The sequence below is a fragment of the Neovison vison genome, chromosome 5 (genome assembly GCF_020171115.1).
Source record: "Neovison vison isolate M4711 chromosome 5, ASM_NN_V1, whole genome shotgun sequence".
Classification (NCBI taxonomy): domain Eukaryota; kingdom Metazoa; phylum Chordata; class Mammalia; order Carnivora; family Mustelidae; genus Neogale; species Neogale vison.
The window spans coordinates 136,401,580-136,978,295 of record NC_058095.1 but is presented as its reverse complement, the minus strand read 5'-3'; the positions used below and the strand labels follow the sequence as shown (position 1 = coordinate 136,978,295).

At 37.7% G+C, this 576,716-nt stretch overlaps 5 protein-coding genes, 3 long non-coding RNA genes and 1 pseudogene across 25 annotated transcripts; 4 read left to right on the top strand and 5 right to left on the bottom strand.

The window, feature by feature from the left end:
• Positions 1-27,026: 27,026 nt before the first annotated feature.
• LOC122907165 lies at positions 27,027-43,722 on the bottom strand. The gene is made up of 3 exons (XR_006384695.1): positions 43,650-43,722; positions 34,445-34,490; positions 27,027-27,095 (listed from the first exon to the last, which is right to left on the bottom strand). It is a non-coding gene; the product is annotated as an uncharacterized LOC122907165 (long non-coding RNA).
• A 50,043-nt stretch (positions 43,723-93,765) lies between these two features.
• LOC122907471 lies at positions 93,766-95,635 on the bottom strand (annotated as a pseudogene).
• Positions 95,636-103,984: 8,349 nt separating this feature from the next.
• LOC122907164 lies at positions 103,985-161,285 on the bottom strand. Of its 2 annotated transcripts, none has more exons than XR_006384693.1 (4): positions 161,187-161,285; positions 115,575-115,681; positions 114,706-114,732; positions 103,985-104,460 (listed from the first exon to the last, which is right to left on the bottom strand). It is a non-coding gene; the product is annotated as an uncharacterized LOC122907164 (long non-coding RNA). The 2 variants fall into 2 exon arrangements; XR_006384694.1 differs by lacking the exon at positions 161,187-161,285 and adding an exon at positions 116,244-116,264.
• Positions 161,286-161,507: 222 nt separating this feature from the next.
• MYCBP2 (MYC binding protein 2) lies at positions 161,508-444,599 on the top strand. Of its 13 annotated transcripts, none has more exons than XM_044249909.1 (85): positions 161,508-162,027; positions 190,695-190,770; positions 198,623-198,838; positions 206,368-206,521; positions 217,438-217,634; positions 223,914-224,156; positions 224,383-224,454; positions 225,872-225,968; positions 229,935-230,008; positions 230,141-230,279; positions 232,024-232,100; positions 232,977-233,181; positions 234,625-234,789; positions 237,392-237,550; positions 240,139-240,343; positions 242,386-242,531; positions 242,841-242,942; positions 251,489-251,596; positions 257,981-258,100; positions 259,402-259,483; positions 267,044-267,161; positions 272,643-272,847; positions 273,450-273,603; positions 281,440-281,612; positions 282,879-283,004; positions 283,093-283,220; positions 289,019-289,110; positions 291,345-291,479; positions 293,301-293,384; positions 294,402-294,498; positions 297,283-297,475; positions 297,988-298,262; positions 301,788-301,907; positions 306,305-306,496; positions 308,755-308,961; positions 309,774-309,905; positions 313,599-313,777; positions 316,334-316,476; positions 317,826-317,926; positions 318,613-318,831; positions 325,899-326,124; positions 327,182-327,300; positions 327,949-328,036; positions 330,407-330,456; positions 332,449-332,621; positions 333,845-333,989; positions 336,473-336,688; positions 339,969-340,024; positions 342,995-343,110; positions 346,852-346,949; positions 347,652-347,768; positions 348,705-348,845; positions 357,964-358,038; positions 360,793-361,017; positions 361,882-362,014; positions 365,825-365,947; positions 368,624-368,803; positions 382,565-384,208; positions 385,300-385,469; positions 386,204-386,448; positions 388,540-388,707; positions 400,134-400,291; positions 401,611-401,810; positions 402,636-402,785; positions 406,249-406,409; positions 407,960-408,116; positions 408,299-408,523; positions 411,374-411,439; positions 412,878-413,117; positions 413,427-413,525; positions 420,678-420,758; positions 421,792-422,058; positions 422,520-422,803; positions 424,211-424,307; positions 426,262-426,381; positions 427,928-428,029; positions 428,738-428,866; positions 429,237-429,369; positions 430,559-430,662; positions 432,782-432,970; positions 433,749-433,856; positions 435,082-435,291; positions 437,930-438,037; positions 438,688-438,853; positions 443,770-444,599. In XM_044249909.1, the coding sequence occupies exons 1-85, from the start codon at positions 161,726-161,728 to the stop codon at positions 443,883-443,885; spliced, it is 14,190 nt and encodes a 4,729-aa protein (XP_044105844.1). In that variant the 5' UTR covers positions 161,508-161,725; the 3' UTR covers positions 443,886-444,599. The 13 variants fall into 13 exon arrangements, with proteins under 13 accessions (XP_044105844.1, XP_044105842.1, XP_044105852.1 ...); XM_044249907.1 differs by having other exon boundaries at positions 301,788-302,009; positions 360,850-361,017; XM_044249917.1 differs by having other exon boundaries at positions 301,788-302,009; positions 368,648-368,803; positions 413,427-413,516.
• Positions 444,600-459,582: 14,983 nt separating this feature from the next.
• Positions 459,583-480,927, top strand: FBXL3 (F-box and leucine rich repeat protein 3). 5 transcript variants are annotated; one of them, XM_044249901.1, is made up of 6 exons: positions 459,870-459,908; positions 461,074-461,243; positions 464,079-464,427; positions 467,017-467,139; positions 470,632-470,803; positions 478,428-480,927. In XM_044249901.1, coding segments are annotated over exons 2-6 (1,290 nt in total). In that variant the 5' UTR covers positions 459,870-459,908; positions 461,074-461,241; the 3' UTR covers positions 479,072-480,927. The 5 variants fall into 5 exon arrangements, with proteins under 5 accessions (XP_044105837.1, XP_044105838.1, XP_044105836.1 ...); XM_044249902.1 differs by lacking the exons at positions 459,870-459,908; positions 461,074-461,243 and adding an exon at positions 459,583-459,726; XM_044249903.1 differs by lacking the exon at positions 461,074-461,243 and having other exon boundaries at positions 459,758-459,908.
• Positions 480,928-483,716: 2,789 nt separating this feature from the next.
• On the bottom strand, positions 483,717-492,822 carry CLN5 (CLN5 intracellular trafficking protein). Its single transcript, XM_044249897.1, has 4 exons — positions 492,655-492,822; positions 489,755-489,920; positions 488,288-488,513; positions 483,717-485,689 (listed from the first exon to the last, which is right to left on the bottom strand). Exons 1-4 carry the CDS (start codon positions 492,807-492,809, stop codon positions 485,178-485,180), a joined length of 1,059 nt encoding a protein of 352 aa, XP_044105832.1. The 5' UTR covers positions 492,810-492,822; the 3' UTR covers positions 483,717-485,177.
• A 17,875-nt stretch (positions 492,823-510,697) lies between these two features.
• ACOD1 (aconitate decarboxylase 1) lies at positions 510,698-519,479 on the bottom strand. Its single transcript, XM_044249896.1, has 5 exons — positions 519,408-519,479; positions 515,749-515,910; positions 514,802-514,891; positions 512,788-512,993; positions 510,698-511,890 (listed from the first exon to the last, which is right to left on the bottom strand). The coding sequence occupies exons 1-5, from the start codon at positions 519,417-519,419 to the stop codon at positions 510,945-510,947; spliced, it is 1,416 nt and encodes a 471-aa protein (XP_044105831.1). The 5' UTR covers positions 519,420-519,479; the 3' UTR covers positions 510,698-510,944.
• Positions 519,480-527,350: 7,871 nt separating this feature from the next.
• LOC122907157 lies at positions 527,351-554,929 on the top strand. The gene is made up of 4 exons (XR_006384692.1): positions 527,351-527,434; positions 541,264-541,344; positions 549,295-549,338; positions 551,489-554,929. It is a non-coding gene; the product is annotated as an uncharacterized LOC122907157 (long non-coding RNA).
• Positions 554,930-559,598: 4,669 nt separating this feature from the next.
• On the top strand, positions 559,599-560,924 carry KCTD12 (potassium channel tetramerization domain containing 12). Its single transcript, XM_044249895.1, has one exon. The coding sequence runs from the start codon at positions 559,682-559,684 to the stop codon at positions 560,663-560,665; it is 984 nt and encodes a 327-aa protein (XP_044105830.1). The 5' UTR covers positions 559,599-559,681; the 3' UTR covers positions 560,666-560,924.
• The last annotated feature ends 15,792 nt before the right edge of the window (positions 560,925-576,716 follow it).

The window sequence follows — 576,716 nt, the reverse complement described above, 5'->3', positions numbered from 1 at the left end:
AAATTTATTTTTTTAATTGGGGTAAAACAGACATAACATAAAATTTGCCATTTTAACCATTGTTAAGTTTACAGTGCTATAGATTTCAGTATATTCACACTGTTATCCAACCTTCACCACTATCCATCTCCAGAATGTTTTCATCTTCCCAAACTGATGCTCTGTACCCATTAAACACTAACTCCCCCGTCCCTCTCCTTCAGCCCTTGACAGGCATCATTCTACATTCTGTTCCTATAATGGGACTATTCCAGTTACTTTGTATAAGTGAAATCGTACAATATTTGTCCTTTTGTGATTGGCTTCTTTCACTTAGCATACTGTCCTCAAGTTTCACTCACGTTGTAGCACTGGTCAGAACTTCCTTCCTTTCTAAGGCTGAATAATAGTCCACTCATGTGTATCTCACATTTGCTCCTTCATTCATCTGTTGATGGATATTTCAGCTACTTCTACACTTTGGTTATTGTGAATTATATTGCTTAAACTCTTTTTTTTTTAAGCACATAAAATATTGGCTCGAAAAATTTCCCAACAGGATAAAACTGACACCCTTTTCTTCAAAAGGAAGTCTATTTTGTCAGCAAAGAAACTCCACTTTTTCCGGTAATATTATGATTACCTTTCGCAAGCTAAATGTTTCATTAGATAAAAAGTAAACTGTCCTCCTAACTATCTTCCCTTCAAATCACCAAACTTAGTTTTAGAATTCATGTAATATAAGCATTGTAATAAGACATTCTTCTGCTGTTACTAAATTTGCAGCACTGAAAGGTAAGCATTTGCCAAATTCAAGTTAGTAACAAGAACAGAGAATAAATCCTTGTCTCCCAGCTTTCTAGGGAATTAAGTTTACAACAACACTGTACATGTAAGCTTCAGAATCACAACATTCCAAATATTGGGTAGATTCTAGAATGAAGTTAGGTCTATCTTAAACACCACATGAGAAGGCTTATTTACCTTATGGTCCCTTGTAATGAAGTTCTGAAGGCCAGACTCTCCAGATTTTCTCATAAAGGGTGTAGTATGCAAGATACCTTGGGCAATTCCTCGTTTTATATCAGGCCAAGAAGCATTATTTTCGTATCATAGCCAGTTGCTTAAAATCATTTTAGGGATAAAGAGAGAGATAAAATCATTAGTAACATGCTATGTCCTATGTATGTCTTCCTTTAATGTCTAAAAGTAGGATTCTACTATAATTTGACGGTGTTCAAGGCAGCACACTAGAGTTTTCATTTCATATTTTCAGGCTGCAGCGATTGAGTGCCATGAATTTGTGATTCCTTGAAAGCATCCAAACCTTTTCATCTCAGGGACTGCTATTAAAGTGGGTGTGTTTATCAAAGGCCAGATCTAGTTGATAGCTTGCCTGATAGAATGCTTCTTGGAGTGAACTTTTCATAGAGGAGGATCATCACACTGCTCAGTAATACCTACAATTACCTTCCCACAAGTCTAGCACTCTTTCCTTAGATGAAAATTATACTGCCTTCCTCACACTTGCCTTTCTCCCAATCACTGTCTTAAATGTTGCCACTCTATGTAATTTCGTCATGAAGGCATAGAGGAATAACTTTGGGGTTTCATACTTTAAAGAAATCATAATAAAAACTCTACTATTGCTACTAAATTTGTACCACTCAAAGGTGACAGCCTTGTCATCTGTTTAAAAATTTTGTGCTCAGTCTCTCAAACAATGTCACATTAAAAATCAGCCAAAAGGAAAAAAATGCATTCCCTCTTTTTTTTTTTCAAATAAAGGATTCAATCATTGCAGTGAAAGCTGAATATCTACTTCTTGCTTTAAAGGGAAAAGGTCTCAAATCAGAATTCCAAACTTACAAAACCAATAAATTAGGAAAGTTATTATTTGTAATTGCAAAGGAATTCTTATTTTTTTCATATATGGTTTCATTGAGCCTATATTTTACCTTCAGGATCTTACATGAGATGATTTCATTGACAGAGTGTAAATTATAACCAGAACCAAAAGCAAAGGTGTCTGGAAAAAGGGTTCTCAAGCTTCTAGCCTGCAATGCAGGGGAGAGTGTAAAGAGCATGAAAATAAATGTTGATGATGGATAGATAGATAGATAGATAGACAAAAATCAACATTTATTTTCACATTTTTCTTTATTTTCTTTACCTTTTCATCTTGTTTTTTAATTTGAGTCTGGTTGACACACAATTGTTCAGGTGTACAACACAGTAATTAACTTCTCTGTATGTTACACTGTGCTCGCAAGTGTAGCCACCATGTCTGCCCGTAACAGTGCTACCACAATATCATTGACTATATTCTCTATGCTGTGCCTTTTATTCCCATGACTTATTTATTCCATAACTGGAGGCCCACTTCTCTTCACCCATGTTTGCCCATCCTTCCATCCTCCCCCCCACCAGAAAGACAAATACCCTGTGACTTCACTCATGTGGAATCTAAAAAACAAAACACACGAATAAGCAAACAAACAAAGAGCAGAAGCAGATCCTATAAACACAAAGAACAAACTGATGGTTGTCTACTTCCACATTGTTTCATGCTCTCCTCTGTATATATGGAAAGAGCCTTAATACAGAATATATTCATGTGAGACAGACACACACACATACACATACACACCAGCCAAGTTGGTACATACATACATACTCGCCGATTATCAACTGCTTGCCAGAGCCCACACCACCCAGAGTGCTTCCTGCATGGAATCATCTCTAGACTCTTCCATATAGAGAGATAGATGGTTATAACACTACTTCATGAAAAGTCACCCTTCGCTTTCCTAGTGCACCCTCTTCTTAATGTGGTTGTAGTTATTCACGAATACATTGTTTAAAGAAACCAAAAATAAATAAACAAGCCAGTTAGGCCTGGCAATCCCATTTCCCCATTTATGAATGAGATGAAGAAGGCTTTCTTCCTAAGCATTTGTCTAGAGCAGCCAGCTGGCTTGCATTTTCAAAGGCAGTTTCAGCATGTGCTCTTGTGTTTGTATCTGAGCGGCCTCTTATTTGGCAACGGTTCTTGAATATCCACACTAAAGGGAAACAAAGAAAAACCACAGACATTTCCCTGGATGAACATATATTCTAGTTAGTCTCCTGAGCACTTTACATATATTTATGATCATTATTAACATAGATTCGCACGGTAAATATTATCCTTATTTCTCCGATGCAATAAAATTAAAAGGAGAAACTGTATATCTTACAAAACCCAAACTCCAATCTAATTGCTGTTTATATGGAAACCCAGATCAAGGACCACACCCACAGGTTCACTCTAGTACAGAAGTGCTGAAAGGATGCAGAGCCAAGCAACCAGGAGAGTTGGGTAAAAGGGGGGACACTTATCCCATGATCTCACGCATATGTGGAACGTAAGAAACAAACCAGAGGAACATAGGGGAAAGGAGGGAAAAATAAGATGAAATCAGAGAGGGAGACAAACCTGAGAGACTCTTAAATCATGGGAAACAAACTGAGAGTTGCTGGAGGGGAAGGGAATGGGGGGGATGGGGTCATTGGGTGATGGACATTAAGGAGGGCAAATGATGTAATGAGCACTGGGTATTATATAAGACTGATGAATTACTGAACTCTACCTCTGAAACTAATAATACACTACACATTAATTGATTTTTAAATAGAAAAGTTATAAAAAATAAAATAAAATTCCAAAATAAAGGAAGGATATGTAAAATCAAAGGTTGCTGAAGCATGTCAATTGCCCCAAGTGTTTTAAGCAAAAACATTTCTACAAAATGCTTGAATCAATGTTTTACAACACTTAAAGCAATATGTCTAAATTAACATCAATTTGTGCCTCTAATATGTCTTCCCTTGTCTTCCCTTAACAATGGATACTATTGTGCACTAAATTTCTGACACCACACACACACACACATAAAAGCTCCACACAATTTTGACTCTATCATCACTTCCAAGGAAAGTTCGGTGTCTAAGGGTAGCTCTGTATTATGAAGGATCATGTGATAAGGCCAGAGTTCACAGAACTCAGTTACGGCAAAACATAGAGCTCACCAGACATGGGAAAGGCCCCAGCATTCCCACGCTCCTGTCGCTCATCAGGTTTATGGACTGGCCACAATAAATCACTGGTCAGATTTACAGTTATTCTAGGTCTGCCATACAGATAGAGGACCCAGTCAGAAGGAGGAGCAAACTGAATAATACTCTAGTAAATAGACAACTAATCTTGACAGTTGAGGCCCAAATCACTGTCTCACAAGTGGGAATTTCGAATGGTCTCAGGTCCCTCTTTGTGTCAGCCATATGCTCTTGGCCCTAGGGTCCTTCAAGCCTTTAATTCTCTGAGGAACAAAAAATATCCAATAGAGGACCTTGCCTTGGAGATCAGTTTCTGAAATGAAAAAGATCAACTTAATAAACAATTGAGGCTATTATTTAAGCCTTTTTTAAAAAAAAGATTTTATTTATTTATTTAGTGAGAGAGAGAGAACGCGTGCATACCCACAAGCCGGGGGAGGGGTAAAGGGAAAGGGAGAGAGAGAATCCTGAGCAGAACCAGAGCCCCATACAGGGCTCCATCTCAGGACCCTGAGATCATGCCCTCAGCCAAAATCAAGAGTTGGATGCTTTAATGACTGAGCCACCCAGGCGCCCTAAGCCTATTTTTAAAAGCAAAAATTGTTTCTTAACTTGGAAATGACAGCGTGTTTTTAAGGATACAAAATCTTTTTGGTTTTTTTTTTTTTTAATTTGAAAAAAATCTTTAAAATATTTAAAAATCTTTTGGAATCTCTGACTCAGTTTATCTGTTACCCAAACTGCAAAGACTTAGCCCACCTCTCTCCCTAGGGAATGGTATCTGATATTACTGGGTTCATGTCATTCAAATGTTCATGTCTTAAAATAGTCAAAGACCTAGTTATGCTGGTCCATTATTCTCCCTGCTTCTATATGTCACTACAGGGCTCCAGCAGACCTCAGAGCCACAGGATAGTAGTATCCCATGGTCCCTTCAGTTCATCTCAACAGTCTTTATTTCCAAATGAAAGGTCACCTAAAATTTCCTTACAGTTCTATTCGGCATGTATTGTCGGCTAATTTTCAAACATGACTTTCACTCTGAAGATTTTATGTAGCCAAAATAACAAATTCAAGCAATTAAAGCAGCAACAGTGTTAGTTATTTTGAAGGCTGATTAGCCATCTACCAACAAGATTAGAATTACTGTTATTGAATTTTATTGTTCCGCAAGCCACCAAGCACAGTTCCAAGGGGGATAAAGCATCATTTGACAAAGGGTGGCAGGTGGTTGCAGATATCATGACACAAGATAATGGTTCTTAGTCATCTTCATTTGTGCCAGCCAACTGGCCCCTAGCCATTATAACCATATTTAATGTGACCTCAACCCAATTCCTGCCACATACATGCAGAGTAAATTTCTAACCCTTGAGATAGGAAATACAACTCTACATTGATCAAATAAGATTATTCCAAAGCTATAATCTAAGTCAACTCAAGATAGATACAGAAAAGCAAGAGAAGATAATCACATGGTCCTGTCACAAATATAGTTGTATCCTTTACTGAATGAATATACTAAATCTACATCAAAGGAGTTCATAAGTACCACATATGTTTAAAGAAGATTTTTTTCTTAAAATGGGCATTTTGGCAATCACTCAAGAATAACTCTTTGTCTCTTAATCTTTCATCTTTCCTAACAACTAGGTTTTTTTTTTAAAGCTTTTATTTATTTATTTGGATTAGAGAGAGAGAGAGACAGTGAGAGAGGGAACACAAGCAAGGGGAGTAGGAGAGGGAGAAGCAGGCTTCTCCCTGAGCAAGGAACCGGATGCAGGGCTTGATCCCAGGGCCCCGGGATCATGGCCTGAGCTAAAGGCAGATGCTTAATGACTAAGCCATTGAGGTGTCCCTCTAACAACTAATTCTTAATGTAATTATCTCCACACTACCATAGGTAATTGTGTATGTGTCTCTAAGATTTAATCATTTATATTATTTTTGTATTAAATTAATGTTATAGCTCTGCCTGTCATCCCCATTCATCAGGAGCAAGAACTATCATTTTCTTACTCTTCCTCCACAAACCTATGTTCTCCATATTCCTTTGGGGGATAGACATTCAATGGAATTTTAGGAAAAAAATCCAAACAATCAATATACATATTTTAATTGCTTTTCTTTTCTAATCCCTGAAATACCCATTTTAATGTTCTGTACATTGTTTCCTATTCATTAATATAGTCAAATCTTTTAATATGATATCAAAAAGAAATGTGTAAAACAAATATAAAAATATTTCAAATTAGAAATTTTATTTCAACATGTATTATAATTGCTAACCTCCTTTGTTTCAAATACAAATTTCAGAAAGTGACATTTACCTTCAGTTTCCAAGGAAATACCTTTGCTTGCATGTTTAAGGTCTGAGTGTCCTCCACTAACAAAATTTGTATCACCTTATTTAATTTTCTAGTATGAGTCTTGCTACTACAGTTTGTTAATTCTCTATTCTGTGCATGATCTCTTTCTCCTAGTAAACTATGAATTCCTCAAGGACAGGAGTGACATTTTATTCCCCTGAGCACACAGGGACTGGCAGACTAATTGATGTTTATTGATGTTTTACTATATCTTATAAATCATCCTGGTCTAAAATTCACTTCAACAGAATAATGGTAATTACATCATTGCAGTCACTACAGGCTATACCTTTGTATTTCCAAGAAAATATTACAGAGTTTTCATCTAATTTTCTTGGAAAAAGAAGAAAATGGAGTACAAAAAAATGAGGACAAAAGTTGGGAAATATTATGGCACACAGAATAGTACCAATGCCATTACTAAAATGATCGAGTGTTTGAAACTAGTTGTAAAAGTACCAAAATATAACATGACATTTTGCAGAGTCAAGCTCATTTTCAGCTCACTGAAATGTGTATTACCTGCACACATAAAGAATTCGCTCTGGTCTATAATGGAATATTACTCATGAAAGTATTACATCTGCTACTGTTCTACTGGACTTAAGGCAGAGAAGATGAGCAAGCATTTGGGCCAAGATTTGGAGATTTGGAATCTAGGTTAGATGCAGCTAACATTTCAACCAGAAAACAATAAATAGCCTTTTTTTTTCCACTTTATTCTTTTCAGTGTTCCAAAATTCATTGTTTATGCACCATACCCTGTGCTCCATGCAATACATGCCCTCCATAATACCCACCACCAGGCTCACCCAACCCCCTACCTCCTCCCCTCCAAACCCCTCAGTTTGTTTCTCAAGAGTCCACAGTCTTTCATGGTTTGTCTCCCCCTCCAGTCTTCCCCAACTCACTTCTCCACTCCATCTCCCAATGTCCTCCATGCTATTCCTTATGTTCCACAAGTAAGTGAAACCATATGATAATTGACTCTCTTTGCTTGACTTATTTCACTCAGCATAATCTCCTCCAGTCCCATCCATGTTGATACAAAAGTTGGGTATTCATCCTTTCTGATGGAGATATAATACTCCATTGTATATATGGACTGTATCTTCTTTATCTATTCATCTGTTAAAGGTCATCTGGGTTCTTTCCACTGTTTGGTGACTGAGGCCATTGCTGCTATAAACATTGAGGTACAGATGGCCCTTCTTTTCCCTACATCTGTATCTTTGGGGTAAATACCTAGTAGTGCAACTGCAGGGTCATAGGGTAGCTCCATTTTTAATTTCTTAAGGAGCCTCCACACTGTTTTCCAAAGTGGCTGCACCAACTTGCATTCCCACCGACAGTGTAAGAGGGTTCCCCTTTCTCCACATCCTCTCCAACATACATACATGTTTACTGTCTTGTTAATTTTGGCCAATCTAACTGGTGTAAAGTGGTATCTCAATGTGGTTTTGATTTGAATCTCCCTGATGGCTAATGATGAACATTTTTTCATGTGTCTGTTAGCCATTTGTATGTCTTCATAGGAGAAGTGTCTGTTCATGTCTTCTGCCCATTTTTTGATGTGATTATCTGTTTTGTGTGTGTTGAGTTTGAGGAGTTCTTTATAGATCTTGAATATCAACCCTTTGTCTGTAGTGTCATTTGCGAATATCTTTCCCCATTCCATGGGTTGCCTCTTCGTTTTGTTGACTACTTCCTTTGCTATGCAGAAGGTTTTGATCTTGATGAAGTCCCAAAAGTTCTTTTTCACTTTTGTTTCCTTTGTCTTTGGAGACATATCTTGAAAGAAGTTGCTGTGGCTGATGTCAAAGAGGTTACTGCCTATGCTCTCTAGGATTTTGATAGATTCCTGCCTCACGTTGAGGTCTTTTATCCATTTCGAGTTTATCTTTGTGTATGGTGAAAAGGGAATGGTCAAGTTTTCATTCTTCTACACAAAGATGTCCAACTTTCCCAGCACCATTTATTGAAGAGATTATCTTTTTTCCACTGTATATTTTTTCCTGCTTTGTTGAAGATTATTTGACCATAGAGTTGACGATCCTTATTTGGGCACTCTATTCTGTTCCACTCTTCTATGTGTCCATTTTTGTGCCAGTACCATGCTGTCTTGGTGATCACAGCTTTGTAGTAAAGCTTGAAATCAGCCAGTGTGATGCCTCCAATTTTGTTTTTCTTTTTCAACATTTCCTTAGTAATTCAGAGTCTCTTCTGGTTCCATACAAATTTTAGGATTATTTTAGCTCTTTGAAAAATACCGGTGGAATTTTGATTGGGATAGCATTGAAAATATAGATTGCTTTAGGAAGTATAGACATTTTAACAATGTTTATTATTCTGATCCATGAGCATGGAATGGTCTTCCATCTTTTTTGTCTTCTTCAATTTCTTTCATAAGTGTTTTATAGTTCCTTGAATACAGATCCTTTACCTCTTTGGTCAGGTTTATTCCCAGGTGTCTTATGGTTCTTGGTGCTATAGTAAATGGAATGGATTCTCTAGTTTCCCTTTCTATATTTTCATTGTTAGTGTATAAGAAAACAAGATTTCTGTATATTGATTTTGTATGCTGCCACATTACAGAATTGCTGTATGAGTTCTAGTAGTTTGGGGGTGTTTAAGCCAAGCCCACACATAAAAAGGGAAATAATCAAGATTAGAGCAGAGATCAATGAGATAGACTCTAGAGACATAGTAGAACACATCAACGAAACTAGAAGCTTGTTTTTTGAAAGAATCAATAAGATCAATAAACCATTGGCCAAACTAACCCAAAAGAAAAGAGAGAGGACCCAAATTAGTAAAATTATGAATGAGAAGGGAGAAATCACAAGTGACACCAAGAAGATAGAAACAATCATCAGAAATTATTATCAATAGTTATATGCCAATAAGTTAAGCAATGTAGATGAAATGGATGCATTCCTGGAAACCTATAAACTTCCAAAACTGAATCAGGAAGAAATTGACAACCTGAACAGTCCAATATCTAGTAACGAGATTGAAGCAGTGATCAAAAAACTCCCCAAAAATAAGAGCCTAGGTACCTGACGAATTCCCTGGAGAATTCTACCAAACATTCACAGAAGAAATAATACCTATTCTCCTGAAGCTGTTTCAAAAAATAGAAACAGAAGGAAAACTTCCAGACTTTTTTTTTAACAAAGCCAGCATTACCTTGATCCCCAAACCAGGCAAAGACCCCACCAAAAAGGAGAATTTCAGACCAATATCCCTGATGAATATGGATGCTAAGATTCTCAAAAAGATCCTAGCTAATAGGATCCAAGAGTACATTAAAAAGATTATTCACCGTGACCAGGTGGGATTTATCCATGGGATGCAAGTGTTGTTCAGCATTTGCAAATCAATCAATGTGATAGAACAAATCAATAAAAGAAGAGAGAAAAAGCACATGGTCCTCTCAATTGATGCAGAAAAAGCATTTGACAAGATACAGCATCCATTCCTGATTAAAATGCTTCAAAGTACAGAAATGGTGGGATATCCTCAACTTCATAAAATCTATCTATGATAAACTCACAGCGAATATCATCCTCAATGGTGAAAAGCCAACAGCCTTCCCTTTGAGATCAGGAACACGACAAGGATGCCTACTCTCACCGCTCTTGTTTAACGCAGTACTAGAAGTCCTAGCAACAGCAATCAGACAACAAAAAGAAATAAAAGGTATTGAAATTGGCAATGAAGAAGGCAAACTCTCTCTTTGCAGATGACATGATGCTTTATATAAATAACCTTATTTTTCAGAGCCCATTAGGTCTATAATAAGCAGAATAATAACCTTCTTCCCATCCTCCTCCCAATATATTCACATCTTAATCTCTGGAATCTAGGAATACATTGTTTTACATGGCAAAAGGGATTCTGAAGATGTTATTAAATCAAGGATCTTGAGATGGGGAGATTATCCTGGATTATCAGGGTGAGCCCAATGTAAAGGACCTTTGTTTAAATTATTATTTTTTTTTGTAATAAGGGTTTTTATAAGTGAAAAGAGGGAGTCAAGAATGTAAGAGTCAGAGAAGGAGCTATGAGGAGGGAAGTGAAGCCAGAGTCATGAGCGTGCAAGACTTGATTGGCCACTGCTCTCTTTGACCAGGGAAGAGGCCCCCACAGAAGGAATGCAGGCATACTGTAGAAGGCAGAAATGGCAAGGAATAGCCCTCTCCTGGACCATTCCAGCCTTCTGACCTCCAGAAATGTAGATAATAAAATTATATTGTTTTAAGTCACTAAATTTGTGGTTATAGCACCAACAAGAACTCTGATCCAAATATTGCAATTTTCACATTGAAAGAGTTACTGCACAATTTATACCTACAGGAAGATAATGTGGGAAGGAGGGAGGGAGAAGGAACAAAGGGAAGGAGGGAGGAAGGAAAAGGGATTCTAATACAGCAAGTTCACAAAAACACTAGGGTTTCTCAAAAATTCAAAATTGGGGGGATTTTGTAGAAATGAACTACTGAGAGGAGAAATGTCAGAAGCGGACAAGTTGAGAAAATTCAGCAAAACAGTGAGTGTGGGGTCTCCCAAGCACAAAAAGAAAATAGAAAGAGCTTCAAATTAATGAATACAAATGGGACTGAATGGGATTGAACATCACAGATGGGAATAACCAAGCCAGAGAGCATATTCTCATGTGCCTTCCAGGGAGTAGGACTTGGGTGTGTGCACAGGACACCACCAGTGCCACAGGGAGTGCTCCAGAAGTGCACATACTTAGTGAGAGGAGGAAGCCCTGATGATCAGGACTGAAGCCAAATTATTCTTCCCAGAGACAAAGCTGTTTTCTAATTCAATAAATGGTTTCCCCCTGGTGAGCCCTAGAAACAAGGAGGGCTCCAATCCATTCCAGTTTGAGTGCGCATGGAGAAGGGAGGCAGAGTTAAAATTGATGGCTTACTCATCACGTCTTTATTACTCCAGCATTCGCCCTGGCAACACTCACTCAGAGCCAGCTCCAGCTCAGAGCCAGGAAGGTAAGATCTTCATTGCATGCAGCAAATTTGGGCAAGAAGATAAGCAGTGTTGCATCACTGTACAGATTTAGAGAAAGGCAAATGAGGAACTGTCACTTGTATCTTGTGACTTTGGCTAGATCAAACTTTCTTTAAGAGTACTTTTTTTTTTTTTATTAGAAATGATCTTGAGTGCCAGGGTTAGGAAATTTTTTGAAGTAGACCAAATGTTTCCGATCCTCTCACACCACTTCTTGGCTTCCTCCCTTGCCCTCTTGACTTGCTCAGCTCAGAGAGGCTCTCCCTACATTGTACTTTCTGTGACGTGTCTTCCTGCCAAGGGTCACCCCTCATCAGAAGTGAGGACTTCATTAATTCCCAGCTGATTAGAAAATGCTCTGCTCCCCAACTTTATCCCCTACTGTGCTGTAACTGTTAGCAGGCTAAAGTGTTCCTCCTCAGGGGTCCTGCCTATTACCATGCAGGGGATGGGGGACCTTTCCGTGGTCTCAAGAAATACAACTTAGTATACAAGGTTTTCAACAAAAAGGCTTCTCATCCAGCAGAAGTCTTATTGTAAGTTTGATAATGGCCACTCCTCTGGCGTGACACTCCAAGAATCACAGATAGGATCATAGCAAGCAGAGATCAAATCACATGCTTGAACAAGATGATTGGAGGAAGAGTGAAATATGTTATGTCATGAACGGCTCCAGTGTTTTCTTCCTGTATGTGAGGTTCAATTTTGGAAGATCCAACAAACATCCCAAAGGTGTGTCATGCTTTTATAAAATTAATATTATTTTCCTGCTTACAAAGATCTTTTGTCCTTGGAAAGGAGTACAATAGAATTTCACTGGATTATGAACAGATCTCCCAAGGGTATATTTTCGGTTGCCTTTGGAGACTTCAGTATATTTTATATCAGGATCACCAAATTCTAAATAGATAACATGCAATTGTTTTGTTTTGTTTTTAAGAAGTGATACTATTTTCAAAATGATACAAATTGTGTAAATGCTGCAGCAGCACATAATGTTATGCTGATCCAAAACATACCAGTTAATGGAAATGTACTTTGGAAAATAATTTCTGTAATGTAAATAGTATCATCTTCCTTACAGCCATTACTGTAGCAATGACACATGTGGCCTGAGTCTGACTCTCTAAGCCCTGGCAAGAGGTTCATAAGTGAAATAGGGTTGTTTGGGTAGGTGGTTTGTCAATATATCTAAGGTGGCATATATAGTAATCATTTTTATGACTATAAGCACTAGAAAATATACTTTAAAATCACAACTGGGTAACGATAAAAATACAGACTGTAATCATTGTGGCTGTTACCTATCATTTTAGATCTATTCTTTTGTGGGTTGCCACTAGCAACAAGAAAATGAAGCTGAAGAAATTTTAATCAAATAAATATTGCTCTTTACCTCCCTGATCATATACTCTGTTGCACTGAAAAGTAGGCAAGTTCAACAAAAATCAATAATCTGAGATATGAATTCTTCAGATGGGACTTTTTTTTAAATCTTAAAACAACAGTCATCAATCATAACGATTAGGTTCTTAGAGCTATGAAAAATGACCTCCAATAAGCTCAGGAGCATCTTTTTGCTCTGCAGCTATGGAACAATGAGAATGGCTTTTCTAGCCCTCATAAACAGAGGCAGAGATAAAATTAAATATCCAGTATTTGAATGAGAAATTGATCTGAGTTCTAATATTGCTGATTGTAACCCTGAGAGCTTTTTTCTTTTTTCTTTTTTTTTAAGTAGGCTCTACACTCAACATGGGGCTTGAACTCATGTCCCCATGATCAGGCATCACCTACTCTATGGACTGAGCCAGCCAGGCACCCCCTAAGGGTTTTGATCATTAGGACACAGTGAAAATCGAAGATGCCTTGAAAGAAAACCTTAATTAAAAAAAATCATAATAGTACAAAAATGATAGAACTGAAGCTCCTCTTTTTTTTTTTTTGAAGCTACTCTTAATTGATTATTACTTATGCCAGGCACTGTGCTAAATGTTTATATAACTCATTTAATCATCACATGTCTACAGATACAATCTTCTTTTTCTTTTCTCATACAAGGGAAATCTTCTCATACAAGGGGAAACAGAAACTCAAGTTAAGTAATCAGTCTCAAGTCAGATGGCCAATGAATGGCAAAGGAAAGTAAGGCTTGTTCTGTGCTTGTATAGCCTTCTTCCTCCAGTCTGTCACACTGGCTCTCTGAAAATGCAAGCACTACCCGTCACTCAAGTTTATTGTATTACAGGTCAAGGAGGGAAGAACACAGAGGACCTCTATGTGCCAGCACTTTACATGCATTATTTCTTCTAAAGCACACTGTAACCTTGTGAAGTAGGCACTAAAAATATTGACATTCAAAACCTTCAAGGGACACAATCAAGATTAAAGAAATACCAGGTGGCACAGCTAGTTTTTGAAACCACGTCTGTCTGACTCAAAAATGTACTCTTTCGACCCTCTCCATGCACCTCTACAAAGCGGAGCCCTTAGATAATGCTGGTATTTGTGGACTGAACAAAAAATCATCTTAGATGAGGCTTTTTTATTGACTGTAGTTAGCTTCAGAGGATAATATCAGTCCTATGGCATAGCTAAATCCATATATATCACAAATTTTTAGCTAACAAAGTTCTGTATTTTCTACTTTTCAGCAGAGGTCACAAATCTCCTTTAAATACTTTGGGGGAGGAGTGTTTGTTTCTTATTTGACTTGGAAAGAAAAAGAAAGAAAGAAAGAGAGAGAGAGAGGGGAGGGAGGGAGGAAGAAAAGACACAATGAAACAAAAGTATTTTACGGTCAAATTACATAATTAAATGCAATTGCTTATGCATAAGCTATTCAAAGCTTTTTTTGAGAGAGGGGCGTAAGCTACCACGAGTAAGGGGTGGCGGGAGGGGTTCCAAGGGAGAGGGACAGAGAATCTTAAGCAGGCTCCACACCCAGCACAGAGGCCAACGCAGGACTTGATCTCAGGATCCTGAGGTTATAACCTGAGCAGAAATCAAGAGTCAGATGCTTAACCTGAGCCAACCAAGTGCCCCAACCTATACAAACTTTTACTGAGTCTTATGACTGTCACTTAAGAAACTAAAGTATCCAAATTCTAACAGAAACTAACACTAAATATTCATTAATCAAATCATCATTTTCCATAGTCTAAATTGTAACTTATTTTCTTACAAAAGTACACAGCATTTGCAAATTTCAACAGCATGTTAAATGGAAGCAAGAACATGTAGCCCCTCTCTTCCAGACAATACTTTCCTGCAGACGCTATACTAAGACAAAATCCAGCTCTGCTGGCACTACATCATTTTTTTTTTTAAGATTTTATTTATTTGCAAGAGAGCAAGTGTGTGTGTAGGAGCAGTGGGATGGGGCAGGGAAAGAGAGGGTAAGGGAGAAGAAGAATCCTGGCTGAATGTGGAGCTTGATGCCAGGACCCTAAGATCATGACCTAAGCTGAAGTCAGACCCAGACACTTAATGGACTGAGCCACCCAGGTACCCCGGGCACTACATCATGAATGGAATCTACATGCATCTGTATACTGATGTGAACCAGCAAAGATAATGGCAGTGAGAAATCAGGAAGACGTTCTTGCCAACAGTGCTAAATGGTAAAAAGAGAAAATTGGAGGCATAGAAAAGTGGCAGGCATTTACTTTATTTTGAGCCAGATAAGATTATACACAAATTTTAAATTCAAAAATGCTGTTAAAAAAATAATACATGTCTCAAAACACTACAGTAAAATAACAGTGGCGATAAAACCCTTCACATGACCACATGACCTACCCCTCAGCTCAGTCATCCTCATATTGGCATCTCCAGGCCACTTAACTTCTTCCCCTCTGAGCCTTGGCTTTGTTAAATTTCTCTGTTGTTTTTCTTTATTTCACTGATTTCTATTATAATTTCTTTCCCTCTATTTATTTTCACCTTACTTTACATTTCATTTTCAACCTTCTTAAGATGGAACCATAGAACATTGATTTTTGGACCTTCTTTCCTAAAATAAATATCTTAAGATTAAATTTCTAAAAGCTGCTTTTGCTGCATCCCACAAATTGTGATCTGTTGTCATTTTGTTATCAGTTTAAAATGTTTTCTAATTTATCTTATTACTTCTCTGATCTGCAACTTATTTAAAAGTTGTTTAACTTCCAAAATTTGAGGTTTTCAATTTCATGTTTAATTGTTGTGGTTATGAAAAGATACTTCATACAGTTTTAATCCTTTTAGATTTATCAAGGCTTATTTTATAGCCTACCATTATTATCAAATACATTTTTAAAGAATACATAGTTGGTAGCTGCTGGGTGTAGCATTCTATAAATATCAGTTATGTTCTGATGGTTGGTGGTGGTGTTCACATCATCTATGTCTTTATGACATATGATTGTGGAATTGTCTGTTTCTGCCTTTAATTCTATTGATTTTGCTTCACGTGTTTGGAGGTCTTATGATGAGTCATGGTGGTGTAGTAGAATAGGAATATTTGATCTTTAACTCTGGTTCCTGCACAGAACTCCTAAAACATCTGGAATTCACCATCTTTTGTATGCTTATGAGAGACATGTGGGAGGGACCTAGATAGCTTCAGAATTGGGGCTGACCACCAGAAAAGCCAAACAAGTGAATAGACAGAGAGAGGAGCTAGAGACCAGATCAATCACCAATGGCTAATAATCTAATCAACTGTGCTTACATAATGAATTTTTTAAAGATTTTATTTATTCATTTGAAAGAGAGAGAGAGAGTGAGAGGGAGAGCATGAGGGAGAGGGAGAGGGAGAAGCACGTTCCCCACTGAGAAGGGAGCCCCATGTGGGGCTCGATCCCAGGACCCTGAAATCATGACCTGAACCAGAGGCAGAAGTTTAACTGCCTGAGCTATCCAGGCACCCCCATAATAAAATTTTCATTAAAAAATCTCTTAAAAAAATGGGTTTGGGAAACATCCAGGTTGGTGAACATATCGAGGTGCTGGGAGGGTGGCATGCCCAGAGAGGGCATGGAAGCTTTGGACAACTTCCACCTATATCTTGTCCTAGACATTGCTTCCACTTGTCTTTCCTGAATGGTAGCCTGTGTCATAAACCATAATTGTGAAGTGCTTTCTGGAGTACCATGATTCATTTTATTGAATCTGAGTGAAGTTTGTACAAACCCCATATGTGTAGTCAGTATGGCAGGCGTGTTGATCTCCTGGGGACCCCATTTGTGACAGGTATCTGAAGTGACTACAGGATTGTGGGATTCAGCCCTTAACTCTGTCCAGGTAGTATCAGAATTCAGTTGAACTAAACTGTAGGACACTGACCTGGTGTCAGAACATCAGAAAATTAGTCAGGGTCAGGGAAAAAACTACACAGGGGTATAAATATCTATAATTGCTAGGGTTTCCTATTGGACTGATTCTTTTCTAATTATGAAATATTCCTATTTATCTCTAATAATACTCTTTGTCTTGAAGTCTGTTTTACATGACATTTGTATGGTATATCTTTCTATATCCTTATATTTAAAATGTATCCCTTGCAGACAACATATAATTGCATCTGGCTTCTTTTTTTAAAATCCATTTGCCCTTTCCTGTGTCCACAATTGTCTAGTAGAACTTTCTGCAATGAAAGAGATATCCCGCATCTGCACCATCCAGTATGAAAGCCACTATTCACATGTAGCTATTAAGCACTTGAAATGTGGACAGTGTAACTGAGAAACTGAATTTGTAATTATATTTTATTTTAATTAATTTAAATTTAAATAGCCACATATGGTAGTGGCGGTCATATTAGGCAAAGCAGGTTTAGTTCATTAACTTTTGAGGTAATTGCTGATATGTTTGGATATAGGTCTACCTATATCAATTTTGCTTATTTTCTGTTCTATGTTCCTCTTGGATCATTTCTATTGATCTATCGCCAAGTTGCATGACACTTTACTTTGCCATATGAGCTTTAACTTCCCTTCACAGTCCATTCCTCTCCTTTATCATTTGAAAGCACATAGCCAATCAGTACTCAGTTAAATGATTTTCAGTTCTTTGAAGAAGTTCCTGGATTCCCATATAAGAACCAGATCATTCCTCCCCTTGATTCCTCTACTATATTGCACACATTTTTCTCTCCTGGTACCTTTAACTTTATTATTAGGTTATAGCCCTGTCTCTTCCTCCTAGCTATCTATGTCATTCTTTGTTCTTTGTAACACTGATTTGTTCTCCTAATACTGTACTGATTCTTTTTTTTAAAAAATCATTTTTGGGGTGCCTGGGTGGCTCAGTGAGTTAAAGCCTCAGCCTTCAGCTCAGGTCATGATCTCAGGGTCCTGGGATCAAGCCCCACATCAGGCTCTCTGCTCAGCAGGGAGCCTGCTTCCTCTTCTCTCTCTCTCTCTCTCTCTCTCTCTGCCTGCCCCTCTGCCTACTTGTGATCTCTGTCTGTCAAATAAATAAATAAAATCTTTTAAAAAAATTTTTTAAAAATAAAAAAATCATTTTGTAAATCTCATGAAAAGCTCTACAAGAAGGAAAACCATTAGAACTTCTCTTTGCCCTAGACTGGACAGATGTTAATAATGCTATTCTCAGCTTCATCTGACTGAAAAGTTATGAAAGAATTGCCTCTCAGAAAAAAACCCTAACAACAGCACATCCTTTGTCAAGACAGCGCCTTGTTGCTATTAGATTGAATTGAAATCCACATCAATGGAAATAATTTAATCAGCTAAAGAGATTCTGGTTCTAGCAAAGAAGAGAATGTAGGATTCTCTACAGGCTGTGAAATTGGCAGCAAAATATTTGATATTCACTAAGGAGACAAAACCACCTACTGACTTTCACTGCATACATGGAAGGATAAATTTAGTAGACCACTCGGCATAGTCTCTGAACATCAGCAGGTGTATCAGAAAGAGCAAAGGCTCTGAAATAAAACAAACCTAGTTTTGAATCCCAGAGCTTCTGTTTACTAGCTGTGCTATCTTTGAGAACTTTCTTTATCTCTCTAAGACTCTTTATCTATAAAGAGATACTGAGACTTGCTTTATCTGTAAAATACAAAAATTGATTCCTAATTTGTGCCACTGTTATCAGTACTTAAAATTATATACTTTTTATTTTTATTGAGGTATAATTAATATTCAATATTATGTTAGTTTCAGGTATACAATACAATGATTCATCAATTCTATATGTTACTCCATGCTCATCGTAAGTATACTCTTAATCTCTTTATCTATTCACCCATCTCCCCAAGGACCTCCCCTTTGTCAACCACCATTTGTTCTTTGTATGTAGGAGTCTGTTTTTTCACTTACCTCTTTTGTCTTTGTTTATTTGTTTCTTAAATTCCACATATAAGTGAAATCATATGGTATTTGTCCTTCTCTGACTTATTTCACTTAGTATTATATCCTCTAGGGCCATCCATACTGTTGCAAATGGCAAGATTTTATTCTTTTTATGGCTGAGTCATATTTCATTGTGTATATACACCATATCTTCCTTACCCATTGATCTACTGATGGACATTTGGATTGCTTCCATATCTTGGCTATTGTAAATAATGCTGCAATGAATATAGGGGTGCACGTATCTTTTTAATTAGTACTTTTGTTTTCTTTGGGCAAATACCCAGTAGTGGAATTGCCAGATCATATGGTAATTCCATTTTTAATTTTTGAGGAAACTCCATACTGTTTTCTACAGTGGGTGCAACAATCTGCATTCCCAGTAACAGTACAGAAGGGTTCCTTTTTCCTTGAGATCCTCAACGTTTTTTTTTCTTGTCTTTTTGATTCTAGCCATTTTGACAGGTGTAAGGTGATACCTCATTGTGGGTTTGATTTGCAATTTGTGCCATTGTTAAAAGTACTTAAAATGATACATAAAGTGCCTAGTTAATAAAGTTTGCATTGAACAAACAGAAAACATTAATATTATTTTATAAGCATTCTCATTATTATTCTTATTTATAATATACATCTAGTCCAGTTCACTGGAAATAATTTAGAGCATATTAAGGGTGATTTGATAATTTCTCTTGGCAATATGTTCTGCTTTCCACAAATTCAAAAATCTCCAGAGTTTTATTTTATTGTAGCTATTGCTAGGATTTATAAATCAACCTATATGAAGGGAATTTCAGACCTAGAATGATTCTTCATGATCACATGCCACCAATAGAGAATGCTGTCACTTACCAAGAACTGAACTTGTACCAGGCAATATGCTAAATACTTTACATGAATTATCTAATCTAATCCTTACAATAACCATTGGAGGCAGGGGCTATTGCAAAAGAAGAAAACAAAGACTTTGAAAATTTAACAACTTGCCCAACCTCATACAGTTAGATGCAAAGCTGTGATTCAAAGTCATGTTTCTAAAGTCCTTAATCCTTTCATTACCACTCAATACTGTTTCCAGATGACACAAATTCTCTATTATCTATTCCTGCTACACCTGGAAGCCAATCCAGGGTTTCATATTCTTAACAGTAAAGGTGATAGTAAAACCAATGTGAACCAGAAAAGCCTTGGGAAACTACATCCTTTTAAAAGTGCTACAAGGGGTGCCTGGGTGGCTCAGTGGGTTAAGCCTCTTTTTTTGGCTCAGATCATGATCCCAGCATCCTGGGATGGAGCCCTGCATCGGACACTCTGCTCGGTGGGGAGCCTGCTTCCCTTCCTTTCTGTCTGCCTCTCTGCCTACTTGTGATCTCTCTCTGTCAAATAAATAAAATCTCTTAAAAAGAAAAGTGCTACAAATTAATGTTTCTGATAAGGCAGGGTTCAACTAGTACTGGTAGGCATTAGCAGTCCTAATGCTAGGATTAGTGTTCTTCCAAACACATTGCTATGTATTTCACTAATGCTTACAAAGGTTCTTCTGACAGACCTGTCCTTGCACCTTTTTTACCAATGGAAAGAACAGAACCTGCCCATATTCATATACACTGCTCACACAAAGAGTGAATCACCCTCAGAGCTAGCGAAAGTGCAAGTTCTCTTTTCCATCATAGGAATTCTTTCCGCTTAGTTGCTTTAGCTTAATGAATGACAAACTTCAGAACAAAAGAAAAGATGAAGGGGGCGCCTACCTGGCTCAGTCAGTAGAGCATGCGATATTTGATCTCAGGGTCTTGAGTTTAGCCCCAACTAAGTCATGGAGCCTACTTATTTAAAAAAAAAAAAAAAGATGAAGATTAAAAGGGACTACAACAGATATTGAGATCTGTCCATATTTGTAAGTGCATTAGAGTTGTACATTTTGTTCACTGTTTAAACATGTCTGACTAAGGAAACCCGTGTTCTAACCTGAGGACTTTCAAGCTGAATTGAAACATTCTCTTTCCCCTTTATGTCTGAAACTGAAAATAGTTCCATGATCCTTATTAAAATTAATACAAATAGCAGTCTTAAAAGGCCCACTATAGAGGAGCTATAATCAAGGCAAAAAGGGCTTTTAATTGGCCTTTTCATTGGTCAAGAAAGGAATATTGGTTTTAATACCATAATTTTTGGAGTGCATGTGTCTAAGTGATATGAATTGAAGTTTTACGATTTAAGTTTTTATAAACTCTTCTTAAGAAACTTTCACTACAATAATAATTTGCAGTTAATCAGAGAAGTTCAGAGAGCTGTTAATTCCAAAAGAAATCCTGGGTCTCTTGCTATGAATCAGGCTGCCCCTAAGTTCCCACTTAACACAGAAAGTATGTGTGTGTACATGCATATCCGAAAGGGAAAAAACAATCTCATGTTCTTTAGAGTCTGGATTTAGCTATTTCTTTTTCTAGTGGCTCACCTAATCCAAACTAAGAAAAATGGCAACAGAAAATTGAAAGAGCGTTCCAATATTAAAATATACAGTTTCAGGGCCCAATATTTTTGGTTTCCAAAATCTAAAAAGATCCTATAAAAATTATTTATAGATTACAGTATAAGAAGAGAAGATACTAATCTACCTAATGTACTTTCTTTGAATAATAAAGACTGACATGGTTGTTTAATAAGGTATAAATCAACAGAATGCAATCATTTTACATTTTTTCAAATGAGGCAGACTAGGATTTTCTTCATTAAGAAAGACAAAAGGACACTTGCCTTACCTGCTATTCTGCACGCACCCCCCAAAAACTTTCAAGGGAAAGTTGGGATAAACCAGAACACCTAATGGAGCTGTACATTTTGTTCACTGGCTAAACATGCCTGACTAAGGGGGCAAGTAGGTTTAGAAATCTATGTTCTATTACATAGCTGGACTCCATGGTTTTCTCGAAGAATCTCTTTGCAGAGCTAGGCCAAGTCAGGGAGAGCACATCTACCAATGGGTTGTTTGTCCTAATTTATCCACCCTGAGAGAGCACTTTTTCTAATTTATGAAAGGCCCTGGAGATGCCGGCTGTGATCCAGTGAAAAGACCACATTCTTCATGCTATGCCTTTCCTTGTTTAAATCTAAAATTGTTTGTGCTCAATTTCTCCCATGTTGCATTCATTCAACAAGTATTTATTGAACCCCTTGACTGTACCTGCCACCAATACAACCAAGAAGAAACCATAAACACCTGACCACAAGTTGCTGTCAGTCTAGGTACATGGAGACAAGTAATCAAGATTACAGTACAATTATATGTAGCCTCTTGTGTGGACGTGTTCCTAAAACTGCCATAACCATCAAACCTAAAACAGACAAAATTAAAATCTGGTAGAAAACAGATGTAAAATGATCATTTCTACAACAAACCAGACACTCCCATGTTAAAAACTTGCCATAACACCAGGATGCCTGGGTGGCTCAGTCAGTTAAGCCACTGCCTTCAGCTCAGGTCATGATCCCAGGGTCCTGGGATCAAGTCCTGCATTGGGCTCCTTGCTCAGTGGGGAGCCTGCTTTTCTCTCTGCCTCTGCCTGCCACTCTGCCTGCTTGTACTCTGTCTCTCTGACAAATAGATAAATAAAATCTTAAAAAAAAACAAACTTGTTCTAAAACCAAATATTTCTCTTCACTAATCTTATTCAATTATTCAGAAAGCATTGCTGCATCCCTGTGATGCAGGAAATTATAGAATTTCCTACCAATTTTACTATTTCTGAGCTAAGTCTAATACAAACTCTGCTCTTTGTTAGTATATAAACTGGAGAAGGTTCTATGCCAAAGTTTTCCAACTCATTAAATATGGATCATAGTTAATGTTTATTCTACAATTGTTATGAGCATTAAATAAGATAAAATTATGAAGTGATTAGTACCTATAAATGTTCTCTATTTTCTGCATTTATTTTAAAGTTTGTAAATCTAATATTGTTGGCAAGTTTGAATTTAATCAGTGTTTTTGTTTTGTTTGGTTTTGTATTTCCTGTTGGCCTATTTTCACAATTTCCAATAAAATTTTTATTTGCCTCATGGGACTTGCATAAGCATCGTGTTAGTTGAGAGCTGATTTCTGAACCTGAAGATATAATGAGAAAATATTGGTTCTAAAACCATACAGTCCTCAGTTCAAACCAACTTTTATAGTCCTCAATCCAAATGTATCTGACAAGGTGATCATCTCAGAAACAACATGTGTATATAAGGCTTATTTCCTTCTCTCCCTGAAAAGCTACTGTTAAATCAATAGTGTTTTGACTGTAGTGTTTTAAGCATTTGGTGTTCTTTGTTTTTGTTTTTCCCTTTTTTATTTTTACAACATATGGAATCTTGATATGTAGGAAACACAGTATTCTGTGTAAAGGTAAGAAATTTATTTAAACTCCTTAATTTGCCCATTTCTTCATTTGTAAACCTATTTTACTCATAAATGTATTTCTTAAAGTTGATAAAAGTAAATGAAATAATACATATGTGGTACCTGACATAGTGATTGGCATGTAATGAATGATTTCTACATGTTAGCCATTAATAATTTTATCCACACTCTGCATTGAGAGGATGAAATATAAATAGATCCCCATTCTCTGCAGTAAACCATACACCTATGCCCAGAAGGGTCTATAGAAGAAGAAGTCATTGACATGGCCTTTTTAAAGGGAAACACATTAGAAGATTAGAGATCTCTAATTTTGTCATTTACATGTAAGTGTGTGGTGGCTCTTTGGAAAGGATGAGTAGAATCCAAAAAGAATTGGCAGATCAGCCCTCTGGAAATCATCCATGGAATTTATTCTTGAGAAAAATGACTTCTAGAATAAGACCTGGAAGACAAGCAGGAATTACTCAGTTAAGCACAGGAGAAAGAGATCGTGAAGCAAGAGGAACAGGATGCACCAAGAACTGAAGGTGAGAAAGAACCGGGGTGTGTTTGAGATTCATCAATGTTATTCATAAAGTTGTACTATGTTTACATAATCCTGCATATTTGAGCATAAGTAATGAATGCACTTCTTTCAAGATCAGGGGATCTTTCCTAAATCAAAGAACTTTAGATTCTTAAAGATTTCAGAGATCATGGGCACCTGGGTGGCTCAGTGGGTTAAGCCGCTGCCTTCGGCTCAGGTCATGATCTCAGGGTCCTGGGATTGGGTCCCGCGTCCGGGCTCTCTGCTCAGCGGGGAGCCTGCTTCCTCCTCTCTCTCTTTCTGCCTACCTCTCTGCCTACTTGTGATCTCTCTCTGTCAAATAAATAAATAAAGTCTTTAAAAAAAAAAGGATTTCAGAGATCGAATTAAAGTCCTTTCTGAGATAAGGAAACCAAAGTTTGAATGAATGAAAGAGAAGAGGGAGGCAATAGAGAGATGGAAGCTAACATGATGGCACTTATTATGTGTCAGACAAGCAACATTCAGTATATATAATAGATGAAGAGCCTGAGATATAGAGATGTTAAATAACTCACTCAATAACTTTAATAAGAGAAGAGCCAGAATTCAAGTCCAGATTTACAATCCTCCAGATTCTAGAATTGTTTTCACTATACTCCCTGGAATTTGTGTGCGTTCATCCGCCTGTGAATTTATTCCCACAGTGGCATTATAGTTGTTTATTTGTGTGTTTATTTTTGCACTAGTCTATAAGCTTCTTGGGAGTCTTTCTATTTGCAAGCACATTTTCAGGCAGAAGAATGAATCCAAAAAGATGTCAGAAGATTGGCTGGCTGACCAGATGGATGAGAGTTTGAGAGATTACTTGGATGGATATTTCAGAGGGTCTACCCAATTGCCTTTCAAGCTTAGAGTAATACTTTCAAATAAACTTTTAAATCTAACTAATCACCTACATTTCAAAAAGTCAATGAGAAATCTAACATAATTTTAAGGTGAACAAATTTAAAACTGAATGATTCTGAATAGAGTAATAAGGGGCAGATCTAGAATAGAAGCCCTACACAGTGAGTTCCTTGCAGACGGAATACCTGGCCAATTTATCTTTTTGTACCTAATACCTGGCCTCAGAGCATATTTGGCATGCATGTACTGAAAGTCTAATCCATCAACAGTTCTGACTAGCGTCATGGAGGGCTAGCCTTTTAAATAATAGAAGGAGGCCAATTCTGAAAATAATATTTCCTGGTGGACAAATAATTCTAACCTGATTATTATTATTAAAGGAAGAAGAGAAGTAATGTTATACCACCCAAAAGACCTACATTTATTGTCTTCATACTGAGATTCCAATGATGCTATCAGGCATCAAATTAAATGTTAATTATGGGCAGGAATGATATGGAACATATCTAACCACTGATACATACAGGTACCAAGTCAGAACAGATGTCATGGCCCAACAAAAGGATACTTCAATACATCAGAACAGATACCAGTACAAATAAGCAGTTCAGTGCACAGTGTAGGCCCTGCTCAGAGGCCTTTGGAGATGAGAAACAAAGACATGGTTGATGAGGAACAGAGACATCGATGACAGGAAAGAGGACTTAGAGGCTAAAATGTGAGGACCTGTTTTTAGTAACAAGATGGAAAACGGTTTCCAGAGTTCAACCATATAATGCTTACCAGTCTTGTAACAAGGCACAAGGGTTGCTAGAAAGAGAGCACAGATCAGAAGTGGCATATTTGGTGCCAGATAACCTGAGTATTGACCTAGAGCTCCTGACAAAGGATGGAATTGGTTCAGTGATCTCGGGTTAAACTCAATCTCCAGGTGGAGTTGTGGGGAAGGAAGAAAACTACTCTGACTTTGAAAAGAATATCATTTTGTTAGCAGGGCCAGCTTCCTTTCTTCTTTCCTCTTCTGTTTCTTTTCTGTCTGAATCAGCTAGAATCAGTTTCTGTTGCCTGCAAAGAATAACTATTACATAAGGTATTCTTGCCTTATTATTGACTCAATATCCTTATTAATTCTATCTAAGCTCACTAGCTCTTGAAACAACCAGCTCCTTACTCATTAGGTATTTCTGCGGGTGTTCATGTAATTTAGTTGGTTTAGCTGTAAAATACTTCAATTCAAGATAATGGACAAAAACTAGAGTAACATTTAACCACGTAAATAATGGTCTCCCCCCTCCATGATTTTATATTGAAGAAGCCATTGTCAGTTATTGACTACTGCCAAGTTCCAACATTCTCTCTCCACAGCCTCATCCTTTAGTTCATGCTATTTTTTCTCTCAGAAATGCCCTTCCTACCACCTCCACCTCTAGATAGCACATTTATCCTCATAAGACTGATTTAAATATCAACGCTGCAAAGTCTTCCCTCTTTCTCAGGTTAGAACTAATCACTCCACATCTGTGATTCCTGGCAACCAAATCTCTGCTGGAACAGTGCCCAGGTGTGCCTTGAAACAACAGATAACTGGGCTCCTCAGAGAATTCATCTTAGATTACAAGAGCTAGGACAAATACAAAAGTCCTATCTATGATTCATTGTCATAAACATGAATTTATTAATATTATACACTAAAACATTTACTTTGACCTAAAAGTTCATTTCTTTTTTCTAATTTCAAAAGAAAGTAAACCATTTCTGTTTGGTAGAGTGGAAACTTGGCACTGTGCCCTGAGGAAGGTTTCCCTGTGTGCATGTGCTCTCACTTATACATTTTTCTCACTTATACAACCCACAGCTTAAAGAGGCTTCTCTGAAAAAAGGGTTTGGTTTCAGAATTGGGGAATAGAATCAAAAATAAATGATTCAGCATTAATAGGGTCCGCTTAAAGGAGGCGTATATTTTTTCCTAATCGAATGACTCAAATGTATAATGATTTTTTTTAAAAGAGTCCAAACTCATTGACAGTTTGCTAATTAAAAGTCTAGTTTTGTAAAGAACATTTTTCTAGATAGAACCAGGGCTACTATGGGTATTAACAATCATTTGTTTTATTTGCAGTTTACCAGTTTAAAGCAATATTTGAGTTAATCTGAAATAAAATAACTATCATTTGCATGATGCTTTACAATTTACAAAGCACTCTCATATATACTACTCATTTAATATACATAATTACCTTGAAAGGTTGGTGTCTTTTATTTTTTACATGCAAGAAAAACATGCCTCAGAAAGATGAAGTGACTTCCGCAAGGTCACACAGCTGGTAGTGCAGTCTGGGACTCATGCCCTAGAGGTTCCTCTAATCCCAGAATTTCATATTCTTTCCAGTACATCATGCTGCCCATGGGATGGTGGCGGGGGGGTGCATCTATGTAAACACATGCATTAAATGAGTTGAGCTCATACTTCTAAGTAGATTGATGTTCTTTTAGAAAACCCAATGGCATTTTTGTAGATATAATTGTTACAGGTTCAGTTTTAAAACATTTAACAAAAGATGGCTCACAAAATTTATTTTCAGTGGAAGTAAAAATTAACTGAATAATATTTTGAATTTCTATGAAATTCTATGGATCATTAACTTTGATAGAAATTATGATAAATACATCAGGAATGGATCGATAAGATACATATTTTAATTCAAATTTCAAGTCTTTTTTCCATAGCTTGTTAGATCTCACTTTCCTCTCTTTCTCTTCTGTCTCTTAAGCCTCACCTTAGCTGTAGACCCCTTTCATATCCTCTTTTGGTAAACAACCTAAAACAAACCTTTCTGTGAGTCATCTTTTATCAAACTCTTTGTTCCCAAAAGGGGTAATTTCCTCACAAATAAAACAAATGGGGGCACCTGGGTGGATCAGTCGGTAAAGCATCTGCCTTCAGTTTAGGTTCCTGGGATTGAACCAGGCTCTGTGCTCAGCGGGGAACCTGCCTCTCCCTCTCCCTCTACCTGCCATTCCGCCTGCTTGTGCTCTCTCTCTCTCTGTCAAATAAATAAGTAAAATCTTAAAAATAAAAATAAATAAAACAAGTCAAAGGACGGAAGAGCATTGAGCAAGTATGATCTTGAGTTCTGCAAACCATGAAGACTAAATCATACATTATCTAGAAAAACAAATGAGAGTTATTAAAGTCAGCATGAACGCTCACTTTTCACAAGAAAGTTGGGCAAAACAAAGAATGAGATTTTAGAGATTTCAGGACTGTAACCCAATGCCATGCCATACACAAATCGACCCTTTCAAGTAAAAACCTGATAGTAGTTTCATAGTTCTGAGAACTAATGTGACTGAAAAGAAATTATAATTAAGCCAAGTTTCCAAGGTCAGGAAATGAATAACTGAATGTGAACATGTAATCTCAGTTCAATTTCATTTTGATTACTCACAGAAGAAGGGTCAGGAAATACAAGATTTTTCTGGAATACATTTCTGCAGTTTAAAAATCAAATTTTAATTTAATTTCACAAATTTCTTGATATTACATACCTTGCCACATGGTATTCTCCTCCATTGTGATATGAATATAAATAATTATATCATATTATTTTTAAATATACAACTTAATTTCCTTTTACATTCTGTTTTTCTCAACCTTTGGTCTCTGGGTCACAAAACAAAAGGTGTGTTTCTGGTATAGCCTTGCAAAGCTAGTGCTGCACAAATCGCTTTACTCACAACAGACATCCTATCCAGAAAGTCAGCAATTCAACCAAATTCTGCATTAAAACCCAGCTTAATATAGCAATGAAGTACTTGAAGCAATGTTTGCACAATGTGTGTTCCCTGTCCTCAGGCAATTTGCTGCCACAGTAGTGAATTTCTTTTGAAAATCTAAGAACAATATTTACTCCCCCATATTTTACTGACTGGTACATGGAATAGTCCCCAAATTTTGAACAAATGTTATTGGAACTAAGAGGAAACAGTCAATACAAATGGTATGTTTCTTGGGCAGATGGGCTTTTGTAGATTCCTTTAAAAAACGGTTTTATGAAAGGTCAGCTATGAATCAGGTATGTGTCAAGCACAAGGTATACCAGGATGAATAAGACATAACCCCTAGTGGGTAGGAGAAGAATCCATGAAACAAGATGGGATAGGGAGGGAGAGAAACCATAAGTGACTCTTAATCTCACGAAACAAACTGTGGGTTGCTGGGGGGAGGGGGGTTGGGAGAAGGGGGGTAGGGTTATGGACATTGGGGAGGGTATGTGCTTTTGGGTAAATTGGAAGGGGAGATGAACCATGAGAGACTATGGACTCTGAAAAACAATCTGAGGGGTTTGAAGTGGCGGGGGGGGGTGGGAGGTTGGGGTACCAGGTGGTGGGTATTATAGAGGGCACAGCTTGCATGGAGCACTGGGTGTGGTGAAAAAATAATGAATACTGTTTTTCTGAAAATAAATAAATTGGAAAAAAAAAAAAAAAAAGACATAACCCCTAATCTCAAAGAGCTCAAAGAGACTATCATTATCTTATCTCCAAAATCCAGCACACTAATTGGCACAGAGCAAGTGCTCACTAAGTCTTTGATGAATCAGTGGAAGGCCTGCTTAATATTATGGAAAGACTGCTATGAACACAAATACACACATGAGCTCCAAGTCAGAAGGTCAGAGTTAGTAAAAGAAGGAGGCATGAATGGAATGGAAAGGATAATATTAGGTGTGGCTGGTATTACACAACATGACTGAGAAATGTGGTCTGGAAAAACATTCCTAAAGTGAAAGATACAAGTGAATTTTACCAGAGAGTAAAAAGGAAACTAATGAAGACACCAGAAAGCACCCCCATCCTGAAAAAATGTACAATAAAAATTCATACTAGAAAAACAAAATTTAGATTGAAACTGAAAACTTCATTGATAAATGTATATTTTGTGTTAACTCAAAGTATAAATTTTAAAACAAATTTTAGGGACTTTAATCCAATAAGAAAATCATCATTGGTCTCAAATTTCCTTTTTTTTTTTAACCATTGGAATCCCTATGCTGAATCATGATAGATTGTTAAACACAGTTTTCCCATTGTATTCCTTAAATAGTTTTTTTTTATTTGTTTTGAAACTTGGGGAAAGGATGTGATGCTATAGGTATGATAATGAAAATTGTCCAAACTAAAATTTAAGAGCACATTTTCAAAAAACTAGTACCCACATAATTTATAACTACCCCAGAAAATACTTAGTTCAAATTTCTGTGGAATTTTACTTTTCATAAAATCACACAAAGCAAACAGGTAATGATTTTCATAAGTCTACTAAAAATAATTTTTTCAACTTCACAATGAACTTTTCATCCACTTAAATTAACAGGACTGGAATCAAAAATATAAGCAATTCATCAACTTGACTTAATTGTTGAAATCTGCCAAGGTTCAGAGAGTAATTGGCAAATCAGACAAAGAAGAGAGTGCAAGAATTCTGTATTTCAGTTCTCAGTGACATTTTGGATATGGGAGTTCTTAACTGAAAAGCATGATAAACCTTAAAAGGACAATTTCCACCTACTCTTTATGAAATATAGGTGTTATTGACAAACAAACTAATACGTGATTCTGACAAAGATTTATTCATTCTAGTGGTTAAAATGTAGCCAACTCTCAAAAAGTTACCTACTGTTAAGACAGCTTTTAGTACTTTGCTACTGCCAGAGACTTTTCTATTCTAAAAACCTAACCAAATTTCAAAGCCCTTTCAAAGAGGTCCTGCTTCCAAATAATATATATTTATGCTTTCTTTACACAGTAAAATAATAGTCGTGACATACTTTTTCCCCAAAGACCTAACAATAATAAATGCATTATTTAATTTAATTTTCTTAGTGAGAAAAATTCTGAATTACAAAAGACAAATTTGATGTGCTCAGTAATATTATTTAGAGGTGAATGTTTATATTTCATTTCATATTTTATAATATGGTCTTACAACTGCTTAGCCACTTAGACATTAGGTGAGACTTGAAGTCTCACAGAATAATATAGTAATTTTTTAAAAATTATTGGAATAAAATAAAGATTTGCCTTAAATCTATACCTACTCTATTTTTGTAAAAACTGGTGAAAAATTAAAACACATATGCTAGTAGTTTAATATTTCAGCCAAACTGAGAAAATCTGGACGAACTTGATTCTATTCAAGAACAAACTTACATTTTCAAAAAATATAATGACAACTATCAAAATTAGTAAAACTTTCTATACACATAGCCCTTTATAACCTGTGGAGTCCACTGTACCACATGGCTGCAGGTTTTATGCTGTTTCAAAAAATAATAATTAAAAATAGATTTGGAACTATCAATTCATCTTTGAAATAAAGGATTAATCCTATTAGAAAAAATAAGGGCAATACCTGGGACAAAGGCTATCCCACTGGGAGCAGGACAAGTATTTTCCACAATACTAGGAAGAGGGTGCTGAGAAGATGCCAATGTTCTGAAGATACAAAGAAATCTCATCAAGAGAAAATGACCTTCAGAGGGTCAAGAAAGGCAAGATGTAGTTCAGAGAGCAATGAGGTTCAGGAAATTTAAAAAGATAGGAATAGAACATAGGTGTGTTTGCCCTATAGGAAAAGAGAAAGATAGAGAAATAGAGTTATTAAAACTAAGACAAGTAATTAGAAAATGTCTAAGTAAAATGTTCTCTGTTTAGATTGATATTGAGCCCAATGCTTATGCTTTGCCTGAACCTACTGGTAGAAAGTAACTGAAGGTAGCAGCTGGTAGAGTAAAAATCTGGGGCAGAAGCCAAACAAGCAGTGTACTATTGGCAAATTGTCCTGGAAAAAGAAAAATGCTTTTATATAAATATGCACTATGGTAGATTGCTTTTAAAGATGGCCACTAACAATTCCTCTTATCTCTGTACATGCATACCCCCCTCCCCTTTAAGAACAGCAATCTGTTTCCCCTCATCTTGGTTCTGGCCTGTGACTTATTTTGAACTAGAGAATGAGGCAGAAGAATAGATGCTGTGACAGTTCTGGGCAAAGGATTTGAGAAAAATGGCGGCATCCATTTGTCTTCCTGGAAAGCCAGTTGTCATGCTTTAGGAAAGACAATCTAAACTGCTGGAGAAAGGGATGCACATGGAGGAGAATCAAGGTACTCTAGCCACTAATCCATCCCTGATGAGGCAAGAGATATGTAAGACGATTTCTAATGTTCCAGATCCAGTTCAGCCACCAACTAAGCAGCCATATGACCCCAGCTGACAGAAACCACACAGAACAGAAGTAATTGCCAACCAATCATAAAAGAAATAATAAATCATTGTTTTAATCTACTATTTTTAAAGTGGTTACTTATACAGCAATTGATGTTAAGATTTGCAGCAAATCAAAAGGAAAAATAAACAGTAGCTGGAGAGTAGCAGACAAATTTAAACCAAACTTTTTTATTAATGCAATAAGAAGTAATCGATGCTAGGATAGACGCAAATGATGCAATAGAAAGTAATAGAAGCAAAATGATGGCAATAGAAAATGGCAAAGGAAACCAAGTAATGAAACTGGGAGACCTGATGGTTGAATGGCTAAATTTGCTTTTTTAAAAAGGCAACCTAAAAAGTTTCATGAACACAAGGAGAAAAATTAAGTGTTCTGATAAAAGAAAATTAGGTCAGTGTCAACAAGAGTAAGTGAACTTATTACTGCATTCCAATTTGAATATGACTTTAATTCTAAATTTGGACAAAATTTATATAGACAATCTCTTTGGAGAAATCAAGAAGCTACCAAGGCAGACAATATTTAAAGTGCCAGATCTCAGAAAGAGAGGAAATTCACTGATAACAAGTCAACATTCTGCAAGACTTTCCCCTGGAGGAATTTGATGATTCCTGAGCTACACAGGAAAGGGAGACTAAGAAACCAAGCAGAAAACTGTGTCTAAAGGGCTGCCTACCTAAACTGGGATTTCAGTAGTCTTACTACTGAAAAATTAGGGCCCTTCAAGTAGAGGAATCTCTAGACAGTCTCTTATATTTCCAGTTAAGAATCCAGAGCTATATTATAATAAAAAAATATGAAAAAATAGACAAAACCTTACCAAGACTGAAACTCATCTTTGAATCAGATGAAGCCCCAGACAGGAGTCAATGATCTTCCCTTAATCTAACTGCCAATCAGAAAAGGAAAAGAAAAATCTTCCTTGGAAGAAAATAGCTTCTGTGAAAGTCTCAAATTATCTCTACAATTTTTCAACCACAGTGCCTTGTGCTCAATAAAAAACACTCAGGCATACCTGAAAAGGACCAGATATCAGGCAAATAAAAGAAACAGACAACGGAAGCAGAGCTACAAGTGATCCAGATTTTAGAGTTATATAGCCTTTGGAATTATCATAAACATATGCAAGGAAACACATGACAAGATGGATAATTTCACTAGAGAACTGGAATCTTTAATAAATAATTAAATATAAGTAAACATTCTATAAATGGGTAGTACAATAGTAAGAATTTAAAATTTAGTGATGGGATTAACATCAATTAGATGCAACAGAAGAAAGGATTGAAAATTGGAAGAAAGTTCAATAAAATGGATCCACTGAAGCATGGAGAAAAAAATTATTTTTAGGGGGCGCCTGGGTGGCTCAGTGGGTTAAGCCGCTGCCTTCGGCTCAGGTCATGATCTCAGGGTCCTGGGATCGAGTCCCGCATCGGGCTCTCTGCTCAGCAGGGAGCCTGCTTCCCTCTCTCTCTCTCTGCCTGCCTCTCCATCTACTTGTGATTTCTCTCTGTCAAATAAATAAATAAAATCTTTAAAAAAAATTTTTTTAAAAAGTATAGAATATAAATATATAAGACATGATGAAAAAATCTAACATATTTATAAGTATCCCAGAAAAAAAAAAGACAAGATACAGAGAGAGAGAGACAGAGAAGAGAGAGGGAAAAGGAGGGATAATGATACAGAGATAAAAATGAAGAGAAACTGGCTCATAAATGTTCAAAATTGATAAAAGACAATGTCACATATTTAAGAAATTCTATGCATCTCAAGCAGAATAAGAACAACAAAGTACTCAAGTACATTATAGTAAAACTATTTAAAACCAATATCCACCAAAAAAAAAACCACCTTTAAAGTAAATACTGCACAATATTTAAAAATGTGAATGGAGTGGCTTTCCTTGAAGTTCCTCTGCAATGATATGAACACACATGGTCAGTGTTGTCTTATATACTCTTCTATTGGCCTGGGACAGAGCAGGGCAGATCCACAAACATTTGTTGGGTGTCTTTATGTGATTTATTGAGACATATAGGTAAGATAATAAGAAACTTTGCCCCTCAGGCTTCTCTTTACTTCTTTTCATATCTCTTGACTTCCTTAAAGATCCCTTTTAGAAAGCCTCTCCATCACAGACACACACACACACACACACACACAGAGACTTGAGCCTTGAAACTCAAGGTGGCATCTCCATCTCTAAAATCTCTCTCTAACCATGTTTAGACATCAGTGAAGTCAAAAAACTCATTTAAGTTGTGATAAAAATTGCTTTGAATTTACTTCCTTCCTGCAAGTGTCTTCTCAGTACCTCAAGGATAGCTTTCAATTATCCACTTCCATCTCTTCCTCTAACAGTGTGACAATGTTTCCTTGACTACAGGAAGTGTGTTGCTAAGCAGCACATCGTTGTGCTGGATCTAAGACAAAAAACAACACCAGCAATGAAAATAGTCAGGTGATATAATTATTTCTTACCTGTAATTAGCTATGGGTTTTTTTGTTAGAACCCAATAGACTCCATCTGAAAAACAATGTGATTTGAAAGGAATCAACATTCTTAGAAAACTTCTGGGAAGCCCTATTAAAAATTGTACACTATCATTAAATAAATTCATATGTTGTTAACAAGTAAACACTCCTAGATAATTGAATTCAATGGCTTTACAATTGAAACAGTATTATGTTAGAAGAAAACAGCATTTTAACTGTCATCACTGAGCATCCTCCCACTCTCCCATTTTACTGCTTTTCATGAAAACATTCATTTTGCCTCACTAGTGCTATTATTTGGGATTTGAGAACTAAATTATTTTCAAAATTCTCTAGTAGCACATTTGCCTGAAATGGTAAAGGATGGAGAAAAACGTATAAGGTATAAAATTAGCAAATACTTATGCCAACAAATGAATAAGCTAAAAGTGGAATTTCTTATATTTCTATGCCTGGAAAATCAAAGGATCTTCTATCTATTTTTCCTTCAGACTCTATGCGATGTTTCATTACATTGCCTTCTAGGGAGTGTCATCTTGTCTGCACATCCTATCTTCCTTCCCAGGGATTTTTCCCTGTCCCAGGTCCATATATTTCCACATGTAGCATTAGGATAATGATGAGCCAAATTATGTTGGTTAAACTACCAGCCCAAGTAAGTTCCTACCAACTTAAGCAGTTTCATCTTTGTTGATAAGGCAATGAAAGGATTGCTGTGAACACTGCTTTCATAAAAGGATTATATTTTGGCGCCAGTTGATTAGAATTCTAATTTAGGGTAAGCCTTTCTTCTAGAATATACCAACTAGGACCCTATGGAATATAGCATGTTTTGTTTACTTCACATGAAAAACATGTCAAATCTATGGGAACAGATTCTTTTATGAGAAAAATAAGCCTTTCAATATATTGTATTGTGTTTGTTTTGTTTTGTTTTGTTTTCTTGTTTTTGTCTCAAAGAAGATGCACTAATAATACCTGCATGCTACATATGACAGTTGCTAAGAGCACAGCAAAAAGTGTGGTTCTTTTACATGGGCAGATCCATCAGAAGACTCATTAGCTGCTGGCTTTGTCTCCCAGGAATGGAACTGAAGAATAACATCAAAGGACCTCTTTACTCTTCTAAGTATTTCTCATGAAAGGACACACATGTCTCCCATCATTTTATTGACTTTTTCCTTATCACTTCAGTGGGATTGCTTCATTTTATCTCTGTGCTCTGGGAAGGATGTCTCTGTCTTAAAGTAATCATTTATGTCAGAGAGTTCCTTGTTAATCAACTGAATTTTTTATGTGAATTCTACCTTCTGCAATATCTGGAGTATCTCACTCTTCTCTATATCTTCCCAAAGAAATTTATTTGCATTTTCATATGACCCTTAGTATGTATGATGGGCTAAATTATGTTTACTACAAATTCATATGTTGAAGTCCAAACACCTAGTACTTCAGAAATTGGCCATATTTAAAGATAGGGTATTTAAAGAGTTAATTAGGGTAAAATGAAGTCATCAGGGTAGGCCCTAATCCAGTATGACTGGTGTTCTTATTAGAAAAGGAGATTAAAGAGACTTCAGGGGAAGATGGCAGAGAAGGAGTATCCTGGACTCACCTTGTTCCACAGACAACTGGATAACAGCCACATCAGTGTATATAACCCAGAAAATGACTCAAAGACTGGCAAAACAGATCCTCTACAGCTAAATATAGAGAAGAAACCATACTGAAAAGGGTAGGAAGGGCAGACACAGTCAGGAAACAACTGACCCTCAAGACTGTCCAAGGGAAAGAAGGACACCACAAGCACTAAGAAGGGATTAGAGCAGCCCCCTACCAGGCACTACAGGCATGGGGGCCTACACTGGAAGATGAATCTCTGTGACACTTGGCTTTGAAAACCAGAGATACTTAACATCATGAGTTCTTACAGTCAGTGGGACTTAACTCTTAGAACTTTAAAAATCAGTGGCCAAAGGAAACAAAATCCCCATCCTTAAAGAGATAGCGTAACAAACAGCCCCTCTGAGATAGTGTTGAAGCAGTAGTTTGAAAAAACATGGGGTATACAGGAAGATTTATTTTCCAATCTCAGAATATGTGCTAGAGGGGCAGAGATCTTTAGGAAGACTTCCAGAAGAACATAAAAACTAGCAGGTGCCACTTCCCTTCCCTGACTCCCAGCTTAGTTACACAGAGAGCAGCAGAAACCAGCTCACCATGGACACTCTCCAACTTGCTTGGTAATAGTGTCCCCATCCCTGCATTCTTCTGCAAGTGTATTCTCTCCAACTTGGCCTCTTGGTTTCCCAAAGCAGCACCACAAACATGGCAGTATGCAAGCAGCCTCAACAGGAGACAGCACCAACCCAAAGTGATTCCTGTCCCAGGAAGAGATAACCCACACACAGGTTTAACTGCAGCCCAGCAGTCAGCTGGTGGCAGATAGCCAGTCTGACTGCAGGCTCCATTTACCAATGAAAACTTCTCAGGGACCAACCCAGGAAGAGCACCTTGCAGTTCAGTGAGACTGCAGCCCTGGCAAGAGTGTGGTCTAAACCAACTCAAACCCAAGATGGCCTCAGACTGGCCTATGAACAGCACAGGTTGTGTGGAGATTCAAACCCTACACACAACAGGCCAACAAGGCATTGCACATAACTGGACTGAACATAAATATGGTTCAACCACAACAGTAGGATGCATGCAACACACAGAGGAGATACTCTTGAAGTGCAAGATACTGGCAAACAGAAAATTTCATGGTAGACTACTATAGGACCTCTTCTTCATAAAACCACTACTTTTAAGATCAGGAGATGTAGCTGACTTTCCGAACACATAGAAATAGATACAGAGGTTTAGGCAAAATGTATGACATGGAAGAATAGGACAAAATCACAGCAAGACAGCTAAACAAAACAGAGATAAGTAATAAGCCTGATACAGAATTTAAAATAATGGTCATAAGAATACTCACTTGAGAAAAGAGAAAGGACTTGAGAAAAGAGTAGAAGTCCTCAGCAAGATACCCAACAAAGAGATAGAAAGCACATTGTTAAAAATCAGAGATGAAGAACTCAATAACTGAAATTAAAAATACAATAGGGGAAATAAGTAGTAAACCAGATGAAGGAGAAGAACAGATCAGTGACCTGGAGGACAGAGAAGAAGAAAGCAATCAAGCTGAACAGGAGAGAGAAAAAATAATAATAATAAATAAAAACAGATTAAGGGAACTCAAGAATACCACCAAGTGTACTAATACTCACATTGTGGGGAACCTGGAAGGAGAAGAGTGAAAAAAAAAATGTACTTGAAGAAATAATAGCGGAAAACTTCCCAACTCTGAGGAAGAAAATAGAAATCTAGGTCCAAGAGGCACAGAGAGTCACCAACAAAATCAACCCAAGGAGGTCTACACCAAAACACATAGTAATTAAAATAGCAAAAAGAAAAAAAAATACTGATGAAGAGGGAATTTTAAATGCAGCAAGGGAAAAGAAAATAGTTACATACAAGGTAAACACCATTTGGCTATCAGCTGATTTTTCAGCAGAATCTTAGCAGGCTAAAATAAAGTGGCATGATATATTCAAAGTGCTAAAAAAAAAAGTGCAAACAAGATTATTCTATCCATCAAGGCTATCATTCAGACGAGATCAGGCGCGTTCAGGGTGGTATGGCCGTAGACAAGGCTATCATTCAGAATAGAAGGAAAGATAAAGAGTCTCCAAGACAAACAAAAGTGAGAGGAATTCATTACCAATAAACCAGCTTTACAAGAAATGTTAAAGGGGACTCTGTGAGGGAAAGAAAGACCATAAGCAGCAGTAAGAAGAGTAGGAAGCACAAAAGCAGTAAATAAGTATACCTATAAAAATCAGTCAATGGATTTCCAAAATAAAAGGATGTAAACTATGATGCCATATACCCAGAAAATGAGAAAGAGAAAAAAGTAAAAGTTTAGTGCTTTGGGAATGGGTTCTAATTTAAGTGACTATCAACTTCATATCAACTGCTATATTAGTGTTATATTAAAACCAATACAAGCACAAATCAAAAACTGATAATAAATATACAAAAATAAAGTGAAAGAAATCCAAGTAGAAGCATTAAAGAAAGTCAGCAAACAATGAAAGAAGAAAGCAATAGAAAGGTACAGAAAATAACTACAAAAACAAATAGAAAACCTGTAACAAGATGGCAATAAGTATACACCTAACAATATTTACTTTGAATGTAAATGGACTAAAGGCTCCAATCAAAAACATAGGGTGATAGAATAGACAAAAAAAGCAAGATCCATCTATCTGCTGCCTACAAGAGACTAATTTCAGACCTAAAGACACATGCAACTTAAAAGTGAAGGAATGGAAAACTATTTATCATGCAAAAGGTAGTGAAAAGAAAGCAAGGGTAGCAATATTAATTTTGGACAAAATAGACTGTAAAACAGAGGCTATAACAAAAGACAAAGAAGGATAATACACAATCATAAGGGAAAAAAATTAACAAGAAGATATAATAACTATGTTTGCATCCAATATAGGAGCACCACAAAGCAGGTGGTGTTTTATGTTTAACAAACATAAAAGAAGTAACTAACACTAGTTAAAAAAATAGCAGGGGATTTTAGCACTTGTATCAATGAATAGATCATCCAAACAGAAAATCCATAAGGAAATAGTGGCTTTGGATGATGCATTTGACTAGATGGAGCTAGCAGATATAGTCAGAACATCCTGTCCTAAAACAGCAAAATACACTTTATTTTCAAGAGCACATGGATCATTCTCCAGAAGAGCTCACACATAGGTCACAAAACAAGTCTCATCAAATTTAAGAAGATCAAAATCATACTGTGCATTTTTCTTACTATAACACTATGAAACTAAATATCAACCACAAGAAAAAATCTGGAAAGAACACAAATACATGGAGTTTGAATAACATGCTACTAAACAAATGAATGAGTCAACCAAGAAATCAAAGAGGAAATTAAAAACTGCATGGAGACAAATGAAAATGAAAACACAATAGTCCAAAATCTTTGGGATGCAGCAAATCTATTCCAGGTAGAAGTTTATAGTAATACAGGCCTATCTCAAGAAGCAAGAAAAATATCAAGTAAACAACTAACTTTACACCTAAAGGAACTAGAAAAAAAAAAAACAAAAAAACAAAGAAATCTGAAAATGAGCAAATGGATGAAAATAATAAAGATTAGAACAGAAATAAATATAATAAAAACTAAAAATACAATAGAACAGATCAATGAAACCAGGAACTGGTTCTTTGAAAAGATCAATAAAATGACAAACTTTTAGCCAGACTAACTAAAACCAACCAACCAACCAACAACAACAAAACAAAACAAAACCCACAAAAACAACTCAAATAAACAAAATCAGAAATGAAAGAAGAGAAATAATAAATGACACCACAGAAGTACAAAGAATTATAAGAGAACATTATGAAAAATTATATGCCAACAAACTGGACAACCTAGAAGAAACTGATAATTTTCTAGAAACATATAATCTCCCCAAACTGAATATTAAGAAATAGAAAATTTGAACAGACCAATTACCAGCAATGAAATTGAATCAGTAATCAAAAAACTTCCAACAAATGAAAGTTCAGGTTCAGGCGGCTTCACAAGTGAATTCTATCAAATATTTAAAGAAAAGTTGATACTTATTCTTCTCAAACTATTCAAAAAAATGGAAAAGGAAGGAAAGCTTCCAACTAATATTATTAAAATGTCCATACTTCCCAAAGCAACCTACAGACTTATGCAATCCCAATCAAATTACCAACAGCATTTTTCACAGAACTAGAACAAGTAATCCTAAAATTTATATGGAACCACAAAAGACCCTGGATAGCCAAAGCAATCTTGAAAAAGAAGAATGAAACTGGAGGTATCAAAATCCCAGGTATCAAGCTATACTATAAAGTGATAGTAATCAACATTATGGTACTGGCACAAAAATAGATACACAGAAAAAGGGAACACAATATAAAGCCCAGAAATAAGCCCACAATTATATGATCAATTAATCTTTGGCAAAGCAAGCAAGAATATGTAATGTAAAAAAAGACAATCTCTTCAACAAATGGTGTTGGGAAAACTGGACAGCTATATTCAGAAGAATGAAAGTGGACCACTTTCTTACACCAGACACAATAAACTCAAAAGGATTAAAGACCCTTTCTCTGACATTGGCCATAACAACATTTTCTAGGTATGTGTCCTGAGGCAGGGGGAATGAAAGCAAAAATAAACTATTGGGACTACATCAAAATTAAAAAAAAAAAAAAAAACTTCTGCACAGCAAAGGAAACAATCAACAAAACTAAATGACAACCTACTGAATGGGAGAAGATATTTGCAAATGGCATATCTGATAAAGGGTTAGTATCCAAAGTATATGAAGAACTGAGACAGCTCAACACACACACACACACACACACACACACACACACACAATTAAAAATGAGCAGAAAACATTCAGATAGCTGACCTATACAGCAAAAGATGTTCAGCATTATTAATCATCAGGGAAATGAAAATCAAAACCACAGTGGGCTATCACTTCACAGCTGTCAGAATGGCTAAAATAAAAAAAATACAAGAAACAACAAGTGTCGGCAAAAATATGGAGAAAGCGAACATTTGTACATTATTGGTGGGAAGGTAAACTGGAGCAGCTACTGTAAAAACAGTATGGAGGTCCTCAAATAATGAAAAAATTATCATATGATCCAATAATCCCATTACTAAGTATTTACTCAAACAAAAACACTAATTTGAAAGGATATATGCACCCCTATGTTTATCACAGTATTATTTACAATAGCCAAGATATGGAAGCAGCCCAAGTGCCTACAGACAGATGAATGGATGAAGAAGGTGTGTGATGTGTGATATCTATAGATAGATATAGATAGATAGATGTGTAACACACACACACACACACACACATACACACACACGGAATATTACTCACCCATAAAAAAAGAATGAAATCTTTGCCATTTGCAACAATATAGATGGATCTAGAGGGTATAATACTAAGCAAAATAAGTCAATTAAGAAATATAAATACCATATGATTTCACTTATATGTGGTAAGAAACAAAACAAATGAACAAAGAAAAAAGAGGCAAACCAAAAAAAAACAAAAACCAAACGAAACAAAAAAACAAAACAAAAAGAAAAACAAAGAACCCAGCCTCTTAACTCCATAGAACAAACTGATGGTTATCAGGCGTGGTGGGTGGGGGGATGGGTGAAATGAGTGAAGAGGATTAAGAACAGACTTCTCATGATGAGCACTGAGTAATGCATAGAATTGTTCAATCATTACTGTACATTAACTATACTAGAATTTTTTTAATTAAAAAAATAACAAAGAAGTGGAGGAGATTAGATCATAGACATGCACACAGGGAAAGTCATGGGAAGACACAAGGACATGGTAGCCATCTGCAAGCCAAGATGATAGGCCTCAGAAGAAACAAACTTTGTCAACACCTTGACCTCAGACGTGCAGCCTCCAGAATTGTGAGAAAAATAAATTTCTGTTGTTTAAGCTCCCCAGTCTATGGTACTTTGTTATGGCGGCCCCAGCAAACAAATGAGCATGCAACCTTGAAGCAAGCTTCTAGAAGCTAATCTTATATATTTATGACTCAGAGAATGTTAAACCTATTAAAAATTATGCTGTGTTTCACACACACACACACATGCTCACAGATATTTTTGTCATGCCTTAAAAATATTCACAACTTACAAAGTCATTTGAATAATTCTGAAACCCTTAAACTATAACATTTACAACTGAAAGTCACCAGAACTTCTTTTTTAAAAATAGTCACTATCATTTATATGAGTAAAGAGACAAATTCAATATTCTATATCATTGGATAGAATAGCTAATAGTAGTGCTTTTCCCAATTTCAACTCTTTACCGTAATCTGTATAACCACAGGCAAATCATATACAGTTAAAGGAGAAAGTGAGGAACATGGGGAAATTTCCTTTTTTGATACCTGTGCCTGGTTGTAAGTAGCCCACTGATCAGCTAGGGCTTATGGATATTTTGAGGTGGGTCACCTAATGGGCCTGTTTGCAGTCAGCCCAGTGGTCAATGAGGGTCTTTTTACCTTACTAAGATTTCCATTGCTCAGCCTGCTTCCTAAAAGACTCTACATCACCCACACTGTAAAACTCCATCACAGTGAATTTCACATAAGCTTTACAATTTTTAGTAAAAATAAAATGCTAGAAATGACGTGGATGGAACTAGAGGGTATTATGCTGAGCAAAACAGACAATCAGAGAAAGAAAATTATCATATGATCTCTCTGATATGAGGAATTTGAGAGGCTGGGCAGGGGTTGTGGGGAGTAGGGAAGGAAACAATGAAACAAGTTGGGATCAGGATGGAGATAAACCATAAGACTCTTAATCTCACAAAACAATCTGAGGGTTGCTGGGGTGTGGGGAGGGTAGGGATAGGGTGGCTGGGTTATTGAAGAGGGTATGTGCTATGGTAAGTGCTGTGAAATGTGTAAGCCTGATGATTCATAGACGTGTACCCCTAGGGCAAATAATACATTATATGTTAATAAAAATAATTTTTAAAAAAGAAAATGCTAGAAAAGAATTCAATATTTACGTTCATATATTGCTCCCATAGAACCTAGAGATGAAGCATCCAAAAGAGATATGTTAAGAGAGAAGAAAATGGAAATTCAATTAAAAAGGAAAGCATTTCCCTTCCATCCCAGCCCAATCTGCTACCAATTATGTGTAGGTGCTCTGTGAATTCAGGTGTCTTTCCTACTATGAGTTGTTGAAATGTAAGTGAGGCAAGAAAGAAAAAATGGAGGAATGTTGTTAGTTGATTTGTTAGTTGACGAAAGTGTTCCAGAACTACATAGGGGTGTGATCTTACATCTATGGTACAAATCGCACACAACAAGTAACTCTGACAATGTGTAACAAAGACCAAGAAAAGGCATTTATAAAGGAGCATTCAGAGTATAGAGCCCACAGAAGACAGCGGTCCATTAGCAAGGGCAGATAAATAACTTTGTTATGATAAACAAACATTATAAAACATTTTTTGTAATGGTTTTCTTATAATTATACATTTAATAATAAATACTTCCTTACCTGACTAACGCTGCCTGGCCTGTCCGCTAGCACCCACTGGTTGTGCGCGGAAAAGACCAAGCACATATGTAGAGAAGAACAGATGAGTGCAAACAGCTGTAGGCAGATCTTTATTCCCAGAAGAACCAGCTTGTTCTCACAGAAGGGTTTAGAAAAGGAGCTGATGGAACCACTCTGTTTCAGACAAAGCAAAAAAATCATCATTTCCCTTTGGCAGGCATAACTGGAAACAACATGTTTTAGTTTTCTTGATTGTAAAAAGTCAGTAAATGTAGAATATCTATAGTTTTCTGCTATCAACTGTGAATGATTTTCATTAGATTTCATAGTTAATTAACCAAGCTACTGGGGATTAGGGAAGGGAAGACATCTTTGTTTCACTTAAAAAAAAAAAAAAGTATCTAAAATAAAACTAATTTGGTCATGATGCTACTAAAAAGCTTTTAAAAACAAAAAGCTCCCTGACCAGGGAACAGAGCAGAAGACAATAACTTAATAGATAAAACATAAGGAACATTTAAGCAATTACCAGATTATTTTTATCAAAGATACAATTCGAGCTGCTTAGACCACCAATATTTGCTTGTTTTTGTTTTTTGGTTTTGTTTTGTTTTGTTTTTTTTTGCTCCATCTCCAAATCAGATACGTAATTTCCCTTAAGGCATATTAGGAAGTATGCAGTTTTTCAGGAAAAACCACATTCTCTACTAAGCTCAAAATGTCCTTCCTGATTCCTTTATTTATTTATTTTTTCTGACTTGTTATGCATCACCTCATCACTGACCTCAGGGACAAATCTTGCATAGTTACTAATGGGCAGGGGTCATTCATTAGACCTGACATGCCAGTTACAAGAGACAGTAGAGAACATAACAGCAAAAGAACACAGGCAGTAGGTCCCAAACACAGTTTCTTAGAATCTGCTTCAGACAAACTACTGGATATAGGCAGAATTCTAAGCTGCCAAACCACCAAGCTTTGTAGTATCACAGAACATGAGGTCTCAAAGGGTAGCTGAAGCAGCCAAAACTGCATGGTATAGCTCTCTTATGGCCTGGCTTGCCCCAGTGGTGAGGTTTACAGTATCAAAGAAGAGAGATAAATGGTATCTCCTACAGGTAGTCACATACCCATGAATATTAAATACTCACATATATGGGAATATTATTTCTTTCCACTGGGTTTTAAATATTAGATATTCACATTTACTAATTTTGTTCATCTAAACAAAGTTTTTGAAAATTATTGAGTAGCAGAAGGTCCAAGATTAAAATTTTGGTAGGCAACTTGAATATGGCTAGTCTATGTTTCTAACCAAGGGCAGATAAATAGGCTTCTATTAACTGAAACTACTAAATTAACTGAAACTACTGATTATCCTCGATGAGTGCTGAAGAGCTGACCTAGGACCCATGGTCACCAGACACCTACATAGAGGAGCACTAAAACATTGTCATTGTGGAGGTCACCTCAAAAGGTAAGAGTTAAGCATCACTCTCAACATAACACATTACTTAAATTAAAAAGAGGAAGTCTAATAATACTCTATGATTCCTTTTTATTTTTCTCTAAAATGGGTTAAAATGCCTCTATTATATTATTTTAGTGTGTGCGAGTGTGTGTAGTAACTGGAGAAAATTGAGCCTAGCAAGGTAAATGAAAGATTTAATTAGAAGTAATTTCTTCTATTTTTAATTTCTTTTTTTTTTTTTTTAAAGATTTTATTTATTTATTTGAGAGAGAGAGACAGTGAGAGAGAGCACGAGCGAGGAGAAGGTCAGAGAGCGAAGCAGACTCCCCATGGAGCTGGGAGCCTGATGTGGGACTCGATCCCGGGACTCCAGGATCACGCCCTGAGCCGAAGGCAGTCGTCCAACCAACTGCGCCACTCAGGCGTCCCCTATTTTTAATTTCTTGAGCAATCTCCACACTGTTCTCCAAAGAGGCTGCACCAACTTGCATTCCCACCAACAGTGTAAGAGGGTTCCCCTTTCTCCACATCCTCTCCAACACATGTTGTTTCCTGTCTTGCTAATTTTGGCCATTCTAACTGGTGTAAGGTGGTATCTCAATGTGGTTTTAATTTGAATCTCCCTGATGGCTAGTGATGATGAACATTTTTTCATGTGTCTGATAGCCATTTGTATGTCTTCATGGGAGAAGTGTCTGTTCATATCTTCTGCCCATTTTTTGATATGATTGTCTGTTTTGTGTGTGTTGAGTTTGAGGAGTTCTTTATAGATCCTGGATATCAACCTTTTGTCTGTACTGTCATTTGCAAATATCTTCTCCCTTCCCTGGGTTGCCTCTTTGTTTTGTTAACTGTTTCCTTTGCTGTGCAGAAGCTTTTGATCTTGATGAAGTCCCAAAAGTTCATTTTCGCTTTTGTTTCCTTTGCCTTTGGAGACATATCTTGAAAGAAGTTGCTGTGGCTGATATCGAAGAGGTTACTGCCTATGTAGTGAAAAGAAGGGCCATCTGTACCCCAATGTTTATAGCAGCAATGGCTACGGTCGCCAAACTGTGGAAAGAACCAAGATGCCCTTCAATGGACGAATGGATAAGGAAGATGTGGTCCATATACACTATGGAGTATTATGCTTCCATCAGAAAGGATAAATACCCAATTTTTGTAGCAACATGGACGGGACTGGAAGAGATTATGCTGAGTGAAATAAGTCAAACAGAGAGAGTCAGTTATCATATGGTTTCACTTATTTGTGGAGCATAACAAATAGCATGGAGGATAAGGGGAGATGGAGAGGAGAAGGGAGTTGAGGGAAATTGGAAGGGGAGGTGAACCATGAGAGACTATGGACTCTGAAAAATAATCTGAGGGTTTTGAAGGGGTGGGGGGTGGGAGGTTGGGGGAACAAGGTGGTGGGTATTAGAGAGGTCACAGATTGCATGGTGCACTGGGTGTGGTACAAAAACAATGATTACTGCTAGGCTGAAAAGAAATAAAAAATTAAAAAAAAAATAGAAGTAATTTCTTCATTTCCAACCTACCCTACATGAGGTCGAAGCAACTAGACACTGCTGTTAAATCCAGTGATTGAGATCAGGGAGGACAAATAACAATCTGATTGAATTTTCCACTTCCAACCAGTCACATGCTTTTGCTTGAAAAAGCTACCAGTAAATTGTATCAATTATCTCATATGCAAAATGGTGGGGGTCTCAAAGTGCAATTTCGAAATTCCTTCTGAAGACAAGCCATTGAGTAACAAAATCTACAAATTATCTGCTGCTAAAAGACAAGCAAATTTGTATTTTCTTCTATGTGACATCAGACAGAAATCACTCAAATTCAAAATAAAACATTAGGTCTGTGAGGTAACCAGATTATCTTAATTGTATAAGCCTCATGTTCTTCTATTGCACTACAGAAGGAAAACAGCAGGACTATTTTTAGGCCAACATGTAGCTCCTTAGAGATGTTATACGAACAGGCAATAATTTTAAAATCAAAAAAGTTTATAATCTTTTAGAAGAGAAAGGTACGGTTTCCATGTATCTACTCTACCATACCAGTTCACCTCTCAGATACATTCTAAATTTTATTCAAAATTGTTTTCCATAAAATTTCTATGTGTAGCAATTTTATATAATCTATCCATAAAATGAAAAGAGATGCAAGGTAATAATATGCTAGTGAGACTTAAAGCTCGAAACAACCAAAGATATTTCCAATTAAACACACGAAAGTGTTTTTGAACACTACACTTGTTCTCATTGAAATGCTATATGAGTTATTCCATCAAATTCCCCTTCCCATCATACAATTTGCCTCTAGTTTGGTAAACGTGATCTTTCCCAGTTATACTGCAGGAACTAAATGTCCAGTTTGTGAAAAGATTTCACAATATTCAAACAGATGTTTAAACATCTGTTTCTGAGTAAACAAGCAAAAAGTGAGCAGGCCCTTCAGAGAGAGGTGCCCCGTGTGAATTCGTTTCCATCATGTGAAATTGCTTACTCTCTGTTGGGCACTAAGTTGTGCATGTCGGAGGGTGTGCTGTTTAGGCATGAAGGAGCTCAAAGGTGAGATGTGCGATGATCCAATCACAGCTCAGGGCACTGACAATGCTGCATTCAGAGCAGACTGCGGGTGACTCAGGTCTCATGTTTCTGAGCATGACTTGGTAAACAGGAAGCAAAAGGTTTTAGTAGAGTCAAGCAGACTACATGCAACGGTCTGGTTCAAGCACAGTAGGGGAAGGAGAGCAATCTTCCATGGAGACAGCCTGAGAGCTGCTTGTCCATCCCTAAGGAGGCTGATGTCATGGTGCTATAACCTTTAGGCTGCAGAGCTGCAGAGAATAGCCCAAGGGACTGTTGGCAAAGGTGACTGTTGCTTTCATCTAGTCTCATGTGGAAGCACGTTAAGTGCAGAATCAAAACTGAAATAGTTGCCCGCATAGGAACTAGACAACCTGGGTTTTGTTATCTGCTGGGGCCTGTGTGATGGCATCATGGTGCCTTTGGGAAGATTCTGGGAAAGTGCTGTGGACTGGGATTTGGGAGTAGAACCTCATATTAGTTGCCACCACTTCCCAGGGACTCCGTCGGCCTCTCCTCAATCACTTTGTCCCTACCCTAAGCCAAGTCCTCACTGTCCTTCCCACGGTCAGTTAAAGCCTCCTAAATTAGCTTCCTGCTTCCAGTCTCTCATCTTTCAACCCATGCTTCAGAAATTAGCTTTTCAAGGTTACATCTATTATTTTAAAACAAAAGCAATATATGTCTATAATAGAAAAGATGTTCAATATAAAAAAGCAAAAATTAAAACACTCATAATTTCACTTTTTTTTTTTTTTTAATGGATATGAAATGACAAGCGGAACTCCTCCTTTCCTTCTCTCCTGAGTCTGCAGCCCGGACCTTGGTAGCCACCATTAAGAGATCATTTTATATTCTTCCAGGCTTTATTTTAGGATTGTAAGAACATGTATTCTTGTTGGGTTTTCTCCCCAGATGAAAATAGAATCAAGCTATGAATATGGTTTTGCAATGTGCTTTTTGCTTTACTTGTAATAAACACTTTCCAAACTCGGTACATGTGAATCTTCTACTCTTTTTAACAGGTATATGAATTTTTTTCAATAAATATTCTCTAATTGGTTCAACCATTCCTATTGATTGACAGTTTCCCCCCCAGTGTTTGGCTAGTAAAAAACACTGCAGTGAGCATTCTTGGATATATATCTATATATATAATTAAGCTAGTATTTTTGTAGACTAGACCCTTACAAGTGGAATTTCTTGTGAAATTGCTGAGTCAAAGGTCATGCATATTTTTATTTTGATAGATAATTCCAGTTTGCTTTACAAAAAGCTATACCCATATTCACCACCATCAATCCAAGAGTACCTGTTTTTCCTCACCAAGGATGGACGTTATGAATCTTTTGAAAAGTTGTCCATTAAGTGGACTAATAATATATCTAGTTATTGCTTACTTTTCATGTTTAATAATTGCTGAAATGGATAATGAAAGAGGGACACATATATTCCCTCTTTCATTAATTTCCTGTTTGTGTTCTTTGTCAATTTTCTTTTTGTCTGATTGTCTTTTTATATTCGTTGGCATAATATTGGGAAAAATTTCTGGAAATTATCTTTTGCCTTTATGTATGTTGCATGTATTTTTCTACCAATTGCTCCCTGTCTTTTAACTTTTTGTCTTTTCAAATAAAAGTTGTTTTACTTTTTTTTAAGATTTTATTTATTTATTTGAGAGCGAGAGTGAATGAGAGAGCACAGGCAGGGGGGAGCAGAAGTGGGAAAGAAGAGGGAGAAGCAGGCTTCCCACTCAGCAGGGAACCCAATGTAGAACTCCATCCCAGGACCCAGGATTACAGCCTGAGCTGAAGACAGACACTTAACCAACTGAGCCACCCAGGCACCCCAAGTTGTTTTACTTTTAATGTGTTGATTTTTCTTTCTGTGGTTTCTAGGTTTTATATTGTGCTAAGAAAGTTCTTTCTCATGCTACAATTATAAATCTGTTTCAATCCCTTTTCTTCTAGCATTTAGTCTTGAGTTTCTTTTCCAATGTCTAGGTCTTTAATCTATTTAGAATTTACTTGTGTAAAAAGTGTGATGTAGAGATCTAACAAGATTGCCAAATAGTTTAAGATCATTTGAAATAATCCTTTTGCCTATCATTTCTGAAATTTCATAATTATTATACTAAATTCTCAGATATTTTATTATTATAATTTGTTATAATTTAGTTATACTAAATTCATGGATTTTTTTAAAAGATTTTATTTATTTATTTATTTGACAGAGAAAGAGAGATCACAAGTAGGCAGAGAGGCAGGCAGAGAGAGGGAGAAGCAGGCTCCCCGCTGAGCAGAGAACCCGATGTGGGGCTCGATCCCAGAACCCTGGGATCATGACCTGAGCCAAAGGCAGAGGCTTTAACCCACTGAGCCACCCAGGCGCCCCCATGGATGTTTTTAATATTGACATAGTGTGTGTTTGTGTGTAGTTATCACCTGTATACACATGCCTCAAAGTTTGTAGTCAAGTTTCCTGTATTATAGATCTCATCTGAAAGGTAGCAAAATGTCTGTCTGTAGGGAAGGAAATGGTAAAGGAAATTATGCTCAAAAAACTCTGAGTTACTTATAAAAAATGGGATACTATTCAAAATCACACATATACATAATGCTTTTTAATTAGTTCTTTTTTTTTTTTTAAAGATTTTATTTATTTATTTGAGAGAGAGAGTGTGAGAGAGAGAATGAGCGAGGAGAAGGTCAGAGAGCGAAGCAGACTCCCCATGGAGCTGGGAGCCCGATGTGGGACTCGATCCCGGGACTCCAGGATCACGCCCTGAGCCGAAGGCAGTCGTCCAACCAACTGCGCCACCCAGGCGTCCCGCTTTTTAATTAGTTCTTTCAGAATATTGCAAAATATGTAGTTTAAACTAATGTGTAAAATAACTTTCCAGAAAGTATTCCTTTTTTCAATATTATCTTACAGTCTGGTTTAAAAAAAATGCTTCTTTAAAGAGCAGACAATTTTCTGTCATTTCTTTAAGCTGAAAGAAAATTATTGCAACCACATTTTACAGTTATGTCATGACATAGATTCAATTAGGAAACCATTTATTCTGTCCAGTGAGACAGAATAAATGGCTTACAGTGGCAGTCCATTTTGCTATTGCCAGGTCTTGAGTCCAACAGAAATAGAATTTTTTCACAGATGGGTAGTTCTCAAGAGACCAAATCTCTGGAATCTTCCTTCAGAGTTTGCATTTTTAAAAATCTTTGTTTCAACACAGGAGAAAGGATTTTTATGCTAAGCCTTATTCTTGCTAGTATCAAATTATAGAAAAGAAATTTTTTTTAAATTATAGTATTTAATAACCTAGACAAAGTTAGCATGAAGGATATCACCAATGAGGAGTGGGTGAAGGCATAAAGTACTAACAAACACTAGCACTTCTTCAGCTCTACTGAATGATCCTTCCACTGTTGCTGAAGCCAGATATTCTAGAAGGAAAGAAAGCATGGGACGGGGTGGCAAAGAGATGTGCCCAACTCCTTCATCCCTGTACCGTTGTTATACAGCATAAACATCTTCACAAGGAGAATGAGTGGGAATGTATACAAACCACTGAATTATTAATGTTCTTCACACTGTGAAGCTAAGTGATAAAATGTTCCTTAAATTAGCTTGACACGAAGATATGGATTTTGTCATTGACTAGGCTGTCTTTTTAGCTCCTGAAGAATGTACAGGCAAAGGTCACCCATAGTAGAATACAGTTTGAGAAAAGGTCTGCCATATTGCTCTTAAAGAATGTAACATCAGGGGTTCCTGGGTGACTCTTGTTGGTTAAGCGGCTGCCTGCAGCTCAGGTCATGATCTCAGGGTCCTGAGATCAAGCCCCACATCAGGCTCCCTGCTCAGTGGGAAGTTTGCTTCTCCCTCTCCCTCTGCTTCTCCCCTGTTTGTGCTCTCTTGTTCATGCTCTCTCTCTCTCAAGTAAAGAAATAAAATCTTAAAAAAATAAAAAGTAACATCAGTTGAAATCAGTGAACATCTCTCCCACACCCAAAAAAAGATACAGATTAAATGTTCCTAATTGAGTTATTAGTATCTGTCTGCACATCTGAGCATCTGCTTCTTCAAACTGATAGAGATAATTAAGCCAAGCATAATTTGCATCTTGAGTATATAATTATTCTTTATCTTAGCCAAGGACTAAGATCATACCATTATTATTAAAATTGTTTTCTTGTCCTTTAAGGACTGTATTGGCTATCCTGCTCGGGGCCCATGTCTACATGTAATTGTCTTAATCCCTCCACACAAAGGCCAGGACCATGTATTACTCATTTGTATATCCCTTACATATCCTGTACTCCTTTTGATATCCCTTATAGTGTATGGTCTTATAAATAGTAGACATTCAGTAAACATAGTAGGTGAATTATATGAAGCATCAAATATTTTCTAAAATAGTATGATCTAGGTGTTTGTCCAATATGAGTCATATAAAAAGTTAGTATTCATTTGAAAATGAATATTCATGGTAATGTTTAAAGATACAGTCATCAGAGGCATCTGGATGGCTCAGTCAGTTAAGCATCTGTCAGAGTTCTAGGATAGAGTCCTACATTGGGCTCCCTACTCAGTGGAGAGCCTGCTTCTCCCTTTCCGTCTGTCTGCCACTTCTACTGCTTGTGCTCAAGTGTTATTTCTCTCTCTCTTTTTTATTCCTCCCAATTGAAATGATTTCTCATTCCTCTGAACTCTCCCATCAGTCATTGGACCCTTCACATAGATTGTCTTGCAATATTAATTTTATTTTCCTGTTCCTGTAATTAACTGGATTGCTAGATCCTTGAGGAGGCAATGACTACTACATCTTATCACCTCTGGATCTCTACTATATATTAAAATACTCAAGTAATAAAAAATATTTAAAAAAAATATAGTCATCTGATACTTAAACGCCACTGTATAGAAAAACAGAGTTTGTAGACATACATTGTGAATCAGTTAAGTCTCAGATTCTTTTCGATAGATAACAACTACTGCATGACACACCAAAAGAAGGAAATTATATCTAACTCCTTAAATATTTACTTTGCTAATTCTGCTACCCATTAAGGATTTAATGGTTATGATACTCAATGTGTTCTTATGCATATTCTTTAAATGCTCCCTCAGAACAACACGTCACACAGCTCAAAGACAATTGAAAAATTAATCAGGTCAATTAATCTGATTTAGATCCTCAGGTGGCCCATCTCAGAACAAGTTTTGTGATTCTAAGTCATCCTTTTTTCTTTAGCAGAGTTTTGGAAAGAATTCCCAGGAAAGAGGTTGACAAGTTAAAAATTATATATATGGGGTACTAGACAAAAGGGCTGATTAGAAGCATAACATCCATTTGTAGATGAAACTAGAGTACAGAAAAGAAAATCATGGCAAGAATTTTCATAAGCCATGGGCAAGGGGGGGAGATCAAGATGGTGGAGGAATAGCAGACTGAGATGACTTCAGATGACTGAAGAGACAGAAAGATAGACAGCAGGGGGAGGGCACAGCTCCCGGCAAGCGGTGGAGCAACAGAACACAAAATCCAAACTTTTAGAAGTCTGCTCCACTGGGGGACATTGCACCAGAGGCTAAGCGGGGGTGGAGCTCTCGCAGGGACAATGTGGTCTTGGGTCCGTGGGGTCACAGAAGGATTGGGGGTGTCTGAGTGTAGCAGAGCTCATAGGTATCAGAGTGGGAAAGCCAGGTACAGAGATGGAGTCAAGGAGTGAGTGCTCAGCTTGGGGTCACCTTAAACTGTGATCTGTGGCACTGCTGGGACACTACTCTTTGAGCAGGGACCCCACAAGTGGCAGATCCAGGGAGACACACCTTCCTCCACTGGAAGAGCAGCACAGCAGGAGTCTGCTGGGTTTGGAGACTCTAAACAGGGCTGTGTGCCAGAGAAATAAATGGTCAGTCACAGGCCAGGTGAGCTAGGAGCACAGCCAGAGACCAGAGAGAAGAAAGGATTGACTGCTTTTCTCTGAAGGTGCATGGAGGAGTGGGGCCCCAAGCTCTTGGCTACTCTGGGCTAGAGATTGGGAAGTCACCATTTTCATTCCCATCTTCCAGAGCTCTATGGAAAGTGCTCAGGAAGCAAAAGCTCCTGAGAGCGAACTGGAGCAAATTACTTAGCCCAGCCCCTAACAATGTCTCAAAGACATTTGAGAATCACAGCAACAGGCCCCTCCCCCAGAAGATCAGCAAGAACATCCAGCCAAGACCAAGCTCACTGATCAAGACCAGCAGAATTCCAGAGGAGGGGAAAGCAAAGAATGGAATTCATGGCTTTCTCCCCATGATTCTTTAGTTTTGCAAAGTTCATTAAATTGCTTTAATTTTATTTTTTTCTTATTCTAATTTTTTTAACTTTTCCTCATTCCTCTTTTAACGTTTTTAAACTAGTTTATCTTAACAATACCTTTCTTTAAAAAAAAGTCTAAACCTTCATTATTATAGTCATATTATATCCTTCATTGTATTTAACTTTATTTTTTGTATACATACAGAGTTTCTTCTTCTAAAAAAATTTGGGATACAATTTTTTCTAATAGGTCAAAATATACCCTAAATCTAGCACAGGGCTTTGTTCTAGTCTTCAGCCTGAGTAAATTCTCTCCACTTTTTTTTTTCTTTCTTTTTCCTACCAACTTACCTTACCAATTCCTTTTTTAGAAATTTTTTAAAATTTTCATCTTTACAGTCATATTCTATCCCTTCATCGTGTTTACCCATATATATATATGTATTTTTTCTTTCTTTAAAATTTTAGGAGGCAGTTTCTTCTAAGTGACCAAAATACACCCAAAATCAAGTGGGTGGCTCTGTTCTATTCACCAGTCTAATATATATATATATACTTTTTAAATTTCTTTTTACCCCCTTTCTTCTCCCCTCATTTTAGGGTCTCTTCTGATTTAGTTAGAGTACATTTTTCTGGGGTTTTTGCCATCCTTTTAGAATTTTATTCTCTCATTCATATATTTTTATCTCGATAAAATGACAAGGCAGAAAAAACTCAGTACAAAAAAAAAAAAAAAAAGAACAAGAGGCAGTGCCAAAGGCTAGGGACCTAATCAATATGGACATTCATAATATGTCAGATCTAGAGTTCAGAATGATGATTCTCAAGGTGCTAGCTAGGCTCAAAAAAGGCATGGAAGATATTAGAGAAACCCTGTCTGGAGAAATAAAAGCCCTTTCTGGAGAAATAAAAGGACTAAAATCTAACCAAGCTGAAATCAAAAAAGCTATTAATTAGGTGCAATCAAAAATGGAGGCTCTTACTGCTAGGATAAATGAGGCAGAAGAGAGAATTAGTGATATAGAAGACCAAACGATGGAATAAAGAAGCTGAGAAAAAGAGAGACATACAACTACGGGACTATGAGGAGAGAATTCGAGAATAAGTGACACCATAAAATAAAACAATATTAGAATAATTGGGATTCCAGAAGAAGAAGAAAGAAAGAGGTGAGCAGAAGGTATATTGGAGTGAATTATTGTAGAGAATTTCCCTAGTATGGCAAAGGGAACAAGCATCAAAATCCAGGAGGCACAGAAAACTGCCCTCAAAATCAATAAAAATAGGTCCACACCCCATCATCTAATAGTAAAATTTGCAAGTCTTAGTGAAAGAGAAAATCCTGAAAGCAGCTCAGGACAAAAAGTCTGTAACATACAATGGTAAAAATATATGATTAGCAGCAGATTTATCCACAGAAACCTGGCAGGCCAGAAAAAACTGGCATGATATAGTCAGAGCACTAAATGAGAAAAACATGCAGCCAAGAATACTATATCCAGCTAGGATGTCATTGAAAATAGGAGAGACAAAATCTTCCAGGATAAACAAAAAATAAAAGAATTTGCAAACACCAAACCAGCCCTACAGGAAATATTGAAAGGGGTCCTCTAAGCAAACAGAGAGCCTAAAAGTAACAGTCCAGAAAGGAACAGAGACAATATACAGTAACAGCCACCTTATAGGCAATACAATGGCACCAAATTCATATCTCTCAATAGTTACCCTGAATGTAAATGGGCTAAATGTCCCAGTCAAAAAACACAATGTATCAGAATGGATACAAAAACAAAACCCATCAATATGCTGTCTACAAGAAACTCATTTTAGACCCAAAGACACCTCCAGATTTAAAGTGAGGGGGTGGAGGGAGTGCCTGAGTGGCTCAGTGGGTTAAAGCCTCTGTCTTCGGCTCAGGTCATGATCCCAGGGTCCTGGGATCAAGTCCTGCATCAGGCTCTCTGCTTGTCAGGGAGCCTGCTTCCCCCTCTCTCTCTGCCTGCCTCTTTGCCTACTTGTGATCTCTATCAGATAAATAAATTAAATCTTTAAAAAAATAAAGTGAGGGGATGGGAAACAATTTACCATGCTAATGGATATCAAAAGAAAGCTGGGGTGGCAATCCTTATATCAGATAAATTAGATTTTAAGACAAAGATTATAATAAGAGATGAGGACAGACACTATGTCATACTCAAAGGGTCTGTCCAACAAGAAGATATAAAAATTTTAAATATCTTTGCCCGGGACGCCTGGGTGGCGCAGTTGGTTAAACGACTGCCTCCGGCTCAGGGCGTGATCCTGGAGTCCCGGGATCGAGTCCCACATCAGGCTCCCAGCTCCATGGGGAGTCTGCTTCGCTCTCTGACCTTCTCCTCGCTCATTCTCTCTCTCACTGTCTCTCTCAAATAAATAAAATAAAACCTTAAAAAAAAAAAAATTTAAATATCTTTGCCCTAACATGGGAACAGCCAACTATATAAACCAATTAATAATAATATCAAAGAAACACATTGACAATAATACAATAATAGTAGGGGACTTCAACACCCCCCCCCCACTGAAATGGACAGATCATCTAAATAAAATATCAACTAGGAAATAAAGGCTCTAAATGACACACTGGACCAGATGGACATCACAGATATATTCAGAACATTCCATCCCAAAGCAACAGAACACACATTCTTCTCTAGTGCACATGGAATTCTTCAGAATAGATCACATCCTGGGTCACAAATCTCAACTGGTACCAAAAGATTGGGATCATTCCCTGCATATTTTCAGACCACAATGCTCTGAAACTAGAACTCAATCACAAGAGGAGAGTTGGAAAGAACTCAAGTACATGGAGGCTAAAGAGTATCCTACTAAAGAACAAATGGGTCAACCAGGAAATTAAAGAAGAACTAAAAAGATTCATGGAAACAAATGAAAGTGAAAATACAAACTTTCCAAAATTTGTGGGACACAGCAAAGGCAGTCCTGAGAGGAAAGTATATAGTGATACAAGCCTTTCTCAAGAAACAAGAAAGGTCTCAAGTACACAACCTAACCCTGCACCTAAAAGAGCTGGAGAAAGAACAACAAAGAAAGCCTAACCCCCTAGAAGAGAAATAATAAAGATCAGAGCAGAAATCAATGAAATAGAAACCAAAAAAAAACAGTAGAACAAATCAACGAAACTAGAAGCTGGTTCTTTGGAAGAATTAATAAGATTGATAAACCCCTGGCCAGACTTAACAAAAAGAGAAAGTACCCAAATAAATAAAATCATGAATGAAAGAGAAGAGATGACAACCAACACCAAAGAAATACAAACAATTTTAAGAACATATTATGAGCAACTATACACCAGCAAATTTGACATTCTGAAAGAAATGGATGCATTCCTAGAGATGTATAAACTACCAAAACTGTACCAGGAAGAAAGGGAAGCAAGGGCAAAAATGAACTATTGGGACTTCATCAAGATCAAAAGCATTTGTACAGCAAAGGAAACAGTCAACAAAACCAAAAGACAACTGACAGAATGGGAGAAGATATTTGGAAACAACATATCAGATAAAGGGCCAGTATCCAAAATCTATAAAGAACTTATCAAACTCAATATCCAAAGAACAAATGATCCAATCAAGAATGGGCAGAGGACATGAACAGACATTTCTGCAAAGAAGACATCCAGATGGCCAACAGACACATGAAAAAATGCTCCACATCACTCAGCATCAGGGAAATACAAATCAAAACCACAATGAGATACCATCTCACACCAGTCAGAATGGCTAAAATTAGCAAGTCAGGAAATGACAGATGCTGGTGAGGATGTGGAAAAGGGGAACCCTCTTACACCATTGGTGGGAATGCAAGCTGGTGCAGCCATTCTGGAAAACAGTATGAAGTTTCCTCAAAAAGTTGAAAATAGAGCTACCCTATGATCCAGCAATCACAATACTGGGTACTTACCCTAAAGAAACAAATGTAGTGATCCGAAGGGATACATGCACCTGAATGTTTATAGCAGCAATGTTCACCTTAGCCAAACTATAGAAAGAACCTAGATGCCCATCAATAGATGAATGGATAAAGAAGATGTGGCATATATATACACAATGGAATACGATGCAGCCATCAAAAGAAATGAAATCTTGCCATTTGTAATGACGTGGATAGAACTAGAGGGTATTATGCTGAGCAAAATAAGTCAATAAGAGAAAGACAATTATCATATGATCTCCTTGATAAGAGGAATGTGAGAGGCAAATTGGGGTTTTGTGGGGTAGGGAAGGAAAAATGAAACAAGATGGGGCCAGGGAGGGAGACAAACCATAAGAAGATCTTAATTTCACAAAACAGACTGAGGGTTGCCCAGAGGAGGGCCGTACATAGAGGGTGGTTGGGTTATGGACATTGGGGAGGGTATGTACTATGGTGAGTATTGTGAAGTGTATAAGCCTGATGACTCATAAACCTGTACTCCTGGGGCTAATAATACCTTATATGTTAATTTTAAAAATTAAAAATTAAAAAAACTTTTTTTAAGCCATGGACAAACACAATAAGGGGGCAGGAGGTCAGGATGATGGTTGAGGGGGTGCTTCAGAGGGATGTGCTGCTCAATTTAGATTCATTCCAGACCCTACTATTGGCTATTCTTGAGCCCAGTGATATACTGTTGCCTTGGACAGGATGCATTCAGAGACTGCGAGGGAGACAAGCCTGCTACAGAAAAGGTCCTCTGTGCCTGCAGCTGAATGGAGCTGGGATAGTTGGAAATGGACCAAGACATTAAATTAATTAATGGACTCGTGTTGTCTCCCTACTATCACACTCATACCCACTGACCATCTCAGAATAATTACATGTTGTGTAAACACAATTCTAATAAGTTGTTTTAAAAATACTTATTTTGAATAATGATAATCATTATTATCAACATCATCTTTTGAAGATGGTAGGAGTTGATAAGGAAAAACATGGAGAATGTGTAGAAGTAGAAAAATGTTTAAAAACACTTGTAAAACTGATTTTTATTGTTTTTAATGTTTATCAAATTTATTAAACAAGTATATGGAGTGGATATCAATATAACACTACCCTTGAGGCCTATTTTATGAAATAACTTTCCTGTGAGCTACTTTATTGGAACACATATACACCACTTTTTACACTTCATTCAAGAAATTATCTGAGATAGGATAGAGAGGATTCCATTTTACACCAAATTTCTCTCCATCAGGTGTCATAACTGAGCACCACAAACTAGGATTTGGGAAAAAACCTTGGAATTGGGAATCAAAAATTAGTATCATGGTAAAATTTCCTAAGTCAAGGCCAGAAACCTGAATCAGGATGCCCAGCAGAATGAAGAGTGTAAATAGAGAGGAAAATAGTCAGGAAAGGCAATAGTAGATTCAGAGCCTAAAGTAGAGTAAAAGTTCAAGCAAGCTTTCATAATCACATGACTTCTAGATCAGAATACCAGAACAACATGTAAATGCCAGTGTTTTATTAAAAAGGTCTTTGGACTCTCATTTGTTACAGAGGATTTTAAGACTAAGGATTCTAGGTGAGAGATGGTCATGAGGCAGATATAGGACAATAGACTACATCCCCTTTTCAGACACAGGCTAGCTAGTCAGCTCTGAAATAGTCTAGTTAATGAAATCAAAATTAAAAAAAAAAACACTTCTAAGCATTTTATGAAAGCATACTTAAAAAGTATTTAGTAAAATCTTGTTTCTGCTTGACCCAATCTTATCTGCTACCACTTGGCAACATGAGTCCACTACACTTACATTGCCCAAACATGCCTTGTACCATTCCTACCTGTATCCTTTTTGCTAGCTCTTCCCACAATCTGATAATGTCTTTTACCATACCCCCATTTACACAAGCATTCCCCATCCAATTAGACCAACTCAAATCCCACATCTCTCATGAGGTCTTTTTTATTCACCCCAATTTAAAATGATTTTCATGCCTCTGAACTCTCATATCAGTTGTTGGACCCTTCACATAGATTGTCTTGCAATATTAATTTTATTTTCCTGTTCCACACCCCCCACAGGTTTCTTTTTTTTTTTAATTTATTTTTTATTTATTTTCAGCATAACAGTATTCATTATTTTTTCACCACACCCAGTGCTCACACAATCCGTGCCCTCTATAATACCCACCACCTGGTACCCCAACCTCCCACCCCCGCCCCGCCACTTCAAACCCCTCAGATTGCTTTTCAGAGTCCATAGTCTCTCATGGTTCACATCCCCTTCCAATTTTCCCCAACTCCCTTCTCCTCTCTAACTCCCCATGTCCTCCATGCTATTTGTTATACTCCACAAATAAGTGAAACCATATGATAATTGACGCTCTCTGCTTGACTTATTTCACTCAGCATAATCTCTTCCAGTACCATCCATGTTGCTACAAAAGTTGGGTATTCATCCTTTCTGGTGGAGGCATAATACTCCATAGTGTATATGGACCACATCTTCCTTATCCATTCGTCCGTTGAAGGGCATCTTGGTTCTTTCCACAGTTTGGTGACTGTGGCCATTGCTGCTATAAACATTGGGGTATAGGGGTGCCTGGGTGGCTCAGTGGGTCAAAGCCTCTGCCTTTGGCTCAGGTCATGATCCCAGGGTCCTGGAATCAAGCCCCAGTCGGGCTCTCTGCTCAGCAGGGAGCCTGCTTCTTCCTCTCTCTCCCTGCCTGCCTCTCTGGCTAGTTACAATCTCTATCAAATAAATAAATAAAATCTTAAAAAAAAAATTGGGGTACAGATGGCCCTTCTTTTCACTACATCTGTATCTTTGGGGTAAATACCCAGGAGTACAATTGCAGGGTCATAGGGAAGTTCTATTTTTAATTTCTTTTTTTTTTTTTTAAAGATTTTATTTATTTATTTGACAGAGAGAGATTACAAGTAGGCAGAGAGGCAGGCAGAGAGAGAGAGGAGGAAGCAGGCTCCCTGCTGAGCAGAGAGCCCGATGCGGGACTCGATCCCAGGACCCTGAGATCATGACCTGAGCCGAAGGCAGCGGCTTAACCCACTGAGCCACCCAGGCGCCCCTATTTTTAATTTCTTGAGGAATCTCCACACTGTTCTCCAAAGAGGCTGCACCAACTTGCATTCCCACCAACAGTGTTAGAGGGTTCCCCTTTCTCCACATACCCTTCCTGTTCCTATCTAGCTCTTTGAGGAGGCAGTGACTATATCTTATCACCTCTGGATCCCTATTGTACATTAAAATACTAAATTAATATTTACTGAATGGAACTTGAAGACAGAGGCCTTGTTTTATGTATCTCTGTATTTCTCCAGCCCCAGAACAAGCCTTGCTATAAAGCCAAAGAATCAAAATGGTATTGAGTACTGGCTCTAATTGCTTAAAACACAAAACACATATTTAATTTTCTTTCTTTTTTTTTCTTTTTTATTTCTCTTTTTTCTTCCTTTCTTTTTCTCTCACTCTCTTTCTCTCTCTTTTTTTAATTTTTTTTTTGCCAGACATTTCGTCTTTTCCAAAGCAACATTTTATTGCTAGAATCTGGAAATTCTCTAACAAATGGAATTAGACCAAAACTACAGTACTACAGAGGAAAAAGTACAAATCACATTCTAGTGATATTATTTCCTTATCTTCTAAGTCAGACATAATCATTATTTTAAAATTAGAAATTGGAGAATACAAAGAGAAAAATACATACATATATATACACATATTTCAAATCACTTATAATCCTACTAGCCAGAGATAGCCACTATTAATTTTTTGATGCCTAAGCCCTCCTCACTAGAATTACTTTACACTGCTTATATCCCTACGTCATTCTGAATAAAATTACCCTACCTACACCCTTCTACCATATGAAACTTACAACCCCAGGCCATCACCCCAGCTGTAGTTAGATGTCTCTCTAATGGAAATAACCAACAGTTTGTCCAGAAACAAATCTAGTCCAATTAGCCAAGCAATAGGCTCTATCCTGAGAATTTAAACTAAAAACAGTTAACAATAGGGTCTGAAACCAAAAGGTTGTGAATTAAAGACACCATACTGTACCATGGGCAAATTAAATTTACAAGGAGCAGATTTAATGAATATACCAGTTAAAGTGGAACGGAAAGAAGCTGGGAGGCACAGTGTGGCTGAGTCATGTTCAAGGAGAATTGGAAGCAAGGCTCTGAACTCTGATCACCTAGAGCCTTCTTAAACTGGGAACTACCTCTCACTCTAGACTCCATCATGACATCAGCTATGTAAGAAGGTGTTGCACTCCTGGATACCCAGTAGATTTCCTTTAAAATTTCTTATGTAGCCCATCAGTGAGATCTCTTTTCTTAGGCTAGCTTGAATTTTTAAAGAATCAAATGAAGGGCTTTCCTAGATTTTTTTCATTAATATGTGTATTTTTTCAAAACAGTATATATGCTGCTTAAAGCTAGTTCTTGACACAGTGATATGCTATATTGATGTATATATTCATTACAAATGGCTTCATGACGTTTTGTTGTCTCATAATCCGTTTAACCTATACTCTATCATTGGATATTGGATACTGTTTCCAATTTTGCCCTGCTATAAATTATCCCTCATTTGGTACTCTTGGTATAAATTGTGTTTTCCACTTACAATACTATGCTATTCATGTGATGTAACTAACAAACAGGGTCATTAAAATTCTATTCCTGAAGTTCTATGCTATCAGATACACATAAAAATAAGCAAGTTACATTTGGAAACAGTATTATTGTTATTGAATTCTCTAAGTGGTATTCTAAAACAGGAATTCTTAAGGTGAGAATTCAGGAATAGGCTTCATGGGATTTATGATCCCTAAAATTACATGCAAACATTTGTGTTCATGTATATATTTGCATCTTACCTTAAGCCAATCCATAGCTTTAACAAATTATCAATATATGTATACAGTGAACAATGATTATATAAAACCAAATTAAATTAACATAATATATCTAACATACTCAACACTATACCTAGCACATATTAACCTTGAAGTCAATATTAATTAGTATAATTAATAACAGTTGTGCATGCCAGATATTCAGTTACCTTCTATGGTTTTCTAACTGCTATCCCCAGATGACAATCATCAACTATATATCCACTAAAATGGTGGATATGAAATGGACATGAAATAAGTCCACTGAAATGGTGATTTTTATATACCCAAAAATTAAGCAAAACTTGCTGATCTATGCCTAGACTCATATTATGCGACTGTTAACATTCTTATTACTTGTGAAAAGAAAGCAATTTATTTTCTGCTTGATAAGGTAGGTGATAGGACAGCAAACCAAATGATGTGAACAGCATTGATTTTCCCATCTATTTGAGGTTTATCAAATAAAGCTGTTTTGTATTATTTTCTTTAGAACTCACTGCAGCTCTACTTAACCTAAAGTCTTTATTAGTTTGCTTATGGTCTTTCCCATTATCTTAAAAAAGAGAATATATGTCACCAAGATAAAATAATCGCCTGTAAAAATTTTGATTTTTTTAATAGTGTATGAGCTTAAATCACCTGAATAAATTCACCTATTTGTGTATATAGCTTCACATGACATTTTTAATGATATTGATAATGACTTTTCCCAAAGCTGAATTACAGTTTCTGTTTGATGAACATAATATTTGATCACTTCATTTTTAAATGTTCCCATATATCTTATAGTGTATGGCCTACAATTTCATTCTAGATTACTGTTACAATCAAAACTGTACAACCAATTCACAGAGAAAGTGAAATTTCCCCCTGTGAGCTCCAAAGGACAGTCTTATTTACCTGTCAAGCTTCCCTACTAAGAAATGCTATGGAAATGTTTACTTAATGACTATATACTGATCATCATGAGGGCAGACGCACATAATCACATTTCCTTTTCAAAACATGAACAAAGAACTCAAAACTAATCTCAGTTCCCCATCCATAAAATGATATGAATACCTACTTCACAGATATGTTTAATTATTAAAAGAAAGAGAATGACAGAGAACTATTAAAACAGGGGGAAAATAATGGCTTAGAAGGAAAAAGCAATATCTTTCTTTTTCAACAGTGAAAATTAAGTTTAAGATGCCAGTGAAAATGGCATCTTAAAATTAAAAATCCAAAGACTGTTAGAAAAATAAGGGAATTATTTTTAAAACCTCTCTTACAGAAAAGCAGCTAACAGAATAATAAATAAAGTCACCTAGGGAAATTAGTGCCTGATGATTCTAAGAAAGTCTGACAAGAATACATTTATTACTGTTATTATTATTATTATCTTGATATGATACTATACCCTTTTTAGAAATATTCATATTTTTAAACAATCTTGTTTTGTAGAGAATCATAATTTGGAAGGAATGCCCTCTTAGTCAAGCTGAGGATGTATGAAGTCATCTTCCTCTTTATTTAACACTGACAGGCTCTGGGCACTAGAGGCCACTGTGAAAGTCACCAGAATGAAGATTTGTGAAAGTCAGCCTCTGTATCCCTGAAGCAATGCCTGATCCAGGTGGTGCATGCTTGGAGCATTGCCAGCACTGTTTATAACAAATTGTACCTATTCATAATTTTACATGATTTACAGGCTATCACCTCAATAGTATATTCTAATATAAAATCATTTTTGAGTGAGTGGCCATGTCTTATTTCTCAAAAACAAATGACAAATTCATAGCAATAGAAACATAATCCATTATACTCCAACATAAACATAAAGTAGACATTATTTTTCTAAATCACACCTTTTGCACTTTTTACCATTACCCAATCTGTGAACTTTAGAATTAATTAGCACTTAGAAATCACAGCAAATTTTTCTTCATCTAAAAATAGTCAAGACTAGCAGGAAAATAATTGTTGTGTCAAACAAGAGGACTTTTTTTTATTTAAAGATATGTTGATTGGTAGTTGATTTTATCATTTTTTTCTTTCTTATGTCTCATTAAATTGGACTCAAAGTACAGTATTTCAAATTAACCTAACCAGAATGGGTTGCCCATATTTCACCATATAACATCCACCTATAGGATAAAATTAAGGCACATTAAGAGTAACAACCTATATTTCTACTGACTGTCCCCCAAGCCACAACTTTGGGATCCCCAGATTCTCTCAAAATCCCTCCAGTTTTACCTGGGAGTCTTCAGGAGCAAATCTATTGTCTCCACTATCTGCAAAGGAGAAGCCACAGACACTACTCTATCTGTAGGATCCAGTCTCAGTGATGCTAAATGCGTAGAGCTTTCTAGAAACTTCTAAGTGCCAACTTCTGTGTTCCCTCCAGAAAAGGGGAAATGCATCTCTTCCTTTTTGACCTTTTTCCCAGAGACCAGAGTAAATTTTTTTGGTGTCCTCATGTCTCAGAGACTGTGGACACTACAATTCTCAACTCCTATTTCTGCAAGACTTATGTGACCCTGGACCAGAGCTGAGAGGCTGACAAGGTGAGACCCATAATATTGGGTCCCTTTTGATTCCTGAGGTTAGGCCAAATCTTCCCTTCTTGACCTTTCCTTCTTAGGCATGAATTCTTTCCCACGAGGCTTCATTTAGTCATATAAATAGATGACTGGAAGGCCCATGCCCCACTCCACCCACTGCACACCCCAACCCAGCAAGCCACATGTTTGAACCCTAGAAGAAAATACAGCTTAGACTATAACGAGTTTCCCCCAGTATTCTCAGAAAAAAAAAAAAAAAAAAAAACTAATGTAAATTTGGCAGCCATCCTTATTGTTATATACCCTGTGTAAGATAAAAGACTAAAACTGGTCTCGCAAATGAGATCCCAGAAGACAAAATGAGCTTTTCACAATGATTTGGAGAAATTCCTTTGCTTATATTATTTAGCGCATCAGGGCAAGGTATATTTACCTATTTATAGATGTTCTCTTAAAAGATGGACCTCAAGAAAGGGAGGATTGTTACATATAATACAAAAATCTAAGTCACCTAAGGTAGTATTAGAGGACAAAATAACACATAATGTCCCAGTACTCAAACAGAAATAGAGTGAACTGCTTTGAATGGCACAAATATTTACTGTTCCTTTTCCCTCTTTCTTTGTAACATCAAAAATCTAGAGTTGTCTTTTCTCTAAAACTGGATGGCTTTATACTGACATTATCTTTTTTTTCTATAGAATACTCTATATGTCTCTTTTTTGCAGAAATTTATTATTTTCTGCTAGAAAAATTCATATTGAAATCTGTGTAATTTAGGATTTTTGACACATGCTTTGCCCCACTGACATTGGGAAAACCTACAAAGATTATACTCTATATTAACAAACTAAAAAAAATTTATAATCTTATAAATAGATGCATGTGAGAAAATCCATTCTTGATACAAGTTTCAGCAACATAAGGAGAGAACTTTCTCAAACTGCTAAGAAACATCTATGAGAAACCTACTGCTAATATCATACCTAATGAAAGAATAGTTTCTCCTTAAGGTCATGACCGAAGGAAGGGTACACATTTTCTGCTCTTCAATCCAACATTATATTGAGGATACTAACCCATGAAAAGGGCAAGAAAAGATATTTTAAATCCTTTATACTAGGAAAAAAAACTATCTTTATTCAGAGATGTCAATCATTTATGTAGAAAATCCTGTGGAACAAAAAAAGGCTATTAAAACTAATAAGTGAGTTTGTCAAGGTTGTGGATATAAGATTGACATAGAAAAAAATCACTTTTAGGGGCACCTGGGTGGCACAGTCCATTAAGTGTTTGCCTTTGGCTCAGGTGATGATCCTGGGATCCTGGAATCAAGCCCCTGCATCAGGCTCCCTTCTCAGTGGGGAGTCTGCTTCTCCCTCTCCCTCTGTGTGTGCACACACCCTTTCTCTCTCAAATAAACAAAATATTTCTAAACATCACTTTTATTTCTATATTCCAGCAACAATCAGAAATCAAAATTGAAAAAGCAATTCCATTTATAATAACATAAACATAAAAAATATTTTGGAGATAAATCTGGCAAAAGATGTGCAAGACTTGGACATTGAAAACTACAGAACACGGGACGCCTGGGTGGCTCAGTTGGTTGGACGACTGCCTTCGGCTCAGGGCGTGATCCTGGAGTCCCGGGATCGAGTCCCACATCGGGCTCCCAGCTCCATGGGGAGTCTGCTTCGCTCTCTGACCTTCTCCTCGCTCATGCTCTTTCTCACTGTCTCTCTCTCTCAAATAAATAAATAAAATCTTTAAAAAAAAAAAGAAAAGAAAAAAAAGAAAACTACAGAACACAGTCAGAGAAATTAAGAAAGAACTAAATAAGTTGAGAAATATACATGTTCATAAGTTGAAAAACTCAATATTGTTAAAATTTCTGGTTTTCCCCCAGATTGATCTATAGACTCAACACAATTCCAGTCAAAAAAAGGAGATTTTGTGTAGAAATTAACGAGGTTCTAAAACTCATAGGGAAAAGCCAAAATACTTAGAATAGCTAAAATAACTTTGAAAAAGTTGGAGAACTAGTGTTATATTTTAATATTTATGATAAAGCTACAGATATCAAGACAGTGATACTGATGTGAAGATACAAATAGATCAATAGTACAGAATAGGGATTCCAAAAGTAGACCTAGACATATAGGGACATGTGACTTTTTAAAAAAATATTTTACTTATTTATTTGAGAGGAAGAGAAAGCGAGAGACAGAACAAAGCAGAGGGGGAGGGGCAGAGGGAGAAGGTGACGCATACTCCCCACTAGGCAGCAAGCCTGATGAGGGTCTCAGTCCTAGGACCCTGGGATCATGACCTGAGCTGAAAGCAGATGCTTCACTGACTGAGCCACCCAGGCACACCAGCATGTGACTTTTTTAACAGATGTACTCAGGCAATCCAATAAGAAAAGACAGTCATTTCAATAAACGGTGCTAGAATAATTAGGTCAATACATTAACAAATTAAACTTCGATCCATATCTCACACCATATATACAAATTACTTAACTTTTTTTTAAAATTCTGGCTTACTATACAAACAGTGTTATGTTAGTTTCAGGTATACAATACAGTGATTCAACAGTTCCTTATATTTACTCAGTGTGAATCAGGATAAGTATACTCTTAATCCCCTTCAGTTCTTTCACCCATCTCCCCATCCATTTCCCCTCTGCTAACCATCTGTTCTCTATAATTAAGAATCTGTGTTTTGGGGATGCCTGGGTGGCTCAGTTGGTTAAGCGGCTGCCTTCAGCTCAGGTCATGATCCCAGCATCCTGGGATCGAGTCCCACATCGGGCTCCTTGCTTGGCAGGGAGCCTGCTTCTCCCTCTGCCTCTGCCTGCCACTCTATCTGCCTATGCTTGCTCTCGCTTCTCTCTCTATGACAAATAAATAAAATAAAATCTTTAAAAAAAAAAAGAATCTGTGTTTTGAATGAACTATTGGGACTTCATCAAAATCAGAAACTTTTTCACAGCAAAGGAAATGGTTAACAAAACCAAAAGACAACTGACAGAATGGGAGAAGATATTTGCAAACGACTTATCAGATAAAAAGCTAGTATCCAAAATCTATGAAGAACTTATCAAACTCAACACCCAAAGAACAAATAATCCAATCAAGAATGGGCAGAGGACATGAACAACATTTCTGCAAAGAAGACATCCAGATGGCCAACAGACACATGAAAAAGTGCTCCACATCACTCGGCATCCGGGAAATACAAATCAAAACCACAATGAGATACCACCTCACACCAGTCAGAATGGCTAAAATTAACAAGTCAGGAAATAACAGATGCTAGTGAGGATACAGAGAAAGGGGAGCCCTCCTACACCACTGGTGGGAATGCAAGCTGGTGCAGTCACTCTGGAAAACTGTTCCTCAAAAAGTTGAAAATAGAGCTATCCTATGACCCAGCAATCATACTACTGGGTATTTACCCTAAAGATACAAATGTAGTGATCCGAAGGGGCACGTGCACCGAAATGTTTATAGCAGCAATGTCCACAATAGCCAAACTATGAAAAGAACATAGATGTCCATCAACAGATGAATAGATAAAGAAGAGGTGGTATATCTATACAATGGAATACTGCGCAGCCATCAAAAGAAATGAAATCTTGCCATTTGCGACGACATGGATGGAACTAGATGGTGTTATGCTGAGCGAAGGAAGTCAATCAGAGAAAAACAATTATCTTATGATCTCCCTGATATGAGGAAGTTGAGATGCAATGTGGGGGAGTTGGGGGTTAGGAAAAGAATAAATGAAACAAGATGGGATCAGGAGGGAGACAAACCATAAGAGACTCTTAATGTCACAAAACAAAGTGAGGGTGGCCAGGGGGAGGGGAGTAGAGAGAGGGTGGTGGGGTTATGGACATTGGGGAGGGTATGTGCTATGGTGAGTGCTGTGAATAAGTCTGATGATTCACAGACCTGTACCCCTGGGGCTAATAATACTTTATATGCTAATTTAAAAATAAAAAAGAATCTGTTTTTTGGGTTTTCTCCTTTTTTCCCCCTTTGTTTGCTGTTTTATTTATTAAATTCCACATATGAGTGAAATCATATGGTATTTGACTTTCTCTGACTGGCTTATTTCACTTAACATTATACTCCCTAGATCCATCCATGTTGTTGCAAATGGCAACATTTTTATGGCTGAATAATATTCCATTGTATATATCTTCATTACTCATCTTTTTCATTCATTTCTTGATATACACTCTGGCTGCTTCCATAGTTTGGCTATTTTTTTGTAAATAGTGCTGCAATAAACATGGTAAGATGTCTCTTCACTCTTGTCAGAAGGGCTAAAATAAAAAAACTCAAGAAACAACAAGTGTTGGTGAAGAAATGGAGAAAAAGGAACCCTCATGCACTATTGGTGGGAATGCAGACTGGTGCAGTCACTGTGGAAGACAGTATGGAGGCTCTTCAAAAAGTTAAAAATAGAATTACCATATGATTCAGTAATGCCACTACTGGATTTTTACTCAAAGAAGACAAAAAACACTAATTTGGAGGCATATATGCACCCCTGTTTTTTTGGAAACAAATTATTTTTAAATGCACCAAAGACCTAACTGTAAAATCTACAGCTATAAAACATCTAGACAAAAGCATAGGAGAAAATACTTGGTTCCTTGGCTTAGGCAAAGATTTCTTAGCTACACCACCAAAAATACAATTAATAAAAGAAAAGTAATAAATTGGCTTTGTCAATTTTTTTAACTTCTGATATTAGGCACAGCTAAGAGAAAAAAGCCTCATACTTGGAGAAAACATGAGGAGTGCATTTTTTATCATCTTGGGTTGATCAGAATATTTGCGCTGATACTTCACTAAAGAAGATACATGAAAAAATGCTCAACATTTAGTCATTAGAGAAGTGCAAATTAAAACCACAATGAGATGCCACTACACAGCTATTAGGATGGCTAAAATTAAGAAGGCTGACTATACCATTAATGTAACATTGTGTGTCAAATATGCTCAAATATTGCAAGGATGTGGATGGAGTTAGAACAAAATAAGTCAGTCAGAGAAAAACAAATACCATATGATTTCACTCACATTTAATTTATTTAAGAAATGAAACAGATGGACATAGGGTGGGGGAAGAGAGAGGCAAACCATAAAACAGACTCTTAACTATAGAGAATAAACTGAGGGTCGATGGAGGAGGCAGACAGGGGATGGACTAAATGGGTGAGGGGTATTAAGGAGGGTGCTTATTGTGATGAGCATTGGGTGTTGTATGTAAGTGATGTATCATTAAATTCTCCTGAAATTAATATTACACTGTATGTTAACTAACTGGAATTTAAATTAAAAACCTGAAACAACTTTTTAAAATTTTTAAGTGATGAAAAACTTAAAAAAAAAAAAAGACTAACTATACCAAATATTGGCAAGAACATGGAGCACCTACAACTCTTTCTCAATGCTAATGGGAATGTAAAATAATAGAATTACCTTGGAAAAGAGTTGGCAGTTTTTGAAAAGTTAAGTATAGACCTAACATATGGTCTCATCATTTATACCTATATATTTGCCTACAGAAATGAAAGTACATATCCATACAAAGATTATATAGGAATGCTCACAGTGGCTTTATTATAATGACCTAAACTTGAAATAACCCAAGTTATTATAAATAACCCAATATATATAAATAGGTAAATAACCCAAGTCCATTAATAGGTAAATGGATAAACAAATTGTAGCATATACATATAATGGAATATTACTCAGTATAAAAATGAATGAGCTATTGATTGATACATAGAGTAACATAGATGAATCCAAGATAATTATGCTAAGTGAAAGAAGATAGACAAAAAAGAGTACGCACTACACAATTCCTTTTATATTACATTTTGAAACATAAAAACTAATCTATAGTGACAGAAAATAGATCAAAGATTTCTTGGAGACATGGGGTAGGGAAGACAGAGAGAAATGAGGGATTACAAAAAAACTTTCGGGTGTAATGAATGTGCTCACTATCATGTTTATGGTGATAGTTTCACATGTAAATAAATAAGTTAAAATGTCATTTTATCCTTTAAATATATGCAGTTTATTGTATGTCAATTATACTTCCATAATGCTATGAAAAACAAAACAAAATATAAAACATACTTTTCACAGCCTGTAGAATAGAAAATATCACTTGAGGTTTCCAACCTGGCATCAATATTAAGAATTACTAACATTCAGGGTGCCTGAGTGGCTCAGTTGGTTAAGCAACTGCCTTCGGCTCAGATTATGATCCTGGAGTCCGGCGGTCGAGTCCCACATCAGGCTCTCTGCTCAGCCAGGAGTCTGTTTCTCCTTCTGACCCGCTCTTCCTCTCTCTCACTTTCTCTCAAATAAATAAATAAATCTTTAAAAAAAAAATTACTAACATTCATAACAACTTCCTAACTTCTAAAAAGTCTGCAAAGCCTGAAATAAATGGAGATCTGGAATTAAAATACTTTATCACTAATAGTCTTACTTTGCACCTTAGTGAAACAGAAAAATGTTAAATTAGTACTGTTTTTGAAGCAGTGAAATCCTAAATTACCACCCCTTACCTTTAAAGCCTTCACTCCATTCGAGAAGGACTATATATAGGAATCCTGGAGTAAGAGTCCAACCTCCCTGAAGTTTTAACTTAAACACATAGAACACAGTGCATTTCAGTGAGCTGTGTTAGTAACCTCAACTTCTGAAGATATTAACCAGTCATTAGGTATTTAGCATTCTAGCCAGTCAGTGGGGATAGATCCATTGCCTTAAAAATAGGATACGAACACTTTTAACTCATCTATATTATAGGTCGTTCACTGTACTTTTTGCCATGTTTACCATGTATACTAGACGTATAAGAGTGATTAATAAGGTTTCTGCCTTAAGAAGATTTATAGTTTAGTATTATCTTGATATCAACAATCATGTCATGAATATAGTAGACATATTGCTAAAGAATGAGATGCAACCATATAATTACAGAAATAATTGCTGTGACTTTATAGGGAATATGGCTTTATGCCCATGGAATAATAAAGATTACTGGATTATGGTTTCGATTTGTGAACATCCTGTGAATCCAATACTCTGACACAAGAGAGATCATCAAGCACCATGTATAGCTCGTACAAAGAAAGAGGGAAAATATAACACCGTGTAGCAAATTATCTATTCACTAGGCTCAATTACCTTTCATTTGAATTTATTTTTGCCAAATATTAAGACTGCTGTTTCCATATACACTTTCCTTTGACATCTGTAGAATGGTTTCAGGTTGATTCTTTACCTTAGTGATAGACTTCAAATTCTATTTCCAGGCTTTTTTTTATTTTCTTTTCTTCAAGTTCCAGGATCAAGATTAACTGCATGTCTGATCATTTCTCATCATTAACATAGGCATGTCCTAATTTATGGTCAGCAAGTTTAAATAAACAAATACATCTAATGGGTGTAGTGCAATTATAATGAGTGTAATTAGATAGGAACTTCCTTATAACTAGTTTGAAAACTTTCACAATAACCCTTATACCTATCAACAAACCATTATATTCTTTTGCACTTACACCTGCTCCTGAAATTTGCTTTAAATTATAAATGCTCTGGCCATATCTAAATGTTCTTAGCCACAACACAGAGAAAATAATAGATAAGCTAGATACAGTAAATTTCAGTGACTTATATTCCAGTATATTGCTAAATGAGAGCTAAAATCACTATTCAATCCTACATTGGTCTCTTTCACTAGAAGTAAAAAAAATTTGATTCAACAAATACATGGTAACTTGTTTAATATGCCCACACTTAATTCAAAGGGCTTTGGTGAAATTCTTGAGATGTTTCAGGTCATTCTATAATTTCAAATTTTCCGCCAAATAATTTTAAAAGAACATACAATAGAAAAATTATATTCTGAGTTTTGTAATACAAAATAACCTATTGTTTTGAAGATGAATTAGTTGGGCTAGCAATTTGATTATCACACTTGTAATGCAAAGCTTCCAAAGTGTGTGTCTCACTTCTTTCCTTCTCGGTCAGCATCCATCACGGCAAGCACAGTAATGCTGTATGTAGTATCATTAAATATTGTCATTAAGCAAATTTTATGATATTGAAGTGAGTGAGTGAGACTGAAATGTGAGCCTCCTTTGGGAATTTCTAGAATGCACACTCGAAAATCAGCAAGAGGAATGAAAACAAAACATAGTTATATGCATTCTGTTCTCTTTCTAGATACGTTTTCACTAAGAATACAACAATGCTAGCCTTTATCTTTTTCCAAAATAAAGACAAAATGTTCTAAACAGGAATTGATCTATGCAGGGTTGCTTGGAGAATTACAAACAGCACACTTATTTCTCCTCCAGTGTTCTCTGTCCTCTTAATTACATATTTCAATTGCCTTAATGTTGTTTCTCTTGGGATTTTTCCATTAACTGATCAATCTGTCCATTAGGATATTTTCCCTGATATAATATTGCACTTCTGCTCTCATTTGCTGTTTTCCCCCCCATTAGTGCTAATTAGGTCTCATTGGATCAGGGAGAATAACTCTGTGCCATCTTGGCATTCTCTCTCAAATGCTGTACACAATGATGCAAAGCTTTATTTATCGTGCACTGAATACTTTTAAACTGTCCTGAATATTCCATCTGAGATTGTAATTATGTAGACTTGCCCTTCTTTGAAAGTTATTTAAGTTTCTGAGTTTTTTAGGTAGGTATTTAAAATTTACTATAATTTTTAGGGAAAAAAATTTGATTTCCAGGTTTCCACACCAATAACTCCTGACTATAGCAAGAGAAGAAAGAAAGAAAGAAAGAAAGAAAGAAAGAAAGAAAGAAAAAAAGAAAGAAAAGGTTGGAAGGAAGAAAGGAAGGAAGGAAGGAAAGAGGAAGAAAGAAAGTGAGGGAGGAAGGAAGGGAGGGAGGGAGAAAGGAAGGATGGAAAGAAGGGAGGGAGAAAGGAAGAAAGGAGAGAAGAAAGGTGTGAGAAGGGAGGGAGAAAAGGAGAAATGTCTTTTGCTCAAACCACTTTGACCTTCAATAAATACTGATTATTGATGGATGATGGAGGGAAGAAATACATATGTGTCTTACTTCCATAAAATTTAACGTGTGACATGGGTTGCCATATAGGTAGCTATGAGAATACATGTTTGAATTCTTCTAATAATTGCTAAATTACAAGTCAGTGCATAAAAAAAATGAGGGAACTATTTTAGGTTAAAATAGGGGAAAAAATGGGGCACCTGGGTGGCTCAGTGGGTTAAGCCTCTGCCTTCAGCTCGGGTCATGATCCCAGGGTCTTGGGATCGAGCCCCACATTGGGCTCTCTGCCCAGCAGGGAGCCTGCTTCTCCCTCTCTATCTGTCTGCCTCTCTGCCTACTTCACCTACTTGTGATTTCTCTCTCTGTCAAATGAATAAATAAATAATCTTTAAAAAATAGGGGAAAAAAATCTAACAATTAAATACAATATAAGAACCTAGTTTGAATCCTGTCCTAAACAAATCAACTATAAAGAGACATTTTTGAGACAATTGTGGCATTTTCATTACAGACTGGGTGTTACATGATACCAAGGAGTTATTGTCAATTTGTGAGGTATGATAATGGCACTGTGATTATGTAATAAAATTTCTATGATTCTATTGACACATACTGAGTTAGTTAGGAATGAAAGGATGTGATGTTTGAGATTTGCTGGAAGGCATTTTAGCAAAGAAAAAAAAATGGATGTGGGAAAATGAAGTCAACAAAGTAAAACTCTAATAATTGTTGACTGTTCTAGATGTACATAAGTGGAGTTTCATTATTGCATTATTGCATTTTCTGCTTTTGTGTATGTTTAAAATCTTCTTAACAGAAAAATGTTATAGATAATACAAAATTAATATTCAGTATATAAAATACAAGTAATACAGACATGTATAAGTCAAAAATGCAAAACTGCTCCCTCACCACTACCCACAGGAGGAAATCACTATTAATTTGGTGTGTATATCAACATGAATAATTCTATTCACACATACACCTATATAGAGATATTTAATTTTATCACAGAAACGCCTTTTTACATTTCCTTTATTAAAACAATATCTTGGACATTTTTCCATGTTGGCAAATTGACAACTATCTTTTTCTTAGTAACTGATGCAGAATATTCCATTTTTTGGATATTTTGCATGGAGACTATTTTTACAATTCCATATGGATGAATAATTAGTCTGCTCCCAGTTTTTAACTATTAGAAAATATACAGCTTCTTTGTGCATGCTTCTTTGTACCTTTGTGTGGCAATGTCTATAGGAAGAAGTTTTAGAAGAAGAATTGAGAGGCAGTCTAAATTAGTGCAGAAGGGTATGGAATACTCCAGACAGATTCTCTGGGTCTTAATGTCAGAGCTGTCACTGATGATCTGAGTGAATGTGGACATCTGTTTAATTCTTTTTGTGTCAGGTTTTCCTTCTACTAATAGGATTCACGATAATTTTATTCATTTCATACATTGTAAGAATAAATAATACATATAATGTATTTAGAAGAGCTGTGAACTTTTCCTGATTCCTGCTAATATTTGGTCCTTAACCCTTTTTCCTGACACAGAGCTCCTAAAATCCTTGTAATTTTTTGAGGTAGGAGTGTCTGAGACAGAACTCTTAAATCCTTCAGGATGTCCTAGGTAACAGAAGCATCTTTTGTCCTAATGAGGTGATTCTTGGTGGGCTTCTGAATGGAGGCTGGCCACTGCAAAGATCAAGATATGAAGAAAAGCTTGTTAATTTTCAGTCCCTCTCCCCTCTCACCACCCATTCTCTGAGAGGGGAAAGGCACTGGAATATGAGTTAAGAATCAATTGTCCCTCCATGGTGAAGCCTCCATAAAAATCCCTGAAGTACACAGTTTGGAGAGCTTCTGGATTGGTGAACATATCCCATGCCATGAGACTGGCATACCCCAACTCCAAGGGAGAAGAGGACCCTGTACCTAGGACCTTTCCAGACCCACCCTTGTACCTCTCCATCTGGTTATTAATCTGTATCCTTTATTACCACTTTGCAATAAACTGGTAAATGTAAGTAAGTGAAGTAAGTGTTTCCCCAAGTTCTGTTGGTCAGACTAGCAAATTACTGAACCCAAGGAGGAGGTCATGAGAAATTTCAATTTTTATCTGGTCAGTCAGAAGTAGAGGTTATGCCTACACTGTTGGTGGGAATGCAAATTGGTGCAGCCACTTTGGAAAACACTGTGGAAGTTCCTCAAAAAGTAAAAATAGAACTACCTATGACCCAGCAATTGCACTACTGGGTATTTAACCCAAAGATACAGATATAGTGAAAGAAGGGCCATATGCACCCCAGTGTTCATAGCAGCAGTGTCCACAATAGCCAAAATGTGGAAAGAGCCAAGATGCCCTTCAACAGATCAATGGATAAAAAAGATATGGTCTATAAACACAGTGGAATATTACTTAGCTATCAGAAAGGATGAATGCCCAACTTTTGCATCAACATGGATGGGGCTGGAGGAGATTATCCTAAGCGAAGTAAGTCAAACAGAGAAAGTCAATTAACTTAGGTTTTACTTATTTGTGGAACATAAGGAATAGCATGGAGGACATTAAGAGAAGGAAGGGAAAAATGAAGGAGAGAAATCGAAGTGGGAGACAAACCATGAGAAACTACAGACTCCAAGAAACAAACTAAAGGTTTTAGAAGATGGGGGTGGGGGGATGGGTAAGGCTGGTGATGGGTTCTAAGGAGGGCATGGATTGCATGGAGCACTGGGTATTATATGCAAACAATGAATCATGGAAGACTACTTCAAAAACAAATGATGTATTGTATGGTGACTAACATAACACAATAAAAAATATAAATAAATAAATAATATTTTTTAAATAAAAAGGAGTAGAAAATTCAACAGGATAGTAAATGACAAGTGTTAGAGAGGATGTGGAGAAGGGGGAACCCTCTTACACTGTTGGTAGGAATGCAAGTTGGTGCAGCCACTTTGGAAAACACTGTGGAAATTCCTTAAGAAAGTAAAGATAGAGCTACCCTATAACCCTGCAATTGCACTACTGGGTATTTACCCCGAAGATATAGATGTAGTGAAAAGAAGGGCCATTTGTACCCCAATATTCATAACAGCCAATGGCCACAGTCATCAAACTGTGGAAAAAGCCAAGATGCCCCTCAACAGATGAATAGATAAAGAAGATATGGTCCATATATACAATGGAGTATTATGCCTCCATCAGAAAGGATGAATACCCAACTTTTGTATCAACATCGATGGGACTGGAGGAGATTATGCTGAATGAAATACGTCAAGCAGAGAGAGTCAATTATCATATGGTTTCACTTACTTGTGGAGCATAAAGAAAAACACGGAGGACATTGCGAGATGGAGAGAAGTGAGTTGGGGGAAATCAGAGGGGGAAACAAACCATAAAAGACTGTGGACTCTGAAAAATAAATTGAGGGTTTTAGAGTGGAGGGGGGTGGGGGGTTGGGTGAGCCTGGTGGTGGGTATTAAGGAGGGCACGTACTGCATGGAGCACTGGCTGTGGTGCATAAACAATGAATCTTGGAACACTGAAAAAATAAATAAATAAAATAAAATTACAAAAAAAAAAAAAAAAAGGAGTAGAAGTTAACATCCTGGGATTTGCTGTTGATATCTGAAGTAGGGGAGGTTTTGTGGGACTGGGTCATTAATATGTGGGATCTGACACTAACTCCAAGCAGTTTAAACTGTACCTACCCTAGGTAGAACTGAATTATACAACACCCAATTGGTATCAGAGAATTTATTGGTATGCAAAAAAACCCAAATGCCTGGTCACAGAAGTGTTCTGTGTGAATGTAATGAGTAGGAAAAACAGAGTGTTCCTTTAGTTAGTAGAGTATTTTTTCCTTCTTATTAAACAGCTCATGACACATACAGGAAGTGCTCAATAAACGTCAGTTATTATTATTGCTAATGTAGATTTGGTTGATCTACATTCCCACAAATAGTAAGAAAATTAATTTTTTAAAAGATTTTATTTATTTTATTTGACAGAGAAAGAGATCACAAGTAGGCAGAGAGTCAGGCAGAGAGAGAAGGGGAAGCAGACTCCTTGCTGAGCAGAGAGCCCAATGCGGGGCTCGATCCCAGGACACTGAGATCATGACCCCAGCCGAAGGCAGTGGCTCAATCCACTAAGCCACCCAGGTGCCCAGAAAATTAATTTTCTAATCTGATGGAGGAAAATCATCTCCTTGTTTCAATTTCCATTTTCTTAATACTAATTGAGATTGAACATTTGTTTATAGATTTCCTTGCCACATTTATATTATTCCTGTGAAATAGTAATTAATATTCTTAGCCCATTTCCCCACTGAGATAAAATTTGGTAATGGCATATTCCAGAGAGATGAACAGCCACATACAAGTTCTAGTCAGACCTGAATATCTAGCTAAGAGAATCTGCATATTTTAGCTTCACCCTGATCTGAAGAAATTCCAGAGGATATCCATTTCCAACTATATATCAGACAGATAATTCCACCAAGAAGCTGGACAAAATCTTATTTTTAAAAAAATCAGCTATTTGAAGGCACTACAAAGCAATGTATATAGCCAACACTTAAGAGAACCAACATCACAGAGGGGACGAGAAGCACATAAAGGAAAGTTTATAGATGAGAAGCTCAACTTTCTCCTAAATTTGCTCCTTGAGAAACTTGCCAATACTTAAGCACCATAGGGCTTAGGGGCCAACAAGAGCATTAGCTTTCAAGATTAGAGCATTCAGCATGTTCACAGGGATGAAAAGATAAAAACTGTTGCTCAATAACCATCAAGGTAAACACCTCAGCTTTGTATTAAACCCCAGAAAGGCTATATCCCAGGACTGGACAAACAAAAATAAAATGAACATTACATGGACTGAAATTTCACCACAAATCATCTTAATGGTTGATTAAATTGAGGAAATCTATCCTTAGATAAACAGCCTACTAACAGAAAAGTAAATCCTCTCTAGAAGGAGTATAAAATCATCCAAATGTCTATAATTTTTATGCCTCTTATCCAGCATTCAACAGTTACTAGGCATCTCAGAAGATAAGATCAAATTACCAACTAAAAGCCAAAACAACAACAACAAAGTGGACAACAGAAGTGGATTCACAGATAACCAAAAAATAGAATTATCATTCATGTCAAAGAAACAAAAAACATTTCCTTCAAATAAATAACAGTAATACTGACACTAAATTTTGAAAGAAAATAATTGTCAAGCTATATTCCTATACCCTCATAAAAGTGAAGAAGTTTTGTAAGGTGAAAAAGTTCTAGAGATTTGTTGTATGATAATGTGAATATACTTAACACTACTCAACTATACACTTAAAAATTGTTTATGTGGTAAATTTTATATTGTGATTTACTCCAGTTTTTTTTAAGTGAAAGATACAGGAAAAAAAGAAGAAGGTGACTTTTCTAGTATATAAATTGTACCTTAATAAAACAGTCTTTTAAGAGCGTGAAGAAGAAATGCACTTTAAAGCAAACAAAAACTGTGAGAAGACATCATTAGCAGACCAGTATTAAAAGGAATATTAAACACATTCTGTTGAACATGAGAAAAACAATCCCAGGCAATAACACAGAAATGCAAGACAAAATGAAAAGCAACAGAAAGAAACTATAAATAATTGTAATGGCAGAAAACAATAATAATATTCCAAGAGGGAGCTAAAATATACATATATATGGAAAGAGTGGAAAAAAGGCAGAAGTGTATTATACGGAGTGAAAGTCCTGACATTATTAGGCAGTGATAAAAGTACTAAGTCAAGAATGCATGCTGTCATATTGACAGAAACATAATATTATGCATAATCGACAATTCAAAGAGGAGAAAATAGATTGATAAAATAATTCATCAGTTCAAAAGAGACAAGAAAAAGAAAGGAAAAACAGAGGAACAAATAGGAAACAAATAATAAAATGATAGAGTTAAAACCAAAATTATCAGCAATTTGGATGAAATTCTCCAATTGAAAAGATCATCAGATTGGATTAAAAAATAAACCTCAGCTGTATATTTCTTACAAGAGACACCACCTAAACATAATGACACGGGTTAAAAACAAAAGTTGGGAAAATGTATATAACACAAAAACAAAACAAAACAAAATTTGCTAGAGCTAACTAATATCAGGAAAAAAAAGAACCAGTACTAGAGGGAGCAAATGTTTTATAAAGGTAAAAGGGTCAATCCACCAGACTGACTTAACTGTTATAAATGTGTGTGTGCTTCTAATAACACAGCCTCAAAAGAAGCAAAAATTGGCAGAAAAAATGGATGCATTACAATTAGATTTGAAGATTTGAATGCATCTCTCTCAGTAAAAGAAAGAACAAGCAAGAAAAAAATAATCAGATTTGGAAGATTTTATGAACATGATTAATGAGCCTCATTTAACTGCTATATACAATACAATAATAGCATACAGATTTTTTCCAAGTGCACATAAACCATTTGCCAAAATTAACCAAGCATTGGGCCATACATCAAGTCTCAACGAATTTCAAGGCACTTAAATCATTAATCTTATGAAATAAGGCTGAAAATCAATAACTAAAAAAACACCTAGAAAAGGCCCAAATGTTTGATAAAAAACAGTTTGCCTCTAAATAACTCATAAAATTTTGAACTGAATTGTAACAGAAAATACAACATATCAAAATCTGTGAGATGCAATTAAAACTGCTCAGAGTGAAATTTTGAGCCTTAAATGCTATACTAGGGAAACAAGGGGCTACAATATAATGATCATTAAATGAACATACACTTAATTTGTGCATTTTTCAATATGTATGTTCTACTTCATTTTTTTTAAGTTTACTTAACTGTTTTTTAAGAAAAAGAAAATCCGGGACGCCTGGGTGGCTCAGTTGGTTAAGCAGCTGCCTTCAGCTCAGGTCATGATCCCAGGGTCCTGGGATCGAGTCCCACATCAGGCTCCTTGCTCAGCAGGGAGCCTGCTTCTCCCTCTGACTCTGCCTGCCTCTCTGTCTGCCTGTGCTCACTCGCTCTCTCCCTCTGTCTATGACAAATAAATAAATAAAATCTTTAAAAAAAAAAAGAAAAAGAAAATCCATAAGGTCCAGTTTCTGGTTTTACAGGTATTGAAAAGATCTCCAACTGTCCATGTGCTTGATAAACCAGTCAGTCCTAGCCCGACCTTAGCATGTATTTGAAATCCTATGTGTGTCCTAATCACCCAGGATTTGGGGGGGTGGGGCGGTCCATTTTACATATAAGCTAAGATCAGATTAGCCTCTACAGAACCATAGAAAAGAATACCCAACAATTCAGGCTCAACACTTCAGACACAGGCAGACATAGGTCTCTGAGCCAACAGCAAAAATCAGTTACTCTGCAGATATTCACCTCACCACACCCATCTGCAAGAAATATCTGTTCAGCATAATATGCATTACCACACTAGCCTCAAAACAAGATTTGCCCAGTATGAAATTACATAGGCACTATCTTCAAAAGGTTTCTGACCTCTTTTCATAATATAATAAAATACAAAGTTAAAACTCATTACTTGCATGTTCAAAATTATTAAAATTATTATTATTACAGCCTTTCATTAACTATAATCTCCCACTATTGACAGGACTACTATATTTTATTCATGAAACTAAATACTGTTTTTAAAAAACAATGAGTTTAGTATTTTGGTTCTAGAATTTAATAACTAATGCACTGAAAGAGAATTTTCATAATGTACTTACAAATTTTCATTTAAAAAAATCTTTTGAGTGTGGGTGTATATTATAAAGGTATTCAAATTTATTCCCCCATGAATAGAATTAAGTTATCTGTGAGCACTAATTAGAAAGACTTCATTGAAAACATTGGATTAACATATTATCAATATAATTCCCAGCCAGAATACTAAATATTCAAGAGCTTTTTTTTTTTTTGCTTTCTTTTTAAACACTAGTGTGATACTGATCCATTTATGCAGTTTTGTTACATAAAATGCAGGAAACTACTTCTTCATTGAAATTAATAAGTTCATTTTAAATAGTCTTCCACTTGTAGAAATATTAGAAATAACACTTTTGATAACTCTGAAGTCAATGCGCCCTATTGAGTGTAAGCCATGTATTTCCTTGAACAACGAGGGAGAAAAGAACCTTAGTCTGTCCTGCACCTATGTTCCTATAGAAGCAGGTTGCCTCTGCAGTTATTAACATGACTCCTTCTCTAGTTGAGAAAATCAGAAAAAAAGGGGACTCTGCTCTAGACATTTGTTTTTAGGAGGTTTGCAAGGTGCAAGTCTTGTCTGCTGCCTTATGGGGGGCTGTCAGGGAAAAATACTCCTCCTGTCCACAAAACTCACAAAAATTCCCTCTGGAAGTTTTCATAATCTGGCAAGCAGGGCAGACAACTGATAGGAGGAGCTTGGGGCAGATACTTAATCCCTGATAGTGATGATTGTGAAGATTTGTGCTCTTTTTGCAATACTTTTACATCAAGCATCACCCTTGGTTGAGAACAAATCTTTCCCCACCTCCATATATTTCCTGACTTCTCATATCCCTTGTACATCTAATTTTTAGAACAGGAGTGTGTTCACTCCTACTGCCTCCTCTCTGAATTCTTTACCCATTTTTTAAAAAAGATTTTATTTATTCATTTGACAAACAGAGATCACAAGCAGGCAGAGAGGCAGACAGAGAGAGAGGAGGAAGCAGGCTCCCTGCTGAGCAGAGAGCCAGATGCGGGGCTGGATCCCTGGATCCTGGGATCATGACCTGAGCTGAAGGCAGAGGCTTTAACCCACTGAGCCACTCAGGTGCCCCTCTTTACCCATTTTTTTTTCAATTTATTTATTTTCAGAAAAACATTATTCATTATTTTTTCACCACACCCAGTGCTCCATGCAAGCCATGCCCTCTATAATACCCACCACCTGGTACCCCAACCTCCCACCTCCCCGCCACTTCAAACCCCTCAGATTGTTTTTCAGAGTCCATAGTCTCTCATGGTTCACCTCCCCTTCCAATTTTTTAATGCATCTTTGGAAATTACCAATACCTTTCTCTCTGTCAAAGCTAAAGCTCTTTTTTAAAGCAATTATCTTTCAAAAAAGTGCTGCATATTTCAGTGCTCCTTCATCAAAATACATTGAATTATGGAATCAAATATCTGTCAGTTTGCAGGGAGAGCCCAAAATACAGATAAAAAGCCCTATATATTATTCAATGCTTTAAGAAACTATTTTAAAAAACAGTTGTAGAGTAGATAAAAAAGCAAGACCCACCTATATGCTACCTACAAGAGACTCATTGCAGACCTAAAGACACCTGCAGATTCAAAGTAAGGGGATGGAGAAACAGTATCATGTAAATTGGTGTCAAGCCTGAGTAGCAGTACTTACACTGGATAGCATAGACTTTAAAACAAAGACTGGAAAAAGAGACAAAGGACACTATATTATAATAATACAAGGGACAATCCAACAAGAAGATAAAAACAATTGTAAATATTTATGCGCCTAACAATGGAATACCCAAACACATAAAATAGTTAATAACAAACATAATCAGTAGTCATACAATAATAGTAGGGGACTTTAACACTCCACTTACATCTTTAGACAGATCATCTAAACAGAAAACCAACTAAGGAAACAATAGCTTTGAAGGACACACTGGACTAGATGGATCTAACATATATTCATCAGAACATTCCATCCTAAAACAGCAGAATACACATTCTTTTCAAGTGCACATGGAACATTATCTAGAATAGATCACATATTAAGCCACAAAACAAATTTCAACAAATTCAAAAAGATTGCAGTCATACCATGAATATTTTCTGACCAAAATAATATGAAACTAGAAATCTCCCACCAAAAAAAAAAGTCTGGAAAGACCATAAATACACGAAGGTTAAATAACATGCTACTAAATAATGACTGGCTTAACCAAGAAATCAAAGAAAAAATCAAAAAGTATAGGAATTTGAATGAATATTAAAATACAATGGTCCAAAACGTTTGGGATGCAGCAAATGCAGTTCTAGGAGAAAAATTTATAATAAATACAGGCCTACCTCAAGGAACAAGAAAAATCTCAAATAAAGTAATCTTACACTTAAAGGAGATAGAAAAAGAACAACGAACAAAACCCAAAACCAGTAAAAGGAAGGAAATAATAAAGAGCAGAAGTAAATGACATAGAAACTAAGAAAACAATATAACAGATCAATGAAACCAAAAGCTGGTTCTTTGAAAAGATCCACAAAATTAATTACCCTTTAGCCAGACTCTTCAAAAACAAGAGTTGACTCAAACAAAATCAGAAATGAAGGAGGAGAAATAACAAACAATATCACAGAAATATAAACAATTGTAAAAGAATATTACGGAATGGGAGAAGATATTTGCAAATGACAGTACAGACAAAAGGTTGATATCCAGGATCTATAAAGAATATTACGGAATGGGAGAAGATATTTGCAAATGACAGTTCAGACAAAAGGTTGATATCCAGGATCTATAATGAACTCCTCAAACTCAACCCACACGAAACAGACAAACACATCAAAAAATGGGCAGAAGATATGAACAGACACTTCTCCAATCAAGAAATACAAATGGCTATCAGACACATGAAAAAATGCTCATCATCATTAGCCCTCAGGGAGATTCAAATTAAAACCACATTGAGATATCACCTTACACCAGTTAGAATGGCCAAAATTAACAAAACAGGAAACAACATGTGTTGGAGAGGATGTGGAGAAAGGGGAACCCTCTTACACTGTTGGTGGGAATGCAAGTTGGTGCAGCCTCTTTGGAGAACAGTGTGGAGATTCCTCAAGAAATTAAAAATAGAGCTTCCCTACGACCCTGCAATTGCACTCCTGGGTATTTACCCCAAAGATACAGATGTCGTGAAAAGAAGGGCCATCTGTACCCCAATGTTTATAGCAGCAATGGCCACAGTCGCCAAACTATGGAAAGAACCAAGATGCCCTTCAACGGATGAATGGATAAGGAAGATGTGGTCCATATACACTATGGAGTATTATGCCTCCATCAGAAAGGACGAATATCCAACTTTTGTAGCAACATGGACGGGACTGGAAGAGATTATGCTGAGTGAAATCAGTCAAGCAGAGAGAGTCAATTATCATATGGTTTCACTCATTTGTGGAGCATAACCAATAACATGGAGGACAAGGGGCGTTAGAGAGTAGTAGGGAATTTGGGTAAATTGGAAGGGGAGGTGAACCATGAGAGACTATGGACTCTGAAAAACAATCTGAGGGGTTTGAAGTGGCGGGGGGGTGGGAGGTTGGGGTACCAGGTGGTGAGTATTATAGAGGGCACAGCTTGCATGGAGCACTGGGTGTGGTGAAAAAATAATGAATACTGTTTTTCTGAAAATAAATAAATTGGGAGAAAAAAAAAAGAATATTATGAAATATTATATGCCAACAAATTAGATGAGCTAGAAGAAATGGATAAATTCCTAGAAATGTATAATCCACCGAAACTGAAGCAGAAAGAAATAGAAAATTTGAACAGACTACTTACCAGCAATGAAACTGACTCAGTTATCAAATATCTCCCAATAAACAAAAGTCCCAAACCAAATAGTTTCATGAGCAAATTCTACCAAACATTTAAAGAACGATTAATACTAGTCTTCCCAAACTATTCCAAAAAATAGAAGAGGGGAAACTTCCAAATTCATTCTATGAGGCCAATCTTGCCCTAATACTAAAACCAGATAGACACCGCAAAAAAAGAGAACTATAGGCCAATAACTCTAATGAACATAGATGCAAAAATCCTCAACAAAATACTAGCAAACTGAATCCAACAGTACATCAAAAAAGATCATTCACCATGATCGAGTGGGATTTATTTCTGTGAAGCAAGAGTAATCCAATATTCATAAATCAATCAACATGATACATCACATCAACAAGAGTGGATAAAACCCATATGACCCTTTCAATAGAGACATAAAAATGAAGTACAACATTCATTCGTGATTTTTTTAAAAATCCCCCAACAAAATAGGTTTAGTGGGATCATACCTCCACATAATAAAGGCCATATATGAAAAGCCCACAGTGAACATCATACACAATGATGAAAAAATGAGAGCCTTTCCCCTAAGGTCAGGAACAAGACAAGGATGTCCAATTTCACTACTTTTATTCAACATAGTGCTGGAAGTCCTAGCTGTAGCAATCAGACAACAAAGGAAATAAAAGAGATCCAAATTAGTGAGAAAGAAGTAAAACTCTCGCTATCTGCAGATGACATGATACTATATATAAAAAAACCCTAAAGACTCCACCAAAAAACTACTAGAACTGATAAATGAATTCAGGATACAAATTTTGTCAGAGGATACAAAATTAATGTGCAGAAATCTTTTACATTTTTTACCTTATTAATAAAGCAGCAGAAAGACAAATTAAGAAAACAAATCCATTTATAATTGCACCAAAAATAATCAAATATCTAGGAATATAACTAATGAAAGAGGTGAAAGGCCTGTACCCTGAAAACTATAAAACATCAAGGAAAGAAACTGAAGATGATACAAAGAAATGAAAAGACATCCCATGCTCATTGGTTTGGAAAAACAAATATTGTTAAAATGCCTATACTACTCAAAGCAATCTACAGATTTAATGCAATCCTTATAAAAAATACACAAAGCAGGGGCACCTGGCTGGCTCAGTGGGTTAAGCCTCTGCTCTTCGGCTCAGGTCATGATCTCGGGGTCCTGGGATCAAGCCCCACATCGGACTCTCTGCTCAGCAGGGAGGCTGCTTCCCTCCCCCACCCCTGCCTGCCTCTCCAACTACTTGTGCTCTCTCTCTCTCTGTCAAATAAATAAATAAAATCTTAGGAAAAAAAAAAAAGCATTTCCACAGAACTAAAATAAACAATTCTAAAATTTGCAAGGAACCACAAAGACCCCAAATAACCAAAGCAATTTTGAAAAAGAAAAGCAAAGTTGGAGGTATCACAATCCCAGACATCAAGTTATACTATGAAGCTGTAGTAATCAGAACAGCATGGTACTGGCACAAAAATAGACACATAGATCAATTAAACAGAATAGAAAACCCATAAATAAACCCACAATTATATGGCCAATTAATTTTCAATACAGGAAGCAAAATATGCAATAGGAAAAAAGTCTCTTCAACAAATGGTGTTGGGAAAACTAGACAGCTACACAAAAGAATAAAACTGCACCACTATCCCATACGATACACAAAAATAAACTAAAAATGGATTAAAGACCTAAATGTGAGACATGAAACATAAAATCCTTGAAGAGAACACAGGCAGTAATATCTCTGACATCAGCCATAGTAGCATTTTTCTAGATATGTCTCTTGAGTTAAAGGAAATAAAAGCAAAACTAAACTATCGGGACTACATCAGAATAAAAAGCTTCTGCATAGGTAAGGAAACAATCAGCAAAACTAAAAGGCAACCTACAGCATGGGAGAAGATACTTGCAAATGACATATCCAATAAAGGGTTAGAACCCAAAATCTAAAAAGAACTGATACAACTCAACACCCAAAAAACAATCCAATTCAAAAATGGGCAGAATACATGAACAGACATTTCTCCAAAGAAGACATCCAGATGGCCAACAGATACAGAAAAGATACTCAATATCATTCATCATCAGGGAAATGCAAATCAATGCTATCACTTCACACCAGTCAGAATGGCTAAAATTAATAACACAGGAAACAACAGATGTTGGCAAGGATGTGGAGGAAAAGGAATCCACATGCACTGTTGGTGGGACTGAAAATTGATGCAGCCACTATGGAAATGGTATGGAGATTCCTCAAAAAGTAAAAATAGAATTACCCCATGACCCAGCAATTGCACTACTAGGTATTTACCCGAAGTATACAAAAATACTGATTCAATGGGGCACATGCACCCTGATGTTTATAGCAACATTATCAGTAATAGCCAAATTATGGAAAGAGCCATCTCTATCAACTGATAAAGAAGATGTGAGATATATATATATATGTGTGTGTGTGTGTATGTGTACACATATGTGATGTGAGATATACATACATATATATGTGTATATGTGTATACACATACATACACACACACAATGGTAATACTACTCAGCCATAAAAAGAATGAAATCCTGCCATTTATAATGATGTGGTTGGAGCTAGAGTATTAAATGGTAGGTGAAATAAGTCAGTCAGAGAAACACAAAGGCCATATGATTTCACTCGGACGTGGAATTTAAGGAACGAAACAAACAAACAAAGGAAAAGACAGAGAAACCAAGAAACAGGCTCTTAATCATAGAAACAAATGGATGGTTATGAGAGGGGAGGTGTGTGAGTGAATTGGTGGAATAGGTGATGGGGATTAAGGAATGTACTTGCTGTGATGAGCACTGCATACTATACGGAAGTGTTGAATCACTATATTGTACACCTGAAACTCATTTACACTGTATGTTAACTATATTGGAGGTTTTTAAAAACTCACGAACAACCACATTTTATTGTTTTTTTTTTCATTTATTTGTCAATGTTTCATTAAAGTATCTCTAATACCATGGTAACTCATTCTTAGCGAAAAGATACACTTCAAAAGAAAAAATGCTCTTTTTTTTAGCAAGCTAGTTAAGGAACAAGTCAAAATAATAACGTCTTATGTTTATTGAGTATCCTGGGGACACCTCCTTTTCAAATACCTTTTGTGATTTAATCTTACAAATAGCCCCATGAGGTGGGCAATGCAAGCTGCATAACTTGCCTTTTAGCACCAGAAACATCAGAATCTTGTGGTTAATACAGTGTTCTTGTACTTTCACTTTAGCCCACACTCTGCCTTTTTGAGCATTCATAACAAATATTCATAGCAACAATCCCCTACCATAGATAATATCTAAGCAGTACTAAACAAACATGACATTTTCATTTTCTGCAACATCTTTAAACCAGAAAGGAAGGTGGTAAATATGAATTCAGCCCAAGGACTATAAGACCTAAAGGATATAATAGATCTATTCTCCTCAGGGGGAAAAGCCCCAAAATTGTCTGTCATTAGCACATGCCCCAGAGTTTGCTATTTATTGACATGTGTCGGTCCATATCCCTCTGCTAAGGGGAGAATTCACAGAAAAAGGCACCATGGGTTTACCTGGGTATGCTGGTCTGTGACCTCATTCCCAAGTCAAAGAGGGAGAGAGCTGGCATCTCAGCATGTGAGGATATATGAAATAAAGAGGCCATTACTACTCCCTCTACATCCTTTAGCCCTTGAAGAGAGAGCTTGGACTCTGAGGAATTGTGAGGAAACCCTCACAAGATAGTTTGCCTAGAGAGGGCACAAAGGTAATTTAGACAGTCACTATTGTCCATGAGTGGAGCTGCTCTGAGAAACCGAAAACTGAGTGGTTGAGTTTCTCTACTACTGTGGAGAATATGTGATGCTCTTTATGGCTCTTCAGCCTCATTTACCCTAAAACCTTGAAGGTTACAGAATGAATCGTGCCTTCTCTCAATTCACAGGATTTACGCAAACCTCAATTTAGAATATCTTCATCTTTACTTGCCTCCTCTCCACTCATCTTTCTTGACATAACTTGGTGATCACCTCCTCCAGGATGCCATCTTTTATAACCTCTGCCTTCACCCCCACCATGTGTACTCCTGGAGAGTCCTATAGTAATCTTTATACCAAGTGTATATACCCATCTATATACACTTGATTGCAATCAGTTTGTCTAGTTTAGCAATGGCACTCTAAATTATCAGAGGTGTTGTCTTCTCAGCTTTGTAATCCCAAAGCCTAGCATAGAACCTGGCACATAATATACACTGAATAAAAAGGAATGCTTACCCCAACTCCTTCCCAGAACTTCTGATACCTTCTTGTCCCTCAGTTTGATAGTGTATATAAATCTCCTCTCTGAATTATTATAGCTTTAGCTCTACTCTTGCTTATACTAATTCCAGACTTGGCTGAGAGGCTCTTAAACAACCCAGCCTGGAGAGAACCCTCCCCATCAGAGAAATGTTGTTCTCTAGCAAAGGAGGGAGACATAAACTGCCCCAGTCTTGCTCCAGGTGCTCCTAACAATACAGCTATCACCAGGCACAGAACAGACTGGGTTATAGTTTGCAGGTTCTTTATCGCTCCCTAATTTGCCCTGTTAAAGCAGTCTGGTCATGGGGCACCTGGGTGGCTCAGTGGGTTAAAGCCTCTGCCTTCGGCTCAGGTCATGATCTCAGGGTCGGATCATGCCCCGTATCGGGCTCTCTGCTCAGCAGGGAGACTGCTTCTTCCTCTCTCTCTGCCTGCCTCTCTGACTACTTGTGATCTCTCTGTCTCTAACAAGTAAATAAATAAAATCTTTAAAAAAAAAAAAAAAAGCGGTCTGGTCAGGCACTTGTCTGGTGCTTTGTTTTGCTTATAGTGGTTCTACTTACCCTGAGCCACAGATAAGCCTGAATAGTCTTTCTACCTGTATTTGCTTTTCCCATTCTCTGCCACCAAGCGAAAGATTTCTTTTGCTTTCCTATATATCTAACCTTCCCTCTTAACTAGCTGTCCTAAAATCCAATGGGGTCTAGAATTCCTTATGCCTTCTCATCCAACCTGCTTCTCCTGGGTTTCTCTTAAACTTGGTTTATGATAGGGTGCCTGGGTCGCTCAGTTGGTTAAGCGACTGCTTTCAGCTCAGGTTATGATCCTGGAGTCCGGAGATCAAGTCCTGCATCGGGCTCCCAGCCCCACAGGGAGTCTGCTTCTCTCTCTGACCTTCTCCTCGCTCATACTCTCTCTCACTGTCTCTCTCTCAAATAAATAAATAAAATATTAAAAAAAAAAAAAAACTTGGTTTATGATAGCCAGTCCTGCTTCAAGACTAAGGCCTATACTTTGGGATTTTTTTTCACTCATGTTGCCTTTTCTATTCCAAATTCAATTTCCAGAAGCATGTTCCCCACTGCTTATATATAAGATTATATAAGCATATAAGAATAATCAAACTGAAAGGCAACCTATGACTATACATTTCTAAGATAAACTGCTCCTAAATGTTCTCCTTAAAGTAATGAAAATTTGTGGGGTGCTTGGATGACTCAAGTCAGCTAAGTGTCTTGACTCCTGATTTCATTTTCAGGTTATGATCTCAGGGTCTTGAGATGGAGCCTCATGCCAGGCTCTGCACTGGGCATTGAGCCTACTTAAGATTCTCTCTCTCCCTCTGCCCCTCTCCTCTCTCTCTCTCTCAAAATAATAATAATAATAATAAGAAGAAGTCGTATTTTTGTTGATCCTGCCAATAACACTGATAGAATAACTGAGAAGCTATTCAGAGGGGCACAATAATTAGGGCCAAAATTAAGTGTCTGAACTATCTGGAGAATTTTCTTTACACACTTTCACATGATCATGCAGTGACCATTGCATTTCATGGCATATCCATTTTTATAAGACTATTTATGAGTACAAAGAGGCTTAGCCACCACTGCTTTGGCCTGCCAGCTTGGATTGACTGCTGTTATTTTAACCACATTCCACTTTAGAAAGAGCACAACCAACAGTTCCAAATTCCTGGGGGAACCGTAACTGTTTATACTGAGAAAACTGAATGACACATCTTTTGGAAATTTGTTACTTTTGAAGCCACTATTAACTTGTTTTGTTTGTTTGTTTGGTTGGTTGGTTGTTTTTGTTTGTCCCAAGTGATCTCTTAAGGCTCAAAGATTCATACTTTCACCCCAGTAGTTAAGGGTTACTTGTCCCAAGAGCAAAAGCCTATCCTGGAGAAGAGCCTAGGCAACCTGACACCAGGAACCAGCACACCCTAAAAAAGGAAAATATCACAGTTCAGCCAATGTTCCTGATCAGGCAAAGAACATCATTTTCTTTAAACACTAAGAGTGACAATGACTAGGGTCTGCCAGATCTGGGACTAGAATAGCCCAAGAACCTAGCAATTTAAGAACTCGAAGTCTTACACAAGGATCACTTTTGGAGGAGGAAAAAGAGCACATTTGGTATGAAAAGTCATGCTCTAGAATAGAAAGGAATCAAGCGGTTACTTTTTACCATCCAGCTTCTGACCACTTTTGTCTGGGATATGTACTTACATGAGCCATCCTACCTCTTGAGGGCTGCCTACTTCCTAGTCTGTTCACTCATTCAGGTCAGGTCTACTTCACATACAGTTTAGATGGCTTTTCTTAGATAAGACTAATCAAACCTATTCACTTGATATTTGCCTCAGGCCAGCAATGCTTTTCCCTCCAGATTCAAATCTGCCCACCCTGATCATCCAGTAATGATCCCTACCAAGGATCCTGATTCAGGTCAAGCCTTGACGACATCCAGGGAAAAAACCTTTCCACCCATATCCCTGAAGATGATGCTTCCTACAAGTATCAAAAATTTTTACTACAACAACAAAAATATTGGTACAGCTGAGATTTTGCCAACTTCTGCAAGCTGACAAGTTAGTCTGCCACAGGTTTTTCTGGATAGTGGCAAAAGACACATGACTCTTGGGTTGCAGACAAAACACTGTGTTACTCATGGCATAGTCAACACCTTGAAATTTATGTTTGTGTTGGTTCCTCCTATCCCTCAAGTTCCATAGGTTACACCGAGCAGCCTAGGCAAGTGCTGCTCACCCAAAGGGTTTGCATCATAGCTGAGATACCCTGAGCTTGAGAAAGTGCAACTTTATCTTATAAGAGATTGGACTGCAAGAAAACCTGTCCAAAGCTGCTCAAGAGGACAATTATGAAAATAATCATACTGGACAGAAAACAGACTGGCCCACTGCTCCAGAGGGAGATATTATCTCTATCTTCTGTTCAGTCCCAGACAACTTTGAAAAGATCATTCAGAACAAAAGGCTATCACTAACTCTGTTCACAAGATGTGCAGAAACATGGAAAAACCCATGAAAATTACCTCTTAGCACTAAGTTGAAAAAATTAGTGAATAAATGACACAATTTATGAGCATCTCAGAAAAACTGACAAAGTAATGAGTTTCAAATCAAATAGTTCATCCATTCTCTATTTGTCTAAATAATTGCACACAAGCGTATGTCAATAAATGTCTGTTCACCAGGAAAGATTCTCATTTTATTTTATTTATTTAAATGTATGCCATTCTTTTTTTTTTTTTCTTTTTCACACTGGTGGTTTTATTGAGTTAGGGGGATTTCTTCCCATGATTAGTGAAGGCAGATATTGCAGTGAAGAGTCCAGAGGGAGAAAAGGCTGGTGAGGGGACAGGACGGCCTCAAGGCAAGGCCTGGTCAATTGGTGACATGCAGAGCTCTCTCTAGGGGCCTATGGCTCATCTTGGGGACAACTGAATTCAGACACCCCCATATTTGAAGAGGTAATATTTACATCTCATTCTCCCAGTTCTTTGGCATTCCTGAAAAGCTTTCTCTGCCACAGTCTCCATAAACTTACAATTATACCTGGAGACTTCTGGGACCATTGCAGTGATGAAGTCAGAGTCAAAGAGCTCTGAAATCACCTTAGTGAGTGAGGCCAGAGGGAACATTAGAGTCAGAAGTCTGGGAACTCATCATAGTGACCTGGAGATAGAATGGCTCTTAACTTTGAGTGAGAGTAGCCAGCTGGGTCACCCAGATAAATTGCTCATTCAGCTGCTTCAGCAGAGAGGATGTGTTGACCTTTTCCTGGGAGGACTGCAGAAGCTCAGGGTACAGTTTGGGGAACTTCTCCACAAGCTGGGGGGAACTGTTAAGCTCCTGTCATAGCTGGACTTGAGAAGGGTTGTCAGCCAAACAGTCCACTGACAAGATCTCCTGGCATTTGTCACACTGGTATTTCATCCTCAGTCAAGCTGTGGAGTTGTGATGGATCTTCTTGAACATGGCATGGTCTTGGTTGTCTTCTGTGAATTCCACTGGGAAGTGGTAGGGAATTTTATGAAGGTGACATCCAGGGCCTGTTGAGCCTGGTATGTCATGTCAAAGAGGGGCCGAAACATGTAGTGGAAGTTCAAGGATTAATATGCAGGGAAATATATTCTACTCCAAACAATGCAGGACTTGGGACTGAAGAAGAGAGGCCCCTCCTAGAATGAGCTGAAGGGTGAGTAGCAGAAGTATCCTGTGGCGCACAGGTGAAAAGTCTGTCCTGGAAAATCTTGTCTATGATGCTAGATGTCTGGTTGAAGCTCTCCTGCATGAGTCCAGGGCATGGGTCTGCTGCAAGTTTTCTCCAGCAGGGAGTCCATGAGGCCACCATTAATCCAAAAGTAGATGGGAGAACCAGTTCAGGAACAACATGAGCTAACAGCCAACCAGGTGGGAGCTGGTTCTACAGACATGTGTGTAGAACTTCATGAAGGTCTGTGTCAGGCAGAGCTTATACTTCTCCCAGAGGGCCACCATGGTGTCATCACACAACCGCTGGGATGCCTACACCTTCATTCCAGAATCCTTGGTATCATGTGGGGCATCTTCTTTCTTCTTCTTGGCCTCTTCTGAGTTGCTGAGTAGTGACTGGCACACTTTCATTTATTTGTTCTATTAGCGCTTTATCTGTTTTACCCCCTTGAGGCCGTTTTTAATTTCCTTATTAATGTACTTACTCCCCTGGGTGGACATTTCCTGGAGTTCTGTGTCTGAGACCGCCTTGTCTCCCAAAACCCATCCACTCTCCCAGGGCAGGAGCAGCCCCACCAGCAGCAGGAGAGTCTTCGTCCAGCCTCCCTCTCCAATAAGGGAATCCCAGCTGGCCTCAGTTGATGGCACCAATTGACCGTCCACTGCTCCTGGAGATGCCAGATGGTAAACATGGTGAGGTATATATTAATAGTGCTCTACTTCATATGCAAACCCTTTGGGGCTCTGCAAGCCTTCATGACTCATCCCCCCAAATTTATGTCATTCTTTCAATAACTGACACTCATTTGAATAAATCCTGTGAAACTCAACAGGTGACACTTTTGAACTTACCAAATGCTATTAACTTCATTCCATCATTCCATACATAGGATGACTGTACAAATTCCCTGATTCTAAAAATCTTTATCCCAAAGACTAAAATATAAATGACACCAAATTCTGAGGTTGCAATTAATCAAAATAGGGAGAGAATGCAGAACTGTACTTAAAGACTATACTTCCAACTTTATAATAGACAGCTGATTACAGACCTTGGAGAACATTTAAACATGGGTCTAAATCACAGAATTAGTTCCACAACTACTCCCTGTCTTTTATGGCTTCCTTTCTGTAAGTCCCTTGGAATATCTTTTTAAGGATGGGGGCTTTTTTAACATAAATTATTCCAATCAGAATGACATGAGCAAAATTCAAGGAATCCCAAGTATTATGGTGGTTAAGCAGCATTCTGCAAACTGCATTCTGGAGAAAATAAGTATCTTTCATGATGTTAATAAATATTCTGCCAGCCAAAAAAAATTCTTGGTCAAGTAAGTTTGGTAAACCATACATTAAACTGGTTTCTCATTACAGAATTTTTCAGATTTTCTAACTGGGCTAATGTAGTTCTGATTGAGCTAATGAGGTTCATTTATCATTGAACCTACAGTAGGTGGGCCTGGGATCTAATATGAAACATTTCCCAAACTTTTTCACCATGCAAAAATTTTTAACACCAGATGTTCTTATTAGAGATACTAGATGCTTTCTATTAAGGGCACTAGAGCCCCACAGAACATGGTTAGGAAAACTCTGGACCACCACTTTTGGACCAACCCAAGCTAGGCATAAAACAGGTAAAATGAAGGTCTCAAGACAGATGGGAGTTATTTTTGCAGAAGATCTTGAATTATATATTAAGATATTTGAACTTTATTATGTAGGCAAAGAGGAAATATTCTGTTGACATTCTTTTTATCTATTTCATACGTTCATATGTGGTCATTTTAGTAAGAAACACATAAAAGACTAGAAATTCTACTTTGTAGTAGATTCCTCCACAAAAGGGAAGATCTACAGAAGAGAATAACCTCTATAAATGCCCCAATCTCAAAGCTTAGTCTTCACTCTCAAGAACATATTCTATATGTCTAAGAATTCCTGTGTAGTGGTTTTCATTAATTTTGCTTTTTTTTTTCTCCTGTTCTCTGTTCATTGCTTGTACTCTTCCCTGAATTCCAGCTTTAGGACTTAAACTTGCAACACAGACCAACTAAGACACCAGATCCATTCATGAATTGTCCCAGTCTGAATAAACCCATTCACTAAATTTTTTAAAATTTTTTTTAATTTTTTTAAAATTTTTAAATTTTAAAAATTTTTAAATTTTTAAATTTTTTAAAAAAAATTTTAAATCTTTTAAAATTTTCATCTTTATAGTCCTATTCTATCCCTTCATCATGCTTACCATTATTTATATATATATATATAAGTTTTTCTTTCTTTAAAATTTTGAGAGGTAGTTTCTTCTAACAGACCAGAATACAACCAAAATCTAATATGTGACTTTGTTCTATTCATGAGTCTAGTATGTGTGTGTATATATATATGTATATATCTATCTATGTCTATAGATATCTATCTATATATCTATAGATATCTATCTATGTCTATAGATATCTATCTATATCTATAGATATAGATATAAAGATATAGCTCTTTATATATATATATAGATAGATATCTATAAAGATATAGATAGATATCTATAGATAGATAGATATCTATAGACATAGATAGATATCTATAGATATAGATAGATATATATATAGATGCAATCAAAAATGGAGGATTTTACTGCTATAATAAGGCAGAAGAGAGAATTAGTGATATAGAAGACCAAATAATGGAGAACAAAGAAGCTGGGGGAAAAAAAGAGATAGACAACTACTGGACCATGGGGGAGAATTCGAGAGATAAGTGATACTATAAGACAAAACAATATTAGAATAATTGGGAACCCAGAAGAAGAAGAAAGAGAGAGAGGGGAAAAAAAGGTATACTGGAGCAAATTTAGCAGAGAATCTCCCTAATTTGGTGAAGGGAACAAGGATCAAAATCCAGGAGGTACAGAGAACTCCCTCAAAAATCAATAAAAATAGGTCAACACCCCATTATCTAATAGTAGAACTTACAAGTCTCAATGACAAAGAGAAAATCCTGAAAGCAACTTGGGATAAGAGGTCTATAACATACAACAGTAGAACCAGTAGATTAGCAGCAGACCCATCCACAGACACCCAAAAGGCCAGAAAGGACTGGTGTGATCTATTCAGAGCACTAAATGAAAAAAAAAAAAAATGCAACCAAGAATAATATATCCAACTAGGCCATCATTGAAAATAGAAGGAGAGACAAAATCTTTGAGGACAAACAAAACCTAAAAGAATTTGCAAACACCAAACCAGCCCTACAGGAAATACTGAAAGGGGTCCTCTAAGCAAAGAGGGAGCCTAAAAGTAACAGTCCAGAAAGGAACAGAGGCAATATACAGTAACAGTCACCTTACAGGTCACACAATGGCACTAAATTCATATCTTTTAATAGTTAACCTGAATGTAAATGAGCTAAATTCCCTAATCAAAAAACACAGGGTATCAGAATGGATTAAAAAAAAAAAAAAAAAACAAGACCCATTGATATGCTGTCTACAAGAAACTCATTTTAGACCCAAAGACACCTCCAGATTTAAAGTGAGGGGATGGGAAAAAATTTACCATGCTAATGTACATCAAAAGAAAGCTGGGGCAGCAATCCTTGTATCAGATAAATTAGATTTTAAGACAAAGACTATAAAAAGAGATGAGGACAGACACTATATCATACTCAAAGGGTCTGTCCAACAAGAGTATATAAAAATTTTAAATATCTATGCCCCTAACACAGGAACAGCCAACTATATAAACCAATTAATGACAAAATCAAAGAAATACATTGACAATAATACAATAATAGTAGGGAACTTCAATTCCCCCCCCCCTCACTGAAATGGACAGATAATCTAAAGAAAAGGTCAACAAGGAAATAAAGGCTCTAAATGACACACTGGACCAGATGGACATCACAGATATATTCAGAACATTCCATCCCAAAGCAACAGAACACACATTCTTCTCTAGTGCACATGGAATTCTCCAGAATAGATCACATCCTGGGTCACAAATCTCAACTGGTACCAAAAGATTGGGATCATTCCCTGCATATTTTCAGACCACAATGCTCTGAAACTAGAACTCAATCACAAGAGGAGAGTTAGAAAGAACTCAAATACATGGAGGCTAAAGAGCATCCTACTAAAGAACAAATGGGTCAACCAGGAAATTAAAGAAGAACTAAAAAGATTCATGGAAACAAATGAAAGTGAAAATACAAACTTTCCAAAATTTGTGGGACACAGCAAAGGCAGTCCTGAAAGGAAAGTATGTAGCAATACAAACCCTTCTCAATAAACAAGAAAAGTCTCAAATACACAACCTAACCCTGCACCTAAAGGAGCTGGAGAAAGAACAGAAGAAAAAAAATCCTAAATCTAGCAGGAAAAGAGAAATAACAAAGATCAGAGCAGAAATCAATGAATTAGAAACCAAAAGAACAGTAGAACAAATCAATGATACCAGGAGCTGGTTCTTTGAAAGAATTAATAAGATCAGTAAAGCCCTGGCCAGACTTATCAAAAAGAAAGAGAAAGGACCGAAATTGGGAAAATCATGAATGTAAGAGGAGAAATCACAACCAACATCAAAGAAGTATAAACAATTATCAGAACATATTATGAGTAATTACATATCAGCAAATTTACAATCTGGAAGAAATGGATGCATTCCTAGAGACATATCAACTACCAAAACTGTACCAGGAAGAAATAGAAAACCTAAACAGACCCATAACCAGTAAAGAGATTGAGGCAGTCATCAAAAATCTTCCAAATACAAGAGCCCAGGGGCAGATGGCTTCCCAGGGGAATTTTACCAAACTTTTAAAGAATTAATAACTATTCTCCTGAAACTGTTTTGCCTAGCATTTTTGTTAAATGTTTTATAAAATGGATCAGCATACCTGATCTATGTCTAAGGAGATGAGGAGAATTACAATGTCCAGACATGTTATTTGCTGTCCTTCCTTTGGTATTTCTTAAGCCATTTTTTAAAACAAGTATATATGCATATAATAACCTACGGCAACTAACTCCATGTAGAATTTTGGTTAGTGCTAAATACTACAAAGAATCAAAATACAGTAATACACTAGTGGCTGGTCAGGGTATCACAACTTTAGATAAAGGGACTAGGGAGATTCACTGAGCCCTGAATGATGTCAGTGAGACTGCCGTAGGCATACCCAGGAAAAGTGTTCCAAGAAGAGGGAAACAGGAAGTACAAAGATCACCAAACTAAAATGAGTTTGACATCGGAGAAAAAAGAAAGACAGACAATTTTGCTGGAACAGAATAAGCAAGGGAAGAATAATACTTGGTATGTTTAGAGAGGTAGACAAAGATCAGATTATGTAGGGATCTGTAGTCTCCAGTAAGGAGTTTGAATTTCATTCAAAGTACATGAACACTTCCTTCTATCCTAACACTGATCCCATGGATCTATTTATAAATATAGTTTTAGAACAATCACCTTACTGTACTAACAATCAGCCTAGTTAAAATCAAGAATCAAGACATCATAGAAATTATTCATGGGGATACAACAAAATATTCTCTGCCACACAAGAATTCAATCTGCCTAAGAAACCTGTTCAATACTTTACATGTTGGCGTTCTGCAATAGCAATCAGAAGAGAATTTACACAAGCTCCCTACCCTATCTACACATCTACCACATCTGGGACCACAGCCTCCTATCAATGTGGATGAATTATCTTCCTCCTGAGACCAATCTCCCATGTGTGCATTCACCTACCAACTCTCTCTTAATCAACATCATTTCCTCTCTTCTTTATCTCAACTTTTGCCTTTCTATAGATTCATACCCATTAACATTAAACATGCAGTAATTTCTCCAATCTTAGATACAAATCTCTCTTGGTCCCTACATCACTGTCCATCTACCACTTCATTTCTCTTCTAGCTTTTATAGCAAAAATTCTCAAAAGAGTTGTCTATACTTAGTGCTATAATTATTTTCTTTTCACTCTCACTCAAAGCCTCTCCAATCAAACTTCCCTTCATACAACTCCTATAGAACAGCTCCTGCCCAGGTCATTTGACTTGTCTGCCTCACACATTGTTGGTTGTTCAAGTAATAGTCGTTTCTTTTTGTTGACTGTCTTGCTTATATAATACCCATGTGCTTTAGGGGATGTGAACTTTTCTCTAGCCTGAGGGTCAGAAATCAAGATTATTCTCTAAGCCATTCACTACAACTGCCCCTACTGGTACCTAGCTTAGAAAGTATAGATGTGTCACAGTTCTGGCCAGTAAAACCTCGGGGAGATTTTGATCTTATAATAAAGTGAATGTACTAGTTTAACTATTATCCTAATGGTGAACATTAAACAGATTCTAATGTAGTCTTAATTATTAATCAGACAGTGACAAACATCTTTTTGCATGTAGGAGTTCTGTTTCCATCCATTTTGTTGATTGGACAGAATTCTGGAAGTCAACTTTTCAAGAATGACTTTTCACTCCCATCTCCATTTCAATGTCCTCTCATATAAGTATAATTTGTTTATCTTTTAGCCCTCAAATCAAGTGGACTCCCTACTCTCCATCCATTCTTAATCAGGTTCTCTGGTTCTTTACCTTCTTTGAAATATATTCCTTTCCTTTTGGATACTCATCTCTCTAATAACACAATGGTGAGTATCATTAGTTGATAATACCTATTTCCCCCATAAAGCTGTAAGCTTCATGAGGGCAAGAACTTTCTCTGTTTTTCTCATCATAATCAGCACTTGTCACAGTGTAGGCACATAATAGGTACTCAGTAATTAGTGTTGAAGGTAGGAAAGTAAGCAGGCAGAAAGGAAATCCTCTGCACAATAACATACAAAAAATGTTTCATATGCAGAAATGTGCTGAAATCAGACATTCTGTTCCTTATGATGTGAATGAGTTCATTTCATTTAGATGACACATCAAATAAGTTTTCTTTATTATTCTAGGTAACAGAAAATTCTGGATGATTTCAACAAAAAACAGTAGGGAGAGGGATTTACTGGGCAAATACTGAGGCATTGGAAGCAATGGAAGAAGTGGACATGAAAACCACAGAAAGATAGGGAAAAAGGCAACTAGAAAACCTCACAGTGAGAGTTCATAGGCCTTATCTCTGGTAATTGCCATTAACACACAGGCTTCCAATCTGACCAGTTTGTGTGGTTCTCGCTTTAAAGTTTGTCAGAAGAAAGAGTATGAAGAAAGAGTGTGACTGGCTCAAGCGTGTATCCATCTACATCTGGATCAATGAACTTGGGTGGAGCATACCAGTGCCATGTAGCATAGGTATGGCCACTAGAGGCCTGTTCTGTGTTTTGATCCATTACCAGAAAAGAGGAAACTACTGTGAGAACAAGTGGCCACCCTAGATGACATCTCCTTTAGATAAGAATAAGGAAGATGTTTATGGTATCCAGCAATCATTCCAGACCAGCAGAAGGGGCAATTTCAGGAGTCAATTCTGTGAACAAACATTTTAATATAGTCTTTTATTTATATTTATCATTACTTTTATTTATATTTATAGTTATGTGTAACTTATATTTATATATAATTTAGCCTTTATTATGGAAATTTTCAAACATGTAAGTAGAGAAAAAGTACAATGACCCCCCCCAATGTACCCATAATTCAATTTTATCTCCTTATTTTATCTTCTCTGTATCCCCAGACTTGTTTCCTAGGATATTTTTAAATAAATGCCAGAATCATATTTCACCTGACAAGTATTTCGGTATATATTTCTTTTAGGTAAGGAATTTTAAAACCATAACCATAATAGCACTGAACAAGGTAAAAATAATTGCTTAATATCTGATGCTATTAATGTATATCCAGTTCTATTAGACTTGCTCTCATGGCACCTGGGTGACACAGTCAGTTAAGCATATGACTCTTGATTTTGGTTCAGGTGATGGCTCATGTCATGAGATCAAGCCCCATATCAGGCTCTGTACTGAGAGCAAATTGCTTCAGATTCTCTCTCCCCCTCCCTTTGCTCTTCCCACTAATGCTCTTGCTCTCTCTCTAAAACAAATAAACAAACAAAATAAAAATCTTAAAAAATACATATAAGAATTGTTATCTGCTGTCAAAAGTTCATAATCTAGAAGGATTAATAAAACCTTTACTTAAGTAACCAAGAGAAACAAACGCCATAAGAAAAGTAGAGATGAAGTATCATGTGATGGTCAGAGAAGGGATGGTAACCAACGGAGACTAAAGAAGTGAAATATATATTGCAATATGACCAGGAGCCCAGAAACAAGTAGGTGACTAAAAAGTCAAGAGGATAACCAGAGGCTGAGGAAGTAGAAGATCCAAAATTCAAATCAGCACCTGGGACTGAAGGACCTAAGTACTTAAAGGAAAAATGGAAAGTCAAAGCGCATGGCACAGTCTAGAATCAGAAACACAGGACACAAAGACAAAGAAGGGAGACCCAGCTAGCCTGATCTCAAATAAGGGACAAGTACAAATCTTCAGTCAATGGCCTGGAGGCTGCAGGTGATTAAACCAAGAATTAAGTCTCGGGGACACGCGGGCAGGATATAGGGGTCCAGCTAAGTCTGTTGTTTACTGCTGGCTTCCCTTCTGATTGTATAGGACTGTGATATATGAATTTTTAAATAGTTGAACATCACCCCTGACACATGTAATATTTCCATGACATTGGCTTTTAATGAAAGATATCCTTAGTGCTCAGTCCAGGACTAGAAACAGAAAAGGAACTCAAATATAGTCTGAAAGAACAAATGAGTACAAAATCATTATATTGCTGTTCAGATACTTTATTAGGCTATTTCTAAAGCTCTATTTAAAAAACTCATTCGTTCATATATTTTATGTCTTTAGAGCTCTCACTATGATAGTTTTCAGTTACATTGAGAGATTTCTTCATTAATTCAAGTACAAATTGGCTCCAAAAGAATCATGAAGAAAGAACACTCTAGAGAAATATTTTTTCTCAATATGCTTCAAAAAGTACACATTTCCTAGTACTAAGTAGAGGACAACATTTAAAAAGAATCTTAAGATCATAGCATTGCTGTCAACTAGATATTTCTCATGTTTACAGAAATATAAATGTAAAAATCATACATCATAACATAAAATATCTGATGAATATATGCCCTTAACTAAAAGGGAATGTTCCTTTTTTTACCAAAAACAAAAAAACAAAAAAAAAAAACAGACAAACAAAAACCCACAACAGCAATAATATTTAAGGATTACCTTATTCTTTCATATATCAAGAATTACTTAAAGGTCCTATATCTCAGTCATTTCTAATAATATTTTGATCTTTCTTATTGCTCTGTCAACAATTTTTAAAAAATGGAAACACTGTGACTATCATTGTTATTCACCCAAACATTTAATTCACATTCTTATCTGCGTAATTACTCTACTAGTCAAAGGGGTTCCTAAGCGAGTTTTATCTTGTATGGAAGGGTTGAGTCAATTAAGCACCTAAAACAATGTGTTAGAATGAACAAGCCCGGTTAATAATGGATCACTGAATCACTGGGCAGGAAACATCTCTGTTACATAAACAAGCTTTTAAAAAATGGAGTGCAGAGTAAGAAATTTGGTTTTCTCCACAAATTGTTGACGGTCATAATTTAAAATTATAGTAGTCTCCTCCAACGTCCATCTCAGGTTGTCTGTCTTTCCTCCCATCCCTGGAAAAGTAAATACTCACATTAACTAAGGAAAAAAAAAATCTTGCTCTACAATAACAACAATAAAATGCAAATTGTAATTTCCAGAGTTACTCAGAAAGTTATGGCCACCACCTGTAATGGTTAGAATCCCAGCAAGATATGAGTAGATGAATAATGAGAGAGCTGAATGGAAAGATCTTCAGAAGGGTGTGGGCAGGGTTAAGGATATCAACAAATGATATTGAGCACCCTAAGACTAAAATAATTGGGAGTCATTATCATCACTAGACCTGAAGGGGCAAGAGGAGCAAGCAATTATTAGAAACTGAAGAAGGTTATAGTGATACGTGTGGGAGGAGGATACTGACAAGCAGCTGTGGACTCAGGTAGAGAAAAGCAGCCATGAATTCCTGCAGAGTGGGAACGGTGTGAATAAATAACCTAATCTCGCTCCTTCTGTCCTTCAGATTTCCTTCCAGTTCCTCCTATTTGCTAAACCCAAATGGAAGCCAAAGGTCAAGGGAACAAATTGATACCGTCCATAAAGATCAGTCAGAGTAGGATGGAAAGTAGATGTAGAAAGGCAATGGCAAATATCCAAAACACATTCCCCTCTACCATCATATCTGCAGTTTGAATAGCCTTAGATATTTTTTCAGCAGTTTCTCTCTTTCCCATCATGGTCAAATCAAGAAGCAATCTAAGAGGTATTTGAGAAGCTCTATCTAGATTCTAGCAATATATTAAACTCATAGAAAAATATTAAAAAGTACAGATATGGATTCTGTCCCCAAGATAAAGCCTGTAAAATAAATGGAAGCAGTATAATATATATAACAAGTCACAGATTATGAAAAGACTTGGCTTTGGTAAAGAACAGGAATCTCCTCTAAGGCAGTTTTCACAAGGTAGTATAAATTTCAGGATTGTAATTTTTATAGATAATGCAGGAAAAGGACTTTGTAGAACAAAGTCCTGTTTTGGGTGAGTGATACTAACCTAGCATCCTTTAAACACTCTAGTAGCAACCTGGAACATTGCTCAGCCTATTTTCCTGGGTACTTGTTCCAGAAGAGAAGGAGAAATTGCCTATTCTTTTCACCTTCCTAATACGTACATTTACCTAAAGAATAAAGACTGACACAATACCTATTTTCAACGTTTGTAGGGGTAGCACATAAAAGCTAAACCCAACATCAACTAGTAAAGGTTATTCCCTTCATTTGAAATGCTTTCTTCACTATCTCATTGAGAAATTCCCATTATTCAAGATTTTACTCAAACATGAACTCTACATAGCTTTTCCTGATTATTCCTGGCAAAGCCAAAGCCTCCTCTAAACTTTCACTCCTAAAATGATTAAAAATAGTTCATTTTCAATAGTATCCTGGTTTGTATAATTTTTGAAAAAGCTACCTGGTATTTTTTTAACTATTTTATTCCAATATAAAAATTTCATAAAAGATACATATGAATTACTTTCAGGATCAAAAGCATTGCCCAGAGAGAACTTTCTATGGTAATAAAATTTTCTAAAAGAGAAAAGTAAGAACTTGCAGTAACGATTGTACCTTCTAAGGCAATAACTAAATTTGAACATATGAAAGCTTTTAATATGGTATTGAAAGAAAAACTGTCTCTGATTAAATATCTCATCCTTTGTTAAATAAAAAGTCATTACTCAACCACCATTCATTTATCTTTTATAGATTTTTCATAGAAACAATTATGGTTGTCATTTTTTGTTCTCTAAGCATATATATGGGATCTAATGAATTCATAACTTAACAAGACAAGCCTGGTTAATTTTGAGAAAGAAAATAGAAGTACTTATAGATGCTCAAAAAAACCTTATTATTTGAAAACCAACCATGAGGTTGAAGAATGTATTCTAGAACTACATAGAGCATAATAATCCAAACAGAATGAAAAGCTAACTAAAAATAGGTACAAATAGGAAGAAACAATATTTTTCATCTCAAATTTCCATTTAGGATTCTAGAAAGTATGACCATTTGGAATCTAAAACAACTTGAACATGAGGGAGAAGATGAAAAACCTGCAATCTCATCCAATTTCCCAACTGAATTGAGTGTATGTCTGGTGTGAACACAGAACTATTCCCTTAAAGCCGGTAAAAAAACCACAACTTCCAAAGAAATTTGGAAAGAAAACTCAGAGCTATTCATTCATTTGTCAAGGTGTCTAGGCCAGATACTGCTCCATCTCCCTCCCTGCTGGTATAATCCAGTGGGAGAGATTCTAACCACGTTGTCAAAATTATGCATGTTATAAAATGAGAAGAAGAAGCAAGGAGTTAGCATTTTTGCATAGACTAGGCCCATTGTATTACAGAATCCTACTCAACTTCACAATGACCCTATAACCTAGGTATTACTCACCCAATTTTACTAATGGGAAACTAACGGTTAGAAAATCAATGAGTCACCAAGTTTAACCCAGTCTTGAGTGGTGGGGTTAAAATGTCAATTAAGATTTGACTCTAGAGTACATTCTCTTCTCTCTACCCAGGAGAGGTGAATCTTGAGATACATGAGAACTTTGAGGCACCTCTGCATAAATACCTTAGAGTGTATGTAGTGTAAAAAAAAAAAAAAATCACCATGAGTGCTATGAATTGTGTAAGATGGATGATTTACAGACCTGTATCCCTGAAACAAATAATACATTATATGTTAATTAAAAACAAACAAACCAACCAAAATCACCATGCCTGGAGACGTAAAGTGTGGTGGGAATACAGAGCTAGGAGTAATTGATTCTGTGTGGTGCCACTGAAGACCATGGATTATTTGGGGAATATGGAAAAGACCAATCTGTTGGCTAGAGCACAGGAGGAAGTGGTACAAATGTAAAGTGAGATTGGGTCAAGCTATAAAAGTTTAAGAGGTGTTTTTAGGTATGCCAACAAGGAGCATGAAGATATATTATGTACTGAAATTTGGATTTCAGGAAATAATGAAAAGATTACAAAATATTAAGATAAAAATATTGTGGTGGCCTGCAGAGAACAAACCCTTCATTTAGAGAAAACCAAATGCCAAGCTTCTCTAATGCCAAGAAGTTATTGTTATGCAAATCACTGTTGCATTTCTGTTAATTGGGGCTTGTTCTCAATGAAAGAGGAGGAGAAAAGTTTTATCCTTAAAAATGGAAATTAAACCAATTTTAAAGTATACAATGAAACTCAACAAAATTGCAAAGAATGTTTTTCTATAATTAATACTTTTCAATGACCCCATTTTCTTTGTTGTCAGTATACAGTGTTCCCAACAATTTGTATTGTATTTTTTTTTTTGTCATTTAGTAATATTCAGTAACTCAGTAATTTTGTCTTGCAGTAATAGTAAATTCTCATCATTGGTTAAAACTTGTTCAAAAAAAGCAAACAAAAGTCCACATGCAAGATGAGTAAGCATTTAATACCATCAGACATTTCTCCCAAGCCAAAATGTAAGCCTAGGATTAAAAAAGAAAAAAGAAAAGAAAAAAAAAATCCTAGTTGATTTGATCTACAGTTAGTTCTGTAACCTCAACTTGGCACTTAGACAAAATCTGGAAGTCTCTGACCACAAAATCTGAAGCATTTTCCTCACACTCCTCAATACCATCTAATCTCTGTGGCTGGTCTTTCACAATTCCTGCCTTCTGCCATTGGGACATGAGCTCTTAATCCCTTTCTTCTAGGACTGGGGTTCTGACATTGTTGCTGGTCTGGCCACCAGGGGAATGGACCTGTTAATAGAGTTCTGCCCCATAATGGGTAAGCTTCTGCAGTGATGCCACTTCTAGCCAGGTAGTTTGTGTATTACCACTGCCAGGACAGTCCTGCTGCTATACCTACAAAAACTACCACTTTCCCACTCCACTCCTACTCCAACTGCCAATATCCTTCCAAACGGCTTCCTTTTCTTCCTGATGGCAGCTACCCTGAGATGTCAGCAAGTCTCATGAAATCCGATGGCTTCAGTCACTGTCACTGAATTCACTCACCATTGCTAAAAGTGAAAAATGTAGGGATTTTGCGTTATGGTGGTGATCATTAGCATCTAAATGAAGCAAAACACTAAGGCTAGCCAGCCTCAAGCAAATTATAGAAAGGTTGATTATTTCTAAAATCACCAACATTTGTATCTTTGTATGATTTATACCAACCCCTCAAACCCCGCTACTCAAAACATTTTTGCAACAGGAATAATTTCAGTATTAGCTGTTAACCTCTAACATAGTTTGTTTGTTTTTTTCCAGCGTATAATTTTTTTTTTAATTGAGATTCAATTCACATACCATAAAATGGACCATTTAAAAGTGTATAATTTGGGGCACTTGTGTGGCTTAGTTACGTTAAGTATCTGACTCTTGAATCTGGCTCAGGTCATCATCTCAGGGTCATGAGATTGAGCTCCATATTCAGAGGGGAGTCTGCTTCTCTCTATCTCCCTCTCCCCCTCCCCCCTCTTTCTCTCTCAAATAATAAATAAATCTTTTTTAAAAAGTACATAATTTAGTGATTTTTAGTATATTTACAAGGTTTTACAATCATCATTGCTATCAAGTCAAGAGCATTTTCTTTACCCTCCTCTCCCCCCCAAAAATTCTATCTATATCCATTAGCAGTCTCTCTCCATTCCCTCCTTTTCTGAGCTCTGACATAGAGGAATAGCCTCTCAGGAATAGAAGACATTACACTGCAGGGCACTAAAGGATCTCTTCTTCATAAAGCCATTGCCCTTGAGAGCTAGAGACATAGCCAACTTTCTTAACACATGGAAATAGCCATAGAGACTTAGACAAAAATGAGAAGATGGAAGGATTTGTCCCAAATGAAAGAAGAGGATAAGCACTCCTGCTCTCTTTCAAATAAATAAGTAAAATCTTAACATCAATAATGTATTTTCCAAAACAGAGAAATTAGAAGAGTGGCATTTATATTTTGGAAATCTCTAAAATATGGCTTAAATAGGTAAGAGTTGGATTCCTATATTTGCTTCTATATTTAATCTGTTGTAATATGTTGTTATTGTTGAAATATAAATCCAGTCTCACATAGATATACAGTTAGAGAAGGGAAGAGAACTATAGATATTCTTCAGTGGTAACAACATTAAAACTGGGCAATGATTAGTTTTTAGAAGTAAGTTGCAATACAGAATCTAAAACCATACCAGTGGGTTTTTCATTCTTTGTTATAAAATCTATTGGCTTGTTTTGGTCTTTGAATGGATTTTTTCCCCATGACTTTGTAATATCCTGCACTGGTCATTTTTCAAATATTTGTTCACTGAGTTATATAGATCTTTCAAATGTTGACACAGTTCACTGCATAATTTTTAAATCGCATCCATTAATTTCATCAATAATCTCATTAGAAAAATCTTTAAATGTTAGGATGTTGGTTAGCTGACAGATACAGGTTTTTTGAAATTTTAATTTTATCATTGGCAACAAAAACTATTTTTTCCAAAGGACAGATCCATTTCATTCACTTTCAAGATAGTGTCTATCAACCAGCTAAAGATCAAAAATCATTATTTGTCAGTTGTTGTTTCAAGTAAAAATGATGTGTAGGGAGGGGAGGCAGGGATAGCTAGTTTAGCTTCCAATTCAAACAATTATGCTTGTGTTTGGCACATTTTGATGTGCAGTAGATTTTATTTGTACTTCCTATTTCCTCACACTGATTCTTAAAAGCCATGTATTTAGGGATCAAGATTTAATAAACTTAGTATTTTTACTGCATCATTAAAGATATTCTTAGGTGAAACAGCTTTCTTTCATTTTTTTTACAAGTATGTGGGTATGTGGGTAAAGAATACAATGATTACTGTGTATTACTGATATAGTTCAGTGCCACTGCCTTGGTTTGTGATGAGGAGCAGTGCTAGCCACTGTGGCCTTTGTATCATCAGTGTAAATGTCACCATGGTGAAAAAGGCACCTAACATCTCAGTATTACTGTAAAAATAGTTTTAATCTTGCAGATTTGGCTGCAAGGATCTCAAGAGCCCAGCTGTCCACACTCTAAGGAGTGCTGCCCTCAGCAGCCACTGGGTTCTCTTTGCAATAGAAGAATACTTCTTAATGAGTTATTCATATTTATGCTATCAAGAATGTTGAATTTGAGATGCTTGGAGTGAAGTGGATTCTTTAAGTAAGCTTGGAGGGAAGTGGATTCTTTAAGTAAGCTCTATTCTTTCTACCTCCTTTGCTCTAGACACTATCCAAGTTCAGACACCCATCACTTTATGTATAGATGACTCCCTGGACTTCTCACTGGTTTCTCTGCCTCCAAAATCTCCTTTCTCCAAATGTTCTTCTATACAAACTGCTGCAGATCATTATTGCTAAAGCCCATTTTGACCTCTTTGTGCAGAAATTTCTAGTGACTTTTTCTGCCTACCAAATCAAGTCTAAATGCCTTCATTTGGTTGTCAGGGTTCCCCTTGTTTTAGGTCCAACTTCCAGAGTGTTTTCCCCACTTTTTCTCCATGCTTTCCAACCTCAGAACAAACATTAAACTTTCCAACTTGTAGTGCATTTGTCTGAGTCTCCACACCTTCCGTGTCTTGGGTACTTCCCCACCTTTTAAATCTTCACAGATGGAAGTCTACCTCCCCCTAAAGAAGCTGAAAAGGATGGATACTTGTTTTCCCAAGAAGCGTGCTAGTTAGGAAATGGGTGCATGAACAAGGCTCAGCCAATCATCAGGATCAAACTCTAGGATTTTGAATGTGGAGCTAGTGACATAAAGAATAAGAAAAGAGCGTGAGGTAGATTCATTTAGCAGTGTCAGGACAGGACAATGAAGCACATTAGAAGCTATAATAGCATCCAGGTGCCACAGTGGTAGCAGTGCCAGCACCGGGAGTATCTGGGAATGTCTGGTGGTATCAGGGGCATCTGAGCTGCAAGCTATAGAGCCCAGCTCTTCATAACCCTGGGTGAACCTGGCTAGAGTGAATGTCCTAAGAGGAAATAGGGTTTCCTGCTGCAAAGTAAAGTCAAGTGGCAAAATCAACAGTCTCAAAATAAATTTCTATTCACTTTTTCCATGTAAGAAAGAAAGCACCGGAAGGTCAAGTAATAGATTTCTCTTTAGTCGGTTATTTTTGTGTAGTCATACCATATGACTGTGGCACTCATGAGGCCACAGTTACTATTTCCAAGGCCAAACAGTTAAATCAGCTATATTATTTGTTCACACACCACTGGCTAGGGCAGAGAGATGGCAAGTGATCATACCATAGTCCCAGTAAAAGAGAATATTTGGGTCAATGTGATTACACTCTAAGTACATAGTTCAGTGAATCAGATCCAGTATCCTCATATACATTAACGAGTCCATTGGCCAAGTCTGTCCCTCAACCATAATCTGGCAGAAAATCCCATTTATTTCGTGAAATTTTATTCATTTCCTTGCTACTTATATCAGTATATTATGGGAACAGAAACACTTCCTTCTATTAGGCTAACAGGATAGCTAACAAAAAAACAAACAAACAAACAGAAAAAAAAAAACCCACCATATTAAATAAACCCTCTGCCATTTGGTTATTAGGCCTTTACTAATTTTTTGCATGTCCTAAATTTGCACTTGTTTTTGTGGTTCCATTGACATGGGCTATAGTATGCCCATGTAGAGGTGACCTTGATCATTGAAAACATGACCATACCAAAAATGCCATAAGGAAACTTCTACAGAGGAGTCAAGTAGCAGTAGAAGCAGAGTTTCTAAACTTGCTCCATGTTCAGTGCTATGCTTTTGACATTTAGCAAATGTATCTAGGTTCACTGCTGAAATATTTACAAAAATCAAATATCCACATAGAAATGGCATCAATTTTTAAATCACTTAGCCTGACTGACTTTTATATGTGTGTATGCTAGAAATAAGCTTTCTGGGAACAAGATACAGAGAAACACTTTTTTCCACATTTCTTAGTGTCCCTCTAATGCTGGTAGGATCATGGCATCTTTAATACAATAGCTTTCTTCAAAAGTCAAACTGTAAAAGATGATTTGCAGTAAAATATAACCTGCTACATGGTCATTCAATTTTCATTATTTAGAAAATGCTGAAACTACAATGGAAAAGTTGGCAATAGCGTAAGAAAAATAATTTATAGAAAAAACACAAATGTCTAATTAAAATGAAAATGTAATCAAAATTAATTGTAATTTTTAATTGTACTGATCAATGTTAGCAAATGTCACATTTACGGGAATACTAACAAACATGGTTTGTATCAGTAGAATTTGGTACAATCTTTATGGAAAGCCAACCACCAATCCAGATCATAAGCCTAGAGAAGGCTTATAACTTTGACCAAATTTTTCAACTTTCAAGAATTTGTGGGGCACCTGGGTAGCTCAATTGTTAATTGTCTGCCTTCAGCTCAGGTCATGATCCCAGGGTCCCAAGATCGAGTCCTGCATTGGGCTGCCTGCTTGGCAGAAGGTCTGCTTCTCCCTCTCCCACTCCCCTGCTTGTGTTCCCTCTCTCGCTGTCTCTCTCTCTCTGTCAAATAAATTTAAAAAAAAATTAAAAAAAAGAATTTGCCCTAATAGTTCAGCCATTACAGAAAATGGTATGGAAGTTCCTCAGAAAATTAAAAAATAAAATTACCATATGACCTGGCAATCTCACTTCTGAGTTTATATGCAAAGGAAATTCAAATAAGACCTTAAAAAGGTATCTGCACTCCCATGTTCATTGCAGCATTATTGATAATGGCCAAGATATGGAAACAACCTAAGTATCTATCAACAAATTAATGTCTAAAGAAGATGTGTTATATATGTGTGTGTGTGTGTGTGTGTGTGTGTTTGAGTTTTATACATGTGTGTCTGAATTCAATATGTCAAATTTAATACGTTAAAATATGCATCTATAAAGGGAATTTGGAGACAATTGGGAGACCTAAAATATGCAGTGGATATTAAATAATGCAAAATTATTATTAAGTTTCTTGGGTGTAATAATGGCCCTGGGATTAAGTAGAACATTCTTATTCTTAAAGGTTGTATGATGAAATATTAGGGGGTGAAGTTTCATATGTCTGCAAATGACTTTTAAACATTTCAGCAAGAAAACTAATGTATACATATATATTGACAGAAATATTTTAAAATTTGGCAACATGTTAACAGTTGTTGAATTAAGGGGCACCTGGGTGGCTCAGTGGGTTAAAAACTCTACCTTAGGCTCAGGTCATGATCCCAGGGTCCTAGGATCAAGCCCCGCCTCCGGCTCTCTGCTCCGCAGGGAGCCTACTTCCCTCTCTCTCTCTGCCTGTCTCTCTGCCTACTTGTGATCTCTGTCTGTCAAATAAATAAATAAAATCTTTAAAAAAAAATAGTTGTTGAATTAAGAGGAGTACATGAATTTTTTGTATTATCCATTTTGGATTATCTATTGTATTTTATTTACTTTATATTTGAAATTTTAAAATAAAAAGTGTCAGGAAGTTAAATTAATTTTTTTCATTTAAAAATAAATAATGTTGGGGTGCCTGGGTGGCTCAGTGGGTTAAAACCTCTGCCTTCTGCTCAGGTCATGATCCCAGGTTCCTGGGATCAAGCCCCACATCAGGCTCTCTGCTCAGCAGGGAGCCTGCTTCCCTTCCTCTCTCTCTGCCTGCCTCTCTGCCTTATTGTGATCTTTGGCTGTCAAGTAAATAAATAAAATCTTTAATAAATAAATAAGCAAATAATGTTATGTAAACATTATATGTAATAAAGATGTAATAAACAAATCATAATATAATCAATACTCATAAATATACCTCCCAACCCAAGATCTAGAACACTAATAGGACCATTAAATCAATATAGGTAGACTTCTAGGAAGATGGCAAAGTAGGAGGATCCTGGGCTCACCTGTCCCACAGATACTAGATAACAACCGGAGAAGTATAAATACACCAGAAAATGACTTGAACAGCAACAGAACAGCTAAATGTAGAGAAGAGGCCACAATGACAATTGTAGGGAGGGTGGAAACATGGTCAGGAGCCAAAGGGACCCACAGGACTGTTCACAGGAGGGAGGGACTTTAGAGGTATGGAGAGGGGAGAAAAGAGGACCCCATACTAGGTAACTCAGGCATAAGAGGCCCACACTGGGGAGACGAATATCCATAACATTTGGCTTTGAAGTCCAGAGGGGCTTGGCTTTGTAAGTTTTTACAATCAGTAGTGCTTGACATCGGGAGCTTTAAAATTCTGTGGGTTGAGTACTTACCTTAAAGAATCAGCACAACAAACAGCCCTGCAGAGACACAGCATAGAAGCAGCAGTTTGAAAAATGCCTGGGGTATAATAGGAGGTAGATTTGTTTCCTAATCTCAGAGCATGTGCTGAGGTGGAGGGATTGTTTGTAGGTTTCAAGAACAAAAGAGCTGGTGGGTGCCATTTCCCTCCCCTTTTCCCAGCCTAGATACACAGACACCTGCAGGGAACCAGCTCAGTGCCAAAACTTTCCACCTAGCCAGCTAATAGTAAGCCCCATCCCTGCATGCTTCTGTGGATCTGCCCCCTTGATCCCAGCAGCAGAAATTTCCTAAAGTGGCTACAGGTCCTCTCCCATAACAGACCTGCCCAAACCTTGCCAGCACTATGTCCCCAACCCCTGCATTCTCCTGCAGACCTGCCCCCTCTAATATGCACTTGGCCAGAGCTCATCCAAAGTGGTGCCACAAAACTGGCAGTGTGCAAGCAGCCATACAACAGGGGCTGGCACCACTCCAAAGTGGCTCCTGCATAGGGAGAGGGGAAGAAAACCATACATATCTGTTCAACTGAGGTCCTCGCAGTGGGCTTAAGGCAGACATCTGGTCTGACTGCAGGCCTACCCATTAACAAAATCTTCGTAGGGGACAACATAGGGAAAGTGCCCTGTAGTTTGTCGGCATTGCAGCTCAGGAAAATCCCTCCTTTGACTCAACTCAAGCCAAAGCGGTCCCAGACTGGCTACCAACACAGGGACCAAACCCTGCCCCCAACAGGCAAAGAGAGTCATTGCAAACGATTGGACTGGAGGCAAACAAACAAACAAACAAAAAAATGGCTTAGCCACAGCAGCAGGTTGTACAAAACACACATAGGAGATACCTCGGAATTACAGGTTCTGGTAAACAGGGGACACTGTACAGTGGGCACTACAGGACCTCTTCTTCATATGGCCACGACTTTCAAATCAGGAAACGTAGCTGACTTTCCTAAAACATGAAGAAATGCAGAGAATTAGACAAAATGAGGAGACAGAGGAATATGTCCCCAAATGAAAGAAGAGTAGAAAATCAAGCAAGAGGAGGGAGGAGTCAAGATGGCGGAGAAGTAGCAGGCTGAGACTACTTCAGCTAGCAGGAGATCAGCTAGCTAGCTTATCTAAAGAGTGAAAACACCTGCAAATCCATCGGCAGATAGAAGAGAAGAACAGCAATTCTAGAAACAGAAAAACAACCACTTTCTGAAAGGTAGGACTGGCAGAGAAGTGAATCCAAAGCGACGGGAAGATAGACCCCGGGGGGAGGGGCCGGCTCCCGGCAAGCGGCGGAGCAACGGAGCACAAAATCAGGACTTTTAAAAGTCTGTTCCGCTGAGGGACATCGCTCCAGAGGCTAAACCAGGGCGTAGCCCACGCGGGTTCAGGGTGGCGTCAGGTCCCGCAAGGTCACAGAAGGATCGAGGGTGTCTGAGTGTCGCAGAGCTTGCGGGTATTGGAACGGGAAAGCCGGCTACAGAGACAGAGCCGACAGTAAGCTCGCAGTTCGGGGCTACCTTGAACCGGTCGCAGGCTCGGTGAGCTCGGAGTGCGGCCAGAGGTCAGGCAGACGGGAGTTACTGGGTGCTGTTCTCTGAGGGCGCACTGAGGAGTGGGGCCCCGGGCTCTCGGCTCCTCTAGGCCGGAGACCAGGAGGCCGCCATTTGTATTCCCCTCCTCTGGAACTCTACGGAAAGCGCTCAGGGAACAAAAGCTCCTGAAAGCAAACCTGAGTGGATTACTCAGCCCGGCCACTGGTAAGGGCGGTGCAATTCCGCCTGGGGCAAAGACACTTGAGAATCACTACACCAGGCCCCTCCTCCAGAAGATCAACAAGAAATCCAGCCATGATCAAGTTCACCTACCAAGGAGTGCGGTTTCAATACCAAGGAGAGCAGCAGAATTCCAGAGGAGGAGAAAGCAAAGCACGGAACTCATGGCTTTCTCCCTGTGATTTTTTAGTCTTGCAGTTAAAGTAATTTTTCTCTTTTTCATTTTTTTTCTCTTCTTTTGCTAAATTTTTAATTTTTTTTTAATTTTTTAAAATTTTTTTAACTTTTACCCTTTACATTTTTAACGTTTTTTAACTAGTTTTTCTAATATATATATTTTTTCTTTTTCATACTTTTCTTTATTCGTTTTCTTTTTTTTAATTCCTTTTTTTTCCTTTCTTTTTTTTGAACATCTTTTTATCCCCTTTCTCCCCCCTCACGATTTGGGATCTCTTCTGATTTGGTTAAAGCATATTTTCATGGGGTTGTTGCCACACTTTTAGTATTTTACTTGCTCCTTCATATACTCTTATCTGGACAAAATGACAAGGCAGAAAAATTCACCACAAAAATAAGAACAAGAGGCAGTACCGAAGGCTAGTGACCTAATCAATACAGACATTGGTAATATGTCAGATCTAGAATTCAGAATGACAATTCTCAAGGTTCTAGCCAGGTGCGAAAAAGGCATGGAAGATATTAGAGAAACCCTCTCGGGAGATATAAAAGCCTTTTCTGGAGAAATAAAAGAACTGAAATCTACCCAAGTTGAAATTAAAAAAGCTATTAATGAGGTGCAATCAAAAATGGAGGCTCTCACTGCTAGGATAAATGAGGCAGAAGAAAGAATTAGCGATATAGAAGACCAAATAACAGAGAATAAAGAAGCTGAGCAAAAGAGGGACAAATAGCTACTGGACCACGAGGGGAGAATTCGAGAAATAAGTGACACCATAAGACGAAACAACATTAGAATAATTGGGATTCCAGAAGAAGAAGAAAGAGAGAGGGGAGCAGAAGGTATACTGGAGAGAATTATAGGGGAGAATTTCCCCAATATGGCAAAGGGAACGAGCATCAAAATACAGGAGGTTCAAGGGCGCCTGGGTGGCTCAGTGGGTTAAGCCACTACCTTCGGCTCAGGTCATGATCTCAGGGTCCTGGGATCGAGTCCCGCATCGGGCTCTCTGCTCAGCAGGGGGCCTGCTTCCCTTCCTCTCTCTCTGCCTGCCTCTCTGCCTTATTGTGATCTCTCTCTGTCAAATAAATAAATAAAATCTTTAAAAAAAAAATTCAGGAGGTTCAGAGAACGCCCCTCAAAATCAATAAGAATAGGCCCACACCCCGTCACCTAATAGTAAAATTTACAAGCCTTGGTGACAAAGAGAAAATCCTGAAAGCAGCCCGGGAAAAGAAGTCTGTAACATACAATGGTAAAAATATTAGATTGGCAGCTGACTTATCCACAGAGACCTGGCAGGCCAGAAAGAGCTGGCATGATATTTTCAGAGCACTAAACGAGAAAAACATGCAGCCAAGAATACTATATCCAGCGAGGATAACATTGAAAATACAAGGAGAGATTAAAAGCTTCCAGGACAAACAAAAACTGAAAGAATTTGCAAACACCAAACCAGCTCTACAGGAAATATTGAAAGGGGTCCTCTAAGCAAAGAGAGAGCCTACAAGTGGTAGATCAGAAAGGAACAGAAACAATATACAGTAACAGTCACCCTACAGGCAATACAATGGCACGAAATTCATATCTCTCAATAGTTATCCTGAATGTTAATGGGCTAAATGCCCCATCAAAAGACACAGAGTATCAGAATGGATAAAAAAACAAAACCCGTCTATATGTTGCCTCCAAGAAACTCATTTTAAGCCCAAAGACACCTCCAGATTTAAAGTGACGGGGTGGAAAAGAATTTACTATGCTAATGGACATCAGAAGAAAGCAGGAGTGGCAATCCTTATATCAGATCAATTAGATTTTAAGCCAAAGACTATAATAAGAGATGAGGAAGGACACTATATCATACTCAAAGGGTCTGTCCAACAAGAAGATCTAACAATTTTAAATATCTATGCCCCCAATGTGGGAGCAGCCAACTACATAAACCAATTAATAACAAAATCAAAGAAACACATCAACAATAATACAATAATAGTAGGGGACTTTAACACTCCCCTCACTGAAATGGACAGATCATCCAAGCAAAAGATCAACCAGGAAATAAAGGCCTTAAACGACACACTGGACCAGATGGACATCACAGATATATTCAGAACATTTCATCCCAAAGCAACAGAATATACATTCTTCTCTAGTGCCCATGGAACATTCTCCAGAATAGATCACATCCTCGGTCCTAAATCAGGACTCAACTGGTATCAAAAGATTGGGATCATTCCCTGCATATTTTCAGACCACAATGCTCTGAAGCTAGAAATTAAAGAAGAATTGAAAAAAATCATGGAAACAAATGATAATGAAAACACAACGGTTCAAAATCTGAACCGGTTCAAAATCTGTGGGACACAACAAAGGCAGTCCTGAGAGGAAAATATATAGTGGTACAAGCCTTTCTCAAGAAACAAGAAAGGCCTCAGGTACACAACCTAACTTTACACCTAAAGGAGCTGGAGAAAGAACAGGAAAGAAACCTTAAGCCCAGCAGGAGAAGAGAAATCATAAAGATCAGAGCAGAAATCAATGAAATAGAAACCAAAAAAACAATAGAACAAATCAACAAAAGTAGGAGCTGGTTCTTTGAAAGAATTAATAAAATTGATAAACCCTTGGCCAGACTTATCAAAAAGAAAAGAGAAAGGACCCAAATAAATAAAATCATGAACGAAAGAGGAGAGATCACAACTAACACCAAAGAAATACAAACTATTATAAGAACATACTATGAGCAACTCTACGCCAACAAATTTGACAATTTGGAAGAAATGGATGCATTCCTAGAAACATATAAACTACCACAACTGAACCAGGAAGAAATAGAAAGCCTGAACAGACCCATAACCAGTAAGGAGATTGAAACAGTCATTAAAAATCTCCAAACAAACAAAAGCCCAGGGCCGGACGGCTTCCCGGGGGAATTCTATCAAACATTTAAAGAAGAACTAATTCCTATTCTCCTGAAACTGTTCCAAAAAATAGAAATGGAAGGAAAACTTCCAAACTCATTTTATGAGGCCAGCATCACCTTGATCCCAAAACCAGACAAGGATCCCATCAAAAAAGAGAGCTATAGACCAATATTCTTGATGAACACAGATGCAAAAATTCTCACCAAAATACTAGCCAATAGGATTCAACAGTACATTAAAAGGATTCTTCACCACGACCAAGTGGGATTTATCCCAGGGCTGCAAGGTTGGTTCAACATCCGCAAATCAGTCAATGTGATACAACACATCAATAAAAGAAAGAACAAGAACCATATGATACTCTCAATAGATGCTGAAAAAGCATTTGACAAAGTACAGCATCCCTTCCTGATCAAAACCCTTCAAAGTGTAGGGATAGAGGGCACATACCTCAATATCATCAAAGCCATCTATGAAAAACCCACTGCAAATATCATTCTCAATGGAGAAAAACTGAAAGCTTTTCCACTAAGGTCAGGAACACGGCAGGGATGTCCATTATCACCACTGCTATTCAACATAGTACTAGAAGTCCTAGCCTCAGTAATCAGACAACAAAAGGAAATTAAAGGCATCCAAATCGGCAAAGAAGAAGTCAAACTATCACTCTTCACAGATAATATGATACTATATGTGGAAAACCCAAAAGACTCCACTCCAAAACTGCTAGAACTTGTACAGGAATTCAGTAAAGTGTCAGGATATAAGATCAATGCACAGAAATCAGTTGCATTTCTCTACACCAACAACAAGACAGAAGAAAGAAAAATTAAGGAGTCAATCCCATTTACAATTGCACCCCAAACCATAAGATACCTAGGAATAAACCTAACCAAAGAGGCTAAGAATCTATACTCAGAAAACTATAAAGTACTCATGAAAGAAATTGAGGAAGACACAAAGAAATGGAAAAATGTTCCATGCTCCTGGATTGGAAGAATAAATATTGTGAAAATGTCTATGCTACCTAAAGCAATCTACACATTTAATGCAATTCCTATCAAAGTACCATTCATCTTTTTCAAAGAAATGGAACAAATAATTTTAAAATTTATATGGAACCAGAAAAGACCTCGAATAGCCAAAGGGATATTGAAAAACAAAGCCAAAGTTGGTGGCATCACAATTCCGGACTTCAAGCTTTATTACAAAGCTGTCATCATCAAGACAGCATGGTACTGGCACAAAAACAGACACATAGACCAATGGAACAGAATAGAGAGCCCAGAAATAGACCCTCAACTCTATGGTCAACTAATCTTCGACAAAGCAGGAAAGAATGTCCAATGGAAAAAAGACAGCCTCTTCAATAAATGGTGTTGGGAAAATTGGACAGCCACGTGCAGAAAAATGAAATTGGACCATTTCCTTACACCACACACAAAAATAGATTCAAAATGGATTAAGGACCTCAATGTGAGAAAGGAATCCATCAAAATCCTTGAGGAGAATACAGGCAGCAACCTCTTCAACCTCAGCCGCAGCAACATCTTCCTAGGAACATCGCCAAAGGCAAGGGAAGCAAGGGCAAAAATGAACTATTGGGATTTTATCAAGATCAAAAAGCTTTTGCACAGCAAAGGAAACAGTTAACAAAACCAAAAGACAACTGACAGAATGGGAGAAGATATTTGCAAATGACGTATCAGATAAAGGGCTAGTGCCCAAAATCTATAAAGAACTTAGCAAACTCAACACCCAAAGAACAAATAATCCAATCAAGAAATGGGCAGAGGACATGAACAGACATTTCTGCAAAGGAGACATCCAGATGGCCAACAGACACATGAAAAAGTGCTCCATATCACTCAGCATCAGGGAAATACAAATCAAAACCACAATGAGATATCACCTCACACCAGTCAGAATGGCTAAAATCAACAAGTCAGGAAATGACAGATGCTGGCGAGGATGCGGAGAAAGGGGAACCCTCCTACACTGTTGGTGGGAATGCAAGCTGGTGCAACCACTCTGGAAAAGAGCATGGAGGTTCCTCAAAATGTTGAAAATAGAACTGCCCTATGACCCAGCAATTGCACTACTGGGTATTTACCCTAAAGATACAAACGTAGTGATCCAAAGGGGCACGTGCACCCGAATGTTTATAGCAGCAATGTCCACAATAGCCCAACTATGGAAAGAACCTAGATGTCCATCAACAGATGAATGGATCAAGAAGATGTGGTATATATACACAATGGAATACTATGCAGCCATCAAAAGAAATGAAATCTTGCCATTTGCGACAACATGGATGGAACTAGAGCGTATCATGCTCAGCGAAATAAGTCAAGCGGAGAACGACAACTATTATATGATCTCCTTGATATGAGGAAGTGGTGATGCAACATGGGGGCTTAAGTGGGTAGGAGAAGAATAAATGAAACAAGATGGGTTTGGGAGGGAGACAAATCATAAGTGACTCTTAATCTCACAAAACAAACTGAGGGTTGCTGGGGGGGAGGGGGGTTGGGAGAAGGGGAGTGGAATTATGGACATTGGGGTGGGTATGTGCTTTGGTGAGTGCTATGAAGTGTGTAAACCTGGCAATTCACAGACCTGTACCCCTGGGGATAAAAATATATGTTTATAAAAAATAAAAATAAATAAAAAAGAAAAGAAAAAAGAAAAAAGAAATTACATGTGGATTATAAAGTTAAAAAAAATACTTCACTAAAGCACAAAACAAAACAGATGAAACCTAGGTGGGGATTGAATAGAAGAGAGACAAGGGGCTTTGGAGACAGAAAATTCTTGGGAATTTGTGATTTTTTATGAAGAAAATGTGAATAAAAATTCTTTTACCTTAAAAAAAAAATCATAGCAAGAGAGCTAAAAGAAATGGAAATAAGTAACTTACATATTATCAGAAAGATCCTGACTGGACTTGAGAAAAGACTGGAAAACCTCAGTGAGACCCTCAACAAAGAGATAAAAAACATAAAAAAGACCCAATCAGAGATGAAGAACTCAATAACTGAAATTAAAAATACACTAGAGGGAATAAATAGTAGGCAAGAGGGGGAGGAAATAGTAAACCAGAGGAAACGGAAGAACGGATCAGTGACATGAAGGACAGAGTGAAGGAAAGCAATTAAGCTGAATATGAGAGAGAAAAACAAATAATAAAAATGAAAATAGATTAAGAGAACTCATATCATATCATATGTAATAATATTCACATTGTATCCCAGAAAGAGAAGAGAGAAAAAATGGGAGAGAAAATGTATTTGAAGAAATAATAGCTGAAATCTTCCCAAATCTGGGGAAGAAAATAGAAATCCAGATCCAGGATGCACAGAGAGCTGCCAGCAAAATCAACACAGTAGAGTCCACACCAAGACACACAGAAATTAAAATGGCAGGCAGTAGTGGTAAAGACAGAATTTTAAAAGCCACAAAAGGAAAAAAAAATAGTTAACTACAAAAGGAACCCCATAAGGTTATCAGCTATTTTTCAGTGAAAACTTAGCAGGCCAGAGGGAGCAGAATGATATATTTGAAGTGCTGGAAGAAAAAAACCTACCAGCAAGACTACCCTACCCAGCAGGGCCATCATTCAAAATAGAAGGAGAGATAGTTTCCCAGAAAAGAAAGTTTTGAAGGAATTCATCACCACTAAATCAGCCTTCTAAGAAATGTTAAAGGCAACTCTGTGAGTAGAAAGGAAAGACCATAATCAGGAATAAGAAAAGTAAGAAGCATAAAAGTAGTAAAATAAAGTATATATATAAAAATCAGTCAAGAGAGTCACAAAATAAAATATGTAAAGTATGACACCATACACCTGAAACATGGGAGGGAGAATGTAACAATTTAGTGTTTTTTGAATGAGTTGAAACTTAGGTGACCATCAACCTAATATAGACTACTACATGCATAAGATGTTATATATTAACCTAATGGTCAACAAAAATCAAAAACTGGTAATAGCTATGCAAAAAATAAAGAGAAAGGAAACCAAGTAGAGCACTAAAGAAAGCCAGCAAACAATGAGAGAAGAAAATAAAAGAAAGGGACAGAGAAGAACTCCAAAACAAACATAAAACAAGTAACAAAATGGGAATAAGTACATACCTAGCAATAAGTACTTTGAATGTAAATGAACTAAACATTCCAATCAAAAGCACAGCATGACAGAATGGATAAAAAAGCGAGACCTATTTTTATGTTGCCTACACAAGACTCATTTCAGACCCAAAGGCACATGCAGACTGAAAGTGAAGGAATGGAAAAGCATTTATCATGCAAAAGGAAGTGAAAAGAAAGCTGGGTAGCAATAGTTATTTCAGATAAAATAGACTTTAAACTGTAACAAGAGACAAAGATGGACTATATAATAATGAAAGATACTATCCAACAAGGAGATGTAACAATTGTAAATATATATTTTTTAAAGATTTTATTTATTTATCCAACAGACAGAGATCACATGTAGACAGAGAAGCAGGCAAAGAGAGAGAGAGAGAAGGAAGCAGGCTCCCCGCAGAGCAGAGAGCCCGATGCGGGGCTTGATCCCAGGACCCCGGGACCATGACCCGAGCCGAAGGCAGAGACTCCAACCGACTGAGCCACCCAGGTGCCCCAATTGTAAATATTTTTGCACCCAACATAAGAGTACCCCAATAGTAGAGGACTTAAACACCCTACATACATCAATTAATAGGCTATCCAAGAAGGAAATCAACAAGGAAAGAGTGGTTTTGAATGACACATTGGATCAGATAGATCTAATAGATATATTCAGAACACTCTATCCTAAAACAGTGGAATACACATTCTTTTCAAGTACACATGGATCATTCTCCAGGATCACATGTGAGGCTACAAAACAAGTCTCAACAGATTAAAAAGACTGAAGTCTTACCGTGCATGTTTTTTGACCATAACACTATGAAACTAGAAATCAACCACAAGAAAAAGTCTGGAAAGACCATAAATCCATGGAAGCAAAATAATGTGCTACCAAAAGATGAAAGGGTCAACTAACAAATCAAAGAGAAAATCAAAAAACACATGAAGAAAAATAAAAATCAAAACACAATGGTCCAAAAGCTATGGGATGCAGCAAAAGCAGTTCTAGGATGAAAGTTTATAGCAATACAGGCCTACCTCAAGAAGCAAGAAAAATCTCAAATTAACAACCTAACCTTGACTTAAAGAAGCTATAAAAAGAACAACAAATAAAACCCCAAGCCAGTAGAAGGAAGGAAATAATAAAAATTAGAGCAGAAATAAATGAAATAGAAACTAAAAAAGAAAACAAAACAAACAAACAAAAAAACAACAGAACAGATCAATGAAACCAAGAGCTGTTTTTTTAAAAAGATCAACAAAGTTGATAAATCTTTAGCCAGACTCATCAAAAACAAGAGAGAGATGACTCAAATAAACAAAATCAGAAATGAAAGAGAATTAACAACCAACACCACAGAAATACAAAGGATTATAGGAGAATATTATGAAAAAATTATATGCCCCAAAACTGGACCACCTAAAAGAAATAGATAATTACTAGACACATATAGCCTCCCAAAACTGAATAAGAAAGAAATAGAAAAATTGAACAGACTAATTGCCAACATTGAAATTATATCAGTATCAAAACACTCCCAACAACCAAAAGTCCAAGACCATGGCTTCACAGGTGAGTTCTACCAAATATTTAGAGAAGAGTTGATACCTATTCTTCTCAAACTGTTCCAAAAAGTAGAAGATGGAGGAAAGGTTCCAGATTCATTCTATGATGCCAGCATTATCCTGATACCAAAACCAGATAAAGTTGCTACAAAAAAAAAAAAAAAAGAACTACAGGCCTGATGAATATAGATGCAAAAGTCCTCAACAAATATTAGCATACCGAATTCAACAAGTATTAAAAAAATCATTAACCACAGTCAAGTGTATTAATTCCTGGGGTACAGTGTGGTTCAATATTTGCAAATCAATCAATGTGATACACCATATCAATAAGAGAAAGGATAGAATCATATGATCATTTCAATAGACACAGAAAAAGCATTTAATGAAGTACAAGATACACTCATGATGAAAATCCTCAACAAAGTAGGCTTAAAGAGAACAAACCTCAACTTAATATAGGCCATATATCAAAAACCCACAGCAAACATCATACTCAATGGTGAAAAACTGAGAGCTTGGCCCCTAAGGTCAGGAACAAGACAAGAGTGTCCATTCTCACCACTTTTATTCAACATAGTTCCAGAATTTCTAGTCACAGCAATCAGACAACAAAATGAAAAAAGCCAACCAAATTGGTAAGGGGGAGGTAAAACTTTAACTATTTGAAGATAACATGATACTACATGTATGAAGCCATAAAGACTCCACCAAAAAACTACTATAACTGATCAATTAATTCAGTAAAGTCACAGGATACAAAATCAATATACAGAAATCTGTTACATTTCTGTACACTAATTATAAAGCAGCAGAAACAGAAATTAAAACATTCCCACTTAAAATTGTACCAAAAATAATCAAATACCTAGATATAAAGAGGTTAAAGACTTGCATTCTGAAAACTATAAAATATTGATGAAAGAAACTAAAGATGACACAAACAAATAGAAAGATATTCCATACTCATGGACTGGGAGACTCAATAGTGTTAGAATTCCCATTCTACCCAAAGCAATCTACAGATTTAATGTAATCCCAATCAAAATACAACAGCATTTTTCACAATTAGAACAAATAATACTACAATTTTTATGGAACCACAAGAGACCTTGAATAGCTAAGTCAACCTTAAAAAAGAACAAAATTGGAGGTATCACAATCCCAGGTATCAAACCATATTACAAAACTACAGAGCTATAGTAATCAAAGAAATATGGTACTGGCACAAAAATAGACACATAGATCAACATAATATAATAGAGATCCCAGAAATAAACTCACAATTATATGATCAATTAATCTTTGACAAAGGAAGCAAGTATATGCAATGGAAAAAAGACAGTCTCTTCAATAAATGGTGTTGGGAAATCTGGACAGCTACATTCAGAAGAATGAAAGAGGACCACTTTCTTACACCAGATACAAAAATAAATTCAAAATGGATTAAAGACCTAAATTTGAGACCTGAAACCATAAGAATCCTAGAAGAAAACACAGACAGTAATTTCTCGGACATCTGCCATTGCAACATTTTCCTAAATATATCTCCTGAGACAAAAGAAATAAAAGCAAAAATAAACTTGGACTACATCAAAACAAAAAACTTTTGCACAGCAAAGAAAACAATAAAACTAGAAGGCAACCTCCTGAATGGGAAAAGATATTTGCAAATGACATATCTGACAAAGCGTTAGTATCTATATAAAGGACTTACACAACTCAACACACACACACACACAGAGAGACCAAATAATTCCATTAAAAATGGGCAGAAGAGGGGCGCCTGGGTGGCTCAGTGGGTTAAAGCCTCTGCCTTTGGCTCTGGTCGTGGTCCCGGAGTCCTGAGATCGAGCCCCACATCGGGCTCTCTGCTCAACGGGGAGCCTGCTTCCCCCTCTCTCTCTCTGCCTGACTCTCTGCCTACTTGTGATCTCTGTCTGTCAAATAAATAAATAAAATCTTCAAAAAAAGATTTTTTGAAGGGGGGGGCAGAAGACCTGAACAAACATTTCTCCAAAGACGACATCCAGATGGACAACAGACATATGAAAATGTGCTCAACATCACTCATCATCAGGGAAATGCAAATCAAAACTCCAATGAAATATCATCTCACATCTGTCAGAATGGCTCAAATCAACAACACAAGAAACAAGTGTTAGAGAGGATATGTGGAAAAAGGAACATTCATGCACTTTTAGTGGGAATGCAAACTGGTGCAGCCATTGCAGAAAACAGTATGGCGGTTCCTCAAAAATTTAAAATGGAATTACCATATCACCCAGTAATTCCACTACTGGGTATCTACCCTAAGAATATGAAACCAATAATTTGAAAAGATATATGGACCCTCATATTTTTTTAAAAGATTTTATTTATTTATTTGACAGAAATCACAAGTAGACGGAGAGGCAGACAGAGAGAGAGAGAGAGAGGGAAGCAGGCTCCCTGCTAAGCAGAGAGCTCGATGCGGGACTCGATCCCAAGACCCTGAGATCATGACCTGAGCCGAAGGCAGCAGCTTAACCCACTGAGCCACCCAGGTGCCCCTGGACCCTCATATTTATTGTAATATTATTTATAATAGCCAAATTATGGAAGAAGCCCATGTGCCCATGGATAGATGAATGAATAAAGAAGAGGCTGTATAAATCAGACAATCATATCAAAAAATGGGCAGAAGATATGAACAGACACTTCTCCAATGAAGACATACAAATGGCTATCAGACACATGAAAAAATGTTCATCATCACTAGCCATCAGGGAGATTCAAATTAAAACCACATTGAGATATCACCTTACACCAGTTAGAATGGCCAAAATTAACAAGACAGGAAACAATATGTGTTGGAGGGGATGTGGAGAAAGGGGAACCCTCTTACACTGTTGGTGGGAATGCAAGTTGGTGCAGCCTCTTTGGAAAACAGTGTGGAGATTCCTCAAGAAATTAAAAATAGAGCTTCCCTATGACCCTGCAATTGCACTCCTGGGTATTTACCCCAAAGATACAGATGTCGTGAAAAGAAGGGCCATCTGTACCCCAATGTTTATAGCAGAAATGGCCACAGTCGCCAAACTGTGGAAAGAACCAAGATGCCCTTCAACAGACGAATGGATAAGGAAGATGTGGTCCATATACACTATGGAGTATTATGCCTCCATCAGAAAGGATGAATACCCAACTTTTGTAGCAACATGGACGGGACTGGAAGAGATTGTGGTGAGTGAAATAAGTCAAGCAGAGAGAGTCAATCATCATATGGTTTCACTTATTTGTGGAGCATAACAAATAGCATGGAGGACAAGGGGAGATGGAGAGGAGAAGGGAGTTGAGGGAAATTGGAAGGAGAGGTGAACCATGAGAGACTGGACTCTGAAAAACAATCTGAGGGTTTTGAAGGGGTGGGGGGCCGGAGGTTGTGGGAGCCAGGTGGTGGGTATTAAAGAGGGCACGGATTGCATGGAGCACTGGGTGTGGTGCAAAAACAATGAATATTGTTACGCTGAAAAGAAATAAAAAAAATTAAAAAAAAATAAAAGGATGATTAAAAAAAAAAAAAGAAGAGGCTGTGTATATATATAAAATGGAATATTATTCGTCCACTGAAAAGAATGAAATATTTCCATTTGCAACAACATGGATGGATCTAAAGGTATTATAATGCTAAATGAAACAAGTCTGCCAGAGAAAGACAACATATGATTTTACTCATATGTGGAATTTAAAAAAACAAAGAACATAATTATAAAAAATTTTTAAAAAGAAGTAAGAGGCAACTCAATAAACAGACTCTTAAAGTAAAGAACAAATTGGTGCTTATTAGAGGGGAGGAGAGTGGGAAGATGGGTGGAATAAATGAAGGAAATCATGGGCACACTTATCTTGATGAACACTGAGTAATGTATAGACTTATTGAATCACTGTGTTATATGACCAAAACTAATATAACACTGTATGTTAATTATGGTGGGATTAATATAAAAATTGTCTACATGGGTGCCTGGGTGGCTCCGTCATTAAGCATCTGCTTCAGCTCAGGTCATGAACCCAGGGTCCTGGGATCAAGCCGCTTCATGCTCAGTGGGGAACCTGCTTCTCCCTCTCCATCTGCATGCCACTCCCCCTGCTTGTGCTCTTCCTCTCTGTGTCAAATAAATAAATAAAATCCTTAAAAAAAATAAAATAAACTCCAAAAAAATCCACATATATGCTCTTTCCCTCATATCCCCCAACTATCTTAATGTTTGTAAATTTTAGTACAGAAATTTTCAAGTGCATATAAAACATCCAACCCCAGCATTACAATTTTGGTTTTGCATTTTAGGTATTATCCTTAGAGAACCATCCTATCATGTGCAAAACCAGTAATACCTCCAAGGTGTATACTCTCCAGAAGTTAAATATTCTGTAAAAGATGATACTCTCAGAGATATTTAGACCAATAATAACAAAAGCAGAAATTCTTAATGCAGTTCTCAACCTTTTTTGTGAATGAAACTAGGATCAGTTGGGATCAGTTCCAAAAAGCACCATTATTTTGGGTACAATATTTCCTACTACACAAAATGAAATCAATGCTTAATATGAAATACAGAGTATATCTTATAACTATAAGAAATTGTTCTTGTACCTTAGTCAGTTTAATTCATTGTTATTGTGAAATGAGTTTGCAGAACAGATTTGAAACTTAGTTCTCTGTCCTGAAAACCAGTTTAGTGGAAAGAAAGAATACCAATCAGAAGACTGATATTCTTCTCATTTGATAATTAAGTTGCTAGCACTTAACAAGGATGAAGAAAGAATTCTAGTTATAAGTAAAATGAACCTCACAGAACATTGAATAATTAAGAAGAAGAAGCATTTAAAAAAATAATAAAAGGAAAGAAAGACTTGAGTAAACTTGAGAGTACTGTTAGAGAGGAAATAAGAAAAGGAAGTGGGTTATAGACTATGGGTTTTTATATATTAAATTGATGTTTTTATCTTTATTGAAGGGAATGTAAGAGTTACCAATTTTTTTTAAAGACTACATTATGGGAAGAAACTATTTAAGCATAAAGTAATTATACTTTCCCATTAATCAGTTTTCTACTGTGTCTCCAGATGCTCTCTGATTGTTTGACTTTGAAGGATGACAGAATGTTATACACTAATTATGTGCTGGATTCTTTTATATATCTTCTAATTTTCACAACAACCCCAGAAGACAAGGACCATCCTCTCCTTTTTATAACTGAATTAGTTGAAGCTCAGAGAAGTATGGATACAGATCACAGTACTAGTAGGTGGTAAAAAAATATTTTGTGCTCAGGTGTCTCCTGTTCCAACTTGATGATTTTTATTTTTGCTGGGCTAAACTACCACAATAGCCTAGGTATGTGTTCATAAGTTCTTAATAAGATATGGGATATCTGATATGTTAACAAATGCAAAATTATACAATCTGATTATTATCTAATTTATCAAATCTGAAAAGTAGAACTTATTAGAATGAGATTTTTTAAATTGCCAGTCATGGTTAGAAAAGGAAAGAACAAAAAGTTCCCAGAAGACAGAATATAAAACACATGCACACACATAAATATTTTAAATCTGTATGTATATACCAAAACATGCATAAAACGCCACTCTAGTAAACAATACATGACAAAAACAATCATTGTAGTACTTTCATACACATATATGTACTATATATATAATATATAGTACTATATTTAATATAGTACTTTCATATGTTCTTTATCACATAGCCATTAAAATTAATTTCTCAATCTTTAATTTTATAAAAATGGTGATAACATGATTTTGAGTAAAAAAGCAAAACAGAAAGTTAGATATACAGTATAATCATAAATATCTTTTATTTTATTTTCTTAATATTTTATTTATCCATTTGAGAGAGATAGACAGAGAGAGTATAAGCAGGGGAAGAGGCAGAAGGAGAGGGAGAAGCAGACTCCTGGAGGAGCTGGGAGCTGGACATGGGGCTCAATTCCAGGACCTGGAGATCATGATCTGAGCTAAAGGCAGACACGACAATCTGAGCCACCTGTACGCCCCCATAAATATCTTTTTTTTTTTTAAGATTTTATTTATTTATTTGTCAGAGAGAGAGAGTGAGCCTAGGCAGACAGAGTGGCAGGCAGAGTGGTAGGCAGAGGCAGAGGGAGAAGCAGGCTCCTTGCTAAGCAAAGGAGCCTGATGTGGGACTCGATCCGAGGATACTGGGATCATGACCTGGGCCGAAGGCAGCTGCTTAACCAACTGAACCACCCAGGCATCCCAATATCTTTTAAAATATATGCACACACAGATAAAAAATATTAAATAAAAATGCACCAAAATATTAACATGTTATTTCTGAGCTGTGTGATTATGGCTGAATATCTATACTGCATTTCCAAAGCTTTCTATAAATGAGCACATATCCATTAATAGTAAAAATATAAACCTGATTTTTTTATTAATTATTTTTATTAACATATAATGTATTATTTGCCTCAGGGTACAGGTCTATGAATCGTCAGGCTTACACATTTCATAGCACTCACCATATCACATACCTCCCCAATGTCCATAACCCAACCACACTATCCCTACCCCCACCACCCTCCAGCAACCCTCAGTTTGTCTTGTGAGATTAAGAGTCTCTTATGTAAACCCGATGTTTTAAATGCAAGTTTTACTCATTTTTTAGTGATGCAATGGCAATGATGTTTCATGTGAAAGAATACATTTTCAATCCTTGGATTTATTTACTTTTAAAATGTATTTGCCCCTGAGAGGCTTTGGACTCTGAGGAACTGATTGAAGGTTTTGCAGGGGAGGGGGTGGGTGGGACGTTGGGTGAGCTTGGTGGTGGGTATTGTGGAGGGCACGTACTGCATGGAGCACTACAATGAATTCTGTAACACTGAAGAGAAATTTTTAAAATAAATAAAAATTAAAAAAATTATTTGCCCTAATGGCATCTTGTATTTCTTTTGGGTCTAAATTTGGGAGATAGGCATATTTTTTAAATGCTAGTTGTTCAACTAAAATGAACAGGGTATTTTTTTTATATACCTGGTTTATTGAGGAGTAATATTTCAGGAGAGGTATAAATATAACATGGATTTATCTTCTTTAATCAATAGTGTTCTGTTAACATCATTTTAAGCAAATTCCACAAGATTCAGGCACTTTTTTCTCCGTCTTTCACCCTTCGCCCTTTCCCTCCTCCCCAACACCCAGCACAAGTGGTTCCCTACAGCTATTTGTTTTATCTACAGGTTTGCTAAAGGGCCTAAAATGTGTAAAGAGATATTGTCTGCTCAATTATATCTCTTTTCTATTCTTCTTCAAGGTATAGGTTTGATAGGAATGGGGCAGGAGAAGGGGGTGGATCAGGTAAGAAGGCAGTCCTTCCTATATTGGTTGTCATTAATTGACAGATCACAGATAGCCTCAGTCCCAGGCACCCAAAACACTGGTTCTCTCATAGAATGCTTATGTGAGTTCTTTGGCAACCTGTGAAGGACTTCACCACTACACAGGTCCCCAAACTGTGGGTGGAAGACCGATTCCAGTACAATCTCTTTGGCGTATCCCCAACGCACAGCTCCCAGCACCTGTGGGACGTCCATAGTCTCCAGCTATTGGAGGCCCTTTCCCACAGCAAATGATCCTAAATGGCATTCTGAGTAGATGGCTGAAGTCCAGCTCTATTCCATCCTGCTTACTTAGCCCATGGAAACTCATATATACTCTCTCATGTGAAAGACAGATTGCATTAAGAGCCCCAATTATTTTGAGGGTATTTTTTCCAGTTTAATTGAGAAATAATTGACATATAGCACTCTATAAGTTTAAAACATACAGTATGATGGTTTAATTTACATATATTGTTAAACAAATTTTACAGTAACTTTCGTTAACATTCATCATCTCAAACATACAATAAAAGAGAAGAAAGTTTCTGCTTGTGATGAGAACTCTTCCAATCTAATCTCTTAACAACTTTCCTGTATATCATACATCAGTGGTAACTACAGTCATAATGTTGTACATGAAATCCTTAGCAGTATAACTGGAAGTTTGTATATTTAACCACCTTCTTCCAATCCCTCCTATCCCTATCCCCAACACCCACCTCTAGTAACCACAAATCTGATCTCTTTTTCTATGAATCTGGTGTGTGTTTTTGTTTGGATTTTTTAATTATTATTTTGTTTTGTTTTTAAAGATTCCATGTACAGGGCACCTGGATGGCTCAGTGGGTTAAGCCTCTGCCTTTGGCTGAGGTCATGATCTCAGGGTCCTGGGATCGAGTTCCACATTGGGCTTTCTGCTCAGCAGGGAGCCTGCTTCCCCTCTCTGTCTGACTCTCTCCCTACTTGTGATCTCTCTCTCTCTCTGTCAAATAAATAAATAAAAGTCTTTGAAGATTCCATGGATAAGTGATATCATACAGTATTTGTCTTTCTCTAACTTATTTCACTTAGCATAACGCCTTCAAGGTCCATTCATGCTGTCACAAATGATAGGATCCCCTTGTTTTTTATGGCTGAATAATATATTCCATAATATTCCGTTTTTTATATATACATAATATTCCATATTATATTCCATATTATATGTCAAACATCTTTTCATGCCTATTGGCCATTTATACACTTTTTTTGGAAAAATGTTTATTTAGGTCTTTTGTCAAATTTTTAATTAGATTACTTGTTTTCTTTGCCATGAATTCTTTATATATTTTGAATATTAACACTTTATCACATATATAGTTTGCAAATTTTATTTCTCATTCTTTGTCTTCTCACTTTGTTGATAGTTTCTTTTGCTCTACAGAGCTATTTTTTGTTTAATGTAGCCCCACTTTTATTCTTTTGCTTGTGCTTTAGGTGTGATTTCCGAAAAATAATTACTGAGACCATTGTCAAGGGATTTGTTTCCTATGTTTTGTTCTAGGAATTTCATAGTCTCAGGGCTTACATTTAAGTATTTAATCCATTTCAAGTTAATTTTTTTGAGTGGTATAAGGTAGAGATCATGTGAATATATAATTTTCCAAGCACCAATTATTTAAGAGACTGTCTATTTTCCATTGAGTATTCTTGGCTCCCTTGCCAAATACTAGTTGACCATATACGCTTGGGTTCATTTGGGGGCTCTTAATTCTGTTCCATTGGTCTATTTGATTTTATGCTAGTAGCACACTATTTTAACTACTACAGCTTTATAGTATAGCTTAAAATTAGGAAGTGTGATGCCTCCTGTTTTGTTCTTTTTCAGGATTTCTTTAGCTATTTGGGGGTTTTCTAGTCCCATATAAATTGTAGAAGTATTCTTTCTATTTCTGTAAAAAATGTCATTGGAATCTTTTTTTAAATTTTTTTTTAAAGATTTTTTAATTTATTTGACAGAGAGAGATCACAAGTAGGCAGAGAGGCAAGTAGAGAGAGAGAGAGGAGGAATCAGGCTGGGTGGAATCAGGCTCCCCACGGAGCAGAGAGTCCGATGTGGGACTCGATCCCAGGACCCTGAGACCATGACCTGAGCTGAAGGCAGAGGCTTAACCCACTGAGCCACCCAGGTGCCCCTGTCATTGGAATCTTGATAGGGATTACCATGAATCTACAAATGGCTTTTGGTAGTATTGACATTTTATTATTATTGATTAATCCTTTATTAATTAACTCATTATCATTAACACTTTCAACCCATGAACAAGACACACATACCTTTCCACTTATGTGTGTCTTCTTCAGTTTTTTTCAGAGTAGAGATTTTTCACCTTGCTATTTAAATTAAATTAAATTAAATTTCTTTTTCAGGGACGCCTGGGTGGCGCAGTTGGTTGGACGACTGCCTTCAGCTCAGGGCATGATCCTGGAGTCCCGGGATCGAGTCCCACATCGGGCTCCCAGCTCCATGGGGAGTCTGCTTCGCTCTCTGACCTTCTCCTCGCTCGTGCTCTCTCTCACTGTCTCTCTCTCTCAAATAAATAAAAAATAAAATCTTAAAAAAAAAAATTTCTTTTTCAGAAACTGTTGTTGGTATATAAAAATGCTACTGATTTTTATGTTACTTTTGTGTCCTGTAACTTTACTAAATTCATTGATTAGTTCTAAAAGTTTTTTAGTTTACTCTTAAGGATTTTCTATTTTTGAGATCATGTCATTTGTAAATAAAACAATTTTACTTCTAGCTCTCCAATTCTGTTGATTTTTATTTCTTTTTTTTGCCAGTTGCTCTAGCTAGGACTTCCAGTATTACATTGAACAGGAGCAGTGAGAGTGGGAAGCCTAGTCTTTTTCCTGATTTCAGAGAAAAAGCTTTCAACTTTTTACTATTGAGTATAATGTTAACTTGTCATATATGGCCTTTACTGTGTTGAGATAAATTCCTTTTATGCTTAATTTATGAAATTTTTTTATCATTAATGACTTGAATTTTGTCAAATGCCTTTTCTTTGTCGATTAATATGATCATATAATTCTTCACTCTCATTGTATTAATATGATGTATCATATTGATGTGCATATATTGAACCCTCCTTGCATCCCAGGGATACTAGCTAATCATGGTGAACAATCTTAATGTGCTGTGGAATTTGGTTTGCTAGTATTTTGTTGAGAATTTTTGCATCTATATTCATCAAGGATATCAGCATGCAGTTTTCTTTTCTATCTAGTAGTTCCCTTGTTTGGTTTTGGTATCAGGATAATGCTGGCCTTGTAAAATGAGTTTGGGAGTATTCCTTCTCTTTGTTTATTTTTAAAGATTTATTTATTTATCTTTAGAGAGATTGGCAGTACAGGGAGGGGCAGAGAGAGAGGAGAGAAGAGAGAGAGAGAAATCCCAAGCTGACTCCCTTCTGAGCATGGAGCTGGATCTGGAGCTTGATCTCATGAACCTGAGAGCATGACCTGAGCCAAAACCAAGATTCAGACACTCAACTAACTGAGCCACCCAGGTCACCCTCCTTTTTGATTTTTTTGGAAGAGTTTGAGAAAGATTGATATTTATTCTTCTTTAAATGTTTAGTAAAATTCATCAGTGAAACCATTTGGTCCTGGGCTTTTCTTCATTGAGAGATTTTATTATTATTATTATTATTATTACTGATTCAATCTCCTTAGTAGTAATTGGCTGTTCAGATATACTTTCTTCTTGATTGAGTCTTGGTGGGTTTTATGTGTCCAATAATTTAACCATTGCTTTCAGGCATTCCAGTTTGTTGGCATATAGTTGTTCATAGTAGCTTCATATGAACTTTTGTATTTCTGTGGTTTCAGTTGTAATATCTATTTTTCATTTATAATTTTATTTTCTTGGCTCCTTTTTTTTTAAAAGAATTTATTTATTTATTTGACAGAAAGAGATCACAAGTAGGCAGAGAGGCAGGTAGAGAGAGAGAGAGGGAAGCAGGCTCCCCGCTGAGCAGAGAGCCCGATGCGGGACTCGATCCCAGGACCCTGAGATCATGACCTGAGCCGAAGGCAGCGGCTTAATCCACTGAGCCACCCAGGCGCCCCTTGGCTCCTCTTTTTTTCTTGGTTAGTCTACATAAGGGTTTGTCAATTTTGTTTTATCTTTTCAAAGAACTAAATCTTAACTTGGTTAATCTTTTTTTTTATTGTTTTTCTGTTTCTTGTTTTATTTATTTCTGTTCTAATCTTTATTATTTCCTTCCTTCTGCAAACTTCGGGCTCAGTTTGCTCTTCTTTTTCTTATTCTGTAAGGTGTAGAGTTAAGTTTTTTATTTGGAATCTTCCTTACTTCTTAACATAGGCATTTGCTGTTATGAACTTTCTCCTCTTAGAACTATTTTGCAGCATTCCATAAATTCTGATGTTATGTTTCCATTTTTTAATGTTTCAAGAAACTCTTTCATTTCTCTTTTAATTTCATCTTTAATCCATTGGTTGTTTAGAGCCCCAGTTCTTTACCTTCCTTGTATCCATGCCTTTTATTATGACTCTGTAGATTCTTTCACTAAGACATAGAGGCTATTCCCTTTTTACTTGAACCTGGACTTGTGTTGGGATATTTTTGTCCCCAAATAGTTTAATTTTCTTTAGTCAATGTTATCTCTGAATTGTTCTTTGGCAATGGGTTATTAGCAAACATGATATGGGAACTTGGAAAATGTTGGCCTAACTGGGTTTGCCATGCTCTTTCTCACTCCCATCACTAGGAGAAGGCCATGTTTGTGTTGACCAAGTAACAGATTCCAGGATCAGAAATGCCTAAGCCATCATAGCTGAAGTCATCCTAGCTCATTAAGGAGCCCTCCACCCCTGCCAATAAATAAATAAATAAATAAATAAATAAATAAATAAAAGTGATCTCAATTAATATCAGCTAAATCTCTCAGACTTTTGAATGAAATAAATGTTTGTTGTTGTAGTTAATAAAATTTCATTGTTGTTTGTTGTGTGGCATTACTGTGGCGATAGATAACTTGTGTACTCCATTCAATGATGATTATGTAAAAACTGGTCTACTCAATTTCTTCTTTCTGTCTTGCCATCTTTTTCCAATTCCCTTTCCTATGTTCAGATAAACACAGAAGAAAAGCAACACAAACCCACTGTCTAAGCAGAATATTAAGAATTGTGAAAAGTCTGAGAATATGTTATTTGCAAGCTAACAAGTTAATCTGTTATAGTTTCAGGAATGCTGGTAGAAAACACAAGACTCCTGCATCAGACTAGAAGAGTAGTTTGTTACAGCAAGAGTATAGCCACAACATCACCAGTTTTGTGTTGTTTTCCCAAGCCCCAGTTCCCACAGGGAGTCATAAAGAGGGACAGCAGGTAACAGGAGAACTTCAAATTTAGGGAATCCAGGTGTTTTAAGACAGGCACTTGGTAAGCCTGACCTTTGTTCCAAAAGATGTCTTTATTACACTAGACAGCAAGGGTTCTTGCCCTTTGCTGTAGAGGGAGACACTAACCGTAAGTTCCAAGACTGTTTGTTGTACAAATGTTCTTGAAAAATAAACCAGAACAAAATGTAGTCCATACTTAATTCATAAGACATACAGATAAGTGAAAGACTCATGAAGAATGCGAAGAAATTTCTCCCAAAGAAGACGTCTATCAGGAAACAGAATGGCATCTCTTCCTCTAGCTGGTTATTCCCAATTGTTGGAAGAAATTCTCTTAGCACCCTCTCCTCCCTACCACTTCTACTGACCCCCAACTGTCTTTCATTGTCCTACTCTCAGATTTCTTACATAGACTGAGAAAGAATGGCAGACACCAGTTATTTCAGAGCCAGATCTGTAGCCCCTAAACAATCCCAAGCCCAAATCTCAGGCAACAGAGAATTTGTTCTATTACAAATGGACTGTATTGTTTAATCAATGGGTGGATGGCAGACTTGCCAAGGAAATAATGCACCCTGGTAGCAGACATTTGATTTAAAAAACAAACAAACTCACAACCTTGTAAATTTCTATGTGTAGTATATATGTATATCAAGGGAATTTGGCAACAGATATCATATGAACAAGGCTTTCAATAATCTTTGATGAAGAAGTTCTTTTAGGAATATTTCAGATGCTACATAATATTATGCAACTTCAGAAGCAAAGAAGATGTAGAACTGGATTCCACAAATGGTAAATACCTATTTTGTGACTAACATCTCGAAGTTAACAGACCGGTTATTGCAACCAGTTAGACTTTTATTGCAACCAACAAAGGATTAATATTTAAAATATGCAAGGGATTCCGTAGTATCTGTGAGAAAACACTGAGCAATTGTGGGGGCCTTGAAGATGAGTTACTCAGTTCTCCCTTCAAGAGAAACTGTGGCAAGAAGGGTAGTTGGTGAAATAAGTGATGGGAATTAAGGAATATTCTTATCATGAAGAATGGGAAAAATGCATAGAACTGCTGAATGACCATATTATATACCTGAAACTAATATAACACTGTATATTAACTATGCTAGAATTAAAATTGAAAACTTATAAATGGATAAATGGATGGATGGATGGATGAATGAATAAATAAATAAACAAATAAATAAGAAGGGTAGTTGCTAGATGGCTGCAACATTTTTGGATCCACCACAGTATTCACACCAAGGCCAGGTTCTCCAGGTCAGCTCTCAGCCAATAACTGAGCAAGGCAGGGTACTAGGGCTTACTCATTCCCATCCACCATAGGACTTCTCTGACAGGCATTTGTTGCTCTGGGACTCCCCACTGGCCTGGCTGATGCTTTCTCAGAGCTGCACTGCAATGAGAGACTCCTCACAGTCAACTTTCCTTCCTTCTCTCCTTTCACACATGTCAAATCAGCACTAAGGTCAGAGATTTTCACTATTTATTCCAAGACACTTTTATCCTTCTTTTTCTTTAAAAAAAAATTGTCCATTTTTTAATTTCAAAATTCAAAGGTAACCAATTATTGTTTCCCTCACATAAAATTAGAAACAGGAAAATCTAAAGGTGGCAGCTTTACTTCTCAACATTAACATTTAAATTATTGAAACAGATGCTACTCTTTTTTTTTTATTATTAACATATAATGTATTATTAGCCTCAGGGGTACAGGTGTGTGAATCGCCAGGTTTACACATTTCACAGCACTCACCATAGCACACACATACCTTCCCCAATGTCCATAACCCACCCACACTCTCCCTACAACCCTTTGTTTGTTTTGTGAGATTAAGAGTCTCTTATGGTTTGTCTCCTTCCCGATCCCATCTTGTTTCATTTATTCCTTTCCTACCCCCCAAGCCCCCTATGTTGCCTCTCAACTTCCTCATATCAGGGAGCTCATACGATAATTGTCTTTCTCTGATTAACTTATTTCACTAAGCATAATACCCTCTAATTCCATCCACATCATCGCAAATGGCAAGATTTCATTTCTTTTGATGGCTGCATTCCATTGTGTGTGTGTGTGTGTGTGTGCGCGCGCGCGCCACATCTTCTTTATCCATCCATCTGTTGATGTACATCTAGGTTCTTTCCATAGTTTGGCTTTTGTGGACATTGCTATAAACACTCGGGTGCATGTGCCCCTTCGGATCACTACATTTGTATCTTTAGGGTAAATACAGTAGTGGAATTGCTGGGTCATAGGGTAGCTCTATTTTCAACTTTTGAGGAACCTCCATGCTGTTTTCCAGAAAATGGATGCTACTCTTAAAAGATAATGTAACAAGTGATCTCATAAAGTAATGGCAGATCTATCAGTATATTTCCCACCCCAGACTGACAACTACACTACAGCAGGGCCAGTAAAACCAATAGCAACACAAAGTTTCTCTGCAAAAAGAAAGGAAAAAAAAAAAACAGAAAAGAATCCTCTCTTCCCCATTACATTCTACTAGCAGGTCACCCTTGTTTCTATAAAGTTTGAAATGCAATTACTATCTCTGTATATGGTCAGCTTGGCATCTGCTTCCTAGGGGATCCAAACTGACTACCCAATAAAAAACAGCAAAAGATTTGAATAGGCAACTCATTAAAAAAGAAATTCAAAGTAGGTAGGCAAACAGACGCATACAGCACACACACATAAATAAAAGTATGGAAGGCAGAATGAAAGAAATCTACCTAAAATATATGAAACTGAAGATCTACTGAAGGAAAGAAAATGGAATTAGAATTCAGAAAATTAAGGGCATCCCCTCCAAAAAGCAGGATTATTAATGGATGAAAGAAAAGAATATAAAGATCAGTGGTCTCAATAATCACTATGGTTAACATTTTTACTAAGCACTTACTATGTACTGAGCACTGTTGTATAAGTTTCCATGAATTAGCTCACAACAATCCTGTAGACAGGTACTACTATTATCTCCATATTAGAGATAAGGATGTTGAGGGTCAGAGAGATAAGTAATGTGTCCAAGTTGTTAAAAAAATTCTTTCAAGCTCAGTTTAAAAGGTCATACACAACATGGTTTAGAGATTATACTAAATGCCATTTTATAATAGGATAAAATATAGCACTAAGCCACATCTTATTTTTATGACCTTGGACACATTTTTTAACCATTCTGGACATAGTTGCCTCATCCAGAATAAAGCAGTGTTACTTCATTATTTGCAATTATATCTTGAAGATAATATTTAAAGCTATTGCATGCTATACAAATATGATATTGAATGTAGCTAATCTGCTACAGAAATGGAATTTTTACAAAAAGAATAGCTATAAAGTACAATTTAGAAAATCCTAAATGTAAAAACATGTAATAGATAGAGCCAAAAATCAACTGAAAATTTATGTAAGCCAATTATTTTCATTATTCCTTAGCTATATATCCACCCATGCATGTATGCATGCGTATACACCTGAAGATTTATAAGTAAATATGCATTTTATGAGAGCTGGTAATAAATAACAAACTTTAAATGTCACTACTTTCCATATTCACCCTCTTGGGAAGAAATAGTAACAATTAATCAGCTTATTGAGGTTCTTTTTAACAAATAATTTATCACAGTCATAAAGCAGAAGATGCCATAGTGATGATTTCTGTGTGTGGAATAAAAGGGAAAGGACAAGAATGGAATGTTCTCGTCGATTCTGCAAAATTCTGCTAAACCTCTAGTTATCTTTATGACTTACCATCTCACATTTTAGCTCTTCAATTCAATTATTTCACTTTCTGAACTAGGGCCGTCTCCTTGCTGAATGTTAGCCATATTAAAGTAGTACAATGGCCCAGAAGGATTTTGGTTTTTTAAGTTTATTAATAGGGCTACACCACAAACCCACATGATAACAAATTCACTCATATTAGACAAACTGTTATTGTAGTACTCTAAAACTATACTGTTCTGTCACCAGTTACATAAAGTATGGGATCATAGCAGTGGGATTTATATAGTTTAGAATAGTTTATTCAATAGTTATCAGATCTGTGAAATTATGAAAAGTATAATTCTAATAAGTGAAAATCCATTAAATCACTCAAATATTTTGACTAGTGAAGTTGTAATACTACTACTAACTAATGTGTTTACAATTGTTAAGTGAGTTTCATACTATATTTTGAACCAGGGGATGCATTTTTCTTGGATAGGACAATAAGCTGATTCTCTCCTTTGTACTATTTTGTGTTTTTATGTCACCATAAAAAAAGAAATTTTTATGTGCTCAGTTCCATGCTTGTAAAATGGATTCATTGGATAAGATGTTGTACACACACACACTTTAAGGCACTATTTTTGTTTGTCAACAGAATTAATTTTCTCTCACATTCAGTAAACACTTTTAGGATAGGCCAGTATTCATTTTTAGATTGAATTTATATCGCTTTGAAATAAGGATAAATTTTTAAATGTCAGAGATGTGATATTAACTCAAATAGACTAGCACCTATATTATAAGCAATATTGGTAGGCTGATTCTAAAATTTACTATTTTTTTTCTTATAATTTCTTTGGTACAAAGATTAAGTAAACCTTTCTAATACACTGAAAAAATACTTTATGGTTTGTGTGGGGGAAATGGGGGAGCAACAAAAGATTATGTCAAAAATATTTGTCATAGCTTTCAATGTTATATGTTGGCAGTATTTTTTAAAAATTAACAATTAAATTAGTCACTATTTGTACTTACAAGGAACCAGTCCAATTTCTCTCTTGCCACAGTATAATTGACGCTGACCTAGTTCCGCAAACTAAAACTGATACAGACACAGAGGTTGGCTTAGGGTGGGGATTTTCTCTCTGTGGTCAAATATTCATGGGGTTTCCACACCAGTATTCAGTTTTATAAAGCATGAAGATAAAGCTTGATGTGAAACTGGATTTCTCTTGCCCCTCCTTAAAATAGTTTAAGAAGGAAAATGACAGTGTTTACCAGAGCCTATTGTAGCAACAGTAGTTAAGTTATTATATCTCTTATATCCTGTCCACAGTACAATTTTCAGGGGCCATTTGTGCCTTACACCAGTGGTAACTAACAGAATCATTTGCTCTGTTTCCTGAGCAGAAGCTAAGTGATTATTTATAGGACTATTTTAGTTTGAGAGCTTGGTTCTCTATTGCCTTACCAGACCAGAAGGGCAACATCTGTATACTAAATCAGGAAACTAGCATCTATCAAACAAAGAAGTCGCATGTGTCTACCAGCCAGGAGAGTAGAATCAGCCAAGCAGACCAAGAGAGTTGCACCAGATCAGGAGGGTATTACCTGTCTACCAGATCAACAAGGATGCATATGTCTACCAGAACCAATGGTTAACATCTATCCAAAAACTGGGAGGGTATCCTCTGCTTACCAGACCAGGAGGGCAGCATTTTTCAGATCCCAGAGCAAAGGACATTAAATGAGTTTATTTTATTTTTGTATTTGTATACTTGTTTAAAAAATCATATTATGGGAAATGCTAGTGATTTAATAATCAAAGACCCACTTATGTATTTTGGCATGAAAATACAAGCATTAGAAAACAAACCCTTGATTATATTGTAATGCATTATATAAGCAGTAGAAGATCACAGGAAGACTTATTAGTAGTTATAGCTCTACAGAATTTAGTTTCAGATAATAAGTATATTCTAAGTACAGCAGTTATTCAACTTAATCATTTAAGGAAAAGTATGGGATAAATACATTTATACACAGGCTGGCTTCACTAAAAAGTCTGATACTTTTTTTCTTAAGAGATTTTAATATGAGGTGAAGCAATTTGCAATGTCAGGAATCTAAAATCATTGTGTATAATTTCCACCTTATTCCAAAAATAAGATTATGTAGTAGTTAATCAAGAAGTTGTTCTTATTAAGGTACACCAATAAAATATAACAGTGCTGTTATGACACATTATCTAGACATTCGTATTAATCTGGTTCAAACTAGAAAATAACAAAAAATTATTTCTGTGCGAGAAAAAGTCAGTTTTGAAGATGAATGCCATATATTCCATGAGAATTATGCATTTTAATAATTGGAAAAAACACAGAATAAGATATTAAGTTATTCATTTATTCATATTCCCCATATATTTAGAGATTTGAGTTGATTTGTGTCCAGAGAAGATAAATACAGAAACCAAAAGGGAATGCCAGGTTATCCATTCAGTTCACACAAATCAGTAATCTTTCAAATTTATTACCCTATCTCCTCCTTAGAGCAAATATTGTGTAACAACTTCTTTACTATCCTGATATTAAATTAATAAATAATATAACATATCTATACATAATAAAAAATACCACAATGCTCTAGTTTAAGGGAAAACTAAAATGAAAGTTTGTTTCTCATCTACCCTTCTATCTATCTACAAATATTTTGGTGTTATGTATAATTATACTTACTTCACATGTTTAATAATTAAATATATAAATATCTATTATTTTATAAATATTTTATAAATGTAAACCCGGCGAAGCCTAAGCCACGAGGAAAGACTACATGAAAGAGATCTGAGGTGCTCCAAATGACACCCCTAGATCAACTCCCAGTGATGAGAGAGAGCCATCTTGGATGTTCAAGCCCCACTGAGCCCATCTGAGTGCAGCAATGCTCGGCATCACATGGAACAGAAGAACTTGCCAAGTGAGCCAGTTATCCTACAGAAACATAGGAGATAATAAACCTCTACTGTTTTAAGTCTCCATATTCTGGGTTGTTCGATTATATAACAATAGACAACCAAAACAGCATTTCTATGTAAAGCTGAGTTGGGTTCCAGATTTAAGTCAAAATAAACAGGTTTCTCATCTATTTGAAGATCCAGTGGTACAACTGAAATTCTCTCAGGACAGAGAAGTGTTCTTCATTGTGACAGATTGTCCCATATAATGCAGGATGTTTATTACCTCTAGTCCATAACCTAAATGTCAGTAGGGTTTCCTGGTTATTATGACATGAAAAATATGTCCACAAATTTCCAAAATGCTCTCTTGAGGGAATAGTACTACCTTTGCTAAGAACTACTAATGAAAATTATTATCTGTATAGTGACTACAGTGATAGGTACTGGCAAAGGTAGAAAGGAAATATAATCCATGCCTTCAAGAAATCCATAGCTCAATTGCCAAGATGATGAAGGAATAAATGAAATTATAACAGAACCATTAATGTTATAATGGAGATGTTTTCCTGGCACTATGGTTGTACCACGGAGGACCAATAGTTAAATCAGCCCTGGGAAGAGTCAGAATAAGTTTTCTGGACAAGTTAATTATTGGGCTGATTTCTGAAGTGATCCAAGTGGAGACGAGAGAGGATGAAAACTCTGGCAGAGGGAATAGCTTGTGCAAAGACACAGCATGGGGCACGAGCAGCTGTAAAGTTAACAAGGTAGGTTGGGGCCAGACGGTGACATATCTTTATGCTCTACTAGAGAGTACATTTAAATATGAAGGCAATTTTGTAGTACTAGTCAGAGATAGTGCCTTATGTTCACCATGCCACGATGGTAGCAGTAGCTTGGGACCCTGTGACTTGTTTTGGGCATTGGATGTGGGTGGGAGGCCTTTGAGAGCATCCCCTACGATCTTCTAGTTCACCATTTTCCTGCCATGTGTTGGAGGCCAGGAGTCCAGATGGCAGAAGAGGGTTATCTGACTTGTATCAAATGAGTGAAAAGTCAACTTTTATTGTGTTAAGCCACTGAGGTTTGCGGGGTATCGATCAGAATTCTACCAGAAAAAAATCATCCCAAGTGGTTTAAATGAAGAAATTTTTTTAAAAAATATTTTATTCATTTATTTATTTTAGAGAGACAAAGAGAGTGAAGTGGGGGGAGGAGAGAGGCAGAGGGAAAGAAAGAGAGAGAATCTTAAACAAGCCCAACACCCAGCACAGAGCCAGATATGGGTCTTGATCCCACGACCCTGAGATCATGACCCGAGCTGAAACCAAGAACTGGACACTCAACTGACTAGCCACCCAGGAGCCCCCAAATGAATAGACTTTAAGGAAGGAAATCCTTTCATAGGTATGGACATGGTAAGGGAAGAAACTGGGAATTAGGAAGATGTTCCCACTCCTGCAACTGAAAAGGTAGAGAGGAAATAGAGTTATCAGAGCCCTGAGAACTGGTGCCACAGAGGAGGATGCCCCAGCAGGAACTCCAGTCACAAAGGGATCTTGCTGTTGCCAGAAGAAGGGGAGAGAGCCAGGAAAAATACCTTGACCTGCCTTTTCTCCTGTCTTTCTGTCTCCTGAGAGGATATCCCTGTTGGGCAAACCCAATCAGAATGCAGCCTTGGGAGAGTCCGGGTTTGCAGTGCACTGGAGATCTAGCCTCCTAGGGCAAAAAGCTGCTCAGTGAAGGGAGAAGAAAGACTCTGAAGGGTAAAGAGAATAAGCAGTTCATGGGGACTGTTGTGGAAGCTAGCTTTAATTATTCTAATACAAAATCACTGAAGGATCTGAAGCAGATCTTTAAAATAAGTTCTATTGCACAATTCATATGCCATAAAATTCATCCTCTTAAAGTGTACAATTTAGTGGTTTTTAATATATTTGCACAGTTGTGCAATCATCCACACTATCTATTTTTAGAACAATTTCATCACATTCCTCTGCCCCCCCCCAAAATACCATACCTCTTAAGGAGTCCCTTCCCATCGCCCTTCCTCCCCAAGTCACTGGCAACCAAATCTACATTGTTTCAATGGTTTTGTCTATATTGGATGTTTCTTCTAAATGGAATCATACAATATGTGGCTTCTGTGTCTGGCTTCTTCGTTTAGTATAACATCTACAAGGTTGTGGCATGTGTTCATTTTTACTGCTGGACAATATTTCATTGCATATAGTTTTCAAAAATGACCATTGTGTAGAGAATAGGACAGACAAAATCAAAAATCAGTGCCAGAGGAATGTGTGTAAGTTGGGGGAGTGGTCACATCCTCTAAAAGCATTCTCTTAACAGACCAAGAAATATGTTAGAGAAGATAAACATCACTCTTAATCTCCTATCCCAAAACAGCCTCTTTTCCTGGCTTCCCATCTCAGTGAATGACACCATTATCCACCCAGAATCTAGGAGTCAGATTAGGATCCTCCATTTCTCTCATCCTTCACATTAGATCACTTGTTCCTGTGTATCTTATCTCTTGAAGTCTCCTCTGTGCTGACTTCCTCAGCTGAGACTGGAAGTTCATGCTGAAGCTACAAGGACCTAACTGATGTCTTTTGTTCAAGGTGCCTGATACGTTCTAACCATCAGGAGAGTAAGGATGATAGAAGATGCATAGGGGAGGAGAAGTACCTTTTCTCATTGTTGAGTTAGGAAGCAGAAATTGGGCATGTATAGCCCAACCCCTTCCTCCTTTCATCCTTCAGAGAGTACACAATCTCTTCCCTGTCATGTAAGGAGGACTACCCTGACAGTATGAAAGTGAGTGCATGGCTGAAAGTGTTAATATCTGGGGTTCAGAAAAGAGAGGTTTTTTGACTTTATATTAAGCTATGTCCCCTTACTTAGCCATTTGTTTAATAAAGATAAGCTTTTGTTTTCATTTGCTACAAACAATGATTTTTTAAAATCAGAACTTGAAAAAGGACTGTAGCACATACCCAATTTACTGTTTCTCAGTAGCAAAGTGCACAAGGAATCATGATCAATTATGAAATTTTTATTAGTGAAAAGAAAAAGAATAGGTTTTCAGGAAAAGCAATTTTTTGAGTACTTAGTTATAAGATGAAATTTAGAACATGGCATGACATGAGTAATGCCATCAATATTTCAAGCAAATGCAATGACAAATTTTGTATATCTTAATCACAGTAACTGTCCTAGTTTAAACTCCCCCCAGGAAATCAGATCTGAAACAAGAACTTGCATGCGGGAAGTTTACTGACATTACACTTAGGAATAAAATTTGTAAAGAAGTGAAGAAACAAGTCTAGGTAGAGAGAAGTTGAACTGAGGATCAGTGGAGAAGCATCAGCCAACCTACAGAGAACTAAGGAATTGGTATGACTTGTAGAGTTCATCAAATTAAGGGTAAGGCTAGGCTCCTGTACCACCGCAGTGTTAAGACAGTGAAACAAAACGCACTCAGGGTGTGTGGTGACACAACCATGGTCCAGGCAGCAACGTTTTGCTGAGGACAACGCTCAGAGGAGGAAGCGCTCAGCTATGAACTGTCAGCAGCCAACACCTATGACCTTGGGGAAGTGACTCAATTGCAAACGGCCGTCAATCAGGGCAATAGCCTATAATGCCCATTTCAGTTCACACCTAACATTGCTTAATTTTATTTGCTTCTCTAGAGAGTTCACCCTATATACAGGATTCTGGTTTTTTTTTGTTTGTTTGTTTGTTTGTTTTTTGTTTGTTTGTTTGTTTTTCTGCAGAAACCTAAAAGAGGAAAATAAGTGGGATAAACCACAGTCCTTGTTGCTACAGAGTTTCACTGATACAAGGGGAATTCATAATGACCCTCTTTCCCAGCTGCCCTAGGTTTCCTTACCTTCAGCTAGAACCTCTGCTAGTCTAGGTGGCCTATCTTGTAGGGTCGCCCACACTCATTCTTGAGAGTCCTTGGGCCCCTAGTCACCATGCCCTTCTCAGGCTATGTGGACTGTACTTATTCATTTAACATAAAAATTGTGTAAGGAGTATCAAGAGACACATCCGTGGCTTGCCTAAGTGTTATACATATTCTCCCTGCTCGCATATGGAACAGCAGCCTTATCTACTTCTGATGCCTTGGGTCAATTACTCCTGCCAGTATAGAGACTCTTTTCTTAGTGGTCTCTTGGACTGAGGAGCCTGAAGTTACTGAGAGCAGCCATGATTCTAAGTCCAATGGGGCATTTGACGTTTGGGAACTAGGAGCTTTAGAACTAGAGTCTAAGCAGGAGAAAAGCACATATTGTCTAAGGGTTCATTGGGAGTAGGCCACTACTACTTTCACTCTGGGTTCTCGAATTCCTATATTCTACCCAGTGGGCACATAGTTCCATGTAATAGTTATTAATTTAAGGTGTATTATGTGTAACTTGTGCCCCAGTTGCACCTTCAATTCTATCAACAGCAAGTCCCGGGGGGCAATTTATACGATAGGGTAAGTGGATCCAATTGGCAGTGTATTTGTTTCTTCTTATTCCTGCAACAAATTTACTAATTTATGTCGCCCTCGACCCGCAAGGACGACAAGAAGCCCCGGTTCAGATGTATCTTCTCTCTCTCTATTTCCACTAAAACAAATCAAATGTACTATCTTACATTTCTGACAGTCAGAAGTCCTAAAATCAAGATGTTAGCAGGGCTCTATTTCTTGTAGAGGGTCGAGGGAAGCCTTCATTTTCTTGTCTTTTCCAGCATCTAGAGACCACCTGTATTCCTTGGCTTATGGCCCTTACTCCACAGTCAAAGCCAGCAGCATAACATCTTTAAATCTGTCTCTTTTTCTCTTTCTCCTCTCCTAATCATCACATCTTCTCTGTTTCCATTGTCACATTGCCTTCTCTCACTCTGACCAACCTGCCTCCTTCTTATAAAAATCTTGTTGGGGCACCTGGGTGGCTCAGTCAGTTTAGTAGCCGACTCTTGATTTTGACTCAGATCATGACCTCAGGGTTGTGAGATCAAGTCCCACATAGGCCTGTATGCTCAGCAGGGAGTCTGCTGGAAAATCCCTCTCTCTTTGCAACCTCCCCTCCTTCTCTAAAATAAACAAATAAATCTTAAAAACAAAAAACAAAAAATCTCTTGTGATTCCATTAGACCCACCTGGATAATCCAAGATAATCTTCATCTAAAGATCTTAAACTTGATCACATCTGCAAAGTCCCTTTTTCCATGTAAGGTATTCACAGTTTCTAAGGATTACAATGTGGACAGTTTTGGGGGGGTCATAATTTGATCTACCACAAATATACATCAACTGTCATATATCATTTACTGTAAAGTGAATCCCCTGGTCTGAGACAATGGTTTTCAGAATCCCTTACTTGTGAAACAGAGTTCTGTAAGCCTTCAGATAACAGTTCTGGCCAATGTGGGTAGGGAAAGCAAATTCACAGCAGAGTATGCATCACTCCCACCCAAGTTGAATCACTGGCTTTCCAGGGTGGAATATAATTTTCTTGCAAGTGGCTGGTTGGTCTTCAGGGTTTACACCATATTAAGGACTTAGTGTTGGTATATTTTGCTGGCAGGTTGTATATTTGGCTGTTGCAGTAGCTAGATCAGCATTGTTAAGGCAGAGAACTAACTGTAAGTTCCATAGCTACTCTGTACATGTGCACCATAGCTACTCTGCACCATAGCTACCCTGTGCATGTGCTCTGCATGTCCCCTGTGGGTGGACAAAAGTAGAGCCTTGCAAATATCAACTATGTGGTCATTTATCGTCTCTACCTTGATGGGATATTCTCTGATGCACATCACCATGTGATTTGATTCAAAGACTGCCACACTTCATGTCCACTCTCATACATCCATTCACATGTCTCTTCCACAGCCCTTCTTCTCTCCAATCTTTCAGTCTTTCTATTTCCAAGCCCCTATCCGTTGCCAAAGCCATCTGCCACTACCTATGAGTCTTACTTCAGGTCATTTGCTCTTTTTTTTTTTCCCCCAATTTATTTATTTCCAGAAAAACAGTATTCATTATTTTTTCACCACACCCAGTGCTCCATGCAAGCTGTGCCCTCTATAATACCCACCACCTGGTACCCCAACCTCCCACCCCCCCGCCACTTCAAACCCCTCAGACTGTTTTTCAGAGTCCATAGTCTCTCATGGTTCACCTCCCCTTCCAATTTACCCAAATTCCCTACTACTCTCTAACGCCCCTTGTCCTCCATGCTATTGGTTATGCTCCACAAATGAGTGAAACCATATGATAATTGACTCTCTCTGCTTGACTGATTTCACTCAGCATAATCTCATTTGCTCTTTATATGCAAAATGCTTGAACAAAGCTTAGCCTTTTTTCTCCTCCACCAGCCAGTTTTAAGGGACTTCATAATCCCACGCAACACATTAATTGAGCTTAGAGGCAGGTACCAGTGCAATAATGGTTGATGGACTCAGGAGTCTGGCCACACATCCATACAGCTTACTTGTGTTCTGGGCCTGCTCATGCCCAATCATGGATATATTACTTACTCTGACCATAGGTTTTTTTGTTTGTTTGTTTTGTTTTGTTGTTGTTTTTTTTTTTAAAGATCTATTTATTTATTTGACAGACAGAAATCACAAGGAGGCAGAGAGGCAGACAGAGAGAGAGGTGGAAGCAGGCTCCCTGCTGAGCAGAGAGCCCGACGTGGGGCTCCATCCCAGGACCCTGGGATCATGACCCAAGCCGAAGGCAGAGGCTTTAACTGAGCCACCCAGGTGCCCCCTGACCATAGGTTTTGCTGGGCCCACTGGACCTTATGAATTAGTGGGTCTGACAAAACTCAGCTCCTTACAGGCAGTTCAACAACTTGACATCTCATGGTGAGGTGCTCTGTCTCTGTCAGGGCCCAAATAGCCTGGCAGACTTTTTTTTTTTGCTAAAAGGTTTTTTGGTGGTTTTTTTTGTTTGTTTGTTTTGGTTTTGGGGTTTTTTTGCCTTGCTTCAGAACCCGTGCACTTTTCTTTATGATTTATTTCCCATTCATTCTCCAGCATCTTTCCCCACCACTGATACATCTAATATCATAGGCGCTGTCATGTTGTATGGTCCAAGAAGCAAAACTGCTCTTTACAGTTAAGAGATGATACAGAGCCCTTTACTGTTCTGGGCAGTACTTAAAGTTGGCAGCCATCTGTGTCATTCAGGAAATGTGTCAGAGCAATATTCTCAAGTAAATATTATGCCTGTAGACTCAGAGAAGCCTAGCAAGTGTTGTTCCTCCTTCTTTGTGGTAGGAAGTGTGAAATGTGATAACTTACCCTTTACTTTGTAGGAGATTTTTGACATGTTTTGGACCACTGGAACCCTAACTTTCAGCAATTCATTTCTCTTCCCAGTACATCTATGGTGCTCAGAAGAGTAATCTAGTTCCAATATCTTTATAATGAACACTTTCCTTAGCCTCTCAAAAGCTTAGGCTATTGCACCTACAAGTGCTTTCCATCTGCAATTATCCCATCTTAGTTCACCTCCAGTGAAAGTTTCAGCAATTGCACAGTTCTACCCATCTCAGGGCTATCATACCCAACCTACCACCATCGATGGTCTGTTAGGTTTTTTGTTGATGCATAATAGTATTGCCACAAACTCAGTGGTTGACTTTATCACACACTTACTATTTGACAGTTTCCATACTTTAGAAGACTAAGCATAGGGGCGCCTGGGTGGCTCAGTGGGTTAAGCCTCTGCCTTCGGCTCAGGTCATGTTTTAGGGTCCTGGGATCGAGCCCCACATTGGGCTCTCTGCTCAGCGGGGAGCCTGCTTCTCTCTCTCTCTCTCTGTCTGTCAAATAAATAAAATCTTTTTTTTTTAAGATTTTATTTATTTATTTGACAGAGAGAGATCACAAGTAGGCAGAGAGGCAGGCAGAAAGAGAGGGGGAAGCAGGCCTCCTGCTGAACAGAGAGCCCGATGTGGGGCTCGATCCCAGGACCCTGGGATCATGACCTGAGCCGAAAGCAGAGGCTTTAACCCACTGAGCCACCCAGGCGCCCCCAAATAAATAAAATCTTAAAGAAGAAGAAGAAGAAGAAGAAGAAGACGACAACGACTAGGCATAGCTTAGCTCTGTCCTTTGCAAGGCTGCAACCAAGGTATCACTTGGGGCTACAGTCTCATCCAAGACTCAATTGAGAAAGGAACAACTTCCAAAGCCAGATATTTTTTTTGGCAGAATTTAGTTCCTCACAGGCTGCCAGACTGTGGGACTCAGTCGTTATTGGCTGTTGGCCAGAGGCTACCATTGGCTCCTTGCTATGTGGACCTCCCCATGCCATAGCTCATACATGGCAGCTTGTTTCTTCCACATCAACAAGGAAGTGGAGGCCCCAGCAAGACGAGAGTGATAATATAATACTAATCAGTCACATATGTGTAAATTTGTACATCCTGTCATTTTTGCATTATTCTATTGGTTAGAAGAAAATTTCAGGTCCTACCCTACAAAGGATAAAGGCTTATACAAGAGCAGGTATATTAGGAGATGGAGATCATGGGGTCACCCTAGAAACTATCCACCACAGATGAGATCCCCATTGTCAACCAACCAGTGGATGATCAAGATCTAACATCCATCCCATTTTAGAGTTCACTTTTTCAGACCACTCCTTATACCAACTGACTTAAGTCAGGTTCCTTGAGAAACAGACTTAGAAAGTGGAGACTTGCATGCAGGAGGTTTATTGTTGAGTGCTTTCAAAAACAGCCTGCAGCCTAACAGGAGGATGGCTCAAGAGAGAGAAAGAAATGGAACTGCAATGCAATTGCAGCAAAGGCCTTAGCTAATTCCATGCAGAATTAAGGAGCAGGGATGGCCCTTCAGAATCATCCTGAATTAAAGTCAGAGGTCCAGATCTTTGTACACCACATCTACCTGTTATTTGATGAGGATTCCCTCTGGGGATGGAGTGGAACCTTCAGTGAGACAGCTCCCTAAAGCCAAGAGTAACTTTTGAAAGGTGAGCAGTCAACACTCCCAGAAGCTAGGGGAATAAGTGCCTCAGATCTGGAAGGTTATGTGGGAGGCATATCACTGCAGAAATCTTTAATAAATCCAATAGCATGATATAAAACATAGTTTAGTGAACTATCTGATGTTGTGACTTGAATAAAGCAAAGAAATTTAGGACCCATGGGAATGAGTGGATTTTTATGCTTTTGACTATTTTTTCAAAAATATTTCTTCTTTCAGGCAGACTACTCAAAGAAACTAGATAGAAAGCACATTTTTTTGGACAAGATGTTGGAGCTGGTGTATCAAGTAGGAACATTTTTATTTACAAGTAACAGAATACATCATTTACAGTAACTGAGACAATTTATGCAAGAAAAAAGAACAAGAGTTCTTTTTCTTGCATAAAAACAAGTTTGAAAACAAGTTCAATGACTCTATAATGTCAAGGACAATGTCAGTGATGCTCTCAGCCTTTATCTCATACCACTTGTTTCATGGTTACCAAATGTCAGCCATCCTGTTCATTTTTAAAGTGAAAATAGAGACAGAAGCAATAAGAAGAGATTTTCCATTATCCTGTTGGCCTAAATTGTGTCCTAAAGCCAATCCTAAATACAGGAGAGGCTCACAGAGAGAATATTTCACTTTTTCCAGTCTTTAAAGTAGAGGAAAGCAAGAAGGTGGGGGGACAGTGAATTTGGACTGGGTGTGGTGGATCAATCAATTTTGTTTTCAAACCAGGTTTCTGTTTTGCTGACTGAGCTCAGATGCACAAGCTTTAAAGACCAGATATGAGATGATAAAATGCCATCATTTTGCTGAGAAGCCAAATCAAGTCTATTATTTGGATGGAAGACTATTCGTATCGCTCAGGTCCAAACAGGAAAACAGAAAGGCATGTGAGAGGTCATTAATAGAGAGAATTGAATATGAGGAACTAATTGCAACAGTAGTGAAGGAACTGAAAAGCCCAATGAAGGACAGAGGCATCTAAGAATTGATATCTGCAGTTAGTCACTATGATGCATAAGACTGGAGAGACCGAAGGAGGAGATGCTATTACCAGATTCTGGGACCCAGGGCTGCCCAGTGAGAACTGGGTCCACAACAGAGGTTACCTGGCTAGAATTGGATCATGGAAGGAGAAGTTGCCCAGCCGGAGTGGAACCACAGAGAAGATGAGGGGAGATATTGCCCAAAGCAGAAGGGGGTGAGATGGGGTAAAAGGTTTGGAGGCATGGTTTCTCCCCTCATCCCACTTCCCAACCATCTATCTCACTCCATTGGCTGAATCTTACTTGAGCTAGCTGTCAAGGGAGCCTGGGAAATGTAGTTTGCGGGGTTCACTCCCTTGCTGTACAGAGCAGAGCAGGGAAATGGAGAGAAATGGATTCAGGAACAAATGAGCAAATGATCGCCCCTCCATCTCACCTTCATGTAGAGGTGGACTTGAGGAATACTTGTGTGGAAGCCATAGTTTTTCTCCAGAAGCAATGTTGTCTTTGCTCTTCCACATAAATAATTTAGTTCCCAACATGTGACATCATACAGATAAGATTATTCTCTCTATACTAAGAAAATACTGTCACCAAAAATTAATTTAGGGAAGTATGAACTATTTTTCATGTATTATATTTCTTAGAAACTTTTAAACAGCTCTGGCCCAGTATGAAAGCAAACCTGATATTAAAGAAAGGGGGCAAAATCTTTTTAAGATAATTAATTATGAAGAACTAATATATCAACTTATTTTTACTTTCAAAATAAAAAGTAAAAATATTGATCAAAATAGGAACTTGAACTAGGTAGGGCTAAGACTTTCATGTTAAAAACAGGTAAATTAACAGAGAATGTGAGCCATGGATGGTATATAATTTCTGACCCTAGGAGTCTACCATAGTCACCAGACATTTGAGAAGAAATTATGATCTGTTTTGACTATTGTATCAAAATGCAACTATCAGTTAGAATTCCCAAAATCCACTGAACTTAATGAAAGTAAGCAATATGTTTTGTGACTTAACAAATCATATAAGAGCAGAGTATTTTAGGGAAACAAATAATTTTTGGATTCTATTTTTCTTGTCAGGTCAAGATACAGTTAATCTGTGTTTGTGAAAAGGACTATATTAAAAATCATACTTCTAAATCCAAGTGTATAACTCAAAGTTTATAACTGTTTGTTTCTTCCTCTGGTACAAGACTGGGATACACTTCAAATAAGGGAGACCACACATACTATTAATAATAACAGTTATGCTTGACAGGTAGTATGCTAAGCAAATCCCTCATATATATTATTTAACTTAATCCTCAAGGAGTCTAATAAAGTAAGTGCTCTTATAACCCTAATTTTATTGATGAGAAAACATAGCCTGGCAGAGGGCACATGTCTTTAAAATAAGATCACACTTAGTATAATCATTTTAGAACCATGTAGATAGATCCTGATATCTGGATTAGGAAGAAATATCTTAACAACAATGTATTTCAAGGAAATTTTGATATGATAAAATTACTATTATGTAAAAAAAAATTACTATTATGTAAAAATTTCAATAGTGCTTCAGGTTTAGGAAGATACGATTTTATTATTAAACTATTTAACCTTAACAATAATAACCAACCTAATATTTATAAACTACGTGAAGTTTTCAATGTTAAAATGCAAGGTTCTTACATTTCTCTTTCACAGAATTATACTTTATACGCCTTTATCATTTGTGAAAGCTTTTTTTGGTTTAAAATGCAACACAACAATAAGATTTTCAAAACATGATTTACATTCAAATATATATTAATGAATTTCACACACTTTAAAGAATATCTTCACATTTAGAATAATTTTTCAGGGCTGAAAACATCCATATTTACCTTAAGCCCCCTAGAATCTAAATTTTTCATTTATAGGAAGACATAAAATTTGTATCTTTAAAAACTAAGATGAATAAAAAGAAAAAAGCATTAATTCTTCATACCTACAAATTACGGAATCTTCCAAAGCTCTAAAAACAACATTTATTTAAAACAAGAGGTCATGATATCTAGGGAAGCCAATATGTAATTTTTGTGTAAAAGAGTTTAAATTGCCATGTTGATTTTTTTTCTGTTTATTTTGGAGTATTAAATATAGAACAAAAAGGAATTTTCATTTTAAGTGCCTATGGTCATTTTGTCAAGAATGTAGAATCATGGTCCTTAAAGGAAGCTTACCGAAGAGTGAAATACTTCCTCACTATTCAAGCTTGAGCATTTTTTTTTCCTTCTAAATTGTTCACAGTTACTAAGTTTGGTCTTAAAAATGGTCTCAGCTACCAATTTTGTTTTTAAATGTCCCAACACTGTTGTACAAATTTGGGAAACAACCCTGACTCTTGACTTGACCACAGCATTTTCAGCAGTCTTGATGTTCCTCATAACATACGTGCTTCCTGTGTTTGTAATCTTATAGCTTTAGTACAGTGTTAACCTTTTAAATGAAACTAACAACATTAATCATTGTCCTCTTACATACACTTTATGGTTTCTGTCTGTTATTTACTACATCAGTGTTGAAGGCTTCCTTTAAAAAAAAAAAAAAAAAAACCAAAAAACATATCCTTAAAGATACAGAGTACATAAAACACAAATCTGAAGAGTTTAGAAAATTGTACGCCCAGGTTTGCAATTTCAAGTGGAAAAGAGAGACCAAATCTGTGATTATACCTATGAAAGATGAAGCCATAGTCTTACACAATCATTGAGGAGAGATGCTTTTGAGAAATGAACATGATTATCATCCACAGACTTAAAAAATACTACGCATGTGTTTTATTTTAAAATTTCGCTATAAAATGGGCAAAGTCAGGATTTGCCTGAGTTCCATGTTATTCTTTACGGGCGATTGTGTCCTTAAGTCTTGTCTAGCCAATTCTGACACCTAACCCGCCCAGGGCTCCCTGCACCCTCCCTCCGAACCAAAGACACACACACGCCCAGCTCGGCCAGAAGATAAAGCTAAGATGGCAGCGCCGAAAGTGCTGGGGCCGCGCTCAGTGGGGCTGGAAAAACAGAAGCAAATCTCTTTATATTCTTTCATTCTGCATATTCTTGACTAACAAGGGCCCCCATTCCCACGCCCACCACAGAGGCAGTGTGAGGTATTCAGTAGTAGTACGCGCAGGATTGACAGGAGGGGACTCCTGCTTTGCACGGGACGAGAAACCCACATCCCCCGTCTGCAGCGACGGCTCAGGTGGCTCTCGCGCATTACCTTGGGGACCACCTTCCCCTCAAATCCCCTTGGCAATGGAATTAAGGGTGACTTTCGTTCCCGGCATGCGCCCGATTCCCCGCCAACCCAAGGGAACCTTCCCAATGCCCAGCTGCCAGGGCAGTAGCTGTAGCAGTGCCCAGGGAGCGCGCAGTGCCCGGGCAGGAAAGAGAGGCGGCGGAGGAGAAAAAAACTGCATTGGCTATCAATTTAGGGTAGAGCAGCCCTTGTTGCTGCCGTGGAAGGAAATGCGGCCAACCGCTACAGAAACGCCACTCTCCGCCACCTAAGTGAGCATGTGTGCGACTCCGCGCACGCCTAGTTGCACCGCTCAATGACAACGGGTTTCGCAGGAAATTATCCAGTTACCGGGTTTTGCGCGTACCCAGAAGGCCCAGGAAGGGGCCTGCCTGGGACTGAAGCGCGAGGTAAAAGCCGAAGCGAAATTAAGGGGTGGGAAGAACTCTGAGAACCATGCCGCCGCTGGATTCTATCCCCACTAGAAACTCCAAGAGCGCTGTGACTGAGCAAGCCACTACCTAAACCCGGACTGGAAATGCTTCTTTTTGCAGGCGACCTTCATTAATTCATTAATTCATTCACCCAATACTTGGTTCCCTCCTGCTTCAGGCTAGAGCCTGTGCTAGGAGCTGAGAATGTAGTGGGGGAACTGACACAGCCACCGTTCCGTCCTCACGGAAAAGTCTAGTGTTCTGTTCTGTGTATTACAATTCGAGAAAAGCCATGTGCCAAGGTGGACATCCTAGATGTTTGAAGTTTTTCTGCAATCCCATGCAATACCCTTTGACCATTATTCAGAGGATGAAGTTTACCCAAAGACATACAAATAGCAGTCAGAATCTAAATTCTGGATTGTCAGAGCCTGTTGGCTACCTGGCTGGTTGATCAACAGTAACGAGCCCTTGCAGCTCCTACTCGTTGGGGTCTTTAACTGTCCTAGCATTTCACTGTCTCAATATCTTGTCTTTTTTTGGCGGGGGGCGGGGGGGTATGCTTCCTGTCCAACGCTGAGGTTTTTAACTGCGCTGAAGCATCAGGACGGGAATTTAGTTTAACAAACAATTACTGGTGACCTACTATGTGCCAGTTTCTAAACTAGGGATTGAGGAAGACACAAAGATAAATAAGAAGCTCTTGTTTATGAGCTCATAGTTGAGAAAACAAGTACAAAACCTGTTTAACAGGGCTACTCACAGCGCTAAAATATCATGACTTCCCATGCCGGTCCTTTGGCCCTATGGTCTTTTTTTTTTTTTTTTTATGAGTTTATTTATTCATTTGACACACACAGACACACACACACAGAGAGAGAGAGAGATCACAAGTAGGCAGGCAGAGAGAGAGGGGGAAGCAGGCTCAGAGAGCCTGATGTGGGGCTCAATCCCAGGATCCTGAGATCATGACCGGAACCAAAGACAGAGGTTCAACCCAGAGCCACCCAGGCACCCTTGTCCCTATGTTTCTATTATCCCACTTGTAGCTATCATTTTTTTTTTTTAAAGATTTTATTTATTTAGAGCATGAGCGAGGAGAAGGTCAGAGAGCGAAGCAGACTCCCCATGGAGCTGGGAGCCTGATGTGGGACTCGATCCCCGGACTCCGGGATCATGACCTGAGCCAAAGGCAGTCGTCCAACCAACTGAGCCACCCAGGCGTCCCTATCATTTTTTTTTTAAATGAAAATGACATTCATACGTTAAAGCCCCAGGAAAAATGCACTGCTTTAGCACTCTCTTTCAGGAAAAGCTAGAATTAATTTATTTCTCCACTCCTTGTTTATACTTTCCAAAACACTAACCAAGGTTTTGGTTTTGTTTTGTTTTGTTTTGTTTTTTGAAAAGTACACTTGTGGAAAGGGCTAGTAAATAGAGAGGCGCTCGGGTGAACCACTTGGGTGGTTCAGTGGATGGAGCAGTGGACTCATGGTTTCCACTCAGACCAAGGTCTCAGGGGTTCTGGGTTTCTAGGAGGATCTGGCCTTCCCCGTGCATACAATCAAGCAACCCCCCCCCAAGTAAATAAATAACCCCCCCTTTTTAAAGAGCCAGTAAGTGGATAAAGAAAATAGTCCTGGGAATGATAGGATTAGGAAGTTATTTTGTCAAGAGTATAAACTGGGCAGACTCTTCAAATTGAGAGTCAAATAGGAAAAACTTAGGAATCAAGGTTCATTGGCACATGCATTTCTAGAGCAGTTATTTATTTATTTTTTTAAAATTTAATTTTATTTTTTTTAAAGATTTTATTTATTTATTTGACAGAGAGAAATCACAAGTAGATGGAGAGGCAGGCAGAGAGAGAGAGAGGGAAGCAGGCTCCCTGCTGAGCAGAGAGCCGGATGTGGGACTCGATCCCAGGACCCTGAGATCATGACCGGAGCCGAAGGCAGCGGCTTAACCCACTGAGCAACCCAGGCGCCCCTAGAGCAGTTATTTATACAGGGTTAGTAGAATAGCTTGGCACAAGAGACTCAGCAAATGTTACATTTTAAGAGATAAAATGTTAAGATCTTTGGTAGATATGACGTTTTCAGATGTCACACATAGTCACAATTAACAGCTTCAGGTCAGATTCAAGAATTATCTCTAGTAATGTAAGTCTGGGCAGAAAAAGATAAGCCATTGAGTGACCGCTGTCAGGAGATAAGAGTGCATTCTAAAGAAGAGTGTGGGGTCAACGTAGTATGTAAGAAAAGTTCTACTGCACTAAGGTTTGGCTCTGTGGTAAATGTTGAGAAAAAGAATTTAGGAAATGTGAATTGTCTGCAAATTCTACCTTTTTAATCTGTGAATTCTCCTTTCATAGAAAAAAAAATGCACTAGCTTACTACCTGTTTTTCGAAATTAAAAGGATTTTAATCCTAATGATAAAAAATCTAAAATAAGATCACCACTGATACTTCTAATTTGGCTGGTCTTTGCCTGTGATTCTGAATTAACCAGCACTCTTCTCAGAAAATCTTCATGTTGGGAGTGCACACTTTGAGAAAAAGTATCAGGAGGGTGCGTAACACTCATTCTCCAGCAGGGAGGACATTCCTTCTTTCAAGTCCAAGTTCTCCCACCTGAGGGGAACCCCATTACCTGAAGCCAAGAGTCTGTAGCAGACAGCCAGCCTTCCCAGCACTTTCCTTACGCTTCCTCAAGCTGCTAGTAAAACCCGGAGAGGTGGATTTCTTTCAGATTCCGCACCACTCAAACGCCCCACACCCAAAGCCCTGAGGCTGAGGGAGTGGTGGCGAGAGGGGGGTGGGGAGGGAAAAGGGCTGGAGTTACTGAGCATGTGCACGGAGTGGCGCATGCCCAGTGCGGACGGCAGCTTCCCATTGCGGGTAACCCCGGCGGTGGCAGCGGTGGCGGCGGCGGCAGCGGCGGCACCGCCTCCTCCTCACACTCCCGAGGTGGCGGGGTTAGATGAGCGGTCCCAGTAGCGGCGAGGGCGGCGCAGGGGGTAGAAAGAGAAGACGGAGGAGGAGGAGGACGCCGTCTTTGTAGTGCCCTGCTGCGGGAACGAGAGGCCGCTGCCAGAGCCGTCGTCGTTGGAAAAGGGCTGTGTGTGCGCGCGCGTGTCTGCTTGCCCGGCCCGCAGGGACGAGGCGGTGGTGGCGGCGGCGGCGGCGAGGATGATGATGTGCTCAGCGACTGCCTCCCCCGCCGCCGCCTCCTCGGGGCCCGGCGGGGACGGATTCTTCCCAGCCGCCACCATCTCTTCCTCCTCGGCGCCGGGGGCGCTGTTCATGCCAGTTCCCGAGGGCTCCGTGGCTGCGGCGGGGCTGGGGCTGGGGCTGCCGGCCGCGGACTCCCGGGGTCACTACCAGCTGCTGCTGTCAGGCCGGGCCCTGGCCGACCGCTATCGGAGGATTTACACAGCTGCGCTCAGTGACAGGGACCAGGGGGGCAGCAACGCTGGACACCCAGCCTCCAGGTGCGTCTCCAGTGTCCTTGCTTGGGCCACATGCCGCATGTGTGTGCGTTCGTGTGTGTGTGTGTGTGTGTGTGCGTGCATGCATGTATGTGTGTCTGCGTACCTGTTTACTGAGTTGTCTTTCTACAAGCGCTTGATGCTGGGTGGTGGAAGCACTTACTGAGATAGGGTGCGGTGGCCACAATTTCTGCCGTGTGTGTGACTGTCTTTGTGGGGGGTTAGTGAGAGTGAGAGGTAGCATGTGATCTTAGAAAAGGTGATGGTGCCGGTCGGTTACGACACGTGTGTGTGTGTATTGTTGAGGAGGGAGGAGGGATTGGTAGAGGCTAAGAGGGCATTGCACGGAGAGAATTTGCAAGAGTGGTGAAGGAAGTGGCGTTCCAGTATCTCTGCCGCAATGGTATTTGCTTCTACCAACTACTCCCCCACCCCCCCAGTGATATTCCATCCTCCACTTTCCACCTCAAAAAATCTACCTTTCACTTAAGGGGAGCAATGGTATAGGTTAAGGATGGTGTCATATATAGGATGAGTTTTAGATAATCGTGACATTGGATAAGGCACGGAGTTTAAGAGATTTATGCAAAGGAGATGCAGAAGGAGATTTATGTGGATGTGGAAAGGTGTCTAGTAGAGATTTTTAGAGCTGTACTTTGGTAACAACTGGACCTTTTGGTATTCTAGAGATGTGATTGCAGCTGCGCTTGTGTTCTGATGTCCCATCAGCCATTTCCTTTCATGTTATGTTCTATTTCTCCTATTATTTATAGGCTTTCGAGTAGAAGAGGGTGAAGGGGTTTTGTGGGGAAAGGGGGAAAGCTGTAGAATTTCTAAATATGACTGCTTACAGTGTTTAGCTTCCACCAACTAGAAAATTTGAGTCGCTCCTACAATCTCTTCCTAGGCTCACTGTATCTTAAGCTTCCTTGATAAAAAGAGATGTTAAATCACTTTCATTTTCTTTTTCTTAAAATGTGGGTGTCTTTTTGCTGAGGGTTCTCCTATTGTTTTCTTTTCCTTGTCCTTTTACATGCCACATACCCTGAAGGATGATGACTGACTTGTTTCACCAGCTTGGCTTTTACAGTGGTAATTGGGAGTTTCCTTCATCTTTTTTTTCTCACAGCTTCTTGCAACACATGGGGAAAGCATAGGAGTATTTTGTCAATAAGTTCCAGAGTTTACTGTATTTATTGAATGTGCAGTGTATTAGGCAGTAATAAGATGTCCTTTAATTATGAAAGGGCTTATGCTGTTAAGTCAGGTATTTGTTGTTTACCATTGTGTACTGGGGCTCTTACCCATTGCAGAGGTGTTAAGAAGGAGCTTTGTTCACACTTTTTATGGGTAATTGTTTACAGGATTGGGCAGTTTATCATTTGGGTATAAATACATATAATGACCTTTTGCTATCTAAACTGAAGGCCATAGTGGCACAAACCGATTTCTTGCTCATGTTTTTGAAAATAGCACAAAACCTCATTAGACAGTTTGCTCTGATAGTTATAATTTTGAGCTGTGAGTTTCTGAATTATGGCACTTTAGGTACATCTTTACAAACCCCTCTTGAACTTTAATTTATTATGTATATTGTTCCAGGCTTATAATTTGTAACTGGCATTCCTATTTTAACTTTCTACTAGTATACTTGTGTAGTAATACTGTTTTGTGTATCTAGAGCTATATTAACAGTTTTAGACAAAATTCATATAGATTAATCACGTATATAACATTTATTAGTGATTTTTGGTCATTGATCCATTTTTGTACAGCCTATCAATTACAATTAATGAAGAATTAGTTCACATATTTTAAGTAGTAGTCATGGAAACCAGCTTAAGGTGTGTATTACTGCCTTCTAGTGCTCATTCAGAACATTATTGCTTATTCTAGTTTGCATTATTTTATCTAAGTGAGCCTGCAACTATCTTTTATTGGGAATTTGCATAATAATTCAATCACATTTTTGTTAAATATGACGCGGCAAGTGGAGCTCGGATTTAGGTTGTGAATGAATGGTACAATTATTTGAATGGGGGCACTAGTTGGGTTAGAAGAGAAGATGAGATCTTTAAAAACAGAGAATAGAGCCAGAATAGAAGATGAAGCTCTAGTGAGCTTTCAGTTTAAAGGTGTGAGAGAGAGGAGATAGTGAAGGAAGCTGAAAAAAAGAGAAAAAAGAAGACAGCTGTGAGACAGTGGCACCTCTGGTCTTAAGAAAGTGGATTAAAAGTCCTCAGCAGTGTTAAATACTTAAAAAGTTAGAACACTTTCCCCATCGCTGGGTATCTTTTGAGGAAGTGGTCATAGAGAGATGTGAGGAGTCATTGAGAGATGTTGGGGTAACGGGGAGTTGCAGGATTGAGGGAAGGATATTCAAATATGGGAGAGTGGGTGGGAAATGTTCAGTAAGTGGAGAAGGAGAAATTAAAGAGGTGGGAGAGGGGATAATTAATGGAGAGAGGCCAAAAAGATCTCAGAGACAGGTTTAAGATATTGGGTGGAGAAGTTAGCCATTGAAAAAAATTGAGGGCTAGTCTTCCTCTTACTTAGAAAGGTAGGAGTTAACTATAAAGACTGGAGTTTATTGAGGCTAAGAACTCTATCCTATTCATTTTAGTAATCCCAATGTGTAGCACAGGTTTTGGCATCCATTCTGTAAATACCAACAGTCTGGTGTGTGCCAGGCTCTGTTTTATGTGCTGAAGATGTGCCAGTGAGAAAAATAGACAAGATCTCTACTCTCTTGGAACTTCTGCTCTAGTGGGGAGAAATAGACAACTGATTGTGTCAGGTAGTGATAAGTAACTATGAAAGAAAGAAAACCAATTATATGTGATAGATGATTTATAGTGGGGGAGCTATTTTAGGTATGGTGTTCAGGGCAGGTCTCGAGATTTAAGTTGAATCATAATGATGGAAAGGCAGATCTGGAGGAAGAGTGTTTTAAGAAATTATAAAGGCTCTGAGGTGGGAACGAGCTTGTGTTCAAGGGACAAAAAATAAGGCAAATGGGTTATGTCGGTGTTGAATAAATTAATTACTGTGGATTATATTTTGTATGTCCTGTAGAGTAGTTGAGGGATGCAAGCCTAATGGAGTCAGTGATTTTGATGGCATTTTGGTGAGGTGGTTAAGAGCGTAGACTCTGAAACTAGACTGGTTTTCAGTCCTGGCTCTACCACTTTTTAGCTGTGTGACTTTGGATATATTATATAATTTACTTGCTTCAAGATTTTGAAAAAAACTTTTATTGTGATATAATTGGCATATAACATTATATTAGTTTCATGTTTATCACATAATAATTACATTTTTGTATATATTGTGAAATCACTGTAATAAGTGTAAACATCCATCACCACAGTTACAACTATTGTTTTCTTGTGATGAGAACTCTTAGATTTACTCTCAGCAACTTTCAGATAAACAATACAGTATTACTGATAGTCACCATGTTGTACATTACATCCCATGATTTTTTAATTTTATAACCTTATCTTTTGACCACCGATACCCATTTTATCCACCCCCCACCTCCCACCTCTAGCAGCTACGAGTCTGTTCTCTGTGTCATGAGTTTAGGTTTTTTGTTTTGCTTCAGATTTCATATATAGGTAAGATTTTATGGTATTTGGTTTTGTCTGACTTATTTCAATGAGGGTGGTAATGTCTTCAAGATTCATCTGTGGTTTTATAAATGGCAAGATTTCCTTTTTTATGGCTGGATAATATTCTGTCTCTGTGTGTATATGTATGTATGTATACATATGTGTATATATATATGTACATAACGCATACCACATTTTCCTTATCCATTAATCTATTGATGGACACTTAGTTTGCTTCCGTGTCTTGGCTGTTGTAAATAATGCTGCAGTGAACATGGAATGCAGATACCTTTTTGAGTGAGTGTTTTCATATTCTTTGGATAAATACCCTGAAGTGGAATTGCTGGATCATATGGTAGTTCTATTTTTCAATTTTTGAGGAACCTCTATACTGTTTTCCATAGCAGCTCTACCCATTTGCATTTCCATCAACAGTGCACAGCGTTCCCTTTTCTCTACATTTTTGCCAATACTTGTTATTTCTTGTCTTTTTGATCACAGTCATTCTAGCAGGTGTGAGTTAGTCATCTCATTGTGGTCTTGATTTGCATTTCCCTAATGATTAGTGATACCGAATATCTTTTAATGTGCCTGTTGACCATCTGTATGCCTTCTTTGGAAAAATGTCATTTCAGGTCCTCTGTTCATTTTTAATTGAATGTTTATTAGTATTTGTTTTCGCTTTTGTAATGTATGAGTTCCATATATATTTTGGGTATTAACCTCTTATCAGATATATGGTAATATTTTATTACATTTTTTCCTCCTATTTTGTAGTTTGCCTTTTCATTTCATTTTATTGATAGTTTTCCTTTGCTGTCCAGAAGCTTTTTATTTTGGTGTAGCTCCACTTTTTATTTCACTTTTGTTTATGCCTCACTTATATGTAGAAAGGGGATAATGATAATGAGGATTGCTTTGTAGATCAAATGAATTCATATATCTAAAACGCTTGGCAAATTAATACTAAATACAAATAAAACTAAATACAAATACTAAATACTAAATACAAATACTAAATATTATTGATTTCTGCTGAGAGTGAGGGGGCAGATGGCATTTGAGCACCTAAAAGGCAAATATCATGTCTTACTCTTATTTTTGGTCTCCGTGACTGTGATGAATGTGAGAATAATGATTTCGTTTATTCAGTGACTCAGTAAATGTATTTTTGTATGAATGAACCGATCAAAATTAGAACATTAACTTGGGGAAGGGGGTTGGAGTAGAAATCAGTAAAGGAATGTCTGATCAATTCTGAGTGTGGATGGTAATAATAGCATTGCATTTGGGAAGGATTATAGGTCAGTCCCTAAATCTGCCTTAAAGGCAGACTGCCTTAGTTCAAATCCCAGTTCTACCTTTTTCTAAGTTGGGCAAATTAATTAGCATTTCTCTGTCCGTTTCTTTACCTGTAACCTTATAGGGTTATTAAAAGGATATTGTGCCTGTACAGGGTAAGTACTCACTACATGTCAGCTGCTGCTGCTATTGTTACTATTAAAGTTAATATATTTAAAATTCTAGTCAGCATGATATTATAAGTTTTTTCACTCAATGAAGAAATGGGAAAAACTGTTGGGTGAGTTAGCTCAAGGTTAGTGTGACTGGAGGTCAAAGGAAAAAAGAAAGTGAAAGTTTTGGTGACATTGACCATTTGGTAAAAAGGAAAATAACGGCAAGGAAGGAGCTGTTAGACTGGGAGATAAAGAGGAGTCAGGGGATGTGGGTTGAAGTGGTAGAAGAACAAAGTGGAAACAATAGAGGAGATTATGGTTAAAATAGGGAATTGCTTTTCTTCTCTAAGCTAAACCCACTTAGTTCCTTCAGCTACTTTATCTCAGATACTTGGGATTTTGGTTTTAAGAGATTAAGTAGTCAATTAATCCAAAAAAGGTTCACGGATTACTACTTGGTGCTAACCATTGGCCCTATAAAGATTTATAAGACATAGTTTCTATACCTGAGTTTATTATCTGGGTAATGGTGAAAAATACAAAGGCAGGTACTTATAAAAGTGTTACAGGAAATAGCATTCTGGTCTGGCATGAAATCATGAGCAAAAAGTGAGAAAGCACAGTTTATGTGCAGGTAATGTTAAGAACTCTGTTAATGGGATCATGTAGGTGTTAGGAGGGAGAGTAGTGGTAATTCATAATGGGAATGGAGACTTTGGTCAGGGTAAGGCAGCTTGAACAGCAAGCTAAAAATTAGATTTTATTCAGTAGACCCTGATGGTTTTGAACTATAAAGAAACATTATTGTAGGAGTACTTTAGTAAGTGATGTGAGATTGAATTAGAGTTTGTATATCTATATTTGTGATTAGGTAATAATGTGTTTGATATAGCTCTAATTATGGAATCCTATATAAATACATTTTAAGGCAAAAACTGCTCTGTTGGCATATTGGTAGGTAGACATGAGATAAATTAGTCCTAGCTTAAGATAAGAGAAAATCTTGTGATCAGCCTTAGAAATAAAATGAAAATTTTAATTTAAAAATACTTTTGTATTTTAAGATCTTTGTTTTAAAAATCAACAGAATAGTCAGAATACTCTTCTTAATTAAAAAAATTTCAGGTTTTCTGAAGAGGATTCAGGTTATTCAGGGTTTAATTTACATATAATAAAATTCACCCTTTTAAAATGTTCATTTGAAGGGTCTTAGAACCATCACCACAGTCAAGTATAGAACATTTCCATCACTCCAAAAAGTTTCTTCGGTTAATTCCCTCCTATTCCTAGCCCCTGGCCACCACAGATCAGTTTTCTGTCACTCTTATTTTACGTTTTCTATAATGTCTTATAAATCTACCTCTTTAAGGGCAGGACCCCAGATACTGTTAGTCTCCATGTCTTTTATCCCTACATTTCCTGTAAATGAGAGTTAGGATTTAAGGCTTCATTAGGTTTGGGTTAAACATTTTTTAGCTAGAATATTTTGCATATAGTGCTGAATACTCCATATTGCAGTCCATCCATATGTTTTTAGGTTGTGCCACTGTTTACTAATGCTCAGTCTAATTACTTGGGTAAACTAATGCTCAGTCTAATTACTTGGGTAAGGTGGTACCCACCAGATCTCTCCTCTGTAAATGTATCCTTTTTTCTTGTGCAATAAGCAGGTAATGATGGTTCATAACTCCAGTTCACTGAATATCTTTCACCTAATGGTTTTAGCATTCTTTGATAATGTTTGTCTGAGTCAGTTATTTCATTAGGGGTTTCAAAATGATGATTTTAATAGTTCTGTTATTTTTTCTATATTTATTAGCTGGTACTCTTCTGCAAAGAAGAGTTTTCTCTCATCAACTGGGGATGGACTGTGTTTCCTCCTAAGAAGGCAGGGCAAATGGCTTAATTCTCCCCCATCATTAGCCAAATTAGTGTAATATTTCATTAGTGGCTGCTTGGTTCACCACCCAGATCCCTCTGTTCAGGTACAAGTTCCCCTAGCTGTTGGGAATACTGGCATCTAAAACCAATTGCAGCCGAGTCCCATTCCAGGCATTCCCTGGACCAACAGAACTGCTTCTCTCAAAGTCATGCCTCCTCTTCAGCGTCAACCTGCATCCAATGCCTGTTGTCTTTAGGGATATAAATGTCTGGCTTTTTTACCCTAGGGTAGGGCAACCTCCAAGATCCACTCTCAGTGCCAGAGCTCCACATGGGTTTGGCTCAGTCCTTTGTGTGACTGCATTACAATTCAGTCTTACTTCCTTCATTCTTCTACAGTTGTTGGTTCAGAGTTTACGCTGGTAAACTTCTGGTACACAGATCACAATTTCAGAGTCTGTTTCCTATGGAGCTTTACCCAAAACAATTGTGGTGCTAGGAATGGTCTGAGGAAGTAGACTTTAAAATGGGATTTTGGAGCTGGATTATCTGCTGTCTGGTTGGCAGTGAGAACCCCACTGTGGGTTGTAGATGGAGCAGTGATGCTAATAATCCTTGGCATACACCGTGGCTGTGCAGTTGTTAATACTTTGAGTAGTGGTGACTTGGAATGAAATTCCTGTAGAAGGGAATGCACCAGAGAGTACAAATATTTTATGCTTTTGAAAGGTTCAGGAAGTTATTAATTGTAAGGCCAGTGTAATCAGATGGTTGTTGATAAGTGATGTTGATAGATTGGAGAAAGACAATGAAAGGGTGAAAGTAACTGGGGGCAAAATGAAAATGTTGGGTGATTTCTTTAGCATTGTGTAAAGAAACTCATCCTTAGTAGGAGGAAAGAAAAGGCTAAAGGTTAGGCTCAAGACTTAATTTTAAGAGTAGCAGAACTCTAAGGTATGTTGAATTCTCACAAGTTTTCTCTGCCAGTTGTCTGCTTTGATTAGAAGTAAATGGGACCCCAACTCTTTGGATGGGACATCTGAGTTGATGCACTTGAAAATCTTGAAATCCCAAGTTCCCCCAAGCTCTTTGGGGCTGTAAGAGTGGCCTTTTTCTCCTAGCTAGAGAGTAGTTACATGAAAACTATGCTCCCCTTTACTATACAATCTCTTCTTCCCCCTACTGGCTATCATCAAACCAATAACTAGAGTTAGATCACAGCAAAACCTACTGGGAGGTGCTAGACCCACTAAGAGAAGAAAGGGAATGCATGTGTATGGGTATACACACGTGTGTGCTGATTCCCAGATGCACTGAGGCACCCTGAAACACCATAGCAGACACACAGGAATACTATGGGATATTTCAGAATTTCAAAGGAAACACATCAGCTTCTGTCACAAAGAACTAGCTAGAGGTAGTTCACAGTTTTGACATTAGATCATGCTATGTTCCTTTTGATGCTGTCATATCTTTTTGAAGTTGTATTTTTGGTAGTTGCTGTGATATAAATCAAGCACTGCACAAAAATTAGTGTGAAACAGGAAGGGAGGGTGGCATGTTCAGTCAGATTCCAATTTTGAGAAGTTGTGCAGTGTCTAGCATTATACATGTCCAAGTATTAAGCAGTTGTGGTTATAAATATTTTTCAGTTTATGTGTATCATTTTTTCAAATGGTTGAGTTGTTAGGATGTAGATTCTTATTGATTATTTGGATCAAATTAGTTAATAAACTACTGTTAGGTATTTCTTTTGGCCTATAAGTGTTGTGGAAAATTACTAGTGGTGGCTATGCAAGGGCCCAATAACAGATTCCTCTTTACCAGTACTCATCTGGCAACTGAATTGCTGAATGTCCTGCCTGAGTAGTGGAAACTAACCATCCTTCACAGAGACTATAATTCATTTTGACTGGATTTGACACATATTTTTATTTTTTTAGCATTTTATTTATTTGAGAGAGAGAGAGTGCACAAGTGGGGAGAGAGGCAGAGGGAGAAGTAGACTCCCTGCTGAGCAAGGACCCTGTTGTGAGGCTAGATCCCAGGACCCTGAGATCGTGACCTGAGCCGAACACAGACGCTTCGCCAACTTAGCTACCTAGGCGCTTCTTGACACATATTTATGAGTTCGCTTTTATAGCTTGCAGAGGCTCAGCCATTGCCACTGTTTGAAGGCTTACAGACCTTACAGATCCATCATCACAAGGTCCCACATAACATTGTTTCAGAGTAAGGGACCCACTTTTTTCTTTTCTTTCTTTCTTTTTTTTTTTTTTTTAATGGTATGTTAGAGATCACAAGTAGGCAGAGAGGCAGGCTGTGCGGATGGGGAAGCAGGCTCCCCGCTGAGCAGAGAGCCCAATGCGGGACTCTGATCCCAGGACCCTGGGATCTTGACCTGAGCCGAAGGCAGAGGCTTTAACCCACTGAGCCATCCAGGTGCCCCAAGGGACCCACTTTTTAGCACAGGAGGATTCATGGGATCCATTTGTCGTATCACGCATCACATTACCCAGAAGTTTCTGACCTGATGGAGCAACAAAACAGTCTTTTGATGACACAACTGATTATGATACCCAGCAATTTGGACATTATACCCTGCAGGATGAGGGCCCATCCTCCAGGGTTCCCAGTAGGAAGGACACATGGAAATAGGAATGGTTCCACTTAGTACCACTGGCAAATTTATGCTCCCATCTCTGTAGCCGAGCACTGGGGATTAAAAGGTCCTAGTTTTCAGAAGGGAAACATTTCCAATAGAACACACTGTAGGAGTCCTGTTACACTTTGAGGCACAGCTATCTCTGGGACTTGACACCCCTTTCAAGGGAAAGGAGTTGCCATTTTGACAGGACTAAAGCACCAGATCATTGGGAGGAGGTAAGGCTGCTGTTACACGATGGAGCATGGTGATTTGGGACACACGTGATCTACTAGGTGTCTCTTGGTATTTATTTCCAGTTACAATGTTAAATGGACATGAGAAGGTCTGATGACTGCCTCATAAGATCAGCCACCTGGACCAGCAGAAATGCTAGCCAAAGATGAAGGGAATCTAGAATGACTAGCAGGAAACAGGTTATAACAAAGTTTTCTGACTTCCAGAAATCAGAAATGCACCCCCTGACTCTGCCCCCCCCAACTTTTATTCCAGTGACAAGAACCACCATAACTATGCTGAATAGAAGTGGTGAAAGTTGCATTTTCCTTGTTCCTTAATCTGAGGAGGAAACAATTACAAATTAGTCTTTCAGTCTTTTGATATTACGATATTAGCTGTGGGTGTCTTAATGGCCTTTCCAATTTAAGGAAGTTCTTTAATATTTCTACATTGCTCTTAGTTTTTATCATAAGTGGGTATTGAATTTTGGCAAGTATCTTTTCTGTTTGTTGAAATGATTATATATTAAGAGAAAAAAAGGAAAAATTAAATTAATTTTTGAATGTTAAGTCAGCCTTGCATCCCTGGGATAAAACCTTCTTATATGTGATATATTATTGAATTTGATTTACTAATATTTGTTAAGAATTTCGGATGTACATTTTTAAAGGATATTTGTCTGTAAGTCTGTCAGGCTATAGTATTACAGGTATCCTTGTGTCATAAAATGATTTGGACAGTAATCTCTTTCTGTATTTTTAAAAAGTTCCCATGAAACTTTGGAGCTATAAGGCATATATACATATATAATTATTAAAACTTCTTAAGAAATTATTCTTAAATATTTGATAGAATTCATCAGAGACACCATCTGATCCTGGAGTTATCTTTTGGGAATGCTTTTGACAAATTTAGTTTCTTTAATAGTTATAGGGATATTCAGATTTTTTTTATTTCTCATGTCAGCTTTTGGAGAAGTTTGTCCATTTCATCTAAGTTGTTGAACATTTTGGCAGAAAATTACTTAGCATTCATTTATTCTTTAATATCTGGGATCTGTGGTGATAATTCATCTTTTCATTCTTCATGTTGGAGTCATCTCTTTTTTCTTTGATCAGTTTAGCCAGAAGTTTTTCAGTTTTGTTCATAAGTTCAAAGAAACAACTTTGGCTTTGTTGATTTTCTCTGTTGATCTGTTTTCTCCTTTGTTGACTTTCCTGTCATCAGAATGATTTACTTCTCCTTTGAGTTTACTCTGCTCTTCTTTTCTAGTTTCTTAACGTGTAATCTTAGATAATTGATTTTAGACTTTTCTTCAAAACTATAAATTTTCATGTAAACACTACTTTGGTTGTGTCCCACAGCTTTGATATTCCAAATGTTCTTTGTCATTTAGTTTTAAATATTTTCTTTTTTTTTTTTTAATCATTTATTTATTTGAGAAAGAGAGAGAGAGAGAAAGCATGGGGCGGGGTGGGTCAGAGGGAGAAGCAGACTTCCCATTGAGGAGCCCAATTTGGGGACTCTGATCCTGGGACTCTGGGATCATGACCTGAGCCAAAGGTAGATGCTCAATTGACTAGAGCCACCCAGGCACCCAAGCTTAAAATATTTTCAAATTTTTTTTGTAATTTTATCTTTGAGCCATACGTTATAATAGAAGGGGTGCCTGGGTGGCTCAGTGGATTAAAATATCGCCTCTGCCTTTGGCTCAGGTCATGATCTCAGGGTCATGGGATCAAGCCCCACACAGGGCTCTCTGCTCAGCAGAGGCCTGCTTCCTCCTCTCTCTCTGCCTTTGTGAGTTCTCTCTTTGTCAAATAAATAAATAAAATCTTAAAAAAATTATTTTATTAACCTTCAGATATTTGGTATTTTCTTACTATATTGTTACTACAAACTATTGCATATTTTTGTATGATTTCAGTCTTTTAAAATTGATTGAGATAAGCCATATCTCCCAGGATATGGTATACCTTGAAGATTGTACCATATACACTTGAAAAGGATTTGTGTTCTGCCATTTTTGCATGTAGAAACTATGGACTCCAAGAAACAAACTGAGGGTTTTAGAGGGGAGGGGGATGGGGGATGGGTGAACCTGGTGATGGGTATTAAGGAGGGCTTGTATTGCATGGAGCACTGGATGTTACACATAAACAATGAATCTTGGAATACTACATTAAAAACTAAGGTGACTCCTCACACCAGTCAGAATGGCTAAAATCAACAAGTCAGGAAATGACAGATGCTGGCGAGGATGCGGAGAAAGGGGAACCCTCCTACACTGTTGGTGGGAATGCAAGCTGGTGCAACCACTCTGGAAAACAGCAGGGAGGTTCCTCAAAATGTTGAAAATAGAACTGCCCTATGACCCAGCAATTGCACTACTGGGTATTTACCCTAAAGATACAAACGTAGTGATCCAAAGGGGCACGTGCACCGGAATGTTTATAGCAGCAATGTCCACAATAGCCAAACTATGGAAAGAACCTAGATGTCCATCTACAGATGAATGGATCAAGAAGATGTGGTATATATACACAATGGAATACTATGCAGCCATCAAAAGAAACGAAATCTTGCCATTTGCGACAACATGGATGGAACTAGAAGGTATCATGCTTAGCGAAATAAGTCAAGCGGAGAAAGACAACTATCATATGATCTCCCTGATATGAGGGAGTGGTGATGCAACATGGGGGCTTAAGTGGGTAGGAGAAGAATCCATGAAACAAGATGGGATAGGGAGGGAGACAAACCATAAGTGACTCTTAATCTCACGAAACAAACTGTGGGTTGCTGGGGGGAGGGGGGTGGGAGAAGGGGGGTAGGGTTATGGACATTGGGGAGGGTATGTGCTTTTGGGTAAATTGGAAGGGGAGATGAACCATGAGAGACTATGGACTCTGAAAAACAATCTGAGGGGTTTGAAGTGGCGGGGGGGTGGGAGGTTGGGGTACCAGGTGGTGGGTATTATAGAGCACAGCTTGCATGGAGCACTGGGTGTGGTGAAAAAATAATGAATACTGTTTTTCTGAAAATAAATAAATTGGAAAAACAAAAACAAAAAAAAACAAACAAACTAAGGTGACTAACATAACACAATCAAAAAAACTATCGTTGGATAATTGGAACATCTGGGTCACCTCAGAGTTGGTACCCATTAATTATTTCTTCCTTTGCAATTGGTCACATTTTTCTTGCTTTTTTGCATTGCAAGAATTTTGGATTGCATCTTGGACATTGTTAATGTTATGTTTTGTAAACTCTGAGGCTTATAATGGGAGGGAGATTTTGATTTTTGTTGTTCCTTTTAGCAGACTGTCAACTCATTTAGGTTCAGATGGCAAATTTGGTGTTGCCTTTCATGGGTGGTACTTTAAATCTCAGTTCAATTGAGTCTATACTGGTAGGGTCTGATCTGTACCTTTGTAGGTCTGGCGTAAGCCCAAGACCTGTGTGGGTTTGTAGATAGAATTAGGGACTCCCTTTCTCTCCTCATTATCCTTTTCAGGATTTTTTTCCCCACATTCAGCACTCAGGAGCCCTTTTCCTTAATTCCACTGGCCAGAAAGATAGGATTTCTCTTAGAGGTTTAACTTCTGGATTGTTGCTCTGATCAGTGATTGGTTCCTGGCCTTTGGGCAAAGCTGTTAGAGAGAAAGGAAAAATAATTGAACTGAGAAGTTCACTCTCCTGTGGGTCATTTTTCCAAATTGTACTCCGCTCTACAAATGATTTTGTTTGCTTTTCAGAGTCCTCAGTTCTTTTTTCTTTCTTTTCTTTTTTCTTCTTGTATTTTGTCCACAGTTCTTAGTTGTAAACAGTAGGAAAGATAGGCTGTATTTTAGTTTGTGCCACCATACTGTAACCATAATTCTTTCTCGAAGGCTCTTACAGTTTTTCTCTTTTCCTTTGATTTTTAGTAATCTGACTATGCTGTGCCTAAATAAAGTTTGTGTGTGTGTATGTGTGCTTAGCTTGTGCTTGGTATTCATTGAATTTCTGAGATCTGTGAGATAATTTTTGTTTAATTTGGTACATTTTGGCCTTTATCTCCTCAAATATTCAAACTAAATCTATCTTGTTTCCTTCCGGGAACGCAGTTATGCACATATGAGGTTGCTTGGTATTTATTGTCTCATGGGTGAAGGGTCAGCAAACATAATTCTGTATAGGACCTAATACCCTCAAGTATTTAGGCTTTAGAATACTACAATCTAGCAACTCTTTAACTCCTGTTAGAGTTTGAAAGTGCCCATAAGCAATAAATATGTAAACAGATGAGCATGGTTGTGTTCCAGTATAAGTATATTTACAACAGAATGGATTCAAGAATGTTTTGGTGTTAGAAGAATGAAGAAAGAATGATAGATATAATAGGTGACTAGATTACAAGTATAGAAGTAACAATGCCTTTTCTTTAGATAATAAGGAAGAAAGAGCTAGTTTCTCAAGAGTCCATTCTTGGTACCCTTCTCTCTAAATTTTCTTCCTTGGTTATTTCAGTCAGTCCTCTGATTGTAGTTACTACCTAATTGGTTTTTTACTTCCTGGTGTGTGATTTATAGTTAAAACTTTTCCCTTGATCTCTAGACCTGTAATTTGAAAAGTCTGCTGCTGGGACTCTCTCAATCTTGTCTCAAATACACTATGCTCAGTATACTCAAAGGTTCCTCATGAACAATGAACATACCATCACTTACAAACTGTGTCTTTTCCTGTAGGTTAGCTAAATAGAAGTCTAAAGACCTCATCTTCAAGTTTGCATTAAGAGATAATGACCTACACCCACTCACCCCCATCTCATTTTTCCAGAAGGCAAGAAGTCACATTTCAGGGGGAAAGTAAATTGAGGTTAGGGGAAGAAAGGAGAGTATTTAGAAGTCTGTTTAGGGGCACCTGAGTGGCTCAGTCGGTTAAGCATCTGCCTTTAGCTCAAGTTATGATACCAGGTCCTGGGATCAAGCCCCACTTTGGGCTCCCCATTCTGCAGGTAGTCTGCTTCTCCCTCTCCTTCTTCCCCCTGTCCCACCCTCACTTGTTCTTTCTTTCTCAATTAAATAAAATCTTAAAAAAAAATCAAAGAGGCTAAGAATCTGTACTCAGGAAACTATAAAGTACTCATGAAAGAAATTGAGGAAGACAAAAAGAAATGGAAAAATGTTCCATGCTCCTGGATTGGAAGAACAAATATTGTGAAAATGTCTATGCAAACCTAAAGCAGTCTACACATTTAATGCAATTCCTATCAAAATACCATCCATTTTTTTCAAAGAAATGGAACAAATAATCCTAAAATTTATATGGAACCAGAAAAGACCTCGAATAGCCAAAGGAATATTGAAAAAGAAGGCCAAAGTTGGTGGCATCACAATTCCGGACTTCAAGCTCTATTACAAAGCTGTCAACAACAAGACAGCATGGTACTGGCACAAAAACAGACACATAGATCAATGGAACAGAATAGAGAGCCCAGAAATAGACCCTCAACGCTATGGTCAACTAATCTTCGACAAAGCAGGAAAGAATATCCAATGGAAAAAAGACAGCCTCTTCAATAAATGATTTTGGGAAAATTGGACAGCCACATGCAGAAAAATGAAATTGGACCATTTCCTTACACCACACACGAAAATAGATTCAAAATGGATGAAGGACCTCAATGTGAGAAAGGAATCCATCAAAATCCTTGAGGAGAACACAGACAGCAACCTCTTCGACCTCAGCCACAGCAACGTCTTCCTAGGAACATTGCCAAAGGCAAGGGAAGCAAGGGCAAAAATGAACTATTGGGATTTCATCAAGATCAAAAGCTTTTGCACAGCAAAGGAAACAGTTAACAAAACCAAAAGACAACTGACAGAATGTGAGAAGATATTTGCAAATGACATATCAGATAAAGGGCTAGTATCCAAAATCTATAAAGAACTTATCAAACTCAACACCCAAAGAACAAATAATCCAATCAAGAAATGGGCAGAAGACATGAACAGACATTTCTGCAAAGAAGACATCCCGATGGCCAGCAGACACATGAAAAAGTGCTCCACATCACTCAGCATCAGGGAAATAGAAATCAAAACTACAATGAGATATCACCTCACACCAGTCAGAATGGCTAAAATTAACAAGTCAGGAAATGACAGATGCTGGCAAGGATGCGGAGAAAGGGGAACTCTCCTACACAGTTGGTGGGAATGCAGGCTGGTGCAACCACTCTGGAAAACAGCATGGAGGTTCCTCAAAATGTTGAAAACAGAGCTATGACCTATGACCCAGCAATTGCACTACTGGGTATTTACCCTAAAGATACAAATGTAGCGATCCGCAGAGGCACGTGCACCCCAATGTTTATAGCAGCAATGTCTACAATAGCCAAACTATGGAAAGAACTTAGATGTCCATCAACAGATGAATGGATCAAGAAGATGTGGTATATATACACAATGGAATACTATGCTGCCATCAAAAGAAATGAAATCTTGCCATTTGCGACAACATGGATGGAACTAGAGGGTATCATGCTTAGTGAAATAAGTCAATCGGAGAAAGACAACTATTATATCATCTCCCTGATATGAGGAAGTGGAGATGCAACATGGGGGGCGGTTATGGGTGTAGGAGAAGAATAAAGGAAACAAGATGGGATTGGGAGGAAGACAAACTATAAGTGACTCTTAATCTCACAAAACAAACAGAGGGCTGCTGGGGGGAGGCAGTTGGGAGAGGGGGGTAGGGTTATGGACATTGGGGAGGGTATGTGCAATGGTGAGTGCTATGGAGTGTGTAAACCTGGCGATTCACAGACCTGGGGATAAAAATATATTACATGTTTATAAAAAATTTTTAAAAAGAAAAAAGATCAGTGTTTAAAAGGAAATAAGGAAGATAGTAGCTTGAAGAAGGAGACAAAGAATTATCTTTCGGATAAGAGATGCTATAGTAGATGTTATTAGTGTCCTAGCCCTATCTCTTTGGAATTTATCTCCATGTTTTCTACTTGTGTCTATGACTTTCTGCCTGAGAGCTTTCTTATTGGCCATAGAGACATTCTTGGCTTATGGGCAGGACAAGCCAGAAATGCCAAAGCTAATGCCTTTCGAAAGACTTTCAACCAGTGATGGATGAAAAGTTTGGTGGGTAAATACCTCATTTTTTGTTGGGGTAACTGAGCCATGTTCTACACTATCTACCAGAGTTTTCCAGTAGAATCATACTCTAGTTGCCCATCAGGGTAATTGGCTAATCCACTCTTTACTGACTGCCTTCGCTATCTTACTTTTGATCCCCTCCTCCAGTGTTTTTCCTGGCTCACTTCTCAAAACAGCTCCTTTTACATGAATCCTTGAGTCAAGTCTGCTTCTGAGGAAACCCAAATCAAGGTAGACACTTTAGCATGATAATAATAAGAAACAAAATTTGTTTAGTGTTTATTAAATACCAGGTGTAACTCTAAGCGCTTTATAATCCAATAGGAGAGGTACTGTTTTCACCCGATTTTACTGATAAAACAGCTAACATAGGTTAAGTAACTTTCCCAGAGCATGGCTAATAAATGACACAGTCTGCATTTGAACCTTGGCCATTTGTCTCTAAATTTTTTACTCTCAACCTACTAGACTGAAGGAGAAGAATGGGAATAATAAATAAAAAAGAGAGAATGAGGGTAATTCATGAAGTAAGGCCCATTTAAGGAGCAAAGAAGAGGGTTAGCAGATCTAATCTGAACTAAATGAGTTGGGGTAGAATTTTGAAGAAGCTAGAAAGGTTGTCAGTTTTTTGGTAGATGTACCTTTATTGTCAGAGAACACAACTTGCTCCTGATCAGTATTCCTATGATGTTCCTGAACTCTCAATTATTATTATTTAGGATTGTTATGGATTATTAAAAACAGAGTTTATAAGACACAAATATAGAATATGAACAGTTAACTCTCAGAAGATGTAATATATATAATAAACATTTCAAGAACAGGAAAAGGACCTATTAAACTAGACTGAGAAAGAATCATCATCAAAGATAGAAGGAACACTAAAATAAGGGTTGAAGTCAAGGGGTAGGAGGAAGGTATTTAAAGAAGTAGACTGACAATACTCATATACAGTGGAATGTGAAAGATAAAGACCGAAGCTAGGGAATTGAATAAACAATAAGGAAGTTTGTGGCATTGAGAAGTCATACATAGGAATTTGATAGTAAGAGATTGAAAAAGTTCAAGACTACTTTTCCCTAAGAAATTTCATGATGAGGAGAAATAGAGAATCATTTAACTTCCCCCCCCCCCTTCATTTGGAGGAGGCCAGTAGGCTTCTAGGTTTAGAAATCCTCAGTTAAAGAGATTTCACTAGTGAACAAAAAGAGGACGTAAGTGGTTGAGTGAAATCCTGAGGATGGCTAATGAGATAGGGTCCAGTGTATGAGAAGTATTCTTGGATGGAGTAAAGGCTATCTCTTTCGGGATGATGGGAGTTGAAGGAGGTTTCAGAACTGGAGGTTTCAAGAGCACATTTTCAACCTTTTTATCTTTCTGTGCTGATACTTTTTTCTAATCTCTTCAAATTCTCTCTTCATCTGTGTCTGAGATGCTGCAGACCTACCTAATGGGTCTTTAATTTCAGTTACTGTATTTTTCTTTGTCATAAAAGTTTGATTTGGTTATCTTCCATATATGCTATATTCCTCATATGCTGCAGATACTTTAAAGCTGTCTCTTATTTTCTTTAAATTTGGTAAGCATAGTTGGGTCTGAAAATTCCACCTGCACTCTGTTTTGGTATCTGTTGTCTATTTCTGCTAGTTCTCAGGGTTCCTTGTATCTTTTTGTGTGCCTGCTTATTTGACTGATAACTGTTGTTACACTTGTGGTAGCTCTCTGAGGCCTGGGGTGAACAGATTGTCCTTAGAAAGTTTTACAATGTCTTCATGGCTTGAGTTTTTCTCACCCACTTTGGCTACTGGTATCTGCAGTATAAATCTGAAGGAGGCATGGTCTAAAGTTTAACTTTTCAAAGACTTCTTTCCTCACTTTTTATTCCCTCATTTTGTTAGACTGCTGTGCCCACTGCCAAGGTGGTTTTATATAGAATTATTATCCCCTATCCCCACTGCCATATGAAGACTTCTAAATAGATCAAGAGATTGAAGCTATATATAGGAAATCTGTTTGCATCTCTCCCCAGATCAGTTTGAATTGCTCAAATCTCTTTTCTTGTTACTAATTATCAGCCTAGGAAAGTAAATAAAAGTTTTCTACTTAGTAATCAGACTACTGTTCCTCCCTAATTTATTTAGTAATGCTTAAACACAGTGATGAGAGTATCATTACATTAATTACATAGGAGAAATAACTGGTTTATTTAGAAAAGCTTTAAGTACATACTGTGTTTTATAAATTAGTTGATTTTTTAAAAAAATTGGTGTTGTATCTAGTGACCTGGGTAATTCACTTATTATTTGTGGATTACTTTGCACTTTCTGTAAATACAGTTAGATTATGTACAAGTAAAAATGCTTTACTGTTTTCTTGTCCACCATTATGATTTTTATTTCTTTTGTTTAATTTACTGGCTTCCAGATTAAGTAATTACAGATTAAGTAATTAAGTAATTTAGTAATTATCAGATAATTTTTTTTCCTGCCTTATGGAAGTATTTCATCCAAGTAGTTGTTGAGTTTTATAAAATACTTTTTCTATTGAAATGATTAAATATTTTTTCCTTATTTTACTATCCTGTTGAGTTATATTGATTGGATTTTGTAATTTATCTATCTTTTTTATAGGTTGCTGAACATTGAAATCACGTTTAGATCAGTGGCTTTTTTAATCTTATTTTTTAGTTGACATATAATTCATATACCATGAAACACACCATGTGAAAGTATACAAATCAGTAATTTTTAGTGTATTGGCAAAGTTGTGCAAACAGAACATTTTTCTTTACCCAAAAAAGAAATCGTATACCCATTGCCACTCACTCTGCTTCTCTTTTCCATCAGCCCCTGGCAACCACTAATCAGCTTCCTGTTTCTATAGATTTGTGTAATCTGGACATTTGAAATGAATGGAATCATACAGTTTGTGGCTTTCTTTCACTTAGCATAATGTTTTTAAAGTTCATCCATAAAGTAGCATGTGTCTGTTCCATTCATGGCTGAATAGTATCCTGTTATATGGATGTACCACATTTTGTTTACCATTTGTCAGTTGATGAACATTTGGGTTGTTTTCACTTTTTGGCTATGGTAGTATTTCTGCTTCTTTGTTCATGGGAGATGTTGGCTTGAGATTTTCTTATTTTGAAATATTCTTTTCAGATTTTGGTATCAGAATTATGCTAGTCTCCTAAAATGAGTTGGGAAGTTTCTTCTTTTTATATTCATAGGAAGATTTAGTTTAAGATCGAAATTGAAAAAATATACCAGTGAATTAAGTATTTAGAGGAATCCTCTGGTGAAGCCACTGAGTCTATAGTTTTCTTTGTGGAAGGGTTTTGGTTAGGGATTCAGTTTCTTTAACAGAATATAAGACCATTCAGATACTGTATTTTTTCCTTATTTAATATTGAGAAGTTACAGTTTTCAATGGAATTTGCCCTTGTATTTAAATTGTCAAATTTATGGGCAGTGTCTATGATGATGTCCCCTTTCTTATTTCTCATATGGGTAATTGTGTTTTTTTGGTTTTTGGTTTTTGTTTTCTTCCTGACTAGTCTTGCTAGAGCAGTCTTTCCTTATCGATCTTTTCAGAGAACCAATTTTGGTTCCTTGATTTTCCCTACTCAATGTCTGTTTTCTATTTTATCGATTATCTGTTCTTACTTTTGTTTCCCTCTTTTTACATTGTTTACTTGGTATTGTTTTTCTAGCTTCTAAAGATGTAAGCCTAGATCATTTATTTTCAGAATTTCTTTTTTCATTATATGCATTTTTGTCTTTGCAAACAGCTATACATTTTCCTTAAGCACTACTTCAGCTACATTTCACAAGTTTTGATATGTCATATGTCATTTTTATTTAATTGAAAATATTTTCTGAATTTTATTTTAACTTTCTAAGTTTTTGAGTCATAGGTTATTTATTTGGGTTTTTGTTTTGTTTTCTTTTTTAGATTTCCAAACGTTTGGGAATATTTTAGTTTTTTTTTCCTTTTGGTCTCTAGTTTAATTTTTCTGTGATCAGTTGGCCGGTTAGCTCAGGTGGTTAGAGCGTGGTGCTAATTTTTCTGTGATCACACTCGCAGTCTTTGGAAATTTGTTGAGACTTAGTCTGTGGTCCAGCATTCTGTTGTCTATTTTGGTAAATACTCTATATTTGCATTAAAAAAGAATGTGCATTCTGCAGGTGTTAGGTGTGATTTTCTAGGTGTGTCATTTAGGTCAAATTGATAAATCATGTTTTAAATTTTCTATATCCATGCTGTTTTATCCTGTACTTATTCTGTCAATTAAAGAGAGGTATGTTAAAATCTGCTCTTTTGATTGTGAATTTGTCTTTCTCCTTTTATGTAGCTCAATTTTACTTCATATGTTTTGAAGTTATGTTATTATTTGATGCATCAGATTTGGAATTGCTGGGTCTTCCTATTGAATTGACCCTGTTAGCACTATGAAGTGTTCAGTTCATCTCTAATAATACTTCTAGCCTTAAAAATTAATTTTGTCAAATACTAATACAGCCATACCAACATTTTTTGCAAGGCTGGTAATCATGTTCAGGATATATCTTCTCCATTTCTTCTACTTCAGCTCTATATCCTTTTATTTAAAAATTCGACATAACGGTTATTAAAGATCTTCCTTTTGTATTTCTTGTTCTATTGGTACATTGACAATGAATTATGTTTCAGCTTTTGTGGGTCTAAAATATATTTTTGTCTTCCTTTTTAAAGGATATTTTTGATAGGTATATAATTCTAGGTCTACACCTCTCCTTCCCCAGCACTGTTCAACACAGAGAATGGAAGCTATTAATCTTAACTGTTGTTCTTTTGAGTGTATCTTTTTTCTTTTGTTGCTTTTAAGATTTTCTCTTTATTCTTTGTTTCAGCAGTTTGACTGTGCCTAGCATTTGGTGTGCCTTTGGTTTTCTTTGCATTTTCCTCTTGCATTTCCCTGAATTTCTTGAATCTCCGGGTTGATTTCTTTCCTCATGTTTATAAACTTTTCATTAATTACCTGTTCACATACTGCATTTGCTCCATTCTTTTTTCCATCTTGGATTTTATTTACATGAATATGAGACCATTTAACTGTGTCCTACTTGTTTCATACTCTGTTTTATGCATCTCATTTTTTTTCTAAGTTTGGGTTTGGATATTTTCCTTTTGCCTATCTGCAAGTCCATGAATCCTATTTTCCTCTGGTCTAGTCTGCTCTTAAAATCACCTGACAATTTCTTGATTTCAGTTATTTATTTTTTAGAATAGCTACTTGGCTTTTTAAAAATTAGATTTCATCCTATTTTTCCATCTTTGCATCTATTTTAAATTCTTGTCTCCTAAATTCAATGACAGTTATTTTGAGTCTGCCTGATTATTTTCCTTCTTGTATATCTCTTAATATATTTATTATGTGCCTACCAGTTATTTTCTTTCAGAGCATTTTGCTCTTTGCTGTGTTAGACAGGTAGAATGAGGTGTTGACAATTTCCATCCTTTCATGAATTAAGGAGACTCCTCCTCTAACTGGGATTCTGACTTCTAGACATTGGGAGACTGGGAAATTGACTGTGTTGGTACAGCCTCCCCATCCTCCAGCATCCCATTACTAAGCTTTATATCACTAGGGAAACTGCCCATGTATTTGAGGCTTTTCTAGATTTCTGGTCTCACTCCAGCTAAAGCTACACTAGTTTCTGGTTTTCTTTGGTAGAGTTCCTCTGTTTAAACTAGGCTCAATTTGACCTCACGTGTATCCAAACTTTGCAAAAACCCCCATGGAGGAAAATGCCAGTGGTCTGAGCTCACCATGGAAGTGCTCTTTCATCTCTGGAGTTTTGGTTTATCTAGTTCTTAATTACTTCCACAGTGTTCTTAGGCTAGTCAAGTTTTTGAAGAAAGAAAAATGGCTTGCTTCTCTCTAGTATCATCTTACTTTAAGGAAGCGGAAGTCTAGAGTTGATCTTTGCAAAAAGAAAGACAATTTTAAGAATGCTTATTTGTTCCACTGTATGTTTTTTCCTGCTTTGTCGAAGATTATTTGACCATAGGTCCATATCTGGGCTCTCTGCTCTGTTCCATTGGTCTATGTGTCTGTTTTTGTGCCAGTACCATGCTATCTTGGTGATCACAGCTTTGTAGTCAAGCTTTGAAATCAGGCAATGTGATGCCCCCAGTTTTCTTTTTCTTTTTCAGCATTTCCTTAGCAATTTGGGGTCTCTTCTGGTTCCATACAAATTTTAGGATTGTTTGTTCCAGCTCTTAAATACCAGTGGAATTTTGATTGGGATGGTATTGAAAGTATAGATTGCTCTAGGCAGTATAGACGTCTTAACAATGTTTATTCTTCCAGTTCATCAGCATGGAATGCTCTTCCATCTTTTTGTGTCTTCTTCAGTTTCTTTCATGAGTGTTCTGTAGTTCCTTGAGTAGGATGAATACCCACTTTTGTATCAACATTTAGGGACTGAAGGAGATTATCAACATGTACGGGCCTGGAGGAGATTATACTGAGTGAAATGAGTCAGGCAGAGAGTCAATTATCATATGGTTTCACTTACTTGTGGAGCACAAGGAATAACACGGAGGACATTGGGAGATGGGGAGGAGAAGTGAGTTGGGGGAAATTGGAGAAGACAAACCATGAAAGACTGTGGACTCTGAGAAAAAAACTGAGGGTTTTGGAGGGGGGAGCTTGGGTGAGCCTGGTGGTGGGTATTAAGGAGGGCACATATTGCATGAAGGATTGGCTGTGGTGCATAAACAATGAATTTTGGAACACACACACACACAAAAATTAAACTAAATTTTAAAAAAAGAATGCTTATTTGTATGAGCATAGTGATATTTTGAACAGTTTTTATCTGTGTTGCATACTAGTAGTTACTTTTTTTTCTTTCTTGTTGAGCCTGTTTCTCAAAGTACACTCTAGACCAGAGGTTGACTAACTGTGACACAAAGACCAAATTGGCTCAGAGCCTGTTTTGTATTGCCTGTGAGCTAAGAATGGTTTTGATATTTTTAAAGATTTAAAAAAAAGTGTTTTGTGGCATATAAAAACTATGAAATTCAAACTTCAGTGTTCCTAAATAGTTTGTCTATGTCTGCTCTCTTGCTGTAATGGTTGAGTAGTTGAAACAGAGATCCTATAGCCTACAAAGTGGAAGGTATTTACAGTCTGCCCTTTACAGAAAAAAAATTTCTCTATTCTTGCCTTAGACCATAGACTTAGGAATTTTTCATTTCTCATTACTAAGGGAAATTAAACAAAAGATTGAAATCTTATTCTAGAAGTTCTTTGTATTTGGACTTATTAAAACTCCAGTATTTTAGAGTTAAAAGGAATCTCAGAAATAATCCCCTTCATCTTGTTATTTTACAAATGAAGAAACAGATTCAGGATAAGAGACGTTTTAAAATTAAATTTTGACTAACTTTTGTTTTTTTTTTAGAAAACAGACTCAGCAATAAGCTGATAGAGAAACTAATGATCTATATCATGGAACAACCTGCAAATATTCATTTGTTCTTACATTGCAGGAAAAAATTGTTTTTCCTTAAACCGTGGTAACTATTAAAATTTCTTCCTTGGAATTTTTAAAGTAAATATTTTTAAAATAAATATTTAAAGAATGTTAATAGCCTTTGCCTTTTATTAGCACTCATAATTCTTTCAAATCTCATAGGTATGAGGTTCTTTTTGTGAAATGACTAAAAATCCTATGAGATCAATTCCAGACATTTTTTCATTTTAAGTTCCTATTTGATTTAGGATTTGAAGTCCTAAATCATCATAAATTCCAGGGTGAATTGTTACTGTGTAAGACTGGTTTCTAGAGTTTTTCTTTTATCTGTCCATGCTCTGATATCATGAAAACTTTATTTAAATTTAGTTTTCAACTAAGCTTTTCCATTAGTTATATAAGGGGATGTTAGCTTACTGACAAATTGTATTTTTATTTCTAATGTTGACTATAGATTTTCTCCATAATAACTTTTAATTTATTACTGGCTTTCTTTTGACAGGCATCTACTTCTTACAAAACAAGCCAAATTAACAACAAGAACAACAATAACAACAAAACACAGTGAAATCAATTTGTGGGGATTTGGGAGAAGCTGATTCTTTATAGTCAGGAATTGGTGGGCTTAGGTTCATTAAAATTGTTATAACTAATTAAATGCATAGGAAGAAGTATTTTAGGAATATGTATTAAAGCCGTTTGAACTTCAAAGATGTTTATTAAACAAAAACAAATATTGATGTATATTTGTGAAAATTTTTAGTCTGTGATGAGTAGGCTTCAGGAAAGTCATTTTTTGGGGGTTTATATATTCTACTTCTCTAAAGATTAGTTTTGAGTGAACCTTGATGTTTTTCTAAGTTGTACAAAAGGGGCTAATCTTTTAGCAGTTACATGTTCCTGTTGCTCAAATAACTGATTTCATTTAATATAAAAGAGAAGTTGTTTTTCTAAACTTTAATGAGAAATATCCGTTAATTTTCATTAACTTTCTGTTCATTTTTGATAATTCTTGAACAACCATGATATGTCAGGCAGTGATGCAGGTCTTAAAAGTGGAGTTGAAATAGACATTTTTCATGCTCTAGCAATGCTCATAGTTGGATAGACTGTATAAGCTGGTGTATCTGTTCATGTGTCCCACAGGACACTATTGATCAGTCTTTTTCTTTACTTTCGTAGCATGCTCTCTGGGGGAAATCTTACCCATGTACCTGGTTTTCCATTACCTCCGTTGCACCAAAATCTGCATAAAATCATTTCATGGATAACTCCTAAATGGATATGTATGGCTTACATATCCTTTAAATGTATCTGTGTATCCATGAATCTAACCTTGGTCCTCTGAGTAATGCTTAAAGCTCTGAACTTCATTCTTTTCTCTCTTTCCTGTCTCCTTCCTCCAACTTTTTCTTTCTCTCAAAATAGTATTGATTACTTTGTTCTAAGTACTTTTTAGACTAAGAAGCTAGAGCACAGCGCAAGAAATACATGGCGTCTGTACTCGTGGCACTTACAGCTTGGTGAAGGAGTAATGCATTGCACACATAATCCCATACATAATTACAGTTGTAGATAACACAGTGAAACAAGTGTAAGTGATGTGAGAGTGAATATTAGGGAAATTAACCCAATCTGGGACATTACAGAGTAATTGACGCTTATATTGGGGCCTCAGAGATGAATGGTGGTTAGCAAAAGATGTGGGAGAGAATACCCGGAAGAGGGAGAGCCTTTGTGAAAGCCCCTAAGTAGCTTAGCAGATCCACATAGCTAGAAGGATGTCTTTGTGGCTGCAGTATGATGAACAAGTTGGAGAGGGATGCAAAATGAGGCAGAGAGGCTGGCAGAGAGCAGATCTTGGTAGAAGATTTTTAAAGCCATGCTTTTGGACTCTAAGCCAAGAGAATTGAGTAGATACTAGTAGGGTTTTGGGTGGGATAGTTACCTCCTAGATTTGTGTTTCTATTTTTTTTTTTTTTTTAGAATTTTTATTTATTTATTTGAGAGAGCATACATGCTGATGAGGACATCTGAGCTGGGGGAGGGGCAGGGAGAATCCCAAGCAGACCTGAGGCTCAGCTCATAACCGCACGTGGGGCTATATCTCACAACTGCAAGATCATGACCGGAGCCAAAATCAGGAGTCAGATGCTCAACCAACTGAGCCACCCAGGCACCCCTTCAGATTTGTGTTTTTAAAAGTTGATTTGGGGGGCGCCTGGGTGGCTCAGTTGGTTAAGCCGCTGCCTTCGGCTCAGGTCATGATCTCAGGGTTTTGGGATCAAGCCCCACATCTGGCTCTCTGCTCAGCAGGGAGCCTGCTTCCCTTCCTCTCTCTCTGCCTGCCTCTCTGCCCGTTTATGATCTCTCTCTGTCAAATAAATAAATAAAATCTTTAAAAAAAAATAAAGAATTTAATTAAAAAAAAAAGTTGATTTGGGTTCCTGGGTGAAGAATGAATTGAAGTAGGGCAAACATGGTTGTACAGAAATGAATTAAAAAGCTTTTGCAGTAGACCAACCAAGAAGTGGTGGTAACAGGTTATTAGAATTGCAGCCGTAGAGATGTAGAGATGTAGACAGCCATAGAGATGTAGAGAGCCGTAGAGATGTAGACAGATTCAAGAACTATTTATAACACATAATTGACAAGAATTTGTGATTATTTTGGTTTAGGGAGTAAAGCTGAAGGAACTGTCAAAGATAATTTTTCATATGCTTTTTCATGTCTGTTTTGCTGACATTTTAGTATCTTGAACTCAAACATCTTTAAAAATGAACTGGGGGCACCTGGGTAGGTCATTTGGTTAAGCAGCTGACTCTTAGTTTCTGCTCAGGTCATGATCTCAGGGTTGTGAGTTGGAGCCCTGCACTGGGCTTCGTGCTGGGCATGGAACCTGCTTAAGATGCTCTGTCTCCCTTTGTCCTTTACCCTTCTAAAAAAATTAAAAATAGGGGCACCTGGGTGGCTCCATCAGTTAAGCATCTGCCTTTGGCTCAGATCATGATCTCACGGTCCTGGGATTGCCCCACATTAGGCTTCCTGCTCAGTGGGGAGTCTGCTTCTCCCTCTCTGTCTGCCTTTCCCCCAGCTCATGTTCTCTCTCTCTCTCTCTTTCTCTCTCTCTCTCTCACACACACACACACTCAAATAAATATATAAAATCTTGAAAAAAAAAATAGAACCAATGTTTTCCTTTTGGAAACTAAATTCTTCCCCTTGACTTCCCTATTTTTGTGAATGACATCCCTACCTCCAGGTGGCCTAGGCATGCAACTTTTGTTTTGGTCACAACTTCCACTAAATTAGTTACCAAGTGTTACGACTCTAGCATCTAGTGTGTCTTCCTTCCCCTCCTCCTCTTCCTCTTTTCTTTTCTTCCCCTCCCCTTCCTCTTCCTCCTCCTCTTCAGGAGCATCCTTTTGTTGATCATTAAATTATGTTTTTCATTCAAGTCTTTGAGCTCCTTGAGGGCAAGAACTGTCTTTTTCATGTTGTATTTTTTAGTACCTAAGAGTGTGTACCTCAGTGTTAGAGACATACTTAAATAAAATTGTTTTCCCGGATTCTTCTTTCTTCCACTATAATTCTTATTTTTTGCCACATTTTTTCTGTCTCTTTCTCGAAGTTATTCGGGGGCATCCTTCTGCTTAAAGAATAATTTGGTCTTAGGCCTGTGAGCTTGTGAAAAAACTGGCTACAGAATATAAGAAGAGTATGAGCTGAGGTCTTTTCTATAGCAATTTAGTAAAAATTGCTTCCTGTCCCTTTTTCTATTGTAGCCCTTGCAATTACAAAGAGTAGATTTTTCTGGGAAAGGAATATACCTAATAATTATTGGCCTCCCCACTATTGAACAACATTTTTAAAACTTTATTTGATGCCATTTGCCTTTTTTAATTTTATAAAAATATTTGCAAAATTTAATATTTTGATCATTTAATGTATATTTCTTAGCATTCCAGTGCTGTGTTATTATCTCAATAGCTATATTGTGTGTTAGTATCTTATGTGTGCATGGAGAGTATATTGTGTCATAGAACGTTTGCAGAAGAAACATTCAGATATCTAGTTTGGAAGTACATTTTTCATAGCTTTGTATATCCTAATAATGAACTTTCATAATTCTTTTTTTCCACTTTTAGGAATAAGAAAATTTTAAATAAGAAGAAGTTGAAAAGGAAACAGAAGAGCAAATCAAAAGTGAAGACAAGAAACAAGGTAAAACTGCTGACCATTTATAGGGAGTAGGACTTTTTCAAAAAGGTATAACTAGCAAACCATTTCATGTCTATTTTTTTAATTTTAATTTTTAAAAAGCCCCTTGTTACATAGTTATGCTATTTAGTTTCATTTTGGGGGCATTTCATGGCAGTGGCCTGGAAGTTAATATCTGGGTGATGAAAATTATTTACTGTTTATTCATGTTATCTTTGATCAGTTTTTTGGGGGAACATATCCATTTCTCTTCTTTTTTTTCCCCCATTCCTAACTACGTGTTCTAGAAACTGAGTAAAATTGGCTTGGACATTGGGACTTGGATTTGGCCTATGATATGTCATGAGTTAGGGAGAATCTTGATATATCTATATTGTTCTGAGCTTTTTTTGGTGGTGGGTGGCTGTGCAAAAGAAAATGCAATATGGAATATTTTAATTAGATGAGACCATAGAGAGCAAGGATCTTTCTTTTTCCATCTAAAGCGGAAGTCTTCTCTATTAAATCTTAGACATTTTCACTTTCTACCAAAGAGTCCTTTTTTTTGAACAGTACTAAGAAGCATAGACAGGAGAAAGAGGGAAGTCATAACTATGATTTCTGAACAGCTCTACTTTTAGTTAAGGAAACAATAGCTTAGCTTAGCCTATATATCATATTTAAGTTCTAAAGACAATTGTTTCCTGCCCTTTTTGTTCGTGTTCTTTCCATTTTGTAACTGAGAGAAATGTACTTTAAAGTAGTAAGCCAAAAAATAAAAATATAGGGGATGAAGTTTATTTCATGGCTCTATCTTAAGACACAGCTGGATCCATCAGTAGTGTTGGCAAGTCTGTGTCTTCATCTCTTGCTTCTGCTTTCTTCTGTGTGTGGGCTTATTACCTCTGGCTGAGGATGAAGGCTGCTGGGGGCTCCAGCTTCATCAGTTCTAGCAGAAAGTCTTGAGTATGATTTTTGATTGAACTTCGTCATTCACTTTGGCCTTGGAGATAGGGTACTTTGATTGGTTAGGCTGAGTTATGTTTCATCTTTCTTCTTTTGTCCTCAGGTTTTTTATCTGCTTTTTAGGAGTGCCTTGTGATAAGAGTGATTTAAAAAAAGCTACTCATTTATTCCTAAAACATTGATTGCATACTGACCTTGTGAAGGCCTTATGCTGGGTATTTGGGAGAGAACGATGAGTACGAAATGTTTTCTGCTTATGATGGGCATATAAAATAGTAAGAGTGTCGTTAGTCTTCCTGCTCTCTATTATTTTTCATTCACCTTTTTTAAAAAGGTTATTTTAAAAATTCCAGTGAGCTTCCCCCCCAATGTATTTTAAGAATGAACATTTCTTTTCAGCAAATGAAATAAGATACGATTTAACTATATCACTTTATTTCCTTGTTTATTGCTGTCATTGGCTCTTCTATTTCCCCATCTCCTTCATTCAGTTTCTTTCTTATAATTCCGCGTAGATAGCACAGTCTTAAATAAAAAAAGTACTTAATCTCTGTTAGTTTCCTGTGGCTGCTGTAACAAATTGCACAAACTGATGGCTTAAAACAATACAAATAATTCTACAGTTTTAGAAGTCTGAAGGCCAAAATGGATCTGGGCTAAAATCAAGGTGTTAGTAAATCTGCATTCCTTCTGGAGACTCTAGGGGAGAATTCATTTCCTTGCTTTCCAGCTTCTAGAGGCTGCCTGCATGCCTTGGGTTGTGCTCCTTTACACCTTCACCGGCAATGATTGGTTGACTCCTCTCATGTTGCATTACCCTGACATGTTTTCACTGTTACCGCTCCTTTGACTGTCCACCACACTCTCTCATTCATAAGGACCCTTGTGATTACATTGAGCCCACCCAGATAATCCAGAATAAACTCTTCACCTCAAAATCTGTAATTTATTCACATCTGCAGGATGCCTTTTGTCATGTAAGGTGACACATTCCCAGGTTGCAGGGACTAGGGGAGGGTATCTTTGGAGGTCAGTATTCTGCTTACCACATCTTCCTTTCTCCCGTTTGTTGCACTCATCTGACAAAATTTAATCCTGTATGAATCCAGCTGTTTTCTCTTTCCCTGCAGGTGAGTATTGTGTGCAGCTAAAGGGAGTTAAGATACCAGTACACATTCATGATTACCAGTCTCAAATGGACCTTGCATAGCTAGACTGTCTTCCTTATTTTTTCTGATAAAATAGTTCTATGACTATTTCAAACCTTTTCACTCTCTTCTAAGTTGGTAAGTCCTACCCTCTAACAAATGACTTTACTTTCTTATAGAAGAAGTCAAATCCATTACACAGGAAACTTCTTCAGCATCCTGTTACCAAACATGCCTGGGTCTTAGGTTAGGGTATTTAAAGCAGAATTTTGAAAGATATTATCAAGGTTTAGAAAATTTCCATCGTTCCCAAGCATTTCCTCATCCTTTGCTGCATTCTGTCTCTTCCTACAGCTATGGCTCTAGGCAACCACAGATGTACTTTCTGTCATTGTAAATCAGTTTTTATTTTCTAGAATTTCATATAACTGTGATCATGCAGTGTGTACTCTTTTGTATCTCGCTTCTTTTCCCTCAGCATAATGATTTTGAGTTGTATCCATGTAGTTGTATATATTAACAGTTCATTCTGGTTTGTGGGGTTTTGTTTTTTGTTTTTTGTTGTTTTGCTTTTGAGTATCCAGTTAGCGGATATATCTCAATTTGTTAATCCATTTACCTGTTGATATTTCCAGTTTTTGGCTATCACAAGTGAAGCTGCTATGAATATTTTTGTATTAGTCTTCATGGATAGATGTTTTTGGTTTTTGGAAGGATAAATGCCTAAAAGTGGAATGAGTAGGTGCTGTTTCCTTCCATGATTTGCCAAAAAATTGATAAGTCTCAAAAGCAACTTAAACTGATGGCTTAGATTTATTATAGCCAAAGGTACAGAATAGGCAGCAGGAAAGAGAAATCAGTAGTATTAGTGGTGTCTAGGGAGTTAAGGCATAGGCTTTCTAGTTCCTCCTTGTCTGAGCACACAGGATACACATTGTCTCTGACAGTGAACTAAAGGATATGTATGGAATGTTTCTGTTCAGGAAAGCCCACTTGAGTGTTAGAATATGAGACTTTTATGGGGGGGGTTGGTCACATGTAGACATGTCCTGCTTTGCAGTCAGCTATGGTACGCGAAACTCAGGTGCTCATCATCAGTCTTGATGTTTGTACAAAGCAGTGGAACAAGCCAATAGGCCTGGTCTGTTGCTCTGGGTGCATTTTACAAAACCATCAGTAACTAACATAAAGAAAAGTCTAAAGACCACATTCCTAAGGATTGGCCCACCGTCAGCCCTGGTTCCCTTGGGGGAAATAACAAGGAGTAAGCAGTCGTACCTGCATTGTTAACTCTTTTCTCATGGATGGCATGGTAGATGAATGTTTAACTTGTCAAAAAACCATTCATACTATTTTTCAGAGTAATTGTTGCATTTTACTGTTACACCAGTAGTGTTTGAGAGATCCAGTTGCCTTATATCTTTGCAAATGCTGGTATTGTTAGCGTTTAAAATTTTAGTCATTCTGAATACATACGGGTATTTATTTCAGTGTGGTTTTAGCTTGCTTTTTTCTAATAACTTACGATGTGAACATCTTTTCATGTGCCTTTGACTATTCATATCTTGTTATTGTGAAATATCTTTCCTGTCTTGCCTCCCCTTTTTATAATTGTCATCTTATTAAATTGTCAAGAGTTCTTTATGTACTCTAGATAGAAGTCCTTTGTCAGATATCTGTATTACAAATAATTCTTTCTGTTCTGTGGGGCGGTTTTTTGTTTTTTTATATAGTGCTTTAGAAGAACAAAAAGAGTTTCACAAATGTAATTGATTATTTTCTTATATATATGATTCATGTAATTTGTGTTCTAAGAAATCTCTGTCTCCCCCAAGGTCACATAGATTTTTTTTCTATATTTTCTTCTAGAAATTTTATAGTTTAAGCTGCTATATTTAGGCCCATGATAGGTTTATAATTAATTTTTCCATGTGGTATAAAATAAGGGTTCATGTTCATTTTTTTTCATATCGGTATTCAGTTAATTGGCATCATTTTTACAAAGACTTCTCTTTTTCTATTGAATTGTCTTAACACCTTTATAAAAAATAAGTTGACCATACTCTTTTGAACCTATTTCTGGAATTAATTTTTGTTTAATTGATCTATGTATCTGTCTTCACACCAATACCACACTGTTTTCTTTACAGTAGTTTTGAATTCAGGTCATACGTCTTCCAACTTTGGTCTTTTTAAAAAAAATTGCTTTAGGGCGCCTGGGTGGTTCAATGGGTTAAGTGACTTCCGTTGGCTCAGGTCATAATCCCGGAGTACTAGGATCTAGTCTGACATTGGGCTCACTGCTCTATAGGGAGTCTGATTCTCCCTCTGACCCTACCCCTTCTCTCGTGCGCGCTCTCTCTGTCTCATTCTCTCTCTCTCAAATAAATAAATAAAATCATAAGAGAAATTTAAAAAAACATTGCTTTAGTTACTTTAGGTCCTTTATGTTTCTTTATAAATTTTAGAATCAGCCTCTCAATTCTGTTTTCAAAAGTCTCTAGAATTTTTATTGGGACTTCATTGAACTTGTAGATTTGAGGAAGAGTTGTCATTGTAATAATATTAAATCTTCTAATCAATGAACATGGTTTGTCTCTATTTAGGTTTTCCTTAATTTCTTTCAGTAATGTTATTTTGGTTTTCAGTGTACAGAGCTTGCACATAATTTTATTAAATATTAATTTTGTGGTTTTGATGTTATTATAAATATTAATTTTTTAAAATTTTTTGAGATGATCATAGTAATGCAGTTGTAAGAAATAATACAGAGATTCTGTATACCATTCACTTGTTCTTCCCAACTGCTAAAGTATTGCATCACTGTGGTAAATATCACAAACAGGAAATCCATATTGATCCAACCTACTGAACTTATTCAGATTTCACCAGTTTTACACATACTCATTTGTGTTTGTATGTGGTCATGTATTTAGTTCTATGCAATTTTATCACATATGTGGATCTGTGGACAATTACCGCAGTCAGTGTGTACAAGAGTTTCATCACGGGGATCCTTTTTGCTACGTTATATAGCCATAGACATTCCCCACACTCACCCTCTCCCTTGACTCTGGCAATCACCAATCTATTCCCCATTTCCTTATTTTTTTTTCATTTCAAGAAGGTTATATAAATGTAATCATGGGGACTGGCCTTTGCCACACAGCTTAATTCTCTTGAAATTTGTCTCAGTTGTTGCATATATCATTAGTTTCTACCTTTTTATTGCTGAGTAAGCATTCCATGTAGTAAGCTGTATCGTGGTTTGTTTAACCGTTCACCCATTAGAGTACATCTGAGTTGTTTCTTGCTTATTTTGAATAAAAATTTTATGAATATTCATGTGCTGGTTTTTGAATGAACATGTGTTTTTATTTCTTCAGTAAAAATGTCCAACAGCACAGTTGCTGGGTTGTACTGTAAGGTGCATATTTAATTTTGTAAGAAACTGCTATACTTTTTTCCAGAGTGGCTGGACCATTTTATATTACCATTAACAATGTATAAGAGATCCAGTTTCGGGGCGCCTGGGTGGCTCAGTGGGTTAAAGCCTCTGCCTCTGGCTCAGGTCATGATCCCAGGGTCCTGGGATCGAGCCCCACATCGGGCTCTCTGCTCAGCGGGGAGCCTGCTTCCTCCTCTCCCTCTGCCTGCTTCTCTGCCTACTTGTGATCTCTCTCTGTCAAATAAATAAATAAAATCTTTTAAAAAAAAAGAGATCCAGTTTCTCCACATCTTCACCAACATTTGGTGTTGTCATTATTTTTTATTCTAGCCAGTCTGATAGGTTTGTATTATGTCTCATTTTGTTTTAATTTGCATTTTCCTAATGGCTCACTATAATGAACTTATTATTTGCCTTCTGTATATCTTCTTCAGTGACATGTCTATTCATGTCTTTTGCCCATTTTCTAAATTGAATTGCTATTTGTTTTTTACTGTTGAGTTTTGAAAATTCTTCATATATTCTGCATGCTAGTGTTTGGTGAAGTATGCAAATAATTTCTCCCAGTTTGTAACTTAAATGCTATTATTTTTTAAATTATATTTTCCAGTTGTTCATTCTTAGTATATAAATACATTAACTTTTTTTTTAATATGATCTGGTATCCCATGACGTTGCTAAATCCACACATTATTTCCAGTGACTTTTTTGCAGACACTTTAAGATTCTCTACATGTCTTATACAAATAAATTTGTCTAGTAGGTACTTCTTTCTCACTATATCTTGTATTCCTTTTTCTTGGCTTATGACACTAGTATATCTAGTACAATGTGGAATCACATTGTTGAGAATAGGTGTCTTTGCCTTGTTTGCATCTTAGGTTGCAGGTGTTCAGTCTTTTACTATGTGTAGCTATGAGTATTTCATAGATGCCTTTTACTCAGTTTTGGAAATTGTCTTTCATTCCTAGTTTACTTGTACTTTTTATCATGAATAGGTGTTTCATTTGTGTCAAATGCTTTTTCCATGTTAATTTAGAGTATCATATGTTTTTCCTATTGTTTTTGTTGGTATGGGGAATTACGCTGATTCCTTTTCCAGTGTTGTTACCAGCCAGTTTTTTGGTAGATTGTGATGTATTATCTCTTTCATATGTTCTTGGATTTGGATTGCTAATAATTGCTTGTTTTTAATATCTTTGGAAGGCATACTTACATGTTATTTGTCAATTAATTCTGGTATATATTTTTTCTAACAAGAATTAGTCCACTTTTTCCTCAGTTATTTATGGAAAAAAGGTAGAATTTTGAGACCAGTGTGTTCGGTACTTGAGGTGTATTTCCTGAACATACTCTAATTTTTGTAACTTGCATTAATAGACTATCTTAAACCTGTTCTGTTTATTTCTAATGTAAATGTTGATCTCAAAAGTGTGATTTGGTCTGATGAATAAAATGCTGGGCCAAAACAGAAATGGACTCTTTAGTTTTAACAATGAAATTACCAAGCATGTGATTTTTAGTATTTATTAAGACTGATAGTTGGGAGAGAGCTTCAGGAAAGCATATGTCCATAATCTGCAGAATCTAATTTCCTAACAGTACCATAAAAAGTTGACCAAAATTAAAAATTCTGTTTTGTTTTGTTTTGTTTTGATTTCTGTTTAAGCCCCTAAATCTACTTTTTAAAGAAATCAAAATGTAATTTAACATTTGTAGTAGGTCACTGAGACTCCGTAATACATCTCATGTCCCCTAGAAAAGCAATAAATTAATATCCTGTGATACTACAACAGTTAAGCTTTGTTGGCTCTATTCCTATCATGGGCTAAAAGGGCACTCCTATTAGATTCTCTGCCACTCTCCATCTCTTGCCAGTTTGGTTATTGCTGTTACTTAGAAAGTAATGAGGTGTAGGGCGCCTGGGTGGCACAGTGGGTTAAGCCGCTGCCTTCGGCTCAGGTCATGATCTCGGGGTCCTGGGATCGAGTCCCACATCGGGCTTTCTGCTCGGCAGGGAGCCTGCTTCTCTCTCTCTCTCTCTCTCTCTCTCTCCCTCTCTGTCTGCCTCTCTGTCTACTTGTGATCTCTCTGTCAAATAAATAAAGAAATAAATCTTAAAAAAAAAAAAAAAGAAAGTAATGAAGTGTAGAAGAAAGGGTACTTATGTAAATTGTTAGATTATCTTTGCTGTGTCACATGTCTGACTTCTGCAAGCCATCTAGCGTGTCTAATCTTTAATTTTTTATTTAAAATGAGAATTGGTGATTATGGAAACGAATATGAAATTGAAATATTCTGTCTTATATTTCAGTCTGAAAACTTGGAGAATACAGTAATCATACCAGATATCAAACTACATAGCAATCCTTCTGCTTTCAATATTTATTGCAACGTACGCCATTGTGTTCTGGAATGGCAGAAAAAGGAAACATCATTGGCAGCTGCATCCAAGAACTCTGTGCAGAGTGGAGAGTCAGATAGTGATGAAGAGGAGGAATCCAAAGAGCCCCCTATCAAGCTTCCAAAGGTAAGTCACTAAGTTCCACTTGGATGGATAACCTACAAGCATTCCAGCTATAGTACAAATATTTGCATTGCTAAAATACCTTTTTATAAAATTGTGCACTAAAAATTAACAGGGCTTATGGGGAAAAACAGGTTTGGGGCAGACCAGGAAAACTGCAGTTTTATAACTGGAGTGCTAACAAAGTCAGTAATTGGTAACTCAGTGGTAAGTACTTGGACAGCCCAGGAAGAAAGATCAGGGGCTTTTAAAAATGTACAAAAGCAGTAAAGTGGAATTGGTGGATTGTAAACCTTGAGCCATTGCAGATAGAAGTGGAGCCCTGAGCCTGTCGACACTGTTAAAGTAGGCACAAGCAGAACGGCAAACTACCACAAGCCAAGGGCCATAGAAAGTTGGGGGTGCTGCCTTCTGGAGAGGGAATCTGGGGTGCAGGTATGCATTTTTATTTTTCTTGAACTAGAACTAGAAGGGCTCCTGGCTGTGCAACTGCTGAGCTGAGAGTTCTTGCCTTTTCTGCCTAAGGATATAATTGTACTCTTGTTACTTTGGCTCCCTTTGCCTAGGAATAAAATTTCATATGAAGCAATAAGACTTTTACATTGTTCTGATATCATTCCTTATTTACCAGAGACTTGCAAGCTAATTGGTGTTATAAAAACATGTGTGGTGGTAGAATAGGCTATTTTTAAGGTACTCCCTTCTATTTAAGTATTAATATATTTTAAGACTGTAATGTTATTTTATATATAATATTTTGTCTATATTGTGGGTATAGTTTGTATTTCTAACAAAAGACATATAGACTTTTTAAGAAAGGTACCTTTATCATAAATGATTTATGCATATTGCTTTTTTCTAAATATAGGCATTTTAAAATGATTTCCTTTATCATAAATGATTCAGGTCTGTTGCCTTTTTACTAAACTGATAGATACCTTAAAGCCATGCCTTGAAAACTTTTTTTTTTTTTAAGATTTTATTTATTTATTTGACAGAGAGACAGATCACAAGTAGACAAAGAGGCAGGCAGAGAGAGAGGGGGGAAAACAGGCTCCTTGCTGAGCAGATAGCTCAAAGCGGGACTCAATCCCAGGACCCTGGGATCATGACCTGAGCCGAAGGGAGAGGCTTTAACCCACTGACCCACCCAGGCGCCCGAAAAGTTTTTTAAACACACCCAGAGGAGCTATCGTGTAGATATTTTGGTATTTGAAAATAGCAGCCAAGATAGAAAGTATGTTCCTCATCTGATTTTTTTTTTTTTCTCACATCTCATGGTGGCTATTTCTAAGTGCACCACTGTCCTTAATCATTACTGTCAGGTTCTTCTCATTTTATGCTCAGCGGATGACTTGCTTCCTGTTTCATAGAGTAAGAGAGGTTTTGTGAACTTCCTCTGACTTTTAGTCAATCATCTTCAATATCCTTCTCTTGGGACTCTTCCTCCTTTAGTCCCTTTCTCTCCAGTGTCCTTAAGTGTACCTTCTTCACTACCTCCTTCTTCTACTTAAAACAAGCAAGCTCATCTTTTCCGTGTGAGTTCCTCTAGGTAGAGAGTTTTCCATCAGGTACTGACATGACAGGAAATAGAGTACAGTGACTAAGAACATGGGCAGTGGAGTCAATTACTTGACTTATCTGTGCCTCAGTTTTGTCAACTGTGAAATGGAGGTAACCTCTACCTCGCAGGATTGTAGTGAGGATTAAGTGAGTTAATAAATGTCATAGTTATAAATAAGTAGTTAGAAGTATCAGCTTAGGTGCAAACAAGGTGCAAACAAGAAGCTGTGTAGGTGCAAATGAATTTGAGTTTCTTTTCAAGGAACTCTTCAGTCTATTAATAAATACTTTACGTCCAAGGAAATCAAACTTCTGGACAATCTGTGAGATCATGTGACAAGCGAGAGGAGAAGTGCTGAGATGTCTTTATGCAGAGGCATTCAGCATGCTGTGGGGTTTCGGCGTGGGTGGGGACTGAAACTCCCAGGTGGTGAGTTTGGCTGTCATTTGTGTGACACGAAGGACTGACACAGAAGAAGAAATGAGGCCTCAGGGCTTGAGGTGATGGGAGTTTGAGGGCAGGTGAGAATGTTGGCATTTTTCTTTTCCTTTTGACCATTTATGCTCCAGGTGCTACTTTTTTCCATCAGTTCCTTTTCTTCGTAGTTGTTCCTCTCTTGATCCTCCTGCATGTGTGGCCCTCGCTTTCCTTTTTTTCACTGAGGTTTTTTTCTTCTCCTACTCCTTTTCTCTGGCATAATTAAGATAGTTTTTATTTGTTGTTGAAGTATCACTTTGATGCAGTTTTATTTTAAAAGCTAAGTTGAATTTATTATATGGCCCTTGCTTGTCAGTTCCTTTGCCTTGTTTTATTGGGTCAACAGCCATTGATATTTTAAAAAGAACTGTCTTACCCCCACCTAAGTACTTCATATTAAGTTTTTTGCCTAAAACAAATTTTAGGGTTTCCTGGGTGGCTCAGTTGGTTAAGCGTCTGCCTTCAGCTCTGGTCATGATTCTGGGACTCTGGAATTGAGTCCCACATTGTGCTCCCTGCTTGGTGGGGAGCCTACTTCACTCTGCCTCTGCCTCACCCCTCCACTCATGCTCTCTCTCTTTCTCAAATAAATAAATAAAATCTTAGAAAAAAGAACAAAAAACAAAACACAGTTTTTACCCGGCTCACACCATCTTTCATTTTCTGATTTCCAGATCCTCCAAAGTGTTCCAAGCTTTATAACTACATTATTTTTAACAGTCATTTTTAGATTCATACTTTGCTTTCACTCTCATTTGATGCTAGTCATTCCACATATTTTGTTAAAGGATAGAGACGTAGATAGACTTATTTGTTTACTTCTTAAGTTTATTTACTTCTAAATTATTTTTTTACTTATAGCAAGCTTTATATTAGGCTCTGAAAAACGAAATGATGAGACACAGCCCCCACCCTCAAGAAAGTTATGTCTGGTAAGGATAGCCGGCATGTCTGGTGACTTAAGGGTTACTGGGGGCGTGATAGGTGTAGAGCAACAGGGTGGGGTAAAGCTGCAGCACTGACTGCGGATGCACGTGCAGGCAGAGGAAACAGCATCATCTTAAAGGTATAAGTGGACTCTTCTTGGCCAGAGTGGAGTTGGGTGAGTCAGAGAGCAGCAGCTAGATTGTAGGGCCTTCTGTGTCCTGTAGCCACTTTCAGATTTCATCTTATGATTTGGAAATACTGAAGATTTAAGCAAGAGAATTTACTCAGACTTATATTTTAGTAAACTTATGTAGGTGCTAGTAAGAAAGATCACTAGAGGGTGGAGAGATTAGAGCAGAGGGACTAGTTTTTAGGCAGCTACTGCAGTTGTCCACGAAGAGTGACTGATGGTTGGAATGAGGTAGTGGTTGTGTTCAGCCTACAGGAAGTGTATGACAAGAATTAGTAGTTGGTTGATTATGAAGGCTGACAGAGAAGGTGTAATCTAAACATATTTCTGAAGTTTCTTGGGCAGTGCCATTTACTGCAAAAGGGAGAACTTGAGGAGAAACACTGCTTTGCTGGAATGATGATGATGTTTAGTTCTGGCTGGATTGAGTGAGGTGTCCCATGTATACTAGATAGGGCTGAAGTTCCAAAGAAAAGCCCGAGCTAAAAATAGAGATTTGGGAGCTATTACAGTGTGGGGGAAGAAGGTGAGATGAAATTCTGTTAGAGATAGGATGGGAGTGAGATCAAGAATATTGCTTAAAAATTGTTAGCTTTGAAAAGTTGTAAGAACACTTCTTTTGGGCATGAAGAGAAGGGAAGACAATGGTAGTAGTCATTGATAGGAACTTAGACATTTCACTCCCAGATCTTCTGAGAGACAGAATTCTTCTTCCTCCTCTTTTACCCTCCTCCTCCTCTGCTGCCACTTTTCCCCCACCCTTTCTTTTGCTGCCTTCTAGATTTTTTTTCTTTATTATTTATAAATGTCATCACTACCAAATATTTGCTTTATATAAAAAATTCTGAAAGTCAATATACTTTCCTCTGTGGTAATATATAAGTCTACTTTTGGTTTCCTCTTCAGTTTTTTCAAATGTATTCTGGAAGTATTGGAATGGATTCTAGGACTTTAAAAGCAATTTTAAACTTATAGTTGACATAGAATGTTATACTGGTTTCAGGTATAGACCATATAGACAATTCTGCACAATCCAAAATGCTCACCATGTTAAGTATGGTCATCATCTGTCACCACACAACATTATTATTGACTATATTCTCTATGCTGTACTTTTCATCTCCAGGGCTTACTTATTTTTTAACTGGAAGTTTGTAACTCCTAACCCCCTTCATCTATTTTGCCCACCTCCACCCTCTCCCTCTAGCACTTTTTTTTTAAACACATTTTTATTGCCCTTTTTTTTTTGAAGATTTTATTTATTTATTTGACAGAGATCACAAGTAGGCAGAGAGGCAAGGCAGAGACAGAAGGGGAAGCAGGCTCCCTGCTGAGCAGAGAACCTGACGTGGGGCTCAATCCCAGGACCCAAAGATCATGACCTGAGTCAAAGACAGAGGCTTTAATCCACTGAGCCACTCAGGTGCCCTCCTCTAGGACTTTTTAATACAACAAGTTATAATTTCTAACGGCAAGGAATTTATTATTACATCTAAATGTAACTTAATTTTTATGTTCATACTTGTTAGTGAACTAATAAAATCACTTTTAGAAATACTATGATTTTGAGGAGAGCAAAAATAAAACCTTTTTGAAAGACTCATTGTATCATTTTTTCTTTAGCCAAGCATATTTTTATCTTATTTTTCCCAGCAGTGACATTGGACTGACTGTATCAGAGAGTTATTTGGGTTTGTGTTCCTTCAAGTATAGTAGAGAGCCTTCGGGATTTACTTATTTGAAAGCAGCTGTAAAGAAAAAATTCAGTAAATTTACAAAACACTATTTTCTGAAGAGAAGTGGAAGAATATGTGTTGGGTAGTTATGGTTTATCATTGAAAGTATTGAAGCTTAGGAGCACTTGGTTGGCTCAGTCTTTTAAGTGTCTGCCTTCAGCTCAGTTCATGATCCCCGGGTCCTGGGATTGAGTCTTGTGTCAGGCTTCTTGCTCAGAGGGGTCCGCTTCTCTCTCTCCCTCTCCCACTGTGTGTGCTTTCTTTCTAGCTCTTACTCTTTCTCAAATGAATAAATTAAAAAAAAAAAAAGATTCAGTGTTAAAGTACAATTTCAAAAGTTCATACATACGGTAAAATACTCTCAGCCAAACCTCAAGGGGAAACACTTCACAACATCTTTTGTTTCTCAACTCAATAATTCAAAGCTAGATATGTTGGAAAACTTGAGGTTGATTTTTACTTTGTTATATATTGAAAACATACCATTATTCTGGAAACGAAGTAGTTTTCCCCCTTATTAAAAAGTTTTTTTGTGAAGTAAGATACAAATGAGTACCGAGAATCTATAGTGGTTAGCTTAGACAGATGGGTCATTTCTCTTTCCTGGTCATTTGACTAACATTTTATGGGTATGTCTTACCAAAAACAGCCAGTGTTCTATTCCTAAGCAGTTCCTTCTTGTCTCACATTTGTTCTTACACTCTAAACTTACCAGAGAGACAACTCAGGAACTTGATTAGTAAGTAGCCTTACACCTTCTGGTAAGGTTCAATACTTTCTCTGTTACTGTAGGAATTTTGTATAAATAAAACTTGCTAAGAATGTATCTGTGACACTTCTCCTTTGGATTTTGAAAAGTCACAATTGGTAGCAGTAGAGTAAGCATTCTTGGAGACCGAAAGGATATAGTAGTCTCCCATTGGCCTGAGGACAGAGCCCCACATTTTGTGTTTCGGAGATCTTTGAGTTCAGATTCATTTCCTGTAAAGTACATAAGCAGATAGAAATCTTGAACAGGGTGTTTTTATTTTTTAGTCTATTCCAGGAAAAGAAACTATATCACCTGGAAATTTTCACTGCTTAGTGCAATTAATCAATTGAAACTTTATACAAGCAACTTCTGTAATCTTAGCTATAACTAAGTCTGCTAGGATGTTAGATAACTTCTCTAAAAAGACAGTCCTGCTAGTTATTTTGACTTCTTAGTCATATCTGTATTCTTCAGAAACCTTGCAAATGATAATCAAAACTACAACTGACTTGCCTGCAACTGATTTGACCATTGTCTGGAAAATTTTTTTCTGAGTTGCAGTGGTTTTTAGCACACAACTGAGAGAGCAATTAAACAAATATTTATTATATGCCTGTCATGTGTCAGGCGCTGGGCTAGCTCTGAGAGATAATCTAGTTCAGACATGCTCCTTGTCTCTGAGGAGACCACAGTTTAGTTGGGAAAAAGGAAGCAAAAATAGTCAGCTACACTATAATATAATAAATGCTATAACAGAGTCATGTGCAAGGCTCATTTATCCAGTGAGAGTATAAATTCTTAGAAGACAGGGACTAGTGTAATGTGTATCTTAATATCTCCTGTAGAGAGTTTCCCAAAAATAAGTGCTTAAGAAATATTTATGTAATATGTGATTAATGCACAGATCTCAGCCTGGAGAATAGTCTTCTGTTGTTATGTCCAACAGAATTAATGCTTTGATGCATTTCTACTAATTAGTCTTGTTTTAACTCTTCTGTTACTTCTCCAAATAATTTAACACCGTCTGAAAAGATTTTACACACCTTTTTCTCAAAATATTGCCACTGACTGAAGAATGGGATTTCATTGTCTGTTGTTCTGTCAGTCCACTGAAGTTATCTCCCAGTACCAGATCATCTCATTTCTCTCTCAGACTTTAGCTGCAGATTTCTTTGTCTTTTGCTGGATACTGAGTCAGATTTTTCCTTGGTCCTGATGAGGAGTGATAAGATAATTAAAGTAAAAATAGTAGTGAGTTTTTAAGTAGGCAGTTTTTAATTCTTTTTGTGAAAAACCCTACAAGAAAAGGGGACACCATCAATAAATAATAATGTGATTGTACCATTATAGGAAGGGCTAAGATGAAAAACTCCTTTTTAAATGAGTTTTTTTCTGGTCATAAGTAACAATTGACATGACTTTTAATGAAAGATTGCTGATTTGTAGTTAAGTATGGCCAAACGAACTTTTAAATTAATAGAGTTTATTTTTTCTGAGTGAATGTAACCTAGTATCTCGTGCACTCCTACAGTTTTCATGTTATTTTCTTATGGCCTCCTTATGCTATAACTGCTTTTAAAATAGTACCATTATTTTTTAGCCTTCCATATAACTAAATGGTTTTCTGAATCTTGAAATTAAACATCATGGGTAATTGTGGGTTTTTTTGTTTGGTTGGTTTTGGGGGGGGTAATGTATTTCTTTTTGTTTTTGCCTTTTAAATATGGAAACATTAATCATTTGCTGGGGAAATAGGCTGTACTGGTTCAAAACCCAGGAAAGTGTTATTAGCTTACCTATTACAAGGTACGTGTGTGTGTATGTATATATATGTATTTTTTTTTTTGTATTTTATTTATTTTTTATTTTTTTCCCCATCTTAAACAGATCATTGAGGTTGGACTTTGTGAAGTTTTTGAATTGATCAAGGAGACACGATTTTCTCATCCATCCCTATGCCTCAGGAGTCTCCAGGCGCTGCTTAACGTACTTCAGGGTCAGCAGCCAGAAGGCCTTCAGTCAGAGCCACCTGAGGTCCTAGGTAAGAGCTCAGGATCATTAAATGAAGTCTTTAAATGTAAATAGCTTCTCTTATGAAGCATATACTGCCTGTAATGCAGTGTTTGTTTTTTTTTTAAATTATGGTATTAAAACAGCAGGGGTGTAAATTTTAAGGTATTTTGCTCTGTTCTACTAGAGTTATAGTTTAATACTTACAGTTCATGCACAGACATTTCTTGATTACTGTGATGATGGGGAAAAAGCAAAACATAAATCCTTGGAACCCAGAAATAATCCCAAGCCTTATAATCGCCATTAACTTAATTTGTTCTCATTAAACCTTAGGCCAAAATATTGAACATTGACTTTTTCTAACTTTATGTGTTATTCTGGGTAGTTAAAAATGTGAGAAGAGAGGAAACAAATGCCGCGAACCCAGAACAGCACATCTAGTTTCCCAACAGACGGCATTTCTTTTGTATCCATTGTAAACAAAAATCCATTTTTGTTATAGATAATGCTTTTGAATTAGTGACAGCTTCCAATAAGTAAATATGTTTTCTTTTTGTAAAATGTATTTGGATTTTATAAATGCATGCCTTTCGTGTTATTGATACAGGTTCACACATAATCCAGTAAGCAAGTTGAGAGCTCTTGAGGAAGAGAAATAGAGATGGGGGCATAAGTCTGAAATTGGCTATTGCTTTTCTCTGATGCTGAAGTCTAGATTTTTCTAAATCTCAAGCATTAGTTCATATCAGAGTCATGTGGGTCCTATCTGTGGAGTTTCTGATTCAGTAGATTCAGCATAGGACCCAAGAATTTGCATTTAGAATACATTTCTGGGTGGTGTGCCAGTGCAGCTCACCTGGGGACAACACTGTTGGTCTGGACTAGAGTTTGATCTTCCTTTTCTACTTGGTTATTTGGTATTTATTAGACCCACATGTGAGAACCTAATTACATGTCATACTGGTTTTGTTTTGGTAGGTGGTTTTTTCAGGGGAGGGTAGGGAATCACACGGTGATTAGTTTTTGTGTTTAATTTTTTTGTTTGGTTTAGTGGGGGAGGGGAGTGCTTACCAGGGAGACAAGCTGAAGATTAAAAAAAAAAACAAAACCCTCCCCCACCCTGTGTTATTAAATACTACTACTAAATAAAAGCTGTCATATGGTGAGAAGCAGGCACCTTGTTTGATTATTGTTATGGTAACACCAGTGATCATATTACTATTATGATGCGTTACTTGGCATCACAGCATCTTACTAAAGCTTTATTTATTTAACTGATTTTTTTAAATTTTCCTTTATTTTTTATTTATTTTTTTAATTAATTTACTTATTTTCAGCATAACAGTATTCATTATTTTTGCACCACGCCCAGTGCTCCATGCAATCCGTGCCCTTTAGAATACCCACCACCTGGTACCCCAACCTCCCCTACCCCCACTTCAAACTCCTCAGATTGTTTTTCAGAGTCCATAGTCTCTCATGATTCACTGATTTTTTTTTTTTTTAAAGAATTTTTTGCTGCTCTCTGGCTTGTCACTTAACAAATAATTGAAATATTTAAAATATCCACTAAAACCTATATATCCTATTTATTACTTTGAGTTACATGCTGATCATTTCTATTTCCTAGATCTTCTGGCACACCATTGTCTTTTATCCATTGTTAAACATCTTGGTTTTTTTTTTTTTTTTTTTAAAGATTTTATTTATTTATTTATTTATTTATTTTTCCAATTTATTTATTTTCAGAAAAACAGTATTCATTATTTTTTCACCACACCCAGTGCTCCATGCAAGCTGTGCCCTCTATAATACCCACCACCTGGTACCCCAACCTCCCACCCCCCCACCACTTCAAACCCCTCAGACTGTTTTTCAGAGTCCATAGTCTCTCATGGTTCATCTCCCCTTCCAATTTACCCAAAAGCACATACCCTCCCCAATGTCCATAACCTTCCCCCCTTCTCCCAACCCCCCTCCCCCCAGCAACCCACAGTTTGTTTCGTGAGATTAAGAGTCACTTATGGTTTGTCTCCCTCCCTATCCCATCTTGTTTCATGGATTCTTCTCCTACCCACTTAAGCCCCCATGTTGCATCACCACTCCCTCATATCAGGGAGATCATATGATAGTTGTCTTTCTCCGCTTGACTTATTTCGCTAAGCATGATACGCTCTAGTTCCATCCATGTTGTCGCAAATGGCAAGATTTTGTTTCTTTTGATGGCTGCATAGTATTCCATTGTGTATATATACCACATCTTCTTGATCCATTCATCTGTTGATGGACATCTAGGTTCTTTCCATAGTTTGGCTATTGTGGACATTGCTGCTATAAACATTCGGTTGCACGTGCCCCTTTGGATCACTACGTTTGTATCTTTAGGGTAAATTCCCAGTAGTGCAATTGCTGGGTCATAGGGCAGTTCTATTTTCAACATTTTGAGGAATCTCCATGCTGTTTTCCAGAGTGGTTGCACCAGCTTGCATTCCCACCAACAGTGTAGGAGGGTTCCCCTTTCTCCGCATCCTCGCCAGCATCTGTCATTTCCTGACTTGTTGATTTTAGCCATTCTGACTGGTGTGAGGTGATATCTCATTGTGGTTTTGATTTGTATTTTCCTGATGCCGAGTGATACGGAGCACTTTTTCATGTGTCTGTTGGCCATCTGGATGTCTTCTTGGCAGAAACGTCTGTTCATGTCCTCTGCCCATTTCTTGATTGGATTATTTGTTCTTTGGGTGTTGAGTTTGTTAAGTTCTTTATAGATTTTGGACACTAGTCCTTTATCTGATATGTCGTTTGCAAATATCTTCTCCCATTCTGTCAGTTGTCTTTTGGTTTTGTTAACTGTTTCCTTTGCTGTGCAAAAGCTTTTGATTTTGATGAAATCCCAATAGTTCATTTTTGCCCTTGCTTCCCTTGCCTTTGGCGATGTTCCTAGGAAGATGTTGCTGCGGCTGAGGTTGAAGAGGTTGCTGCCTGTATTCTCCTCAAGGATTTTGATGGATTCCTTTCTCACATTGAGGTCCTTAATCCATTTTGAATCTATTTTTGTGTGTGGTGTAAGGAAATGGTCCAATTTCATTTTTCTGCACGTGGCTGTCCAATTTTCCCAACACCATTTATTGAAGAGGCTGTCTTTTTTCCATTGGACATTCTTTCCTGCTTTGTCGAAGATTAGTTGACCATAGAGTTGAGGGTCTATTTCTGGGCTCTCTATTCTGTTCCATTGGTCTATGTGTCTGTTTTTGTGCCAGTACCATGCTGTCTTGATGATGACAGCTTTGTAATAAAGCTTGAAGTCCGGAATTGTGATGCCACCAACTTTGGCTTTGTTTTTCAATATCCCTTTGGCTATTCGAGGTCTTTTCTGGTTCCATATAAATTTTAAAATTATTTGTTCCATTTCTTTGAAAAAGATGGATGGTACTTTGATAGGAATTGCATTAAATGTGTAGATTGCTTTAGGTAGCATAGACATTTTCACAATATTTATTCTTCCAATCCAGGAGCATGGAACATTTTTCCATTTCTTTGTGTCTTCCTCAATTTCTTTCATGAGTACTTTATAGTTTTCTGAGTATAGATTCTTAGCCTCTTTGGTTAGGTTTATTCCTAGGTATCTTATGGTTTGGGGTGCAATTGTAAATGGGATTGACTCCTTAATTTCTCTTTCTTCTGTCTTGTTGTTGGTGTAGAGAAGTGCAACTGATTTCTGTGCATTGATCTTATATCCTGACACTTTACTGAATTCCTGTATAAGTTCTAGCAGTTTTGGAGTGGAGTCTTTTGGGTTTTCCACATAGAGTATCATATCATCTGCGAAGAGTGATAATTTGACTTCTTCTTTGCCGATTTGGATGCCTTTAATTTCCTTTTGTTGTCTGATTGCTGAGGCTAGGACTTCTAGTACTATGTTGAATAGCAGTGGTGATAATGGACATCCCTGCCGTGTTCCTGACCTTAGTGGAAAAGCTTTCAGTTTTTCTCCATTGAGAATGATATTTGCAGTGGGTTTTTCATAGATGGCTTTGATGATATTGAGGTATGTGCCCTCTATCCCTACACTTTGAAGGGTTTTGATCAGGAAGGGATGCTGTACTTTGTCAAATGCTTTTTCAGCATCTATTGAGAGTATCATATGGTTCTTGTTCTTTCTTTTATTGATGTGTTGTATCACATTGACTGATTTGCGGATGTTGAACCAACCTTGCAGCCCTGGAATAAATCCCACTTGGTCGTGGTGAATAATCCTTTTAATGTACTGTTGAATCCTATTGGCTAGTATTTTGGTGAGAATTTTTGCATCTGTGTTCATCAAGGATATTGGTCTATACCTCTCTTTTTTGATGGGATCCTTGTCTGGTTTTGGGATCAAGGTGATGCTGGCCTCATAAAATGAGTTTGGGAGTTTTCCTTCCATTTCTATTTTTTGGAACAGTTTCAGGAGAATAGGAATTAGTTCCTCTTTAAATGTTTGGTAGAATTCCCCCGGGAAGCCATCTGGCCCTGGGCTTTTGTTTGTTTGGAGATTTTTAATGACTGTTTCAATCTCCTTACTGGTTATGGGTCTGTTCAGGCTTTCTATTTCTTCCTGGTTCAATTTTGGTAGTTTATATGTTTCTAGGAATGCATCCATTTCTTCCAGATTGTCAAATTTGTTGGCGTAGAGTTGCTCATAGTATGTTCTTATAATAGTTTGTATTTCTTTGGTGTTAGTTGTGATCTCTCCTCTTTCATTCATGATTTTATTTATTTGGGTCCTTTCTCTTTTCTTTTTGATAAGTCTGGCCAAGGGTTTATCAATTTTATTAATTCTTTCAAAGAACCAGCTCCTAGTTTGGTTGATTTGTTCTATTGTTTTTTTGGTTTCTATTTCATTGATTTCTGCTCTGATCTTTATGATTTCTCTTCTCCTGCTGGGCTTAGGGTTTCTTTCTTGTTCTTTCTCCAGCTCCTTTAGGTGTAGGGTTAGGTTGTGTACCCGAGACCTTTCTTGTTTCTTGAGAAAAGCTTGTACCGCTATATATTTTCCTCTCAGGACTGCCTTTGTTGTGTCCCACAGATTTTGAACCGTTGTATTTTCATTATCATTTGTTTCCATGATTTTTTTCAATTCTTCTTTAATTTCCCGGTTGACCCATTCATTCTTTAGAAGGATGCTGTTTAGTCTCCATGTATTTGTGTTCTTTCCAAACTTCCTCTTGTGGTTGAGTTCTAGCTTCAGAGCATTGTGGTCTGAAAATATGCAGGGAATGATCCCAATCTTTTGATACCGGTTGAGTCCTGATTTAGGACCGAGGATGTGATCTATTCTGGAGAATGTTCCATGTGCACTAGAGAAGAATGTGTATTCTGTTGCTTTGGGATGAAATGTTCTGAATATATCTGTGATGTCCATCTCATCCAGTGTATCATTTAAGGCCTTTATTTCCCTGTTGATCTTTTGCTTGGATGATCTGTCCATTTCAGTGAGGGGAGTGTTAAAGTCCCCTACTATTATTGTATTATTGTTGATGTGTTTCTTTGATTTTGTTATTAATTGGTTTATATAGTTGGCTGCACCCACGTTGGGGGCATAGATATTTAAAATTGTTAGATCTTCTTGTTGGACAGACCCTTTGAGTATGATATAATGTCCTTCCTCATCTCTTATTATAGTCTTTGGCTTAAAATCTAATTGATCTGATATAAGGATTGCCACTCCTGCTTTTTTCTGATGTCCATTAGCATGGTAAATTCTTTTCCACCCCCTCACTTTAAGTCTGGAGGTGTCTTCGGGTTTAAAATGAGTTTCTTGGAGGCAACATATAGATGGGTTTTGTTTCTTTATCCATTCTGATACCCTGTGTCTTTTGATTGGGGCATTTAGCCCATTAACATTCAGGGTAACTATTGAGAGATATGATTTTAGTGCCATTGTATTGCCTGTAAGGTGACTGTTACTGTATATTGTCTCTGTTCCTTTCTGATCTACCACTTGTAGGCTCTCTCTTTGCTTAGAGGACCCCTTTCAGTATTTCCTGTAGAGCTGGTTTGGTGTTTGCAAATTCTTTCAGTTTTTGTTTGTCCTGGAAGCTTTTAATCTCTCCTTGTATTTTCAATGTTATCCTCGCTGGATATAGTATTCTTGGCTGCATGTTTTTCTCGTTTAGTGCTCTGAAAATGTCATGCCAGCTCTTTCTGGCCTGCCAGGTCTCTGTGGATAAGTCAGCTGCCAATCTAATACTTTTACCATTGTATGTTACAAACTTCTTTTCCCGGGCTGCTTTCAGGATTTTCTCTTTGTCACTAAGGCTTGTAAATTTTACTATTAGGTGACGGGGTGTGGGCCTATTCTTATTGATTTTGAGGGGCGTTCTCTGAACCTCCTGAATTTTGATGCTCGTTCCCTTTGCCATATTGGGGAAATTCTCCCCAATAATTCTCTCCAGTATACCTTCTGTTCCCCTCTCTCTTTCTTCTTCTTCTGGAATCCCCATTATTCTAATGTTGTTTCGTCTTATGGTGTCACTTATCTCTCGAATTCTCCCCTCATGGTCCAGTAGCTGTTTGTCCCTCTTTTGCTCAGCTTCTTGATTCTCTGTCATTTGGTCTTCTATATCGCTAATTCTTTCTTCTGCCTCATTTATCCTAGCAGTGAGGAACTCCATTTTTGATTGAACTTCATTAATAGCTTTTTTGATTTCAACTTGGTTAGATTTTAGTTCTTTTATTTCTCCAGAAAGGGCTTTTATATCTCTGGAGAGGGTTTCTCTAATATCTTCCATGCCTTTTTCAAGCCCGGCTATAACCTTGAGAATTGTCATTTTGAACTCTAGATCTGACATATTACCAATGTCTGTGTTGATTAGGTCCCTATCCTTCGGTACTGCCTCTTGTTCTTTTTTTTGTTGTGAATTTTTCCGCCTTGTCATTTTGTCCAGCTAAGAGTATATGAAGGAGCAAGTAAAATACTAAAAGGGTGGCAACAATCCCAGGAAAATATGCTTTAACCAAATCAGAAGAGATCCCAAATCGTGAGGGGGGATTTCTCCCCCATCACGATTGGGTGAGGGATCTCCTCTGGTTGGGATCTCCTTTGATTAGGATCTCCCAATCTTTTCTGATTGGGATCTCTTCTGATTTGGGGATAAAAAGAGGTTCAAAAAGAAAGAAAGAAAAAAAAGAAAGAAAGAATTAAAAAAAAGAGATTGAATTAAAAATTCAATCAAGAATTTAAAAAAGAATTAAGAAAAAAAAGATTGAAGAGATTAGGATCTCTCCTGATTTGGGGATAAAAAAAGGTTCAAAAAGAAAGAAAGAATAAAAAGAAAAAAAAAGAATAAAAAAAAAAGAAAATGAATAAACAAAAGTATAAAAAAGAAAAATATATATATTAGATAATCTAGTTAAAAAACGTTAAAAGAGAAAAGGGTAAAAGTTATAAAAAATTTTAGCAGAAGAAGAGAAAAAAAATGAAAAAGAAAAAAATTAAATTAACTGCAAGACTGAAAAATCACAGGCAGAAAGCCATGAGTTCCGTGGTTTGTTTTCTCCTCCTCTGGAATTCTGCTGCTCTCTCCTTGGTATTGAAACTGCACTCCTTGGTAGGTGAACTTGGTCTTGCCTGGATTTCTTGTTGATCTTCTGGGGGAGGGGCCTGGTGTAGTGATTCTCAAGTGTCTTTGCCCCAGGCGGAATTACACCGCCCTTACCGGGGCCGGGCTGAGTGATCTGCTCGGCTTTGCTTTCAGGAGCTTTTGTTCCCTGAGCGCTTTCCGTAGAGTTCCGGAGGACGGGAATAGAAATGGCGGCCTCCTGGTCTCCGGCCCGGAGGAGCCGAGAGCCCGGGGCCCCACTCCCCTGTGCGCCCTCAGCGAACAGCTCCCAGTAACTCACGTCTGCCCAACCTCCGGCCGTGCTCCGAGCTCACTGAGCTTGCGGCCGGTTCAAGGCAACTCTGAGCTGCGAGCTCACTGTCAGCTCTGTCTCTGCAGCCGGCTTTCCCGTTCCAATATCCGCAAGCTCTGCGACACTCGGACACCCCCGATCCTTCTGTGACCCCGCAGGACCGGAGGTCACGCCGACCCTGTGTGGGCTTCGCCCCGGTTTAGCCTCCGGAGCTATGTCCCTCAGCGGAACAGACTTTTAAAAGTCCTGATTTTGTGCTCCGTTGCTCCGCCGCTTGCCGGGCGCCGGTCCCTCCCCCCGGGGTCTATCTTCCCGTCGCTTTGGATTCACTTCTCCGCCAGTCCTACCTTTCAGAAAGTGGTTGTTTTTCTGTTTCTAGAATTGCTGTTCTTCTTCTCCTCGATCTGCCGATGGATTTGCAGGTGTTTGCAATCTTTAGATAAGCTCTCTAGCTGATCTCCTGCTAGCTGAGGTAGTCTCAGCCTGCTACTTCTCCGCCATCTTGACTCCTCTAAACATCTTGTTTTATATATTTATTTGGCCAGGGTTTTTTTTTTGTTGTTGTTTGTTTGTTTGTTTTGTTTTTTCTTGTTAATAGTTGCAGATACTGCTGTACTTCTTTGGTCTCTCTTTTATCCTTTCAGTGTTTGCTTCTGGTCTCTTTAGTGCTTTGATTTATTTTTCTATTGAGGGATTTACCATCACTTTATATTTCTTATTTTGTTTAATTAGCTCAAAGATGTAATTTGACTTTTTTAAAACTAAATTTTTATTGAAATCTGTCTCTGTTTTTTCCTTTGATCTAATAGTGTAATCACATGAATACACTTTGGGTTTTTTTTTATGTTATTCATGAAAATATAGGTATATATGAATCACTCTGACTGTCAGGGTAGCTTGATTGATTATTACACACCAAGCTTCTTCTCCTAGGAAATGGATTTTGATTTAGAAATTGTCTAGGTAAAAAAAATCATTCTTTTTACATCTATTTTTCTGTTCATTTTAGGGTTGGAATGTATGTTCTTAAGTATTCACGCAAATGTAAAAGTATCTTCTGTGTTCTTTGCAAAGAGCATATAATTCAGGGGTGATCAGTACAGACATTGTTGCTGTTATTATGGGACTTAGTATCAGACAGTCGAACATGTGTGATTGCAGATGTGGATAAATAGTATGGGGGATGTAGAGGGAGTTCTGGGAGTCTCTAACAGGCTTTTTTGAAGATGTGACATTGGAGACTTGAAAGACAAGTAGGAAGAAGTTAACTGTGTTTCTAGGCAGAAAGAGCGTGCAGTAAGTCTCTGAGATAGGAAGGAGAATGACTGAACAAAGGTTGTCTGGCTAGAATGTGGACAGTGACGGGAAGGAGGGCTTTGCCATAGGTGAGGAGGGAGGCAGGGACTAGACAATGTGGAGCTTCATAGGCCATGTTAAAGGAGCCCAGTAGCTTTTGTTCTAGGAGAAATGGAAAGTCACTCACTGTCTCCTTATGCTTAAAAAAAGTTCTTTATTTTATAACACTTATACTGTTCTTTCCCACTTGAATCTAACTTTTTTGATGACAGGCATTCTTTGTCTTGTTTACCGAAGTACTATCACAACCGAGAACAGTTTCTCATGTACAGAAAGAATTCAATAAATATTTTCTGAGTAATTAAAAGATGAAGGGGCAGAAAGATAATGATGGAAGGGAGGATGGACAAATGGAGATAGTAGAGAGGAAAGGGTGCAGGGAAAGAAGTATAGTTGGGAGTGAAGGGTGAAGGGAAGGAGAGACTGAAGGGTATACATACAGGCAAGTGAAGAAAGGGAGGGAGAATGGAAAGAAGGGAGAGTAGCAGGAGCCAACTAACAAAGGAGTGAACAGATTTTAAATAAAAAACCAGATGTTTGGTTTAAAACTTCTCTTTGGCTATAAAGGGACAAAGTGAAGGTAGGAGCTAATTAAGGAGCACTTTGTAGTATTCTGATTCTGAGGTGGTTGGAAGGATGGATTGGGAGGCTGGTCGTGAGATGGACCAAGTGAAGGCTTTCAGAAGCACAAGTGACAGGCGTAACTGGGGTGAGAGACACAGGAGATGAGGGAGACAGAAGAAGGCGAGCTCCGTGAGTCCACGATAAACCACATGTGGCCTTTTAGTTTTCAGAGTTGCAGTACACGAATTCTTTCTCTTGCTCTTTTTCCCTCTCCCTTTCTTCATCTTCCGTAATTTTGCAGTCTTTTTCTGACTGTTTCTTTCTTTTTCTTTCTGTCTTGAGTGCTCATTCTATAGGGATTTTCAAATTCCCCTTCCCTTCTGCAGAAGAAATACCTGGAAGTCTTTGATTCAGTTTTGGGCAGAGTTGTTCAGGGGATTTTGTGTGGAAACTTCATGTGACCATAGAACGTTCAGGTGTTCATTTACCATCTTTACCACTAAATGGCTTTATCATTTAGGGAAAATCTCTTTATCTCCCTGTCTCAATTTCATTGTCTGTTAAATGGGGATGGTATATGTCCTATTGACTAGAAGGTTTTTCTAGGGTATAAAATGAATTACATACTCACTTTATAAATACAAATGTGAATTGTTATTATGTTAGCAATAAAGCAAGTTCACATTAAAAAAATTATAGCATGTGTATATGTATTCTGTTGTTTTGCAAATATGTAATTTTCTGGATACTTAAAAACATTTTAAGAAGCTTGTATTCTTCCCACTTTAAAAGGTAAAATAAGTGCAGTGAGTAGTCTGTTACTTGAGAGGATATTTCTTGAATGTGTGAATGCCTCAAGACAAGTTTCTTTTAAACAACCTGGGATAGATTCCATTTTTTTATTTACAAAAATAAAGTGTTGAACTAAATGTTCTCTCTAAGGTCCTTTTTATATAAATATTCTAACTTTGCGGGGGAAAGGGTAACTAGAAAGGAACTAATGCAAAGTAAGTGTTCTAGGTGCCTTAAATATTTTTTTTATAATGAAGCAAGGTATAAGTAAATAAACAGATGCATGAAGTGTTCTGTATGTCGAGTGAATGTAATTGAGTTTTATTTTATCCGCAGAGTCTCTCTTCCAGCTCCTTTTGGAAATCACTGTTCGAAGTACGGGAATGAATGACAGCACAGGCCAGTCTCTGACAGCACTTTCCTGTGCTTGCCTCTTTAGTCTGGTGGCTTCTTGGGGAGAAACAGGAAGGACACTTCAGGCCATCTCTGCTATCCTCACCAATAATGGCAGCCACGCTTGCCAAACAATACAGGTATTTCATTTAAATCTGCTTAGAAGGTTATAAGATGCCAAGTTGGAATTTCACCTTAATTGTCAATAGGAGTCCCCTGCTTTTTCTCACTCATTATAGTTATTTGAGCTATCCAAGTTGATATATAAGTAATCCACAGTATATATAAAGTAATAAAATGAAATTTGGCAAAAACTCCGAGAGCTTTAGACTGGTCTTTGTGTTGGCACCCCAGCTACCTCTTCTCTTGCATTGTCTTGTTCTCTGTCCTCCCCACCTCCCATCTTGCCCAGAATTTTTAAGTATTTTAACTAACCCCTGCACTGTTCAAGGATCAAATGTAGTTTTTTGTTTTTTGGGTTTTTTTTTTTAAGATTTTACTTATGTATTTGACAGAGAGATAGCACAAGTAGGCAGAGCGTCAGGGAGAGGGAGAAGTAGGCTCCCCGTTGAGCAGGGAGCCCGATGTGGGGCTTGATGGGACCCTGGAATTAAGACCTGAGCCAGAGGCAGCCACTTAATCCCACTGAGCCACCCAGGCGCCTCTCAAATGTCGTTTTTTAATGAATTCATTTGTTTCTGAACTGCTTCAGCTTTACATAGAACATTTTTAAGTTTTTAATACCTGACTGTGGAATAAGCTCTTTATTGTTGTTAGTAGTAGGAAATACAATTCTTCTTAAAGCACAATTGATTTAATTCTTTTGGATTGTTCTGGAAATTGAGTAAGAAGTTACAGTTTTTGTTTTTTTTTTTTTTTAAATTTATTTATTTATTTATTTATTTTTTTCCCAATTTATTTATTTAGAAGTTACAGTTTTAAGTCTCTGTTATGTGCTCTTTACTGGCCCCTTGGTCAACCTCCAGAACAGATGGAAGGGCTGCTTCAATCCTGTTATTCACAGCCAAAGATAGCAGAATGGGAGTGTGGGTCCTTTTCTTAGGCTTAATTCAGCAGTGTTGAACTCTCCTTGCCAAACATGAGCAATCTCTTTAGTCTAGATTTCGGGTCTTATTCTTTTCCCTCTTTCTGCCCCGCCTGAAATCTTCTTTTCCCTTTTTATGATCCTGAATTAGTTTGAAGTTCCTCTAATGCAGTAATGTTCAAAACTGTTCTGCACCTGTGCTTTGAGGTTTGGCAAATTTTAAGTACACAGATAATTCTTAAATTTTAATGAAATAACACAAACATTTACATATACCAAATTTTTAAAATACAGTGACCATAAACACATGAGCTTATTAGGCATTGTGTGATCTATTTTTGTGCATAGACTCATCTCAGAGGATATGAGGTGGAGTCTAAATGATGAGTTGAATTGGCCGGACCAGAGAGAGGAGGTATTACTGTTGGGAATGTTGGGGGAGCCTGTTCTTAGTGTCCATGGGCTAAGGCAGGGAGATAAGAGTAAAAGTGGAATACTGAAGGCTGAAAGTAGTTTAGTGTAGTTACAGTATTGAGAGCTTTAAGCTAACAGAGGTAGTACTTGCATGTATATCTGTCTGACTCTAGTATTGTGCTTAATATGCACTGGTCTGTGCACAATACTAGATATCCTGAATCAAAAGCTGAGGTTCTCTACAGACCTGCCCCATCCCTGCATCCCTGTCTCTAGCCCAGATACCATACTACAGCCTGTTATCTTAATGTGGCTTACAGGGTTCCTCATGATTTGGCCTCATTCCACCAACCACTTCATTTCACAGAACAGTCTTGGCCAGGCTAGGGGTAGAGAGAGAAAAGTCTTCCCTCAGAGTGTATAACTCTAACATCTCAAATTCTTTTGGGATTTAAATGCATGTTACTTATCTTGTTCCAAAAAGCTTAAGCTGAGAGTTTAAAGTAGGGCAGGAATGCGAGTACCATGAGGTACCTTATTGAAGGAGACTAAAATCCTTTTTGGAGGAATGAACTCCAAGCTTCATAGATTACCCATGGACAAAACACATCTGAGCTCACAAACAAAAAGCACATGGAAAAAAAAGCACTATCGTTTAGAGTTAGTAGAAACAAATATAGCAGAGTCAGTCCTGCCTAGTCTATATATATTGAAATTATTTGAAATAGAATATAAAACATACATATTTAATATAGTTAATAATAAAAGAAAGTATCACCAAGTATTATTAAGGAATAAGAATATAAAAAGACAATCTGAGGGGTTTGGAGTGGCGGAGGGGTGGGAGGTTGGGGTACCAGGTGGTGGGTATTATAGAGGGCACGGCTTGCATGGAGCACTGGGTGTGGTGAAAAAATAATGAATACTGTTTTTCTGAAAATAAATAAATTGGAAAAAAAAAGAATATAAAAAGAATCAGAAGGATCAGAAAACCAAACTGAACTCCTAGAAATAAAAAAAAACAAATAATTACAATCTGAAATTTAAAGGATGAGTTAATTATTGGATATAAAAGAGGAAGAAATTACTCAGAATGCAGCACAGAGAGACAGAGAAGGTATGGAAGACCAAATAAGAAACATGAATAGAGAATGAGAAAGCCTAATGTATTAATACAATTTGAGTTTCACAAGGCAGTGATGCATTTGTGGAGAGTAATACTTGAAATAATTAGTAAGGTTTTCTAAAATTGGTAATGACATGAAATCCTCAGATTAAGGAAGTCTAATTTATCAGAGTAAATGCTCTAGGCCCTGCCACAATGTTGGTGAGAGAAAATCAGCAGAAGAAAAAAAGGAGGAAATCTGAGACTTCTTATTGTAGTACTGGGTTATCTTAGAATTAAGTACCCTTTTAGAAAGCACGAAAGAAATGGAGTCATGTTGGAGAGACCCATTAATTTCTGCCCCTCCCTGTCTCCAGGGAGGTTATAATAAAGGTTTTAATAAGGTTATACTAAATTATTTTTAAAGTATAAACTTTTAAGAATGGGACATATTTTTAAAAAATAGAAATAGGAGAAAGCTTAAATTTAATTTCCTTAAGAGGCTAATGCCCATAGAAAGTAAGTTGATTTTCACCTAAAACTCCAGATGGGATTTAGAATTAGAAGTAGCAGGTGCCTGGGAAGTGGTGGTGAGGACAAGAGCTAAAAATTGATTGGAAATCTGTATAATGAAAAGTAGAGAGGGGTGCCTGGGTGGCTCAGTGGGTTAAAGCCTCTGCCTTTGGCTCAGGTCATAATCCCAGGGTCCTGGGATCGAGCCCCGCGTTGAGCTCTCTGCTCAGCGGGGAGCCTGCTTACTCCTCTCTCTCTGCCTACTTGTGATCTCCATCTGTCAAATAAATAAAATCTTAAAAAAAAAAAAAAAAGAAAAGTTAGAGAACCCCAGAGGTGTTCTTTTGCCCTTCCTAGCAACTGTCCTAGCCAAGCAACTGTCCTTCTCTCATATCCCAGAGAGATAGGTTTCCTGTCTAAAGAAACTGAGCCACAGAGACCAGGGGAAACCAGCCACAACTGAGAGTGGAATTAGGAGCTAAGCTGAAAATGGAGATTTAATGAAAGTCTTTCTATTGATGATGGAATTTCAAAATCCTCACTAAATTTCCGGAACAGTGCCCATAAGACTTATTATAGCTTCTAGGAAAAAGACTGGCAGAATCTTCTTTGGAGAAAGAGCAAGAAAAGACCCACAAATGCAGATATTTGGAAGGGGGCCCACCACTGAAACTCTCTATCTTAGTGTGATCATTTTGAGGTGAGCTCAAATCAGGTGATCTGTCAGATCCTGTCTATTCATAGCAAGCTTTCTACCATTTTTTTAGTAGCTTACTCTTAAAAGTGTATAACCAGATTATTTGTCTTTTGGGTTTTGAGTTTGGTAAGTTCTTTATAGATTTTGGATACTTACCCTTTATCACATATGTCATTTGCAGATATCTTCTCCCATTCTGATGTTTTCTTCCCTTTGCAGAAGTCTTTTATCTTGATGAATCCCAGTAGTTCATTTTTCCTTTTGTTCCTCTTGCCTCCAGAGATGTGTTTACTAAGAAGTTGCTATGGCTGATACCAGAGAGGTTGTTGCCTCTGTTCTCTAGTATTTTGATGGTTTCCTGCCTCACAGTTGGGTCTTCCCTTCACTTTGAATTAATTTTTGTGTATGGTGTAAGAAAGTGGTCCACTTTCATTCTTTTGTATGTGGCTGTCCAGTTTTCCCAACACCATTTGTTGAAGAAACTATCTTTTCTCCATTGGATATTCTTTCTTGCTTCATCAAAGATTAGTTGACCATATAGTTGTGGGTTCATTTCTGAGTTTTCTGTTCTGTTCCACTGATCAGTGTCTGTTCTGGGCCAGTACTATACTGTTTTCATGACTACAGCTTTGTAATATAGCTTGAAGTCTGGAATTGGGATACCTCCAGCTTTGCTTTTCTTTTTGAAGATTGCTTTGACTATTTGTAGTCTTTTGGGGTTCCATACAAATTTTAGGATTGTTCTAGTTCTGTGAAAATGGAATAATTTTAACTTCTATTCCTTAGTCTAGGTCAGAGCAGGGTTTCATGAGGGGTTTTGCCAACCGGGAAAAGTAGAAATGGTGTGTTTGTGACTTATTGAGAGGAGCGTGGGAAAGGAACACTTAGGGGTAGGTATAGAGAAACCAGCAAGCCCCAAAATAGGGCAGTTTTTGACTTAACAAAAAAAGAAGAAAAATTACACAAGAGGGAAATGTAATGTTATACAGTTTGGTTCATGAACCGTGACTACAGATTCGTAATAAGTGACCTTTGAATACTAATGTAACCAGAAATTATTATATAGCTCAATTTTGAGGATTTGGGATAGGACGAGGGGCATCATTGTTCATAATAGACACCAACAGAGAAAGTATCTCAAACAAAAAAATGAACCATGGAAGCTTTGGCATATTATTTAGGAATATGGATAGTGATTCTAGGTAAAACAGCTGTAAGTTTAATATAGCTGCTTCTAGGGAGAGAATTTGTAATATTCAATTATGTATATGTTATCCTATCATATCTATATATATTTATACTATCTATACATATATCATAAATTATTTTGGGTGAGTCAGGCCTTAGAACTGGAAGGGGTGGAGAATATATCTGTGAACAGTGGGTCACTTATCTCTGTGAAAGCTCTTCCCTCTACAAAGTGTGTCCCATAGAAATATTATGTAGTCTACATGTGTGATTAAAACTTTTTATTAGCCACATTAAAAAGGTAAAATGAAACAAGTATGGTTAATTATGTATTTTAATAGTGTATTTCACTCGACATATCCACAAAATCAGTTCAACATGTAATCAATGTAATATTAAGATTCTGCCTTCTTGAAGTAATCATGTGGAATGTGACTGTCATTTCTATGGCTGCACACCAAATTAATGACAGAGTCCTCTGAAAATCCTTAAAATAAAACACTTTATCTCACTTAAAAAAAAAAAAAAGATTCTGCCTTCTTGTTTTTATACTAAGTCTTCAAAATCCAGTGCGTATTTTGTATTTAGAGCACTGTCCACCTTCCAAGAGCTCAGTAGTCACATGTGGCTAATGGCTGCCATATTGGAAAGTGCAGCTGTAGAACTGTGACTGAGTGGTCTCCTGGGGTCTGGCTGTGTTGTTGGATATGGTAAAAGAGTGACAAAAGATGAGGAATAGAATTTCCTCTGCTGGCAGAATGCTGGTCCCATGCTGGTGACTGTTGACAACTCAGTTAGTGTTCCAGATATTAGCAGGTCTTTGATAAATATTGCTATCCAATGATAAATGAAGGCTGAATAAATGCACAGTTAACACAAATGAGTTTTCATATAATGGAGTATTGTTGATGGGCGTTAATGGGCGTTAGTCATAATGGAAAAGCAAAGTGGAAGAGAAACATCGGAAATTTTGTTCCATCTGTAGAAACTGTACCGCACCGTTCTTTTTTGCTTAAGTCTGCGCTTTGTTATTGGGAAGTGTATTAATAATTATGCATATCCTACAAAAGATATTTTGGCTTGTGTGTATTCTAATCCAGCATAATTTTATTTATATCCAGTGTTCATACTTTTTACTAATCTAGTATATTTCTGTCTGCAAAACTTGAAATCATAGGCAGTTCTTGTTATTGGTGTTTGGGAGAAAGATGCATATTTCAGTATTTTCAGCCAAAAATGCAAGTTAATATTCTTTGAATTTGATATTTTTACCTTGGACTCCTGAGATTTGCTTCTTATAGGTAAACTTCTAGTTAGTAGTTTCTACTGATGTGCCAAACCGTGATCATTCTGAACAATTTATTTTCTCATAAATGGTGAAGTATCTTTATTTTGTCTGTTTTGTGTTTGCAATACTTAAAAATACCTATTTATTTGTTTTCTTGTCTTTTAAATAGGTGCCAACGATACTAAATTCCCTACAGAGAAGTGTACAGGCAGTGTTGGTGGGAAAAATTCAAATTCAGGACTGGTTTAGCAATGGCATTAAGAAAGCAGCTTTAATGCATAAGTGGCCATTAAAAGAAATATCTGTTGATGAAGATGATCAATGTCTACTTCAGAATGATGGATTTTTTCTTTATCTGTTATGCAAGGATGGATTATACAAAATAGGCTCTGGATACAGTGGAACAGTTAGGGTAATGTGATTCTTTATAGTTTTTAATTATAGCAGAAGTTATGTCCATGCTGAATTGTGTTTTGTTTTCAGCTTTATTTTTAGAGTACTATTTAATTTTGATGTAATAATACTTCTTTGAAAATCATGATAGAAACATAAGTATTAAATGTCATACATTTGTGTTGTTTTTCATTGATTATTAATTATGAAACTGTTGATGGGCTAATTTTTTTGTCACATTGCAGGGCCATATATATAATTCTACATCTCGCATCAGAAACAGAAAAGAAAAAAAGTCTTGGTTAGGGTATGCTCAGGTAAGAGATTATCCATAATAAACCAAGCTTTTCTTTCCTGTCTTTTACAACATGTGGCTTGTACTTATTTGATCAGTAAATAATGTCACTTCTGTTTAAACAGATACAGTGTATTTTTAATAATATGGCTAATAACAGTGTCACAGTGTAATATAAAGAACATTGGGTTAGCATTCCTAATAGGTTTACCTTTGGTCCTGGCCCTGATCCTTATTAGCTGTGTGACTTTGGACAACTCAGTTAACTTATTGGATCCTCTGTTATTTAGCTATAAAATGGGCATAAAAAAGTCTTCTGTTGGAATTCTTATTTAAGTGGATCTCTAGATAAAAATCAGAGATCACAATTACCATTAGCAAATATAAATTGGGACTGTATCTGTGTGACCTGAGTCCAAATTAGAGATTCTTAGATCCTTTGATCCTTTGTTTTAAGTCTAAATCAGTATCATCTGGGAAATAGTGTATGGTGTGCCCAGTGAACAGCTTCCTATATGGGGCATCATGCAGAGTATCACCAAAGAGGAAAGAGCGAGGCCTGTTACTTTCTTACTGCTGTGATCTCATCACCTAACATGGCCAAATGGGTGTCAGCAGTCAAGATACCGTACTGTACCTCCCATGGAGAGAAGCAGGTGAAAGACAAAGGGCCAGGGGATTTATTTGCATTCTGTCCCTTCCTTAGAGATAAAGTCCAAGGTCCCTTGTGGGAGGATATAGAATAAAGATATCCCTACATACCTATATTACCCCACTCACAGCTTATTGTCATCATCAGATGATAAAAGGTATTTGAAAGCATTTTGAAAATTAAAGAAATTATTGTTATATGAAAAATAATTCTGTATTAATTATTGGGGAGATTTTGAAATTAAATTTTAAGTCAAATTAATTACTCAGTGATTGTTTCTTAAAATTTAACCTGGTTCAAAACATCTCATCAAATTTTTATTTGCCACTATAGTATTTTATGTAAGAAATAAGGACATAGAAAAATATTCAGTGGCATATCATTCCATCTAAAACCACTGTCCTATTCATTTCTAAATATTAACCAAAATACCTTAGCTATTTTTCCTTAAAATATTTGTTAAAGTAACAGTGATCATTTCTCTTCTTACTTGGCAAGTGATAAAATAATTTGAACAAAATGTCTATACTGTCCTGGGTGGTATATCTAATGTATGGATCTAAGAATGTAATAGATTAAATTGATACCCAGTAGTGTACAGTTCTTCTCTTACTAAAGCATACCCATGTTCTTATATTTTTAATCTTAAATCTGTTTTACACATTAATATTAACATATTCCCATACCTCATAAAACTACACAGACCTGTATGACTACTTTTTCTGATAAGTAGCTTATGAAAAAATATTTTAACACATAACACAGCAAAATTTTTTGTTGTACACAGGGTTATTTATTGTATAGAGATGTGAATAACCACAGCATGACAGCCATAAGAATAAGCCCTGAAACACTGGAACAAGATGGTACAGTAATGTTACCAGGTATGTTATTCAACTATAGTCATTTGTTTTCTTCACAGGTGATTTTAAGAGATACACATGTTAGGCCATTTGGACATATAAAAAGTGATTAGCCAGGAATAGTGCTTGCTTACAAATAGGCTGAAAAAAATCTTGACACACAAAACATTTTCTAGTCTATATAAAGTTAATGCATGTGAGGAAAAGAGACATCAGCAATATAGTATAACGTGTTTTAATATTTGTTTTCAAATCACTGACCATCTGCAGCCTGATCCCCTACCCTCACCCCATCAAGATAGTTTCAGCTGTGAAATTAGGGGGGATGAGGTTACTTTGTTGCTCCTAATAAAAGGTTGACTCTGGCTCTCCTGTAACTTGGTATGAAGGACCCTCTATTAATTTTTATTTTTTGCTTTAACAATGTTGCACTTTAGGTTTTTCTTTTTATGTTAAGGGGTTTCCAGACACATTTTAAATGGATCAGGAATTTTTTTTAATGCCATCATTTATACTTTTTAATACTATTCTGGTATTGGATACAATTCATTTTGCTTTAATTTTGAGGTTGCACATACGTATTTATCACTTAAATGACTGTATTTATCATTTAAATCATTGTGTAAATTCTGGGGTAGTGGGTCTTAAATTTTGTAGAACACTGGGCAAATGCATAATACATTATCCATTATAAGGTCTTTAAATTTGCTTATACCTTTAATGCATAATGAAAGAGTTTGCTTATATTAAAATCTTAAATGTTTAATGTATCTATCAATAATCTCATGGAAAGCAGAAATATTACTTCTAAGCATTTGACCCTCTGAAAATGATTGAGAACTACTTCTGGAGAATACAGTGGGAAAGATAATTGCTCCCAAGCTGCTTTGTTAATTTTTCAAAATGTTCTTACAACTTCATCAAATATTTATTCAAATGGTGCTATGCATCTATATATCCAAAGTAGTATACGTGACACTATGTTAAGGTAAATGCCACATTTTATGTGTGTTTCACAAAAAGAGCTACTTTAGAAAAACAGATAACTTATTAAGGCCATTTCATAAATAACTGTCTTTTCAGATGTACCTACAGGCTTTTTTTTTTTTTTAATTTGTTTCATTTTTTTCTCTTTTGAATCACCACAAGTCCTGGACAAACCATGTCTCTGCTGATGGTGATGATAATGATAATTTTAAAATAATTACATGCATCCCCATATATATATGCGTATATATGTATATACACATACATATATACATACTTATATTAAAAATAATCACATTTATTGTATAAGTATCATATAAGAAAAAAAAACTAATTGTAACCCCACTTCCCATGTATGATCACTGTTAGCATATTGGTAAATGTCCTGTCTTTTTTCTATGTGTTAATGGACAGTGTTGTAAAAAAGAGGTCATGTGCTACCTAATGCTTTTGAACCTATCCTTTTCACTTAATATTCTGAATATATTTCCAGGCCATTAATTAGTCTTTCACAATATCTTTTTAATGTTACAAAATATATTTCATTAATTAATGTATTGGAATGGAAGTTCCTTCCAATTTTTTACCATATAAATTACACTGTAATGAGCATCCCTGTCACACTTTGTGCATGTTACTTTAGAATGACATCCTGGAAGAAAAATTCTTAAATACACTATCCCACCCCCAACAGTTGAATATTAATATAAAGAATTTACTTCTTTATACACTGATCAATTAATAAAGACTGTGACTGAGAAGATCATTTGAAAATGGCCTACCTATAGCTGTTTTATTTATTCCAATGTAATAATAACTTGCTAATGTGTTTGTTCAGTTTAAATCACTCTACATCATTTAACATATGAAATGCAACTTTTAATAGTACAAGTGTGGCTTTCTGTGTTTCATAATACACACCATATCCAAGAATAAAAATGAACCAAACTTTGGGAGGACAGTCCTGTGCTGTGTATCTTCCTAATTGGCAGATGTTGCTTGATATTCTCCTGAAGATGCTGTCTTATAACATTACATGCTGGATAAAGAAAGGATAAGAAGATATTTTTGAAATCATGCAGCAGGAAGACCTGCCCCAAGCCTGAGGAAGCCTATCATCATTTTTCCATTTCTTTGACCTGGACTGCAATTTCTTCAATAGCAATTTTTTCCCCCTACCTAGGGGCAACTTGATAGTTTTCACATCCAGAAGAAGCAGAAATAAATTTTCAGGTTCATAGATGATAATGAATATGCCATATTTAAAATTGACATAACTGGTAATTCCTTGAGCTTCACATGCTAACCAGTCTTAGATTCTAACTTATAAATAAGTTATTTTCAACCTAGCATTGATGATCTCAGAACGCTTTTTTTCTGTTGTCATTTTAGCCTTCATATGTTGGCATATCTTTTATATTGTACCCTTATGTCATTTACTGTCTGTGTCTGGTGACAGATTGCCTCAGATCATGAGAATTTTTGCCAATCTTCTTGCGCCGCTTCACTCCTCACCCCTGCATTTATCTGAAATTATAATGAGTTTTTCTTCTTTGCTTTTTAGTTTAAAATCTTACTGCTTAGAGCTTGAGAAGCATCTTTCTTGCGCCTCTTTGTATTCTGTACAGTGGACTAGGAACTCTTTCTTTCGATTTCTCCTCTCTTTGATTACCAAGTCTCTTGGGCTACCAGTGGGCCTTGTCTCCCAGTTTCTATTTCCAGTTTGTGATCACTGAATTCTCTATTTGGTAAGGGTCTGCCTGTGTTTTGCATATTTATAATAAGGAAGTATGCTAGTATGAAGCTCCTGGGCAAAGATATGGAGTAATCCAGCTTATTTGGGTGGGCTCCATTACTGCATTCCAAAACCAGAATGTTATGTTTTGTTGATTCAGGTGCAACTAGAAATGAAATATTTTTTTGTATTGTAATTAATGGAGAGATTCATCCTAGTTCTCTGTAGTTATTTTGGGAGGTGTGTGTGCTCTTATACTTGCTTGCTGAACATTTGTTTTTCCAAAAGGATACAGTTTATACTTAGATGTTGATTTTGCTTGTAGTTTCATGTTATTTAGTAGCAATCACTAACACATGTCCCCGTTGTCCTTCTGTAATACTGGTATCCCTTGTTACAATGGCACTTGTGCATTATTTTGATCAGAGTATATATGCACTGTTCCACAGAGATTCATACAGTATTAACAAAACACATTATTCCAGCCAAAATATGTGAGTGCTTTCAGACAAAGGAAATTCATAAGCTTAGATGTGTGTGCTGTATGAAGTAGATGACCATTTAAAAATGTATAGTGTGCTTTGGGGTTCCTAGCTGGCTCAGTCAGTAGAGCATGTGACTGTTGATATCGGGGTCCTGAGTTCAAGCCCCATGTTGGGCATTGAGCTTACTCAAAATACACACACACACAGACACACACACAAATGTATAGCATGCCAAATGCTAAAAATGCTGGGAATGAGTATTAAACTTCTAAATAGAAACTGTAAAACCAGTTCTGTTTAATAAAGCAAGGGATATCTGTAGTTGGATACCATAGACCTCAAATGCAGAAGCTTTTAGGTCTATCTGTATTTTTCTGTGACACTAATGACTGTGATGTATGTCTGAGGGTAGAGTGTTGCCTATATCGCATGTGATTGTGTTGAAATGATTATAACCAACATTGTAGTTTGTTCATCATGGTGCATGTTTATTATCAGACTATACCTAATACTAATTCATTTTGAAATTAGGTGGGCTTTCAGGTCCTTGATTATGGAAAATTTAAAGTGTAAGCATAAAATGTAATAAGTAATAATAGTTGAATTTTTTAGTTTCTGCTAATTTGTAATTCTTTGTTAAAAAGCACAGTATTCCTTTAAGTTTAAGTTTATCCTTATTGCGTGGAGAACTCTCATTCTGACTTCAGCAGAGGAGTAAAATCATTTTGTGACCTGTTTATTAATATTGTAATATAATTACTTTTTCCTCTTTTGGTACAGATTGCCACACTGAAGGTCAAAATATTTTATTTACTGATGGAGAATATATTAATCAGATAGCTGCTTCAAGAGATGTAAGTACTCTGAATTATGAATAGTTGGTATAAATGGAATCCCTTTTTCATAAATTATTTGATCTTAGACAATAGAAAGCCTTGAAAGACCGATTTGTAAACATACTACTCTGAATGTTTTTTTTCTTGTAGGATGGCTTTGTTGTCAGAATATTTGCCACAAGCACTGAACCTGTGCTACAACAAGAATTACAACTTAAACTGGCCAGAAAATGTTTACATGCCTGTGGTATCTCACTATTTGACCTGGAAAAGGACTTGCATATTATAAGTAAGATAGCCAAAAAGCCTTTCTCCCATATTTAAATTTTCAGATTCTTTATTCTTTTGAGAATTAATATTGTGTTTTGAGCAATAGTATTTTGGTGGTTATTTTGCTATTACTATAAAGCAACTTAAGAATTAATATGTGTAAGTGGTTAGAAAATAAGACCTTTAAACAGAGTGTGCTATATGAACACCATTTTAAGGAAGTGACTAATAATTTTCCCTTTTTCATTTTGAATAGAGCAAATGAAAATAAACTTAATCTGATAAGAATTATAGATGACATTTAGGGACATCATTACTTTTTATGTTCTATCTTTATTCAGTTATTTAAAATTTTGAAAACTTGTGTTAAAAATATTACTACATTGGGGCACCTGGGTGGCTCAGTGGGTAAAGCCTCTGCCTTTGGCTCAGGTCATGATCTCAGGGTCCTGGGATTGAGCCCCCTGTTGGGCTCTCTGCTTGGCAGGGAGCCTGCTCCCCCCCCTCTCTCTGCCTGCCTCTCTGCCTACTTGTGATCTCTCTGTCAAATAAATAAAATCTTAAAAAAAAAATTACTACATTAGTAAACATAGGTTTCTCATTGAAACCTTTGTTATTTGAACAGATTTTCAACATAGCCATAGAATGATCTCATAGATTGTGAAAATGGTAATTGGCTTAATAAACTGATTAATAAACTTTCATTTAGATACAGAAATAGAGACAACCACAGAGTATTTCTGTCTTAGTATATGTACTCTTGCAGTGCCCTGGTAGTAATTAGGACCCTTAGTTCCCAGGAGGCTCTCAATTTTGGTTTGCCATGCTGTTCCAGGTTTAATGATGCTATTTTTAAATGGTGGGATTCTTTGTAAGACCCACTTTTTTTGACAATTATCTCATTAAATTTAATAAGCTTGACATGAGTGTTTTACTTTGCGTATTTTATTTATGTTGTGTTTTTTTAATTCTTTATGGAAAAGTACTGAATTGAAATTACAGTTTTAAAATTTAAAAAGCCCGTAATCTAATTAGTAGTTTGTGTAATTAGACAGTTGTAAAATATGTCCTATATAGTTATTTACTCATAGTTTTGCAATTTGAAAATGTGCATAAGGGTCTTTCTGTATATGTATTCAAATTCGTGAAGTAGCTACATGAAATGTTCTTCTGTAGAAAAACATGCAACAAAGAATCTGATATACCTTAATTCAAATATCTGCATGGTATTGTTCAAGTCCAAATGAACCTGTCTGGACTAATTTCACCAAGCTTCATATTTCTTCATTTGTAAACCAGGCAGTATGGTTGTAAGGATCATATAGGTTAAGGTTCATGCACTCTATAATGCCTGACACCTAATAATGCTCAGTTAAAATTGCTTCAATCATTCATTTGTTCATTCAAGGAATATACTGACATGGGTTTAAAATTTTTTTATGTTTGAAAAATTAACTTGGCACTAGTTTGAAACAAATTAAAAAGCTTATTGTAATTTTATTTTTCCTTGGAGTGTAGTGTATAGTTAATTTTTTTTTTAAATCAGGCATATGACATTTTGTCATCCTTGTTTTTTCTTTTAATTGAAGTGTAATTGACACATTGTTACATTAGGTTCAGGTGTGGAACATAATGATTCAGCAAGTATTGTTGTTTTTGAATGGTATTGAGTTGACTTTTTAACCACTCAAAATAGTGCAAAATTATGATTTACATTATATGTGTTTAAAGTATAGTAGTATTTATTAGTCTTGTATTATCAGGTACAGGATTTGATGAGGAATCAGCAATACTTGGTGCAGGACGAGAGTTTGCACTAATGAAAACAGCAAGTGGAAAGGTAAATTACTCTTTTTAGGATCAAAAATGAACATTCTCTGCTTTATGAGATAGTCAAATTGGTATAATCAGTTGATTAGTTTACCTAGTTCACATGTTTAAACATAATATTTAAAATTTTGATTTTAAATTGTTATTATTTTAATATGAAATTTTATTCTTGTTGAAATAGTATACAGGAAAATTATGACTATAAGAGTGTAAAACTTTATAAACTTTATAAAATGTTACATTTTTACAAATGTTTATTTTAATTATAGAGCTCATTAATTTTTCGAGTTGGGATGAATTCATATTTTGAGTCCATTTTGATGAGCACATTTATTGCAAATTTCTGTAAATGTGCAGAGATATAGAGACTACAAGTTGGGGGAAGTAGGAACAAGTTTAATTAAGTCACAGATTGTTGAGGTCAATCTATAGAGATAGAAGTTTGTTTATCTAGTAGATGTAAGGTTAAAGTAAGGTAATTAAAAGAATTTTGAAAATTAAAATTACTAGGCAATTATGGTATATTTGTATGTAGGGTTTTTTACATTGGGAAAAAATGTTGAGAATTTTACCAAGTTCCTACTGTTGTGAGATTGGAGTATATTTGTGAAGTATATTTCTTCGTAACTATTCAGGAGATTTACAATGAAAGATTTTAGGCATCCTGAGTAGATATGAAAAAGCTATTAAGAACTGGATATTTGGAGAACATATGTATATTTCTCTCCTGCTGATCTCACAGAAGTTTCGTAGTTTGGTTTCAGGTTATTTTTGTTTTTTGTAAGATATGGAAGCTTTTTTTTTTCCTCATGTGAAATATGGTACACTACTCCAAAAAGCAATGGAATTCTCTCTCTCTCTCTCTTTTTTTATATATATATACAAGGTATATTATACTGGCAAGTACCAGAGTCTTGGAATCAAGCAAGGTGGTCCTTCAGCAGGAAAATGGGTTGAGTTACCAATTACAAAATCTCCAAAGATTGTACACTTTTCAGTTGGACACGATGGCTCTCATGCCCTTTTAGTTGCAGAAGATGGAAGCATATTCTTTACAGGATCTGCTAGTAAAGGAGAAGATGGAGAGTCAAGTAAGTTGACTGATCAACTGGACATTCAGTAAAAATATTGTGGAATTTATTAACATGAGGTGTATCAATTTCAATAGCACTAACCTCCAAATTAATAGAGGATTTTACATTGGGGCATAATCAATTAATTATGTGGTTGTGTTGTATTCATTAAAGAACTGTAAGTGCCGATTTTGTTCTAGAGTTCATCTTTAATTTAAAAAAACCTGATGATGCTTTAGGGATACACTGCTGTTCATCTGTTTTGTTCATTAGTGTTATTTTAAAAAACTTGTTTATTACAATATATTATTTTAGGAAATTTTATAAGGAATTTTATAAGGAATATATATTTTAGAATGCAGTAAACCTCATGTAACCTGTGTATTTGTACGGATCACTATTCTTTTAATTTTTCTATAATGAAATCATTCCTAAGCAGTGAAAACAAACAATTTTGTCTCTGATCTTTCCTATACTTTTGTTCAAATTTTCCTCAAAGTATCATTTTTCTCTTTTTGTAACTTCTCATATATGTTATATGTTTTAGAACAGTGGAGTAGTATCTTATAAGGATTAGGTTTGAAGTCAACATCTAGTGTAAAAATCATGTGTAAATAAAAGTTACCTGGAAAAAAATCCTCATAAATTCTCAAATATGGCCATATTTGAGAAACTTCAGCACTGCCAGGTTTTTCTTCTAGCATTTGGAGGACATTGTTCTTTCTTTGAGCACCAGGTAGTGTAGTTACCATATACATGAATATGGATCATGTTATATGAAAAAATATAAGGGTATTTTTAAGTCCAAGAATTGTGCCCAGCACAGTAAAATGTTTTTACTCTGAAAGGCATCAAGAACTGGGACTGACTGAAGGAACAGAAGATTGATATTTCCCATCTTTTGCTCAATTCAGGGGTTTAGTTTTTGAGAGCAGAGGCTACTTATATCATCATCCACATTTAAATTACTCTTTCTCCATATATATATATTTCCCCTTACACAATTTCATTGACTGGGTGTAGCTGCTTAAATATGTGTTGAATGGACGAGGAACTGATTTTGCTTTCTAGGATCCAGCCAGCGTAAGAATACATGTGAGGTAGAGTTTGAAAGAAAATCATATATATGATAATGGAATAGTTTTAATAATGTAAATAGCCAGTCTAGAGATTGGACTCCCCAGAAGCCAGAAGTTTGGTAGGAAATTGTAAAATTCTCATTGGAAATTTCAGTGTGTAACAAAGAAAAGGATCTGACAGTGATAGCCTAAGTATTAATTAACCAGATGAAGCTTGCAGGTTGACTCATTTTAATTGACATATTGGGAAGCCCAGGCCTTTGTGAAAATAAAGAAATAAAGTGTATCATAAGTGCATGTATTTTGGGCTTTTTAATATAAACCATTGTTTTTATTTATGCATAGATGCCTTAATTTTATTTGTTCTGTTTTGTTTTTTAAGCTAAGAGCAGACGGCAATCAAAACCCTATAAACCTAAAAAGATAATTAAGATGGAAGGAAAGATTGTGGTGTATACAGCCTGCAATAATGGAAGTAGTTCTGTTATTTCTAAAGATGGAGAGCTGTACATGTTTGGGAAAGATGCCATTTACTCTGACAGTTCAAGTAAGTTCAACTTAAACACATTTCATTTATGCAAAGGAAGTCCAATACTAGACATCATATATTGGAAAGATACATGTAGAAAATTAACAGTTGTAGCATGCTTTTTCTAAATTTTTCACATTTCTTTCCAAACACAATATTTTGTGATTCCTTCCTGTTGTTGCTGGGAGCAGTGTCACCGGTTTCATGCAGAGCTAATCCCAGAGTGTGACTAGTATAACTCTACCTTAGCTATTACTTTGTCTGGAAAGCTTTCCCTAGACTCATTCAGATGCTCATGTGACATGCTCTTTGTGTACCTTGAGAAATGATTTTCATAACATAACTGATTTATAATTGGTGAATTATCCATGTCCCCCATTAGATAGTTAGAGAGACCCTCTGTCTTATTGACTATCGTATCCCCAACATAGTATCTTATACATGGGTCCTAAGAATTACTTGTTAAGCAAGATAAACCAAAAGTGTAGTGAGTGGGGCGCCTGGGTGGCTCAGTGGGTTAAGCCGCTGCCTTCGGCTCAGGTCATGATCTCAGGGTCCTGGAATAGAGCCCCGCATCAGGCTCTCTGCTCAGCAGGGAGCCTGCTTCCTCCTCTCTCTCTCTGCTTGCCTCTCTGCCTACTTGTGTTCTCTCTCTGTCAAATAAATAAATAAAATCTTTAAAAAAAAAAAAAAGTGTAGTGAGTGGATGTGTGGGATAGGACTAGCCAAATAAAGACTTTTATATTTATAAGCTCTACTCTCAAAAACCTGTTATATTTGGTTACTAGATTTTCTTTCTAGCTCTTAAGAAATGAGTATGATTGTGACAGCCCACTTGGTAGGATTTTATATTTGGTAAATATGTAAAGCCTGTGAATTTCTTTGTGAAAAGGAAAACAGAATTAATGAAATTTCTGGTTGGAAGTTTAAGTGATTGTCTCACTGCTGGGGAAATGACATATGTTAGTTGCACAGTTCTAGCGATTAAGTTGAACTGTACTCAGGTGATGTGAATTAACTTAATGTGGTAATATTTAGATCCTCAGTTGGCCTCAGCTGTCAATCAGAATTTGGGAGTGGGCTCGTGTATAGTTTAAAAGTAATGTTCAGTTTAGCTATGATCCTGTTAGATAGCACTGAAAAAAACTTGTGCATTTATTCAATATATACTTATCGAGAACTGACTGTGTGTCACAGCTGGATGGACAAGGCAGACGTGGTCCCTCTCTTTTTGAGGATCTGAGAGACAATTGGGCGTATTACAGCTTACATATTAGAGAGGTGTGATTTAATGGTTATGGATATAGGCTCAGATCCCAGCACTGCCACTTTTTAGTTGGCTAATAACTGGCTTACATTCCTTAACTTTTCAAACATTACTTTCATTTTTTTTCCATCTTCAAAGGGAGCTAAAGATATGGTTCATATGGTTGTTATAAGATTATCGGAGATAATGCATATGAAATGCTTAGCACAGAGCCTGACACATGTAAGGGCCTAAGACATGTCAGCTAGTACTGTCAATAATAATAAATAATATTACTAAATATACGTATCCTTTTCAAACATGCTAAGTACTAAAAATGGGAGTTTTTAAGCAAAAAGACCGAAGTAATCTAAGTGGAAGAGAAGGTTACCTTAGGAAAGTAATATCTGAGAAAATAAGATGTGGAATGATTTTCCCAAAGTGTAATACAAGAATTCTATTATTTATAATTTAAATAAAACAAATACTTTAATAGTTTCTTTGAGAAGTCTTTATTTTAGTATATATTGGAAATACTCAACAATCTTTGAATTTTACTGTTGTTGCTACTTGAGGTAAAATGCTTGGTCAGTTTAAAATTGATTAAAAAATATTAAGATTGTATGGGTGGCACTTGGTTATGGCAAATAGAATGAAAGTAACATGTGAATAGTGAGGAACTGGCGAAACTAGTTAGCTGTTGGATTGTGGAAGAAAACACCTATAGTTTACAAATGATTGAAAAATGCTACTTTGGGACATCTCACAGGTTTCTACAGAAACAATGTGGTTTCAGTATACTCCAGCAAGTGTTTTATTGTGTTTTCAATCCTTTTTATTTTTTTAAAATTTTAATTAACTTATTATGTATTACTAGTTTCAAAGGTAGAGTTCAGTGATTCATCAGTCTTATATAATACCCAGCGCTGATTACATCACATGCCCTCCTTCATTCCTTTTTAAGGCAAATCAAAACAGATAAAGTACATGATTTATAGGCTTCTTTGTGCTTGGACCAGGAAAGTTTGAGAACTAGTGACCCTTCTGAGACTTGTTGAGAGTTTTGACATTTAAAGCAGACATTCAGGAGAAGCATTTTTACAATGCTTCAAGCATTTTTACGATGACCACAGTAAAAATTTGTCCCAAGTCTGAATGATGATGTTTTAAGATTTTGGAACTTCATTACAAACTTACAAAATAAATTTACTGATCGCTACCAGTCTTTTGACCACTTATTTCTCATTTTGGTGGGTTATTTTATCCTAGAAATAAGTGTTCTACGTTGAGGTGGTCCTTTTACAATACTGATAATTTACTGGACTCAGAAAGGTTTTATTGTTGTTCCTTACCAAATCTGTATCTTTCCTATAGGTTTGGTAACAGATTTGAAGGGCCATTTTGTAACTCAAGTAGCTATGGGGAAAGCTCATACTTGTGTTTTAATGAAGAATGGAGAAGTTTGGACATTTGGTGTGAATAATAAAGGACAGTGTGGACGAGACACTGGTGCCATGAACCAAGGGGGGAAAGGTAGGTGTTGGACATGCAGATATAAAATTTTGTGTCATCTTTTCATAAGTTTTTTAGAACAGAAATCTTACTCTTTTCAAAACAAGTGGCTATTTAATTTCATACTTATAAAATAGGAGAACCACTGAATTTCTTATTTATTTGACATTATCTCACTGAAACAATTGAATATACTTTAGGCTTTTAATTTTTGAGCAAATGAACTTGAGTGTTCTACTTACTTTTTTTTCTTTTAAAGTTTATTTATTTAAGTAATCTCTGTACCCAACATGGGGCTCAAATTCACGACCCCAAGATACAGAGTCACATCCTCTTCCAAATGAGCCAGCCAGGCACCCCAATTTTTTAAAAATTTTATATAAAGTATGGTAACACCTTTTTGATTTAGCATTTTGAGTGACCCAAATTATTCTAGAAAAATGCATTTTTCAAACTCTTCATTATTAGTTCCTTTTATACCATACATTTTCAGTTTTAACCATTTTTGACAGCAGCCTTTCTGGGAGATATTATCTTCCTGTTTAATAGCATGGGCTACCTGTAAATAGTTCCCGACAACTAAAAATGATTCTTAAGAATACTTGGCCCTGGGCGCCTGGGTGGCTCAGTGGGTTAAAGCCTCTGCCTTCGGCTCAGGTCATGATCTCAGGGTCCTGGGATCGAGTCCCACATCGGGCTCTCTGCTCAGCTGGGAGCCTGCTTCCTCCTCTCTCTCTGCCTGCCTCTCTGCCTACTTGTGATCTGTCTGTCAAATAAATAAATAAAAATCTTTAAAAAAAAAAAAGAATACTTGGCCCTTTACCAAGAGCTGAATTATAGATGCATCTTACTCACATATGCTTTGCCCTAATACTCAGGCTATCGACAGGAAGACATGTTTATCCTTTGTCATGTTTGTGTGCTTAAAATTTGTCTGTGTTAGTATATATAAATCTAAATGATTCCTGTTAACTGCTACGTAAAAAACCATACCACTGACATGGCACCAATTATCTATTCTTCTGCTGATTGATGAGTTTATTTCCAATTTTTCACTCTTATCAATAATTTCAACACCTCCTTTATCCTGGCAAACATGTGTGAGTATAATTTAGTATACTAGCTATACTAGTATAATTTCTGGTGTTGTAGATTTCAGCTTTACTAAACTTTTCTTAGAAGAGGTTGTATCTTTGATTTTCCACATCATCCAGGATATAGTATCAATACTCAGATTTTTGTCAGTTTGATGATTATGACGTTGTATAGTTCATTATAATTTTTTATTTGTCATATTGAAGTAAAACATACATGTGGCCAAATACACATAGCATAAGTGTAGATCTTGGCGAATTTTCACAAGCTGAATACATTCCCGTAATTGGCACCTACTTCAAGAAATAGTATATTAGCGGCACCCCATTAAGTCCCTTTATGTTCCTCTCCAGTTACTACCTTCCTCTCATTAACACCATGAATTAGTTTTACTTATTTTTGTACTGTATATATATAGAATTATGTCACATGATTATATCTAGTTTCTTTTCACTCAACTTGACAAGATTCATTTATATTGTTACAGGTATTTATAGATTAATTTTCTCATTATTGTATAGTAATCAATTATGTGAATATACCACAGCTTTTCAATCTTTTCAAGTATTATGGCATTTCAGTAGTTTCTAGTTTCGGTTATTAGAAATAGAGTTGCTTTGAACATTTCTAGTGAATGTGGGTGAAAATTTGTATGCTTGGGGCGCCTGGGTGGCTCAGTGGGTTAAGCTGCTGCCTTCGGCTCAGGTCATGATCTCGGGGTCCTGGGATCGAGTCCCGCATCAGGCTCTCTGCTCGGCAGGGAGCCTGCTTCCCTCTCTCTCTCTCTCTGCCTGCCTCTCCGTCTACTTGTGATTTCTCTCTGTCAGATAAATAAATAAAATCTTAAAAAAAAAATTTGTATGCTTTTCTTTTGGAGCATATAACTAGGAGTAGAAAGGCTGGGTCCCTCATTTTTCTTTTAATTTGCATTCCTTGACTTTTAGGAGAATATTAGACCATCCTTTCAAACTTCTTGGTTTTCTTGCCTTCTTATTGTTTTGTAGGAATTTTTGATATGTTGTATGTGTTATACATATCTTTGACTAACTGGCTTATCTTTTACATTTACTTTTAGTTTCATTTGTGTATGTAATTTCTAAATTTTGGTGACAAGTTTTTCATTTTTCTTTATAATAATTTTTGCCAATTGCTAGTAGCGAGAGGTTGTTCTAGAGGGGTGGGACTCATGGCTTAGAGAATGGTTGGGAGACACTCTGGTCTGGAGAATGACAGTTTGGCAGTAAGGATGGAAATGAGGGACTAAAATCAACAAAAGTTAAAAGTATGATTCACAGCAAGTAACAGCTTAGCGGTATTCCTGCCTTCCCTCTTTTTGCAGAAAGGAAATGAGAGCACTTATTTGTGCTTCCCATATTAAATTTTGTTTTTGTTGCTCTTATATTTTAAGCATTCCTTTTCATATTCACTTAGATTAGTGTATGTTATATCATTTCATCAGGCTTTTAGACATGGGAGTAATCTACATAAAAATTATAAATTGATCTGTCAAATAGGGTTTGGAGTTGAGAATATGGCAACAGCAATGGATGAAGACCTGGAAGAAGAACTAGATGAAAAAGATGAGAAGTCCATGATGTGCCCTCCAGGCATGCATAAATGGAAGCTGGAACAGTGCATGGTGTGTACTGTCTGTGGAGACTGTACAGGTTATGGAGCCAGTTGTGTCAGTAGTGGACGTCCAGACAGAGTCCCTGGAGGGTAAGAGCATGATTAATACTGAAGAAATAAAATACTAGTGGAAAATGTGCACAACACATTTGGTTTCAAAATTATTACAGAGAGTATTCTACTTTGTTGTTTCTTGAGGGCATATTGGCATATACATGTAATTCTAATAACTGTTTTCTGTTACAATAATTTCTAATTTAGTGTCAGTTTTACTTAAGTTGCTTTTCTCTCATTTGATTCATTTAAACCATTGTTTAAGAACAAGTCATAGGGCCCCTAGGTGGCTCAGTAGTTAAGCATCTGCCTTGGGCTCAGGTCATGATCCCGGGATCCTGGAATTGAGCCCTATGTCAGGCTCCCTGTTCAGTGGGGAGCCTGCTTCTCCCTCCCACTTGTGATCTCTCTCTAAAATAAATGCCAAATATCCATCCTTTTTTGTTGAACATTAATCTTTTCTGGATGGAATATCAATATCATATGAATATCAAATATCATATGAAACAATTAAGAATATATAATTTTCTTTTAAATTAAATTTATGTTCATGATTTTAGGTGTTCTAGGAACTGTCACTTCTAAAGTTACATTATACTTGTTTATATTTATCCTCTTTTGCGTTTGTTGGACCTGTTTTCTCCTGCTTGGGGTCCCATGTTATCATTATTTTAAACTTTGTGAGTTTGGCAGAATCAGAATGCAGGTTTTCCGCTAGAATGTTGGGAAGAATTTTATACTTGGCCTAACATATGAAAATAAATCATACATAACAGGCCTTTTCTTTTAGGCTAATGGAATATGATTTTTTAACAGTAAGTTTTCTCTGAACTTAAGCAGTTGGAAAGTATCATAAATCAATTTTTGAATTCTCTGCTCCTTCCTAAAATTACTATTCTTTATGTGCTTTTCCCCCAGAGATCTACTGTCAGTTTTCAATAATTATTTATAACTTAAACCTGCAGACCTAAATGGACAGTACCTAACCAAATACAGTGATTTCTTTATTAAAGAGGCAAAAATGAATGAATTAATTAAATTAACATAAGAAAGACTATATGCCAGGACACTCTGCACTATTAAAAATGACTTCAATTATTGTAGAATTGTGGCTGTATATCTTAGAATAAATTTAGAATGCCACATTATCTTTTAAACTGTGCATAGACAATGTAATAGGCCCATTAGTTTATCAGTTTTTACTCCTGTAGTTAATGATCATCCAAATTGTCAATAGTGCTTGCATTTTAAACCCAGGAGTTCCACAGGGCACTTAGCTGTGTCTTTCAAAAATGGTGCCAGGGGGATTTTTTCTTTGGTACCACCACAAATCTGGATAACTACAGACTCAGCAAAGCTGTCTGAAGGTTTTCAGTTCCGATCTAGCAATAACATTAAAGCTGCGACTTCTGTCTACATCTGTGTAATAGGTGATTAAAAAAGTTAGTTGTTCACTGACCCTGTAGGCAACTTCTGGAGTGTTCTTGTTCTCTTTATGTTGTAATCCACTATCATACACTTGTTCACAACTGATAGGAACAGGACAAAGAAGAGGATAAGGACCATGTAATTAATTGGACACAGTGAAAGGAGAGAATGAGAGATGATGGCATATAAAGGAGGGAGAGAAAAGGAGACAAAACATATGAAGCTAGCAAGCTGAGCTCACTTACTGATGACTATACACACTTTCCTTAAGTTAGCTGGTGGAGAACAGTGTTTGTTTGGTAACTGCCCAACCCACCCAGACCATTTCATAGTTAGCTGCTGGTGCTATACTAATTGTGGTAGCTTCTAAAATATTTGTTGATAGTGGTTTTGAGGATGGCAGAATCCATTTATATTTTCTGTTGGAATATACCAGTTATACCAATGAGGAACTTAATAAACTCTTGTTTTTAGTTATTTCATCTGTACATACCTAGTCAGCTCTTTAAAATTGGCACATCCTGATCTGAAGGGGTGATTTCATTGCTGACTCATATAACTTAACTTCGGAAATCCTGAAAAGACATTAACAGAAAAGAGTTTTAAGGAAAGAGTAGAAGGATTTCAGTTAATTATTTTTATTTTTTAAGGATCTGTGGTTGTGGTTCTGGAGAATCTGGCTGTGCCGTGTGTGGGTGTTGCAAGGCTTGTGCAAGAGAGTTGGATGGTCAGGAGGCAAGACAAAGAGGAATTCTTGATGCAGTGAAGGAGATGATACCTTTAGATCTTCTCTTAGGTAATGTGATGGATTGTACTACGCATCTTGTCCTCAGCTCAGTAATTTATATTGGTATGTGCTAAAAAATCAATAGTTACCTATGCAATACTGCTTATATGGTAACTGACAGTATGTCAGTAATTAAAGGATAAGGCTCTTTTTCTCTTTTTGCTAAGATTCTTTGAGTAGAAATAATTTGTGTTTTCATCAGTGTTTTGTTAGATTTTACTTTCTTGAATTTCATATCTATTATTGTATCTATCTATATATGGTTTTTTTTGTGTTTCTTTGTGGTTTTTGTTTTTTTTTTTTTGATCCATCATCTAGCTGTCCCAGTACCTGGGGTTAACATTGAAGAACACCTTCAGTTACGACAAGAAGAAAAACGACAACGTGTAATCAGGAGACACAGATTAGAGGAAGGAAGAGGTAAGATATAGCTGCAGAGGAAAAGTATATGAAAGTCCATTTTCTTACCCTATACTGAGACCACTGAAAGTGTATACAATAGGCTGAGTTGGTAAGACATTGCAATTAAAATTAGTAAGATTATAGTAACATATGAAAGTCATGTGAAAATATTCAGGGTATTTACATTTGTGCTATTAACATAGATTTAATTCAATATGATGTTTATGGAGTAAGTCAAGCATATTAAGAATTGTGCCATCTGCCAAGCATCAAAAACTATTAGCAATGGCAACTTTAAAAAATAATATATGAATTCTAAGAACTGGTCTTTCTCCCAGATTTTGGACTCATGATTGTTATTTAACCCTAAACAACAAAAGTTTAATATAGTATTTTAATTTCTGTTTTCTTAGTCATCTATGATCATTTCCATTTGAGCATGGTCCTGGCATTCTTCTTTCAGTCCAGTGCATAATTGTGTTTTTATATGTCTTTTTTTTCCCCCCAAAAAAGCTTATTCTGGTTATGTACAAGAAGGGTAAGTTGGAGAGTTTTGCAGGTTTTAATTGCAAAGATAGGTGTATTGTTTCTCTTTTTCTCATTGTTTATGACCATTTCTGAGCCTGAAAATACATTTCACTGTAGTTATAAGTAGATAGTAAAATACAGATATTTCAATATTCATCCAATAACAGAGATAATTATAAATATTACTAAAACTGTGGTTGCCTAGTAGAATCTCTTCTTTGTAGGATTAAGACAGATGGTTAAAGAGATCTGTGATTTTATTCCTCTACCAGGCAAAATCTTGATTGGAAATACTGATACTGTTTATTTTAAATGCTTGTTAGAAATGACATGAGATTTGGTACATGAAATAAAATCTATTATCCATTTAGCCACCATTACAAATTTTTTCTAGGTACTTTTTTTTAACATAGAATGGAGTAAGTAATAAAATATATAGCATGTATTGTAAATTCTATTTTTATTAAACTTAAGTTGTAGAACATGCTTGGAACTTGGAGACTGTTCTTTCTAGGATCTGATAAACAATCTGATTAATTGATATAAGAATTTTTGCTGTTACCTTGGCTATGTTTACATAAAATTATCACTTTTATGGCGGGGGGGTGGGAGGTTGGGGTACCAGGTGGTGGGTATTATAGAGGGCACAGCTTGCATGGAGCACTGGGTGTGGTGAAAAAATAATGAATACTGTTTTTCTGAAAATAAATAAATTGGAAAAAAAAATCTTAAATAGTTTTTAAAAATAGTAGCTGTAATTAGTAACTGTTTCAGCAGCTGTTATTAGTAACTGTATCTGTTTTCTGTTGTCATAATAATAGTAATAAATACATAACAAGTATTGTATGACAAAAAAATTATCACTTTTAAAATTGATTTATTTTAATGAGAATGTAGATACTGTCATTATTTACATTATATAAATATGGGGAAAATTGTATATTAAATGTTTTATAGAAAATAGGGTAAAATTTAAGTTCTACGTCTTTATGACATTTGGTAATTGAGTGACAATTTCTTTTATTCAAATAATATGATTTGTTAAAGTTAAAATAATTATCAATGCATCTTTTTACTACCTGTTTTTTCTTTTTTGGGAAATACTGGGTTGAATCATATGCATTGACCTCCAAAAACCAGCAATTTCTTATGTTGCAACCGAAGTACAGCAAGTCCTTATGATGATGTGTAATTGCTCACTCTGTGTGTTGTATTAGTTTTTTTCTCCCTCTGTAAAAAAGCTTTTCTTCTCTAGCTGTAGTATATTTCTGCATATCAGAAGTAAAAGAACATTGATGATGCATTAGTTCAACGAAATTTTGTGATTACAGAATATTCTTTTGCCATTTATTTTAAAATGTGTCATAGGCCTTAAAAACATAAACTCTAGTCTTTCAGAGGTTTTAAAAACTCTACTATTTAAATATTTACAGAGATTTTATTACTGTATCTGATCTTATAAACACAGACTTATGTTCTAGGCAATTGGTGTATATATTCTGACAAGTCCATTTCATCCTATGTCCTCAATATATAAAAAGACTTCTTTAGATTATTGGTGCATAGAAATTTTGTCTTTTTATTTTTTGGTTGAGCTCTTTCTCATACTTTTTTTTTCATTTTTGTTAAAACACAGTATTTAGTAAAATATGCAGAAAATATCTTTTCTTAATGGCTTAATGGCTTAGGATCTTCTTTATGGGCCTGAATTATGGCATTCGTTACCAAACGTGGAACTGAAATATTAGAACCATGCCCTTGCTTTGTACAACCTCCATGGTTACTATGGTATCATATAGTGAGAACACTTTACAGTATGCATGTGTTTCATTTAACACAGTGCAATGCAAAGAGAACCCTGTTTATACATTTTATTTTGTAAAAATACTTTTAAATATGAATTTTAACTGTGTACCCACTTTTAAAAGTCAGACTACAGACTCTTATTCAATGATTTTAGGAAATTCTTATACCGTATTAAAAAATTGAAAACCAGTATGGTGATATGACACTTTTATGATATTATCTTTATATTCTTTCCCAGCACTCCCTTACCAGCAGTTTTATAAGAAAACAAAATAAAATGTGCACAAAGATATATCCACACTTGCATAGGGGAAAAACCAGAAAGGTAGATACCAAAATGTTAGTAGTAACTTTTCCTGAAAAGTGAGTTTAGATGTGATTTTTGTTTTGTTCTTTACAGTGTGTTTTCTAAATAATCTCCAATGTGTGTATTACTTTATAAACAAAATAAGAGTTATGTTTTTAAAACTTAAGCCATTGTTTCTTAAAAAGATAAAGACTAGTTCTAAGATGTTTATACTTTACCTTTGCTTTTCAAAAAATATTTTTATTTTAATTGGATGGAGGAATGTCTTTCAAGTACTGTGCTTTTCATTATGTTAGAACGGTGGTTCTCAAAGTAGTCTCAAAGGGACTAGCGTCACTGAGCACTTGTTAGAGTTGCCTGTTCTCAGGCTCCACCTCAGACCCAGTGAGTCAAAAATTCAGGGAGCAGAGCCTAGCAAAATGTGTTTGAACAAGTCTAGGTAATTCTGTTGGTGCTAAAGCACAAGAACTCCTATTCCCAGGCAGTGATGTTCATAGTTGCTTGCATGCATCTTCTGCAGCAGAATACCGGGCCTGTGTCCGAATGTCTGCATTCTGCTAAAGAGCTAGAGAGATTGTTTGTCTTGTTTTGCCTTAATGAGGAAGACAAAACAAAGTAAAATAAATTTTTAGTATTCCAACTGCCACACATACTTATATTTTTTTTTCCTTAGCCTCTTGGTATCTTTTAGTTACTAACAGCTTAGTGATAAGTTAATAATTGTACTCATTAATAATTGGCTTTTACCTATGTTGAAATTTCTGAACTTCAAGATTAGATTATATCAAATTATTTAACTTGATTTATCTGTCTCATTCTATTTATTAAGTTTGTGTTATTTCAAAGTTGATCAGGATTTTAGGACCTGGTTCTTGTATTAAAGATTTGCTAAAAAAAAAAAATAATAATTAAAAAAAAAAAAGATTTGCTCAGCCTTAGGACTATTGATATAATTTAGTTGCTGCTGTTTGTGACACAGTCTTACAGAGTGGAGTGTGCTATTGAAACCTGAAAGAACAGTGTTATTACTGTACTTTTATTAATTTGGAACTTAGTCTTTAGATTTTTTTATATTCTTTTAGTATAATTTTTTTCTTAAATGTATATTCTTAGTTACCAGTGTATTCATTTATGTATTTTATTTCAGTGACATTTGTGATAAGTTTTAATTTTTTAGGTTATACAGGGTTGATTGATATTTAAATGCTCTGAGTCTTATATTAACTTTAATGGTGAAATGCTTGTTCAGTGGAATTTTTAAGTAGAACTCTCTTAACTCATCAGAAGAACTACTGGGTAATTGTATCAATGAATGATCTTAATCTTTGTATTCCTTCTCAGTGCTCTCTTGTAAGGAACACCAAGCTCAAATAATGTTTGCTACTTTTCCTTCTTGCTTTTCCCCTGAATGTTATCAAACTTTGATAATTGGGAGCTGTAGACGGAGTGAGCTTATGTCTGACTTGCCTGGGAGTCCCGTTTTACACTGACTGTCCAGGCCCTTTTCCTCTCAATAGTTTCACTTGGGTATCATGTTCTGTGGTTAGCAAAGCTATATGGCTTGACTGTTCAGAGCATAGGTTCTGAAATTAGGCTTTGGTTCAGATCCTGGCTTCTTAACTTTTACTGGGGGTGTATGATTCTGGAATTTAACCACTCTGAACCTCCCTTTTCTTACCTTTAATAAGCAGTACATACAATGAGGATTACATACACTGTAATAAGATAACCACTGATAGCATTTTGGTGTACTTTGTTCCAGTTTTTTTCTGTGTATATTTTTTTGTTGGGTTATCGTACATCATTTCATACTGTGATACATACTGGTGTCCTGTTTTGTTTTGTTTTGTTTTTTTCCCCTTGATAGTCTATTAGAAAAAAATTTTTGGTGCTTTATTGCAGTGCCATTTTAAATTAATACAGGGATATAGGTCAAAAGATTTTCACAAATCTATCCTTTAACTTATTTCTTTTATTATTTTCTCTTTATTTTCTAACCAAGTTTTATACATTTCCAGTTAAATCACTGACAGTTTTGTTTTACATATTTGGTTAATGTGATAGTATATGCATTTTTATATCTTGCTTATATTTTTTCTCTTACCTTCCCATTCTTTCTGCCAAGCAAATGGAGTTTAGCCCAATAAGTATACTTCCATATACCATATATACATTTACTCCATTATAGTATATCTACACATATATCTACTATGCTGATATCTATCCATGTGTGAAAGTATAGGCAAATGTTTATTTACAAAAGTGGCATTGTATTATAGATACAATTCTTTGCAGCATCTTTTTCTCATTTTACATCATGAACACACACTAAATTAGTAAATATGGATCTACTACATTCTATTTAAGAGCTATATAATAGTTTGTAATATGGCTGTACTGCAGTTTTTTTCAACCATTATTTTGTTGATGGACATTTAGGTTATTTTCAAGTTTTTATGTTGTTGGTTTTTTTTTAACAATAAATATTCTTTATTCCTTTTTTTTTTTTTTAAGATTTTATTTATTTATTTGACAGAGAGAGAAAGAGAGATCACAAGTAGGCAGAGAGGCAGGCAGAGAGACAGGCAGAGGTGGAGGGAGAAGCAGACTCCCTGCTGAGCAGAGAGCCTAATGCAGGGCTCTATCCCAGGACCCTGAGACCATGACCTGAGCCGAAGGTAGAGGCTTAACCCACTGAGCCACCCAGACATCCTTTCAATAAATGTTCTTAAACTTATATAGCCATATTGGAGTTTTTGCTTATATAGTAGAGTTTCCCAGAAATAGAATATCTGGGCCAGAGAGTTTTTATGTTTTAAATTTTAACAGATATTTCAAATTGTTTTTGAAATATTACAGGAGTTCATCTTTTCAAGACTAATATCTGAAAGTGGAGTTTTCTTCTAGCATCTAATGCATTATTCCTCTTAATTTAAAAAAAATGATAAAGTGTCATCTCATTGCTGATTTAAATAGCACAAAAGCACTTTCTGCATAATAATCATACATAAAGATTTCTTGGGGCATCTGGGTGACTCAGTCGATTAAGCATCCGACTTTTGACTTCTACCCAGGTCATTATCTCCGGGTCCTAAGCTTGAGCCCTGCATCAGGCTAGCACTCTTGTGGGGAGCCTGCTTGAGAGTCTCTTTCCTTGTCCCTCTTCTGCCCCTCCCCCTGCTCATGTGCTCATGCTCTCTCAAATAAATAAATAGATCTAAAAAATAATTTCTCTACAGCCTCATGTTCCCTATGTCCATTTTTTTCTCCTATCTGTGAACCTTTGGAGTACCTCTTTAAGTTTTAGCTTATGTGGTATTTTCTGTTCTTGTACCTGAAACTTCCTACATTCCCATCCTTAAGGTTTGCTGGCTGCCCCTTCAGTGTGCTTAATTTTCTGATAGCCCACAGTCATAATGGCTTATTGAGTTGTGTGTAAACTCACCCTCCCTCTCCTCCCCACATTAGACTGCAAACTTCAGAAAGCAGAGATGGTATCTTGTTTTTCCAAGATTTCCTAGGACCAAGGGTAGGGCCTGAAATTGGTCAGTACTTAATATATTCTTGTTGACTAACTGAGAACATTTTATGACATCTCATTACCTCTACAATAATGTTTCATGGTAGAAAAAGATTGTAATTATCTGTTTTTCATATGTATCTGCAAACTCATTTCCCACCACTCTCTGCTTCATAACCCTGCACTCCATCCATTTCAGTGATGTGTGTTTTTAATGACTATACAATATTGTTTAACCTCTGCTTCCTTTTATAAATCCTGTTTCTTTTGCCTGGAATGCCCTCTCTTTCCTTCCTTCTCTCTTGGCAGACTTTTCCTCATTCTTTCACCCCAGTTGATAGGTCACTTTTCATCCTTCAGAATGTGTACAGATTTCCTTTATAACATTTATCACAGCATATTGCAATTCTTAGTTTTGTTATTTCTGTCTTCCTAATGGACTAAATTCTAATGAGCTCTGTGTCTTTGTCATAACATACATGATACCTGGTGTCTGTTACATTAAAGACAAAAAATGGCAAGTAAGTAAATGACTGAACTATGTTTATAAGAAAAATTATTGTAGTCCTTGGAACACAAATATTTTAGAACCTCATAGCCTGATATTATAAGTGGTGAGTTAAATTGAGCTCAGATGTATACTTCCTTGGCATGATTGCCTGTGGGCCTTCTAAATTTTTGTACTGAGACTCTAAAGAGATTGAAGTTAGTAAGAAGCTAAATAACTATGAATATTATGGGTATAATATTTTTATGGGAAGAAACAGTATCCCAGGAAGACCATAGAAATCAGAAAAGAGTAATGTAACTTAATATTACTGTCATTTTTATATTTACAGTTCTTTTCGGTAGTTGGAAAGTATTAGATGCTTTTTAGACTGGTTTATATTATTTGCTTTAGTAAATTAATTGAAAAATGTTATGTTGAAGAAATAAGACATTTTACCTTGAAAATAATTGCTGCTGCATTCTAGGAAATAATATTTAATTTTTGTTAACTTTAAATTAGCATATTTCTATCTCTAATAGTCATAGAATATATTATTCTTGGTTTTTCATAGAATTGGGATGCCTGCATTTTTGCCTGCATTTTTATTTATATCTCAAGACATAATTAAAATATATTTTTCCTACCAATTTTTAATATTTAATGAAGGGTACTTTGTTGAATTTGCATTTGTCAAATTTTATTATAGGATAGTATTTTGTTGATATTTATTTTATTCCATTGTTAGAAAAATTAATTACAGCTGAAGAGGTATAGAGAATCATGAAAACTGGCTTTAGTTAAAAAAATTCAGTGCTTATATACTGTCAGTTTCCTTTTCAAATACTGGTAACCTCAGAGTATTTTGAAATTTGCAGGCATTTTTGATGTTACTCAAACTTAAGGAAAGTATAGGTCAATTCTATAAGAAAAGAACAGAAATTTTAAGATACAACTTACAATTTTCCCTTTTTAAGCTAAAGTATAGTAGGGAAAAGCAAATTAAATTTTTATTGAGATTAATTTTGCTATTGTGTTTTTTTCTTGAATATAAGTGGAAATAACTATAATCTATATGAATGTGCATTTGTATATGTGTGTGTATGTACATAGTGGAGCTTCAGAAAGAAATGATTTTATCAGAGAATTGTTAATATTCCAAAAATGTTACTTGGGTTAGATTACCCTCTTGAGCATCAGTACCTTGTTTCCGATTTTGTATATGTTGTTACAGAAATCACATTTGAAGTTAGATTTATTCTTTTTGGAAAATTAAATACAACTTCTGTAATCCTGTCTTTACAAAGTAGTGATTTTATATATATATATATATGCATGTATATGAATGTGTGTCCATATATGTATATGTACATATCATATTAGTAATTTTTGGTTTTGTTTTGTTTTTTGCTGTCTTGTTTACCTACCTGTATGGCAGAATGTTAATGTAGTTAAGTCAATAATATTTATCTTGGTTTTGTAGCAAGACTGATGTGGATATTAAAGTTTGAAGACCTTGTTAAAATTTACTCATTTAAAAATTAGTTGGTTTTGTTATTTTAATAGGAAAGATATTGTTGTCTATAAATGTTTGGTTTACTAAGCTTGAATATATATGATATTAAAAATATAAGATTTTTTTAATTGAACTTTCTGATTATGTACTTGAGACTTTTCATACCTATGTGATAATTTTATGAGGTGAAAGAAATTTTACTGTATCAACTGTAGTTCTGATATTAACACTTGGGTGTGGAATGGGGTTGGGGATTAATATGGGGAAATTGGGAGAAAAGTATAATGTCTAAAACAGTAAAGAATAAATTTCCATGCTTTTAGTTTGAATTATTTTTTATTCATTGTAGTGTTTTCATTTTGTGAGCTTTTCTATGCACATACAAAATGTTTCTCCTCAGGCCCCCTTGTATTTGCTGGTCCTATTTTTATGAACCATCGAGAACAGGCTCTAGCCAGACTCAGATCCCATCCAGCTCAGCTAAAGCATAAACGGGACAAGCACAAAGGTATTTGGTCTTCCTTATCGATTAGGTGGGATACTTCCCCAGTTTCTTCCACTCATTTGAATTTTGTCTCTGGGAAAATGCACAAACCTAATTCTTCTACTTTGCTTCTTTCATTATATAGCCTGAGGAGAAAGAACATGATGAAAGATGTACTGTTTGTCAATGGCTGTCAGTCTCATTTCTTTTTATTTGTTAACTTTAATAAGACATTTTGCAATGTTTCTTTTTCTTTACCTTTTCTTTTCCAATTTCATAAAGTTGAGGGAAGATGGAAAAATAACTATTGCTTTCTGTTTTTATCCTTTATTATTTGCTCTTCAATGACTGCTATCTGACATTTTATAGTACTTTTTAAAAAATGTTTTAGAATTAACAAAATTACTAAATTCAGTTTATAAAGTGATAATGAGTTGATTGCTATTATACTTTTCCATTGTTTTAATATTAAAGTTTATATACATAACACAAATTATTTGGTATTTGAAGGTTAAATGCTGATAGGTGTAAATAAAGAGTTATTATATCGACCTATTCTAGTCCTAGAAAACTGTCAGAGGTCTAGACAAGTCTGTGAGTTAACTAAGAATCTTATTTCTGTGTAATTCTTTGAGATCTTATAGCTCTGGATTAATTAGACATATCCCTAAAGCAAACTTATTTTCCTGTAAACTACAGCTGTGGGTCAACTAAGATCAGGAAAGAATTTAATGCAGAGTATTTATAAATTTATATATAAATTCTGCCTTGAATCCTGGTGTGTGTACCAGGGGCTCTTTGACAAATATAACTTCCAGTTGCTGCTTTCTTAAATGCTCAGAATATATCCCACAAAATAGAATACAAAGTTTTAAAAACATACATTCCATATAGACAACTTAACCTGTTTTGTGTTTTATTTTTCCTTTGCTGCAAGACTGTTATAAACTAATTTTATTTTTAAACTTTCATATGCAATATATTATATTTAACTTTGTTTACATTTGCTTCTCTCAATTTATCAGTTTGCCACTCAAAGCAAAACCACAAAACAAAATAAACAAAACCCCTCTTATTAATCAAAGCATTGGTAGAGCACTTTTTAAGATATATTCTACAGAAATAAAAATTGAGGATATTTTAAATCTAACATGATTAACTATAGGAAAAGTTGTGATTGTTTCATTTATTGAGTGCTCTAATAATGCCATAAATGTTTAAATCTAAGGAATGATATTTGGGGTATACTATGTGTCAGTTACTTTATTGCCAGAATTTCTGATCTCATATTTTATACTATGCTACTATTAGGATGGATTTTTCTCAGTTGTCTTTTTTTTTTTTTTTACCCCCCCAATTAAGGAAAAGTGGAATTTTTCTAGTACTTTACCTGAGGTTAAATGTCCACATTTCATGACGCAGTATAAAACTTTTTCAGCTCCATGTTAGTTTCTTATGGCCAAACATCATACATTTTTGCAGAATTTGAAAATGAAATGCTAAATGAAGACTAGGGTTACAAATTTAAAACCGACTTTTCACAGTGTCTACATTGAGTAGCTGTAGCAGTTACTCAACAATAACTGGCCTTGCTGCCATCTTATCTACTATTGGCTTATTTTATAACAATGCTGTGTTTTTGTAGCAACCTCTTTAGAAGGACTTACTTGTGGTATTACAGTATACAGCCAGTTGTGTGTATGTATATGTGTTTTTATCAGGTTTGGTAGAGTGAAACAGTTTCATCTCTTTACCACCAAAATGAATTTAAAGTGTAAGTAAGTAATATTTTATCAAATGGTGCTTTATTTTACATAAAGAGTATTAACTTACCACTCACTAACTCCTGTACACCCACAAATTCTCTCTACCTATTCTCTTAGCATTCACTGTTCCTGTCATTTAATCATCTCCCACGCATTCTGCTTTTAACTCTTGCTACATATAATCACGTTCTTTTAATAAATTTTTCCTACATATGATTTTCTCTTTTTTTTCTTACTCTGTTTGTCTTCCACGAGAAATTTACTATATTAATTGCTGTGTTCTGTCTTTCATTTAATTATACTGGTGGTACAGATTGTCAGATGGTAATAGATAATATTGTCTTGACTATCACTTTTTTGTGGAGGTGTGTCGAGGGTGAGAAATGTGGATTTATTGTTAACCAGGAGTGGGTTCTGAGCTGAAAAGTTGGAGAGCTTCTGGCTGACTGGAGAAAATTCAGAGAAGGTCACAGAATCCATCCTGTTATAGGCAAATTTTGACTGGAGGGAAACTAGACTATATAAGGCTCAGTTAATAAGTATAACATATAATCCATAAAACATATAGTAAGTTATTTTAAAAATGTAACCATAGACCATATTTCAAACAGATAACTGGATTAACATTAGTTTCAGCTATTCAGTGCCTTACATAGAAAAAGATTTTGATGTAGTACTCCTAGTTAGGAACATCTGAATTGCTCTGGAGACAGTCTTGAAATCTGGCTTGGAGTGACTAATATGAAACTCGAAGGCTCACTGATAAACATCTTTGTGTATTTTATACCTATTTTCTGTTTAGAAATGGTGTGGTGTAATGGAAATTATATAGCCTTTGGAATTAGATGTCAGTTTTAGTCCTAAATTTGTCATTTTTTAGAACTATGTGGCTGTTCAGAAATTTCATGATCTCTTTGGCTTCAGTTTTCCTTTTTTTAAAAGATAAGAATGATAATTCCTAACTGATTATGTTGATTTAAAGATTTAATTAAGATATATATGTATGTGTATATGTATGTATATATATACATATATATTCTTGGAATTCTTTGCTTTCTCTTTTAGAATTATCCAAAAGCACAAAATTTGAGATTTGTTAAATATATAATTAATTTCTTTTTACAAAAGATTTAAGATGTCAGCCATTTGATGGTTGTAAAATAGATGATCAAACTCCAGAACTGCCCTACTACTTATTACTTTGGGCTGGTTACTTAACCCTTCTAAGCCTCAGTTTTCCCAGTTGCAAAGTAGAGTAACAATACTGGTATCATCAGTTGTTGTACTGATTTTTAAAAAGCAACAGTAATGAATATTGACTGAGCACTTTTTATATATTGTATAGGAGCTTGTGAGGTAATGTACACTATTGCTATTTCATAGATAGAAGTTAAAGGTTTAAAGAAGGTCCAGTTTCCAGTTGTCATACAAGTAGCAAATGGTAGAGCCAGAATTCCAATTCAAGTCTCTTAGTCTTCAGTGCCCAAAAGCACTTCTTCACTGTGGTATTTAAATATTCATTGTGTAGTACAAAGTAAGTGCATAGCTAACTGTATTTGTTAAGTGTTCTGCTGTTTTCTTTTAGTCATTTTGTTCAAAGTACTCACTGTGTTCTTTGATACGTTTTATGATATGCATGACTATAAGATTACCCAAGAAAGTATAGATTGAGGTAAATATTAAAATTAAAAGTTAGAGCCCTTTAGATATTGCATCTTCTTATCTCTTTGTGTGTACACAAATATGCATAAATAGTGTAGCATATGTATATATACACACAATATTTTAATTATATCTGTCAAACTTTATAGCTGTATTATAGTTTCATTAGCACATACATGGACAAACTTATTGTAGGGGAAAATGCAGATACGCTTATACCTACATGGCCAATTATAAGAATATTCAGATCTAATTATTTTTCCTGCAAATCTGAGATTAACTTTGTTGCTGCTCTTTATCACTTTATTGAATAATGAGAATTAATCTTGCTAAATTTCACTTACTGATTCTTGAATTGACACTGAATTTTTAGCTGCGAATCAGGTACCCTTTTATTCTTTGATGACCTGTCAATTTCTAAACTGTTAGATGTTTACTTGATTTTTTAACTGACATCAAATACGAGATACAAATATGTATTTTTAAAATTCTTCCACTGCTGCTGCTAATGATAAAAAACTTCATCTCCTTTTTTTTTTTTACTTGTTATGTTTTCACCATTTATAATAATTGAGAGATTATTTAATGTAGTTAGGTACAGGTTTGTTTAGATGAACTTGAACAAAATGTTCCTCGTATTATTTTTACCTTTAAATAATAACTGTTACTCTTTTAATCACTATGATTTTAATCAGTAAATTACTAGGCTGCTTTTTTTTTTTTTTTTTTTGTCTCCTTCCCTGATGCTGTACCTCTATTGTGGGATTTGTATCTATATTTATTAATCTCTGAATCACAGGAGAGGGCAAAATGCTAAACTCAAAGGTAAAAATTTCTAATTAAGCATCAATACATTTATATAAAGTAAAATGATACTTGTAATATTGAATTTACCTAAGTCTGACAAAATCACGTGAACACAGTATGTTTTCTCTGTTAAATTAGATCTGTTTTTATAATTAGATATTTTTACCAGTTGAGATCAAGCTGTAAAATTTCTATACATCTGTCATCTTATATAGTTTTTAGACAATATTTACTCCTTTTTGTATAAGGCCTTGTTTGTATTGACCATTCCACTGTCTTTCAAGATGAGGAGTCTCGGAACTAAGACTGTGTTTCATTTTGGATGGAGTTAACAAAATGTTGTGATTTTTTTTCTTTTTAGCCCATTCATTCTTGCAGATTTAGTTTGACACACCCACATTAGGTAATTTAGCAAAAGAGGAATCCTATTCTTTATCCTATTATAGTAAAACCTCTCACTAATTCAGAATTTATTATACTTCAGATGCAGTATTTGTGATCTTTTTTGAGTAAAAAATTCAAAGTAATTTCTTCCTCTGAATTTTCAGGGTCATACTTATAAGGGGAAACCTGTCTAAAATCACTAGCTTTTCAAACCAAGGGCTCAAGAAATGAAGGATTCCTTCAACGTGCCTTCAACCTCTGGGTCCAGCAATTAATTCTTGTATGTTAAAGGACTTTTATGTTTATGGTACATTTTTATGTAATATAGGCCTATTTTGAATTATAATGTAGGTAACCACATTTTGTTTATTGTAGCACTTATTTAATCTGTAAACTGTACTGCTTGAAGATACTAGAACAGAATTTTTACCTAAATGTTTTATGATTAAGAAAGACCTTTTCAGTAAGTCATGTGGACCAACCTATTCTGTGTTATTCCGAATTAGTGAGGTTTTACTGTCCTAGTGTTATAAAGAGTTTAAAGATTATTTAAATAATAGGATGTTATTTAGATATAAAAAGGGAACTCATAATTTAGGCCAGTCTTATCTTACCTGGATCATTACTAAAGGTTAGAAATATTGTATAAAAGAAGAAAGGGTAATATTGAACATAAAAGGATTTGATGTTATTCTGTCTAGCATTCTAAAATGTGCAATAAAAATTCAGATGTAATTAAAAATGTATATAGATCCACATGTGTATCTGCATATTATACACACTTATTTAGAGTTGCTATATCACAAGGAAGTGGCTTATACTGTTGACCTTTCGAAATTCCTTCCAGATTTACATTTATTCCAAGTGTAAGGAATTTGAATCTTGATAATACAGAGATCATATTTTAGTTGGTATATAGTTTTAGATTAGGAAAAATGAGTTGTCTCCTTTATTCACACTTTCCGGACTAAAGTTTTAGATTCTGGAATGTGGTTTTTGTTTTATGGTCAGAATGCCAGAATATTTAAGTCAAATGTAAAAAATAAGGGTGGAGAAAAAAAAAAAAAATAAGGGTGGAGAGAAATGTTTGAAGCAAGTTCGAGAGGGGAAGAAAGAAGAACTGAAACAGAAAGGTTTGGTTGAGAGTAGTGTTTGGGGGCTAGAAAAAGACCACAAAGTAGAATGGCTAAGGAGCAGGGTGGGACAGGAAAGATGAAGAAGAGCCAGCCATTGGATTACAATATATAGGATAAAGCTCTTTGGTCTTTATACATTTTTTAAAAGTTTAATTGATGCAATACTGATGGACAGGGTAGCCTTTCTGAGATGTATATGTGAACTCTAAGTCATTTAAAAGTCAACTAGGACCTTATTTTTTAAGTGGCTGGTACTAACACTATTACTGAGTTTAAAATAATTGTTAAGCGACTTTGCATGCAGTTATTTTTATGCAAACTAAATTTTCCCATGTAAACTATTTAGAATTTTGTTAAATATATAATTTAATGACCCATTTACATTACATAACTGACTAGCTTCATAGGTTTTATCCATAACCAAATCTTTTCTGTTTTTATTGATTTAGTGATACTTGCAAACAGAAATATATAGTATATCTTTCCAAAATTCCTTCTTTACAGGTAGATTCTTGATCTATCACTTCTAACAGCTGCAGATTCTTCTTGCTTATTTCTCTTAACATTTTTCTCTTATTCTTCCATAGTAAACTGATTGAAAGTTTTATTTTGAAGATGAATAATGGCTTAATCACAAATTATAACACTTACAGATGGAAGTGGAGAACGAGGAGAAAAAGATGCCAGCAAAATCACAACATATCCTCCAGGCTCTGTGCGATTTGACTGTGAGCTCCGAGCAGTACAAGTCAGCTGTGGATTTCACCATTCAGGTAGCAGCTGGAACTTTAGGGTATAACTGCATTTTTATAATTGTGCTAAATAACTTAGTTGTTTGGTTTTGACAAATGTAGTCTACTAAGTATGTGTTAAAAGCTGTAGTATGACAATTTCTCTCAAATCTGTAAAAGCTTTGTATTTGTTATAGACACTGTGGCATGATAGAATAGGTACTTGTCTAGAGATCTGGTTTTTAATCTGTCTTCTGATGGATTTATTTTATAATTCAATTAATGAAACTGCTGAAGATGAAATAATCCCTAAAATCCCTTTGCTGTCTAGGATTCTGTGATTTTTACCACCTGGTCCCATATTTTGCTGCTGTTCAATGAAACATGTGTATCAACAAATTTCTTAAAATGTAGAAAATAATTAAACTCTTAGTAAATTACTGACATTCGACCTATATAGCCTAGGTTGTACTGTTCAACCTTTATAAAAATAAAAAATGTTAAATTCTTTCTTTGGTACTAAATGTATTTCCTTATTTGACAAGCATTGACAGATATTAAAATTACAGCATTTCACTGAGGTTGTGCATAATTGTACATAGCTCAAACCCATGTGCTCCCTATATAATTATCCTAGATATGAGAGAACATTATTTTCTATGGAATTTTCTACTCATTATTAAAAAGGTTTTACAGTTGGCCCAAACTGGTATCTTATAAAATATTGATATTATTAACTGGCATTTATAAGAATTTTAATGTATTATATAAAACATTGTACATTTTTATAATCTATACAAATATTTTACAGAACTAAAATTACACTATATTACTAAGTATAAATTGCCTGTGATTCAATTACCCATTTTTTTTTTAAAGTTTTTGTTGTAAACATTTGGTCCTCATGTGACTAGGGCACTCTTTAATCCCCATTACCTATTTCATCCATCCTTCCACCCACCTCCCCTCTGGTAATCGTCAGTTGGTTCTCTGTAGTTAAGATTCTGTTTTTTGCTTTGTCTCTCTCCATCTCTTTATTCCCCCTATGCCCATTTGTTTTGTTTCTTGAACTCTACATATGAATGAAATCATATGGTATTTGTCTTTTTCTGACTTTCTCTTACTCTCTAAGTCCATCCATGTTGTTGCAGATGGCAAGATTTCATTCTTTTTCATTGCTGAATAATATTACATTGTATATATGTATATTACATATTCTTTATCTGTTCATGTCAATTACACATTTTAATGGCTCTGTAAATTTTAAATAGTGTATATTATACTGCTTTCAGAATTGTTATGACAAAAAATACATATAATAAAGCTGTATATTTTGTTTTCAGTGGTTTTAATGGAAAATGGAGATGTCTATACGTTTGGATATGGGCAGCATGGGCAACTAGGACATGGAGATGTCAATTCCAGGTAGTAGGACTTTTTGTTTGAAGATACTTTTTTCTTTTTTTTCTTTCTAAATATGTATTTCTATACTTGAAATCGTGTTTATGCCATTGTTTTGCAAAATGTGGCCCATAAATTATTGGTGGATCTTGATTTTGTGGTTGAGTGCTTTTGTGGAGATAGATGATTTTGTGGCTTCAGAAGAAATATTGATTTACATTTTATACATTTAAAATAGAAGAGTGACTATGATTATCACAAAATCCTTCCATATTCTTAGTAATTATTATTTACTAAAGGCTGTTCATAGCAATAGAAAAGACAGTGGATATCCCCAAATTGCATTTGTAAATTACATTTTTAATTGCATTTTTAAATTGCATTTTTAATTGCATTTTTAAAAATCAGTGGATTCATTCATATCCCTTAATGTTGTCAGTTTTGAAATTTTGGTCTAATATTAACATGGAATCATAGAAGCATTTTGATAATCTTTAAACAGAACTTGCAGTCTCTCAGAGGAAACTGACTTATCCAGAATAGTAAAGAACTATAGGTGGTGGAGACTATCACACATTGCCTTATACTGCTTCTTCCTTGCCTCATTTGGGAGTAGAGTTTTTGTTGGTGACATGACCATGCAGTAAAGACTTCATTTTCCTGCTTCCATTGTTGCAGGATATAGCCGTGTGAATTAAAATGTGCTTTGGAACCATGCTGTTAAAGGGGAGGGAAGTACTCTTCCACTTCCTGTCCTTGCTTCCCAGCTTGTGGCCTGGAATCTATTTGTAGTGGCAGGAACTGGAGAAGTCGATACAGCAATCATAACTTCGAAACCACACATTGAGACTGGCAGAGCTACAGGACAGAGAGTCTGAGTCCCTGACACCGTAGAATTGCCACATTGGCTTCTTACAAGTGGATTCTCAGCTGAGAGAGAAATAAACTTCTATCTTGTTTAAGTCCTTGTTACTTTGGCTTTCCTTATGCCAGCTGAATCCATTTCCTGCTTAATAATAGAAGTGAGAATGCTTTTGGCTGAAAGTATAGAAAATCTATCTTTATTAGTTCAGGACTTCAAGAAGAGGTTACTAAGACAGGATGTCATGTGCAAAGGAGTCATTGGGAGAAAGCTCCTGTGGAAGATGAACGGGAAAAGCGCAGGAATAAGCAGGGAAAACTGTCAAACACAATGCAGGTCTGACCCTGTGAGAGGAAAAAAGGAAGAAGGATAGAGTAGGAACTGTCTAGAGTGAAGTGCAGTTCTGAGAGAGTTTCAGGCAGGCAGTGTGGTGTCCTTAAGCTGGGTTGCCCTTGGAGAAGCCCCATATCAGGCAGGATGGTCAAGCATTATACCTTACCATGCTCAGACATGGCTGATAGCAACCTAGGGGAGAAGAATGGCCTCATGGATCCAAAGGGACAGCATCTCAGCTCTGCTCCCTGAAGTAGGTTGTCAGAGGTCTGAGTGATCCACATATATGGCTGCCTCACCATTGAAACCAGCCTAATTGATCAAGCCTGGAGATATGTACGGCAGCTTCAGGCCAGACTTGACTTACTGATTCATTTTGCCATAAGAACCTTCTTTCTTTTGTGAATCTCTGCTCTGCCTCTTTCTCCCTTGTACTTTTAAGATACCTGCCAGAATCAACTGGGTGTATATGGTTTCTCTTTTATGTACAGTGAATTACTCTAGTCCTTAAGTAAAATCCAGAATTTTCACTCTGTTCTGAAACCACCCCATTTCTCTGGCAGGGATGCAGTTATTGCCATTTATATAGTAAAGACCAGTGATTCTTAATCCTGGCTGCACACTGGAATTACCTAGGGAACTTCAGAAATCCTATGCTGGATTCTACCTCTAGAATTTCTAAGAATATGTTGGGAGTTGCGGGTAGAGTGGAGGTGGATGGAGGCAGCAAGGGCAGTGCTGGATAGGATCAAGAGTTTTTTTCCTAAAAACTGTCCATACTCTAATGTGCATCAGGATTAAGATTGGTTCACTGTTTGTCCCTCATGGGTAGGGTCAGATCCATTTGCAGTGCACACAAAATGGGTATGAAATGGCATAACCCTAGTTACTTTGATGAATGTTGTTGCTAATGAGAAGAGATAATTAAGGAACCATTAAGTTGAATTTCTCACTAAAAATGTAAGTGTAGCATCCATTTAATATTCTTGTCAAGAGATTTGTAAAGCGGTCACAATCTTTTTCCTTTTATTTAAATGTTTTAATTCTAGTTAACAAACGCTACTGCAATCTTAATGACCAATATCGTGCTTAGAAAGAGAGCAAAAGGTCTTTGGCAGAATCAGTTCTCAGATGTCACTGGATATGACATTTGAATATTGGACATTGGACATGGTAAAATATCAGTGGCTTGCAGGGTTGAGCAGTTACTGTCACAGGTGTTAGAAGGCAACAGATATTTTGCTTTAGAGTTGAATGACATCAGTGATATGCAGAGACTGAGTCAGAGTTGTAATTTGTATGGGGAAGAATTTGTCAACTTTTCTGTTTTTCACTGAGGCTCATGACACAGAAGAGGGTTTATCATCATCTTCATTGTCATCATCATTGTTGCTCATCTTCATTGTCATCATCACTGTTGCTCATGTTGATAATTTTATAGTCATGGTATAAGCTGAGAAAAGTGCATTACAGTTAGACATGATGAACCATCAATCATGTGCAGCAAGAGGGCAGAAAATAATCGGCAAATAATTATATTTCATGGCCTCTCCTGAGTGGGAAGGAAATAGTGAAAATCATGATTATAATCAAGTCACAGCCCTGCGGTAATTGTGCGATATGAAGAACAGACAGCATAAGCACAAGATTCTGCTACACCACATTGAGGTGTAATGGCTATTGAAAGAGAAGTACTTTTTTTTTTTTTTAAGATTTTATTTATTTATTTGACAGACAGAGATCACAAGTAGGCAGAGAGGCAGGCAGTGAGAGAGGAGGAAGCAGGCTCCCTGCTGAGTGGAGAGCCCGATACAGGGCTTGATCCCAGGACCCCAGGATCATGACCTGAGCTGAAGGCAGAGGCTTTAACCTACTGAGCTACCCAGGTCCCCCGAAAGAGAAGTATTCTTGTCAGCTTTTAAAATAAAGAGGTTACCTAAAAATAAAAACATTGTTTCATAGACCTGATTATATCAGTGAGCACTGTCCCTTAATTTGCGCTGACTTGCTTCAGGTAATGATATCATACCAATATGCTGAATATTTCGAATAGTTGGAATTTATCATCTTCACAAAAATATAATAGGTTTAAATTATTAAAAAGATATCAGGGTTTCTTGAGAAGATTAAACTCTGGGGCGCCTGGGTGGCTCAGTGGGCTAAAGCCTCTGCCTTCAGCTCAGGTCATGGTCTCAGGGTCCTGGGATCGAGCCCTGCATTGGGCTCTCCACTCGGTAGGGAGCCTGCTTCCTCCTCTCTCTCTGCCTGCCTCTCTGCTTACTTGTGATCTGTGTCTGTGAAATAAATAAATAAAATCTTTAAAAAAAAAAAAAGATTAAACTCTGGTGGGGTTTGCTTTAACTGCTTGATGTTGTTCTTTTCCCACAGGTACATTTTGATTCCTGGTTCCATTGATTGTTATAACTGGAAGGATGTAGCATGTGGTGTGGGAAGAGTAAACTGGGTAGCCCAGTGAAATAATGCTTACACACTATGCCTGGGTGTCCTAAACAGAAATTAGCCAAAACCATTTCTGTTATAACCCCTCTAGTTACCCTATTTGTCTTGACCCATGTCGGACTTGGAAGGCAGGACACAAGAACTGTGGTACAAGTTGAGAATCAAATTGACCACGTATGTGGAGGAACAGAATCCCTATAGCATACATGTTAACTGACACAAGACATTTAGTAGATATTTACTTAAAGTGTATGGTTGGGGGGCAATTATAAAAATGTCTGGTAAATCAAGTGCTTTTAACTGGAATTTATTGTATAGCACACATTAATAATGTGTGGTTAATGGAAGGTCAGTATTGAAGTGTGCATGGTGGCAAAGATTAACAAAATGTTATTGATGGTCTTCTTACTTAATGTGTTGTGTTGGCAAATGAGTTCATTCTTTAGTTTGGGTCCTGATTCTATCACTTGGTACCCATATGACCTTGGCCAAGCTTACTTAACTTGTCTGTCTCTGTCTCTTCCTCTGTTTAATTGGAGTAAATATATTTCCCTGAGAAGGTTCTTGCGAGAATTCAGGAAGATCATGCCTGTCATTCACTTAGCTCAGGGCCTAGTCCACGGTAAGTGCTCAGCGATGTTAGCTGCTGCTTTTTAAAGTAAGTCAGAAAGCTCGTGAAGGCTTTTGGAAATTTTCATGATGAGTCTACTAGCCCTCTTTTTGGTTTGTTTCTTTTGTTCAGTATGCTTCTGAATGTCTGAATTCCACTTTTTAAAAAATAATTTTTAGTAAACTTTAACATGGATGTTGGCAAAAAGATTGTAGAGGCTTTTATTCTCTGTTTCTTCAGTAGAATTTTGGTCATTCTTAAAGTGTCTTTGAGTTTCTTCTTTTTCTTGGTAAACTGTCTTCATTCTGCATTAATATATTATCCAATCATAGTATCTAGAACCGTTTAGACAAGTTTGAAATCTTTGCTTCATCTATAACCAACTACCTAATTGCAATTTACTAGGCTTTACATTAAATATCCCATAGGACTGTTGAAGAATTAGTGCAGTGTATGTGAAATGCTTAGTGTGTACACATGCATGCAAACATACACGTTTTCTGTTCTTCCTGTGTATTCAAACTAATTTAATAAATGGGCTCACTAATATTACGGAAAGAGTTCAAAGACTGTTTTAGAAAGTCTGCCACCAGCTTTTGGGAAAATGCTCTAAGCTCCTCAGATCTACCCATAGAGTTATTTTAATAGTCAGTGATAGGTTTTATGTAAAAGTGCTTTGCAAACTACAGAGACTTTAACTGTTGTTAGAACGTTCCCTTTATTCTTTGCTACTGGTCATTTAGAGAGCATTAGTTCACTATATAACCCTTGGGGCCATTGTGGGTTTTTGTTTGTTTGTTTGTTTGTTTGTTTTTGTTTTGGCAAAGCTCCCTGTAGCTCAGGGTTGAAAACCATTTACCTTTCACTACTATTCTTGGTCATATTACTCCCTCCACAAGTTAAAATAACTACTGCTCTTTTGAGGCAAGGCCATTCTGCTCTCTTCCCCTTTCATTACCTACCATTCACTCAGTAGCCTTTCATTCACTGAAGATTTAGTATCTTGTTTGACAGTATATTCTCACTCAGAGTCTTGTCACATTCGTGAGTGACTTTTGTATCCTTGTCCGTGGTCCCATACAATATACTTAATCTTGATGCCTTCTATATAGTGAATTTTACTTCCACATTCATGGTAGTTATTCCCAGGACCCATCTTGGATCCAGCACAACTCCAACTCTGAATTCTTAAGTTTAAACACCTCAAAATCTGATGATAATTCCTTCTGTTACTTAGCTTTACTTTACTCAGCCTTTGACTTTATCAGTACTTCATTCCCCACTGCCCTCTACATTTTTACTCTCTTCTACCTTTTTTACTTTATTTTCTCTCCAAGTTAAAGAGATTGTTTATTTTCTTCACCTAGACTCTTATAAGTAACCTTCATTTTCTTTCCCTTTTGGTCTCAATGCTAGGGCATGGCAAAACTTCAGCATGGATCACTCTGTCCATGTTTTTGATGTCTAACTTAGGCTTCTGGAAAAAAAATGAATCACTGTATGTGTGCATATTGTTACCTGACTTCCAGATTGATCCAGGGCTCTACAATGGGCAATCATTGTTCTGCTTTGTGGTTTTGAACTATTTGGTTTAACACCTCTTGAGAATTTGGTGAAAGATGGGGTCTGTCTTCAGGACAGTAGATATAAGAATATACACATAAAGGTTAACTTATAAGTTTAGGAGGTTCACAGAAGCTCTGAAGCTCACTCACAGACTTCCTAGAAGTCCTTTGAATCTCAGTTAAAAACTCCGGATCTGCGTATGTATTTGTTCCATTCACCACCATGCCTTTTCTGTAATCTTCAAATCCTCTGCTTACCCATTTCCTTCTTCCTCTTAACACATGACTTCTGTTCACATCACAGCAAAAACAAAATCCATTAGGTGGGAAGTTCTTCACCCCACCAACTCTATAAACCTATCTACATCTATACTACTTCTTTTGCTTCTTCGTATTACTTTGAAAGAGGGACCTGTTCTCGTCCATGCTATGAAGCCTACCTACCTTTTCCTTGGGAATCTCGCTGTTTTGTTTCTCCTCTCTAAATTGTACCTTTAGCCTTTTTATTTCCACTCATGCTTTTAAACTTACATAAATCTCTGTCATCTTAAAAGGAACAAAGCCTCATTGAGCTTCATTTTCCTTTTAGCTGTTGGTTCTCCTTTATTTTTCTTTTTTTGTGTGGAGATTCTCTCTCGTTCCTCCTGCCTGCTTGTGCTCTGTCTCTCTAAATAAAAAAATTAAATTTTAAAAAAATTTATCAGACTTGTCTCTAAAATAGAGCCTCCTATTATTTGTTGACTGTTTCTACAGTGGTTATTCTAATTACAGAAAATGATTACTAAAAGTGATTAATAAATTAAATAATAAAATCATACAAGAATTGATACAATAGATATAAGGATATCATTTATTGTATTAGTTACCATTTACTCATTGTTAACTGTGTGCTAGACATTGATCCAAACACTTGACAAGTGTGAGCTTCTCTATTGTTCATAGGAACCCTACAGGGTAGGTACTGTTTCATATTATCCTCTTATGTTATAGAAGAGAAAACTAAAATACAAGAAGGATGAGTACATTGTTCATAGTCTTGGTCCAAGTGCTATTGTGTGGTGGGGCCGGGATTTACAGCCAGGCAGGCAGTCTAGCTCTAGTGTCTAGGCGTCCAGTCACGGCTCTCATGCCTCTTGTTCTACTGAATTCTGATTTCATTAACCACTCTATTAAAATCTAAAATTATAGCTCGCTTAAAAAGGTAGAAAAAAGGATATAAGATTGATCATTTCATATAGCTTCTGGATTGAATTCCTGTTAAAGCAGTGTATGATTTTTATTTCATCCAATAAATATTTACAGAGATCTCTAATGTGCCATTGCTATAAAAGATAATTTTTTTCCTTTTAAAACAAAGGTAGCACCAGTCTTTCAGAAAAAAAAAATAAAAATTATGTGTCCCTGCGTCGCAAACATTTCTGCAACTCTTCTGTTCTATATAACTCCACAAATCCTTCCTGTAAAATATAACTTTCTTCCTTTAAAAAAAAAAATTGTGTCCATAAGTAGGGTAGTAAATTTAGGAAATCTTTTTAATAATCTCTTTAAAGTCAGTGTTAATGTCTTTTTCATCTTTGTATATCTGGCACCTATCTTTGTATATGAAGGCAGGCATATGGTACTTTAATAAATACTAAGTATACTATTAGTGCCTTTTATTTCTTCTATTCCTTATTGTAATGTTTATTTATTGCTTTTTATTTCAGTTGAGTCTTGTAAGAAATTGACTTAATTTTTTTTTTTTTTTAACCTAGGGGATGTCCCACTCTTGTTCAAGCTTTGCCAGGCCCTAGCACACAAGTTACTGCAGGCAGCAACCACACGGCCATACTTTTAATGGACGGACAGGTCTTCACATTTGGAAGTTTTTCTGTAAGGAATTTTTAAGCATTAATAGTATTGCATTGTACCATTGCCTTACAGTTTGTCTGTATCAGCTGTTTTTTTCTGGTTTCAGTGCAATTCTTGTGTTGTAATTACTGCATATGCATATTTCCTGTCTCCACATCCAGCATACACAAGACCTGGATGACATTACTGTGAAATAATTTTCTTCTCTAGTGTACTATTAGAATTTATTAAATTTAACAATTATGTTAGAATTTGACTGTTTATCCCAGGTCAAAGTCCTTTAAGCATTCAGTAGAGTTATTCTGTCATTTGAGAGCTTATTTCCCAAGTGGCTTGCAAGGATTCATTTTTCTTAACATATAGAACTTTTTCTAACTTAGAATTTCTTAAAAGCCTGGTTTTCTTACTAGATTTCTTTAAAATTATAGTTTCCTTTTCCCTCTCCTTTTCTTTCTCTGTCTCTGTCTATTGCCTGTTTTGTTCTCTTTCTGCCAAAGCTCGAAAAGAGTGAAAATGCTCTGAGAAGCTTTATATAGTTTGGGCATAGTAGAGATGAAGGAAAAGCCTTGTAAGACTGTGCTAATAAGCCTATACCATCTCTGATGTGGGTAACTATTCATAACTCCATAACCTAAATCTCTGGGATATAATTTGCAACTATTGATTTTTTAAAAAATGTAAATGTGCTCTTTAAGAAAAAAATCTTTCATTTGGAAATGCTTTTAAACTACAGAAAGATTGCAGAAAGTAAAAATAGTACATAGAACACCTTTGTACTCTTGAACCAGCTTCACCTACTTGGTAACATTTTGATTTGCATTATCACTTGCATATGCATGCTCTTGTTCTCTCTTAAGCACTGTGTGTGTGTGTGTGTGTCTGTGTGTGTCTGTGTGTGTAAAACACATTTTTTCCTGAATCCTTTAAGAGTAACTTTGCATATATTATGATCCTTTATTCCTGAATACTTGTATTTTTTTGATTGATCCAACAGTTATTTTTTGGCATTTTTTGGTCTCCTCCAATTTAAGATCAGGTATTGCATCTGACTGTGATGTCTCTTTAGTCTCCTTTAATCTGTACCATTTCTATACCTTTTCTTTGTCTATCATGATGGCATTGACATTTTTTAAGAGTATGGCACTTTGGTTTTGGGTTGTTGTTGTTTTAATAAAATAGTCCTTATTTTTGTTTTTCTGATATTTCCTCATGTTTAGATGTAGGTTGTGTATTTCAGGCCAAAAGGCTATGTAAGTGATGTTGTGTTCTCCACAGGTATCACATTTGAAGGCACAAAATGCCCACCTGGAAAATGTCTAATTTTTCCACTGCATAATTAGTATTTTTTTCTCTTGAAGCTAATAAGCAGTTTATGGGTTGACTCTTTTAATAAAACAGTTTTAAGGTATATACTTCTCTTACAGTTCCCCCCTAGATTTAGATTCCCATTCTTGCCTAAACCAGTCTTTACTATAATGATTGCAAAATGATGATTTTCCAACTCCTGCACTCCCTTACATTTACCAGTTAGCCCTTTGCCTTTTATTGTAAGCAGGCGCCCTTCTTTCTCATTTGGTTTTTTTGGTTTTTGGTTTTTGTTTTGTTTTGTTTTGGTCCAGATGCATGTATTTGTATTTTCCTCATTACTGTCCATAATTAATTGGGTGCATAAACTGTCTCAGATTTCATGGATCAGAGTCCCTTCGAGCTGGCTCCTGTGTTCTTGTGACATGCCCCTTCACTTAGGGGGTATTTCCTTACTTCCTGACATAACCAGTTGTTTTTGGCTTCTCTGTATCAGTCCTAGAAGCAGCCATTTCTCCAAAAACAAGGGTCCTTTGTAGTGGAAACTAGTTTTAGACACCAGCTGAGCACTAGGTGTATTCATTGCAGTGGGGTGTCTTTAGATCCCCAGTATACATGTTTATGCATATATACATACATGAGGGTATTTTAGAAATCAGAAGCCCATACCAGTACCTCTAATTCCAGCCCATCCCCACAGGGGTCTTTCTTTTTTCTTTTTCTTTTTTTTTTTTTTAAGATTTTATTTATTTATTTGACAGAGAGAAATCACAAGTAGATGGAGAGGCAGGCAGAGAGAGAGAGGGAAGCAGGCTCCCTGCTGAGCAGAGAGCCCGATGCGGGACTCAATCCCAGGACCCTGAGATCATGACCTGAGCCGAAGGCAGCGGCTTAACCCACTGAGCCACCCAGGCGCCCCCCCCACAGGGGTCTTTCTTAACCTTCACCCATTCTGTGTTTGTTTCCTTTCCTCTGAAGTAAGAATTCTTGCTTCTAATACTATGAGTACATTTATTTCTCATTTACTCAGTCCTAAAGTATGGTAAAATAGTTTTATATTTGCTTTTCCCACACCATTATAAAAACAAGGAGTTCACGATTTGTCTTTCACTCTCACTCCTGCCCCCTCTCACCTGTGTCCTTCCCCACAGCTAAAGGTATAAGGTTTATAAGTTTTGGGGGCTCTTTCCTCCACCCCATTTCAGTGAAATTATGTTACTCCTTTGGAATAGAGTTGGATTCATTTGTTTCAGTTTGCCATTTTTTTTTATTAAAAAAAAAGTTAATATTCATAAGCATAGTTACAAATAACAGATTCTTTGTGAGGAGCAGCAACAGCCAAGAACAACCCTTCTTCTCCTTGTCCCTGAAAATAAGCCCTTTTACAGGTCTATTTGTCTCACCCTATCCTGGCTGGGGCAAGGGTTCATCTCTTTAAAGTGAGTAAGATGTCAGGGGTTGGGGGAGAGAGATGCCCTTTCAGCATGGAGATAACTTTGGCCTGGACCAATGAATGATGCTCCCTAGGGATGCCAAAGGGAGGGCAGAAAAGGGGGCAGATTCAGAAGACTGTTAAACAGTGGTGTTCCTCTTCTCCCTGTGATAACAGTCTTCCTCCCCATTCCTGGGAATACACTGGTGAAAATGCTGACACCTGTTATGTCCTGTCCTTAGACTTCTAACGAAAGGGGCTTCTGGTCCAGTGCACTGTTTCAGTTTGCTTTTAGTTTTAGGATCCCTCCTCTCATATCTTTAGATATAGTTTTACTTTTTTGAATATGTAGAACATTAACATGTTTCCAGAAGTTGAAGTAACACAAAAATAGTAGTGTAATGAGTCAAGTGTCATTTCCCCTTTACTCCATGCTTGTAAGTAATGAACTTCATTGTTTTCCAGTCTATTCTTCCTGTGTGTATTGTATAGATACAGGTGTGTTTATATATATATATACACACATATAATTATTTCCCCTTATTTTTCAAAAGGTAGCATTTTATATATGCTCTTCTGTACTTTGCTCTTATCACTTTACTATATCTCCTAGACATCATTCTGTGATAGTTCGTAGAGATTTTCCTCATTCTTTTTTTTAATATCTGCATAGTACCCTTGTGCATATACACTATAGTTCATTCAGTCAGTTTCTTAAGCTTGGACACAACTTCCCAGTATTCTGCAAGTACTTTCCAATATTTTGCAGTGAAAGCAATAAATACTAGTAGAGGTGTACCTTTGAGGTAAGTTTCTAGAGTAGCTGTCTGGGTTGAAGGTTAGTGCCTCTGCTGTTTTGTGGGCCATTTTTGCATTCTCACCAGCAGTGGTTGAAAATACCTCGCGAGCCAAATATGCTGTCATATCTTTTAATTTGCGTCAGTCTCATGGGTGAGAAGTGGTCCTGCACACTTTGAAGCCTTTTCCCTGTAGCTGTTGCTGTGTGCCTTCATTTCATATTTTGATGTCAAGGGTTAGATTTTCTCTTTGCAGATGATTTTGCCAGTGTTTTTTCTAACCTCAATACTCTACTGTTGTCCCTCAGAAGCTGCCCTTTTGCACTCTCCACCCCCTCCAGCTTGCAGTGGCAGGTCCAGGGTGAAGACTCTTGGAATTTGTTTTTTTCCTTTTGGTTACAGGTGACTGAAAGGTCATCAGATCTGCTATAGACTTGAGTCATGTGTGGTTTTCTTTGTCCTGTGTGTTGGTTTTGTTGTTTGAGGGAGAATGTGAATACTAATTGAAATCAGCCATTTTTGTCCTCTACCTGCAAAAGTCCTTGTTGTGAACTTTTATGAACTTAACTATGGCTTATGTGTAACCACATTCTGAATCCCATGGGCCTGTCCAGGCATCTTTTGTATTTTTACACTGCTTTTCTTTACATTAGTTGGTTGATAGTAGGGAATAGATAGTTATTTCAGTAGTCAGTGACAAATAGAATTATTTTCCTTCTAAAAGCATAATATATCTTTGAATATTATATACTTTGCTCAGTGTTCACATTTTTGTTCTTTTTAGGGGGTTGGGGGTTCAAAAAATAAGGATAGACATTGAAAGAAGCTGAGAATTAACATTGAAATTTTGGGCTTCTTCTCTGTTTGTGTGGTTGCCACATTGTTTCCTCCCCTGGTTCCACCCAGGGCTTAAAGCTGCATTGCTTTTGCAGTCACTTTGTGGCTATATTTTCTTGCTATGGTATTGAAGGAGTGATAGAATGTGCTAGAAACCTGATAGTTGGGTGAGAATTAACCAGGCTATTTGCAGTGTGCCAGTGTTCTTCAGGTTTTTTGCTAATGATTTGTCATTCCCAGGACTTGCAGATGACTCTGGATGCCACGAGACAGCATTTTCCACCCTCCTTAGTGCTTTGCAGGGAGGGCAAGCTCCTGAACCAGGGGTGGATATATGTTTACCCATCCACTGTCAGCATTCTTTGATAGCTACTACTAGCTTAGTAATGAGAGACTTTCTATTATTTTTAAAATTAAACTCTTACCTAATCTACTACCTATAGACAGCCATAGTTTTTAAGTGAGTTAACAATTACTTATTGAGGTATCATACCTTACTATTTAGTTATGCTGTTTATCTTGAAACATAAGTAAAATAACTTAGTAACACATCATCATTTGTAAAAAATGTAGTTTTCTAATGTATTCACAGTTGTAGTATTCAAATATTTTCAGACTTCTGATTTTAGTAGTGACTTTCTATCAACTTAAGTACTATCAACTTAAAATATCAAAGTACATAGTAGAAGATAGTAGTGACTTTCTATCATCTTAAGTACTGTCAACTTAAAATATCAAAAATATTTTTTCAGTGATTTTTTTTAAATGAACAATTTGTAATGCTAATTTTTTAACATTGTATACTTATTATACTTTTCATTTAAATGCAGGTGACAGTATTTCAGGGCAATTTCTTGGATGAAAAAGTATTTCAGCTTTATTGTTATTTTTTAATAATATACTTTGTGGTTTATTATTGGGGGGGAGGTCCTAAGAATAATAGAAATTATTTTATTCCTTTATAAATTTTGGTCTAAATTTCACATGAATTTTGTTAATTAAAAAAAAGTACTAACAATTGATGAGGAATAATTTCTCATAGAGCTGTTTTTGTCTCCTGTCTTAACTTTATAAAAAATTATAGATTGTTTATGTAGGAATGTTGTTAATATGGTTTATTTAATCTTTTAGAAAGGACAGCTGGGTAGACCAATTTTGGATGTGCCATATTGGAATGCAAAACCAGCTCCCATGCCTAACATTGGATCAAAGTATGGACGAAAGGCTACCTGGATAGGTGCAAGTGGGGACCAGACCTTCTTACGCATTGATGAAGCACTTATTAATTCTCATGTGCTGGCTACATCAGAAATTTTTGCCAGTAAACACATAATAGGTAATACCCCCAAACAAACAAATGTTCTTCCCAAAATATTTGTCATAACTGACAATAAATGGTTCATCTTTACCTATCATGAGATATATAATCATAGAGCTTTTTGTTTTCTTTCTACCTGAAGAAATTTAAAAGAAGCTTCTAAATGTCTGTGTTTCTGTGAATATTTGTAAGCTAGAGAGTGGTGGAAATATGAGCTAAATTGTGATAGGATAAAACCTGTATTGGAAGGAGGAATTTTTCTGTGTTGGTTCTTGCTAAAGAAATGGTAGAAATTAATTTCTGTGAAAGGTTACTTAAGTCAAACTTTGAAGTTCCAGCTATAGGTATAAATGTATACTTGCATTTGTGAGATCATAACTAATTATATAATGGAGTGATACAGTATAGAAATTAAGAGCATAAGTTGTGGATTTAGACAGCCTGAGGTTTTGGTACTAATTCTATTACCTTAAAGTTTTTAATTTATTCAAGTCTCAGTTTCTTCATCTGTAAAATGGATGTAATAATAATACTTCCCTTATAAATAATACTTACCTTCTAAGCTGAGGCATTATAAAAAGGTAATGCATTTTTAAGATGGATAAATATCTTTCCCCCAGGCTTGGTACCTGCTTCTATATCAGAACCTCCTCCATTTAAATGTCTTCTGATAAATAAAGTGGATGGGAGTTGTAAAACTTTCAATGACTCTGAACAAGAAGATCTGCAAGGATTTGGTGTGTGTCTTGATCCAGTATATGATGTCATTTGGAGGTAAGCTCTGTTCATAAAATAGAGTATTAAATAAGTTCTGATCAAATTATACTCTTGTGGTGATAACAATATTCAGGTGTAAGGCAGACCTTTTATACATGAGAATTCTCTTGTTTAACTGTGCTTCCCAGAACCTTTGCAGTGTAGGGCAATGTTTAAGCTTATGTTCTGAGCCAGGCTGCCTTGGGTTATTCCAGATCCACAGTGTGCTTTCTGTGTCACCTTGGAGTGACTACTTTGACTCTGTGTGCTTCTCTTCTCTCATTTATAAATTTGGAGTGATAATAGTACCTACCTCATAAATTGTTATGAAGAGTGAAGAATTTAGAGCAGAGGCACATAGTACGTGCTGCGGAACTATTTGCTGCTGTCATTATATTAAGCAGTTTTACTTTCAAGAATTCTGTTGTTAATTATTTTTGATCTGTCAGCAATCTTGTCTGTGTTTTCCATATACCAAATTATTACCAGCTATGTAGAAGAAATTGTGCCAAAGACAATATAGAATAATTAAGATAACCCTTTATGAATATTCATATATTGATAGAGAAATGTAGAAATGTATAGGATTACCAAACTCTAGATACTGTAAAAATGTAGAGAATGGATACAGGTACACTAAAGATTCAAATTATATTGTATTTGCTTTAAATTTGTTATGGTGTGTTGTATCATAATGAGTAAAGAGAATTTCTGTCCTCAGCATTTCTGGCTTTAAATTCTAGTAGGAGATATCCCCTGCATTACCAAATTGACGCATCATAGGTCTTACCTTTTTTTTTCTTTCCCCCTATTTCATTGTTTATTTGGCCAAAGTCAGTGGACAGGAATTAGATAAACTGAAAGGTTTAAGTGGCACCAGTGAGGAAGGGGAAAAGACTTCTTTGTCTTCTTCCTCTGCCCATGCCTACTTTCATTTCCGTCAGCCAGCCAGGTCTTAAGCCATGTTTTCTATCAGTCCTAAGGCTGAATTCAGAATGAAGGAATTACAGTACTTCCCAGGTTGCTGACCAGCCTACTGTCTTAGTGTTCATTTTGTGGAAAGGCCTGGAAGCCAGAATTGATTGAGTATCACTCTGTAGTTTCTCTAGCAGCATTATACAGGATAGATTAGATAAGGAGAAACTAGAGGTGAGTAGTCTTATAGTAATCCTTATAAAGACATGAGGTGCTGAGAACCAAACTTATAGTGGTCACAGTGAGATAGTGTGGAGGGGATAGAAAGGCACATGGTGTAAAGATAGACTAGGCATTAGTTATTTACTGATGACAAGTCTGTATACAAGAGACTTAGTTACCAAAGAGCAAGCCCTGGTTTGGACTTTGGTTTAAACTGATGTTTTATTTTCTATAATCTTTATATGTTGAATCTTTAAACGAAAGAAATTTACATTAACAAAATAAAGATCAACCGTAGAGACTTTGTTTATGGATATATTCACTAAATTAGAAATACATTTTTTAAATTAGTTACTAGCAGAAGTGGATTCTAACAGTATAACTAGAGCTATTTCCCTGGAGTCTTGACAGAACTACAGAACTCAGAAGTGTAGTGTGCATTTAGTTGAGCCTCGCCTTCTACACGAATGGTGAAAGCACTGGGAGGGATGATCTGAAATGCCTTGCCAGGTCCTTGAATATTTACTCCTTTGTTCCAAAACGGAGATTGAAAGATGAAGGGTAATCTCCTCAAATGTTTCATTAAACAGCTAGAAGGTATTTTCTTATAATCAGAATCAGAGTTTTATTCCATTGTTCTGACTTCTGGCTGGTTTATGTGTTTGTGCTTTTCATTCAATACTTAAACTTTGGGTTTAAATAATTGCAGTACTACACACTGTAGGTTTAGTAGTAGCTCACTTTGACTTTCCTTCCTGAACAGAGTCTGCTTATTTTGTATTCTTAACAGCTAACTTCTCGGGACGCCTGGGTGGTTCAGTGGGTTAAAGCCTCTGCCTTCAGCTCAGGTCAGGATCCCAGGATCCTGGGGCCTAGCCCCACATTGAGCTTTCTGTTCAGCAGGGAGCCTGCTTCCCCTCTCTCTCTGGGCCTGCCTCTCTGCCTACTTTTGATCTCTGTCTCTCTCCCTGTCAGCTAAATAAATAAAATCTTAAAAAAAAAAAAAAAACCAGCTAACTTCTCCGAGTAATTGGAAACTTAGCATCTGGAAAAAGATAAATGTTAAGAGTAGCAATTTTAGGGGCACCTGGGTGGCTCAGTGAGTTAAAGCCTCTGCCATCAGCTCAGGTTATGATCCCAGGGTGCTGGGATCGAACCCTGCATCAGGCTCTCTGCTCAGCAGGGAGCCTGCTTTCTCCTCTCTCTCTGCCTACCTCTCTGCCTACTTGTCATCTCTACCTGTCAAATAAATAAAAATCTTTAAAAAAAAATAGTAATTTTATCTCCCACTTCAAAATTTACACAAATAACACATATGTTACTTTTTCAAATGCAAAGCAAAACTTGAATTGTGTGGTCCTTCAGATGTTTTTCTTCCCCCCACTCAAATCCTACTAACCTCTGTGGGTCACAGGTATTAAGTTTGGTTTATATTGTTTGACACTTTTTAAAAATGCATGTGTTTTTTAATGTATATAAGAATATATTCATTTTAAACGCTAAGGGTTGTTTTTTGGCTAAATGACAGTTTGTAGATCTTTCCAAGTTAGTACAGCAAGAACTGCCTTGTTATTTAAACTCTAGAATTCTATAGTCTGGATAAACCAAAATACACTTATTAAGATATTTCCCTATCAACAAACATTGTAGGTTACTTTTTAATATTTTGGTATTACCTGTATTGCCAGAGTGAGCACACAAACACAGGTGTGTATATACACACACAGTGTTGTACTCATGGAAGTGTATTCCCATAAGATAGCTTTCAAGAAGTGGAATTGCAGGGCCAAAAGATTGGCTCATAGAATTTTGATATATACTGCTAAATTGTCCTTCAGTACTCTCTCACCAACTGCAGTGAGAATCCATATTTTCCCATACTGTCAGCATCAGTATACAGTGCTTTTTTAAAAAATTTTTGCTATTAATTTTAGTCTGTAAATATTAAATAGATACTGTATGATAAGCAAAGATTGATACAGTAAGATACAGATAAGATTCCCTTGCTCATAGAGAAGTTGTCTGTTTTTTAAACAGAAATATAGACTATATGAAAGTGAATAAATAATACACTTTATAGATCTTACTTAGCATTGTTAAAGAAGAAGGGGTTGCTGTAATTGAGGTTAACAGCACTGGCCTATATTCCATTCAGTGGAGACAATTAAGTTAAGACCTTAAAGTATAAGAAAGAACCAAGAGTTAGGGAAAGTTTTCTGAGCAGGCAGAGCTTAGTAGACCCAAATACTTTGGTGCAAGAACCTGGTTGTGTTTTAGGAATTTGTAGAAACCCAGTGTGGTTAAAGCATAGTGAGTGAGCAGCATGAAATAAATTCAGAGGGGTAGGCAGGGCCAGGACATGTAGGACTTTGTATACAGGCTGGATTAAGGAAATAGAATTTTCTTCAAAATAGGAAGTTTTTGTAAGATTTTGACATTAAATGACATTAAGTCACTTGGGAAGTGACATTAAGTATTATACTTGTTTCGTGAAAAAATAAATGGGAAGGAGGCAAGAGTAGTTGTAGGAGGTTCCTGCAGCAGTGCAGGGGAGAGATGATGGCATGAAACTTAGAGTGGTAGTGGTGGGAGGATGATGGAGAGGAGCAGTCAGCAGCACATTTTTTGGAACAGAGCCAATAAAACTTGCTTGTGTTGGAAAGCGGTCAAGGAAAGAAAGTAGTCAAGGATGATTTCCAAGGTTCTGATTTTGGCATTTGAATAAACATGGTGGCATTAACCAAGCCAGGAAAAGTTGAGAAGGGGACAGATTTTGTTAAGATTTCTGTTTTTGACATGTTAAGTGAGCCAGGTTCGAAGGACTGCTCTGGACTGGGATATATATGTGAGAATTTTTAGTTTACAGGTGTTATCTAAAGCTATGGTATTGGACACGATCACGTAGACAGAGGATGTAGGTTGAGGAGGGCTTTTAAGATTTACAGAAGTTAGGTGAGATAGGAGAAACTAGTTGGGAGACTAGACGGAGCAGTTTACGAACTATGGGAAAAAGCAAGAGGGTGTGTAGACATAGAAATTAAAGGGGGAGTGGGTCAAAAAAAAGTGTTCAGTGATGTTGGAATACTGCTGAGGGCTTACCTGGGTAGATGACAAAAAATTCCATTAGGTTTAGCTACTTAGAAGTTATTTGCAATTTTGAGAATAATTTCATGGAAGTGGTAGATGTGCAAACTAGACTGGTGTTTGAAGAGTGAGTGGGGCATTTCACTTCTGGCAGTTTGGTAAACTAAACACTTTGAAGGGAGCCCTATGCTTTAAAAAAAAAAAAAAAAGTTTGTATTTTTATACATTGGCTTGACACTCAGCCAAGATGTTGCTAATATACTGCCCCTGTTTTCCACCCCCATCTCAAAGAAAGAAAGCCAGCATAAAAATAAAAGGCATACCTCGTGAGGTGACCCTTGAGAAGTAAGCAGTCAGCACTATAAACATGGGATTTCACTAGGGGCAAATGCTGATAAGCAGTGCTGCAGTTTGGAAAACAGATGTTGTGCTAGCTATGAGGTGACTAAGATGGAAACTGATCCTGAAACTCTGTTAAGCTTCTGACCTTGGAATGATGCTAAACTGAGATTAAATAGGTAATACCCCTGTGTCTCCAGCAGAAGGCAAGTGTAAATCATCTTCAGAGAAAACCCCTCCTCTGTTTAGGCCCATAGGGTTTTCATTTATTAACATTCCATCAAATAGGAGCACAAAGTCTAAGATTGCTTAACATAAACAATATTACTGTTAGTGAAATTCAGCTAAAGACAAGCAACAAGATCAGTTTCATCTTGGAATTAGCAGAAACAATATAAATTATATATGAAATGTTTAAAAATAAAAGATGAAATTGATCAAGCAAAAGAAACTCATAATGAGACTCAGAATGATGAGGCTTATTTGAAAAACAATCAAACAAAACTTTTATAAGTGAAGAATAGTTGTTTACCTAAATGCATGAGAAGACCAGATTTGAGGAATTGAGAGGAAATTACACAAAATGCCACAGAAACAGAATATAAAAAATATGAAAAAAATTTGAAGAATATAATGAAAAGATCTAATAGAAGTCCAAGAAGGAAATTTTAGAGATTAGAAAAAATAGAGGAGAAACAATATTTGAAGAGATAATGCCTAAGAATTTTCCAGAGCCAAAAAAAAAAAAATTTAAATTCAGAAATATTAGAAATTATGTGTCCCCATTATTTGCAACCAGGAGAATTATAGTGAAACTATAGAACACTAAAGACCAAGAGAAAAGTTTTAAAAGCAACCAGAGAAAAATAAATAAACACACACCAAAAAAAACCAATTAGATTAAAAGATTAAATTATAAGCAGTTGTACTAATTATAGCAGGTACTTTCATAGAATTTATTCTACACCAAGTATTATTTTTAAGTTTAAAATAAAAAAATTTTGTGCTAAAATACATATAAAATACATAAAATAATTGTGCTAAAAAACATAAAATGTTACCATTTATAAGTGTATAATTCAGCAGTGTTAAGTATATTCACGTGTTGTCTAGTAGATCTCCAGAAGTGTTTTCATCTTGTAAAACTGACACTCTGTCCCCAAAGAACAACTCTCTACTTCTCCTTCCCTCCACCCTGGAGCAGCCACCATCTACTGTCTATGCATTTGACAACTTTTGAGAAAGAAGTGGAATCCTACAGTACTTGTCCTTTTTGTGACTAGCTTATTTAACTTAGCATCATGTCCTTGAGATTCATTCGCATTGCACCCTGTGACAGAATTCTTTCTGAATTTTTTAAGACTGAATAGCATTCCATTGTATGTTTCTACTGCATTTTATTTACCCACTCATCCATCCATGGTTGCTTAAGTTTCTTCTACCTCTTGGCTGTTGTGGATAATGCTGCTATGATTGTGAATGTGTAAATACCACTTCAAGGTTCTCCTTTCAGTTCTTTTGGATATATGCCGGAAGTGGGATTGTTGAGTTTAGTTTCTCTTATATTTAGTACACTTGGATCATCAAGCACCATTGATTGAGAAGTCCATCCTTAATAAATGAATCTGAATGTTAGCTGTATCTGACACAAATCAGATTTTCAAAAAAATGATTATTTTCTATGTAAGCTTACGAGTTATGAAAAAATGATTACTTTGTTCTTCCTTCCTGTCTAGTCTCGTACTTAAGCTTTAGGAGCTATGTTTAAAATTATCCACGGCAGCATTTTTTTTTTTTTGTATTGGAAAATTGAATGGGTTTTTTTTTTTTTTTCTATCAGTAATAGAATGGACAAATAGGGGGCACCTGGGTGGCTCAGGTCCTGATCCCAGGATCCTGGGATCGAGTCCCACATTGGCAGAGCAGGGGGAAGTCTGCTTCTCCCTCTCACCCTCCCCCTTCATGCTCTGTCTCTCTCTCACTCTCTCAAATGAATAGATAAAATCTTAAAAAAAAAGAAAAAAACAGAATGGACATATAGTTGTAATATAGTCACATGTACTATTAATATTTTACAACAAGATGGGTGCCTGGGTGGCTCAGTTGGTTAAGCAACTGCCTTCAGCTCAGGTCATGATCCTGGAGTCCCATAATCGAGTTCCGCATCAGGCTCCCTGCTCAGCAGGGAGCCAGCTTCTCCCTCTGACCCTTCCCCTTCTCATGTTCTCTCTCTTTCAAATAAATAAATGATAAAGTCTTAAAAAAATATTTTACAACAAGAATGAATGAACTTAAAGAGTCATACATCACTGTAAAAATACATTGTAAGAATGTTGTTTGAAGAAAGATAACAACGAAAGAACAGTGTATCCTGTTCATATACGGTTCAAAATATGAAACTTAAGTAATACACAATTTTGATAAAAACATATGAAAAAAATCTTAAAAGCAAGAGAATGGTAAACTCTTGAAATTCAAGGTAATTGCTAATTGTAAATTCAAGGTAATTCAAGGTAATTTTGAAGGAAAAGGGAAGAAATTGAGTAGGGAAGAAAAGCCAGTGCACTTAAAAGGTAGTGGTAATTTTCTTTTTAGTAGTGCATATTATTCTTCATTATTATTATTATCCATTATTCTTCATACCTCATTTGAAAATATTTTGTTACTATTCTTTTGTATGTACTGTGTAGTTGATAAAAACTTTTCCAAAAAAGAATTCGTAGCAAAAAGAAAAAGTGGTAAAGAAGTAGAGGCAGCTTTTTGAGAATGTTTTTGTGGAAGAGATAAGAGAAATGAGATGATGGTTGGAGGGTATTGTGGGTCACTTATGGGTTACTGTTTATTAGTGTTTGAACATCTACATACACTTTACTAGTGCTTCCTTTCTGAAAACCGCATTCCAGGTCTTTTGCCCGCTTTTGATACTGGATTGATTGTCTCTTATTGGTTTACAGGATTGTGGATATTGTTGTTTTGTCTCATACGTATGTGTCACCTATTTTCTTTCAACTTGCCTTTTGTCTTTAAACGTTTTTTATGGAGTTCTTGTTGTATAGAAACTTCATATATGTATGCTGTTGCTCTGTTACTTATAAAGTATCATGATCTATAATACTGTTTCATTCAAATTATTTCACTACTAGTGACAGATAATTTTATTTATATATTTAACTCAGAAAATAATGAACTACATTTTGTCCTCTTTAAGCTGACTATATTCTCTTTGTATCATCAGTTGTACTTTGGAAATTTAGAAACTATATGTTGAAGTGCTATGATTATTCTTTCTTGAAGGTTTCGACCAAATACCAGAGAACTGTGGTGTTACAATGCAGTGGTTGCTGATGCCAGACTTCCCTCTGCAACAGACATGCAATCCAGATGCAGTATTCTAAGTCCTGAACTTGCCTTACCGACAGGATCCAGGGCTCTCACCACCCGATCTCATGCAGCTTTGCACATTCTAGGTAGGGTTGCTCTTTTGATGATCAGCTAATTTTCATTCATACGTGCTGAGGATTTTTTTTAAAGAATATTTAGATTTGTGTTTTATTTTCTCATATGTGTTAAACAACAATATGCTAGTTGCAATATTATGTTAAACCCTCTAACTTAAAGAAGTTTGTCAATCCCACAAACACCAACATATCAGACTTGAACCAACACAATTCATGTATGGCCAAACATAAAACATTCCTGAATATAATTTCTATCAGGCAAATTTTTTTAAATACTGTTTTTGTTCAGCTTTAATATAAAAACTTTAGAGATGCAGATGGAATATTCAAATGTATAATTATAAAATTTAATTTATATACTTTTTTTTTTTTAAAGATTTTTATTTATTTATTTGACAGAGAGAGAGCTCACAAGTAGGCAGAGAGGCAGGCAGAGAGAGAGGAGGAAGCATGCTCCCTGCCGAGCAGAGAGCCCGACACGGAGCTCGATCCCAGGACCCCGGGATCATGACCCAAGCCGAAGGCAGAGGCTTTAACCCACTGAGCCACCCAGGCGCCCCTAATTTATATACATTTTTAAATAACAAATTCTACAAAATATTTTTATATAATTATGAATTTTGTATATATTACTTGTTTTTTCTTATATAACACCATTTTCACAGCACACCAACTTCACTTCTATTTAATTTATAATATAGCATTTTTTCAGAATTTATATATATTCTTTTCATAGAAGTTATATACCAATCCATGTAAGTACTTATTTATTGCTTTTGAGAAGACTCGTTTATGGTTATCTAAAATTTGCAGTTCTGAAATCATATTTCTAAGTATAATTAAATAGATCATACATATAATTCCTTGCTTCTTTTTTCTCAAGTTTCATGTGGTAATCATTGTAAACATCCAAAACTTGCATTGATTAAGGTTCTCTCAGCCTGCTATGTCTTCCTCATGTAGAACTCTAAGAATCTAAAAGTAATTCAGAGTTTCATAAAAGGAAGAACCTTGTAAAGACTCAAAGATCGAACGAGTCCAACTTTTCAAGTTTTTGCAGAACATTGACATATAGAATGTGTTTAAATATAATTACCCAAATAGAGAATTCTTACTGGTTATAGGTATTCTTTCATGAAACATTGTTTAAAGCTTAGAGTACATTTTTGAGCACACTCAGAGTTGATTATTTTAATTTGTCCCCTACAGCATCTCATACTATCAATATAATGGGAAATTTTAATTTCAAGGAGTTGAATTTTTGTTTGTTTCTAGGTTGCCTTGATACCTTAGCAGCTATGCAGGATTTAAAAATGGGTGTTGCAAGTACAGAGGAGGAGACTCAAGCAGTAATGAAGGTTTATTCCAAAGAAGATTATAGTGTAGTAAACAGGTTTGAAAGTATGTATATTTATGTTTAAGAAATATTGTTATTTAAGTGAAATATATATACATAGATTTTTATAACATTATTATTTATATCCTTTAGGTCATGGAGGGGGCTGGGGTTACTCTGCTCATTCAGTAGAAGCTATACGTTTTAGTGCTGACACTGATATTTTACTTGGTGGCCTTGGTTTGTTTGGAGGGAGAGGAGAATATACTGCTAAAATTAAGGTAAGCAGTTTTTGACACTGTTGCCCTTTTTTGTTTGAAGATGTTGGTTTTGACTTAGTTTATGATTTTATATATATATAATATATAATAAAAGACTTGAGGAAACTCTGCTAAAATGTAATGCGATAATACTAGATCATGGACTCATTAGAAAATCAAAAGTCAAGATGGGAGGAAATGAACAGAAAATGATTTTTTAATAATTTTAGGCTGAAAGAGACTAGTCCATCTCAGTCTTTGTACTGAACTTCCTAGTGGTCTAGGAATAGCAGGACATTTTGATATGCCTCCTTTCTGTTAGCCACTTTAATGACAGGTGCACAGCTGTTTTGATGCAGGGACATTTTGACGTAGCTTTAAAAGTTTTTTAGCATTTTTGATGCCAAATCCTTTGTAAACTGACATGATCACTCTGAGGCAGGGACCAGGGATGAAGCGAGAGATGGAATATGGGGTATGGATTTCATCGGGTAGACAAAATAAAAATAATCAAAAGTCCTCAGTTTATTGTACCTGTTCATCTCAGAAAGGGTCTGCAGTTATTCCAAGCAAAGGATGTGCTCATACTTTGAAAATTCACTAAGATCTTGAATGTTCCACTTCTCAGATTAATCTGGTTTTGCCTTTAAAATAAAGAGAGGGGCGCGTCTGTGGCTCAGTCAGTTAAGAGTCTCTGACTCGGTTTTGGAGATTGAGCCCCAAGTTGGGCTCCACACTGGGGATGGAGCCTGCTTAAGATTTTCTCTCCCACTCCCTCTTCCCCAACCTCCGACCCCTGCTCACATGTATAAGCTCGCACACTCTCTCTCCAAGAAAAATTAAAAATAAAAAAAAAATTAAAAATAATTTAAAAAAATAAAGAGAGAAAACTATAGTTTGTGCCTTAATTTCAGTAGCAGGCTTCATTAAAAATTCTAATTAAATGCCATCTGTTTAGGAGATCTTTTCTTACTCCTCTCAGTAATATCTAAAACTTATATTTCTATGTTAAAACTCCCTTACTATGATTGTTTTTGAGGACACGTCCCCTAGAAGCTGAACCAGAACTGACAAACTGTTGAAGATATAGCTTCTTTCTGGCTATAATTGGAATATACATGCTAAAGAAATACAGATAATATGGAAATTAAGAAAGAATTAAAAGCCCCTTGAGTTATATAGAGGATAGGGATGAAATAATAATTAAGAACACTTCATTATTAATACAGTGGCGTAGGTAGGTAGGTAGGTACATATGAAGGAAGGAAGAAGAAAGGAAGGAAAGGAAAAGAAAAGGAAAAGGGAAACAGTTTGGGTTTTTGGCTTATTTTAGAGCAACTGCTTTCAAAGGGTTATTGAAAATGTCTTGATTTGAAGTCAAGATAGAAAAGCAAATGCAATGATACAGTGCTAGTTGGCAATGCCTATTAAGTTTTTGAGAAGATACATTTTTTTCTGTCCCTGAAAGGTTTTTCATTTTGTTTTGATAATATTGAACACCATAGTGACCCTTATCTCCAATAGTTGTGGTATAGAAGTATATAGGCCTTCCATAATGCTGTTTATATATTAGGTATGATTTTTCCCCCCAAGTCTCAGATCTCCTTTTACTCCTCCCATTCCCTGAAAGTGAACTTGCCTTTGAAATTCAGTTATCGGGGCACTTGGGTGGTTCAGTCGGTTAAACGTCTGCCTTTAGCTTGGGTCATGATCCCAGGGTCCTGGGATGAGCCCCACATCTGGCTCCCTGTTCAGCAGGGAGTGTGCTTCTTCCTCTCCATCTGCCTCTCCCTCAGCTCGTGCTCTCTCTTTCTCTTCTGTACACATGTTTGTGTGCTTTCTCTTTCTTGCAAAAATAAATAAAATCTTTTTAAAAAAGAAATTCAGGGGCGCCTGGGTGGCTCAGTGGGTTAAGCTTCTGCCTTCGGCTCAGGTCATGATCTCAGAGTCCTGGGATCGAGTCCCGCATCGGGCTCTCTGCTCAGCGGCAAGCCTGCTTCCCCCTCTCTCTCTGCCTGCCTCTCTGCCTACTTGTGATCTCTCTCTGTCAAATAAATAAAGAAAATTTTAAAAAAAAAGAAAGAAAGAAATTCAGTTATTAATGAGTAGATTAAGGTTTTCCAACAGAAGTCTTTTTTTTCCTCCATTCACCTCTTTAAGGTATACATTTTTTTTCTAGCAGTAAATCTTGTTTTTTTATTTTGTTATCATATTTCTGGTTGATTCTTCTCTTTTGTAGGTTTGTCCTCTTCTACCTAGAGACTAAATTCTTCTAGACCCAGCCCTAGCCCGTTTCCTCTGTATTTTCTCCTAAATATTCTCTAATAAGCCCAAAGTTTAAATAGCTGTCAGCATACCATAATGCCCAAATTTGGATCTCCAGCTCAGACTTCTTCTTTGACCCATTTCCATGTGAGTGCCTTTAAGGCATGACAGTTGTTGGTCTTTATGTTGCAACTGAATTCATGCTCTTTCCCCAGGATGTGGCTCTCTTCCAGTGGTTTGTCTCTTGAATAGTACCATCCACCATATACTTGTTACCATAAGGCAGAAACTAGACATCTGTCTTGATAGGTTCTCTTTTTATCTCTTTCTTCCTGCTAGAAGACTCTTCCACCATGAACTACTCTGGGCAAAGGTACTTGTGTCCTTGTCTTGGACTAGCCACCTACCTGGACTCTGTACATATTCTTAATTTTCTGTACTTTTTATTTACATTCTCTCTCTTTCCCTTCCTTCTTGAACCTACTCTAATCGGCGTTTTGCCCCAGCCACTCTACCAAAGCTGCCCTGGTCAAGAATGTGAGTGATTTCTGATTGCTGAAACCAGTGGTTAAGTCTTAGTCCACATCTTCCTTAGCCAGTCAACCTAATTTAATCCTATCAACCCCTTCTTTTATATACTATCTGCACTTGTCTCCCACAGTACCACACTTGGTTTTCCTTCTGTCTCACTGACTGCTCTTTTAAGTATCATGCTGGTTACTTATCATCTTCCAGACCTCTACATATTGGAGTGCCAGAACTCAGTCTTAGGTACTTTTTAAATCTACTCATCCCTGGAGTGATCCAGCCTTATGGCTTAAGTATTTTTCTTCTTATTATTAAACCTCAAAAGTCATATATATAGCTGCTTACTTTGCTTCTACACTTGGATAGCTAATAGGCAATTTGGATATAGCATATTCAACACTAATCTTCTGGTCATCTCTCTAAACCTGCTGTTACTGTATTTTTCCCATCCCAGCTAACTGACCTAGAATAAATTTTATTCTTCCAGCTGCTTAGGCCAGAAATCTTGGAGTCATCATTGCCTTCCCTCTGTCACACCCCACATCCCTTTCAGCAGCAAATACTATTGGCTACACTTAGGAAATAAATCTAGGATCTAACCACTTCTAAAAACTATCCCTGGTACCAAGTCATTCTAAACCATAGCCATTTTCACCTGTATTATTATAGTAGCCTCCCAACTTGTATCCTGCTTCTGTCCTTGTTCCCTTTTGTCTATTTTCAATACAGCAGAAAGATTTTCTTAAAGGGTACACCAGACTCTGCCACTCCTCTCTGTTCAGATTCCTGCAATGTCTTCTTAGATTAGATTAAAAGCCACAGGCCTCAGAAGGGCCCACAAAACACCATAGAATTGAGTGCCATTATCATTCTGACCTTACGTTATACTAGCTGCCTCACTCTAATCCAGCCACACTGGCCTACTGTTGTTTCTCAGGCAAGCCAGGCATACTGAAACCTCAGGATCTTTGCACTGGCTACTCCCTCTCACTACAGCTCTTTACTTCAGTACCTGTGTGATTACTTCCTCGTTATCTTCAGGTCTTGACTCTCTGGTGAACCTACTTAAAACTAAATCCTCTCCCTTACCCAGAAACTTACTTCCAATAGCCACCATTTTTTTGTTTGCATTGTTCATCCCTATATGCCAAGTGTCTAGAACACAGTATGTGTTGAAAAATAATTTATTTTTTAAAGATTTTATTTATTTGACAGAGAGAGATCACAAGTAGGCAGAGAGGCAGGCAGAGAGAGAGAGAGAGAGAGAGGGAGGAGGAAGCAGGCTCCCTGCCTAGCAGAGAGCCCGATGCAGGACTCAATCCCAGGACCCTGAGATCATGACCTAAGCTGAAGGCAGAGGCTTATTAACCCACTGAGCCACCCAGGTACCCTGAAAGATATTTTTTGAATATAAGCAGGGGAGCCAGGTTAGGGGGAATTCGTTAAGGACCTGTATGTCATGCTACAAAGAAAGAAACGAGAAACCATTGAAGAATTTTAAAGAAGTATTCCAATCAGATACTCATTTTAAAAAGAGTACTAGGGGTCATTAAACAAAAATAAAACTCCTTAGCTTTGTGGTGTATGGGCCAGAGCAAAGAGAGAACAGAGATAAGAAGACTGATGAGTTCTAACTAATAACCGTGAGCATCCTTGAATTGACAAAACTTTGGTACAAGCAATAGAATAGATGTAGTGATGGCAGAAAGATACAGAAAAAAGGATCATCCCAGCTTTTTTACTGAGTGAGTAGGTGAGTGATAGTGCCATTAATCAGAACAGGGGAAGCAGGAGAGAGGGGAGTGAGTCCCTTTAGAGCTAATGAGATCCAGCTGGTGTTAGGCAGTGTGTGGCAGGTGGATGTAGTGACTGTTGAGAACAAGATCTGAGCTGGAGACAGATTTTCACATCATTAGCATATAATTGAAAAAATGAAACATCTAGCATAGTAATTGTCTAGTAAGTTCCCTTCTCTTTGTCCTTAGTGTTTTATCTGCCTTTTTTGTAGTTCACTGCTATAATTCTCCAGAGAAATAAGGGGGTTTTATTTGTATTGGTCTATTTTTAAAGAAAAAAATCTCTTCCTGATAATTCTCCTTTATTTTAATTTAATTTCCTCACTTTTCCTCTTTTGATATTATCTATCTTATCCTTTTCTCAGACTGTTTGGTCCGCCCCTTGTTTTTTTTTTTTTTCTAAAGATTTTATTTATTTATTTGACAGAGAGAGATTACAAGTAGGCAGAGAGGCAGGCAGAGAGAGAGGAGGAAGCAGGCTCCCCGCTGAGCAGAGAGCCCGATGCAGGACTCGATCCCAGGACCCTGAGATCATGACCTGAGCCGAAGGCAGCGGCCCAACCCACTGAGCCACCCAGGCGCCCCCGCCCCTTGTTTTATAACCATTTGTTTCCTACTCTTCATCTCTCCTTTTCCCATGCCGTATTACCTTGAACTACTTTTTGTTATCTGTGTTTTTAAGGATGCGTATCTTCTCTTATTCCTCTGTCTCTCCGTAGCTAACACTTTTGTAGCCTTTCTTTCTGGGTATTTTTCTAAGTGCTCCATAAATATTACTTTTTGTAATTCTCAAAAATTACTACGAAGTAGGCACTGTTAGTGTCCTCCTTTCCTTTTATGGATGAGGAAACTGGATCTCAGATCTCACAGATTCTAAGTGTTGAAGCAAAATTCTTCCTCATTTGAAAGCTCACGTAGATAAAATGCGTTGGTTGAGTTCTCTCATTCCATCACATGTTTATATTTGGTACAGAACAGCTGAGAACATTTGCTATAAATAGATGAATATATAAATAAGGAGGACTGAGATTTACATAGGCCATAAGTTTCTTAATTTAAATATGTAGGGTTGTGTATTTAACATTTAAAAAGCAGGCATTCTGATTTTTGTATTCTGGAGTGTCCAACACACTGTGTGTGTATTGGAAACACACAAAATTATGAACATATTATTCAGCAGGTTTGCATGACTGAGCAACTGGACATGATGTGTTTTTCTCCTTTTCCCAGCTGTTCGAGTTGGGTCCTGATGGAGGAGATCATGAAACCGATGGAGACCTTCTTGCAGAGACTGATGTGTTGGCTTATGACTGTGCTGCCAGGTAAAGATTTCCTCATTACTCAGCAGCATCCTCACATACTTAATGTAAAAAAATTCATTGTGAGTGAAGAAATGTAAGAATGCTGTTTTTAATAATCTGTGGGGATGCCTGGGTGGCTCAGATTGTTAAGCATCTGCCTTCAGCTCAGGTCATGATCCCAGAGTCCTGGGATAGAGTGCCACATCATGCTCTCTGTGAAGCTCTCTCTCTCTTTGCCTCTCATCCCTCTCTCTCTACCTGCCACTCTGCCTACTTGTGCTCTCTCTCTCTCTTTCTCTATCAAATAAATAAAATCTTTAATAAATAAATAATCTGTGATCAGATGCTTGAGAAATTAAGCTGTATATTAGGTAAAGTAAGTGTTGCATTTAACAGAACTGTACTAAAACTAATAGTGTTTTCTGTATTTGTATTTTAAAAGATAAAATATTTCTCCATTGAAGATGAAAATATACATATATTTTGCACACTTCTGTTTTTGTGTATCACTTAGAGAGCACCTACTGTGCTAGCTTTCTAGTAATGTCCTAGAATTATTTACTACCTGTAGCAGTATGTCTACAGTACCAAATAGTCATAGCAGGCCATAATTCAGATCACTCATGTGGCCTGACACCATGCTTGTAGTATATGCTTGATTATAACACACTTGGGGAGGTGGTCAACTTGACTGAAACCTGTTAAGATAATGGGTTTTCTGTTACCAGGATCTGGATGTTTATTTATAAAACTTCATTAAAATATGAAGAGAATTAGCTTTTATCAGTCCTCTCTGTGTAATCCCAAGAATTCTCTCTTGTGTTATGACAAGTTAGTGATTTGTTTCAGGGGATATAATGATGAGGAAAAAATAAATTGAACCTCATAATAGTAATAATAAACTGTACTTGCCAGTAATAACTATGTTAAAACCTTGTGTGTTATATATAAGCTTTTTGCTTATGTAAGTGCTCCATAAATATTACTTTTTGTAATTGTTATGTTTTGTATTTACTAAAAATGGTGGTAAGACATTAAGTTTGCTTTTAACAGATAACTACTTTTGAGAACAAAATAGTAAACCCACAGAAAATTTTTAGTTTTTTCACTATAAGCACTCACGAGTATCAGGAGATATTTTTTAGTTGTTTTTTATGTGATATACAAATGAAGATTAGGAAGATTTTAGGAAATTTAGTTGATTGATTTTTAACAGAGCCTTAAGATGCCATTGTCACTTAGTATTTATTTTTGAGCATATAATTATGAGTCAAAATTATATTGTTTCAAAAATATATATATTGTTTCACATACAGAGAATCACCTAGATTTTATTCATTTCCCTACTAACAAAACCCAGGTTCCTAAGGCTAGAATTAAAGGACTTCAGTAATCTTTTACAACATCTTTTTTAACTTTCTGCCTAACTATACTTTTTTTTCTATCTTAATGCTTTAAGACCTGACTGGACCCCTTGTCATTTTTAAGCCCTGTTATGTACTTTCATACCTCTACAGTGCATTAATTTTTTCCCTTCCTCAGATACCCTTCATTCTTTTCTCTATCCCAGTGACAACCACTACAGTCTATTACCTAAAACTTGATCAGATCTCCTTATTTATATACAAGCTTTCTCCTTTTATTTTAGTAAATTTTTTTGTGTGGTTACTGTGACAGGCACAGTTCCAAATACTTTATCTGAATTTCCTCAATCCTCAAAACAATCCTGTGATCTAGACATCATCCTCATCCCTATTTTCACATGAAGAAACTGAGTCACAAAGAGGGTGTAATATCTTACCCAAAATTACACAACTAGCAGATCACGAAGCTGAGCCTTGATCTCAGGCCATCTGACTCCAGAACCATTTTCTTAACATACTTCCTCTCAAAACACTTTAAAAACTGAAATTCATAGTTTCTTTTTCCAATTAAATTGGCATGTGGTTTTTTTTTTTGAACAATTAAAAAAAATTGTGCTATTTTAATGAGAGCTTTATAACATTTAACCAAGTTTTAGAATTCAAGGTAAGGAGTGCCATCACCATGACAACAAATGACTATTATGTGTATGTTCCTGTGCAGATATTTTTAGTTTTTAATTTGTTTCAGACTTTTTAAAATAGGTTTTTAATGATGTTCAGTAAGAATCTTACACAATGAATTTCATGTTTTGTTTATAAAGGATATATAACAAATATATGTAACAGGGAAGCGCAAAGGCATTGTCTTTGACTCACTAATTTTTCTCGCAGAGAAAAATATGCAATGATGTTTGATGAACCAGTTCTCTTGCAAGCTGGTTGGTGGTATGTAGCATGGGCTCGAGTGTCCGGACCCAGCAGTGACTGTGGATCTCATGGACAAGCTTCTATTACCACAGATGATGGGTAAGCAAAATGTTTAAGTATTACTTAAGCAACTCTCATTTTTGTTAGTGGAATATTGTTTTAGCAGCTCAGTCTCTCAGGAGGATAAAAATGTCAGTAAGAGTAGATCATAATGTGACTGCCAAACATTAAATTTATGCAATCTTGTGCCAGTATAAGGTCTAGACAGAACAGGGAGAGAACAGGACTGCTACTCTTTGCTTTTGTCATTTGTCATTTGTATGTATTTCTGGGTGTTATATCATTTAAGAATTTATTACCAATTAGAAATTGCATAAAGTGACAAGAAGAATGAGGAACTTGGAAACCATAAAAAAGAAATAAATACTTGCTATAAAATTTGACAGTTCTTCTAAAAACAGTTTATAAATTTCAGTTTCAGCAATATGAGACGGCAAAGCTTTAATAAGATGTAGGGGGAGATTTACTGTTTAAATTTCATATGTAGAGTGCTTTTTAGTTTATAAAACTCTTTCATATCTATATTCTCATTTGATGCCCTCAACAGTTTTGTGAAACTGTTATTAGCTCTGTGTTCCGCTTGGGAATAGAGAGCGAGGAGGTGAACTGACTTGCTGCACATCGTATCACAGCTGTGTGGCAGAATGAAAACTAGACCTGGAATCTCTTTTGACTCTAACTCCAGCCTTCTTTATTCTCGGTACTCTGGATTTGTGTGTTTGAAAGGACTATCATTTAGAAGAGAAATTCAGTTTACTCCTTACTTTTCTTGAGCATGAACTATTTGAAATGAGTAGAAGTTATGTAATAGTATATTTCAGACAGTTTTGTTCAGCTTATTAACAAAGCTTATCAAAAACAGAACAGGCTAATTAATGAGGGGAATTCTTTGTTCCTGAATGTTCAAGTGGAATGCATTAAATAAATTAAGCCTGCTGTAAAGTATCCCTTTCACACTTACTCAGAGATTGTGTGCTAGCACTAGGGAGACTGCTTTGATCCTGGACTTTGTGATTCCATATGCAGCTCATTGAACTTCGAAGTATTACAGCAGTTTGAAGCTAAAGCTTATCGTGTGTGGTTGAGCAGATTTTAAACTCTTTAGAAGTTGAAATATTTTGTTAAAGGCTTATTGTTCTGGGGTGCCTGCATGGTTCCAGGGGTTAGGCCTCTCTGGCTTTGGCTCAGGTCGTGATCTCAGGGTCCTAGGATCGAGCCCCACATCAGGCTCTCTGCTTAGCAGAGAGCCTGCTTCCCCGCCCTCCTCTGCTTACCTTTCCACCTACTTGTGATCTGTCAAATAAATAAATAAAATCTTTAAAAAAAAAAAACTTATTGTTCTAGGGGCACCTGGGTGGTTCAGTCCTTAGGCGCCTGCCTTCAGCTTAGGTCATGATTCCAGAGTACTAGGATCTGGCCCCCAGTCAGGCTCCCTGCTTGGCTGGAGCCTGCTTCTCGACTCTGCCTGCTGTTCTCCCTGCATGTGTGCTCTCTCTTGTGCACGTGCTCTCTCTCTCTCTCTCTCTCTCGTTCTATCTTAAATAAATAAATAAAATCTTAAAAAAACAAAAAGCTTATTGTTTTGGTTAAAGTTGAGCTGGGGGAGACTAAAAGGAGACAGGACTGCTGCTTACCAAGGAATTCCTGATCAGGTTTAATTCCTTTATTTTATTCATGAAGCCATTTCAGAGCTTGAACCAAAATAAAAACAACTCCTTTTTACTTGTGTTTTTCCTTAAAGAATGAATCTCTGTTCATTAACATATGATTTGAAAACACTGTTGTCGGATTTCTTATTTCCTTTCATGTATCTTGAATCATGTTGTTTTGTGGTCTCATTGTTATTTTTTCTCTTCTTAGGGTGGTATTCCAATTTAAGAGTTCAAAGAAATCAAATAATGGTACAGATGTTAATGCTGGTCAGATACCTCAATTATTATACAGGTATTTAGCATATTTATAGTTAATTAATATAATTCAGTCCTTTGTTATAATGATCTAGGATACTATAAAATATATGTGACATAATGAAAGAAATTATTTGAGGCATTCAACAAGTTATAATATACTAGTAGAAGTATAGCTATTTTTAACAAAAACACTTAATATTTTGTATATTTTTAAATGTCTTCTACATTGGGCTGAATTTTAAACTTCATGACTCAGATTATCTGTATTATGCCATTAGCAATATTTTAGTAACTTGTTTCTTTATCTGGATTTTCATACCCACTTCAAAATATTATAAAGTAATAAAAATTTGTCTTAGAGAAATGATACTGGGACATTAGATGGGGACTTCAGATGCAAGCCTGATTGATTTCCTGCTGTCTTATGTTTCCTGTTTGTACTGTAATGGAATGAATAGAAAATCTCTTACTGTTGAGGAGTGCCCTTACTGCTGAAAAATTTCCTCCTTTTATTTGAAATGTCAAAGAATAATTATCCATGTGATAATATTTATTATACTTACAACATTTAAGAATTTTAATTACTTCCTGGTATTTGAGACATTTATGGAAGCATATGCCTATTATCCATCTATCTCTAATAGATTGCTATAATTAATATTTAGAATGAAGAATTAAAATATATGTAAACCCTCACTAAAAAATGTCATTTTTTGAGTGTAAAAAATCTAAAGAAATACCTCTCCAACAGTGACTGTCTCTCATGTCTTTCTTCCGTAGTAATCACTTTTAAGACTCTAGGTGGTGTCCCAAGAAGAGATTTTTGTTTGTTTCTATGCAGTTTATTATAGTTAGAATTCGTAACAGTTAGCTTTATGAACATAGCAACTTGCTCAGACTACTCCTGGGTACACTGGTCAAATAACTTATTAATAATATAGCCCTTAAAATTTAATAGTAGCATATCTTGCTATTGCAAAAATGTATATTTTGAAAAGAAAAATGTCATTGGACTTTCCAACATAAATTTATATGTGTCTGTTACCTTCAGACTTCCAACTAGTGATGGCAGTGCCTCAAAGGGCAAACAGCAAACCAGCGAACCTGTACACATTTTAAAGAGATCTTTTGCAAGAACTGTCTCAGTGGTAAGCCATTTTTTTTAAATTTCAGGTTTTTTTGTCTGGTGCTCTATTTCATTTTGATATTTAGCATTTAGCCACTCTTCTAAGAGTTTATCTCAGGAGAGTTTTACAAATTCAGATTTGTTTTTATATTAGCACTGAGATCCCAGGCCAAAGAATAAACCCTTTAAATAATGGGAAAATAGAGATGTTGGGTGACTTTACCATGAACTTCAACATGAACTGATATAACCGGTGGGTTTTCTAGTAAATCATGTATGAATACATATGCAGAAGGAGTTAAAAAGTGAAAGAAAATTTAAGATCGATACTGACAAAAGGCACTAGCCTAATGCTTGAGGAGCTAAATACAAGAGTTATATATCTAAATACTCTGTTGAATTACTTGACTATCCACATTTTACATTTAAAGAAATACCTCATTACTGGGGTTGCCAGTGTAGAACGGAAAGCCAACATGATTTAATTGTCATGAAATGTCTGAATGTCAGAAAGCCTGAGTTAAGTTCTTCTTTCATTTATTCGTTGAACATTCTTATGCCACTTATCTAAATAAACTGTGTGATAGCATCGTTATGAATTTCTAATGAAATAAGGGATACAATAATGCTTTTTAAATGTAAGGCACTATATGAATGTGATTTATTCATGTAGTTGGTAGTCTTTCATGTTTGTGAACCGTGTACAATGAATGCTTTTTTGTCTTCTTTTTTAAATAACAAGATTAATACGCATTCTTGGTTGGGAAGAGGGTGGAGTGGGGATAAACGATATTAAAAGTATGCTAAGTATACTAAAGTCACCCTGTTACTGTTTACATTTTGATGTATATCCTTCCAAACCATTTTTATACATACACAAACTTGTTAGTCTATATATACAGCATGCTGTACAGTCTCCTTGTTTGTAATAGTAAAGTTTTGCATCTGTTTTTAAAATTTTCATAATGTTAAGGACATAATCCATGTTAGTATATTCAATTTTTTGTTAATCTTTTCTTGTATTTGCACAGCATCCCATAGAATAATTGTTCTCTTAATTTATTCAATCCTGTACCTATCAATTTCTTGTTTTTTACTATTATGTCCTTCCATATGCATCTTTGATTACTTATGTACTTATGTGAGTGTTTCTACTGGAAGTGTGCTGATTTAAATTGTGATGTATCGTGCCAAATGACCTTCCAAAAGATCTATGGTAGTTTATAGAGATAGAGCATGCAATGAGGTTACAAGAATTTTGGCTCCTTGGTATCTTGGCATCCTTTTAGTAGTAAGATCAGTTTGATAGCTTTTGATCCAAGTAAGTATCTTGACTCTGTATGTCTTTTTCAGTGATCTTTTTTTTGTACTTAGTAATTTTTTGATATTTGTGTCTAAGTGGTTTTGTGGTCATTAGGTAATTGTTATCTTTATATAAGAAATGTATTCAACTCTTTCTTTAAGAAGCTAAACTATAAACTCTTATCTTGGTATTACTATACCAGAGGACTGGAATTTGGTGGAGGTCAGGGAATAAGTGCTTTGCTTTGAGATGATCTAGTATTTGTCATCATGTAAGTATGGTAAAGCCTGTAGAACAACTAGAACTGAAAGGAATGCTCACTACCCTAAACCCACATTGGAGAATTTAAAAACCTAGTAAGAATATTTTAGTATTTTGTAGTCAATTGTTATCTTCTATTAACTTGTTTATCAAGGGTTTGCTATAGTTTGTATGGTAAAATTTAATAAATAAGTTATTTATTAGTTATTTAGTATTTTGTGGTCAATTGTTATCTTCTATTAACTTGTTTATCAAGGGTTGGCTATAGTTTGTATGGTAAAATTTAATAAATAAGTTATTTATTAGTTATTTGGTATTTTGTGGTCAGTTGTCATCTTCTATTAACTTGTTTATCAAGGGTTGGCTATAGTTTGTATGGTAAAATTTAATAAATAAGATATTTATTTTATTATTTATTAAGTCATTTATTTATTTGTTTATATTTATATATTTTTATATAATTATGTATTATATTTATTAAGTTATTATTTATAATAAATAACTTAATACTGTCACTAATACCTAATACTAAATAAAATACTTTATTATATTAAAAATTATTAAAGTGCTTTAAATACCTTCAGCTTATTTATATAATACTACAGTAACAGTGTAGAGTTTAATTTTGCTTCCAAGTAATCATGTATTTGTAAATGTTTTTAATTTTTTGCCTTACTTATATGGTAAATTAGATAGGTTGGTAGCAGGGAAACAAAGCTATATTTTTAAATAGGCAAATATGGGCGTGCCTGAGAGCCTCAGTCACTTACGCCTCCGCCTCTTGGTTTTGGCTCAGGTCATAGTCTCATAAGTCAGGCACTCTAGCCCTGAGTTGGGATCCATGCTCAGTGCAGAGTCCGCTTGGGATTCTAGCCCTCTGCCCATCCCCCCACTTGCTGATAACACTTTCTCTTTCTCAAGTAAATAAATAAATAAATAAATCTTTTTTAAAATAAAGAAATAGGCAAATATTGAAGAATGTTGCTTTTATACATGCCTAACTACTTTATCTTATTTGTTAAGCTTCAAAGATATTCCTAATGGTAATGTGATAAATGAACTAATAAGATATCCATTATTTGGGCTAATCAAAACTCAGTAAAAAAGTTCAAATAATGTTTTGTTTTGTTCTGCTTTTTTCAAATAAAGTTTTGAAGTTCAGTGTCATCTTTCCATTTGATTCAACCTATGGTCCATATCATTTGAACTAATTGTTTTCTGTTTTTTCATATTCTGGATTAGGAATGTTTTGAGTCATTGTTGAGTATTCTTCACTGGAGCTGGACCACCTTAGTCTTAGGAGTTGAAGAACTTAGAGGATTAAAAGGATTCCAGTTCACAGCTACACTTCTAGATCTAGAGAGACTGCGCTTTGTGGGTACCTGTTGTCTGAGGTTATTGCGTGTCTATACCTGTGAAATTTACCCAGTATCAGGTATGAAGCATGTTTTTAAATTACTTTAAGAAGAAAATATTTGACACCTTGGGAAGGTCTTTATAGGGATAACCAGGAGTTTAAGATCCCCAGCTGCCTTTAATCTTCTCCTAAAATAAGGGCAGAAAGTCAGCTTTCAAGATCCTTATGTGCTTACTTAAAAAGAATAAAACAGATTACTTGTTATGTTGATAACAAAAAATCATGTTAAACTAAAAAAAGTACTCTAATAATGTATTATTTTAAACAGATTCGGTCAAATAGAAATTTTTTGAACGACTCATTTGGACTTAAATGCTAAAACCAATGTTTTGGCTTTTTAAAAAATTTTTTCCTACTTAGATTTTTAAAAGAAATAATTTTGGACTACATTTAATCTCTAAATTGTTTCATTTCTAAGTTTTGAGTACTTACAGTCTTTAGCTATATAGGAAATTACTTGAATTATATTGAGTATCTCCATGCATGTTTATTACTCCATTTAATTAGCAATCTTCTTTGTTTCCTCAAAGCTACAGGAAAAGCAGTTGTGGAAGAAACTAGCAAATTAGCAGAATGTATTGGAAAAACCAGAACTTTGTTAAGAAAAATTTTATCAGAAGGAGTTGATCACTGCATGGTGAAGTTGGATAATGATCCTCAAGGATATCTCAGTCAACCCTTGAGTCTCCTAGAAGCTGTCCTTCAGGAGTGTCATAATACCTTTACTGCCTGTTTTCATTCTTTCTACCCAACTCCTGCCTTACAATGGGCTTGCCTTTGTGATCTGCTGAATTGTTTGGATCAGGTAATTTCAGTTTGAAAAATGTTAGTTGAAAATATGATAGATTACCTAATACTCTTCAAGGAAATTAAGTGCTATTGCCTCAGTATATCTAACTTCCATAAACGATAAATTAGGACATTGGTTTGGTATGTGTGACTTAAAGTTGAAAGTCTTTTTTTTTTCCCGCTTGCTTTATCATGTTTAGCTATAAAATTGGTAGGCACAATTGATATGCTCTTTGAATCTGTGAATGAGTGTGCACATGTATGAGAGCAAGAACAATCATGAGTGCGTGTGTAAGAGCAAGGATAGTGCTAGAAGAGGAGCTTCTGCCATCCCCATAGCTGCAGAACGGTCAGGAGAGAGAGCTATGAGAGAGCTTGCTTGCTAAGAACCATTCATTCATGAGGAAACTGCGAGCCTCATAAATGTGTATGCTCCATATCAGTTTCAAAATATAGTTTCAAAAAAGCTGACAGAATTTAAGGTAGAAATAGATAAATTTACAATGATGCTTGGAGACTTCAGTGCTTCTCTTTGAGTAATGAATAGAACATGTAGATCAAAAAATCAGTAGAGAAATAGGAGATCTGAACAGCACTGTCAACCATGTTGGTTTTATTGATGTTTATAAAACAGAAAGTGCAAGTGCAGAATGCATGTTATGTTCATGTATAATACATATCATGTTCACAAAGATAGATTATATGCTAAGCCATAAAACACGTCTTAGTAAATTTCAAAAGATTAAAGAATTTCAGACCACACTAGAACTAAATAAACCAACAGCCAAATATATTGAGAAAGGCACTGCTAAATAGACAACACTTCTAAGTAACCAGTGAATCAAAGTAGAAATCCAAAGGAAATTAGAAATGATTTCATACTAAAAGATAAAAGTATAACATCAAAATCTGTGACATGTAGCTAAAGCATTCCTTGGGAAGAACTTTATACTTTTAAATGATAACACTAGCAAAGAAGAAAGGTTTAAAATTGATGATCAAATTTTCTACCAAAAGAAGTCAGAAAGAATTAGCAAACGAAAGTAAGAAGTAATAAAGATGAAAGAAATAATAAAGATAAGAGCAGAAAACAGTAAAGTAAAAACAGAGAAAATTGACAAGTTCAAAGTTGGTTCTTTGAAATTAAAACCAAATTAATAAACTCCTAGCAAGTATGAGAGACAAGAGATAAAGAAAAAGCACAAATGATCAAGGATAAAACAGGGAATGTCACTATAGATGCAACAGACTGATAAGGGAATATTATGAACAACTTTATATTAGTAAGTTGCAACTTCAGGTAAAGTAGACAAATAGCTTGAAAAATACAAAGTAACCAGAACTGACAAGTAGTAGAAAAATCTGAACTGTCTTATATCCATTTAAAAAGTGAGTTTATTGTCGAAAACTTTCCCACAAAAAAAACTCCAGATGCAGATAATTATCATTGGTAAATTCTATTAAACTTATAAAAAAGAAATGATATCAATCTTTAACAAACTCTTTCAGAAAATATCAGAGACATTTCCCAACTAATTTAGTCAAGTTAGCCTTATCCTTTTTTTTTTTTCACCCTGATACCAAAACCTGACTAAGATATTAAAAGAAAAAATTAGTACAGGCAAGCATTATTCAAACATAGATAAAAAAGCTCTTAACAATATTATCAAATCAAATCCAGCAATATAAAAGATACATCACACCCACTAGGGTTTTTCTTAGAAATGCAAGGTTAGTTTAACTTTCAAAAATTACACTTTCCAAAAAAAAATTACACTTCCAGTGTAATTCACCATATTAACTGAATAGACAGGAAAAATTGTATAATCTTCTCAATAAATAATGAAAAAGCATTTGACAAAATTAGCACTTAATCAGTGATGAAAATTTCTCACCAAACCAGGATTTAAGGAAACTTCTTCAACCTAGGATTATAAAGGATAGAGGATATCTACAGAAGAATCTACAGTTAATATCATATTTAATGGTGAAATATTGAATACCCCCCTAATAAGTTCAGGAACAAGGCACAAGGTGACTGTTCTCACCACATCTATTTAACATTGTCGTAGAAGTACTAGCACCTTTTCCTCCCCTAAGAAAGTTCACTGTCATCACCAGGGTATACTAGCCTATTTGAAAGATAGTCCAGTGATGACATCTGGTTAGACAACTTTGTTTTATTTTATCATTACTACTTTTTAAGCTACTTACATACTGATTTTTTTTTTACATACTGAATTTATTCTTGGTATTAAAAAATGTATTTCATTGTGGCAAGAACTACTTAACATGAGAGTTACCTCTTAACATATTTCGAGCATATAATATGATATTGTTAATCACAGGTACAATGTTGTACAGGAGATCACTTGCGCTTACTTATCTTTCATAACTGAAACTTTATACCGGTTTATCACCAGCTCCCCATTTCCCCCTCCGCCCAACCATTCTATTCTCTGCTTCTGTGAGTTTGACTATTTTAGATACTTCATGTAAGTGGAATCGTGCAGTGTTTTGTCTGTCTGTGACTAGCTTATTTCACTCATTATAGTGCCCTCCAGGTTCACCCATGTTCTATAGCAGAGTAGTGTATTTTACCAGTTCAGTTTCCTGGGACTGGATTAGTGCACAACTTACTGTCTCAACCTGTCCAGTCTTACTTACATGGTTGTTTTCTTTGCCACTGAGCAGGTTACAGGCAGGCTAACTTTAACAAATGTTGGTTTAACAGATAGGATATTGCTTTTAGCCTAAATTTGTAACACAAATGTTTGATGAACTAAGTAGTGTGTATGTAGTTTTTGTGAATTAGGATATTCTGTCTTGGTAAGTTTTTAATATTTTGTTTAAAAATCTGGGGTGCCTGCGTGGCTCTCAGTTGGTTAAGCATCTGCCTTCAGTCTCAGGTCATGATTTCAGGGTCTTGGACTCCCTGGGAGTGGGGAGTCTGCTTCTCCCTTTCCCTCTGCTCCTCCCCTCTCTCCTCTCTCAAGTAAATAAATAAAATTTTTAAAATTTACAAGTATGCTACTCTTTTTTCTGAATAAACCATATAGTGTGATGATACAATTTTATGACCTTACTGCAATGTTTATTATAATAATTATTCATATGCTCCATTAACATTAGTAGCACCAATTACAATTTAAATCATTTATTATTGGAGGAAAGTGGTTTCAGTGCTTGTTTTACTGACATGCTTTAGATATGTACTGATTGAGGCCTTTTTGATGTCATTCTTGGAGCATTGTACTAAAGAGGACTGTGATTCAGAGGATATATAAAGTTGTTGGTTGGAGAATAGGAGGCTGATTTTTCTTGATCATATTTAATAGTTTTTCCATCTTCATTGGGAAATAACTTGGAACAGTTGTGTTTAAAAGTATTGTTCTATTTAAATCTCATAACAGGACAATTAAAATGAATGCTAGAAAATTTTGTAATAATTTAAAGAGTTGTTTACTTTTTATATACCAAAAAATGTGGATTATACTGATGCCATATTTCTTCGGTGGGTGCATATTTCTGTTTTTAAAAGGATATCCAAGAAGCAAACTTCAAGACCTCGAGTAGCCGATTGCTTGCAGCTGTTATGTCCGCTCTTTGCCACACTTCTGTTAAGCTGACTTCTATCTTCCCTATTGCATACGATGGAGAGGTACTGCTACGATCAATTGTTAAACAAGTTAGCACAGAGAATGACTCAACACTAGTTCACAGGTTTCCCCTTTTGGTAGCACATATGGAGAAACTCAGCCAGGTAGGTCTTTTTCTGAACTTTTATACTGAAAACCACAAAGGAGGGCCTATTTAAGTTGGTGCTTATTCTTCTGTATTGGTGTTTACCAAACAAATACGTGTTTCACAAGAAGACCTAAAATTTAAGAGGGAAAATTTTTTCATGTTTACCTATAAAGCTGTAATATTTTTTCCCTAATTTTTAAAATTTTGAATGAAACCTAACCTACTAAAAAAAAATGTGAGGGTCATGCAATGAATTCCCACATATTTTTTATATGCCAAACCCCTTGAAAGTTGCAGATACTATAAGCTTACTTTTATATTATAATATTTTAGATTGCCAAGATAGAAATTGAGGGAAATAAATTTTTGAAACATTTTTTCAATAACATTTTGATGTGTTAAAATAAACATTCTAAAACAATCACAGTAGTAACCCATTTAGGTTTATTAGAAGGCACTATAGAAAAACAAATTAAATACACAAGAAAACCATGTATAATATTAGCAAGTCGATGAGAAGTAATCTTTAAAATGAAAGCCAAGAAAAACAGTAGAATATAGAATAGTTATCCTAATTACTTTACAATAGCAATTTTATGTTGACTGAAGCAATAGAAAAATTATGAGAAAATTTTAAGTGACATACAGAAATGAAGGACAGTAGCAGAATGGGAAGAAAATTTATAGTTAATATAATACCTTTGTAGAATTACTAGAAATAATAAGAGTTAATATAAGAGGAACTTTAGAGAGTAAGCCAGCATGGGAAAAATTTCAGCCTTACTAGAAACTAAATGTGAATGAATTGAAGTACTGATTTATTTGTAAAAAATTAGGAAAAATGATTTTTTTTCTCTTACTAAGTCCTACTCTGCTGAGACTATGAGGAAACCTACTAAATTTATAGACGGTTTCTGTCATTATGTAATTAGTCTAAGTAATCTTCTTTCAGTCTTTCAGCAGTTATTTATTGTATTCTTAGTATTTACTGGGATTATAATTAGGTACTAGTTGAAACAGGAGTAAAAAACATAGCTGTTGAATTGGTGGAGCAGTGGATGTCTATAAACTGGAAGATATTCTTACGGGATAAATCGTCAATTCAGTATTAGGTGTGATGAGTATTTGCAAAGGAAATTGTCCAACGAAATAATTGAAAGACTGAAGTTTTATGTGTATTTTATTAAAAGGAAAATGGGAAACTTTAATGAGAGCCTTGGTATGTTCATCGCTAAATCAGATAGTTTAATTTGGATATATCAGTGTGACAGAAAAGAGCTCAGCCTTTAAAAATAGCTATATTTACACTTATTTTTTTAAGATTTTATTTATTTGACAGAGAGAGAGCATAGCAGGCAGAGTGGAAGCAGAGGGAGAGAGAAGCAGGTACCCTGCCGAGCAAGGAGCCCAATGTGGGACTCAATACCAGGACCCCAGGATCATGATGTAAGCCGAAGGCAACTGTTTAATGGACTGAGCCACTGAGGCTTCCCTATATTTACATTTAATATCAAGAGTGATGTTGGGGCTCCTGGGGTAGCTCATTCGGTTAAGTGTCTGCCTTCAACTTAGGTCATGATCTCAGGGTCCTGGGATTGAACCCTGCGTTAGACTCCCTGCTCAGTGAGGAATCTGCTTCTCCCTCGGCCCCTCCTCCCCTCCCCACATCCCTCCTCCTGTACTCTTATGCATGCGCTTGCTTTCTCAAATAAATAAAATCTTTTTTAAAAGGTGATTTTTTTATTAGAAAATCAGAAACCAAAGTATATATCCTTTATGACTATGGTATACTATGATGACTGTGTAAACTGTGTGCTAAAGGCATATGTATTTTGTAATACGTATGTAGTACATATTTTGAAAGAGAATACTGAGAAATGAAAATAATGCTTAGGTGATAAAGTTATGGGTAATTCTCTTATTTTTCGTTTGGAATTCACTTTAGTGTTTACAATGTTTTCCTTAAAGGTATAATAAAATTTCTAAATATTTAAAGATTTTCAGAACTACAAACATTTGGTAATTATTAATAACTAATAATTCAATATTTGTAGGTCTTTGTTAATATTCTATGAAGATCGAATGCATCTTCTATTATCTTAATAGATATTGCAGGATTCTACCATTTGTGTGTAGCATAATTTAGTTAATCTTTTCCCTCTATAAATACACATATTTAGATTGTTCCCAGTATTTTAGTATTTTAAACATGCTGAAAATGCCATTGACTGCATTTTTATGCGTGTTCATGATGATTTTTCCAGACTAAATCACCTGGAGTGGAAAAATTCTTAAGTGAAAGGAAAACACCTCAAGACTTTACAATGATCAAATTGTCCTCCCGAAAGCTAGTGTCACCTTGCATTCCCCATCACTAGTGAATGAATTCCTTTTTCTAAAATTTAGGTGGCTAGTGATATGCATATATGTATATGTATATGTATATGTATATGTATATATTTTTTGATTCTTCAACTAAAACATTGACACCGTTAACTCCATTTTAAGATTATATGGGAAGCTTCTTGTATTAATCTTGTTAGTCACTAATTAGAAACTAAGTGGGTATAACTAGATAAATATACTTCACCCATACCCCTAATAAAGTCTTTCCAAGGTTGTTGATTATGGAATACACTGGGGATTGAGTTTCATCCAAAACTGATTTTCTGAGAAGTGCCAGAAAGTAAAGTTCTGGAGAATCAAAGTGATATAAAGGATAGAAGAATTATAATTTTAACAAAATCAGGAGTTGATTATTGTAAAGCCAGGAAAACTAATTACATAAGAAATTGATGTGTTATGGTAATCTTATTCAAATGATAATAGAAATAATTTAAAAATGGAGGATTATCTCTAAGAGACTTTTTGTTAAGCCTAAGATTATGCTTTTAAGAAAGATATATAATAATGCTTGTGATGATTTTAACTGAATTTTATTAATTAACTTATTAACTTAATATTCTGTCATGGGTTGAATATACACTCATTTACATTTTTTGTCTTGGTAAGACTAATTTAACTTTAAAGATGCTTTACTGCCTTGAGATTTTATGACTTTATGAAATCTTTTGAATTTGTTACATATGCTATCTCTTATAAAGCAGTATGGAATGTTTATAGAAAGCAGTATGGAAGAACTTGTGTGTTCAGGGGGCATTCAGGTGATTTTGATAAATGAATTACAACATGTAGTTCCTCTGATTTTACAGAAGTTGAGGCATTGCGAAGAAGCTGGAACTAAATCCCAGGTTGTTTGATTTGCTAGTCTACAGTAAAATTGAAATGGTCATTGCTCACAATTTGCCCCCTCACAAAATCAGATGCATTTACACCCTGTCCATAGCGGGCTAAAAGATATGGTATGGGATGGTAAAAAATAATAAAGAGTGTTCATGCTGGATATCACTTAAATTAATCATCTTTTCCCTTTATTTCTGGAAAAAAATATTTTCCCCCCTGGTCTTTAATGGGACTTTATAATTTCTTATCTTGAAAGTTTTCCATTGGTAGGGATTGGAATTTCTTAGGAAATCAAGTATAGTAGGAAATGTAAAACTGCATAGGAGTATTTGTAGTAAAATTCCATATTTTTATTATATGCATATACAGAAAGAATTTTATTAGAAAATAGATTTGGGGGCACCTGGGTGGCTCAGTGGGTCAAGCCTCTTCCTTTGGCTCAGGTCCTGATCTAAAGGTCAAGGGATCGAGCAGTGCACTGGGCTCTCTGCTTAGCAGGGAGCCTGCCTCCCCCGCTCTCTCTGCCTGCCTCTCTGCATACTTGTGACCTCTCTCTTTGTATGAAATAAATAAATAAAATCTTTTAAAAAAAAAAGAAAAGAAAAGAAAATAGATTTGTACATATTTTTTCTCAGTTGCCTTACTTCCTGTTCACTTTGGCAGCTCATATACTGTTACTTTACCTCTAAATATACCAGAAATAATTATCTTATATTGGAATCTTGCCCTATAAAAAAAGCTTTTCAGATAGGAGTGTTTTTCTGTCATATATGATTGTTATTGAGAAGTTAAGAGAATAAGTGAAAATGACTAAAAGCTAGTAAAAAAAAATCTCATAAGGATGTGGTACTTTTATGATACACAGAGAAAATAATTGAAAAAAGAACTTCTAAGTGAAAAGTAAATTCAGTGGTTCCACAAGCAACTGGATGGATTTATAGACATAGAGTCAGGCCTGAATTTTAAGGGTGTCATCTAGAAAAATAAGATTTGCAGTTGAGGGCTACTCACATGAAGGAAAATAAAGCAGTAATATCCTGGAACTTTTTTCTTTTCCATGTACCATAGAGTGAAGAGAATATCTCTGGTATGACAAGCTTCCGTGAAGTTCTAGAGAAAATGCTGGTTATTGTTGTGCTCCCAGTCAGGAATAGCCTGAGGCGAGAAAATGAACTCTTCTCCTCCCATCTGGTTTCCAACACCTGTGGATTGCTGGCCAGTATTGTCAGCGAGCTGACAGCATCAGCCCTGGGATCGGAGGTAACGTTATATTTTGAGACTGGGTAATAAGTACATGTTTAAACTTTCCACATAGTTTCTTTTTTCACATATTTTGGCTTTGTAGAAACTAATTTTAATCCCATTTGTGTTGTTTTTCTTTCAAACAACACAAAACCTTCCAAGCTAAATTGTTTCTTTGCTTTTCCCTTCCTTATACTACTTCTCTGTTCTTGCTTGCTCCCTCTCTCTCACGTTTGCCCAGGATGTCACAGTAATGCAAACTGTATGTTTTCCTTATATGCTCCATAGTACAACCTCACTGCGATGTCACAACAGAAGCAAAAATCGTTCGCATTCCTGGGTCATGCATAATGGAAATGGGGCTACTAATAGTGAGCATATGGTATGGAGGAGGTAAAGAGGATTAGACCTTAGTTCTGCTCACTTGACTGACACTAGACAAGTAACGTATGTAAAATGGGCCTTCGGTATACTCACATTGCTGTACAGCCAAAATTTTAAAAGGAACAAATATTACTGTGTTTGGGAAAACTACTTTGAAAGGGCTTTACATTTTGTAAAGTAACATTTTTAACCATTTCAGTGCCCTGCTCACTCTGTTGTTCAATTTATATAAATGTTTTGACTGAATTTAGTGAAGTTTTCTAATTTTATCCCAAAAAAGCAGACCTTAGATTGGTTTTGAAAATTATGTCCTAGGGCGCCTGGGTGGCTCAGTGGGTTAAGCCTCTGCCTTCAGCTCAGGTCATGATCTCAGGGTCCTGGCATCGAGTCCCCCATCGGGCTCTCTGCTCAGCAGGGAGCCTGCTTCTCTCTCTCTCTCTCTCTCTCTCTCTCTCTCTCTCTCTGCCTGCCTCTCTGTCTACTTGTGATCTCTCTCTGTCAAATAAATAAATGAAATATTAAAAAAAATAAAAATCATGTCCTAATGTGAAACACCTTCTATCACTCAAATGAATGTTTAATAGCTAGCGTGTATGCCATTGCTTACAAAATAACATCTTCTTTCTCTTTTACTTTTATAGTTCCTAGCCTTTGTTTTTTCTTACTTACAGATTTATTTTAGAATCTATGGTTAATTAATTCATGTAGTCTATACTCATTACTGATTCATAGTGACAGTTTAGCCTTTAGGATTTCTGAATGATTACATGTACCTGCGCATATTTTAGTATTTCACCCTGGGAAGCACTTCCTTCATTTCTTTGTTAGCTTTGACTTAGCTGTAGGAGGTCATTGAATCCCCTGTCAGAAAATTTTAATTTGGTTCTTTTTTTTTGCCCCACTTAGTCATTCAGCCTATAATATACTTCCCTTCCATACCAGATCCTGAAGGAGAAAGTCTCTGATACATAGCTCCCCCTCAGAAGGTTACTGTCTAGTTTTCCCCTATGAGCTTTTTTTTTAATGAAAAAGAATGTCCCAAATTGCAGGTGCCTAATATACAAAATTGGAAGTTTACAAAGGTCCTGGCTTAGACACCCATATTTCTTTCTTTCCCACGGCAGTTTAAAATTTTTGCTAGAATCATAAACTTCAGTTTTTTCCTCTTGTGGGTCTTCCAGATTTCTGCAGCCAATTTAGATCAAAAGCTGGCTCCGTAATTAAAAAGAGCGGTTTCAAGCCAAAATAAGTTCACTGATCATCTCTAATGAGTCTGTAATTAGTGAGGCTGTACTTGTTTGTGTATATATATTCAAATATTGAAAGCCAAGTTATCATAATATATTTTAGTGGTATTCAAACTTAAGACATAGAACATTTTTTGCTAATAAAAGTCTTCAGAACTCCCAGATAAGAGGAGGGATAGGATAGCCTGACTGACAAAGGGAAACTTAAGTCCACTTCCTTGTTGACTACCCATCTCTGCTGAATCCCTAGAGCCCGATGTCTCATGGTTTGAAAACTTTTGGTCCATAGAATGTTGGTGAAATTTTGGTATCTCTTTTCAAAGTGAGTGATACAATTCGTTCATATGTTATGACCGTAATTACTTACAGGTTTATAGTTCTGACATTATAAATTAAGTGAAATGTATAGTCTCCTATGACTAAGAGAAGAAAATACTGTCAAGTGATAATGATTTATAAATTTAAAATCTGGTTTTATTGCTGGGTAATCTCCATAGAATGTATGTTTAGGAAGGCTTACAGCCACTTGTTAAATGTAGGTTATCTTTTTGAACTTCTTAGAAATTTGGGGGTTTTGTTAAAGGCATGTTATTAACGCTCAGGTACAGACTGCTGACATATAATTGCTTTTGCTTTTGTTCCTAGGTTGATGGACTTAATTCTCTCCACTCCGTTAAAGCCAGTGCTAATCGATTCACAAAAACAAGTCAAGGAAGAAGTTGGAACACTGGGAATGGGTCCCCTGATGCAATCTGTTTTTCAGTAGACAAACCTGGAATAGTTGTGGTTGGTTTTTCTGTCTATGGAGGAGGTGGAATTCATGAATATGAATTAGAGGTATTGGTTGATGACGTAAGTACAACTCTTAATCTTGCTGTGTGGGTTACCATTATCATAGTAAGGCTGCCCAGATCTTTGAGGGGTTAGCTGATTAATCATAATCATCCTGGCAGATGTGAAAGAAATTGAAAGAAAGTGATCCTGCATGATTGCTTTGTGTGCCATTCTGGATCACTTCTGCCTCATATTTTTTACACTTCCAGGGGAGATGTTAAATGAAAAGACTAGAAATTACATAGCTAAGCCCCTGATTACAACTTTTGTGTAATTTTTTTTTTGCTGTTGTAGTTTTTTAAGAAATGAGAACGATAGATCAATACTATTACCTGTATCAGTGATTAAAGCAGTTTTGTTATAGAGTGCTAATGGATGATTCTTAGTAAAGATACTAACTGATTGATTAAGCTCTATCTTACTATATTCTCTAAATTACTTTAAAAACCTGATTTATCACTAAGTTTTATTAAAATGGGACAGAAAGTTACCTGTAAATCATTTAATAATAAATGGAAATCTATCCATATCTTGATTCTTTGTAACAATTAATTTATTTCCCTAATTCATTAAGTTCTATAGTTAGAGTTGAACTCTTCTAATGAAGAAGTGGGAATCACTTTAAGACATCAGATGAGGAAAGCCCATTTATATGATTTAGGTTCTAGTGTCCTCAGGAAATCAGATAAAAGTGAATAGTTTAGCATACCAAAAATTTTTTCTTCAGTATGTATGAGGATATGCTGATGGATAATTTTATATGCAAGAAAATAAACTGCTTAAAACAAACAAAGTTAAGAATATGGTGGGTTTTGTTTTGTTTTAATTAGAGTGAACATGCAGGAGATTCGACTCATTCTCATAGATGGACATCTCTAGAATTAGTCAAAGGAACCTATACAACAGATGATTCACCCAGTGATATAGCTGAAATCAGACTTGACAAAGTTGTTCCTTTAAAGGTAATTTCATTATGTTTCTTTTGTAAATAAGAGGTATTAATATGTAGCTTACTTAAAAAGTAATGAGAAGTATTCCTTTAAGTGGTGCTTTAAATGTTATTGAGTCACTACTATACTCCTGATATTGTACTGTCTTATATTCTATTTTTGCAAAAAATTTCTTAAAAATCTGGTTTGGTAGAAAGTACTGTTAGGTTTTGGAGTTAGATGGAAGTAGCTTCAGATGCCTGCTCTTCCACATAGTAGCTCTAAGACATTGAACTTCATTCATTATTTAGCTACTGTGGGACTTATCTGTAGATTGGGAAGGATAGCACCTATACTGTAGTGTTGTTTAGGTAAAATTAAATAATGGAATAAAGTACTTGTCTCCATGCCTAGCATAGCATAGAAGCTCAGTAAATATGAGTTCCTGTCTTTCCTTCTCATTGTGACAAAACTCACTTTTTTAAAAGGTGGGCTTGGGGGATGCCTGGGCAGCTCAGTGGGTTAAGGCTCTGCCTTCAGCTCAGGTCATAATCTCAGGGTTGTGGGATCGAGTCCCACATCAGGCTCTCTGCCTGATGGAGAGCCTGCTTCCCCCTCTCTCTCTGCCTGCCTCTCTGCCTACTTGTATTCTCTCTGTCAAATAAATAAATAAAAACCTTTAAAAAAAAAAAAAAGTGGACTTGGGGCACCTGGTGGCTCAGTTGGTTAAGCTTCTGCCTTCGGCTCAGGTCATGATCCCAGGGTGCTGGGATCGAGCCCCACATTGGGCTTCCTGCTCAGTGGGGAGCCTGCTTCTCCCTCTCCTTCTCCCTCTGCTTGTATTCTCTTGCTCTCTCGTACTTTCTCTATCAAATAAATAAAATCTTTTTAAAAAGTGGGCTTAATAAACTATTAGTTAATAGTAATTTAAATTACTATTACTCTATATAAGTTGTTTATGCATGTAACTTTGTTGTCTAGCAGTAAATAACGAATTAGCAAAACAGAAATTGTACTTAACCTTAATTATGAATGGAGTGATTCCGAATTCAACTGTATATTGTTATTTTTTTATTTCTTTTCAGCGTAACAGTATTCATTGTTTTTGCACCACACCCAGTGCTCCATGCAATACGTGCCCTCCTTAATACCCACCACCTGGCTCCCCCAACCTCCCACCGCCTGCCCCTTCAAAACCCTCAGGTTGTTTTTCAGAGTCCATAGTCTCTCATGGTTCACCTCCCCTTTCAGTTTCCCTCAACTCCCTTCTCCTCTCCCATCTTCCCATGTCCTCCATGTTATTTGTTATGCTCCGCAAATAAGTGAAACCATATGATAATTGACTCTCTGCTTGACTTATTTCACTCAGCATAATCTCTTCCAGTCCTGTCCACGTTGCTACAAAAGTTGGGTATTCATCCTTTCTGATGGAGGCATAATACTCCATAGTGTAAATGGACCACATCTTCCTTATCCATTCGTCCATTGAAGGGCATCTTGGTTCTTTCCACAGTTTGGCAACCGTGGCCATTGCTGCTATAAACATTGGGGTACAGATGGCCCTTCTTTTCACCACATCTGTATCTTTGGGGTAAATACCCAGTAGTACAATGGCAGAGTAATAGGGAAGCTCTGTTTTTAATTTCTTGAGGAATCTCCACACTGTTCTCCAAAGTGGCTACACCAACGTGCTTTCCTACCAACAGTGTAAGAGGGTTCCCCTTTCTCCACATCCTCTCCAAAACACATTATTTCCTGTCTTGCTAATTTTGGCCATTCTAACAGGTGTAAGGTGGTGTCTCAATGTAGTTTTAATTTTAATCTCCCTGATGGGTAGTGATAATGAAAATTTTTTCATGTGTCTGATAGCCATTTGTATGTCTTCATTGGAGAAGTGTCTCTTCATATCTTCTGCCCATTTTTTGATATGATTATCTGTTTTGTATGTGTTGAGCTTGAGAAGTTCTTTATAGTTCCTGGATATCAACCTTTTGTCTATACTGTCATTTGCAAATATCTTCTCCCATTCCGTGGGTTGCCTTTTTGTTTTGTTGACTGTTTCCTTTGCTGTGCAGAAGCTTTTGATCTTGATGAAGTCCCAAAAGTTCATTTTCGCTTTCATTTCCTTTGCCTTTGGAGACATATCTTGAAAGAAGTTGCTGTGGCTGATATCAAAGAGGCTACTGCTTATGTTCTCCTCTAGGATTCTGATGGATTCCTGGCTCACATTGAGGTCTTTTATCCATTTCGAGTTTATCTTTGTGTACAGTGGAAGAGAATGGTCGAGTTTCATTCTTCTACATATAGCTGTCCAGTTTTCCCAGCACCATTTATTGAAGAGACTGTCTTTTTTCCACTGTATATTTTTTCCTGTTTTGTCGAAGATTAATTGACCATAGAGTTGAGGGTCCATATCTGGGCTCTCTACTCTGTTCCACTGGTCTTTGTGTCTGTTTTTATGCCAGTACCATGCTGTCTTGGTGATCACAGCTTTGCAGTAAAGCTTGAAATCAGGTAACATGATGCCGCCAGTTTTATTTTTGTTTTTCAACATTTCCTTAGCGATTCGGGGTCTCTTCTGATTCCATGCAAATTTTTGGATTATTTCCTCCAGCTCTTTGAAAACTACTGGTGGAATTTTGATCGGAATGGCATTAAAAGTATAGATTGCTCTAAGCAGTATAGACATTTTAAAAATGTTTATTCTTCCGACCCAAGAGCATGGAATGGTCTTCCATCTTTTTGTGTCTTCTTCAGTTTCTTTCATGAGTGTTCTGTAGTTCCTCGAGTACAGATCCTTTATCTCTTTGGTTAGGTTTATTCCCAGGTATCTTATGGTTCTTGGTGCTATAGTAAATGGAATCAATTCTCTAATTTCCCTTTCTGTATTTTCATTGTTAGTGTGTAAAAAAGCCACTGATTTCTGTACATTGACTTTGTATCCTGCCACGTTACTGAATTGCTGTATGAGTTCTAGTAGTTATATTGTTATTTTTATTATAGAGCAGAATTTGGGATAAGGTAAGTTCATCAGAGACATTATCAAAAAGAGTTTAGGTACTAAAAAATCAAAAAATCTTCACTATGAGGTATATATCGTAGATCATGCAGACATTCATGTCTGTATCTCGTGTTTTCTATACATAGTGCATCTTATTTAGGACAGCTTTTGCTTACGAATATTTTTTCCCGTTTCTGTCCACCTAACTATTTCCATCTTTGAGTGTCTCTTAAAAAAAATATAGTAGACTCACCACTATTTTTCCCACATTTGAAATTATTTCAAAAGTTAAATCCATCAAAAAAAATTAGATAATGTATTTTAAATCTTTTTTGTTATGGTTAATATGCTTTACATTATGGTTAAGAGCAGGAACTAGCGTCAGACTACCTATATTCAAATACTAATTCCATCACGTATTAGCTGTGTGACTTGGGGTGAGTTACTTAACTTCTCTGTGCCTCAGATTCCTCATCAGTAAAATAGACATAGTAATGGTACTTACCTCATGAAGTCATTTTAAGGTATAATTTGATTAAAGCATTTGAAATACTTAGTATACTTTCCTTTAAATAGTAAACATCAGTAAGTGTTGCTTATCTTCCAGTTTGATTCATTCAAATGTGTTTAACCAAATCATCTATAAATGACAAATTCAGTTTATTTGCCCAGTTTTTTTATATCCTTTGTACTTTATAAACATGCTTTATATCTTGATTGTGAAGGAAAATGTTAAATATGCTGTGCGCTTGAGGAACTATGGAAGCCGTACAGCCAACGGAGATGGAGGAATGACCACCGTTCAGTGCCCTGATGGCGTGACATTCACATTCAGCACATGCAGCTTGAGTAGTAATGGCACAAACCAAACCAGAGGACAGATTCCACAGATACTCTACTATAGGTGAGTGTGTGTGTAGAAATAAAGGGACTATTTTTAAGTGATATGACATATACAGTTTATTACCAAGGTAAAAAATGCTAAATTCATAGTTATAATTATGCTGTGTAACTGCCTTGCACATACTTGTGCTAATTCATATAAAAAGGTCTCATTTTCATATGTAAATTCAGTATTTATTGTAAAGGTGAGTGCTTTAAAATGTAGTTGCCATTATTTCTTTAATATCCTTGAAATATTTTGTGTCTTGGACATGTGTGCTATTGTTACTTTTTTTTTTTTTAAGATTTTATTTATCTATTTAACATACACATATCTCAAGTAGGCAGACAGACTGGAAGAGAGAAGGGGGGAAGCAGTCTCCCTGCTGAGCAGAGAGTCCAATACGGGGCTCTATCCCAGGACCCTGAGATCATGACCTGAGTTGAAGGCAGAGGCTTAATCCACTGAGCCACCCAGGCGCTCCACTATTGTCACTTTTTTTTTTTTTTTAAGCTTTTATTTATTTGACAGAGTGAGATTACAAGTAGGTAGAGAGGCAAGCAAAGAGAGAGAGAGAGGGGAAGGAGGAAGCAGGCTCCCTGCCCAGCAGAGAGCCCGATACAGGACTTGATCCCAGGACCCTGAGATCAGGACCTGAGCTGAAGGCAGAAGCTTAACCCACTGAGCCACCCAGGCAGCCCCTCTATTGTCACTTTTATAGTTTGTATCTACAGTTTCAAATTTAAGTGGAATTTATTCATTTCTTTTTTTTTTTTTTTAAAGAGTTTTTTTTTTTTTTTTAAAGATTTTATTTATTTATTTGAGAGAGAGAGACAGTGAGAGAGAGCATGAGTGAGGAGAAGGTCAGAGAGCGAAGCAGACTCCCCATGGAGCTGGGAGCCCGATGTGGGACTCGATCCCGGGACTCCAGGATCACGCCCTGAGCCGAAGGCAGTCGTCCAACCAACTGCGCCACCCAGGCGTCCCTATTCATTTCTTTTTAAAAATACCAAAAATTAATGATCAAATCAACTCTATCCAAGTACTAGTGTTGCCTTGATCCTATTATCCTGTCTGCAGTGTATTTTGATGTCTGTAAATCTAGTTCTTAAAGCCCTCGAGTACATAATGATGTGTTCTTTAACCATTCCGTATGTAACCGGTACGTAAAAAGGAGGATAACAATTTGGGGTAAAACAAAAACAAAAACAAAAACAACTTCTAAATATACATTTGTCACCACATCTTAGTTTTCCTTTTAGTGAGTTAGCTGGAGTCATACATAGTAAGTATCATTGACCGTAGCTACCCTCCATCTGACTTGGCCTCAGATCACCAAGGTTGTGTATCACTTTCAGAGATTTGCTGCTTATTTCTCTTTCCTTCATAAACAATCTGGGAGCACTGCCTGGCAATTTATACAAAGCCGTTCCCCTGGATGTAGAATTTTCTCCTGCCTTTCTGCGTGTGAAATAAAATAGAAACGGTAGGTGTTAAATAGCTTCCTGGTGGCAGGTTGCTGCTGAGATACAAGTTTTCTAGTCCTTCTACCAACTTGTGAAAAACTTTTTGTTACATAGCACTATAACAAATAGTATTCTCTTTCTCAAACCATACATTAAAAAGTCATATCATGCGCAGAAGTTATATATTCCAAAAAGCTGGGGAGCCCCTTAGAAGCATCTGCTATCTAGATTTTATTTCTTACACAAAATACAGTGTTTTAGATATTTATGTTTCCCACCAGCTTTACCAACCCTTAGCTTTAAATTTAAAATTAATTAAATTTAGGGACGCCTGGGTGGCTCAGTTGGGTAAGGGCCCAACTCTTGATTTCAGCTCAGGTCGTAATCTCAGGATTGTCCAATCAATCCCCACATCAGACTCCACACCCAGCATGAAGCCTGCTTAAGATTCTTTCTCTCCGTCACTCTCTGCCCTTCTCCCTCCTGCCATGCACACGTACACACTCTTCTCTGTGTCTCTCTAATTAATTAATTAAACAAAGTAAAATGTTTCAAATCTGACTTTTTCTAATCCCCATTATTAACAGTTCGATCCAAACCATCACTAGTGCTCCCTGGCTAACAACTATCACAACTTCTAACCCAGTCTCCATCCTTTTGCTGTGGTCCTGCTGCAGTCAGTTCTGCACAGTGCAGCCAGAAGGATCTTACACCGAAATGTGCATCAGGGCAAGTGCTGCCCTTGCTCAGCTTTCCATCCCAGCATGAAATGTACAGACTCACAGAAGCATACAAAGCTCACATGATCTGACATCTGTCACCCTCCATTCTCCTTTCATTCCAGACACACTTGTCACTCTGTTCCTTAAACTTGCTCATCTTGTTCTTGTCTGAACCTTTATCTTACTGTTCCTTTTGCCTGAATACTTTTCCCTCAGCTTTTTCTTTTTTTTTAAACATAATTCAGGCCTTTTTCAAATATCGGTTCCTAAGATAGACTCTCCTTGGTAGTGTCTTAAAATAAGTGAGGAACTCTGATGTAAATATGATAACTAAAGTTAGATCATGTTTTACCTACCCTGTAAAATTTCATATGTTACTCTTGTTACAGGAGTGAATTTGATGGAGATTTACAATCCCAGCTTCTAAGTAAAGCCAATGAAGAAGATAAAAACTGTAGCAGAGCTCTCTCTGTGGTAAGCACTGTTGTTCGAGCTGCAAAAGACCTCTTGCACAGAGCTCTTGCTGTGGATGGTAAGACTTTTATTTGCTTAATAGTCATATTTTAAATTCTTTATTCTCTAACTTATACACAGGGTTAAGAAGAACCATCTTATAGAATCCCAGAGTATTTTATTCATGGTAGATCTGTACATGTATATACATTCATTTTGTATCAGTTGTACTCTCCATATGCAGGATTTTTTAGGGTGTTCAAAAGCAGTTAGCTGATACCTGTTACTTTCTCAGTTAACCTAGTAAGAGAAAAACTCATCAGTAAGCTGAGTGTTTGCTTTATCCTTCCTTTAGGAGTAGAGAAGCATTTTGTTTTCTCTTTTAGGCATGTTTTTCTTCCTATGTATCCTATTTCCAGTAATGGTATCACCATTCATCCAAAGATCTGGGTAACCTAAACTCACTTATCTGATTTGAGTTCTGGGAGTTCTTCCACTGGCAACTCTCCAGTTGGTATTCCCCTGTCTGTTCTTCTGTGGTTCAAGCTGCCATGGTGCAGGCCTGTGTCCTTTTGCTCATGGATGGGACGCATCCCAGCAGTCTCACTGCCGCCTTTCTCCCACTCCTCGTCCATCCTGCACACTGGCAGCAGAGCTCGTTTACAAAAGGATTCATTGCTACCCACCCGGTCTTACTGTTATCTAGACCATTTGTTCCTGAGCCTAGTGCACACCTGGGAATCACCTAGTGAATCACCTGGGAAACTTTCTTAAAATAAAGAATATTTGGCCTGTCCAAACTAGAGGTTTGGGTTGGGCTAAGGAACTATTATTTTTAAATAAGTGCATCCTATATCCATCAACAAAGTGCTTTCTCTGGTAAAATAGAAGACAATATAGCTTAATAAAGGTAAGCATTTTTGTAGTGTTTAATATGTGCAGGCATTGTTCTAAGCGTTTTACATATATTAACTCAGTTTTCATAACATCCAGTGAGGGAAGTACTGTTATTATTCTTTTGTACAGAGGAGTAACTGAGGCACATACCAGTTAAGTAATTGGTGTAATGTCACACATGTAGCCATGTGTGGTATCAGCTATAGTGGTTTAAAATCATGGCTGGTACTTTAGGTTTTAATCCTGGCTTTATCATTTTACAGGTATATGATTTTGGGTAAGTTACTTAATATTGTGTGCCTTGATTTCCCCTTGTAAAAAGCGGAAATTATAAAAGTATCTTATTGTGAGGATTAATTGATACGGCTCATGTGTATAAAACCCTTAGAAGAGGGCCACGTCCTTTATAAGCATTCAGTCAATGTCAACTATAATTTTATTTTGCTCAAAAGAATAGAATATAGATTTAGTACAGCGTATATACATTACAATGAAATTACCTTCTAACTATAGTTTTAATACCTTTTTTAGCTGATGACATTCCAGAACTGCTTAGCTCTTCCAGTCTGTTTTCCATGCTGCTTCCCCTTATTATAGCCTACATAGGACCAGTAGCTGCTGCTATTCCCAAGGTGTGTAATTTAATTCTGTTATTTTGAATATTTTTTTGAAATATCTCTTTTTTTAGACTTTGTATCTATCCTTAATAAACACTTCCATCTTTGAGGTACCTGGGTTACAAGTAACACACAAAGGTAGATAAGTTAAATGGTAGACATTATCAGTTAAATCTCACTGTTCTTCGTTTTATTTACCGGATTACTATGCTTATTTACTGGCTTTACATTTGATGAATTTGGGAATGAGAAATATACTTTAGAATTACGATATGTAAGGAGAGCTTAAGTTAACATACATTTTCCTAATTTATGGAATTGATGCCAAGTCTTTCTTTTTGGATAAGAATAACAATGTAGAAGGATAGGAGTCTTTTACAACTGTGAAATAGTCAAGACATGAAGGTAATCATAAACTATTGATTCTTAGGCATAATTAAATATTGAGTAAAACCCAGTTTACAGCAGATTACAAAAAGGCAAAGTGTTTAAAAGTATAGACGAGGTTATTTTCATGTAACATCTAAAACATCTAAGGTAAATCTTTTTTCCATAGAACAAATTTCCTTGAATAAAAACTTAGCTAGAAGAATTCTCAGTAATGTTCTTGGTAATTAAGGGTAGCCAACAATTACAGTAATTAATAATTTTAAAGCAATTTTTACCTTTATTATCTCTTTTAATCATTTTTTTTATCCTAGGTGGCTGTAGAAGTCTTTGGTCTTGTCCAACAGTTACTTCCCTCAGTTGCCATTTTGAATCAGAAGTATGCACCCCCTGCATTCAATCCCAATCAGTCGACAGATAGCACCACAGGAAACCAGCCTGAGCAAGGCCTGTCTGCTTGTACAACCTCTAATCACTACGCTGTCATAGAGAGTGAGCACCCCTATAAGCCGGCGTGTGTGATGCACTACAAGGTAGGCGCCGGTTCCTAGGTGGAGTTTAAACGTAAAACTTGGTTTGATGTTTTATAATGCTGTCTTCAAGTATACTTTGTTTAGATACTTTCTGTTTAAAGGTATAATTTTTTTGCATTTAAAAATAGAAATCAGCAGGTGGTTAGGCGCTGTCAGATACACAAAGGGGTTTAAAGACAGAATTTTTATTGTTAAAACATGTAGTTTCCGGGTATTTATGAGAATTGTGCTAATATGTCTTTATAAGTATAATGCAGTATATAATGTTAAACATATTATGTATTGTAATAGTAGTGGATATAAACATCAAAATTTAAAATCATATTTTTGGAACTGATAATATTTATACCACAACCTGAGCTCTGAAAATTTGCATATCCAAGATAGGATTTAAGGGGCTCTAATACAGATAATGTCGAACAAAAACCATATAAAATATTTATAAATACAATATTATTGTAGAGTATCCAGAATCCTCCTTCCTTGCTTTTTAAGTTGTGTCATGTAAATTAAGGAGGAAAAAGAGGATTCATCTACTTCATCAGTTTAATAATACGTTTTATTTACTTGTAAAATATTCAGCTTTTTATGTAGACAATGGTAAATATATAAAATGACAAACCAGTACAGTCACTCCATTTGTCCATCATCCCAGATTCAGTAGTTACCAAGTCTTTTTTTTAAAGTTTTAATTTAAATTCCAGTTGTTAGCATACAGTGTAACATTAGTTTCAGGTGTACAATATAGTGATTCACTTCCATACATCACCCGGTGCTCACAAATGCACTCCTTAATTCCCACCACCCATTTACCCCATCTCCATACCCAACTCTTGGCCAGACCTGTTTAATTTATTCCCCACCCATTTTGTCCCTTTCTAGATTATTTTAAAGCACATTTGTGGATGTTTCATTATACATTTCTAAATATAAGGACCCATAAAAAGTAACTATATTATTATTACACCAAAAAAGCTCATTCCTTCATGTAACCATGTGCACATTTTTAATTATTTGAATTAGGATCCAAATAAGAGTTTAATTTTTTTTAATTGCTTGAATTAGAATCTAGATAAGATCCACACATTGTGATTGTTTATTATGTCTCTTAAGTCTCTTGTTATCTACAGGTTCTCCTCCAACTCTTTGTTTCCTTACATTTTATTTAAGAAACTGGATCATATGTCTCTGTTAAATAGGAGCCTCTTCATCTTGCCTTCTGAATCCTTTAGACATACCCCCTGTGGTCATTCATAGCATCCTTCCTCTCTGGTGTAAGGTATTCTAGGCTCCTCTTTTAAATCTCTTGCCTTAGATCTAAACCCAGCCATTTTTACAAAATGCCCTGGTTCCTTTTAATGGTTATAGGTATTTAAAGGCCAAAATTTGGGGCGCCTGGGTGGCTCAGTGGGTTAAAGCCTCTGCCTTCAGCTCAGGTCATGATCCTGTTAGGGTACTGAGTCAACCAAGTATCTGCCCGGCGCAGTCGGTTTCAATAAGGACCCCGAGTTCTCAGAGCCAAGGGTTTATATAGCATTTTTCAAGGCACTTTTTCATAGCTACAGCCACACTTTGACGATTTAACTTTATTTAACTTCGCCACCCCAGCATCACCCTGGCGGTTACGTGAGATTTAGGTTTAGAAGAATTTTAACTTTATTTACATTTCCTTCTGCCTCAGCCTCCTTCAGTTTTATGGTGGGGAGGGCGACACCAGGCCTCAAGGAACTGAGCCATTGTCTCTGGAAATTGGGATATTACCAAGGGAGACTCCTGTCTTGCAGGATTGTGATCTCTGCAAGTTAACTATTTGTTTTTCATTAACATCCGGTCCCTGTGGCGCCACCGCCTAACCGCCTTGGTGGTTTATGATTAAGTTGTTTTTTCAGGTTTTAGCTAGTTCCTCTTATCTCAAGTCACGTACACAGTGTCAACCAGTTAGGCACGCTCAGTAAAATAGCTTACTGGCCTTCAGGCTGGCCATTCTTATGCTAACCCACTCTTACAATCCCAGGGTTCTGGGATCTAGCCCAGCATCAGGCTTTCTGCTCAGCAGGGAGCCTGCCTGCTTCCCCTCTCTCTCTGCCTGCCTCTCTGCCTACTTGTGATCTCTGTCAACTAAATAAATAAAATCTTTAAAAAAAAAAAAAATTCATACCTGTAGGAAAAAGTGATTTGTGCAATGATCACCCATATGCCCTTCACCCAGCTTCATCAGTTAATATTTGCCACATTTGTTGTATTTATTTATATGGATTTACTACTGCTGAACCATTTAAGAGTAAGTTGCAAACATCATTACCCATCACCTTGTTCCTAAGAACAGTGATTTTTCTGTATAGCAACAATACACCAATCAAATTTAGGGAATTTAACATTAATGCTATATTATCATAATTAATAGTAGTAGTAAATCATATTATAAGATAAACATTTTTGCCAGTTGCCCCAACAACAGCATTACACATTTTTCTAAACCCAATTCTGGGTTCCAGCCGAACCCATCCACTGCGTTTGTTTGTGATATCTTGTCTGTCTCCTTTGATCTGAAACAGTGCCTCAGGGTTTCCTTGTCTTTCAGGACATTGGCATTTATGAAGAGTACAATCATTGGTTTTATAAATTTCCTTTTATTTGGACTTGATTGTTTTTTAATGATTAAACTCAGGTTGAGTGTTTTGGGCAGCAACACTTCATAAGTGATGCTGTATTCTTTTCAGTGCATCCCATCAGGAAGTACTTACCACTTGATTAAGAGGGTATCTGGCAAGTTTCTCCACCAAAAAAGCATCTTTTTTCCCTTTGAAAGAAAATGGTTGTGGGTAGGGGCACCTGGGTGGCTCAGTCAGTTAAGCAGCTGCCTTTGGCTCAGGTCATGATCCCAGGAACCTGGGACTGAGTCCTACGTGTTCAGTGGGGAGGCTGTTTCTCCCTCTGCTGCTCCCCCTGCTTGTGCGCTCGCTCTCTCTCTCTCTCTCTCTCTCTCTCTTTCTCACTGTCAAATAATAAATAAAATCCTTGGGAAAAAAAAAGAAAGGAAGAAAATGTTCATGGGTAGACAGCTAGAGACTATATAAAAAATATCATTTCCTAACAAATTTCACCCAGGGCTTTTAGCACCTATTGGTGATTCTTAACCCAAATCACTTGTTCCTGTAGGAAGTTTCAAAATGGTAGCTTTCTAATTCTCTTACTCCTTTCATTTGGTGTTCAATTTTAAAAGAGTTTTCCCATCCCCGCCACTTTTAAACATCCATCCATTATGTTACATGTTTATATCAATACAGGTTTAAGAATTTTCTTTTTGTTTAATGTTACAATCCTTTGCTGTCATTATTCATTTTGATGCTCAAATTTTAGTTGATTTGGCAGAAAGTTCATTCAAGCTGGATTCTTTGTCCTTTTCCTATGTTTTTTTCAGTTTTTGAGCATTCCTTTTTAATTCCAGTCAACATCATAGGGGTCTTTTCTTTATGCCTATCCCATTTAGATGTCACTGTAAAAAACAATTTCCTAAGCAATTTCCTTTCAAAATGTTTGTCTTTAGAATATATCCCAGTGACATTATATAATGAAATACTATATTCAGAAGTTACTTAGAGTAGTTCTTTTCATCTATATGTGCAGGCTGCTTTATGATCACTTTGCTGTAAGGATAGCCCTATTTGGTTTTTTGTGCTTAATTTTTGTGGTTTTTCCCCATCCTACTTGATTTAACTTTATTTTTTATTTTTTATTTAATTTTTTTAAAGATTTTTATTTTGATAGAGATCACAAGTAGACAGAGAGGCAGGCAGAGAGAGAGGAGGAAGCAGGCTCCCTGCTGAGCAGAGAACCCGACTCGGCTCCATCCCAGGACCCTGGGATCATGACCCGAGCGGAAGGCAGAGGCTTTGACCCCCTGAGGCACCCAGATGCCCCTAATTTTATTTTTTAAATGTGTAAAATAGTTAACATGACACCAGAAATAAAGTTTTACAAAATCATATGCTCAGAATTATGAGGCCCTTCCTTTTCCCTTCTCTGGTTCTCACTTACTACACTGAGTATCCTGGTGTTTCTTTGTTTCCTTTTTTGAAAAATAGATAGACGGATATAGATGTAGTCTTCTTTTTCTTTTAATGGAAAATGGTAGCACACCATGGCACCTGGGTGGCTCAGTCAGTTAAGCGTCTTCAACTTAAGTCATGATCTCAGGGGTCCTGGGGTCAAGCTCCATATTGGGCCCTCTGCTTGGTGGGGAGTCTGCTACTCCCTCTACCTCTGTGCTCTCTCTCTCTCACCCTCTCATTTAAAGCAAATAAATAAAATCTAAAAAAGAAAAATGGTAGTACAGCAAATACACTATTTTGTACTTTTTTAATGTACAACATGCATAGAAATCTCCCCATATCCACTTAAAGAAATTATCCTCATTCTTTCTTAAAACTGGTTGGTACTCCACTGTGAAGATACATCATAGCTTTTTCAGTCAGTCTTATCTATGAGCATTTAGGGTATTTGCAGTATTTTGCAAATTTTTGTGCAATGAATAACCTTGTGTATGTGTTTGGGTTTTCTTGTTTGTTTATTCATGTATTTAAAGAAGTATATCTTCAAAGTAAATTCTTAGAAGTGGGATTGCTGGGTCAAACAAATATAGACTGAAGAGCCATATGCTTCATACATTGGAGGTTACTGATTCAGAAAGTGAATGAATATGTAGCTTTGCTAGATGTTGAGAAAATCCCTTCTGTAGAGAAAATCCCTTCTGTAGAGGCTATACTATTTTGTGTTTCCACCAATGTTTGAGAGTGCTTGTTTTCTCACAGCCTCTCCAACAGAGTACATGATTAAATTTTGGACCTCTAATAAAATGGAAGAAATGTTATTTTACTTGTGGTTTAATTTGCATTTATGTAATTATGAACAAGAGCTTTTCATTTAAATGGAGTTGTGGTTTTTTTTTTAAGATTTTACTTATTTATTTGACAGAGAGAGAGATCACAAGTAGCCAGAGAGGCAGGCAGAGGGGGTGGGGGAAGCAGGCTCCCCGCTGAGCAGAGAGCCCAATGCGGGGCTCGATCCTTAGACCCTGAGACCATGACCCTAGTCGAAGGCAGACGCCTAACCCACTGAGCCACCCAGGTGCCCCTGGAGTTTTTTGTTTTTTTTTTAAGATTTTATTTATTTGGGGCACCTGGGTGGCTCAGTGGGTTAAGCCTCTGCCTTCGGCTCAGGTCATGATTTCAGGTTCCTGGGATCGAGCCCCGCATCGGGCTCTATGCTCAGCAGGGAGCCTGCTTCCCCCTCTCTCTCTGCCTGCCTGCCTCTCTGCCTACTTGTGATCTCTATCTCTCTCTCTCTGTCAAATAAATAAATAAAATCTTTAAAAAAAAAAAAAAAGATTTTATTTATTTGGCAGAGAGAGAGATCTCACAAGTAGGCAGAGGCAGGCAGAAAGAGAGAGGGGTGGGGGAGCAGGCTCCCTGCTGAGCAGAGATCCTGATGCAGTGCTCTATCCCAAGACCCTGAGACCATGACCTGAGCCGAAGGCAGAGGCTTAACCCGCTGAGCCACCCAGTGACCCCTAAATGGAGATTTTTTTTTTTAATCCTACTAAAGATTTTTGCTTTAGTCTAAACTAGGTAATTTTTTTAGACCAATATCTTAGGAGATTTCTTTTTTTTTTAAAGATTTTATTTATTTATTTGACAGACAGAGATCACAAGTAGGCAGAGAGGCAGACAGAGAGAAAGGGGGAAACAGGCTCCCTGCTGAGCAGAGAGCCCAATGTGGGGCTCGATCCCAGGACCCTGGGATCACGACCCGAGCCGAAAGCAGAGGCCTTAACCCACTGAGCCACCCAGGCGCCCCTCTTAGGAGATTTCTTAAGGCTCATATATCCTATAACTATTTCATAGCTTACTATTGACGTGGTCCTGTTTAATTGTAATTTGACTTTTAAGACAGGATTTTTCCTGCCATGGTGGTAACAAAAGCTTAAAAGTGGCCTTAAAAATAATGTAATTATTGGGGCGCCTGGGTGGCTCAGTGGGTTAAGCCTCTGCCTTCAGCTCAGGTCATGACCCCAAGGTCCTGGGATTGAGCCCCGCATCGGGCTCTCTGCTCTGCGGGAAGCCTGCTTCCTCCCCTCTCTCTCTCTCTCTCTCTGCCTGCCTCTCTGCCTACTTGTGATTTCTCTCTCTCTGTCAATAAAATCTTAAAAAAAGTAATAATAATAATGTAATTATATGTCATGAAAAACTCACATTACAATAAAACTTTAGGTTAAGAAAACATAAAAATCTAGGTTTTCATCATGTGTTTTTTTTTTTAAGATTTATTTATTTATTAGAGAGAGAGAGCACATGTTGTGGGTACACATGGTGGAGAGCAGAGGTAGAGAAGCAGACTCCCATATGGCTTAATCTCACAACCTTGAGATCATGACGTGAGCTGAAACCAAGAGTCAGATGCTTAACCAACTGAGCCACCCAAACACCACTCATCATGTGTTAATATTTATTTATTTTCATAATATATGAAGTTCTGAAGTATTTTGTTACTGAAAAGTATCATTTGTAGCACATACTATGAATAACAGATAACCTAAAAGTGACTAAAACCTTAGATTTTAATGATTTATTCACTTTCTATCAATATATCTTTACATTTTACCCATCAAATTATATTTTCATTTACCTACTTATATTCCTTAAATGTATTTTGACTGAAATGGAAAATTTATTATATAAATAAACTTCCACAAGAAGATTAGCTCAATGTCTATAGAAATTAACCTTGTAATATTATTTAAGTATTATCAGTATGCACATACAAATATTATTAATGTATCAACCAGGTATTAGGTAGAAAACAGTAGATATTGCAAGCAGGGAGTTGGGACAATTGATACTGAACATTAATATGATTTTTTATCATATTGAATCTACTCTATTAATTTCTTACTTAAAATTTAGTTTGTCATATGTTGAAAGCATCATTTTTATGATACGTCCTTTTTCTAAAATAGGAAAAAAAACGAAAATCAAACTCTTCTTAACAAAGTGTCCTCTTCATCTCAGGTGACATTCCCGGAATGTGTACGATGGATAACGATCGAGTTTGACCCCCAGTGTGGCACTGCACAGTCAGAAGATGTCCTTCGTTTGTTGATTCCTGTTAGAACTATTCAGAATTCAGGATATGGACCAAAATTGACATCTGTTCATGAAAATCTGAATTCCTGGATAGAATTAAAGAAATTTTCAGGGTCCGCTGGGTGGCCTACTATGGTTTTAGTGTTGCCAGGTAAGTTATTTTTTCTCCTCATGTTTAATATGGTAAAATATACGCTTTTATAATAATTATGTTTAGTAAGGATCCGTCACTGAAGATGTTTACAACTTTTGGAAGGATTTTTTCAAGACCTACTATGCATCTGATTGCACTTGAGTACTGAAAAAGACTCTGGTGTGGGATATGGCATGACTGAGTTTTAGAAGAGAGAATGTTGTGAGGATCTTCTGAAAAAAGATTAGCTTGACCAAAGCAGAGTTAATACTGAGGAGTGGCTGCCTGCGCAGTTGGGAACAAACTCTAGAAAAAGTGGATTTGCTCTTTTATTTTCCTCAGTAAGTGAAAGATACTGAGAACTTAACAGCACTCTTTTCCATTCAGGAGAATTGGTCAACCACCTAACCTTCTGAGTTATGTTAAAGCTATTGTTTTTCAGTTCTTCGGGCTTGGAGGGATGTGTGTTCGCATTTGTGGTTGTGTGTGTCAGAGACGGACAGGCAGCACTTCTGTTATTGCTATTACTGGTATTCTCCTTTCAAAGAAAGTTTGTAAGTTATTAAAACTGTATGTAGTCTGTTGTGTTTTTAACCAATTAACCATAAATATTCTTGTGATTCCTCAAATTCACAGCCTGTTTGAATTCAGAAGCTTCTGTCTTCTGGTCTGACCTGCCTTGTTTGTTTGTGAGGGGCCAGGTTAGAGGATTGCTCATTCTGAAACAGAAAAGGCTAACTAACCTAGGTCACCCTGGTAATTGACAGGTAATTGAAAAAATGGTTATGTAACAAAGGTAGAACATTTGATGTTGAGAGGTTGGTCCTAAAGAAAAATAATAACAATTCACTTGGGATGTTTCTGTTGTTGGCCAGCATGGTTTTTAGCAGTCTTAATCCGGCACATACAGGGACACCCCCAACACCCCAAAAAGACTGGACTTTTTAGTATCTGATTTGTATTGTCACCTGTCTTGAGATAGATGAAAGATATTTTATATCTTTAATTTTATATTTATTTAATTTTAATAAAATTGTTTCAGATTTTGAACTCAATGTTAGCTTTTTTTCCTTAGGAAATGAGGCCCTTTTTTCATTGGAAACTGCATCAGATTATGTGAAAGATGACAAAGCTTCTTTCTATGGTTTTAAATGTTTTGCAATTGGATACGAGTTTAGCCCTGGACCCGATGAGGTAAGAAGGAATTATCTTCTCATTCTATTAAGAGTGTGTTTCTGAGGGCTTCTATTAACTAAAGTTGTATTTGCTACCTGTATTCAGGAACTCTGAAATTTATTTTAAGTTGGGTGTATAATTTAGAATTCCTTCTGGTTTAATTTTGCGTAGTGGTTTTTTGGTTTTTGTTTTTTTTGCTACTTTTAATACATGAAGAGAATGGGGTCTGTGCAACATGACGTAGCCTTTAAAGAAAGTATAATTGTGCCTGCTTCAAATCCCCTCAGGAGGCTGTAACTTTCTGAGTAAATAATAGAACCTGATTTCACAATGGGACTAACTGAATATCCCTTCTAAGTGTTTCATATCATATAATAAAAGTTGAAAAAAATTATCATGCTACTTTAAAGTAGTGAATGATAAGTTCTTTGGATGATGAGCCTATAGGCCTGGACCTAATAACATGTAGGAGATGTATTATTGACCCTTTTCCACCCTTAATTTAACCACTAGCTGACCTGTTCTTCCTTCTGGTCTCAAAAGTTAGGCTTGGATGCAAATCACATTATATTAATAAGCTACCTTATCTTCCAGACACTTTGTCCTGCAAACATTTTTTTAAAGCAGGTTTTTGTTTTTTTGTTTTTGTTTTTAATGATTATCCAGGGAGTTATTCAGTTGGAAAAAGAATTAGCCAATCTTGGTGGAGTTTGTGCCGCAGCTTTGATGAAAAAGGATCTAGCACTTCCTATTGGTAAGTCTGGTCGAGTACTAGGTGTTTATGGTTTTTTTAAAGATTTTATTTATTTATTTGACAGACAGATCACAAGTAGGCAGAGAGGCAGGCAGGGAGAGAGGGTGAAGCAGGCTTCCTGCTGAGCAGAGAGCCCGATACAGGGCTCGATCCCAGGACCCTGAGATCATAACCTGAGCCGAAGGCAGAAGCTTAACCCACTGAGCCACCCAGGCACCCCGTGTTTATGGTTTTTTTAAAAAAATTCAAGAGTAGAATATGCTTATTTAGGACATTCTGAAATAAATTATCAAAATCAATTCAGTAGTCACATACATTCATGAATAGTAATACACTAGTAGTTTGGGTTTTCTTTACTGACGTGTCCTCTGGTCTTTTTTATTCACACACAGACATGCACACAAACCCTCCTTAGGTAAGTACATGCTATGTGCCAGGCACTGGGTTAAGCACTGTATATATCATATTAAGCCAAAAGTTTGAGATATTTCTTAAATATCTTAGTGGACATATCAAGTTGGCAGGTGAATATTCATTGGCACTCAGGGGACAAGTCAGTGGAAATGTAATTTGAACACACTTGATATTTAAAGACATGGACCATGTGAAAGATGGGCTAGGAAGAGAATACAAATAAGAACTGGAAGATCCCCCAGGATCAAAGGTGGGACTTGCCAGAGTGTCAAAAATGGACAGACAGGATGAAAGAGGTGTAAAAAACACTCTGGTATAGCAGCCAAGGAGGTAGGAATAAAACCAGGAGAGAGGACATTCTTTTGAATGCAATTGAGAAGTCAGTTAAAATCTACCATCGAGTGGAGAAACCAATTGGTTACTTACATACTCAACAAGAAATACAGGAGAGAAACAGAAGGCCTTTAGACTAGAGTGAAAGAATGGGTAGTCGGGTGGGGGGGTGGTGCAGGTTGAATAGATATCTCTTTAGAAGAGTTTTCATGAGAAGCACAGCAGAGAAATGAAGCACTGGCAGGAGTAGTACCTCTTTATATGATACAAATTTGTATATGTAAATTGATTTATAATCAGGATGGTAAAGGTGAAACTAAAGTTAAAAATGTTTACTGATTCTGTGATGCTTGGCGTTGAACATTTATTTTCACAGTGTTTGGGAATAAAAGGCAATAATTGTATTTCCCCAATTCTAATCCCTAGAAGTCCATCTATAGCCCCTCCCTCTGAGACTACACTTCCCAGTTCATCCTCCTCCTTCCGTTCTCTTCAACTTCTCATTTCTTCCTTCTCTGTTCCCTTCCATGCTTCTCAGTTCCCCTGCTCCTACTGAATGTTGTTACATGTATGAGCAAATGAGACATCTTGTGTTCTATTTATATGAAGAAAATGGGTACAACCTTTGGAGAAAATTTGTTAATACCTGTTCAATGCCTTCTACTTTTTGATATAACGATTGTTGTATTTACTTGCACAAATGCTCAAAAAATATGTGTTGTAAAATAGATTAATATAACAGTGCTTATGGTTGTAAAACCTGGAAGCAACCAAAATATCAGTTGGAAACTGGTTGAATAACCCAAGGTACATCTGTCAGTGGAAATGTGTCCAGCTATTAAAAAACAACAACAAAAGGAGTTCTCTCTGTCCTTACCAGGAAAGATTCCAAACTATATTAACTGAGAAAAGCAAGTTGCAGAAGCTAGTCCCATTTTTGTGAACATTATGTTATATATATATATATATATATATATGAATATAGGTGTATGTGTGGACAAATATGTATGTTGACACACATAAACTTATTTGCATACAGTTTCTTGAACAATACTTAAACTGTTGACCTGTTTATCTTCAGAAGGGAGATGATGGGAGAATTTTTCATTCTGCAACTCCTGGATAATATGAATATTTCCTTTTGAAGATGTATAACCTTAGTAATGTTTTATATTAAACAATAAAGGAGAAAAGGGATAGAGGATACAATTATTACCTTATTTTTTCCTGTGACTCTTTTTACTAAAGGTATAGCTCTTCATTCTATAACATACCAAAATAAAAAGACTCTGATTCCAAATAATCAGTTCCCTTATTTGGGGGGGGAGAAGGGATTATAAATAGGCTAAATGCAAAAGTACACATTTATATACCTAAATATAGTCTATATCTTGTGCAAATCACTCAATGGATAATTTTTGAGTATTGCCTTGAGAATCATAGCTTATATTCACACTGAAAATTACATTTTAAAAGGTAAAGCACTGAGACTGGTCCAAAACGATAATAGTTCTTTTCAGTCTGGAATATCAGAATTATGAAAAAGGTATAATTAATGCAAAGGACTAGAAAGTTAAACTAAATATTGATATATGTTGGTAAAACTTTTCATTCACACAACAGGTAATGAATTAGAGGAAGACCTTGAAATTCTTGAAGAGGCTGCATTGCAGGTATTGTCCCAAACATCATAAGGATAAGATTGTGCATTAATTTAAAAGGAGTATTCTCATTCAGATCAACCTTATTTTTCTTGAATATAAGACTTTCATTAAATACTTGATTCTATTCATTGGCAGATAAAGATACTTCTTGGTGGGAGAAACCCAAGTGAGCTCTTGCTGTGCTGCACAGTGGTTGTTAAATCTGAAAGGAGACATAAATCTGGGGGTGGGGTGGGGGAAGTGGGGGGTTGGAAGAAGAGTTACCCAGTACCTGGGGGATAGGGGAAGGCTTTGCAGAACTGTTGACATTGAAATTAGATCTTGAAAGTTTTATTTACCAGTTAGAAAAAGAGAAAAAGGGTATTAATAGTAGTAATATAAATAATACCTATAGAGCACTTTATAGTTTATCATATCTTTAATATTATCTATTTTGGAATTTTCATTTTGAGGTCAATACTCTCTTTTGTACCTTACAATTACAATAACTGCAGTTTAGAGAAATCCTATGATTTGTCTAAGAAAACTAATTGGGAGATAGAGTCAGGTACCTACAGCTAATGGTTTAAATCTTATTTATTTCCCAAGATGAATTGATCACAGCAGTAATAATAAAAATGACATTTATTTGATCTTGACCTCATCAAATACTATTCCAAACACTTTGCATTTTTAAAAAAATTTTTTATTAACATATAATGTATTATTAGCCCCAGGGGTACATGTCTGTGAATCGCCAGGTTTACACACTACACAGCACATACCCTCCTCAATGTCCATAACCCAAACACCCTCTCCCTACCCCCCTACCCTCAGCAACCCTCAGTTTGTTTTGTGAGATTAAGAGTCTCTTACGATTTGTCATCCTCCCCATCCCATCTTACTTCATTTTTTCCTTCCCAAGCCCCCAAACCCCCCACATTGCCTCTCAAATTCTTCATATGAGGGAGATCATATGATAATTGTGTTTCTCTGATTGACTTATTTTGCTCAGCATAATACCCTCTAGTTCCATCCACATCATTGCAAATGGCAGGATTTCATTTCTTTTGATGGCTGCATAGTATCCCATTGTGTGTGTTTAGATAGATAGATAGATAGATAGATATAGATGTGATATATATATATATATATATCACATCTTCTTTATCCATTCATCTGTGGATGGACATCTAGGTTCTTTCCATAGTTTGGCTATTGTGGACATTGCTGCTATAAACATTCGGGTGCATGTACCCCTTCAGATCACTACATTTGTATCTTTAGAGTAAATACCCTAATGTAATTGCTTACAGGCTAATAGAGTTTATGCAGCCACAGTCAGGCTTCTGTCCACTTTTAGCCCAAGGCAGGACCTTGATCCCCACCCACCTAAGAGAGCAGATATAGTCCAACCATGAAAGATACTAATAATGGGAACACAGAAAGTGGGAGACTCCACAGCTGCCTGCAGAAGGAGACCTGGCCCAGACAGATGGGGATGCAGCACAGAGAGGGCTAGACTGGGCAGGGATGCACTGTCTCTGGTAGCATGCATAACTCTGATGTGTCACTTGTTTTTGTGAAAGGGAAGAGACTGGAAGTATTATCCCATCTTTTTCCCTCCTGGGGAGCCTATTTTGTAGGCTCTTTTTCCCGCCTGGGGAACCTATTTTGTAGGCTAAAGGAGCCGTAAGGCATGGAGAGAAAATATGTTCCCCCAAAAGGACTCCCTAAAATTCTGCAAGTTCAAGAAACTCGTGTAATTTAAATTTTACATTTTAAAAGATTTTATTTATTTATTTGTCAGAGAGCGAGCGAGAGTGAGTACAGGCAGACAGAGTGGCAGGCAGAGTCAGAGGGAGAAGCAGGCTCCCTGCAGAGCAAGGATCCCGATGTGGGATCGATCCCAGGACGCTGGGATCATGACCTGAGCCGAAGGCAGCTGCTTAACCAACTGAGCCACCCAGGCGTCCCAAATTTTACATTTTAAATACATAACTGTTCTCTTTTACCCATCAGGTGTGCAAAACCCATTCTGGTATTCTTGGAAAGGGTTTAGCTCTTTCTCATTCACCAACTATATTAGAGGCACTTGAAGGAAATTTACCACTTCAAATCCAAAGCAATGAACAGTCCTTTCTGGATGATTTTATTGCTTGTGTTCCAGGATCAAGTGGTGGCAGGCTTGCAAGGTAATATGCTTTAAGAACTACAATTCCTGACTTTCAGGTCTTCCCTCTCTCTTCACCTAAAGGAAAGTCATTAAGATGTTAAAATGCAGCCTAAAATAATCTGGTTTATATGTTTTGAACTTGCTGAAGTATAAAATGATAAATATTTTTAAAATATATGGTTGTTGTTAGTTGATTAAAGTTTCCTTGGTGAACTTTTATTTAAAAAAAATAGATGGAGCACATGGTATAATTGAGAAGTATATGTATTCGATAATAACATGTAATATCTAGACTAAACTTAAATTTATTACTATATTTTATTTTAATCAGATTTCTCTTGAAAGCTACCAATAATATAAATATAAATTAAGAATTTAAATGAAATAATTTGAGGTTGTAGAGTTCTCATTTATTTTTTTGTTATTTGCTTTCCTTTTTTTTAAAGGAAAGAAAAAATATCCTAGCTTGTTTGATTTTACTAGTAAATACAGAAGTCCAACTTCTTCCCAGTTTTAGTTTTAAAAAAAGAGATTCCTGTGTGGTTTTTAAAAACCAAAATGGTGATTGGAAAATAGAAAATCATTTAAATCAGCCTCACTACTAACTTTATGGACAATCTTACGTAACACAACAGAATTACTTATCACTTATCTCCCAGGACAACTTGAATGTAGATCATGCAATGAATTCAAGAATGGATATCCCAGAGTATAGAAATTTGACAGAATTTTCATGGAAGGTAATGAGGAAAGATAGTTGAAAAATTGTGTGAAGAGAAGATAGTGTATCTTTGATCTAGCTGTCCTCAAGGAAGTACAATGCCATTTCTGTCACTGCTTTTATAGAGGAGCTGTTCTTTCCCAGGTTTTCAGTCTGGCAAATTAAGGCAGATGTCCTTCAGTAAAATGCGTATGCTTAGGACTTAAAATATATATAACCTAAATTCATTTTCTTGGTTATTACATCATCCATGTTAAAATGTCAATTTTTCTGATTTTAAAATTATTTCTATTTTATTTATAAAACCATCAGAAATCTCATGTACTTTGACATATTTTTTAACAAATTTGTCATTAACAGTTTGCAAGGGAGACACTTGTGATTTCCACTGCATTGGAAATGAAGATATTGTTTTAGCATTTTGTTTGATACAGGTTTTATTAATATGGCTTAATTTCATGTTAATCATTAAAGATACTGATGAATATTTAGTTTTTTGCTTGCTTTTTCGTCACTGCCAGGTGGCTTCAGCCAGACTCTTACGCTGATCCTCAGAAAACATCTCTGATCCTGAACAAGGATGATATTCGTTGTGGTTGGCCTACCACCATAACTGTTCAAACAAAAGACCAATATGGGGATGTGGTACATGTTCCCAATATGAAGGTAATTATATCAGAATTAAAGTAATAGTCATCAAAGCACTGACTATTTTAACTAATAAAATTTTAGGGAAAAACAAGTGGCTAGGGTCCATTTGCAGTACTGTCTTCATATTTATAGAGGAAGCCAAAAAATTATTTAAATGATTTATTTATATTAATTAGTATTCACTTCCAAGTTATATATTTTATTATTTCTGTCTTACATTTTGCTAGGAGGTATGGTGATCAAGAGAAGTATAAGAAAGTGTTCATTTATGCACGTAGAGGGAAGGCCCTTATTATGTAGAGATTGAATAAATCAGTGAAAGAACACATTTTTTTAATTAATTTCTTTTAAGCGTAACAGAATTCATTGATTATGCACCACACCCAGAACACATTTTAAAACTTTGTATGTATTTTTTAAAAGACTCAAACACACTGAGTGATGGACTTTCAGGAGGGTACGTGATGTAATGAGCACTGGGTATTATATAAGACTGATGAATCCCTGAACTCTACCTCTGAAACTAATACATTATATGTTAATTAGTTGAATTTAAATTTTAAAAGACTAGGTACATTCTGCAGTTGGTACTGTTGAAACAACATTTAAAATATAATATTGATACATATTAAATTAGAAGTTTGTGGTGGAGGCTCCTCAGAAAGTTAAAAATAGAATTGCCTTGTGATCCAGTAATCACACTCTACTGGTTATTTACCCCAAAATACAAAAACACTAAGTCAAAGGGGCATATACATATGTGTTTATTGCAGCATTATTTACAGTAGTGAAATTATGGAAGCAGCACAAGTGTCCATCAACAGACGAATGGATAAAGAAAAGGTTGTATATATGCACACACACACATACACAATGGAATTTTGTTCAGCCACAAAAAAGAATGAAATTTTGCCATTTCTAACACCATGCATGGAGCCAGAGAGTATAATGCTAAGAGAAATAAGTCAGACACAGACAAATATTAAAACTTTGTATGTATTTTTTAAAAGACTCAAACACACTGTAAAAAACAAAACAAAGGGAAGAAAAGAGAAACCAAGAAACAGACTCCTAACTGTAGGGAACAAACTAATGGTTACCAGAGGGGAGGGAGATTGGGGGATAATGGCTGAAATAGGTGATGGGAGTAGACTTTTAGTGTGATAAGCACTGAGTAAGGTATAGAATTGTTGAATCACTATTATTGTATATCTGAAACACTATCTTAGCTATACTAGAATTAGAATAAAAAACTTAATAAAAAAATTAGAAATATATGAATTTGGATGATAAAAGAATGGGAAACGGAAATAGTCATGTGCTACATTAATGGAAATAGTTATTTGGATATGTCTTTCCTGAGACGTTAATTAATAATAACATTTTAGGGCATACTGTAATGCATTAAATGAATCCATTATGATATAATTAATGTAACTATCTCATTTAAAACTTTTATTATATTTCTAAAAAAAAATGTATTGAATGAAAATTTGTTTTGGGCAGTTCCCCAGCTGCTCCCAACCCCTCAAAGATTTGTTGTTGCAAAGTGATTTGGTTGTTTGAAGCTTAGAATTTATTAAGCCACAAAATCCTATTCACTCACAGAGTAGTTTATTTTAGGAAAAAAAAAAAAAGTAGTGTAACTGTCATTCTGCAATATCTCAGTATTCTTAAAGTATAAAATTGTTCAGTGATTTACTTCAAGGTTCATAGTATATAGGCAAGTGTACTTTTGATGCTAATTTATTTAGTGTAAATGTAGTTGTTTAAAGAAAGATTTAATCAAAATATATGCAGCTATATATTTGTGTACATATGTAGCCATATACAGCCAAAAAATACAATGACTGTAATTTTAAAAATCAGGTGTTTTTAAATTTGGAAGTACTTACTTTTTATCTTTTCCTTTTTTTTCTTTTTATTACATTTAAAGTTTAAACCTTTTAATGATGGCAATGCATTTAAGCTAAAGAATTTTACTTTTTACCTTTAAACTTCTATGTTTTCTAAATATAAGATGGATTTGTAGTATTCCCAGGGCATAATGCCAGTCCAAATTCTTCTATTATGTGTTATTTTTTAAGTCTTATCAATAGAGTACATTTTCTTCTGCAGAGTAGCATAGCTAAAATGGAGATTGGTGCTTTAAATGTGAATTACCTAATAAAGTAATTTAATGTTATTCCCTGCAAGAATTCAAGAATTCACTGTAGGTTCATTCTGCTGTCCTGTACTTTATGAATAGTGGCATTTATTTTTATTTTATGTTTTGATGTCTATGAGTATTTGTTCCAGAAATCAAGGCCTCTTTTACACAGATTCACATTGTAGAATTATCTTGCGGTCATTTTGCACACCTTTGAAAGGAATGCCCGAGATGGACCAGTGGTCACATAAAATTTATGGAGATGTGGGTCCACACTTGTTAATTATTTCTTTAAATGTGTCATAGACAGTTATATAGTAATAGTATTTGGTTTTTATAATGTGGTTAGGTGGAGGTGAAAGCCGTTCCTGTTTCTCAGAAAAAAACATCTTTACAACAAGAGCAAGTGAAAAAACCTCAAAGGATCCCTGGCAGCCCTGCAGTAGCAACTGTGCCTTCCAATACTGATATGACCTTTGGCGGGCTGGCATCTCCGAAGCTGGATGTTTCCTATGAACCCATGATAGTGAAGGAAGCTCGGTATATTGCCATAACAATGATGAAGGTAATTTATTTCACTCATCAGAAAAGTTTTATTTTCCACCATTTATTCCCTTAGCAGGCATTTCAGTGATCCTAACACAGACACAAAATTACAGGTCAAGAGCTATTGATAGGTACAAACTTGGAATATTTTTTTTTAGGATGATTTATTTTCCTCCAAAGAGGATTTTCACTTATTTTTTTGGCAGATGCCTTAGGCAGATTCCAGTAATAGATCAAGTTAATCCAGTCAGAGATTGAGATGGTTGAAAACTCAGTTTCATTTCCTGCAAAAGTATTTGTCTATTTTCAATTTACCATTTCTCCTGCCTAGGATATAGAACCCTTCAAGAATTCAGTTTACCTAGCCCCCCTTCACTTTGGGATTCTCTTATATGCCAGCCTCATGTCTTTGGATTCTCTACTTTAGGGGTTTTTTGCTCTCCACTGCCTTTAGACAGATTTTTTAAAATATTTTGTGCAGCATTTTCAGTTCTCTACAGAGGCCATGCTAGATTAAATTAGCAAATTGCACATTAGTTAAAGCAGGAGTTAGGAATTGTGCCTGTAACAGAGAACAGTAGTGAGCCATTGAAGGCTTTCAGTTAGAGAAACAGCACAGTTAGATTTGTGTTTTGTAAAGATCATAATGGAATATGGAGAATTATTGGACAGATGATCAAGAGACATGATTGGGTTTAAGTCTCTTTAGGAGAGGGAGTGTTGACTTAACGTGGTAAAATGTGTTAATCCCTTGAACTGATTGGTAGCTGAAGGGGATAAAGAGAAAGAGGTAAGAAATAAAAGGTGAAATTCACAGTTTGACCTTAAGTAGTAAGATTGATATTAGAGGAGGAGCAGGTTTTGGTGAGAAAGATAATATTTTTGGGTGTAATGAATTTTAGATATCTCTGAAATATCTGTGCGAAGATATATAAAAGGAAGTTGGTTGTACAAACCTGAAGTGAATACAGATCTTACCTCAAGACAAGAATTTGGGTATAAATAGCACTTGGATTACTCATGATATCATGGAAGCAGATAATATCTATCTTCCATTTTGAGTGAAGGGAGAAGTTCCAGGGCAGGATCCTGAGAAACATCTGATTCTCAAACTTTTGTCTGCATCAAAATCATCTGCAGCACTTACTTAAAAAGGAGATTTTCCAATAATATGAAGATTTAGATTCAGTAGGTCTGGAGAGGGGTTCAAGAATTTGCAAATATGCAGAGTGATTCAAATTCAAAACCTACACATTGAGAAACATTGATGTACAAAATAGTTTAAGAGAAAAAAAAGAAAGAAAGAAAGAAAAAAAGAAACATTGATAAGAATATTAGCCAAAGAGATACGACATTAAGCTAGGACCAGCATTTACTTTTTGCCACTTTCCCCCACTTAACCTACAGTAACTCACATAATCCTCACAACAGCCCTATAAATTTCTGTTTTTATTCCCATTGTACATACATGGAAACTAAAGCACAGAGAGAGGTTAAGTAACTTGTTCAAGGCCACACAAGTGGCAGGAAGTCTGACTCCATGTTTGATTTTCCTGATGACTTCCTTATGGCATGTCTTGAAAGAGCAGTTTGGGAGGGGTTAAGCAAGTTATGCTGCAGAAGCAAAGTTTTGAAAAGGTTCTAGCAACAATGAATTCATCAATGATGTTGGCAGGAACATTGTAGGTCAGAAGAATTTATAGATTGAGCAGAAGTAAAAATAACTGAGACAAAATGAGTAGATTCTTTCAAGATAATTTGGTTCTAAGAAGAAACAGCAGAAATGGCATTGAGTGAAGGTTTTAAAGTTTGGGATGAATAGAGAAGGACTTAGATGTTTTAATACTGATGAGGAGACAGTCCAGAGGAAGGAAACCAGGAAGATGGTCTGAGAGATGGAAATAGAGTCTAGAGTTCCAAACTCTTTATGAGGGAGGGGTGGGCCTTAAATAGGAGTGTCACCTCTTTCGCCCTACAGGAGAGGGAAAAGAAAGTAATTAGTGCAGATGCTTGTTAATTTTTATGTTATACAGCCAAAAGAATTATTTATTATGGTAGTAATCACACATTTTAAGTTGGATTAGGAGTGATGAATGTCAGGGTCAGGATTTTAAAACAAAGGGGAAAAAAGGAAATATTCATTACGGAGAATGAAAGAGAACTGATGAGAAAAGAGTTATCACCCATCCTTGAAGAATCAGATGAAATTGGGAGATCCTGTGTTAACATTGCAGTGTGTGTCATAGGAACATGGGGAAAGTAATCATTTGGATTGATCAGAACTTTTCAAGACTATCCTGAGTAGAGTTAGAGCATTTACAGAATACCATCCCACACTGTCTCTGAGATATCAGTGCATGTTCCAGGAAAGGGATTTTCTCTTATCAGCCATTCACACCTACTGTGTGCTACTCAGCAGTCAACCAAATATTGTGGAGGATAGGGAAAATGAGATATTATCTGTTCTTTCATTAGTAAATGCAGTATGTATTCTGAGGGAAAATGGTAGAGTGGAAAACACATTGTGCTGGGAATCTGGAACCCTGGGAGTTCCTGTTAGACCTACCCTTAAGCGGCATATTTCTCATTTGTGACTTTTTAGTAGGTGAAGGCAGCTTGGTCTTTTCTAAATCACATTCATGAAAATAGAGAAGTGGAAAAAAGGAGGGAAGCTTCTGAGGGGTGTGGATGTGCCTCTCTTTAAGTAGAGTAGAAGTTAGAAGTGAATGAGCCAGTTGGAGAACTTTACCTGAACTTTGAAAGTTAATGATCAATTTGGCAATATTGCAGGAATACAAAAATATTGGGAATGGTATAACTAGTTTCAGGTACCTGCAGTCCATTTTTGTCTTTACATTTCACCATAATTTTTTCCAGACTTTTTTTTTTCCTTTTATTGAGAAACAGATTGTTCTCTAGGTCCAGTTGCAGCAATCTTTATATTATGGATGTATATCCTGTTTTGGTTGTGAATTGCAAATCCTGTTCTCCCAGGTGAAGGCTTATCCTTGCCCTTTATAGCATCTTTTTTGGTGAGAAATCTAAAATTTTAATGTACTCAAAAGATTTTTTTTTTTCCCTCTAAGTTTGTTGATGGTTTGTTTGTTACATTTGGGTCTTTAGCACACCTAGAATTTATTTTTGTAAAGGGTATGATGTAGGTAATTGAGTTTTTCTTTTACTCCTATATGGAGAACCAGTTGTGTTTTTATTGTCTTATCACTACCTTAGGAATGTTTCTAATGAGTTACTGGTCTTGGAATTTATTTTACTGAATTCTTACTGGTCTCTTCTTAAAGGTTTATGAAAATTACTCATTTGAAGAACTACGTTTTGCATCACCAACTCCTAAAAGGTAAGGATCATTTTTGCAACACATAGCCAAGACATGTATTGTCAGCTGCTTATAATTTACATCAACCTACATTCCAACTTTATTTTCCATAAGCAGATATTTTATAGTATTTTTTACGTTCCAGTAGAGATTTACCACAGATTTTTATAATGTGTAGATTTACCAATAGAATATATCATATTCAGTTGCAATACTGCCAGTATGTTACATAATGCTAAGGTCCTAGAGGAAGAATAATTAGTATCTAAAAAGATACATATTGGCTTGTTTAGAGTTGTTAGTTTTCTTTTCTGGGGTTTTTATTCCTTCTCTCCTTCACCTTATATGTTATAGAGCAATTTCAGTACATGTTGTACTTTTATTTTTAGCTCAAAGTCTTAAGTTTTCAGTTTTTGAGTATTCTTAACTCCATATTTGAGCTGATTTTTTGACTTACTATTTTATTTGTTTGTTAGGAGAAGTACTTTTGGAAGCCTTGAAAAAATTATTAGATAGATGTACCTTGGAGAGACTACTACCTCCATAAAATTTAGAAAAAGCTCCAAGTGGGCCTGAAAAGATTTTTATATATTTCATTATATCACATATCACATAACTTACTAGAAATTAACAGGTTACTGTGACTTTATTCTCACATGTATTCCAAGTAGAGTTTTAATGCATAATCTAGAAAATTTTCTGTAAAAATAGCCAAGTTTTGAGAATGTATCTTTGTCTAGAAATAAGGCATTAACATTCTATGTAAGGCTTAATTTTAGTTACAAAATGTCCATACAATGGAAGCATATGATTTTTATAAAAGAAATACAAACTCTATAAATTTATAATATGTTAAATAAGAAAACAGTGGCCATTTGCCTGTAAATAGTTTTTTCATATATATTCGGTATTTTAAACCTAATTAAGATAGTCTTATCTAAGTAAATGCATTATTTATTCATCGATATTATTAATTAAGCATCCGCTATGTAAGAGACATTGATATAGGCTTTTATGAACAAAATAGACAAGGTACTCGTTCTTAGGACATTTACATTCCTATAGAGAAACAAACTATAAATAAGTAAACAAAATAGGAATAATAAGTAAGTTTTTTTGATAGAGAGTGATGAGGATAGGACAGTCCAGCAAAGTATTGGGTGATAGGAGAGGCCTGTGTGAGGAGGTGTTTTCTCATTAGAGAGCTGGATGGTAGTTGGTCATGTTAAGATTTGGAGGAAGTTCGTTCTAGGCAGAGAAAAAAAGTTCGTTCTGGGGTGGATGGAGCTTGATGTCTTCAAGGAACCAAAAGAGAGCAGTGCAGGAGAGTAGTGAGCAAGAAGGAAAGTGGTTGAGGATGAGATCAGAGAGCAGTATAGTAGTATGGGGTTTAGCCATCTTTAGCCTGCAGATCATATCAGGCCCGTTTTTGTAAAGAAAATTATGTTAGAACATAGCCTTACTCATTAGCTATGTATTGTCTGTGGCTGCTTTTTGTTTCACAGAGGTAGAGTAGTTAAGTAGTGTGACAAAAACTGTTTTGCACGGTAGACTAAAATATCATTACCGAAAATATTACTGATCTCTGATGTAGAGTATCATGATTTCTAAGAGGGTCAAAAAGTCTGAGAAATGAGCTGGCGCTTTTGTTTGTTTGTTTGTTTGTTTGTTTTGGTTGGTACTGGGGTGAGTGAGAAGAGTTCTTCTTTGGCTATGTTAAAAATTGAGACGCCAAGATGCCTCCTGGTTATGTAAGCGGGGATGTTTCAGTTTTAAATTCAGGAGAGAAATAAAATTTGAGTCCTCTACATAGAGATGGTATTTAAAACAGAAGAATGGATGAATGATCAACTAGAGAGATGCTATTTAAAGAAAAAAAAACTAGACCCAAACCCTGTGGAATGTCCATAAATTAAGGGGCAGTCAGAAGGAGAGCCAACAAAACACTAAAAAACAGTGGCAAGCAATATAAGTACCTGGAGAACGTTGCAGAAGCAGAAAGAAGATATTTCAAGAAAGTAGGAGTTGTCAGCTATCAAATGCTATTGAGGGATTGCTGAAGATGAAGGAATGACCATTGAATTTGGGGTCATTGGTGACCAACAGAAGCAGTTACAGTGAAATGCTGGGAACAAAGGCCTATCTAGGACAAGTTGTGGAAGAGAACTGGGAATGAAGAAATGGAGAGGGTGATTGTAGACCATTCTTTAGATAAGTTTTGATGTAATGGGAAAAGGGACATGAGACCTTACTAGAGTCTTGATGGTCATAATATCAAGGAATGTTAAAGTTAAGAGATTCTGAAGTTTGTTTGTATAGAAATGAGATGGAGGGGCGCCTGGGTGGCTCAGTGGGTTAAGCTGCTGCCTTCAGCTCAGGTCATGATCCCAGGGTCCTGGGATCAAGCCCCGCATCGGGCTCTCTGCTCAGCCAGAAGCCTGCTTCCTTCTCTCTCTCTCTGCCTGCCTCTGCCTGCTTGTGATCTCTCTCTGCCAAATAAATAAATAAAATCTTTAAAAAAAAAATGAGATGGAAATAAAAATGATTCAGTAAAGTGGGAGAAGTTGATGATGAGTGAGAATGAGCAAGGCAATTACAGCATGGAAGTGTTGAGGGAATGAGATTCACAGGACAAATGGGGGGCTGGCTTTAAATAAGCAACAAAGTACTTCTTGCATTTTATCAGGACAGAAGGTAGAGATATGGAAAGTTGGTTTATTAATCTGATTACAACTTTGGGGATGTATCTGATTGCTTCCATTTCTCACTGAAAAAGTGGTAAGGTCGTGATCTTCTGAGAGTGAGGAAGTAGGGTCATAAAGGTTTGAGGAGAAGAAAAATAAAATGAAATTTGGTTATTTGGGAGGGTGGGAACACATACTATGGCAGGACAATAGGATTGCCACCCGTTGTAATAATATAGTTAGAAAATATCTTAATGATGTTGTCAGCTGTTTAACCAAAAGTAAATTACACCTTATTTCTTTTCAGACCCAGTGAGAATATGCTGATCCGTGTCAATAACGATGGCACTTACTGTGCAAATTGGACTCCAGGGGCTATTGGGCTCTACACTATTCATGTGACCATTGATGGCATTGAAATAGGTATTCTTTAAGTTATGAGTTACTTAGTGCAAACAACCAAAATCAGAATTGTCTTTCTGTTCTGGTTTTCTCCTTAACTTCTATCATAGACACATGGACAGGTTCCATTACTTATTTGGGTCTTCATTTCCTCCTTTACAGTGAGTACTTAATTAGTACATTCATAATATCTCAAAATTTTGTAATAATTTATGGTATCATCATAGCACTCATGACTCCTTTCCTCCATTCTCTAATGTGACTGGTCAACTATGTTCTCCTCTCTGCTGCTCACCATGTGCATACCTCATCCCCCTCTTATGGTCTTTCTTTCCTGGCATAGAGCAGAGCCCATCTTATTCATCTTTGTATTTCCTAATCTAGATTAGTGCCTGGCACATAATGGCTGCTCAATAAATAATTATCGAATGAATGAAGTTTCTTTATCCACCACTAACTCTAAAAAGTATATTGCTTTTCCTTTGGTCATTAATCTTTTCCTTTACTATTCATATAATAGACAACAGTAGAACAAGAAAGCTCTAATAAGTGTTTATCAGTATGAATTCCTTGTAACACTAATTCCTGATGCTTTTCAAGGGAAGGGGCTTCTGTGATGAGGTAGATTTGGAAAATCTAAAACTCTCATCTTAGACATTTATACAATTCACATTAACATAGAAGGGATTCTAAAAGCGATGAAATTAAGAATCTTGTCTAAATTTGTTTAACCCTTATCCTGAGACCCTTTGCTGTAGGGAAGAGGGATTGAAGGTAGAGATAAAAGCAATACTGATTAACATTCCACCGGGGCGCCTGGGTGGCTCAGTGGGTTGGTCCTCTGCCTTTGGCTCGGGTCATGGTCTCAGGGTCCTGGATCAGCCCCGCTTTGGGCTCTCTGCTCAGCGGGGAGCCTGCTTCTTCCTCTCCCTCTGCCGGCCTTGCTGCCTACTTGTGATCTCTGTCAAATAAATAAATAAAATCTTAAAAAAAAAAAATGACATTCCACCAAAATACCCTTTGAGGAACTCTAGTTTAAGTAGTTTATTTTTACAGTGAAGGTAGAGAGGCACTTTATGTTGATTGTAACTGGATAGACTATGCATTAATATAACTGTACAGAATCAGATATATCAGATGCCCCTATTCCAGGGACCTTTATCCTCAGTCTTTACTGCATTCTTCTTTATTTCAACATATCCATAAAGCCTTTAGTCAGCAAACTTTAGTTGGTTCTGAGCAAAACATTGTTCTAGGTAAGACAGTGCCTGTCTACTGTTAACAGTTACTGATGATTGCAAGACAAAATGAGCAAACAAAATCACATGAAGTACAATATAAGTAGTGATCCATGAGAAGTACAAATTTTAAGAATTCAAAAGTGGAGGTAGTTAAGACTGGCTTAATTTTCACTAATAGTGGGCTGAAGAAAACTAATACAAGGTAGATAAGAAAAATCCACATATTTGTTTTTTGAAATGAAACTGAAGAAAATAATTCGTATTTACTTAGCATCATTTTCTTTTTTACCTTTCTTTTTTTTTTTTAAATTAATTAATTTATTTATTTGAGAGGGACCATGAGAGGGGAGAGGTCAGAGGGAGAAGAGACTCCCCACGGAGCTGGAACCCGATGCGGGACTCGATCCCTGGACTCTGCGATCATGACCCCAGCCGAAGGCAGTTGCCTAACCAACTGAGCCACCCAGGTGCCCTCTATCCTACCTTTGGAATTTAACTTTTTTCCAGTGTGCCAAACTGTCAGTAGATTGGGACCTTGCTTGACCCTAGGCAAGGACAGATAATCATTCATTAGAATAACAATGCTAGGGGCACCTGGGTGTCTCAGTGGGTTAAAGCCTCTGCCTTCAGCTCAGGTCATGATCTCAGGATCCTGGGATTGAGCCCGGCATTGGGCTCTCTGCTCTGCTCGGTGGGGAGCCTGCTTCCTCCCTCTCTTGTGATCTCTGTCTGTCAAATAAATAAATTAAATTTAAAAAGAAAAAAGAGGGGCACCTGGGTGGCTCAGTGGGTTAAGCCTCTGCCTTTGGCTCAGGTCATGGTCTCAGGGTCCTGAGATCGAGCCCCACATCAGGCTCTCTGCTCAGCAGGGAGCCTGCATTCCCTTCCTCTCTCTCTCTGCCTTCCTCTCTGCCTACTTGTGATCTCTGTCAAATAAATAAATAAAATCTTTAAAAAAAAAAAAAAAGAGTCAAACCCATGACTTTTTTTAAAAAGAAAAACAATACTATCAATAGCTAATATTTATTGATCACTAAATTATGTCTACATTGTCTTATGCACATCTTATATTTTAAATTGTCTCATTTTCACAATAGCTCAGCCAGGTAGGTGCTATTCTCATTCTCATGTTATAGATAAAAACATTGAGGTACTAACAGACAATCAGCAGTACATGTGCAAACAACAAGACAGTCCAACATGAGACCCCCAGCTTTCAGCCACTATGCTGCACTGCCTGCTAGCTAGACAGCTGACTGGTGTAGCTGATGTCACCATCTGACACAGTGACCTGGCGCAGCGATCTGATGCTAACATTTAACTGCTCTAGGGTTTCTTGTTTTTACTTTTTTCAGTATTATTTCATAGATAGAGAATAAGGACCCCTTCTCTTCCTTCAACCTCTGAGACACTCATTTGGAATCCGTTTTTTTTTTTTTTCCAATTTATTTATTTTCAGAAAAACAGTATTCATTATTTTTTCACCACACCCAGTGCTCCATGCAAGCCGTGCCCTCTATAATACCCACCACCTGGTACCCCAACCTCCCGCCCCCCCCCCCGCCACTTCAAACCCCTCAGATTGTTTTTCAGAGTCCATAGTCTCTCATGGTTCACCTCCCCTTCCAATTAACCCAAATTCCCTACTCCTCTCTAACGCCCCTTGTCCTCCATGCTATTTGTTATGCTCCACAAATAAGTGAAACCATATGATAATTGACTCTCTCTGCTTGACTTATTTCACTCAGCATAATCTCTTCCAGTCCCGTCCATGTTGCTACAAAAGTTGGGTATTCATCCTTTCTGATGGAGGCATAATACTCCATAGTGTATATGGACCACATCTTCCTTATCCATTCATCTGTTGAAGGGCATCTTGGTTCTTTCCATAGTTTGGTGACTGTCCTTAAGCCATTTTTCAAATATTTCTCTCTTTTGTTTTAAAGTTTTTATTTAGATTCCAGTTAGTTAACACAGTGTAGTATTAGTTTCAGGTGTACAATACAGTGATTCAGCACTTCCATACACCACTAGTGTTTGTCTCAGCAAGTGCCCTCTTTACTGCCCATCACATATTTCACCCATTCCCCACTTATGTCCCCTCTGGTAGCCATCAGTGTATTCTCTGTAATTAAACGTCTATTTTTTAGCTTTTAAATATTAATCACCTTAAAAAGACAATTTAGACATTTGTTTTATTTATTTAAAATAGTCTGTGAGGGGCGCCTGGGTTGCTCAGTGGGTTAAACCTCTGCCTTTGGCTCAGGTCATGATCTCAGGGTCCTGGGATCAAATCCCACATCAGTTTCTCTGCTTAGCAGGGAGCCTGCTTCCTGCCCCTCTCCACCTGCCTCTCTGCCTACTTGTGATCTCTCTCTCCCTCTCTCTCTGTCAAATAAATAAATAAAATCTTTAAAATAAATAAATAAATAAAATAGTCTGCAAATTTATATAAGGGTAGGTTTAAGGATCCTTCTCCCTTGTAGTCTCAAATGTTACAGTTCCCTTCCTTTTCTTACAGATGCTGGCCTAGAAGTTAAAGTAAAGGACCCACCAAAAGGGATGATACCACCAGGAACTCAGTTGGTCAAACCAAAGACTGAACCTCAACCAAATAAGGTTAGGATAGAATGATATAAGAATCTGAATTGGTTAGAGAATTATTAATTTTATTCATTGATGTTCTAAGGTGGCCATCAGTATCTAATATTTTAGTTGATTGATTTCAGTATTTGAATTCTAAGTATCCCAAAATCAATTTGAAGGGTATTTTGTGGTAATTCTAATCATTTGTCAATTTTAAAACATGTACATTTAGTCTTCTTTGTATAATGCTATGGTAATTTATAGGTCTTGTGTACTTCTGTTATTTGAAAATTTACAATTAACAAAAATTTTACTGAAGTTCAGTGCATAAGGTTTCCAAGGAAAGTATCCTATCCTGTCAAAAGAAAAAATAATTTCCTAACATCTAGAAAGTATAGGGATTTTGGTAAACTGTTTATTAAAAAGGAAATATTGGTAATAGAACTTGTGTCTTATCTTTGTAAAAAGAAAAAAATGGGTCTTTTCTCCTTTTTATCCTATGCCTTTAAAGTTTAGAGAGGAAATTATATATGTATATTTAATACATACACATACAACAAATTGTTTTTATAAATAAACCAGTGTTAACTTGCACAGGGAAACCAGCTGCATGTACATGATTTTGGAAACTTTCTCAGAATTATAATACTTTCAAATCTGTTTAATTTTCTTACCATTTATAAGATGTCTGTTCTATGATTTTCTGTCTCAACTGTCTGTCTTTGCCTTTCCCAGGTTCGAAAATTTGTGGCCAAGGATAGTGCAGGACTCCGTATCCGTAGCCACCCTTCCCTTCAAAGTGAGCAGATAGGCATAGTAAAAGTCAATGGAACAATCACTTTCATTGATGAGGTAATTTGTAAAGAAACACTTGGTAATAAATTTTGGACGGAAAGTTTTTTGCATTATTTGTATACTAATAAGGTTACTAAATTTTCTGCTAGTATGTTTTAATTGGTTTGGATAGTGTTTGGAAAATTGAGTTCATTGAGTTTCAAACATTTTATTTTTCTTTATCAACAAAATAACTAAAATTATGTTTAAAAACAAATAAATTAAATTATGTTTTTAACCTGAAAGAAACTTAATTTTAACAAGTAGAACCTGGGGGCTCCTGTGTGGCCCAGTCCGTTGAGGGGTTGAGTGTCTACCTTCAGCTCAGGTTATGACCTCGGGGTGCTGGGATTGAGCCCCATGTCAGGCGCCCTGCTTATAGAAAGTCTATTTGTCTCTCCCTCTGCCATTCCCCACCATTCGTGCTCTTGCTGGCTCTCAAACCAATGAATGAAATCTTTAAAAAAAAAAAACAAAAACAGAACCTGTACAAGTACTCATTGAAAATGGGTACCGTTTTTCTTAAGTACTTTAAGTATTGTTTGTTTTTAAATGTGTTTAAAATACACATATATTGCTTTGACTTTGGACAACATCTTTTTCTATTAATACAACCAAGTAACTTCTGATTTTTAAAATCCAACTTGAGGTGAGGGAAGAATTTACGTTCTTTTAAGAAACAAACATTTTATGTTTAAACTCTTAATTTGTGATTTCTTTGTGCTTTCACTCCTAAGTGACATTGTTTTTATTGTCTTACTATGTGAATTACCACCTTGCTTGTCATTCTTTGCTGCTTTTTCCTTAAAGTTTCTTTTTTATGTACCTCCTGCAAAAACTAGATGCTTACTCTTCATGTCCACCATTGTTTGCCTACACTACAGCCTTTTAGCCCTTGCTTGCCTCCTAGGACTTAAAGGTGGGCATGGCTTGTTTTCGTTATTTATTCCACAGATCCACAATGATGATGGTGTATGGCTGAGACTGAATGATGAGACAATAAAGAAGTATGTTCCTAATATGAATGGTTACACTGAAGCCTGGTGCCTGTCCTTCAATCAACATCTTGGCAAGAGTCTTCTGGTCCCAGTTGACGTAAGTAAAAGGTGGTTTTAAAATGTGTAATAGGTACACTCTGTCCTCATTACAGAGCTTTCTTTAATTAAGGCTTTTCAGTTCTGAGGTAAACCACAACTAAATAACTTTTACTTTATAAGTGCTTGAATTCTGAGGAGCTTCTGTGTAATGAAGGTGGAGTTTGGCAAGGCTAAGGTCTTTAGTACTTGTTATGATCCATCATAAGCAGGAGGTAGTAAGGCAAGGCTAAGGTCTTTAGTACTTGTTATGATCCATCATAAGCAGGAGGTAGTAAAATAAAACTAGGTCTATGGAATTCCTTTCAAAGAAGTAGAGAATGAAAGTATAGTTTTTTTCCCTTTCTTATTCACACAACTGTTTGGAATGAATTCCAAACTAAGAATTGTGAATTCAGTATTATTATACATTCAAAAACATGTATAACATATTTCTTCTGTGTGTTGGCATTTTGTAATTAGTTCTCTGTGTTTTGTCTAAGTTTGCCTCTGTTCTTTCTTGGCTTAAAACACTACTATGTTATAATACTATGGTGTAAAAATAAGAAGGATTCCTTAGTCTTTTTAGTGGTGTTTAGAGTATTCTAGTTGAAACTAAATTCTGGTGTCAGAGAACTCATTGAACCTCTTTAAGAAATGCAGTAGAGTACTTAGAGCCAGTGTCCGTAAATTGCTGTAAATGTAATAGCAACCTATGGGTTTATAATTTAACAGAAATATGTGATTTTTTTTCCTTTTCCTCACCATCAAATGTATTTAGTCCTTATGACACTGTTCATAAATAGTACTAGCAAAATTTTATTTTAAAAAAACTTAGTAGTTTAAACAGTTGAATTTCTTAAAAATCCATGTATAAGGTTAGCTTATTATGTTAAACCATTCAATATATTATTTGTTTTCCTCTTTGGTAATCCAGATTCTGTGCTCCAAAGGGACAGATACGAATGATGATTCTTTGGGGAAAGAAATAATTGAACTTCTTCTCATATTTATTGATCTCATTCTTCTTTATATTCTTTTATATATGTTTTAAATACTACAGTAGGGAGAGATAGATATCTGTTTTTTACTATTAGGTGTGTGATAAAGTTTGGAGAGTGTTGGCGTACTATTTTACCGAGATTAAGCCAAATAATGCTAAATGTATAATTAAAATATAAAGTTTTGAATGAATAAACCATATCTTCTTTAATTTTCCTCATATTTGTATCTGCATTTAATAATGAAAGGGAGGGACACCTGGGTGGCTCAGTCAGTTAAACGTCTGCCTTCGCTCAGTCATGGTACCAGGGCCCTGGGATTGAGTCCTGTATTGGGCTCCTTGCTCAACAGGAGCCTACTTCTCCCTCTGCCTCTCCCCCTGCTTGTGTGCTCTCTCTCTCTGACAAACAAATAAATAAAACCTTTAGTAAATAAATAAATAAAAATGAAAAGGATTTTGAGCCTCTGGAAAGAGGGACTAGTCTGGAAAAGGAATAATAATTATCATCTGTATCTAAAAAGTTAGCCTTAAATGGTTTGAAACCATTTTCCATTATCTCTGATAAGGCATTAATTAAATTTTATTATCTTTACCATCTCTCCCACTCCAAAATTTTCTTCTTAATACCTTTGTTTGCTAATTTGAGGAGATGCTTTTGGAAGAGGAATATATTCACACAGATAAAATGAGAATAAGCAAAAGCAGAAAGGAAGAGCAAGAAATGTTGTGTGTTGAAGTTTTAAATCCCCTGGTTTCATTTTGGAACAGTGTGTTCCATTATTTGATGCTCTTAAACCCCATTCAAGAGACCGTTTGTAGTAGATGGTCTTCTTGAGACCAGAGAGAGAAGGGCAGTGGGACGCGTGGGTGGCTCAGTGGGCTAGACCGCTGCCTTCGGCTCAGGTCATGATCCAAGGGTCCTGGGATCGAATCCCTCATCGGGCTTCTTGCTCAGCGGGGAGCCTGCTTCTCTCTCTGCCTCTGCCTGCCTCTCTGCCTGCTTATGTGTACTTGCTTGCTCTCTCTCTCTGGCAAATAAATAAAAAATCTTTAAAAAAAAAAAAAAAGAAGGGCAGTAACGGAAGTAAGAAAAAAAGCTAAATGGGTGAGCCATACAAATACTTCATGGTGCATTTTTGCTGGAATGTGAAAGAGGTTGTCAGTGATTTATTTGAAGAAATGTAGAGATACAATATTGAAGATATGAAGTGACTTGTGGTATTTTTTTAGCCTTTCTTTATGTTGAAGAATGACATGAGTTCTGTTTTAATGTAGGTAACTCAGAATGCCCAGGATTATTGTTAAGGCTGAGGTTTTCCCCATCCTTTATTTTAGTAATGACTTGAGATCCTTATAAATTAAAAAAGAAAGATGTCAATACAAAGGCAGAAATACAGATATAGATAAGAAATTTGAAGACTGGAAAAGAAGGAGAAAATGGAATTCAGGGCACATTTGGAGAGTTGTTTTATGAGAGAGGGGAGAGGATATATATGGCAGGTAAGGTTTTTTAGGAATGGTGAGAGAAAGGGAAGAGTTTGAAGGAGACCATGAGTTTTATAAGATAGAAAAGACGAAAGACATCAGTTAAGATGGAAACAAATGAGTTAAGTTAGAGGGTTTAGACATCCAATAAAGGCTTGAAATAATGTTTGAGAGAAACAGGAGAGGGACCTGAAGAAAAACTACTTGTTTTTGAATTAGTGGGCCACTAAGGACCCAATGAGACCAATGGATGGATCCATTCTGGATGCGCTTCCTCCCTTCCTCACCCCTAGTCCTAAGTGTCTAGAATCAAAAGTGCCAAGAGAGTCAATTATAGCAATGGCCAGAATTTGGGGCTGCTGTGACAGAAAAAATAGGGACAGAATTTCAGATGTTGATGAAAGAAGACTTGAGTTCACCAACTGTGGAATTCAGCCTGAGTTAGAAAAATGAAAGGAGAAGTGGAATATCCAAGGCATTTGGAGGCATAATAAATCCTAGAACAAGATATATAAGTACACTGTGGTTGAAGAGACAGAAGGATAGATGGTTTGTGATAAAATAGAATATTTGAGGGTTTTTTTCACAGAGCATTTTACTGAATGATACGGCCTGTTAATGTGACCATGAGCCTGTAGCTGAAGTATAGTGGAGGGGAAAGTCATTTTAACTACCTCAGTCTGAGAACTAAAAGGCTTAGCACTTAGGTGATCATCTGTATCAGCACAAAGACACACAGATGGTAGATGGCAGCACTGTGACCCACAGGGTTAAAGATGTTTACTATTGAAGGAGGGGTCCCCTTAGATACAATATTAAGTAATGGGACAGATGGCAATAGTTTGATGCTGAATCAGGGAGAAGCATACAGCAGTTTTAGTATAAAAATATGAAAACAGGTATACGATAGAAGGGTTTATATTTTATGTGGCAACCAAAGATGAGAGAGGCGATAAAACTAACTGCCCTATGGCTCCAAACAGATCTGGTGTAAAGTTGTTTCAATGCAGTTGTTAGATGAGGACTCACACAGTCGGCCTGGTGTAGGCAAAGACCAGACTAGTTTTTTAAGGTTTTGTCTGTAGGGACGGGGGCAGGCCCCTTACACAGTCAGTGTTTTTAATGAGTAGGTTAGTCTGTAGGGCTAAACATGATAGGGGTAGAGGGAATATGGATTCCATTTCATCCTTTCAGGGAATTAATACAGCTAAATAAATGTATCTTTCTACTTCCTTATTTGTATCTCTTACTACATTTATTGTTAGAAAAACACTTTCACTTTCTACCTACTCTCCGTTTATACTTCAGTCCATTTATAAATAAATCAAGTATAATTACGGCTAATGCTTGTTAAACACTACTCAACCAAAAAGAGAGAGGGAGAGAGTCTGGAGATTTAAAAATAATACAGAAATAACCAAGGACAGATTCCACTAACTGAAAAAGATGCAAAAATACCAAAAAGTTGCCTTTAGCAAACTTGACATCTACCTCTTAAACCTTTTCTTGTTAAAACAATTTTGCATTCACTTCAGTGTGTGTACTCTATGCGGATCCTGACCCAAACTGTTGGGAAGAGTGGGAGCGAGGATTAGAAATTGGAACACTGATGGGCGCCTGGGTGGCTCAGTGGGTTAAGCCGCTGCCTTCGGCTCAGGTCATGATCCCAGGGTCCTGGGATCGAGTCCCGCATCGGGCTCTCCGCTGAGCGGAGAGCCTGCTTTCCTCTCTCTCTCTCTCTCTCTCTCTCTCTGCCTGCCTCTCTGCCTACTTGTGATCTCTGTCAAATAAATAAATAAAATCTTTAAAAAAAAAAAAAAGAAATTGGAACACTGACTAAACATTTCATGAACTATCTTTAAAAATCACCGTAAATAATCCTGTTTAGAGTAAACTTTAAAGTGATTTTTGTTACATTGTCTTCTGTATTTAGCCATATTATAGAACTCCTGTTGTCATTGCAAATAGGTACTGTAACTAACTGTTGGCCTGCCTCACAATACCTCATTACTTTGCCAGGAACCGATGGCATCCTCACTTAGTGCAAATGTGACTTTCACTCTCTTTTAGCACTTTAGTAATGATTTAGTTCAGAGAGTAAATAGCATTAGACTTTCCTATTATATATAACTATTTTTAAAATATATATGTTAATTAGTGGTAAGAACAGGGAATAATATGAAGAATAAAAACCCTTTTATGTGAGGTGCTTATGTGCTTATAGACATTGTACCCTTTAAAAGAAAACCAGAACTTTGTGCCCGTTTTAGAACAGACTGTTCACTTGTGCATCTTAGAATCTTTGTTTACTGTTGTTTCATTTGTCTAAAATGCTTTCCTTTTTTTTTCTAGCATCTTTACTGTTTTCCTAGTTGACCAGGCTCTGAAATTTCTGTTGTCATCTTTTCTTATCTGTACTTCTCAGTAATGCTGTAGTTAGTAATTTATTAGTTGTTCACTCAAGTACTATTGAGTCCTTATTAATATACCTAAATACCAAGATAGGAGGTAGGCACTGAGTAGAGAGGAAAGGGAAGGGATACAAAATAAATAAGGAGTACAGTTCTTCCTCTTGGGGTCCTCACTATATAAATTGACAGACATGCCATACTCAGATAATTAGGTTGCACTGTGATAAGTTACAGAATGACTTCACTTAGGAAGTAATACTTGAGACGAAAAGTCTTAAAGAAAAGTTGCTAAGAAAAGTGAAGGAATTTCTAGACAGAGAATCAACTGTCGAAAGTTATGGAGCCCTGCTATGTTTGGAAACTGGAAACTAGTTAATATGGTGAAGTAAAGGAGTGGGGGTAGAAAACATAGAAGTACTGGGGAAATTAGGTTTCCCTCTCTTTCCTTAGTACTTTGTAAAAGTAGGAAAGCCTTACTTCTTACCCACAATGTTCAGTTATTTTCTTGCCTGTGGCCCACTTGTACTTGTATACCTCTTATTTCTGTTAAGCTTCTTAAGGGTAAGGACTCATTAAGAATCCCTTCTTATTCATCCACATTTCTTCCAAAGTATTAAATACTACATTTTGCTCATGGTAGGCTTTCAACATTTGTTGAATACTAAATTTTAAATCTTGGCATTTGATATGATTGTGCTTCTCAAAATAATTCCTATCACATATATGCTGCTTCTCATTTAATATTCTCTCCTTTAATTTCATTGTGACCTGTGATGTTAATGTATTTTATTCTTTTTTTTTCGTGTCAACAGATAGCTACTGTCCCAGGATCACAAGTAGAAAGTAGTGGAGAGAGAAAGATATACATAATTACAAAAGGACATAGTAAATATATAGCTCTGAAAATCATATTCCTTTGGGTTGAACTCCCAAATTAAATAAATGTGAATATTCATGACCCTAATGGTTGATTGAGGATGAATACTGTGATACATGTTGAAGGTGGCATAGGTCATGGTCCCATCATGAAATGATTAGCACTCTGGACTCTGAAGTTGATGTACATCAGTCTGAGAAGGCATAGGGCATAAAATGTTGATCTTAAATTAAAATCCTGAAGATTGGAAACTATGAAATATAAGCAGGCTAATAGGATGTTTCATTCATTGAGGAAAATATAAGTAGAAAAAGAGAGAGAATAAATTATGTACTTGACATGGGAAATATTTGACTACCTACAGTAGAGCTTAAATTTTTGGAAAACAGGTTTACTTCTAGGATAGGGCTAGGAGATAAAGTGATTTGAAACTTACGGGCCCAGTTCTTTGGATACTTGCCAGAAATGAGGCTTCCAGCTTTGTGAAGTTTGAGTGTTAGAATTTATATCCAAAAACTAAATAATACCTCATTGGAAGTATTCTAAAATAACTTTATAATGCCTATAATCTGAATTCTTGCAGAAGCAACTTGTGTCTCAAAACGTCTCCATGCATTTGTACAAACCTGCATAGGTTGATTGGTGTTCACATATAGAAAGAAGGTTGATTTTTCCAAATTTTAGGGCCCTGAAGATGTGGAAGAGAGATGAAGGGAAAATATCTTTTGGTAATCTCTCTAACAGCATTACCCAGGGCAATTGGTCAAATTAGCAAATGTTTTTCACATTTTATTTATGTCCAGTTTCATTCTTCTTGGTTACCTGATGATGCCTGATAGCCACAGCTTTAACTTACCCTGAATTGCTTGGTTTTGTTATGTTCATAGACGTGTATATATATACATAATCTGTTTTTTAATCTTAGTAAATACTAAATATTTACTTAATACACCATTTACAAAATGAAATTAAGGCAATTAAAATAACACTAATTGTTATACATATGCTGCTTTTTATTTTCCTGAGAGATTTTATCTTTTTTGCTTTAAAAATGGCAATTCTTAACTCTGCTCATCAGGAAGCACCATGAAAGAATTATTATCATATTTTTGCATGAACATTTGGCATGTTTGGTCATGTATTTTCACTGTGAAAATTACTCACTTACTTGATCTTCTGTGCCTTGAAAGATTATCAACTTAGAATTGCAGTTTAGTGCTCATTACTTTAGTTAGGGTTTTAGTATGCTTCAAGTTTTAATTTTCTTAAGAGACCATCTTTGTATTTAGTCTTTGAGAATAAAAGGATTTAGATTATTATAGATATGTGTGTATTTGTATATATGTATATACACACATACATAGTGGTACTCCTATTAATCTATGAATCCTAATTTATGTATTTTAAAGTAAGAAATTGAGACTTCAGAGAAATTAATATTTTCATGCATGTTCATATCTTTAAACAACTTTCCTAAATTTTCTAAAGAAAACCATGCAAGTATATATTATTTTTAAACTCAAGCTTTCTATCAGGTGTATTTTTGATATTTGATAAACTGAATTTTATTTAGACAGCATATTCTTAAAATAATAATAGTAAACCAGTGTGGCTAAGAATTTTCCACAAATTCAGAACAAAAGCAAACAAGTGTCAAATTCGACTCCATATATGATTAATACGTACAAAATTGATTTGATTGGCAATTTATTATAATGATTAGCATTCATGTAACTTTAAAATATCATTATACATGTTAACTCATGTTCTCAGACTCAGGAAAGACTTAAGTTTGCACACTGACATAAAAGTACAAGCTTTAAATATTGTTAATCACCACATTGCTTCTTATCACTAACTTCTGCCTTGCTTTTCACAATGCTTTTTACATTGTTTTTAATGCTACAGAAACTTATGCTAGAAAAAGTAGAAAATGCTAAAAAAAAAAATCTTGATATTGTTTTATGTCAAAAGGTCTGCGCCACTATTTTCTGTGAAGGAGAAAAACCATTGAGCACATAGCCCGAAAATTCTATATACATGAGTGAACCAGTAAGGACATCTTTTTTCCCCAAAGAATAGTATTTTCACGTAAAGAGAAAGGGCCCTATTTGCTGTATATTTTTAAATGTGGAGGGGGGTTTGGTTTTTGGGTTTTATTTTGTTTCAGATTTATTTGTAGGCATATTACCAGAAATTCATTTTTCTGGCTTTCATATGTCTTATATTTCTGAATTAACATGCATATGTATATATATGGGTGTGTATCTACATCTGTCCATACATATATACATGAGGAAAATACAGAACTAGAGAATATTAAATAAATTTTCATTATCAAAAGTGACTTATAAGTGGTTGGGAATTACATTTCTTTTGTGTTGAAGTTTTAGATGATGACAGCTTTTATTAACATTTTGAGTGTCCTCTTTTTTTCCCCCCAAAATAACCATTTTTCAGTGTATTTACATAAGCAGTAAAATTGTAATTGCTATTCACTGGAGAGATTTTAATTTCAGATCATACAAATATATTCAGTTGCATGATATTTTTATGTAAAATGTATCCCATTTACATTTTCATTAAGACATTTGTGAAGATGTTGATTTTTCTGGGACCATGCTGCTGCAAGTTGGTTGTTTAACAAAATATTTTTAGATTCTAACAGAGATGAAAATGCTCTGTGCATTTCCTAAACTTTAAAATGAAGAAAACTAGGTCCGTCTTTTGAGAAAAGATTCAGGTTGTATGTTTTTCTGTATGCTTTTCTTAACATATTTGCTAACAGCTTTTAGTAACATTTCCAAATGATTTTTTCTCATTCAGAGAAGAAAGGGAAATTGAAAAAATGACTTAGTTTTTTTTTAGCTTTTTAATTTTTTTCTTTTTTGTGCTTAAAAAAGTAAAAATGTCCACAGATTCTACATGCCATTATTATTCATAATGATAATTGCACTATCAATACAATCTATATTATTTACACTTTCTTTATAAAACAGCAGACTGTTTTCTGTCATAAAACAAATCTAGCGTGTATTGAAACATATGTTGTCTATTAAAAGAGTTTGAAGGTTTCCTACTTGCATTGACTGTCTTAAGCTTTAAATCAATGTCTGGCTCTTAATTTTAGTAAATGGCATGACACACTATATCCATGGAGAGCTTTTGACAAAAACTTAAATTTATCAGTCTTTCTTTGCGGTGTGGTTTACTCAGGTGGCTTCAGTTTCCCTTTAGTAAAATAATATCACAGTGCTGGTGCTCGAGTACAGAGCAATGTTGTTACTATAAACGCATCTTCTGCAGATAATATCCTGTTCCCTTTCTTTGTTGATATTTTTCTTTCTTAAACTTTGTCGCTCAGAGTATCTTTAATGCTAGCCAAGGAGTCAGGGATTTGGACGTATTTTCATGGACTTCCAAAGCTTTTTTTCCCCAGGTGAGTTAACTATAAGGAACAGTCATACATTATTCAGGTATTTCAGCATGTATAATAAATTTTATCTTCTACCTTTTGAAGCCTTTGCTTATGGTTAATAAAAGAATTTTTGCCAAAAAAGTGCTACAGTTGAGTCTCCATGGTAATCCTTTTCCCTCTACTTTTGCCAAAGAATGTATTATTAGTTTAAGTTAAGCTTTTATATGACTTCAGATTTGCATATGTAATTTATGACTAGCTTTTCCCACAACGACATCCACATCTGGCTTTCTCAGAGCTTGCTTATTTTAATGGGCGAGTCCCCACTCTATGGCTCTTCTCTTCTTCCCTAGCCTTTCACATGCCCTTCTGGATGTTCATCTGAGAATGGGGTGGGAATGCAAGGAGGAAAAAGAGCACTGCACTTCGTCAGTTTCACAGGCTGGCCCCCAGGTCTTCCATTTCTGTACTGAATGAAGTGTGTATTGCTAGGGTTGCTTGAGGATGACAGCTATAGTTCTATGACCTTTTTTGTATATCAGTTCTTCTTATGCTGCTTAGTATAAAAAAAAAGTGTAGACCTTGTTTTGTATTTATTAATTTGTATAGTTCAATAACAAATATTTTAATAGAAGTTCTCATGTATTACCTTTCACTGAATAACTTGAAATTGTCACTAGTTTTTGCCAAGACTTACCTCTTAATGTTACACTAAATGATCAAAAGTTAGAAATATTGTTATAACTCAGTTAAAAGCTGTAGATATATCATTGAATATGAGTGAAATTGATTTTTCACTAAATCTATTCATATTTGCTTGTTTTTGACATCATACTATGTAATTTTTTAAATGAGTTGTAAATAGGACTAACGTGCCTCTTCCAACTATGAATTAGCATGATGTATTTACTAAAATTGATTATTCACAACTAGACATTTTTAAATGTTTACTGAGAACTTTGTTAGTGTAGCAACACAGTTTAAAGTTTAGACCCTTACTCTCCCATTTTTATTTTGAGCACCATCTTTTGTATTCTTATGTAAGTCTATATAAATACAAATGCATGGGTAAGGACAATGCATATTTTAAGTTTACTTTAGATTATAATTCTAATCTAAATTTTTCAGGTGTTTAAAATTCTCATTTCCATTAAATTGTCAATGTATGACTAAAGAATGTTAGATAAATACAGCATGACAATTATATTAAATCTAAATAAATACTATCCCTAGTACATATTTGTATATGTAAAAATTGGTGATTATTTATCACCATAATGAAATTTATGGAATATTATGTGAAGGTTAATAGTGGGTTTAAAAATTTTCCCTGATTGGGGTTGCCTGGGTGGCTCAGTGGGTTAAGCCTCTGACTTCAGCTGAGGTTATGATCTCAGGGTCCTGGGATCCAGCTTCCCCAGCCCCACCCCCACCTGCCTCTCTCTGCCTACTTGTGATCTCTCTCTGTCAAATAAATAAATCTTAAAAAAAAAATTTTTTTCCCTGATCATATATTGAATTAAAGTCACAGGTACACAGAATTCTTGAATCCACATTTTTTTTTAACCTCAGGATTTTATATTTAATTTTTTACCATAGGAAAGACCCTTTAGTATGAGACCTTTTGTAGTGATAGAAGGATAGAACTATTCAGGATTATTTTATCATGTATAAATATTAGTGGGTTTTTTCATTTTTATTCCATTTATATGACATTGCTAAATATTAATTTAATTTTAACCTAATGTTTGAAAAAGTGCCCCATTATGGTCATCTTTTGTTGTATTTAAATATAAAACAATTTTTAGAGTCTCTAGTACTGTATTTAAAAGTACAGTTTAAATCTGTCTTAAAGGAGTAGTAATGACAATGGAAGAACCCCCGGTATGGAACTTTCCTTTACATATGTTTGGGAAGAAGACAAATGTGAGGAGGTTATTATTTCTCTTTATTACATTCACATAGGAAACAATTTCATTCAGATTTCAGATTCAACAGAAAATTTTAGAGCATATCCTTTTCTTTCATTTTAGAAACAAACCTTTTATATCTAAATGCATTATATTTCTGTAAAAATGCATCTTTGATATTAATTTCTGTACTGGAAGTATAATCATCTTTTTCTGTTAATAGCATTAATATGTTTAGTAATGGCCTAGCAAATCTAGCAAGACATTTTTATTTGTATTATATTAAGAAAGTATGAGTTATTAAAATCTTACAAGCACTCTTACTTCATTCATAACTAGAAATATTAAGATAGTTATATTTTATGCCCTTTTTTTCATTATTGCTATCACTATTTATAGATAAGTCTCCAGAGTCTTCACACTTGTTTTCTCTATAAATAAATATTATAAGGTGTAAGGAAATGAAGATTTAGACTTTTTAATCCATACCAACATGCAGCAATGCAGTAATAATGATTCAAAATTATTCAGTTGTGGTTCACAGAGTATATTTTTTTTGTTGTTCCTACTCTTTAATATTTCATTAAAAGATAAAAATAAAACCAACTACTACCATATTTCTTAAACTGTGGTGGGCAAAAACCAGAGGTTCATATGCTCTACCGCTAACTTTTCTTCACATCTATTTTAAGTATTACTCAGCATTGAGAAACTGAAAGATTCTTTAGTAGTGGTATTAATGTATATATTCTGTTATTGTATTCTTGTTTGATAGTATTATAGACTTGCTGTAAAAGCTATTAATAAGTGGATGACAAAGTGATAATAGATTGTATTTTATTTTTTTTCCTATTCAAATTTTCAGGAACCTAAAACTAATACTGATGACTTTTTCAAAGATCTAAACTCCTGCTGCCCACAGGAAGCCACAATGCAAGAACAAGATATGCCGTTCTTGCGAGGAGGGCCAGGCATGTACAAGGTAGTGAAGACGGGACCTTCCGGTCACAACATCAGAAGCTGCCCTAACCTTAGAGGTATCCCAATTGGAATGTTAGTTCTGGGAAACAAAGTCAAAGCAGTGGGAGAGGTATGGATTCTTGTAGCTTCATGACTTCTAAATTATTCCTTTTTAATATAATACAACCAGAGCATCTCTTTCTTCCAAAGGTTGCCATTTCCATCCCTGGTTCTTAAATGTTAATGTTCTTTATCTTTACTTGTATTACAAATATTACTAACATAATTTTTCTGTTTCTTTTTTAAGTAATTTTTTTCTTATAATTATCCTTGTGAAAACAATATATTAACAAAATGATTTGTATTGTACATATGAATGTTTGGTATGTGCATATATCTTTTCATAATTACAAATGTACTATAACATCATTGATTAATAGCACTTTAAAATATTTGCTATGAATTGGTGTGGAGATGAATATATATAAGGTTACATTTCTTTGTTCCCATTTATGTGTCTCACTGAAGTCCTGAGCAAATAAAATTACTTTTTAGTCACCTGTGGCATTTGCCTCACTGATGAGCTTGAAGATGTAGTGTGTCATGCTATTTCTCAGTGTCAGGGTCATTTTCAGGTTGTATTATAGACACGACCAATCTAAATAATAGTTTGCCATGTTAGGACATTTTAGGTGTGAAAAAGAAAAAGAGAGAGAGTGCCACCTGTTTTGGGGTAATATTTCAAGTTACTTAGGGGTTATCCTGTGCCTTAAAAATTACTATTTTTACCAAAGTCATAAATAAGCAGTATTTTACAGAACTTTTTATTGATTTCTGTCTTACCTCAGGCTGTGGTCTTAATTTCAGAAACTAATTTCTGGTAAAAACTTTCTGAATGATTACCCTGTTCAAACACTTAAATTTGTTGCTGGTTTTCAGCCTGAGTGCCCTAAAAGAGTCAAGCCAATCAATCATGCTTTTTGTTATGTACTAGGTAACCAATTCTGAAGGTGCGTGGGTGCAGCTGGATAAGAACAGCATGGTAGAGTTCTGTGAGAGTGATGAAGGAGAGGCATGGTCCTTAGCTAGAGACAGAGGCGGAAACCAGTACCTCCGACATGAAGATGGCAAGTTGGCTTAAATTTGTGATTTAATCTGATTAACCTTTGGAATGCAGAAGTAAACAGCATTTTTGTGTTTGTTTGGTTTTTTTTTTTTTTTAGGTAAAAAAGCAAAACTAAAGGTTAAAATCTTAAAATTGTTAACATTTGTTTGTAAAATAATGGATACTAAATGAATGCACATGTAAGAAGAGAATTAAAAGAAAATATGAAACATATGATTCCATCCTTGAAAACCATGCTTTTTATTTCATTGATGTGGATTCATATGAATTCATTATTCTGTGCCAGTCCAGGGCTGAATGTTTTACCCTTTCTGCCACTAAATGGAGATTCACTTTTCAAACCATTAATCACAGTACTTCTCCCAGGCAATTTCATTTGATTGAATTTTGTCTCATTGAGCATTGGATCAATGCATAGCATCTTTTGGAGCATTACTATGTTGTTAGAGTTTCAGCTTTCAACTTTATCTTTTTTAGTAACAGTCTTATTTAATAAAAGACTTTCCTTATTGTCCCCCTCTATTCATTCTCCTGTGGACAGAAACATGGTTCTTCCAAGTTCAGACCATGTCATCTCTTGGGTGAAGCTTTAACTGAAACTGACTGAGTCAAGAATTCTGTGTTCCCAAAGAACTATATTCACCACTAGACAAAACTGTTTCTATATTGAAGTTAATTTTCATATCTTTACACCTAGATTGTGAGTCCCTTGTGGACAGGCACGGGTTTTTAATCTTTGTGTTCCTTGTTCTAAAACATACTAATTGCATACTAAGTTTTGTAAATACAAGTTGGGTCACAAAAATATTAGTTAGGCCATCAAAATAAATGGTTAAGTCAAGCATAGATTTTATTCCAAATCAAATCCCAAAACTTAAAGGAAAAGGTCAGATAAATAAAAGAACATGTGTATTTATCCAAAAGAGAGTAAGTTCACAGTATTTATTGTCCAAGAGGTAATATGGCCATAAGTATAAATAGATTTTTTAAAAAGTTAAAGCTTCATGAATGACAGAGTACATTTAGATGTATTAATATTGTATATTAAAGTCCTCCTTTTTTTTTTTTCCTTACAACAACCCTGTGTGATAAGTTACATAATCTTCATGTTACAGATAAGGAAACTAAAGGTCACAGAATTTAAAATGACTTGCCTGTGGTTATACAGCTGGCTCTATGGCAGATGTAAGACCTAAGCCAGAATCTTCATTCGTGTTTGAAGTGCTGTGCTCATGACGCCACACCAGCCTGTATCAGTAGTCAAGGAATAGAACTTGAGAACCTACTCCCTGATGGCATAACTGTTCTTCCATTTATTGTGAGAATGAAAAAGGGTTCACTTGATGTTAAGTCAGACATTTTACGGAATAACCTTCTCATTTATAATATACTTACATACATACTACATATTCAGAAATTTGTAAACATTTCTACTATATAGGAGTATTTAGATATAAATAAAAATACCTAAAGTGGAATCAACTTTATAGAAGACATAGTTCAATAGTATGAGAATAGTGTAGGTAACTATCAAAGGACCTTCCTAGTGTAACTGGCAGTATAGCCTAATACAGCCTCATGTGTAAAAGTGGACTCCGGAGCTCGACTGCTAGAACACAAATACAAGCTCTGCAGCTTTTCAGTAGTGTGACCTTGGCCAAGTTTCCTAACATTTCTGTCATTCAGTTTTCTCATTTACAAAATGAAAATACTTTATAAGTTTGATATGAAAGCTCCATGAACAAATAATAACATAAAGGTGCCAGATGGGAAGGTTAGCTGTTATTAAAATGTAAAATACTGTCTATTCTAAAGACTGACTTTTAAAGGGAGAATTTTACTTACTTACTTACTTTACTTACTTACTTACTTAGAAGGTAGAAGATTCTTCTTAGATAAAATGCTTCTTAAATTAAATTAGGATATTATTTCTGCTAAGAAAGATATTCAGCCCTAAAAGCAGAAGTTTACATTTCTCTCTGCCATCACTTAACATCCTTTCCCTCTTTGGTACATATATATTTGATCATAATGTGATTCTTAAATTAACATAAGACCTGGGGTGCTCAGGAAAAAAGTGATGAGTTAGTGCCTTAAAATCATTAAGATTAGGCTGCCTGGGTGGCTCAGTGGGTTAAGCCGCTGCCTTCGGCTCAGGTCATGATCTCAGGGTCCTGGGATCGAGTCCCGCATCGGGCTCTCTGCTCAGCAGGGAGCCTGCTTCCTCCTCTCTCTCTCTCTGCCTGCCTCTCTGCCTACTTGTGATCTCTCTCTCTGTCAAATAAATAAATAAAATCTTTAAAAAAAAAAAAATCACTAAGATTAGTTGATCATTGTATCCAAATAGTCTGCTCATTGGTATTAGCAAGTAACTGTATCTAATATGGAAATAAGAGGATTTGGCACTATAGCAATTTATATGAGGTAGTATAAGTAAAACAAAATTTTCCTCTCATTAAAATTCTTTACAGACAGGTCTTTGATATCTTTAAGTAAAACTAGTAGGCAAAGTTACTGCTTGGTTAGAAACAGAATTCATGCTTGGTGCTAAGACCATTCTGAGGTTTTAAGAGGATGTCATCTTTCCCACTTAGATTAATGTTCATGGGTATTTTCCAGAAGAGCTCTTCCACCGCTGAAATCTCTCATACTGAAGAGTATTGCCTAAGGGAAGGGCTGGGATTGATTTTTTTGAAAAGAGTCTAGAAATGTAAATGAAGAGGTAGACGTACTGTACTAGTGGTACAGCAGGAGTCTGATTCACAGGGAGGAAGAACACATTCCACCACCACCTTCTAGTTCCATTTTCTCTTTAAAGAGATGTGACTTTTAAAAACTATACTCAAAACTTTTCATTATGTTATTTTGATGGAATCTTTTTTTCTCTTTTTTACTTTTCATTTGGCAGATTTTATTTTGCCTTTTTTAGCTGGCATTAATTAGCTATTGAATTCTGGCAGTAGTGTTTTTAGTCCTATATCATACAGAATCTTATGGGCACTTGATTGATAATAGAGAATAACTTAGCTTATTAATTATGTAGTAAACCAAATAAAATATTTGCCTTTTTTTTTTTTTTTCATGAAATAGGATTGACTTGAGCATGTACACATAGCTCTGACTGCATGACTTGGTTTATCATCCTTTCATTTTGGGGAAAATGGCCTTATATAATGAGTAAAAATAAGTTAGAAGTTAAATTTTCCATAATTTTTATATTCAGACCTTAAAATACTTTATATATTAGATATTCAAATAGAAAAAGTACCACATACTTAGACATTTTTAAGACTTTTTACTATTTGAGTAGTGATATACAAAATATTTTGATTTCTGGTTTATAGGTGCCTGTTTTTATTTTATAAAATACCCTTATATAAATTTGTTATAAATTTGAGTTCCTGGTCCAAAAATATTCGTATACATTCAGTGATATATCAAGCCACAGTAAAAGCAAATTGGCTCCAAAAGAGCATATCCAGTTCCTAAGTTTCACTGTGTATTTAATAGATGAAAACAAAGATTTGTCATCTACTTTGTCAAGTGTTGATGACCCTAATTGTTAGACTTATTGTTAAATCTAAATGTGAGGTTATTTTAAAATCTAACCATTATAAAGTCTTTCTTGGCAACTCTCTCTTTGTTCACGGGTATTTTCCAGAAGAGCTATTTCACTGCTGAAATCTCTCCTACTGAAGAGTATTGCCTAAGGGAAGTGCTGGGATTGATTTTTTGAAAAGAGTCTAGAAATGTAAGTGAATAGGGAATAGCACATAGGAAACTAATGTTATAGCTGTGCCTTTTATTATAGAACAAGTTCTTCTGGATCAAAATTCTCAGACTCCTCCTCCAAGCCCTTTCTCAGTGCAAGCTTTTAATAAAGGGGCAAGTTGCAGCGCCCAAGGATTTGATTATGGACTTGGAAATAATAAAGGTAGGTGTTTGAAAGTGAGTCTTTTACCTACCCAACTTTAATATTTTTTATTACCTTCTCTTTTACCCATTTTTCTTACTGTTCACCTGTGAAACTTTATTAAAGTTTCCTAGAAAACTAACAGTCAAAATGTTTGCAAAAGCGTTGTTTTTATGTTATCTACCAGTTTTAGTTTACATTTCATAGGAGTTCTTGCTTATATGCTCTTATTTTAAAGATACTTGCTCGGAATTCACATCATAAAGATTCTGTGAAATCTAGTAAAAGAACTATTGTTTTTATCATCCACTTATTATTAAGAGTAGTATTAATGACCAAAAAAAGGAACCCTCTACAATGATCCATTTAAAATCAAAACATTTTAATCCTAATAAATAAATATCAAAACATTTTAAATAATATTACACATCAACCTTATTACATGTGCAGTTTTGAATGTCTAAGTTACCTTAGTTAATTTAGAATCATATGAAATGAATGACATCTTTGGGTTTGGTATGTGTAATGAAATCAGAAAGTTGTGAAAAGAAAAACAAAAGCCCTAAGCCAAAAAATATAAAGTGTGTGTAGCTGTTTTGGACTGCAGTATGAGAAGAGACCAGTGTCAGGGACAATGCAAACAAGTAAGTATTTCAGAACAATTTATACCTGAATTTCATCTAAAATTGTATCTGTATCTAAATTCAGACACATTCCTGTTCTTTTCCATGTACCTGATCCTGACTTCTTTTCTAAATCAGCATATCATCAGCAAGTAGCATACTGGCTACTTGCTACTTGTTGGATGATGGTAGGAGGGAGAAGATAGCCTTTGTGGAAATAATTTTACTTTAAAATGTTGTTTACACTAATTCATAGGATTTGATGTCAAGGAATAAAAACAGTGTCATTAGACCTGACTTGCAGAGCAAATGAAATAATGCAATAGTCAACAAGATGCAAAATGACATCAATATAAAGGAAATATTCAATTTAAAACAAAACTACATTTTGTTTGATACCTTTATTTCTTTCCACAAAGTATTCATAGGAAGGAAGCCTAGTGTTAAGATTTCTTTTTGGCTTTTCCTATTCTGTTATGTTGGTCTATCCTTCAGGCTTGGGGATACCTGCTTGCTTAGTTTTGGTAGGTCAGATTTCAACTAACTTGAGCTAGATCTTCATATTTAAGTAGGGTAAATGCTTGGTGGTTTTTTCTTCATGTCCCTTTCTCTCTCCCATTGTCGATTCTTAAATTAAAATCTCAGCATTTGCTTACTGCTACTATGCTTTGTTAATAATCTGTTTTAAAGCCACATTTATTTCAAATTGTATGCTGTAATGTCTAAATTGTACTGGTGGCTATCACTTTAAATCAGTCTTTAAAATATTATAAAACATCATAGATATATAAATCAACTTTTAAGAGACATTGCTGAGAAAATTTGTTCTTACGTAGAAATAATAAAGTATTACTTTTTAAAAGTGTGATTCTGCTAATATTGTTCAGAAATAGCATGTACTTGTTTATGTGCTTTTTAAATATTTAGATGGTGCAAAGTAGTATTAAGAAACTTAAATCTAATTAAATATATCTTACCTTTGTTTATGAACTTTAACAGTAGTTCCCATTTTCTTTAAATTTTTATACTGTCGAAGTTCAAGAAATTTTTTGCAAAAATTCTTTATTCTTAATTGTAAAAAATTCTTCATAATCTCTAAAATCCTTTCTGTAATTTACAGCGTTAAGTTTTTGAAAAGTAGACATGTAGCTGTATACACAGTTCTTTCCATATAACTCTTGCTTTTGCTGCTTCATTTAAAGTTTTCACTTTAAAAACTTTATTATATTTAGGGATTGGAAAGGTACTGTTTTCCAATTTCTGCATCAATATTCTAGATGTTTTTTTCTTCTTCTCTTTTTCAGCATCATATAAACTATTTAATATGCATAATCTTATAAAGAAGGAGCTAAGGATCATCTAATTATATTGTTTCATATTTTTAAAAATATTTATCTGTTAAAGTCCTTTGTATTTAATTTTAAGGAAAAATGTCAGAATTCACATTTGAGCTACTATTCAAATTAGGTAGCTCATACTCCTTTTTATCTTGTAGGTCTTACAGATTTTTATATTATTCATCCAAGCAAAGGAGTTCATGCTTTAAGAAGCATAATTTCTTTGGCAGAAAAAACTTAATGAAAATATTAATATATTAACTAAATGTAAATATATTAAGTTAATAACATAGGCTTTGCCTCCCTTCAGTTCTACATTTACTTAAAAAGCTTTTCATATTTGCTTATCTTCTGCATGACGTGTAATGCATATGAGGCAGGGTTATTTAGTTATTTGTTAGGTATTATGTAGAAGACTTTGTTTACTTAGATCTTCATTTACACTGGTATGATACTGAGTCAACTTATCTATCATAGATTCTTCATGGACTCTGAATTCTTCCATGCTGCTCCTCAACGTTGTATATGAATTTACATAAATTTTTTTTTGTAGGTGGGCTGTTACGTAAGAGTATTAAAACAACGTGCAACATTTTGTCCCTAACTTGAAGATAATCAACACCAGTTTCCACTCATTTCTGAATTGGCATAGTTTTATTTAGTGTTTAACTTTATCTGAATGTCATAAAGCACCATATTCTTTGCCATTTTGGATGTTAATTAATAACAAGTTGTAGTTTTGACTGTTTTGCCCACTGCAGGTGACCAACTGAGTGCCATATTGAATTCCATTCAGTCACGGCCCAATCTCCCAGCTCCTTCCATCTTTGATCAAGCTGCAAAACCTCCCTCTTCCCTAGTCCACAGCCCATTTGTGTTCGGACAGCCCCTTTCCTTCCAGCAGCCTCAGCTTCAGAGTAAGTCTGTCAGCCTTACCTGCCTCATGAAGCCATTTCTGAAGCTTTGTTCCAAGTTGTTTATCAGTTACTGATTATTTACCAACTCACTTGACTGGTTTTATTTTATGAGGATGTTATCCCTTCCCACATTTTTGAAGCATTTAAGCTATTTTGAGCTAAGACTTTCTGCAGCTAAGACATTTGTTTTTTAATCACTCATTTTTTATTAAGTATAGTTACTGAAGTCTGACTATTATGCTCTCTATTCTAATTCCAACATAAGCAAATACATATGTTAAAGCATGTTAAGAAAAACTATTTTATTTGTTCTTCTTTTACAATATGCATGACTATGCTAAGCATCAGTTATAGAGATAACTTTCATTGTTTTACACTGGATCTTTATTACTTAGAGATGCCCCAAAAGAATAAACCTATTTCACTGTACAAGTGGGTGGAGGAGAGGTGGTACTGGGCAGGTTTGTTTGTTTCTTTGAAGTGAATTTGGTATCTGTGAAATGTGTAGCAACTTTAGGTTTCCAGATTTTCTCAAATTATTGTTTCTTCTCTTGCTTTTTATTTTTTTGTTGTTGTTTTTCTTTTTCCTACTATGTTAAAGTGGTCGTTTGATTTTAGCTCTGCCTTCTAGGATTGCTTTTGCCCTTCATCCAGGATAGTAACTCACATTGATCTGTAAAATAGACTCTTAATGGAGTGTTCTTTTTTCTTAATGACCTCCTGAGGCTTCCACATAAAATTCTCAAAGCTTCTTGCAGTATGACAACAATATGTTCTTTTTGGCCTTCAGTTCATATATCAGCTATACAATATGTAGGCATGCTCACTGAATGAGATATTTATGAAAGTCCCACTTCATGCAAATGATGTTACTCATTATGATATTATTATCTATGTTAGAGTTTATAGGAGTATAAACTTTTCTAGGATTTACTATATATTAGGCAAGTTTAATGAAACTAAGTAGTTTAGAAATAAAAGTAATATCAATGTCTAGCCTGTCATTTTCTTTACATATGTAAATATTCACTTGATTGTCTCTTAAAAGAAGAATTTCAAGAAAATATAATAGTGTCAGGAGTATAGAGTAGTTTTTTTCCTTCCTTGGTAAGCATTACAGAAGAAGGAAGGAGAAGTGACAGCTTAGCTTACTCATTTTATGGAGCAACAATTTTTTTTTTTACATTTATATGTGCCCAGATTACAGGAAGGTTGAAAAGTAAAGACAAAGGACAAAACAAAAATGAAAAAAATCACGATCAGTTGGGCAGAAAATCCATATTAGGTATAATATTTTAAACAAGAAATTACCCTGATAATGTCATAGTAGCAGCAGACAAAGAGAAAAAGTAAGGGTATTTTTGGTCTACCTGAGTGATCATTGCAAGTCTTCTCAAAAAAAGTATAATTATTGTTTTTGCTTTACCAAATTATTTAATGAAATATTTCAAAATATAACAACCATAATAAAATTAGATTTGTCCCTCCCAAAGGATAATAGGCTTCCAACTGACACTGTATCAAAGTAATTTTTATGCCTCTTGTGTCTAGATGTTATTAGTACCACTTCTTCCTTCACCATCTTGGAGCAAATTTGAAATCATGGCCTAGACATATCTCAGTTACCAGTGTTCTGAATCATTGCTTGCCTGTACTTCAACAATGAGGATTACTTAAATCTTTCTTCTAAACTACTTAGTATTATCAGAATATCATTGAAGTTTGATTTCCAAATTCTAGAAACCAGAATTCTTAATTTCAAGCATGACTAAAAACAGTGCGGAATGTAAAAATAGTTTTAATGTTTTGGAAATAAATTACAATGGCCTTAATCACATTATGTTAAGAAAATTAAATGTGGCAGAGTGCTTATTGTTAAGACTACCTGAGCAGGGTATTCTTTCCTGAACGTCATTGCTGTCTGTCACACCAGCAGTTCACCTTGCTTTAGAAGATGGCTACATACTGAATTTCCCATTACTAATTAGTAATATGAGACTCATTTTTGTCTTACATTTTTATGATACGAAAATAAAACATATATTTACTGGGACGCCTGGGTGGCTCAGTTGGTTAAGCAGCTGCCTTCGGCTCAGGTCATGATCCCAGCGTCCTGGGATCGAGTCCCACATCGGGCTCCTTGCTCGGCAGGAAGCCTGCTTCTCCCTCTGCCTCTGCCTGCCTCTCTGTCTGCCTGTGCTCGCTCTCTCTCCCTCTCTCTCTGACAAATAAATAAAGAAAATCTTTAAAAAAAAAAAAAAAACATATATTTACTAATTTTTGCTTATACTGATAGTCACCACTATGTACTAAACACTATGTTTAAGCATTTAATACATCCTCATTTAAGGTAATATCATCATCAAAGAAACAGAAGCTTAGAATGAATGATTTTCCCTAGAAACACATACAGTAAAATGGTGGAGCCAGAATGTGAGGCCAGTCCTACTGACTACAAGTGCCATATTTTAAATATTCACCTTTGTTACTGATAAGTAATACTGCCAAAACTGGCCTTTAATATGTGTGGGTTTTGTTTTTTTTTTAAGATTTATTTATTTGAGAAAGAGCAAGCGGGCAGGGTGGTGGGTGTGGGGGAGATGCAGAGGGAGAGAGAAACTCAGACTCCATACTGAGCTTACTGCCTGACACAGGGCTCAGTCTCACAACCCTGAGATCATGACCTGAGCTGAAACCAGGAGTCAGACACTTTAACCAGCTGTGTCACCCAGGTGCCCCAATATGTGTTTTTAAAATTTCTGATTACATTTGTTTTATCATCTAGAGTATTTTGTTTGTTTTGTTTTATTTGTTTGTTTGTTTTATAGTTTAATTTTAAGAGTGCAGAATAGTTGGAAAGGAAAAAAAGATTTCCTACATGTCATAACTCATGTTCCCAGTTAAGTAGACAAGCTCTATGTAGACACACATTAAACTGACTCACATGTTAACTTTACCTAGAATTTCTGTGAGTATTATTATCAGTAATTCTTTAGGTTGTTTTATTCCTGAGGTGTAGTTTTTCACTAATCTTGGAATTGGTATTTATCCTAGTACATTAAATTATTTTGGTAATTTTTTAAATTAACAAAATTATATATAAACACAAGTTTTTTCAGCTGTTACTGTAGTGAAATAATATGATTACAGAAAAAATTACAAATTTCCCTTACGTATAGATAGGCATGAGAGAGAGAAGTGTGCATGTAAGTTTTTTCTTTACTGTTCTGTAATTTACTTTTTTATTTCAGATTATTTATAGAGTTTTTAGAATTGGTAAACAATTTTGCAATGAGGGTCTAGTGAACTGAGGTGGAAAAGGATATCTCTGCCTGCTTTCTATAAGAATATCACACCGCTTACTTTCACTCTTTACTCATTCCTTTTGAAAGCGTCATTTTCTGTTCCATAGCCTCTGCCCAGGTCTCATACATCATAGGCATTGAAGGAATATTTATTGAGTGTAAATGCCTAAGATAATCACTTTCTTCAGTGTAAAACATGAATTTAAGATCATGAACTTCTTGTTATTTCATGCTAGTTATTCCAGTTTTTACTCAGAGTACATCTTCAAAGAAGAGGAACAATATTTCAGTACTAATTAAAACCACTATAAATAAATAAAACGCTATAATGCCTATATGATGCCTAATATACAGAGTTATGATAATTCTGAGTTTATACTTAAGCACGATCCTCCAAATGAGAAACCATCCCAAATGACTGTGTTTAACATGGGCATTTATATCTACTATACAGGATGCTAAGTAGTTTGTATTTATTTTTCTTGTGGAAAAAATTATAATGAAGACAATTTAGTATTCTCCCAGACATTTTAAACATGTAACATATGTTATTTTGTCATTATTTGTTATGTTACCTGTTATTTTGACAGGACTTTCAATCCTGGATAGGAAACCTCAAGGTTACCTTGCAACAAGAGTTTTTCTGTTACACCTGTATGTCACATTCTTTTTTTTTTTTTTTTAAGATTTTTGTTTATTTGATAGACAGAGATCACAAGTAGACAGAGAGGCAGGCAGAGAGAGAGAGAGGGAAGCAGGGCCCCCGCTGAGCAGAGAGCCCCATGTGGGACTCGATCCCAGGACCCCGGGATCATGACCTGAGCCGAAGGCAGCGGCTTAACCCACTGAGCCACCCAGGCGCCCCTGTATGTCACATTCTTAAATGAAACCAAAATTTGTTAAATGTGACTAAAAAGGTCCACTTGAGTATCTGCATGCATATTTATTTACATTTGAGAATATAAATATATACCAAAGCACTGTGTTTATTTAGCTTATAGAGATGAAGTGATGGAAAGACCTAAAACTCAAATTTCCCCTCCAGCCACATACTAGCTTTATATAGTTAGGTAACTGACACATCTGAGCCCTGTTTACCCCGCCATAAGTGGGGTGCCCCATACGTGTTATCTGCTGATATCACTATTGCCTTTTGATGCAAGCACTTAACATATCTTAAGCTCCAGGGAAGCTTAGAAGAAATCACAGCCTGAGAGAGAGAGCAGTTTTATTCTCTGTGTGGAAAGAGTGGCAAGAAAGAATTTGGAAAGAAACAGTTAAGGTTTCCTAGCTAGTCTTCAGTGTACATTTTACAGCATAATTTTTATTTTTCTTGAGATTGATTCTTCATGTAGTAACACTATTTTCAGATATTACTGTGAATGTAAGTGTATAAATGCCAGCTTTGTTTCCAAGACTGAGAAGTCCTTTCTATCCTGGATTGTAATCATACCACAAAATTTGTCCCATTTGCTTACCTGCCTACCGTGAAGCTGTGGCACAGATGGAACCTTGAATTTATGTGCCTCCTCTTTTCTTCTTTCTTCAAACATAAGTATCTTCTCTAAAAGCCTTTTTGTCTTGGTTTCAGTTTTAGCTGTCTTTGTTCTACATTAGTTGTATCCTCCCGAAGACAAGACAGGGTTATGAACCAGAACAAAGTGTCTGATTTCTCTGATGAATAGTTACCACTTTTTGCCTTACAACTAGTAAGAAGTTTGTGGAGAGCCAGATTTTTATTTTTGAGAGCATCCCCAGATCTCTTGCACCTCACATTATTGCTTAAGGAGTAATACTTAACCTTTTCATGGAGTTTTTTGAAGTTATTCTTTCTAAGGCCCAGGATACATACACATCAAATTTTCTCAGAATTTTCCTATCTCAGCCATCAAAAACTCTGAAATGATACACTTTTCCCTAATGTTATATCCCTTAACCATAGTTACTTGGAATTTACTATTTATCAGTAATATGCTATGAATATGTTTTATGCAGGTACAGTTATGTCTCGAAGTTACTTAGAGACAGATTGTGTTTTAGGGGTTATCCTAGGGGTCATCCATCTTTCTTACAACTTTCTTATCATTTAGGTTAGTGTTACATTTTAATGAAAAGCTTATTTCTGTTTTATCTTTCAGTTGGAAATTTTGTTCTAGATTTCATTATTTTATAATTCATTTAATGAATAGATTTTATTTTTCCTTCCTTTAGCATTCACTTAATTCAGCTTTTTTCCTCCTACATTTACCAGTATTCTAGATTTCTCATCATGCAGTGATATTGCATCTAAAACTGTCAGTCCAGGCGGCTGCTAGCTGAGAGTATGTAATTATTACTATCACCTTCTTTTAAATCCTCCAAACTATTAATAGACAGAAGTAAGAATAATTGTTATACTTAATTACACTAACTTTTTATCTGCATATTGTTCAATTACTCACATCTTTGACCATTTTGAATGTTTAATTTATATAGAGTCTCAAGAACCAATAAACTAGTTTTTTTATATTTTTAAAAATAGATAATTTTAAAATAGTTTCCAGAATATCAAGTTAAACTTAACCATTTTCTGTCTGTGGAAGGCATCCATACTGTCAAAAATATCTGAAATTCTATTCAGAGCAGAATACAAATGTACAGTACTGGGATTTAAATCACGTGAAGAAAGGAGCACTGTCCCTGTCGTTCTATCATAATAAGCTCAGTGAAATTTTATGATCATTGCTTATGAAGGATCTATAGAATTCGATTTCTTTCTTATATTTTAAAACATATATATACACACACACATCAATGTAGGTTGTATAAGCATGGACAGAACAGTGAAATTTGAGCATTGACATAGATTTATATAAATAAATTAGATTTAAATTTATGTAAAATAGATTTACATAAAATGTCCTCAAATACTTTCAAATATCTATGTTAGGATTACATTTAGTAATTTTATTGAGACTATCAAATCCAATCCAAGTCTTTTTAAGATTGAGAACTAGAAAAGGAGGAGAAACAGGTGCTGAAGATTATTTCTGCCAGTTATTTGTAGCCTTCTACAGGATGGATGTTAAGTGGAAAAAATTCCATCAATATTATTTCTCCTATCAGAGTGTCAGGGATAGTGACGTAGGCGATGTTATTAGACACCTGACCTCTTAGATATAATGTATTTTCGGCATAGTGTTGTTTCTAATACTCCGTTTAATATTTCTGATCATTGCTTAATTGTTGACTTAACAAAGAAAAGAAGTATATGCTACTTTTTAAATCCCAGAACTGCAGTTTTGTGTGCTGCCACTAGATGGTGACATATTCTTTGATTCTTCCAGTTTATGTTCCCAGTGACAAAGGTCAGGGTTCTAAAATTCACAGCAGAACCACAATTTGTCCTTGTTAAACTGAAACAAGAATGCTTTCCTATTAAAAATGAAAGTTATACTGGTTTTTTTTTTTCTTATCAGTACCTAGGGAGTAATTTTTTTAAGTACAGTTTACAGTGAACTCAGAGTTGCTGTGATGTGAAAATGAACAAAGTTCCCCAGGGAACTTAATAGTTGGGATCCAAAACAAAAAAAACTAAGAATAAATGACATATTAAGAACCATATTGTTAATAAAGGGATATTTTATACCAAACACACAACATAGACTTCATATGAGTACTGGAGAAAAATCCTGTTTTTTATATTGCGTTTAATACTCTTTTTAGTGAACTGTATGTTGCACCCAAAATAATCAGAATTCCACAGAGGCAAATTTAATAATTGAGTGTTTTGCCTAAAAAGTGAGATTTTAAAAAGAACATGATTATTTAGTTTCCAACAAATTGCCTGAAAGTTGATTAACTTTTTTTCTTTTGTATAAAGTTATCAATGTATGTCTTAAGGATTATTTCTCTTTTTAAATTGAAAAATACAAATCTTTTTTAAAAAATGTAACAAACTGTTTTCAAATATGAGCTAATTTTGTGAAAATTAGATGCATAGAACAAGTGTGTAGTCACAGCTTAATTTCTTTAGGCATTTAAGACTTCCAAAAAATGTTTCTTCTTATTCACTTGAATCATACCTAGGAATTCAATCTCTCTAGGCTTTGTAACATATTGAAAAGACTTGAAAGCAATTTTGGCTTCAAAACCTTTTCCAGGAGTTTGTCCTTAAACCTCTAACACCTTACCCTACAAATTGCCTTATTTTTCACATTTATGTTTATGGGTGCTTCCAATTAAGATAATATTCTGATTTCTTCTCTGGTGTCCTCTTGCTAAACCCTGTCTTCATAGATTTTAGCAAGCAAGCCACAAGACTGTATCCTTAGGGACGCCTGGGTGGCTCAATGGGTTAAGCCACTGTCTTCAGCTCAGGTCATGATCCCAGGATCCTGGGATCGAGTCCTCCATTGGGCCCCTTGCTCGGCAGGGAGCCTGCCTCTCTCTCCGCCTCCACCTGCCTCTTTGCCTGCTTGTGTGCTTTCTCTCTCTCTCTTTCTGATAAATAAAGAAATATATAAAATCTTTAAAAAAAAAAAAAAGACTGTCCTTAAATTTGTAGTTTGAATTCCCCTTGAATTAACTCTTTTGGCCAAAAACTAGTGCCCTCCTAATGGATATTTTCAGAGACAGATTCAGACTTTGTATTACATGAGATTTAAATAGCAGAAGAACTCCTTTCACAGTGCTTGGTACCTTTGAGGTTTTATAGATTTCAAAAAGAAGGTGCTCAAAAACATTAAAAATTACTATTTTTTTTAACTTAGATGAAAATGATTTGAGGGCATGTATGCCCCGTCTCTCCATGCATTCCTGCCTTTCTCTCTTGAACCACTGCAAGAGGTCCTTGCAGTCATCCTTATTCACAGAAATTGCTAGTCACTTTTGCTCATCAGTACTAAGATCTCATGGTACTTGATCTGTCCAGGAGTGTGTCCAGGAGTTGATCCCTCTTTTTTTCCCTGAAATATCTTCTGCTGGATGTTTCCTACCTCATTGACTGTTCATTTCTCTTTTCTGCATCCTCCTCTGTTGTGTCTTCCTAGGAATGTCCCAGGGCTTTTTCTCTTCTGGACATCCCTAACTGGTCCTTTCCAGGCATGGAATGTCACTCAGCATCTGCATGCTTGTGGCTCCCAAATTCGTCACCACTTGATCTAGTATATATTTGTTTGTTGCCTCTCCTTTTACCTGAAGATAAATAAACTCTGTAAGAGCATCGACTTTATTTCTGTTCATTGTTTTATCTTCAGTTCCTAGAACAATGTCTGACATGTAATTCATAGTCCATACCTTGCATGGAAGGACTTCTTGGCTTATGAGTAGTTCGTCTTTAATCTTGGCCATGCTAATAAGTCAGTCAACTATTACTTTTTCTGTTTTGAGAAAAGTGTATGTTGTATCCAATTTTTGTTTCAATAACAAAGTTATCTCCTTACTGCCTGAATTTATTTTAGCTCAACGGATTACATTTATTTTCATTGCTGTGTGTTAAAATTTTAAATAAAATACATTTTTTTTTCAGATTTAGATAGAAGGTTTTTTAAGATACTACTTTTAAAAGATTACAATTTAGAAGTTCTATATTTGGAAAAAAAGATAATTTTAAGTACTTCATTTTCTGCATGATAAATCACTAATGTGTCTAACATTTTTCAGTGACTTGTAAATTTGCTTTGCTTTGTTTGTGTTGCAAAACTTTTTATAAACAAAATTTGGTATCTCAGTAATAGGCTCTATAGAACAAATACTAAATATTGGGAGTAGCACTAACATTTCCCACCAAAGATGGATTCAGAAAAGTAGCCAACCCTAAATGTTTCCATATATAGTGGAAAAGTCATAGTCATGTGTCCATATAGAAAACTAGGCAACAGTAGTATGCTAAACTGTAAGTAATATTTCTGTATCTTCCACTATTTACAAAAGAAAAAAATTTACTTATAAATTTTTATTTATAAGTAAATGAGCACCAAAGACAAGAAAACTGAGTTAAAGAAATATTAGTCTAAAAAGGAATGTTCAAATTTGGTTTATGAGAGAAATGAGCCTTAACTTTTAATGCACTTGGAGCTATCTTAATTAATTTAAATCAATTTGGTCTTTGTTTTCCATTTTAATTTTAGAGAAATATAAACCTGTTGGAAAATTTAGCAAAATACAAACTTTTTACTAAGGTGATTGTGCATACCATTTGAAATGCTTTGTTTCTGCTTGTGTTCTCTGCTGAATTTTTTTTTTCCATTGAATCTGTGCTGCTTCTTTGCCAATGTTTTCCACTATAGAATCTCCATCTCACAACCTTGCTTCTCGCGAGCGCATTTACAAAACTTATGGTGTAGCTGGGCCTGCCTCTGCTCTCTCATCTCTGTCTCACAAACTCAAGGGTGGGTATGCGTGCATTCACGGATGGGCCATTCGTAGTGAACATAGGAGGTTTCAATAAAGTTTTATTAGTTCACCTCAGTCATTTCCATTCCATTCCATTTTTAAAGATTAAAGTTTATCATTTTATTTAAAATTTGATATTTTGGGGCAATTTGTGTTGTATTTATTCAATAATGTATTGTTAATTATCCTGTTGATATGCATGTTAATTATATTTATAGGTTAAGTATTACTTTTACTTAATATCAGACCTCTGTAAGGTCTTAAAAAAACAAAATAGGAAAAACAACCAAAAACAAAATAGGGATATTGAAAGAAGTCCCTGATTTGGGAAATTGTTAAGTCAGTATCATCAGAACAGATGGTATATATGTATAAGGCATAAAGGATGTTGTGATCTGTAAGAATGTAGTATCTCATGTGGCAGGTTTAGCCTTAAACTTATTTTACTGCTACAGAATGTTAATCGTTTTCCTGTTTTAGTTTCTTCTTCAAAATTAAGTTAAAATTTTTTAGTTTAACTTAGTTATCAGGATAGATATACATACATAGATACTTAGGTCTAAACCTATATATCCCATCTGTCATTGAGTCTTCTTTGTAGCATTTTCTTAGTTAGTTTTAAAATTTTAAATTTAGAAATATTCAAACTACTATGGCAACTGTAAAATTTCAGATAGTTTCAAAATATGCTTTTGGTCTTTTATAGGACTATAGATGCCTATACTTTTTTTTGTCTTAAAGTAATATTTAATTAAACTTAAAATCCTGTGTTTTAAGAAAATTTTATCAAATTATTTTTGTACCAGTAGTTAACATATTACATAAGTCTTTCAAGTAATTCTCCTTTTTCTTAGAAATCAATAAAATGTTTTTACATTCCTCATTTTTACAGTTCACAGTGATGCTATATATTCCTATAGGATAGTAAATAGTATTGTAGAACTTGATCTGTACGGTATATAGAGTTATATAACCTGATATATAGTATGGCATAGCACAATATAGTATTATATTATGGTATGTTAATTATAGTGTAGTATCACATAACCTGATCATTTATGCTCTTGGCATGAAAGAATTATACAGGTCATTGGTGAATGAATATGTAACGTTTAACATGTTTACTAATTTATTTGAATGTACTAAATTTCCATCCTGCCCTGTATTATTTTTTCTTCAGAATTGCCTTAAGACTAGACAGTTTTTGCGTACTATCACTTAAACTTACATATGATAAATACAATCATTAAACTAAATTAAGTGATGAATGTGAAAGTATTATGTATGTTCTAAATACTTTATATTTATTGATCTTTTTTATATGTACTGATATTTCACGCACCTACAAATGACAGTTTTTCCTAATACTTACTACATGCTCCAAAACTTTTTAAACCCAAATGAAGAAGATAAACATCAATTAGTTAGCACATGGGCCTATCATACTTAGCAAACATGACATTCTTTTTTAAAAAGATATGTAATGTGTTTTGGAAAAGTAAATTTGTCAAAAGGGTTTATTTATAATTTGGCAATTAACAGTTCAGGAAGAAATAATTCTGCATTATTTATAAACTCAGACTCCCAAAAGGTATTCAGCTTTGGCCACTTACAGATCTTGAGAAAATATTCATCACTGCTAGAGGCAAAGAGATGAACTATACAGGCGCCTGTACTCTCTGACTTTCTCTATATAAACATTTTTTGCTAGCATATGACAAGTGGTGTTCCTGATATTTGTAAGATTCTGTTATTCAGCCAACCACAGAGGTCTCCCTTTATGAGGAATTGCACACCATTGATTTAGAAAGCATACCTGTTTCGATTCATGAATTGATCTCTTAGAGAAAGGACTGGCAAACATAAAAGATTTACTGTTTACTTAATTGTCTAGTTTTACTGTTACATATTGTTCAGTTTCTGAAGTAAATGTGATGATGATAGCACTTCCGGCTATCAAATTAGTAACAAAAATTAGTACTCCAAACATCACACATGGAAAATTAGTGGAAAGAACTAGGTTGATATTTAATTCTACCAAATAGGGTTTATTTATAAAATTTGCTCTATGGACCCATTACTAGATCAGTAATTTGAGCAGCAGTTTGCTAAACTACCTTTGTACAGTTTGAGAGCACTTACTTGTCAGATTTTACATCTTTTTTATCTGTGCTCTACAAGGTAGCATCAGTGTCTAGAATTTTTTTATAATGTTTTTTTTCACAACTTTTCCCTCAATTTAGCCTTGTCTCTTATACTATCTTTATGCAGAGAATACATACTACATATGATAAATGAAATTCATAGTAGAATGATAAAGAACTGTAGAAACTGAAGAACATTATGTTTAGTGTATTTTTCTCATTCAAAGAGTGAGAATAATTATTCTTGACACTGGTGTTTCACAGTTAAAATAACTGTTCCATTCATTAATATGTTCTGGAGAGGCTATTTGCCATACTTCATTATTTTTCTACAGAATTACAAGACTTGCCAGCATCTGACCCTTACTCCATAGTGGCTATAGTTACCTCTGCCCTGTGGCCTTGGGAGTCATCATTATAAAAAGTGGATTTTCAGGGAATGTGAAATTTGGGAATAACAGAAGAAAAAAGTATTTATTGAGCATATGCTATATTCCATGACCCATTGTTGACATTCTATCACTGAAAAATAGCAGACAAAGATACCGGTCCTTCTGGACCTTCCATTAGGAAGGCAAATTCTATGGCAATATTGTCTTGATATTTAGACAACTAGAGTATTGGCTACAAACACCTGTGTGCACTTGCACATGCCCACACACCCACCTACAGGCCAGCCAAAAAACATTTCCTACATTATCCAAATTTGTTTTGTATCCCTTTTTCAAAAAAAAGAGAGAGAGAGAGAGAGAAATACCTGCAATATAACCAGTTAAGAGATCCATCTCAATTTAGCACATACCTTTTTTCAAAAAATATAAATACTTCTAGCAAGATTTATGAGTTTTTAGTCTTTAATACCACTTGAATCACTTTAATCAGATTGTTTTTCTCCTGACAACTAATTTTATGTGCATTAAAGGTAGAAGTTTTTATTTTATGGAAGAAAAGTAATGTTCTAGATTGACCCTTATTACCTGTGACAAAGACAGCCTGGCTCTAAGGCCTCAAAGGAGAGTATGAGGAAGGAGAGGCACTGCCTGAGAGCCAGGACGCCAAGAACAGTGGTGTCCCTATAGAAACAACTAGTGCTCTGCCTGGCAAAGAGAGACTTTTTTTTTTTCATCCCCTTTTTTCTGTCATTTTCTTGACTCCTTATTTCAGGGCCCCATGATTCAGACTTGTACTACTAACTCTCAGGATCCCACCATTTTTTTTCCAGGAAGACACAAGCTCTAAGTTCTAACCAGCTAAACTTAGTGAACTTAATAAACTTTTAGAATACACTGTTTATAAACAATAAACTGCTTGAATTACATGTAATTAAATATTAACTTTCAGGCATTCATATATTAGTTATAAATTCTAATCCAATCACTAGTGTTTCCTAAGCAGCTCTTTATCAGCCTAATTGTATGTATTTGTGTACTTGAGAATAATAAGTGTATCTATATATAGATCCAGCTTCCTAATTCAGTATGATCTTTACCATTACCCTAATAATGATGTGAGGTATGACTCTACTGGAAATTTAGCTCAACTACTTTATACTTAAAAATACATAGGTTTTAATTTATTATTCAGAAAATAGTTATGGTTTTTCTTTCTAGTCTGCCCCTGCATTCAAATTCTAATGAATAATTGTACTAGGGCTGAGATTGAGGTATCAGGGATAATTCATACTGATACGTAGGTGGTATTTGTTCAGTCTGTTATGCATCCATGAAAATAGTTTTTGGTGGAAATGGTTGTGTAATGATGCAATAGAAATTTTACAAGAAATATTTCCCTTTTTTCTTTATTCTTTATTCTTTAAGTATTTCTTTAAGTATTTTTGTCTATGACAATATACATTTTTTAACTGTGTTTTTATTCAATTATTTAGTGGTTATATTGTCAGTAAGTTATAGTTTTATTAACAAGTTTCACTATAACAGGTGACCGGGGAACTATCTCAACATCTTCTAGACCAGTCTCTACACCAGGAAAATCAGAACTGCCCTCTAAACACAGCAGATCACTTAAACCTGATGGACGTATGAGCCGTACTACTGCTGATCAGAAGAAGCCAAGGGGTACAGAAGGTTTATCAGCTAGTGAATCCCTTATGTTGAAATCCGATGCTGCAAAGTTGAGGTCGGACTCTCATAGTAGGTCCTTGTCCCCCAACCATAACACCTTGCAGACACTAAAATCTGATGGGAGGATGTCTTCTAGCTTTAGAGCTGAATCCCCAGGACCAGGTTCTCGGTCATCATCTCCTAAGCCAAAGACTCTCCCAACCAATAGGTCTAGCCCTTCTGGTGCTAGTTCTCCACGCTCCTCCTCACCACATGATAAAAATCTACCTCAAAAAAGCACTGCTCCTGTTAAAACTAAACTTGATCCTCCTCGGGAACGTTCTAAATCAGACTCTTACACACTTGACCCAGATACCCTACGCAAGAAGAAAATGCCCCTCACAGAACCTTTAAGGGGACGATCAACATCACCAAAACCAAAACCGGTACCAAAGGATTCTAAAGATTCCCCTGGATCCGAAAATAGAGCTCCTTCTCCCCATGTGGTACAAGAAAACCTTCACAGTGAAGTGGTTGAGGTCTGCACTTCAAGTACTTTGAAAACAAATAGTCTAACAGATAGCACCTGTGATGAAAGCAGTGAATTTAAGAGTATCGATGAAAGTTCCAATAAAGTTCATTTCAGCATAGGAAAAGCACCACTGAAAGATGAACAGGAAATGAGAGCATCCCCCAAAATAAGTAGAAAATGTGCTAATAGGCACACCAGGCCCAAAAAGGAAAAATCTAGCTTTCTCTTTAAAGGAGATGGATCCAAACCTTTAGAGCCAGCCAAGCAAGCCATGTCCCCTTCTGTAGCTGAGTGTGCCAGAGCAGTCTTTGCCTCTTTTCTGTGGCATGAAGGCATAGTCCACGATGCAATGGCCTGTTCGTCTTTCTTAAAGTTTAATCCTGAACTTTCCAAAGAACATGCTCCTATAAGAAATAGTTTAAACAGCCAACAGCCTACAGAAGAAAAGGAAACCAAATTAAAAAATAGACATTCATTGGAGATATCATCTGCACTGAATATGTTTAATATTGCACCTCATGGACCAGATATATCTAAAATGGGTAGTATCAACAAAAATAAGGTGTTGTCTATGCTTAAAGAACCACCTCTACATGAAAAATGTGAGGATGGGAAAACCGAAGCCACTTTTGAAATGTCCATGCACCACCCGATGAAGTCCAAATCTCCTCTTCCCTTAACTTTACAACATTTAGTGGCATTTTGGGAAGACATCTCTTTGGCTACTATCAAAGCAGCTTCCCAGAATATGATTTTTCCAAGTCCTGGTTCTTGTGCAGTCCTTAAAAAGAAAGAGTGTGAAAAAGAAAATAAGAAAGCCAAAAAAGACAAAAAGAAAAAGGAAAAGACAGAAGTTCGACCCAGGGGTAATTTGTTTGGTGAGATGGCCCAGCTGGCAGTGGGAGGACCAGAGAAAGATACCATCTGTGAACTGTGTGGAGAATCCCATCCATACCCAGTGACATATCACATGCGACAGGCTCACCCAGGTAAAAATATTGAATCTGTAAGTACTTTGTGTAAAAAAAAAAAAAAAAAAGGAACTTAGTCACTTCTAAGTTGAGCTGTTCTATAAATTATGTTAAAGTAAAAGGAAACTGTTTAAAGTGTATCAGCATCAGTTTTGTGGAAAAAAGGTAAAGAAATTCTTATAGTATAGTAGTAAGGCAATCTAGTACAATGGGACCTTAATGTATCATATTCTAAAATAGTTTATTTTTTAACTGTTATGTGTTACCCAAAGGGTATTGCTAAGGTGTCTAACACAACAGAAATAATGACCTGTCCATATACATAGGAGATGTCCCAGTATTAGGTCTCCTTCAATTTTAGTGTTTTCCTATTAAAAATTGCAAATTAAATTAGACTATACTGATTTCCCTGGTCATTTTCCTATGGAAGTCATCTCAACTATTTAATCAGAAGACTGTACTTTATGGTTGGTTTGTTTTTTAAGATTTTATTTATTTATTTGAGAGAGAGAGAGAGCATGAGAGAGGGGAAGGGTCAGAGGGAGAAGCAGACTCCCTGCTGATCAGGGAGCCCAATGCTGACTCAGTCCTGGGACTCCAGGATCATGACCTGAGCCAAAGGCAGTCTCTTAACCAACTCAGCCACCCAGGTGCCCAGAAGACTATATTTTAGATAAATGTAAGGATTTCTGTAATAATTGATTAGTATTCCAAAATTCACCTATTGTGAATTTGGTTAAATTTTTTTTCTTTCTACATATTATACATGAAATGGTCTGTAAAATACATGATTTCTTAAAATAAACCATTCCTACAGAATATTTTGTCCAATTTTATTGGCATATGTCAGTAAACCTAAATGTACCCCTATCTTAAATTTCTTTTTCCCTAACTGTATAGAGTATCTCCAGTATTTTAGGCATTACTTAACTGATTATTTTTTAGCCAAGCATGCTGTTTTCTGATACAGTTAATAGCCTGGGAAAAAAAAGTCAGATACTTGGTTCAGTATTTTGCTTATTTTGCAAAGGTAAATAGTCATTCATGTACAAGTGTCAAGCATTGGATTGTTAAGGACACTTAAAGTGTATTTTTGCGCTTGTTTCAAGGTTGTGGCCGGTATGCTGGTGGACAAGGTTACAATAGCATTGGACATTTTTGTGGAGGATGGGCTGGTAACTGTGGCGATGGCGGCATAGGAGGAAGCACTTGGTATCTGGTATGTGATCGCTGTAGAGAAAAATACCTCCGTGAAAAACAAGCTGCTGCGAGGGAGAAGGTATTTTTTATTCTGTTATGGCTATACTGTTAATTATAAGAATCAATCTTATAAAAATCCCTTTTTATCATCATGCAATATTAGATAACTCCACAGAAATGATATTAAAGATCAGCTTATCTTATAATAGGAACAATATACAAGTTTAATATTATACTAGGTTAGTTTTATTTTTAATTACAAAAATAAATTATATCTTTAAATAATACAAGACAACTAACCTGTGGCACATATGCCTGACTGACAAACATTTACTATGTAATTCTTTATTATTAATGGTATACTACTCCATACATGTACATAGCTTTCCCTCTTCACCTTTATCTCTCTGAACTCACCCTCTTTTCCCTTCTCCTTTTCCTTTTCCACTTTCTCCTCTCTTTGTCTTAAACCCTTAATTATGTTTTAGGTCTATGGGAACTAGAGGCACACCTAACTAAAATTTTTCCAGACATATAATGCACATACACACGCGCACACTATTTACCCTTTAAAAAATAATTACATTTAAATTTTCCCAAGGGAAGGAAAGAAATAGTTTGTGTCCAAAATAAAATAATTTCAGACAGTTCAGGAAAAGCATGAAGTGAATGTTATTTTTGGTAATCACTATTATTATTTTAAAATTGTTCTGTAAATATTCAGTAATTTTTATTAGAACTCACAATAGCCGAGCTAAGAAATTTGACATTTGAATCCAAGTAGGAGGAGATCACTGCAGTTTTCTTTGCCAGGTCAAGCAGTCCAGGAGGAAGCCAGTGCAAGTCAAGACTCCTCGTGCCTTGCCCACCATGGAAGCTCACCAGGTGATTAAAGCAAACGCGCTCTTCCTGCTGTCCCTGAGCAGTGCAGCGGAGCCAAGCATTCTGTGTTACCATCCTGCAAAGCCATTTCAGTCTCATCTTCCCAGCGTGAAAGAGGGCATTTCTGAGGATCTTCCTGTTAAAATGCCTTGTCTCTACCTGCAGACATTAGCTAGGTAATATAACTTGGTGGTTGGTTGTTTTTAATCACTTGGGATTAATAGCCATTGCTGATTAATATCATGCTCTGAATACCCACACTACATTCCTTTTGTGTACAATAAAAGACCTCCAGGAATGTATTTTGTGAGTTGTTTTGACCAATATATGACTGGTAGGGTATACACTTTGTGGTAATAGGTATTTTTAAAAAACATGTAAATGCTATATCAATTTGTATTATTAGTGCAAAAATGACTTAGAAACTAAGACAATAGCTGTCTTTTACTTTTTGGAAAGTTGACTTCAGTCTATTAATAGTTGGAAGTACTATAGTGAAAAAAAAAATTTGCTATTGAAATCTTTCATTTTTTAAAGTATTCATTCTGTTAGTATTTAAATGTTAGTTAGCTGGGAACCAGCTTTGTTCTAGACCTTGAAGACATCAAGATAAATATAATACATATATGTACCTATATGTTATATGTACATATACATAGTAGAATATGTATATGTGTGTATATATGTATATACATAATACATAAATATAATACAATTCAGGTGCTCCACACTCTGATGAGAAGACAGACCCATAAAGGAAACATTTAAAATGTTTTTGTGAGGAGTTCTGTGATAGAAGTATGCATGGAATGCTGTTAGAGCCTGAAGGATGAAGAGTACCTATCTTTCCAAGGAATCAGGAAAGGTTTTCCAAAGGATCTGATACTTTAGCAGTCTTGAGAGATAAATAGGAATCAATCAAGTAGGTGGTAGAGGAAAGCAGTTCCTCACAGAGTAAAGCACGTGCATGAAGACACACCTGCTATAGCATTACACATTTAAGGAATCAGAGGATGGTGAAAGCATTGGCCTTTGGGAGAAACATAGGAAATGCCCCAGAAGTAGTTACCTAAGGTCAGGTAATATGGGGCTCTGCAGTCAATGCTAAGTTTGGATTTTATCCCACGGGGAGAACAGTTAAGGAATATTAAACAGGGAAATACATAAACTGATTTGTAGTTATAAGATCACTCTGCTTCAAACGTGGAAACTTAATAAAGGGTATAACTGAAGGTGGGGGAAACCTGTTAATAGTATACTATTTTCCTGTATTGGACTTGAGCTGTACAGCCTATACTTCCATACACTATACACTGGCATTGTAAACAGACTTTAATATACCATATTCAGACTGCTTTTCAACAGTTGTCAAATGAAGATTTCTGGAAATTGCCTGCAGGAATGGCTCACCAACCAACAGTTCCATTTTGATGATGTTGTCCTCTCTGTAGCAGAATTATATAGTTTGGGGTTTTTTTTAGTTTTGTATTTACTATTTTAATAAAACAAGCAGGAAACAAAATGGAATGTGATACTAAATGCATTTGAGACCAAGGTGGAGATCATTAGTATGCCAAATGCAATAAATCTTTAGCTTAAGTCAGACCACTTAGTAGACTTAGGTTAACAACTCTGTTCCAGGTCGAAAAGTAAAGAATCAAATTGTAAAACATGTTTTAAAAAATGCCACTGTACCATAATATGGATTTTGTATTTTTAGCCTTCTGGGGAATGGACACCTACACCCACCCAACCCCATGGAACATTTCATGGATCTAATCTTTCTCAAATTTGATTCTTACATATGTTCCTACCAAAAATGGTGACTGTATTTCAATAGCCCATGCAAGAAACATGAGCCTGAACCAAGCAATGATGACAGGGAGTCAGAAGAGAGGAAACCTAGTATTCATGGGGCTGAGTGGTCATAACTGGTAATAGTTGAGGACTAGGCCTACCACAGCACCAAGATACTTTGGCCCAGGCACCTGGATAGTTGGTGGGATCATTCATCAAAACACTAGAGGATAGAGAAGTTCTCAGAATAAAAGAAAAGGAGTTCAATTTTGGATTTGAAATATTTGTAGTACCTGGAATAATTATGTATGAAATTGTCACTTTTATTTCGTTCTACTTAGATCTATGATTGTTTTAATATTTTACCCTTACAGTTACATGTGCTGCTTTTACTTTTATGAGAGAGATTAAAAATGAAAAATATCTATGGTGCTGTCATACTTGAAGTCACTGGGTTTGATTTAATGCAGGCATCATCATGAAAATTTTGTGGGCTATCAAGATGACAACCTATTCCAGGATGAAATGAGATACCTACGTTCAACGTCTGTACCCGCCCCATACATATCTGTGACACCAGATGCAAGTCCTAATGTATTTGAAGAGCCAGAGAGCAATATGAAGTCTATGCCACCAAGGTATTTCACTTTTCTCCTCTCTGTTGAATAGCAGTGTTTGGTGGTAGAAGGACTTTGAACTATAAAAGAATGCTTTAGAAGTTCTTTTGTTATGTCCTTTCATCTCAAGAAGGACATTGAATCTCTGCTAACTAGTAGAGCTGTAAGAAAAAGCATATATACATGAATAAGACAAAGTCCTTGATAGCAGAAGCAGACTAGTTGGAGAGAAAAGATCAACTAATGGAAGTAATAATGAAAGACTCTGTTGTATAATACTATATCATTGAGTGTTGTCGTAAACCAGACTAGAGAAAGGTCAGTTTGAGGCAGTCCTTAAAGAAAGTTCCAGTGGAGAATTAGTACCAAAAATAAATCTTGAATTCACTGGAATATTGTATACAGTCTTCTCCCACTCACTTAAGTATGGTAGTAACATCAGTGTAAAGACCTTCTTGAAAACTGAATAAAAGCATGTAAATATAATGCAGAAGGAATTAGGGTACCACCATGACTTTTTGGAGGAGAAACCGCATGATAAAAATGCAAAGATAGTCTCAACAGTGTCAGTTGAGAAGCTTATAAATTTAGTCAAAGATTTTCACTAAGTGTGTGGAATTGGATTATGTTGGCAATGATTATGGAAAAAAAAAGTTGGATAATAGAAATGTTTTCTAGTAAAAGTCAGTGTGGCTTGTTGGCTAACTGGCTAATGAAAAGGATAAGTTTAGGATTGTGTCAGGATATCAGGCATGAGTAACTGCAAACACATTATCATTGGAAAGGAAGACATTCGCTGAAGGAAGAAAGAATGCACTTCTTCAGATATGCCACTGTGTTAATACTATGCTATTATTATTATAAACTACTATAACGGAGTTGAATACAGACAGTAGAACTCATATATCCAAATGAGTGTTTTTCCACTGAAAATACTTGCGACTTCCCCCTGCCCCCGGCTGTGTGGATTATTCATCAGAGATTTTTTGAGCTGCTTTTAAAATGTTCTCTAAAGAAGAAAGAGATTTTTAAAAGTTTCTCTGAAGAGTACAGTGTAGCCTTTTATAACTTTGAAGGTAATAAAGTATCTCTATAGATTTTCTTAAAGAGTTAGAAACCATTTTGAGACTAGTTAATAAGTGTGATTCATTGAGTTGTTATTAACCTTTAGGACCAAAATCAAGTGGCATAAACTTTTAGGTAAACACAATGAAAAGAAGTTTCCATATATCTTGGAATATCTTAGAATATTCTGTGTATCATAGACTGGCATAGTCAAGGTGAAACCCTCTAACATAGAAGCCCTGAACATCATCACTAGTGTCAGAAGAAAGTGGAAGTCTAGGGAGTCCTATTTCCCACAGTTCTATGCTGAAGCAAATATAAATAATTATAACAATGAAAGAAACAGGCATGGAAACAGGACAGTCTAACCTAAGAATAACTGGTATTAGGGCACCTGGGGTGGCTCAGTGGGTTAAGCGGCTGCCTTCAGCTCAGGTCATGATCTTAGGGTCCTGGGATCAACCTCCACATTGGGTTCCCTGCTCAGTGAACAGCCTGCTTCTTCCTCTCCCTCTACCCCTTCCTCCTGCTCATGCTCTCTCTCAGATAATAAATAAATAAAGTCTTTTTTAAAAAATAATATGGGGCATCTGGGTGGCTTAGAGGGTTAAGCCTCTGCCTTGGCCCATGATCCCAGGGTCCTAGGATGGAGCCCCACCTTGGGCTGTCTGCTCAACGGGAAGCCTGCTTCTTTCCCTCTCCCACTCCCCCTGCTTGTGTTCCCTCTCTCAGTGTCTCTCTCCATCAAATAAATAAATGAAATCTTAATAAATAAAGGAGGAATGACTAGTATTTTTAAAGAAGAAAAACCAACCAATATCATTAAAAGTATATCTAAAACTATATGAAAAATTCCCCAAATGAATAAGTATTGAATTACCAAATTAAAAGGAAATTTTTATAGCAGGTGACTATGAGAGATAACAGAGCTTTAAAAAAAAAAAAATTGGTTAAGTTACTGAAATTCCAAGTAAAAAACTGTAAGAATTTCTCAAGTATCTGAGCAGTGAAAAAGAAGTCATTTTGCAAAAGGAAAAGTTGAGATTGAATTCAGACTTCTGTTGAACAACTTTGAATGAAAGAAAAAAAGTTAAACAATGTCTCCAGTGCTTCAAAAGAAAGAAAATACTACTTTGAAAGTTTTACCTAATCAATCAAACATACTGAAATATAAGAGGTCTTGGGAGAGGGGGAGGAGTCAAGATGGCAGAGAAGTAGCAGGCTGAGACTACTTCAGCTAGCAGGAGATCAGCTAGCTAGCTTATCTAAAGATTGCAAACACCTACAAATCCATCGGCAGATCGAAGAGAAAAAGAACAGCAATTCTAGAAACAGAAAAACAACCACTTTCTGAAAGGTAGGACTGGCGGAGAAGTGAATCCAAAGCGACGGGAAGATAGACCCCGGGGGGAGGGGCCGGCTCCCGGCAAGCGGCGGAGCAACGGAGCACAAAATCAGGACTTTTAAAAGTCTGTTACGCTGAGGGACATGGCTCCAGAGGCTAAAACGGGGTGAAACCCACGCGGGGTCAGCGTGGCCTCAGGTCCCGCAGGGTCACAGAAGGATCGGGGGTGTCTGAGTGTTGCAGAGCTTGCGGGTATTGGAACGGGAAAGCCCGCTACAGACACAGAGCCGACAGTGAGATCACAGCTCGGGGGTACCTTGAACCGGTCGCAGGCTCGGTAAGCTTGGAGCGCTGCCGGAGGTCAGGCAGACGGGAGTTACTGGGTGCTGTACTCTGAGGGCGCACTGAGGAGTGGGGCCCCGGGCTCTCAGCTCCTCCAGGCCGGAGACCAGGAGGCCGCCATTTGTATTCCCGTCCTCCGGAACTCTACGGAAAGCGCTCAGGGAACAAAAGCTGCTGAAAGCAAACCCAAGCGGATTACTCAGCCCGGCCCCTGGTAAGGGCAGTGCAATTCCGCCTGGGGCAAAGACACTTGAGAATCACTACACCAGGCCCCTCCTCCAAAAGATCAACAAGAAATCCAGCCTCGACCAAGTTCACCTACCAAGGAGTGCGGTTTCAATACCAAGGAGAGCAGCAGAATTCCAGAGGAGAAGAAGGCAAAGCACGGAACTCATGGCTTTCTCCCTATGATTCTTCAGTCTTGCAGTTAATTTAATTTTTTTTCTTTTTTATTTTTTTCTCTTCTTCTGCTAAAAATTTTTTTAACTTTTACCCTTTTCCTTTTTAACGTTTTTTAACTAGTTTATCTAATATATATATATTTTTTCTTTTTTATACTTTTCTTTATTCGTTTTCTTTTTTTCATTCTTTTCTTTCTTTCGTTTTGTTTGTTTGTTTGTTTGTTTTTTCTTTCTTTTTCCTGAACCTCTTTTTATCCCCTTTATCCCCCCTCACGATTTGGGATCTCTTCTGATTTGGTTAAAGCATATTTTCCTGGATCTGTTGCCACCCTTTTAGAATTTTACTTGCTCCTTCATATACTCTTATCTGGACAAAACGACAAGGCGGAAAAATTCACCACAAAAAAAAGAACAAGAGGCAGTACCGAAGGCTAGGGACCTAATCAATACAGACATTGGTAATATGTCAGATCTAGAGTTCAGAATGACGATTCTCAAGGTTCTAGCTGGGCTCGAAAAAGGCATGGGAGATATTAGAGAAACCCTCTCGGGAGATATAAAAGCCCTTTCTGAAGAAATAAAAGAACTAAAATCTAACCAAGTTGAAATCAAAAAAGCTATTAATGAGGTGCAATAAAAAATGGAGGCTCTCACTGCTAGGATAAATGAGGTAGAAGAAAGAATTAGCAATATAGAAGACCAAATGACAGAGAATCAAGAAGCTGAGCAAAAGAGGGACAAACAGCTACTGGACCACGAGGGGAGAATTCGAGAGATAAGTGACACCTAAGACGAAACAACATTAGAATAATTGGGATTCCAGAAGAAGAAAGAGAGGGGAGCAGAAGGTATACTGGAGAGAATTATTGGGGAGAATTTCCCCAATATGGCAAAGGGAACGAGCATCAAAATTCAGGAGGTTCAGAGAACGCCCCTCAAAATCACTAAGAATAGGCCCACACCCCGTCACCTAATAGTAAAATTTACAAGCCTTAGTGACAAAGAGAAAATCCTGAAAGCAGCCCGGGAAAAGAAGTCTGTAACATACAATGGTTAAAATATTAGATTGGCAGCAGACTTATCCACAGAGACCTGGCAGGCCAGAAAGAGCTGGCATGATATATTCAGAGCACTAAATGAGAAAAACATGCAGCCAAGAACACTATATCCAGCTAGGCTATCATTGAAAATTGAAGGAGAGATTAAAAGCTTCCAGGACAAACAAAAACTGAAAGAATTTGCAAACACCAAACCAGCTCTACAGGAAATATTGAAAGGGGACCTCTAAGCAAAGAGAAAGCCTACAAGTGGTAGATCAGAAAGGAACAGAGACAATATACAGTAACAGTCACCTTACAGGCAATACAATGGCACTAAATTCATATCTCTCAATAGTTACCCTGAATGTTAATGGGCTAAATGCCCCAATCAAAAGACACAGGGTATCAGAATGGATAAAAAAATAAAACCCATCTATATGTTGCCTACAAGAAACACATTTTAAGCCCGAAGATACCTCAAGATTTAAAGTGAGGGGGTGGAAAAGAATTTACCATGCTAATGGACATCAGAAGAAAGCAGGAGTGGCCATCCTTATATCACATCAATTAGATTTTAAGCCAAAGATTATAATAAGAGATGAGGAAGGACACTATATCATACTCAAAGGGTCTGTCCAACAAGAAGATCTAACAATTTTAAATGTCTATGCCCCCAACGTGGGAGCAGCCAACTATATAAACCAATTAATAACAAAATCAAAGAAACACATCAACAATAATACAATAATAGTAGGGGACTTTAACACTCCCCTCACTGAAATGGACAGATCATCCAAGCAAAAGATCAACAAGGAAATAAAGGCCTTAAATGACACACTGGACCAGATGCACATCACAGATATATTCAGAACATTTCATCCCAAAGCAACAGAATACACATTCTTCTCTAGTGCACATGGAACATTCTCCAGAATAGATCACATCCTCGGTCCTAAATCAGGACTCAACCGGTATCAAAAGATTGGGATCATTCCCTGCATATTTTCAGACCACAATGCTCTGAAGCTAGAACTCAACCACAAGAGGAAGTTTGGAAAGAACCCAAATACATGGAGACAAAACAGCATTCTTCTAAAGAATGAATGGGTCAACCAGGAAATTAAAGAAGAATTGAAAAAATCATGGAAACAAATGATAATGAAAACACAACGATTCAAAATCTGTGGGACATAACAAAGGCAGTCCTGAGAGGAAAATATATAGCGGTACAAGCCTTTCTCAAGAAACAAGAAAGGTCTCAGGTACACAACCTAACCCTACACCTAAACGAGCTGGAGAAAGAACAAGAAAGAAACCCTAAACCCAGCAGGAGAAGAGAAATCATAAAGATCAGAGCAGAAATCAATGCAATAGAAACCAAAAAAACAATAGAACAAATCAACGAAACTAGGAGCTGGTTCTTAGAAAGAATTAATAAAATTGGTAAACCCCTGGCCAGACTTATCAAGAAGAAAAGAGAAAGGACCCAAATAAATAAAATCATGAATGAAAGAGGAGAGATCACAACTAACACCAAAGAAATACAAACTATTATAAGAACATACTATGAGCAACTCTACGCCAACAAATTTGACAATTTGGAAGAAATGGAAGCATTCCTAGAAACATATAAACTACCACAACTGAACCAGGAAGAAATAGAAAGCCTGAACAGACCCATAACCAGTAAGGAGATTGAAACAGTCATTAAAAATCTCCAAACAAACAAAAGCCCAGGGCCAGACGGCTTCCCAGGGGAATTCTACCAAACATTTAAAGAAGAACTAATTCCTATTCTCCTGAAACTGTTCCAGAAAATAGAAATGGAAGGAAAACTTCCAAACTCATTTTATGAGGCCAGCATCACTTTGATCCCAAAACCAGACAAGGATCCAATCAAAAAAGAGAGCTATAGACCAATATCCTTGATGAATACAGATGCGAAAATTCTCACCAAAATACTAGCCAATAGGATTCAACAGTACATTAAAAGGATTATTCACCACGACCAAGTGGGATTTATTCCAGGGCTGCAAGGTTGGTTCAACATCCGCAAATCAATCAATGTGATACAACACATCAATAAAAGAAAGAACAAGAACCATATGATACTCTCAAGAGATGCTGAAAAAGCATTTGACAAAGTACAGCATCCCTTCCTGATCAAAACTCTTCAAAGTATAGGGATAGAGGGCACATACCTCAATATCATCAAGCCATTTATGAAAAACCCACCGCAAATATCATTCTCAATGGAGAAAAACTGAAAGATTTTCCGCTAAGGTCAGGAACACGGTAGGGATGTCCATTATCACCACTGCTATTCAACATAGTACTAGAAGTCCTAGCCTCAGCAATCAGACAACAAAAGGAAATTGAAGGCATCCAAATCGGCAAAGAAGAAGTCAAACTATCACTCTTCGCAGATGATATGATACTATATGTGGAAAACCCAAAAGACTCCACTCCAAAACTGCTAGAACTTGTACAGGAATTCAGTAAAGTGTCAGGATATAAAATCAATGCACAGAAATCAGTTGCATTTCTCTACACCAACAACAAGACACAAGAAAGAGAAATTAAGGAGTCAATCCCATTTACAATTGCACCCCAAACCATAAGATACCTAGGAATAAACCTAACCAAAGAGGCTAAGAATCTATACTCAGAAAACTATAAAGTACTCATGAAAGAAATTGAGGAAGACACAAAGAAATGGAAAAATGTTCCATGCTCCTGGATTGGAAGAATAAATATTGTGAAAATGTCTATGCTACCTAAAGCAATCTATACATTTAATGCAATTCCTATCAAAGTACCATCCATCTTTTTCAAAGAAATGGAACAAATAATTTTAAAATTTATATGGAACCAGAAAAGACCTCGAATAGCCAAAGGGATATTGAAAAAGAAAGCCAACGTTGGTGGCATCACAATTCCAGACTTCAAGCTCTATTACAAAGCTGTCATCATCAAGACAGCATGGTACTGGCACAAAAACAGACACATAGATCAATGGAACAGAATAGAAGGCCCAGAAATAGACCCTCAACTCTGTGGTCAACTAATCTTCGACAAGGCAGGAAAGAATGACCAATGGAAAAAAGACAGCCTCTTCAATAAATGGTGTTGGGAAAATTGGACAGCCACATGCAGAAAAATGAAATTGGACCATTTCCTTACACCACACACGAAAATAGACTCAAAATGGATGAAGGACCTCAATGTGAGAAAAGACTCCATCAAAATCCTTGAGGAGAACACAGGCAGCAATCTCTTCGACCTCAACTACAAGAACATCTTCCTAGGAACATCGCCAAAGGCAAGGGAAGCAAGGGCAAAAATGAACTATTGGGATTTTATCAAGATCAAAAAGCTTTTGCACAGCAAAGGAAACAGTTAACAAAACCAAAAGACAACTGACAGAATGGGAGAAGATATTTGCAAATGACATATCAGATAAAGGGCTAGTGCCCAAAATCTATAAAGAACTTAGCAAACTCAACACCCAAAGAACAAACAATCCAATCAAGAAATGGGCAGAGGACATGAACAGACATTTCTGCAAAGAAGACATCCAGATGGCCAACAGACACATGAAAAAGTGGTCCATATCACTCGGCATCAGGGAAATACAAATCAAAACCACAATGAGATATCACCTCACACCAGTCAGAATGGCTAAAATTAACAAGTCAGGAAATGACAGATGCTGGCGAGGATGCGGAGAAAGGGGAACCCTCCTACACTGTTGGTGGGAATGCAAGCTGGTTCAACCTCTCTGGTAAACAACATGGAGGTTCCTCAAAATGTTGGAAATAGAACTACCCTATGACTCAGCAATAGCACTACTGGGTATTTACCCTAAAGATATAAACGTAATGATCCAAAGGGGCATGTGCACCCGAATGTTTATAGCAGCAATGACCACAATAGCCAAACTATGGAAAGAACCTAGATGTCCATCGACAGATGAATGGATAAAGAAGAGGGGGTATATATACACAATGGAAGCCATCAAAAGAAATGAAATCTTGCCATTTGCGACAACATGGATGGAACTAGAGCATATCATGCTTAGCGAAATAAGTCAAGCAGAGAAAGACAACTGTCATATGATCTCCCTGATATGAGGAAGTGGTGATGCAACATGGGGGCTTAAGGGGGTAGGAGAAGAATAAATGAAACAAGATGGGATTGGGAGGGAGACAAACCATAAGTGATTCTTAATCTCACAAAACAAACTGAGGGTTGCTGGGGGGAGGGGGGTTGAGAGAAGGGGGGTGGGGTTATGGACATTGGGGAGGGTATGTGCTTTGGTGAGTGCTGTGAAGTGTGTAAACCAGGTGATTCACAGACCTGTACCCCTGGGGATAAAAATATATTATATAAAAATAAATTTTAAAAAAAAAGGTCTTGGCAATCTTAGAACTAAATTATGGATTAATCAAATAAATGCATGAAAAGCACATTTAAAAGATTATATACTTTACACATAAGAGTAATTTTCATAAAGTCTTAAAAGAAACTATGACTCAAGTGTTTTATATTCAGCCAAGTTGAGACATCCCAAGCATATAGTAATTCAGGGAATAGAGCATCTTTGAGCTATTCTTTAAAAAGTCTTGACAAACTCAAGCTATTACAAAAGATAATGAATGATTCCATTAAATCAGTGGGGGGTAAAAGGGTGGTTTTACCTTGCAGGTGACACCGGCAGTGTTTGAAAACATCCTTGTTTGCCATAACTAGGCTAGTTCAGTCAGCATCCCAGTGTAGAGAGGTGAGGAATGTTACTAATCAACCTACAGTATACAAGACAGCCCCCCACAACAGGGAGTTATCTGATGGAAAGTAGCCGAGGTTGTGGTGGTTATCTTTGAATTTTTTCTTTTTTTACAAGCATAACCATTTTTATGAGAATGAGTCATTTTCTTTTTAGGTTGTCTAACAGTTCGGGTTTTGTTTTGTTTTTCAAGTTGATAAACTTCCTCTGCACAACAGAGGTCTTGAGGTTTGTAGTGACACCATTTATAAAGTGAATTAAATTAGTTCTGTTAAATTAAATTAGACCCTCTTCTCTGGTCATTCTGGAACCTGTTGGCCCAAGATGACATCCAAGCACTTTTACCACCCTGGGTTATATGAGGTATTTACAGCCTGTTCAAATGAGAATGTCTATACCCTTAGAGAGGTGGTGAATACAGAAAACACCAGGAAGGTAACTAGTTTCTAGAAAACGTATAAGCATGACTGACGGACGTAAGAGTTCAAACCTGGCTTGAATGATGAAAAGAAATCCAGAACTCACAGTGAGCAAAATTGTCCCTATTTGGAATGAGGTAACAGAAAAAAAAAAAAAAAAAACCCACATGAAAGAATAGGCTGTCTTAGAGAGGAAGTAAGGAAAGGTATTTCTCTTTTTTATAAAAAGCCTCAGTATTATATTAGTATAATATATTATTATATTAGTAACTTTTCAAGTATTTTTTAATGTTGCTATAGTAAATAGAAAAATTGTTAGTTTACTTAAACTGAGTTCTTCCAGAATGTCAGTATACTATAACTCTACACCAAAAATCAGTTTGTTACCTTTCATTATACTTAGTGTTGCCATGTTCTAGAAGGGGTTGTGGGCAGCACTTCCCAAGAATGAGAAATGTAATAGAAAACTCAGGCACAGAAAGAACCTTGAATTGTTTCACTTTCCGATTTGTTATGTGTGTACATATCTATTTTCTTTCTTTTCTGTGCTCTTACGAATTTATCTGTCTAGGTTTCTTGAATATCATGACATAACTTTCACCAGAATGCTTTTGATTTTGAAAGGAGTTTAGAACAATTAATACCTTTTCTTCTTTTTCATTTGAAAATGCAAAGTAGGGGCACCTGGGTGGCTCAGTGGGTTAAAGCCTCTGCCTTTGGCTCAGGTCATGATCCCAGGGTCCTGGGATCGAGCCCCTCATCGGGCTCTCTGCTCAGCGGGGAGCCTGCTTCCCCATCTCTCTCTGCCTGCCTCTCTGCCTACTTGTGATTTCTGTCTGTCAAATAAATAAAATCTTTTTAAAAAATGCAAAGTAGATTTAAGAAAACCAGAAGTTTTAGGACACAGGTTCTGAAATCAATCGGCATCAGGGAAATACAAATCAAAACCACAATGAGATATCACCTCACACCAGTCAGAATGGCTAAAATCAACAAGTCAGGAAATGACAGATGCTGGCGAGGATGCGGAGAAAGGGGAACCCTCCCACACTGTTGGTGGGAATGCAAGCTGGTGCAACCACTCTGGAAAACAGCATGGAGGTTCCTCAAAATGTTGAAAATAGAACCACCCTATGACCCAGCAATTGCACTACTGGGAATTTACCCTAAAGATACAAACGTAGTGATCCAAAGGGGCACGTGCACCCGAATGTTTATAGCAGCAATGTCCACAATAGCCAAACTATGGAAAGAACCTAGATGTCCATCTACAGATGAATGGATCAAGAAGATGTGGTATATATACACAATGGAATACTATGCAGCCATCAAAAGAAACGAAATCTTGCCATTTGCGACAACATGGATGGAACTAGAGCGTATCATGCTTAGCGAAATAAGTCAAGCGGAGAAAGACAACTATCATATGATCTCCCTGATATAAGGGAGTGGTGATGCAACATGGGGGCTTAAGTGGGTAGGAGAAGAATCCATGAAACAAGATGGGATAGGGAGGGAGACAAACCATAAGTGACTCTTAATCTCACGAAACAAACTGTGGGTTGCTGGGGGGAGGGGGGTTGGGAGAAGGGGGGAAGGTTATGGACATTGGGGAGGGTATGTGCTTTTGGGTAAATTGGAAGGGGAGATGAACCATGAGAGACTATGGACTCTGAAAAACAGTCTGAGGGGTTTGAAGTGGCGGGGGGGTGGGAGGTTGGGGTACCAGGTGGCGGGTATTATAGAGGGCACAGCTTGCATGGAGCACTGGATGTGGTGAAAAAATAATGAATACTGTTTTTCTGAAAATAAATAAATTGGAAAAAAAAATAAATAAAAAAATAAAAAAAAAACTGAAAAAAAAAATGTTAGTGCATTTGGAAAGATCAAATTGTGAGTTAAGGAGCGCTTGTCAAGTTGGCTTTGAATTTGTGTTTTTCCACAAGATATAAGTTCATATATTTGACTATACTACTATAAATTAAATATAATTTCACTTTATTCACTTCTTCTCCTAAGTTTTTATTGGTCATTCTGTTCTTTCTGCAGTTTGGAAACTAGTCCCATAACCGATACTGATCTTGCAAAGAGAACTGTCTTCCAAAGATCATACTCAGTTGTTGCTTCTGAATATGATAAACAACACTCCATCTTACCTGCACGAGTGAAAGCCATTCCTAGAAGAAGAGTTAACAGTGGAGACACTGGTGAGTATAAAGATAAAAAGGAAGATTGTGTGGTCCAAATGGTTTTATTTGCAGATATTTTTTAAAATCTAGTTTTTTAAAGGAAATGGATTAATTTTACATTGTGTTGACATTCCTTTTATGAGACACACCCAACAGTATGCATGTTCTAAATTTTGCATCTCAGTTGGAAGAGACCTAGAGAGCATCCAGTGATAATTCAAGAATAAATTGACCTTTAAAATCTTACCTTTTAGGGACATCTGGGTGGCTCAGTGGGTTAAAGCCTCTACCTTCGGCTCAGGTCATGATCCCAGTGTCCTGGGATTAAGCCCCACATCAGGCTGTCTGCTCAGCGGGGAGCCTGCTTCCCTTCCTCTCTCTCTGTCTGCCTCTCTGCCTACTTGTAATCTCTCTTTGTCAAATAAATAAATAAATAATCTTTAAAATAAAGTGAAATAAAATCCTACCTGTTAGTTTCTAAGTCACATGTTGCCACCATTATTCCTTTTACTAAGTTCCAGTGAACTAGTGGGTCCCGTGACTTACTTTCACAATTATATTCTCATTCCCAACAGAAGCTTCTAACTCTATAGAGCTTCTATAGTGGAGCTACTTCCACTCTGAATAGATAATGTGGGGATACAAGTAGCTCTTAGACATCGAAAAAGTTAAATAATCTGGACTAGTTAGTATCAGTAGCCTCAAATTAGAGCTGCTTGATTCTGTGTCAGGAATAAAGAAAGAAATCCAAGAGAAAAGGATAATACGGTGATTTATCAGGTAGCCCACTTAAATGAAGATTTAATCTAGTATTTATACATAGGTAATTATATATCTTATATAGATTCCATTTAGGGGAAAAAAATACAACATTTAGCTTTTAAGAATGTTTTAGAAACCATGAACTTAAAATTCAGCCCTGGATTCAAAATTCAGTTTGATAACTCAATAGCTACATGAGTATAGGAAAGTAAGGTATTTAATCTTTCCAGATGCCTGGGTGGTTCAGCCAGTTAAGCATCTGCCTTCAGGGTGGAGTCCCACATCTGGCTCCTTGCTCAGCAGGGAGACTGCTTCTCCCTCTCCCTCTGCCCCTCCTCCCAGGCTTGCTCTCTCTCTCTCTCTCTGACAAATAAATAAAATCTTTAAAAAATGTATATTTAATCTTTCTCAGCCTCAATAAAAATTGAAATTGTGTCACATGCAAAAAGAAGAAAAAAAATACTATAGTGAATAAGCTAGATACTGTTATTTTAGTATCATCTTAAATATATTAATTGTATGTATTATTGTCAATGAAAGTTAATTTTTTTTTTTTTTTTTTTTTTAATAAATAGAAGTTGGTTCTTCCCTCTTGAGGCATCCATCTCCTGAGCTTTCCCGGCTAATCTCAGCCCACAGTTCTCTTTCCAAAGGAGAACGAAATTTTCAATGGCCAGTTTTAGCTTTTGTTATACAACATCATGATCTAGAAGGTCTTGAAATAGCAATGAAACAGGCCCTAAGGAAATCTGCTTGCCGAGTTTTTGCCATGGAGGTATGAATACATTAATGGGGTTATTGATTCATTGATAATACAGATCATCTGATGATTTTCTTTAATGTTAGTTCCTTTTCTACCCAACAGAAATGTCAAAAAATTAAGAGACACTAGCCAATCAGAAATATAAAATGTTCACATCAAAATTAAACTCTTCATTTATGAATATAGAGATCCATATTTAAGCACTCTCAAGAAATTTATTTCTGTAGTGCTTTATTGTTTTAATCCTGTTAGCATCTTTTTTAAAAAAGCTTTTTGTAAGAATGACATCATTTCAGTTAGAAGAATCATGAGAAAGAGAGGACAAGTAGGGCTTTTGAGTTATAAATTTAACTATAATAACTTTTCTGAGCCTATTCTCTGGAAATGATGAAATTGCTATCTGTCATGTTTTTATATGTATTTTTATATTTTTAATCTTTTTTGTCATGAGTATAATAAATAACCTGCCACTTCAACGATGATGGGAACAATATTAATACATTTAAGTATAGAACTTGAAAAACATTTTGTGTTATCCTAAATACAAGTTGGGAAAAAATGTGCTTTAGCAAATTAATATGAAGATGAAGCTTTGAAGTAAAAAGTGGCTTGAAAAAATACTTCTACATTGCATTTCATATGTATTATTTTCCCTATCATGTTTTTTAATTGGGAACCAAAATTATTGACTATTTCAAGTTAGGTGTGTTTTTGGTAAAATGAAGGTCAGATGTTTTTAGTATCTTTACTTTAAATACTTGGTCCATGGAATACTTGGTAATGTTTACTCACATATTTTCTTTTTATCTTTGACTCATTTAACCATCATTTATTCAGGCTTTCAACTGGCTTCTGTGTAATGTCATCCAAACAACTTCTCTACATGATATTCTGTGGCATTTTGTGGCATCATTAACTCCTGCTCCAGTGGAACCAGAAGAAGAAGAGGATGAGGAAAATAAAACAAACAAAGAAAATGCAGAACAAGTAAGTGAGATTTTTTTTTGGGGGGGGGAGGTTGTCCATCTTTTTATAGAAGAGTAGAACCATCTTCAGATAATATAATAATATGCATGAGCTCATTCACAGGTTATATAACCTAAAGGCAAGAGTAAAATTTCAGTGCTATGAGCAACATGTTTTTCTCTCTGGCCAAGATGTGGTCATTCAGTTCTGATGTCTCACTAAACATCATTGTCCTGAAACAATGAATTGAAAGGTATATATTATTAACAGTACTACATAAGACAGATAAAAAGGGCAACATTATTCTATGGAAGATCTATCTACTTTACAACATTGCTTTAAGTTGGTAATAAAAATGTACTATGTAAGGACATGCAATTTAAAAATGTTTGCTTGGCTAGAAAGGACTTGGATTTTATAGGAAACAACCTGCATAATGGAAGGACATTGACTAGGACCCTAGAAGCCTGGGTGCTAGACCCATTTCCACATCTGTAACATTGTGACTACTGGCCTCATCTGTAAATGGGAAACTAGACCACATTTAATTCATCTGCAGGCATTCTGAAATTATATGCTTAATAGTTTATGATTAATTTGCAAGGATATCAGACAACATTATCATAGCCAAATTCTTAAAACTCACAAGGAAACAAAGTACCCTGAGTGAGAACTAGCAGAAAAAACAGGCAGAAGAAATAGACCTTAAACAATTTCAGTAGTTGTAATTTATTATCTATCTGTGTAGTATAACTATGTTTAATGTGCTTTAAAAAATGAAAGACAAACTTTAATAATGTAAGAAGAAATGTAAGAATGACAGATTTGAAAAAGAACTAAATAAATTAACATGTAAGAATTACATGTTAGTATAATAACTAATGTTAGAAAAAAAGCAGTGAACCAAAAAAAAATCAGTTCTGAGATTTATAGCAGATTAGTCAAGAAATTAGTGAACTGTTAAGAGAGACCTAAAGAATTCATCCAGAATAAAACAGAAAAAAATGAGTTCCTTTAAAAAGTGAAAAATATGAGAAGGTGTAACATTTATCTAATTGGAGTTCCAGAAAGAGAGGATAGACAGAATGGAAAATTGTACTATTTGAGGAATTGATACCTGAAAATTGTCCAGAATTGATTACAGATGACAATACATTGAATCAGGAAGCCCAGTGAACCCCAGGCAGAATAAAGAAAAATCGTGGTGGGCAAATCATAGTGAATTATCTGAACAACCAAAACAAAGAGCAGGTCTTTAAAGTAGCCATGGAGGGAAAAATTATACTTAAAGTAGGGACAGTAAGAATGACAACTGAATTTTCAGTAACAGTATTTTAAGTTGTAAGATGGTGAACTTTTTTTAAAAGGCAATCAGTTGATACTTTCAGTGTGCTGAGAGAAAATAACTGTCAATCCAATGAATCTATCTTTATAGAAGAAGGGAAAAATAAAGATATTTTCAGAAAATAAACAGAGGGATTGCCACAGACAGACTGTTACAAAGGAAAATTGTAATGTGCTTCAGTTACAATAGGAGATCTTCCATGGAAGATCTGAGAATGAAAAGAAAGTGTTAAATCTTAACAAAGACTATATAAAAAGTGATAATATGTAATGGGAGTGATTTGTAAAACTTAGTGCCAAAATACACACAGCAGTACCATATACATCAGGAGCCAGGTGATTGGTGTTGGTGTTCAGTGGGCTGATAATGATTTTGATTAGTTTTAGATTAAGTTGAGTGTGTGTCATTACACAAAGTGTAGTGTGTATCATTACACAAAGAACAGAAACAGTGTATAGGGGGCACCTGGCTGGCTCAGTCAGTGGAGTGTGTGACTCTTGATCTCGGGGTTGTGAGTACTACCCTCACATTAGTTGTAGAGATAACTTAAAAATAAAACCTTAAAAACAAAAAAGAAAGAAAGAAAGAAAAGAGTGTATAATTTCCAAACTCATAGAAAAATGTGAAAAGTCAACTCAGCCCCTCCCCAAGAGGGAAAACAAAATAGAAAGAAGTGGTGCAAATAGAAAGTAAGATATTAGAAATAAGTACAAAAAGGACTAAATCTTCCATTTAAAAGACAAAAATTGGGATGCCTGGTGGCTCAGTTGGTTAAGCATCCAACTTTTGATTTCGCCTCAGGTCATGATCTCGGTCATGAGATAGAGCCCTATGTGGGACTCTGCGATGAGCGGGGAGTCTGCTTCTCTCTCTGGCACTCCCCCTACACATACACACACATAAACACACTCTCACTCTCTCTCAAATAAATAAATGAGTCTTTTTTAAAAAATAAATAAACAAATAAATAATGGTTTTCTGGGTGGCTCAGTCAGTTGGGTGTCTGCCTCTAGCTCAGGTAATGATCTCAGAGTCCTGGAATCAAGTCGTGTATCAGGCTCCCTGTTCATCAGGGATCTGCTTCTGCCTCTCCCTTTGCACCCCCCCACTACTCATGCCCCCCCAAATAAATAAATAAAATCTTTTAAAAAATTAATTAAATAAAAGACAAAAATTATCAGAATAGATGAAAAAACAAAAGGTAGATGCTGTTCTTAAGCAACACATCTAAAACATAAGGATACAGAAAGACTGAAAGTGGAAGTTTAGAAAAAGATATACTGGACAAACACCAAACAAAATAAAGTTGGTGTGACTCTTTAACATCAGAAGAAAAGAAAGTTTTAAGATGAAATTAATAATAGGCTTTCTACAAAAAAAGCTTTCTACAAAATGAACAATTCTAAACATGTATGCATCAATGATATAGTCTTTTTTTTTTAAGAATTTATTTATTTATTTGACAGGCACGATCACAAGTAGGCAGAGATGTAGGCAGAGAGAGAGGAGGAGGCAGGCTCCCTGCCGAGCAGAGAGCCCAATGCGGGGCTCAATCCCAGGACCCTGGGATCATGACCTGAGCCGAAGGCAGAGGCTTTAACCCACTGATCCACCCAGGCGCCCCTCAATAATATAGTCTTAAAAATAATAGGTAAAAATTGACAGAACTGCAAGGAGAAATAGAAAAAAAAATACATAATTACAGTGTAAGATTGTTTCACACCTTTAACAACTAAATATTCCTGCATAAAAACCAACCTAAAACTTATCGGATGAAAACAGTTGCCTACTGGCTGACTACTCGGTGAGTCAGCGGTTTGGGTGAGGCTCCAAACATACAAGTCGCCCTGTTGGTATATTTGTGAGCTCACCAGAATCTATACAGATACCATATCCATTTGTTTGGTGATTTTATTTATGAGTGACCTCATCACTTTTTCCCTAAAAGATAGTACAAAACATAATTAGCGAAAGCATGTTTTGGGTATGATTTGGTTTTAGTTTTCTTGCTTGCCTTTCTGTTACGTAACTGTCTTTACTGTATACATAACACTTCTAAGTATACATAATTTTTTTGTTTGTGGGTAAAGTCCTTTTCAGTATACAGACTGATCAACTCGCTTTCCATTTCTGTGTTAGGAGAAGGACACGAGAGTATGTGAACATCCCCTCTCGGATATAGTGATTGCCGGGGAAGCTGCTCATCCTTTACCACACACATTTCACCGCTTACTTCAGACAATCTCCGATCTTATGATGTCTCTCCCCAGTGGCAGTTCATTACAGCAAATGGCCCTAAGGTAATTTTACATCTAAGTGTTCTAGGTACAGTGGAGAAGAGATTTTATGTAGTATTCACACACAAAATGCTTGAAAGACCTTGTTAAATAGTAAGATACAAAGACTTCTCCTTCTTAGCTCATACCTGTTTGCCCCTCTGTAAAATGAGGTTAATACACTCTTGATTCTCTGAATTATCGTCTGTAACAGTTTTCCTCACATCCCACCTCACTTCTACCCCAAGTCACTTGTCTCAGTGCTACCCAAGAGGAGATTTTTGTTTTTGTTTTTTCCCAAATATATTTAAATTACATATTTTTAAAAAATCCACTTCTGTGTACTCCCCCTGCCACCTCCATCCCACTCCCCAATGACTGGTGCTTACTCCAAAGGGGATGGTCAGTTATTTGCTATAGAATGAGTGATATAAACCTGGTCCTCCCCACTCCTGTGAATGGTTAGCTCCCTGCTATGTTTTAGAATGAACTCTTGTGGAAACAAGAAGAGCTTGGGCCTGTGTCCCTGGGAGTGCACCTCGGAGGCCCCTCAAGCCAGGAAGATGGGGTGTGCTGTTCCCATTTTACAGAGGTGGAGACTAAGGATGTGAGAGGTCACTTGGCTAAGGCCATGAAGCTACTAAGTACCTGATTCCCCCCTTCTACTCCTTCTGGCCCTGTGTAACCCACTTGGTCTTCTGTGAGCCTACAGCTCCCACTCAGAGCAACAAATGTCTTTGCTGCAAGTGAGCTTTTCGGTGAAGAATTGTGTCCTTCATCTTGTACCCTACATTTTATACCATCATGTAAAATTTTCCATTACTTAAGAGGAGGCTTTTAAATGTCATAAAAGGGAGAGGGAGAACAAAGTCTCAGAAACAGAAATTAAAATATCGATTTTGAATTGAAAAGAATTTTGAGAAAAATTGAACCTTAGTTATATACAAGGTAGGGGAGCATCACCTACTTTTAAGTCTAAGCCTGCTAAGATTTTAACATTACTTCTACATTGTGAACCTTGTTATCACATCTACATATGGAGCCACACATATAAATGAATGCTCCATTGACTTTTGTAAGCTGTAAGGTGATGGAGTGATTTTTGGCTACCCATAGCCCTAATGATAAGACCAGCAGAGGGGAGATTGTGTTTTCCTCCTCACAAGATTTTTGAAGTGCAGGCTGTGTTATATACACTCTGATGAATTAATATAGAATTCTAAAACTAATAAATTTGAGAGGCTGTTTCAGTTGGGGTAACACTTGTCTAACTGCAAATTTGATCTATTACCTTTTTTGTTTCTATACCCTTTATCTTCATGGCTACAGAAGCAAATTTCTTTATATGTAAACGTATTTTTCTGTATGTAAAATGAGCAAACTTTCTTTAGGTCTTACCTTGTTCCAAAGAAATTACCTTTATTTCTCAGAAAAAGGCAGTGATATTATTTCCTAATTTTTTTCCCATTTCTGTTTTTCACCTAGAACATTAAGATTTTTTGGAATACTAACTATGGAGTGCTTTTCCAAGAATTCCTTAGAAATTATTTAATGTATTGCTTATACCTTTTTAGGTGCTGGAGTCTGAAATTCAAGCAGTCTGATCACCAGTTCCTCCATCAGAGTAATGTCTTTCATCACATTAACAATATTTTGTCAAAATCAGATGATGGAGATAGTGAAGAAAGTTTTAGCATCAGTATTCAGTCTGGCTTTGAAGCAATGAGTCAGGTCAGTCATTGACCAGCTGTCCTGTGTTATCCCGCTAACATTCAACAGTGTGTAGAAGAAGAAACTGCAAGTTACTCCTAAACAATTTGGTTCATTTGTTTCTTACCTCATGTCTTGTTTGTCTTATTACCAGGAAAGATTTCCATTTCAGTGTTGTAATAACGTGCATTTGTTTCCGGTAGGAATTGTGCATAGTAATGTGCCTAAAGGACTTAACCAGCATTGTTGACATAAAAACTTCAAGCCGACCTGCCATGATCGGCAGTTTGACAGATGGTTCTACAGAAACCTTTTGGGAATCAGGAGATGAGGATAAGAACAAAACTAAGAACATCACCATCAACTGTGTAAAAGGAATCAATGCCCGCTACGTATCTGTCCATGTGGACAATTCGCGAGATCTCGGGGTAAGAAAGGAAACTTAATTTGTGGCTCATTAGTTCTTTTCAGACTGTCAGTGACTATGCCCTATCATTTCTGAGTTTAGCAAAAAGATTTTCATGTAGAACTTCACCAAACAAACAACATTTTTATGTTTCCCAAATAAATCTTAAATCTAAAAACAGATTAAGAGGAATGGGGCACTATGGAATGCCAATTCTAAAAAGAGATGTGATACAAATAACACCCTGGCTCCCAGCTAAGCAGAATAAATGAATGCACTGTAACTGCCTGCCCACATGCCCTTGTTTCAGCTCTTCTCTTGGTCTAGAAGTTCTCCCCTTAAACTCTGCCTATCAGATTCTTCCAGAATCTTGAAAGAGCAGGAAAAATTTCCTCTCCCAGGACCTCTTCTATAAAAATTACTCTTTCCAGAGTTCCTGCATGACTCAGTCAGTTAAGTGTCTGCCTGAAGCTCAGGTCATGATCCCAGGGTCCTGCTCAGAGGGGAACCTGCTTCCCCCTCTCCTCCCCACTCATGTTCTATCTCTGTTGCTATCTCTATGTCTTTGAAATAAATAAAATCTTTTTTTAACAACTTACTCTTTCCCTTCTCTAGGTTCTTTTTTTATATTACTCTGATGGCACTTAATATACTTTGACCTATCATGTGATTAGCTCTCAGTTTCCAACCCTCACTCTTAGCTTTCGCAGCAGTGGTGGTGGGATATCTAGACTACTGTGAATAATCATAATTTGTATTCTTCCTAACACTAGTCTGTTCACATGTTTCAACTGAATTTAGTACTCCTTGACAAGAGTCAGTAAACAAAGGAAAAAGAGTCTTATCTACCGGACTGTTGAGAACCAAGAAGAAACACCAGCTGCCCCGCATGCTTCTACCCCATTCCTGGGGAAGGAACTCCTTAGAATTTTTCCCTTAGAAGGGTTGTGGCTTGCTAGCAGAAACAGTATTAATAAATCCCCTTTGAGGGGCACCTGGGTGGCTCAGTGGGTTAAAGCCTCTGCCTTCGGGTCAGGTCAGGATCTCAGGGTCCTGGGATTGTTCCCCACATCGGGCTCTCTGCTCAGCATGGAGCCTGCTTCCCTTCCTCTCTCTGCCTGCCTTTCTGCCTTTCTGTCAAATGAATAAATAAAATCTTTAAAAATAAATAAATAAATAAATCCTCTTTGACCATTGCTAGCTTTCTCCCCATTCCATTCATGTATTTCCTTTCCCAGAAGGAGCCAGAGTGGTGGGGTTGGGTCTTGGATAACCCGTATAGGATGCCAACGTCAGAAGTCCAGTCTCCCATCAACATTCCTTGCCATCCACAGCCATCCCTAACTCCTGTTCCCTGGCAGTGAATAAGAAAAGAGGGTTTAGCTAATATATCATAAGGCATATCTCCTTTTTGGAGCCAGGAGTTTCATTTGGCACAACTAGAAAGTCAAGTGTAAGAAATCAAAACATTTTTCTAGCTAGAATTTACTGTTTAGTACAAAGTTATGTATAATTCATGGTATATTTTAAGCCAGGACATACTCTCCGTCAGAACAATGATGGCAATCAATTTGACATTTTTCCCTTTTAGGGAGAGAATCGTAGCAATACTCGTTTTTAAAAGCCCTAGTAGGGGGGCGCCTGAGTGGCTTAGTGGGTTAAGGCCTCTCTGCCTGGGATCTCTGGTCCCGGGATCCTGGGATCAAGCCCCACATTGGGCTTCTGCTCAGCAGAGAGCCTGCTTCCCCTCCTCTTTCTCTCTGCCTGCCTCTCTGCCTACTTGTGATCTGTGTCTGTCAAATAAATAAAATCTTAAAAAACAAATTAAAAAGATAAAAAATAAAAATAAAAGCCCCAGTAGGTTAGCCAACATTGGCTTTCCTTTTAAGAAACCTCCTCTGACTTACAAGCATCCTTGAGGCTGATGTACCTCTTTGTCCCCACCTGCCCACCATCAGTGCCTCATACACAGCAATTGTTGGAATTGGATTAGCCTAGACCTGACATATAGCTAAGTATGCAGTTCTTTCAGGAATTAATGTGCTAATGTGTTCCTTGATGTGCCTTACATAAAAGTTACTCAACTTTCGGGTCTCTGGCTCTAGTACTACATTGATTCTTTTTAGTACTTAAAGATTCTGAACTTCTGTTTGATATTTATTTCATGTGTTAATTAATGTTCCTTCCCTAGTGTGGCAAGGATCTTGAGAGGATAGAACCTGTCATTCTCATACATCCTTCTCCAAATCTGTAAGGCAGTCTGTGTACATTGTGACACTCACAAGTATTTGTTGGTTAAGTCACCTACCTTCCTTGCTTTTACCTCCGGAAGCAATGAAAGTATAGGAGAGAGAGTGGGACAGGAGTGGCAAACAGAGTTATGAAAGGGATAGAATTTAAATCATTAGACTTTGGGGGCGCCTGAGTGGCTCAGCTGGTTAAGCATCTGCCTTTGGCTCAGATCTTGATCCTGGGTCCTGGGATCAAGTCCCGTGTCGGCTCTGCATCAGGCTCCCTGCTCAGTGGGTAGTCTACCTGTCCCTTTGCCCCTTTCCCCTCTCATGCTCTTTCTTTTTCACTCACTCACTCTCAAATAAATAAATCTTTTTTAAAAAATCAGTCTTTAGACTTCGGATAAAAAGAGGGAATGCCAAGCTCCTCTTTCAGAGCTCATGGAGACCGAAGGTAGAATTTGTGAGAATAAGGCAAGACTGGAGTTGTAAGAATGTGGTTGATCAGGCAGAGGGAGTGAGGTCAGTTGGGAAGAAAAATGACAGTTACTGTTAATGTGGTATTGGTAGGCCATAAGAAACCATTGTAAATTCAGGACCAGGAATATAGGATAATAATTGTTGTGAATTGTCTATTTTAGAATAAAGTTACCTCAATGACCTTCTTAACTGGCAAAGCAGTAGAAGATTTGTGCAGAATAAAGCAGGTAATTAAAATTTTGTCATAAATTTTTTGCTACCTAGGGAGAAATTCTTCTCAGCCTCCACTGTTAAATTCTAATTTTGGCATGCTACCAAAGTACTATAGAAAATCATCTGTTTATAAAACACTAACCTGACAAATATTCCAGATATAGGAATGTTTATAACCATTCTGTGCTAAACATCTTATCCATTAGTGCCCTAAATGTTCTCCTGCCACAAATGCTTATACTGTACCTACAGTCCTCCAATCTGCCTCCACCTCCCTTACAAAGATTCAGGGTGCTCTAAATGCATCATAAATCCAATTCACAATGAACACCTATACCTCAGGTTAAAATGTAGATAATTGTCCTCCAGCCTGAATAAATTACTTAGAACACTGAAACTGTATCCAGGCTGCAAGTTGATGTTACAAACCATCTCTAGAAACAAGTTAAATTTTATTTGGGTGTGTATCTGAAATTCTGTATAAACTGATTTGTGTTAGTGAAACTTTATCAGAGTTCTTCTGTAGCAACTTTATCCCATAAATGTTGACCACTTGTTTTGCTTTGTTTTTCAAATCATGGACAGAATGAATTGAGATTTTGGATTAAATAATTAATTTTGTTTAAAAAGCTAAAAAATTTAAAAAAAAAGAGCTAAAAAATTTAGGGAAATAATCCTATTCAGTGAGGTACTATTTATTTATACTTAATGCTCTTTCTATAAAATTGGCATTATCAATTAAAATAATACCAATTTAGATGTCTACATAAATAATGTAGAAGTCGCAGCTCCTTTCTCTTTGACATCAAATAATGTAATAATGGTTTTCATGTTTTCAGGTGAATAGTGTCAAAACCATTTCACAGTGTATTGAACTTTAATCCTTGATAAAATTTTCACAGTGAAATAAGAAATCATAAAAGTGAAGTTACATATAATTTTTCTTCAAAAGTAAAACATATTAAGTAACTGCACATCAAAAATCCTCATCTTTTTTTAAAAAATTTATCTTTAAATGGTGCTTTTATGTGAAGATGCACCACCCCAAAAAAAAAAAAAAAATCCACAAAACAGGGCCCCATGCTGATCTTGTGAGTGCTCTTACTCATAGTCCGTATACGGAAAGGACTGTCACATATAAAATGATTAGTGATGTTACTTATATAACTTGTCCCTGGAAAGTGCTCAGACCTGCATTTTAATTCTCAGCTCCATCTAGTACTAAGAATCCTTTAACCTGTGTTAACCTCACTTCATCTGTGTAATAGCTACTGTAGTATTACTTACCCTCACAAGGTTTAAGTAAGATAATCAGTGTGAAGTAACACAGTAAACCTTGGTCTCTGCACAGGTCTTTGTGATTGAGCTTGCTGTTATTAGCGCTAAGTCTAGGACAGTGATAAGAGAGTGAGACAGCTGTATGAGGTTTCTATCCCTCTTCTGTTATGCTAGGTTGATCTGGACTCCAGGCACATTGGTTGGGTAACAAGTGAACTTCCAGGAGGGGATAATCACATCATCAAGATTGAATTAAAGGGCCCAGAAAATACACTGAGAGTTCGACAAGTAAAAGTCCTGGGCTGGAAGGATGGCGAAAGCACCAAAATTGCTGGCCAGATTTCAGCCAGTGTGGCCCAGCAAAGGAACTGTGAAGCCGAGACTCTGCGAGTGTTCAGACTTATTACATCTCAAGTGAGTGTCCTTACTACATAATCTAGCACAGGATGCCCTGAAATAAAATCTTACTCAATAATAATACCAAAACAGTAACAAAATACTTTCTGAAACTTGTTAGAAATGGCTGGCAACAGATGTGACCCATTTTCTCTTCTTCTCATAGCCCAAAACTCCTGTGTTTCATTTTGCACTCGTAATTCTTAAAAGTATAGCAAGGATAGCATAGTAATATTATAAAACCTGCAGAATTAGCTCATGCATCCTTTAGCTTCCACACTAATGATTACTGCCATTGATCCCATCTCATGCTCCTGTCTTCATCAGGTATTTGGAAAGCTCATCTCTGGAGATGCTGAACCTACACCAGAACAAGAGGAAAAAGCACTACTGTCCTCACCTGAAGGAGAGGAAAAAGTATACAATGTATTTATTTGTATTCTAAAGATATTTATTTCTTTTTTTCATTTGCTTACTTTTGTTCAGTGAAATTACCTATTGCCATGTATTTTAATGGATAGATGATAGTTAATATGCAGTTAATATTTTTTACTTTAATTAGAAGATGAAGAAACTATCAAAAGAAATTATTTGTTTATGTATGATCTAGCTAGCATTATAAGTAACAACAAAATTTCCTCTGTATCTTGGGCTGTTGTGTTCAAGTGTTGGGATTTGTAAAATCAGCTTAGGCATTTACTGTACTGTGTGCCATCAATGATCTCCTTCCTCCATTTACTCTGCCTTTCACAGTCTCCGTCAAAAATACTGTCTCCTCAAGGAATCTTCTTTAAGATTTCCCCCGCAAAATATGCAGTTTTCCTTCTGCTAAACTTCATCATAGTTTCTATGAGTCTCTTCTCAATTTCTTCCATATGTTTACTTGTACACAGATTTGTCTCTTCTACTGAATCATAGCTTCTTAAAAACCAAGTACATAATCTGATTTGTCTTTATATCCATGGCATAAACACACATGCATTCCGTCTGTTTTTATTGGAATAACCTGTTCTTTATCTTGTTCTTGAAATTTCTTTTAAATTGTGGTTGCCTTTACTTATTTGTTCTATTCTAAAGCACTATACCCAAGAGGAAAACCTCACCTATTTCCAAAAAGAGGTCAAGCCTGACTGGTCTCAATATTCTTATGTTGTTAGATGTTACAGATAATCACCTTGGCAGCTCTTTGAAAGATAATTTCAAGGACTTACATAGTCTAGCTCTGTGTCTTCTGGTGTAGTAATGTCTAAGTCATCCACATCTTTCTATTTGGGCTCCATAGAAAGTACGATTTTATAAAGTCTGGTTGTTTCTTCTAGCATCCTGTGGCGATTTCATTTGAATGACTACAAGACTGTGTGATTATTCATTAAATCAACTGAATTTTAGCAAATGGTGATTTTGTGCTAAGTAACTATGGTAATTGGTACCAAGCCCTCAGAAAACTGTGTTTTCTTAGATGTGAACTTTTCACACAACCCCAAAAAAGAAATCAGTAGGGATACTCTATAGCATGTAATCTATTTTTTATGTATGTGAAAACATTGCACATGTCACAGGGTTTCAGAATATGTTGAAAATATTATGCCCTGCAGCAGTTAGAGGAGGCTTTGGGTAGGTATTGGGTATGACTTGTACTAGAAAGGGCATGAGTCAGAGTTAGCATGACAGAAGGGATTTGAGTAGAGCTCTTTGAAGAGGCTGGACTAACAGTAGGAGAGTGTAGGTTGAGATGTTAAGGTTGATTGGAAGGCAGCTATGCTCACCACTATACCACCAACGCCCGCTGTTAAGGTTGATTGGGAAAGTTTATGCTAGTGGTAAGATGCCCATGAAATAGCATAATTATTAAGAGAATCATTTTTTACATCAGGTTTTTGAAGTAGAATTTAGATAAGGAAAAAAATTCATCCTTTTAAACTGTATTGTTTGATGAATTTTGACCAATATATGTAGTAGTAAAATCATCACTCGTAAAATGTCCCTCTGGGTGCTTTGCAGTCAGTCCTCTCACCTGATGCCTAGATCCTGACAACCACTGAACTGTTTTCTGCTCCTGGAGTGTTGCCTTTCCCCAGATGTCATATAAATGGAACCAGATAGAATGTAACCTTTTCTTATGGTTTCTTTCTTTTGGTATAATGATATTGAGATTCATCCATGTAGGAACACGTATCAGTAGTTGTTTCTTTTGGTTGCTGAGAAGTGTTCCATTTTATGATTTACCATAATTTGTTTATTCTTTGACCTTTTGATGGATATTTATGTTGTTTCTTTGTTGGCTATTAATAAATAAAGCTGATTTTTTATGGGTATTTTTTCATTTTTCTTGGGTAAATACCTGTGAGTAGAATTGCTGGGTTGTATGGTAAGTGTATGTTTAACTTTGTAAGAAACTGCTGAACTCTTTCCAAATGATTGAACCAATTTGCATTTTTACCAGCAGTGTATGAGATTTCCAGTTGCTTCACATTCTCTCAAAAGCACTTAGGATTGTCACTCTTTTTAATGTTGGCCATTGTAGTAGGTAGGTAGCAGTATCTCATTGTGGTTTTAATATGGATTTCTCTGATGATTAGTAATGTTGAGTAAATTTTCATGTGCTTATTTGCCATCACTTTATTTAGTGTAGTATCTGTTCAAATTTTTTACCCCTATTTTTTTATATTAGGTTGAAAGATATATATGATAAAGACTCCTTAGCCAATATGTGTTTTCTTTTCAGGTATTTTCTCCTACTCTGTGGTTTATCTTTCAGGGACAGAAGTGTTTTGGGGTTTTTTGTTTGTTTTTTGGGAACAGAAGTTTTTGATCTTGAGGAAGTATAATTCAGTCTGTTTTTTTCTAAATGACTTGCGATTTTTTTATCTTACCTAAAATTTAATGTCACAAAGATTTTCTTCTAGCAGGAATAGAGTTTTAATTCTTTTGTTTTTGCCATATACATTTTAAGTTAATTTTTCTTTATAGTGTGAGGTCAGAGTTGAGTTTCATTTATTTATTTTGTTAATCTTTTTATTAGGATGGTGGATTTTTTTTAGATTTTATTTATTAAAGAGGGAAAGCACGAGTAGGATGAAAGGCAGAGGGAGAAGCAGACTCCCTGCTGAGCAGGTAGCCCAGTGCAGGGCTCTGTCTCGGAACCCTTGAGATTATGACCTGAGCCAAAGGCAGATGTTAAAACTACTGAGCCACCCAGGTGCCCCAGAATTTCATTTATTTTTGCGTGTAGATAGCCAGTTGTTCCATCACCATTTGTTGAAAAAAATTATCCTTTATCAATAATAAATTCACCATAAATATGTAGGTCTGTTTCTGTATTCTTCACTCTTTCCATTGATCTATATGTATATTCTTACACCAACATCAGAGTGTCTTGATTACTGCAGCTTATGGAAATCATGAGATCAGATTCCAACCTGGTTCTTTTTTAAGTTATTTTGGCTATTCTAGGCCCTTTATATTTTTATATAAAGCTTAGAACCAGCTTGTCTTTTCCTCTTCTTAAAAAAAAAAAAAAAAACCTGAAATATTGATTGTAACTGTACCAAATTGCTAAGTGATTTGGGGAGAATTGACATCTTAGTAATATTGAATGTTCCTATCCGTGAACATGATATATTTCTCCATTTATCTAGATCTTCTTTAATTTTTGTCAGCAATGTTTTGTAGTTCATTGTACAGGTCTTATACACATCTTAATCCCTAAATAATTCTATTAATATTAACAATAATCTGTAAATAATAATTGTTTTTAATGATATGCAAATGGTATTTTTTATTTCACTTTTCAGTTCATTTCTAGTATGTAAAAATATAATTGTGATCTTCTTAAATTCACTTCTTAGTTCTAGAAGGTTTTTTTTTTTTGTAGACTTTTTAGGATTTTCTTCATAGATAATCATGTTGTCTGCAAAGAAAGTTGGTTTTACTTCCTTCCCAGCCCATAGGCCTTAAATTTCTTTTCTTGTGTTAGTGTAATAGCTATGGCCTTCAATACCAAGTGGTGACATCAGACATCTTTGCCTTTTCTGGATCTTAATAGGAAACAGTCAGTCTTTCATCATTAAGTGTGATGTTAGCTGTAGATATTTTGTAAATGCGCTAGTCAGATTGAAGATGTTTCTTTCTATTCCTAGTTTTCTGAGAGTTTTTATCAAATGGTATTCTTTTTTTTTTTTTTAAGATTTTTATTTATTTAGTTGACAGAGAGACACAGAGAGAGAGGGAATACAAGCAGAGGGAGCGGGAGAGGGAGAAGCAGTCTTCCTGTGGAGCAGAGAGCCTAATATGGGGCTCAATCCCAGGACCCTGGGATCACGACCTGAGCTGAAGTCAGACACTTAATGACTGAGCCACCCAGTTGCCCCTCAAATGGATATTCTTAAATATTTTTCTTTTTATGCATTAAGATAATCCATATATTGCTATATGTTAGTAGATATGTCAGTGTATTTTTCTTTAATAAGGAAGCTAATGAACTAGGGGAGTGATAACTAAAAGGTATAGTGTTTCTTTTTTGGAGTGATGAAAATGCTCTAAAATTAACTGTGGTGATAGTTGCACATGTATTTGAATATACTGTAAACCATTGACTTATATATATTTTTTAAGATTTTATTTATTTATTTGACAGAGATCACAAGTAGGCAAAGAGGCAGGCAGAGAGAGAGAGGAAGGCAAGCAGGCTCCCTGCTGAGCAGAGAGCCCAATGCAGAGCTCGATCTCAGGACCCTGGGATCATGACCTGAGCCGAAGGCAGAGGCTTTAACCCAGTGAGCCACCCAGGCACCCATGAATTGTATATTTTAAATGACTGAATAGTATGTTAACTATATCTCAAAGCTATTTTTTTAATTATGTTGGTCACCGTATATTACATCATTAGTTTTTTGTTTTGTTTTTTTAAGATTTTATTTATTTGACAGAGAGAGCAAGTGAGAGAGGGAATACAAGCTGGGGGACTGGGAGAGGGAGAAGCAGGCTTCCCGCTAAACAGGGAGCCCGATGCAGGGCCCGATCCCAGGACCCTGGGGTCATGACCAAGCCGAAGGCAGACACTCAGCTCCTGCCCACAGGCATCCCACATCATTCGTTTTTTATGTAGCATTCCATGATTCATTATTTGCGTGTAACACCCAGTTCTCCATGTAATACGTGCCCTCCTTAATACCCGTGAGGGGACTAACCCGTCTCTCCACCACCCCCCCCACTCTGAAATCCTCAGTTTGTTTCCTGGAGTCCATAGTCTCTCCTGGTTCGTCTCCCCCTCTGATTTCCCCCTCTTCATTTTTCCCTTCCTTCTAATGTCCTCTGTGCTATTCCTTATGTTCCACATGTAATTGAAACCATATGATAATTGTCTTTCTCTGCCTAACTTATTTCACTTAGCATAATCCCCTTGAGTTCCATATATGTCAGTGCAAATGGTGGCTATTCATCCTTTCTGATGGCTGAGTAATACTCCATTGTATATCTCAAAGCTGTTTAAGAAAATTCTGAAAGAACTTTTAAAATAAGAAGATAAAGTAACTGTATAAAAAAAACTCATTTGTTAATGTATAATCTAGCTAGCGTTTCAACTAGCAAGAGAATTATTCTACCAGTGTGCTTTCTTTAACAGATACAAGGCTAATGCAGTTATCTGTTCTTCTTGACTGAACTTTGATAGTTTTGTGCTTCAAGTATTTTCTCATTTCATCTAAGTTGCTAAATTGTTTGGTGTAAGTTGTTAATAATATACCCTTATTATTCTTTTAATATCAATAGAATCTGTAGTGATGTATCTTCTTTTATTACTTCTTTCCATCTGCTTTGTGTTTGATTTGTTCTTTTTCTAGTTTCAAAGACTTGAGATCTTTTTTTATAAGTAGTGGTACAGTTTTCTTTTCAGCACTGCTTTAGTCGAGTGTTAACAAATTTTGGTGTGTTGGTTATATGTTCTTTCTCTTTTCATTAGTTCAGAATATTTTTTTTTTATTTCCATTTTGATTTCTTCCTTGACCCCTGGATAATTTAGAAGTTTCTTGTTTAGTTTCTAAATATTTGGGGATTTTTCAAATAGCTTTCTGTTACTAATTTCTAGTATAATTCACTGAGGTCAAAGAATATACTTTGTATAATTTCAGGTCTTTTAAAATTGTTAAGATTTGAATTCTGACTCACTTATTTTAGCGAATATCCACATGCACTTGAAAAGAAGTCGAACTCTGCTTTTGTTTGGTGAGGAGGTTCTATAATTATCTATTCAATTTGGTTGATAGTTTTGTTCAAGTCTTCAGGAGCTTTACGGATTATCATTTGTTCATTTACTTATACTTTCAAGTGCAGAGAAAATTTTGAAGTGTCCACCTGTATATGTACTTGTCTATTTGGGTTTTAGTTTACCTGGTTGCAAACTTCATTTGTCTGATAGGCACAAAATTATATGGTTCTGTAGATGATCAGCTCTTTTTCATTAAGGGTGGCATTGCATGCTCTTGTAGCTTTCTCTATCCTAAGAAAAGTGAAACTGAGAGTCATTTTTTATTCTTAGAAGAGAAGCTTTGTGTTACTTTCCTTACCTGTAAAATCAAACATCATATTTACCTTATGGGCTTGTTCTGAAGATTAAATAAGAGTATTTGTGGGGGCGCCTGGGTGGCTCGGTGGGTTAAGCCGCTGCCTTCAGCTCAGGTCATGATCGCAGGGTCCTGGGATCGAGCCCCGCATCGGGCTCTCTGCTCAGCCGGGAGCCTGCTTCCTTCTCTCTCTCTCTCTGCCTGCCTCTCTGCCTGCTTGTGATCTCTCTCTGTCAAATTAAAAAAAAAAAAAAAAAAGAGTATTTGTGTGTGTGATAACTATATGGCTGTGTATCTGAACCTTAGGAGAGTACCATTCACATAATAAGCACTATAAAATGCCAGCCTTTATTTCTCTTCTTATGATATATTTCTTTGACTCCTGTTAGCAGTAGATTAGCCTACTCTAAGAATACCATTATCGTAGAGTTTTGTTAGGATATTTCCCTTTTAATCAAATATCATTTTCAGAGTTGTTCTAATAACTAAATGTAGAATCCTCACAATTTAGAAATAGATGTAATTAAAGTGAATCAAATTGACAGATCAAAGAAGTTCATGAAAAAGTAGTATGCTTCTCTGGATTTCTTAAATTCAGAAATTTTTCTTTTTTTCTTGGAGTCATTGTTAGCCAATAGTGGTTTCTTCAAACCTTACCCTTTGTCTTAGTGTTACAGACTCAGTTTAAAATAAATTCACCTTATAAAAAATACGTGCAGGGGCGCCTGGGTGGCTCAATGGGTTAAAGCCTCTGCTTTCGGCTCAGGTCATGGTCTCAGGGTCCTGGGATCGAGCCCCGCATCGGGCTCTCTGCTCAGCAGGGAGCCTGCTTCCTCCCCTCTCTCTCTACCTGCCTCTCTACCTACTTGTGATCTCTCTCTGTCAAATAAATAAATAAAATCTTTAAAAAAAAAAAAATACCTGCATAGTTAATTCTCAAGATACTTTAAGATCAAATACACAAATTTTATTCAAAGAACCTGGTGGGGTTTTTTTTCTTCCCTTTTTGTGTGTAAAGGCAACATCAGATGCTGACCTGAAAGAACATATGGTTGGAATCATATTCAGCAGGAGTAAGCTGACTAATTTACAAAAACAGGTTGGTAAATAGTCATTTCATTATCTTCATCAGCTTTTGTTTTTCGGGTGTAAAGTATTTTCCAAAATTTATGGAATCTTTTTTATGCTCTTATAGGTCCTGTAGACTGTATCTGCCTTTTTCTAGAGACGAAGGAGTGTATAGGCATACCTGCATCACTTTAAAGATTTTGTTATGAATGTTAACTTTCTTACCTTACTACTATTTGTTATTTCTCATTTTCAGGTAGATTGTTTTATTTTGGTGTCAAATATCCAGATATATCAAAGTTCATTTGCATTTTCTGTGTTCCTTTTCCCACTGTTCTTTTGTGTCAGTTGATTTTTTTTTCCTGAGCAATTATAGTGTTAACTAAATCAGTGTTAATATTTTTAATTATAAAGAGGTGGGGTAGTGCTAGATTGTTCATATAATGGAGTACCTAGTTAACATAATAATCAGCCCTTCAGAAGTCAAATAAAACACTGGTTTTAAATTAGCCCATCATTTTAACTTTCAACTTGTTAAATCAATAAATTTATTTGTGCTTTGTCTTTTTAACAATGTATCATTGAATCTTAGATTCTACCAGTTATAAAATGTGCTGTATTTCATGTATCACTAAAAAAAGAAAATTTGCTGCCAGTTACATTATGAATGCCATCAATTATAAAACATATTATGAATAGAAATGCTAATGATATCTGAAAGGAAATATGGCTTAGAAGTGATAAATTATGGTAATTTGCTTTTGTTTGATGTCTTAAACCACAGGCAGGGGTATTGGCAACTTGTATATAAATAGTTTCTACATAGTAGCTGATTTAAATGTTAAGATTTTTATTCTGCTAGAATTTCTGCTAGAAATCTGCTAGATTTTCTTAATTGTTTATAAGATGAATTAAGATGGTATGATGGAAATTAATGGGGAGAAAGAATTAAATTGACTATCAACTAATATTCTTGTCTTTTTTTTTTTTTTTTTTTTTACTAGAAGTAGTACATCAGATTTGCAAGTAGGTTTTTACATATCCTTTATGTTGTCTTTAAATAGGTGTGTGCTCACATCGTCCAGGCTATTCGCATGGAAGCCACCAGAGTTCGCGAAGAATGGGAACATGCTATATCAAGCAAAGAAAATGCCAATTCTCAGCCCAATGATGAAGATGCCTCCTCTGATGCTTACTGCTTTGAGCTGCTCTCTATGGTCTTAGCCCTGAGTGGCTCTAACGTGGGCCGCCAGTATCTGGCTCAGCAACTAACTCTACTCCAGGATCTCTTTTCACTGCTCCATACGGCCTCTCCTCGAGTCCAGAGACAGGTGACTGGTCATTCCACCTACCTTTTGGCTCACTTGTTCCTCAAAACACTTAAAAATTACATTATCAAAGAGAATCACCTTAGAGTCTTAACTGTTGATCTTTATTTTTTGTTACTTGGTTTTTTGAATTGCATTTTAACTCCATGCTTTTTATTTTTGACTCATTATAATGAGAACATGGAAGAACAAAATATGTTCTATTTTACTACTGTGCTGTTGCTCTACTAATTGTCTTGTTACCATGGGATGTGTAATGTTTCTTTATTCCTGACCAAATAAAGACAAGTTTTTTTCTTGCTGCCCTGGAGGGGTAATTACCACTTCAGAAATTAAAATAGTGTTTAAATAAGTTTTGTCCTTCTGAAAGCTTTTGGAGTCCTAGAACACCTGCTAGGCTCATTTTAAAAAAAGAGAACTTTAGAACAACAGTCTTTAAGATGAATTCTTTCTTTTCTTATCAGGTAACCTCCTTACTAAGACGAGTGTTGCCTGAGGTGACCCCTAATCGTCTGGCCAGCATCATAGGAGTAAAATCCCTTCCCCCAGCAGATATCAGTGATATCATTCACTCAACAGAAAAAGGAGATTGGAATAAACTAGGTATCTTGGACATGTTTCTGGGATGCATTGCCAAAGCACTCACAGTACAGCTAAAAGCCAAAGGAACTACCATCACAGGAACAGCTGGTACCACTGTGGGCAAAGGTGTTACCACAGTTACTCTTCCAATGATTTTCAATTCCAGGTTAGTCATTACATCTGCTTTAGTAGTAAAATAGTAAATCCTATTTGGAGAATTAAAACAGGATTTCAAATTCCACCTTGTTTGCTTGTTTACCAAAAAGAAGCCATAAACAACTAATGCATGTATAAAAGAGAATGCTGTATATAACCAAGGTGTAGTTTCAAGTTAATGGGGAGAGGAAGGTATGTTTGTATGTTGAATATAATGTTGGAATACTTCTCATGTAGAAAAAATATTTTAGGCCCCTATCTCACACCATATCCAAAAGTAAACTTGAGATCAATTAAAGCTTTATGTATATTTCCTTTAAAAATCTACTAGGACAAATTAAAGAAGAATATTTTTGTAATCTTCAATCCAGGAAGACCTCCTTAAAACACAGAATACAAATGTCACAGAGGAAAAATTCTCAGATTTGGCTACATAAAAATGAAGGATAATTATATGAAAATGTTTTTAAAATATAAACTGACCTGAAAATATTTAACACCTATATAGTAGAGAATAAATTATTAATCATAATATTTAAAAAATTACTATAAATTAATGAGAAAAGACAAACAACTGATAGAAAAATATATGACAAGAGAGTCAGTTCCAAGAAGAAAAATTACAAATGCCAGTAGACAAAAGAAAAGACACTTAACTGGGAATCGGAGATATGTAGATTAAACAGTAGGACAATATCTTTGTCTTGGCAGCATTATGAAGAAATAGGCATTTTTTTATGGCATCTAATGTAGATTACTACAGCCTTTTTGGATGTCAGTTTAATAACATATCACTGTATTTAAAATATTCCTATCCTTTGACCTACCAGTTCTACTTCTAGATGTACAAAAATATATGCAAGGAAGTTTGTTACAGAATTGTGTATAACAGCAGAAGATTAGACATCCAGAACAGTCTAGTCAAAGAACCAGTCCATGATATTAAGTAGTACCAGAATATAAATCAGTGTGTTGTTTTCTTCATCTAGATAGTCTTACGAAAGAAAAAAAAAAAAGTCAGCTGAAATAGAGAGTAGTATACTCAGTGATATAGTTGACATATTCTGGTGCAAGCTCTTAATATCTCTCTCTATGTGGATTGGTAACAAATAGTTCGTGGTCTCTGAATATGCTTTGAACAGCTCTGTTCTAGAAGATGCAGGCTACAAAAATAATATACAAACAAATACGTGGAAGGGAACATGTATCACGTGGAAGGGAACATGTATCAGAATAGCTACTCTCGGGGTTGAAGTTGAATATCTTACGGGTGATACTTTGATTCATTTCTTTTTAAAATTCTTTAGTTGTTTGAATCATTTAAAAAATTAAAAAGCATGCTGAAATATAGAAGTTTTCATCGTATTTATCTGTAACTGTCACTGGTTGGTTTGCAAATGCTGACTTCTCTTTGTAGTTATGTCCGTCGAGGTGAAAGTCATTGGTGGATGAAGGGCTCAACTCCTACCCAAATCTCAGAGATCATCATTAAACTTATCAAGGATATGGCAGCAGTGAGTTCCCATCCTCCTGATCATTATGTCACTGAAGTACAGTCAAAATCTGATTAAAAGAAGGAGTTTATTCTGCTACCTTAATAGCAGAAGTACATTGGTGTTATTTTGCTTTACTTATAGCCTCTGTTTAGTAGGTTAACTATCGTGCCATCTGTCTTTTCAGTCAGTGATTAATTTGTCCTTTGGGAAAACTGTTCATTTCAAGCTTTCCAGTTAATTTACTTGTGAATTGTTATATTAGTCTTCTAAGACTTAAAAACTTAAAAAATGAAATATACTTTTTTTGAGCCTGACAAATCAAAACCCTAAAGGAAAAACAAAAGTTTCTCCTTTTCTTCAGTTCTCCTGGTTTATAAACCTTTTACTCTTCTTTATTAACATTCTCTGTCATTGTTGTTAGATGTTCTTTTCGGCGAAATCTGGGAGTGTGGAGAAAAGGGAATTACTTCTCAAAGTACTGGGCTCTTACTGGTACTTTGCTAGTTTCAATGCTAGTTTCCTCACATTCCATTATATTTTGAGGCTCATGAGGGCAAGATGCTGTGAAATGTGGGCTTCTGAGAGAAAGATTAGACAAAACATCTTGGAGGAGGAGGAAGTGGAACTGCCTCTTAAGAGACTGATAGCAAATGGATGGGAGACAAGAGAGGATATTCTCGGGATATAGAAAGTTCTGTCACTTTTCCCAACAGCAAGGATATTTCCTCAACTGGAAAAATGGGGCACTTTCTCACTTTTCAATAAGTCTTTCTCAGCATGTTCACTGGATGAAAATACCAAGGAATAATATTTAGGAACACCTAAATTCTATGGTAGACAGGTGTTTATGTTCAGCAAAAACCAAGTTATTAGTTGTAGGGTCACCTGGGTGGCTCAGTCAGTTAAGTGACTGTCTTCGGCTCCAGTCATGATCTCAGGTCCTGGGATCGAGCCCTGCTTCAGGCTCTCTGCTCAGTGGGGAACCTGCTTCTCCCTCTCCTTATGCTCCCCCTGCTTGTTCTCTTGCTCTATCTCTCAAATAAGTAAATAAATAAAATCTTTTTAAATAAATAAATAAAAGGGTTTTTTTTTCTTTTTATTTGAACCCATTTATGCTCACCAGTTCTATTCATCTAAAAGCAATTCACTTATCTATATATTTTGTGTTCAATAATAAGTCTTCATAATCAGAATTTTTGGAGCATAGATACTTTAGTACTACTTTTTTTTTTTTTTTAAAGATTTTATTTCTTTATTTTGGGAGAGAGAATGAAAGAGAGCATGAAAGGGGTGAAGGTCAGAGAGAGAAGCAGACTCCCCGCAGAGCTTGGAGCCCAATGCAGTCCTCGATGCAGGACTCGATCCCCGGACTCCAGGATCATGACCTGAACCGAAGGCAGTGGCGTAACTAACTGAGCCACCCAAGCCCCCAATTCTTCAATACTTCTGTTATGTTTTTATCTAAATGTAAGAGAAAATACTCTTGAGCTCTATAGAAAAAGAGTATTGAGACCTGATTTTTTATTTACTTTCCAACCATTAAAATAGTGATTAGAAGTTGAATTTTTCATAGAGTTGTGAAGGATTTTTATTTCAGAAGTATGCCCCTGAATCTAAAGCTGCACTCACAGGGGCATGTGGTAGCTCAGTCGGTTGACCATCCAACTCTTGATTTCCAGCTCAAGTCATGATCTCTGGGTCATGAGATTGAGCCCCACAGCAGGCTCCTCACTCAACTGGGAGTCTTCTTTCTTCTTCTCCTCCCTCTCCCTCTGCTCTTCCCCCAACTCATGCACTCTCTCTCTGGCACTCTGTCCCCTCTTTCCCTCTCTCTCTCAAATAAATAAATAAAATCTTTTTTCAAAAGTTGCACTAACAAGTCTTTCCTTTTGATGAGTTTTATCTAAGAGAAGAGAATTTAATATTACTATTACGCATGTCTGGTTACTTATTATTCTCTCTTTCTCAATAGGGTCATCTGTCTGAAGCATGGTCCCGAGTGACAAAAAATGCCATTGCAGAAACCATCATTGCCTTGACCAAGATGGAGGAAGAATTTAGATCTCCAGTGAGATGTATTGCAACAACTAGGGTAGGAGTTTCTTTTTATGTGGTCTTTTTCATTGCAGTAATTAGTCTGAACAAACTTAAATGAATAAATCAGCTTAATCCAATTTTTTACCAAAAACTGTATTTACTGAAAAAGTGTGACAGGCTTTTTTGAATTATGAACTAAGTATAGTAGTTATAAACGCTCACTGTTATGTGTTCTTTATTTCGTTTTTGTTATTTTGGGGGAGGCTAAGGATCATCTGGTTAGAAAAGGCTAAGTTCCATTATGTTGTCTTTCTAGTAATGTCTTTACTGTAGCTTACACAGTAAACTCAGTGTCAGCCTTATGCTCAGATAGACTGAAGCTCCTTCAAAAACAAGGCCCTCCCTTACTCATTTGGTATGGCCTAATTATTCTAAAGCAGAGCCTACCTATTGGATTTACAGACCTTACTTTTTAAAAAGCAAAAAGTGTAAGCCCTGGACAAGGTGAGGCAGACTCTCTTAGCTAGAGAGTAGGATTGCATTCTTCAGGTGAGACATCTGTAGTCACTTTGACCTACCAAATTTCATGTCCCGTGTACATCCAAAAGAGATTAGGGGTTTCCTTGAAGCAGGGATGTGTGGCAGCATTAGGAAGAAGTAAACACTAACAGAAATTGCTTGATTTAATCTTCTGAAGTCTGGAAAGGAAGACAGACTGTCTTTCTCTGGGGCAGGAAAAGCTGCTTGATGCCGTGCTGCTGGTGAGTGGACCTGTGAAGCAGTTCCTCGAACAGCAGAGTTCTAGCACCACGCACGCGCATGCTTTCCTTCTGCACCCCCGTTTCTCCTTGCACACTTCATGCTTCTGCTTCTCCTTTTTCTATTTTTCCTTGTCTTCCTCTTCATGTCCGATGACACTCATACGCACTTCTTAAATAACTCTTTTTCATTATTTCAGTTCTGTTCAGTTTTCAGTTCAGAAATATATCCTTCCGTGAAAAACTGAAGCTCACCCTTTAAGCCCCAGAAAGTTTTAAACCGTTTCTGAGGGCTATTTTCTAAAGTTTGCTAGACATTTACTTACTTCTGACAAAGTATACCAAGGATAGTGCTAGGCATTTAGGGGTATACAGAGACTTCTGAGGAGCTGCTGTTATCCAGAAGGATTTAATATGTACCCACCCACTCCTGGGACTGTGTAAAATGAAAGTCATCGTGCCACCTTGCTTGGAACATAGTGCCTCAGGCAGATGACACTTAGATGGGAAGATTTGCAAGAAGCATCGGTACAGTAAATATTGAATATGTAAATTCATTTACTGATATATTGCTTCCTTAGTAGACCAATAAAGGATAATGTTATATGTCAGGTAAAAACCAGAATGGTTCATCCAGCAGCAGTCAGTAAATATTTGAGTGCCTACTGTGCCTATGGCCCATTTAGCAGTGAGCACGTGTGCCTGGTACCTGAGTGCCAGTGGGTATACATGTATTTTCAAATTCAGCTAGCATTTATTGAGCTATTACAATGTGTCAAGCAGTCAGTACTTCACAAGTCTTTTCTGAAAATTCAGTATTGTGACAGCCTTTCCTTTTAATAGCTCTGGCTTGCTCTAGCTTCACTGTGCGTGCTGGATCAGGACCATGTAGATCGTCTCTCTTCGGGGAGATGGATGGGAAAGGATGGACAGCAAAAACAAATGGTAAGAACAGAATTCTTTTATAAAAATGTATCTGGTTTTTCTTTATAAGTAAGCTCTAGCTTAGCATTTTAAAAACATTTAAAGTTTTTTAAAAAGAACCTGCAAGTCCAAATTCCACACTTAGCAGAAAATTGTGGCACATTGCCCATGGTCATCTCACAAGTCTGTTTCACTTAGGGTCCCCTCTTCATAGCGTGTTAGAGGCTTTAATTATATAAAAGAGCTTTAGCAGTCTTATGGTAAGAAGGAAATAAGAGCAGTAAGTGAGGCACCGTGACATCTCATTTATTCACAAATACACAGTACTTAAAGTAGTTTGATGGGTATCCCTAGGCGCACTGGGAGGGAAGACTTTATAGAGGCCCTTCCAACATTTTCTCCCTAAGGTTCAAGTTTCAAAATGAATCATTTATTCATTTAGCATACAGAATGTTTGAACATAGGGGGAAGAAAGTTGCTTAACTCATTAATCAAAGTATACATGCTTATTTTATTAATCATTGAAACTGTTCGGCACATTAATTGTTGAATTAAGGGCTTTTGTACTTGAGTACACTTGCCATAATTCTGTTTAATGTTCAGATTCTAAATTCCTAATAGACTTCAGAACAATAACGTTATTGTTGTGAATAAATTACATTCCATTTGTATGAGCATCTGGGACATTCTTGCAAATGTAATATGACATGTGAAAATGCCTTGTTTCAGCCTATGTGTGACAACCATGATGATGGAGAAACTGCAGCCATCATCTTGTGCAACGTATGTGGAAATCTGTGCACTGACTGTGACAGATTCCTTCATCTTCATCGGCGAACCAAGACTCATCAAAGACAGGTGCCGGCTTCTGTCTGTACATGCAGAGCAGTTTCTGGAGCATAGGATACATTCAGTAAATTTTAAAATAAATGTGGGAAGGAGGCTTGCTGTGATGGGAAGAAAGGGACTTTGCAGTCAGAGCCTCAGTGGAGTTCCTAGCCGCCTCATTTATCACTGTGTAAATCAAGACAGTCGGCTAACCTGAGACTTAGTTTCCACATTTATAAAAATGGGGTCATTGTCAAGATTCAGGACAAGACTGCAAATGTCCGAAATTCTTAGAGTGCTTAGTAAATAAAAACTTATTGTTATTGAGTAATTAAATTTTATACTTCCTTCTTCAGAGTGAAAAATAAAATATTTTCCCTTTTCTTTAATGAAACAATAGGTCTTCAAAGAAGAAGAAGAAGCTATCAAGGTTGACCTTCATGAAGGTTGTGGTAGAACCAAATTGTTCTGGTTGATGGCACTAGCAGATTCTAAAACAATGAAGGCGATGGTGGAATTCCGAGAGCACACAGGTAGCAGAGGATTTAGGATTGAACCAAGCCTGCTGCTTAGGATTTAACTAGATGTTCTTTACTTACTATGAATTACTTAATGTGGATTATTTTGGGTATATTCTGATAACTATGGAACCATTAATCACGGTTTGTTGTTACATGTTCTGGACAATGTTCTATAGCAGAGAGGCATTAGACTTCAAGTAAGGTGATCTGCTTTGTCATTGACTAGATATGTGCCCTCGAGCAAGTCATTTTATCCCCAAAACACGTGGTTTACTAAAGTAAATCTGGTTGAGATTCTCAGCTTAAAGTTACATTGAATCCTTACAGATTCTTCATTTTCATTACCTTTATAGTCTGACTGACACAAATTTATGATGTTGGAGTTAGTAAAAATCTGAACAAATATAACTCCACTCATATTAATTTTTCATGCTACGAGAGCGTGGTCTTTTTTTCTCCTGGCTGATTTTTTTTTCTCCTGTAGTCTATCAGAGTCATATATTACATTAATAAATGTTCTAATGTTGAACCATCCTTGTATTCATGAGTTAAGCTATTCTTTTTAAAAATTATTTTTCCTGTAAATATTGCTAAATTCCATTTATTACTATTATATTTAGAATTTTGGTATCTGTGTTTTAAAATGAGTTTGGTCTGCATTCATATCTTCTTGTCTTTTTCCTATTGTTCTGTTCTTGTTTTATGGCTTGTGTTCCTTCTCTGACTGTTTCAGACATTTAATTTCCTTTTCATATTGCTCTGTCAGTACTAGTTCCTTGGAAGGGAATTCTTTTTTTTCAAGTTTTCATATTCTCTAACAATAGGTTTTCTTCTATGCCTTGTAATTTTGTTATTATAGAAATTCTTAAAGGTTTATCTTTCTTCTGTATATTCTTACATGACCTTTATTATTCTGTTTTGTCTGAAACTATGCTTTTGGAGCTGGGATTTGCCTTATCTGCTCAAGCTCTTATGTGTTTGACTTCTAATAGGTCTTTAGTTTCTTGTTCCTTTTTTTGTGTTTAGTTACCTTATAATTAGGACGTCTTAACAACCCTTCCACTGTAAAACTGCCCGGCTGGTTTCCCAGTGATAGCAAACTGATACAAACCTGATTTTCCTGTAGGTTTTTTCTATTAATTGTGTTAAAATATGTAGAAAACCTATTCTTGAGGATTTTTCTTTTTCTTCTTGAACCTAGGCAAGCCAACCACAAGTAGCTCAGAAGCATGCCGTTTCTGTGGTTCCAGGAGTGGAACAGAGTTATCTGCTGTTGGCAGTGTGTGTTCTGATGCAGACTGCCAGGTGAGTATGTGCTTAGATAGTCAGGCTGTCCCAATAAGGAATAGCATGTATTCCCTTGTGATTATTTACTTCATGTTAAATAAGAGTTAGAGCTCAGCTCAGCATCACTTCAGTTTTCTAAATTATTGACTTATTATTTCTAAATAAGTCAAGCAGAGAAAGACAACTGTCAAATGATCTCCCTGATATGAGGAAGTGGTGATGCAACACGGGGGGTTAAGGGGGGTAAATTAATATAATCCCCATGTCAAGACCTAAATGCTTCATCAGAGCTAGAGAATGGATCAGATAAATTTCTCAAACTCCAATAGACAGTGTGTGTTTATCAACTATCACCATAATAAATATTTAATGTTTGCTCTTGTGCTAGAAAAAGGTAAGAATCTCTGGACTACATTTCCTTGACCTCTTACCTACTTTATTCACTTATTTCCCTACAATCAACTTCTAATATTTGAGAGTTCTTTAGTCCTGAACATCCATACACATTTTTCATGCCATCCAGATATTTTCAGTTCTTCAGTTCAGTTAGCAAGAACTTGGATAGGGCTCAGCTAATGAAAGATACCTGTATGTTGTTTATACCCATTTTAGTGAGGGGATAGGTGGTGATTGGGAGATTATATATCCAGAAATTTTTTGCTTCATGACTACACACAAAAGTAAATAGATTAAAATTATATTTCCCTTTTTATCAGCATTCCCTTTATGCGAAGTGAAATTTTTTTAATCACATGAAAAGAAAAATTTCACACTGAAAATTTTAAATTAAAATTTAGAAATTACACACTAAAAAAATTTGCTAATAATTCTTAAGTTACATTCAGTTAAAGAATAAAAATAGGGGCACCTGGGTGGCTCAGTGGGTGAAGTGTCTGCCCTCTGTTCAGTGGGATAGAGCCTCCCATCGGCTCCTTGCTCAGCAGGGAGCCTGCTTCTACCTCTCCCTTTGCCCCACCCCTGGTTGCTTTCTCTCTCTCTCTCTCTCTCTCTCTCTCAAATAAATAAATAAAATTTTAAAACAAAAAAGTGATGGGATGCCTGGGTGGCTCAGTCAGTTAAGCATCTGCCTTCACTTCAGATCATGATCCCAGGGTCCTGGGATCTGAGTACCAAGTTGGGCTCCTTGCTCAGTGGGGAGCTTGCTTCTCCCTCTGCCTTCTCTGCCTGCTGCTCCCCATGCTTCTGGGAGCTCTCTCACGCTCACTCACTCTCTTATATAAATAAAATCAAGTCAGGAAATGACAGATGCTGGCGAGGATGCAGAGAAAGGGGAACCCTCCCACACTGTTGGTGGGAATGCACGCTGGTGCAACCACTCTGGAAAACAGCATGGAGGTTCCTCAAAATGTTGAAAATAGAACTACCCTTTGACCCAGCAATCGCACTACTGGGTATTTACCCTAAAGATACAAACGTAGTGATCCGAAGGGGCACGTGCACCCGAATGTTTATAGCAGTAATGTCCACAATAGCCAAACTATGGAAAGAACCTAGATGTCCATCAACAGATGAATGGATAAAGAAGAGGTGGTATATATACACAATGGAATACTATGCAGCCATCAAAAGAAATGAAATCTTGCCATTTGCGACAACGTGGATGGAACTAGAGGGTATCATGCTTAGCGAAATAAGTCAAGCAGAGAAAGACAACTGTCATATGATCTCCCTGATATGAAGAAGTGGTGATGCAACACGGGGGGTTAAGGGGGTTAGGAAAAGAATAAATGAAACAAGATGGGATTGGGAGGGAGATAAACCATAAGTGACTCTTAATCTCACGAAACAAACTGAGGGTTGCCGGGGGGAGGGGGGTTGAGAGAAGGGGGGTGGGGTTATGGACATTGGGTATGTGCAATGGTGAGTGCTGTGAAGTGTGTAAACCTGGCAATTCACAGACCTATACCCCTGGGGATAAAAATATATGTTTTGAAAAAATAAAAAATTTTTTTAAAAAATCTTTTTTGAAAAAAAGAATAAAAATGACTTTATTGTTATATAGCCTTAATATGTATTTCCTGTGGGAAATATCTTAGAACATTAATATAATTGATATAATTGTCAGGGTGTGTGCCTTTTTGATATTTTCTATGCCATTATAATTTATCTCTAATAGGAATATGCTAAGATAGCCTGTAGTAAGACGCATCCCTGTGGCCATCCATGTGGAGGTGTCAAGAATGAAGAGCACTGTCTGCCCTGTCTACACGGCTGTGACAAAAGCGCCACCACGCTGAAGCAGGATGCCGATGACATGTGCATGATCTGCTTCACCGAGGCGCTCTCGGCAGCACCAGCTATTCAGGTTGTCTCCGCTTCTAAAGCATTCGGTGTGCCTGGAATCTAACATGGGAAATAGAAGTATATCTGTGAAATAAACAGATCCCTGGACTATTCACGTCCTTGGGGGAAAATGTGCCCCTAGTACCTCCCAGTGTTTTGAGGAGCCGATTTCGTCCCTATATGTTCTGTTTCCATTTTGTGTGTTCAGCTTTACTTTGTCATTTGTGTGAGCCTATAGGGAGGAAAAAACAATTAGATTATCTAGTAACTATTCTTAATTTCTAAAACACAGAATGGTAGCACTGTGTGATTGGTGTATACATAGTAGTACACACCTCTCCATACATAATGTATATGCCTACATCTATAATATTAGTGATATTATTGAAGTTACTGTTTGCTAAATATATCTTTTTAAATTTGACCACTGGTTTATATTTTCAGTTCTTATGATTCCAAGGTAAATGAATAGTCTCCAAAAATAAATCTTAACTCTTTAATAAAATCAGTAGTTCCTTACTTCTATGAAATACAGAAAGGAATAATTTTCAATTGCTCCCTAACCTGACTTACTCTTTATAAGGTGGCATTAATATGCAAGTGGTAATAAATTGGAAGAAGCTAAAGACCTAGTTAATGATATTTCATGAGTAACAGAAATGGGCGTAAATTCATTTTCCTAAACTTGATTTTTCTCTTATCTGCTTTAACTAGCACCTTCATTGAATAATCTGCCAGTTATTCAAGCGTATATCATTATCACATTTGCTTATATCCCTCTCTTTTTTTTTTAATTTAAGCTGGACTGTAGTCATGTATTCCACTTACAGTGCTGCCGACGAGTTTTGGAAAACAGATGGCTTGGTCCAAGGATAACATTTGGATTTATATCTTGTCCCATTTGCAAGGTATGGAGAGATTCAGAAATTATCTACTTTCTATCTATTTTTATCTTTATCTTCATCTTTTAGAATAAATGCTTCCACATCTCTTGGTGTCCTTCCCAGTTTACTTTTTCCTCCCAGCCCCCATCAGTTTCTACTCTTTTCATCCAGGTGATGCCAGAGAATATTGTAAGATCCCTCTGTTTGTTATAATGCAACTCAAAATGGTGAGTGTCAATTAAAAGCTGATTAAATGGAATTAAACATACTGTATCAGAAAATTCATTTAGATATCACGCATTAAAGGGGGTTTGTCACCACTTTTAGACCCTTCAGAGTTCAGATTGTGTAACATGACAACGGATGACTACCAAAATGAATGAGCCTGTGGTGCTTGTAGACTCTGACACCTGCCATTAAAGATGAAGTCTGGGTTTTCATCATCATTAAAGATGAAGCCTGAAAAAACAAGTTTCTTTTAGAATCTTAGGTAAAATAAGGAGAAAATTATGGACATTTTGCCACATCTCTTTAAAGATAGTAAGCAAAGTGACCACTTATTTTGGCAAGCCAGTGATGATTAATTAAAAAAAAAAAAAAAAACCTTTGTTTAAGATTGTGATTGACCATGCCTTCTCAATTCATTCTTCATTTCTTTTTGTTCTCTTAAGCTCTCTCTATTTCCAACAGATGTGCAGACTGGTATAAAAGGGTTTAACATAGAAAGACAACACAGTCATTGCTTAGTTAGACAGAGGAACAATCAATAGGATTGTAGTAATTTGCTTTCTCTTCTCATGTGGTGCCACAAGGAAAGGTCACATGTAGGAAATGATATATGAACATGATATAGAAAATACTACCTCCTCATTGCTGTTACCTGGCGTCTACCCAGCCCCAAGGAACCACACAGAGGGAGTATGTCTTATTTGTGGCAGAAAGGCAAACTTTTATTCCCAGAAGAGCTAAGGCAACCAGAGGTAACATTTCAGACTCAGGAAATAAGAAGCTAATGAAACAGAATTTTCGTGCTATATGTTCCATTTTTCCCTATTGTCCCTGGTCTTAGAAAAATACAGGCTTGTGAGGATTTTACAGATTTATTTCTAACCGGCATTTTATTGAGAAAACGTTCACACTCTGGTGATCTCCTGGCAAAGTGCTTATTAGTCTTAGGTACCCACTTAAATATTTATTGGATTCCTAGATAAATGATTTTGCTAAGGAATGTTTATTTTTTAAATTTCAGAACAAAATAAATCATATAGTATTAAAAGACCTGCTTGATCCAATAAAAGAACTCTATGAGGATGTCAGAAGAAAAGCCTTAATGAGATTGGAATATGAAGGTTTGCATAAGAGTGAAGCTATCACAACTCCTGGTGTGAGATTTTATAATGACCCAGCTGGCTATGCCATGAACAGATATGCATATTATGTCTGCTACAAATGCAGAAAGGTATGCTATAAATTAAACTAGGAATTTTTAAGAACTGGAGATTACTTATGTGATTCAGATTCTGACCTGAATTGTATAATGATATGTAATTCTTACATCTTAAGTCTGAAGTTAAAAATCAAAAAGCTTGATACTACATTTGAAGTTGAATTCTTTTTTTACTTAATTTGTTTGGGTTTTTTTTGTTTTTTTTTTTTTACCTTTACATACTATTTCCAAATCATGATCTGTTGCTCTACCCAAGCTGCTTGACATCAGTAATCTCCTGCTAGGCAAACCATTTGATTCTTAAATAAAAGTCTCCTACTTGACTCTTTTCACCATTTTCTCATTAAAATTCCTTGGCTTCCGGGATAGTACTCATGATATCCTTCCATTCTGGTTGGTTGTCTTTAACTCCTTTTCATTCACCTCCTCATTACATATTTAGTTTCTTAGCACTGTATTCATGCCTAATAATAACGTCCTTACCTTTGCTAAGCTCCTGTATATCCACATCTTTGCCAAACATCTGTACCATTCTTCCAAAATTTTTGAGATTTAGATCAAAATATTTAACTGCTTTCCACACATTTGAATTTCTCACAGATCTCTCTGAGTTCTTTTTTTCTGTTACATCTTCCGTAACCCTATGGTAGTTATAGTAGCCTTCTTATTCAGCCCGTTGTGTGGAGCCCGTACCCCTTCCATTCCATCCTTTACACTTCTGTTGCTGCTAGTAGATGAATATTTCACAACCTCAGGTCTGATGTGTCATTTTTCTGCTTCTGATCCTGTGTAGCACCTGTCCACTTCTATAGTCTTATTTCCCAAAATGCTACCACTTGTGCCCCATACTACAAAATACCGAGCAGCCTACAATTGCCCAAACTCATGCCATTGCATAGGCTATTCCTCTTTATGGAATGCTCTTCCCTACTCCTCCCCTGCATTTTATCTGACCTGACACCCACCCAAAGTGACATGCTTGTATGCAGAGCTAAATCTGTCTAATCACACTTCCGTTTCACCTCCTCTGTAATGTGCCCGCACTTCTACTCTGCTATCACTACGTTGATCTCTTGCATACCTTCTTTGTAGGACTCCGCATTTTGCATTATGATTACTGATTCACTTGTCTCTGTATCATTTGATAAGTCCTGTGAGAACAAAGACAGTGGTTTTCATTTCTGTTTCTCCAGTACTTGACATTAGGTTAGTTAGAGAATGAATAAATGATTGAAGGAATCTGTAAATGAAAAGTACGTAGTCTCCCAATGTAACAAAAAGAAAATACAATTAATGAATGGAAGGCTGAATAGGTGGAAAGGCAGATAAATATACATACATTCAAGGCAAGACTAATAGTTAATTCATTACCACAGGGATGACAGTCCAATGTCTAGGAAGCTAAGCAGGGAATCTGGAAAAGAGAAACAGCTGAAATAAACAGTAGACCTCAGGACAAATGAAATACTTCTGAGGCCAGATTTAGCTGGTGGATAACCATTTATAACCTCGTTATCAATGGAGCCTGTCTTTTGACCTGTTTTTCTGGTGCAGATAATAGATTTATATTGACTCATCTTGTTTATCCTCAAGTATGGACATGGCTGTGGGACAAGTCGTCCATGCAGATTGCCCCAATTATAATTGGCCTCATTTATTTTGTGTCCAGAGCAAATACAGATAAACCATCCACCAACATCATTTCATTTATCAAGTATGTATATTGGATACTGCTGAGTTCTTTATACAGTGTAGCTTTATAAATATGAGCAATCTTCTAAGCAATCACCAAATTTCTCTTCCCTTCTTTTTTTAAGTAATCTCTATGCCCAACATGGGGCTTGAATTCAAAACCCCAAGATTAAGAGTCCTGTGCTGTACTGACTAAGCCAGCCAGGCACCCCTTTGTTTTCCTTTTTAAAAATTTTTGTATGATCAAAATTGATTTTTTTTCTGTCCCATTAGCCCCAGGATTCTAATTGTGTACTAATATTTTTTTAGGCATATTTTTTTTTCTACAGTGTTAAAATTCGGAAATTTTTTTTTTTTTAGGATTTTATTTATTTATTTAACAGACAGAGATCACAAGTAAACAGAGAGGCGGGCAGAGGTGGGGGTGGGGGCAGCAGGCTCCCTGCTGAGCAGAGAGCCCTATGCAGGGGCTCAATCCCAGGACCCTGAGATCATGACCTGAGCTGAAAGCAGAGGCTCAACTCACTGAGCCACCCACGCACCCCTAAAATTCAGAAATTCCTTGAGCATATTTATCAGACCAGTAGGAGGAAACATTTACTACTTCAAAATGAGAAAAATTACTCAAACTTTGCTCTGAAAAAGCAGTTTCTCATCATTACTTAATATCTTATTCTTGATAATTATTTGGGATATTATACATTCTCTCATTATTTTGGTTTGACAGTACAGTGTTTGAACTTCGTACTATAAGCATGAGTTTATTCCAAAATTAAAGCAGATTTATTTCATACCCTGATCCACCTATATAGGCATCTACTTGGCATTGCAAGGGAGTATTTAATAGATAATAGTATTTTCTAAGACTTTTGATCTTACTTTCACTATGCTCATACTGTATCTCCCATAGCAAGGTTGTCTTTTTTCCTGCTATAATCTAATTGTGTTCTCTCCATAGGCATATTTTGGTGGCGAAGCTCGTTGCGATGCTGAGGCTGGACAAGGGGATGATTATGATCCCAGAGAGCTCATTTGTGGTGCCTGTTCTGATGTGTCCAGGGCTCAGGTGGGCAGAACATTTTATTAGAAAGGATAGTTTAGAAATGTTAAACCTCTATTTTTTCCAAAAATAATAATATAACTAATATTGTGGGAATAGGATAGCAGGTTTTTTGCCCAGTGTTTTCTGATGTTTATACAGCAGTGTATAATTTTCCAAATTAATTCATAAATATTATTCTCTTAGATGGTATTTGTATTTTATAATTTTGTCCTCCATGCAATAGTCACCATATTTCAACAAGTAATAAATTTCCTTAGTTCATTTTCTTAAACCTACAGCCACAGTTTTAGGTTTACCTCACTCCAATCTTCGAAATCTTCACAATGTAGCTGTGAGACTGAGAGATAAATGAAATATCAACTATTCAGTTTGGCTGACCAGGAACAAGTCACCAGGAAATTGTCTTATTTATTAAATCAGATTGGTTCTGATAGATCTGAGATGAGAATTTGGGGCTTTCTCTAGACCCTTTGGACAAAGCCACACTATTCATTAATTTTTTTCATGTATCTATCACCAGTTTTTCAGTCAGTTTTGAGAGTTATGTGTACTCAGAAAATATGAATCACTGAGCTATATACACATGACTATCTTAAGTGTAATTGAAATAGACTTGCTATAATCTTGTGTATATGTATTTTCTTTTGTTATAGATGTGTCCAAAACATGGCACAGACTTTTTGGAATATAAATGTCGCTACTGCTGTTCAGTGGCTGTTTTTTTCTGTTTTGGAACAACACATTTTTGTAATGCTTGTCATGATGATTTTCAGAGAATGACTAGCATTCCCAAGGAAGAACTACCACACTGTCCTGCAGGTATGCTTTTAATATTTTTAAGTGATTGTGATGTATATACTTTCTGGTTTAATGATCACATGATAACTGTTCCAAGTGGCAGAAACCCAGTTCAAACTAGCCTGAAGAATCAGGGAATTTCTTGGCCCTTGTAAGCTTCTGACATTCTGAGTGAAGTAGAAAGAACACCATGGTAATGAGAGGTCAGAAGTTGTAATGGAGACAGTTGCCTGGAGAAGAAGAAGGAAAATCAGCTAAAGATTAGTGGAAGAATCACTCTTTGGCCCTAAAGGGCCATGTAAAGTTTGAAGTTACGAATTGATAATATAATCATTTTAAAGGATTTCTGTGATTTTTTTGTTTTTTTTTTGAGAAGTCTGGAACCAGTGCCATGAAATGAACAAGTGATTTAAACTTGATTTGATCTAGAATGGCTGGGAATTGGCAGTGCAGTGAGCATCAGAAAGCCAAGGAGCTAAGCCACTGAGAATACAGGACAAATGATTGTGTATGGAGGCTGGGCTGAAAAAAATAAGAATATGAAACCAAAAGAAACTGAAAACATTGCAAGAGATTAGGAGCCTGATGGTTCCAATGAGGTGGGAAGGGAGAGAAGTGGAAGGTGGAGTAAATGTGACCATACAGGAGAATTTTACATGAGGTATATCTGAAATTGGTGAAAATACACACAAAAGTACTTACAGCACAATACACAATTTTGTTAAGGCTGGGAAACACACTCTCCTCCACTGCTTATCAGAGTGCAAATGCTAGAAACCTTTAGAGAAAGCCATTTGATTGTGCCTCTCAAAATTGCAAACACATCTACCCTTCAATGGTCCCATTTCTGGGGATATACGTATATATGTGAAGTAAATAAAAAAGGCAAATGTGCAAGTCTATTGCTCATAGTAACAAAAATTTGTAAACAATTCAAGTATCCAGGAGGTGGGTGGTTAAATACTAAGTACTGTGCACCATCAAAAAGAGGAAATAATGATGAAAATGGAGTTTCCATGTACTGATCTGGGAAGATGTGGAGGAGACTGTTACATGTAAAATCAAGTTATAGAACAGGGTATATAGTATACAGTCTTGTAAGGAAAGGGGAAATGAAAATATATACTTATATTTGTTTATATGTGCATTAAATACTGGAACAATGCACTAGAAGTTAATAAAATTAATTAGCTATGGGTAAAAACCAGGAAGATGGGTAGAAATGGGGGGAAAGTGACTTATTATATACCATTTTGTAACATTTTTATTTTTAAACCATGAGAAATATATTATCCAGAAAGAATAAGTAGGGTTGTTTTGTTTTGTTTTGTTTTAGTATGGCTACTTCTGTTTCTTCATGTCAAAAATAAATTGTTACACTGTTCCCCTTCTAAAAAAAATTTTTTTTTATTTAAGGTGATGTGATAGACTTTGAAAGAAGCAAGATCAGAATAATGTGAGGCTAGGTCTTTAGGATAATGGCCTAAATAAAGATGTGAAACCTAATAGCAGGAGAAGGGTAGTAAGCAGATGAAGGGAGTGAGATGGGGCAGCGTTTAGATTGGGTTAGCTTGGGTGGGGGGTGGGGTGTTGTTACTGAATGAAAGTTTTAAGTTAGTGGTCTGGAAGTAAAGGGGAACCAGGGGAGTCAGTCTTCCTCCTTGGCCTTTATGACATAGAGGAGCTCAAGAGATCAGCAAGCTTATAGTTGAGGAAGTTTAGAGGCCGGCAATATCATCAGGGAAAGTCCACATTTTACTTAATGAAAGAAACTTCGTTCAGAAACGAAGACAAAACAACAACCAAACACTGAAAGTGATCAGATTAGCTAGAACTAAGATGGATATTGTGGAGAGGTGGGGTCGTCACTGAGAGGTTCCAGACAAGGCAAGGCCTCCCCTCGCAATTCACACGATCACACCAGTCAGCCAACACAGGGACCTCACCCTGGCAACAGCTGTTAACCAGAGGAATGAGGCAGGAAAGGATTTAGAGAGATGGCAGAAGGAAAGAACAGACATCTATCTTGGGCATTTTCACATCTACTTTTTTTCTTCATTCCTTTTTTAAGATTTTATTTATTTATTCATTTATTTGTCAGAGAGCGCACAAGCTGTGGAAGCTGCAGGCAGAGAGAGAAGCTGGCTTTCTGCCGATCAAGGAGCCCACTTAACTGACTGAGCCACCCACGTGTCCCTCACATGTATTTTCTTCCATAGTTTTTACAACCTGTAAGGTAGATGGTGTTATCCCCACCCTCACAGATGGAAGGTTCAGGGCTCGAGAGGAGGTTCAGTAGCTGGCCTAACATTCAGACTGAGGCATGCTGTCCAGCCTCTTGCTGGACCATTGATGTATTTGCTTACCATTCATATATTTACACTGATTTACTCTAATTCATCCATTCCTTCAGAGACTAGAATAGAATTAATGCAGACCCCACAGTGAAATCAGCAGGGAAGACGGCCATGCATTTTACCTAGAAGGACAGAGGATTGATTCTCTAAGCACGGTCAACCCACTAATTCCAATTTTTAATATATGGATGAGGACAAGAGTCCAAATTAAGTTAAAGTAGATAATTCCTCTATTACTTTCTAAAATATTTACTAATTACCTTTTTTGTGCCAGGATACCTAACCTTCACAGCTTCCTTTGAGTTAAATATTGCTGTGCCTATTTTAAAGATGAGGGACCTAAGAATCAAGAAAGATTAAGTTAACTTTGCCTCAGTTTGCCTGTCTGCAAAATGGGGACAATAGTTCCTGCCTCTGACTGGTAGAAGACTGAGTTGATATACTAGACCAGAGCCTCAGTAGTAAGCATGCAGATGTCTGCTGGTATGTTTTCTTTTGTTTTTACCTTTACTACTATAATTTTTCACCATCATGATTAGATTATTAACTCCTTGAAGATAGGGGCCATGTACTGTTAGTTTTTACATCCCAAGGACCTGCTATAACACCGTTCAAACATTGGGCACCAAGTAAATGCTGTTGAATAAATGGCCCTTTGTTTTGTCCCAGAAAAAAAAACAAGAACTGCAGTTTGCAGGAACCATCGTTGATGGTGTCATGCACTTAAGTTAGAAAAATACAGGTTTTTATACATTTTTTATTCTTATTTTTTATTTTTCTATTTATTTAAATTAAGTTAATTAACATAATTAATAATACATTAACAATGCATATTCGTTTCAGAGGTAAAGTTTAGTGATTCGTCAGTTTTATTATCGCATGCCCTCCTTACTGTCCATTTTTAAGCTTCGTCTATTTGATTATTATTAATTTATATCTTCCCCAAAATGCTTCTTCCAGAGTGTTAAATTTTATATTATTTTACCATTCATATATTTACAATGATTTTCATTTTTCTACCAATCTCCCTTCAGATACAGTCTTTAATAATCAGTCTTCCCATTCATCAGTATGTGCTTTTTTTTTTCAGAGAGGTAGAAGGGTAATATGGCTTATTCACACTTAAATTTGCTCTTACTTGGAGAAAAACATTTTATCCAAAGTTTCCATATTCTCTCATCCAGAATAATTTTCTGTTTAACTGAACTGATGGGTTTTCATGACCATTTTTGTTCATCGCTCTTTGCTGTAAAATGATGTATCTAATGCTCAGCATCAGTCATCATCAGGGAAACGCCAGTCAGAACCACAGTGAGGTGTCACCTCACACCCGTCAGGATGGCTAGAACCAAAAAGACAAGAAATAACAAGTGCACTAAAAAGAACACTCGTACACTGTTGGTGGGAATGCAAACTGATGCAGCCACTGTGGAAGACAATATGGAGGTTCCTCAAAAAATTAAAAATAGAAATAGCAGGGCCCTCCGGGTGGCTCAGTCAGTTAAACCTCTGAGTCTTGATCTCAGCTCAGGTCTTGATCTCAGGTTCATGAGTTCAAGCCCCATTTTGGACTCCATGGGCTGGACATGGAGCCTACTTAAAAAAATAAATAAATAAAAATAGAAATATCATATGATCTAGTGATACCATTACTGGGTATTTACCCAAAGAAAATGAAAACACTAATTCAAAAAGATATATGCACCCATATGTATACTGTAGCATTATTTACAATAGCCAAGATACAGAAGCAACCCCAGTGTCCATTGGTAGATAAATGGATAAAGAAGATGTGGTATGTGTACACACACACACACACTGGAATGTTACACAGCCATAAAAAGAATGAGGTCTTGCCATCTGTGAGAACGTGGATGGACCTAGAAGGTATTATGCTAAGTGGAGTAAGTCAGAGAAAGACAAATACTGTATGATTTCACTTACATGTGGAATCTAAAAAACAAAACAAAAAAGCAGAAACAGACCCATAAAAACAGAGAACAAACTGATAGTTCCAGAATGGGGGCAGCATGAAATGGGTAAAGCAGGAGTGGGAGATGCAGGCTTCTAGTTATGGAATAAGTCATGGAGGTGAAAGGTACAGCATAGAAAATATGGTCAGTGGTATTAGAACAGCGTTGTAGGTGACAGAGGGTAGTTACACTTGTGGTGAGCATAGCATAGTGTTTAGATTCTGCAGAATCATTATATTATACACCTGAAGCTGAAGCATTGTGTCAACTATACTTCAATTTAAAAAATAAAAAATTTTTAGATGATGTATCTCACTCATTCATGAATAGAATAAGATCTATGGCTCATAAGGGTTATTTCTAAGGAGGATGTTGTGGATAAGGGATTCTGTCCCTTCTCTGTTGTATATACCTAGTATGTTGAATTTTTTATGGCAAATGTTTTTACTTTTGTAGTTAGAAAAATAATTTTTAAATTTTATATTTGTATAATCATAGCCATATTATTTCTTTGAATAAATTATTGGTGATTTATAATTACATTAGGTTTCTATGTATGTGGGTTTTTTTTAAGTTATATTCTTTGCCTCCTTCAAAATTTATACAGGTCCCAAAGGCAAACAATTAGAAGGAACTGAATGTCCACTCCATGTTGTTCATCCACCCACTGGGGAAGAATTTGCTCTGGGTTGTGGAGTGTGCAGAAATGCTCACACTTTTTAGAACACGCAGATTCCTTTGTCTACAGAGAAAAAGTTGCCTTCATCCCCCAAGTGGATGTGGTAAAGTTTAAACTCTGCTCAGGATAAGGACGGGACCATTTTTACATCCATGAAAATGAACCATTCACAGCGCAAGAAGGATGCCAAATACCATGTACATAATTCTTGCTATGAAAATTTCCCCATTCTTTCGGTTTATCTTCTTTTGAACCAAGACATCAAACTTGTGAGGTGTTTGCATGTGGCCATTACCGTCATTGGCCTGTGAAGCATTGAACATTTATAGATAATTGATATAAAAGAATCGCCATGCCCATGGACTAAGAATGATGCTGGCTTTCAAGCAAAAAAGAAAAATAATCATTGTTTATTGTATACTGCCTTTTTGTAATCCTGTATAATTGCATCACGGGTGGGGATGAAAAGAGGAATATTCTGGTTTATTTCCTAGACTGTTATTTAAAAAAAAAAATTGTGTTAGGACTGGCATATAAATGTAATAAGTATCACACTGTATATAAAGATATCAATGTTTGTCCTGTATAAGAATTACTAAATTACAAATGCAGTTTCATTTAAACTTCTAGGTTACATTGAGCCTGAAATTTTAATGAAGTGCAATACGGAGTGTGCCTCATTATCTTGCAGCTGTAAACATATTGGAATGTACATGTCAATAAACCACTGTACATTTTTATACAGTGATAAAGTCTGACAACTGTGTGAGCTATTGCTTCAGAACAAAATGTAAATACCTTTAAGATCTAAAAATTTATCCAAATTCACTAACAAAGCACAAAGATGACTTTCATAACTCATAGGGAAAAGAAGAATAGCATTGAAGTACATTTTGGAATCTTAAACACTGGGAAGAACATATAAATATGTATGTTAGTAAACAGACACATGCCAAAGACAGGAAAAGAAAACATTTAGGAAATTGGCCAACTCCCATCATATTAACCAGGCCCTTATTAAACTTTTATAAAGTAATCAACAAAATCACTAGGTGTTTTTTTTTTTTTTTTACAGACTACAGTGTAGTTTCTATAGATCTTTTTTATAGTTAATTCATGAAATTGACAAACTTAATTTGAGTCATCATAAGTCTGGTTGTGTTTATTTCATGAGAATGCCAAAAGTTTTGATCAGTTTTGTTCTACATTCCCACTGTTAAAAATGAATAATCGATTTGTCAATATAATGTTTGCTTTGAAGAAACTTTGAAAAGATCAAATCTGAACACAGATAACTATTCAGAGAATCTTCTAATAAATTTCATAAACATGTCCAAGTCCTATGCTTCAGGATTTAGGAAAAACTTGTTAGTATTGGTTTTTGTTGTTGTAGTTGTTGTTGTAGTTGTTGGAAAAACTTGTTAGTATTGGTTTTTGTTGTTGTAGTTGTTGTTGTTGTTAGAAGAGGAGTAAGTAAGAGGCCATTTGAGCTCCATCTTGAAGAATAAGTTACTTCAAGGGGCAGAGAAAGGCATTAGGAAAAATATGTAAATAGAAAATTCTAAAATATAATAGATCAGTATGAGTAGGGGCACCTGGGTCACCTCAGTCATTAAGTGTCTGCCTTCGGCTCAGGTCATGATCTCGGGGTCCTGGGATTGAGCCCCACCCACATCAGGCTCCCTGCTCAGCCTGCTTCTCCCACTCCCTCTGAGCCTGTTTGGGTGCCCTCTCTCTCCCACTCACTCTCTCTCTCAAATAAAATAAATTTTAAAAGAATTTTTTTTAAAGTGTGAGTAGTCTAACTCCTGATGTTGGAGATTTTACTGCCAAAAAACAAACCTGAAGATCACAAAGACTGATCTCTTCACAGTGCAGTTTGTGGATCTGCTGTTTGTGCAAGCTCATAGGCTTCCTGAGCAAGGAAGGACTCTGAAGTAGTACAGAAGGTCCCCCTTCATCTGAAAAAGATACATCTGAACCATCCGAGATCATGCAAACTCCATTTGTGTGGCGTGATAGTGCCCCAGAGTCACAAGCAATTTGTAATTGCCCCAATGTGTTTGAAACCAGGAGCAATCTGTTGTCTTTGAGGGCACTACTGGTGGTCCCAACCCAGGGTGAAAGTGTTGCAGGCAGAACTAATCAGTTTCACCCTCCAAAATACCTTGAATTAATATTTCATGAAGAAATCTTGATGCCTTAAGCAGAAAAGCGTTCTGAAGGCATTTACATGTTTATATCCACAAAGGGCCATTTGGGACTTGCTTCCTGTGTTCAAAAAAGATTCCAGAACCTTCAGGGCAACACAGTCTTTTTCTTCAGAACATGTCATTCCGCCTTGAGGATGTTGGGCAACAGGCATCAGGAAGGGATGCCCACTCAGCCCTAGGATCTACCTCTCAGGACCTGTTTAGGAAACACTATGTCTCTAACAGCTCTCAGCTATGACGATCTAAGCCTAAGCCTGTGGGAAAAGTCTGAGGGCACAGGCTCAGGACTGGCGTTACATTTTTCCAGAAAAGCCGAAATAGGGGCGCCTGGTTAAGCGTCTGCCTACAACTCGGGTCATGATCCCGGAGCCCTGGGATCAGGATGGAGCCCCACATCCAGCGCGCTCTGCTCAGCGGGGAGCCTGCCTCTCCCTCTGCCCCTCCCACTGCTTGTGTGCTCGCTCTCTTTCTCTCTCTCAAATAAAATCTTAAAAAAGAAAACCCAAAATAAGTGTAGAGACGAGACAGAAGCTGTTCCTAGGTGTATTCAGGAAACTGGAGGGGAGAATGTGAAGAGGCCATTGTAATTAGAGTGGATTTAAACACATAGGCCACAGGAATGAGACCAGCCTTCAGAATGCCACACAGGAGACCTCATGGACACTTGAGAACTGGAAAGAATACCATTTTGTATCCATCAACTTTGCTGGCAAATTGATCAGTTCCACGTGTGAACTGTGATGGAAATAAAAGGAGACGGGAAACTAATGTGATGCTTGAGTAGAATAAGCCATCTCAAGTTAATATTCGAGAAATCAGAAGAATAAAACTCACCATAATTTATGAGGAAGGTATCTTTAATCATATCTGAAGCATCTCAAAACCAGAGAACATAACTTTAGGAATAAGTTATTCCAAAGCACAGAAGGGAAATGGCTTTGCATCAATCTGTCTCAAAGCATACTGTGCACAAAGAAAAAGGCAAGAAACAGCAGAATCACAATAGCAGGTGTTAGGCAATCTGGAAAGAAGCTTGCTTTCCTCATATTTTCAGGCCTAGGAAAAGCCATTTTTAAGCAGTTTTCTGGCCAGACCGTTTAGGTCTAAAACCTCCTTATCTCATCAATAAGCTTATTTGGTAAATACATGCAGTGTTCTCTGTTCACTTTTCATTCACAACAGGTGTTGATGTGCCTTCTTTTTCAGATTTTGAGCCCCAAGGTCTCTCCCCACTTGGTCACTGAATGCCACCTATAGGTAGTCACATGTGTTTCTGACAGTGACTGTCTAATGGGACATGGCAGCTCATTTTCCTGAAAACCGCCAACACTACCTAAAACTGCTGACACTGAAGCCAGTAGGCTTGAGTTCAAGTCCTGCCTCTGCCGCGGCTTTGGCTGTGGGAACTGAGTAAACCACTTACCCCTCTGCAGTCACAGTGTCTGAGAAACTGATACCTAATGTGAGTCATATGAGAAAGTATTTACACAAACACCTCATCCTACAATGAAGTAGCATTTAAAAGTGAAGAGTAAAGGAGAAAAGGACATTTATTCAACACTTTCTAAATGGCAGACGGCAAACTGTAAGTCTTCCATTTAATCCAGCAATTCTGAAGGATTCAACATTATTAATCTCATTTTACAGCTTTAAAGGCTTAGAGGCGTTAAGAGACTTGCACTGGATTCCAGCTACTCTGAGATTTGGCTGAAAAAAGCCTGAGATGTGAGGCACCAGGGTGGGTGCCTCAGTCTATTAAGCAGCCCAGTCTTGGTTTCGGCTCAGGTCATGATCTCGGGTGTGAAATCCAGCCCTGCACTGGGCTCCAGGCTCAGCGCATGGAGTCTCCTTGAGATTCTTTCCCCCTCTGCTACTCGCCCTTCCTGTTCTTGTGCACACGCTCGCGCTCTCTCGCTCTCTCTCTCTTTCTCTAAAATAAAATCTTAAAAACAAAACAAAACCTGAGGTGTGAATCCAGCTCTTTTGCCTCTAAAACCCAAGCTCTTTCTACCACATCGTGCTATTGCTATTATATCACCCAAAGGTTCAATGAAGAGAAGTACGCGGACACTTGCAGTACTGACCAGCTTACAAAGGGACCAGGGCAGTATTTGCCTAAGAAGCAGGCTAGGTATGGAGGTGCGCAGCTCGGGTCTCCTTGCTGGGAGCACCCCCTTGGTCAAGGAGACAGCTGACAGCCTCCGGCTACAGCACCTGTGAGATATGCCATGGCCCTTAGTCCAAAGCCACACTCTCCCCAGGGAAGCCCCACCCAGTGGGGGGGCGGGGAATGGGGTGCTAGGAGCTGGCCATTCCTGCCCAAGGAAGCACTGCTTTCCGGGCACTCTGCACCAGACTCCAGGGCCAGCCGAGACCTTCCCAGGGCAGCGCTGCAGTCGGCAGCTTTTCCCAGCCCCTCTGACTCTCTACCCTCTTACAGATGCCAAACCTGCAACACAGTCTGATGGCCCTCCCTGTCTACTACCTCCTCACCCCTTCCTCCTTCATAGGTACTACCCCACACTGCCCTTCTAACTTTGTCTTGGCATCTGTTTCCCAGAGGACCCAACTGACTGACACAGGAGGATAATACATTTTAAATGACTTATGTATGGTGTCTTCGTTTCACAAATTGTGCAAGGTAGCTTAGAGGAAATTCAGAGACTACAAAAGATAAATGCTCAAGGGAGTAACAGTGAAGAAAAATTATGAAAAGAAATCCCAGGGGGCGTCTGGGTGGTTCAGTGGGTTAAAGCCTCTGCCTTCAGCTCAGGTCATGATTCCAGGGTCCTGGGATCGAGCCCCTCATCGGGCTCCCTGCTGAGCAGAAATCCTGCTTCACCCCGCCCCCACGCCTGCCTCTCTGCCTACTTGTGATCTCTGTCTGTCAAATAAATAAAATCTTTAAAAAAAAAAAAAAGAAAGAAAGAAAAGAAAAGAAATCCCAGGTTAGAGATGAGTGCCCAGTAAGTAACCATACAGTCTCGCATAGTTCATGGAGAACAGGCAGGCCATCAGCTTGAGATAAGTTTCTTAGCTAACAAAGCGAGGCAGGGAACATGTTCACATGCAACTTACAATGGCCATTTTTCCACAAAAAAGCGAAAAGTGCAGGTGTTGAACCTAGTCTTGAAGGATGGATAAATTTTGACAAGCAAAAGTAGGAAAGAGTATCCTGGGGAGAGACTATGGTAAGAACTAAAGCAATGACGTGTTCCTCTGAGGTGGAAATAAGCTGTTTTGCCTTATTAATTCATTTATAAATATTTGAGTGCCATTCTATATCTACAGTTGACAGTACATACGAGGATGGGAGCTGGGTTCCCAGCTCCTTACGAACCATGATTTACACACGAAGGTACCTGATGAACATGAGTTGGTAAGTGCATGCAATGTGCTGTGCCAAGTGCCAAGGATGAGACATTCATAGACACTTACAAAAATGTGTGAGTAAAGCTGTTAGGAACTAGAATCAAGGTTTCCTAACAATAAGAACATTTGTTTGGGCACCTGGGTGGCTCAGTTAAGTGTCTGACTTCGGCTCAGTTCATGATCTCGGGGTCCTGGGATGGAGCCCCGCATGGAGCCCCTGTTATCAGGCTCTGTGCTCAGGGGGGAGTCTGCTTTTCCCTCTCCCTCTGTCCCCTCTGCTTGTGCTCCCTCTCACTCTCTCAATCTCTCTCTCAAGTTAATAAATAAAAATCTTTAAAAAAAAAAAAGTTGTGGAGGGCGCCTTGGTGGCTCAGTGGGTTAAGCCTCTGCCTTCGGCTCAGGTCATCATCTCAGGGTCCTGGGATTGAGCCCATATCAGGCTCTTCGCTTGACAGGGAGGCTACGTCCCCCCTCTCTCTCTCTGCCTGCCTCTCTGCCTACTTGTGACCTCTCTCTGTGTGTCAAATAAATAAATAAAATCTTTTTTAAAAAAAACTGTGGAGAGCTTAGAGGAACCAAACCCTGCATTACTGCACAGTGGAGGATGTGGCAGGTGAATGACAGCCTTCCAAAGACGCCCACGTCCCAACCCCCGGGAGGTGCGAATATGCTGCCTTGTGTGGCAAAAGGAACTTTGCAGATGTGATGAAGGGTGTAGACCCAGAGATTGGAAGATTGTCCTGGATTAATCTAGGAGGCCCTATGTAATCACAAGATTCCTAATATGGGAAAAAGGAGGCAGGGAGATCAAAGCCAGAGGAGAGGTGGGAACAGCAGCAGAGTCCAGAGATAGAGGCTGGAAGATCCTCCACTGTTGGGCTGTGAAGACAGCGGCAGGGGCCAGCAACCAGGGAGTGCAAGCAGCCTGTAGATGCTGGGACAGAGAAGGAAACATTTTCTGCTAGAGCCCCTAGAGGGAAGGCTTCTCTATTAATGCTTTGATTTTAGCCTACCTGGACTTCTGACCTCTAGCACTGCATACATTAATAAGTCTGTCTTGTTTTAGGGGCACCTGGGTGGCTCAGTGGGTTAAGCCGCTGCCTTCGGCTCAGGTCAGGATCTCAGGGTCCTGGGATCGAGTTCCGCATTGGGTTCTCTGCTCAGCAGGGAGCCTGCTTCCTCCTCTCTCTCTGCCTGCCTCTCTGCCTACTCGTGATCTCTCTCTGTCAAATAAATAAATAAAATCTTAAAAAAAAAAAAAAAGTCTGTCTTGTTTTAAACCACTAAGTCTGGGGTAATTTCTTACGGCAGCAGCAGAACACAAATACAAGGGGCTTCGTGCATGTTATCACACTTTAGTCTTCCACAAACCTACGCACAACTGCTTGCCTTTTGCAGATGAGGCAACTGAGTCTCGTGGAAGCTAAAAAGTACCCCAGGGCGGGATGGGCAGGGGGAAGGGGATGCCTGGGTAACTCAGTTGGTTGGGCAAATGCCTTCAGTTCAGGTCATGGTACCAGAGTCCTAGAATCAAGTCCCACATCAGGCTCCCAGCTCCACGGGGAGTCTGCTTCTCCTCTGACGTACTCCCCTCTCGTGCCCTCTCTCTCTCCCTCTCTCTCCAATGAATAAATAAAATCTTAAAAAAAAAAAAAAGTAGCCCAAGGTTTTGCAAAGACAATACTAAAAGACAAAGAATCGAAAATATCTGAATTATTTTTAAATTGCTCACATATTGAAATATAATACTTGGGATATACTGGGTTAAATAAAAATATATTATTAAAATTAATTTTACCTGTTCCTATTTACTTTTTTTTTTTTTTTGGAGAGAAAGAGAGAGAGACACACACAATGCGAAGTGGGGGTAAGAAGGCAGGGGGAGAGGGAGAGAGAGAATCTTAAGCACAGAGTCCGACGGTGGGCTCAATCTCACCACCCTGAGATCATGACTTGTGCTGAAATCAAGAGTCAGATGCTTCACTGACTGAGCCACCAGGTGCCTTCCCTTTTTACTTTTTTAAAAAATGTGCCTTCAAGAAAATGTTAAATTACACATGTGACTTGTATATATTTCTAATAAACAGTACTAAATTAGAATCTCATTCTCAACAGTTTGGTTTGGTCACCTATCTTTGGATTGTTTTTGAGCAAAGACATGTATTTTAACAAAGATATGCAGGAAACAGGTCAGAAAGTGGCTTGAAGGAGAAGGTTCTCATCACATCTTTCCTCTGAGAAGCCTGCAGTCTAATCCTCGATAAGGTTAAAATAGAGAAGATGAAATGGTTTAATTGGACTAATCTGGCAGAGGATGGAGGTGCATAGCGGAATAACACAGAGAAGTGGTATAACTGAGACATGACACCATGGAGGGGTGGGTGTCCTCACCAGTGAGGCTAATTAGAACCAGTCATAAAACAGATGCTGGCGAGGATGCGGAGAAAGGGGAACCCTCCCACACTGTTGGTGGGAATGCAAGCTGGTGCAACCACTCTGGAAAACAGCATGGAGGTTCCTCAAAATGTTGAAAATAGAACCGCCCTATGACCCAGCAATTGCACTACTGGGTATTTACCCTAAAGATACAAACGTAGTGATCCGAAGGGGCACGTGCACCCGAATGTTTATAGCAGCAATGTCTACAATAGCCAAACTATGGAAAGAACCTAGATGTCCATCAACAGATGAATGGATAAAGAAGAGGTGGTATATATACACAATGGAAAACTATGCAGCCATCAAAAGAAATGAAATCTTGCCATTTGCAACAACGTGGATGGAACTAGAGCGTATCATGCTTAGCGAAATAAGTCAAGCGGAGAAAGACAACTATCATATGATCTCCCTGATATGAGGAAGTGGTGATGCAGCATGGGGGCTTAAGGGGGTAGGAGAAGAATAAATGAAACAAGATGGGATTGGGAAGGAGACAAACCATACATGACTCTTAATCTCACAAAACAAACTGAGGGTTGCTGGGGAGAGGGGGTTGGGAGAAGGGGGGTGGGATTATGGACATTGGGGAGGGTATGTGCTTTGGTGAGTGCTGTGAAGTGTGTAAACCTGGCAATTCACAGACCTGTACCCCTGGGGATAAAAATATATTATATGTTTATAAAAAATTTAAAATTTAAAAAAAAAAGAACTAGTCATAATAATAGCAGATATGTAGCTAACATTTCCTGGGCATTTACTATATAACTGCAACCGACCTATAGGCTTTACATGCATTAACTTCGTTTAGATCTAATGATGACTCTGTGTAGTAAGTGATACTGCTATTATTATTATTATTGTTCCCACTTTACAGATGAAGAAACCGAAGCACAGACAACTCTAAGCAGCTTGTCCAAGCTTGCATATCCAGTAAAGGCAGAACCAGAATCTTTAGAAATCTACCTGCCCCTCAGGGAAGAACCACACGCATCTTTCTCAGAGTAAGATCTGTGGATAATCTGTCAGCTTGCATGGCAGGAAGAAGAGGCAATCACTCATGTTCCTGTGACTCCATCCAAGCCAAGCCCATCTCCAGCTCCACTGTCCCTGCATAACTAGGCAGGGTTCATGGTTCATGAACTTGGTTCATATAAGCTATGGAGTCTCTGACTTATAGTCTCTGATGCCACATCCCAGTCCCACTTCTGGACATCGGACACAGTGAGACCAAAATCCACTGTCACCTTTCAGTTGAAAAGAAACATCATTTGAGACCCAAGGAAGAAAAGGTCCAGGTCAGGTTTTCAGGGTAAGGAGTTTTGGTTATGAGCAAAAGAAGACAAATTCAAAATAACTTCGGTAAACAAAAACCAAGCAAAACAGATGCAATTGTTGGGATACCTCCAGGCTTTGGTAATAGAGTAGAACCAGGGCTGGGGGCTCTGGCGGTGTCTCTCCTTTAGGTCCCCTCTCTGCCTCTATTTTCCTCTTCTTTCTCACTGCGGAGCACCTGTTATTACTTTCCAGACCATGTGGTAGGAAGTGACTAACTACTGCTCCTGAGTCTAGATGTTACAAGTCCAAACACTCAAGGAAGCAACTTTCTTTCCTTCAGAATTAATTCAAAATTCCTTGGGGACAGACTGTCTTAGACTGAATGGAAAGGGGCAGGGTTTGTGAGCTCCAGGAAGCTGAGACTAAAACCAAGTAGATGGGGAAGTGCTCCCCACCACCCCCACCAAAGAGATGCTAGGTAGACAATTGAACAGGTGTCCACTACAGATGCCCTAACAGACTTCAGTCCTTTCTAGAAATGACTTTCTAGATGAAAGTCTAGATGACTTTCTAGTTATGATTCTGGATCTTACTAACTCCTGGCATTGTGCTTTTCTTGCCACTTGGGTAGTTTGCCTGCCTCTTCTGCCAAACTCCATTACTTTCTTCAAGATTTGATTCAAAACTGACCGTGCTCAATGAATGAGCTCTCTCTGCCCATTACTATTCTCTCTCATGCCCTCCGCACCTTTGAATACAGTGTTAATCTTATTATTAAGAACTTTTTCATACAAGGGTTTTGTATGAAATAAGTGTTGTACAAGCATTTTCTAATCTCACTGGTGGATGTTCTACCTCTCGACAGCTGTGGAAGGACAGAAACCTTGTTCTTTTTCTTTGCAACCACCAAGCTTCTTGTAGACAGTGGAGGAGAAAAAGGAGAAGAGGAAGAAGGAAGAGGAGGAAGAGAGGAGAAGGAAGAAGAAGAGGATGAGGAGGAAGAAGAAGAAGATATAGAGGAGGTGGAGAATAAGGAAGAGGAGGACCACAGTGGCTACACTAGTTTCTCCTGGGTTCTACTAACAGATTTCCTGTTTTCTGTGAGAAGGTTTCCCATTCCTTATGGGCCTTGTGAAATTGTTGAGTCATAAATGCACAGAGTTCTTTATATAATTTGCGTCCTCTGGCCCATAAGCAAACTCACTTATGACTGTCTCCTCATCACCATCCTACTCACATGTTAAGATTCTCCCCTCCCCTGCAACATCTAACTGCACATCTATTCCCCAGGACAGATTTATTTTAACCACAACATGGCTCAAGTCCAGGCACTGCTCTGTGTAATATGAACATAAGCCCTGTCCTGTCCTGTTCTTTCATTCTTCAGAGAAACATTTACTGAGCCAGGAACTGTTGTATGGGCCTACAATCTGTGAACAAAACAGACTGAGATTCTCATTTTCCTAACTCTTATATTCTAGTCAGGGAGGCAGACATTAAACAATAGACATACAGGGAGCCTGGGTGGCTCAGTGGGTTAAACTTCTGCCTTCAGCTCAGGTCGTTTTCCCAGGGTTCTGGGATCGAGCTCTGCATCAGGCTTCCTGTTCAGTGGAGAGCCTGTTTCTCCCTCTACCCCTCCTCCCTGCTCATACTCTCTCTCTCAAATAAATAAATAAAATCTTAAAAACAAAAAAACATGGCCTGAGCCAAAGACAGACACTTAACTGGCTGAGCGACCCAGGAACCCTGAGGGAGAGAGAGAGAGAGAGAGAATCCTAAGCAGGCTTCATGTTCAGCACAGAACCTGACGGAGGGCTCAATGTCATGACCCTGAGATTATGACTTGAGCTGAAATCAAGAGTCAGATGCTTAACTGACCGAGCCACCCAGGCCCCCCAAGGAATAATTATTTTAAAATTACATGAATATGAAAAGCAAATGAGAAATTTGGGGGAATGGGATTTTCAATTTCAGTTTATAGTTGGTATAAACTCTAGATTGGAGGCAAAGAGAAAATCAGTAAGTTAGAAGATAATATGTAATGTGGCAAAGAGAAACAAAGAGAGAAAAGATGAAAGGGCAGTTAAAAGACATAGAAAATGAATTGAGAGGAGTGAACATGCAGCCCATGAGACCAAAGGGAAGGACTGAAGGGAAAGAACTATTTGAAAAGACAGCGTCATAAAGGGGATGGGAGATGAGTTTGCAGAAGTTGTAACCCATGGTGCACCTGGGTGGCTCAGTCAGTTAAGCGTCTGCTTTTGGCTCAGGTCGTGATCCCAGAATCCCAGGATCAAGTCCCACTTTGGGCTCTCTGCTCAGTGGGAACCTGCTTCTCTCTCTACCTGCTGCCCCTCTGCTTGTAGTCTCACTCTGTCAGATAAATAAACAAAATATTTTCAAAAATAATAAAATAATTTTTAAAAGAGAGAGAGAAGAAAGTTTGTAACCAGATCCCTGCATAAGGTAGGAGTTTTGAAGATCTTTATCCTTTTCAAGGAATAGCTGTCCCAGGCCACAGGGAGATTAACAGTTAAGTGACATATTTTAGCTTGAGCTCTAGGTTAGGAAAAAGAAAAAAAGAAAAATTCTCTTTCTGTGAATTCATAGCCATGGGCCTGCCCTCACTCAGGTTGGAGCCTGAATTTATCCTGTCATGACCCAAGAACCCAGAAGTCAAGAAATTATGATTAAAAAGTTCTCCAGGGGGCGCCTGCGTGGCTCAGGGGGTTAAAGCCTCTGCCTTTGGCTCAGGTCATGATTCCAGGGTCCTGGAATCGAGCCCTGCATCAGGCTCTCTGCTGGGCAGGGAGCCTGTCTCCCGCTCTCTCCCTGCCGGCCTCTCTGCCTACTTGTGATCTCTGTCTGTCAAATAAGTAAATAAAATCTAAAAAAAAAAAAAAAAAAAAAAAAAAAAAAGTTCTTCTAGGGTAGTAACACCCAGCACCACTTAGCAGAGGCAAACACAAAAAGCCTCTCTAGAGTGACACCCCCTCAAGCAGGCTGCACAGGATTCCTACACCTAAAGCTTCACAGAAGATGAACTCACCACCCCAAATCATAAAATACATGAATAACAACCCACCATGAACAAACATTTACAAAAATCAAGATTAGACCCCCAATCATTCCATGCAATTAAAATGATCAAAGAAAAAAGAAAGTATTAAAAACAAAATAGAAAAAAACATCAAGAAAGATCAAGAAGATGTGAAAAAGAACCAAGTGTAACTTTTAGAAACAAAAAATACAGGGAGAGATTGGCTTAACAGAAGCTATACCGATCTGAAGAAAAAATTAGTGACTTGGAAGACATATCTGAGGAAATCACAAAGATTTCAATACAGAGCAATAAAGACATAAAAATATTAAATTAAGAGATAGGGAGGCAATCCTCTCATGCAGAATAATTTCAACAATTTCTGTAGACATTCCCCTCCTTCACAGAGATGGAGTATAACTGCCCAACCCTTTAGAATGATCTGTGCTTTGTTTTTTTTTTTTTAAAGATTTTATTTATTTACTTGACAGAGAGAGATCACAAGTAGGCAGAGAGGCAGGCAGAGAGAGAGAGAGGAGGAAGCAGGCTCCCTGCCGAGCAGAGAGCCTGACGCGGGGCTCGATCCCAGGACCCTGAGATCATGACCCGAGCTGAAGGCAGCAGCTTAACCCACTGAGCCACCCAGGCACCCCTGATCTGTGCTTTGTGACTTCCTTCCAAACAGTACAGTACAGAAACAGAGGGGAGAAAAGTAATTTTGTAGCAGAGCAAGTTGACCTCACCCTGATGAATGTCAACTCCAAGAGGGATTAAGTCCTTTTGACAACAGGTAGCCTTGATATGATATGATAAGAATGGTACTTTATATACTTGTGATCTTTCTCCCAAATAATCCTACCGTCAGTCTAATCATGAGAAAAACAAGAGACAAACCCTAATTGCAGAACACTATAGAAAACACTGAATCCTAGGGCAGAATTCCTAACTGTGAAAGTCATTAAAACGAGGAATAATTACAACGGTGTCTTAGAAGGGACTCAACATAACCTAATCTATCTTAACCAGTGAGGGTCAAGGTGGGTGTGGACGTGAGAAGAACCTGTCCCTGGCAGATGGGGTACACTGTAGAGAATTTAAAAACAGTAGTAATGCTGATAAATGTTGGTTTGCTTTTTATTATCACATGTATTGGCAATTCTAAACAGGGTTGGCAATAAAAGATTCTGTGCTGGACTGAACTACTCCACAGCCACCCTCTTCCTTCCCCTTCAGTGGCACTGATCTTGACTAATACAACTGACAAATGTAAGTAAGTGTTGACTTGTTTAAAAATAAACACAAGTTGGGGCGCCTGGGTGGCTTAGTGGGTTAAAGCCTCTGCCTTTGGCTCAGGCCATGATCCCAGAGTCCTGGGATCGAGCCCCGAATCAGGCTCTCTGCTCAGCAGGGAGCCTGCCTCCTCCTCTCTTTCTGCCTCTCTCTCTGCCTCCTTGTGATCTCTGTCAGTCAAATAAATAAATTTAAAAAAATAAAAAAAAAACCCAGACACACACACAAGTTCTAAAACACAAGTTACAAAAAGGTGAAATGAAATCATGAAAAAAACAGTAACAGGGAAGGAAAGGGAACATTCAACAGGTGAAATGTGTCTAGATCTTTATCTTCTTTAGCGGGAGAACAGACTGTGATGAGGATTTTAAAAAGACTACGATTGGCATATGAGAGTTTGAACGTAATACAATATATCCTAGTTATGTTTGGTGAATTGGTTTAATGTGCTTTGTCAATTATTTATACTGTTAAACTCGCTTTAAATACATGGGCCTGATTTGAGTTACCTGTTTTTCTTCCACTAATAATTATCATTGCCTATCTTATACTTCCTGTCGTCCTTCATCATTCAGTCACTGAGCAACCTAAAAAAATGCTGCCGTTCAGGTACATCCACATTATGATGTTGCTAGAGACTTTGATCCGTTTGACCTGAAGATCAGATAGCCAGGCCCTCAAAGAAGAACCGCTGGCATTTTCCCACACTGAATCTTAATGTAATTTTACACCTGACTTCCAAGAGTGAATTCTGGGGACCCATAGAAGAGTAGAGTCCTGGCTGGGGACCACTGCTTCCAGGCTCTAACACATAGGTCAGATCGCGAAGACCTCTTGGGGTGAAAAATCACTTTCTTTTTATTTGCGGGGGAGGCAAGAGGGACGGTGCATGATTCAAGTCATGATTTTGTACCCAAGGATATTTCTAACTTTAAGAAAACACAGCATCGGGGCGCCTGGGTGGCTCAGTGGGTTAAGCCGCTGCCTTTGGCTCAGATCATGATCTCAGGGTCCTGGAATCGAGTCCCGCATCGGGCTCTCTGCTCAGCGGGGAGCCTGCTTCCTCCTCTCTCTCTGTCTACTTGTGATCTCTCTCTGTCAAATAAATAAATAAAATCTTAAAAAAAAAAAGAAAAAAGAAAACACAGCATCTAAAACCCCACACTTTTAAAACAAGTTAAGCAGGTAGCACTTAGACACAAAGACTCCATGACTGACTCAAGGCTTCACCTGTAGGTTATCTTTTAAATAACCATCTTCTCCTTTATACTTTCTCATTGTGTTTCAGAAAGCTGTTTACAAATTTCAGTAGTCCCATCCTATTTATAAAGGTGGTTTTTTGACGACCCAGAGCGTTTTTTAGAGACGTTGGAAAATACAAATATTTTAAGTAGAAAAATCATTCGTAATCCCAACGTTACCACTGCCAACCATTCTTCCCTGATCCGCCGCAGCTTTATGGGTGATGGACACTGGGGAGGGTATGTGCTACAGTGAGTGCTGTGAACTGGCTAAGACTGACCATTCACAGAGCTGTACCCCTCAAGCAAATGATACATTATATGTCAAACAAACATCCCCTTCTGGACTTATGCCGTGTGTCAGTTTTCAGAGACTGTATTTAACCCCTCGGGCTCCGCGGCGCAGGCGTGGCCTTCCCAAGCCCGGCTCCGCAGCACGCAGGTGTGTCCGCTGTAACCCGCTACAGGTTATCTTTTTGCGGAGATGCTGCTGTGGAGTTGTCCCCAGCTGCGGAGACACTCCCTCCTTTCTCCCTTCCTGCTCCACCTCCCTAAACTTTCCAGTTTCAACCGCAGATAGCTTTTCAGCCATCTAGCCAGCTCCAGCCCTCCCACACTGGCTTCAAAACGAAGAATCCCCTCAAAGTAGCAGTAGCGTCTGGGGGAGGAAGACAACAGACTCCTGGAACCTGGAGGCGGAGGCCCCCAGCGGCACCGAGGGAGCGCGCTCCCGGCGGGCGCAGCCCACTGCCGCCTTCCCCCGCCCTCCGCGGGCGCGCCCCAGCGGACGCGCGCCCGCTCCCTCGGGCGGAGACGCGCCGGGGAAAGCGCGCGGCCGCGAGTCACGGACGCCATTTTGGAGTCGCTGTCTGGGCCGAGGCGGTTGGGACCTACGCGGTGGCCGCGGCTCGTTGAAGGAGTCTTTCGCGGCGACAAGGGGTCCCGGAAGGAGGACGCGGGCAGCGCGGGACTGAGAAAGGAGGCTTCTCCTGGGGCAGCCAGAGCCGCAAAGGTGGAGCCGGGTTGGCGCTCGCCGCGGGACCAGAGTCTCGGATGCGGGCGGAGCGCGGCGGGCCGCGGCGGCGGGAGCGCAAAGCGGGGCTCCCGGGGGGCCTCATGTGAGAGCCGCGGGACCAGCCGCCGCCGTCCCCGGAGCCCGGGGTGGTGTGTGGGGGAAGCCGCCCCCGGCAGCAGGTAACGGCAGGAGGGGCAGGGCCCGAGCCCCCCTGTGACGGCGGGGCTGGGGTGCGTCCGCCGACCTTCGTGGGCGGCAGGTCCCGGGCGCGTGCTCGCCGCCCCTCGGGAGCGTCGGGTGGGGCGCGGCGCCCAGACCTCGGAGCCTGCTTGGGGGCGTTTCCCCGCGATGCCTGCTTCAAAACATGTCAACAAGGCGTGGTGCGTGTGCGGGCTCGGGGCCGCTGTCGCCCGCTTCTGTTCCCCTTGGCAGGGATTGGTGACGGGCACCGTGGAGCCTGCGCTGTGCCGGGCTCTTCCCGGCGTGGGCTGTGCCGGTGCGTGTAGTGTGGAAAGCGAGGGGCGTTAAGACGTCAAAACAGACTGCCCTGGGTGGAGCGCGTGAGAAATGTCAGGGAGAGCCAATCCTTGGAGGTGGCGCAGGAGGAGGGGACGCTGCGGCCCCATAGCCAAGTGGAAAACTTGGCCAACTTGTGATGGGCAGCTTCGCGCCAGCCTTAGGCGTGGGCAGCGTTTCAGGTGCAGTTGCAGACGGAGAACAGGAAGCAGCCTATTAAATGATTGACCTGCATGTCCGAGCTAAGAGGTTAGATTACCATTATTTTGTTGTTGATGATACCCAATCCAGTGCCCCAGATCTTTTAATTAATTTCTTTTTTTTCGCCTTCTTTTGAAATATTTATAAAAATGCCGTCCACTCCGAGTTTCCTGCAAATGACTGTACACACATTGTCACCACAGCACTCTTCCTACCATTTAGTACCGAGAATTAATCTCTTCCCACTTTTTTTCTTGCATTCCAGCCGAAGAATGCAAACTAATTTTGATATTCATGCAAATTAATTTTGATAATCGTCAAAGCAGAACAGAAACGGAAAGGGAATGTGATGCCAAAACAGGCTTTTTAGAGCGTAGTACAAATGGGTTTTCAAAATTACTACATGCACAGTTTACTAAAAGTGCTTAATACACATGGTGGACACAGCTGAGTGTTTTCCTCAGCTCTCCTGATGAACCAGTTTACTGCTTTCAGAGTGTATGGAAATATTAAGAATTAGTTCAGTAACTCCCTGTGCTCTGCTCAACTGGTCTGTAGTTTTTCCTCATTAGTGTTTTTGTTTTTGTTTTGTTTTGTTTTTCCTTTGGTGCATCATGGTAATATCAGTCCCAACAAATGTTCTTGGGGCCTAAGGTGCATGAATTATTTGGGGCCTGGAGAAGTTGCAGTTGGAAATGGAACTGCTGGAGCCCTGAAGAAGCCTGATTTTGGTGCTCTGCAGAGTGTCATTGACATTTATTGTCCAGCTTCTTCCTCTGCACTCTTCCTGTTCAAATGTAAGAGGTGTTTTCACTTTGACTAAAAGAAGGAGATAAATACTCTATTGATGTAAATTTTTTGCAGACTGGTGGATACTCTGAATTGTTTAGCTTTCTATATACAGAAGAGCTTCATGTGTACATAGGTTTAATTAAATACTTTTAGAAGCAATATAAACTTTTTTTGCATGAATAAACGAGATCATCTTGGAAAAGATTGACATTTAAAAATTTTATTAGGTGCCCACAGTGTTCTTTTATTTTCATGCATGAATGAAAATAATACAGAGAACCATTTTTATCAGCATTTGGCCTTGCATTTTTTTCTGTTGCTATATATACTATAGTTCTGACATATTACAGACTTTTGTTCAGGTATTCATAAACTAGTAAGTGCTTAAAATATACTTTGGCGATCATACAGTCTTATATCTAGTTCAAGAGATACTATTCCTCAGTGTTGCATATGTCTTTTTTATATGTCACCTTTTTTTCTCCACTCAACTTGGAAAGATACTGAAACATACTTAAAATGGCTGTAGTGACAAAAGAAAGTAACTATTGTTAGTATCAGCAGTGTTAGCAAAGATAATTGTGTAAATAAGGCTGTCATTTTATTTTTGTTTATATATTCCTGTATTCTAAAGTAAAATGAATCATTCCATCTGTAAGTTGAATAATTATGGTTTTAGAAGATTTTCTCCAGAAACAGGCAATCAGCATTGTATAATGAGTAGAAGTTATAAAGACAGCTTCATTCTTTTTTGAACTCTGCATCTCAAAATTATGAGTAGTTTTTAGGCAGTCAGAAGAGAAATTATAAGCCAAATTATGAGTTTGCTGGGTAGCAGACTCTTTGTTCTTTGACCCAAATTTTCTATGCTAAAATTAAAGTAAGCCTCCAGGATAAGGTAGAGCTGAAAAATGGGTCATAATGACAGTGTTACCTCAGCCTCTAGTGGGACATTATTCCTAGAAGAGGGTTTTTTTTAAATATTAAAGACTATATTGTAAATTATACCTTTTCTCTAAAAGGTATAATAAATTTCTTTTCTCTAAAAGGTATAATCAACCTTTTCTCTAAACACATTAAAAAATATATTCTTACATTAACACGCAAGTTTTAATCTTTCATAAAACTACCCTCTTGCCATCACCTGTGTCATTCTGTATTCTCCTTTCCCCTCCCCTTGCTGGTTGTTCACTTTAACTCACATATTTGGAAGTAGGATCAGTGAGGAATGTAGTTCATTTATTGCACATGGGCTAAGACCTGGGCAGATTTTTAATGGCACGAAGGGGCCTTTGCCATTCTGTTTCCTTTCAGCCCCCAGTCCTTTCACAAGTTTTGCTGGCTGCTGGATAGAGAGCGTCTACAGAGACATATTTGGTTAAGAGTCATGCATATGTACATCCTTCATCCCACACAGAAATCAGAAATTCTTACACACTCATATGCCAGAAGAAGGGAGTTGGAGCCACAAGCCATTCTTTGCAAAAGCTGTGACTCCAAACCACTACCCTGCCAGAACTATTCTCTAGCGATAAAAGTGTTGCAGGCCTAAACTAATAGGGGTACTAGTGATTGGTCTGCACTTACTCCTTTAGTTTGGATCATGCAGTACTTATTTTTAATTTGGAGTACTTATTTTTTAGTTTAGTACTTATTTTTCTGAATAACAAATCAAAACAAGATCTCTTAAAAAGAAAAGACCTCTTTATCTGATTACACCTGTAATGCCACCACTATTATAATCCTATTACTATATTATTAATGTAATACAATACAGTATAATCCCGCTTATTATAGTTACATTAATATGGTAAATCTACTTCCAGCATGTGTTTCTCTTATATAAGCATGTGTTCTTGCACTTTCTCACACATACTTCATTTCTGTGTCACACACTAATGTCTTTAATGCTGGATTGCTTTCCTGTACCTGCGTTCAGCATTCTCTCTTTTCAAGCCCTAATGCTGTTTAATTCCTCACAAGAACCCTGTGTGTTATTATCCCCACTTTATAAACTGAAGTGCACAGGAAGGTCAATCAAGTAATTTGTTCGAGGCCCTATAACCAGTGAGAGGTAGAGCTACAGTTCAAAGCCAGGGAGCTTGATTCTAGAGCCCATTCTCTTAATCACGCTACTATTTTGCAACAATGACTATTTCAAAGAAACAAATGAAATGAAGGTAGTACATATACACAGAATAAATACATAACCTGGTTCAGAAATACAATTTAGGGTAAATATTGCAATAATAACTGATATGTTGGAAGAAGAAACCACATTTTGGACCAAACAATGCACAGTAGTGGGGTGGATTTTCTTATTTTAAGCAAAGATTGGGTCTGGTAGTAACGCATATCACAGACTATTCATTGTGGAAAGATCTGTTGGCTACTTAATTCAAATCTTTTCTACAGGTTCTTGGGACTGTTGTCTCCTTAAATTTAAGAACTCAAATATAGCAGGTATCCTTAGATGACTTTTAAGAAACCTTTGGGAAGTGTCACTGTAGATTCTTTTTTATATTCCTTTCAGTTGACTGTAGTTTTTGAAATAATTCTTGGTTTAGTTTCAAAATCATGATACTTCCCCTCCCCCAAGTAGTATAGTATAAACAGATGTTTAAAAACACCTGTATAGAATATTTAAATAACAGTTGGTCTCCACTGGCATTTTTCATTTTATTTTGTTTGATATTCTCCTTGAATCACTGATCCAGTTCTTTCTGCATGTTTGTGTTTCTATTTATGAACATATATATACATCTCAGTGACAGTGAGTATTAGATTTATTTTTATTCAAAAGTTAAATGTGGAAAAAAATGATGCACTTTTCTGAATAGGATGAAACGAGGAGGAAGAGATAGTGACCGTAATTCATCAGAAGAAGGTACTGCAGAGAAATCCAAGAAACTGAGGACTACAAATGAGCATTCTCAGACTTGTGATTGGGGTAATCTCCTTCAGGACATTATTCTCCAGGTGTTTAAGTATTTGCCTCTTCTTGACCGGGCTCATGCTTCACAAGTTTGCCGCAACTGGAACCAAGTATTTCACATGCCTGACTTGTGGAGATGTTTTGAATTTGAACTGAATCAGCCAGCTACATCTTACTTGAAAGCTACACATCCAGAGCTGATCAAACAGATTATTAAAAGACATTCAAACCACCTGCAGTATGTCAGCTTCAAGGTAATACTTTAAATCTTTCTTTTAAAAAAAGAAAAAAAGCATATTTTGTTTTGGCTTTTTTGTCCTAAACCAATATGTCTTCCCCTGTCTTTAGAATATTGCCTTTTTAGAGAAAGTTCTTAAAAGATTGAGAATTATAGCATACGTTGGAAGCTGTGAGAAATAATTATATTTGAGCTAAATTACTCCACTGAGTCATAATTACTGTTGATTTTTTTAAAAGAACAGAAGTAACTTCTAAATAAGTATAAATCATTTACCAAAGCTGACAGTCACATTGCATTATTGTTAATTTGAGGAAAAAGAAATGTACAATAAAATAAAAAAATGTGGAGATTATGACTGACCAAAACTTAATTGCTATTACTATTTAATAGGGACTGAATTCTGGTTATTGATGGCTTTATGATAAAGGATCTTCAAATAAAAAGGAGATACAGAAATACTATGTAAAAGGTTCAGAAGAATATGAAATAAATAGAGAGAAATAGGCAAAGGTGTTTGGAAGAATGCCAAAGGGAACTGTTTATTTCTTTTTCATTGCCAGAAGGGACATATTGGAATTCATGCAGTGATGAGAGAAATGAAGTTGGGTGGCTTTTTGAGATGTCTAGAATAGTTTAAGGAATCACAGTGGTTTATAGGAGTACAGAGGCTTATAATGTTTTGTTCTGAGGATAAATAATGGAACGTAGATGTGTTTACTAAACCTTTAACATACCTGACAGTTGTTGAAAAGGAACACATGGCATACCTGATTACCCATAGGTAGCAGTTGTTAAATAGGTCAGATTAAACCTAGATAAAGCAGTGGTTCTCAACCCAAGTTCTTTGCCAAAACTAGTCTTGACTGCTCTCAAAGGTGTCATTCCTTCTTAGATAAAGATTACCTGCTTATTCTTCCATATGTATCTGAAGAGGAGGAGAGGGGTGGTGATAGGGTCTGGTTGGGTGCATTTGGCTGTCTTCCCAGAAAAATGCGCAAAGGCTCTTAGTCTGCTGGGGATATGATTGCTAGCTTTATCAAGGAAAAATAGAAGATGCCTATTAATTGAGTTTTGATTCTAGATAATCAACAAATAGTATTTAGTCTAAATATATTCCATTCATTATTTGGGGCATAATACTTACTTAAATGGATGTCCTGTATGTTACCTGGCAGTCCTAACTGAGGGTAAGGGTGAGGGAATGGTGAGAGAATCAGACAAATCCCAGAACTCCTCAAGTGTTGTCCCTCCCCCCATCTCCCCATGAAGAAACCTCAAGAGCCTTCCTTTGGTTTCAGTCCTCTTTGAGTTGTCTGAGAGTATTCTATCATAAATTTGAGAAAAGATGAGCATAATAACATTAATCTCATAGATCTAAAAACCACTTCCATCCAGGGGTTGGCTGGGTCAGTATTACTCCTTTACAGCCATATGACACAGTTCAGCTGTATCCAACTTGCATGACCCTTACAAAACCATCTTTCTTGTAAGTTTAAACATTTTTATTAGGGATTATTTATTTTCCTGAGAAAATAATTTCTGATTTACCAAAAGAGCCATACTGTAAGAGTCTTCTGAGCTCTCCTGATTATATTTGTGTTCATTTTATCACTAACTAGGCCAGACAGGTGTTGGTAATTATGAGTATAAAACAGTGGTTCTCAAACTTTATGTGTATCATAAACACCGGGAGTGCTGGTTGAGACAAAGATTGCTGGGTGCCACCCCCAGAGTTTCTGACTGAGATGATCTGGGACAGGCCTGAGAATTTGCATTTCTGACTGGTTCCCAGGTGATGATGATGCTGCCGGTCTAGGGAGCACACATTAGGAACCACTTCTGTAGAAATACTTAGTCAAAGAAAAGTACTATAAACAGCTCTGAAACAGTTCCCAGTTTTACAGCCAGCTCTTCAGAACATTTTTGGGTTAAGGTACATCATTCTAGAAATGAAAGTCATACTACTTTTAACTGTTCTCTTTTAAGATGTTTTTTAGCCCGTGGGACAACTAGAGCTCCTTCTCATATCCCACAGGAGTTTTTGTCCATATTACTCTTCCCTAGGAAATGTTTCTGTGTGGGAGCAGCTGCTTCTCATTTGGTTCAGATTTTCATGCTTGACTGGTCAGATGTCCTCATTTTACTTCACATTCATCTTTCCGTTAATATCATTAGTGATGAATCCCAGGTTTTGATTAATTTGAACCTTTTGAGTAAATATTCATTTTCTCGTGCCTTGAAATCTGTGTACCATAGACACTGTATTTGCATGTAGAATTAGATCCATTACCAAATATGTAATTATTTTTCAAAAGATATAAATTCATGTGTTCCATTAGATTATATATTATATGGTCAGTTTGGAGTAAATCAGCTTAAAAATCAAGCCCTTTATTATATCATAACAAAATTTAAGTCGTGACAGTTGCATTTAAAATTTTTCAAGGAGACTCAAAAAAGCTGACATTGTACATAAGGGTATATGATTGAAAGAATAAATATTAATTCTTTGTAATGTTATTAATAACTTGCTTTTGTAAAATTAAGATTATGCAGAGAAATGTAAATATAGGCATGGCTAAATTATCTGTTCTTTTTTAAGGTGGACAGCAGCAAAGAATCTGCTGAAGCAGCTTGTGATATATTATCACAACTGGTAAACTGCTCTTTAAAAACACTTGGACTTATTTCAACGGCTCGACCAAGCTTTATGGATTTACCAAAGGTATTTGCTGGTTTTGTTACTGGTAGTTACTGAGAAATCGAATGAAGCCCTGCCCATTTCTTGTAGTGACAATGGGAGTGTAAGGAAAATAGTACACTCATTGGAAAACTGGTTACTGTTTAGATTGTTAGGCAATAGGATTTTTTAAAAAGTTTTTCCTTTTTCTGATCACCTTGTGCTTCTTGGTGGGAAAAATTAAGAGTGAATAAATTTGCAGAGGGTGGGGTGTGTGGGTGGCTCAGTCGGTTGAGCTTCTGCTTTTGGCTCAGGTCATGATCCCAGGGTCCTGGGCTCGAGCCCCCCCCCCCATATGGTTCTCTGCTCAGCAGGGAGCCTGCTTCCCCCCCCACCCCTGCCTGCCTCTCTGCCTACTTGTGATCTCTTCAAATAAATAAATAAAATCTTTAAAAAAAATTTGCAGAGGATTCAACAAGACATCCTAAAAGAGACTAAGTAAAACTGAGAAGCATATTAGAAAAAAAGCATATAGCAGCTCCTTTTTGGACTTTCAGAGCAGATTGGTGAAATTTTAATCAAAGAAAAGTAGACAGTGCCAGTAGTGAGAACATGTATAGCTTAATTATAAAATCTTCTGGTAATGTGTAAAGATTTATTCTTGAGCAAAAATTAGTGCAGCTTGGATTAATGCATAGATTTTATTTAAAGAAAAATTTTTTTGTTTTTTGTGAAGAGTGAACTATTTATATTTATATATATGTTCCAACATAATCCTACATGTAATTAGATGGTGTCTCTAATAACTAGTCTCTTAAAATAGAAAAATAAATATACATTTTTAAAGATTTATTTAGTTTATTTTTATTTATTATCGCTTCTTGGTCTTTTGGCTAAGATCATGTGTAGTTTATTTTTATTTATATCTTTTAAAGATTTTATTTGACAGAAGGAGAGCATAATCAAGGGGAGCAGAAGGCAGGGAGGGGGAGAAGCAGGCTCCTTGCTGAGCCTGGAGCCTGATGGTGGGGCTCAATCCCAGGACTCTGGGATTATGACCTGAGCCAAAGGCAGATGCTTAATTGACTGAGCTATGTAGGCGCCCCTATTTATTTAGTTTAGAGAGAAAGCACATTCTAGTGGGAAGGAGGGGCAAAGGGAGGTGGAGAGGGAGAGAATCCCAAGCAGACTCCTCCCCCAGCATGGAAGCCAAAGTGAAGCCCGATTCCATGACCTCGAGAGCTGAAATCAAGAATCAGATGCCCAGGGCGCCTGGGTGGCTCAGTGGGTTAGGCTGCTGCTTTCGGCTCAGGTCATGATCTCAGGGTCCTGGGATCGAGTCCTGCATCGGGCTCTCTGCTCAGCAGGGAGCCTGCCTCCTCTCTCTCTCTGCCTGCCTCTCTGCCTACTTGTAATCTCTCTCTGTCAAATGGGTGAATAAAATCTTTAAAAAAAAAAAAAAAAAAGAATCAGATGCCTAACTGAGCCACTTAGGTGCCCCAGGTGTGTGTTTTTAGAAAGGCAATTGATAAAGGTCCCCTCAGTATGTTAGTTAATGTTGGGTAGATTAGCATCTAACAATAATTTAAAAGTTTTTTTTTTATCAGAGTACACTGCAAACTAAAATCTAGATATCCATTTAACATACCTAACAGTTTAATTTACAAGGATGATTTAGGAAGAAATCGTATTCAGTTGAGTGTGTGTTATAACCCAGGTGGTAATAAGAATGGAATATCAGTAAGAAATGTATCACCAATTGATTACAAAGTCTTATTTGATGTTATTTTTTGAGAGAGCAAGCAGGAGCAGCTGGGGTCAGGGGCAGAGTGAGAGGGAGAGAGAGAATCCTAAGAAGGTTCCACACCTCATGTGGAACCCAATATGGGGCTTGATCTCATGACCCTAATATTACGACCCGAGCCCCTATGCACCCCTACTTGATTTTTTTAAATGGTTCTTTACATACATTTGAGAGAAAATGTTTTCCTCATTTAAGATAAGGGGGGGATGGGTAAGATATTCTGTTCAACATTTTAAGAATGTAAGTATGTGAGTCAGAGCACTGTGGTTCTCAAACTTAATGCGCATGAAAATCACCTGAGAAGCTTTGAGATTTTAGATTACTTTCCCTATCCTGAATTTTCCCCCCTCCTTTGAGCAGTACAGGAGATTCTGATTAAGTCAGAGTACTGACTTATATATAGGAAATTATATGTTCTGAATTTATTTTCTATGTACCTAATTAAAAAACAAATAAGTACATTAGTAGTTTTTCTTTGGGTACTGTGATGCATCTGGTAGGATGGCTTCCTTCCTTACTTAAATGGGTGTAAGATGCTTATTATTAAGTTCTCCCTGCCTCCACCTTGATCCCCATTTTGGCTCTTGTCAAAGATTGAAATATAGAGTGTTTCTCTATCTTGGAAATCCTGGGAGAACAGAAGAGAACATAAAAGAAGTTGTATTTGACCAGAGATAAATCTGAGGGAAATGGGGAAAGGGCAGTGATACAGTTGTGAGTATGCTAATGACATGTGACTGTACAAGGTAGAATTGAGGTTGATGTCAAAGTATTAGGAGAAGATAGGTCAAAATTTAATTAGTTAACTAGTTATTTAATGTAGGTGAAAAGAAAGTTAGGGAATGTGACCATGAAAATGGTGTTTCATTGTGTTAGCCTGCCCTCATTCCTCTTAACTGCTGTAGTGAATTTATAAAGCTAAGTGGAGGGTGAGATTGGTTATGTAAAAGATGATGTTGGAGCATATGTCTACCTCTCTTTCCTACTCCTGAATTCCTCGTCCATTGGTTTAGCTGACTCCAAGTTACATACGCTGACCATGCTTTAATTCCTGCTATTCTGCAGTGGTTCCTTTAGGTCAGATTCCAAAATAATTATATGTGTATAATAAATGCAGTAATAATAATTGGTACATTTGTGGGGAAATATATTGGAATAAAATAGCTTGAAAATATTGTAGATAATTTAACATATTTAAAGGAGTTTTAAACTTGGAATTTTGTTTAGGTATGATTTTTCCTTATTTTAGAATCAAATTTTCTATGAGCTTTTAAATTCCAAGTGAGTCTTTTTATAGCTTCTGAGTTGATTTTTATTATAATTTTAATGATTATGCTAATAATTATGAATGTTTTAATGGTCATTATCAGTTCAGTGTTATAAAACAATGGAATAGGGTTTCCAGATAAGATGATACGAAGTATCTGAGAGGTATTCTCATCCTGGATTCTGTAATTTGTCTTTTTACTCACCAGTGACAGTTGTGATTAGAGACACTCAGCCTGAGGCTTAAAATCTCTTAATTCTACAACTAAAAAGCTTTTCCTCAAAGATAACAAATAGTCACCTCTCTTTTTTGCCATATCTCCAACAATAGGGTGGAGGGATACTACCCCTAAAATAGTTACGGAATATATCATTGGGGTTTAGATGGATCCTTATGTGAATTATATGAACACCCCTCTATTCTCTTCTATGAAAATTGCAACTGTTTTAATTTTTTTGCTTTTCAGTCTCACTTTATTTCTGCACTGACGGTAGTGTTTGTAAACTCCAAATCCTTGTCCTCGCTTAAAATAGATGATACCCCAGTAGATGATCCATCTCTCAAAGTACTAGTGGCCAACAACAGCGATACACTCAAGCTTCTGAAAATGAGCAGCTGTCCTCACGTCTCTCCAGCAGGTGTGTTGTTTTTTGCCAGATAACATGTTAGTAAAATGTATTGATGCACTTATCAAATTAAAAACTGTGATCATTAACCTCATAGATCGGTCAATATTATTTCATCTTTTTTGGATAAATATTTAATATTAATGTCATAATGCAATAACATAAAGTCTGTGGCATTCCTAACCTAGACACTTAACTTTCACTTATTTTCTACTCTTATTTGGCACTTGTGTCCAACATGTTCAAGAAAATGGACATGCTAAAAAAAAAAAAAAAAAGACAGTATTAGATTTGCCTGAGGTTGCCCATTCAGGTAAGATAGAATTTACTCTAATTGTAGTTGAGCCAGCAGGGTGTAGGTTTTGAATCAGAGCAATTTCAAAATTGCTTTTCTTCTCACTGTGTAGAAGGAGGAGAACTATGCTAAAGTCACCACCTTAGATTTTTGCAAGATAACCCTTTTCTTAAGTTGAGTTTTGGAGCTGAGAGCCCATTAAATGGGGAATAGCATTATGAAAGCTCTTTCCAACTTTTATAGAATTTTATAAGCATTACTACATTATTCAGTTTGAGATCTTTTAAATTCCAAATGGTTCATATTGTAAAGTAAGTATAAACTTGCACTTGGTATATGTGCTGCCGAAGCGAGCACTAAACTTGCACTTGGTATTACTACTCCCTGAGGCTTCCTTTCTGACACATCCTCCCACTGTTGACATCCCTCCCAGTCTTTTGGCTGTGTTATTTGGGAAACCTGTTTTTAAGACTGTTAAATCCTTGATGTCGTCGCAGGATACTTCCCACCTTCTTACCATGACTAAAGCCTGGCTTTCCCCCAAGAAAATGATTTCCTTTTGGATGGAGACTACTTACTTGTTGTCCATGTGTCCTACATGGAGGGTCTTGGTGATTGGAATGGCTAGGTGTATTGCAGTATTTCCCTAGTTGATTCTGCCCCTTCTAGATTACTACTGAAAGTAATAATCTAATAAAAGAGAATTTAAGAAGAATGGACCTTTGGCACTTAATTCTAATGTGACCTTGGTCACATTTTCTGTCTATTGTATAGGTTTGCTGTGAGAGCATGGTCCACATTTCATAGCTTCATAACGTACAAGGTCCTTTGTATCCTTACCTCCTCCTGTCTCTTTAATTTTGTTTGCTATTCATTTACCTTCCGCTTTTACTTGAGTCCTACGTAACTGTGGTTCTTCGTCCCTGTGTGTGCGTTAATCCACTGTACTTTGTGGAATTCAATTTTTCTCCCACTTCTTCCTCTAGCTAACTCCAGGCCTGCCTTCAGAATTCTAGTTTTGTTCTTATTTCCTCCTCTCTGGTTTAATTACCCCATGTGTTTTTTCCATAGTATTCTAAACATAACTTACAGTACTTCCCATACTATACTATACTAAGAGAGCCGTTAGGTCTCTAGTTTCTCTGTGAGACTGTGAGTTCATTATTCTCTTTATCCTAGCCCATCTCCTGTTCATTTACTTTTATTAAATATATACACATCAATTCTGATAGTATGTATAAACTTGTGTGGTCTTACCTAATGGCTTTGGGCAAGTTGTTCGGAAAGGGAAATGAAAGAGAGTACTTGTAATGCTTTTTAATTTAAGAGTATAACTGTAGAGAATTTCACTTTAAAATTTAATATATTTGCATATTTTCTTTCTATCCATATTCTGCATATTGGGACTATTCTTTCTCTAAGTTGAAATTAAGGGCTATTTTCTGTTCTTTTTTCACTGAATATTTTATCAGACTTTTTTCCCATTTCATATAGTACTTATAATTTTCTACTTGCTTGATCTAGGCACCATTTGATACTAGTGACTTGACTGATACTGTATTCTTGATTTTCCTCCTCTGATTTTTCCTACCATTTCTTTTGCTGATTTTTCTTTTCATTCCTTAAATTTTGGTATTTCACTGTGTTCTGTGCTGGGTCTTTTTTTGTTTTACTCTGCACTCTGGGCTGTGCATCGTCATCTATGGCTTCAGTTTCATTCTGTATGTTAACACTTCCCAGTTACAGTTACTCTGGAACTCCAGAGCAATGTTTGGAGCTGCCGGTGGCCCAGTTGCTCTGGAGTGTCTCACTGGTACTTCAAACTAATAATGAACTCTCTTTTCTCTCTATCCAGATCTCTTGCTTTGTCCTATGTGCTGTCTTGGTAAATGGTACCATCCATCCTAGTTGTCAGAGACCTGATCGACATCCTTGATTCTTTCCTGCCCTTTCTTTTTTTTTTTTTTAAGATTTTACTTATTTATTTGACAGACAGAGATCACAAGTAGGCAAAGAGGCAGGCAGAGAGAGGGGGATGGGAAGCAGGCTCCCCGCTGAGCCGAGAGCCTGATGCGGGGCTCGATCCCAGCACCCTGGGATCTTGATCTGAGCCAAAAGCAGAGGCTTTAACCTACTGAGCCACCCAGGCGCCCCTTTCCTGCCCTTTCTATATCCCTTCAGTCACCAAGGTCTGGTGACTCCAATCATTAAAGTATGCCTTGAATCTCTAGGCTAGGGACTGAAGATTTGTGTCGATCCCTTCTCCAGCCCCTCATTCTTGTTGCTGAAGCCCTAAGCTGCAGTGTGGTGGTATTTGGCATTGGGTTGGGAGAGTAGTTAGGTCATGAGGGTAGAGCTCTCATAAATGGGATTAGTGCCCTTGCAAGAAGAGACAGGAGAGGGGCACCTGGATGGCTCAGTGGGTTAAGCCACTGCCTTCGGCTCAGGTCATGATCTCAGGGTCCTGGGATCGAGCCCCAGATTGGGCTCTCTGCTCAGCAGGGAGCCTGCTTCCCCCCACCCCTGACTGCCTCTCTGCCTACTTGTGATCTCTGTCAAATAAATAAATAAAATCTTAAAAAAAAAAAGAGAGAGAGAGAGAGGATCTGTTTTTCACCATGTGAAGACTCAGCAAGAAGGTGGTTGTCTACGAGTCAACAAGAAGTACGTTGCTCGCCAGAACCTAACCATGCTATTAACATCCTCATGTTGGACTTCAGGCTCCAGAACTATGAGGAGTAAATGCTTATTACATAAGCCACCCTGTGTATGGTATTCTGTTAAGCAACCTGAACTAAGACACTCTACCTTTCTTCATCTCTACTCTTAATACTCTAGTACAGGCCCCCATCTTTGTGTCTTTATATGCAGTGCCCTCTTTTTTTTTTTTTTTTCTTTTGAGATTTACTTATTTTAGAGCAAGAAAGTGACAATGTGAGCATGAGTGGGGTGGGGAGGAGGAGCAGAGGGAGAAGGATAAGCAGACTCTGTGCTCATTGAGGAACCCAGTGTGGGGCTCGATCTCATATGACCCTGAGATCGTGACCTGAGCTGAAGTCAAGAGTCTGTCTGATGCTTAACCAATTGAGCCACCCAGGTGACCTGCTGCAGTACCCTCTTACAGTGATATCCTAACTTGCAGCCTGCTCTTCTTTAATGTGATTTCCATGTTACAGATAGAATAATCTTTCTAAAATACAAATCTTGATTTTTTTCTCCAGTTTTCTTCACTACTTGTCACTGTGCTTTATAAGATCCCAACTCCTTATCAAAGCTGAAAAGGTTCCCATATGATCTAGCCCTTGCCCGTATATTGGGTTTCATCCAAAAGTGTTACCTTACTTGCATCACTGTATGTTGAGCTCTTAGAAGGCTTGTGTTTTCTTCCATGTATGGGTGTGTTCACACAGGAAATACTATTCGCTTTCCTTCTCCCTCACTTTTTGCCCTCACTTGATCTTTCTAGTTCTTTATGTCTCATTGTGTTAGTTGTAGGAAATTTCCTGGATTCCCTTGTTACCACTCCCAGAACATTCTTTTTTTTTTTTAAAAGGATTTTTTTTTTTTAAGATTTTATTTATTTGTTTGACACAGAGAGATCATATGACACAGAGAGATAATAAGTAAGCAGAGAGGTAGGTAGAGAGAGCAGGGAAAGCAGGCTCCCTGTTGAGCAGAGAGCCTGATGGTGGGGCTCGATCCCAGGATCCTGAGATCATGACCTGAGCTAAAGGTAGAGGCTCAAGCCGCTGAGCCACACAGGTGGCTGTTCAGGCACCCCCAGAACATTCTTGTTTCATTATCTGCTGCCTTCTCTCAGAATAAAGATGTTTTGTTCTATATGTCAAGCACTGGACTTATGGTCTTAAGTCCAGTGCTTGACATGTAGACACTAATTAAATATCAGCCGAACTAATCAACATTTACTTACTCAGTATTCTGTGTTGTTGATAAGCCAATGTTAGTCTTATAATTCTTTAAAGGTTGGATACTTGTTTCTACATTTTTGCTGTGGTTTAAAAAATGAACTGTTTTGGCACCTAGCAGCTTGCTTCTACTAATTTCTTCCATAGGACAGAGGGTCTGAATCTTTTTTATGCTTTTTACCGTTTTTTCTTCTAATTGAGTTCTGTGAATTTATATAATACCACCAATAATGAATTTCTGTACAAGTTATAGCATGTATCAGTGTTTCATTTCTTTTTATTGCCAAGTGATACTCCTTTGTATGGATATATACCACGTTTATCTATTGTTCATTTGATGGGTATTTGGGTTATTTCCACCTTTTAACTGTTACAAACAATGCTGCTGTGAAAACTCATGTAAGATTTTGTGTGGACATAAGGCTTAATTTCTTTTGGGTATATACCTATGAGTGGAATTGCTGAGTCATATAGTAATTGTTTGAGTTTTCTATTGCTGTGTTAACTAACAACTGCAAATTTAGTAGATTAAACCAACACTGATTTAGTAGGATCACAGTTCTATAGTTCAGAACTATAGGCCTTGCTCAGTTAGCTTGTCTGCTTAGCCAGAGAAGTTCTTGAATCTGACTCCTTTTCTGCAACTGGCTAGAGCAAACTCAGCTTTTGAAGGGCTCATGTGATTAGAGTCAAACCACCTAGACAATCTTATTAAAGCCAGCTCTACAATATAACATAACATAATCATAGAGGTGGTATCTTAACCACATTTACAGGTTCCAGGTGGCTACATTGTGGAATCTTGGGGATCGCTTTTAGAATTTTGCCTGCCACAGCTGCTTTAATAGTTATCAGATGGTCTCTCAGTTTCTTTTATTTACATCTTTGGTTACCATTCCCCATTTGTTTTCTTTTTATATTGTTTGTATTTGTTTTTTTTTTTAATATTATTTGTATTTGTTTTATTTTTATTTTTATTTTTTTTTTTAAAGATTTTATTTATTTATTTGACAGAGAGAGATCACAAGTAGGCAGAGAGGCAGGCAGAGAGAGAGGGAGAGAGAGGAGGAAGCAGGCTCCCTGCTGAGCAGAGAGCCCGACACGGGGCTCGATCCCAGGACCCTGAGATCATGACCCGAGCTGAAGGCAGCGGCTTAACCCACCAAGCCACCCAGGCGCCCCTTGTTTTATTTTTATATTAGGCTTTATGAGATTGTAAAGAATAGATATCAGGTTATTTTGGGTAATGATTTATTTCAAAATATATACACACCTTATGGAGAGTGGAAACTTGGCCGTGGCTGAATGCTGTGGCTGAAAGCACAGATGTCATTATGTTACGTTTTATGTTATGTGTTGTTATGTTATGTTATGTTATATGTTATATGTTATGTTAGGGAAGCCTGGGTAGCTCAGTTGGTTAAGCATCTGCCTTTGGCTCAGGTCATGATCCTAGCTAGAGTCCCAGGATGGAGTCCCGAACTAGGCTCCTTGCTCAGTGGGGAGCCTGCTTCTCCCTCTGCCTCCTGCTCCCTCTGCCTGTGTTCTAAAATAAATGAAATCTTTTTTTAAAATTTAAGATTTTATTTATTTTAGAGAGAGTATAGTGGGGGAGGAGCAGAAGGAGAGGGACAAATAGACTCTGCACTGAGCGTGGAGTCTGATGTAGGACTCAGTCTCACAACCCTGAGATCATGACCCCAGCTGAAGCCAAGAAGCAGACACTTAACTGACTGAGCCACCAAGGTGCTCCAGCACAGATATCCTTTTTCCCCTCTTTTGTGACTCTTACACTGGTGATTCAGTTTATCTCTTCACTGTTTGTATTGCCTATATTCTCCTTCCACTGCTATTAAACTTTATCTTATTGGTCCGTCTCTGTCTTATCACTTCTCAAGCAGTAGTTAAGCTCATGAACTTAAGACTCACTCAATCTGTGTTTGAATTCCAGCTTTGCTGTCTTTAGCTGCATCAGCTTCAAAATAGAAATAATACTTATTTTTTTTTAAAAGATTTTATTTATTTATTTGACAGAGAGAAATCACAAGTAGACAGAGAGGCAGGCAGAGAGAGAGAGAGGGAAGCAGGCTCCCTGCTGAGCAGAGAGCCCGAGAAATAATACTTATTTTTCTAGATTTTTTGGAGTATTCATGGGATAACATATCAAGTATCTGACATACCATAATTACACAATAAATAGCAGATAATGTGATGTGTGTTTTGTTTCTATCCTTGTTTCTAAATATAAGAAATAAATGGTTTGAATGGATCATTTATCAAGTAGTACAGGCTCTCTGTTTGGGGTAGAATTTTTATACTAGACCATTTCTGAGATCAGGTACTCACCTTTGGTAAGATCTGCTGATAGGGGTTTGGGGCAGTTCTGAAGCACAGTGCCCTGAGTTTAGGGAAACATTTATAGAACTGCTTTCTGGATATGTTAGAATATGTTAGTTATATTTAATATTTCCATTCATGTGAATTAGTTACCTTGGACTCATTTATCTAGTGGTATCTTGCACTATTAGCAGTTAAAACTCTTTGTTGCTCACCTATTAGAAATATTTTTTAAAAATTTGTCTAATTTTTTTTTAAGTTACATTGATTCTTTTATATGGCTTTGCCTTTTTTTTTTTTTCTTTTTAATTAGGATTAAGTTTTCAGTTTAAAAAAATGTCCTTTGGCCTCTATAGCAATGATCGCTTAACTTTTCTTGGCTTAACTTACAAGTTGGGTGTAATAATAAGTTTTCTAAAGAATATGGCATTGTCCATGCATAACTAGGGTAAACTTTACTAAGTAAGTTATGGAATATTAACATATAGCTAACGCTTGAGCAACATGGGTTTGAACTTTGTGAGTCCACATGTGGTTTCTTTTTTTTTTTTTCCAATAAATACAGACATATACTATAAATATATTTCCTGTTAAGATTTTCTTAGTATTTTCTTTTTTCTAACTTTGTTGTAAGAGTGTAGCACAAAATATATTTAACATACAAAATATGTATTAATTGACTGTTATCACTAAGGCATCTGGTCAACAGTAGACTATTAGTAAGTGTTGGAGGAGTCAAAAGTTATGCACAGATTTTTAACTGTACAAGGGTCAGTGTCCCTAACCTCGGTGTTCAAGGGTCAACTGTATTTATTAATAATTTATGATGTAAGTTGTTAAGTGAGCTTCGTGTTCTTTTTAAGGTATCAGATTTATTGTCTCATTGTTAATAGACAGAATTAGTAATAGATTTTTGAATGTTTGACTTTCTGCTCATCCAACCATATAACTAAATTGTAGTTCTGTGATCGGAAAATATGTAAGCCTTTATTGTGAGACATGTACTTGATTAACTTTTTTGAACAGATAATGAACTTGTACAAAAATCTGTAAATAATTAGGTCTTTTTTCTTTCAAGGTATCCTTTGTGTCGCTGATCAATGTCATGGCTTACGTGAACTGGCCCTGAATTACCACTTGTTAAGTGATGAATTGCTGCTTGCTTTATCTTCTGAAAAACATGTCCGATTAGAACATTTGCGCATTGATGTAGTCAGTGAGAATCCTGGACAGACACACTTCCATACTATTCAGAAAAGCAGCTGGGATGCTTTCATCAGACATTCACCAAAAGTGAACTTAGTGATGTATTTTTTTTTATATGAAGAGGAATTTGACCCATTCTTTCGGTATGAAATACCTGCCACCCATCTTTACTTTGGGAGATCAGTAAGCAAAGATGTGCTTGGCCGTGTGGGAATGACATGCCCTAGACTCGTTGAATTAGTAGTATGTGCTAATGGATTACGGCCACTTGATGAAGAGTTAATTCGCATTGCAGAACGTTGTAAAAATTTGTCAGCTATTGGACTAGGGGAATGTGAAGTCTCATGTAGTGCCTTTGTTGAGTTTGTGAAGATGTGTGGTGGCCGCCTGTCTCAGTTATCCATTATGGAAGAAGTATTAATTCCTGACCAAAAATACAGTTTGGAGCAGATCCATTGGGAGGTGTCCAAGCATCTTGGTAGGGTATGGTTTCCAGACATGATGCCCACTTGGTAGACTGAATGATGTAGGACATGATGAATAGCACCTTAATATTAAGCATATTGTATTATAATAAGAGTTTATATCCTGTAGTTCTGATGTAATTCTATTTTATGGCATGGAAATTTGATACCTGCATTGAATATGTAAGGATTGTTTATTGGAAGACCCATGGACCAGTTTTGGTCAGAAAACTTCATCTCTTTCTTTAGCCTAATAGCAGTCGAAGCTCAGAAAAAGTTTTTTAAATGTGGTTCAGATCTGAAAGTAATAACCAGTTATTGAAGATTAATAGTCTAAAAGAAACAAAACCTGTATCTTACAGTATCTGAGAAGTGAGTACTAATAGGTTTTCCAAAGTTATGTTCTCTATGCATTTTTTAAAAATGTAAACTTGACATTTTAGGGTCTTCAGTTATACATACACCTGTTATAAGGTGTTTACTATAGCTCAGGACAGAGCATTTTGTGAGAAAAATGTAGGATATGTCATATTGAATGAAAAAGATTGATTGAATGTTCTGAAATATGTTTCAGAGCTGTGTAAAGAGGTATGTATAGGTAATTGGATCTCATAGACAACTGGAAGTTGTCACAGTGGTTATAGAAGGATAATAAACAGAGCCAAGATCAAATTAAAAGAAAAAAAACAGGAAGGGAGGCAGTATTTAACTTTGTATAAACTTTCAGGTTTGCTCTATAATCTGCTAAACCATATAAATTCTCTTCTGTGATGTTACTATGTATGTGACACTTTGAGGCATCCTATGTAAAGTAAGGAATGCTTTACCAGTTCTCCTTGGTTTTGTTTATCTTTGTTTAAGCTAGTTTTGAAATATACAGTAATTGAAATGAAAAGCTTATCTATATAAAAAAGCCAAATTGAAGTAATTAAAGGTAGAACTTTAAAATGTTTATAAATTATTTCCATGAAAGAATATTATTCTCCAGTGAATTTTAGTGATGGCTCATTTTTCCATTTTGGAATTAAATAGTTACGTAAGCAGGGCTTTCAAAAACCATAAAAGGAGCACCAGTGTACAGGTTAGCATAAACAAGTAAACTTAAAAGAGGATATATTTAAGTTCATAATCATATTTTTGAGTAAATATTGCTCAGTGGACTGGAAAATTTTAATAGAAAAATGTCTTAAGTTTTGTGATTGTTAATTTGGTTAAAACGCTGTTTTATATTATTTAAGTTAGGTAGCATTTTTATTACTTTCATATGAATAAAAGGTAATCCACACATTGCTGTAAAAATATTAAGTTTGGGGCTACATTTAGTTTTTTTAGGTAGTATATAAGCTTTGATTCTGAGCACTAGTGCTAGTAGATACCACCTTTCCTAAGGGAAATTAGAAGTGATTTACCCCAATTGACTAATACAATAATGCTTGAAATATTTGGAAAGCATCTTGGTAATTATGGAAACTAACAGTCTTACAGATCTAATCTAGTTTTTAAATAGATTACCTTCCTAAGAATAAAGTAAAAGGTGATTTTTCAAAGTCTTGGTATTCTGGCCACATATAAATGAGAAAAAGGCTGATCCAGACTTGGAAATTAAAAGCAATTACTGTAATATTTCCCCCTCTTACTAAATAGTAAATAGCTTTGTACAAGAAATACCTGTGTTAGTGGATGAAGATTTTTTCCTTGAACAACTTTGGACAATGGATTTGACAGTACATAATGAGTTCTACTAACCAAAGCTTTATTTGGAAATGTACTTTTTTGTACAAATTGAATATTAATGCTTGAAATACTTAAGTCACTTTATAAGCAAAATGCGTAGCACTTACTTTGTTTATACTGTAAAGTATATGTTAAATGCTTTTATCAATTTGAGAATAAAGATAGTTACTAACACTGTTGTATTATTATAATTTTTAAAAACTACCCTAAGATACATACTTGGTTTTCCAACAAGTTAAGCATACAAACTTATGGATTTAGTTTTGGATTTATATTTGATAAATACAGTGTTTAATATTAAGTTTATGGTAGAATGACTGTTTTGAAGATGTAGTAAGTTAAGGCAAATGAAATCTTTTCTGGAGACAACTCTGATGACCAAAGTGATAGGAAATGACCGTGAAATGTCAATTTATTTTTCAAATTGTGTAAGGAAAATGGTTGAATTAAAAAGAATAGACTCTGCTTTTAGAAGAATTATAAAACAGGTGTTTTGAAATAGAAATTTTTTTTTTTTAAGATTTTATTTGACAGTGAGAGGGAACACAAGCAGGGGGAAGTGAGAGAGAGAAGAAGTAGGCAAGGAGCCCAACGTGGGACTCTATCTGAGGACTCCCAGATCACCACCTAAGCCGAAGGCAGATGCCTAAGGACTGAGCTGTCCAGGCACCCTTAAAACAGAATTCTTAAAAGTTCTTAAACCCAGGTAGTCTTTTCATAGAGAAATGTCTTCTATAAATCCATACAATCACAATAGTTTTTTTTTTTTTTTTTAAGTTTTATTTATTTAGAGAGAGAGCTGGGGGGAGGGGCACAGGAAGAAAGAGTCCTAAACAGACTCCGTGCTGTGCACGGAGCCTCACTGGGCTCTACCTGGGACTCAATCTCATGACTTAAGAGATCACAACCCTGAGTATGATTCTTAATGGTCTGTGCCATGCCACCCAGCTGTTCCAACCAGAATAGTTGCTAAACTATTGAGATTGTTTTATTTCCTGTCTTCACAGCTTCCAGAAAATAACTTCAGTTTCCCTTGGTAATCTGGGCTATTTTAACAATACTATCAGAAAAAACAAAAAACAAAAACGGGCACGACTAAAGATAAGTCAATTTACACATTTAAAGAAATATTTATATTTACAGAAAAGGTTAGAATAGGTAAGTGGGAGGGGAGGGGTTGGTGTGAAGAAGGCTCCAGGCCTGAACTAGGTCCTTTAAGAAGCTGTAAGTAATCTGTACCCCATACAAAATGGAACAGTCTTTGCAGACTCCAGCTTCAGTTTGAGAGTTTACTGTTATGAAGCAGCTAGAAAAATTTTACCTGCTTCGTGACACCGAACTCGACTTTAAACACAAGGACATATAGGACACAATAGACACAAAACCATTTATTCCAAAAGTGAACCAAAAGCGTTTCTTTAGAATAATCAGTCCAGTAAAAGGCTTTATTAAGTAGTGGGGAGAAAACATAGTTAGGCAAATCTGAGAGCACAGGAAGTTACCTGGACAGTGAAGGGTAAGTAGGAAGATGCTGGAAACAAACTTTGGCCAGCCCGTTTGCCTTGGCTGTGAACAGGGAAAAAATGTGTGTGCTTTTGGAACGCTGTTCTTTGTAGAACATACCAACAATTCCTTTAAAAAGGCGGGGGTGCGGGGGGTGCGGTGGGGAGGGGACACCTGGGTGGCTCAGCCCTCAAGCATTTGCCTTTGGCTTGGGTTGTGATCCCAGAGTTGTGATCCCAGAGTTCTGGGATCCGATCCGGCATCCAGCTCCTTGCTCAGCTTGGATGCCTCCTTCTCCCGCTCCCACTCCCACTGCTTGTGTTCCCTCTCTGTCTCTGTCAAATAAATTAAAAAATAATAAATAAATGATCTTAAAGGAAATGAAGTCCCCCCAAAATTCATTAAGTACCACCAGACCAGATTATAAAACTAGATGCAATTTCCAAAGAAACTTTTTCCCCCTGATTTCAAAGGAGCCAATATCAAGGGTTCCAAATAGTATTTTAACCTTTTGACTGTTCCCCTGTATGTAACTATTAAAATATATTTGATGACACTTTGTGGGATACTTTTCTTAACACTGAACCAGATTAATAAGTGGGAATATATTTATTCCAAAGCCTTAAATCAGTCTTAACAGGAAATTTTATATATTCATAACAAACTAACAGAAAAATAGAAATCACATTTAAGTTATATAGTAGGTCAAAGGGCAGCAAAATTTAATCAGCAAATTCCTGCCTAGACATTTTGAAAGCATGTTCATTCAACCTCTACTCCAGAAGCCCTACTTCATCTTGTAAGTACAGTTTACAAGTTTGATAAATTCTTAAGTACTAATGGGATTTTTATGTTCTGTGCTCTAGTCACCCGAGTCTACCTGTTATTTTTAGAGAATTCCTTGATTTGTTAATATTCTTAGGAACTGAAAAATACTGATTTTTTTTAAACTAGAATCTTGCTTTAAAATTCAAGTTCCACATCCAGATGTCCTCTGGATTGTCTTTGCTACAGAACCAAGTTCTGTGCTTTAGAGTTAACACAAATGTGGCACAGGAGTTTTTGCTTGTTTGCCCAATGCAGTTCTAGAAAACAAAATTGTTTTCCCAGATCAATTTTCCTAAAAATCCAGTAAAAGTTGGCATTGCCCGAATTCAGCCACTAGGTGGAGATAATGCAAAGATCCACATCTGTGACACTCTGAAGACAACTAAACTAGCAGGTTAAAGGGACAAACTTAATTAGGGATGTTTAGGCACTATTAACATGAGTTTATAGGCCAAATGGTAAGCAGTGAAACAAAGTTATTCCCATGTATTTGAGCAAGGCTGCCTTTGTGCTGCAGTAAGCAGAATAATGCAGTGCTTCTCAAGCTATCTGGTGAAGGGCTGGGTTTTTTGTAGTGCCTAAAAAGTCAATAAAAATGAATTCCTAGCAAATGAAATAAAAGACATACAAAATACAAGCCATTTTTTTATTAGATTCAACAGAAACAAAATTACTCCAATAAGTTGCTTTAAAATAATGTTTCGGTATCTGTAGTTGACTAGAAACCTAGTGTTGGTAACCTGTGGTACGGGCACTGGTCTGAGGAAAACAACTAAACCTCACTTCATAATGTTTGCCATGCAGTCAACAGAACTGGTTCAAATGTGGCTCCGTTACCATTAATTGGGTAGCCAGGGAAGGGTCATTCAACCTTCTAAGCCCCAATTTAATCATCTGGATTAAGAGAACTCAATGATAATGTATCTAACTTCTCAAGAGGCACTCAACTGTTAGTAAAAACTAAATAACGTAATTTATGTATTAAACAGATTGTCTGTCTCTGCTTCACCATCTTACTGACTCATGTTTTTCCTATGAACAGTGTTCAGTTGATCATCCAACTTAGGGTTTGAAACTTTGTTTGATGGCCCTAAATGGAAGCACAGCTACCTGGAGATCTTGACAAAAACCTGTCCCCTGTCTGAGAGGTGTACCCTCTTCTACTGAGCTGGCATCTCTACTGGGTGGAAGGACTAGAGTAGGGGAGTCAGGGGGTGCCTGCTCACGCAGGTGCATCTGCAGTCAGATACTTCTGTGTTCCCTGTGTTTGAAGAACTGCAGACGCATTCAACTGCCTGCTCAAAGTCTAGGGTATCACCATAAAAGGTTGGCATGTAAACTATATTAGGCCAAGTCAAAGATGGCAATTTGTTCTTTGATTCATCATTATAGCAACCATTTACTTTAACTTTCCTATGACAAACATATATGGCTTCAGCCTTTACAACAATCCTGACAAGACGACTCATCTCAGAGTTAAAGACACTAAGGTTCAGAAATGCTCATCTGCCTAAATCACAAAATGTCAGTTACTAGCGAACTCTAAAATGCTAGCTGGAAACTTGTGCTCTTTAACACTGTACTTCATCCAGAAGCACAAATGCTGCAATTAGGGTGTCCAAATTGGTCTTTAAGTGAATAGAACAAAACCAAACTACTAGACCTGGTCCCCAAAGTTATAAAAACTGTCAAGTCAGTCTAAACTACCAAAAAATACGGAAAAAGCGTTAACTACCATACCAGAAAAAAGTACCTCCCATCATGAATGTCACTGAGGGTATTTTAAAAATCTTGGCACACCATATCCACGATTTAAAAAAATACAGGACCCAAAGATCCTACATATCTGATCCGAACTATAATTCTTATTAACAGAGGCTTGGAGTTTGAAATCAAGGTCACCTAACATGCTCACTTTGGCCAACGCAGTGTTTCAGCTTCTCTTGAAGAAAAGTCCTGAGATGATAGGTGGCAATTCTGCCCAGGTGCATTTCTGCTCCAAGACAGAAAGGCCTAAGAAATCCACAAATGTAATCACCCCTTGAAAAAAACACATGCTGGTAACAGAAGAAAAGAGCAGTAGAATTAAAATTTTATAAACCAGAATGTGTTTTGTTTCTGTTAGGTAAAGGGATTTCTTCATAAGTTATTTTAATAAAAGGGAATTTCATAGGTAAAAGCCAATATTCAAAATTATAAAACAAATAGAACTCTCTGTGTACAATCACTGCATCAAAAATTTGCAAGATACTGAACAGAAATTCCTTAGTTGACGAATGTGGTTTGAAGGGGTAATAAAATTTTCTTATGGCTAAAGCAAGAGTCTTATTTCCTGTTGGCCCAAAAACAGATGTTTCATTTCCCAGATAGGTAGGTTCGCCACTGTAAAGGAATATTCTTGTATAGTTGGTTTCTATCTTCTTGAATTCTGCTCCAAGTTCAGCCAACTTCTTATATGTCCTTAACACAAATTTAGAACAGTCATAGGATTCAAACCATGTCTCTGCCCCTCTTTCTGGGCTGGCTTGCACAGTCCATGTCTCATAATAAATCCCTGTTTCATTGTCCCGCTTTACCCACTTTGCCATTTCGTTAAATGTGTTTCCTAGTTAAAAAAAAAAAAAAAAAATTACCTATGTGAGCATCAAAGCTAATCAAATAGTTTAATGAAAATGTTCTAACCCGATGATTAAGGGCATGAATAAATAATAGTTTTTATTATTCTTTATTTACCTAATTATTTATTATTTATACTAATAGTTCCAAACCTGCATCTTACAATAGGAGTCCAAGCTCAGCCAATTTTTATTCTATTTTTCAAGGTACCAGGTATTTCTGAATCATTAACATCAGCTATAAGAGGTGTATAAAGCCTTACATACCAGTTCTATAAACATTGAAGGTATAGTCAAAAGCAAAATTAGATACATGCAGGAGCCCTCTCTTTACCCCACTCAACAACTCTTGGATTCAGAGGCAAAAGAAAACAAGGAAAAATCTGAGGAAGAAGTAAAAGTGGATGGGACAAAGGCAGTGTTAAGAATGGAGGAGGGGGCAATGCAGAATTTTTCTGTCACATGCAGCACAGTGTGCATATAGTATGAACAGCAGCCGGGGGACCGGCTACTCTAGAAGGCTGGCCTGCTAATGTTACAAGAGAAAGTAATTACTATACCCTATCCTCCTTGAGTATTTGTTATTTCCCTTTTCTCTCTATACTTGTAGCTGTTGGGGTTCTGCTTACAACCATCCACTAATCATTCTTACAATGAAGAACTAAAGTGGAAATGTTTTTAGCCACATTTGTGGATGTGATTCCAGAACGTCTCACACTCTCCTACCATCTTGTACCAGACTAATCTTTCCAAAATTTAACAGAAAGCCATACTTTGCATGGTTACAACTTCCTCTGGGCATTTACAATGCCTAATAGAGCCTGGCCCCACCATTTCACCTTGTTACCTTATGTGAACCTTAAGTGCTCAAACTTGAGTCTATAAAATCAATACTTCATGTCCTATAAAATGAAGAGTAGCTGCTTTGATCAATTTATGGAATTAAAATTGTGGAATAACATAAAGCCTGTTTTCTTAGAACTGGGGATACTGTTCTTAGTGTTCTTCAACTTTAAAAAGTCACTGCTATAATTAAGAGATAAGAATACTTCAAAACACTTATGTAACATGAGAAAACATCAAGGAACAGGAAGCAGAAGGATAACTTGAAAGATTTAAGTACTAGCATATTACAAACTATTTTACATGAAATAATGATCACTTGTTCATATCATACACTGTTGTCAGGATTTTCAGAGAGTAAGATAGGTGGACAGAGAAAGAAGAAATGTAACTGACCTGGAAAGAAAAGATTATGAACACCGAGCACAGTAAAAAGAGAAATGGACTTTGATATTGTTGGGATGGTTTGGGGCATATCAATAAGAAAGCAGTAAGGAAGATCGGATAACAGCATGGACTATAGTTAGAAGATCCCCAGATGACCTTTTATCCCTGGTTCTACAACCAGACCTGTGATCGTAAGAGACTGGTAAATCATGCTACCTGGCTGACCCTCAATTCCTTACATATTAAAGAAGAGTGTTTTCTTTTCCTCACTGAACTGTCAGATAACGTAATCCAAAATGCTGTGCAAAGAGCTATCAAAGAGAAAGCATGTTAACATCCTCAGGTCTTGTGGCTGACTGCAAAATTCTTAATCACAAACAGGGCTTTCCTTCCAGATTATTCCCACTTTCTCGGAGAGCAACAATTATAATGCAGAGCTCTATGAATCATATGGGCAAGCTCCCTACCTCTAGGATCCAATGGTAGTCTCACCCCCACTCTACACATGAGGTAATGAGTCAAGAAAGTAAAAGGTCACCCAAGGTCACACACCAGTTTCTGATGAAAGCTCTGAACTTTTTTCATCACTACCCAACAACACATGAAGCAAAATTCTAAGTGTTTCAGCAACTTTCCAATACATTCAAAAGTAAAAAAATCTAAGAAAATGTTAGAGATAAAATATTTCAATTGCTTGAGGAGCCTCAAGTCTGTAAGATCACGCATATTTTGGGAAGCAATGGCGAGAAGTCGTTAAAAAAATGGTCAATAGGGCTTCACTGCCAGGGCTGTATTCCCACTCATCAGCTGTGTGACTTTAACCACTTCGTGCTTTAGTTTCCCTATCTGTAAAATGATGGGGGAAGCAGAATAACAGAATCTATTTCTGGGGGGGGGGGTTATGATAATAAATGATGCGATATATAGATAAAGCACTCAGAACCGCTGCTGAGCCAAGTAAGGCCCCATGGGAGACAGCTATTAATACTTCTTGACATAAAAATATGGTATCATCACTAAGTCTTTTTCCAGATACAGTGAATAGGACCTTTAATCAGTTATTTTGTCAAGCATTTTGTGGATTTTCTTCCACTATTTCATTTATTAAGTCCAATTTAATTGCAGAAAATTCATTCTTCCCCCCCCACCATGGAATAGAGGAGAGAGACACCATCCATCACCTAAAAGTGAACTTGCCATGGGCAATAGTTTGGGTCAAAAGTTATTGCTTCCAGAAGTACATTTTGTAAACTGACATCAAGAGTAGAACATGACTGAAACGTCTCAATGGAAGTAATTTTTTTTTCATTTGGATATTGATGTAATCGTCAGATACTGCCATATTTTTTGAAACTTACCTGATATGGTTGCTACTAGAACTAACGTCCCATTTTCCTTCCAGTGAATATCATCAATTCCTTCAAAAAAGCAGGCAGCTCCTTGATTACACCAGAAAGGGGCATTCATTGCAGGTCGGAGATGGGGAAATGTACAGTTTCCAAGTTGGAAAAGTTCATACCATTCCATTGTGAAGTTCTTGCCAGTTAAAGTGCTTCTGAATCCAATGGCATCATGCATAATTTTCTGTGTAAAAACCATACATGTATAAAAGCATTTGTGAAGGACCTACTGGTCCAGGAACCAAATGGGAGAAAATGTTAATATACCACAACTGCGTTCAGGTAGAACAACTGCTCAGCCATTCCTCTTCCATGTTGCTATTCTTGTGTCCACTCTATGGCTCCTCAAATTCCAGGCTCTCCTCCACTCTGTTTTTTGTTTTTTTTTTTTTAATTATTTTTATTAACATATAATGTATTAGTTGCCCCAGGGGTACGGATCTGTGAATCATCAGGCTTACACATTTCACAGCACTCACTCTGTGGAATCACTCTGTTTTTTAAAAATTTTTTAAGATTTTATTTAGTTATTTGACGGACAGAGATCACAAGCAGGCAGAGAGGCAGGTAGAGAGAGAGGAGGAAGGAGGCTCCCCACTGAGCAGAGAGCCCGATGAGGGGCTTGATCCCAGAACCACGACCTGAGCCGAAAGCAGAGGCTTTAACCCACTGAGCCACGCAGGTGCCCCTCCGCACTGGTTTTGACCACTGCTGCCTATCTCAGATAGTAAGGATGTCTGCTATATGGACATGATCTTAATTTCCTTAGAGTTGGTTTGAGAAGCTCTGTGCCACAGTCTCAGGCAGTCTATATACTTTGCAGGGGCATTAGCGGGTCAAGCAGTGAGCGTTCCTAGCAGAAATGTGCACAGCAGGGACCGGAAGTGAAATGTTTCCCACCTCCCTTGCCCCTTCCTTTGGGCTTCCTTTCTTACTTTCCAAGAGCTGGGTACAGGAGGGGGTTATGGATACGGAACAATCAAAAAGGATTAGAGCAACTGCATTTGTTATTGTCAGGATCACAAAATACAGTAATATTTTTTGACCACACATTTTAAAGATTTTATTTATTTGAGAGAGAGAAAGAGCAAGCGCATGTGCACAAGCTTGCGAATACATGCATGCCCTTGAGAGAGAGGTGCGGGGCAGAGGGAGAGAGAGGGAATCTCAACCCGAGTCTGCCCCCAAGCACAGAGCTGAGGCAGGGCTGGATCTCATGACCCCAAGATCATGACCTGACCCCAAACCAAGAGTCACATGTTTAAGCAACTGAGTCACCTAGGTGCCCCACTGACTATTCATTTTACCATGAAGAACACCAATTAAACATTATCTCCCATTAGCCCTTTGAATGGCAATTATTCCCTCATCCACTTAATAAATCATCTAATTAACCAAAGTTATAAGATCAAGATGCAGCCTTACCAAGTGTCCCAGGAGGTTCCCGTATTTAAATTCCCATACTGGGGCTTGTAACCGAAAGACTTCAATGATATCATCACCTTTCATAACTGGGATAGGTGAGCCAGTTGGACAGAACGTGTATTTAGCTTGACAATAAGGATCTGGTTCTGGACGGAAGGAAAAGCGTCTAATAGAGAAAAAGAAACCACTAACTTAGATTCTAATAGGAATTTGGTTCTTCTTGCACATTTTCGAATCCAGAAAATGTCAATAACATTTTCAGAGAAAACATTCAAAACTTTAGTCCATGGTGTTTAAACATTTTCTGTTATCCTGTGAACAAATGCCAATGATGTCTTTACTTATTTTTATTTATTCACTTAGTAGAGAGAGAGAGAGCACAAGGGAAGCAGCAGGCAGAGGGAGAGGGAGAGCTGAAGGCAGACACTGAGCGCCACCCAGGAGCCCAACAATGATGGCTTTGATAGCAAATGATACATTAAAAGCACTTTGCTAAATGCATGCTTTTTAGTTTTTGGTTTCCTCCTCCCATTGTGAAAATCTTGAAAATGGGGGCTGTGTCTTAAAATGGTGACAGATCAGGTCTTATTTAGTAGACAAATATTTACTGAATAAAGTAGTATTTTCAAGTGACATTTAATTATCTAAACACTCCATGTTAAGATGACTCCAAAATAATTATGATTAAATAGAATATATTTTCTATTTTCTTAAGAATTAACCAACAGGAGTGCCCCTCCATTTGTTAGGTGGGATGTGGCCCCAATTCATCAATTGTTTAATAATGCCAATGAAATCTTTATAAACAATTTTAAATAAGGAAATTAACCAATGATCCTTCAACCAATTTTATTCAAGCTCTACTATGAGTCAGACGCTATACAAGGAAGGAGGAAGACAAAATTAAAATGATGTTCCCTTCAGAGTCCTATGGGCCCAAAAAAGAAATCACTTCTACCTGATGTGGAGATGAGGAGGGCAAAGAGAGAGATGAAGACTTGGCTTAGGTTTTAAAATACTTCCGAAGGTCAGGACACAAAAATAGAGGAAACATTAAGTATTAAAAGACAGGAAGTGAATAAGACTATGAATGAGGAATCCAGCCTTCCTGGCAGGAGAGGAAAGCAGGGACTGTCATTTTGCACTGACGCAGCAAGATCGGCAACCCCTGGAAGCTACGACTGGCCACTGGCGAGGAGTGAGCCCCAGAGTGAGGTTCAAGGATTTTTATGTAGTAGACCTGCTCTGACTGGATTTGCCACAAAACAAACCTTATTCTATGAGTTAGAAGACAGCAGTGAGAGAGGGGAAGTTAAGGCTAAGGTCAGGTAGGAGATTACTGTAATAATGTAACTAGAATACCCCAGAGAAGGCCGTGGCAGTAGGGCAAGGGTGTAGATGGTAGTAGTACCCACCCCGCTCACCTTCCGTATGTGGCACTAGAATGAAAGGAGGAGGCTGCCTCCATCTACCCTCGAGGAATCCTGGATCTCTAAGGGTTTAGAAAGATCTGTTTTCTTATAACCCTAACACAGCAACAAAAATGTCTATTTTAAGAAGTTAGAATACTGATGTTAGCCAAAAATATCCCCCACCCCACACAAAGTTTATGAGACTCAGGTATATTTTTTACCTGTTTTACAGGTGCTCATCTGGTTTAAACAAATACATAACTATATAGTTTTCACTTGGCCACAGCTAAACCTCTTATAGGTATAAGGGTAATTTCAAAAGCATAATTTGTATGAGCATATTAAAGTTAAATTTTATTATATTCACTTGAGATTAGAAACTTTTATAGAATCATGGAGTTATAGTCCATACCTTGCCCTAATTTTAAATCAAGTAGTTTTGGATTTACAATCCTTTATTTTATTGAACATTTACTTATTTTTTTTTACTTTTTATGAAACTTTTATTGAATTTTTTCCCCAAGAAACCCCAAACTTCTCTTTTTATATGTATCAAGCAAAACAAGGAAGTGGTGCAAGCCTTTCAGTGAGCAGAATACACTAATATCGAGGCCTGACAATAGCTGACATTTACTAGATGTAATCCTCCTAACAAACCCGGGGTAAATGCTGCTACTATTCCCGCTCACTCGGGACCCGAGGTCACAGGGATCCGGAGTATGGAACAGCTAGTGATGGTGGCGCCCAGCTTGGAACCCAGAGTTCTCTCCTGACCATTATGTTCACCTGACACCCCACTCACTGTTCTATCCTCCGAAATAGCTGTGCGTTTTCAAAAGCCCTGCCTGATTGTTAACAGCACGTTTTCTTCGGTGTGTTTAACCACCTGGTCGTCTTAAGCCGTGTAAATACTCTTCTACGTCAGAGGCTCCAATCAGCGTCACGGGTTTGCACCCTGTATCCTGGTCTTACGACCACATCCTACACGCAGACTGGAAACGGGGGACAAACGAGGTCACCACCTTTCCCGGGGTGCCTGGGTCCAAGGACACGTGACTTTGGGGGATTAAAAAGGTTAAGTCCCAGAGAACCCAGGCCAGTAGGTCATGCTGTAAATTGTGCCAACGGGTACGCGCTCACGATAACTAACGGCGTGCAGGGCGTTAAGTAATAAACGCGATATTCAAAGTCTCCCCAAACTATTCAAACAGTCGGTTACTTGCATCTAAAAGTCACTCAATAAAATGACATTACTCCCCGTTTCTTCCCTGATTAGGGACTATCCTGAGCCTACATCACCTAGAAATTTGCTCAAGTGTTAGAGGAGACGAAGAAAGGCCCCGGGCGGCGAGCGGCAGGCAGCGGCGACTCGGACGGGCTGAACTCCGTCTCCCCCCGCGCCGGGAGCGCCTCTCTGGCCCAGGCTCCCCTCTCCGCCAGCCCCGGCCGTGCGCGCGCCCGCCCCGCCCGCGCGCCGCGCGCACTCACTTGTAGGGCACGGGCCACTGGCGCCGGGAGGGGCCGGCCGCGGCTGTCGCCAGCCACAGTAGCGCCAGGGCCCAGCACCAAAGCGCGCACCCTGGCGCCGCGCCCGCGGCCCGCCGCCTCGCGACCCCCGGGTCGGCGTTCCCCTCCCGCACCATGGCGCGGATCGTGGTGCTTCCGGCGCCTCCCGAGCCTGGCGACGCGGACAGCCCGCGAGCTGAGCATGCGCGGAGCCACGCCCCCGCGCCGCGCCAACCCGGGACTCGGCCCCTAGGGTCCGTCCGGCCCCGCCCTCTCCCCGGCCCGCGACGCCCGTCGCCCGTAGCCCGTCGCCCGCCTGAGTGGGAGGGAGCGGAGCCCCTCCGCGCGCTTCTTTTTCCTGTCCACAGCGGCCTGCACGGTGGCGACTTTCTAACTTCGCCGACCAGGAAGGCGTTTGGGTTCCGCTCCCGCTCCATCCGAGCCTCGGAGCCTCCTTTTGAAGAAACGGACCCAGAATGCCCGTGCTTCTGGCCCCGCGTCTGCGTTTAAAGTTCACCCCTTCTTTGGAGCTATTTTCCGACCTCCGCTCCGCAACGACCCCCCCCAAACCAAACCAACAACAACAAAAAAATCCAGCTTTGGGCCCATTCTTTGGAGTCTCTAGCACGGAACTCTCACGCAGCTCCCCAGGGTCCAGACTAGCTGACCGCAAACATTTGCGTGAGAGAATCTTCCTTTGGCGGTGGTGGTGCGGTGAGGACGACAGGGATGGAGGAATGACTGGTCCTACCCCGCGATAGCACATCACTCTAAACGCCGTTTAACCCACCTCGTCCCCTATCCCCAGATGCTCTTCCTGGTTGGGATCTGCCACTTCCGTGGGGAAGGAGATTCTGCCGAACCCCTCTTTGACCCTTCAGCCACCTCAAGACAGACCTGCTTCTGGTGAGATACCCGTGGCCTGCCATACTTTGATACAAAGATACTGACCTATGTCCATAATTAGTACATTAAAAGCGTTCTAACGGATTGTCCCTTGTTTCCCGAGAGAGCGAGCATCTTGCCTTCACTTCACCCACAGCCCTTGTGAACCATCACAGTATCTGGAAGCGTGTGGGAGTACGTGAGGGGGCTGCCGCCACGACAGGCGTCCGCACGAACCATGCTGGGGTGAAGGGAGCGGCACTGGCTTCCTCAGGCCTATTAGGCCTTCTGAGGGCTAATGGGAACTCCTTAACCCCCAAGCCCCCGACCTTTGCCCGCTTGCTGCCCCAGGTTAGAGAATTCTGTGGAAATTCGGTCAGGGCGGGTGCCTCGGTGGCTCAGTGGGTTAAGCCGCTGCCTTCAGCTCGGGTCATGATCTCAGGGTCTTGGGATCGAATCCCGCATCGGGCTCTCTGCTCAGCAGGGGGCCTGCTTCCCTTCCTCTCTATCTGCCTGCCTCTGTCTACTTGTGTTCTCTGTCAAATAAATAACTAAAATCTTAAATTAAAAAAAAAAAGAAAGAAAGAAGGAAAGAAAGAAATTCAGTCAGGGCACCACTTATCTAAGCGTTTAGGTGGTTGCCCTCCTAGCTTTCCTGCATACCGGCGGCTCAGTTCAGCATCACCCAGGCTGAAATGACCTCTTCAAAGACCTGAATGAGTTGGGCGGGGAGGGGGGAGGGGTTGGGGTGTGAAGGAGGGTGGGCAACACATCCTAGCTATGGCAGCTGAAATGTAATGTTCAGTTTGATAGGGCACGTGGGTATTTACATGAGCTTGGCTTAATACAGCTCTCCGAAGTAACAGTTCACAAATAATGGGATATGCTAGAGGAACAAAGGGGAGCTTCTCATCCTACTCAGGACCTCCTGGAGCTATAGAAACAAGCTTCAAGGTGACGGCGGTCAGTGGTGAGGATCTTCTCTCTTAGGACTGCAGTCTCTTCATTCCGGGTGTAGGGAGCTCTAATGGTGAGAAAGCAGTCCCTCATATTAGCCCTAACTCAGCCTCTCTGTAGCTCCCATCTGCTCTGGTCTGGTTCTGCCTTCTGTTCTTTTGGCTATGACCCCAGTATCCCAGGCTAAAGATGCAGATAGGCTATTGTTGCCTGATCCCTCATTATATTGACTTCTTTCTAGTTCATGGTTTTTATATTTTTTATTTTTAAAAATATTTTACTTAATTTATTTGGACAGACTGAGATCACAAGTAGGCAGAGAGGCAGGCAGAGAGAGAAGGGGAAGCAGGCTCCCCACTGAGCTGAGAGCCTGACACGGGGCTCCATCCTAGGACCCTGAAATCATGACCTGAGCAGAAGGCAGAGGCTTAACCAACTGAGCCACCCAGGTTCCCCTAGCTCATGGTTTTCAAATCTTGAAGATCCATAAAAAAAACTGGATTGAATTATAATCCAGTCGGTTTCCCTTGGGTCTTTGCTCAGTTTAAAGAGTACTCAGAACATTAGTGTAGTCTGATAAAATCATGTTTATCAACCACTGAGCTCCTGCCCACCAGTGGAACTGTATGGCATCTCCTCAAAGGGAAAAATAGAGTTATAGGATTCTCTGGAGAAGGGTAAAGTTTAGGTGAAATTTAAATTTTTATTTTCACCTGTACATTGGGCAGGTAGATCTGGTTAATTTCTCAAAGCAACTGCAAGTCAATCTGTTTCCAGAATTACTGGTTTAAAAACCAGTCCACTTTTTTTTTTTTTTCATCTTTCTAGCCCATCAGAATGTTGTAAGCTTTTTTTCCTTTTTTTACTAATAATGGGCTATATATGTGTTTAGACTCTCCCATGGATCTATCACATGGATTGGAGATATTACTTGGTTTTGTAAAACAAAAATATAGGGGCGCCTGGGTGGCTCAGTGGGTTAAAGCCTCTGCCTTCAGCTCAGGTCATGATCCCAGGGTCCTGGGATCCAGCCCCACATCGCATCAGCCTCTCTGCTCAGCGCGGAGCCAGCTTCCTCCCTTCTCTCTCTCCAACTGCCTCTTTGCCTACTTGTGATCTGTCAAATAAATAAATAAAATCTTTAAAAAACAAAAAAAAAACAAAAATACAGGGAAGAGAGAATGTTTAGACTATTAATATATATTTTAAACAAATACAAAGGTTAATAACAGGAGGCTAAAACCTTCCCAGCAAGTCAAGGGACGTTTGACTGAGACCAGCCTTATCCAGTTCCTGGAGAAGTGGACCTGCAAGTTTTGGGGTAAGGTGGATGTCAATGGAGAAAGTATGACACCAAGGGCCCCAGTATATAGGTGCCTACTTGAGCCTCCTTCCTTGCCTCCTAATCTTCATGACTCTGACCCTGCAGGGTCCAGTGGTTGCGGAAAGAGGAATTATTTCTGATGGCAGACTGGGGGTGATGATCCAGAGCTTGGTTGGGTTGATTGTGTGGAAGTGGGTCAACTGAGACCAAATGGTCTGCTTTGGGTTTTTTACATTAAAACCCCTTAGATTTTAGCGGTGCTTGGGTGGGGGTGGCTCAGTTAAGTGTCTGCGTTTAGCTTGGGCCCTGATCCCAGGGTTCTGGGATTGAACTCCGCGTCAGGCTCCCCGCTGAGCGGGGTGTCTGCTTCTCCCTCTTCCCCTCTCTTGTTCGCTTGTGCTCTCTCAAATTAATAGATAAAATCTTAAAAATAAATAAATAAAACCCCTGAAATTTTAACTGAATTTGTGAGTTTTATTTCCTACTTGTCTTTGATCAGTGGTTGCCAATTCTGATAATTGATGGAATCACTTCTGGAGATTTTAAAACATACCAATAACCAAGCTAGTGCTTCAGTCCCGGAGAGTCCATGTGACGGGGCCTCAGCCTTTCCAGGTGATTCTAATATGCAGCAGGCTTGAGAATTCCAGCTTTGGAAAGACTTTAAAGATAGATTTAATCAGTTCTCCTTGGTTTTGAGCCCTCTGTGTTTCTATCTATAAAATCAGATCCTCTCAGAACACCTGGGTGGCTCAGTTGGTTAAGTGTCTGTCTTCAGCTCAGGTCATGATCCCAGGGTCCTGAGGCAGAGTCCAACACAGGCTCCCTGATCAGTGGGGAGTCTGCTTCTCCCTCTGCCTCCTGCGTGTGCTCTTCCTCTCTCTCTCTGACAAATAAATAAATAAAATATTAAAATAAAATCAAGTCCTCTCTTCCATCTCTTTAAAAAGCATGTACAGGGGGCGCCTGGGTGGCTCAGTGGGTTAAAGCCTCTGCCTTCCGCTCAGGTCATGATCCCAGGGCCTTGGGATGGAGCCCCGCATCAGGCTCTTTGCTCTGCAGGGAGCCTGCTTCCTCCTCTCTCTGCCTAGCTGTGATCTCTGTCAAATAAATAAATAAAATCTTAAAAAAAAAAAAAGCCTGTACAGTTGACCCTTGAACAACATGGGTTTGAACTGTGTAGGTCCACTTATCCATAGAATTTTTTAATATAAATACAATATAGTACTATAAATATATTTTATGGTTTTCTATTTCTTTCTTTCTTTTTTTAAGATTCTATTTATTTATTTGACAGAGAAAGACATAGCGAGAGAGGGAGCACAAGCAGGGGAAGTGGGAGAGGGAGAAGCAGGCTTCCTGCTGAGCAGACAGCCCAATGCAGGGCTCAATCCCAGGACCCAAGGATCATGACCTGAGCTGGAGGAAGACACTTAACTGACTGAGCCATCCAGATGCCCTGTTTTATGACTTTCTTAACATTTTCTTTTTCAGCTTACTTCCTTGTAAGGCTACAGTATATAATATGTATAGCATGCAAAGTATGTGTTAACAGTTCATGTTATCAGTAAGGCTTTATGTCAACAGGCTTATGGGTAGTTAAGTTTTTGGGTAGTCAAAATTATACATGAATTTTTGGCTGCATAGGTGTGTTATTTAAGGTCTATGTATACACACATACACATATTAATTACTCTGTGTGTGTGTGTGTGTATAGATATGTGGATATGTGTATTTGGAAACCAAACTTTCTGTTCTACTTTCTTTCTAGAAGGTAATTTAGAGCTCACCACCCCCTCAAGAAGTCCCCTACAGTTTCTTCCTTGTGGCTGCTATTTGTAGTTGGTGTTGGCCCTGAAGGCATACGGAATTACTTAGTGGTTTTCTGACTTTCCTTCCTGGTTTGAGATTGATTTGCTTGATTATTTTCATGGAGGCAATGACATCATTTGTTTTTATTTCTATTTTTGAAGGTGAAGCTATTTGCTCCTAATGCTGAGCAGATGTACATTGTTAATCACTTGAAAGAGAGCCCAGCAGAAGAGAAATGTGCTGGAGGAAGTGCCAGGAGAGCCCGTGGGGACATACAAGATTTGGCAGACCTGAACTCCAGCAAGCTTGAAGCTGTCATTATACCAGTGAGTTAGCTAAAAGCTGTGAGACCAACTGTTCGTTTTAATTAATGTTCACTGACTTTAAACCCCTTTCCAGAAAGAGCAGTGCAGACTTAGCTACCATTTTGAAGCCTCTGTGCCAGGCTCTAGGTCACGGTTCTCAAACTTTAATGTACTTGGAAGTCACTTGGGAAGCCTTTAAAAAGTCTCAGCTTCTGGGTCACACCTGAGACCATTCGCGTTAGACTCTCTGGGAGTGGAAACAGATGGTAGTGCTTTTTGTTGTTCCACAGGTTCTCCCACTGTGCAGCCAAATTTGAGAACCAGTACCTATCAAGAGTGACCAGTGGTTCGCAGACTTGGCTGTACCTAGACCCACCTGGAGGGCTTTAAAACCATCAATGCCTGTGTACCTATGACCTGGATTTTGGAATTTTTAAGATTCCCTGATGATTCTCATATGCAGATAAGTTTGGGAACCACATCTCTATAAAAGCATGTCTCTAAGTTTAATAGGTATGTGAATCACCTGAAGCTCTTGTTCCAGCACAGGTGCTGATTCAGCTCCCAGGTGACAGGGGACAGGTGGCACATGGTAGGCAGCCCACGTCTTGAGGCCTTGAGACTTTGGAAATCACAGTGGAGGGTTATCTGATTCTGGACATTTTCAGTGTGGAAATCACTTTATAGATAGGTGATTCCACATTTTAAAATAAGTGATTGATTTACAGGTATAATTGTCTTAGATTTTTTTACTTCTTATTTAATCCCCTCCTAAGGAACTGTATGTTATATATTGATCTTTTTTTCAAACTAAACAGTTTTAGTTTGTTTAGTTTGCCTAAACTGTTAAATTAGTTTTATTTTAAGATTACTATTCTTTAAGATCTTCTTTCTTTCGGGGCGCCTGGGTGGCTCAGTGGGTTAAGCCGCTGCCTTCGGCTCAGGTCATGATCTCAGGGTTCTGGGATCGAGTCCCGCATCGGGCTCTCTGCTCGGCAGGGAGCCTGCTTCCCTCTCTCTCTCTGCCTGCCTCTCCATCTACTTGTGATTTCTCTCTGTCAAATAAATAAATAAAATCTTTAAAAAAAAAAGATCTTCCTTCTTTCTTGAGAGACAATGTGTACGTGCCTGTGTACACACAGGAGCCAGGGAAGGGGCAGAGGGAGAAGAGAGAGAATCTCCAGCAGACTCCTCCCTGAGTATGAGCCTGATGCAGGGCTCAGTCTCATGACTTTGAGATCTTGACCTGAGCCAAAAATCAAGAGACAGATGCTTAACTGATTGAGCCATCCAGGCGCCACTATTTTAAGATTACTATTTTTTAAAAAGACTTTATTTATTTGAGAGAGTGCAAGGGAGAGCATGAGAGAAGGGGAAGAGCAGCCTCCCCTCCCACCCCCCCCCCACCGCTGAGCAGGGAACCCGACTCGGGGCTTGATCCCAGAGTGCCAGGATCAACTTAATCTACTGAACCACCCAGGCAACCCCTATTTTAAGATTATTTTAAATGTTCACAATATCCTTCAAATCTTTGAAGGTGGTTTGGAGATGTCCTACAGTCAGAATCAGATAAGGAGTGTGTTGCTGTGGATGCTTACAGGTCCATCTGAACAGGTTGCTTACTGCTGTTTTACATACCAAGTATTCCGGGTATATATTGCTGGGTAACAAGTACCACCAAAATTAGCGCCGTCAACAATAATTTATTACCTTTCCTGGTTCTGTTGGTTGACTAGTCTTAGCTTGAGCTTCGCTTGAGATCTCTCTGGCAAGCGGCATGGTGACTGGAGCCGCAGACAGTTGAAGGTATCACTGGTGAAGACAGCACCACGGTGTCTTCATGGCAGTGTCTGGTGCCCAAGCTGGGATCAGCTAGAACACCTGAGACGTGGCTGCACGGCCATCTGGCCGTTCCCTCTGGGAAGCTTGGGCTTCCTGGGAACCTATAGACCCTGGGCATTTGAACTTCTCACATGAGAGCTGGCATCCTTTAGAACAGCATTCCGGGAGACCCAGGCTTTCCTCTTATGCTCTAGCCACAGATGACCCTCAGGGTCACCTCTGCCATGTTCCATTGATCAAAAGGGAGATTAAATTCAAAGACAGGAGTCTACAACAGGGAAAAAACACCAGGAGGCATGGATATCAGGCACCATTTTTGGAGCCTTGCTACATACTATGTATACAAAATAAATTTAAATATATCTTTACAAAATATGGGGCAGACATAAAGGAGATTAATTTTATTTGAGCTGCTGGTGTCTTGTAGGTTTATTCTTTTCTTCTTTCTCTGCAAATAGGTATGCCCTGAGACAACTTTGTAAATTTTATTGCCCTTGAGGTTTGATGTTAAAATTAGTTTTCACATCTAAATTGGTGTTACTTGTAAATCAATCAAAAAATCTTTTAGTCTAATACAGAAAGCTATATCTTTGTTTTTAGGATGAACGAAGTTATCTCAAGTGCTCTTTAAAAAATATATTTCTACTTTATACCACACTTGAAATATTTAGCAAAAATTATTATCATGATGGTATCCCATCTTGTGTCTTCAGAATTTTGCTGTTGATGCAAAATGTTTGTTATTATTATCATTTGGCTAATATAAATCCTTTATGTCCATAAAATCCACTTTCTACAAGGGCTACATTGAAGCCATGTAAATTCCCTAAGGATTGGGTTTGTGGTTCAGCATTTGGCACCAGCTTTTTACAAAAGGATCTTGGAGCAACTTTGATAAATACAGGTTGCTATTCTGACTTTTAAAAATGAAGTTAACGAATTAATTAAATCATTGCTGACCCCAGAAGACTTAAAGAAATGTTATTTTCCCATTCTAATCGTGGGTTATTGCTCTCCTCTGCCTTAATTCTTTGCTGAAGTATTAATTGTTCATAGGCCAGCTGGTTCAAATAATCCTGCGTTTCCTCTCTTTGCAGGTGGTTTTGGGGTGGCCCAGGACTGCCCCATCAGCGGTTCTGTGGAGGACTCCTTTGGCTGCATTTCCCACATGCTGGCAGCTGACACCTTCTGCTGTGAAGTCACAGTGGGTTGGGATAATCTTGTGGATGGAGGGGGAGAAAAAGGATGAAAAGCTTACTGCCTGGTAAGCAGGTTCTACAGCCTTTTCCCATTTTCCTTCCTGCAAATGAATATCAGTGCAACTGCTTTGCTTAAGAAATTATCTTTCATTTGGGGGCTGCCGTATTGGCACGGGGGTGGGATGTGGGTGGACATGGTAGGGGACGGTGCTCTAAGGTGATGAGACCAGCTGGCTTTGAAGCAGAGGAAAATGCATTCTTTCGAGATACACTGGCTTACTCTGTAAGAAAATATTTTCAGTATAACAGCTCTCTTGTATGATATCATTCAGCTGTATGGTTCAAATTAACCTTGCTGTAATTTTTTTCCTATTGATCCGAGTACATACAGCCTTCATTTTCTCTTACTAAGTGAATATTTAAATGAAGTGTCATGTTGGAACATATTTTTTCCATGCAAGGTGGCTTCGGGCTTCTGTCCAAACAGTGCAGCATTTGAGAGGCCACTGCAAGCTGATCATTTTAACTCTCTTCACAGTCATGCGGTCAGTTGCCTAAGAAACATTTTCTTCCACCCAGGTTATCTTCTCTTCTGGTAGGTTCGATGATGCTGCCGGGGCCACTGCTGTGCAGAAGTCCGACTGTGCTCAGGGCTGTGGGGAGGGGTCTCCTGCCAGGCCACTGCACAGAGTGGCTCAGAGGTGGCCCCTCCATGGGAGCCATGGGTATAGAGAGGTAAGATGGCAAGGGAGGCTTTCGAAGGTATTTGAAAAGTGATACTTTGGTGGTAATATTTAGAAGAATTTGTTCAAGTAAAAACAGCTCCAGCCACATGAGGTACACACTCCAACACTTACTTACAGTGTAATCCTGACTCAAAGATTAAAAATGTCATGATATTATTCAGAAATACTTGATTTCTAGGCAAGCACACTTTCACTTCTTTATAAAGTCAGAAATGACTCTCATGCCATATTTCAAACAGACGGACGTTGGACTGTTCCAAGGGCTTTTTCGTGAACCTCCAGGTTGGCTCTTGTAAGGACACCAACTGTGACTGGGGTGGGCAGAGTTGTCTTTAATAAGAAAGACAGCAGAAAGCAGGGAGAGTTTAAGTGATATAATGTCTGGATGCTGATTTCTGCATTTACAGCTGAATTAGTTGACTAAACTAATCTTCAGGATTTTTGTGAAGGTTTCTGTTCATATGATTCAGATGAAGCCATGACATTTTTTAAAGTTACTGTGTGTGGTACATTTTTTTTAATATTTAATTTAATTTAATTTATTTATTTGACAGACAGAGATCACAAGTAGGCAGAGAAGCAGGCAGAGAATGAGAGAGAGAGGAGGAAGCACGCTCCCTGCTAAGCAGAGAGCCCGATGCAGGGGCTCTATCCCAGGACACTGGCATCATGACCTGAGCCTAGAGGCTTTAACCCACTGAGCCACTCAGGCACCCCTCATACATTCTTTTGATGTCCTTCCTCTATAGCGGTCCCCCGCTGGGCACCCAGGGTTTAGCAGGAACCAGAGTAGCCTGCAGAATGCTCATCTGTTTTTGAGTGTTTCACTTGCAATGAACTACCCCTCTTTTTTTAAAATATAAAGTAGGTGAAGAGAGGGAGAATAAAACTCACTCCGAGTGATAAGAACCTGCAACGTTGCAGGTAGATTTCACGTGGATGGGAAGAGACTGCACGTGCGTGCTCTTGCACAGGTGCTCCCCTCTGCAGATCTCATTGTGACCTTGCCCCCTCCCTTCAATTCTGGGGTGCTGCTCTGCACGAGGAAGTCCTGCATATCTCCAGTCCCACAAAGTTTTTGTTGTCACAGGTTCTGTTTTGGCCTGGGAAGAACCAAAAACCATGGATTCCACCTATGGAAGGTTCACATTCCCACCAGGAAGGAGTGAGGAAGCACCGCTGGCCCAGAATAGGTACAGAGCACTTTCCTTGTCCAACGTACTGAGTTTGCTTGTATCTCTGCTCCCAGCTTATGAATTATGAAGTAATGATTGCAAGAGGTTTTTGTCTGTTTTGTTGACTGCTTTATCGCCTGCACCAGGAACATACTCTGACATAAGGTGCCCTTGATATAAATCTGTTGATAAAGAACACCCACCATTTACTCAGAGTCTCCAAAGAGGTTCCCCTTATAAGCTAATACAGACCTTAAGGTGGGGACATAGGGCACGTAGCTGACTGTGATATCTTTTTCAGATAAAAGCTTCCAAGCAAAGTTGTTATAAAATATATAAAAATATTTACATATTTTATATATATATATATATATATATATATATATATATATATACACAAAATATATAAAGTCCTATATTCTGGGGTAGCCCGGGTGGCTCAGTCAGTTGAGCATCTGCCTTCGGCTTGGGTCATAATCTGGGACTCCCGGGATCGAGTCTTGCATCACATTCCCTGCTCAGTGGAGAGCCTTCTTCTCCCTCTGCACCTCACCCTGCTCAGGCTCTCTCTGTCTTACTCTTTTTATCTCACATAAATAAATAATCTTTTTAAAAAAATGTTATTTATTTGACAGACAGAGATTGCAAGTAAGCAGAGAGGCAGGCAGAGAGAGAGGGGGAAGCAGGCTCCCCACCGAGCAGAGAGTCCAAAGCAGGGCTCAATCCCAGAACCCTGAGATCGTGACCTGAGCCGAAGGCAGAGGCTTAACCCACTGAACCACCTGGGCGCCCCATCTCTCACATAAATAAATAATCTTAAAAGAATAAATAAATAAATAAAGTCCCATAAGTCTCATTTTTAGTGCCAGAGTTAAAATCATTACCACTCTTTGGTCTGTGACAGCTATAAGCTGCTGGAGCCATCAGTTGGAGTTCCTGCTGGGAGAGAACACACAGCTTGTAGAGCTCCGGGTGCTACAGAGCAGGACAATTCCTGGAGTGGAGGCAAAGCCTATTTTCTGTGTCATGTCTCTGTACCCTGCAAAACCACACAAATAGGAAGGAAGGGCACTTCAGGGTGGGAAACAGTGTGCAAGAGAGAGAATATAGCAGGCCTCAAGCTGCTGTCTTTATTAAGTCTTGTTCCTGAGGTTTGTCCTCGGCTGGCATCTGGGAGCTTGGCACTTAACGCGCCCGCTGACTGAGAAAAATAGTTTGCTCTGCCGAGACTGTGCAGAATTATGCCGAACACCTGCTTTCCTTCTTTGAGTTTGGGATTATGATCTTTGCTGGGCGGAGAGGACCGACATGACCAGACATTATTAAACACCTTGAGTGCTAAGGCTCTCCCCAGGGGAGAAAAAATGTGCACACTTTGGTGAATTTTTCACTCCTGGAGAGAGGAACGCACTCGTGTGTTTCCTGACTGGTGGAAGAGGGCATCGGAAGCCTCCAGACTCTGCTGTTACTGGCTTTTTCTCTAGTTGATTCTGTCATGTATCCTTTCACTGTAATAAACCTTAACCATGAGTACAGCTCTGTGCTGAGTCCCCTAACTTCATCTGTGATCCCTGAATGTGCGTGTGGTCTTGGAGATCCCCAAAACATATATGCCAGCCAGTACTGGGTTTCCTTGGATGTGTCTAGTGACGCAAGGCCTCAAATGTGTGTTGAGGATGCAGAGACACCAAGAGTGCTAAAATGAGCCTCTCTCTGAGTTGGAGCCTTGGTCCCAGTCTCAGGTGGGTTTTCTCAGTGGTGGTCTGGCCTTATCCATGTGGAAGACTCATTTGCCTGCACATAGAGCCTGTCTCACAGTGGCATCCTTTGCCGTCACCCCCAAGGGAACGGAAGGGGAAAAGCAAGCATTTGCCACACTGCCTAGACAGCAGATCAGAGCAGCCCAGAAAGCCCACCTTTGACTTTCCAGGGTGAGTGGCTCGCAGGCTGTCCTGTTCCCCAGCTTCACGGATGCAAGAGACAAAGGGGCTTGATTCATCAAAGCTGTCTGCCAGCACTCTGGCTCAAAAATGCCCATGCTTTTGACCCTCCTGGAAAGGAATCATCTAGAAAGGAATGGGGGGAACCAGTCTTTCCCTATCTTACCTCAGCTTTTTTTGTATGTGGGGAGCAGGAGATGGTGTGCAGGGCTGCCAGTGCAGAGGTCCCTTATGTTCCCTCCCCAGATGCATAGCCCCTCATGTTCTCTGTCAAGGTCACTTGGTGTGCATAATAACCAATATCAAGATCACCTTGAATGTTGTCGTCTCCTCAGGAGAGATCATTTTCTCCAACCTTTGTTGTTTGTCTGAAACATCCACCAAGATGGATAAACTGAGGCGCATTAAATTTTTTTAAAAAGATTTTATGTATTTGGCAGAGAGAGAGTGAACACAATCCAGGGGAATGGTAGAGGGAGAAGGAGAAGCAGACTCATGCTGAGCAGGGAAGCCGACATGGGACTCTATCCCAGGACCCTGGGATTATGACCTGAGCTTAAGGCATGTGCTCAACAGACTGAGCCACCCAGCTGCCCTGTATTAAATTTTTTTAAGAGGTTATTCATGGGGTACAGGGTGGACAGTAGGTTGAGCATCTGACTCCTGGTTTTTGGCTCAGGGCATGACCTCAGGGTTATGAGGTTGAGCCCTGTGTCCCGGCTCTGTCTCAGCATGGAGTCTGCTTGAGATTCTCTCTCTCTCTCCCCCTCTGCCCCACCTGCTCCTGCTCACTTGCTCACATACTTGCTGTCTCCCAAATATATAAATAACATTATATTCCATTTTAAAAAAGAGCTTATTTGGGCAAAAATTTATTTGAATCAGATAGCGTCTAACCTAGCCAGATAGAAAGGAGCTCCAAGGAGCTTATAAGATGAAAAATGTTATAGGTAGAAGGGAATAAGAACAAGGAAGCTACATTAGACAAAATAGATTGGTTATTTCAAGGTTACTTTCCTTTAGGGGATGGCAGGGGTCTGTCAGGCATATTACTTAATTAGTGTTGTTCTGGCAATTCCTGGATGATTGGTTTAAGATTCCATTTCTGCGAGTGCTGAAACTGTAAATAAATCTCATTTTAGTGGTGTGGTGCTTAGCATTAAGACTCCATTTTGGGTCTGTTGTCTTGGGGTTTGTTTGTTTTTTAAAGATTTATTTATTTATTTGACAGAGAGAGAGAGAGATCACAAGTAGGCAGAGAAGCAGGCAGAGAGAGAGGAGGAAGCAGGCTCCCCGCTGAGCAGAGAGCCCAATGTGGGGCTTGATCTGATCCCAGGACCCGGGGATCATGACCTGAGCCGAAGACAGAAGCTTTAACCCACTGAGCCACCCAGGCACCCCTATTGTCTTGTTTTTAGCAGGGGTTTTTACTGGCCCGAAGGGATATTATTACTGGGGGTATTATTACTAGCCCTTAGATCTTGGGGATATTATTACTAGTCCTTAGATCTTACCACTAGAAATTTCTGAAGTGCATAAAGACAGGATAATTAAGTTGTATCTAAAGGCCATAATAGAAACCACCACTTTGATATCCTGTTTTATTTACTTTTTATTTACTGTTCAAACAAATTAATGGCAGTTACATGATATGTCTTATCAAACAGCATTATCCAAGTGATAGAGAGCCAGCCATAGAAAATGCTACACATTTCTAAGTACTGTTTTAGCTACATCCTACAAATTTTGATATATGCTATTTTGGTTATTGGTTGGTTCTAAATGTTTTATAATTTTTAATGACAGTTTGTTCTGTGATCCAAAAGTTACTTAGAAAAATTTTTAATTTCCAAACATTTCAAGCTTTTCCAATTGTCTTTTTTATGTTGAATTTAAACTTAATTGCATTATGATTAGGGAAAATGATCTATATCGTCCAATCCTTTGTAAAGTTGTTAAGACTCACTTTATGGCTCAGTAGATGGTCCTTGTTTTGTAAATGTTCTGTGAGATTTTTAAAAGATTGTGAAATCTCTAGTTGTTTTGTGCAGAATTCTCTATATGTCCTTTACATAAAACATGTATATTGTGTTTAAATTTTGATGTAGTTTTCTTACTTTTGGTTTCCTTGAGAGATCAGTTACTAAGAGATTAGTGTTAAAATTCTGTGTGGTATTGGATTCATTTATTTCTCCTTGTAGTTCAGTATTATTTAAAATTATTTTAATTACCTACTGATTTGAAATTTTTATCATTATATAGTCATCCTTTTTGTTTCCAGTAATGCTTTCTGCTTGAGATCTGTTTTGTCTAACATTAACATTTATTTACTCCAGCTTGCTTTGGTTAGTATTCCATACATATTTCTCCCATCTTTTTACTTTAAACTTTTTTGCATCCTTATGAGTCTTGAATAACTTATTTAACTGGATTTTTAAAATCCAGTTTAAACCTTCTGATGACACCAAAAGCAGGGACAATAACATTTTTTATTTTTGTCTTCTATATTTTTTAATAAAAAATTTTAAATGGTAAAATGGAGTTGATAAAAATTTAACATTTTTGATCTTTAAAAGAGACCACTAAACACTTGAAAAGACAAACTACAGACTGGGGGAAAATATTTATAAAACATATATGATAAAGAACTTGAACCCAGGATATATAAAGAATTCCTACAACTGGATAAGAAGACAAACTAATTAAAATAATTCTCAAAAATAAGCAAGAATTAGTCATTTGGAAAATGTAAACTGAAACAAGATACCATTACATACTCACTAGATAGGCTAAAATAAAAAAGACTGACAATTCCAAGGGTTGGTTAGGGTGTGGAGAAACTGGAACCCTCATATATTACTGGTAGAAATGTAACGTGTTAAAGCTACTTTAGATAAGTTTTTTGTATTTTATTTATTTATTTTTATTTATTTATTTGACTGAAAGCACAATTAGGCAGAGTGGCAGGCAGAGGGAAAGGGAGTAGCAGGCTCCCTACTGAGCAGGAAGCCTGATGTGGTACTTGATCCTGGGACCCTGAGATCATGACCTGAGCTGAAGGCAGACACTTAATGGACTGAGTCACTCAGGTTCCCCTGGAGAAGTTTTTTTATAAAGTTAAACATGTATTAACTAAATGACCCAACATTCCAACTCCTAGGTATCTACCTATGAGCAATGGAGGTGCTACTTCCATTGGAAGTGCTACCACACCAAGCCATGCAGGTGAATGAACATAGAAGCATAATTTGTACTAGACCCACTGGAAGCAGTCCACTGTTCATCAACTACTAAATGGGTAAATAAATGTATATTCATACAACAGAACACTACTCAGCAATGAAAGGGAATAAAGTACTGATACATATGTGGGGGAAAAACCCATTATGCTAAGTGAAAGATGCCAGACACTTAAGACTACATACTATATGCTTCCATTTTTAAAAAGATTTTATTTCTTTGAGAGCAGAGAAGAGAATGAGAGGGAGAAGCAGATTCCCCCACTGAGCAGAGAGCCTGACACTGGGCATGATCCCAGGACCCTGGGATCATGACCTGAGCTGAAGGCAGATCCTTAATCGACTGAACCACTCAGGTGCCCCTATATGATTCTATATGAAATGTCTGGACAACTATAGAGATAGAAAATGGATCATTGGTTGCTGAGAGCTGGAGGTGGGAATGGGGATTAATTCCAGGCCTGCAGGAAGAATTTTGGTTTTTGCTTTTTTTGGCATGACAGAGGTACTCTAGGTATTTTGATAGATATTTGGTAGAGATAGGTATTTGGTATAGCATGCAATTCTTGATCTGCGGCTGTGAGTTTGGGCCCCACATTGGGCGGAGAGATTACTAAAAATAAAATCTTAAAAAGAAGTACTCCAAAACTGGATTGTGGCAATGATTGCACAACTCTGTAAATTTACTAAAACTCATTGAACTGTACACTCAAAATAGATGAATTAATGATATGTAAATTCCATGCTAATAAACTTATTAAACATTGTATTTAATGTATACATAGTCTTTATATATATATATATATATATATTTTAAGATTTTGATTATTTATTTGACAGAGAGAGAGAGACAGTGAGAGAGGGAACACAAGCAGGGGGAATGGGAAAGGGAGAAGCAGGCTTCCAGGTGACCAGGGAACCCGATATGGGGCTTGATCCCAGGACCCCAGGATCATGACCTGAGCCAAAGGCAGACAGTTAACAACTGAGCCACCCAGGTGCCTCCCCACCTTTTTTTTTTTTTTAAAGATTTTGTTTATTTAAGTCTTTGTATTTTTTAACTGGGGTATTTAGTCTATTTATTCTTTTTGTAGTTATATATTTAGATTTTTTCCTGTTTTTTTTTTTTTCTTTTTTAAGATTTTATTTATTTGACAGAGTGAGCGAGAGAGGGAACACAACCAGGGGGAGTGGGAGGGGGAGAACCAGGTTCCCCATTAAGCAGAGGGCCCCATGTGGGGCTCCATTCCAGGTCCCTGGGATCATGACCTGAACTGAAGACAGACACTCAATGACTGAGCCATCCAGGCGCACCTTTCCTGTTGTTTTATATTGTGTTGTCGGTATGTTCTACCTATTACATATTTCTTTTCTTCCTCCTTTCTTGCCTTCATTTGGATTATTTTTTATCCTAATTCCATATTTCTCCCTCTATTAACCTGGAAGCGATATATTTTACTACTGTCTTATAATGGTTACCCTGGAAATGTCAACATGCATACTTGCAAATCATAGTCTAGAGTTAATAGCTTTGCCCTCTTTTTTTTTTTTTTTTAAGATTTTATTTATTTATTTGGCAGACAGAGATCACAAGTAGGTAGAGAAGCAGGCAGAGAGAGAGGAGGAAGCAGGCTCTCCGCTGAGCAGAGAGCCCGATGTGGGGCTCGATCCTAGGACCCTGGATCATGACCTGAGCCGAAAGCAGAGGCTTTAACCCACTGAGCCACCCAGGCGCCCCAATAGCTTTGCCCTCTTAAATGACACAAGGAATTTAGAATCCATTAACTATAATAACTCCTTGCTTATATCTGTTGCTAAAGTTGCAATTTTTTTTTAAAAGATTTTATTTATTTGAGAGAGAGAGAGTGAGAGAGAGCATGAGAGGGGAGAAGGTCAGAGGGAGAAGCAGATTCCCTGTGGAGCTGGGAGCCCAATGTGGGCCTTGATCCTGGGGCTCCGGGATCATGACCTGAGCTGAAGGCAGTCACTTAACCAACTGAGCCACCCAGGCACCCTAAAGTTGCAATGTTTAGCCCCATAAAACGTTTTTGTTATTTTACAAAATCAGTATTTTTAATTACTTACATATATACTTTTTTTCCCCCTGTCATCCTGTATTATATCTCAGACTCTTCATCCATGGTATTTTTCCTGAGAAATTTTTATAACAAAAGGCAATATATTGCAGTGATTAACAGCATGGCTTCCAGAGCCAAACTCTTTTTACTTTTTACACTGCTTTTTATTTCTGCTTTATCAATAAGGAAACTGTGGCAGAGGGTTACCCAGCAACATGCCTAGGGTCACATTTAGTAAGTTGTAGGGGCAGGATTTGGGTCCACTAACTCCTTATATCTAAACCCGGTAGCACCCCCTCCCCTGTGGAGGGTTTGTAAAAACCCATGGTCTAAGAAATCTGTTGGTGGCACAGTAGGCCAGAGCCCTTCTCCACTGTCAGCAAATTTACATGTAGGTTCAAATTCCCCTACACCTTGAGGTTCGTGAAGTTCATAAAGAAGTCCTCTGTAAAGATTAACTTTATAAGCAAATTAGAGGTGACTTGAATTTCAGCCTTATGAATGCTTATAAAATCAATTTCTCTGTGTTTCTTGCATGTTTATTATTTTGCTTTAGGTAATTGGAACTGTCTGGCAAAATTTATAGGACAAGACTCCTTCCATAAAAATCCAATTCTGTTTCTGGACTCTCTCCAACTTGCTTTCCTTATTCTGGGCCAGACCAACTGTAAGCCCTGGCTTTAAAAGCTAATCACCGAATTCTCCCCAATATAAAGTCACTTAGATGTTGATAAGCCTCAGGAGAGATTGTATGTTGGAATTGTTAAATGCTAGATAGATTTTGAAACCATCTCTGGTGGAGAGGGTCCTTTCAGCAGAGTGGTCAGCACAGAACAATCTTCTAGGTCTTCTAGATTCTCGATGATCTCTAAAAGCCTTTCTATGGTGTCACAGGACAGCATGCTGGAGGCATTGGCTCTGAACTTCTCTCGCAGGTCCTCCTGGCTCAGTGGTTTTCTCCAGTGGCCGTAGAAGGTGTCCGAGCACTCTGTAAAGGTGGCTCCATCCCTGAGAGTGACACTTATCTCACAGTACAGCGTGTCGAAGCTGGGCCGGTTGTCCCGAGGGTGCTCCAGCTCCACCTTCCTGAGCAACTCTCTCACCTGTGGCCTGTCGATCTGGCATTTGTGGAATGAGGGGACGGTGATGCCACCATCGAGCAGTGTGGTGCAGGCCACATACTGGAACGAATGACGAGCTGCGTGCTCCGAGTCTGGGAAGGGCCTGTTGACATACTGGACATCTGGAATTCTGAGCACAATTCTCTCAACATGGTCAGTGGGAAGCAGGGCTCCGTCTGTTATGAGGTGCTTCCGGACGGACGCAGCTGCGTCCGCCACCCAGTGAGTGGCCAGATGTGCAGGGAACCGCTTGAATGCCACGTCCTGCTGGCCCAGCAGCCAAGTGTGGGAATCTAGGTCTGGAAGAGCTTGTGGGGAATAGTTGGCATAGAAAGCCCCAAAGCCCGTCTGCATATCCAAGATCTGCTTGTTTCCTTGGAGACCCAGCATCGCTAGAAAAGCCGATTCCATGCCATGCCTGGCAGCATTGCCCATATGAAGAGGCTTGGTCTGAGTGGCAGCATTTGCCATGGGTGCCCCGGCATAAGAGACAGCAATAGCCAGGGCCTCTTGGGACTTAGCCATGCTGAGCCGTAAAAGCTTGGATGCTGCGGCTGCGCTCCCCAAAGTTCCTACCACTGAAGGGGGGTGGAATCTGAAAAGTGAAAAAAGAAAAAGAGCAAAGAGCTGGAGATTACAGACCTCAGTCACCAGAAGGCAGTGGTATAGTAGTTGGGAGTATAGATCCTGCAGGCCTGCTGCCTGGGTTCAAATCTTCACTCTGCCACTTACTAGCTATGTGATCCTAGGAAAGTAATTCAACTTCTCTGCGCCTGTTTCCTCTCTCATAAAATGGTGCTAATAATGATATCTACCCCATAGGGTTTTGAACGAATCCACATACTTATAATAGTGCCTGATGCAGTAAATTTTTAATAATTATTGCCAGAAAGGCAAAAGTTGTTTGCTGAAATCATAGATAGCCATAAAAATATGGCAAGTAGCCGTAAAAATGGAGAGCCTGGTAGAAACTGAAAATTCACTGAGAATTCCAACCTACTCCTCTCCTAGCAGGTGGGATCAAGTAAAAAGGAAATACAAGATTGAACTATATGATACAGTCAGCATGTGACCATTTTTGATTAATGAATTGAACAGTCAGTTTCACGACCTTCTGAATGTTCTTAGTCTGAAGGACCTTAGCAAATGTCGAAGTAGATTCTGCTTTGAGATGGGATTAGGAAGGTTCAGAGTACCTGTGGATACTGGAATGACAGGAATCATCCTTGAGCACGAGGCTCTGATTAATTTTATGCTCATGTTTGCTTGACTCTCTAAACCCAAAGGAGACTTTTCATTAGTACTTCTGAAGCCATACCTTTGTTTATGGATATATGGTTCGATATGTGGTGGGAAAATTGACTTAGCAGTCAGCGCTAATGTGATTATTTTCAACTGAGCTAACCTCTATGTCAGAAGGCTCCACAGAGATAACAATTGACAGGTGAAGGGGAACTTGTGTGCCTCTGCAGGGGACAGATTCTCTCCGTACCTCTTTGGTATGTCACTGGCTTCCTTGGAGAAATGCATTAATTGGCCTTGTACTTCAATCCCAACATTGAAAGCGAGCAGCAGATCAAGGCCAGAAAACTTCTGACTTGAAGGGAGAGCTTCTGTTAAAGCCATGAGGACCGGAAGGACAGCTCCGGAAGGGTGGGTGGCGGGATGCCATGTGTCGTCAAAATCCATTGAGTGAATCTGTGTAAACAGACACACAAAAACCAAGAAAGTATTTCCCTGAATGCAATGACCAGTAAGAGTTTAGTTTAGTAATAACGTTATTTGATATGAGATGTTTAGACCCGATGATCTGAACATAAAACCTATAAGCTGGCTGTAATTCTTGATCACGTGGCTGGGCACAGGACATGCTGTCCTCTGCCCAGAGCAGACAGGACTTTGGGGAGCAACTAGAAAGCCTATCAATTAGCTCGGATCTTACCCAGGTGGCCAGAGCTCTCTGCCACACCACCTGGGAAGAGCTATATCCCCCTTAAAAATAAGGCTGTGAAAGTAGGTGGTTGTTCTCTCTCCCTCCTCCACCCTTCAAACAAGTTGCACTTAAAGTTTAATGCCATTTATTCCATATCAGGTCATAAATTTTTGTACCTTTTTATTATGAAATAATTTCAAACTTATGGGGAAGTTGCAATAACTCTTGAACTCAGAATAACTATTTTTAGCATGAGCAGGGGAGAGAGGAAGTGGGGAAAGAAGTAGACTCCCCACTGAACCGGGAGCCCATCTCAGGGCTTGATCTGTAGACCCAGAGATCATGACCTGAGCTGAAAGCAGATGCTTAACCAATCTAAGCCACCCAGGTGCCCCAACTATTAAGCTATATTTTAAAATCATTATTTGCTGCTCCAAGGTTTTATTTCTCTTCATTCTAGCCATTTGTTTATTCCTTATATGAAATAGTAATAACCAGAATTTCCTTAAAAATAGAATTCCAGGGGCACCTGGTTGACTCAGTCATTAAGAGTCTGCTTTCAGCTCAGGTTCTGATCCCAGGGTCCTGGGATGGAGCCCCACATCAGACTCCCGGCTCAGCAGGGAGAAGCCTGCTTCTCCCACTCTCCCTGCTGGTGTTTCCTCTCTCACTGTTTCTCTCTGTCAAATAAATAAATAAGATCTTAAAAAATAATAATAAAATTCCATATTGGGGCACCTGGGTGGCTCGGTCAGTTTAGCGTCTGCCTTTGGCTCAGGTCATGATCTCGGGGTCCTGGGATGGAGCCCCATGTTAGATTCTCTGTTCAGCAGGGAGTCTGCTTCTCCCTCTCTCTCTTCCTCTCCTCCTGGCTCATGCTCTTTCTCTCTCTTTCACTCAAATAAATAAATAAGATCTTTTAAAAAATAGAATTCCATATCTATGGGATATGGTTGGTCTGGACACTGGACATTTACTGCTGGATGCGCTATTGGGTTTGACTTTTAATATTCTGAGTTACTGTCCCACAAACCATATGAAGATCTCAGAATCCCAACACATTCATATCTAACTTTTATCTTGTATATAGATACAGACTGCCACTGATACACAAAGCAAAAAAATTGTCAGATGAAAAGTGCTGATTTTTGCTTCAGAAAATATCGACTGCATGTGATCATTGTTTCTTTCTCAATAATTATCTGGTGACTGAGGATGGATGAAAAGCTGGTTATTGAAGAGAAACTGGTACTGGTCACAACACAAGGAACTGAGTTTGGATATCAGGTTTTATGTTTTTTTGCTATATACATTTCAGATTTAGATAGCTTACACTGTTTTTATCTAAATCCTCCATCTTATTTCCCATACTTCACAATTTGTTTGAAAAGCATCAATTCACTGTCAAACACGAAAAGTGAAGTAAGTACATAGAAAAGAGGACAGACCACTTCATCTCCCTGAACTTCAGTGGCTCATCCATGAAATATGGAAACTGAAAGATTTCTGAGATACTTCCTGGCTCTGAAATTGTTATTGCTTAACAGTTGAAAAGATTTGTAAACCTCCTTACAGCCACACCATTCACAAAAGCAGCATATGGCGGCGGGAGCCTTAACTCTGGTCGACCCCAAACACTGCTGGACACATTGGAACTGTAGATCTGGAACGAAAGAATATGAGTGAGCCATACAGAGTGGAAACACAGCATGCCAAGTTGCCGCTTTAAGAGCCGTTCCTCATCTTTGGAGGCATTACTTGAACAGTCCTTATATGAACACTTCGTTGTGGATCGCAGCCTTAACCACTGGATTCCTCTCTTCCTTGTAGAAGAACACAACTTTCTCCACGGAAAGGAGAGGAGATGTTGTTTCTCTGTCCCAGTCTGAGATCCACAGGTGTGCCCGGGGATGCAGTCTGAATTTATTCTTATTTATGCCTTGAGGTTAAACAGGAGGGAAGGTGGACCAGTTGTCCATACCAAGCACATCCTTTGGAGAGCGGGTATTCTGTCTCCCGCATATACACCAACTCCGCTCAGAGTGCTGAACCAGCTTTTTCTCCAGAAACTTTTAAAGCCTTTTCCTGAATAAATAGTAGATGCTATTGGGGAAGACACTCTTCCTAAAATTGGTCTTCAGACAGTAACTTAGTGAAGAATACAGATGAATATTAAAACTCAGATATATAGAGCATAAAATCGTATACAACAATCGTACACCCACCAAGTACTATCTCCAAAACAGAGTAGAATAATAGGCCATAAACACACATCCCCAGGCACATTGGTGGGTATACCTCATGAGCAGGCTTTTTTTTTTTTTTTTAAGGTTTTATTTATTTCGTTGACAGATCACAAGTAGGCAAAGAGGCAGGCAGAGGAGTGGGGGTGGGGAGCAGGCTCCCCCCTAAGCAGAGAGCCCAATGTGGGGCTCTATCCCAGGACCCTGGGATCATGACCTGAGCTGAAGGCAGAGGCTTTAACCCACTGAGCCACCCAGCCGCCCCCGAACTTCGTACCTTACTATATTCACAGGCTTTGTGAAACACTTCTGTACTGGTTCCCAGGAAGCCAACGCCCAGAGTATCCAGAATCATTCTCTTGCTTCTTTGAATAACATGATCGGTCAGGTGCCCCACGGCCAAGCCATGGATCACTCTGGCAAAGCTTTCTGTGACAGACTTTTAAAAAAGAGTGTTAGAACAGTGCTATACTCAATCGTTATTTGCTTATTCCTTGCTATATAAGAGCTTGAGGTACTTTTATATGAAGAGTTTTGCTCCACTAGGGGAAACCTAGTTAATCAACTTAAGTTTAGTTCCTGAGAAATGATAAGCACGGAGCCCCTGCTATGTGTGAGGCGAAGGGATGTGGAAATATGCAATAGCCAGTTTCTGTCCTCGAGTTGAGGACACAGACCAACATGCAGATGGAAATTGAAAGATTGAGTGCGTGGCTATGGCAGAGCAAAGCTCAGAGTGAGGAGACGAGAGAGAGATATCTTGCCCGTAAGGTGGGCTTGCTGGGGCCGGTGGGTCATCTAGGAGCTGGCATTATTAGATACGTGCCAGGTGTCATGCTGACTCTTGTAAATACAGTATCTACTGTGCCACAAGTTTCTGGGTAGGTGTTATGAGCGTCATCTTGCTTTGGAGGTGAGGAGACCCAGACTTGATGTCACTGAGTTACACAACTCTTAAATGGAGGAGTTTGGACACAAATTCCTATGGGTCTAACTCCAGACTGCTGCATGTAATTATTAAGCCGTGTTTCCTGAAGAGGAAAACAAACATTGAAACACACAGAGTTCTTGTTGAAAATGAACATTTCTGGTCCCTACTCTGGATCTCCAGAATGAGACTACCCCCCACCCCAAATGAACTAGAAGCTTTGGAAGCATAGGACAGGATTCTGTGTTCTCATTAAGATCTTTAGGTGATTCTTAAATGCTCTAGTGCTATTTTTTTTTTTTTAAATAGTAAGCTTTTTTTTTTTTTAAAGATTTTATTTATTTATTTGAGAGAGAGAGACAGTGAGAGAGAGCATGAGCGAGGAGAAGGTCAGAGAGCGAAGCAGACTCCCCATGGAGCTGGGAGCCTGATGTGGGACTCGATCCCGGGACTCCAGGATCACGCCCTGAGCCGAAGGCAGTCGTCCAACCAACTGAGCCACCCAGGCGTCCCATTAAATGCTCTAGTGCTATTGTGGCCAACCTGGTAGCTACTCTCCACATGGGCTATTGAGCATTTGGAAATGTGGCTAGTCCAAACTAGAATGTGTCACAAGAGTAAAATAAACACCGAATTTTGAAGACTTAGTAGGAAAAAAAAGAAGTCTATAGGGGATCTTAATAATAATTGTAAAATATTGATTACATGCGAAGATGACAGTATTTAGGATGTATTGGTAAGTGAAATATACTATTATAATTCATTTTATCGGCTTCTTCTTACTTTTTAAAATATGGCCACCAGAAAATTTAAAATACACTTGAGAACCACTTCCTGTTCGTTCTTGTTGGTAAAGATCACTTGGAGGTGTCGATACCTGGCCTGGTTATGAAGACTTAGGGGAGTCAGCAGGTGAAGGTGCCCAGGACAAGGATGGATGTTAAAGGCAGAGGTGGCAGTACAGACTGGGGCCTGGAGGTGCGAGAGATGCAGTGATTTAGGCAAAGCCCAGCTGCAGAGCTGTACACAGTGGGCAGAGGTGAGAGGGCTTTGCAGGCTGGGACTGAGTGGCGGAAGTTCCACCAGGCTGGAGTCTGTGACTTAAAGGGGAGCCATAGTGCTAGCTTTAAAAAGGTCGATATGATCAGACTGTGTTTTGCAGATATTCGGAGGCCCTTGTGTAGCAAATGGATTGAGAGGGTAGACAAGGGCAGGCAAAAGCCTGGGGTCTGGGCAGGGATATGGCAGTGCCCTCTGCCAAGAGAGGGAGCACAGGAAGAGGGGCTGCTGTCCAGACAGTGATGATGGTCTTGCTGTGAACTTGCTGAATGTGAAATGCCCATGCCCATCCTAGCGGAGAAGACCATTCCGCTGTCGCCCACAAACCAGATCATCAAAACCTGCAGTATTATTTGCAGAAGACTGTTTTACAGTTCCTTTAAATATCAAGTTCTTCAATGTGTAGGCAATTATTTTGTTTTCTACACGTCTTCCCAAGAGAACATCTATTATGTGTAGCTAAAAACACCCACTCTTCAATTGTGTCTCACGACATGCCTAGCACTTAGCACCACTTAGTGAATGTCAGCTTGTTTCCCTTTTCTGCTCTGATTATTGCATCATTGTACAACTTCCTTTGCCTCTCTGAGCATCAGATACCCATTTTAAAACATTAGCTATATAGGGTGAGGGGTTTTTGAATCAGAGGATCTGGGGTGTCTGGGGTTCCCTGATTGATCGGTGTGTGGGCAGAGATACAGAGATGGAGCCAGTGCTCAGCTGAAAGTCCTCAACCTGGCCACCAGCTAGTCCCCTATTTTCAGTCTTCAGATGACCAAGTCTCAGAACCCGTGCCATTTTCAAAAGGATGGGCTACGTGGTATGTCTCTGAAGCTCTGATAGAAAGGTGAAGGGAGCCTGTGGTGGGAGAGAGCAGGAGAGAAGGTGGATGGGAGAGAGAGGATGTTGGCATGGATGCCTCTAATTAGGATGGAGAATAACAATAACTTTGATTGTCCTGCTGCTAGGAATGTGGGTAAACATATTTAGGGACAGAGGCAGGGAAGGAAGAAAAAGCATTGGTTTCATGATCCACCAAGTAAAACTTAAAGTTTTGAGAACTGGTTAGATCCCTTGTTCTAAGCAAAATGACCTCTTTTCAAGCTCTCTTTCCATCCCCACAGCTCCCACAGTTGAGGGCATTTAGTGATTAGTCATTCATCTCTCCAGGGTTTGATTTGGCTTGGGAGAGGCTTATGGGGAGCATGTGTCATCGGTCCACCAACGCGAAGCCTGGAAAGGGATTGTGGCATCTGTTTGCATGATCCCGGGGCGCTAGTGACCTACAAAGGTACGCCCCCTGGGGATCTCCTGACAAGTCCTGTATAGCACCAGTGTCCCACAGAAATTCTCCCAAGGAAGAAGGGCACGTGAGACCGTAAACCTGCAACTGCTCAGCTGTCTGCAGGATCGAGCCTGTCTATTTCTAAAATGTTTTTTGGTCTTCCTGATTTTCTCATGGCATTTACAACTTTTTAGTAAAATACTGTGATCAGTGTATAAATTAAGGCAAAATGTGCAGCCATTTGATAAATATTTTACAAGGCCTTGCCACATGTCTGGCACTGTGCTAAGCTTTCTAAAATACCAAACCAAGATGCTAGGATTCCTGCCACAAAAAGATCATCTTCTCTAGGGAACTAAGGACAGTAAACAGATCATCAGGAGGAAATCTGGCCATTCCGGGATGGACACAGACAAAACCGAGAGATTAAAATTCAGTGAACTTGTAATGATTCATTTTCTTCCTAATTCTATGCAACAGAATCATCTCTTACTGGGAAGGCACCAATGAAAAAAAAAGTTGCAGGTAATTAGATAGCCCAGAGGCTGTGAGAAATGCCAAAATGCCATTTTTGATGAAGAAGCAAGAAGCTATAAGGACATTAAGAAAAGGAGAGGTAGGCTAGAACACAAATTTAAATAAGCCATGTAAAATGTGACAATACCTTGAGCATCATGTCGAAAGCAGAGGCCCTCTCAGGCACGAACCAGAGGAGGACTTGGTTAGCTAAGTGACTCCCTTTATACCTTTCACTCCAGCCCATTCCCTTTCTCTGTGTTGTGACGCTAAAGTTTCCACTATTTCAACACCTCCCATATACGTACGCTCACTTCAGCTTCCCGGTGATGAGTTGTCTAACCTACCAGGGGATGAAGAAAGAAACAAGGAAGGAACGGAGAGGTGGTCAAATGATTTCTCACAGACCTTGGGGAAGTGCACTGACAGCGAAGCTAGGATTGCATCTTGGGCTTAGATGCCCTGCATCAAACAGAACAATATGCACTTCTTTATCCAGTACTCCCACTTCAAAAAATTTATACTGAGGAAATCAGCATGGATGTATGGAAGAATCTAGTGAAAAAAAAAGTGCACAGATTTGCTAGAAGATTGAAAATTAGAAACAATTCTAAGAAAATTAGGAACAATTTTACCCCATGGAGTAAAATAGGGCATGGGTAGTGTTTAAGGCACACTCATTTCTCCCTTCCATGTCAGTCCCTTGGTCACCATTGTCTGGGGACAAGTGTGCCAGCCTGAGTTCCTGGTAGCTTGAGATGAAGAATCTAGAAGGTCATTGGGAGTTAATCACACTTTTCCCCAGCTCGATCCTTATTTGGTCCTGCCCTGCATTTTTACAGATTCAGATCTCTGATTCCTGGTCCCCTGCCCAGCTGCTGGGATACACTGCCTGCCTCCTTGCTCTTGCCCAGGGCAATTGCCCCACAGCTTCTTTGCTTATGATTAATCACTGTGTCTTGGCTACTCTAGATCTCTCTCTGCTTCTCTGGGTAATTACTGTTTCCCTTGGGCTGTCTAGTCTTAGACAGTTGGTTTATACTCAAAGTGGTCCCCAAAACAGGTTATTTAACATCTGAGCAATTCCTAAGACCACTTTTACATGAAATGAAAAATAGGCTAAGATAACTTTAAGCATCTCATCGTGGAAAAGCTTTATAGCAGAATGATGAGGGGCACCTGGGTGGCTCAGTCGGTTGAGTATGTGCCTTTCCTTTGGGGTCATGATCCCAGGATCCTGGGATGGAGCCTGCATCTCCCTCTCCCTCTGCCTGCTCCTCCCCATGCTTGTGTGCTCTCTCTCCCCCTCCTCTCTATCCAATAAATAAAATCTTTAAAAAAAATAAAAATAAATAAAGGTATGATGGGTTTAGTAAGTCTGATGAACTTTAACAAGTTTGACCTGTATTTTTTTTAATGTGTCAACTTGGCTAGGCTATCTGTGGTATCTGTGGGTTGGGTCAAATACCAGTCTAGATATTGCTTTGAAGGTATATTAACATTTAAATCAATAGACTTTGAGGAAAGCAGGTTATTTTCTATAATGGGTCTCATCCAATCAATAGAAGGCCTTCGGAGAAAATACTGAGATCCCCCAAGAGGGAAGGAATTCTGCCTCCAGACCACGGTTCAGACTGAAGTCTCCTGTGTCCACTCTTCCCTGGGTCTTCAGCCTGCCAGCCTCCCCTGCAGATTTCATACTAGTCAGCCTTTGTGATCACATGAACGGATTCTCTGAAATCTCTCTCTATCTTACTTGCATACATTCTAGTCAAACACACACACACACACACACACACACAGCACACAGCACACATACATTCTATTGGTTTTGTTTCTCTGGGGAACCCTAATACAAAATGCCCTCAGGACCAGCAGCTTCCATATCATTTGTCTTTGTATCTCCAGTACCTTTAATAGTCTCTGCCCCATTCTGGGTGCTGTGTGAATGAATGTGTGAGGGAAGGCATGACTGTGTACCCTATGTGGGTATGGTAGCTCCAAGTCCCTCCCGTATTCTAGTTTTTGGACAGTTGAAAAATTGCATTTCAGCTCCGGGAGGAACATTCTACCTACTTGTCCAAAGATGGATGGCAAGAGGTTTTTCTGAAAGGCTCTGGAACTCCTCTGCGTGCGTGGACTTTTGGAAGGCTGGGACCAGTTTCGGCTCAGGAGCTCATCCTGCGGAGGGATGAAATCTGACCTTGGGCCCAGTTGGCGGCATGGAGTCATGAGAGGAGTTTAAAGAGACCACCTGGCCAACCCAGTAGGGCTTTGCTAGGAATGTGCCTTCATGAGGTCACGTGTGCGACCCCACTGGATCCAGCCCTGCGTGCTGAGCTCCACTGGGGAGGGATGCCTCACCCTCTTAAAAGGTGGAGGCATAGATCAGAATGCCAGTCTGTCATTTTATACCTTTGGGTTGCAAGGCTAGGTACTTTGACCGTGGAGGGTCCTTCCCAAGGCTGGGAAGCCAGGTGGGGAATGGCAGGCTGCTTGCGGAGTCTAGGACTGGATCACAACAGCGGCAGCAGAATTCAAGGACATTGACCAGGACATTCACACGTCCCTGCCCCCACACAGGGGCTACTTCTCTGTTGGTCTTCACCAGATGCAGTCCTTTCAGGTTACGCTAGATGGTCTCTGTTTACTTCTTTTTCTTTATTCCCCTTCAAGAATCCGTACTGATCATCTTCCTCTTCTTGTTGCAACACTCCCATACATGACAGCGCATTCTTGTTTGGTCATGTTTTCAGTGTAGTTCTCAGAAATTACACTTGACTTCTTGTAACTGGGAAGGTGTATGCTTACTTGTGGAATATCATGTCTTCCTGAAGTATCTTCATGGTCCTGAGACCTTGTCGTTGATCTTAGAAATCTGTGGTTTCATCTCATCTTTAGTATGGGTTATTTGTACAGAACCCAGTTGTCATGTGTGGATTTTGCTAGTTTAATTTGGAGAGGTATTCTGTGTGCCCCTGCCCTGGGGGTCCCTCATGTTGCTCCAGTGCATGAATAACAAGGAATAGGCCCAAGAATGAATAGGACTGATCATGTTGCAAAGTATTAAAATTTTAAGGTAAATAAGTAGTGGAAAGTGGGGGTAGAAGAAAGAAAATGATTAGGAATGACATGATTAAAAACTAAAATAAGTCCAAAAGCAAGGTTGAATATGGCCCAACAAGGATAGAGTAGGCGAGTAAGCAAAAAATATGAAATGCCACACAGTACACTTGCATAAGTTGTGAACTGCTTCATATGTAGGAGGGCTCCACGTACATCGCAGACATTGTAGCTTTATAGAACTACTATGACGCACTGACTCTTTATTCCAGATTATCTTTTGAAGAATGTGCGTAGTAAACAGCCTTTGAAAGTAGAAGTATTATTTCTTTGGAGGAAAGGGCAGGCAGGCTTACTGCCTACTATAAAAGACTTAGGTTCCTGAATTCAGGGTTCTTCTCTCGTAATAAAGTTTGCTGTATGTGCAGATGTCTCCTTTTTCTGTTGTTGTGGGAAAGGGGGCTTTTCTTCTTGCAAGAAAAACTGATATTCTTTCTGTGAGTAATTCTCTGTGAGAACAAAAGTTCTTTGTCTCTGGCCCAGTTGTCTCATGTCTTCAGCCACCATCCATGAAACTGTGGTAGGCTACATCGTTAGCTTGCTTATACGATAATGTCTCAGTCCTTGACAAGGTGTCTGGAAGAAGGGGAGCATTTTTCTGAAGAGCAAAAAGGTACTCTCTGAACAACCAGGAGCCAGGAAAGAGTGAGCTAAGTTCAGAGCATAACATAAAGAGGAGACAAGGTGGGGATAATTAGCAGGGACTGTTTTTCTAGCCATTTCATTGATCGTCTATGTAGAGTTAAGCCCCTCACAACTTCTAAGATCAGTGCTGACCTGAGTGTAAGATGCTTGACCCTTGCTACCTAAAAAACTCAAGTAGGGGAGATTTTAGAAATCTGTTCCTCAGGTCAGGCCCCAGACTACAGAAACAGACTCTCTAGGGGTGACATGGAGGCATCAGTATTTTTTTAATCCTCCCCAGATGATTCCATTTGTAGCCAAGGTGAGAGCCTAAGATCCTGAGATTTACTGATGATATTACTGTTCTCCTGTGGAGTCAGCCCTAACTGGTCTCCCGGCTTCCACTCTGGGATTTAAGGCTTGCTGCCTCTCCAGATATGTGCCTGGCTTTGTGAAGAGCCCTACAGTTGCTCTAGCTCTAGCCTGCTCTTTCTCAGTCTTTCCCTGGGGCCCACAGATCTCTCCAGATGCTGTCTCTTCTCTCCATGCTGTTCTGACTTTTGTCTGATTTCTCCTAAGCTGTGTCAGGCTCCACTGGGCCACAAATTATTTCTTTAATGACCCTTAGCACTGGGGAAAAAAAAAAAAAATGTAGGGCCCTTCTGCCCTTTATGCCTACTTGTAATAAAAATTAATATTTATGAGACACTGAATATTAGGCACTATTTTAAGAGCTTTATATATATTAATGTACTGTTTAATTCTCACAAAACGTGAGATGCAGGTGAGGAAGCTGTGGTGGTGAGAGCTGAGTGACTTGCCTGAGGTCACCCCATGACGTGGGAGAGCCAGGACTTAGAGACAGGCAGTCTGGCTCCAGACTCAGCCATGCTAAATGGTAAAAGGAGTGTAAAGAAGTTGAATGATATGTTTCCCCCAGGTATCTACTTTGATGCTTTTTTGGGAGGAACTGTCAAATTCTTTCAAAAATTTAGTCTTACATTTTTGGTGTCCCTGCTTAACAGATGCTGTAAGCACTTGCCCGTTTCCTCCATTGGGCAACTGAGCGCTGCTGTGTTACCTCATGTCACCCTTCCCTGACGCTGGTTGGGGGCATCAGTGCTGCCTGCACATTGGATGCAGAGGACATACCTGCTTGACAAAGTTTCAGCTGGCACCTGGCAGCATCTGTTACCCCAAAGCCGACTCACTAGTGTGGATGGATCTGTTAAATGCTCATTTCCATAACTGAGCATTAGCCTGTCTGGCTTGGTTGTCATGAGTCCCAGGACAGCCTTGGGTCTCTTCATCATGGGAAATAACCCAACACTTAGTTCATCTAGGCAAGCAGATTTACTTGTTTAGAAGAGTGGTTCTCAAACTGTGTCTCTCAGGGTCACCTGGAGGACTTGTCCCTAGAGTTTCTTTTACAAAGTCTGGGAGGAGGTCCAAAAATGAGCATTTCTGAAAAGTTCCCAGGTGGTGTCCCTGCATCTGGTGCCATAACCATGTTCTGGGAACCATAGGCTTATACCAGTGCTGCTGCAGTGTGGTCTAGACACCAGCATCTGCTGGTTGCTGGAAATGCAGAATTCCAGGCCCAGCCTAGACCTATCAAATCAGAATCTGTTCAGTAAGTTTCTCAGCATGTGATTTGGGTGCACCTTTAATCATGAGAAGTATTAGTTTAGATCATGTGTTTTGATTCCATTTAGGACTTTTAATGTCAAACAAGAAAAACCTTATTGGATATCAATAGCCAAAGGACATTATACTATATTGTGGCCACAAAGGAGACCAAATAAGAATTTATGGGTGACTGAGGGCAAATCTATTACAACTCACTCCAGATGATTCAGCACTGTGTCCTTCTAACAGAGAGAAGGTAATGTCTTCAAATTGATAGCAATTTAAAAGATTATTAATACTCGTATGCTCAATGTAGCCTAATGCCAGAGGGGAAAAATGAGCTTTTTTAACTCCTTCTCTTTCAGTAAAACAATGGATGGCATAACATACACACTCAGTTTAAAGGTTACTTAGAGTTTGAATACTTCGAAAATCAGTCAGTTAGAAATACAGACTGTTAGTTCTGGGTCATTGATGGTAGGAGATAGAAAAAAAGTGCTATTTTTACAGTTATTCTTAAATTTTGGAAAAAAATAAAGATAGACAAGATAAAGTATGTCAGCTTTGCTTTCTAAAAAGTGGGAAGAAAAAGATTATCGAGATTCTTGTTATGTTTCCTAAGTTTCAATGAAGAGTTTTGGATATTGAAAGTCAAAGATGAACGACCAGATGAGCATCCAAACACAGTAAGAGAAAATAATTTGCACGAGTCAGTAAATTCTGACGAGCTGCACGAGAATAATCAAGCAATACCAACAAAACTGCTACTTCAAGCCCAAAATGTACAAAATGGAATAATTTAGTAAATGTTTCTGAAATATAAAATCTCAATGATACAAAAACCCAAAACTTAATAATCCAAATAACCATCTTTCTTGAGTGTGTATGTTGTGCCAGGAACTGAGCTAAGAGCTTTATCTGAAAGATCCCCCCGGGGCTCCAAGCACCCCGGAATGGACCCCGTTTTAGGAGGAGACCCCCGGACCCAAAAACCAAGCCGAGTCCGCTGATCAGATGCAAACAGCACGAGGTTTATTGAGTAGACACAGGTACCTGCGGGCGGTCAAGTCTTAGGAGGACTCTCGCGCCAGCCCTTTGTTCAGGGCCTTTTTATGGGGTTTGGGGAAGCGAAAGCATACGTACAGAAGCAGAAACATAGTTACAAGGTTCTTATTGGCTGGTTTGAATGTAAGGCATACTCGGTGTTTGTAGATTGGCTTTGAAGGACCCCGGCGCGCGAAGAGAAAGGTGGGGAGGGGGAGTGAGGAGGGGGAGTTGGACCTTATTACTCAGCAGAGAAACATCCTGCCTACGTGACTAGGCCCACGTACCTAGGCGACCCCCCTTGCCTACATGACTATGCACATAAAGTATCCTGTTGAAACAGGAGACCAGTATCACCCCCTAAAAGCCAAGTGGTTACAGAAAGGCAAGGGAGTGGTTAAACAATTAACTGGGGGAAGGGTCTAACAGGGGAAGGGCGAAGCCAAATGATTACAGAAAAGCCAAGAAGCAGTTAGTTAATCAATGGCTGGGGGGGGTGTCTATATGCGGAGTCTTTCAATCTACGTTCAACACAATCTCATTGCCCATCCCGGTCCCATGGCTGCTGGTATTTTGCAGATGAGGAGACCAAAGCTCAAGGAGCCAAGAGTCTGTATGCTTCTTTACTTCTCCATGCTGTCAGTGTGGACACTGTCTGCGAGAACCTTTTGAAATACTTATTAGCTTATTTTGCCTGAATGTTGCTGGTAGGAGGATACAGAGGAAAACATTCACATATTTACTTACTTTGCCTTTTATTAAGATGAAGAATACTGGGACGCCTGGGTGGCTCAGTGGGTTAAAGCCTCTGCCTTCAGCTCAGGTCATGATCTCAGGGTCCTGGGATCGAGTCCCGTGTCGGGATTTCTGCTCAGTGGGGAGACTGTTTCCCCCTCACTCTCCCAGCCTCTCTGCCTACTGTGATCTCTGTCAAAAAAAAAAAAGATGAAGAATACTTTCAGTGACCAATAGTCTTGATGTGCCTGGGACTGAGGCGTTGCCCTGGAAAGTCCCAGGCATACTGTGATGTTGATTAGTCTCTGGGAAATTTAGGGAAGTGCAGTCCCTGAGTTTAGGCTCTGTAATTGGCGGGCTTGGGCTTTTCTCTAGTTTTAGTTAACAAACACTTTTTAGTGAGAAAAGGGGACTAAAAGCACTGAAGTGCCTTAAGATCTATTCTTAATGCATTAATGAATGCTGAGCCTTCTGTCACTAGAATTGGCTTTTTATTTTTCTTTTAAGCAGGCTTCCCACTGAGGAGGGAGCCCCATGCAGGGCTCCATCCCAGGACCCCAGGATCATGACCTGAGCCTAGGACAGACACTTAACCTACTGAGCCACCCAGATGCCCCTAGAATTGTTTTTTGTTCTTTGTTTTTTTTTTCTTTCGGCCATGTTGATGGATTTGTGGGATATAGTGGGCCTGAGGAGAATCAGTCTTACTTCTGGAAACCAGATACTGTGATTTGCCCCACTTAAAGAAACATGGTGAAGTAATCAGCTTTGAATGGTCCTGGATGTATTTCAAAGGCTTTGTGCACTTTGACTTTTAATTTTTTTTTGTAAAGATTTTATTTACTTATTATTTGACAGAGCACAGGCAGGGGGAGCAGCAGACAGAGGGTGAGGGAGAAGCACGTTCCCGGAGGGAGAAGCAGAGAGCCTGATGCGGGACTCATCCCAGGACCCTGAGTGGAAGGCAGATGCTTAACAGACTGAGCCACCCCTGCGCCCCTCTTTTGACTTTTTTAACTGGTAAGTGAAAAGGCCAGCCTTCTTGCTGTACACAAGCAACCCCCCTATGTTTTTAATTTTGGCTTGTGAATGCATCTTTAGTGAAGTTTATGTGGTTTGAAGTGGTGGGGTTTGGAGCCAGCCAGTGGGCAAGAAAGAATTCTTGAGATGTCTTTGGTCCAAAAAGGTGATTAAAACTCTGGGACAGGACCCAAGGGCAGAAAGAACTCCCTGGGCTTGTGAGGAGTGGCTGATTATATAAGTAGGAGCTGGGGGAGGTAAAGACACTGGGAAGTTTCCAAAAGGACTTTGATATGCTAAAGAAGACTCCTGGGACCCTGAAGACCTAGCTATTGTCAAGCTAAGGTTGTTTTCCCTCTAACAAAGCACTAACTGTGCGACAAGTTTGGGTTCCCTGGAGGAATGTTACACTCTGCCTGCCTCAAGTGTTTGTCAATGGGCTGCAGGTTATAAGGACATTTAATTTTTTCTACGTTGCCTCTGCCTTTGTTCTCCACATCAGAGTTTTGTCTGTGGATCTCCATAGGAGCCTGAGTTGAGGGCACAGACCTTCCTTACTCAAGGTCGGTTTTACTTCTGCTGGGAGTCCCAGCATTTCATGATCTTGGGGTTGGGAGGGCAGGGAGCAGTTCTCATGCTTATTTCTGTCTTGGTAGATGGGGATCATGCAGGTAGTATAAAGTCAAATCATAAGATCATGGAAGGGGAGACCTATGCTTGTTCATTCTTGTGGAGAGGTACTTTCCTGTCCCTACTCTGAGCCTACATGGAGATAGGCAGGCATTCTTGTTGAGTCTCTATACTGGTGGGTGGTTTTTCTGATGTATCTAGGGCTGCCAGCTGAAATACACAGCTCCCGGTTAAATCTGAATTTCAGATAGGCAACAAATAATTTTCTAGGGTTAGTATGGCCAAATACTATACTGGACATACCTATATTAAACATCTATTTGCTGTTCATTGCATTACTGATTTAACTAGAGTGCTGTTGAAGGATAATTGGAAGGCAGGCAAGTGGGGACAAGGCTACCCCCCTCCTCCAAGGAGTAGACCACTTTCAAAAGGATTTTACACCACCCTGGAAGGAGCCCTCCACCCTTTCCCATAGGATAGATAGGTGACGGAATCTGATTGGATGACAGGAGACGAAATCTGATTGGATGACAGGCAGAGGGAAGGTTAATCAGATTGAAACAGTGTGCCAACAAGTCCCTTAAAACTCAGACTTAGAAACTGGTAGCAATCTATTTGGGTGCCTTCCCTCCTTGGGAGCTTCGTACTGTCACTTTGACCCTTGCTCTGCTACCCACAACACTGTGTGGTCTACCTCTTCATTCTTCGAAGTGATGTGACCAAGAACCGTAGCCACCGATGGAGGAAAAAAATCCTCTAATACTGTTGGGTCCATGGTCAAAGGAATGAGACTGATACAAAGCTAAGGTCAAGCAAACTTTATTTCATGCCAAGCATCGAGAATCAAACTGACCGGCTCTTGCAAAGAGGCGGTGACCTCTCTCTGCCTTACAGACTAGCCTTTAAGGGCAAAGGCCATGTGGTTGGGCCTGGCCACACACAGGTGGCCAATGAGATTGTAACACAGAGAAAACTACACAGTCAAGCTAGGTCACACATGGGTGGCCTACAATTTGCCCTAGTAGATATTTGAACTAGCCTATCATCTTGGTCAGAATTGGCACCCAAAAGGTGCCCGAAAGGCAGGGCCCATACTCCTTGGTAGCTAGGGAGACAGTATGCGTGCCCCACTGATTGGATATATCCACCTGGCCTGACCTGCCCTTGTATTTGGTCTTTGTTACCTGGGACTGGTTTCCCAAACTTGCTTTTAAGTAAGTTCCCTGAGGCGGGGCAGGGTCAGTTTAAGTTTTACTGCATAAACAACAAAATCACTGTTTAACCCAAGATGGAATCCCTCTAGCTAAATAGGCCCTTACAATACTAATGTTATTATTTGCTAAATATGGCAATTCTAGGTGTAATTTTTACTTAGGCCGAGGTCTTTTGGAGAGTCAAGCTTTATATGGAGTCTCAGTTGTAACTTCTCAACTTGACTGAGGTCTCCTGCTTCCATGAAGACTTTAAAATCTCAATTCTGAGAGGTGCCTGGGTCAGTCATTTAAGCGTTTGACTCTTGATTTCGCTCAGGTCATGATCTCAGGGTCCTGAGGTGGAGCCCTGTGTCACGACAGGCTCTATGCCTGGTATGGAACTTATTTAAGATTCTCTCTCTCTCTCTCCCTCTGCGCTACACCCCCACGTTGTGCCCATGTGAGTGCACACACGTGCTCGCTTTCTCAACCCTGAGGTCGTGAGGCTAGCATCAGACTGGAAAGCCCCACCAAAACCACATGATTGAGTCAGGGAACTCTTGGCTCCCTGGCTTCCTATTGTAGTTTTCACTTTCATTCTCGTTTTTTTGGCCCTTGGAGTTCCCTTATTTTCTTCTAAGCTCAGGCATGCTTTAAGAGGATGTTGTTATATTTTGTCCAGAGTTTTCAGGTGTTTTGAAGTGAAAGGGTTTCAGGTTATCTGGGCTATCCTATTATAGAACGGGGAAACTGCCACCAGCTCTGTAAAAGTCAACTAATAATGAAGGGTAGTTGGAAAAAAGGCCTGCAGGCAGGGACATGGGGAGCTGCCCTAAGAGGAAACCATTCTTCAAAGGATTTTACACCACCTTGGAAGGACAACCCCCTCTCCCCCGGCCCCTGCAAAGTGATAGGTAGATGACAAAAACCTGATTGCAGGCACACTGAGGGTTAATCAGATTAAAACAGCCCTCCAAGGGGCCTGTTAAAACCCCTTTATCTAAACGCCCAAAGGCAACCCTCTTGGGTTTATTGTTCAGTAACTATCACTCAATCAACTTGGCTTTGTTGCCCACCATTCTTCCTCTGGTCTCCCTCTTCTTTTCTCAAAGTGGCTGACCAAGAACCTGTGGCACTAAAGGGAAAAAAATCCAGTAGCATAAAGGCCTCTGGTACTATATTGGTCTCAGGAAAAGTTAGTATGCAGCTCTCTAGACTTCCTGAGCTATTTGTAGGAGGGAGATATTATGTGTGGTGAAATATATTTGACCTAAATATAACCAAGTCAAAGTAGAGTGAGATACTTTGACAATCAGGCTGTTAAAAAACAAGTAAGTTTCGTCTCTGCCTACTTGTGATCTCCGTCAAATAAATAAAATCTAAAAAAAAAAAAAAAGTAAGTTTCGAATGTACTGAACACTAAAGATACATGGGAAAGAATGATTAAAGAGTGTTATGCCCAAGTTTTCGCGTCCCAGAGACCACCAAGGAGCCAACACCGATGTAATCACACGAGGGTTTATTTGACAAGCTGAAGCTTGGGCCCAAGTATGCCCGACACAGCAGAGTAGAGACTTGGACCCCGAACCAGATTATAGTCAGAGTTTTTAAAGGTAGAGTAGGATGGACTCGGCAGTAGGTGAGGACAAAGGGGATGTTCAGAAGGGCTATCAGGGTAAAGAAGACCGTCAGGATATTGGAGGCCTGGTTATTATCAAGCCAAGGCCGTTTTTCCCTCTAAGGAGGCACTAATATAAAGACAATGGGGAGTTTCCTGGTGGAATGTCACATGCCTCCTATCAAGTGTCCTTGTTAGTGAGATTTAGGTTTAACTTTATTTCCATTTCTTCCACCTCAGCCTCCTTCAGTTTTATGGAGGGAAGGGTGACATTAGGGCTTGAGGAACTGAGATTTTTGTCTCTGGAAGTTGGGCTGTTGATAAGATAGCTTCTTTGTTGTAAATCTCTAGGACATTTGTAAACCAAGGGAGACTTCTGTCTTGCAGGATTGTGATCTCTGCAAGTTAACTATTTGTTTTTCTTTTAGGGCAGCCAGTTGTGCCTGAGGAATATCACACAGATTACGGAGGGAAGCGGGAGCAGGTGGAGAGGGAGTGCAAGGTGCCAGCTTTTGCTTTGTCAAGATGCTTGTACTTATGTCAGGGCTAGACTCCAGGTGGGTAAAGCCTGGTTTTTTGTGGCCTCCACAAGAGCACCTAGCTAACCGAAGAAAATGTAATTTGTAAGCCTAGATGACTTAATTCCTACAATAGTGTTACAGATGGGTTTACCAATCACTAAATTCCCTTAGTGCAGGAACCCTTCCTGGGAGGGGGACACTTCCACTTCCTGGTCCTGTGACTGGGGCTTGGCTCTTGAAAGGGAAGTGCTCACAAGTGATTTGTGGCTTCTCCTCTCTCTTTTCTCTGTTTCATGGTACTCTTCCAGTGGTTAAGAGGCAGGGAGCACCCACAGCTGATTTCTATGATGTGTAGAGTGAGGAAGGGTAAAAAAAAAAAAACCCTTTATTCTTTTAACTCCTGGGGGTTTTCAGGCTGTTTGTTGGTGAAGCACAGTTGGGCTGTCTGGACCTGTATAGGTACCACAGACCCTCAGAGTAATGCTAGGTATTGAGGCTACACAGTGAGTAGGCTAAATGGAGTCTTTCTTCTCATGGAATTTGGGTTCTGATACAGGGTACGGAGATTAACTAAATAGAAAAATTCACACACAAAAAAACCTGTGAGGCACCTTGGGCTCAGGTTATGAGCTCGGGGTCCTGGGTCTATGGCTCTCTGCTCGACAGGATCCTGCTTCTCTCTCTCTCTCAAATAAATAAATAAAATCTTTTAAAAAATAAAGAAAACAGATAAAAGTTTTGAAGGAAACCAATTTTTGGTAAAATAAAAATGCATTTCCTTAAATTGGTAGCGCACCTATTTCTAGAAAAGCCGGAGGCAATTTACAGAATCAAACACAGTGCACAGTTTAGACCAGAGATACATTAATTAATATGGCAGAGGAATCAATGTTCCAGGGCCCTTGAGACAAATCAGTTAATGCAGGAAGGCACAATAATTTCTACTTTTCTGGAGCTGAGGCAAATAGGGGAAATAGTTGAATAATAGTATTCTTACTGCTTGACAGCAAGATGCAGGGCTGGCTTTGTGAGGAACTAACATTTTTCTTGCCCTGAATGAAGAAGCAGTTTATCATCCGGCTCTTCCATGAGGGATCTTGTACAACTTGATGGGCAGTAACTCTAATTTTGCAAAAGTCACAGGGACATGGTTTTAAGTGGATGTTCTGTGTAAATACCATCCATAAAAATTGAAGAGAAGAAAACACCTTAGTAAGGGAAGCCATCTGTGCAGGGAGCTTCGGTAATAGGAGCCTGCTTGGTTACTTGGTGTGGTCTAGCCTCCTGGCAGCTGGGGAGAGCTCCAAGAAGTGGGCAAGAGAGAGACCCTTGGTGCTCTCAGTATCAGAGGCCTCATGGGATCCTTTGGAAAGGGCTGGTTTTAAACGGGTTTGTGGTTGGGTTTTCCAAGCTGGACCTTAAATTATGTTTGATGGGTCCGTAATCAAAGGAACGAGACTGATACAAAGCAAAAGTCAAGCAAAGCTTTATTTTGTGCCAAGCATCGAGCAAGAATCAAACCGACCGTTTGGGGCCGCCTCTTACAGAGAGGGTGACTCCTCCCAGCCTCACAGACTAACTTTTATAGAGCAAATGCCCTTTGGTTGAGCCTGGCCACACACAGGTGGCCAATGAGATTGCAACACACAGAGAAAGCTGCACAGTCATGCTAGGTCACACATGGGTGGCCAACTGAATTACAATTCACCCCATAGTAGCTATTTGAACTAGCCTATCACCTTGGTCAGAATTGGCGCCCAAAAGGCGGGGCCCACACTCCTTGGTAGCTAGGGGACAGTATTCAGGCTTTTCTGATTGGATGTCTCCACCTGGCCTGACTCATCCCTACATTCGGGCTCTGTTACCTCCACCTGACCTGACCTGCCCTTGCATTTGGGCTCTGTTATCAGGGACTGGTCGACCATATTCTACTGGTTTCCGGGACTTGCTTTTAAGTAAGTTCCCCTGGGGGTGGGGGCAGGGTCAGTTTAAGTTTTATTGCCTAAACAACAAAATCACTGTTTAACCGGATGGAATTGCTCTGGCTAAATAGGCCCTTACAATGTTCTATGTTGTTGGTGGAAGAATCCATCTCTTAAGAGAGGCTGGATGGAAGGAGACAGCATTGCCAACATGTTGTTGAAATTCAAGAGCCAGATTTCTGTCTTCTGCCATATGTGAGTCACACAGAGTTCTGTGGGAAGGATCAGTATTTTCCTCAAAAAGAGCATTAAATGAGACACCTGGGTGGTGTTGGGGGAATTTCATTATACTCTAAACTATTGCTCTGCTTGGAGCCCTCAGCATTTCTTAACTTTGGCCAGAAAAGGCCACCTACGAGTACTGTCTGCTTCCACCCTCATCCTCTTAATTGCATCCTCTTTTAGACCACAAGACTGTTTTCTCTACAGCTCAAGTCTTTGTTATGTGTTTATGAAGTCCCTCAAGGGCTTCCCGTCATTTTTAGAGGTTTCTTTTTTTTTTTCTTTTTTTTAAAAGATTTTATTTATTTATTTGACAGAGAGAGAGATCACAGGTAGGCAGAGAGGCAGGCAGAGAGAGAGGAAGGGAAGCAGGCTCCCAGCTGAGCAGAGAGCCCGATGCGGGACTTGATCCCAGGACCCCGAGATCACGACCCGAGCCGAAGGCAGTGGCTTAACCCACTGAGCACCCCTTTTTAGAGGTTTCTTAAAAATGCAGTTCTTGGGCGCCTGGATGGCTTAGTGGGTTGGGCCTCTGCCTTTGGCTCGGGTCATGGTCTTGGGGTCCTGGGATCGAGCCCCACATCGGGCTCTTTTCTTTCCCTCTCCGTCTGTCTGCTTACTTGTAATCTCTATCTCTCTGTCAAATAAATAAAATCTTAAAAAAGAAAAAATGCAGTTCTTGGGCAAATGCATCAGAGTCACCTGAGTGGTTGTTAAATGGAAGATATCTGGCCCTTGCCTGGATCTGTGAAATCAGCAAATCTGAGGTGTGCTATACACACACACACACACACACACACATATATATATATATATAAAAATATATACATATATATATTAAATAATATATATATATATAAATAAATACATTTTTTTGGGAGAGAGAGGGGGACTGTGGTGGGGGGAGGGGCAGAGGGAGAGGGAGACAGAGAATCCTAAGCAGATTCCAGGCTCAGCATGAGCCTCATGGCGGGCTCTATCTAACAACCCCAAGATCGTGACCTCAGCCACAGTCAAGAATCCACCACTCAACTGACTGCCCCCTATAGTTTTATGCTGCTACCTGGGTGATTCTAATATGCTGCCTGAATAAGAGCTAAGCCTCCTAAAAGGAGGGGAATTCTGATTTCTACTCCTGTCTCTAACTTATCTCTTGTCAGTCTCTCTGAGTTCCCCCAAACACCCAGCTGCTTGTAGGTTTTCCCCAGCTCTAGCACTGATAACTGACGGGCCTTTCCACTCTCCCCACTGCCCAGAGTGCCTTCCCTTCCTTAGCAATGTTGACTGCTCCTTGCCTTGCCATCCCAGGATCCCAACCCCCGAAACACCCTTGTTAGGCATCACCACCTCCTCTGCTAAATCAGTCGTTTATGGCTCACCCTGGCACATCGTCGCCCATCCTTAGTGCACCATCCTGGAATCAGGTCCCTGTCTCCCCCTGGAGCTCGCCACCTGCGTGAGAGCAGACCCCACGCACCAGGCATCTTTCTGTTTTCAGGGCCGGACACAGGGTCTGATCCATAGCAGGTGATCAATAAATATTTGATGAAGGAATGCACGAGTGACTATAAAGCGTTACTGCTGTTCAACAGCGGGCATTGACGGAGAGCTGAGGTTATCACTCAAGTGGCGGTTACACATTTTGGAGGCATCAAGTAGGTGTCACAGGGAGGGGACATTTCATTAAGGCCTGATGAGAAAAGGATGAGTAGAAATTTTCCCGGTAGTAGCAGAGGGGCAAGGGCATTGCTGGAGGAGGGCAACCTCAGAGAGAGGCAGGCAGCTAGACAGGGTGGTACACATTGGGGTGACCGGGAGGAAGATGCAGCGAGACCAGGGGGCAGTGGGCGGTGTCAACAGCGCCTCCCTCAGGAAGGTTCTGCTCGGTTGCAGAACCCAGGGGAAACCCAGGGGAGACAGTGCCACCTACTGTGCCAAATCGGTTTCCCAGGCCCTTGCGTGGGAAGAAGCTAGTAGGCTGGTCATTATCTAGTCCTCACAAAGGTAGTTTTAAATTGAAATCTCTCATAGAATTAGAAGATCTCCGCATGTGACATACTGAACCCATTCAATAAATAATGAGCATTACTCTAACTTGTGATATTTTCTTGCCATCAAGAAAGACCTTGCCTTTATGAAAAGGTCCTGTCTTTTATTATTTTATGGAATGTCTCTTACTGGCTTCCATGATTTTCCCTTTATCCTTCTTGATATTTTCATCCTAAAGTTATGTAAGTATCTGAGACTTAATTGCTGCTGCTCCTTCTAATAACCTCCATTCACCGTTGGGATTTTTACTTCCTTATAATAGCGACATATCAAGAATTTTACCACAATTATCGGTGAAGTTCATTGGAACCCAGCTCTTCCAGTATTTCTTGTTGTATCAGTGATTGCCACGGTTCGAACCATTCCAGTCTGTACAGTATCTGGTATGGTCCGCAGCGCTGAGCAGGTGCTCAGTGAGCTAGTGTGGGGAACGAGAGCAGGGCTTTCAATGACTGGATCTTGGGATCTGCAGGTGTTTAACAGCGCTATTTCCATTAAAGGCTATCTCTTCCTCCACAATTTCAGAGTTAAGTCCTTAAGACTATTCCAGATGGAATAACTGTGCAATTGTGCAACTTAATTCACCATCCAAGCCTTTCCACAGACTCAAAAGTCACAGTGGCTCAGAGAAACTCCAGAGGGAGGCACTCGCTCCTCTATGCTCAGAGCCCCACGCGTATGGGAGGGTCTCCACCCATCCATCACCTTCCCTTACAGAGATAAGGATGTGGGACTGGGTACAGCAAATGTGCTTCCAGGGGCTTTTTTTTTTTTTTTTTTTTAAATTCTCTAGAGGGAATTGCAGGAAAAAAAACAGATTATCTTGTCCCTTGTTGGGTCCACTCCCAAATCTTTCTGTCTCACACTGAGACAGGTTTTAATTGCTCTAAAGCCAAACTCTTGATCTTGGATCCTTGGATTCCTCCTGCTTTTCCACGCAGAAGTGGGTCCCATGATTAAATCAAATTCAGGAAAACCCACATCAGTTAGAAGTTCGAGAGCATCCCACACTTGGGGGAAGTGTTTTCATGTCAAGCAGATGAGGTCACTCACCGGTATGAGATAGAGCAGTGCTCCTTAAACTTTAGGGAACTTAGAATCACCTGGAGAGCTTATTAAAATATTATGGGTCCCATCTCCAGAATTGCAGTAGGACTGTGACAGGGACTATAAATGTGCATTTAGGATTGTAAGATTTAGCAAATTAAAAAAAATGCAAGATGCCTAATTAAGTTTGAACTGCAGATAAACAATTTTTTTTAAGGATAAGTATGTCCCCAAAGTACATGACACATTAAAAAAATATTTTATTTATTTATTTGACAGAGAGATCACAAGGAGGCAGAGAGGCAGGCAGAGAAAGAGGGGGACACAGGCTCCCTGCCGATCAGAGAGCCCAATGCGGGGCTCCATCCCAGGACCCTGAGACCATGACCTGAGCCGAAGGCAGAGGCCCAACCCACTGAGCCATCCAGGAGCCCCCATCCTACATATTTTTTATTATAAAATTTATTCACTGCTTATCTGAAATTACAGTTGAACTGGGTATCCTGAATTCTGGCAACATAATCTGCATTTCTAACACAGGGCCGTGGGGATGAGGATGGTCCTGGTCTGGAGGCCACAAGTGGAGCCTTGGGAATGACTAGCCTGAGTGCAGATCCCTAGGGAACACCAACCTTTAAACAACAAAAAAGTCTTTGAGCAAGGCAGCAGAATTAGGTGTGTTTTCTTGAAACCCAAAAGGGAAAAAAGTTTTTTTTTTTTTTTTTAAAGATTTTATTTATTTATTTATTTGACAGAGAGAGATCACAAGTAGGCAGAGAGGCAGGCAGAGAGAGAGGAGGAAGCAGGCTCCCTGCTGAGCAGAGAGCCCGATGCGGGGCTCGATCCCAGGACCCTGAGATCATGACCTGAGCCAAAGGCAGCGGCTTAACACACTGAGCCACCCAGGCGCTCCAAAAGGGAAAAAAGTTTTAAAGACACAGAGTGATCAACAGGGTCACTTGACAGAGAGAATCTGAATAAAAGATGGAAAGGAGAAGTGAGTGGCAGAGGGGGGAATAGGAGTGGGGAGACAAACCATGAGAGACTGTGGACTCTCAGAAACAAATTGAGGGTTTTGGAGGGAAAGGGGATGAGGGGTTGGGTGAGCCTGGTGGTGGGTAAGGAGGGCACGTATTGCATGGAGCACTGGGTGTGGTGCACAAACAATGAATTTTGGATCACTGAAAAAATGTTAAAAAAAAAAAGAAATTACATTGGCCAACAGGAGGCCTTCAGGAATCTTTATCAAAACATTTTCAGGGCAGTGATGGGGCAGGAGCCAGCTGGCAGTGGTAGACAGCAGGGGTGTCATGGTGGACATGACCGTCTGCATAGGATTTTTTGGAGGGGCTTCTTTGTGAAACAGAAAAAAAAAGGGGGATGCAGGGGCATTTGAAGGTTTTTTTTTTTTTTTTTTAAAGATTTTATTTGTTTAAATGACAGACAGAGATCACAAGTAGGCAGAGAGGCAGGCAGAGAAAGAGGGAGAAGCAGGCTCCCTGCTGAGCAGAGAGCCCGACATGGGGCTTGATCCCAGGACCCTGAGATCATGACCCAAGTTGAAGGCAGAGGCCTTAACCCACTGAGCCACCCAGGCGCCCTGAAGGTATTTTTTATTAAAGGGGATGGTGGCTATATTTTATGGCCATAGAGGAAGTCAGTATAAGGAACACTTGAGATTACAGAAGCTGGAGAAGAGCGAATGGGGCACAGGTCGGAGAGACGGCCACCTTCTGATGTTCAAGCAGGGAAGGCTCTCGGTTCCGTTCAGAGATCCATCCCGCAGAGCCCTCGGCATCACTTGCCTTTTTTAAGTGGTCTGGCGCAGAGGGGTCAGGTCTGAAGAGTCTGACAGTTTGCTGCCAACGTCTGTTCCTTTTTAAAGGGATTTAATAGGTTTTGGTTCCCCGCAGACCTTGATATTAGTTCTGGGGTGTCAGCTAACATTGGTCCCGCCATGTCTCCTAGCTGCGGTACCGTAACTGCTCGCGTCATTGCTTGACACAGGCCCCTTGTTGACATGACTCTCTCCACTAAGTAATAGAAAAAATTGGTGTAATACATTCAATAACACAAACGCCACCATTAAAGCATTGTTTTACTCTCTCGTGTTAAGACGATCTCGGGTTCAGTTTGTTTAAAAGGTCAGAGCGTCTCGAATTGCAGTCTTGGGAGCCTCTGCCACCGTGTTAGCTGTCAGAAGGTGTCTGGAAGCCAGGAGTCTCTTCTGAGCCAGAGAGAACCGTTTTGAGAAATCCTAGAAGGAACAGGGAGCCTCTGAGGCGAAGCACCACACCTCTTCACCTGGGCTTTGGTTGGCTTGCTTCTTCTCTGTGGGCTCAGCATGGGCTATGTATCTCTTGGCCTAGAAGACTTGGAGGTGGGTCAGTGACAAAAAGAATCAGAACCCTGCAAAGGGGAGGAGGTGTTCTTGTGAGGTTTCCAGGCAGATTCTCTAATACCTTCTAATACCTTCTCCCCCGCCCTGACCCACTGCCGTGGGGAAAGTTTAGGAGGTTTGGAGTGAACATGCGTATCTTATCCTGTTATGGGGTACATATTCTCACTGTGTTAACTCCAGAATGTACCCTGCTTTATTCTTTTTCCATTTGCATTTGACTTAACTATTTGTATTTAGCACATTGGAGATTTGATGCTTACTTTAAAATTGAATGTATTATCATTTAATAACATTTACTCAGTGTATATTATTTATATTATATTATTAAATAAGTATTATTTAACACATGACATCATTATTATTTAGTAAATAACAATATTACTAAGAATAACATTTATTAAAAGTTACTTAAACAAATAGAATTCAATTTCTATTAATACAAATTTAAAATATAGAAATGACTTAGTTTTGAAATGCAAAATCCTTGTTTTCTTGCACAATGAAATAACCAAGTATTGCATTTGAGAATGTCCACATATTGACTCTGTCCTTGTCATGGCCAGTGCCCCTGGATCTTTCTTTATTGTGAAAGTCTGAACAAAGGGTTGCACCCCCTGGGGCCAGCTACAGTCTAGAGGGCAGGAACAATTTCTGCTCCAGCTCCCTCCCCAGATTAATGGAGGAGGCATTTGAGGAAACCAAATGTTAGAATTACAGGAAGTTGAGAGCTCCCCATCTCAAAACTGGGTTCAGCAAAGCATGCTACCTTAGTTCTGTAGTTACTTATTATGCCTATTTATTTCCTGAAAGATAGGTCAAGGTCATTGAGCTCCATAATTATGTCAGTAGTAATAAAATAGAAAGAAAATAACCTATTACATTGCATAATTGTTTGTCATAGTCATGGATGACACTATAGTAACTAATAAAGTTAATAAAAGTTAAAATTTAATAAAACCAAAACATCTGCAAAGATAGGCACCTATTAAATTGACCACTGATGTGATGTTTCATTTTCTGAAATTGTTCTCTAGTTTAGAAATAACTAACAATTAAAAAAAAAAAGAAAGGGGCACATGGCTGTATCAGTGGGTGAAGTGTGCCACTCTTTATCTTGAGCCTGTAAGTTCGAGCCCCACCCTGGGCGCAGAGATTACTTGAAAAAAAATTGTTTTTTTTTTAAATTTCAAATCATTTCCATGAAGTGAAATATTTCATACATAAATTAAAATTTGCAATCCCCATACAAAACAATACACCTCACAGTTTGCACACACTCTCTTCCACTGTCTTAAATTTAAATACAAAGTAACAACTCAGAATGAAAGAATTGAAGTAATTCCATTTCTGTTTCTCTCCTATGCTATCATTGTTTACTTGGAATCTGCTGTTTCAATGCAGGGATGTGTCCTTCCACTGGAACTGGGGCACAAACTGTGTCTTGAGGGGAGTTAGAAGATTTTTTTTTTTTTTTAAAGATTTTATTATTTATTTGAGAGAGACAGAGTGACAGAGAGCACAGGTGGATGCAGGCCTCCCACTGAGTGGGGAGCCTGACTCAGGACTCTATCCCAGGACCCTGGGACCATGACCTGAGCCAAAGACAGATGTTCAACCGACTGAGCCACCCAGACACTCCAGGAGTTGGAAGATTTTCTAAAGCATATGAATATACTCTTGAGATAGACAAGTTCTCATGTGAGGGGAGGAAAACGGGGAGTTCTTTGAATTAATTTCCAAATAGAATACTGTGTTATTAGAGGATAAGTAATAAAATATGTTGATTTGAAACTTGCACATATATTATTATTTTTAAAAGATTTTATTTATTAGAGAGTGCGTGAGCACGATGGGGGAGGGGGCAGAAGCAGACTCCATGCTGAGCAGGGACCACCTGAAGGTGGGGCTTGATCCAGGATCCTGAGATCGTGACCTGAGCTGAAGGCAGACATTTAACTGACTGAGCCACCCAGGCATCCCTATATAGTATATTATTAAAACTCAACTGTAGTCACACCAGTTGTTTACAATTTAGACCACCAGTAAAGTGTTTTTTGGGAAGGAGTATTCTATCACTGGATTGTTTAGAATTGCTGGTGGATGGTGACAACAAAAAGCAGGCTGACTTTAATGCTTTATTGCTTCTTAATAACTCCTTTACAGATAATGCACTTCTTTCAGCAGCTGAGCCTGAAGAGGTTTAAGTGAACATGTGGGACTTCTGCTTACAGGCGACTGACTCAGGTGGGAGGAATACTCTTTCTTGCTCTATTTCTTTCCTCATCTCTGCAGTGTTTTAGGAGGACACCATGGGTAGAGCTCTAGCACCTTCTTCCATCATGAGGGGAACTTGAGGATGGAGGCTAGTGATAGGGTAGAGCAGAAAAATTGAGGACCCGGGTCCCTGCTTGTGTGGACAATACTGAGTAGCCCCCCATGAGTCATGCCCTTCTAGAATCCCCTCTCACTGGGGTAGGATGAAACCCGTGACTTGCTTCTTCTAATCAATAGGACAGGCAAAGGAGGTGGGATATCACTCCCACAACAACACTTCCTTATAGGGCAAGGGCTAAAGAATTTTGTAGATGTAATTAAGGTCCCTGATCAGTTGACTTTGAGTTCATCAGAAGGGAGATTATTTTGGGTAGGTTTGCCCTAATCAGGGGAGAGGGCCTATGCCTTCGCTGAATTCAGAGACTCCAAGCAGCAGAGACTCTTTTCTCTCTGTTGCTGTCCTTGAAAAATTAGTGCTTGACGAATGTTACAGCTACGAAGAAATGGATTCTGCCAAAAATTCAGTTCTGAGGGAGCTGGGAAGTGAATTCCGCACCCCCCCTCCCCCACCCCCCGCTAGGCTCCTGATGACATTACTGCCCAGCCAACACCTTGGTTTAAGCCTTAAGAGAGGCCTGACTCCTCACTCACAGACACTGGGAGATAATAAAAGTGCATTGTTTGGAGCTGTTAAGTTAGTGCTAATTTGTTAGTGTAGCACAGACACTAATATATTGGTGTCTGTGTTGCCGCTGTAACCGCCCAGGAATCCCTACCTCCAGGCTCCTTTTATGTGAGCAAGAATTAAATTTCTCACTTCTTTAAACGATTATAATTTTACATTTTCATTTATAGGCAGCTGACCCTCACCTTAGCTGATTCGTGGGGTAATGAGGAAGGGTTTCTAGAATAGGAGTCATTGGTGGTCGATCTTAAAAGTGGATACAATTTCAGAAGATGGAAACGGGGGTGTCTGGAGGTAGAAAATAATTTTCATGGGGCAGAGTGAATGAGAATAAATCATAGGTGTTTTGAAGAAATAAGGAGCGGTTTCACTAGATTGAATGAGATGAGGCTGGAAGGGTAGATTAGAGTTGAATCACAAAGTCACAAGCACTTGGAGATTATTTTTCAAGCAGTGGAGAGCAGTGGAGATTTTCTGACCAGGGCGGTGGTATGAGCAGAGCTACGTCTTATTTTAGAAACGCGTACAAGTCAGTTCTCTTCAGGTTGTGGACACCTGTCTTGAAGTAGATTTTGTCTCAAAGAGATATATGGGAAGAGAAACTGGGAGGAGAAACAGGAACTTAAAACAGGAGCCAGAGAATGAGAGACTCCTGTGTTAAGGGCTATATGTCTTGTTATTTGCCTTCATTTTCTGCTGCGAGAAGCTGCTCGTGGCTGGACCATTACCCCTTACAGTTGCCCACCTAAGGGGAGAGAAGGGGCTTCCCTTCCAGCTCTGGTTGAAGGTGTCTCTGCTGGAAGCTGCACTTTGAATGGACAACCTTGGAATAATCGCAAAGACCAATGGGCAGGATATGATGATTAGCCTGAGTGTGTGTGTGTGTGTGTGGTGTCTGCTACTAGAAAAAGAGCCTGGGGAATCAAAACAAAATGTTTAGTGCAATTCGAATTTCACCGTTCTGTCTTTTCCTGTCAGGGTCTCATGGACAAATGACGTACTCTTATGATTATACCCCACTAGGGGAATAAAATTTGAGTTGGATTTATATTTAGTATAGGAATAACGGTATACACAAATGATTATTCATACTTTTACCAATGATTTCTCCTAACCTCTGTCAATGGCATCCAAACTCTAAGCTATATAATTAAAATTAGTTTCTACTATATAAGTTTTTAATCCTCAATTATTAATTTATTTTATGTCCAAAGGGTGTAAAATACTGTGTTGTGCTTATCCATCACTGAAAGAAAAGAGAAGTTCAGCATAGCTATTTAAATGTACTTCTGGAGTGCCTGGATGGCTCAGTCGGTTAAATGTCTGGCTCGATTTTGGCTCAGGTCATGATCTCAGGGATCTCAGGGACCTGGGATCGAGTTCAGTGGGGAGTCTGCTTGATTTTCTCCCCCTGCCCCTCTTCCTGCCCTCTTTCTCTCTCAAATAAAGAAATAAATCTTAAAATAGAAGAAATGTACTATAAGTTCTTTGAATAATTTCAGTGAAATACTAACTCATTGCTTAAGAAAGCAATATTTGTTTCAAAACAAGATAATTGTTAAATAAAATCTGAGGTCATCTAAGAAGTGTATTATTTTAACCTGTACCTTTTTACCATATATACTTTAGGTACCTGTAAAAAGTTTGGGAAGTTTAGGGTTTGTTTGTTTTTTTTAAAGTAAGCTCCATGCCCGGTGTGGGACCTGAACTCACAATTCTGAGCTTAAGACTTGAGCCAAGTTCAAGAGTCTGACTCCTAACTAACCGAGCCAAACAGGCACTCCTAGGGTCTTTTTCTAAATTTTTGGCTATATTGATTGTCTCTACATTTTATCTGGAAATATTCAAGCATATAGAGTTGACTCAGATTCTGTAATTGACATGATAAACGCCCATCTGAGGAATCGAAGATGCCAGCATTTAAAAATGCCTGAAACACAAATTTCATTTTTCAAAATGTGGCTGAGCTACTTTCTGAAACACTTCTATCGGCTACTTGGTGGGTGCAGCTGATACGTTTTACCACTAGGTGCTACTCTTCCTCCATCACATACGTATCTCCAGTCTCAAAAGCAAGACCGATGCAAAACCAACGGACTTCTTTATTTCCTGACGGCCTATTTAAACACAACCAAAACTTTGCCTTGCCTATTTACTCATCATTGTAACAATACAGTATTTTGAAAGTGGTTGGCCAAGCATTCAACATTTGTGGAAAGTGAAGCTTAGACCTGCTTTCTGCAGTATCATCCCACAGCATGTTTCAGAAAACTGAAGACAATCAATACCTCTACTTGCTATTAATTCATATTAATGAAAGGAAGCTATAGGGTTATAATGTCATGAAAAAGACAGTTGACATGCCCATGATTTCTCGCTGAAAAGGTGGCATATTATAGTATCTATACCATTTTACATGTGAGACAGTAAAAAAATAGAACTTTAAGTTATTATATATTACAAATCACCCAAAGGCATTATTATTGATCTATATCTGCACAGGAGGAAAATGTATGGGATCTGTTTATAGTCTCATGCTAAATATCTTGAGCTAGATGATAAGTAGCTGATAGGAATCCCTGTTTGTTCAGCTTTTCTGGAAGGATTTCTCCCACCCAGTGCTTGTGGATAAGCACATCGTAAACATTTTTGGTTCTAAATTCTAAATTCATTAATCACTTTCATATTTATGTTCACTGGGCCTTCAGAGAAAAGATTTTATCAGGGCATCGGATTGAAAATTTAGCAATTCTAAATATTAAAATCTTAAAAAATTCTCTTCCCACGGGATAAAACAATTTGAGGTGGGAAAAAATGAAAAACTAAATAAATTGTGATTTTTTCCAAAAAAAACCAAAATAAGCCAATTGGGCAAATTAGATCCTTGGAACATATGTCTTCTTCACATCTTCCCTCAGATTCCCCTGTCCAGTTTAGCTGTTCATGCACTGACTCATTCATGCACTGGCCAAACTTCTACTGAGCAAGCTCATGTATTTCAGATACAAAAATAAAATGGAATGGCCTCTGTGCTGTGAAGGCTTGAAGTTGAGGGTGAAGTGGAGCTGTCAAGAAAGAGAAAGAGAGATTCGTAAGCAGAGAGTTAGCACAGTGACAGCTCCCGGGATACTCTCCTTTGAGCAGGATGGTATGAATGGAAGGATCCTTTGGGGACTTTCACATGCCTTGAGACTAAGGGGACAGAAACTTTCCACTGTCTGGACGATGTGTTCTGGAACCTGCTGGTGGCTGTGCTGCACCGCCCCCCCCCCCCACCTGGTGGTCCCACAGAGAGGATGTGGCCCCATGACTGAGTTTGGGCCAAAGAGATTGCTGTGGAAGTGTTGGGCGGGACACCTGGAACAGGTGCCTGCCTTCCTCCAGGTTACCAGCACAGGTCACTGTCAGGGGCGGTGATACAACTCCTTCTCATTGTAATTGGGTCATTGGAAATATAATCAACACTGGTTTTTGTCTTACTCGTATTTCTTGAGTCTCGTTTCCCTGTTAAGGAACTATTTTGGTTAGAGGAATAAGGACCTGCTTTTTGTTCTGACTTTGGAGTTAGGATTTTAGTGTTCAGCCAGACAGAAATAGAAATGACGTGATGATCAAATCCAGCCATCCAGTCCCTTTCACACCAGCATGAGTACAAGTCACCCATAAAGGTTACTTTTGAAGGTCGAAAGAGAATTGAAGTGAAAAGAATATTGATTAATCCAGGGGAAGCCGAAAAGGCTCTGTTCTTCCAGTAGCCCCGAAGCAGCAGGCTCCAGGCATGTCATGTTAATAAAGGAGGCGAGAGACACACTGAGAGACAGCAAAGGCGAGAGGTGGGAAATGATCTTTCTATTATTCCCTCTTGGTTAGAAACCCTGTTATGTGCTCTATTGGCTCCCTGAACTCCTCCTTTAGGAGAAAAGAATAGTGAAGCATAATCCTATGTCTTCAAGTGCTATTTTGATAAGGCCCCACTCATGCCCTCATTTCCCTCCTTGCACCACTTGGATGCATTCCGTCGTTTTAATCATTCCCTTGCCTACACCTGCCGCTCCTTCCCTGGGTATGTCCATCTCTGAGCCTCACCTGAGTAGCTGGAAAGAGCTGGCAGAAAACCAAACACACACATGCCTTTTGATGTTCTCGGACAGGGTGCACAGTTACTGCCTTATCCTGCTGACAGAACAGAGAGTTCCCTCGCTACTCCTCTGAACCGAACATCAGAAGTTTGGTCAGAACATTTAAATACTTAACACATGTAGTCAGCCTTCCTGAGGTGCTCCCACAAAACACGCAGGATAGTCATCTGGTCACTTGAAGCTGCTAACCAGGGAAAAATACTCCTCTTAAATTAAAAAAAAAAATAGGCCTTATTTGAAACTTAGGACATCAACTAAGTGATTATATCAATATTTTAAACATATTCAGTTTAAGCACTTTGGATATGCACATGTTATTCTGTCTATGCTATTTTTTTTCTTAGTAAACATTTTCTAGGTAGTAGGTAGGAGGGGAAAAGTGAAACTGAATCCATGTTTTTAATCAGTTGAATTCATTCATTCAATCGGTATTTTTTGTGTGAACACTGTGAGTGTGATAAACATAGTTTATTTATTGTAAAATTCCTGTGATGTTTTCCTTCTCTGCCGAGGAGAGGAAGGCCGCCTGCTTTAGACACGGCAGTGTCCCCCGAACCCGGCTCAGGGCCTTGCACATGACAGGCACTCCAGGCCTGGTGACAGCTACTTTCACTGTGCAGACAACATGAGTCCTTGGGGCCAGTTGGGATGGGCTGATATAATGTCTAATTAGAGGGCTAGAAGAATTGGAAGGATGATGGAGATTCTATCAGGAATAGGGATCGGATAGTCCAAATATGTATAAAATTCATGGAACAACCCTCCCACTCTCCTTGGGATATATTAAAAACACCCGGTCCTGTGTTAAATTGGGTAGGGGAAAGCTAAGCTTCCAGATTGTGATGATGTCACACATTGGGACAGTTATAATTGAGAGCTGCTTCTTTCTATCTTTAGTATCTCTATATTTCTATGGCTGAGATATTTGCAAACAGTGATAGATGCAGGGTGATAGACACTTTTGGGGGCATTAATTAATCAAAGGGCTGATGAAAGTTTGCTTCAATTTTTTATTTTATTTTTTTAAAGATTTTGTTTATTAGAGAGTGTGTGAGAGAGACAGCATGAGGGGGGAGGGTCTGAGGGAGAAGCAGACTCCCCACTGAGTAGGTAGCCTGCCGTAGGGCTTGACTCTGGGACTCCAGGATCATGACCTGAGCTGAAAGCGGAGACTCAACCAACCAGCCACTCAGGTGCCCCTGACTGCTTCAATCTTTTTTTTTTTTTAATTACCAGACTTCATTTCTTAGAGCAGTTTTAGGTTTACAGAAAAATTGAAAAAAAAGTACAAAGAGCCCATAAACTCCCCACCTCTGAAGTTTCTTCTGTGTTTCCATTGGTGTAATGTATTTGTTAGAACTGATGTGACGATGGATACATTAGTCTAAACTGAAGTCCATATTTTACATTAAAATTTACTCTGCATTATAAAATTCTATGGATTTTGCTAAATACTTAATGATTGCTTCAGTGTTTTGGTTTTTTTTTGCTTCAGTTTTTATCTAGCATAAGGGCTCAATAATATTTTATTGGAATGAACAGGAGAGAAACCAATATAATTAAAAAATCAATTTGTGCAATAAAATGATTTAAATTATGTGGATTGGCACTGGGTTTTTAATAGGCTTTTAATTTCACTGTAATGTACTTATAAAACTAGATTTATTAGTAAATGTTCACTTGTTATATTTGTATCATTGAATTTATTTAAGTAAATGAATAAAAATGATTATAAAACACTTTGGAAATATTTGATCATAATGAGAGCATGGCCCTCACATTTAGTCATATATTCAACAAGAAGAAAATCCTGACTTTTTTTCCCCCCCAAATCTGGTAATCACTAGGTATGTGGACATTTAAGGCATCATTGGTCTACTGTTTGCCATGTATCCTGGCACATGGGGAATGTATAAGGCATATTAGCTATTGATTATGATTGTAAGTTCTCTAAAATTAGAGGTGTTAAATCAAGTTTTGATCCCTGAAAATGGGAGAGGAAATTAGAAAAAAAAAATCCTTTTTATTTTTGCATAAGAAGTTGGTGAGGCAGTTGTCTGAAATTATAGAATCTTAGAAATAGAAAGGAAGAGGGGCCTGTGTGGTTCAGTTGGTTAAGTGCCAGTCTTCGGCTCAGGTTGTGATCTCAGGGTCCTGGGATCCGAGCCCTGCATCAGGATCCCTGCTCAGTGGGGAGCCTGCTTCTCCTTCTCCCCTCTGACGCTCTGCCTACTTGTGCTCTCTCTCTCTCTGTGTCAAAAAAATGTATCTTAAAAAAAAAAAAAAAGAAATAGAAAGGAAGTAGATCATCTACTGTACCTTCTTCACCCAAATTCTGAATCCCTTTTATGTCAATTGTTTTCAGTGGGCCTAGAGCTTAGATCTATCGCAGAAATGGGACTACAATTCTTTTTTTTTTTTTTTTAAAGATTTTATTTATTTATTTGACAGAGATTACAAGTAGGCAGAGAGGCAAGGCACAGAGAGAGGAGGAAGCAGGCTCCCCACCGAGCAGAGAGCCTGATGTGGGACTCGATCCCAGGACCCTGAGATCATGACCCGAGCCGAAGGCAGAGGCTTTAACCCACTGAGCCACCCAGGCGCCTAGGAATACAATTCTTGTTGAAGTGGCATTTCCCATCAATGGGTGGCTTCAGTTGTTCAAAAGGTTTTCATAGCTACACCCGAATTTTCCTTTTTAACTTATACTTGTAGATCTTAATTTTGCTATTTGGTATTGGGAAGAATATAGCTGCCATGCTACCTCAAATAGAACCCCCTCTAGGCGATTCTACTATATGCTAGGCTAAACTAAAAATCTCTTGCCATTATATGGTTTTTGTATTCCTCAAAATCTTGCTTAGGCTCTTTGAAATAACCGTTGCCTATTGAAATAACTTTTTTCTTTATTTGTTGTTATTATTTGTGTTAACACTGAACATAAAACCTACACTCTTAGCAAAACTTTGAGTACATGATATGGTATTGTTAACTATAGGCACTGTACTGTACTGGAGATCTCTAGGATTTATTCATTTCATGTAATTGAACTTTGTGCCCTTTGACTAACCTCTCTCTATTTCTTCCTACTCCCAGCCCCTAGGAACAACTATTCTGCTCCGTTTCTGGGAGTTTGACAGGTAAGTGATATCATGTAGGATTTGTCCTTTCGTGTCTAGCTTATTTCATTTGGCATAATGTGCTCCAGGTTCATCCATGTCCCAATGGCATGATTTCCTTCTTTTTCTAAGGCTAAATAATATTTCATTTAATGTATATACCACATTTTCTTTATTCATCCATCAATGGCTATTTAGATAATATAAGCAAAAATAGACCAGTGGGACAATATTGAACTAAAAAATCTTCTGCACAGAAAAAGAAACAATCAACAAAATGAAAAGGCAACCTATGGAATGGGTAAAAATATTTGCAGATCTTATATCTTATAAGGGTTAATATCCAAAACACATAAGAAACTTCTATACCCTAATGGCAAAAAACCAAATAACCTACTAAAAAGTAGGCAAAAGAATTGAATAGATATTTTTCCAAAGAAGACATCCAGATGGCCATTGAAAAGATATATGGAAAGGTGCTCAACATCACTAGTCATTAGGGAAATGGAAATCAAGACCACAATAAAAACAACTCAAAGTTTTGATGTCTACAATAAGACATAAATACTGGTTTTACTATCAGTTACTGTGTTTCTATGATTGCATGCTCAGCTTTTCTCTGTAAAATGAGGGATTTGATTTGAATAATTTCTAGGGTTCTTTCCAGCTTTTAAAAGCTATTGTATTTGGTGTGTCTGTGTATGTGTGTGTGTGTGTGTATGTGTGTGTGTGTGTGTTACAGATATTCCATCTTATTTGCTTCTTGAACTTGCAACTGCTGCAAAGTTCCAGATAATTTTTCACATGAACTTCTGCTAAGCTGCATCTTAAACAACTGTATGATATACATTTATCCCTGTTACTTTCTCTCTTTGTTTCTTTTTGTTACTAAAGCCTGTGTGGATGATTTTGAATGTTAATTCCATATTTGTTGGATTAGTGAGCCCAGCAAGATGTGTGTCATCTATAAATTTTGTTAACATGATTGTCGTATATTCATTTAATTTGCTGATAAAAGTTTAGTAGAAAAGAGCTTAAACAGAACCTTGTTCCTACCCCTTTCTCTTCACTTTGACATTGTTCCATTCATCAACAATCTTGAATAGACCTATCTTACCAACAATGTGCCCATGTAATTGATATTTAAATCCAGCCTCTCTCCCTAAATTGTCCAAAAAGATATTATGATCGAGCTCTCAAAGAACTTGTAAAAATCTAATATCCTATGATGCAGTGTTACTGCATTGCACGAGATTAGCAGTGCAGCCCAAGGAGTAGAAGTGTTTTGTTAGAGATGACTTGGTAGAAGTTATCTGATACTGTTTCCAGCCGTCAGTTCTCACTCTAAAAAGTCCACAAACAGTCTATTTAATAATCCATTCTGGAATTTTTTGGAGGAGGTGGTCAAGTTTCTAGTCTTTACTTTATGGTAACCATCTTTTCTCTCTCCTTGGAAAGCTGAACAACATTGTTTTGTGTCTCATTCATGGGTAGAAAAATTCCATCCTTTAACACTCTCTTCCTATACAGCCTAGAGACTGAAGGCATAGATAGGTACATAGGTGGGTGTGAAAAGTGATTTTTTGGAGGGGGCTGGGCACTGGCAGGTTAGTTATGAAAAGCTTTCCTCCACTGTGATCTCATTATACCTCCTTAACAGAGTCATACATAAATGATACATAAAAGATGAATTAATAATAAAGAACATCTTCATTAATAAAGGAGCATTTAGATACAGTGCAGTGTGTCCACACACCTACTGTACCTGGTTTATGGGCTGTAAATGCAGGAGAGGGCTTCCTCCTGTGCCTAAGCTACACAGCCAAGAGAGAGACCCCCGGAGCTCATCTATTCACAGCTTGGACTCCAAAGTCCGTCTGAAGTGACTAAGGGGGCTGAACCTGCAGTTGCAGATGCTCTTACACTATATGCATGTAGTTTCGGTTCTTTACAGCTTATGAAGCTGTGGCTTTTTGCTGACCAGCAGACATCTTTCCTCAAAAGAAGCTCAGTTTCATGAAATAGGACACTGTTTGGCAGGTGTAGTGGTTAGTTTTCCATGTCAACTTGGCTAGCCTCTGGTGCCCCATTGTTTAGACAAACGCTGGTCTAGAAGTGGCTGTGAAGATATTTTGAAGATGTGATTAACATTTACAATTATTTCGTTTTAGTAAAGGAGATGATCTTCCATAATGCAGCTGGGCCTCATCCAGTCAACAGAAGGTCAAAAGAACAGAAGACTGAGGTTTCCCAAAGAAGAATTCCATCTCAAGGCTCGAGTTTCCAGCCTGCTGGCTTTACAAAAATTTTGCTTACCCGCCCCCTAATCATGTGAGCTAATTTAAAATCAGTCTTTATCTTTATCTATCAAATGACAGATATTTAGATATAGATATCCATCCTATTGGTTCTTTTCCTTTGGAGGATAATAACTGACACAGGAAGGTATCTTCCCGCCCTGTGATGTTCCTGTGTGACATGTGAAACTCTCGACAGCCCCACGGGTGGCCATTCACTCTGATACTGTGCAGATTATCATGGGCCATAGACCTCTGGAGCCACGGTGACTTCCAACAAGATCAGGCACATAGCCTGCGCTTTATAAATATTTAAAGGGATGTTGAATGCAATGTGAAGAGGCACTAAACTTCTTTCATATGGTTGCTCTCTCTTCCAGTAATGTCTGCTACAATCGATGTACAACTTCTGTTTCCTTTGCCCGGCACACGCGTGTTCTTCCTCTTGGGGACCCGCTGGACCCCGGGAGTTGCGGGGAAACACTGCAGTTGCCATCTGAGCTGGTGCTCTTGCTGCTCTGCCCTGGTTAGGCCCGATTCTTCATCACTGCCTGGCTTAGGCTCCTGGGCTGGGCACAGCAAGGAAGTCTTGTCTTTGGATTTTCAGGACACCTGGAGTTTCCTTAGACTTCCTTTATGCTGTCTAACCTCTGCCCACTGCCACCTAGACTCCCGCTCCCAGGTGTTGCCGGTGTCTGAACTTTTAGTTCAGAATAAAACCAAGCCATTTTATTAATTGTTGCAAAGCCTAGGATGACAAATGAGCCCTGAGGCTGAAACCTCTGAGCTGTCTAGATTTTGACTAAATCTTTGAACCTGAGAGCAAATTTATTTTGGAAATTGCTGACTTCTGAGAGGAAGAAGGAATAGCAGATGAGATGCTGTAGACCTTAAGACACTACTGATACTACTAGAGAGTATCAGTTAAGATACTCTTAAGACACTACAATACTCTTAAGATATACTTAAGACACTACTGATACTACTAGAGATGTCATCCAAGGGGAAAAGGTAATGAAACTCTCAAGATAAGCGTATTCAGCAAGGAACTGTTTGGATTATAGAAGTGTGATGGAGACAGGAACTGGAAGGTGGCACCATGTTTATGATGTGCCCATTATCTGCCAGACATTGCGAAATGCAGCGCTCTCCATCATCTTATTTAATCTTATAAGAGTCCAGCGTTTTTGCTGTATTTTAAGATAAAGAGCTGAAATTCACGATATTTAAATAATTCTGCCCCAACTCTTAGATTTTTAAATAACAAAGCCAGCAGAAGCATATTGGGTTCACCCAACTCCAAAGTGTATGATTTTCTCATACACTTGAGGATAAGAAACTTATTTTCTAAACATAAATCACAATAGGCAGTATCAATTTAAAGTTTAGCAGAGTTTGAGGCCATTTCCTTACTGTGAAATATCATGCATATTTCCACAGTAACTGGAAAGCAAATTAGGGAAAGTTCCCTCCCCCCACTTAATTTTATCAAACAAATGATCTTACAATTATATAAGAAGTTGCCCATTATAGTCTAGCCAGTGGCTTGGCTTCTTGTCCAAACCTCACAGTGAAATATGCAGACTTTCTGGAACCACATATTAAAATCTCTGCGGTTGAATCAGCCCTTCCTTTTTCTGCAAAACCTAACCTCAGTACTATTCAGCATATAGAGAACTCCAGGGATGAGATCCTTAAAGCCCAGTGTCAAAAGGTGAGTACCTGATAATCATCACCTTAATTTCACGCTTGTGAAAACCGGCTTTGTCCTAATTTATTCTCAGACACGTGGGTCTGTCCTGTGGAGAGGTGCCTTGTTTTATAGCCTTGTAAAGAGATTGACCCCAAATCTGGCATACATATAAAGTAAAGCAATGATGTTCTGTAAACAGGCTCAGAAGAAAATTCCTCAACAGATAAATCCGTGAGCTATTCTGACATTTCCCAAATAAGCATATAGTCTCCAAGGTGATTATTTTGAATGACAACCCTCCTGTGGGGCATGAAATGGAGTAGATTTGACAGGGCTGCTGATGAGCCGGAAGAGCACTGAACGTTGAGTCACGAAGCATCTGTTGGCATCCCTGCCGGGCATCCATCTCCCTGTGAGGCACCTTTGCCTTCTGCTGCTCCCTGAGGGGCAGTGGAAGTCACCTAACCTTTCTGAGCTGCTGCCCGCATTTGGGACACTGTTGAATGACACCTGCTGACACGGTTGTGATAATCAGGTGAAGCTGACAATAGAAAACCCCTCAAAACAGTGGGGTGCAGGAACAGAGTGTGGTAACTCATTCATGGTTAACCTCCAGGTGAAGTCCCACAGTCCGAAGCCAAGGCCTTCAAGTTCTTAGGAAACATCAGTGATGTTAATAATTAGTCTTGAAGAGAAATTCCAGAGTCACCTGTGTGTGTGTGAGCGCCAGTTATTTCTGTACTCAGCTTGATATGGAAAGCCACCAGTAGAATTCATTTGTTTAATTTCACAAGCCCCAGAAGACCAACGGATGCTGCTTGCTTTGGAATACTGGAACCAGGTCTCAGCAGTTTTCACCGACTCACTTTATCCTTGTCTAGAGTTAATGAGATCAGAGTAAATAAACATACTAAGAACCCAGTGCTTTGCAAACCTTTATGGTATTTTAGGAGGCCAGGAATGAAGTCATATTTATCTTGTGTAGGACTGGGTTGGGTGAAGAGTAGAACAATAGTGAGTCCATTCTGTCTGTGGGCTCAAATGCGTCCTTGGAGATTTCTCCTGGAGGCAAGATTGTGCTATAGCTAGAAGGCAGAAGGGAACCAAGACTTCACTCCTTCCTAGTCCTAGTCCTTCCAGGGCAGCTCCTTTGAGTTTTTGGTCACCACCCATATAGCTCACAAGCACAGGGAGCTTGAGGGCCATTTCCGCTCCTACCAGGGATAAACGGCTGGTCAAGTTACCAAACCTCTCTTTGCCTTGGATACCTCATTGGTAAAGTGGGGAAAATAATAGAACCAATTTCTTTCGTGCATGTAAAGCATTTGAAGAAGTGAGAAGCTGGAAAAATGGCATTTAAAAGCATCAGTTTGGAAGATAGATTGCCTGGGCTCAAATTCCAGCTCCACCACTCATTTGCTCATATGGTCTTCCAAGAATTGGGTAGTTACAGAACTAGCCTCATAGGTGAAATGTGCCAGTGTCTGGGTGGATCTAACAGGGTCAGCACATAGGAAGTGCTCTAGGGATGCCTGCTATTATATTATTACTTGTGTCCAGGAAAAGTCTCAGATACTGTTTGTAAGGCTATGGAAATAAAAAGTTAAAAATTTCCAACATTATTAATGTTTCTTCCTGTGTTTGGTTCTATTGAGTATAAAAGTCACATCATAGTGATGTTGGGGTTTCTTTCATTTTCTAGGCCATGTTCTAGACGTTGGCCATGTCCCTCATTTAACATTTTCTCTCTCTTTTTTAAGGATTAGATGTTGGTTTATATTGTACTGAGTGTTTATTAAGACTCTTCTGTACCCGGCTTTACTTCAAGTTCAGTATCCAGGTCTTTCCTTTTTCTGAAAGCAACACGTCAGTGAATTTTAAAGGCTGCACACGAAAGGAACTCACACACTTTGGGAGGATGATAAATGAACAAAACATTTGTTTGGAATAATTTCCGATTCTATCTCTTCTCCCCTCTCCTCGCAGCATTCATTTCAGTGTTTTTTGCGATTCACTTATTCCTCCACTATTTATTGGGAAGGCTTGTCAGGCACTCTGACAGGCAGTGGGAAATCGTGGTTTTGACATTTGAATGGTGTTTTATAGTTTATTGATCGTTTATGTTAAATGCATTCAATCCTCCGAGGCACTCACTTCATTTCACTCAGCTCTTCCCCTTTTAACTTCATACTACTCATAACCGTCCTTATTTCCTTGCTCAAATCTTTAGTGTGCAGAATATTTGCCAAGTTCTTGGGGGGCACAGTAGGGAGGAAGTTGACTGGAAGAGAAGGTGGTACGTGGAGGGGAGATGGAAATCAGATGAGAATGTAGATCAGAGATGTTTCCAATACCTTACACTGTAGGGTGAAAGGAAAAAGCACTCTTCTTTAGGAAAGTCCAAAGAGTCACTTGCAGAGGAACAGGGAGCATCCCTCTCCCATCACCAGAAACTGGACTGAGACCAGACCCAGGGCTGGCGATCTCCCAACTCCTCCCTTACCTTAAGCATATTTAACATACACAAGAAGCCAGAGTTAAGGCCCTCCTTTCGCTCATAAACACGTAGGATCTTAAGTCCCAGGTTTTAAGTTCCCCAATCACACTTCCTCTTGAATTTCATGATACTAACCAACAGACAAGAAATAGAACATACCAAATTGACCAGAAAATATTCCTTCACTCTCAGATCACCTGTGCCATTCATTATCATGCCTCTCATGCACAGCCTAGACTTCTGTAAGGAAATCCCAATGTCTTCCTGTGGTAGGACTTGCTTGTGGTGGATGAATGGGTTATGTCCGCCGTAGAGAGCAAAGGTAGCATGCCGCTGGTGTGCAGGCAAGCAATATCTCTCACGATTGAGCTGATACTCATCTCTTCAAGGGTACTTTGAAGATTCACAAGATACAAACAGATGATAACCATAGATAAACTTCTACTGTGAACTGTACCAAACTCATTCCTTACCTAGATGCCTTTAACTAGCTTTGCCCTCTGCCTTGAATGCTCTGCCTCCAGAGCTTCCCACGGTTCTCTCTCTCTTGTTATTCAGCTCCAATGTCACTTTCATGGAGAGGCCCTCCCTGCCAGTCTATACAAAGTAGAGGGGCTGACAGTGAAGATACTATCTCTTTTCACAATTGTATTCATGACATTTATCTCTTCCTAAAGTGAACTTACCTATCTATATACTTATTATCTCTCATCCTCACCATACTGTTGTAAGCTTCGAGAAGGCAGAGGTTGTTTTTTAACAAGCTACCTGGAACACAGTAGAGGGCCCTTAATGTATATTGGTCAAATGAGCCAGTGAGCAGCAGATACTCCTTGAATGACTATTACATACCACTCCTGTTCTAGGCACTGGGGATGTGGTTATGAATCAAGCTAACTCCCTGAACTCTCTGTTTGCATTCTAATTCAGGGAAACAAAACAGAGAAGGGGAAGCTGCTTGGGTGGGGCTGTGCTGTATTAAATAAAGTGATCAAGGGAAGGTCTGGCTATAGAGTTTTGAAGAAGGTGAGGAGGTAGGCCCCTGAATAAGGTGAGGAAGATAAGGCGGGGGAGGGTATGTCTTTTAGCAAAGGGGATAGGAAATGCAAAGGTCCTGAGCAAATGGGGGTGGGGGGGTGGGGTGGGGGCTAAGGTGGCTAAAGCTGGCAAGCTCCTGGTCAAGTGGCAGCAGATGGGTGGAATAGTGCTAGGGGCAGCTCCAATCCTGTAGTGTCTTTTTTTTGGTGAAGATTTTATTTATTTATTTGACAAAGAGAGATCACAAGCAGGCAGAGAGGCAGGCAGAGAGCGAGGAAGGGAAGCAGGTTCCCCACCGAGCAGGGAGCCCGATACTAGAGTCGATCCCAGGACCCTGAGATCATGACCTGAGCCGAAGGCAAAGGCTTTAACCCACTGAGCCACCCAGGTGCCATGAATCCTGTAGAGTCTTGTAGGCCAATGAAAGGAATTTGGTTTTTATTCTTTTGTCAAGTGGGAAGCCACTGGGAGGCTTTGGGCACAGAGACATGATCTGATTTAGGTTATAGTAGGATCCCTCCTTTTGTTCTGGTGATAAAATATTAGATAAAAATATAAATATTTTAGGGGGCAAAGGGAGGTGCAGTTAGCAGACCAATGCAATAATCCAGGTAAGAGATGATGGGTGACTTGGTCCAGGGTGGTAATTGTGGGCAGGGGAGGACTTGTTGGTAGTCTGGATGTATTTTAAGGTGGAACTGAAAGGATCTGCTGGTACAGTGAACAAAGTAATGATACAAAAATATATATAGAAAGAAGGCCTTTCTGGGGTTTATAGAAAAGAGACTGCTTTTGTCAGTCTTGTGACACTGATCTACCAAATAGTAGCACAACCATCTACAAATTCAGCTTCGGAACTTGGAACTTTTTGTGTCATCTATTATTTATCCGAAAGAACAAACAAAAAAGAGCAGTCAAATATATTCAGTCTCAAAATCTGTACTTGCAATTAAGTGAGCTAGTTTGGGGCTGGATCGTATTTCAGCACTCTGACATGAATGAGATAATTGTTCAACAGACATAAACATTTCAAAGTAAAAAATGACACTTATCCGTGAGAAGACTGTAAAGTTCATTGGGTAGTTACAACACGGGAAAACCTTATTATGGAGAACAAAGATCTGCCCTGATTTATCCTGACTGACGGTATGTACTTCAAACTGATCTGACAACTACTCAGACTTCTGACCCTTTGCCTGCTGGGCTGCGCGGAAAGCACTGTGGATCTTATTTCAACCTTGCATTCTTCGCTATAGGGCCTTGGCAAAGAGCGGTGCAGAACTATTCATGGACATGGGGATTTCTTAAGATCCTCCCTCCGCCCTCTCTTCTGACCTCGTTCTTCAGTGCTCAGTAGCGCTCTTATTTTCCGAAGTCAGGATCAGATCATCACCAACATGAAATTTCTGAATGTGTTGGGCCTGGCTGGGCTGGCACGTGGAAGGAGCAATCCAGCGGGCTCCTCGGCCTTGCGAAGCCAGGGAAGGGTTGGCGAGGTGCGGGAGAAGGACTCCTCTGGGCTGCAGCGCGCCAGGTGAATGCGAGGAGGGAGGATTCAGGGCACCAGGTGGGATGCAGAGGGGCCTCCACAAGTACAGAGGCCCTGAGACTTAGAGGCAGCCTTCAGAGGACCGCCTGCAAGGGCCGCGGTGCAGCTGGCCCTTTGAGAGGAGAAACACGCAGGGGCGGAAAGGTGGTTTTTCCAAATGACGTTAGATCTGCAAAACCTGCTTATTTCACCGCGAGATTCAGCGAAGGCTGAATGGGACCGGGAAGCTCAGCGGTTCCTTCGGCCTCACCACACGCTGGCCTCGAAGCGCCACGGGAGGACGCCGCCACCCTCGGCAGCGCGCCACGAAGTCACTGCTCCAGCGCACCCGACTTCTCCGGGAGCCACAGCAGCTCATTTCCTCCCACCTTGAGGCCTCTCAGCCGGAGTTTGCCTCCTCACCCATGAAAGAAACTGTCGGAGAGAGTTCTACGGCTGGAGAGCGAGGTTAGTTTTCTGTTCCTCGGCTTTTCCGAGACTACTCGTTAACGCCCATAGATTCTGGCTGCCTCGGGCCTGGGGCGGCCCCTTCGTCCCTCCAGCTTTCTGGCCTCTCTTGAGAACTTTCGGGAACACAACATCCGACGAGGGCAGCTCCGAGGTTTAAAGTGGCCAGTTCCAGAGGCGGCCGGGCCGGGGCGGCCACGCACTGGGACTGCCCGGGCGGGGGAAGCCGGAAAGTTCACGTCCTCCTCCCAGCGGGGTTAGGAGGGCAGAGAGCGCCGCGACTGCCCCTCCGAAGGAAGCTGGTCCTCCGAAGCGGCCGGCCCCAAGCTCCATCCGTTTTGCAGGGGAACAAAGTTGGGCGGGAGCGCGAAGGGCTGGAGCGCGGGCCCGGCGAGGTGGAGGTGGGGCGGCGGGGGAGTCGGGTCGTCCCCGACGCGCGCAAGCCGGGGTGGAGCCAGAAGCCGCGCGCGGCGTCAGCGTTTAGGATGCAAATCGATTCCTGGCTCCGCCGGCGCCCCCTCCCGCCCGGGGGAGCAAGGCTCCGCCGCTCCACCGCCGCCCACGCCTCCTGCGCGCCGCGGCGCCCGAGCGGGCGGCTCTACTTAAGCCGCGCGCCGGCCGAGACCCAGCACTCGCCTGGAGCGCGCGGGTGAGGCGGGCCGAGCGCACCGCGGTCCTCGGGGGCGCACAGCAGCGCGCTTGCACCGCTGGGCTCTGCGCGGCTCCCGGCGGCTGCGGCGGCGGCCGGAGCGCAGGGCTGAGCCAGAGTCCGGCAAAGGCGGCCGCGGCTTCGGTGCGCGGCCCCGCTCTCTGCCATCACCCCGGACCGGCCCCCTCTTTGCCATGGCTCTAGCGGACAGCACACGTGGATTACCCAACGGGGGCGGCGGCGGGGGTGGCAGCGGCTCCTCGTCCTCCTCGGCGGAGCCGCCGCTTTTCCCCGATATCGTGGAGCTGAACGTGGGGGGCCAGGTGTATGTGACCCGGCGCTGCACCGTGGTGTCGGTGCCCGACTCGCTGCTCTGGCGCATGTTCACGCAGCAGCAGCCGCAGGAGCTGGCCCGGGACAGCAAAGGCCGCTTCTTTCTGGACCGAGACGGCTTCCTCTTCCGCTACATCCTGGATTACCTGCGGGACTTGCAGCTCGTGCTGCCCGACTATTTCCCCGAGCGCAGCCGGCTGCAGCGCGAGGCCGAGTACTTCGAGCTGCCCGAGCTCGTGCGCCGCCTCGGGGCGCCCCAGCAGCCCGGCCCCGGGCCGCCGCCTCCGCACTCGCGGCGCGGAGTGCAGAAGGAGGGCTCGCTGGGCGACGAGCTGCTGCCGCTCGGCTACGCGGAGCCCGAGCAGCAGGAGGGCTCGTCTGCCGGGGCGCCGTCGCCCACGCTGGAGCTGGCTAGCCGCAGCCCGTCCGGGGGTGCGGCGGGTCCGCTGCTCACGCCGTCCCAGTCGCTGGACGGCAGCCGGCGCTCGGGCTACATCACCATCGGCTACCGCGGCTCCTACACTATCGGGCGGGACGCGCAGGCAGACGCCAAGTTCCGGCGAGTGGCACGCATCACGGTGTGCGGCAAGACGTCGCTGGCCAAGGAGGTGTTCGGCGACACCCTGAATGAGAGCCGGGACCCGGACCGGCCTCCCGAGCGCTACACTTCGCGCTATTACCTCAAGTTCAACTTCCTGGAGCAGGCCTTCGACAAGCTGTCCGAGTCGGGCTTCCACATGGTGGCGTGCAGTTCCACGGGCACCTGCGCCTTCGCCAGCAGCACCGACCAGAGCGAGGACAAGATCTGGACCAGCTACACGGAGTACGTCTTCTGCCGGGAGTGAGCTCCCCAGACCCCCTCGCGACTCCAGCGCTCCCATCCCCCACCTTCCTGCTCCTACCCCACGCCTTTCCATTCCCCTGTCTCCCACCTTTAGTAGCTGGGCCAGGCCCACTCACGCCCCACTTGAGAACCTGCAGCCGCAGATCCTCTCGGCTTCTTCGTCTTCTTTGGACCCCGCTAACCGAGAGAGCCCAGATGTACCCCCTCCAGTGCTTCCTCTGCCCCACTGACTCAAACCACCCCTCCCCTGGATTGTCCTTCAGTCTGGATCTAATGAGGCAGTGTGGCCACAAAGTCACCAAGTACCTGGGAATGGCAGAATTGTTCAGAACCTGATGGGACTCTGTCCAGTGTGTAGAAGATTCCCTGAAATCCCAAGCTCTTTTGACTCTTTTCGGGGCTCGAGAGATCAGAATTGATAACACTGGGACTAGTTAGTGTTTTCAAAGGTCATTACGTAGCCTTTGTGACCCCCTTTAAAGGTAGAGTTTGAGAGAGCTGGATGGAAGACTCTGGACCTGGAATTAGGATCCCGTGGAGGCAGAGACTACAGAATGAATAAAGTTTGACACGTTAATAGGTAGAAGTAGGAAAAGAATCTAGTGCTGGCACAACGAAGGATCGTATCTTTTCCGTGCACAATGAAAAGTCTTCGTCTGTGGCTTAAACTTGTAGAAAGTTACCCTCCTGCGTGGGGAGGCATCCTTTCTCCTTGGCTCCAGCGCCCGCTCCCTTAGTTCGACAGGTCGACATGGCTGCCTTGACCGGCGAGAGGGAGCCAGAGTGCTGACGCCGGCAAGGGCGAGACAGCCCAGGTCACCCGGCACTGCGGGAAGCCACCTGGCTGTGACCGCAAACGGAGCTGGGTAGCCATAATGCACGTCGTGGGTATTAGGAAAGCCCGTATTGTTGCAGTGAATGGCAGTAGGACCTTAGCTTGTAAGACTTGGGGGGTGGGATGGGGAGGGAGGAAGGAGGGGTGAAGGGGTGGGAAGGGAGGAGCAGACACATTCATTTATTATTTGGAAGTTGGAAGTTTGTGCCATCCGTTTGAGTACACGCACATTTTTAAAAAAAAATAGTACACACAAACATGCAAAGCATTTGTAAAGATTAGTAACAGGTCTACTCTTATCTGGCAGTTTATTGAACTGTTTTGAGTCCTAAACTTAGAAGTTGCTGATACTTAACATAACCTAACCAAAGAGTTACCCAGTAGTTTTTGAACTTTAGGTTTTTCTGAACTTTATTTTCTTGTTGATTATAAATCCTGATTTTAAGATCTATTAACGGGCAAAATCTGTTTGGTCTTGGTTACTTAAACTTAGGATCTCTTCTTAAAAATCCTTATTTTCTTCAAGCCCAGCCAATGTTGACTTCTGGGCAAACCCCGAAAACCTGAAAATGCCACTTCTTCCTGCAGATGGTTTGAAATTAAGGTGGAATCTCTTCGGGTGACAGAGCTGCAGAGAGACAGAAGCACCCAGGGCTGCCCATCTGTACATAGCTATATAATGAAACGTTTATAAACAAAGGCAAGAAAGTGCTTACAAGTGGGCTCAGCAATAAAATCGTGTTTTTAGGTAAATGCAAGAGAAACAGAAGGAGACCTGGTTGCCTTATACCTTTACTCTAACTAACATGGAATAAATCCCCACTGCATATTCTATCTACACTTTAGGTGAAGGGAAGTGAATCCTTGTCTTTTCATGCTGTGAGGCTCCTTTGGATATTCTGTGATGACAGAGAAGCCTTTCCTTTTTCATGAGTTACAGCAGTTTCTCTGAAGTATGTTTTTAAAGATTTTGTAAGTCGTTTTCAGTGTTCAAATTAGTGCTATTTTTTCTTCTTTTTAAAAATGAATCTTGTACTGTATCTTACTATGTCCGTAACAGATACTAAGAATTGGAACAGTTTTATTCTTACAACTCATGTGATCCAACCTGTATATACCATATATAAACATTTTACACGAATCATTTAGTTTTTTAATTCATTTACTAATGCTAAATAATTTCCTATATTTACCCCCAGTAACGTGCATCAGATGGTGTATATACTAAAGCAACATGTTTTCATGAGTTTCTTAGATCCTTGTCTCTGGGGACACTGGGTTAGGAAAAAAGACGTGATTATAAAACTGAGTTTGCTCCATACTTTTTTCCTTGGCTATTAATTATGTCCTAATAATATATCAGTTAACTGTCCACTAAAAAGAAGGTACTTGTATTTTTAACCCACTAATTCTTTTTTTTTTTTTAATTGGTAAACAGATTTGAGGTCTTTTCATTGGACTTACATTTTTAGAAAGGTAAAGTTAGGTTGGTATATAAAGACTATAATTGTAAGGGAAATGGAAGTAGAAATCCAGGAAGTTGTGTTTGCGTAGAAGTTGGGTGTGTTCTCAGAGTAGGTAGTGCAACAGAGCTTCTCTCTGTTTCAAGCCTAAAATGATTTAGCAAAGTCGCTTTCTGGACAAAAGAGCATCACAGATTTCTCCACCCTATGTGGTGTTCTGTTAGATTGTTTGACAAACAACAAATATGTGAGAACATCTTAGGACAGTTCAAAGCCACGGTGGCAAGACTCCGGGATTCTGATTTTCTCTGCTAAATCTGCACAATTCCAGGAGTCCTGGGACAGTGCTAAAGTTTTGTTTGTGCCACTCAAGTCTTAATGAATTTGATCTCGTAAAACTTTGAGTTGAACTATTCTGCGTCTTTGGGCACATGGATTTTACTTTCCCACACATTCTGGCTGCCCAGCAATGCTCCCCTCCCTTTGCATTATGTCAAAGACTGGGAATTTAAATGATCAGAGATCGTAAACTGACTTCTTTTCCTAGGAATGACTGTTTCCTCTAAGGTTGGCAGTCGAAAAATGCAAATATTCTACTTTTAGCCCAAAGTGAAGGCTGGGTGGGAAACTCATTCTGTGCTGGGTGGCTTAGATTACTGTGGCTAGGTGACTTAGCATGGGTGCTTTTGGGTCCCTTATCTTCCCTGTACTGTGGGCCACAGAAGGACCCTTTGTAATCTACAAAGTGGGCTGGAGTGTTACTTGTCACCTCTGATCTTGGATGGGATATCAAGGGTCCGTACCAGTAAGCCCTCCAAAGACACCATTCAGATAACCCCGGAGAAGGTCATAAATTCTTCACATAATTATGACTGCATGAAACTGACCCAGTATAGCGTGCAATTACCTATGTTATGGCTTTAATGACTGTTTGGTTCATAAGTACAAGTGAGTGACATGAGATTTAACTTTTTATTTAAAAAAAAAAAAAAAAAAAGATCGTTGGCAGTGGCGGTTAGAGAGACAGGTACCTCATCCAGTGCTTTTGCACCAGGAGTTGGATAAGTTGCCTATTTTTAAAGTACATGTAGACCATGAACCATATTCAGTCTAATTTTTCAGATTGTATGTTGTGGAAAATATTCCTTAGAGGTGTGAGACTTGGAAATTTTTGGAAATTTTTTTTTTCCCCTTTCTGTACTGTTTTTATTCTTGTGCTGCTGCTGCTGCTTTTTTTTTTTTTTTCCTTTTCTTTCTTTCTTTCCTTTTTTTTTTTTTTTTTTTTTTTTTTTGTGGTAGTGGTGGTGGCATTATTTTTTGTTTGGTTTTTTTTTTTGCCTTTTTTTTTTTGGCATTGATAGCAAAGTGAAAATTTGTGAAACTAGCCAAAATTGTCTTCTCTTTCAAACCAGATCCATATATGGGGCCTGTTGCTTCTCTGAGGAAATGCACAATCTGAATTCTCAGACAAAAATGGGCAACTGGCGATTCTCTAACATATCCCAATTTTTATTGGAATTTTCCATGGAATGTCATTACATTGAAGCCATGTAAGGTGAAGCTTTGGTAATTTTTTACTTTTTAAATTATGGTAAATTCTAATATTCAAAACATTTTTTACTCCACATGAAAAATGCTAAATTTTAGTGCACGTATTTAGAAAAGTATTGACTGGAGTGGTTGAATTCTGTAAGAATTTCTTTTATAGTCTCAATCATAAGTACTTTATTCTATTGACTTAAGTTTCTAAAATAGTAGACTGAATATTTTTTATTGTAAACTTAGCAGAGTAAATCCTTCGGAATTTCTTTTGTTTTTTCCTTATGATAACTCATTTAAAAAACTGAATTAGTTTTCTTAGATGACCTAAGTCTGTCTCTTGAGAATAAATAAAATACTCTTGGGTTTTCAGTGGCTATAGTACCTGGTACAGGGTTTCCTAGAGCCAGAAACAAGTTATGTTGAAGTTAATTTTTCTTTGTCACAATTTTGGACAATAAAATCTTAAAGATCTTTGAATTTGAAGATTTAGATTCTCTACTGGGGCCTTTGAAACTTAGATGGAAGAAATCCAAGCAGACTAATTTACATTAGAGTTTAATCTTGTGTGGTAGGAAGATGAATAGTTGACCAAGAATTCTTGTCACCTTATACATTTTGTGGGTACCCCCCCGCCAAGTTTTTTGTATTTTAAATGTATTTTGAGGTATGTGAACATTAATTGTAGTGTAAAGTATTTTACAGCTGTGTTTGTGACTTTATAGGCAGGTGAATTTTGCCATTACTGTTGATCACAAATGATGATAATTTGTTTGTGACCACTTACACATCATTAGTGACATTTAATGACAAAAAGTTTAAGACGTCCACTGTGGATGTTAATTTTGAAGACCTAAATTATATGTTATTTAAATTTTTCCCTACATCTGAAAAACTCTTAACTGCCAAACAATGTAAGATTCCCACAGAGCTCTCTGGGATTACGCAATTGTTGAAAACATTACATGCTAAGTGATACGTATCACTGAGCCATTTTCTCAAAATAGAAGGGGAAAAGAAAAAAAAATAACGATTATCAGACTTTCCTCATGAAACAGAAAGCCAAGAAAAAAAAAATCCCTCTGTATTTTAAAAAAGACAATTGAGACGTGCCCAAACTTTAAGTGAGAATTTCTTCAACCGTCTAAATGCTCTAGAGATTTTTGTTTTCCCTGTTCACAACCAGTTGTACAAGAGACCTACTCGATACTGTTTTCCTCCCTGTGTGTGAAGTAATGACTCATTGATTATGTGACTTGTTATGTATTCTATTAAACACTAAAGAATAAAACATTCACTCCTTTAATTATTCCTTTTGGCTCCTGGGTATGGATTGGCTTGAAGAGTGGTCTGATTTCATTTAAGGGGTTAAGTACTGGGAGTGAATGCTTCCCAGGTTGTTGTGGGGCTGTTGATGAACACTGGGCCCTCAGAACTCCTCACGGTGTAACTGGCCAGCTTGCGCAGGAGTGAACAGGCTTCTGCCCCAGTTTATTGTCTGTTGAATGCCTGTTAAGGTGGGATGTTAGGGTGGAGGAAGAGTCCTTCCCATTTTCTTGGACCTTAGTCTTAGCAGCACATGCCAATTATTTTGAACATAGGGAATGAAGGGAAAGATGCCTTTTAAAGTTTGTAGGGGTGGCTCAGTTAAGTATCTCACTCCTGATTTCAGCTCAGGTCATGATCTCGGGGTCTTGATATCAAGCCCTGTGTTGGAATCCATGCTGGGCGTGGAGCCTGCTTAAGATTCTCTCTCTTTCTCTCTGTCTGTCCCTCCCTGGCTCATACTTGCATTCCCTCTCTCTCTCTAAAAAAAAAAAGTTTGTAGGGAAAAAGAAATAGAAACTTTGAGACATGCCTTAATTAAAAGTACAATTTGTGAAGATAAATTTCCATAGAATGTTGGGAGAGGATCTGCATTTTTATGATAGGGTTTCTCCCCTGCATCCCCTCCATCACTGGTGACCCTCCTCTTGGAAGAGAGCACAGAGCCTTCCAGACCGAGAAATCAGCTAAGCTGAAGGCGGGGGCAGCAGCCTGGTCTGCTGGGCTGTGGCACCGGAAGCCAGGAGTGGCGCGTGGAGAGGGAGCCGGGCTTCACCCTTCCTCTTTGCTTTTGCCTGTACTTCCTCTAGATAGCTTTTGTTCTGAAAGTGTGTGTGTTTATGTACAAATACACACATAAACAATTTTGTTTTTGGAAAGTTTATGTGGAAACTTTGAGCAATGTAATTTTTGTATATCATAGTGAGTGAGTCTCCCTCCTCCAGTAACCCCTGGAGGGGTTTTTCTCCCCAGGGGGAACCATTGGTGTGTTGTTACAGAGACATGCTATATATAATATATATATTCCTCCTTTTTTTCTGTTCAGCAGGAATTATACCTGCCCTGTGCCCTGCGTTCTTTGAACCACACGTTCTGGAGCTCTTGCCATGTGTGCCTGAATGTGTAGCAATGAGGCACCTCCTTTGACTTGATAGCTCCGTGGTGTTTTGTGTGGTGGGTCATTGTCTGGATATGCTGGCATTTATTTCACCAGTCCTTGATGGGCGTTTAAGTTTTCAGGTATTTTGTTTCTGCTCCAAAGTGTGCTGTATTGAGTATCTTTTCACATAGATGCAAATATATGAGTCTTTTTTTGTATGAAGTTATGCCAAGACAGAAATCACCTATAGATACTATTTTCTGTAGTGGCTATGGAAATGGTAAGATTCACTGGGAATTCTCAAGGGAATGGGGATATGGTGGATGGAGTAGCTCTAGAATCATTAGATATCCAACTATGAAGTTTGTGTGTGTGTGTGTGTGTTTTGTTTGTTTTTAAGATTCTATTTATTTGGGGCACCTGGGTGGCTCAGTGGGTTAAAGCCTCTGCCTTCAGCTCAGGTCATGGTCTCAAGGTCCTGGGATCGAGTCCCGTGACGGGCTCTCTGCTCAGCAGGGAGCCTGCCTCCCCTTCTCTCTCTGCCTGCCTCTCTGCCTACTTGTGATCTTCCTCTGTATGTCAAATAAATAAATACAATCTTTAAAAAAAAAATTCTATTTATTTATTTGACAGAGAGAGTTCACAAGTAAGCAGGGCAGCAGGCAGAGAGGGAAGCAAGCTGCCCGCCGAGCAGAAAGCCCAATGCAGGGCTTGATTCCAGGACCCTGAGATCATGACCTGAGCAGAAGGCAGAGGTTTAACCCACTGAGCCACCCAGGTGCCCCACAAGTATGAAGTTTTATGTATTCTTCATACTGAGGACAAGTCCTCCCCCCCATGTCCTCCATTTTTTCTATTTCTGAAGGTCACCCTTATCCATCTTTATTCTAGGGCTTTTTGCCCCCCATGAATTAAAGATGACACTTGGTTTTTAGGAATATAGTGTAGAAAGAGGAGCCATAATGTCAATGTATTCTCTAGGGGAGAGTTGAAAAAGGATAGGAAGCTATAGAATAAATATGGGGCCCTTTCCTGGAATATCAGTTGGACTAACCGAGATGCGTATATTTGAGTTGGGAAATTAAGTCATTTAACTGTCAGGTAATTTACAAAAAATTCGGTTTCGTTTTATGGAAAAAATGATAAATTTACAAGAACTTCCAAGAGAACCGTAAACATTAAAGATATTCTGACCTGACCTTGTACAATCCTCAGGACAGTTCACCTTCCTCTGTCATTAACAACTTGGTGGTAGGGTTGAGAACTTCTGCTGGTATGTGCTGGGCTTGTTTCTTGATGAATAGGGAAAATGTTAACCTCTTTTTTTTTTTTTTTTTTTTTAAGATTTTATTTATTCAGGGTGCCTGGGTGGCTCAGGTCATGATCAGGTCATGATCCCAGGATCCTGGGATCGAACCCCACATTGAGCTCTCTGCTCAACAGGGAGCCTGCTTCCTCTTCTCTCTCTCTGCGCCTGCCTCTGCCTGCTTGTGATCTCTGTCAAATAAATACATAAAATATTTTTTAAAAAAGATTTTATGTATTCATTTGAAAGAGAGATGGGGGAGAGAGAGCGAGAGAGAGTGTGAGAATACAAGCAAGGGAGGGGCAGAGGAAGAAGCCAACTCCCAGTGAGCTGGGATCCCAGTGTGAGGCTTGATCCCAGTACCTGGAGATCACAACCTGAACTGAAGGCAGGCGTTCAACCATCTGAGCCACCCAGGTGCCCCAAATGTTAACCTCCTAAGTTCTCAGCTCTATTCTGCTCATAAAGAAGTTTCAAGGTCAGTGTCTCTTTGGGGCCAAAATGTACCTCTCTCTCCAATCACAGATCCCCCTGAGAGTGGCCATGGGGCGAGGTAGAAAAGAGACACTCAGGGGCCACTTTAGGCCATTAATTCTTAACTTGGCTGCTGCAACTTTTCCCCATGTACAGCCATCCAGCATTCATTCATTTATTCAGAATCTCTTGAGTATCCACTATGTGCTGGACTGTGCCAGTTCTGTGCCAGAATGAATAAGCAGTGAACATGAGAAGGGAGACAAATAATAAGAAACTTGGAGGTGCAGTGCTGGGATAGTCTGAGTAATTGTTGGAGAAAGGAAGGGGGATACCTGACTCAGCCTTATGCTTCCTGGAGGAGGAGGTGCCAGAAACGAGGCTTATAGGTAAAGAAGAGAAAGGGCAGAGGCCTTCTAAGCATAGGCCAGCTTCCTGAGGAAAGACCTGAACACAGTGAATACCAGAACCTCATGGGGGAGAAAAAAGCCCTCCCCCACAAAAACAAAAACAAAACAAAAAAACCTAGCCAACCAACAAAGAAGCTGGAGTGGAAGTGAGAGCCAGAGCACGGTGAACCTCATATACCGTGTTCAAAGGTAGAGATGTTAGTTAATTCTTAGTGTTTACTGAATAATTTTAAGCAAGGTGTGAAATAATAAAAAATAATGCCACTTTTTCAGAGATCCCTGGGAGCTTCATGGGGGATGGTTTGATGGGCCTCGGGAGCTGGAAGCCAGTTTAGGCAACCGTGTGTCAGGTTTATGTACCCTGAGCCCCATGCGGAGCACCTGGTTGCAAGGGGGGTAAGCTTTTGTTCACCTTTCTCCTCCCGTTCAACCACCCAGGCTACTCGGTTTTCTGTGAGAGTTGCTTGCAATGTATTGGGAACACCATGTTTGAATGAGGAATTCTATCAATCCCTAGATCTGAGGAGCAAGGACATTTTATGGAATCTTGGCAAGACCTAATGATTCACTAGGCACTTTATTGAGCACCTGTTAGAGTACATCAAGAGCTCTGAAATACCAACTCACCTTTTAACTGCAAGAGGCATTCGTTGAGTCCCCAATATATTTTGAGACACAACAGTCTCCTTGCAGTGTATTTTCTTTACCTTGAACAGTGGAGAGCGAAACGGTAGACTGGCCAGGTGAAGGGCCTTTACTTCTGACACTACCAGAAATCACGGAAAACTTAGCACTGTTGGGCCGTATATACTTTGCATGTCTGGAGTTTTATGAACTTGACCTTTCCCCCACAATTGTTTTGAATACACTTACTAGCTACTAAGCATGATTCACACCCTCCTCCCCCGGTTTTTCAATGGGAAAAAGTTTCAAAGGGAAAAAGAAGTACAGGATTGCTGAGCTGGTGGTGATGTGTGTGTGGGGGGGTGGGTGTCCACCTTGGGCACCGAAGGGGTTTGGAGTAAGGGACATCCTGGATCGAGGAGGGGGGGGTGTCCCATTCCTCTGGACTTGCCTTGACATGGATGGAGGAGGAGAGGACGAAGGCGAAGACTGTTGCTCCTGGTCATGATGGAGAAACAATGACCCCTCCAACCTGACTGAAGACACGTCTTTTTATTCATCGATGTGCAAAACCGTAGTGCAAGTAAAATTAAAGCAGAAGAACAAGAAGGAAAAAAGATGAAGCGCAGTAATGACAGATTCTAAAATTAGTTATGTGGACTTCCCCTTTGTTTTAGTAACAGACATTTCCCAAGTGATTTACAAATGGTTCCTCATTAATTCACTCCCTCTCTCCCTTCTACTACTTTCCAAGTGGGTGAGGGAGAGAATCTAAGGTTAGAACAAGCCCTTGTTTCTGTATATAGAAGGGAAAGGGGAGTAGAAGTATCTTCTTGTTCAGCCTTTATCTGTCTTTGAAAAACATTGAATGAAACCACACGGTTTCCAGCGAGAGGAATGTGAAGGACACTGGGCGTTCAGGCTGCCTGCTGACTGGGCTGCTTCTCCTTTATGGTGTGGTTTTTTAATCTTCACTCAGCCTTGACATTGATTTACCCCATTTATGAGGGATGGTGGTTGGGGGGAACATTTATTTCTTTGTACTGGCCTCAGGGCTCAACACAGTACCTAGCCCATAATAGGTCCTCAATAAAAGTTTGTTGAATAAATAAATGGATGCTCACGTCATTCAACCTTTCTCAGGTGTTAGGGAGAAAAAGACCAAACTTAAAATTTGCCTTTTTTTTTTTTTCTTTTGGTAGCGTTTCTAAGAATCAATAATCCCTCTTTATACATATATATTTTTTGAGAAATTATAACTGCAGTTTCATAAATAAATAAATAGAAATGACTATGCCTCTATCTGACTTGAAAGTTACAAAGGTTACAAAAAGACCTAAACTAATGTGGGCATTTTTATTAGGTGGCAGCTGCTCTGAAACCCCAAATCTTGACAATGTGTCCATTTTATGGTGGAAGTCAAGTTCACTGAGAGCCATGTTACAGGCTTTCATCCAGGGCTATTATTTATTACAAAGTTTTGAAAACCTTAACTGGAAAGTTTCAAGGATGCCTTTTAAGAGCTGTAGAAAAGAAATTTGACCTCCCTGGAACACTGGAGTTTATGGTTCCAAAAGTTCTGCTGGTGAGGGTTGTGACTTTTTAACATGACAGTTGCAAGGACTTAAAAAAAAAAAAACGGTCTGTGCCATGATGCTCTGACCTTACAATTCTGCTCAGAACCACGTGTGTTCCAAGTATTAAGTAGTTTCCATGAGCTAATGTCAGAGCCACTGCTAGTAGGTCACAGTGTGGCCTGCTCCATCTGGAAGTGATACTTGTAAAATATAAATAAGAACAACAGTGCTGTGGACTGGATGTTTGTGTCTCCCCCCAAAATTCATATGTTGACATCCTAATGCCCAGTGTGATGCTGTCCAGAGGTGGGGCCTTTGGGAGGTGACTAGTTCATGAGGGTGAGGCCCTCAAGAGTGGGATCCGTGCCCTCAGAGAAGAGAGCCCGGGGAGCAACCTTGTCTTTTCCACCATTGGAGGACACAACTGGAAGCTGGATGTCTGTGAACCAGAAGTGTCCTCTCCTCAGACACCAAATCTGCCAGCGCCTTGATCTTGGACTTCCCCACCTCTGGAACTGAGAAGTAAATGTTTGTTATTTAAGCTCCTCCAGTATATGGTATTTTTGTTACAGCAGCATGAACTATGACAAATAACAGTGAAATTTGATTATATTGTTGTTGTATCTCTCCTCTGGAATTTAGAGTCTCCTTCTGGTATCTGAGAAGAATTCTCAAAACAAGTTTCCTGTTATTATCATCGTATAGGTTTTTTTGTTTTTTAAAGATTTTATTTATTTGACAGAGACCGTGAGAGAGGGAACACAAGCAGGGGGAGTGGGAGAGGGAAACGCAGGCTTTCCACTGAGCAGGGAGCCTGATGCAGGGCTCGATCCCAAGACCCTGGGATCATAAGCTGAGCTGAAGGCAGATGCTTTCCGACTGAGCCACCCAGGCACTCTCATCAAAGAGTTTAATTCTAGGTTTGAGTCAATTTGGGGAAAAGTAAGAAAATCAGTGCTTTGTTTTAGTTTCTGGATCTAACAGATGAAGAGAGTCTTTAGGGCTTGAATCCTTTGACATTTGTCTTTGATGCACTCTACTGTATGACATAACTAATAAACCTGCCAGCAACTTCTGGTTAAGAGGATGGTATTAATTCTCACTTAGTTACAGCAAGTTAAATAAGAATAATCATTAAGAAAGAGCGGAGAGAAGGAAGTCATTTTTTAAAAAATGTTGAAGTTAAAATTGTCACATGCTGTCATGAGAAACTATGGGGAACTCACCTTTTTATTGTGATATACAGCTTCCTTATCGAGAAGTTTTTAAACAAGAGCTACAGTGTGGTGAGGATGATTGTTCATGGTTCTATGAAAGACATGGATCTTGGAGACATGCCTTAGTGATGATCAATGCCGTCCACTTCAGTCTTCGTCTCTCACAAAATGAGAGTCTGCGGTTCCGGTATAAAAATCGATGTAGCAATGTTTTCCTCAATCCAAAGTTTGGAGTTTTGTGATAGTTGGGTAGTATGTTATGTTCCAGAGAAGCTGCTGTAGCCTTTAAAAGAGATGTGTAGCTAAAACAAACTTTATTAATAAAGCTAGGGCTGTGGGAGGCTAATGTAAACTTTATTAATAAAGCTTTACAAAATTCTGTTTTCCTTAGTGATTAACACTTTGTACCTGTTGAACCAAAAGTGGTTTAGTCTAAAAGCCAAAGGGTTAAAACACACACACCCCCTAAAAAGAAAAACAAAACCTCCAAATGAGCATGCTTTTGTTTTAGTATCCTATAAGCAATGTCCATAATATTTTTTTAAGCAAAATGAGTTATATTTGTTAAAAATAACTTTCTAGGGGCACCTGGGTGGCTCAGTGGTTTAAAGCCTCTGCCTTCAGCTGAGGTCATGATCCCAGCGTCCTGGGATCAACCCCGGAATCAGAATCGGGCTCTCTGCTCAGCAGGGAGTCTGCTTCCTCCTCTCTCTTCCTGCTTCTCTGCCTACTTGTGATCTCTGTCAAATAAATAAATAAAACCTTAAAAAAAAAACCCTTTCTAATTTTGCAGATATAAAACCATAGTTGTCTAGTCAGCCACCTGTACTCTATGTACTGTTGGAGGCAACTGGAAGCTCTTGCACATGTTAATTTCCCCTGGAGTGCTGAAAGGAAAATGATGAGGGACAGGGTTAATCAGGCATCGGGTAGCAGGAATGTATGAAGCGTAACTATGAGAAGACAAGAATTCTCTTTATATAAGAGCATCAATAAACCCATATAAATCCTGTAGGTAGACTTAACTTTATTGCAATAAGAGCTACCGCAAATTAAATTGAAATGATATTTGGCAGGTTATTAGTAGACAGAAGGGAGGGGCTATCTGTTAAGATATGTTGGAGAAGATAAAAAAAAATTCTGGAGACGGGTGGTAGCAATGGCGACACAACGATGTGAATGAAGTTAATGTCACAGAACTGGATATTTAGCAATGGTGAAATGGGGGGTGCCTGGGTGGCTGGGTTGGTTGAGCCTTGGACTCTTGGTTTCTGCTCAGGTCTTGATCTCATGGGTTGTGGGATTGAGCTCCTTGGGCTCCACACTCAGTGGGGAGTCAGCTTGGGTGGAGATTCTCTTCCTCTGCCACTCTGTCCGTTGCACCTGTGCACACCCCCCCCATAAGTGAATAAATCTCTCAAAATTATGGTTAAATCGTACATTTTCTGTATGCATATTTTGTCACAATAAAAACAATATGCGTTTAATGAAGATAACACAAAAAAATTATGACGAGAATAAAAATTTTATATGAAGCTACTGAAACAGCATTGACATTGAAATCACCTCTAATTACAGTGAGGAACTCTGGGAAGTTGCTCTTGCTCTTCTGGTTGTCTTATGTCAATAACATAATGCTCATACGTATTTGCAGTTCTTCGGTTGGAAGAATTCTGAATCATGCAATAAAATCAGCCTAATAACTTTAAGTCACCTTTTAATTTCTGAAAAATTGAGAATACATGTTTGTGTCAGTATGAGCTTAAATTTGTATAATATGAATATTCTATTTTTGGTGCTTTGTCCCTCTCCATTAGCTCAAATAATTAAGAGTTGGTACTCGAATTGAAATGAAATTCCACCCCATTTGGAATTTCAGAGGTCTTTGCAAGAACATTACAATTCCCATTCCACAAGTCAGAGGCAGGAATAAATAATTGTTCAGGAGGGTAAGAGTGTTCAGAGTCAGGAATCAACTTGGATTTCCAATGTTAAGAAAGGTCCTGGTTTGGGGTGCCTGGCTGGCTCAGTAGGTAGAGCATAGCATGCAACTCTTGATCTCAGGATTGTAAGTTTGACCCCCATACTGGATGTAGAGATTACTTAAAAATAAGATCTAAAAAAAAAAAAAGAAAAGTCCTGGGTCTATGTTCTGTTAACATTCACATTGTTACATAAATTCATTTAGTGTTTGCAGGGTTTATAGCTTACGACCAATATTTTTTTAATAAATTATTCATTTATTTATTTTAGAGAGAAAGAGAAAAATGGGGGGAGTTGCAGGGGGAGAAACAGACTCCCCACTGAGCTTCGGACGCCTGATACAGCTAGACCCCAGGACGCTGGGTTCATGACCTGAGCTGAAGTCAGATGCTTAACTGACTGAGCCACCCAGGTGCCTCAGCATAAGGCCACTCTTTATGCAACAAAGCTACATAATGGAAAAATCACAGTAGTGATTTTTTTTTTTAAGATTTTATTTATTTATTTGACAGAGATTTATTTATCTGCCTTCACAAGAAGGCAGAGAGGCAGGCAGAAAGAGAGGGGGAAGCAGGATTCCTGCTGAGCAGAGAGCCCTATGTGGGGCTCGATCCCAGGACCCCGGAATCATGACCTGAGCCGAAGGCAGAGGCTTAACCCACTGAGCCACCCAGGTACCCCCACAGTAGTGATTTTAAGGAGATTTCCCAATAACTGTATGGATTAGAACTCCGTGTTGGGATATGTTCCACAGAATTTTCCCAATTGTCATCTGCGCAGGAGAGTTAAGGATGACCAGACGATGTGAGAATCTGTTTTAGCTGCTTTGGGGTTGGCATCATTTGGGAAGTGAATCAAAGCTGAAGGTTATCAACTCAGGACGAAGAAGATGCTTCAGAATAATGGATTGTAAACTAGGGTGAGAGTTAGTACTGGGAGGACTATCTATACCAGATGACAGATGAACCAACTTGATTGAGGTAGTTTGGGAGATTAGGCATACAGACGGAGCAGTGGTTCTGAATGGGGTGGGGACTGGGTAATTCTTCCCTCTGCCCCCAGGATCACTGGGCCATGTCTGGAGACATTTTTGGTTGTCACAAGTTGGGCTGCTCTCCTGGCATCTGGTGAGCAGAGACCAGGGACGCCATCAAACATCTTAACATACAGGAGAGCCTCCCACAACAAAGGGTTATTTGGCGCTACATGGTGATAATTCTGAATGTGTAGGTAGACAAGGGTATAGCCATGGTAAGGTGTTCGGTTCAAATGTGTACTAAGGCATAGAATGTCACGGGAGTTCCAAGGAGGAAAGGATTATGTGACTTATCAGATTTGGGATGCGCTAAAGTGAAGGAGGGAGATAGCCCGTGGGTAGGCGACTCTTGCTAAGCTGATTTTTGTGATCTTGGTGGATGTCCCATTGGAGCGAGGCGGGAGAAGCCAGGATCTGGAAAAGAACTGAACAGAAAGCCTTGCCAGGCAATGTATCCAGTCTGGAGAAGGGCAGGACAGTATCACCGCTTCAGGCAGCGAAATGAAGTTTTTAAAGGGCTCTAGAAAAAGAAGTGGATACATACGGTGGGCCCAGGGAGGTGAATGTGGAAGAGAGTCTGGGAAGACAAGACTAGTCAAAAGTAGTGGAAGCCAGCAAGCAGAGCAAGCCTTCTCAAACCTGCTTGCATATTAGAGTCACTTGGGGAATTAAGAAAATAGTGATGCTGGGGCCCCATGTCAGACCAACTCAATCCATGTTCGGGGGAAGGTATGAGACTTCAATTATGTTTATAGACGTTTCCCATATGTTTCTCATGTGTAGCTGGCGTTGAAAACCACTATACTCATAGGTCAATAAAGTCAAGGAGGAATAAACAGCGTGATAAGAACAAGGCTGAAGTAAGCTGCCCGGTGAGCTTAGGGGCTGCCTGTCCTCTGCCCGCAGTTTTGCTACCTGCCCTTTGTAGGCACGTGTGCGGCTTGCTGCTGGCCGGCTCAGTGCCCAGAGCTGCAGGCTGGGTTTCGCTTGCAATAGGGAGGCTGAGCCCGGCAGGCAGCAGCTCACTTCTTACCAGTGACCAGTGACAGAGCTTTGCATTTAAACTTCCTGAAAGACCTCAAATAGTCTTCTGATGAAAAGGAATCACTTAGGAGTAAAAAAGAATCTTTAGTTTTATGAGCAATTAACAATTAGTTCATATT

Coding starts and splice junctions, on each gene's coding strand:
- KCTD12 (XM_044249895.1), top strand. CDS start 559,682: ATGGCTCTAGCGGACAGCACACGTGGATTACCCAACGGGGGCGGCGGC.
- FBXL3 (XM_044249898.1), top strand. CDS start 460,466: ATGATTGACCTGCATGTCCGAGCTAAGAG. Junction 460,495..464,078: donor CTGCATGTCCGAGCTAAGAG/GTTAGATTACCA, acceptor TTTTCTGAATAG/GATGAAACGAGGAGGAAGAG. Junction 464,428..467,016: donor TGCAGTATGTCAGCTTCAAG/GTAATACTTTAA, acceptor TTCTTTTTTAAG/GTGGACAGCAGCAAAGAATC.
- CLN5 (XM_044249897.1), bottom strand. CDS start 492,809: ATGGTGCGGGAGGGGAACGCCGACCCGGGGGTCGCGAGGCGGCGGGCC. Junction 489,921..492,654: donor CAGTGGCCCGTGCCCTACAA/GTGAGTGCGCGC, acceptor TTTCTCTATTAG/ACGCTTTTCCTTCCGTCCAG. Junction 488,514..489,754: donor GGAACCTCCTGGGACACTTG/GTAAGGCTGCAT, acceptor GTTTTTACACAG/AAAATTATGCATGATGCCAT.
- ACOD1 (XM_044249896.1), bottom strand. Junction 512,994..514,801: donor CTTTTGTGAATGGTGTGGCT/GTAAGGAGGTTT, acceptor CTGTTTACACAG/ATTCACTCAATGGATTTTGA. Junction 511,891..512,787: donor GCCAGTGACATACCAAAGAG/GTACGGAGAGAA, acceptor TTCACTTTTCAG/ATTCCACCCCCCTTCAGTGG.
- MYCBP2 (XM_044249904.1), top strand. CDS start 161,726: ATGATGATGTGCTCAGCGACTGCCTCCCCCGCCGCCGCCTCCTCGGGG. Junction 237,551..240,138: donor CATGAACCAAGGGGGGAAAG/GTAGGTGTTGGA, acceptor TCTGTCAAATAG/GGTTTGGAGTTGAGAATATG. Junction 242,532..242,840: donor ACCTTTAGATCTTCTCTTAG/GTAATGTGATGG, acceptor TCCATCATCTAG/CTGTCCCAGTACCTGGGGTT.